Genomic DNA, 576,716 nt, shown 5'->3' with positions numbered 1-576,716 from the left:
GCCTGCACGCTCGCTTATGTGACTAACCAGCCTTGCTGAGACTTGCGTCCCTTCCAGTCTTGGCAGGGACCACAAATGATAGCCTTGCAATGCCCCACGATCACTGGAATACACCAGCCCTCTGGCTGGACTCCTGTCAGTGGTACGGAGTGGGGAAGCAAGCTGCAGCATGGCCGAGGGCTGATGCCACACTGTTTCTCAGGTGCTGCAAAAGAAGCTGTTTCCTGCACAGGGCAGCAGGCTGGTCCAAAAGACAGGAAGGAGACTGGGGAAGGGCTGGGGACAGTGGGATCAGACCCAAGTCCTAGTACTTCTGCCCTGGAAGGGTAGTCTCTCGGGTGGATAAATCCGGTGGTTAGGAAGGAAATGCTGTCTTCAGCTGTTGTAAAGCAAAATGGAATTCTAAAGCAGCGTTCTGCAGCTGGCCGCAGACCCCGGGGGAAGAACGAGAATGCCACACATAAGCACGCCCCAGCCTAGTCTCTACAGCACATTTTACCCACATGCTCAAACCCATAGGCCTTCAAGGGGCCCAGTGCTCAACTTAGTGGGGACCAGTTAAGTGAGTATACGGGGGTGGGAGGAGCACTCCAGGGTAAGCTGAGTAGGAAGTGGATCAATGTCACAGTTCATAGTTTGCAAGTCAGAGTTGGCTCGAGGCACCAACTACTAGAGTCGGCCCTAAAGCAGCTCTTCAGCAAACAGGCTCTCCTGTGCCTACTCCCTCCAGCAACACTGTTTTATTCAAAAACTCACTCAAGGCTGCTTTCTTAATAACCTTGAGGCCTATTTTTGAACTCCCAAGAGCCTGTTTTCCTCACCAGACTATCAGGCTGTCACTTTACAAAACGATAAACACTCAACTGCATGCCAACAAAGCACTGGGCCTCCCTCAGGCACTGAGACCACAGGGATGGCTGCCTGGACCAGGGGTATCACCTTCCCACAGTGTCCTGATGCCACGAAGCCCCTGATGTTGGGAGAGAAGGCAGGCCTGATGTCTTTGGTAGTCTTGGGTCTGCTCCTGCAACTGCAAGCTTTTACCCAGCCCTTGAGAATGAGGCCATGAGGGCAAGAATACTTAAACTGGGGGTTACATAATTATAGTGGCTGATGTCTTTACTAAAGAATGAATTATGTCCCAGTGCCAAACAGTGGTCTCACCTGGAGCTGGCCAAGTATGTAGGCTCTCAGGTCCCACCTTGAGCTAGTGAATGAGAGTCTTCATTCTAACAAGTGATTTCTGTGCATATATTCTTTCTGAGAAGCCTATTCTAGATGCTTATGTCCCTAAGTCCCCAACATAACAAACAGTGTATGGACAGATGGAGGCAGTGTGGCCTAGAAAAAGCCTGACAAGGACTTGGAAGCTGAGTCCTCAACAAATGTTAGGATGTTGCTCTCAGCTGGTGGATGGTCCTGACCTGGCTGCAGCTCTCCCTGGTCAGCTGTGTGAATGGATGGATCCTTTGACCTCTGTGGGCTGCAGCTCTCCACATGCATGTGGCCAAGGAGTGAGCAGATGGATCCTCTGACCCCGTGGGCTGCAGCTGTCCACATGCATGTGGCCGGGGAGTGAATGGATGGATCCTCTGACCCCGTGGGCTGCAGCTGTCCACATGCATGTGGCTGGGGAGTGAATGGATGGATCCTCTGACCTCGTGGGCTGCAGCTGTCCACATGCATGTGGCCGGGGAGTGAATGGATGGATCCTCTGACCCCGTGGGCTGCAGCTGTCCACATGCATGTGGCCGGGGAGTGAATGGATGGATCCTCTGACCTCGTGGGCTGCAGCTGTACACATGCATGTGGCCAAGGAGTGAGCAGATGGATCCTCTGACCCCGTGGGCTGCAGCTGTCCACATGCATGTGGCCGGGGAGTGAAGTTGCACAAACTTCGGGGCTTTTCCACATCTAAAATTCCAAGCCCATGAGTCTGCCTGAAAAGACTGCTTTGTCACCCTCCTTACACTCTAACTGTGATTTTAAGAAATAGTTCCAGTACTTAATACAGTCTGGCCTATGTCTAGCCTGGGAAAGGCTGGCAAATGAAATGATCCAAATACAGTCTATTCTACTTTAGCCACACCTTAAAAGATGAACGGTGACATGAGCTTCTAGGATAACAACCATAGGAGGGTAAAATGGACTTAGGAGGGCAAAGGCATGGAATATCTAAATCAGTCTCTAAGGGTGGGAATCAACATTAGTGGGTTCTAAAATCTTTCCAGGTGATTGTAGCATTCTAGCCTGAGCTATTGTTTAGAATGAAAACTTACTACCAGCCAACCTGGCATTTGATAAGTGCCAGGACCAAGAGTCATAGACTCCTGTGGGGATCTAATGGGACAGTTGTGGTGTATGCAAACCATGCTCTATTAAGAGAGAGGACCAGAGCCAGAGTGGTCATGTACCACTGTCACCCTACATCCTAGCAGTGGACGCCTGCAGCTACAAGGTAGATGTGCGTCTGAGGCCAGCCTAGGTTAGAGAGCAAGACTGTCTCAAAGCACAATTAAAACAATCACCACTCTCCTAGGGAGAGGGAGAGAGAGGAGAGAGGAGAGAGGAGAGAGGAAGAAAGAGAGAAAATGAGAGAGATGCTTACATTCATTTTTCAACAAATGACATTATCAAAGCCTTCTCCTTAATTAAAAAAAAAAGCAAAATTATATTTTTTTATAAAGATGAGTGGTGGATGCCGGATGGCGGCAGCAGCAGCGCGTGCCTTTAATCCCAGCACTGGGAGGAAGGGGGTGGGGGGCGCGGACGCAGAGCTCGGTAGACCTCTGTGAGTTCAAGGCCAGCCTGGTCTACCAAGGGAGTTCCAGGACAGCCAGGACTGTTAAACAGAGACATTCTGTCTTGAAAAACAAAACAGAAGATGGGTGGTGGTAAAGCTAGGAAGACAACAACATAAATTAAAACACCAATGACCTTGAGGACGCTGACAGTACAGAAAGATTTCTGTGTGAAGCATTTGCTATTGCCAATGTTTTAAGTCTAAAGTTACTGCCTTAACCTCAGAATTCCAACTTGTAAAACTAAACTACAGCAACACTCAACCCTCTACTCTGTCACATGCTGCCACGGCCATTCTACTGTCTGTGTCTAGGACCTCAGCTACTCAGCTTACATTCTCAAGGCACCGCCATGTTGTAGCATGTGTCAGACTTCCTGCTGGCTGGAATATAGCTGTGTGGTAAAACTCTGGCCTAGTATGTGCAAAGTCCTGGGTTCAATCCCTAGCACTGGGGTCCGGGAAATTTTCTTTTAAGGTAGAGTGCATGCATATATCATATTTTTCTTACACTGCCAGCAGCAAACATGGCTGCTTCTGTGTTTTAGCTACCAGAAATAATGCTGCTATGAGCATGGTTGTACAACTATCTAAGTCTTTGCTCCGTGTGTGTGTGTGTGTGTGTGTGTGTGTGTGTGTGTGTATACAGACTTAGGAGAACTGTAAGATTTTATACTAATTCTATTTTTAATTTTTAAATTTTAAGTGTGATACTCTTTTCTGCAGCAGACATAAAAAGTTTTAAATAATAATAATAGCAAATACTTCCATAACATCAAGTGAAAGAAGGAAGCTGTAACTTTTATACTTAATAAAGAAAAACTATGAAGTAACTACAAAAAACTGTTAACCAATTACAGTGGTTTCCATTGGACTGTGGTAAAAGTAGATTTCTTTTCTATAGTCCTTTTCTAATTTGTGCTAGTCTATTTGTCCTTGATTTGAGAGCTGAGGAAAAACATGAAAGAAGTTTAGTAGAAAATATATTTCCTTTTGACCATCATATTATCCACCCTACTGAGTCTAATGTACGCACAGCTCACCAAGTTTTCCTCATCTTTTGATTTTAGTTTTTTTTTGTTTCTTGAAAAAGTTTCACGGTGTAGCTCAGACTGGCCTGAAATCTGCAACCATCCTCTTGTCTCAGATCCTACCTAAGTACTAGGATTAACAGATGTGTACCAGCACACATGGCTTATTTCCTCAAGTTTTCTAAAAGGAACATCTAACACACATTTACTCTTTTATGACTGACAGAAGCACAGGTAACAAAGCACTTCTGAAAAATCTGAAGCCCAATATAACTGTAATCCCAAACTATAACCACCATAACTAAGCCTCTTCCTCTTCTTAGCCCTGCTGAAAGAGCTTTTCCAAGTCCTTCCTGTCTGGGCAGGGCTGTGAGTCTGCCAGGGCAGCAGAGCTGGAGCCTGCAGAGAGCAAGGCAGCAGGCAGGGCCGCCCACCCTTGGGGACGAGGCTGCATCCTCGGGGGCACCTCTAGACAACCTTTCCAGGCCAGAGGCTAACTCTAATGCTCACTTGCTCCCTGACCTGGGTTGGGTGAGTCTTCTGCCGGGAGTTGGTAACTGCCTCCTTCCCACCAAGAGAAAGACGGTGAACTGGCTGAGGAGGCAAGCCAAGGAAAAGGGAGAAGGAGGAGGCACGAAGGCTTAATGAGCTGATTTCCATAAAGGCTCTGACATCTTGGAATGAAAAGCAGCCTATAAGAGAAAAAGCCTAGTCCTTTATTCAAGCCACATTGCCAGCTGGCCATTTATTACCTAAAATTCCCCCAACAACCCCATGTGTACTGCTCAACCAGCTCATAGAAATAAATTCTTATTAATCTTGCAAAATCAAAACATGAATATAAACAAAAGTCTTTATGTGCTCTCAATTTTAGACTGCAAATTTAAAAATTCAATTGATTATCCATAGCTCCGATAAACTGTTTTAGAACCTTCTGGAACAAAAGGTTAAGTAACTGGCACACACCCTAGAATTCTTGTGCTTATTGGACGGAATGAACTCAATGATCAAATGAACTTCCGAAGAAGAAGGTGTTGCTGCTAGAACTTAAACCAACATTTTCTTTGCCCAGCAACAGTGATTTTTCACAGGTTACAAGAGAAAGATACAGAGAGGCCTCAGTGAGCCCGAGGCACATTTATCTTTCATGTGCAAATGAGCAGGATACAGGGCCTCTTCAGCAGTCGGATTTGGACTACTCTGCACTGTGACATCTCCATGGCAGAGGCAGGGGAGAAAGGACCTGCTTTGAGGGGACTGCCATGACCCCAAGTGGGCTCACCTGAGCATGCAGTTAACTGGTATAGAGAAATACCTCCCACAGCAAGAGGCCCTCACAGACAAGGTAGGCATGGGGCAGGTGAAGGTTTCATTACCTACATAGAGTTCTATGGTCTCCAACTCAGAGCCTGTGGGCACTCCTCAATGATAATACAGAACAGCTCGTGCAAAGCTCTGGAATGTACTGTGCTTTGGCAGCAGGATTTCCTTCCAAACTCTATTCTAGGCTCTGAACACACCCTGATTAATCTTTGTAAAAAATTATGTTGGGGAATAAGAGGAGGTCTGGTGTTAGGAACCATCCACAGACCACCCACTGAGTGGAAAGTTCACACTTGGATAATAGAGAGTTGACTGTCTTGGAGACAGAAAAGTGGCTGTCCTGCACTCTGGGCAAGGAGGTAGAAACCCAGCAAGGCCATGTGATTCATGGCTTCACTTTGTAGGCTACGGAGATGGGCAGAAAACTCAGGAGGTTGGAAGGGATGCTAACACTGAGCAGGTTGACTGGACAACAGCGACAGGGACCATGGGGATGCTGCCAAGGCAGGTGGGTTGATACCACGTCACCAGCTGTCTTCAGGCACTGAGCAAACTCAAGTCATCAAGGGCTGGCCTGTCCCTCCATCTTCCTTCTCATGCAACAAGAAGGCATGGACTCAGGAAGCAGGCAGGTGACAATTTCCAATGAGCCTAAGCAAAAGGGTAGGACTCCTCCTTTACAGCAGCTCAAGATCCAAGGCTTGCTACTTGGAGAAGTTATGGCTGGAAAAGGGTTTCAGCAGAGTGACTTCTGGGAACCTCCACTTCCTGACCCCCAGAAATAACAGCGAGGAAGACCTGACCTGTTGTTACTTGGTGAAAAGCTAAGGGACAAATGTGACCCCAAGTCTCTGTTCTCCCAGGAAGTGTATCTTAGAGAGGCTAAGGGCACCAGGGCTGCATAGAAGGCAAACGGTATCGGCTTAGAGAAACTACTTAGCAGCCTCCATAACTGTACTGGCACTTCAGACAGAGACGCGCCAGTGCCCCTGCTCACAGTTTTAAGTATTACCTGAGACAGTCATCAGACTCCCAACCACCATACACACCACCATGGACACCCACCACTGACTCCCCTTCACAAAAAGGTTTCCTTCAGGAGCTTTCAGTGTGCCTGCGTAATTTTCTCTGCCTCATGGAGGGTCATCCCATCATCTCACATGGCCACCTTTCTATCTACGCTATTATCTAAGCCTGGGATTCTCCCTGCCTTGCCATTTGGCAAAACTACCATCTCTGAATGGGCCTGCTATCGACCCTCCCCCAGCTCTCCTCTGGGTCATGCCTATACTGCAATGTGATACAATTGTATCACAACACTTGTTGTCACCATATCTAAAACCCTGAATGGAAACACGAGGTCTACTCATCTTTCCAACCTTCTAGGAGCCAGGTCTAGCTCTTTTCTTTGCATCTGTCTGTGGATCCACAGGCTGACTGATGGTGGCCTGTGGCTCACCAGTGCTTTGCTTCGTTAGGGTGACTGGGACCCTCACAATGCCCATTAGTTGACTTCCCATACAGGGTGGGGATTCTAACAGAAGTAAACAGAAGCACAACATTTAGACACCAAAACACCAACTCACAATCGGAGGGAGCATGCTATGGCGTGGGCTGTGGTAAGGGGCACACTGTCCTCTTCCTTACTGCCTTTGCCGGAGCCAGCTCACTCAGAGGCCCTGGCAGGGACAGTCTTACAGGAGCTGGGGACCTAAACCAAGACTTTGAACATGGTGTTAGAAAGACTATTCTCTACATATAACAAATTCTTTTCACGCCTTTATACTCTAAGTTCCAGAATAAATACTGGTAACAGAAAGATAAAAGAAAAGAGAAGAAAAAGCCAAGTGCCTACTCTGCTTTGCTTACATATGCTATCCTTCCCTGCACCTAACCATGGCAACTTTGATTTCCCTTTCCCGGTCAAGTCCCGTTCAGTGCCTGCTCAAGTCACCCAAGGGTCTTTAACCAGTAAGCTGCCATGGCTCCGAAGGGTTTGTACAATGCAGACCAGTCAACTGCTGGCATTTGTAGTTACAATGTCTACACAGGTACCTGGTAAGGGTAAGAAATTTTGGACTGTTGAATCTTATCACACCTCCAACCCCATCACTCAGCAATTATAGAAAAACTGTCAAGAAAGTTGTTCTTAGCCGGGCAGTGGTGGCGCACGCCTTCAATCCCAGCACTTGGGAGGCAGAGGCAGGCGGATCTCTGTGAGTTCCAGGGCAGCCAGGACTGTTACACAGAGAAACCCTGTCTTGAAAACTACCCCCCCCCCCAAAAAAAAAAAAAGGAAAAAGTATTTTCTTTACTACAACACAAGGGTCTAAAATATTCTAGTAAGTCTGAGAAACTTATGTGAATAACTTAAAACTCCTCACAACTAGAAACAGCAATTCTTGAACACACTGCTAACCCGGTGACGCCTCCTCATGTGGGTCTTTTACATACCTCATGGCTAGCCAGAGTTTGGCTTTGGTACAAGCAGTGACATCACTCAGCTCCTGCTGAAAATCTGCAGTGGTTCTGTGTCTGGAGTCTGTAACGTAGGCTTGTAACAAATGAAAAACCTGAACCGGAAAAGAGAAAAGGCAATACTTTGCTGTGAAAATGCTTTTCATAAATGCTCAGGTCCTCTCTTTTAGATTTTCCCAAAATAGTTCCCTCAAAGGAAACAGACACCCGCAGAATGTGGCTCTGGTCTGCACAGGGAAGCATGCTGCAAGCTGTAAGGTGGGGAGGATACAGCAGTGGTAAGAAGTCCAGGGCCCGGCCAAACCTGTGCTCTGGGTCTTTCTCACAATTCCCCAGATCGGGAGCATGGTGACCACACAATCATCTGCTCAAGAGCTTTAGTTAGAAACAACCTAGACACTGAGTTGAGCGAAGAAGAGCAATTATCGTTATGCCAGCAGCCTTGCATGAAACTAAACTCCAAGTCTTCGTGTAGGAAGGAACTGTGAGTCTAAGTGGTTTAGACCTAAGTCTGGGTTCATTACGACAGCGTGGGCTAACGAGGCAGGCACACCACAGCACGCCTGTGTGGACGGGAAGTGGTGTCTGTAACAGATCTCTCAGACTTTCCCTTGGCAGACAGGGGAAGGGACGGCAATCAGATGGGGTGCACGCTCTTGACACGCACATGGCAATTATATACCAGAATTAAAAGCTGACAGGGCAGATCCCGGAGGCTCTCTAGTGTTTCCATTCAGGATGGTGGCTCTGTTTCAGCACACAGGCAAGCCAGACCATGGGCAAATGTGTGTGGACCCTCCTCAGCCATGGCCCACATTGCCTCTGTGAGGAGCATAAATCTCTGGGGAGGAATGAATGAGACCGAGGGTAGATAAGGTTCTCTGACCTGGACTCACCAGGACTCACTCGATCGGCCAGACACATAGATGACGACGGTGGAAACAGAGTACCAAGAAACACATGAAGAACTTTAAAATCTATTTTAGTATTTATTTCTTTTCTGTTTTATCCTCTGCCATGAGTGCTGGGATTACAGACACATGAGCTGCCACCTCTGGCTTTATGTGAGCTCTTGGGATAAGTCCACATGTAAGTAATTTACCCAGAGTGCCATCTCCGGGTCTGGGCCTCAGTCTTCCAAGTGCTGGGATTATAGGCATGAGTCACTAGCCGGGATTATCTACCCCCCTCCGCCTGAGATAAGAACTCAAGTAGCCCAGGCTGTCTCAAACTCTCTAGGTAGCTGAGGGTGGCTGGCGTTGCACAGGATCCGATCCTCCTGCCTCTGCTTCCTGACAGAATTACAGGTGTAGGCCACTGTCCCAGTGCAGCTTCTCTGAAGCAGGAGCCCGCAGGAGTGTGCACTCCTCACCCTGTGTGAACACCGAGACACTTTCTCTCACAAAGGGCCTGTTCTTTCAGACATACCAGGCTAGATGCTGTTCCCTCACCACAGGCTGCAGGGACCAAACCACCCGGCATGGAGCCTGGAGAACTGGGCTGGCTGGGGCTTCTGTTCCTATGCGGTGACTGCCAGAGGGAAAAATACCTCCCTCGGCCTTGATCCCCACTGTCCCGAAAGAGCTGGCAAAGTCTCCGGGCCTTGCTTTCTTTCCTACACAGCTGCACTAAACCAACCACCAGGGCTTTCATGTGTCACAGCGCTGTAATTAATCAGCAGACACCAGCAAAACACACGACTGTGGAATTTACTTGTCAAGAGAGCCGTGAGGTTTCCAATGCTTCTCATTTAGAGGCAATCACTTCAGAAATAACTCCCGGTGGATGTTTAAGCTCTGGCCTATATTTGCTCACCTTGCTTGGCAAAAACAAGACTGTTTTTGCAACGCTTGGTAGCTCTGGCTTATGAATGTCAGCCTACGGGCCCATCAATTCTGTCACCCTGGGCACAAACCAGACAACAACTGCGATCCTAGTCACTCACCAGGGACAGAGAGTGACCTGTCTGCACCCGACAAGTGGATACCGAGGCGCATGTAGGCAAACCTGGCAGAAACAAGCAAGTGGAGAGGCAGAACAATCCAAACTGAGCACATGTCAGGGGAGCGGACGAGACTGGGGCAGGGAAGGAAAAGGAGAAATGAGAAGACAGATGAAGGAGAGGAAAGGCTTGCCAACAAATGTGAAGTAGATCAGTGTTTCTGAGAGACACTAACGAAAACACTGGAATGCACAACCACCCTCACATGTTGTTTGTGACACTGGACTCAAGAAAAACTAGACAATCATTAGGTGTGAAATTCAGAGAGAAGGCCAGGGAGCTCGGGAAGGAGCCACCTGTTCTCAGCTCGTGGGTAAAGTGTTGGTACAGAGTATGGCTGAGCCCAGGCCGGGGGTAACCTGCAAACAGCCGGAAGGAACCAAGCATGCAGAAGCTAGAGCTACCAGCCAGAGAAGGACAGAACTCAGACACCAGAATGCACCAAGTCCAGTGCCAGTGTAGACTGCAAGTCTGCAACAGTACTCAGGGGCCCAAGTCTGCAACAGTACTCAGGGGCCCCAAGTCTGCAACAGTACTCAGGCCCTCACGCCAGGGCCCAAGTCTGCAACAGTACTCAGGGGCCCAAGTCTGCAACAGTACTCAGGGGCCCCAAGTCTGCAACAGTACTCAGGGGCCCAAGTCTGCAACAGTACTCAGGAGCCCTAAGTCTGCAGCAGCATTTAAACACCCAGCCCACAAATACTTATTAAGCCAGTATTAGTACCAGAAAGTGTCCTGGGAACTGCAGCAGAGACGAACAGTCCTCACTCTCCTGCAGCTTATGTTAGTCACAGAGAAATGGAAAGGCAGCAGCCTCCTTGCTGCTGCATGGGCACATCATCATCACCTCCCTGGCTTTTCATGATCTCATGCTTGTGACTCTAGGGCATGGCAGGAACTCAACAAGCACCTCCTGTAGGGCACAGATGCTGGTGCTTGGTGTCTCTTCTAATATTAACTCTCTCAGGGCACACTCCCATGAATGCTGTACACTGGCAGTAGGTACCAAGTGTGTTCAGGGTAGACACACAGCTAAAAGATACTACATTCCTCACACCCCCATGACTCCTGATGTGATAGGACAGCAAGGTCTAATGAATCCTGAGACTCCCATTCATGGCACACACTCTGGAGGCAGACATGGCTGTAAAACAATGACTGGCTATGTCCTTAGGTCCACTAACAACTTTTTCTGTTTCCCAACAGTGAATAGAGCAGATGGCAGTCTCTTCTTTCTTTTCAGTTATTACTGAGAGAGAGAGAGAGAGAGAGAGAGAGAGAGAGAGAGAGAGAGAGAGAGAGAGAGAGAGCACATGCAGAGGTCAGAGGTATTTTCAGATGGCAGCTGATGGTAATTGAAACTTCAGAAAGAGCCACTAATGGGAACAGAGGGACAACAATGTTTAAATAATGAAATAATGTTTCTCTTTTGACTAGAGAGATGTGCTTATTTTGACACATTCAGGAACGCATGCACGCACGCACAAACACCCCTACCTATCTGGCATACATTACATTCCTGTTGTGCATGCATTTGTCTGTCCCCTCCCTATAAACCCCATTCTGAAAATAAAGACGTCATTATAGAAGGACTGATATTCTCACCTGTCATGAAAAGAAACTTGCTGGAGTCAAAGGAAGAGTATGTAACCAGGGAGACTGAATTGGAAAGAAAAGGAAAGGGTCCTATCACCCACATGGAGGCTCATAACTGCATGTAACTCCAGTTCCAGAGGATGTGATGCACCATTCTGGCTTCTACAGGCTCCAGACACATGTGACAGATGCACACACTCACATAGCTATAACAATTAAAAAAAAAATCTTTGAAAAGTGTTTAATATGCAATACTGGACAGCTAACTGTAACAATGTGACACACTAAATGAAAATATTAATAGTAGGAGAAAATTAGGGAGGGAGGAGAGGAGAGTACATGGAAATCTTTTATACTATCAACATAGTATTTTTCATAAGTCTGAATTTGTTTTCAAATCGACTACTAATCTTACAGGGTGTTGGGACGGCTCAGGGGTGAGAAGTGGTTCTGTCTGACAAGAGGATTAGCAGGCTGTGTGTCTCAGGCTGAGAAAGACCTCAGAGACAACGTGATGGATCTTATGCAGCCAGTAGAGTCCTCTTCAAGGGAAACATCAATGATAGGAGCTGTGACTTGGAGAGAGATGTCAAGGGTGGATGGAGGCTGTAGTAGACAAGGCAGGAGGCCTAGGACCATGGCAGAAGTTTAGTGAAGAGGTGATGTGTGGGAACCAGGACTGAAGACTAATAGTCTTGTGGGCTATGAGGCCTCATGGCCTACACAGTGCCTCTATAAAAACACTGAGGAGCTGGGAGACCTACCAGCAGCGTCCCTATTTTCAACTTCTTTTGAAAGCTCACAAGATCCACTTGTAATAGATCCACAAGTCACAAGTCACCTGTCCACAGCGGAATGGTAGGAGTTACTTACTGCCCATTACCTTGATTGCTGGGGGGGGGTTATTAATGCCATCCATCACTGCTCATTTCTTTTTTTAACTTTGGAAAATCAAAATTAAAATAAAATATTTACAGAGTCTAAGACTGTATCAAAGGTCTGAAAGGAAAGGACAGAGAGTCATGAGTTGAAATGATCCCTTTAGGTTTCTGTCCAGGACAGCATTCTGATTTTGTGGTACCCTCCAACAACCACATCTAAACGCTAGCAGCAGTGAATACGGAGGAAAGCACACATGTGATCTTCTTGGGCTGCCAAGCAGGGCAACAGCTGGGGAAAAAGAAGCTGGGCGTCAGGAAAGCCACTCTTGACTTGGCTACCTTTCCCGAGGGTCAGAAGGGCACCCCAGCAGGTCTGAGAAGGAGGGAGGGGACTGGCTGAGCTTGGATGTGACATCTCATTTACTGAGCTGTGGAGTGGGGAGATCCAGGTGATGCTCTCTCTAGTTAGTCATCTGCTGTACAAAACGGCAATTCTGTGGAGATGAAAGGGAGCCCTGCTCACCTCTTCACTTTAGAACAGGGACCTAGTGTATAGCAGGTCCCTACGGCGGATTCAGAGGTGTCATCAATGAAAGAAAAAGTAGAAGAAGCTTTGTTGCTCTAAGATAAGTATGCCCACGGTTCGGCTGGCAGAGGTTCTTGCCACACAAACCTGGAAAGGTGAGGTCAGAACCAAAGTCCAAGTAGAAGAGAGAAATGACTTCACACAGTCGCTCCCTGACCTTCACCAACACTGTGGTACCCCCGCCCCCCAACATCACCTCAGTCAGAAAGAGGCGGAACTAATCCGGCTGGCAGCAGCATGTCCTGTTATCACAAGCATGGGCTGGTCAGCCCTGCCCCAGGAGGGGTGGTCCCTTGAGGGGCTGCACTGAGTGAAGGGAGGGATCCTATATTACTTGCACCAAAAAACCAAGCCTTAATGAGACACCACATTGAGAACCTGGAAGCAGTTAGGGTCCCACTCTACCCAGACTCTAAACACAGAGAGAGTGGGGGGTGGAGTGCAGGCATCTGTGGGAAGCATGGGCCCACTTGGGCAGCCCAGAATCTTAAAAGCAGCTCCATAGCACAAATGTAGTGCAATCTGAATAAATGTTATGGGTCTAAAAAGAGTCATGAGGCGACTCCCTAGAAAATAAAACCTCCCACTACACTAGTAAAGCATGTCTGGTTTATGCTGCGGAACTAAAACAGTGACTTGTGGGGGACAAGATCACGGTGATATATGGCTGCTTGGGAATGCGACGATGCTGAGACAGGTTTTCTTCTTCACTGAGCGTGGCCCGCTTTCAGGCCAGTTTCCCCCTAAATCAACAGCAGCTGAGCTCCAGGCCCAGCACGCCCAGCAGGCCCAGGGCAGGCTTAGGCAGGCCTTGAAAAGGGCCAGCTCTAGTAGGAAGAGAGACACTCCAAAGGCTAGACCTAAAGGGTTAAGTAGATAGAACCATCAATGATCCTAATCGCTGATGACCAAATGCTAATCGATTCACTTTTGCAGCTGGATTCTGCTAAAAACTAAGTCCAGTCTTTCCCTCTTGCAGCATACAGACGGGGCGGGCACTGCGCTCCTACCCCACTCAGCCCAGGCCCCGCCTGCCCCCGCCTTCCTGCTTGTCTTCTGCACCGCTCTAACCCCGCTAAGTCAGTGCCACATTTTTCCAAGCTCAATGTTTACACAGGATTTTATTTCGGCTGGTAAAACATCTGTATTTTTTTAGGGACTTAAATAAATGATCTATGTCAGGAATGTACAGTATAGGGTGATGTCAGCCCCCCACACCCCCCTTAATCGACTCACTGGTCAGAACAGGCAAACTGTTTCAGCCTGTAGCTGGGAATGTGAATATTTATCCTGTCAACTTAATTCATACAAACAGAACTAAAGGCAGGCAGGCAGAAGTCTTTTATGGCTTTAAGTCAGACTCAAAAGGGGGGTTAGGAGGGGGATGGCTGAGGGAAGAATCTAAACTTTCTAATTCACAGAAGCATGCCTCATCACATAACTGCTGGGAGTGGATATAACAACACATCAAAGGCAGATCCCACACATACGTGTGCGCATGCGGGCGCATTATTGGGAAAGCCAGAGAAAAGATCCCAGCAGCACCTGTCAGTTCCAATCACTGCAGCCAGGCTTGCAGAGTTAGCTCTCTGCTTCAGGCACACTGAAGACCCAGGTAGGTAGCCTGCAGCTTCTCAGGAGCACCCTTCTTGTTGCTTGGGCTTGCTGGGCACATGCACTTGTCTACGCCACTTGTACACAGAGGCCAGTGAAGTGGTTCTTACTGCCAGTCACACTGTCACAGACTTTGGAGGAGTATGGCTTTAGGCAGCACCTTAACGACACTTGAGTTCCTGAGCTGGGTCATCCCTTAGGGGAAGGGCTTGTGCCACCCACAATCATCCCACAATGGACTCTCTATTAGAGAGGAGGGTAGGAAGTATTTCCAGTGGCTGCTCCCCCAAACCTCAGCCTGTTTATGAGATGAGAGAACACATCCCCAGGAAGTTCCTGAGAAGCAGTGTCGTTGCTATGTGGAAGAGGACACTTAATCCCAGGTGAAGCTACTTCTTGCCTGAGCAGCGTAAGGGAGTGTGTCACTGGGAATACACCACATACGTGGAGGGACTGAAACATACAAATCCCCTAAAGGAGTGTGTGGAAAGTCACCACATGCCGCCTTTCTAGAACTCTCCCATCATGCTGGTCAGGAGCACAAAGACCTTGCACGCTGATGATGTCTTTCTTCTAATACTTATTTTGACATATGACTGTCAGTTTTCCTAAAGGCAAGCCCTGAGGGCAATGCTCACAAGTTCAAAACCCTCTTCAAGGACTTGCTGGGACTTGCTGGGCCCTGAAAGCTCAACCTACCTTTCCACTTCATAAGCCTCTTCTGAGCCCATAGGAGATGAGCTCCCACTCTTGACAACCTAACAAATGCTACTTGGTCCAACCTGGCCCTTTCCATTTTCCTTCTACTCTCTCCAACTGGGCTATAGGAATTCTATTCAAACCACAGGGCCACCTTCAAACATTTCTGGGCTGGCCTACTGTGCTCGTGCCCCTCGCTAAGACTCTCACTTCTTTCTTAGTGCTCAACAGTCTTGTCCACCGCCCCTCCCCCTCCCCCCTCCAAAGGGAGCTGAGGACTGAACTCAGAGCACCCTCATGCACGCTAGGCAAGCTCTTTGTTACTACGCCACATGCCCTTTGAACCCATTTGTCATCACTTAACAATCTGCAATGTTCTTGCCTAGAGTAGAGGTCCTGAGCTCCCCTGGGCCCCAAGGACATAGGATTCCTGCCTGGAGGAAGAAGACTCATTAAACCGAGGGACTTGCTGATTAGGAACTCTACCATACTCACTCAGGAAGGGAGGACAGCTGAATTTGAGTTTGCATTAGTTCTGAAAGGTCATGACAGTGCTACACATTTTACAATGCCATTAGAACCTGGCTCCCAGAAGCAGTGTCAAGGAAGCTAGTCAATCTTTATCTGTTCAAACTAAAAAACTTTTAGCTTTCACTGCTGAAAAACTATGTGTAAAAATTTAAACATTACAATTTATTTGCAAAACCAGTCTATTTAAGTCACCCCTCCCCCAATCAGATAAAGTCTCACTGTAGCCCAGGCTAGCATAGTACTTGCTATGTAGCTCAGGCTGGCTTCAAACTTGTGGCAATCCTCTCCTTCACCTCCTTAGTGCTGGGATTATTGGCACGAGTCATTATGCCTGGCTGGGAGACCATTTCAGTTTTCTGGATAATAACTGGATCCTTAAAGACTTGAGATCAATAGTAAAGTCTGTGATATAGCAAAACCTATCAAAAACCAACCAAGTAGAGGCTGGAGAGATGACTCAGCAGTTAAGAGCACCGGCTGCTCTTCCAGAGGACCCGGGTTCAAACCCCAGCAGCCATATGGCAGCTCTCTATTTGTAACTCCAGGTCCAAGGGATCCTGTGTCCTCCTCTAGTCTCCTTAGGCAGCAGACATGCATGTGCCGCACATGCAGGCAAAATACTCATAAACATGAAAACAAACAAGCAAGCAAGCAAATAAATACCAACCAACCAAACACAACTAACCAATAAAAATAACAGACAATTTCAGTCAAGAAATTCAGTCAAGTTAATTCAATACAGGAGTAGGTATGTCGGTGGTGGCATAATTTAAAACAAAATTAGTCAAGAATGAATTATTGCTGAAGTCAACTGATGCTCCAAGGATTCTTTTTTGTTTGTTTGTTTGTTTTGTTTTGTTTTTTTCAAGACAGGGTTTCTCTGTGTAGTTTTGGTGCCTGTCCTGGATTTTGCTCTGTAGCCCAGGCTGGCCTCGAACTCACAGAGATCCACTGCCTCTGCCTCCCGAGTGCTGGGATTAAAGGCATGTGCCACCAGCCGCCCAGCACCCCAAAGATTTTTATATTACTTGTTTATAACTGAAAAACTATAATACAGAGCTTAAAATATTTAGAGAGGGGAGAATAAGAGAAAGCATGTAGGAGGCAGAGGCAGGCAGATCCCTGAGGTCAATTAAGGCTTCATAGTGAGACTTTGTCTCAAAAAGGGGCAGGGCTACATCTCCAAGCTTACTTAATTTACACACAGTAATGTTTCCATGGTGCTCTCTAGGCCAAAGGAAGTATCTAATGCTTTAAATTCATTGAGTGAGTAGGTCCAAATGACCCAATTAACAACTCTGGCTGTCTGAAAAATAATACACCTAGGCTAAAAGGACTTCTGTGTATGACTCCTTTCAAACAGCCACAATACTTACTAATGGATGGATGTGCCCTTGACTTCCCACACCTGGACTCCTCTTACTGCTGCTCCATGTTCATTTCCTGTGACACTTACTTTCTATCAGAGCAGCTACCCTGTGTCAATTCTACAAAGTCCTGACAGCATCAACAGGCATGGCACCAGCTAATGTTTCTAACTGCGACTCTGAGCTCATGGTTCACATGTCTGACAGATGTCCAGTATCATGCACTGCTCTCCCAGTTTGAAAACATCCTATGCCTTGGCACATCCCTTTGGGAACTGTAAATATTAGCAAGGAATATAAACAATGTACAGATGAAATATAAATAACCAATAAACATACAAGAAAATGTTTACTTTCACTAAGGTTTAAGGAAATGAATAACAATGTTTTTTCCTCTTAACAGAAAGCAGAGGGTTTCATATGGCATTTTTACACGTCTACATCCTTTACTCTGTTTTTACACACTCACCTGATCGTCTTCCACCTCTCAGGTTCCAAACAATGTATTTTTAAACCAAAGTTATTTGACAAAGCAAGTTTTTGAAAAGGCAAAACCCAATTAGTAACTAGCTAAGAAAATAAGCATATGAGTTCACCAGTGAGCGAGGGAGGAACTGACCAGCAAAGCCATGTTTTAGACATGGAACGCACTATACTTTACATGGGAGCTGGGCAGAGCAACTCCACACCAAGTCTGCCGGTGGCTCTCAAATGGAAAACACGCACTTCGTTCAGTTTACAATGGCCTAGGTGTTCGCAGGTGTTTACTTTGCAGACTTCCAGGTGTGGTTAAAGGTATACATTCATGTTCAAGAATGATCTCCAGCAACACTAATCATAACAGGAAAGCTTGGAAACGAGTGATACAGAACCAGTTGGAAAAACTATGGCATATTCTTTTGAGTATCATAGCCAAACTGTACAGCCATTAAAAAGAACTGTAAATGTACATGTTCTTACTGGGAACGTTTCTAAGTCATACTGTTACACAAAAAAGGAAACTATAAATGCTAAAATCATATTTGTATTGCTGTCCAATTATCAATAGTAGAGGCTGGGTTTTTATATTCAATATTTTAAATTCTGTAATTTATAAAGCTTTTTAGTAAGAATGCATCACTCCTTTTAAGTTTTTTCTTTTGAAATAATTATAGCCCTCATCTATTTGCTAAAAAGTAATCTGTGTACCTTTTACCAAGTTTCGTCTAACAGTAACAACTTACATAATTGTCTTGCATCAAACCCAGAGAATCTGTCTGGGTGCGAGCTCCTGTCTATAATCCTGGCCCTTCGGATGTAGGGCAGGAGGACTGGGCGCTCCAGGGCACTCTCAGCTACAAACAAGTGTAAGGCCAGCCTGGGCTACAGAGACCCCATCTCAAAACGTCAGCCAAACAAAACGAAACCCAGAAAATTCCCGCAAGAGCACCGCTCTTGACCTTAGCCAGCTGGTGGGCATTTCTCCACGCACCGTGCGTGTGTAGAGGCCACTGTGACGGCAGGCACAGCTGTGCTGTTGTCACAGCAAGTGACAGGATGGTCCTAGCACCATAAAGGAAGAGTGCGTCACTCATGGAACCCAAACAACAAAGGTCAAAATATACTTTAAAAGATACAGTGTTCCCCAACTCCACACTCAAATGAAACCCTGCATGCTCATCACTGAGACAGGTAGCCATATGGTATTTTTCACCAAGAGATTAAAAAGAAAAAGAAAGAAAAAGAAAAAAGAACATCTCACAGACTCAGAATGTGAGGCTCTTCAGACATTCTCATTTCAGCAGTGGGACCCTCCTTCTCCTCTTCATCTTCTGTCTTCTTCCAGATGGCTCAAGCTTACTATGTAGCCAGGCTGACTTGAACTTGAGATCCTCCTGCCTTAGGATCCTGAGTACTGGGGTAGCAAGTGTGCACTTTACCTGGCTCCTGGACTTACCCTTCAACTTTTTAGTTTTTTGTTTTTGTTTCTGATTTTTTTTTTTTTTGAGACAGGGTTTCTCTTTGTAGCTTTGGAGCCTATCCTGGAACTCACTCTGTAGTCCAGGCTGGCCTCAAACTCACAGAGATCTGCCTGGCTCTGCCTCCCGAGTGCTGGGATTAAAGGCGTGCGCCACCACCGCCCGGCCTCAACTTTTTAGTTTTACACCTAGTGGTCCCTGAAGAGCAGGCCAGGGAAAGGCACCAGGGGGAGGTGGGCAGCAGCACTCTTAAGCACTACGGTGACATGTCCAGCTCTGGCTAACAGAAACATACAGCCGTGATGTTGATAGACAACTTTCTGGGTTTCAAAGCAGCTATAATATTTCCCTTGTAAAAAGTCTGAATCAGAGAAAACAGTTTGGCATTTAGCATCTGGTCTTCAGGCTGATTAGTGAATATTATTCAAGCCACCCAGTTAGGGACTTGCACAAAGTGCCTTAGGAACTCCCTAAGGCCCTTCAAGCCTGCACCTGGGCCAGAGCCAGAGCTCCGGAGGCTGCTGGAGTCCATGTCCTGTGGTAACAGACAGACTCCTCTTTCTGAAAACTGAAGATGGAATTTCTTTTTTTACACACTGTCAGTTGTAGCTTATTTCAAAGGTCATCGAAGTAAACAAAAGGGAGAGGCTGAATCTTTAAAAGTCAAAAAGTGACAACTGTTTATAAAGTGACTGTTTATATTTTCACATGGAGGAAGGAAAAGTATGATTGCTCTAAGTCCCTAGGAATGGAGATGTGGGCAGCTTCCCCGTCACCCTCCTCCAGTCTGTTTGTTCCTTTGCCACTCAGCCCCTCCAGCAGAGGGAACATCTGTGCCATTCATTTTTGGGAATTCGACAGCTCTAGCCAATGGCTGGAGCCTGTGTAATAAATGGGGCCATGTTTCAGGTGGCCTTGGAGCCTTTTTAGTGATAACTTTGCCTCCACAACCCCACCAAGCCTGTGCACTCTCTTAAAGCCATACAGGCAGGCCACAGTAAGTAAGTAAGTTCTCTCCAAATCCTGAGCCCAGTTTCCTTTGAGAACACTTCAGAGAATGGTCATTCTGTGAGATCTTACTGCAGGAAACAGGCAGTGAAAGGGATCCTTGCAAGCCTCCTTTGGTTCAAGTCATCAAATTTGGCCGAGGTGACAATGAACTCTGGATGATCAGCATGCATGAGCTTGTAAATGGAGGATTCCAACCATTCCTAGGTATATTCTGTGATAATGAGACCCAGATGGTATTGCAATAACCACCTAAGCAGCACTGTGCATGAGTCAATCAAAGTGAGACTTTCTTGTAAGAACTTCCTGTCTTTCTACTTATTCATTAAGGCTCAGTTCACCAACTCCCTCTATGAAGCTCTAACAACGCCAGGTCATGCTCATCTCCTCATCCTTTTGTCCCATATAACTTATTATCTGAACCACTCATTTGACACCTAACAAATGTTGCCTCGATTACTATTTATCCTTTTATGTAAACCATGTCCAACAGGATCTTCCTAGAGTAGGAAGTTTGACCGTTTGAATTTTAAATGTAAGGCAATTTCCAATCAGTACTCACAAGGTTAACTTAATTGTGGTATACATCTGTAATCCCAGGCAAAAGGGCTGCCATGAATTCAGTGCCAACCTGTGCTACACAGCAAGGGACTGTCTAAAAAAACAAAAACCCCAAACGAAACAAAAGTAGACCAAAGCGGCTGCAAACGGGAGAGGAGGTGAGTCCTCAGATGGACTATGCTTTGTGAAGGGCAACCAGCCCATCTCCCTGACTTGTTGAGAAGTCACGCCGTCTACCTCGGATCCACTGGGAGGAAGTTTGCAGTCTTCCCTCTAAACCTGCTTCAACTTCTGAAGCTACTCTCTTGGCCTCATTTGTGGAACAAACAGCTAACAGAGCGAGAACTACTGAGAAGGAATCACCCTCCCCAAGCATCAGCTGTTCTGCCTCCCCATCACCGTACTGCTGGGAGGCTCTAAGCACCAATTTGGAAAGGTTTGAAGTTAGAATGGATGTTTACACAGACGAGCCCTCTCAGCCATTATTGGGACAGACTGCCACAGGACAAGAAGACCTCCTTCTTGGTTCCCATCAGATTCATACTGAGACGCTTTTGGCTTTGGATCAGTGGTCCCAACTATGCCATGATGTCACCCCTGGAACATCTGGCAATACCTAGGGCACTTCTGGTTGTCACACTCTACAAACTACCAGAACCTAGGGGTCCAGACCAGGAATGCTGGTAAAATTCTTTACAAGGCACAGTACACCCTTTCATAGCTAGGAAGTAGCCAGGCCAAAATGGAGGGAGCACTGAGGTGAAAGGCTTTGGTGACCTGTCAAATCACAGGCTCCAGGCAAGGCCAGGCTGGTGACTAAGAAGACTACAACCTCTTTGAGCTTTACTTTCCTTACATGGAAAATGGCGTTAGTAAGACAACGCATGTCATGGGGTAAAATGAGGTCTAAAAAGCACCTGAAGTGAAAAGTGCTTGGTGATTATGCTTTAACAACTGTCGCCCTGATCAATGAATGGCATGCAGTTTTAATTTTTCTGGGCAATTTATGACTCCCCTTGAAATAGGCACAGAGAGAACCTGGTCACTCTGGGCACGGACCCTATTGCTACTTACTTATACCTGTCTGTCCTCCTCAGCAGGTGTTCTGAGTCGGCCCTGGGACTTTCTGCCCTTCCCAGGATTGCTCCTTGGCAGTGCTTTCCATAGTGGACTCCGGTAAGTTTCCAAGACAGTGTGCTTTTCATCAACCATCTTATCATCGCCCCCGTCAAGTGTATGGCAGAGAGAGTTACATAAGAATGGTCATCCCTCAGGTGCTTTAAGAAGTATGGTTGTTAGAAGTTTGGAGTTTTGTTTTTGTTCTTTTGTCTTAGCTAAATTTTCTGTATTTCTGATTTACAACATACATGAATTTATAGCACCATGAACGGTGAAGTCAATCAGTTACACACACACACACACACACACACACACACACACACACACGTACATCTCTAATGCAGCCTGATTTCATTCATATGAAGTATTCAAATGTGGTCAACTCATAGTAACACGAAGTAGAATGGTACATGCCAGGCTGAGAGGGAGGAGAAACAGGGAGCTGTTTAATGGGTACAGAGTGTTAAGTCTGCAAGTTAAAAATGTTCTGAAGACTGGCTGCACAACAGTGTAAATATATTGAATACAACTGATGTGACAACTTACAAGTGTTTAAGACCACAAGTTTTATGTGTACTTTATCACATTGTTTTTAATGATAAAATATTCCTGGTGCGCTCACAATAGAGTGCCTGAGTGACAGCCTCCCCAGGGAACACAGGAAACCAAAAAGGCTACGCAGGATGGACGAGAGAAGGAAGGACAAGAGGTGACTGAGCTCTGCCACAGGGGACACCTCCATGAAGCTCTGCTTCACAGACCCAGGGGGAGGGAGGTATCTGAGGTGACTGAAGCCTCTCAAACTCCTTCCCAATGCTCCACAGTTCCAACACTACACTCCCTCTCCCAGTTGAAAACAAAGAGCCTGACTGTTTCCGCCCAGCCTAGGAATGGGCACCCCAAGTCTGTTGTCCATTCACCAGGCAGCCATGTTCTGAGTGGTCAGGTCATGTGATACCACAAAGAGCCAGGCAGTGGACTGGGACCTTTCAGGACTAGACGTGGTGGGAGAGACAAAGTATGGCTTCTCTACCCACCCAGCAAGAACAGATACCACAGGACAAGGTAGCTCTGCTCTGAGAGGAGCTGTCTGTCTCTGAGGCCTGTGGCCAAGCCCACTGTGTGGAAAAGGAAAAGCAGGGGAGAGGAGTTAGGAGGAGGCGAGGGAGGAAGAACGAAGAAAGGAACTCAATCAATTGTAACATAGAGACAAGAAAGAGGGGAATAATAGTGACGCAGAGGAGGACGCTCTCACCTGAATCACAGGACAACTGTCAATTATTTTATGTCTTGTATAGAAAATTCTGTGACTTACACACACACACACACACACACACACACACACACACACACACACACACACAGAGCAAATAAAAATCACCTACATCAAGTCAGCAATGCTCAATATATTTAGTATTATTTCCTCCAACATGCTCTGAATTCTCTGATTATCGAAATTCTCATCTACCCAAAGTGCACAGGAGAGAGGTTCTTGATGCTCTTTCAAAGAACCTGAATTCTGTCCCCAGAACCCATAAGGCAGCTCAGAACGGCGTGTAACTCCATCTCCAAGGGACCTGACACTCTCCCCTGGTCTCTGTAACCACTCACACGGCATGTACTCACACATACACATAAATGATTTTGGGGGGTGGGGCGTTTCAAGAAGGTCTCTCTGTAGCCCTGGCTGTCTTGGAACTTGCTGTGTAGACCAGGCTGGCCTTGAACTTAGGGTTTCACAGGTCTCTGCCTCAAGTGCTATGGTTAAAGCTGTCCACCATCAAGCCCAGCTTAAATATTTCTTTAAAGTGTATAGGTGAGGCCGGGCAGCAGTGGCCCACGCCTTTAATCCCAGTACAAGGGAGGCAGAGTCAGGCAGATCTCTGTGAGTTCGAGGCCAGCCTGGTCTACAGAGCGAGATCCAGGACAGGCACTAAAACTACACAGAGAAACCCTGTCTCGAAAAAACAAAACAAAACAAAACAAAAAAGGTATACAGGTGAAGTATACTGGTTTCCTTTAGGTGATCAATTAACTGGTGCTGTGAGCTTCGACCCCCATTTCGGCTTCTTCACCTGGTGATGACTGTGAAGAAGGACACCTGTAAGGGATCGAGTGTCATGTGATGCTGAGACAGACACGGACGTCTAAGTGGGTGCTGAAGCACAGTCCAGGGCTCTCCAAACCCCACTGCTCTCCTCATTGTCCTGCTATCACCATGAAAGAGAAAGCCCACCCAAAATCTCAGGGAAACGACGGTTAAAAAAAAAAGGTTCACCATTGCACACACCCCTCCTGCCCCTACAAACTTAAAAATATTGACACTTTCCACAGAAAATGTGTTCGACGTGGCTGTGATCTGCATTACATCTGCACATCCAAAGGCTGTGCTGGGCCATCTCTTTTGCTGGGCATGTCACGTGTGCTTTCTCCGTGTGCAGTTCAAAGCCCTCTCCCTCCATTCCTCCTGGTCCCACAACTTCTTCCTTGGGTGCTGAAATCTACTCTCCTCCTCCGCTCAGCATCCAGGCAGCCCTTTCTTCTTCTCCATCCTCTCAACACCCACAGGTCAGAAACCTGTCCACTCAAGCCCTCTCTCCAGCTCCTCTCTATGACAGATGTACCCCTTCTCCACACTAGGTCTTCAGCCCTGGAGAGAAGCAATACCATCAAGATGAGGGTGCCATGAGGTCAAGAGCTTATGTGCACCACTGACCTCCTGGATCCTAGAAGATGTGCGACACACAGTGATGATTATCCCTGCTCTCTGCTCATTTCCACAATTCTTTCTTCATGCTCCTTGATCTTGACCATGAACAACGTGCTATTGAACTGCTTCCTGTACCCTGCCTTGGGTACTCCTGCCAGCTCCCTTTAGACTTGGACACTTTTCCCTGCATCTGCCAAGTGGACACCAGGAGCGATTTCAAAAGCTTCCTCCTCACTCATGGCTCCCTGCCTGCTTTCCACACGAATGATCAGGAACACCCTCCCTAAGGTGGAACAGGTTTGGACGGGAACGTCAGAAATAAAATGAAATCCGGGAAAACTTTTTGTCCATGCAGTTGTTCTAACATGGAAACTGCAGGCTTTCCTCATGGCTCTGTGTGGCCCTTTCATCTCACAGAGACCTTGCCTACTTCTCTGACTTGGCTGCCTCTCTGGACTTAGCACAGGTCTCTTAAATGAAGTTTTGACAGAGTTCCTCATTTCCTCCTCACCTCACCTGTCTCCACACGTGTATGACAAGACTCACTTAAGTTGTCCCTTTAGAAAGTAGAGCCTAGGGTCTGACTTTAGTCTGACACAATCAAAATCTCTGGAAGAGAAACTCTGGGAAACATGGACAGCCTATCAACTCTGCCAGTGTCCTAACATCACAGAGGTCTGACATGTCTTGCCAAATGGCCTCAATTACTTAGGCCACAAAGATTCTACATATTCTAGCTATGCTAAGTCTGGAAGTACAATTAATTTGGACTTAAATAGCATTGCTATTGCAATAACATAATTAATTAATATTAATCAAGTAATTAAATAATAAAGCAATATTGTAATTAAATTACAATTAATTAGACAATCTAATTTTTCTATTGAGAATCTCCTGGTTAAATCCAGTCATGTTTAAAGCCCCCGGAATGACTTTATGCTGCATTATTACCCTACTTGTACTACAGCTGAGCACTATGCATGTCCTGGAACTCACCCCAACCCGACTGACTTGGGGCTGCAGAGGATGCTTAGCAGTTCAGAGCGGCTCTTCCAGAGGACCCAAGTTTGTTTCCAGCACTCACTTTTTGTGGTTCACAATTGGCTATAACTCCAGCTCCAGGGCAACCAATGTACACTTCTGGTCTCTATGGACACACACACACACACACACACACACACACACACACACACACACTCACACTCACACAGACACATATACATAAATAAAAACAAAACTTAAAAAAATCCATTAATGACTGAATTAAATAAAGCACCATCCAATTAAAAGAAAAAAAAACCTGTAAAAATTCAACATTGTGTGTGTGTTGAAGATCTCATCCAATGGCTCTGGAATGCTAAGTAAGTGCTCTCCTGGTGACCAATATCCTTAGCCCTTGGCTCAGTATCCTAAAGTCCCCCTCACAATGAGTTAATGAAAATGAAAATAAAAACTTGGGGCTTGTATGTTGGCCTGAAAGAATGTGACTATTATTTAGGAATCTGGCTAGATTTCTAGAAACTTCTACTTGGTTCAACTGCCTAAATTTCCCAGAACCAACATCCTTTTATCTTTTGTGGACTGTTGTCTGACCCAGTTCTCTCTCACTACCATGCTGGGAAGGGTTCGGAGTTAACGACTGGCACCAGACAATTCAGTACAAAATCCAAGCAGCAGGTGCTTCTAGGCAAGGACACACAGAATGCCCTTCTTAGAAACGGATAGAAGCTTCACATTAAGCACTACAAATGTTCAAGGATGCTTATCTGAAAGTATACCTATTAAAAATATAAAGTCCTTTCTGAATTAAGCTATAAATGAACTAAATGCAATAGAAGAAATTATAGGCCCTTTTCTAAGACATGAAATGTCATCTTTATATAATATCCAAAAACATAAAATTAAACAAGACAAAACAAAACAAAAGCCAGAAGCAAACTCACTGTGGCACGCTGAAAACAAAATTTCAACAGAGGTGTATCACAGCTATGCTTAATGTTACATGTTTTTTCAAATGGATGAAACAAAAGGCTTCAACTGTAAATAATGAATAGTTCCCGTGATGAGATTCACCTCTGAAACTCAGCAGATTGCAAATCAATGCACAGATGAAGTTATTTATCAACTCTGCTTCCCATCAACCTTAGCACGCTGTCAACCAACAATAACCAGTTAATGGTTTCCAGTAATCTTCACTGTGCCATTTAATTGCCAGCACTCAGGCCAAGGTAAACGGGACAGCAACAAAAAAGCTAACATCACCATCAAAGAACAAGATCAATGAACACTCCATCTCTGCTTTGAAGTAGGCGCTGAGAATCATGCCCACACCATATTCCTTTTTAGCCACTGTGACTTCAATTGTGCCAAACAATCTACACAGTGATTTGAAGGTACATTTAAAAAATATACCCTTTGTTTTAAGTCGCCATGTGCTTCGTTCCTTGAGGAAAGCTTTAAATAGCATCCTTCCTATATTATACAAACTAGGTTGCCCCCGAAATCACAGAACACACTAAACTAAACCCTGACCACTGCTCCTAAATAAAGCTTTTTAACACTGAAATATAACTTACCCTCTGTGCAGTGTACACACAGCCTGATGAGTCCCTCTATATACACCTAATTCACAGCTGTATTAACACTACTGACAAGCCCGAAAGCAAGATGATTCTATGACACTTGTTTGAACCTGGCTGAAGAGCAGGAGCTCCACAAGACCATCTGACTTTAACTGGGTCCTGGCCGCTCAGGGCACAGAAGACAGCGGTACTCATGTCTGTCTGTCAAGGAGTCAGCTCTACATCGAAAAAGGTCTAGGAAGAAAGTGTTCTTATAAAACATGAACAAAGAGTGAAAACCCACACTGTGAGTCTTCTGAGACCACTGACTGCCTTCAAGCTTCTTGATTCTTTCGTGAATTCACTCTTGAATATATCAGCTCTTTGACAAACAAAGTAAATTAGTCCTTGGAGGTTTCTCTAATTCTCAAAACTTTACTGTCTATGGACTGAATTACTTGTCTGTTTGCCAAACTTCCAGACACAATTTGGCCACTTAATTGCCAGGGTGTTTGCTATCATTTCCCTTTTCTGGTGTGCCAAGAAATCACTTGCCATTTCCAGGTTGTTTATGTATTAATTTTTCTAGTTGTTTAAGTATCAACCCTGACCCTCCGAGTCAGGGATGGAGCATAAAACCCAAGCCCGACACCTACATACAACTCATCGTTTCCGGATGGTTGAGACAACTGGACATGAAGTGCTGAGTTTTGTCAGCATCCATCCAAACATATCTCCCATCTTCTAGTTGCTTGTTGGTTACCTTCTCACAACGTGAAATCCCTTAAGAGTGCTCAACTAAAAAGTGTGTGTCATCAGTACAAATATCTAAAAAAAAAAACAAGGTCCTAGATATGAAATAGTAGGGAAATAATTTCTAATGCACAGGAACTCTATTCAAATAAGTTCTGAAGGACTTGCTAACTTACTGCTTCATACAGTCAGTAATGAAAACCCAAATAAACCAGGGGGTTGAGGTAGTTCAGTGTTCAAGCACAGGCTTAATATGTGCGATGCTCGATCCCAGTCCCAACCCGAAGGCTTCCAACAGGTAGGGTTTCTTTCTTGAACCTGAGGGTGATCAGAAGAGTCATTTGTAATGAACACCACTGATGAAGGCCAATGTTCATGGAGTCCCAGCACCAGAATCACATACACATGAATTAAACAAAACACCAAAACAAAACCAAATTCCTACAGCAGTAAAACTCAAGTTAACAAGCTCCTCAATTTAGACAACCTTACACTTTCTACTGGGTGATGTGAGGGCTGAAGGGAGCTTACATGGCAAGTTCTGGATTTTCTACCCACGGAATGCTGGCAGCACAGTGGGAAGGCCTAAGTCCCATCCCACCTGGAGCTAAGGCTCACAGGGTGGGTGAGAGCGGCCACAGCTGGAGATTTTGCTCTGCTGTTCTTTAGGAAAGGAAAGAGGCCATCTAAACTGCATTTTGAGGTGTCAGTGATCACCCCAATGTTGCAAAAGAAGAGCATCTAAGCAGCAGCACTTAGTGCTCCACTGTGTTGGCCTGGAAATATCAATATTCCGTGGCTTTTGATCACTCTAAAGCTCTATGCCAGAACTGAGTATTTAAGGTTAAAGGCTATTGGAGTATGGAAAAGAACCATGAGTCTACATTATTTTAAATGCAGTAGACAACATGCAGTTTATTTATTTATTTTTTTCTTTGTGTCTTTCACATCATGCCTCCCAATCCCCAGCCCTATCTCAAAAAACAAAAGGAAGTTTAAGAGAAAAAAAAAAAAAAGGAAGAAGGGGAAAATCTCATCTTGGAAGCTACAGTGTGACAGAGAGTCACTCAGAAAACCCCTTTATTCACACATTTTTACATGCAGGCGTTTATCACAAAGAATCATTGGTCTGGTTCCCATGCTCACAACTTTGGGGCTGGCTCACCCACACCTCCACCAGGGTCAGCTCTAGTGTGCTGCCCAGTCGAGGTGCAGGGTCTGCTCTCCAAGTGACAACATACAGTTTAAATAAGGACTCAAGAATACGAACAAGGGGTTGGAAAGATAGCTTGGAGATTTAGAGCACTTGCTGCTCCTACAGAGGACCTGGTTTTGACTCCCAGTACCTACATGGTGGCTCACATCCACTTAACATCCTCTTCTGATCTTCATAGATACCTGGCATATATGTGGTCCACAGGCATACATACCAGCAAAACATTCATTCACAAAAAATAAATTAACCTTTTAAAAAGTTAAAAATAATATTAAAAAGAAAAAGAACAAAAGCCAAACAGCTTCAGAATTCTTATGAAAATTATGAATTTAAAAAGACTTGAGGTGGCTGGGTAGTGATGTACACCTTTAGTCAGCACTCAGGAGGCAGAGGCAGGTGGATCTCTGTGAGTTTGAGGCCAGCCTGGTCTATATAGTGAGTTCAAGGATAGCCAGGGCTACACAGACAAACACTATCTCAAAAAACAAAACAACAACAACAACAAATAAGAAAAAGACTTGGGGTCTGGGGATATATCTCTCAGTGGCAGAGCGGTGTGCTGTCCTAAAATCCTAAGCCCTGGGTCTGTTCTCTAGGATTGCAATATTTTTCCTGTTCAAGCATTTTTTTCCTAGACCTAAATTACCTAAAGAAAATATTAGTAAACCTAATTCAGCAATTACTTAGAGAAAATAATACAGTAAAAGACATGGTATAATAATTTTTGACTGGCCTTATATTAAATATATAAAGTAATGGGGCTACTAACCTTTTTAAAGCCTAATTTTCATGAAGGTAAAACGCTTCTTCTTTGTAGATGAATATACAATGAACAAGTATAAGATGTTTTGTTGGACTCACTAATTAAGAAGGGAACCAGTAAGATCAGTACAAGGCTGACCTAACACTGGAATGCGGTTCCCCATTATCACTGCAGCGCCGACATGGAAAGCGTGAGGCTGAGAAGGCAGTGGAGGCGCAGCGCTTGTCCACCACACAAAGCCCCAGGTTTGACTCTCGGAATAAGGAGAGAGGAAGAGAGGGAACGACCTCGGTGACTGGAGACAAAGCTCACCATCACTCTCCTTTCCACTTGGTTAGGAGACAACAATCTTACGTGAAATTCTTTCCAAAAGACTGTTCATGTGAAGCACCAGTGAACTACAACAGAATTTTACACAAAGATAGCTTGTAACCATTTTTATTTCCTACACACAAAAACCCCAAAGTGGGCCACTGAGAATCTGTCTCCCAAAGAACAGAACACCTAATATCTGACTTCCTCCTGCTGGGCAGGAAAGCTCTTGAACTTCTGTTTTAGGAAATGGCGGTATCCCTTTAATCCTGTGTACAGAACTGCTGTCCGGGTAAGACAGCAAAGGAAACAGATGAGAACTTGTCCCAGCAACGGCTCCAGAAAGAGGAAGAAAACAAAGCATAAGCAAGCAAACCATTTTGCAAGAGGATTTTGTGAGATCCGTGTCAGTATTCACAACTCAACTCAAAAAACGCCACTCCTGTGCAAGTCACTTCTTCCCTGTGCAAGCCATTACCTCCCTGTGCAAGCCATTACTTCCCTGTGCAAGCCACTACCTCCCTGTGCAAGCCACTACCTCCCTGTGCAAGCCATTACCTCCCTGTGCAAGCCATTACCTCCCTGTGCAAGCCATTACCTCCCTGTGCAAGCCATTACCTCCCTGTGCAAGCCACTACCTCCCTGTGCAAGCCACTCCTGTGCAAGCCACTTCCCTGTGCAAGCCACTTACTTCCCTGTGCAAGCCACCTCCCTGTGCAAGCCACCTCCCTGTGCAAGCCACTTACTTCCCTGTGCAAGCCACTTACTTCCCTGTGCAAGCCACTTACTTCCCTGTGCAAGCCACTTACTTCCCTGTGCAAGCCACTTACTTCCCTGTGCAAGCCACTTCTTCCCTGTGCAAGCCACTTACTTCCCTGTGCAAGCCACCTCCCTGTGCAAGCCACTTCCCTGTGCAAGCCACCTCCCTGTGCAGGGCACTTCTGAGCACACTGGCCCTGAAGCCAGTCCAGCACTGGTGGAGCCCCGGAGCCAACACTTGCAGTACAGTTTGAGGTGCACCTGTAGAAAACAAAACAGCCCTTCTCTGTGTCTGCTGTCTGTCTCTTCACAACCAGAAAACTTTTGCTATGAGGAGACACCACCGAGAGAGCACCTGTCCTCGCCCGCCTCTGTCTTGTGACATTTAAACTATCAGTGCACACACTCTCGGGTGCATAGTCTTGAACTCAGACCCTCCCCAAGCAGCTGAAACAACCCAAGTTTTAAAAAGTATTATCACTTGCTTTTCAAAAATGGTCTCCTTTACACTGTGTGAAGATGTGTCACTGTAACTGGTTTAATAAAGAGCTAAATGGCCAATAGCTAGGCAAGAGGTATAGGCAGGACTTCCGGCAGAGAGTTCTGGGAAGAAGAAAGGCGGAGTGGCCAGCACATGCAGAGGGACAGACATGCAGGAGGAGAGGGAAAATCCATGAGCCACATGGCAACACTGACGAATAGCAATGGGTTAATTTAAGTTATAGAGCTAGTGGGACAAGCCTAAGCTATAGGCCAAGCTTTCACAATGAATAATGAGTCTCCATGTCTTTTTTTTGTGTGTGAGCTGGTGACCCAAAAAGAAAAGTCTCCAGGGACACAAGAACCAACGTGAGCCTACAATGACTGAAGCCAGACCATGTGGGCGACAAAAGAAATGATATAATACTGCATTAAAACCTAATTAAATAATAAATACTGATGAGTCTATACTTACATAAATAAATGGTTGAAAATATTAATGGAGAAGAGACATTTTCCAATTAGAATTACACATTTGTGACCATATCCACCTCTAAGAAACAAAAATGAACTCCTCTTTCTCTACCCCTAAGTATGGGCGCATTTCCTAACATCCTTCTAGTGAGTGGATGAGTCGGGAGGAGAGGGGCTCAACAGTAGGTAAGCTTGGCAAACATCACCTCCAAGCCATGGGGTTAGGTTAACGGCAGCAGTGACAAGCCATGTAGACATGTGTCAGCCTATAATCCTTGAGATATATATATATCTCCCATAAGGCCATCTTTGTTGCCTCCTTCTCAAACCCTAATCCCTAGCTTAGCCACAAAACAAAACACCCCCAAAACCCAAAAAACAAACTCAAGTGGAGGACTTTCTGACCAGCAGTTTATATTAAGGTCATTAAAAACAAGGAAAGCCCTTGAAAAACTGTGACGGGCTAGAGGAGGCTAAGGGATAGGAAAACTAATGTAGTGTGGCCCCTGCGTGGGATTCTGAGACAGAAAGGACAGGAGATAAAGAAGCAGAGGAGGAGACCACTGATGCCAGCTCAGTTCACAGACATTAAGAACACTGCTTAAATTTTCTTAAACAATGCACATTGCTTAAGTGTACAGAACTAAAGAACTACAAAAATGCATGTTGCTTATAGTTTTCAACTCACATTGCTATCAGGCAGGTGAAAGGTAAGAATGTGTAAGCTACCTGTAGCATAGTCTTCAAAATATACAATTCATAAATAATCATATTATCATACCTCAAAAATGGCCTCAATAATCTCAGAAAAAGGAATGTTATCATCAGAGACGTCCTCTGACCATACAGTTAATATCTTAAGAAAAATTAACAATGACGTGTCTATGTAAATGTTTAAACTTCTAAACAAAAGTAGTAATGCATTAAAGAAAAAAAAAAGTCTGAATAGAAAGTCCCAAATATTTAGATCTAGATAGGAATGGAAGTCCACAAAGCAGCAATGTGAGACAGAGTCAAAATGGTATTAAAGGAATGGCCATAAATGTGTATATCAAAAATAAAGATAAAGTATTAATGAAATATTCACCTAACTTAAGAATTTAGTTGAAGAAACCACAGAATGAACTCAGAAAAAGTCTAGAAAGAGAAATAAAGATAAAAATATATATTACTGAACATAAAATAAAATACCACATAGAAATGGCCAAGTACTAAAACTGGTTCTTGGGGAAATCAAACAGACCTAGTGCTTAGCACTAGGTGTTTGGGAGATAACACACAAGGGAAGTGCAACTCTTCTTGGCAGTGCTAGAAGATTCTATGGACATCAGGGACAGCAAATGAACTGGCATGTAAGGCAAACAACAAAGGCATAATCAAGTACTCAGGCTGGCTCAGGGCCAAGCACCTAACTACAGGGTTGGCTCCAGCACAGTGTATTGAAAGGGTCCATGTGGATTAGTACTTTCTTTTTTTTTTTTTTTTTTTTTTAAGACAAATTGCTGCCCAGGCTAGCAGCGAACTCACTTTGTAGCTGAGAATGATCTTGAACTCCTGATCCTCAGACCTCCATTTCTTGAATGCTGAGACACCAGGTAAGCACCACCATTCAGTTTATATGGTGTGAGGGATCAAACTCAGGGCCTGTGTACGCTCGGCAAGCACTCTACAAACTGAGTGACAGTCCCAGTCCTGGCCCAGAACTTTTGTTACTGCAAACAAGCAAGCATGTTCTGGAAATCTTGTGAAAATACAGGCTCTGATTTAAAAGAATTGGAGTGGCCCAGGGGCCTGGACTTCTAATAGTTTCAGTGATGCCCAGCACTGTGGTCATCCAGCAACCCTTGAGAAGTAAGGTTCTCTAGACTGTCCCAGGTGCACAGAAATGACCACAGCAAACTGCTACCTCTACAACAGTCACCGAGGAAAAAAACTTCAGCAATCAAACAAAATTCTGATACGAATTTTAAAAATGACAAGACTCTCTGTGACTAAGCACCTGATACCTAAAATTTAATTCTGAAGTGGACAGACAGCTCAGAATTGTGCGTGTCTATTCATTTGTGTTCATTTCCTTTGGGAGAAGAGTAAAAATTCAGGAAACAATAAACAGAAAAAGGGAGGACAGGGAAGAGCAACAAAGTAAGTTATATACTGATTCACAATAGGCAACTCCCTCACCTTGGAGAGGCTTCTGCAGAGCAGTACCATCTTCCTGTGAGAAGGTACAGGGTCCTGGGTACAGGGAGCATGAGCCTGGGGTGGAAGGGTGCTGCCGCTGACTTTCCTCAGAAATCTACCACCTGTGCCCTTTGGGTTAACAGCTGTGGGTTGTGTTACATCTCTAATTCACTCCAAGTCTCCTTTAAAAACAAGGGCTTGATGTCCAGTGCTAAAGTGTGCAGGCCCCCATGCGTACTCATGCAATCTGCATATTCAATCATGAATTTTAACATAAATTACCATCACGTATCTTTTTCCTCTAAATATCTCTGATCATCAGACTTGATGATGACTTAAATTTTTCTCAAATAAACTGATCAATGAATGCTACTTTCCATTATAAGATCAGTACTGAAAACAATCAATTATTAAGCAGGAAACTGACACTGTATGTCAGAAAGTGTTGTCCAAGAAGAAAGAAAAGGCTATCTGCCATAAGTAGTATAAACTTATTGTCTGTAACCAATAAAGCTTTTTTAATACTTGAACACTGGGGGCGGGGGGTGTCAAACAGCACACAGATGATGTTAATTACACTGACTTCTTGGAAGATTAACAGGTGGTACGATTTTCTGGCACTTAAAAACTTTTCAGAGTCACACACACACACACACACACACACACACACACACACACACCTTAAACGGCAGGAAAACAATTTTAGAGCACTGTGCAGAAACTCAATTCTTCGGCTGTTTCCCTTTCACTAGAAATTTGAGAGGTTTCAAAATCATCCCAAATAAGAACAAGACCAAGAAAACCAGGCACTACCCCTTCATCATGAATGTCGTCTAGTCATAAACCGTCACACACTGCACACATCTAACAGCTGCCAATGTGAGCACGCAACACATCCCATTTCCAAGCCAAAAAAGAAAAAAAAAAAAAGTGGACAGTGAGGCAGGAAGGCATCCATCATTTGGCAAACAAACAAAACCCCCTAAATATTTGCAAGTACACATTTTGAGCTCAATTAGAACCCTATTTACATGAAGTTTTCCAAAAACACGAATTTATCCAAAATAAAAGCTCCATTGTACTATGTCTAGCGCACTTCCCACCATGGGCAGGGTTAGGAACAGAGTCCCAACATGCTAGGCCGGTGCTCACCCACCAAGTCACATGCCCAGGACTGTCCCACTCTTTACACACACACACACACACACACACACACACACACACACACACACACACACACATACACACACACGGATATGCAAAATAATTATCTGACAAATTCTAAAAGAGGTATTAAGAATGTATTTTAAAAGTTTTTTTAATTTTTTATTTATTATTATTATTATTTTTATTCATTTATTATTTTTGGGGGGTTTTTTGAGACAGGGTTCCTCTGTATAGCTTTGCGCCTTTCTTGGATCTTGCTCTATAGACCAGGCTGGCCTTGAACTCACAAAGATCTGCTTGTCTCTGCCTCCTAAGTGCTGGGATTGAAGGCATGCACCACCACCGCCAGGCGTATTTTAAAGGCTTATTTTCATATATCCTAACATTTTTCAAATTATAAATTTATTGGATTTCTGGATATTTACATATATAAGGTCCATATAACATTTAAGAGACCCTTTTAATAAATAAAATTACTATGATTACTATTTCCATCAAGTATTTTTAGCATCATTATCTAGTCTCCTCTTGAGGGTCAAAATCTGGGACTCTAAAGATGGTTTAGTTCAAATTTTGATGTCCTGGCCATGTTTTGAGTAGAACCCTATTCTTAGTGAAAATTTACCCATACAGTTCCCACCTTCTACCCAGGAGAGGCTCAGTGAGACAGACAGTAATCACACCCAGCAACGCATCCAGGTTTCAAGCAGGAGAGAACTCTAACCACATCATTTTCCCAAAGCTCTCCCTGGTACACAGAACCTAGAAATGGACTGAGCTCCCCGAGTCTGAGGAGGGCAAACTTAAGTCTCAGGAAAACACAGTGCAAGTGGGTCAGAGGCAGGCTGGGGAAGGGCTTGAAGTCAAGTCTTAAGAAGCTGGCTTCTGTGTTCACAGCACTGGGCGTGTGGACGGATGGGGCTGGGGGCGGGGCAAGGAGGGAATTCTGGAGCTTCCACCTGACCTCCAGTCTGAGTTCTGAGGTCCCTACTCACTGTCTTTATGCAGAGTTCACCAGCCTGCAGAGCCACAGCCTGTTCCTAGGACAGGAGGGAGGTTTTTCATGGCCATGAGTATTTACGAGAGCTGTATCCCATCTTGTCCCGCAGGATGATAGAAGGAATCCACAGACACCATGGAGCAAAGGTTTTCAACAAAAAGCAGATAACCAGGTAAAGGGGAGAAAACCATGTGCTTTAGATCAGGAAATAAGCTCTATTTCCTTGAATCTTTCTTTAGGCCCATAGACTCACTTTATTGTAAGCCTCTAGGAAAACTGTTCTCAGCCTGTGGGTCATGACCCCTTTGGGGGTCACATATCATATACCTTGCATATTGGATATTTACATTATAATTCATAGCAGTAGCAAAATTACAGCTATGAAGTAGCAATGAAAACAGTTTTATGGTTGGAGGTCACCACAACGAGAAGAACTGTATTAAAGGATTGCAGCATTAGGAAGGTTGAGAACCACTGGTCTAGGGTGACTTCAAAATTAACTCAGTATCCTCAATTACAGTGCTTTTAAAGGCCAATCAATTCCTTAGTAACTGAAATAAAGTGGCTATCCTAAATGAACCCAAGGTTTATAGAACAAGTACACACACTGTGCAATTCCTCAAAATACTACACCAACAAAAGCAATGAGGGATTACTTTTTGCCTGTTAGCTGACATCCTCTAAAAACAAACAACAAATAATAACACTTTTATAGGCTGGGGGAAGCCCTTCCCAAAATCTCCATCATATGATGGGCCCATATACTACGATCTATCTGATAGGAGTCCTAGGAAACGACAGAGCCCACACTCTATACAGTGTGTTGCTTTCTTCTGACAGGTTTTTAAAGTGTACTCAGAATTATCTCAAAACAGTAACAAGGGAACGAGCCAGGAGGGGCTGGAAAGACGAGGATGAAAACGGACTAGAAAAGTACTAGATTATTCTATCTAGGCGGATCCTGTATCTCCTTCCACTTTATGAACTTCACGTTCCCCTGGGGATGGTCAAAGCGCTCTTTGTCTCAGACAGTGTACCAGTGTTCTTTGGCAGACTCACTGAGCTTCTGATGGAGTCTGGGGGAGAGGATGGAATTCCAAACGACCCAGGTGCGCAGGATAACACACTGATGGGCAGGAGCCATGCTGAGGAACCCGAGGGTGGGAGGGCAGTGGCTGACTACAGATCCTCTGTGAAGCACTGTCAAAACTCACAGCTGACATGCTCTCATGCCCACGCTCGGCACACTAACGGGAATCTTCACACTGTCTACTATGATTTCAATATACAACATTAGTTTTCCTAAAACAGCTTTCTAAGCTCATCATCTCTTCTGTCATGTCTAGTCTTTCACATGCTGACCTCTAACTTCCCTCAAATCATAGTCTCCTCAACGCACCCCTGAAACCACCCATTGGCTAAGCACATGGTCCCATGCAAAGCCTTTCTTCTGCTGGGTTATCTCAAGCCCCACTGTCCACGAAGCCTGTGCGCTCACTCCAGTCCAGCCTGGCCTCACCTCAGGTGTGTGACTAGGGCATTCCTTTGGCACACATCATCTGCTGCCACATCTGGGTAGCTGTCTGCAATGTTGACAGTTCATTTTTCAGAGAGGATCGTGAGGTCCCTTCTTGAGGGTGGAGACCATGTTATAAACAAACTTTTCTTGGTGCTCTCCCTGGTACCTGGCACAACTATTTACACTTAAAGACTATTCAATAAATATTCCCTAAATAAAAGCAGGGACATTCTCCAGTTCACTCTACATCTGTCTCACAGGCCCAGGTACAGAAAGTACATGAAAAGGCTACACTGGAGGACAGAGGAAGTGATGTAACAGTTACTGTTCTCTTTTCTGGAACAGACTCACAGTGCTCCTAGAAGAACAGAGCTTCAGAGAGGCTCCATGAATCCAGAGCATGGGGCTTCACTTGAGGGGCTTCTAAACTGTGGCATCCTTCCTACCCTTGTTCATCCACCACGTCCACTCTGTTGGCCCTTCTCCGTGGAAAAGACAGTCTCAGGCACACATCTGGCAAACCTACTTAGGAATCTCTGTGAGCAGTGCAGTTTGAGGAGAAACAGTGTTTACTTTCTAGCCCCTCCAGTCTCAAACATCATCATGCCAACAACGACTGTTCTGACCCTTTTTTAAAGCTGCCGTCTGTCTGCCTTCTGCTCCTGCTCACTCGGACTCCTCTGGTCTATCTGACCTTTTTGGCCACAACAATTAAAAGCTTCCAAGAAACTACATAATTTACCTACTATATTGACTATAAATTGTAGTGAGTATAATGTTATTATTTATTATTGTCTCTCCCTCCAAGTTCCCTGCTTTAAGAATATTAGCTCCACGAAAGCTGATCTTTTTGTGTTTGTTGGATTTTGAGACAGGGCCTTATGTAGCCCTCCTGTCTCTAGCTTCTGTGTGCTGGGATTAGGGATTTAGTTAGTGCTGGGGATTGAATCCAAGTGCTCTAGGAAATCACTCTGTCAACTTAGCCACATCACCATCCCTGAGAGCTCATGTTCCTGAACAAGGATCCTTCTTTCTCTGACGTATTCCATGTACCTACTTGAGACAAAGCTGGTGTTAATCAATAGCACTGAACCACCCAACAGCCGATGTCAATTTCCCATGGTGGGACCATGAAGGCCCCACAGTGACTCATTTTTCTCTGAAAATATCCTTTTCCTCATCCACAGACGTAGTGCACTATAATACAGTATAATATGACAATGATAATATATATAACATGTACACATATATAAAACAGTATAACAGAGTGTAATGCATATAGCATATTACAGTCTAATACCGTAAGCTAAGAGCACAGCTCAAAAGCTTCATGGGAGCCTAGAACTGAACTCCTGATCTACTTGCTACCATTTATACTTGTATAAGTTTGGGAACATCTCAGTCTTTTACCCTCATTTTTTTTCTCATCAGCAGGACAGGAATTATACACACCTTCGAGAAGGACCTCCGTAGGAACTCAGTAAGTGGTAAACCATCCATCCAATAGACATATCACACAAAGCAAACAGGGAACACATAGGTACACTCTCTCCATTCTAATCCCAAATAGTAACAAATACCTGGGGAAACATGAAGTAACGTCCTGTAAATTCAACATACCCTTGACTTACATCCGGCCTTCCTTCAGAGCATTACAAAGCCACAGGAGGGCACTGCTCGGGGAACAACGACCATGTATGACAGCCAGTGCTCTGGACCTGGGAGCTGCCTGTCATACATGGCAGCTGGGAGATCGTTCCCAACAGGTGGAGAAGGCTCTGGAAGTAACACTCATCAAATAAAACCTTTCCCATGTTTATAAGGAAAGGATTAATTTATCCCTGAAAGTAGTATTTTAATTAAAAATGACTTTTCTGGGTTTATATCCAGAAAGCAATGTATTGCCAAAGGTAAGTTTGGTCCAGGGCTTCCTTTAACTTTTTAAAAAGAGCCCAGTACCATTCAGTGCTTTTCACATCAAAGCAACAGACAATAATTGTTCTTTTGCCCCCAGGTTTAAACAGATGCTGCCATCCTGCTGCAGGTGACCTCTGGAGTTTCCAGCCTTCTGCTACACTCCCGCCCTCTGCGAACTATAGGTTCAGCAGAGCCCGTGACCCCCATGGCACATAGGCAGAGCTCTGCAGAGCCCGTGCTGGACTGGGAAGGTCTCTGCCACCTTAGCTGTGCTCCTTTCACAGGTGCTCAGAGAGAAGAACCAACTGAGCACCAGTCACAAATGTGTTTGCAGTGCAGTCGGACTCAGTCTGGAAACAAAGCGCACAGACAAGCAATCCATCTACAACTTACAACATCAGCATCATTTCATGCTTTTGTTTTTCCATCTGAAATTGTATTTTCTGAGCATAAAATAAACAATGGACACAGGTCACCAAATGGGATCCATCAAGTACTATTCCATTTCTGGACAACTTGAACATTTTAGGTTTCACAATTTTGTGCTGTTGAGAAACATGGAAAAGCTATTAAAATTCTTAAAGTCCAGACTGTCTATTACGGGTATACTTTTAAAAGATGGACATAACTCTTAAATGATACTTAAGTATAAATACTGCTGCAACAGTATTAGTGAAGGCAGTCTCTACTCTGACCTTCTACTCCCTTCTGTTGCTTGGCTCTGGGAAAGCACTGAGGGATGCGCGTGCGACCCCTCCCCCTCCACAGCAGCTGCTAATTCACACACCTAGCTAAACTGGTCCCCAGCACTTCCTCCGAGTTCCCGCCTGTCTTTGAGGGAAGTCATTCCAAGATCACCCCTGCTTCAGTTCTCAGCTGTCTGTCAGTCCTGCTCTGCTGCTCCCATCTGTGTGCAGAGCCTGACTCGAGCAGAAAGGGCCTCATTTACGTCTTCCTCACGTCCACAGCCCTGTCTGTCTGTCTGTCTTCCACCTCAGCTTCACTCACTCCTCTGTCCCTGCCCACAAGGAGCTCACTGAGCTCCCCACATTGGGAGGGAAGTGCCCCAGGGGCAAACTCCTCCTCCTCCTCCTCCCAGCACCTCAGGCAGGTAGGCACTTTTTGCTGGGTTTCTTTATTGACTCACTCTTCAGCACTCTTCACAACTTCCTGGTGGCCCCACCCTTCCCTAGATCCATCACTCCTCCTGCTGCTCAAGTCCAAGGTTTAGGGATGCCAGAGGGTGTGGCTGCTGTGACTTAGTACAGTCTGGGAGAATCCTGTCCTTCCAGTTTCAGGTAGAAAACCAAAGAGAAAAAGGAAGGGAAGGAGGAAAGAGACAATGCATCCTTTCCATTGTATCTTCTCTGGGATTTAATACTTCCCTGACAAGCTCTGAAACACAGGTGGTCTCACTTTGCTTCCAGTGTTGAGGAGTCACAACACCCCGAATTTAAGGAGACCAACCAGCTGGTAAACCAGATAAAACCAGAAAAGAGATGGGGTCGTGGTTTAACGTCCTAGTCATGAGAAGCTGTCACTCTTACCAACTCTCAGGCAGGAAGCCCGTTATAAAGAGAATGTGGGCTTTAGAGTGAGGTACATCTCTACTGCTGACTGACTACCTGTGGCTCTGTACAACAAAGTCACCCACTCTGGGTTATGTCAACTGGGCGGGAGGGAGCGACTGGGGAGGGAGGAAATGAAGGGACACCTGTCTGGCTACTCTGTGGGCTTGCTAAGAGTATGAATAAAATCACCAATGGTCTAAATGTTACTTTCATGGTAAACTAAGCTGTCCACCTAGGCCATCCGAAGCCCATCCCTGGTTAGTATGTTGTACCACACAAGTAGACAGTGAGCTCCACAGACAGAAAAAGAGGACCTTTTCTATCTCAGAATTCTCAAAATGGAGAAATCAAGTCTCCAAATTGGAGAGGAAGATAAAACAGTTGGGTGTTTGACATGTTCTGTTGGTGAATCAGAAAGAAATGTGTGGGCTTCAATTAGTAGGAAATGAAGCTTGTACTCTGACACCAAGGGATGTGTGGCACTTGAGTGATTATGTAGATGGAAGAAAAACCTTGTCTAGGATATTCAGATAATTACACCAATGGTCTTCTCACCCTCCAACAAGCTCCATTACGTAGCCTGTCTACTTACAAAGGAACTCTACAACATCAAGAGCAAGGCTCATCTTTTCTATTACACCATCAGAAGCCTGACCAAAAGACACGGTGGGCGAACAAACCTGAGGCTCTCCCCTCAGAGGCTGTAGACTTCTCTGTGGAACACCAAAATGTTAGCCAAGTACACAAGAATCAGAACAAGCCTTTCCTCAGGGGTGCTGGCCAAACGCAGTCTTAACAAGAGGGCTTTCTGAACGGCACTGCAGCTTCTCAGGGCTGCTGAGTAACCTAGCAACAACACTGAGTTCCTAGCATGAAGAATCCTGGCAATAAAAACAGACAGTTAATTCTCCTTAAAAGACGGGGGCCTGCCGGTGCTGCTCCAAATGAGGTAACGTCCATGGCTCTTATCGGGCTTCCTTTATCGAGATGTAATGTCACTTCCCCTGGGCTCTCTGGGACCTGCTCTCTGCTCTCACCTCTCCTAACAGGCGGGCACCATTTCCTTCCACGTCAGCACCGCCATTATGGACCTCTGGTTTTGAAATGAACCCACATGTTCTTATTCTGCATGCCCTATAATCTGAGTCTTTCCCAGTCTCAAAACCTCAGGCATCAGCACATTTTTGTTTTTAAGGTATACTGAAGAAATACTCTGGGGTTTTGATATGACTATGTAAACATCTTCAAAGAAGTCAAAATGTATAATTCAAGAAAACATTCTGTAAAGACTTTGTTTTCTGATTACAAAATGATTTCCTGCTCTTGAAAAACTAACAGTTTGGTATTTACTTAGCTGGCTCCGAAAGTCCCATGGAGAGTATCACTCCTCTTAGTCCCTAACATCTCTCTTCTAAGTGCAAGTATTTGCTGGTTCCAAAGACAGCTTTTTCTGTGGAGAAGAACCGACAAGCTGAAGCTTCCTCTCCGACTTAACCCTTAGATGTTCTCCCTGCAGACACACTAACAGTCCAGACAGACCAGACTACTGCACACACCTCTGACTTCTTTCCAGCCAGAGTGAACACCCTTGACAAACAAACACAGGAATCTGTTAGACCAGCACAGTAAATGCCCAGCATCCAACTGCGACTCCTCACCTCCACCCCCATTAAGCCTTCATCAACACTTAGGTACAACCCCAGAATTGGGGCTTTTTGTCTTTCCACAGAGTTCCACATGCTAGTCAACAAAGTAAACCTGAGAACACGGAAGGTGGCCCACATGCCGAGGGGGAGGTCATGTCTGGTTGCTGGGCAGACTGGTGTAACAGACAGGGACTGCGATGGAGGAGGAGGAGGAGGAGGAGGAGGAGGAGGAGGAGGAGGAGGAGGAGGAGGAGGCGGCATCTAGTTAAGAGGCCCACCCGTAGGTGGAGAAGAAAGGAGAAGCGGCTCCACCCACTCGGCAGCCTACGCTCAACCTCTGACGCTTCGGCCTTCTGTCTGAATGTGTACACTCTCAAGATTGTTTTGCTACTTTTCTTGTCACTCGTCTGTTTCCTTTGAACAGAAGCAGAGTTGGGGGCCAAGAGATCCAACTTGTCTGACTAAGCCAATGATGATCTCTGGGCCTCTAGGGCCTGTCTGCAAGGTTAAGATAACCTGTGCCTCTCTTTAACACAGGAACGAAGTGAGGACCCAGAAGCTGTCAGCTTTTGTTAGAAGAATCACATGGGACTGGAGAGATGGTTGCATGGGTAAAAGTGCTGCCATACAAACGTGAGGACCTGCTTTGAACACCCAGTCCCAGGGTAGAATCCAGAGGTATAGCCCGTGGGGACAAAGAATAACCCTGCAAGCCTGTGGACCACTACCCCGGTACACAAACAAGAAAACCAAGAGATCCTTCTCAAACAAGGAAGAAGGTGAGGACTGACATCCTGACATCCGAGGCTGTCCTGACTGCCACCTGGGTGCTGTGGCATGCACTCCTGCCCTCAAACACTTCTCCCTTCCTAACAAAGAAACCACAGAAACCTCTAATGTATACAATGTGGAGCAGATGATCGGAGGTGCATTTTGAGACTCTGTGTGTGTGTGTGCGTATCCTCTACTTTTCTTTATTATGTGCTGGTGAGTTTGCCAGGGTCTACAAGGGATGAAAGGATGCCTTCCCTGGTGGCGATAAAGGAGTATGTGCTTTGGGTTCCTATGTCTTGATATTACCTCAGATTATTGTTGAATCCAACACTGAGAGCTAACGCCAGCTTGGGCCCTCTTTGACATCCAGTGTGTTTTGTCCTGAGAACCACGGAAGTGGAGTTCCTGTCTGGTCCAGAGCTGCAGTCCCAGGACTGCTGCCTTCTTGTCTACGTTACTCTACGATGTTCTCTCTGCACAAGAGACTCCTTCACCATGGCTGACTGACTGCTTTCAACCTCCATCTAACTGCCACCTGCTCTGAGATGCTTGCCCTGATTTCTCCAATTCAAGTCCCATGGCCCTGCCACATGTCACCCAACACTTAACATGCTACATTGGGACTGCCTGTTTCTGCTCTTTATGCTGTCCAGGCCAGGAAGGACTTAAGTCACTGTTCTATGATACAACAGTACATAGTAGGCATTCAGTAAAATCTTTGCCAAATATATAAACAACCAAGGAACAAAGACAGAAACGCAGACCTACCTTTCATTTCCTCTACGGGGAATTAGTTTTCACCATAGGGCAAGCTCATTAAAACTGTGGTAATAACTATCTGTGTGTCAACTATGGACCAGGTACATGAGCACTTTATGTGCACTAACTGATTCAGTCTTTGATTTCAAAACTGAAGATGCAGAAGGACAGGTAGTGACGGGTGGCAACCTGATGCAGAACCAGGCAGTTCATCTCTGGAGACCACAATGTGAAGCATTTCACACCCTGCCTCCCACATCAGCAGGGTAGACTACAGGGTTAGAATATGCCCTGGGAGCTCAAGGCCGACTCCCACTCTGCTTATAATCTAGTAACATGACCTGAATTTAAATCCATCCCCATTCATGCCCAGGTGAGCATCCACAACAGCCATGTGAATAGATTTTACCAACACTACCCGTTCCCAGGTTAGGGTTTTAAAAGGAAAATTTCAATGAGTTCTCATCCATTTGTTGCACATAAGTAAAAAGAACAACAAACTTCTATATTTACTTAAAACAAGAGCCAGCAAGATGGCCTGGTTTTCCACTGCTGTGATAGAATAGCTTGGCCAAGGCCGCTTACAGAAGATCTGTTTGGGCTAACAGTTCCAGAGGTAGGAGACCTTGGTGGCAGAGCGAAGGCATGGAGGCAGGAGCAGGGAGCTGAGGACTGACATCTTGAACCACAAGCAGGAAGCAGAGAAGCGAACTAGAAACGGTGCAAGTCTCCACGCGCTCAAAGCCTGCCGTCAGTGACCCACTCCCTCCAACAGGACTACAACCCCTAATACTTCCCAAACAGTGCCACCAGCTGAGGACCAGGCATTCTAATACCCAAGACTCTGGGGGACATTCTCATTCAAACCATCAAAGCCTGAACAAGGAATGGCCCAGCGTGTTCTGTACCTGATGGAAAAGCATGTTGAAGAATTTAATGCACAGGATAATCTGTCAAATCAGTGTATACTGATTCATACTTGAGGTGTATGAAATCCTATTTGGGAGACAGCTGGTAATTAGGAAGTAGAAATAAGCAAGTTCTACAGATAAACTTAAAAGTCTGTGTATCAAGTCTTCACCTGCTAAGAATACATGAGAACTCAAAGTGCATCTTGTGGTGTTCTATGAAAGTCACACAGAACCACGCTACTTACTTGTAGAAGTGTCCCATGAATATGGTTTTGTCGGAAGCACTGGTCAGTGCTGTTGGGGAGCGAGTCTAGCAGAGCACGGAGGGTGCTGGGTATTTGGTCTATCGTAATGAAGGGGACCAGTGCACGAGCTGCCATTTCACGGGAGCGGTAGATAGGTGAGCGACCACACCTGGGGAGAAATAAAAACAACATCATTAATGCTTGTTTCAACATCTGTATCTTTGTATATGTTTATTATTTACAGGATCAGTACCTCGTTTCAAATGACTGTTCTTATTCTTTCCTTATTCAAATGATGTTTTTCTTTGTATCTGTGTTAGTTTCATAGATTACATTACTTTTGTTAAAAAAATAACACTGGCATATATAATCCTATCACGGGAGGAGAAGATACTAAACAGTGATAGCAGAAAAATGGCTAATTCCTCAATGATGAACAAACATGACCTGGATACCTGTGAAGAGCAGAAAGTACTGTGGTAAACGCCATCAACAGCAAGACTATCTCTGAGCAGTCTGTAAGCTGGCTGGAAAGATGAGATGTACATTTGAAATGATGAGCAAAGCTAAGGCAGTACAGGGAAAATGATAAACAAGTGATCTTGATGTTACAAGCAATGAGAAGAGAAAGGCCGAGTCAGGAGGTATGGTTCTAGTTGGCCAAGAAACACAAAGGCTGTCCTGGCCAAGAACAGCAGCATCTAAAGCACGGTAGAAGTGCTCAAGGGACAGGTGGGTGTGTCTGGATGGCTTCGGTGCTGACCAGGACCGGGACATTAAGGCTAAAGAACTGATGGGCTGAGCACGGCGAGGAGCATCACAAATGGCAGGCAAGAGAGATGAAGTTCCTGTGAAGAGGGCAAGACACGAACCCCAAAGCTCCAAATCCTCACCTCCAAAGAATGGGAATAAAAGCAAAGGACAGCCATGGACAAGTGGTATTTTGTGATGCTAACAGAGCACTGGAAAGGGAGGGCATCTAAGGGCCTTTTAACCTTGTAAACACTCAGCTCCTGAGAAGCCACAACCACTTCGGTGAGTGGGACTGTGAAGCTGAAAGCTTTCAAAGACACAATACAGACTGCAAGAGAAGTCCTATATGGTAAAGTTTCAGCTTAGTAAGTACTTTGTCAGAATTCTCTCGACTTCATAATATTTCACCCACTTACAAAAGTAACCCAATTTCAGAGCTGTCTTAGATGCCAAGGCAAAAAGATCAGAAGAGAGTAGGTTCTACTTGGCAAAGAGATGGTCTCTTAATCTTCCCCCAAAGCAAAAAGTGTTATAAGGATCTGCATATGGTCTATTGGGGCCATGACCATGGAGGTGTAGGATGCGGGGGGCAGAGTCATAGGAAGAAATGTCTCTAATATTTCTGAAGTACCACTAAAGTGTAACTTAATATGAGAATAAAAACAGGTAGTATTTCTGGGACCAGAGAGAGAGCTCACTAAGGCACTTGGTACACAGGCCTGGTGACCTGAGTTTGATCCCTGGAACTCATGTAGAGAGAACCAATTCCACCAAGCTGTCCTCTAACTCACAGACACATACACCATTGCCCACACATGTGCGCGCAAGCATGCCTGCACGCGCGCACGCGCGAACACACACACACACACACACACACACACACACACACACACGCGCGCGCGCGCGCGCAATGCCATTCTGTATAAACAAAATGACTTAAAATTTCATCATGGGTGTACTGGGACCCAGGACGATGAAGGAGGAGAGGAAGAGTAGTGAGGAGTGACAGACACAGTGGCCCTCAGTGCCTGAGACAGAATGGAGAGATGCCATCAGGTGGTATAGAACGGAAGATGGCCAAGGCTACAGCATGCAGCCAGTGAATGCCTTCTGGACTTTAACTAGGCTCTGACAACTCACCCATTTTCTCACTTATTTTTCCTTTAAAACGATTAAATGTTTAATCTGTAATTGGCAAATACTGTAAAATGTTTGTTTTGGCCCATGGGGGCAGAAAACTTCATTCAACAAAGAAAAGAAAATATTCTGAAAATGCTTTGCAATCTAATTAGCAAATGATTTCACTGTGCACAGCCAATTTCTGAAGCTTTCCAGTCTGTCCCTACCCAGCCCCAACTCACACTATGTGGTATAGTGTTTTATGTTACCAAAGGGCTCTTGTATATAAATGTTTCCTTTCAAATACAAAAAACTCCAACATGGTTTAGATATTTAGTTTTCAATTAGCAGCAACCTTACACTAAAGAATGGCCTGCCTTCTGCTCCTGACCTTTTGCAAATGGTGATTTCCCAAAGGAATCTGGCATCTATACAGGGCAAAGAATGGAAAGTGGGAAAAGTTCCAGAATGTTCTGCTTTTCATACCCCACTTTAGGTACTTACTAAACCCATAAAAGCAGGTTAACAAGCAAAACTAAAACTATTCTCAGAGAGTAACAAGTGTTTCCTGGGCATGCTAATGCCTGCTTTTAACCCCAACAATCTGGAAGGAAGAGGCAGGTGGATCACTATGTAGAGACAGCCTGGTCTACACAGCAAGTTCCAAGGCTTGATTCCTGAGATTTGCATGGTAGAAGGAGAGAACCAACTCCCACAACTTGTCCTCTGACTTCCACACATGTGCTGAGGCATGCATATGTGTACCCAAACCCCCTACACCACATATAAAATAAATAAATGTAATTTAAAAATTTCTAAGGCAATACAATTCATAAAGATGGCAATCTGTAAAGTAAAATTTAATTAAATGACATTCATCATAAAGCAATAACCAATGTAATTTCACACTCTTTTAGTGGAGAGTGTATAAGCAGCAAGTTAGATTACAGTTAGATTCACACATATGTACCTCTGAGTACACACACACACACACACACACACACACACACACACACACAAATACACACTTGCAGGTTTGTTTTGACAATTGTTGGGGACAAGGAACAAAATATGCTAAGAAAATTTAGAACCTAGGGGGGCTATTAAGATAGAAAATCACACAGGTGGGTTTTCATTCTGCTTTGAACACTAAATTTTGTGACTCAGATACTGCCCCTCACTAAGCCTGCTCATGAATGCCAGGCAACTGTGGTCTGCTTTCCATCCAGCTTGGCTATATGCTCTTGGGAAATGGTACCCACTAGTGACTGAGACAAATTAACTGAGATTGATACACCAAAATCTTATGAAGAAAACACTGACACTAATAAGCCACAATAGAACATTAGAGAACTGTAATGTGACCACTTGGGACCAGGCCAACATAGGCCCCAGCTTGGGCCTTAGAAGATGTGTGACTCTGTGGTCCTCGATTCTAGTGCTCACTTAACCAGTCCTACCCAGCCTCACATGCCCCAGGCTGCTAATCTAAGTTAAAATGGAGCAGCATATCTCTACAGCAGCACCCAGCCACATCATGTAGCAAGGACAAAGGCCCACAGAGGTAATGGTGATGGCTGCTGACATGCATATCATTCCTTTCAGTGCTGGGCAACGAAGTGAACGAGTTTCCCAAAAATAAGACTAGAAGGCAGCCGGGCAGTGGTGTCACACGCCTTTAATCCCAGCACTCGGGAGGCAGAGCCAGGCGGATCTCTGTGAGTTCGAGGCCAGCCTGGGCTACCAAGTGAGCTCCAGGAAAGGCGCAAAACTACACAGAGAAACCCTGTCTCGAAAAAACCAAAAAAAAAAAAAAAAAAAAAAAAACAAAGACTAGAAGGCAAATGGTGTGATAGCTACATCCAAAAAGCTCTTGGAACAGTACACTTTCATTATTTCTTCAATAATGAAGGGATGCATGGCTTTTAAATGTTAATCCTCAATTCCTTGCTTTTATCAAAACACATACGAAATACAATCTTCATATTTCATCTGAAATTTCATTTAAATAGTTCATCGTCTTTTTTTGCCAATAATAAATGCAATTTGAAACAAAATTATTGAGATTCTAACCAAGTGTTTTAGACAGCTAGGAAGGAGATTTTTCTCTGGCATACTGAAAAACAGTCTCCTTTAATAATAACTTTCCCAGCTTAGGAGGAAGGCTCTACAGCGATGTCCACACAAAGACACCGGAAACTCCAGACTAGAGACTTTAGGAAAAGAACTAATTTCAGTTCTTACCAAAAATAAAAATGAAGTGCTATAAATATATAAAGATCTACCAGGAATCATTTCCCCCGTCAGTCCTGGGAGCTTCTCTCCAGACTGGAGCAAGGATCTGCACCTTGGTCTGGAGACTCCACCCACACAACAGCTGGAAGAGCATTTCCAGATCTACATTGGAGGCTCACAGGCTGGAGTGAGCTCTGCAGGACTCTCTGCTCTGTCTCTACAGGGACTAGAAGGGTGCCCCCAGACTCTTTGGTGGTGGTTCTGAATACAGCACCTGGGCTCAGGGTGTCTCCCTTTCTTGCAGGCAGTGGACAGGTGTGGAAGTCAACAGAACAGGCTGCCTCTCCTTTCGCTGTGTTCCTGCCGCAAGTTCAAGTTCTCAAAGTGATTAACATATTTGGCTCACACCATCAATCTTTAAGAGTGGTTCCGTGATTGATTGATTGATCCATTAAAGAAACTATAGAAAGGCACTAAGAGTTCACCCTCTTCTTTTTAATCCTAGCATGTGCCTGGGAGAAGGTTTAGAAAGAACCGTGTTTATTCCTATATATAAAACAAACAAACAATGAGATTTCAAATATTCAAAAACCTAATCGCTCTCTATTGGAAAATTAAGACATTAAAAACAATTCTGATACTCAAAGTACCCTAAAACTAGCCCAAGACCAACTAGAGAAACCATGGGTGCCAAATAAACTTTTTTGGCCAACTTAACTTTTTGAGTGCCTAGTATTAATATCTGAGAAGATATTATTAGGTAAGTGTAAAAGTGATTGTGGAATTTACAGTGTTAAAATTTGCTGGGTAATGTAGGAATACATTCCTAATAACTGTGGTTATATAACATTTTAATGTACATTTCTTGCTTTTTAAAATTAATAACTTATTAATTTTATATTTGTTATATGTTTACTTTACACTATGGAAAAATGTTAGGCAAAAATCAAATCTGAGTGATTTTCTTATTGGAATTCGAAATGAGCAGTAAAGCAGGAAAGACAACTCTCGATGACTATAGCGAGTTTAGCGTAGAAACAGCCGATGAACAGACAGCGAGGGACAGCTGCAGGAATTCTGCAAAGGAATGAGAGCCTTAAAGCTACGGAACATGCTTGCCCCGGAATTGATGGTGACCAGCTGGCTGCCACCATGGAAGCTGATGCACAGCTACATCCGAAGTTGCCAAGAACTCAACATGGACCATCCAATGTTTGTCTGGTATTTGAAGGAAATTGGAAAGGTGAGATCTCAGTAAGTGAATGTTATATGAGCTGATCAAAAATTAAAAAAAAAAAAAAGTAATGCTGTTGTTCTGTGTAATAATAATGAATCTGTGATGGAATCTGTGGTTGGCCCAGGAAGCTGCTCCAAGCACTTAAGCAAAACATGCACAGGAAAGGTCATGATCACTGAAGGCCGGTCTGTGGCCAGTCTGATCCACCACAGCATCCTGCATCCCAGGGAAACCCTTACATCTGATAAGTATGTCAGAAAGTCAAGGAGATGTACTAGAAACTGCAACTACTGCAGCCAGCATGGTCAACAGAAAGGGCCTGATTCTTCTCCAACAACCAGTGCTTCAAAGGTCGAATAAATTGGCTACAAATTTTTGCCATATTCATTCATCTGCCATATTCTCCTGACTTCTTGCCTACCAGCGAGAACCACTTCTTCAGCACCTTGACAACTTTTTGCACTTCCACAGCCAGCAGGATGCAGGAAGTGATTTCCAAGAGCCCATCGGATTCTGAAGCGAAGGGTTTATGCTACAGGCTAAGTAAACTTAGTGTCTAAAATTGTGTTGACCACAATACTTCGATTTTGATTAATAAGCTTAGTTGTAATGACTTAAAACTCAGCCCGAAACTAAAAATCCTTTTGCACCAAACTAATAAAATTAACGAAATAAAGCTGAGTGATCCACACAATGACGGTTTCAATATTTTTGAACATGAACAGCTTGATTAATTTCCCTTGACGAGAATTTGTTTTGTTTCTGAAAGAGTCCAATGCCTATGCAGAAATCCAAGGAAAGCAAAAGTCTGGAGGTGGCTAGTCTAGGTAGTTTCAAATATTCTCTCTCTCTCTCTCTCTCTCTCTCTCTCTCTCTCTCTCTCTCTCTCTCTCTCTCTCTCTGTGTGTGTGTGTGTGTGTGTGTGTGTGTGTGCATGTATGTACAGGGTGTATGCGCATGTGTGGGAGTAGGTCCATGTACATGTGTACATGTGGGTGAATGTCACATAGAAGCCAGAAGTTAACACCAGGTGCTGTCTACTTGGTTTTTTGAGAGTCTCTCATTAGACCTCCAAGGCTCACCAATTCAGCTAGACTGGCTGGCTAGCAGGCCTAGGGACTATCCTGTCTCTGCCTCCCCAGCAATGTGATTACCAGGGGACCCGACAATACCCAGGATCAAACCTAGGTTTTCTCATGCTTACATGGCCATCGGTTTACTGACTAAGTGATCTCTCCTGCTGCTTGTCCTATCATTAATACTCGGATAAGCCCCCACACAACATTCTGTGACTATATGTGTTCCTCACTATCCTCGGATAAGCCCCCACACAACATTCTGTGAGTATAAGTGTTCTTCACTATCCTCGGATAAGCCTCCACACAACATTCTGTGACTATATGTGTTCCTCACTATCCTCGGATAAGCCTCCACACAACATTCTGTGAGTATATGTGTTCTTCACTATAGACGGACCAGTGGGAACATGTACAGAACAATGAGTTACCAAATAAGTTTAACCACAACCAAATAAAATGCCTTGTGCCAGTTTCCTTCTGCTGTGATCATGGGTGTGGAATCCTTAAGAAGCCATTTATCCCACTAATTCCAATGGCTGGAACTCACATTTGCAGATTTCATTCACAATAAACTGGCAGCATAAATGCATTTCCTCCTGTTCAAACTAGTGTTTTTTTTTTTTTTTTTTTTGTTTTGTTTTTTTTAAAAAAAAGCCTAAAGCTTTGTAATGTACTCCCTTAAGGAGAGCAAATTAGTCACAGGACTTTGACCCAAAGTCACTTACCAAACTACAGACTTTGTAGCCCAGGCCAAGCAATGGTTTATGAAGAACATATATCAAAATGGGGCAGGTTACATAAAGGATGTGGCAATGTCCTCTGCCGTCCTCTATCATTATCAGTCACTTCAGATCAAATCATCTAGCTATTCAAAGTACTGTATTTGTTCATGAACATAAACAAATTTTCAAAATGCAAAAGAATAGAAAGTTTTAACCTTTCTAGTGACAAGCACGGATACACACGAGTTTGCACATTAGCAGAACCTTCAGGGCTCAGGGAAAGATAACACACACTGAAGTGACTATTTTAATGAAGAGAAACAACTGCAATGCTTCTTTGGTGACATACATGACAACTGAAACATGCAAATTAAAATATTAATATCTGTACCAGCTATGGGGCCACAGGCAAGTTAGATAATGTCCCTTTACATCTTCATCTGTAAAAGAGAGTATTAGAAATAATTTCTGAAGTTCCCTCCAATAAAAAATCCTATAAATCAATGAGTATTTGAAGATTCCAGCTGGATTACTATCTTTTTTTTTATTTTAACGTATCTTTAGGATCTCTCTTGACTTGTTCCATTGCTAAATCTCCTAACAATACTGATGCTGATAATAAATTTTTATGCCTACCACTAACCACCCTCAACCTTTCTACAGTCGGAGCCAGTTTCCTTGAGCGTGGGCCTCTGAGAGTCAGAAACAAATGGCAGTGTTCTCGACACAGGAGAGCCCTTCTCTAATCCTATGGAATCCTGTCCTTAAAGTGCCCCTCACTCTTCCCAAGAACACAGCAACCCCAAGACCTTTACTCATCTGCATTCTCTAGAATCTGCTCATCATTTTGCCTCTACAGAGAGGCAATGACAGTACCAAGTAAAGGCCTGGGGAAGAGAGAAAGTGGAGCACTTCTTGTAATATGATTATTGCCCTGCAGAGACTGCAGTTGGTTTTTCCAAATGCTAATTAATGCCCCTAAATAACCTTCCTTTTATTTCCTAGCAACAATTCAAACTGAAATCATGAAGAATGAATCTTTAAAAACCAAGTACATAGAAAGGCTTGAAAAGTTCCAAAAAGTTGCACTATTTTGGCCTAGAAAAATAGTACAAAACAGGAAAGAATATTGAGATGTTAGCAACAGACTCATCTCCAAGAAATGTTCTTTCTGAATGAAGTAAACTGAGTCATATTCCAGCAGAGCTATAGTACTACTAACGGACTACGACCAGCCCTTTGTAAACATCTCAGGAAAAGTTCTACATTGCCTTTGTTTGCACCCAAACCCATACTTAGACCTCAGTGGTACACCAGTCAAAAAGTACTCCCTTTGGGATAATTAGCCTTTCTTGCTGCAATTTATTTTTGTTTTTCTGGTTCTACATGCCAGAGAAATCAATGAATTTTATGCCTAAAAAACTAGTGTCCAGAATATATTCAGAAGAGGAACACAAACAACTTAATAAAAAACTGAGTCAAAGCTCTGAATAGACACTTCCCAAAGGCGATGGGAAGTGAACACATGTGAGGATGCTCAACATACTGAGTTACGTGGGAAACTCAAGGTCCATTATATGGTGATGGGAAAATGTGTTACAGGATGAGTAAACACTAGTGAAGATAATATGAATTATTAACAGATTTAATAATAATGATCTACCACTACACACTCAGAAGAAATAATAAATGAAAATGACTGAGCTTACTGAGGCTAAAGAGATGGCTCAGTGGTTAAGAGCACTGTCTGTTCTTGCAGAGGACCCGGGTTGGGTTTCCAGCACCAACATGACAGTTTACCATTATCCATAACTCCAGTTCTAGGGAATCTATCACTTTCTTTTGGCCTCCAAGACCACTAGGCATAATACACACAAGCAGGGAAAACACTTATACATATGGAATAAATAAAGTAAGTCTTAAAAGGAAAACAAAAATCTGAACATGTGAAGTGTGCGCCTGACCACTATTACATTTAGCTGGTGGGAATGTGAAATGGTTCAGGAACTATGGAAAACAAGTTTTCAGTTTCTTAAAAAGCTAAAGCAACGACACACCTCTCCCATTTCACTCCCATGTCGTTAATCTAGAGAAACAAAAGCTACTATCTATACAAAGACATGTACATGAATGGAAGTTCCTAGCAACTTATCTACAATGGCTACATCTTTATACAAAACAAATGCCTATCAACAGTTAAGTAAACATATTGTGGTAGATCAATATAAGAGAATTCCACTTTACTACTTAACAACATGGCTGAATCTCAAAATATGCAGGTGAAATACCAGATAAAATAGAATGTATACAGTATGATTCTCATTTTATGAAATTCTAGAAAATGTAAATTAATCTCCAGTGACAGAGAGCAAAGCAACAACTGCCAGATGTCTCGGGGAGGAGCGCTGGGTGAGGATTATGAAGGATGATAGAAACGTGCACTAGACATTTATCTAATTGCACACTTTGGACGTGCAGTTTACATCGGTCAGATCTTAGGTTGTTTTTAAAGAATATCTTTTTATTAGCCTTTAATTCTAGCACTTGGGAGGCAGAGGCAGGTGGATCTCTATGAGCTAGAGGCTAGCCTGGTCCACAGAGTGAGTTCCAGGACAGCCCGAGTTACATACTGCGACTCTGTCTCAAAACATCAAATGAAGGAACAACAAGAAAAAAAGAGTATCTTCTCATATACAGTAGAAAAGTGACATTATAATCCTGCCTTGCTTTCTCTTAAGTCTTTTCCCCAGATTAAACAAGCCTAGTCAATTTTCCAACTTTTTGACCAGAATTAACTTTTCCTTGTGACCACTTATAAAATAAAATCAGTACTAAAGGCCAACAATCACACAAGAACTAGGTCTCTGTTCTCCATCCTGCACAGAGAAGAAGCTCAGCAAGGTTAACTTGCCCAAGTTCACAAAGGAAGAAGGACCAGCTAAGACTCCAAATTAGACTGTCTAGCTCTCTACAGCCTGTACCAACTGCAAAGCAAGTGTGCCTCAGCTCTGAGGAGTCTGCTTTCTGTGTCTCGCTTGTTTCTGAGACAGGGTCTTGAATCTGAAGAACTTGTCTTAGCCTTGAACTTGTGGACCGCCTGTCTTAGTCTCCCAATACTGGCATTACAGTTACATGTCACCCTACAGTATCTAAGGTATCTTTACAACCTAAGTGCTGAATAATAATTATATAAATGAAATTAATTAAATTGTCACTTTTAAATACAAATATAAACTATTCAATTTAGTGGTGTCAATTTTGTTGGGGCAGCTATAATAAACTCATCTGCATTTAGGATAATTTTCCATGTGATTATTAAGGTAAAACAAATATTTCTCCCCACCTTGAGTTTATTGTCTTCTTTCTAATATCTTGAACAGTCAAAAACTTGACTTGTACCATAGTGAAAAAGTAATTTTCAATTCCTAATAATTCAAATTATCCTAAATTCTGGGAAAATAGAACCCAGACCAACATCCTATTAATACATTCTAAATGAATGCACAATGTAGATTGTTGTGTAAAGTCCACAGATGAAACAAAGCTGATTACACACGTGCCTGGCCTGGCCCCATAAAAAGCACACTAGTGTTACAAGCACACAATCTCAGTGGTGGAATCTTTGTTCAGAAGCACACTACATCCCTTCATCACTGAAGCATTCCAGTACTTAACTGGGACGCTACTAATGATCAGGGGCATCATATTACCTACAAGTCCTTTCCTGACTGTGACCTTGACTTAATACATTAATTTCATGGTGACTGTGTTTTAAGATGGGGACATGTCAATAAAGAATACTGGCCATAACCTCTAAAATATCCAGGTTTCTGAGACCACAGAGCACTAGAAAACAACATCACTGCTAATTGCCATTGCTAGTTTCAATAAGGAGATACTTTTTAGTCTAAGCATAAGTAGCATTAAATAAGTCTTCAAAGAAGACATACAATGAATGTAAACAAAAAATAAGAAAGTTCTTAAATATCAGTCTTTAGTTCTACTCTAGCTCAATTAATAAAGGCAGCTTCAATGCAGTATCTTTATTTGCTAGCTTTCCTCTTTGTCTATCAAAAATAAATAAAGTAAAATTAGTGTAGAATGTCTGAGTCATTCTTCAATTCTGCCAAGGACATAACCTTTAACCCCAGATTAAAAATAAAGTACTAACTGTGAAACCCAATACTACTTAGCTTTGGGTACAAAAGCCTAATAAATATAATATTTCAAAAGAAAACCAAACAACCTGGATTGCTTCCACTCATTTTCACGATCTCGTCAATAGATTTCTATGGCTTTGGCTACATTTGCTGGTGGAATTTGGCCTCACTCATTTACAATCTGCATCACCAGCTCGTACAAGGTACAGAAATGCTCTTTACTCACTCCCTCATCTACTTCAAAGCACTTCGTTTACTATCCCAGTGGTTATCCTGACAAAGCCATTAGTCAAAAGAAAGCAAAGGAATCCACTTTTTAAAAAAATCATTTATACCAGACTGTCTTAAACATCCATGCTATTTCTAGCAAAGTCATTGTTTCATAAGGAATATATATTTTAAGCCTATGATGCAGTGGTACATACCTGTAATCCTAGTACTCAGTAAGTGGAGATAGGAAGCTTGAAAATTTTAGGTCACTTTGACCACCTGAATACATAGCAAGTTTCAGGTCAGCCTGGGCTATACAGTAAGACCCTGCTTCAAAAACAAGACAAAACAAAACATTTTCTTCCCTCCCTATTCTTACCTAGGAGAAGGTCAAAACCTATTTCTACTGGATTTCATTCATAGCGCGCGCGCACACACACACACACACACACACACACACACACACACACACACACATCACCTTAACTTATTCCTAAGGTTCTAATGTCTAACCTCTTCTCCAAAAAACACTCAACATAAATATATGAAAGACACTGCTGACATCCTCATGGTTGCCTTCAAACAGTGACGGGACGGTATAAGAGGTATTGCTTAGTTATAGTTTAAAATACAAGGTTTCCACCTGGCATGGTGGTTCCAGGCCAACTAAGGCTACATAGTGAGACCCTGTCTCTGCTCCCCACCCCCCAAAATGTTTTCAAAGTTAAAAAGAACAAATGTTTCATTATTTAAAAAAAATGAGTCTAGTCTTCTACCCTTTCCTCCCTTCCTAAAACTTGTATTGTAGCTGTATCACCAGATAGCATGCTCATAGGGTTTGAGAATTTTTTTTGGTCTGAAAAATATGGCAGTCTAGTGCTCAGAAGCTGAGAGGGCTGGTTGAGTCTGTTGCAGCTGTCTTATTAACAAAGACAGAACCTAATGAGACAACATAAGGTCAGATTCAAATTTCTTCATTAATAGTAAATAAACGTGTGTTTGGCCATTTAACAGTTGCCAGTTCCCACAGACAGTTAGTTAATTTAACTTATGAGACTTGTCATGAAGCACATCACTGCCACTATTCCATAGTCAGAGCACACAGCTCTTCCAGGTGTGAAGACACAGGACACTTGAGAGAAGTGACTTCTCTCCCTGGTTTATCTGGAGGACAGTAGCTACCATGGTTTAAACAATCCTTTTAAAGACAAAACAGGCTCCTCCAATCCCAAACTTCTCCATACATCTAATGTGATAGCAGCAAAATGCTCTTACCTCTTGGGTTCCTTAAAGTGCTCAATATTCATAGCCCTATAGTCCTTAAAAGGCCAATCAATTCCCTATATGCAACAGCAGTCACACTCACATTAGGGCAGACAATTCAAATCATACTGCGTTTCCTACTATGCCAGAGTACTAGAATGCTCCAGAGCAGGCCTTATTTATTTGTTATGGTGAAATACCCCATATGTAAAATTTCTCAGGTTGCCATCTCACTATGTAGCTCTACCTAGCCTGGAACTCACTCTGTAGATTAGGCTGACAGCAAACTCAGAGATCCACCTGCCTTTAACTCCCAAGTGCTGGGGATAAGGCACGCGTCACTATACCCAGCCCAGTCATTTTTAAATGCATGGATCAATGCTGTCAAGTATATTTACCAGGGAGTTTTCTTTTAGAGTGAACTGGCCTCTGGCCTCCATGTCTGGATATCCAATTTGTTGCTGCATGGCATTCACGCCTCAGATATAAATGCCATTCTATTGTCAGGCAACCTCCTGGCTAAGTATTCAGAACCAAAGTTCATATAGCACATTGGAGTCTGTCTGCTTGAAGTGAGGAGGTACTAACTGTGCAAATAAAGCATTGTCCCTTCAGATAAAAGTTAGCGACTTTGATCTTCTCTTCCTTACCATTAAGCCTTTCTGAAAAGAAGAGACCCACTATTCCCTGACCTTTGGGAGTTTTACAAACTTCAGACTGCAGTTCAGAGCTCAGACAAGAAACTGTCCAAGAAAAACATGCCCCGAATGAACAGGATATAAACAAAGCTGTAAGGAGGTAATTAATGGTAGAGACTTGACTCCCTCACTTGCGGCTCTGATAACAATCTGGCATTTTATCAGCAGGGTCTTTTATCTGCAAGGATTCAATGTGTTCTGCTGCCTGAAACTATTTGGGGAGGGACAAAGACAAGCTTTCATCTTGAAAAGGAAACAGAGCTACATCTCTGAAGGGTAAGGAAGAGTCAAAGCTGTAAAAGGCTCCAGTGATTTCTCTGACAGGAGAGGTAAGTGGAAATAGGACGTCCCTGAAAGCATGGGAACCAGTTCTGGTGGGGTGAAGTTATAGCAGTCCTCTGCCAGGCCACAAGTGTGAGGAGGACAGCATGCTTTCTTGTTCCCCATTCTGCATCTTCTGCCAATGTCTTCTAATTGTCTTCTTGTTAAAAATCAAAGAAACATAAACTAACTCACAGTGTGGCTAATGACTTAAGTGTAGTCTGCCTCTCACTGCTTTAAAAGGGATTGAAACTATATTCTAAATGAGCCCTCAAGGCTCAGCTCAAGATGAAGGTGGCATCTAAGAATATGAAGTGGCCTGAGGGCACTGTTTAAGAACACCACCCTCAGAGCAAGTCGGTGCTTGCTAGGGGCTGCAGCAGCTTAGCAGCACCCCTAAGGAAAAGGGGTGGCCAGGAACAGCAGTCAGTAGCAGAGTGTTCTCTTACTGCCCTCTACTCTGTTCACTCCACGGACTGGTTGTGAGACTCAAAAAAACAGGGCTTTGGACTCCCCATCTTACTTAGAACTCAGGAATATTTATCTAAGGTTGGGTCAGGATAGCCACCCATTCTAGAATCTATAGCCCAGGGCTTCGAAACCAGAGCAAACTGCCCAATAATACTAGTTACCTTAGTCAGGCTGTATGCAATCCCATGGCATTCTCTAGGTTCATATCCAATCCCTCGTGACACCAGTGCTTCAGGAGAGGAGAGCATAGGGAAGCTACTCTGTGCCTGGTTCACAATGGAGAATTCCATTAAGTCATGGCATTCTAAAGCTACTACTTTAGGGACATGCTCAACCAGGCAGCAGAATGCAAATCTCTCTCTAGGAAGTCTTTCTCTATGTAGCTCTGGCTAGCCCGAAACTCACTCTGTAGACCAGTCTGGCCTCAAACTCACAGAGATCTACCTGCCTGTCTCCCAAGCACTGGAATTAAAGTCATGCACCACCATGCTCAGCAAGAATTCCATTTCTTTCTAAGTTTCTCTTAATTAAAGTTATATGGGTTATAATTATTATATTAATTTTGCATTTTTGATTATTTTGTCCAAACCCAATGAAGCTATACCTTAAATTTTGGGTTTTATAGAAAACAATGACTCTTATAGGGAAAAAGTAAATAAACAGTCCAATAAGAAAGAAGCTAATACCACAAGGACAGCTCAAGGGACTCTCTTAGTGTTTTGAAAATATTTCTGCCCACTATTTGTAAATTATTTTCTCGTCTGTGTGACACATCTTTCAGCAACAACTCAGCTTTTTCTTGGCTATCTGGACCTATTTCCATGGTTTGGACCAAAATAGACCACCTTTTCCAGTACGACTGGCTGCAGTGATCAAAACTGAGTAGGCTTCCTTACATGGCAGCACCTTCTAGACACACAATAGCATCACTCTGGATGCTGTGTAGATGAACAGGGGATGACAATACCCCTCCCCTAGGAGCTGGGGGACACACCAAACTCTGGTTTTATGATTATTCACTGAACTAAGTTCAGCCAGTGGAGGACAGACGTGGGACTCAGTACATACAAAACCTAATACGGACAAGAAGAGAAGGTTTGAACCCATTTCACCAGCTGCTACTGTTAGGGCCCCCAAGATTGTTCCTAGATGCACTCTGGAGCAATGAAACCACCCTCCTCATCCACACTGGCCTTTGCCTGAGTAGGTTTAGGATTGTCAGATAAGAAAACAGCTGCAATTAGAAACATTTGACTATGAACTGGTGACCATGTGATTCTGTTCTCTAAGACAGTAAAGATGAAGAAAGAAGCTGGTACATATGAAGAGAGTACTTTGTAAACTTCAAATCCTTAGGTAAATGCAATGCTACTATTGGTTTTCCTTCATTCTCAGCAAGCTTTCCGAAATTACAGAAAGCTGAAACCGTGAAAACTCAAGATGACACACTGGAGTCAGCAAGGAAGCTTTTCTAATAGTTTTGAAAGCATGCATGAACAGCAGCCTACAGACAAGCTAGGACTGTATGCATCTCAGCCCCAAGGCACACTTCAAGTGTGCAGTGACCCCAAGCTCCCAAACAAGGAAGATGTCTTTTGTAAGAAGCTCTCAGGATTTCTCAAGAATCTCACTACTTTAGCTCAGCCAGTTTTATTTAGCAACCTGTCACAGCACATGGGCTCAACTGAAAATTTTTCTTCCTTTGGTGCTGATTTCAGATTGGAAAATGAGACCACTGCCAACGCCATGCCTCAAAGGAGAAACATCCAAGAAAATAAGGCAAGCCCAAACAGCTGTCAGATAAAACTGTAGGTTAGCCTTTGGCACACGGAGAACCGGCTTGTCATGTTTCACAGATAGAACATCAGGAATAGGTAGGTGGGAGAGCCTGTTGTTTGGTGAAGAACTAGGAAACCCAAGGTAAAAGGGCTCTGGAGCCAGGCCACCTGGGCTCAAAGCCATGCCCAGCCCACACTAGCTGTATCACCTAGGGTCTATTTCCATGCCTCCTCTTTACATGACAGTAACAGCAACAGCAAACTCACCTCACTGTCTTGAGGATTGAATGGGCTAAGATGCAGAAGGACCTACCATAGTGCCTACTCTACCATAAACATCTGCTAATTATCATTCATCATTACTGAGGATAGAAAAGTCAGAACAAAGAGAGACAAGAAGCATCACAGCCAGAACACTTCAGATGACAAAAACGCTGCCCGACTCTCCATCGCATTTTAGTGCCTCAGTCTTCTCGGGAATGCCTGTTGAGTGAATGAATAAATGGTCCAAGCCTGACTCCTTAAACAGTTCCTTACGGACTGCAGATACATTAGACTTACTTCTCCTGGGCCCTGTTCGGGTGCTGCAGACTGTTATGAACCAATGTAAGGAAAAAGAGCCCATCATTTCGAACTTACTGCAAGGCTGGCTCTCAGGAAAAAGCCAGGGATTTGTTTTGGAGCAATGCTCCTGCCAGTGAGCAACCGTGACCGGTCAGATCCCTGAGGACACTCAGTTATGTTGCCTGTGGAGAAGGGGAGTATTGACAGCAGATACTGCACTAGATCCTATGGGGGTGGGGTGGGGTGGGGGCTTCTCAGCGTGAGCAGGGGCCACTGAAAGCGCTCACCTCTAGATGTCTGTGGGATAGGCAGAGAGAGATGTCTGTGCAAACAAAGTCCCTGAACATGGAGCCACGGATTAAGACTGACTCCTTAGTGTAGGCACGTGGCAACCCTAGCCAGTGCAAGGGAATGAGAAAAGGCTGAGGGCAGGACAAGGAAGTGGACGGTGTTTGAAGAGCAGCAGGAAGAAGGTGGAGTGGGAAGGAACGGGAAGAGGAGACACAATGGCTGGAGGAAGGCACTGTGGCCAGTGCTGTGGAGGAGGGAGTCTGCCAGAGAGAGCACTGGGTCAGGAGAAAAGCAGAGGGCACTGCAAAGCACTCAGGGGCTTTGGAAAGGAGGCAGTTTCAGGGCAGTGATGGCATGGAGGGACGGGGCAGGGCAAGAATGGGGACTGTGAACACACAACCCTCTCCGAGTCAGATCACAGAACACAAGGCAGCCTGGCGGGGGAGGGGCGTCTCTGTGGAGAGGTGCCATGGTCTCTAATGTCTCTTGTAAACCCGGGGTGAAAGGCGAGGGACTGGGTCACACGGGAGCACAGTGGCCCTCAGTCAATTCAGCAGTGCCTGAACGGAGTGGGAAGGCTGCTGTACCCGCTTTGAAAGGAGGGAGAAGAGATGCCAGAGCGAAGGGAGAGACGGGCATGGGGACGGGCAAGCAAAAGCAAGTCTCCGGAAGTCCTGTGCACTCTGTGCGCACACATGACTAACGCAGCTGGTTTAACCAGACTGCAGATATTGCTGTCCCCTGCTTACTTGAGGTCTGCTTTCCACGGTTTCAGTTACCCGTGGCCTCAAAGGACTACTTGGAAAATGTCAGGAATAAACAATCCATAGGCTTTAGTTTGTACATCATTTGAAGTACAGTGATGAGATCTCATGTCACCCCATACTGTGCGGCTCAACACGTGACCATCCTTTGCTCAGCCCTATCTCCAGCGCACATGCTACCCGCCTGTGAGCCACTCGACCACCTCATTATCCGGCTGACTGCCACAGTCAGACGGTGGTTCGGTTCAAGTCTCAGTTTACTTCATGGCCCGAAGCATAAAAGCAGTGATAAAGCTGGCAATACAGACCGGCCGAGGAGCTGTCACCACACCAACACACTGTCAGCGAAAAGGTGAAAGCAGCTGGCCACTAGGAAAAGAGAGAAGCTGGGTTGCAAACCTAAGATTTATGGTAGAGACGAGTCTCCTATCCATGAGACTGTGCCAGGGGTGGGGGTTCAGGGAGGCTTTGAGATTGTGCAACAGATGCAAAGGTCATACCTTCAGTATGTATGTCTTATGAGAGTAAATACAGTGGGGGTCAATATTAACTGGGGCTTTAGGCATTTACTAGGGGCTAGGACTATATCCCTAAGGATAGCAGGAGACTATTGTAGTAAAGTAAGAGTCAAGGTCCAAAGGGAGAAAGAGAGACAGACAGAGACAGAGACAGAGACAGAGACAGAGAGAACAAACCAGGGATAGATAACCAAAGTCATGTTCCTATACTACTATCTTTAATTTTCACTTACTGCTCTATTCCCTAACTCATATTTTCTGTCTGAAGAGGGAAAAAAAGTACAATTTTGATCTAAAATGTTCATGACTACAAGGGAAATGAGTGTTGCATTAGCCAGCATGGGGCCTGATACTGTGTAGCCCTTCAAGTTAGCATTAAAAACATCCATGAACACCTTGGCAAAATTTTTGAGAAAATATTTAAAATCAGAAAATAAAAGCTTCATATGAAAAAAAAGATTATTAAAGTACTTTTAAATGTGTATTATTACTGAATTTAAAAATGCAACCTCTGGGACAAATGCTATTCTTTACTAAAGTTGTCAGAGATTTGTGATCTGTGGTTTGCCCTGTTAAAACTGCAAAGCACTATCATTGTGTATTTCCTGGGTCACCCTTAGTTCAGGTAGAAGCAGCGCTCTATAATCAGTTCTGGGTTATAAATCTAGAACTATCATAACCCTCCCCTAGCTGGGTCCCACTGTCTGCAGAGTGGTATGGCCTCACTTTGTTCTTATATGACATCCCAGTGGATTATTTCTAGAAGTCTTTAAAATGGCGGACTGAATTTCCCTGAGATTTTTCCTGCCCTGCTCCTTGGGAAAGCCTGCTAGACTTCTGCAACTCACTAGCCTCAGCCCTTAGGCCGTGGATCCCACAAAGTGGTTAATGTACACACCGTGTCAGTCACAGCCTGCACTTTATCTCACTGGCTCTACAGCAAACCCTTCAAAGATGAAGACCCCTTTCTTTCCAGCTTACCCACAACCCAGCACAAGCTAGATACACAACAAATGTTTAGCAAGCACTTGGCCAATCAATCAACTGGTTGGATTCTAGCTTTTCAAGCAAACGACAGCAACAGGCCATGGATCATCATCACTGTCAGAATCTTCACCTAAGAATGAGACTGTTTGCAGATCTAACCACTTGTTCTAACATGACCTCAACTGGCCTGTCAAGGTAACAGATAACACTCAAGAAAAGCTGGTCCCTACAAGTTTTGTTTTTCTAGCTTGCTTTGTCAATGCATTCCATAAGAGGTGAACTCCTCATTCCTGTTGCTCAAAAACATACTTGGAAAAAAGTCTTAAAGAGATCTGACACCCCAGACTGAGTCAGCCAGGCCTTGCTCTAGGAACTAGGAGGAAAAACAAAAATAAATGAGTTTTGTTTGTTTGTTTGTTTTAATGCCAGAACTTGGAGGGGGGGGCATACAACACAGAAAACACGATTTCATTCCACATGCTCAACATCAACTATCCCTGGGTGGAATCTGGAAACTCGGAAGAGCATGAGCACAGTTCTCAACAGAGCTGGATGGGTCACAGGAAGAAGGAAGCAGGTTAGCATAGCACCGGGAAGCCCCTTCCATCTCTGCTCCAGGCCTCCCTGTAAGAGGCCTAAACTGCTGCCACTAGAGACATGTACATGTCTGCATCACAATTAGCTCAGTGGGCTAACCCCAACTGAGAGAGGAGTGGGTGCCAGTCTCGCTTAAAGACAAAAGGAAAATGAGCTGCTGAAAAGTGCCTGAGCAGAAGTGAACTTCTGCACTTGGCCATCTTGTCCAAAGCCTGATCTGGGGTCCACAGTCTCCCCTGTAAAACCAAAAGGACAGAGTTCTAGACTGACAGAACAACAGGCCTCTCTGGAAATCTCCGTCCCTATGAAATTCAGTGGAAACCACAGGAGAGCCAGGGAGAGGGAATTTTTCATTTGCAGTTCCAAGAAGGCCCAATTTTAGGTGTTTCCATGTGCAATGGGCAAGACTTGGGGACTGCAAAACTCTCTCCCCAGGCATCTCTGTTCAAAAAGATCCGTTAAGAACTGCGGACAACAAGCAGTTATTTATTCCAGTCACTTCAGAAGAGCCACCTCTGACTTCTCAAGACTCAGATGGTCCTTATACTTGTCAGAAAACAAATGTAACTTAAGCCAACATCTGGAATGGAAGAAAATACAGCAACCACAAAAAAAGTTAATTAAATCAATAAGGAGTGCTTTTCAGACATAACATCACACAGGCCAAGAGTGTTCTCAGAACCATCCAGAACAAAGTTAGAGAAGTTACTTAGAAGCTAAATTTAAGTGGATTAATTCCTGGAGGGCATCACTTAGGAACAGACCACCACAACTTTGTGGGTCATACCAAAATGGCTCCCCCATTCTTTTCTTTGTAAGACTGGAGAACTCATAAAAGTGTACAAATAGGTGTGAGACATTTAGAACAAGGCTCATCATTTGACTCACCACCCACTTGGGAACTGTGGCTGAGCTCTTCAGTGTCCTGAAATAAGACATCCCAAACAGACAGATGCCTGGACAGCATCCTATCCAACCTCAGATGCATCACAGTGACCCTTTGGGAAGCATGTCCACCATCTGATCGATCGATCGATCGATCAATCGATCGATCAATCGATCGATCAATCGATCGATCAATCGATCGATCAATCATGATCAATCGATCGATCAATCGATCGATCAGTTTTCCTCAAGCACTCTCATTGCTGAGCAGCTCAGTAGGAGGAAATCTAATCATGCGTTTGATGGAGAACACTGCCTTTCACAAAACTCTTCCTGTCTTCAGAGCTGCACTCTCCTACTTCCCCACTGGGAGAAAAGATGACAAATTACAGGCCTTCCCCTACAGCAGCCTCCAGGATGCGAAGGCCATTCCCATGTTGCCTCTATCCAGTCTTCCCCGCTCTAACTGCTTCCAGATGTCTCGCTTCCTCCACATCGTGGACACTGCCCCAGATAAATATTAGCCTATCACTGGCCCTCCTAAAATGGGGACCCCAGAGCAGAAGAATAAACAGACGGACCCAGAGAGCTCAGGAGGACTCCAGCAAGCTCTGCTCTCCCCAGCAGTGGCGCCATCACTGCCCCCGGTTCTCCGATATGAAAGCAGACACCCCTCAATCCTAACGTGGTACATATCTCTAGTCTCAACCCACCAATACAGTTTCCTAAAGCCATTTGGAACATATATTTACAAAAGCCCTTATTGTGTCGAATTCAGAGGACCGCTCGCAGGAGTCCGCTTTCTCCTTTTACCGTGAGGGTCCTGGCTTGGTGGCCTTGACCTGGTGAGTCAACTTGCCAGCCTCTACTTTCAATCAAGTAATATATCAGACATACAGAAAAAGAAAAACAAATAAGTATAAAGACTAATAAGACATCTAACCATTTGCCCAGTACCAAGCATCAAAAAAAAAAAAAAAAATACACATCATAAATAAAATTAAAACTCTGAGTTCATGGCTCCTCAGTTGCCTCCATTCCCTAAGCCACACAGAGGTAAAGGGTGTGAGAAGGTGTGAGTCTGAGTTTGTATTTGCTACTCTCATTTCTGAAGATTTTTGCATTTTTATTCCTCTGCCTGTTATACACACATTTTATAAAAGTGTGTCACACAGTTGCAATCGAGTCTATTTTCACTTAAGTAATTCAGATACTGAATAAAGCTGCACATCCACCAGCATGGTAATGTCACCCAAACACTGAGGTGACTCAGATATGACTTATTCTCGGGGATTCCTTCCTAGTTCTCAGCAACTGAAGCCTAGAATACTCCTAAGTGCTACACTTAAGAACCAGTCGGGAACAACTGCTATCAGTACAACTATGTGGTAATATAAAAATATGCCTTCTCCTTGCTTTTAAAGGCTGCTGGCACAAGATTTCCATGCCCCACGGCCCCCAAATTGCTGGCATGATTCTGAGTTGACTTTTGAACCAGTGTCTGTCAATTATTTGAGTCCTGGGACATGCTCTTACTCACAGAACACTGTGCACACTTCCTAGTACCCAACCTCCATCTGGCTTCAGGGTTTTCCTTCCCATTTACTGGCAGAGACATGTCAAAGCAAGTGCTAAAAAAAGCCTGCTCTTTCGGAGTCTCGGTGTCCTGTCTGAGGTGGTGCACTTGCACTGATGTGCGCTACACACCGTACACGTGCTGCAGAGACACACTGCTACTCTGCAAATCAAATCCGATAGTAATTACACACCAGTTTGTTTTGAAGACAGCGTCTCTCTGTGCAGTCCTGGCTGTCCTAGAGCTCTGTATGTAGACCAGGCTGGCCTCGAACTCAAAAAGATTCTCCTCTGCCTCCCAGGTGCTAGGATTAAAGGTGTGCACCACCACCACATGCAGCCATAAAAGCCTCCTCTCTTCTTCCCCTATTACAGATGATCACCTCTAGAATTCCTTCACACATAAACCACAAGTGCTATAAGCAGGACATTTAGCCCCACCACAGTGAGGCTCTCCTGATCCTCTATTCTTGGTCCTCTATTCTTGCTGTATTAGTCTGGGGGGCTTTCCCTTACATGTCTGGCTTCATTATAACTGTATGAATTTCAACAGAAAAACAGTGCCTTGCCTCTTCTTCTATCCTTATCCATTCAGGCTTCTCTCCTATGACCCTAACCCCTGTAGCAGGGTACTGAAAGTCAAGACTTTCACAGGGCCCTCTAATGGATAGCCAGGGAGGAGTTCATAATCCAGAAAGGTCAAGGCTCATGAGGCCAGAGAGGACCAAGGTAACATTCAGTCCAAGAGCTTAATTTGATTGAAACTTGTTTGAAAAGGAAACAGAAAGTCAGAGAGGTGAATCAAAATATAAGCAAATGTCAAAGCTCCTAATAGAACAGAGGGCTCCTCAAAGGCCAGGTAAAACATGGAACCCGGCTGAGGCTCCTTCTATATAAACCATGACCATGGCTACAGCATGCGGTTCCAATAATGCAGGGCTGGAGTCCTTGAAGACTTCCGAATACACAAATCTGCTCACACACACAGTTTTGACTCTAAGCTAGTTTCATTTCTGCATTACTCAATTTAACTCAGTGCCAAACCTGTACTAGGTAGAAGGGCGGGCCCCCAAACACCAACGCCACTAGCTGTTCTGCCTGTTAGGAGATGACAGTTTATGACGAGGAGCAAGCACTGAGCACTACAGCATAATCTAACGGTGGTAATGACGAGGAAGGAGAGGAGCAATCAGGAGCCAGTGCACAGGAAAGGGAGCAGCACAGACTTCCACCCTGGTGATGCCGAACCATGCTGCTTGCCTCTTTTGTCTCTAGAAAGCAAATGTTGTCCTCTACTTACCTAAAAGGAGTCTGGGAAATCAGAGCAAGTGCAAATAAAATGTACAGATGCATGGCACGTAGTTAATTCCTGAGTTCAATTCCTAGCACTGCATGAACTTGGCACACTGGCACATGCCTGTTATCTGGGTGCTTGGGAAGTGGAGGCAAGAGGATCATCTTAGGCTACATACAAAGTTCAGGAAAGTCTGGGCTGCATGAGAATCCATCTCAAAACAAACACAAATAAACAACAACAACAAAAATCCAAAAAAACAAAAGCAGCAATATAATGCATAGACTTAAAGGAGAGCTCCTGGTACCAGAATCTCAAGTGAAATATTATTATTTCCTGTAAGACCCACAATACTCCAGCACAGAAGACAAACTGCCTTGCTTTATAACCTGGAGAAGGTGCAATGTAATCATCTGCATTATGTAATATTCAAGGGAAACAAGATCAGAGTCAGTATTATCTCCCAAGGTCACAGGCTTAAAAGGACCAACTCTCGGTTTTTCTATTTCTACCTTCCTCTTTGGTAAAACTGGTCTATTCCTAAGGTTCCATGCAATGTGTTTAAATACATGAAACACAAGCTTCCCTATCCCTTGTTGACTAGATCATCTCAATGATTTCACATCTCAATGTGAAATGTCCCCCACGTAGGTTTCTATGCATGATGTCAAAGGGTACATATTGGTTTTGTCATCGGTGCGCAGTATTTGCCTGAGAAAGAAAGACAGCGGGTATCACTTTGAAACTGAGAACAGCGAGCAAATGGATTGGGGAAGATCGGTACTGAAAATAAATGAAGCTGAAAGAAGGGGGGCTGCAGGGTCTGGGGCGGGGAGAAGGACGTTGTACAGGGGCTCTCCAAACAGTGAACTGCAGTGAGGAGATTTCTCCAGGTCAGGGAGGTCCTGAGCTCTCGTTTTTTAACGGGAGGAGGCACTATGCACACAGAGAGAGTACCATGTCAGTCCAGGGCAGGATAAATGCTTGGTGCCAGTGTCACAGCGGGAAGTCACACAGAACCATGTCTCCTTAGTCTGGGCCTTTGCTCTGTTCAGGCCTCTCCAGTCAGGGTTCTAGGATGGTACTATGTGGTTTCCTGTAATTTTCCACTGGAAGCTCGAACTTGCCTGTGAAAGGGAATTCAAAGACTCCTGGCCCCTTTTGGCCTCAGAAAAGACCTCTGGCCCCTAGAAAGCCAGACAAGTAGGCACTGATGAGCTACATTCAGAAAGCCACTTGGGTTCCTTTTAAAACATGAATATTCTGTGCTATTGCAACTGAAGGGTGAATGGTCTTAAATGAAAGGCACCTCATTAATGTGGGAAAGGGCTGTGTATCTGGATGGAGAACAGAAAAATACACAAGACTTTAAAAACTGTAAACAAGATGCTGGGGCTAATATGAGCATTTCTGTTCCAAGACAGTATAACAGTCCTAACAGTACCCACACAGAACATGGAAAATCCCAATTAGTAATTTCTAAGATTCATGCTGACAGAGAAACAAGCTTGGGCAGACTCTTTCTTTAAAAATCTCTTAGATTTATTTATTTTATGTGTATGGGTGCTCTGCTGGCATGTATGTGTGTGCATCATGTGCATGCCTAATGCCTATGGAGAACAAAAAAGGGTGTTAGATTCCCTGGAACTAGAATTACAGGCAGTTGTGAGTCATCAAATGAATTCTGGGACCCAAACCTTGGTCTGCTTTGATAACAAGTGTTTTTTGTTTGTTTGTTTGTTTGTTTTTCGAGACAGGGTTTCTCTGTGTAGCTTTGCGCCTTTCCTGGATCTCGCTCTGTAGACCAGGATGGCCTCAAACTCACAAAGATTCACCTGCCACTGCCTCCCGAGTGCTGGGATTAAAGGCGTGTGCCACCACCGCCTGGCTGATAAGAAGTGTTCTTAATTGCTGGACCATCTTTCCAGATCTTTTGGGTAGATTTTTAAACATACAGGGCTGGAATGCAGCTCAATGGTAGAGTACCTACCAAGCATGAGCAAGGCCCTGGGTTTGATCCCCAACACTGTAAAACCAAGTAACACAAATGAATCAAATAAACTAACCCAAACTGTGTTCTAACCTGGTGCCACATCCTTGCACAGTTTGAGTCCTAGAACCCTAACTAGGTGCAATGAGGGAATGAGGAAAGGACAGACAAGACACACAGACATGAAAATCTAGGATCAGGTAGTAGACTCTGTAATAGCACATTGGAAGCTTAGTGTGTTTATTATATAGTTATACGTATTTACATTTGAACAGCGAGATGAGAGTGTTGCATACAGCTAGCTGGAGAAGGACGCAGGGTTACTACATAAGATAAACAAGAAGGCAGGGTTATTATACACAACTGAAAAAGGAGGCAGGTTAGCTCATCTCGATAGGAGCAGTCTTTGTAAAGGAGCAGTCTTCAGGCCATGAACCTGGCTGGGCTCACAATGTGGGTCGTGGGGAGCAGTTCTGAACTTTTCCTGCAGACACTATCACCATCGCCACAAGGGTGAAAAGGCTTTGTCATACCTCTAGGCTTCACCCAGGGAAAGGTTTTGCCATTCCCATGGGTCTGAGGTACTGGGGTCACTGACATGGCCACATGTACATTAACAACACACTAAGGACTTCACTGCTCCCAACAACCTGGTTTCAGAATAAAGTTTAAATCTTCTATATTAATGTAATCTTTGACTATTTCTCAATACCATGTATATACTCAGATGATATATAAACAGGTTCATTTGGAAGGATATTTTCAATGCAGCAACTTCCTGCTTCTAGGAGCAGCAGACCACAGAAAGTTTATAAAAGCCTCTGCAAAGCAAGTGTTCTCAAGGCAGACGATGAGGGCCCATGGCATATCCTGGTTTCTAATGTACACTGTGATTCTCTGCTTGTACCTTTCCCCTGTGTCGACTTTCTGAAAACACCACTTAGCCCCCACCTTCCTCCTACAAGTGTTCATGAAAGAGAACACTGTTAAGGCTCTTGAAAGTAAAATTTACCACCTAAATTTCTAAAATGAATCACCAAATGCTGAATGAGGCAGTCAGTAACTGTGTATCAGGAAACAGAAACCCGTCTGAGTGAGTCATCTCTGTGATCAAAGATAACACAGCCACAGCCCCCGCTCTGGCAAACAAATGGTCAGAGCAATCACATGTCAGAATCTTGTGTTTAATGGTTTCTCACATGGAAATGCGTAAGTCACCTACGTGAGACCAGGAAGCAGAGCCCAAAGTACCACACAAACAATAAACACACTCTCTCAAGTTTCATGTTTTTGTCCAAGACCATTTCAATCTTTCAGTAGATACATTAAAGACACCAACTAGACAAGAAATTAAGGAGAAACGTGAAAACTGTTAAAACTATGACAGCTAGAAAATACAAATACTTTTTGGAGGCCGGCATGTTAAGGTGCGTCATCTAAAATAGAAGTGATCAGACGGTGACAGACACCTCCACAGAGGTACCAGAGCCTTTGGTCCCTCCAAAGAAGCTGTAGCAAGAACAGCTGTAGTTGGTGTGTATCCACATGCACTCTATGCTTGGAGATCTTTGTAAGCACTCAAGTTTGAAAGAGAAGGTAACTGGGACCATGGGCTATGTGGCACTGGCACAGGCATGCCAGGCCCTGAATGCTCTGACTCCTCCAGAGTCAAGAGCCAGAGAGATGTTCTGATAGTCTTTTAAACCACAGGACAGGAACGGACGCTAGGATCACGCCTGCTCCACACATGTGTTGGCTGGCCTAGTAGAGTACAATGCGAACCCTAGGCAGTGTTTTCAAAAGAGCTATCTCCTGTCAACACCACACACCCATCAGCAGGGCTCCAAGGGAAATGCTACCAACACTGCAGGTTCTCAGGAGCCTGCACCACACCCACAGTCTAAGCACCTTCCTCTGAAGCACTAGAGAGCAGGCAGGAGCATGGTAGAAAGCCTCACTGGCCCCATTTCACACAATGGCTTCCTAAGACAATATGCTGCTTATAATTCCCCAAATAAGAACAAGATAAGGCATTTCCCTCAAGTCCCCTACACCAGGACACTACCTGATAATGAAAGGAACAAAGGGTGCCAAGCTGAGTGCAGACGACGTGCCATCCATCGGAGATGGGTAGAGTCTCTCCAGCACCAAGAGTAAGAGGAACATGCTGGGGTGGCGATCAGGCTCTCCCGTCTCGCTGCAAAGAAGACATTATACATCAAGGATTTCAGACTGAAGAAGTCAGGCACTATCAGACACAGTTTGTCACTGTCCCCTTCACTTTAATGTGCACACGTGAGGTCTCTGGCAAAGCCAATCTTTCTCCAGCAGGCTGTGTGTCCAGAGCAGGCACTGTGAAGCTTGCCATGTCTGAAGGGGTTGAGAAAGCATGAATAGGCCATTACTCACCAGGACCAGAAAATCCTACCCGCACAAACCAGCAATTAGAGAAAATGTATCACAACAAAAGTAAATGTCATCGATAATAATTACATCTTCTCACTACAGACAAGTCATATGCATTCACACCAGGACAAAGATGTGAAAAAAAGCACGTCTAAGATGTCTGTAGTAAAGTCTACTGTCGGCTATAGATTAAGACTGAGAGGAAAGGAGAACATTTCTCTCCAGCCCGAGGAGCCACAAAGTCCTCTTAAATGACTCTGCTCTATGTTTCTAAAATCACTGGTCATTTTTGCTCAGGCAGACCTACATCTGATCATAGGTGACCTGATTAATTAACAAACTGCTGTACTTTCACAGTGGGAGCTGCAACAGGCCAGTAATACAAAATCTATTAAGATCTATTAAGTAAATTTAGTATCTAAACAGAGATCTTAGAAAATAAGAGGAAGAAATAATTCGTGTGTGTGTGTGTGTGTGTGTGTGTGTGTGTGTGTGTGTGTGTGTGTGTGTAGGCAAGGGGTCAACCTTGAATGTCAATCTCCAGGAACTGCCCAACTTAGCCCTTTTAAAACTTAAATTAAAAGGATATTTATTATTATTGTGCATGTGATGGGGAGGTCAGAGGACAACTTGTGAGTTGGTGGTACTCTCCTTCCACCTGTAGCGTGGGTTTGGTGCACACAAGACGGGTCATCAGGCTTGAACCATCTTACCAATCCCACCTTTTCTTTCAAGACAGGATCTCCCACTGGGGCCTGGGGTTTACCCAACAGGTTAGTGTGGCTGACTGGCAAGCCCTAGGGTCCTTTTATGTGCGCATCACCAGGACTGGAATTACAAGTGTACATGCCACTACATCAAACTTTTTATATGGGTGGTGGTGATTGAACATAAGTCTTCAGGTTTGCAGGCTTTCCACTTTATGGAAAAACAAATTTCTTTTAATCTAAAAATTTTATGTGTATCTCCCTCTATGCATATATGTGTATATCTATGTGCATATGTGTATATATATAACCATGAAGACCAGAAGAGAGTATCAGATTCCCAGGGACTGGAGTGAAAAGCGTTTGTGATTTGCCTTGACATGGGTGCTGGGAACGTGGGTTCTAAAAGAGCAGCAAGTGCTCTTAACCACTGAGCCACGTCTCCAGGTGATCTGACGCCCTCTTCTAGCCTCTGTGGGCACCCACGTGCATGTACATACCAACATGCAGACAGACACATAAATGAAAATAAAACTTGAAGGAACGCTATGTATTAGGACACATTAAGTATACGCAGTGATAACTGCATATGAAATTTCTGATCCTCTTTCATGCGATCCTACCTGCGATCCCTCTGGTTTCTGTGAGTTTCATTACAGTTGGTAAGAGAAGCAGGGGTGAAAGGCAAGTCACAGGAGCATGGTTACTTCCTGGTGGCTGCACCACCACTTACAGACCCTCAGGGAGAGGGGAAGCCTCATGGGCTCCTTCACCTTGCTTGGTGTTTGGGTTTTTGTTTTTAATTTTTTAACTTCCACTTGCTGTAAGACTGTGTCTTCTAGACATGTCAGAAGCTATACCCAAGAAGTCTTGCCAACACGGCTGCCTAAACACAACCAAACAAAGACACCAACAGACATGCTAATGTGGAAGAGGGAAGTTCCTAAATACAGGAATGCTGGAGTGGGAGGAGCATCTTCCTGGGGAAGAACACACCAGCTGGTCAGCAACACCAACCGGTCTGCCCTGAAAACATGTGGATACAAGTAACATATGACTGGGCAGGTTATACTTATGAATCCAGGAAAACACACACACATGCACGCACGCACGCACGCACGCGCGCACACGCATGTACAAATAATTTTAAAAAATTGGCCAGGAATTTGAAAGAGAGCAAGGGGAGGTACATGAAAGGATTTAGAGGGAGAAAAGGAAAAGGGAATATAATGTAGTTATTATCGCTAAAATTTTTAAGAAATGTATTTTAAACTCCCCCCCCCCACCGTGTGTGCACGTGTCAAAGCACACTTGGGAAAGTCAGAAGATAATTTCAAGAGCTGGCTCTCTACGTCCACAATGCAGGTCTTAGAAATCAAGTTCAGGGGTCAGGCTTAACCCACGGAGTCATTTCATCTCCTCCAGTGTTTGCTTGTTTTCACTTCATTATTTTATTTTATGCGGACAGGTGTTTGCTGCCTACAGAGGCCAGAAGGCGGCACTGGATCCCCTGACCTGGATTTAGACGGCTGTGAGACCATGTGGGTGTGGGGAAGTGAATCTGGGTCCTGTGGAATATCAGACAGCGTTCTTAACTGCTGAGCCATCTCTCCACAGCTCCTCCTCTCCCAGGATTTGTTTCCTTGAGAAAGATCTGCCTGTGTAGCCCAGGCTAGCTTTAGACTGGTGGCAATCCTCTTATCTCCATTTCCTGAGGGCTGGGACTGCAGGCATGAGCCACCCTGTCCAAGCATTGTGACTACACTTCATCCAGTATGTTCTTGCCTTACCTGTCCACTGTACTGGCTACAGTTTCCAACTGTTTGAGAAGAAATGGATACAGTTCTGGAAAGCGTGAGAAAAACTCTCTTCCCGTCATTCTGTGGAGGAAGAAATAAAAGAGAACTGTTACCTTTGCTATCCTCTGATTTCAAAGGGAGACAGTGAGGTCCTATCCGGCTGTGTAATGAGAACCTAGAGCTCTTACATTTAACAGTCAACACGCACGATGCACAGTGGGAAGGGCTTCTGATGCACGGACTTACCTCCATAGTTGAGATGACACACACTTACAAACACGTGCTATGCACTTCAGTCAGGGGAGAGATACGCAATGGGAACACGCCAAGTCTGCACAACTGATTGGGGAGGGGAACAACTGACAGCGGACAGACTGACTTCAGTGACCCGGGGAACAGCCAACAGCGGACAGACTGACTTCAGTGACTCGGGGAACAGCCAACAGCGGACAGACTGACTTCAGTGACCCGGGGAACAGCCAACAGCGGACAGACTGACTTCAGTGACTCGGGGAACAGCGGAGAGACTGACTTCAGTGACTCGGGGAACAGCGGACAGACTGACTTCAGTGACCCGGGGAACAGCCAACAGCGGACAGACTGACTTCAGTGACCCAGGGAACAGCCAACAGCGGACAGACTGACTTCAGTGACTCAGGGAACAGCGGACAGACTGACTTCAGTGACGCGAGGAACAGCGGACAGCAGACAGACTGACTTCAGTGACACAGGGAACAGTGGACAGACTGACTTCAGTGACACGGGGAACAGCCAACAGCGGACAAACTGACTTCAGTGATGCGGGGAACAGCGGACAGCGGACAGACTGACTTCAGTGACTCAGGGAACAGCCAACAGCGGACAGACTGACTTCAGTGACCCAGGGAACAGCCAACAGCGGACAGACTGACTTCAGTGACACGGGGAACAGCGGACAGACTGACTTCAGTGACGCGAGGAACAGCGGACAGCAGACAGACTGACTTCAGTGACACAGGGAACAGTGGACAGACTGACTTCAGTGACACGGGGAACAGTGGACAGACTGACTTCAGTGACACGGGGAACAGCAGACAGACTGACTTCAGTGACAAGGAGAGGCCTAGAACAAGGTTCCCAGCCTTGGCGCCATGTGATGTGGGACAAAGCAATTCTGCAGGGGTGGGGTGTCCTTTGCGCTACAGGATGGTCTCTACCCACTAGATGCCAGTACACAGCATCCATCTCTCGAATCGTGATGATGACAATGTCTCTAGACACTACCAAATGCATGTGAGATGATCACAGGAGAAACGACTGAGAGCCACTGCTCTGGAGAGCGGCACCACAGGTAAGGACTGGGTGAGTGAGCCGACACCTGTAAGGCCATCTTTCCCATATTTACAGAAACTGCTCTCCAACTCAGAGAAGTGCTAAAGATAGGTCCTCAGGCTGCACACACAGTAGGCCAAAAAGCTCAAACTTAGTAAAGCGTTTAGAAAAAAGGCCCGTCTGTTAAAGCGATTAAAGAAAAGGCCTGACTATAAAGAAATACTCACAAGCTGCTCACTGTTTCAACTCTAGACAGATGCTCCTGTTAGTGAAGACGCAGGTCAGTTTGTTAAACTGAAGCATTATGCAGACAGCAAATTGCTCAGATCTTGTCTTGCCAGTCGGCTCACACATACACGCAAATTGACTACCATCAAGACTCATGATTTCCCATAATGCTCCTTCCCCAGCCAGCTCCTGCCTCCCCAAGCAACCACTGATTTTATTTCTATTACCACAGTTTAGTTTCATCTATTTTAAACTTTCACAAAAATGCAGTGGTACATTTTTTAATTTTTGTCTGGCTTTTCTCACTTGGCAGAAAGTTGCTGAGATTTGTCCACAATACTGGCGGTAGCAGCAGTCTGGCTTTTTCTGCTAAGTAAAATTCCACCATGTGCATACAGAAGTCTGTAATTCATTCTGTTGGCAGGCACCGGCACCTTTCATTTGTGGGGGGTATTCTGAATACAATTGCTATCCTGACAGTCTCAAACAAGGTTTTCTTGATCATATTTTGTCATTTCTCTGGGCTAATATCTGAGAATAAACATGCATCTGCTTACCATTTAGGAAAGTTTCCCAAACAGCTCCATGACTCTATACTCCAACATCAGAAAGTCAAGGTTATGATGGGTCTCCACCATTCCCAGGGCTTGTTGATGGCTTTTACCTTGTTTTTCCATTTTAGACACACTTGTGACATCTGAGATTTTGCTTTGCATATCCTGGATGGCTGATGATGTTGAGCAATCTCTCTATGCTTTAGCCATCGTGTGGCTTCCTATTCAAATATTTTTACCTACCTTAAAAACACATTGTGTTTTTCCTCTGTCACATACACAACATGGACATTTTTCTCCTGAGTCAGCTTACTTCTTAATAGTGTCTTTAGATGAGAAAATTTTAAATATTAAGTCCAGTAATTTATCATTTTCCTTTCTGTTACTCATGTATTATACAACCTAAGAAATCTCTGCCTCCTTCAGAGTAACAATTTTTTTCTGAATGCTTTATGGTTTGGCCTTTCACACGAACGTCTATGATCTAGATTCATCTCAAATACATTTCTGCATTCAGGGCTTGCTCTCCTTTCTTTTTCTTTTTTTCTCCCTCCCTTTCTTCCTTTCTTTCTTTCCTTCCACTAGGTGGGTCCCAGGTTTGTTAGCAGTCAGAGCCTTTACCCACTGAACATCTTACCTATCCTATCCTATTTTTAGTAAGAAGATGCTCCTGAAATAGGAAGATGGCGCCACACTTTGCACAAGGGCTAAAGCATTTACTATTACACAGATTAAACTCCCAATCTGTACATATGCACTATAATTCTAAGAAAAACTCTGTGCCCCGTGTGTGTAAGTGACGAGCAGAGATCCTAAAATGTATATGAGACACCATAGACCACCAGGAAAGCACAGGGCTGGGGATTCATCCAGTCACGGTGCAAGACATACCAGAACAGCTTAGCTACACAGGAAATTCAGGGCCAGCCTGGGCTACACATGACACTTCCACAAACAAAATGAATTCCAAAAAACCAAATAAGTAAATAAACAAATCAGTAATGATAAGGTAATTCATTAAAACTGAATCTTACCTAGGCAGCAGTGGTGCACTCCTTTAATCCCAACACTTGGGAGGCAGAGCCAGGCAGATCTCTGAGTTCAAGGCCAGCCTGGTCTATAATGTGAGAGCCAGGACAGGCACCAAAACTATATAGAGAAACCCTGTCTCGAAAAACCAAACCAAACAAAAGCCCCCCCAAAACGGATATATACAAAATTAAATTCTACTGTACCTAAGGCCTAAAAACAGCCATAAAGAAAAATATGAAATAATGAAAACAAAGTTTTTAACAGTCTTGACTTTTGGGGAGTTTTCCCATGAGGTCTCCATGTTGTTAGCTCTGACAAATTAAGACTAACTCCATGCATTCTGTCTAATACATCATTTAATTCAATTAAATTGCTGTCAATGAAATGGGTGCAAGCTTCAGTACTAATACTAGCTGTAGCCCCTAGCATCTGATATCTAATCAGCACCACAGTCTGGCAAGTCCAAGGCTCTGGGGTTTTCTATATTGCCTTTCCATCTAGTCTTCAACATTAATCCAGAAATAAGGGCTGGGGCTGAGGGTCTGGCTCAGTATGCTTGAAGCCTTGGGTTTGATACCCAGCACCACACAAAACTGCATATAATTGGCACACGCCTGTAATCCCAGCACTCAGGAAGTGGAGGTAGAAAAGTAAGAATTTCAAGGCAATAGTTGGCTACATAGGAAGTTCCAGGCCACTTTGGAATTCATGAAATCCTGTCTTAAAAACACCAGCACCACTAAAAGAAAGCAGTAGATGGAGGTCATCGAGATAGGTGTCTAGAAGTTCTCCCATGACCGCACACTCTGCACAATGAAGCAGCAACTGGCCTTTTCTATGGACTCCATTCCAGGATGCTCACATACACAGAGCCCTGGGAGGCACAGCAACCTCCCTCTGGACAGAGGATAGACATGTTCAATCCCTAGTTCCTCTTCTGTAAAGAACCCACAGCAGGCACAAGTATCAGTCTCTCTTTTTATTACCCTGTGGTCATAGGAGCTCAAGGTATGGGCACAAAATTGCTGATTCCTAGCTCCTGGCACTTTCTAGGACAGTAAATTAATACTTAGACAACTAATTAAAAAAATAGCAACGATGCTGGTACATATCTGCAATCCTAGAAATTGGAAGACTGAGGCAGGAGGATTGCTATGAATTTGAGGCCAACCTGGTCTATAATACATAGGGAGTTCCAGACCAACCAGGGCTACATAGTTAAGAGCTTATCTCACAAAAAAAAAAAAAAAAAAAAAAAAAAAAAAAAAATGATGAAGTTGGATGAGATCGAACGAACACACACACACACACACACACACACACAACACATCACCCATATCATCACCTATAACATACCTAAAGAAAAGTTAATCTAAGCTAGGCAGTGATGACGCACGCCTTTAATCCTAGCACTCAGGGAGTAGAGGAAAGCAGATCTCTGTGAGTTAGAGGCCAGCCTGCATGGTCTACAAAGCAAGTTCCAGGACAGCCAGAGCTACCAAGAAAAGTCCTGTCTCAAACAACAAACAAACAAACAAAAAACCCCAATAAAATAAAAAAGGAAAAGTTAATCTAAATGTAACCAAGTTTGTACTTCTAATGCCATTTTCCTGGAAATATGGAGGACCAACAGAACAAGCTAAACACTATTGCAAGAGCACACAGAATTTTGGATACTGCCTAGGAAAACAGCCAACTTCTACTAAGAAGGCAACAGCAGCAGAAGAATATAAAGTGTTATAAAGCAAGAGGCTTTCAAGACTCACACATTCGAAGAAATGAGTGAAAGTAGACTCACTGCAATGTGTAGAAGCTGCCTGGTTCCCAGCTCCGTAAATCAAACACAGAGAACCTTGTAAACCAGCAAGGGAAGTTTGCATACAGAGGAATTAACTTTGTTAGATGTGGTAATAACACAGTGGTATTTCTTCTTCAGTTCCTTTAGTCATGTACACCAAAGGGATTTATAGGAAAAAATGACATGGTGTTTACAAGCTCCAGGAAAGTAAGAAATGGAGGAACTAAGATGGGCAAAATGCTGACCACAGTTGAAGCTGAGTAATGGAGGTAACAGGAGTTTAATACATTGAAACTGTTTTTTTTTTGTTTGTTTGTTTGTTTTTCGAGACAGGGTTTCTCTGTGTAGCTTTGCGCCTTTCCTGGGACTCACTTGGTAGCCCAGGCTGGCCTCGAACTCACAGAGATCCACCTGGCTCTGCCTCCCGAGTGCTGGGATTAAAGGCGTGCGCCACCACCGCCCGGCATTGAAACTTTTAATAATAAAATGTTTTCAGTTCAAGACAAGAATACAAGTCACAAATGGGATTACACAACTGGGAACCAGAATATATAAAGAACTGCAGGGAACCAATAAGTAAAGGGAGACAAGTCAACACAGAATGGACAGACCTATTAAAACAATCACAGGCGGAAACATCAGTTCATTTGCCCATACACATCTCTCCATTTAACTAACACACACAAAAAGCGCACATCGTCCTACAGAGGAACCAGTTAGTAACTGCCAGGGCAATCAGTCATTCCCTAGTGGTCTGATCTCTCTAAGGTGAGATAGGAAGACAAGCAGTTTCACTTATACAGACCATATGGCTGTGATCTAGAAATTGTCCTGATAGATAACTGGGCTCTGTTGCCCATAATAATATTGCCAGATAAAAGGGCTGCTGAACTACTACTCTATGATTAAAGGCATTATTTTAATTGAATTGAAGCTAACTGTTCCAAACAGCAAATTACTTCATTCAGTTATCTTAGAAAATATTTACTAGCCCGTCTATCCTGGAGGTATATAGTACATTACCTTAAAGCTAAGCATTTTGTGAACTTTTTAACTGTTTTGTTTTCTCAGAGCTGAGTAGTTTGTTTTATTGTATCTTTTTTGAAAATACACAGTTGTCTCTCAGTATGGGAGGAGGGGCTTGCTCCAAGACCCCTGCAGATAGGAGAATTTATCGGTACTCACACAGTGGCCTAGTCCTTTAAGTCATTCTGTAACACTTGCCAGATCCACACAATATGAATGCTTTGCACATATTGTTCTACTGCACTGTCTAGGGAATAACGTTGAGGACATATGCAACGTTTCTTCCAAATATTACCATCCCACGGTTGGCTGAGCTCATGGATGAAGATCCTAAGTACAGAAGGTTCACTGTTTTGTTATCGCTGCGGTCATTCTAGAGGCTACAGGCCCAAACGCATCAGTGTGCTTATCAGGTACTGGCAAACAAGTTGTTTTCTAAGGAGACATCTGACTCTGAGAAAATAGGTGTCGGGGTCTAAAGTTCTTAATAGCCTTACTTTAAGAAAATGCAGTTTCTCATGCAGCTCACCTAAAGGGCCAAGGGCTACCCAAACAGAAGACCTGAGCTCTATATACTTGCTGGTAAGGATTCCTACAACTTGGCATGAACCAAAAGTTCCTAAAGACTGTGCCAAATATTTACATAGTGTACCCAAAGGGTATAAAACATTAACAATTCTTAGGCATCATGAAACAGAACCTCAAGAGAGAGAGGATGAGATGGATAAAGTGATAAGCTGAGATGCCTAATTCACACTTCACTCACTTTTGATTCAAGTATACCAAACCATTTCTAGCACCTTGGGTCCCAGGTGGCTGATGCTATGCTAATCCTAGCCTCTAGCTTGCCATGACTAAATGCGTTTTCAAGGACATACTAAGTGAGGAACCACCACTCAGACTCATGCCTCATGGAGGTAGGTCAAAGGCTTTGGGATGCACGTACAGGTCTGTGTTAGAAGCTTATTTTAAAAGGTCAAAATGATGGTACAATTTTAGACCACACCTGAGTCTTCTCTAAATCCTGGAACATAAGAGGCTTATCTCTCATTTGCCACATAATGAAAACTATCATGTCACTGTGTTTTTCTCATCAAAGTGGCAAGTAAGTATACAAGATTAATTGCTCCCTACTGATTTTTTTTAAAATATTTAAGTTCATTAGCCTGATAGCTGACTTACTTTTCTAGATATTTCTTTCTTTTCCATCTTTATAACCAGTCATATAGAATGTCTTTTAATGCCATCAACATTCTATGTTCTGTCTAGCCTCCATATTCTGACAAATGTTGTATCCTCTCTGGGAATATGTCCCCCATGTTACCACTTCTTTTTTTCAGGCTAACTCCAGATGAATCTTCTGTTTTAGACTGAGGCAAGCCTCTTCGAAGACATCTTTCCTGATATCTCAAGTCCGAGACAGTTTGACATTTTACATTAGCTCTAACAAGATACCTAAGGTTGGGGAGCTACACAAAGAAAACAAGTTTATTTCTGTTCACAATCCAATAGGTTCATGGGTATGGTACCAGCATCAGCTTAGCTCTGGTAAGGACATCAAGGCAGATAGTATCACATCTATAAGTGTGTAGAAGGAAAAACGTAATCAGACAGGAAGCCAGAGAACTAATCATAAATCAGGGTGTACTGGATAGTTTTATGTCAACCTGACACAAGCTAGAGTCATTTTGGAAGAGGGAACCTCAGCTGAGAAAATGCTCTCATGAGACTAGCCTGTGGACAAGTCTGTGGTACATTTTCTTGACTGATGATGATTGATGGAGGGCTCGCTATGGGCAATGTCATCCCTGGCCTGGTGGTCCTGGGTGCTATAAGTCAGGCTGAGCAAGCCATGGGAAACAAGTAAGCAGCACCCCTCCATGGCCTCTGCATCAGCTCCTGCCTCCAGGTTCCTGTCCTGCTTGAGGTCCTGTCCTGACTTCCCTCAGTGATGGACTATGGTGTGGAAGTGTAAATTGAAATAAATCCTCTTCTCCTCAAGTTGTTTTTGGTCATGGTGTCTTATTACAGGAATAGAAACCACAGTAAGCCAAAGGATTATTCTTACAACAATGTGCTCTTATGAGAACTGACTCAGGGTCCATTACTTTATTCCCTTCAAAGGGTAGTACCCCCAACGGCCTCCCAAGGAGGTTTTAACTCTTAGAAGATCCACCTGTCAACAGCTCCATCCATGACCTGTTGTGGGGCTGGCAAGACGGTTCTGCAAGTCAAGGTGCTTGCTGCAAGCCCGGTGACTCGGTTCAATCACAAGGACCCGCACAGCAGGAGAACCAAGCTCCTCTCTGTTGTCATCTGACCACCAAACATGGCATGTCATGGTACAAATGCTACACAGGCTTCAAAACAGACAGACAGACAGACAGACAACACATCCACCCCAAAGACTCTGGGTGAGGTATATTTCCTTGGCTCTACACTACAGCCACGCTGTCCCCATCATATCACTTACAGCAAGGCATCCATGCAACTTCCTGCTCGCCTATCTCTGGAGTAAGAGTATACTATTTTCCCAGGCGGAGACTAAAGCTATCTGCTTCCCCACTGTATCTCAGACACTAAGTATGATGCCCAGCTCTGAAGAGCTGCGGGGCTGGGACTGCAGCTCAGTTCTAAAGCATTGCTTGCTGAGCCCGTGAGGCCCTGGGTTCCATCTCTAGCACCCAAACCCAAGTAAACAAAGAAGAGCTGATCATCTCAAAACAAAAAGAACCGCAAGAAACAGTTGCTGAGTGTGAGAAGCAAAGGAAGAGACAGACAAAGAAAAAGGAATCAGGAGCAAGACAGCAAGGAAATAATCCCACCAAGTCCTCGCTGGCAATCCAGAAATGGCGCTGTTTGGCAAACTGAGACACCCTGTGAGGACTGACATTTCTTAAACACAAACAGATAAAGCTTATCTCATTGGCTTGCAAACAGTTCAATTCTAGTTCACCCCAACAAGCAAACAGGCTGATGTTACCTCTGCAGATATGAGAAGCCCTTGGGGTAAATTCTTCCGAGACAGACAGGGTGTTTCAAACTTGTTTGTCTGTGTACGGAAACTAGCCCAACAGCCTTCTTAGATGATAGAGAGGATGAAAAAAAGAAAAGAGCTGAACTGCCATCAGCTCACCCTCCTAGAGAGAGCAAAGACAGCCCATCGGTGTGAGTGGGATAAAGAGGAGCCATGACAAAACACAGCAAGCCAGGGCTAAGGTGACAGACACACAGCAGCTTTCCCTCAGCCTGTGCAAGACGCGGCAGGTAAGCACATGCCTGCCAACCAAGGAGACACCTGTTGGGGTTTTGGCAAAACGTCCCCAAAATATGACCACAGGACACCAAATATGGCATTCCAAAATATACTTTATAGGCATATTTTGGCCTGGCTATTCTGAGAAAGCCGTCACTGGGTAGCTACCCAAAACTCTCATCCCAACATTTCTATCTATATGAAACCTGCATTGGTGAGAACAGGCGAGACTATGTATATAGGAAACAGGACTGCTCAGAGACAAGCTGATTTGTGAAATGTGGTCGCCTTCATTCACCAAGGAAACAATTTCCCTCAGCCGCCTTTAACTAAAAAACTCCATGACTCTGTTCCTATTTATAGTTATAAAGAAGCTTCAATCATCTGGCTCTTCAAGTCCAATATGTGGTAGGATTCTTGTGTGTATCCACATAATTAATGTGTTTTTAATTTTTATTATTAATCTGTGTGTGTGTGTTTGCGTGTGCTGTGTGTGTATGCATGCCACTACACATGTGTGGAGGTCAGAGGACAACTCAGGTGTTTGTCCTTGCCTTCCACCTTGCTTGAGACAGAATCTTTTGTTGTGTGTACCTAGTATGTTGGGCTAGGTGGTCCATGATCTTCCAGGTAATTCTCCTGCCTCCATTTCCTATCTCACCATAAGAGTGCTGGAATTATACATATACTTTACTGTGACCAGCTTTATGGACAAATGCTGAACCCATGAGCCATCCTCCAACCCTTAAATGTTTGTTTAACTGTTAATCTGTTGTCTATCAGTTTAACTCACAACCCAGGCAAAGGATATACAGGAATAAGGCATTCCTTTCGCCCCGACCTGTAGGCCTTGGGTTAACACAGAAGCTACGTGCAGAACTCTACCTCTCTAGCACCCCTCTATGGTAAAAGGGATCAAGTGGCATTTCTCCACCTGACCTGCACAATGCTGACTCTACAGAGCCTGGCCAACGTCTGGAGCAAAGCAGGTAGGCAGCGGAGGTTTACTAAACTGATGGAAATGTCTGCTTGGTGCTGATTGGTTTTATTTTAAAAGTCTTATTAAAATTATGCTAGCCTAAATTCTTGTTTTAAAAAGATTGAAGAGTATTTATTTATTTACTTATTTATGCGTATCTGTGTTTGCATGCATGAGTTTATGTGTACCATGTACATGAAAGCAGCCCAAGGAGGCCAGAAGAGGGGGTTGGATCCCCGGAACTAGGGTTGCAGGCAGTTGTGAGCCTCCATGTGGGTGCTGGGAATTAAATCCAGGTTCTCTGCAAAGGCAGCAAGGGCCTTTAACTACTATAGACCATCTCTACAGCCCCTATGCTTACTTTTTGTTTGTTTAGAAAGGGCCCACTGTGCAGCCCTGACTAGCCTGGAACTCACTATGTAGACCAAGTTAGCATCAAATTCACAGACACCTGACAGTCTCTAGCTCCCAAGTGCTAGGATTCAAGTCTTCATACCACACGGCTGCCTAGCCCTACTTTCTTTGTGGAAGAAAGCCCAGTTAATAAAACCCCACAGAAAAATCTAAAAAATAAACTCAAGCCTCCGAGTTCAGTCACCAGTTTTAAGTGTTATCTGTCCATCTATAACTCTTCCTTCTCCTTATACTCTATGATCTGCTTTTTTGCACTTACAGATATATCAAGGATAGTTTCAGCCAGGTATGTTGACACACTTGTGTAATTCTATCATTTGGGAGACGCAGGCAGGGTGATCCTGAGTTTAAGGCCAGTCTAGCTACAGAGTGAAACCTTGTCTCAAACAAAACAAAGCACACCCAGTTCCGTGTCCACCTGAAGCCACCTTATGACTGCGGCTTCTCTGCAGCATACTTTGGGTCTCCCCCAGAGTTCAGAAGTTCCTTTGGGGGACTAACCAGGAAACCAACACGAAAGGACTTGTCCCCTCGGCTAACTCATGTGGACAGTGGTTTCTGTTCCAGCCATGTCCTGCAAGTCACTTGGTCTGTCTGCACATTCCATATCTAATCATGATAATGCTGCAGTTCTAGCCCTTGAATTCTGGAAAAGCATCCGAGCCTAGACCACTTGGTATACACTAAATCCAGCCCAATGTTTAACAGCTTTAAAAGCCTTGGCCTAAGGTTAAGAGCTTTTGCTGCTCTCCCAGAGAACCTGAGATCAGTTCCTAGCACCCAACTGACAGCTGCCTGTAACTACAGCTGGCCTGAGAGGGCACCCACATACACATAGCATATACTTACATAGACATATACACATAGATAAAAACTTAAAAATTATAAATTCCAGTAAGAACATGTATTACACTTAGAGAGGACCTGAATTTGGTTCCCAGTACCCACATCAACCATTCACAAGCACCTATAACTCTATCTTCAGGAAACCCTAGATGCCTCTGATTTCTTTGGGTACCTGTGCACCCCAACACACACACACACACACACACACACACACACACACACACACACACACACACACTGAGATACTCAGTGGGTAAAAGCACTTGCTGTGCAAGCCTGAGTTTGATCCCTAGAATCCATATAAAAAGCTGGATGCAGAATTGCTTATCTGTAATTCTAGCACATACTAGGTACAAACAACAAAAGATCCTGTCTCAAGCAAGGTAGAAGGCAAGGACAAACACCTGAGTTGTCCTCTGACCTCCACAGCATGCATACAGTGGGACTGTATGCATGGGATTACATGAGATGGAAGACAGAGACAGGAAAAATACCTGGAAGCTAGTGGGTCAGTTAGCCTGGAGTATATACTGCAGAAATAAGACAGACGCAGACTCAGAAGAATGTGGGGAGTAAGAACTGACTCCCCAAAGTTGTCCTCCACACATGCATGTTTCCCGCAACTATTTCCCTTAAATTGAGCTTCAGTCTCTTAGAAACTCTGTCCTTACGATCTGCCACATAGAGGAAAAGTTAACATGCCAGAAGTCTATGTGCTGGAGCTTTAACAAAGGCATTCCTATGCTAGCAATAATGCAATGAAAAAAGGTGTTTAGTTTAACATGTATGCAAGAAAATCAAGTTATCCCACAAGAGGCCCTATACATGCAGCTCATCACTCTCAATCATCTCAGAAGAGGGATCAATAGAGTAATGCACAAAGGACTAAAAAGAAAAGCAAGCAAGGGCAAGCAAAAGCAGGCAGGCCTGAAAAGTTTCACAGTAAACAGCAGCAAAGGCGGAGGCTGTGCCCAGCTTTGAAAAACAGGACTGATTCACAGGCCATGGAGCAAACACCATAAACTCTGTTGTTATATGGAAATAAACGCTGAAGGCAAAAACCTGGAGGTTTGCAGTTCGTGTTTCAAATGGGAACCCAATAAACTATTAAAACGGGGCTGCTCCCTACATTCTGGCCAATAAAACCAGCCCAGAGGAGAGAAATTCAGCTAAGGGCCTTGCCACAGTGACTGCTGATAAAACAGCAAACTCATCTGAAGAAAAACAAGGTCCCCAAATGGAAACAGGCCTACAGAGAAGACAAAGCACACACATGAATTAAAAGGATACGATCAAATGCAAACTAATAAACCACAGATGACTCATGAAAAAGAAGTCTGGATTTGGAACCCCACCAGACCATCTTTGACTCTATTCTTAGAAGTTTATCCCCAATCCCAACTGGGTTGGCAGCAGCACACACCCTGCAGTGGTAAAGGTCAGCACACGAATGAGTGCGGCAATGAGAACGGATGAAGCCTGCTGTAAGGGCTGCTGCACGCCTACAATCCCAGCGCTCAGGGTGGAGGCAGACGGATCACCAAGTTTGAGACCATCACCATCAGGGCCTACCTACAGCTATCTCGTCTAAACAACAACAACAACAACACAAACTAAGGCTGGCACCAGCAGTTCAGAGTCACAGTCTACAAGTCAAGCCCGTGGACAGGGATGGAACTGACAGAACACCTGGAGCAGAAGTGGAGGGCCTGGCTTTGACCCTCAACACCCCCAAAACAAACCCCTCAAACCTCTGTGACCCCTGCAGTGATTCTACCAGGACAGAGGAAAGCCTTGGGCCTCAGGACCTCTATGAAAGTGCTAAAAGGGGTCACATCTCCTCTCTTCTCTCTGCTCTTTGCCTCCTTTCTTGTGCTCTGGAGACAGCTGCCAGTTTCCTGGACTTGCTGAGGGCTTTTCTAACCCGTTCCTTTCAGAAGCTGCTCTGGAGATGGACAGTTCCCAAGCTGCTAAACTGGCTTTAGATTACTCTCTCCAGAGAGTGGGGAGAAGTCTTGGTTCTGGAGTGTTCTGGCTGCTAGTCATCCCCTGGGAAGCCATTGGTCCAGGAGAGGGCTTGGAAACACATCTCTCATTTCACTGCCAGGAGGTGAGTCAGTGTGCCTTTCTTAAACTCCGCTTATGTGCAAGTTTCCATCCCCACAGCTTATATGGCCTTCTTTTTTTTTTTTTTTTTTTAAGTTTTTCTCATAAGGAATTGTTGAATTGTTTCTTAGAAAATGTTTCTTGGGCTGGAGAGATGGCTCAGCAGGTAAAGGCACTTTTGCCAAACCTGGCAATTGAGGTCAATCCCTGGGACCCACATGGTGGAAGGGCAGAACCACTCCCATGAGCTGGCCTCTGACCTCCACATGTATACAAGAGCACATAAGTACCTCTACATACACACACACACACACACACACACACACACACACACACACACACTCACACGCATGCACACACAATTTTTTTTTTCATTTCAGGACCTTCCTGAGGTCTTGAGTTCAATTCCCAGCAACCACATGATGGCTCACAACCATCTATAATGAGGTCTGGTGCCCTCTTCTGGCCTGCAGGTGTATATGCAGGTGGAACACTGTATACATAATAAATAAATAAATCTTAAAAAGAAAAAAAATTATTTTTAAAGAAAGTGTTTCTTGCTGAAGTCCATCCTCTCAGAAGTCTCAGCCTCAAGTCATCTATCTGTAGTAGCTTGATTCCATGATCATTTTGTAAGGGATCTGTGCTGGACTGTTTGCAGAGATGACCAGCTGGCTCCTTCCCCTGGGTGTATGCGTCTCCTTTCTTTCAAGAGGCAGGTTTTCTTCCCAACTCCTGGCCTCCAGAATGCCTTGTGACTTGCTTTGATCAAAGGAGGCTGTGGAAATGGCACTGTGCTAGTCTGGGTTTAGGCTTTTAAGAGGCAAGGACACTTCTGTATTCACCCTCTTGATGCTCTAACGACTCCGCTGGAGAAGTCCCATTAGCCTCCGGTCATTTGTGCTCCTGGTTCTAGGACTGGAATATGAATGTGAGCTCATCTTGGCCTGTCCAGCCCTAGTTGAGGTCATTTCAGATGATGTTACACAGTACAAAAGAAATATCAGGCTGAATCCAGCAAACCCTAACACTGTGGGAAATTATAAGCTGTTATTTTAGACACACTAAATTTCAGGGTGGTTTGTTGTACAGAAAAGTGTTATAATTAAGGGCATTGAGTTAGGCTGTGGGAAAGACTCAATAGCAAGCAACATACAAGTTACTTTATTATGTCAAATTACTGTGTTCTTGAGGCCAGAAATCTGAAATTAGTACTGAAGGTGTCAGCAAGGTTCCTTTGGAGGCTCCCTGAGAGAATTCCACCTTCATCTCTTGCCTTCTGGTGATGGCCAACGTTTCTTGGCTTGTGGTTACATTATTCCAGTTTCTACCTCTGTGGCCACACCGTTCTGTCCTTTCTGTCTGTCTTCAGGTATCTAAGTGACAGACTACATCTCAGCAGATTACTTGCTGGGTTTGCATAACGGTCTAAAGCGCCTCTGTCCAAAGCATCATGTGTTAAACCTGGCTGCAGCTGCCCCCTCTGAAAGTCAGACTTGGAAAAAAAGGAACCATATTTATAAAGATACTTAGAAAGGAAGTCCGCACCCCCAGTGACGAGGTTCATGCTTCAGAAGACTGGAGAAGAGCTCGTGTTTACCTCGGGCTTATTCCTAGCACTAACACAGCCTTCAACAATCAAAACACCAGCCCAATTCCTCACCCCTGGAGAGAGATAGGGAGAATCTGAGTGCTGGACTTACACTAGACTAAAACATACAGTTTTGAACAAAAAGAAAAATCACCCATTCACGGGGGAAAATATAACCAACTGTCCCAGGAAAGACCAGTGGGTGGACCTGCTAAACAAAAACTGTAAAGATGTTTACTGTCTTAAAGATGTTTGAGGAATTAAAGAAAGACATGGAGATATAAGTCAAGAAATAATGCATTAACAAAACCAGATCACTACAGAGAGAAAACCCTAACCTTATAAATAAGGAAGGAAAGAAATTCTAGAGCTGCAAAGGAGAATAAATGAAGTGGAGATTTCACTGAAGGAGAAAGAGGAGAATGATCAAGGCTGACGAACAACTGAGAGACTGCCTGAGGAACAGAAACAAACATTTCTGAAATGCTGACAAAGCCTAGGGGACCTGTGGGACACCACTAAGGAGCCCACCATAGACACCATCAGTTTCTAAGGAAAAGGAGAAAGGGGCAGATGGGATCTAAGGAAAATGATGCACATTCCTGTCTGAAGGAAGATGAGGATCAGCACACAAGAAGCTCAGCAAACTACGGAGAGACCCAAGAAAGCTCTACCTAAGCACGTGGTCATCAAATGAAGACAGCCGGAAGCAGTGAGAGGAAGCGGCCTCACCACAGGAGCTGAGGAAGCCTGCCATTTCCCATCAGCTACCCGGGAGCTCAGAGTGGTAGCTGAAACAAAACCATCAAGCAGGAATCATGGATTTGGTAAAGCTAGGACTGAAAAGTCAGGGAGAGCAAGGGGTGGTGACGTTTGCCCGGACCTGCACCACGTGTGGAGGAAGGAAGGGAGAAAGGAAGACATCCTGGAAAAAACACAAGCCAAGTGAGCTTCCTCCCCTGACCTGTCCTGCAGGACCCACTGAAGGTGCCCCGCGGGCTGAAATGCAAGGGCACTGAAAGAGCTGAGGTCACATGAAGAAGAAATACCAGTGTCAGGTAGGGAGGTGTGTGGGCAACTAAGAGACATTTGTGAAAGGCATGACTTCACTTTTTTAAAATAACCCCAGGACTTGATTTTTGCATTTGACTTTCCTTCACTTTAGAATGAGATACGTAACACATACACAACTTGGGTGCCTTTTAAAATGTATACTTCTTTTTTTGAGATTCGAACGACATCATCTGCCCCCTAGCCTCCCTTCCTCCACCCGCCCCCATATTGTCTGCCACCCTCCCCCACTGCCAGCTCCCTTTCAAATTCATGCCTCTTTTTCTTTAATAGTTGTTATAAAGACAACTGGTCCAGCCCATGCGTGCATGATTTCAGGGCTGACCTTTTGGTATCAGACACCAAGTCAAGTGCTCTTCCCTGAGGAAAGTGATTTCTTCGTCTCAGCATTCCGGGCGGCGTTGCCTGGAGTTCTTTTGACCACTCCACTCGTGTAAGCCAAATAATTTCGGCAACTCCTACTGTTCTGAGAAAGAGGCGAAGTCACCATGTAACCAAGGGTGATGTGAACTTCCGACCCTCCTCCCTCCACTTCCCAAGTACAGCTGTGAGCACAGCTGTGTGCCACCACCCCAGTGGACGCAGTGCTGAGCTGCACCCAGGACTGGGGCACTCAAGGGAAGCACTTGACTAGCTGAGTCACATCCCAGCACCTGAGACTAGTGCATTAAGGAAGAAAAAGCGGCCAGGTGTAGTGGGGCATGCCTTTAATCCCAGCATGCAACTCTGTGAGTTCGAGGCCAGCCTTATCTACATAGTGAGGTCCAGGACAGCTAGAGCTACATAGTGAGGCCCTGTCTTGAAAAACCAAAAACAAAGAAACTAAAATACTGTTAGTTTAAAGCCAATATAGTAACTTTGGCACATCTTGTTTTCTAGATGATGAGGTTAATATAAAAACAATAATTTAAAAACACTATTTTAAACAATAGTTTTTTAAAAAACTTATGTTTTTAGACACACAGTGTATGTGGCACTACAGTATCATGTGACATCAGTAACTAAAAGCAGATGGGAATGAGCTACACAGAAGTAGTGCTGTATGTTACTGAAGCTACAACGATATGAATCAAATTAAAAGATAACGTTTAGAGTGCTAACATTAGCGTGAGTTAACACGCACACTAACTACAAAGTGTTTAAATATCACATGTAACTACGGCAAATGAGGAAGCAGTTTTAAAATTCACACCATAACGAACCAGCAGGGCTAGAAAGATGGCGCATCAGTTCAGGCACCTGTAGCTTTTCCCAAGGGTGTGGGTTCAGCTCCCAGCACCCTCATGGTAGCTCACATCTCCTGTAACTCTAGTTTCAGGAGATCCTAAGCCTTCTATGGTCCTCATGGGAACCAAGCATGCTAAGTGGTGCACACACACATATTCAGGCAAAACATTCATACACATAAAATAAAAGAAATCTTTAGAAAAAAACCAGGTGTAAGTTTAAGTCCCCAAATGCCAAAACTGACTGAACACAAGAGACAGTAGCATAAGAAATGAGGGAAAATAAAGCTGCATGTTATATAGGAAATAGCCAAATGCTACATATAAGTCTTTTATTAGCAATTACCTTAAAGGTAAATGGATTATATTCTCCAATTATAAGACAAGGCACTAGCAGAACAGACTTTAAACACATGATTCCCCCTCACATGCTGTCTATGAGACTTGCTTTAGAGATAAGTTTCAAGTAAAAGGATGAAAAAAAGGATACAAACAGTAGTCAGAGGAAAAACAGGCGCCTATATAAGACAGTATTGGGACACTAGGACAGCTGGGGGTGGGGGAGGGGGTGTGCTGCCAAGCCTGACGACCAAGTTCAATCACCTCCCACAAGCTCTCCTCTAAATTCCATACATGTTCAATGGCATGTTCAAGCATGCACACGTGCACACACACACACACACACACACACACACACACACTCAAACACACACACAGACACACACACACAAAGACACTCAAACACACACACACACACACACACACAGACACACACACACACAAAGACACTCAAACAGAGAGAGGGAGGGAGGAAGAGAAGTGTTTTTGTACCCACATTCCCCACAATGAAGATTTAAACATGGCCCTTTAGGTCCTGGTCCAGGACTCTACCTCATGGAATGGCACCACCTATATTCAGGATGCATCTCCCCACCTCAGCCAAACCTCTCTAGAACTGTCTGTCTGTCCCACAGTGATGCTCTGGAGCATCTGTAAGGGCGGCTACTCCTATGAAGCTGTGGTGTACATTCTGAAAGAACACGGTACTATCCCAGGCATGGAGCCAAGGCTCTCTTGGAAAAAGCCATCGAGGACTGTGCTTTTGAAGCTGTGGCTCGGTGACTATGTTGCTACAGACATGATGCACTCCACCTGAGACCCTGGAGATGGCACACATCTTCAGTCACCACCACCTATTAAAAGACTCAAGATTCTGTCTTATATTTTAAGAAAATTTTGTGATGAAATAAAAAAATCTTTGTTACATATTTTTAAAGAAAAAATAAATAAAATGGTATTACCAGGAATTAGGGGAATGGGGGATACTGTTTAATAGCACTCTCCTTTTGGAGGATAAAAAAGAATTCTGGGGATAGGTGGTAGGAATAATAATATAAGAATGTTACACTATTTCTGAGCTTAAAAATAGTAGAGATGGTAAAACATCTGCTCTGTGCACATTATCATAACAAAACGTGTTATTGCATTAAAACAAACCACAGATTCTGGTGGAAGCAGGCTGTGCTGGGTGATCCTCAGGCTGGTCTCTTTTTGCAGCATCACCATGAGCTTCAGGGCACAGTCCAGACTTGGAGGTATTTGTAAGGTTAAATGAGACTAGAACCACTACCCTGCTCCTCCTCCTCCTCCTCACTTCCCGCCACCCCTGAATTTCCAGCCTCTGGCTTAAGCAGAACACACCATCTACCAATCCCCACCATTCCTTACTCACAAACTTTAGCTTTTGTATAATGTAAACAGTTAATGGTCTTTTACTGAAACATGCTTAAAAATTATCTCCTCACTAGAATGTTGGCTCCTTCAGCCCCAAAACTTCCTTGCTTCTGCTCTAATCCCAGTATCCAGAATGGTATACAGCACATCCTAGGCACTTAGCAAATACTGTCCTCCCTCGGTAATCCACTCTACAAACCCTGCCCCAAGTAAGAGTGGGCTGTCTTGTCAACCAGAGGTCCCAGTCCCTTCACCCCGACTCTGCATACACAAAAGATCAACTCACGCACAGGCACTGAACATGAACTTCTGTTGCTGGCCGTTTCATCTAGCAGACTTTTAAGCCATCATCTAGCAATTTCTATTTCATTCATTAAGGATTAATAGATTCGCATAAACCCCAGTATTTCTATCTCTAATATTCTGTTTGTTGCCCTTTAAGTTCCTAGCCTAAATTATACAGATATTTTCATTAAGGCTAATATTAATTTGTCAATTCAAATCACGCAAGGGAAGGTGAGGTATCACCATAGTCCCGGAATTTAAGGACAATGTTAGAACTAAGAACTGCCCCTGAAGAATATCTAATTGGATTATTAATTGTTAGGAATTAAGTGAGCCTCCCAAGATGGAGACACAGGTTGGATGTAAGTACAGGACTAGGCATCCCAGCTCTTTATTAGGCTGGTATCTCTACCCATGGCAGACAGCTGCTTAGCAAGTCAAGGACAGACTGTGACCCAGACAGGTCAGTTTTCAAAGGACTTCATGTCCCTGTGGTTTGGTCAGACAGCCCAGTCCAGTGAGATAAAGGTCCCCACCTGTACTTCTTCCTTCCACAGGATCCTGGCTTCTGAGCCAGGATCACTCACTGAATCTAAACAGGGTATACGAGCAGGGAAGCTAGCAGCCAAGGTAACCTGTTAGAACCCACTCATCTGCTCTTACAAAGCGTGTCCAGAGATCACTGGCCATTATCACAGATAATTCCATCTGGTCCAGGGAGTCTCCTGTCTGTCCTGTATCAAAATGAAGAGAGCTAAAATACCAACATGTTAAAATACCTCTGACTTCCTTTGTCTCCCCACAAACTTCCAAATTAAATCAGAAAAGGGGAGGGAGCATGGATTTGTTCTTAATCCAGCTCCATTTTTCATTATTCCCAGTAGATAAATCCCCAAGATTTATTTACAAAGAAAAACCAAACTAAAACCAAACAGACATCAGGTAAATGCTCCTCTACTTCGATGCTGTCCATAACTAGTAGGATGTGATATCCACTGACATATTTTCCCAACCACTAAGTGAAAGAAGATTGAGAACACTCATTATCCAGTATGATTTTCCTTTGCAGCAGAATGAAGTAAGTCCCTGCTTGGTGGTGTCTAGCCCAGACACCTGCTAAGTGTATTCCCACTCAACACCTGCCTGAAAGTACTCAAAACATGGGATAATTTTCCATAAGTTGGTAGATCTCCAGACAGGGGAAAAGCCAGTCTTTGGCAGATTTGGAAAAAGAACATTTATGGACATCTTAGCCATTTGTTTTTTGAGCAGCCAGAAAAAATAATCTGGAGTAAGTATAGCTCACTGTTGTTGTTATTATTTTAAAAACAAAACAACAACAAAACCCCTAACCCCTGGCTCCTGGGGCTGACAGGGGGAAGCAGGCTGGTTTCTGTTTAATTACAAATAGAATGTATTCAACTAGACAGCTGAGATTAGAGTCTGTGTGTGCTCCTCTCATGAAGGCTGAGATTTTAGAGTGCTCTCAAGTCAAGCTGCCACCTCTGTGGATCCTAGAAAAGCAGTACTCGGCTCCAAAGCAGCCTGTCCACTGAGACCACACTGAGCCTGGCTCTGAACATTCTTTATCTGACTGGAGCCATTCCGTGCCCATTCCCTTCCAGGCCTGATTCCTCGACAACCAGACCCCAAGTCCCTCCAAGGCTGAGGTAGTGTTTGCTCTTCAGCCACATACCACCACAAGCAGGGGAGGGGACAGGCAAACCATGCATTTCCTAGTTTTTCTCTCTATTTTTCTCTTAATTGCAATTAATATTTGCCCATATAAAAAAGGCAAGAAATACACAGTAAGACATTCCAATCCTGTCCATTCTAGAGCTCTTCTACACACATCCACAGTGCCAAACTGTACATATACTTATGCTATGTGTTCTAAAGGAGTGACAAACAGGCTAGTTGACAGTACTGTTTGCGAAATTATTTTAATTGATGTTTAGATGCTATACTTGCTTTGGTATACTGGCTTTTATACACTCAGTAGCAGAATAAAAAAGGTATTATCTTCCTTGTCCTTAATTCAAATACACAGTTTTATCTTCAAGTTTGGTTAATAATTTTAGCCAAATATAAAAAATGAGGAATGGAATTATGTATCTTCAGAATTTTAAAGGTATTGCTATTTAATTTCTTTTCAATTACAAACATTTTTTTATGTGTTCTATCCGCTGTATGTCTGTTCACCATGTGCATGCTTGATGCCCACATTGGCCAGAAGAGAGTTATGGATGGTTGTGAGCCACCACGTGAGTGCTGGGAACCAAGCTCTGGTCCTCTGCAAAAGCCAGTGCTCTTAACTGGGAAGCCATCATCTCTCTAGCCCCACGGCTGGGCACTGCTTTCCATTCATGTGCTGGGACTCAGGCTCCTCAGCCCTAGGAAATCTTCTTGTGCTATGTCCGTCATAATACCCTAGCCTTATTTTATTTTCCTTTCTGAACTCTTAAACTGGATGTTGAGTCAACTGAACTAATTATCTCATTTTCTTCTCTCCTATATGCCCCCCCTTTCTAGTTCAACTTCTCAAATTTTCATGGATGATCCTATTTTTTAACTTCCTACAGCACTCTCTTACGCTCACATTGCTGCTTTAAAGCTCTCATTCTGGGCACGGCGTGGTGGCACACCTGTAATCCTGCATTCAGGAGGCCAAGGCACAAGAAACATGAGGTCAGGTCATCTGGCTCCAAAAAGATGGGGGAAATGCAAAGAACAACTCAACCTGTCCTGTTTTCGTCAGGTCCCTGATCTCTGTATCTGCTTCCAATGAATTTCATTCTTAATTTCTACTTCTCTTCTATTACTGACCACAAATTCCAAGTGTCAGTATTTCTTGGTATGATTATAGTACTTTTCTCCTAACATATCTAACATGGAGGTGGCTTCTCCCCTTCCCTCCCTCCCTCTCTCCCTCTCTCCCTGTCCACATCCCAAAGCAAACAATAACTCTGTCAGTTAGAAACAGAAACACTAATTGCTATAATGTATCAAATACAAGCGGAAAGGCAAGCCAACTAGAGAAGGACTCAATGAAGACCACCTGAATAAGCAGGATGGTGCAAGGGGATTGAGGAAAAGCTAGTTCTATTCGAGTTTAGACTTGTCCACCCAAATTATCTACCACATGACTCTAAAGAACACCAATTCTAAGCACAAAATTAAAAGTTTTCTTTCTTTTTCACCCCCAGCCCAATTCAGCCATGATTCCAAAGAAATGGAGGATAAGAGTTGGGAGGGAGGAGGAGGGAGGCAGGTAAGAGGTCCTTGCAGAGCATTTGCACACCTTGTACCTCTGCTGACCACACTGCTGAGTCTTCTGACTTCCTGACCTTGTTTCTGAGACCATCCCTTGCACTCACTGTAATCTGGCAGAAGAGCGGCCTGCATGTCAAGAGCACTGTGCAGGCTACTTAACCTTTTTAACAGATGCAGCACAGACACCAGGCTTTAGTGAGTCATTACCTAACCTTGCAGAGACACACTGTCCACTAAATAGCCTATGTATAGAAATACCCCAATGAGTCTTAAAAACCTATAAAACTCACAAACATTAGCAAAGCATCCATCCTCATTAAATAATGATATTTAAAACAAAATGATGTGAGTTCAGGCAAATCTAATAGCATGCCACAAAACCAAGGCAGTTCAAGTATTATATCTGTTTATATTAAAGTCTATTCTAACTAATGGCAATTTTTATAAGTAATGTGAAATTTTATTTTAGAAAAGGCTGCTCCTACACCAGAGAATAAAATCTGAACCCATGTTCCCTAAATTTGTTTTTGTCTGATGGGGCAGTAAAGAGGAAATGAACTGTGGAAAAGGAACAAGCGTGAGACCCAGCCAGTGTGGAGGAGTAACCGCTGGCTCCCTGACAGCGTGGCCTGGCTGATCCGTCCATCCCTGCTGAGCGCCCGCCCTCCCACCTGTTCTCTGTAAGATGGGCACCATCCCGGCTGCTCAGTGGAGTTGCTGTGAGAGCAGAGATAACACAGCCACAAATCTAACTATGTTCCTTCTCCGCAGATTACAAGCACTGCTCTTTGGCCTTGGATCCTGCCACTCAGTCCTCCTCCCCTCCCTCCCTACTTTGAAGAGAAGATGAAAGGAAGAAAACAGATATTAGTATAATAATTAATTAGATAAATTATCATGAAGGTCAACATACCAGAGTCCAACAGACCAGAGAATACAATGCACTTGTTCCTGTGGTACAGATAGCTTTTCAAAATACATAAAATACAGGCATTGAAAATATGATTAAAATTTAAGTTTGTCATAAAAATTTACTAAGCATTCTGATAAAGTTAACACCTATAATTTTCAGGATCAAACATTAAATTGTTTCATTAAACACTGAACATATTAAAGTGCCAAAGGCCAAAAAAGGGAAGCTAGGAAATGAGATAATATATAGTTAGTATTTATAGAAACACAGACACCCACACATGGACACACACACACACACACACACTCACACACACAGACACCACACACATTGACACACACACACACATTGACACACACAGACACCCACACATTGGCGCGCACACACACACACACACACACTCACATACACTGGGACTAAAGGAGATGAACATGGTGGTCTATGCACTTCTGTCCATGCATTACCAGAAAGCAATGTTTCCTTTTGATATATCCCCATTCTAGTAGTCAAAACAGACATTTCTATAACTGGACATACATATAAAAAGGTGCGAATACTACAAGAAGTATTTAGTTCATCCTTAGAAAACTATTCTTACATTATTTCATAATTACAATCTACTGACCATAGCTGAGTTTACATTGAAATAATTTATCACTCTTAACAGTTTTCCAAAAATATCTCAAATTTGTTAGAAAACAGCAGCAACAAAAGATTGATATATAAGGACCAAAGAAGTTCTATGGCATCTCCTTTATTTTAAAGTTGTTTCACAGACCAGAGGATTCTGTGGTGCACCAGCCGTGATGTTTACAAAGCCATCACAGGGAAGCGCCCACAGATAGTTTCTAACACATTGTTTTCCTTTTGTCTAATTCAAATACTATTGTTTCACCTTTTCCCTCTGTAAGTCTGATTTTGTTCTTTTTATGCACTTCCTTTCTACAAAAAAAAAAATAATAAGACTGCTATAAAATCTATCTCGTTCTTTCTGGAATTTATATGTACCAAATTTAATCTACAAGGATACCTAGGAAAAGATTTTTTTTTTAATTTAAAAATAAGAGAGTGGTGGCAGGATATAACACCCCCCACACACACACACACTCACACAGCCTCACTGTGCAGTAACATTCTCATAACAAAAATCCAGGAGAAGGATGCTCAAAGCTTATTTATAGAAAAGACAGGAACAGCAGAGGATGAAATGAAAATAGAGCTGAAAAAGCTACTTAGCATCCTCCGGCCTACTTAATAAAGTTATCCAAGTGCACTGGATTGCTGCAAGATAAAGAGGAATCAAAAAGTCATCATTAAAAACTGTTTTAGTCCAAAGACTAGTCATGTATGTTTTGACCTAAAAGACATGACTCACAAGGAGGCCAGAGTTCCTTTTCTTTTCTTCCCTGAAACTGTGAGTAAAATGAAAACAATGTCAGGGTGCTCATATCTTGAATGGTGGTTTCAGTTCTGCTACTCATCAGAAGTGTGATGGAGGTAAGTCACCCAACTTCTGAATCAGTTTCCTCATCCATTTTACAGGGATAATTGTGCTACCCATCTTTGGTAGTTAACAGTGAGATTAAGTGAGGTGAGACATCAGAAAGGGCAGAGATACAGACAGACAGACAGAAAAAGAGAAAAAAAACCCACCAAAATAAAATGTTTAAAAATTAAATAACTACCTTTTTTAGATTGGGGATAGATATGTATGATGAAATGTCCTTCACTTTATGGTAGTTTAGCATCCTTATTTAGCAAAATGAAAGGTTCCATTGTGAAAAAATTAATTATGCTGGTTCTCAATTTTAAAAAAAACAAGTAGGTGCTGTTGTATGAAATCCCAAAGCCTGAGTTCCAAAGGTCTCTACTGCTCTAACCAACAAAATCACTCAAGTAAACATACTGCTCTCACAGCCTTCAGCTTTTACATATATTTTCTTCTTAGATTTGTTTGTTTGTTTTCTAGTACCGAGAATTGAACCCAGGGCCCCATGCATGCTGGGTAAGCAAGCACTCAACCACTGAGCTATGTCCCCAGGCCTACCTTCAGCTTTTAGTTCCAACCCAGTTCCAGTGTGTCTCCTTCATATAGCAGCCAAACTGATCATCTAAAACAAACCGAAGCCTCCACCCGTATTTAAAACACTTGCTTGCTCCCATGCCCTCAAGCTGGCTGCCAAGGTCCCCCATTTATCCCAAGCTGCTCTTCTTCATTTTGCATAGTTTTATCCCAAGCTTTGCAGAGGTGTGATTCCAAACTCTCTTTCCCAACCAAATGGCTTCACAGCTCCTTTCCTGGTTCGGAGATGCTCTCCTTGACCCCCTCCCACAAGCTCAGATGACAGCATGTATCCATGTTCTTTCACAGCAACAATGACAGCCTTATGTGCTCCATACAATGAAGGAGACAAAGGCCCACTCCAGAAGCTGATGGCCCACTAAGAGAAACCAGACCAGACACTAAAAGTCAAAATAATAAGGCTAGAGTTGTGCTGCACACTGGTATTGGATAGTTAAGAGACAAGAAGATTAAGGGTTCAAAGCCAGCCTGGACAACAAGAGACACTGCCTCAACAAGCAAACAGAGTCAAAATATCCATGACTGCTTACCACTGTTTCCTATGAGCTTCCACTAAGTCTAGCTCTGAGAAAAAAAAATGAACAAACAAACAAACAAAAGAATGAATCCATACATCAGCGTCAAAAGGTGCTATGGGATATGAAAGAGTGCCCACTGCGTGCACAGGCCTACATTGTCTTATTAAACTCCTCCCCAGTCGGGTAAAGGAGCTTCCGAAGGCTCCAGCACGCTGGTCCGTCACACCAGGCCATTCACTATTTGGACTTGGCTTTGCGCTTGGCACAAGCGGTCCTCTACCAGTCATTTTCAGATCAGATGAGTTAAGCACTGCAGCCTTCAAAGTCCCAACTTGGCAAAATATGCATCTTCCTCAAACTCAAAACACAAAATTAAAAGAAAGCCAGTTCCTTATATGGTTTGAATTCTAGGATGCTGGCTCCATGCTATCTATAAAAGGCTAATACTGGAAAAGTCAATAAGGACCATGAACAAGAACCTTGTCAGATCACTGTCAGGACATAATCCCACCTAAGTTATCACCTGCTGAAGTCAATTAAAGTCAAGAAAGTAAACATTTAATGAATATTCACTTGCCCTTGGTCCAAGAAAAGTCTTAGAAATAAGCTTTCCTTTAATTAAAAATAAAAATAACCCAGAAAGCTGAAATAAGATCTGAGAAACCCTGGCGGCGGCGGCGGCGGCTCAGCCGGTCAGCATAAGAAAGGGCTGGCAGTGCCAGGGGACAGTGCTCCAGTGTGTGACTGTAACACCATTCTGTGCAAGTCAGGATTTGGAAACTAGATGTTCTGGGCAGAGTTAGGTCTAGCTTTTCCACTACTATGCTGACAAGCCAAAAAAGAAACGTGGTACAAAGGTACTCAGTGGTTCTGAAAATAGTTCACTCTTAGAGACTACAAATACATGAAGTCCTGGCCCTGAGACACAGAACCTATCCATCAACAACTGACAAGTATTAACTATTATGCTAAACGCTCCAGAGGGCATCCTCACATAGAAGATAATTACAGGCCCCAAGGACTTTTAAATCACGTTTACAAAACAAGACACAAAGGGACAGAAAAACTAAAGAAAAACCACCTGAGAGCGAGTGGTACACTACTGTTCTGGAGGTCTGAGCAGTAGGCAGCAGCCCGAAGGGGAGTTCTCCAGGGTTTCAAAAGTGGGGTACAGAGGCTGACAAGACCAATTGCTCAGATGGCATTTGGTCTTAAAGGACAGCTGGGGTTTACCTCTCCTAGGACTGTTGGGAGGCGTGGATACTGCTGAGGCAGATGCCTCAGGCTTGTCTGGGACAATGGAGAGTCGGGGAGCTGGATGTGGGAGGTCTGAGATGCGAAGCTAAGGAATCCAAGGTCTTACTTTAAAATTCTGGGAAACTGCCTAACTTTTGGCCTAGGAATAAACATCCAAAATTGGGTTTAGGTCTGTCTGAAAACAGTTCAAGTAAGTACATGGTGCCTACACAAAAGTGGAGGGGAATTTTAAAAATTACATTTTATTTAATGCTGGGAGGAGAGGGGGTGCACACCTTTAATTCCAGCACTCTGGAGGCAGAGAGGAAGCCTGAACTACATAGTGAGATTCTATCTCAAAAAATAATACTAAATTCAACTTTTAAAGAAATAAATTTTATTTTTAGTGTGTATGTGTGTTGTGTGTGCATATTTGTCTTCGTGTGTGCAGGCACATGTCATAGGATGTGTGGGAATCAAAGGAGAACCTGTAGAAGTTGGTTCTCTTTCTACTATCTAGGTCACAGGGATCAAATAAGGCATCAGACTTGGTGGCCAAGTGCTTTTACCCACTGAGCCATCCCACTGGCTTGAAAAGAGTTGGTTTTTTTTTTTTTCAATACGTTATTAATTAGAAATGCACATATTTTCATGGGTATTTAAATAAGGTCTGTCACTGAGACTGTTTAGATCACAGAGTAAATCGCATCCACCTGACCAGGTGCTGAACATTGAAAAGTCCATCTGAAGCAACACTGGACTCTGCTCTAACAGTCTCCTCCTCAGCCCTCACTGGAGTCTGCTCTAACAGCCCCCTCCTCAGCCCCCTGGAGTCTGCTCTAACAGTCTCCTCCTCAGCCTCCTGGAGTCTGTATTCTGCTTTCTGCACTACAGATTTCCTTATGTACCTCCAAGGAAGAGCTGTTGGTCATCAGTCTGGATGGTGTAAGTTAACAGTAATAGGGTCTTTGCTAATTACAGGCTTCAACTCTGGATGAACAAAATAAAAACACCGGCGGGGACTCTGCAGATCTGTCAACTAAGCAGTCTCGAGGGTCTCACCACCAGCCTCCCTGAGCACATCTGCAGCGGCAGTTTCTTCCCTGGTCACTGCAGTGGCCCATCTTCTGTAATTGCTGCTGGCTCCTCTGGCCTGGTCTCTGGCTGTCCTGTAGCTTCACTTCCAACAAAGGCTTAAAGACGCTCCAAGGTGATTTCAGCCTTTTCTGTCCTCCTAGAGGCTTATGCCTCAACACAGGCCACAGCCCTTCAACTGAGCTAGTTTGTACTGGTTCCAGGTAACCTCAGAGCCTTCCTATCTTTGCTCCCCACGAGGCTCTGCAGGAGAACAGAGTTCAAAACCAAGTTGTAGTCTACCTTGACACCAAGCAACTCTACTCTGGCAAGCACCTGAGAAAGGATGCTGAGACAGGGTAACTGGGTGTCACTGACGATCTGCTGACGACCAGAGACAGCAGGGTTTAAAGCTACAAACTAGAAACTAATAAACTGCAATAGCCACAGCTAAAGACACAGATTTAGAAAACTTTCAGGGCAAAAAGCAAGAGAAAAGTGATTAGTGAAAGGCCTGCTTTCTGACCCTGGAGTCACACTCAGGCACACTTCCGCAGAAACCTGGGTTCCAGCTGGTGTCACAGGAGGCAAGGGTGCTAAGCCAGGCAGCCAGAGAGAGAACAGCTCAAGAGCATGGCGAGCGAGCACAAGGAAGCCCGAGTGCCTGAGAACCAACCCTCCTAAGGCAGGGACAAGGGAGGACAGAATCTCCAGCTAAGAACACAGAGAAAACCATGTTAGCTTCAAACAGAAGCAAACGTTACAGACTTCAAACATTCAGGTTCCTAGAGGAATGGACTATGTAAATGTAATTCATGGGACTTGCTGAGGCAACATTTAATTAAGAGGTGAAAGGAAATCACTGGGTCATTTGGGAGGCAAGCCTGCAGTTTCTCTTCCTTTCTTCCCTTCTTTCATTCACTCAACACTATGCTTGCATTTGGGGGCTGCGAAGGGGGACTTTAGTATTCCTCCCCCTCAGTCCTGGGGACAATTCCAAATGGAAGCCACAAGGCACCCCAGCAAGCACTGCTCTGTTTGGAAAGTGGCCTTGCACGTGAAAAGGCACTTCCCTGTTCAAAATGCAAAGGTGACACAGAGAGCTGACTGTGGATGGAGACTGGTGGTAAACATTCCCTCAGGAAGCAGCAAGTGAAAAAGGCCAAAGGCAAGAGCCTGGGAAGGGCTTCAACATCTCATCAAGCTGCGGTCTGAGAGCAGCAAGGTGGGACACACACAGCTCCAGTAAGAGCCCAGGGTTCAAGAAAAGCTCCGGCTTCTCTGCAGTGAATACCATGACGTATCTTCTCTTGTCCTAACAGCAGCTAAGTTGATCTAGGAAAATATTCTCTTTTCTAGAGTTGTTGGTGCATAATTACATGACTTCCCTTGAGCCCTGGTTTCCTTCAGACGTGTTTATTCTGCACATCTGCTCTCCCAATACCTGATCACACAGAGGTATCATAAAGAGCAAAGCAACAGGTTTAAAGGGGCCAGCCCTCAAAACAGATCAAAGCAAACAGCCCGTGGAGCGCTTTGGAAATCTTGGCTGGCAGCTCTTGTAAATAAAAGTGCTTCTAAAGCAGAAAGCATTCAACTACCGTATTTATATAGGGCGTGATTGACAGGTCAGTTATTAACTTCATAAAAACACAGGCAATGTTAACTAGCAAGAATGTTTGTTCTAGCTGTTCTATCTGAAGGAAAATGAAATCCAAGATAGAATGGCTTGCTCTCTGTTTCTTTTAAGTATTTATTTTAGAACCGTGCAGTATAAAAGAATGTTTTTTCAAGTCAGTGAACTTAAGCTATTTTGCTTACTGTTCTGGAATTTAAGTATGTTGTTATAATTCTTTAGAAAACAAATGTTACATTTACTAAAGGCAAATTCCAATGGTGCACCATGATCTTTTGAAGCCCTCAAAAGATTTTTATTCTTTTGAATTACTAAAACTAAAGAAATTTTACATTAATTAAGCTCTCTTCTAGTAACTAAAGTGGATCAAGTCAGAGACTCAAAGGGCAAAAAGGCTTCCTCTTGTGCCCGGACACAGGCCTGTGCTCCGTGAATTCCTTAGGCAGCAGCTAGGGAAGATCTGCCAGGAGGAGGTCAAAATAAACCCATGAGTATTTTATCAATATCCTATTGAGGTTTTCAACTTTATTCTTATTATACTTCATCACATGTGACCATTTACTGAAGTATTACACAGTAGCATGTTTTATTTTTTAAATTCTTAGAAAATATCAGCAACAGCATGTAGATGTTGGGTCAAAAAATACTCAAGAACTAAAATTCAATTTTTCATGCAATCTGTTTTTTTTTTTCTTCTCTGAAGTTTAACACAGTTAACACCCATACCCATGCCAGCAGGTCCAATGAAAATGTCAGCTAACAAACAAACAAACATGTTTCTCCAACTTGAAGTGCAACTTTTTGGTAGTAGCTCTGAGTATCTATATAGAGAGGGTATCTAAAAAATTTGCATTTATTCAATCTATACTCATCTCCATTTATAAAATATTTTTATATAACAAAGAAACAAACAGAAGAAAAAGTTAGAGGGGAAAAAACAAGTTTTGCCTTTTAGAATCAATAATGAATATTTTTAAGGCTGGAGTCATATAAAGTTGGCATTTCCTAGCCAAATAACTGCTTATGAAACAGATTGTGTTTCCGGGAGGATTTGTTTATGTGTACTTAATATCTTCAGGCCTCAAAGTTTTTTCCATGTAAACATAAGTTTTGTTAAATACCTCTTAAATTGAATTTAAAAGGCTAGTTGTTATCGAATGCTTCCCTCTTAGAAAAGGCTGTCATCGTATGAGCAGCACAGCAAACCCAAGAACAACCCCAGCCCCCTGGAACCCCACCCTTGCTCATCAGTCACTTCACGGACTGCAGCCCTGCTTCCCCAGCCCTGCCCAACAGCAGCCTTTCAGAACACAGAATTCTTATGAAATAAATACTCAGCCTCAGAGCATGCCCTGGCTCCTCTGCCACCCCCCCTCCCCTGCACGACTATATTTTCAAACTAGAATATTTGTTTTGACAGACTTCTGCTTGCTTAATTCTCTGGCAAAGGCTTTCTTGTGCACTCCTAGCCAGTAATGCACATTTTGCCAAAAATATGCAACTCTTGGCAGGACAAGAATAGGGGTGAAAAAAACCCCGCTGGCAGAGCCTTCCAGAACTGAAGATAAAAGCAGGTACAGTGGATAAAGAGAATCCTTTCCTTAACATATTATAATTTTCTGTTTCCGTGCTTCTCCTATCATGAGGGAAATTTTCATCTGCCAGTTTTACATACTTTCTCTGCACTATATAAAGCAATAGAAGTGATTCCTCCAACCTTGCTTTCTGATTCAAGAACTACTTTTCCAAATGAAAAACTTAAGTTAGCTAATCCTTCTCTGAGAGCAAATCTCCCAAACAATTTCTTAATAACAGTTTGTCAGAAAAATTAAAATCCATTGAACTTGTTTAATCCAGAGGATACTTTCATTATTTCTCCAATTACATTTAAGGACTTAACACTCAAAACTTAACAAAGCAAAGAGTCCAACCTTCCCACACTAAGTTCCAAGAGTTGGGCAGAGTCAGCAGACTCCTCGGAGAGAGCTGAGAGGTTCGAAGGTTACATGCCTCCTCACAAGTACCCAGAGTCTGGGGACAAGCAGCCAGGAGCACATGTCCTCCATGGGCAGACTCAAGTACTTTGCAGAAAAAAAAATATTCACTGGTTTTGAAACACATAAGCACACATGCCTTGCCTCCAAATGTGATTACTGAAGGAGTCTGACTCTGTTGGGAGATTTTACTGCTCACATCATTTAACTACGGATACCTCTGGACACTATTCTTAGTCCTTCGGTGATCCTAGTCACTGGGGCATAAAATGCCATCCACATATGGAACACTTTGTCTAGAGCAGACCTTATTCCTAGGCTCCAGACCCTGTGTATATAACTGCAAAGTGGATATGCTCCAGTGGATCTTCCTCTAGCATCTCAAGACTTAGGTCAAAAGTCAACTTTGAGGGCAAGGGATGTAGTTCAGTTAGTACACTGCCTGCCTAGCATGCATAAAGTCCTGAATTCACTTCCCAGTACCAAACAAACAGGGTGTGGCAGCTCACACTTCAGTGGTGGAGGAGGGAAAATAGGAAGTTCAATGGGCACAGCCTGAGATACAAAAGGCCGTGGGGAGGGGGGGAGGGGGAAGAAAGGAGGTAAGGAGGAAGGAAGGCAGGTAGGGTGCAAATTCTCCTGCTAATCCATCTCTTCAATACTCACCTCCATAAATGACAGCAGTAGGCTCAGAACTGTTCAAGATAAAACCCTGCTGGACCCACACTTTTTCTTTACTTGTCTAACTTCTGTTCCTTTCTCAAGTTCAGACCCTGACTTTTACAGGAAGCCTTCCCCACAGGTCATCTCCACTATACCCTACTTCCAAAGCCCTCCTAAACAGCCCTGAAACAGAGCACTCAGGCAGGGGCATGCAGTTTGGAGTACACCTACTCTACTGGACTCGGAGAGTCTTTTTTTTTTTTTTCTTTTTCTTTAGTTTTCTTTTTGTATGTGAGAGTGCTTGAATGTATATATGTGTACCACATCCATGCCTCGTGCCTCAGAGGCCTGAAAAGGGTGTTGGATTGCCTGAACTGGAGGAAGCCATCAAAGTGCTTATTTATGGTAACCAAACTCAAGTCTTCTGCAAGAAGAGCAAGCGCTTTTCACCCATCAGCCACCTTCTCCAGCCCCAGATACTAAGATTCTTGAAACTAAAAATGTAAACTTATTTTTCTTTCAGTATTCAGCACATTACTTGGCTGTACAGCACATTACAGCAAGCCAACAATGTCCACCGAACAAATGAACCTAACAAAGGCTAACTGTTCTATACCAGGTACTCTTTCAGTGTTGTGTGCGCAATAGGAACGCAAAAATGTAAAAGCCCTAGGAATTATTTGCCACGTCTGATATATGAGGCTACTGAAGCTGGGGGAATGGATGGGCTCCATTATTCCTCTAATATGACCTGGTGTTCTTATCTCCAGCAGAGTAAACATGAGTGATTTTACCTTACCTCTCAGGAAAGTGGACATGATGAAACCATTGGCAAAGCTCTGTTGCTGTTAGAAATCATGTGTATTAGTCAACCAAAAAGCTCTGCTATAATGGAAAAATAACTAGGTTAGGACTCATTGCTGAGTCTCAACACCAGCTCTGTTTCACACCAGATATGAAACATGTAGCAAATTAATCATGGAAACTCCCAACTATGTCATCTGGAACAGGGCAATACATATCCTAATGGGAATGCCTGGGAACACATGAGATAAGGCAAAGAAACTTCACAGGCTTTTTAAAGCTGGGTATACTAATGTTATTTCAACCAGGAACAATATAATGAGATGATATTTGCCTTTGCATACAGGAAGTACCATGACTGGTCACTGCACACTTGGATTCTGATTTTCCTTTTCAACTAATTGGAAAAGTTTTCACATTTGCATAGCTGTTTCTACTGCCACATCTGGTTTATGGCTTTCAGTATAAAATTAGAAAATTAAAATATATTGAGTATTAATGAAAGTTTGAGAATAGTTTCAAAATTTTCAAAAACAAAACTATGACCAGCCGAAGGAATTCAACTCCCCACAATGCAGCGCCTATACTGGTCTGCACCAGTATACTGGTCTGTCACCAGTGGATCTTCTCTAAGGGCAGCAGTGTGCCCAGCCCTGCAGACTCTGAGCAGCTCAGCAGATAAACCAGTGAGCCTCCACATCAAACAGACTGGAAGAAATCAGAGGCCGCTGAGCTAAGCCAGACGAGGCTGCTGTTTTGCTTTACTGGTTAGCTGTTATGCTTGGAAAGCATAAAGCTTCACCGTGAGGCCTGAGGTCCATGTGAAAGGTGCCGAGTCCTTAGTAGAAATACTGATCATAGCATCTGTCACTAGTTAAAATAAGTGGAGATCTCTATCCAGGATAGTTTTTGTTGTTTACATTTTAAATAAATGAAAATAGCCTGTTACATGGTGACTAAACATGAGTCACCATTTCAGCTTTTTGAGGATGCTTGGAAATCCCAGGTGTGAATAAGGGAGTAACAGTATTGTTAATCCAAATCACATGACAGTTAAAGGAGCAAGAATCTGCTTTGGTTTACAGCTTCTTATGGTATTAATAAGCCTAGGTTTCTGACAAACACTAATGAATACGACCCTGTTTGGAAAAATAAAATCGGGTGGTATACTTTGGATCTTTTAAGGACTTTCTACGATTAACTTGGTCCACTTGGCTGAGCAAACAACGAAACCCGCCATTTTGAAAAGGCCCTGGGAGAAAGTCCTCCTAAACTCCAGCAAAGGTTTCCGGAGACCGAAACTGAGATCCTCAGGCCTGAAGCAGCCAGCGCCTTCCTTTCCCTGTTCTAACGCCAGCCAGGACTACTCAGGCAGAAGCTCCACAGTGTATGGAACACATAAGACACACACTACATTACTTCCTTGGTATTTCTTTGAGATTACAAAATTAATTTACAGGAGACCACATCTAAGGCATAAAAGGAGAAGTCCTACTGTGGATGTGCAGACTGATGCCGAAGCATTCTGGAGGCTATAGGTTCAGTCCTTAGTACCGCATAAACCAGGGTGTTGGCACACAGGTCTGTAATCTACACACTCTAGAGGTGGAAGCAGGGAGATAAGAAGTTTAAGGTCGGCCTTGGCCTCAGACAGTAGTTCCTGGCCAACTCCGGCTACAAGATATCCTCTCTTAAAATGTCAACAACAAAAAAAGAAAAGTACTGAATCAAAAGAGAACAAATACTGAGATAGTGGGTTTATTTGTTCAACTAATTTAAAATATAAGCTTTATCTCTCCCTTTTACCACCCCCACTGCAAAAACAAATCAAACAAACAAAACCCACAAAAATGCTAAAAAACAGACAAACAAAAAGCCCCCCATGAAGTAAATAAAACAAATAAGCAAACAACAACACAAACCCCATGGATTTCATTTTGCATTGGCCAAGTGCTCCTATGCATGGCGCCTGCCCTGGAGTGTGGTTGATACACCCAATAACACTCCATTGGAGAAAATTGATTTTTTTCCTTTTGCCAGTATGTATCAGTTGCAAATAGCTTTTGGGTTAAGGGTGGGACCCCATGTCTACTTTCCAGCACTCAGTGCTGGGACACCAACCGGCTTGAACCAGTGTAGGTCTTAAAGAGAAAACAACTTCAACAAACCCCACACATAAGCACTAAAATGAGTTCCTGACTACCAAGCACCAGCACTTTCCTCCTCACAAACACTACAGAGCTGGACATTATTATTCCATTTCCTGAGAGTGCCGCGATGAAGAAACCAGAGCTTAGTGCACTAAAAACATGCGCATGAAGGTGAATCTAGATTAGCCTGTCTCAACATGCTCCTAATGGGGCACAAGGAGCATGGGACCGGAGGCAGGCATGCCACTGCCATGGCAGCCAAGCCTTCCGAGACTAAAAAGACTGCAGAGAATCTGAAGGACAGAACGCGTTGCTTAAGAAGGAAAGAAGGGACAGGCATTCTAGGAGTTAAGAAAAAGGAAAAACGTAACATACTCAAAGGAACAATGAGAGCTTGGCTTGATTAGAGGTTATGTATTTGTTGGGTGGGAGACAGCAGCCCAGGAGTTTAATAAATATTTGTGGGTTTAAATAATAGGAGATAAGGTGAAAAGGTCAGGTGCAAATTATAGAGGGTCTTGAAAGCAAAGCCGAAGAAAATACAATTAACCAACAAATAATGTGGGCAAATGTCCAACCTCCCTACTAATAAAAGCAATGGAAATTGAAACAACATGGCCATTTCCCCCAAATTCCCTTACACATGCATTACAGAAAAATAATTATACCCACTACTGGGAAGATTATACGTGCTGGTAAATTTGTAAATTGATACAATCTCATTTAAAAAAGGTCTGGCTATCAGTTTCATGAGATGTTTATAGTCTTTAACCCAGTATTCTCACTTCTGATCATTTATTCCAAAGAGATAATCCCCCCAAACATGGCAAAGTTTAAAAATTTGCATGGGAATATCCTTATGCCATGTTTCATACGGTGAGAAAATGAGATGGGTGGTAAGTGCTCAATGAATGACAGGCAGCTGGTTTAAACAAAATGAGAAGAGCCTTTAAAAAAGGCGGAGTGGGCAGCAATGAGAGGGACACAAACCTCAGAGGGTTAGCAAAAGAGCTAAGAATACCACAGTTCTTGGAGGAAGATCACATGGAAAGCTATTCTTCAAGATCCAGTTCTTTAAAATATCTGACAATCACAAACTGAAGCCAAAGACAAGTAATGTGCAGGGTCCTAGAAATGACATGCAGGTGACGTGAGCGAAAGAAAGGCATTATATATATTAAAACACTTTACATATATGTAACTATGATGAATTAATATTTTTAGAACTAGGAAAAAAGAAATATTTAATAGTAAGGTAAGCAAGTAAAGTAAGCAAGGTAAGGTGGTGCAAACCTGTAATCCCTATACTCGGGAGGGGAAGTCAAGAGCATCAAGAGTTCAAGGTCATTCTTGGCTACACAGGAAGATTAAAGCCAGCCTAGGCTACAGGAGCCTGTTTATGAAAAAAAAAAAAAAAAAAAAAAAAAAGGCATGCAAAAATAGTGATAGAATTATCAAGAAAACTATACCTTGTTTATTATAAAGAATTTACTTCAGCACTGAAATGCTTTAAAATGGCCAAGACGGCTAAGGTTAAAGCTCTTTGCCACATATACCTGACATCCTGAGTTCTATCCTCAGAATTCACAATTGTTACCATCATTTACTGTTCCCCAGACAGACACTGACAACTACAGACTGCCTCTGCGGATAGAGAGCACATCCACAGGCAGGGGCGCACTTCAGTTGTAGAGTGCTTGCCTTGCACGCACCATGCCCTGGACTGGATCCACAGCCCCCACACCCCTCACACCTCACCTTAAAAAGGAATATATACCAAAACTCACGCTGTCCCTCAAAAAAGTACCAAAACCTCTTAAGAGTTGACTGAGCACCAAGTACTTCTTACACACCCACAGGTTACAGCATGTGCATCATAGAGAGAATACTGAAGAATTTCAGATGCTTGCCTCTTGGGTTATCCTAAAACAAGAAGATAACTTGATTCCTACTTAGCAAGCATCTCCTCTCTCTTCAAACAAAACTCTCTTCACTTCCCTTTAACACTTTTCTCCTCCTTAGTCCCTTGGCCTAGGGCTTTGCTGGGGTTTGCTTCATTGCAAGCACATCTTCTGTTGCCCAAGACAGGTGGTCCAGCTGTCTTCCTTAGGCCTGGCACTAGGCCTGGCACTAGTTCACCACGCAGTTGATGCGTCTCTCCATACATACTCAGTGATGGTTTCAGACCACGTGCACAGAGTTACGTGTCCAGAGTAAGACAAACTGCTACAGGGACTTGTGAACATTTATAATCAACAACATTACAACACACACACAACTCTGAAAATCGTTAAATTTCAACTGAATGGGAATAGGGACAAAAAGGAGTTTTTAGAGAAAGGACCACCACAGAAAAGGCAATGGAATCCAAAGAATTCAATTTTCTGAGAACGCCAACCAACTTGACAGTATGTAAGGGCAGTTTTGAAGGCAGACAGAGATGAAAACAGGAAGGATAGAGACAAGTATTTAAAAATGGTCAGTCCATCTTTGGAAAGGTGATGGTTTTCTCACATAACAAGTGAGAAACACTTCTCAAGGACATTCATGTTATAAATGGAGGCATTGCAGGCACCCAACAGAAATGAGTTCACTATTGAACCATTGTATTTTTATAACAATCAAAAGTCAAACCCAGCAGTGACGGTTAGTGTTAAATGCCAACTTGACAGGCTCTAGAATCACTGAGGATCCAGGCCAACCCTTGGGGTATGCCTGTTGGGGGAGGTCATGGTTATGATGACTAACAAGGGAAGAGCCATCTTAATTGTGTGCAAGGCTGTTCCCCGGTGACATCCTGAACTGTGTAAATGAAGAATGAAGACTGAGCAACAGCACAGCTTGGTCCTCTCTGTTTCCTGATTGGTGATATACCACCACCAGCCGGATCAGGCTGCCCTGACACTACTGCCATGATGGAGTCTACCTTGAACTGGGAACTAAAATAAACTCTTTGTCCCTTAAGTTGCTTTAGTCAGAGCATTTAATCACAACAACAGGAAAAGACACTAAGACACCAACCTACTGGTAAATAAGCACAATGGGAAAGCACCATTCAAAACCTTTTATTTCTCTGAAGTGTTGACACTTAAGAGAAAGCTTAATTAAAGCATAAGGGAGATAAAGATGATAGCCTACACTGGGTTTCTGTTTCGGAGAAAACAGTGCACTTCCTACCTGTACAGTGACACTGTGTTTCTTTATGTTATCACTTCACCTCCAAATAGAAGTCTAGGAGATAGTAGCAATACTGCTCTGTACATACTCCTTATGCTGGAGGATAAGGGAGTCGATAAAGAATAATAATACACACATGAGGAAGAGATGGAGAAAGGAAAGGTTTTGAAGGACGTAAGCTTAAAGGCTGAGTAAGTGTTCTGCTAGGGGTGCATTTGTACAATGAGGCTAAAGTGAGGAAACATGAGGCACAGGGCATGCAAACTGATCCTATGAAGGAGAGCAAAGTCCAGAGTTTATACCTCCTCACCTGCTGACAGCGTTAGAAAGCATCCAAGTCCTTTTCCTCAGATCCAGATCATATTTTACAAGTGTCTGAAGCCCGTGCTGTGCTGTGCTCAGAGCCTTGAATGAATGATGAAGGGAAAAGCATTGGATCACTGGACACCCCCCACACAGGAGGGTGGAACTCTGATGGGAGTTGGTAAAGGGGGTCAACCGAATAAAGGGGCAGAACTGACAACTCTATGGATCCCAGTCTGTTCAGAACCTCAGTAGTCATAGAACTAAGTCAGCAAAGATGAAGATGTCCTAAAAATAAGATGAAGATGTCACAGAACTGAGCTCATAGGGTGGAAAATTCTAGCCCTCCAAGATTTAGCATCTAGATCAGACCCATCCAATGGAGCTAATCTGATTCCGTCTTCTGTTAAGCCCAGCTGATTTGTCCTGACTCAGACAGCTTCATGCTCCACTTCTATAGAAGCAGCCTGTACAGAACAAAACAGTTCAGCATTTAGAGGACAGAAAAGAAAAACTTGGCTGACAGAGAAAGGGAGATTATTCAGAACAAATGGCCTAATTGGAGCTCAGAGGCCAAAAAAGTCAGATTAAAATACCACATTCAATTTAAACACAATGGGGATTTGGAACCCAGAAATAAAAATAAATCAAGTACCAATTCCAATAAACTTAGATTACTTGACTTTAGACAGTTTTACCTTTCAATAAAAGAACCAACATTCTAACATCTGGGTCAAATTCCAAAGTGATTCAGAGTTTACAATTAGCTTTAACAGCTCAGCTATTAGCTTCCTTACTTTCCTATTGCTATGCTAAGATGCCATAATCAGGGGAACTTACAGAAGAAACACTTTATTGGAGACTTACAGAGAGTGAGTCCATGACCATCATTGTAGGGAGCATGGCAGCAGGCAGATATGGCACTGGAACAGTAGCTGAGAGGTTACAACCTGATCCACAAGAACAAGGCAGAGAAAGACACAGAAAAAAACACACACACACACACACAGAGAGAGAGACAGAGACAGAGACAGAGAGAGAGAGACAGAGAGAGAGAGAGAGAGAGAGAGAGAGAGAGAGAGAGAGAGAGAGCTAGCTAGCTAACTGAGTGATGTAGGCTTTTGAAACATCAAAGCCCACCTCCAATGACACACCTCCTCCAACAAGGATATACCTCCTTATCCTTCCCAAACAGGTGCATCAACTGGGGACCAAGCCTTCAAATATATGAGCCTATGGGGGCCTTTCTCATTCAAACCACTATAGCTATGATGTTAGGAGACATTTCATTTTGCAGAATAGTATGCTCAGTCTTAGAAAGTGATAGCATTATAGTAAGAATCTCCATTTTAATGTTCCCCAAAATGTTGTTCATCTGAAAAGACGCACACTTCGTTTCTGGAAGCTAAATATAGAATCGATGTAGTTTGTCCCTCAAAGGTACATATCCTGGAAATTTGGCCTTCAACGTAACAGTTCGGATATGATGGAACCAGTAAGAAAAGGTAATTAGGTTGCAAGAAGATTCCACAATGACAAAAAGACTCTGCTATCTTGAAGAATGGATCACATCTCAACAGAACAGGCTGTTACACAGCAAGGCCACACATTTCCTTGGCCCTGCTCTATGGAGTTGTTTTCCTTTCTGTTTCTCTGCCATGTTGTAAACATAGCCAGAGGAACATTTGCAGGATGCCAGGACCATATCATTCTGACCACTTCCAGCCACCAGAGTCAAGAACCAAACTTATCTATTACCTAGCATTAGGTAGTCTGATAGAGCAACACAAAATAGAGGAAGACGAGGTGACAGTGTTTTTAAATGAAAGCTGATTACAAAAATGATGTATATAACACCATAGTAACTACAAGAACAGTAGCGCCACTTCATATCTTTTTATAATTATATGTGGAAAAAACATAAAGGGAAAACAAACTTTTCTATTAGGCTAAAATGAAATACTTGCATATATTTTATCTTCTAATATTTAAGTCACTATTCTTTTGTTTTGAGACAGGGTTTCTCTATGTAACAGCTGGGGTTATCCTGGTACTCACTCTGTAGATCAGGCTAGCCTTGTACTCACAGAGATCCACCTGCCTCTGCCTCCCGGGTGCTGGGATTAAAGGCGTGAGCCACCACTGCCTGGCCTAAAGTCACTATTCTTTATAAAATCATTTTCAAAGCTTTTGAGATGGCCTAGAACAGCAATTCTCAACCATGGATCATGACCTCCTTGGGTAAACGGTTTAATGAGCCTTTCACAGGGGTTGCCTAAAAACACGGGAAATATCAGATATTTACATTACAATTCATAATAGTAGCAAAATTACAGTTATGAAGTTGCAATGGAAATAATATTATGGTTGGGAGGTCACCACAACATGAGGACCTTTATTAAAGGGTCACAGCATTAAGAATGTGGTATTAGACATCCTTAACTGCTTAATAAACATTCATTCCCCACCTCATCATTCCTGCTAATGGAACATAACTTTGGTTGGAAAGCATCCTCAGAGCAGTTATATGCTTCAAGGAAGGGCCCAAAGCATCTCTATTACTTTAAACCCGGTCACTACTCTTCCCTGGCCCTGTCTGCTCCCTCTTCTTTCTCAGGTCCACACAACTCACAGCCCAGTGGATTGGGCCCTGAGTTCCTGATTAGTTCACCAACCATGCTATTAGAACTATTTTCCCAAACCAAACATCAAGACTTTGGGAAAATGCAATGGACCTCCTGATAAAATGGCTGAAGATTCTAATACAAAATATGAAGCTTTCCTTCAAAGAGGCATTTTAATTTCTTGGAGAATTTTAAAGTCTATAATCATGAAATGTCCACAGATTCACATTTACTGACCATCGATCATACTTAGGAGTCTATGTTAAATTTAAGCTCACAATTTGAGATAATTTATGGCATGATTAACTACGAAAAACTAAGTTTTTCTGTGGATGCCAAGATAATCTGCACTGAGTCTCTCTCTCTGTCTTACTCCATGTTCTGTTGCTGTGAGAGACACCATGACCACAGCAACTCTGATAAAAGAAAACACTTAACTGGGTCTGGCTTACAGTCCAGAGGTGTAGTCCGCCGCCATCACGGTGGGAAGTATGGCACATGCAGAGAGAAGGAGCCGAGAGTTCTAGGCAGAAGGAAGAGAGTGACACTGGGCCTGGCTTGAGCCTCTGAAACCCCAAAGCCCACCCCCAGTGACACACTTCCTTCAAAAAGGCCATAATGTCAAATAATGGCACTCCCCATAAACCTATGGAGGTCATTTTCTTTCAAACAACCATACTTTCATATCTGGTGATGTGCATAGTATCAGAAATATGCCTTTTACCTGCCTTAATCAGTTTCTTTATAATAGCATTCAAATCAGGTCTGTTGCAACACAGATGGTAGACATTCTTTGAAACACTGAAAGAAACCCAAGGTCAAATAAACAACTTAGGGCAGTACTACAAGCCATATCCCACTCTTGCAGATTCACAAAACAATTACAGCACTTAAATGTCCTAAGATGTCCCATCATATACTTTTATTTAATGCATCATTTTTATTTAGCAAAAAAGATAAAAAAAAAAAAAGAAAGAAAGAAAGAAAGAAAGAAAAAAAAAAAAAAAGAAAGAAAGAAAGAAAAAAAAAGAAACCAAAAATTGTACTATGTACCTTTTAAACTCTTGGGAAACATAACCTTCATGAACATATAATGTATACTCCCGATTAGTACAGATACTGTTGACTTCAGGAGTGGCAAAAAGAATGTATGCTACAAGTATCACACTAAGCTGGCAGGACTTGCAATCATGAGCAAACCATCTAAGGAGCCTTGCATTGTGTTCTCCAGTTCCACTAGCCAGTGACAAAGGATTCACTCATTCCTCAATGATTAAAACAAAAAGATTTTTGTCAAGGAATCCTCAGATATGGGAACTGATGAACAATTCCTAATGCTGTATAAAATTCAAACAAACCTTGATCTGTCTGCTCATAAGCCATCATAAGCCAAACAACCTATCTGGAATAGGTGGCCAACCAATCCTTGTTCTAGATATGGGTGATGAAAAGACACATCATGCCCTTTCTGTCCTAGGGTGCTTTGTCATTAGTCCTCAGACACACATAATATTGTCTCCCACCTCCATCCTCATGTGCTCCATATACTATACCATTACAGACCATATAGTACCACATGCAATCCTCTCTTCTCTACACAGCCAAACTCTACCCCTTCAAGAACAAAACTGAACTGCTACTTGGGATGACCTCATTTCCTCTGGTCCCTACCCCTGACAATCAATACTACAAAGTTTGATAATCATATTTATTGAACAAGTTCAAAGTTGGTCTTATCTCTCACTAAACAACAAAATCCTGGAAATCCAAGACCATGTCATGAACTACTTTTGTATGCACTAAAGTGCCAAGTTACATAGTAAGGATTCAATGAAAATTTTTATTAATTATATTTTAAAAGTTTAGTGTGTAACAGCTGATTCTAACAACAAGTATCCAATGACGATTCCTAGAATTTCAAACCAGTCAGTACTAAAAAGAATGGTTTCAAGACCTAAGCTTTGAATAAGAAATACTATCCGTAATCAAAGGGGAGACTGTTCCCTTAGTTTTTAACCTCTTGGACTTCATCTTCTCATTTGGAAAACAGCTCTACGATAGTTCTCTGCAGGTAGTAAATGGACAACAAGTACTGTCTGTAAAGCCCTGGTAAGTGAAGACTTTATCTCCTAGTACTGGAAGCAATGCTGACGTCTCAAATTATGTAATCTTGGTATTACATTATATTAGTCTGGCTCATATAAATTTAAGCTACAAAAATACCAAAGCTAAGAAAAAATATTTACTCATGCTTTTCTAGGATGCAGACAGAGGATGCATGCATTGCCAAAATTCCATAGAACATGCTTGAACGAAAATAACAATGCCTTGGTTATTAAAGAAGGCAATGGCCTGAAGCAGTACTTAAGAACAAAGATTACCTGGTCCATGCAAGAGTCAATATTTAAGAACACAATGACTAATTCCCATTTAAGTTTATGAACATATTACTTTTCAAGAATTTTTTTTTTTTTAGTTAAAAATTTGGTGGTTTTCTTACCTAAAATTCATGAACCCAGTGAAGAAGAAACTTGAAACACGGAGCTCTTCAATGGGCCAAAGGGCCAGATAAGATTTAACTCTGGCTGTAATAAGTATTTAACAACGGCAACACAAGATGTGAACTTTTTCTTGGTCTCTAAAGAAACTCATTTATCTTCTCTGACTAAAAAATGAAACTGTTAGTCTACAAATGTCTGTGGGAAATGAATGGATGATACCCCCCAAATCAAAACACAGGGCTCTTAATTTTAAATCACTGTTTAAAATCCTAGGACAAGTAAAGTGTCTCCTCAGAAGAATAAAATTCATATTCTACATGAGAATCACTGAATCCAATTTTGTATAATTGTTACTAATAGAAATCTGCAATTTTATTTTTTATTTATTTATTTATTTTTTTTTTTTTTTTTTTTTTTTTTTTTTTTGTCAATATTTTTATTGTTACTAATAGAACAATCTGCAATTTGAAAAATGTTGTAGAAAGGGCTACATGTGAGCTAAAAATAACCACTAAAGTTTATTGCCAGTGCTCCTTGTGATGGATGCTAAGCAAAGCACTTCGCTTTTCTGTACCTCAGTTCTCACAGCTGCAAAGTGCGAATAGAGCTGATCCCTTCTTAGGTTCTCCTTAGGATAAAACCAAGCGATGATGATTATTATAATTAGTCTCACTTTAATTAAAAACATGAATGAAAAACATAAGCATGGACTCTGAAAAACATTTGGTTAAGTCTAAAAGAAATCACATTACAGGAAAGAATTTTTATAACCCCCCAATTCCAATCCCACAGCACCAAACTACATCAAATATAAAAGTTTTACAGAGTTAGCTGTAGAAACAGCAAATGTCTTCATAGAAACTGACCCCTTACTGGGCAATTGAAACTACAAACCAGACTTCTACCTTCCTGGCTCCGAAGCATGCCCCTGGAATCCTTAAGCCTGCTATCCTAGATGGCTATGGGTGTGAGAAGAACAGGGGGCTCGGACCGGGTAAGGAACATTCACTGAGTCAAGAACAAGACAGTCCACATGACTCCACCTTCCACAGGAAGATTCCTATTAGTCACCTCAAGGGCTACTTTTTCTTGGCTTCCTTTTACTTTCCCTAAAAAACGCAGGCTATCACTTCAGAGATGAGAGATTTCCCATTCACAATCAGACACCGGGGAAGAGTCTCCACCGCTTGGCAATGTCAAATGTAGAGCCAGACTACAAAACGTGACTTTCTATCAACGGAGGCCTCATGTTAGTGGAACCAGAGGGAAGGAGCCTGGCGCTCTAGTCCTGCCACACTCTGCGTGTGTAACAGTAGGCAAATGACCAAACTGGAAAAGGTGAAATTACCTACCTACCACCAGGCTCATCCACACTAAACTAGACACATCAAAAGGGCCTCAAGTGCGCAAGCCTGGAAAAGGTAACAGGCACGGAGGAAATGCCACCTCTTCGCAGAATGTCTCCTGCCCTTCCAAAGGGACTAACACCTCTTTAGGTGTGGGATATTCATTTGCCTGTGTAAGCATGATGGGCAGGGGCAGGGGCATGCGTGCAGCTCAAGGGACCACTCTGTAGCCAGGCTTCCCTTCTGCCTGTACTGTGTGTTCAAGAGATCAAATTCAGGTTTTCAGGCTTATGTGACACATGCCTTCACCCGCTGTGACACCTCCATCCCTTCCTCTCCTAGATTTTTTTTAAAGACAAGATGTCCTGTAACCAAGGCGGCTTCTACTTCCTCTTCTGATTTTTTTTTTTTTTTTTTTTTTTGAGCTGAGGACCGAACCCAGGGCCTTGCACTTGCTAGGCAAGCGCTCTACCACTGAGCTAAATCCCCAACCCCTGGCTTCTAATTCTTAAGGATGAACTTGTGTTTCCAACCTTCCTGCCTCTAACTCCCAAGTTGCGCAAGCACCTCCACCTGGGATTTCCGTGGTACTGAAGCCAGGGCTCTGTGCGTGCCACTCAGGCCCTCTCCTGACTGAGCTCCATCTTTAGCTCGGACATGGAATACTTCTGAACCCTGTCTGCATCCCACTACCTGACCCAGAGTAAGAACACAACAAATGATCATTTAGTGCCGAAAAGTGGGAATGCTTTTGCTCTCTAAGATGTTGATATAATCCTGGCCACTGTCAAAGAAAATCCTGGTTTTCAGCTTGGTCAAATAAGTACTTGCTGCAAACTAATACACAGTTTAAATCAAATCAGCCATTCTGAATTCTAATACTTACATTTTTAAAAACACAAAAGCCCACACACCCTACAGTTCTCATTTTTAGTTTTGAGAATCCAATTCTTTCCTCAACAATGGGGTGGGTAACCACAGAAATTTGTGGAATCTATTTTCCTAGAAAACATGAAAACCAGGAGAAAAGCAGCCGTTCTGTCTGGAAACTGCTTCAGTCTTCCTGTGAGCAGGCCGCGGGGCTGGGGAAGACCAGTGACTAAAATGTTGTCATTTACAGCCTAGGAAGTAAAGTCACTGTAACATCTACACACAGTCCCTGGAAATCATTTTACTTGGATCTAATAATGCTTTTACAGACACATTTTCTTCTTAAATTGTACAAAATCTCCCTATACTGTTTGGATACAAGCTTCCCTTCGGTGAGACAGAGCAAAGACTGTACATAGCAACAGAAAAGCAAGTCTTTTCCTTTTTAGACTAACTTTCTCTCATGTAGCCCAAGTCTACTCATCCACCATGTCTTTTAAGAAACGATTTCACTACTGGTATCGTGTTGTGCGGGCAACAGTGTTTTCTATTTCACAGTATTGATCCTTGTCTCCCCAGCTGACTGTGAGCTCCGTGATTCTGAGGTTACAGACTCTCAATGCTCCCCTCCCTGTAGTACCGAGTCACAGGAGGTGCTTGCTGTGAGCTCAGTACTAGAACAGAAGAGTGCAAAAGCTGTCCTGATTCATTGCTACTCTGCACAGAGCACATGAATGTCATACGGCCAAAATCAGGCTTTTCAGACTGCTATATACTGACTGGTCACAGAGCTCGAACCCAGCTACCTGAAGGCTAATTCACACAGGGATTAAACTAGGGAAAGATCAAAAGGCCACATATATTTTGCTCCTGCTGTAAGGAATGAGAAGCCATCAAGGCAAAGCCCTCCATGCAGATGGGGCTGTGTTAGAAAGCACACAGCCCAGCTTGACATCACAGAACCTCTCAGTTAGGCCACATTGTGTTTGTCAGATGACAAGAAACATAAAGGAAAAGAGTTTTAGAAAGTCTTAATATAATAACTATTTAAAAACATGCAAGTAGGGGGCTAGAGAGTTGGCTTGGTGATTAAGGGGATTGGCTGCTCATCCAGAGGACCTGGATTCAATTACCAGTACCCACAAGGCAGCTGACAACCATCTATAAGTTCAATTCAACAGAACCTGACGCCCTCTTCTGGCCTCCATGGGTAATGCACACGCATGTTGCACAGACACACATGCAGGTCTACCTATACACATAATACAAAAATAAATTTAAATTTAAAGACTCCTAGTCACTCATTCCAGGGTAGTGAAACTCTGTGATCATAAAAAATTATATATATATATATATATATATATATATATATACATGAATGTGCCTCACAGCTTATTTGTAACAGTTTAGAACCAAAAACAATATAAGACATCCTTCAGATGCATGGTTTAAAACACACAAATAAAACATTAATTCTTCATAATGTAAAAAACACATCTACAACAAGGTGAATTGGCTCAAAAGAACATTTGTTTTAATATATTTACAAAGGGAGATGGACCCCCGATCACTTGTTTATGCATGAGAGTCATTTTTTTTAACCCTACTATGTGGCAGGCATTAGTCTATGCACAAGGAATACAACACTTAACCAAGGTTGCAATTCTAGGAACTTATGGAAAGCTCGAGCTCAGTATTTTAGGACCTCAGGGCTGCTTCAAGAACCCTCATTTTATAGGAGAGAAACTCAAGATACAGAGAGAACAGCTAACTTGTTTCAGTCAATTATTGCAGCCATCTGGGAGAAAGGCAGGAGAAGCCAGTGTTCTGATTCCTTTGTTTAGCATCAAAAATTGCTTTATTTATTAAGCAAGTATGTCTGTGAGTCTTCTACATGCAAGGCAGTATGTGAGGCAGTGGCTACACAAAGAATGTCAAGATACTGATCCTGCTTTTCTCAAACCCTTATCACATAACAGCAAACCCGTGGACAAGAAGGATGATGGAGCAGTAACAGAAGAGCAGATTCGTCTCTGTGGAGGACTCCAACATTGTCATAAAAAGACAGCCATAGTTAGTTCTGTGCTGACAATAACCCCATGAGGACATGAGCCTAGGTCTTATTCCTGGGACAATGGTGAAGAAACTGAAATGCAGAGTAGCTAAAGGAGTCTATTAGAGTGATCTCCAGGGGCAACAGAATACCTAGAAACCAAGCTGTTTACTCCAAGAGACACGTTTCCACAGCTGATTGAAAAGGCACATGTTCTTTTCCTGTCAACTCATTCATGACCAATAGCACACATCTGCAGGTCTCTGGGCGGGACAGTAACATCCTGAGAAATGTTACCAGGTGAGATTAGTTATTTGATGGCCCCCAAAATAGACACAGTACAAGTCATAACTTTCAGAACTTTTTTTTTTGTTTGTTTGTTTTGTTTTTCGAGACATGGTTTCTCTGTGTAGTTTTGGTGCCTGTCCTGGAGCTTGCTCTGTAGATGAGCTGGCCTTGAACTCACAGAGATCGACCTGGCTCTGCCTGCTGAGTGCTAGGATTAAAGGTGTGCGCCACCACCACCTGGCTACTTCCAGCATTCTTAAAGGGCCCCATTTTATATATATATATAAATGTATATATAGATGGAAAAGGCCCCGCCCTTGAGGACTTAATATTGTAAGAGTGAGCAAATAAGCATTTCAACAAAGGGCGACATAACTAAATACAGGACAAAAGCAGAAGACTTGCTGCCAAGTTGCATCAGTAAAGGTTTTAGAGAGCAAGTTCAAAGGAGAGCTGAGCCACTTTCCAGTCAAGAGAAAGCAGAAGCCTGTATAAGACAAACCCTCAGATTACCAAAATAAAGGCTCTTACCAAAAGTGGTCATCAATTTAAATAATCCATTTCCAACTTCCTCCATGCACTTTTCAATTGCACTCAAACTCATTCTGAAACCACTCACTTGCCTCTTTCCAGGAACATTGTCATTTCCACCTCTCCCGTTCAAAGAGGGTGAAGGGACAGTGGGTGCTTCCATCAGTATAACTTTGGCAAAAGATGAAAACCATGTGTACCACTCACGACCCTATTCTCCCACCTCTTTCAACCTACATGAAATCACTTTCTCCTGCAGAGTGTAAAACTTATATGTAACATCCAAGAATCACTTCACAACAACTATAAGGAGAATCACTGTACTTATTTTTGCTTTCACAAAGTCTCATATAGCCCAGGCTGGCTCCAAACTACCTAGGTAGCCCAGGGTGACTTTCAACTCTGAAAGCTGCTACACCTATATTCCAAGTACTGGGGTTACCAGGCTTGTACCCTCAGGCTCAGTTCATATCACTGCTAATCATGGTTTAATAAGCAGACTGAATTATGTGAAACCTTAGGACACTTTAGAATTATTACCAAAGTACACAAAACTGAAGAGAAATAGCATCAGTCATTTTATATTACCAAATGGGCAGATTACTTTAAGAAAAGCAAAAATTATAATCATTCTTTCAAACAATTAATGTTTTATTTTAAAACTAAAACTCAGTTTTTAAAACAACATAAAAACTAGAGAGATGGCTCAGCAATTAAAAGCACTTGCAGCTCAATTGTGTGAACCAGAGTTTAGATCCCAGAAATCTTATCAGGTGGCTCACAAACACCTGTAACTCCAGCTGCAATGGATCTGATGTCCTCTCTAGTTTCTGTGGGCACTGCACAGACGGATACATACACTCACATAGATGCACACCAATAAATTAAAAAATAAAATATAGTAGTCTAGTATTTTCATCAAATTCTTGGGAAATTCATACTCACACCTAGTTACTTTCCTTTTAGATATTTGGTGAATTTTACGGGGTGATAAGTAGCTATTTAAATTCAGAACTACCACACTGTTTCACTGCCAGCATAGCATATTTCATGACCCTTTTTTTTGAGACATGTTCACTCTGTAGCCCAGGCTAGCCTCAAACTCATCATATGGTCTCAAATTCAAAATGCTCCTATCTCAGCCACTCTAACACTGGTGTTACAGGGGTGTGCCATAGTGTCTAGAATACTTTTTAATTCCTAAGACTTAGTTCCATCACAGGAAAATATATTCTGTAGGCATTAAGCCTAAAACAAATTTCAAGTATAGCAACCTTTTTAGGTGGGAGGGAAAACTGGGCCTGGATTTACATCTAGCTCCTCCAGAGAAAGACCAACAAAATTAGTTAAGGGAGCAACTGAGCACGCAACAACAGTGACATCTAGTGTTAGCAACTGTATGTAATCCAACTAGACTAGCTTTAAATCCTCGTAAGTGCTGAACAACTCTCTACTTAAGAGCTTCTTTTCTTTAGAAACAGATACAACTTGTATATCACATTGAAATCATCCATAATCAAAATGGTTTCCTAGTTTCAACAAAGATATCTTGTTAAGAGAAAATATGTCATAGTGTAAATTCCAAAAAGCCAACCTGTTTCTTCTAAAGTGACTGAGTCTCTAAGTGCTCCACATACAAAGTACACTAAAACGGGAATCAGGGACACGCACTGATGAGCAGAATACAAAGAGGGTTACATTTCTACCTGCACAGCCCAGACAGCATGCTGGACAGTATTTATACATGTCCAGAAAAGGTAATGGGGGCACCTTAGGAATAGCTGGAGAAGGTAACAAGGAAAGACAAAAATCTTTGCTCGCTGTACTGAGGTCAGTCTGCATTTCTGCCCTTCCCACCCTGCCCTGTTTCTGCTGCTGTCCAGCCCTGCCTACTGAGGAGCTGACCTGCCCAAGGACTCGGGGGCATGGAGGAAGTCACTGTAGTGTCTTTCCAGTTTTAGGTCACCATGAGTCTGTGAGTTCGGCCTCCCTCTAGCCGACAGTGCTGTGAAGGTGAGGCTGGAGTTGCTTACCGGTTTGTTTTGGAAAGTTCATCCTTTCCCCTTTTAACTCCAAAGATTCTCGTGATCAAGGAACTAAAGAGAAGTGTGGATGAATTTCTCACCTAATGTAAAAATAAACATAAAATAAGAGTTAAGAGATAGTCATGGCATGAAACCAACATTAATAATGTATAAACTAGACTTTTAAAACTCATTACCTACGTGGCACGGGAGGGCTAAAGAGAATAAGGTTTGTGTTCATAAAATAAGACAAATGAGAGAAAAAGAAAAACTTTCTGAGCATCCACTCTATGACTTCCTCTGAAACTGAACCAGCTGCACAATTCAACCGTATGCATACAACAGCTTTTTCTAATATTACTAATTGTTTCATCATATATTTGTATGCTTCTAAAAAATGAAGCAGACTTCTTTCCCCACATTCCAATGATGAACATTCTGAGAAACTTGAACTTCTCCTTTTCCCTGTGAAAAATACTTGTGATATTTAACTTTATAGAATCCATGTAATTAAAACAGCCAAGACATCAGTTAACACTCAAGATGCTGTTTATTAATCTTACAACGCCAGTAACCGACTCAAGTAATTTTAGCTATGAAATTATTTTGTGACAACTGATTAATAAAAATGAAGCAAGACACCCAGTCATGGCAGCACAAGCCTGTAATCCCAGCACTTGGGAGAACAAAGCAGGAGAATCATGAGTCGAAAGCCAGTCAGGACTATTCAATGAGACAGTCTCAAAAAGAAAGAAGGAAAAAAAATCAGGCTGGAGACATAGCTCAGCAGTTAAAAGGACTGGCTGTTCTTGCAGAGGACCCATGTTTGGTTTCCAGAACCCATGTGATGGCTTACAACCATACACCTTTCTAGTTTTAGGAAATCCAGTGACCTCTTTTGACCTTCTCAGGAACCAGGCATGCATACGGTGCACTTTCATGCACACAAGCAAAACACTCACATGGGAAAAACAAAACAAATAAATCTTTTTAATAAGGGAAAATTATTATGAATAAACTATAATTATTTCTCCATGATACTAACAGAGCCTATCTTTACTAAACAAAGCCTGTCAAGATACTTCAGAATTATGTAGAAATTGTGACCATCCTAACTTTATCATCCTTCCTTACATACCTGGGACCTATATGGTAGAAGGAAAAAACTGACTCACACAAGTTATCTTGTAACTGACTGTCACACATGACCCATACATTTATACATGCATGCGCACATGAATGTAATAAACTTCCAAAAAGAAAATAACAATGACAGATTTAGAAACCGTTGCAGTAATGGTCACGCACTCGAACACCCAGGAACAGTGACAACAAAGACATCCGTGCACTGTGTCTAGAGCACTCACTATCCAGCTTAGGCTGATGGGTGGCCACGAGGGAATCTAAGGCCACTATTGCCAGATCTTCTGTTTTTTTCAAGAGAAGCCAGAAACCTGATTTTTATGTGAAATCTCACTATTTGGAAATGCTGGCAACAAATTAAAGAAAAGGGAGGAATCACCATGGAAGCCAAATAAAACACAACAGCAGACCACATCTGTCCTATGGCCACCCACCACAACCTCTCCTCTAGAAGCCCAGATCGCCAGTTCATCCACAATACCCTTGAAAATGGACTTTATGGACATATCAGCACCATTCACAGCATAACCCCCCAACTGGACAGAGATCTCCTTATATTCAATCAATAGTCAGCAAATAACGAAGCCCTGTCATGGCCCTGCTGAATGTCTCCAACCAGCAAGCCATCCATCTTGTCTGTCACCGGTACTGTCTCTGCCCCAGGTCAGATCTGGATTATCTCAGGAGTTGTTAATGTCCTTTTTTAAAAAATTCTAATGGGTGGTTTTGATTTGTATATCCCTAATGACAAATGATATTAAACATCTTTCTATGTGTCTACTGGTCATTTTAATATCTTCTTTAGAGAAAGGTATTCAGATTCACTATGTACCTTTTAAATGGGGAGTCATTTTCTTACTGCGTTTTAAATATTCTTTATTTAAAACCCAGGGCCTTACCCATGCATGCTAGGCAAGTGTTCTGCTATTGGTCCATAGCCCTAGCTGCCCTTTTTGTTGCTGTTTTACAAGACAGGTTCTTGCTATGTAGGTCAAGGCGGGCTGGAACTTTGCTATGCTCTTGCCTCGGCTTCTTCAGTACTGGGATTAGAGGTGTGTACCTGCTACAGTTTGATCATCTGAACAGAGTATCAAATAGGGGCCACATCACTCACTTTCCTACTGCTGCCACAAAACCTGACAAGAGGCAATCAAGGAAGGAAGCGCTTGTTCTGGTGCACAGTTGCATCATGGTACGGAAGGCAGGTGGCCGAGGGGAAACTGGTGTTTCACACTGTGTACACAGTCAGGAGGCAGAGCGTGAGTAGGAAGTGGGGCGGGGCAATAACGCTTCAGGACCTGCCCAGTGACCACTTCTTCAAGGGCTCTACCCCTGAGAAGTCTTACAACCTTCCCAAACAGCGTCACTAGCTGCAGACCAAGTGTTCAAACACATGGGCCTATGGGGACACTTCATATTCACAGCACGAAGAGGGTGGAGAGAAGCAGGGGAAAGAAGGTGGTGGATGGCTTAACCAAATCCAAAGATGCATGGAGAACCCTTAGGGAAACCCACTCTTTTCGAAGCTAACTTTTAAAATATAGTAATAACTTTTTAAAGGAATGTGAGTAGTTACCCTGCATGGGAACACAGTGCTTCTTCCAGAATACATGAGTTATTAAGATCTCAGTGCCAGGTATGGGATAGCTTCCTATGTGTTGTTGGTCAGGGAAGTCCCAGAAGCCCCCAAGACAACAAAGGCTAGTGCCATTGTTCTTGGTTGTCCACCAGAACTAGATGGTAGGACTCTATTGCTAAAGATACAACACATCTTGGATAAAGGAATCCACAGACTCTGAAAGATACTAAGTATCTTAAGATACTAAGAATCATTCTGCTTCTAGATCAGTATCACTAGTCACTCTGGAAATGCAACTCAAAACCAGAATGGGAGGGTCTGTAGGTAAGAGCCTCTTGCAGAGGAGCTGGGTTTGGTTCCCATCTTCCAACATGGTTGCTCACAACCATGTTAACTCCACTTCTAGGGGATCCAATGCCCTATTCTGACCTCTGCAGACATTAGGCATGTTAGGTGGGACACATAAATATGTGAAGGCAAACACTAATACATATAAAAAATAATAAACAAGTCTGAAGGTTTTTTTCAAAAACCAGACTAGAATCCTATTTCACACTTACTAGGATGAGCTCTCATTAAATAAAAGGAAAATAATAACTGTTGGTGATGATGTAGGGAGACTGGAGCTCATGTGCACGGCTGACGTGAATGTAAAGGACTCTGCCACTGTAAGAAACAGGTTCCTCAAATGTGAAGCAGAATTACTATGTGAAGACAGACCAAAACAAATTGAGAGCAGGGATTCAGAGAACTGGTATACAAGTATTTATTGCTGCATCATTCATAATTAAAAACTTGGAAACAATCTTAGAGTCTATCATCTTATCAACAGAATAAGGAAAAATAGTACACTGGTATAGCGGAATACTATTCAACCTTGGAAAGTACTGAAATTCTGATCCATGCTACAACATCCCTGAAACACACCAAATGCAAAGGGACGTATATTTTATGGTTCTACTCTTTGATGTGTTAGGCCAGACAAATCCACGGAGAGCAAAGCACAGCGGCAGGCACAAGGGCTGAAAGAAGGAAGCTGAGGAGTCAGTGAACTGGCGAAGACCCTTCTGTTGGTGAATGTTCAGAAATATGCAATAGTGATAACACCACATGCCACTGTGTTGTATACACTTCAAAATGGCTCAAGTGGTAAATTAAAAAGAATAATAATGGACCATTTAAAGAGAAGAAGTAACAAGCTCATATATGGTGTTGTCATATATAACAACCTGTATATAGTGGAGAGTAACTACATACAGCAAAGGAAAATGTAAAGCGGTACAGCCCAAAGACTGAGATAAATAGAAGCATACTATTAACAAGTCTTACACTTTATACAGCATAAGATACACAAATACCAAAGCAACCACAAAATAAAATCGTTACTAATGATAAATCAACAAAGGAGATAAAATGGAACCTGCAGTGGTTGAATAAAATGGCCCCATAGGACATAGGGAGTGGCACTATTAGATGTGGTCTTGTTGGAATAGGTGCAGCCTTGTTTGAGGAAGTAGGTCACTGTGGGGTCAGGCTTTGAGGTTTCATATGTTCAAGCTATGCTCAGTGTGGCTCATTGTGTCATTCTGCTGCCTGTGGATGAAGATGTAGAACTCTCAGCTCCTTCTCCAGCACCACGTCTGCCTGTGTGCCACCATGCTTCCTACCATGATAACAATGGACTAAACTTCTGACACTGTAAGCCAGCCCAAATTAAATGTTTTCCTTTATAGTAGTTGCTGTGGCCATAGTCTCTCTTCACAGCAACAGAAACCTTAGCTAACACAGAACCATAAAATAAAGGAACAAAATGTAGTCTGATCAAAAAACTTATCCCCTGAAGAAATTAGTTGATAAAATGCAGCATATATATTTTGTCATCAGGGAAAGGTCAGCTTATCAAAAACCTATTATTCAAAACATAATTAACTCAATGGGCACAAATGGCAAGAACACTCACTGCCCAGACAGGTGATGTGAAGCCCAGAATCGCAGCCTTAGCTCCATCAGCAACAAAAGGAATAATGTTTTCTCCCAGACGTGTATCTCTGAACAGGGCTCTGAGGATATTTAAAGCATGAACCTAGAATGAAAAGTTCAAAATCAGTGGTGAATTTAAAACTATGGCAATTCTAAATCTGTAGCCAGTTCAAATGATATAGTACATTTAAGAGAATACACTTGTAAACTGAAAACCTAGTAAAGAGTTTATCAAATGGAGTAATACAATTAAAAAAGCTTCATCCACTGAACACATGTAGATTCTGTCCCTAATAAATAGGAACAGCGGGTTCTTTCCAAAGATAGATGGAACATTTATTTCATTTTTAAAAATGACCCCAAACCTACCCACAAACAGAATCCCAATAAGTATCAACTATTGCTATTTTGTAGATTGTGCTCTGATTGCAGTGGAATTGGGTAGAAACATCATTTTACTGCTTTTAAAACAAATACATTTTGAAACACTAGTCAAGGGGCTGGTGAGATGGCTCAGAGGTTTAAGAGCACCGGCTGTTCTTGAGGACCACCCAGGTTCTGTGCCCACAAGGTGGCCCACAACCATAGGTAACTTCAGTTCCGCAGGATCTGACAGCCTGTTCTGACCTCCCTAGGAACCAAGTACATACATTGTACACACACACACATGCAGTCAAAACATGCATACACATCATGTAATAATTATTAAAATTTTAAGTAATGATCAAATTTTTTTAATATTTATAGTTGAATATTACCCAGGCTTCTGGACATTGACATTGACACTGTAATTGGAAGTGTACTTTAACTGACTCTTAAGAAAAGAAAGCCGGGCAGTGGTGGTGCACACCTTTAATCCCAGCACTGGGGAGCCAGAGGCAGGCGGATCTCTGTGAGGCCAAAAAAAACAAACAAAAACCTTTAAATGCACATCTTCAATGACCTTAATAAAGGTAAAAAATACTTTAGTAAAAAATACTAAAACAAACACATGTTAGGTGTCCATTTAACCTGTTAGAAAAAGAATACTCAAAACAAAAATAAAATAAAGTTGTTTTAAACAGCAAAAATACAACTAAGATCATCATCACCTTTGTGGTGATGGAAACCAGTCCCAAGTCTTGCACACACTAGTAGAGAGCTGAGTCACAGACCTACATCCCAAGAATAAAATCTGACTTTTAAAATCACATTTTTCAAAACCCTAACAAGGCAGAAAGAAAGAAGTCACAAATAAGCAATATTATTATTATTATTATTATTTTTTTTTTTATTTATTTACTTTTTTTAGAGACAGGGTTTCTCTGTGTAGCTTTGCGCCTTTCCTGGAACTCATTGTGTAGACCAGGCTGGCCTCGAACTCACAGAGATCCACCTGCCTCTGCCTCCCGAGTGCTGGGATCAAAGGCGTGCGCCACCATCACCCGGCATGCAATGTTTTTGATGCCAAAGAACCTCATTATTTGTCAAAATTCCTGACAACTCAGGCCTTTTTCAAAGTGGCCACCTAAAAAAATATAAGTAGTTATAGTTCTCACATTTCAATGAAAAATGTCTTGATATGGTCTTTTTTGAAAAATGATTAATAACATGTTAGTTACTTTCCCCAAAGAATTCTCTCCCAGCAACTGGCCACTATGTGTATGTTAACAAGCAGCATACTTTCTCCCAGCTGGGCCATATTATGGCCCATGGCACCTGATACCACTTATGACTTAAAACCAAGTAAACCTACTTTTCTTTTCTATAGATTTTAGGTCTGTTCCCTAACTGAGCATGGGCTTCCACAGTAACATCTTACTAAGAAGTATTTAGCAGGGAAATCTAGAAGACAAGGCGCACATATTACTTACTACCTAGTAGTAGAATACAGCTATGAGGAGTGTTTGACCCAACTGCATATACACAGTGACTATAAAAAATTAAAACACTGCTTAAAATTTAAATATAAACATACTAAAAATAAAACATCACATTTTAAAGAGAGATCAAACTGCTCGGCTACAAAATGTACATCAACTCAAGAAGCACACATGAAATTCGTGTGACCACATACTCATTTTCCAACTTTTCGACGCAATAGTAACAGTATAAAATATCTTATCAACTGAATGTGTTCAACAGAGTTTAAAAATCGTTCACTTTCATCAATACCTATCAACCAAACCAAGTTTATTTTGTGGAGAGGAAAGACCAGAAAAGCAAAACTAATAGCAAACCTCCTAAGCACTTCACATCCCTCTCTTCAGGAGCTCTGTCTTCAGCAGCCCCTTTTGAAAACTAGACCCCAGCAGTGTGTGGCTGGCTGCTCTGCCCTCCAGCACATGAGTGCACTGTCACCCTTACCTGGGGGACTGCGCCCTTTGAGGTATCTGTAGACAAAGCCAAAGAGATCAGCTCTCTCATTGTTCTTTTCAACAAGTCCAATCTGCCCTTCTTTGGTTCAGATGCCAACAGTGCCTGTGGGGGTAAAATACCAAAATCAATGGGCTTTGGTTTTGCATACACCTATTTGTCGGTTGGAATTAATCCCCAAATTGAAAATACCTTCTATAAAAACAAGACTACAAGGGTAAGTTAATTAAACCAGGCTGCTTGAACCAGGTAGCTTAACTTCTCTTCCTTGTTCATGTATAAAATTAGGCTAAGATGAAATCATGTCAACTCCACAGACTCTTCTGTTTGCTTATTGAGTATATACTTATAAGCGGTTAATGAATAAATGACTTGGATAGGCCACCTTGTAAGGATCAAATCAGATAAAACAGCAGATACAATAAACAAGGCACTTCCAGAAAAAATTGATCAAACAAGAAAATTTTCCTTATTTAAACAGTTACAAAAACATTCTGGATTAGATTTCTTCTAAAGGTTTTCAGGCCCTCTAGATATTGATCAACAATTTCATTCTTCACAGAAGAGTCTCCTGAAAGTCTAATTGTACCACAGTGTTTGAAACTCCATAGGACAACAAGAAGCATTACAAACTCCAAAGGGATCTTGCACTTGGATTTCAAAGGAGCCACTTATTTACTTTGTAACTAGCATCCAATAAACAAAATAATGGGCTATCAGCCCATTTAAGGCAATATAATAAAAAGAAATGAAGTACTGATATATGTGTGTGTATATGTGTGTGCGTGTGTGTTTGTGTGTGTGATAACATGAATGACTCCTGAAAATGTACTGCTAAGTCAAAAAAGCCAGACACAAAAGACTGAATATCGTATGCTTCCATTTACATGAACTGTTCAGCACACGCAAATCCACAGACAGAAAGATTAGTGATTGCCAAGGACTGAGAGCAGCAGAGGTGGGTGGAATGGGAGTAAGGGCTAATGCGTGAGGGATAGGAGATATTCTAAAATTAGATTGTCGAATGGTTATCGAGCTCTGAGACTATACTGAAAATCACTGTATTGTACACATTAAATGCATAAACTGTTGCCACAAGTGAATTTTATCTCCACAAAGTTGTCAAAGAAAAACCACTTCACCTACATTCTTGAACTCTTGTCCTCCACATCTACATCTTGTAAAATGTAGCTTCTGGCTCCCTAGAGCCAAAGTTTGCAACTAGTCTGCATCTTCTATCCATGACAAGCGATGCAGTAGGAATATAGAAGACAAACATATAAACAGACTTAAAATAATTCATCCCAATCTATCTCTGCTCGGAGAACATGCTCTATGGCTATTTTAGAAGGGTCTGTTTATACAAAGGGTAACTGCATACACTAAAACAGTGGTTTTTCATCACAGCTGCCTTTAAACTGCAGCTGTCAGCAGAACAAAGAGTATTACTGCATGGTACATCATCCTAAGAAAAACAGGACCCTCTTGGAGCAGAATTTTCTGATAATTAAAACTTTATTACACTAACATAAATAAGAACGCTACACTCAATTACTGAGAGGTGTTCTTCCCAGAAACATGACTCAACTCACCTTGCCTCAAAGAACTGGGCAAAGGATTGCAACGTTGCCTGTTAAGTCTGGGCTTAGGAAAAGGACTTGGTGGTCACTCTATAACTATGACCACTTGGTAGCACAAGGTGACTATCCCAGCACATAACACAAGCACTGGGCAGGATCCTCAATTACCTGACATTTGTCCTCTGAAAAGAAGGTCACATAACCACAACAGGTCAGAAGGAACCGCAAGTCAGAAACTAAATCAATCACACTTAGCTAGACAGGAGGTATAGGCGGGACTTCTGGACAAAGAGAGCTCTGGGAAGAAGAAAGGTGGAGTCCCCAGCCAGACGCAGAGGAAGCAGGACATGCAGGAGGAGCAGTAAAAGCCGCGAGCCACGTGACAGCACGTAGATCAATAGAAATGGGTTAGTTTAAGTTCTAGGAGCTAGTTACAAATAAGCCTAAGCTAAGGCCGAGCTTTCATAATTAATAAGGAGTCTCCATGTTTTTAGTTGGGAGCAGGTAGGACAGGGAAAGACTCATTACAGAAAAGTGGCTGGGATCACATGAGAAAGCTTACTTCTCAGGGCTGCCCAGTGATCTCAGTCAATCACTTCTGCAACTGGTGCCCCATGGGCCTCAAAAAGTCATGAAGAGACCAGGAATAAGAGAAGAAACTAAGGGCTGGAGAGATGGCTCAGCAGTTAAGAGCACTGGTTGCTCTTCTGGAGGACCCAGGTTCAATTCCCAGCACCCATATGGCAGCTCCCAACTGCCTGTAAGTAATTCCAAGATCTGACACTCTCACACAGACATACATGCAGTCAAAACACCAATGCACATAAAATAAGAATAAACAAATTACTTGAGAGAGAGAGAGAGAGAGAGAGAGAGAGAGAGAGAGAGAGAGAGAGAACTGTAGGGCTGCTTTATTTTCTTCCACTGTGCTTATTACACTACCCAATTCGTGGGTTTTGTCTTACTATAAACAAGGATGGAATCTGATTTAGTACTGCGAGGGTATTGGTGTTTACTCTTTGAGATAATGAAGCGACAGTCTCTTATTCTCTATTCCGTCAGCAGCACTAACAGCATATGGGGATATGAGCAGGTTGTAAGGTACAATTGTTTTAAAAAGCAAGTGTCCAGCATGTTCCCATCTGTGTTCAGGAACTGTACTCACACATAGTCTCTCACGAAAAACGTGGTCAACAGTCAGATGGACTGAGCTTAAGCTGTGGGAAGTTTTATATCCCCATGGTCTTTGGCAGGTCACTTCCTCAGTCCCCAGTCTCTTCACTTAGGACATATTCATATGATAACCGTACCTATCTCATAGGGTTTAGGCAGGGTTCAAATGAAGTAACAGATGTGATATAATCACCACTAACTGTGAACTATTAAGATTATGATTTTTATGATGGATATGTTATAGAAGGACTCAATATGGGTACTTCCTAGAAGTAAGCAATCCTTGTGCCAGTGATTTCTGACTACTGAATACCCAGATGGAAATCTATACCGCCCTCTGTTTATATTACAGGACTGACCTGATCCAAGAACAGATCTGACACAGAACATACTGTCCACACATTAAAACAAAGTCACACAGGAGACAGAGAGATGGCAGGCAGAGTCAGGAAAGGTGCTTGCCACCAAATGTTCACATCCTAAATCCAATCCCTGGGGTCCACATGATGGAAAGAGAGACCAACTCCAGCAAGTTGTCTTCTGATCTCCACATGTGAGCCACAGCATGTGCATGCCTGTGTACATATGCACACATAAATAAATGTAGTAAAAATTAAAAATAACCAAGTTGCAAATGCCGTGGTAGGGAGAAGACAGAAACATCCTAACGCAGTTTGTTTACTCACATACTAAGGAGGTGAAAAGGCAGTTTCAAAGCACAGAGAGAAGGGTGGTGGTCTCAGGTGGGTACCTGGATGTAGAAAGGGATTCCGGCACTGCGCCTTGTGGCGCAGAGTTTGGAGGAGGGACCGCTGCTTTTAATCTCGTCCAGCACACAGCACAACCACCACTCCGGCAGCTTCTGCAGACCCACATTAGAGCACCTAAAGGACGAAGGAGCAAATGTTTGCAAGGATTAGGTTCTAAGAGGTCAAAGTGCAAACTAATGATGTCCATTAACACCGTCACGAATAATCAGCATTGTATGTTGAGAAGGCAAACCTAAAAGTGTCTTACTTGTACTTTTTAACCTACTATTATATGTTACTCTCAACATCAGCCTGGTGAGATCTAGAGTCTCCCGAGAGACAGGCTTCGGGGCGTGCCTGTGGGGGATGATCTTTAGCTGAGGTAAGAGGTGCCATCAACTGTGGGTGGACTTTCTAAGGAGAGGATGAGCTGAGCAGAGGCATTCACCTCTTCTTTCTGGCTATGGGTCCAGCGACTTCCAGCTCCCAATGCCTGGACTTCTCTGTCATGATGACTGCACCATGAACCAGAATAAACCCTCTCCCTCAGGCTGCTTTCTTCAGGAAGTTTCATCACAGCAACAAGAAAGTAGCTAAGACCCCTCTTTACTATGTGCCCTGGGCCTTGAAGCCATTAAAGGTTCTACTTACTACAAGTAGTGTATGTAAAGCCCGATCTTATCTACAAGTCAGCTTGATCACATACAGGCTTGCCTCCATACCCCAATGGTCTCAAGAAGGCTCACAGAGGTCGAACAGATATCCATACTGGGAAACTCGAAGTTTCCAACAAAAACATCATACATAGTATAGTTTTCTGTAGTTGACTTTTATTTATAGATTACACACAAAGTAAATGAATGAATTTAAACTTACATCTTAATAATTACTTTCATTTTACTTAAAATGTGGCTTCTTACAAATAATATTGTTTTCTAATCTGTAGAGTATTAAGAATGAAATTTATCTGGGAAGAGGCAAAACATGTTAAAAGTTTATTTGAACACTATATCAGAGGATGTTCTTAAAATTGTATGTGTGTATGCGTATATGCACGTGTGTATAAGTGTGTATATGTATGATTGCATGTGTGTGTAAGCGTGTGTATATACATGTGTATACGTGTGTGCATGTGTATGTGCACACACAAACAGGCAGGAACGCCATGGCATGGGGTCAGAGGACATCTCTCCGGAGCCCCTTCTCTCTGCTCCCTTGTGGGATCTGAGGACAGGCTGTCAGGTCAGTGTTTAGGAGACCTGCGGACCGTCACACTCTGGCTCTCCTGTACCACCGGCATTAGCTGAAGCAGTGGCATGCTCAAGGGCAGGGAGACAGCCACCTTGAAAAGGGGCAGCTCGACCAAAGGGAAGTGCTGTGCCCGTCAGGCAAAGGTTCTACTGCTAAGATAGATCCCCAGCCCTGTCTGGTTTTTATTTTGAGAAAAAAGTCTCCATAAGATGCCCACGAAGGCCTAGAATTGGGCAATCCCCTGACTCAGCCTTCCCAAGTAGGAATTAAAGACCAGGATCTGCTTAACTGAAATTAACTCATTAAAATAAACAGATATCAAGTTGGAAAAATGCTTCTATTGTAAGTAGAAGAAACCAATCACCAGAAAGATAAGTGGCTGTAATCTGGGGCAGGAGTTGTACCTTAGACACACTTTTGGGATTTGCCTTTTTTCTTTATCCTGTTGCAAAACAGGGAACTTCCATTTCTGACGAAACATTCCAGACAGCAACTGAAGTTTAGGTAAATGTTCCACAATGACTTAAATACGGAACTAACACCACTTAAACTGTGCCACGGTAAGCCTTGACATGAACCGAAGCACATCGTTCCTAAACATTAGACTCAAATCCCATATACTCAGCAGGCTGAGATTTTAAGGATTTCCTCATAGAATGGATTAAAATCCATCCGCCCACCCTTGCTTCTTCCCACCTGTGTCCCTCAGCCACCAAAACTCTCAGAAGTTTAAACCACTGGCTGGGGATGTAGTTCAGTTGACACAGAGTTTGCTTGGCATGTTCAAGGCCCTAGGTTCAATCCCCAGTAGTTAGGTGTTAAAAAAAAATTCCAAATCAAGAGACTAAGAACCAAAGGCTTAGCAACAAACTCTAGTGTGACAACCTGGTTTACACCTCCATTAGGCCGGGCGGTGGTGGCGCACACCTTTAATCCCAGCACTCGGGAGGCAGAGCCAGGCAGAGCTCTATGAGTTCAAGGCCAACCTGGTCTACAGAGCGAGATCCAGGACAGGCTCCAAAACTACATGGAAAAAACTACTGTGTCAAAAAACAAAAACAAAAACAAGTACACCCTGATTGGAACAAATAAAATGTAAGAACTATACTACCAAGTGATATAAAAATCTATGCATGGTCTAGATATAGCCAACATCAAGGATGTAACCATGGCGTTGAGACACGAGGAAAAGTGTCCACACATTTTTAGAGATACATACAGAAAGCCCTGGGAGTAAAATTCACAAACCAAGATTAATATTTTAATACTTCAACAACTACCATGCAGAGGCACAAAGCATCTGTGGCAAATTCTGATAACTGTTGAATCTGAGCAATGAATAAAGGCAACCTGACCTTTTATTCTCCACTTTTAAACATGTTTGTATGCATGCATATACATACCCATATTTATATTTTAAGGACCAAAGTTGCTTCCTAGCCTATCATTTTAAAGATAAAGTCCCCCGCTGGCTGCACTGGGGAAAGACCCAGGGCCTTGCACGTACCAGGTAAATACTTCTCCGGTAAGCGACACTCACAGCCACAGGTAGCAGTTTCTTAGCTTATATTATCATTGCCAACTTGGCGGCTTGAGAGATGGCTCAACAGTCAAGAACAGGTACTGCTCTTGTAAGAGGACCCGAGTTCAGTTCCCAGCACCCATGTTGGGTGGCCCTAAATCCTTCAGCTCCAGAGGACTCAACACCTTCTTCTGACCTCCAAAAGCATCTACACTCACATGTACATGCTGACACACAGGCACAGAAATAAACATTAAAAAAAAAACAAAAAACCCTAACTTGGCATAATCTTTCATTTCCCAATCAAAAACTGAACTCCAGATTGCTCAAAGCAAAAGCAATTATTTAAGTGCTAATGATAGAGTTATAGATTGGACTGCTACACTCTTTGAGTACTCTTTCACTGAAAAACAGGAAGAGTATATAAGGGCTAATTTAGCTCACAATAAGTAGACAAGAAAATTAAAAAACTAAAGCAAAAGACATTGTGTGTGTATGTGTGTGTGTGTGTGTGTGTGTGTGTGTGTGTGTATGTATGTATGTGATTCAAGAATATGTTGGAGTTACACACAGAAGCTGGGAAAGTCACTTAGGGTGAATTTCAGTTCCTTGCATTTTCTGCTCTGCTGCAGGAAAAGGCTGCAGTCTAAGGCAGGTCAAGTCTCCAGTAAGAATTCAGTAGGCAGGAGAGATAGGGAGAAATGAAATGCAGATCAAGACAGGAATGTGTGTTCTCTCAAGTGCACTGAAATACTAGTACACTAGACACTAGCTCAACAAGGCTTCTTCCTGGGCTAGCGAATGAAGGCCACAGAAGGCAGGCAAGTCTGGGTCAGTGGCTACCTCACCAAGAGTCAGCCTTCCATGTATGAACTGACAACTGCTCTAGTCTGAAAGGTCATATACGACCTGGACCTAACCTTCCTACTTTAACTTCACCAACTTCTACACAGATACTGTTTTAATAAGGTTCCTCTCTTTGCTGGCTTCTACACTAGTGTACAACACACATACCAAATATGCACAACCCATACTTCCAACTAAGCATCTTTCAATAGTCTCCACACATACTCCTGCATCAAAATTGATAAGCTTTCTAAGTTATATGGAGCAATTACTAGACACAGGACACAGAGGGCTGGTGGTGTCATGGCAGGAACGGGATGTAAGCTAGACATTGAAGGGTGTTCAGAAGAATGGTGGACAGTCTACAGAGCAGGGTCCAGAAAGTAGGACACTCCAGGGAACAAGCTTTAACCAAGGTCCCAAAGACAATTCCCTCATTTGGACTCTTGGCTATCTGAAATGTAAACACTTAGCCAGACCCATTTATTCCCTTGGGTATTGCATACTAAGGACCAAATGTTCCTTATTAATTTGGGGATTTCCAAAACAGGGCCAGAAGAATGTTCTACAAGATTACAGCTGGCAAAGTATCCTCAAAAGAGCCCTCTGTGCCCACTGAAGACCCAGCAACTTCAGGACGAGCTCCGAGAAATGCTTGGGGCATTCATTCCTGCCATCCAGTCCAGACCTTGTTCTGCTCTGGAATTCCCCAGCACCAAACCAGCTTTTCTGAAGAATTCTTTAATTGGCTGGTTTCCAGTCTGGGCTTTGCTGTTGAATTCCATTTCTTTGATTCCCTGGCTTCCTAGTTCTGCTCCTCTCTCTTGGACTAGACCTCTCACTCCAAAGTGACATACAAAAATTTGCTCCAACAATATAACTCTCACTCTCTATATTCATATGAAACACACTATATTCCGAACAAAATTTTACAGGTTTTATTTAAATTACCATACTGGCAATATATTTGCCTGCTGCATGGAAAGAAAACATTTATTTCATGTCTGTTATGCATCTAGTCAACACCACCCTCTACACATCTAGTCAATATAACCCTCTACACATCTGGTCAACACCACCCTCTACACATCTAGTCAATATAACCCTCTATACATCTAGTCAACACCACCCTCTATACATCTAGTCAACACCACCCTCTACACATCTAGTCAATATAACCCTCTACACATCTAGTCAACACCACCCTCTACACATCTAGTCAACACCACCCTCTACACATCTGGTCAATACCACCCTCTACACATCTGGTCAATACCACCCTCTACACATCTGGTCTTGCATCATCCCTGTAAAAACAAATGCCAGAGAAAATATCATTTCCTCAGACAGATGGAGGCGTAAACACAGTGGTTAAGGACAACAACAAGGAAGTCAGGGTGGACAAGCATCTAAGTTGGTGTTTAGGAACACTAACTATGGAGCCAAGTTACTGGGTTAACTCCCTTCTGTGCATGTAAAAGCTATGTGACCTAGGACAAGTCACAGATGTTCTACTTCCCATTTTTCTCTTCTATAACATGAGCACTGTTACACATGAGTTTACTATTGGACCATGTGTAGTAAGTTCCCCAGAGGCATTTGATAAAATATTATCTGACTATGAGAAATGTAAGTCTGAAAGCATTTCACTGAAGTCTCTGATAGATACACTAGTTGGCTTACACTTTAAAAAGGCACTCTCCCACACTCACCCCACCCATGCATAACACCCAACACACACACACACACACACACACACACACACACACACACACACTCACACACACACACATGCCCGAAAAACAGCTAGTGCAGAACGAGATAACCACAGGGAACGACAAGAAGTAGAAACGCTGACACAGGAAAGGCTTACAGCATGGCAGATTTAGAACTAGCAGCGGGGCGGGCCACCAAGTCAGCTCTGGGGGGTAACCAGTTTTTCTTCCAGAAGGGAACTTCAGTGGCTTCTTCGCTCATGAGAGGAGACTGCATAGGGGTGACTGCCGGAGCTGGGGCTACAACCAAAAGCCATAATCCAGGAAGACTCTGAGCCAGGCTGTCTACAGACTTGGTAGTTAAATCTGTGATATCCCAGGGGGACTAGGAAGAGATGGACCAAAATGACACCATCTGATCTACCTCCTCAGAGGAACAAATCCAAATAAGCACACAAATTAATCAAAAGGCTCCTAATTATAGCCAGCAAACCAAATCTTACAACACAAAGAATTTTCTATTAAGGACAGCTAAAAATAATTAGAACATGAATTGACTATAATGAAACTAATTGTATAGGGCAGACTGACAAAGACTTAAAATAACTTGGCTTTAGTATGTTAAAGAAACAATGAAGGAATAAGAAGTCTAGGAGAACTGAGATGTAGCTCAGTGGTGCTCATCTAGCATATGCCAGACCTGGGTTCAACACAGGAGGAAACACAAAAGGAACATTTACCTGCCAGGTATGGAATGTACCTGTAGTCCCAGCACTTGGGAGGTAAAGACAGGAAGATCATGAATTCAAGCTCAGCTTTGGCTACAGAGTAAGTTGGAAACTACCCTTGGCTACACGAAACTCTGTCAAATTTTTTCAAATGCAAACAGGCATAAATAAAAATATTAGAAACATTCTGTATCAAAATATAATTTTGAAAAAGATTATATCAATGCTAAAGAATTAGACTTGAAATTTTAAAACATCGATTATATCAAAAATAAGTTTCTCAGGCAGGCAGTGGAGGCACATGCCTTTAATCCTAGCACTCAGGAGGCAGAAGCAGACAGATCTCTAAGTTCAAATCCAGCCTGATCTACAGAGTGAGTTCCAGGACAGACAGGGCTATAAAGAGAAACTGTCTCAAAAAACAAACAAACAAACTTCTCATTATCAATAACAAGAGACATAGTAGTATATTGAAAATGCTGAAGGAGAGTTAACTGTTGTTGGAAGTCTACACCTCATTCAACTATATTCAGAAGGGGAAGCAAAAACTTCCTAGATTGTTTGAGATCCATTAGAAACATGTCTGCTGGGTGGACTAGTGTCTCGGTGGGACCTCCATAGTGCAAAGAGAAAGCAGACTCCTTCAAGCTGTCCTCTAACCCTCACATACGCACAAGTGGAACACACACACACACACACACACACACACACACACACACACACACACACACACACAGTTAATTAGCTAAATTTAATAATTAAAAAAAAGTCTCCCTGGGACTCTGAATGAAAGAAATCCTGAAAGATGTACTCCAGCAAAGTTCAATAAATCTAAGTGGTGCCGATGGAGTGTGCACAAAACATACCCACATAAAGCCCTGCTCTGCTCCAGGGCCTACCCTCCCAGACTTCACACTCTAACTTGACATACCCACACCAAAGCCCTGCTCTGCTCCAGGGCCTACCCTCCCAGACTTCATACTCCAACTTGACATACCCACACCAAAGCCCAGGTCTGCTCCAGAAGCCTACCCTCCCAGACTTCACACTCTACCTTGACATACCCACACCAAAGCCCAGGTCTGCTCCAGGGCCTACCCTCCCAGACTTCCACACTCTAATAAAGGAGTAACAAAGAGCTCTTTTCAAGTCAAGAAGTCATCCTTCCTAGAAAAGTCACATCTAAGCTGTTAAAACCACTGCCACCTCTGTCTGAATAGTCCTACTGTGACTTCCCAAACAGTGTCCACTCTTATTGTCATCCTTTATTCTTAACACAGCATTCAGCATCATCCTTTCAAAGGCCAGATCAAACCAGATGTAATATAATCCTAGCACTTGAGAGGTTAAGGCAGAAGGATCCTGAGTTTGAGGCTACCCTAGGCTAGGTAGTAAGACCAAACTTAAAAAAAAAAACAACCCACAAGGCCAGATCAGTTCTTAGTCATCTCTTGAATCTATTTACAAACCCCCACTGTGCATCCCTGGTTCCCCACAAGGAACCCATCCCACCCCGAAAGTCTCCACTGATCTCATCAGCTTGTTTATAGCGCACTAGTTATACATGGTTTACTCACATTCCCTAGTTTAAATTAGCCAACTGCTGTCTCTCAGACTTTTGCATTTTTTGTAAATTGGGTAAAAAAAATAAAAATAAAACACCAAAACTTCAGCTTAATAAAAAAGTATCATTTCAGGCCAGGCGGCGGTGGCACATACCTTTAATCCCAGTACTTGGGAGACGGAGCCAGGCGGATCTCTGTTGAGTTCAAGGCCAGCCTGGTCTACAGAGCAAGATCCAGGATAGGCACCAAAATTACACAGAGAAACCCTGTCTCAAAAAACAAAACAAAACAACAACCAAAAAAGAAGGAGGAGGAGGAGAAAGAGGAGGAGGAAGAGAAGGAGGAGGAGGAGAAGGAGAGGAAGAGGAAGAGGAAGAGGAAGAGGAAGAGGAGAGAAGAAGAAGAAGAAGAAGAAGAAGAAGAAGAAGAAGAAGAAGAAGAAGAAGAAGAAGAAGAAGAAGAAGAAGAAGAAGAAGAAAGCATTACTTCAAGGGAGCTAACCTTATGCTCCATTACATTTTTGGCTTGATTTGGCTGGTAATAAAGATACTACCAGCTGCTATTATTTGTTTCAGTGGATTTCACTCCCAAACAAACCAACAGAGCCCATCAAGGAGAAGTAGCTGGTATGTACTGTGCTGGACCCTGGAACCAACTTCCAAAAGGTGTTCATTCAGAAAGCACTTTGGGGTACACTGTTTTAAGGAAAGTGTCTTCCTAAATGTAAGGAAACAGAAATCATCTTCCTACTCATGTTTCATTCAGGTTATTTTCAGACTGATTTCTGTCACTGAACGTGTGTCATCAGAATTAAAATGTTAAAGTAAAGTAAACAGACTGGAAGCATCCTGGCAATCAGAATATCCTACAGAAAACTCAACTGATGGGAACCCACGGGGCCTGGCATGCAGAGAACTGTGTCTCATCCACTCTGGAGGTACTCCAACTCCCCAAGGGAACTGGGAGAACTCATTCTTGTTACTACACCACTTTCTTATATTAACTCAATCACTCACAATGGCCTAAAGAAACTTTCACCTGCAAACATAAAGCAACCACTTTCACATTGGAAAGTGAAACACATGAAAGCTAAAGTATGAAGCAAATTCCCAGAAATGCACCAAGATACAACCGCCAAGAAATCAATCATGTACAACCTCCCCGGCACAAGGCCAAGGCTTGTTCCTATACCTTTGTTTACCAAATGATTCACCTACCAGGCTACTATCTCTAAGGGCTTTTAGTACAAAAAAGAAGTCCTTCCCCTTGCTCATCAAAACAGGCCAAAGTGAAAACTGCCAGGTTTAAAAACAGCTCTAAATAACAATTTGTTCAGTTAAGTTATGGTGTCAAGAAAAATCAGGCCCGGCGTTGGTGGCGCACGCCTTTAATCCTAGCACTCGGGAGGCAGAGCCAGGCGGATCTCTGGAGTTCGAGGCAGCTGGCTACAAGTGAGCTCAGAAAGCGCAAAGCTACACAGAGAAACCCTGTCTCGAAAAAACAAAAAAACAAAAACAAAAACAAAAACAAAAAAAAATAAGTATCAATAAAATTAAAGCTATATATACAGTCTGACTGCTGATCAATTTTCACATTGCCATATCCTTTACTTCTCTGTCCTTCATTTTCATTTGACAATCATTTAGATAATTTTATATAATGCCAACAGAAACTTCGAGAACAAGCTGGAATTTGATATAAAATACGTGGTATGTGTTAGTTTCAGGTCAGCAGAATCAGCCATTCAAAGCTAGCTATTCAGAATACCAAGCCTTTAGATCTCTAAAACACTGTGGACAGACACAAGAGTTGCAGTCATGTTTTAGGCCAGTACCAGGTACTCTCTCCTGGTTGCTTGTACACCGAATTTACTCTCGAAGTGTTTCACAGGAAACTAAAAACCATGCATCTCCACACGTATTTAATCCATTATCTGGGCTTACAAAGTAATGGACAATCTAAGCCAGGCGGTGGTGGCGCACGCCTTTAATCCCAGCACTCGGGAGGCAGAGCCAGGCGGATCTCTGTGAGTTCGAGGCCAGCCTGGGCTACCAAGTGAGTTCCAGGAAAGGCGCAAAGCTACACAGAGAAACCCTGTCTCGAAAAAACAAAAAAACAAAACAAAAAAACAACAACAAAAAAAACAAAGTAATGGACAATCTCATTAAATTTCATTTTATCCCATCATGCTTTCAAATACCCAATGACTTACTTATTAGCTCTTCCACAGAACTCCGCTGCTTCAAGTCATTCAGGTCCTTTCAAATACTACTTGAGTCTAAGAGGAAAAGGGGGGCTTTCTCTACCACTGAACTATCACACCAAAACGCACATGGCTAAGTGGGACTTGAAGGTGCACATCTGTAATCCCAGTACTTGGAAAGTCCGTGAGAGAAGATCCCAAGTTTAAGGTTATCCTCAACTAACCAGTGAGCTCAAGCCTGGCACCTGCTGGCCATCAGCATAGCCTACCTGGTGAGCTCTAAGTCAAACTTATTCTCAGAGAACAAGGTGGATGGTCCTTGAGGAATTACATCCTGTAGCCTCTACACGAACCTGTTACAGGCGGCCCCACATGAACACAATAAACACACTCAAAACAGCTCCCTAGAGCAAAGCCCACATTTTCCCATTCTCTGTATCCTTACTAGTGTCCCCCGTCACAATTCCCTTCATACAGTAAGTGATCAATAAACGCCTCCTGAACTGCTGTCTCTAAGAAATACTCTCCCCCACCTCATCTGGATTTTAGTGCCAGTTCTCCCAACTAATTGTGCGGCTGTGAACAGTGTTTAAAAAGAAAACTGTTGCAGAGATGCTTTGAAAAGTCAAGACGGGTGTGTTGACAAAAACCTTTAATCTCAGCACTCAGGAGGCAGAGGCATGAGGATCTCTGCTCTCTGCAAGTTCAAAGCCAAGCCTGTTCTACATAGCTTCGGGACAGTCAGAGCTACCAAGAGTGACTGTATCAAAGAGATACTCTTTCACTCCTTTAGTGACTGATACAAATAGAGATGCTATCACCCTACATATATGAAGTATCTAAAGCCCCTGATGAGAACGGCCCTCACCACAACCTCACATAAGCCTGGATTAGGCTCTACCAATGTTCTCTAGGTTCCCAGTAACTTTAGCCTAGAACATCGTATTTTCAGTGGTCCAAAGAGCTTGTCCTGTACAGCATCTGGCACACAGAACATGTTCTAGAAACTTTCTGTTGAATGAATACAAGCAAACCAACCAACTGATGTTGGGGTGAGCTGCTACACATTGACTGTGTCTTCTGGTGGGCCCCAAACTGAAAAGGAGGAAAGAGAGGCTGTAACCTTGAGATTTCTCAACTCGAGGTCACAGTAGCTATAAAATGAAACACCCTCAAGCTCTGGTTCTTCACTGAACCTTCTGTCCATTCCCTAGCAAGGAGAGACTGCTTTAAAAGGGAGTGATTCCAAACCACCAGGGCCACTGGTGTTTGCCATAAGGAAGGAACTGCCAGGTAGAAATGAAGGCCGGGAAGACTCCGAAGAACAATGCAGAAATTCTAGTTGTTTGCTTTGGTTCCTCATCACACAGTCCAGGGGTCAGGAAGGAAAGTATCCCGAATGAAGAACTGGTTCTTGCCAACACTATGCAGTCACCAACCACAGACTAGGGGAATTCCAATATCCTGCTCTGTGAGTCAACACCTCCCCAATAAAGAGGAGACACCACCTTTGTCTCAAGACTCTTGCTTTGACTATCTTGTCAAACTAATACAAAACACACCATATGTCTGCCTTTAGCCTCAAGTATATCCTACAATTTCAAGTTCCTATGTTACTAAGGGTTCAAGTCTCATCAAAAAATAATTCCTTAATACTACATATTATTAATCTATACCATATGCCTATGAAACCAGTTTGCCAGTTCTAAAGGGAATTTGTAAAAAAAAATGTATCCAGTAGCAGGGCTGTGGAGATGGCTAAGCAGGTAAGGTACTTACCACATAAGAAACAAAGGAAGAGCTGTGTAACAAAGGAAGGGAGTAACCAGCTCCCCCAAGTTGCCCTCTGCTCCTCACATGCACACCACGGCATGTGCATAGGCACATACATACTCCTCACTCACAAAAAGGAAAATCATTTTAAAATGTCTCCGATCTCCTATCATCTTTCACACCTAAGATGCCCACTTTCACAGAAATCAGACAGCAGCACTGTACAGAGTGAGTGAGAAGCCCAGAGCTGAGAGGAGCTGAATTCTTCCTTCCGCTACTGAAAAGGGACACAGTGTCTCAGACAGGTGAGATGGTTACTGCTGTTAGCAAGCTGGCAGTGGAGCTCACTTCAATTTTATCTTTATATCTTGTTGTCTGTACTTCAAACCACGGGGGCAAAAAACAAAAAACAAACAAACATAAAAACCACTGTGAGCCGGCGTTGGTGGCGCACGCCTTTAATCCCAGCACTCGGGAAGCAGAGCCAGGCGAATCTCTGTGATTCGAGCAGCCTGGCTACAAGTGAGCTCAGGAAAGCGCAAAGCTACACAGAGAAACCCTGTCTCGAAAAACCAAAAAAAAAAAAAAAAACACTGTGATTTTTCTTCTTCACAGGAAGATTTTCATTGTTATTTTCCTCTTCAAGTGGTATGCCTGAGCCCATACCAAATGTAACAGGGAGCAGGGGCTACCCTTCAATGGAACGCTACCTGCCTAGCATGCCCAAGGCTCTAGATTCAACGTAAAGCCCTGAAAATAATAATAATCATTTTTAACATTTTAAAATGAGAAAAGCAGTAAAAATACACAAGGCAAGTTACAGCTGATATTCAGGACTGTGCTGTCTTAAGCAGATCACTGAAGCAAGTTACTATTCCATAAACAGATTAGTCCAACTTTTATCCAGAGTTATCTTACTCCTAGTGGGGAAGTACTTTAGATAGGCACAAAAAAAAAAAAAGGAGGAGGAGGAGAAGAAAAGAGCCCCCAATACAAGCTCACATGCACCCCACTAATTGGTCATTAGACTATTTTGCACCAATACATCAGATTCCCTGAGTACAAAGGAGCTTTCCAACTGCTTGTTCCATCCACCTATGTAGTACCATGGCTATTTTCTTGTTGAGTTTGAATTAGTTAGAGTACTTGTTAGTTGTTGTTAATTGGTATACTCATCTTCATTCCCCGAAACCCTTTTGGTATGGTATTATTCTTCATTTTGAAATTTTTCTCCTATCTCCAATTATTTCGTAAGTGAAACTCTCTATTCATTCTTTCTTCCAGTATTGTGATTATTATTTAAAGGTTCATGCCTTTTGTCTTCAAGTCAACTACCCAGTGAGAGATGTGTGCAAGAAGACTGTATGCATGGAAGCAAGTCTTAAAAGGGAACACAACTCTGAGGTATGGAGAAACTTTCAATCTGAAGAAGGATTTGCACAAATGTGAGCGTGGGAAAACGACTTTATCAAGAGACACCATCTTACCCGCCCTCACCAACACCACAGACTGCTCAGGTTCACGGTAGGTGAAGACAGTAGGAACCACTCTGAGCCTTAGCTGCGAGGACAGCCAACGACAAGGGGCAAATCAGCAAAGAGGCCACAGGAAGAACAGGAAATGCTACATACATCAAGTGGTAGGAGTCTATCAGGAACAGACTTAAAAACAAAAATTCAGGGGCTGGAGGGACAGCTCGAAGTGGTTATGATCACGTGCTGCTCTTGCCGAGGGGGCGGTTTTGGTTCCTAGCACCCACAAGAAGGCGCTCTAGCAGACCCGATGCCCTCTTCTGGCCTCGGCGGGTACTGCATGCACCAGGTGCACTTACATGCAAAACACTCGACATGAAATAGATAAGAAAAATAAAACTTCAAAGGTCACTAACAACTCAGTAATCACAATGACTCAGGAAATCAACATTAAGACATTATAGTTTTCACAAAATCCTTTTAATCTAGTAGAGAAATGAAAAAAGGGAATCAGCAGGGTGGCACAGGCCTACAGCCTTGCACAAGACCTGGGCCAGCATTGTTGACACTGTAAGTTTTATGGTTGCCAAGGCTATGTAGTGATGTCTATTCGTATGGCTCAGGCTCTCCTAATTTGTACAGCTCCATTGAGTTTATAACTCTCAGAATAAGCTTATAACTTTGGAGGGGGGGGGGTGTTCCTTTGTGTAGCCCTAGCAGTCCTGGAACTGAAACTCCGCTCTGTAGACCAGGCTGGTCTCGAACTCAGATCCACCTGCCTCTGCCTCTTGAGTGCTGGGATTAAATGCCTGCATCACTATCACCCAGCTATAACTTATTCTTAATTTAATTATTCACATTTCAAATAAAATTCACAGGACATTTAGTGAGCAGTAAGTATCTTGTTCAGGAATATTTGTCAAATGAAACATGAATAAAATTTTAGACAATATAATGTTAATCAGAGTAGAATGGAACTCCCCCCCCCAATATATTATACTTGACATATTTTTTGTACAATTACACAAAGATATGTTCTTTTTTTTTTAAGATTTATTTATTTATTATGTAGACAGGAGAGGGTGCCAGATCTCATTATAGATGGTTGTGAGCCACTATGTGGATGCTGGGAATTGAACTCAGGACCTCTGGAAGAGCAGTCAGTGCTCTTAACCTCTGAGCCATCTCTCCAGCCCCAAGATATGTTCTTTTGTTCTCCAGAAAAGGAGAAGAATTTAGTTTTTACTATTATATTCCAATTTGCTCAAAAAGGTTTTCACTTGGATTTGCATCATAGGAACTATAAATAATTGATAAAAGATTAATTATTTAATTACTTCTGCCATAATTATAGACATCAGGAATCCTCACTAGTGTTTTATAACTAAAACTGCTAGTTGTCCGTAGTTCATTCGGGGATCAACAATGTGAATATGGTTCTAATTACAACAGATATTTGTAGGATGCCCACCTTTCAGTAGACAGAGCAATTCTCATACGAAGAGTAAGATACCACGAAGTACGCACAAAAGTACCTTCTACACTTACAATTCTGCTCAACAATTTCCCCTCATACAGTTAAGCGTTCAATGTGGATAAATCAAAGTCCCCAACTGCACACTCTAGTTTAGGAATCTTCAAATTAGAACTAACAACTTCAAATACAAAGGTCATGGAGAGTTCCATTTATGAATTTCACCAGAAGTTTGAATTTATTCATAATTTAAATGTACTTAATCACTCCAATTAAACGTTAAACTATGCGTAAGAAGACCATCATAGCTTCAGCTTATCTTGTTGTTTGGCTTGATAGAGGTCCTGCTATGTAAATCCTCCTGCCTCAGCCTCCAGAATACCGAAATTACAGGCATACACAGTCATACTTGGCAGTAATAGTGTTTTAAAAAAAAAGTCTGAATATTTCATCAAATCCCAAATAGAAACCACTACATGAGAAAATCAGATTATAGAAAATTAACTCCACATTTGTTTGTGTTATACATATAAATATTATTTTTAAAAAATTTCCCAGAAAAAGGGACTAGTATCTCCCCCATTCTTGTTTATCCTCAGATAATTGTTTAATAGTGAAGTCAGTTTATACTTGGGGACATTTTAAATAACCCTATTAAAAACCAACTTAAAGCATGCAGCTCGTGTTTAACTCTTCAGTTCTTTGTCCATGAATCACTTCAAGTGCCTTCTTCCTTGACACAGCTGTAGGCCGAGCTAGCCAGCAGCTGGCCTTGACTCTAGGGGTCTTCATGATGCCCAGATTTCTTTCTTGCAAACTTCTTAAATGCTGTATGCCTAAACAAGTTCTTCAACACTTAAGTCCTTACTAACCCTTCCCCCTAAAAAAGGCCAAAGGAAACAGATTTTCTTTTAAAAATAAAAACCGACCTAACTAACAGAATTGACACACAGACAGAGATATTCTGGGCAAAAAGGTTTGAAATGTCCCCAAGGGGATGAAACCACTGTGCTCAGAGGTACCAGATGAGAACACCTAACATGGGTGTGAGCCAACAGTGACAGCCGTGAGGGGATCTTTAAAACCGACTAGGAGTGGCCGGCACTAGGCCTTCCCTCATCTCCCATTCCAGCTCTTGGGAATGGCTTCTACTGCACTGCTACACAGCAGTTCTGAAATTCACACGAAGATGTGGCACTTCATTTCATGCTCGGCCTCACACAAAGCCTCTGTCCTTGGTTCTGTGCTCTGTCCATCCCTGCTCTTCCCTGAAGATTTCAATCCTATCAACAGTAATGATTAGGGAAACAATTCCCAGATCTATGTCTGTTTCAGCTACCTTACTTACCTTACCTTCGCCATACCTCTACTCCAACCATGATAGTCCATCATTTTCTCACACTCAATACAGGCAAACTAAACTACTCCTTCTTTATCAAACAAACAAAAGTTCCTCTGGCTATGATAACATCAATCCCATTTTTTGGATCACTAGGACCGAAAATCAGGAAGTCATCACAGATTCCCTGGTAACCTCTATCACTTGCACTCAATTGCCACAGTGCCACCACAAAGTAGACTACATCTAGTCTGTCCTGAAGACTCTTTATAACCAGAAGAACGTGACTGAAGCAACACTATGACACTTGCCAGGCTACTAGGCCAGAAAAACCATATAGCCTCTGCCTGGAGCTTGCTGCTACGTAAGAAGTTCAGCTACCTCAAAACTGCCATGCTTCCTAAGAGGCCATTTGTGGTCCCAACTGTCAGGTCCAAAGTAAACTCCAATTCCCCGAACTCCAAAGGGGAATACATTGCTGGCTGGTTAGAGGTCGCAGTCTGCCATAGCCTGGCAGCTTTCTCTAAGCCTGACAATATGGAAACCCCCTCCTCCCCAGCAAGCCTTCCTGCTCTCTACCTGCCCTTATCTGGAGAATGTCCCTGGGCCTATAGGACTGGCCTTACCTAAAAGCTGTCTCTAAACCAGATGCCCGATTCATCTTTAGCTTGACCCTTGGCACAGATCCCTGCTAAGCAGACTCGGGCTAGGGGCTCTGCTATAGGACCCTGCTGCCACATCCTAAGCCTTGTGATAGGAGCATGCCGCTTAATGCAAATTAGGGTTTGTCTCCAGGCTCCCCAATCCTATACGTTCCTTATATTCTGGAATAAAGTTGAACTGATTCACCGAAATCTGTCTCCCAGAGGGATGTCTCCATTCATCCTCAGGGGCTGCCTACAAAGCTTTCTGTCGCCCTTTCTGCCTCTTTCTCCTCTCAAATTGATGGCCGACAGGCTGAGAGGGAAAGTAGACTCCCATAAAAAGGCAGTCCAAACATTCAGAAATGAGCTCAACCTGGACCGTAGGAGGACTTCTGGCTATTAGATAAAAACCAGAATTCCTCAGAAACTTACGAAACTGGCTCTTATCTGCCAAAAAGGAGTCATTTCCCTTAACCCTGGCAAAAGGGACATATGACTCTCCAATTAACATATACCTGTGGTGCCCATCAGCATATCAAGTCCATGCTAGCCTCCAGGTTCACCCAGTCTCTACTCACAAGTTATACAAGTTGTTATACATTTCAAAGTCCATGCTAGCACCCTAGACCTTCTCACCCCGTCTTGGATCCTAAACTCTCTCCAGCTCACCAGCTACTCTCACTACTCACAGCTCCCACTGTCTCACTATACTTGTCTATTCTCTATACCCTGTTCTTCTCCCCTCTCTCACAGACAGCCCTGGCCTTGTCCACTCTGCTGCCCATGATCTACTTTTTCTCTCTGTTCTAGACTCTACCAGAGGCTTCTGGCTGTTCTCTCTCCTATCTACAATAAAGCCTTCCCATACCATAGAGCAGTCATGTCGTTAGTTTATATGCCAACTAGGTTCAGCCTTCTAGCTACCCTATCTCTGTCAACATCAGGGCCATCATCCAGGAGGAAGCACTCATCACCCCAGACTTTAGATTGGCAAATCTGAATCTGGGTTCTTTCTAACAGTCATTAAAATCTATTGAGCCATGTTTCCAGCCAAAGACCACTACACTGCACACTACCTCCAGACAAACATCACTCTCACAATATTTTACATCTGTTGGAAACTACATATTGCAAAAGAATTTTCCAAAATAATACATTTTCTCTATACAACAAAAGTCAGAGAGATCTGCCAGTAGAATAAACACTGTTCTTCAGAGACGAAGAGACCAGAGGCTAAGGAGGTTAACTTCACAGTCTGTCAGTCAGTGGGATGGATGTGCACACAACTAGGAGCTTGAATCCCAGACTGCTGTGTTTGGATAAAAAGCCCACAGCACCTCTCCCCTTCCTCGCACAGCCAATCTAGTTGCACAGAACAGAACAATTTTATCTAACCCCTCCTGCTCAGGAACAGCACCACTAAGGAAGAGTCTGCCTAACGATTAGTCATCTGAACCTAAGCTCTGCCTTTGCTCATCTCTCCTCCTTTATCCCCTATGTCCTTGGACCTCACTCACGCATGCTCACAAGTTCACTCCTCCACGAAGAGCTAACAACACTTCCGTGCTGCTTCTCTCTGGAGTCCCTGTAAGATTTATCAAGTTCATACAGTATGTGGCAGTCTGTCCTGTTTGCAGACACAGATCTTCCCTTCTCAGCTGGTATTGGGCTAACACACGTCCACTGTGATGCTGAGTGCTTATAACCAGTGTAGAGATTATTAACATACTTCCTGTTAATAATCTGAATTTTACCCTTGCTTATTTCCTAAACTAATCCAGCAGCTCTTGTCTGGAGGCTATAACAAAGGACACATATATCCTATACTCTGAAAGAAAGAAGGTCATCCCTTGAAGTGAGGATGCAGCTTCGAGAAGGACATGACAGAACCATTAAGGAGGGCGTAGATACTGTCCAGTCAGACAGAATAGCTGAATTAGTCCTGTCCATCAATGAGGGCACAATGCTGGAGCCAGACTGTCCTCATACCTCCCAAGCGCTTTAGTAACAGAAATCATTGCATGGTGAAGTAGTACATTCTCTAAGCCAAGCACAAGGCAAAGCACACAGCTAACATTAACTGATTTGAAGGAATGATATAGGTTGCACTATGAGGAAAGAATACTCATATCATGTCTACAATAGAAACAAAGAATTAAAAAGATAAAGTATTTATTTTTTTAGGATATATTTATGTGTGTATATGAGTTCTGTCTGCATGTATGCCAGCACGCCAGAAGACAGCATCAGATTCCATTACAGATGGTTGTGAGCCACCACATGGTTGCTGGGAATTGAACTCAGGGCCTCTGGAAGAACAGCCACTGCTCTTAACCACTGAGCCATCTCTTGGGCCCAGAAAAGATAAAAAATATTTTCAAGGTTAGCACTTTACAGATCTCAAAGATGGCTCAGCATCTAAGAGATCTTACTGTTCTTATAGGGACCAGAATTTGGTTCCTAGAACATGTATCAAGTGGTTCCTAACCACCTGTCACTCCAGACTGAGGGAATTCAAAGTCCCTCTCTAGTCTCCACAGGCACCTGCACGCCTGTCCACAGACTCACTCACAGACAGACAGACACACACACACATACAATTAAAAATAAAATAAAATGTTCAACATCAGGAACATTTTTAAAAGTATCACTTAAAGATACTCTGTGCAACCTATAACTAACAAGACACTTTAGAAATGTTTTTACCAGCAGTGGGAGGAAAAGTTTCACAAATAATCAAGATGTAGATCTCTCAGCAGCCCACAATAAAATGTTTGCTGAAGCTACCAGACTGGCAGAATGCTGCTTCACTTCAAAATTTCCAGGCAATAGAAATGTTTTCTTGGAAAACACTACCTTTTATTTAGAGAATGTTTGCCACAAACACTTAGTCATTAAGTACCTGAAGGTTTTCTTAAAAGCCATTTAGAGGAAACCTATTTTATGAATGAATAAATGAAATTTCCAGCACCTATAAAGTTAAAAATACACATTTGGTTAAATACATGAGCTCTATCTATATATTTTTCCAGGTAAGATGAATTATGTCTTTTTATTGTTATTATAAGATTTTTCTATAAAAAAAAAAAAACTATAAAGAAAAAGACAAAATCCTTATGTTTATCCCTGAAACAAAGAAATCCAGGATTATTTGATTCCAAACACCAAGTAATTTTCAAACAGACAAAACATTCATTCATCTATGAAAAGAAGCAGTAATTCCAGCCCAATTTCAGCCACTTCTTTGAGTTCACTTTGAATCAGCTTTTGGTGAAAAAGCAGTGTAAAGTGCACATCTCCTCAGTCATCTGCAGTCCCTCACACAGTGAACCTCGAAAGCCACCTCTGACAACCTCTGTAGCCAGCCAGGCCTCACTCTTTCCAACAGAAAAAAGACACACAATATCTACTCCATGCACATGGTCTAGAGTCTGCTCTTTAAAAAAAACCTACACAAGGACTGGAAAGATGGTTCAGTGGTTAAGAGCACTGCCTGCTCTTCCAGAGGTCCTGAGTTTAATGCCCACCAACCACATGGTGGCTCACAACCATCTACAATGAGATCTAATGCCCTCTTCTGGTGTGCAGGGACACATGCAGGCGGAACACTGTATATATAATAAATAAATAAATAAATCTTTAAAAAAAAAAAAAAACCTACATAAACTGCTATTTGTTTTACCTGTTTAATACATCAGTGAGTTTCACGAAACCAGTGTAAGCCAGTTCAAATGCTCCTCTGTGTCTGGACTGTAAAAGGTGCTGTTTAAAGTAATCTCCCATTTCTTTTACCTTTAAAAAAAAATGAAAAAATGTTCAATTTATGCTTAATGTACAGATGCATTCATATATACCAGCAATATAATTCAGAACCTGTGCCTAGGTATCCATCCAACATTGAGTTATGTGACAAATCATGTGTTAAGCACTTTTATGTTATCTTTTGAGACAGGGTCTCAGGTAGCTCAGGCTGGCCTTGAACTTGCTATGCAGTCAGGGATAATACTTGTTCTTCACATCTCCAATGGGGATTACAAATGTGTGCTAGCCCACTTGCCTTAAACTTCTTATAGCATCTCATTAACTATTCATAATGAAGTCCATGAAACAATAAATACTACTGTTGTCTGTAGTCCACAACAGGGAAACTTGGGCACAGAAGGGCTACATAATCTAAGGTCCCACAGCAAGTAAGCAGGACAGGAAAGCAGGGAGTCCTCCATCTTTAAATGCCACACTAGAACTACCCAATTCATAGCAGGCTCTGTTAACTCATGTCATTCATTCAACACCAACACAAAAGTCACAAAGAGTAACAAACTCACATACATATTTGGAAACAATTATGTTTGCTCTTCAAATATTTTGCATTTATTGTGGTAAAATATACATAAGAAAATTTACCATTCCAACCATTGTTACAGTGTACAATTCAATGGCACTGATGAGCAACTGTTACCATTACCCATGCAAAGACCTTTTCATCTTAAACTGAGAAGCCATGTCCATTCATATTGCATTCTAGAGATACACTAAGACTCCAAGCGAGGCTTAGTAAAAGGCTCCTAGGAGTCAATAGGCAGCACTCTGAGTCAACGATGGAATCTGCCAGAATGCCATGCCACCATCCCCAACATGATGTCCTTCTCTAGGTAAGATTAAACACACAACACACCAATTAACTTTAAAGAAAACATAACTGTCAATTGGTTGCATTTGTTCTAAACAAAGAGAGCTGCCGAACTAGTTAATCCAACTGGGCTTTATGTCACTTGCTGATAGATTTGGTGGCTGCTGACTTTCAAAAATCCAGGCTTTATATAAACTCTGGGCCAAAACTGCAAAACTGGACCATATCTGTTCATTGTGCATCCACAGACCAAAGTGTGGTGAACAGGGGAGCTGCCCCACAGGACCTCAGATCTAATTACCCAGAAACACCTTCACCCCAGCAGTGTTCTGCATCCATCAGACATGACAGAGTGAGCCGTAAACGAGCAACCATGCTCAGTGGTCTCATTTTCCTCTTCTGTACACTAAGGGCACTAACGGTACTTAGCTCATGGGCGGCTGTGTTTCAATGACTTAAATAACAAGTTCAGAAGAGGCCGATTATCTATAACCTAATTCAGTTCGACATGAGCTGTCTGTTCTAAACAGAGGAAAGTATCTGCAGTCAGTGCGTATCTGTTCTAGAGAGTGCACGGAGAGAGAGAGAGAGAGAGCCTGAGACCAACAAAGAACCACAGAAGCAGTGCTGGATGAATCTTAAAAACTCTATTCCAGGGTAATATACTTCTTTTCAAAGCATCACTTCTATCATTACAGATGTAAGAGGTTACAAGAAGGTATTTCAGAACAGATCAAATAAAGACCAATTTAACACACCCTACTTCAGACTTTTTATAGAACTTAGTCAATTCTTTTCCCTAAGCTGGTTCAGATACTGTGGCACACTTCAATACAGACTGACCTATTCACGCAGGGCTTCTCTGAGGACTTGCACAGCTCACTGCCTTCCCTCAAGCAGAGGTCACTTTCCCATTGCTTCCTTCACACTATCACCTTTCAAAGGGCTCCACTACAAGGCCCATACTAAAACTAGAGCCTTCGGGAGCATGCCTGTGGGCACTCTAACGGACCTTCAGCCCTAGGCAATCCTGACCTTAGCAGAATGAAGCTCTAAGGATGAGTGATAAGTACACAATTTTTCTTCATTTTATTTCACACTTAATCTCTAAACAAAATTGTGAATTTTTGCCCTTGCAGACATATACAATCATTGCCACGTGTTTCTGACATCCTGTCCAATGCTGCGGAGCTTACTGAGGCAGACGAAGAAGACGAAAACAGGATGTGTGACCTCAGTAGGCTGTCAGTTTAGACCTGTAGAGAAAACTAACATGCTGGGTTGTAATGAGAGCTACCCAACAGTTCCAAGAAACCAAAGGCCTATCTGCACTACAATAGAACAGAGTTCACGCTCACATCTTGCACAGGGTCTATGTGCTTAAGGAGACCGAAAGAGGAGAGGACATTTAGTATGTGAAGAGGCTGTACATTAAGCAAATAAACAGTTCCTAAGCAGCTGCTATCAAGCAGACACTTGAATGGGTCCAGATCTAACATACACAGGCTAGGCTGGCAGACTCTGATGAAGGACCTAGAGGTTCTGTACTAGACAGCAGGAAAGACATGCATGAGAAGAGGTGAACCCAGTCCCTAAGGGTGGGAGAGTGAACAGGACAATGGGCTCTGTGAGCAGCAGCTGGACAGGAGCATCCTACAGACATGACACCCTCTGAGTGGGTGACCAGACCACAGAGAACAGAGTTGACTCAAACCATCAGAAAATGGCTAACAGTAGTAACAATCAGAAACAGAACTTCAAAAACTTAATGCATTTATATTTATGTGTATGTGTGTGTGTGTGGGGGGGTGCCTGCGGAGGTCAGAGGACAGTCAGGGATTAACCTTGGCAGAAGGCCCTTTAGACACTGAGCCACCTGACTAGCCCAGAGATGTTCCATCTACTCTTTAGAATGGGAAGGTTCTCTGAAACCCCAGTTGTATCACTAGAAACCAGCAAGTTTACAGAGTTCAAAGCGTTTTCTCTGGAGGCTGTGCTGTTGTTTTTGCTTTTTGTCATTTTTTTCTTTTAGTTTGTTTGTTGTTGTTGTTGTTTTGCAAACTTATGGTAAAAACATAGATTCTCCCAAGAGGTTTTATTATTATTTTTAATTGATCCAGAATCTCATTTTAGAGTTCAGGCTGGCTTGGAACTCACTACACAGCTGAGGCTGGCCCTGAATCCCTGACCATCCTCCTGCCTCAGCCTCTCAAGTACTGGGATTACAGGCCCGAGCCAGCATACACACATCTCAGGATATTTAGAAGAAAATGAAGGTAAAAGTGAATTAAAAAATAAGACACTGATTTTTAATCTTAAAATTAAACATGTCACTATCTCTTAAATTTAACATATCCTACTTCAGACTTTTTATAGAACTCTAAAGCAAATTGGCATCTTTTATGGATTTATAGGTCACAAATCCACAGGGTAAACAGCTACTTGCCATGTCTCCAGGCAATTACAGCTTACCATCAGATAATTAGTAATCTTTAAATGTCTACTTCTGGTTTGACTTTGCCCTATAAAATAGGAACCCTTAATTCAAACTGACTTTAAAGCAAGTCTACAGTAAGGAGACTCTAATTCCATTTTGGTTACATAGGATACTTCACATTTAAACCCAAAACAATAATTAATGTTTAAAACCATTCCTTCTCCATTTTAATGATTTCTAACAATCTGAATTTCTTCAAAATCCTCTATATAATTACAATGGTTTTCTGGCTGGTGTGCAGACACTGTCTTACCAGAACGTTTAGTTTTTGCTTTCTAGCAGATTCTCAACATGAGCCCTTCCAGCCTGAGTTTTCAAAGGTAACCCTACTTTGTTTCAGTAGTGTATTACTAAGCACTCTGAGGTCAGAGAACCACGTGTGAGTCTTCTTAGGTTCCCACAATATCCACATAGGAAGGCAGTCAATAAACAGACAACTAAATGATGTGTTCTCATCTCAAGTTCACGGCAAGGCTTAAAAGTTACAACTTTTAGACTGGAGAGATGGTTCAGTGGTTAAGGCACTGGCTGCTCTGCCCCCCTAGAGGTTCAATTCCCAGCCCCCACCCGGTGGCTCACAACCGTCTGTAATGAGATCTGGTGCCCTCTTCTGGCCTGCAGGGACACACGCAGGCAGAACACGGTATACATAATAAATAAATAAATCTTTAAAACAAAGTTATCTTTAACTCATTATAGTTCAATATACTTATTTATAATTTCTAAAATCTAAATATAAACAAATAAAACAAAAAGGCAATTCCTTTATGACTTATGAATACTAATAAATGTAAATTCCACTTGTAATTCAGTACAAAAGAATTAAATAATGAAACAAGAAAGGAAATCAACACGATCAGCACTACCAATCACTCAAGTAACGACACAATCTATGGCAGGAACATTCTACTCGTTGGCAATATGTTTGTTCACGTGATTTCTGTGGTAATAATTACTAGAGGGTATGAGGTGAGGCAGGTATGAAAATTTACCCAGAAGCCTCTTTTTAGTAATATTAGGTGAAATCTCCAATGAAATTGATTTTCAATGTAGAAGTTGTTTTAAAAATCAGTATCAGCCATCACGCTGGAAAGAGGTCCAACAAACTATCAAGCAGAAGTCTATCAGCAAAAGGTAAGGCTAGAAACCTAGACACACACCAGTGGGTCAGGAAACCGAGATAGGGCTGTGTGCACAGCTCATTTTCAAGGGTCTCGACTTCCAGCCCTCCAAGAGGCTTTCTCTCTGCCTCTAGGACAGGGACACTATGAAAGGACCTTTCATTGTGTGATTAGAGAGCAGGAGGAAGCCAGACATGCCACCAGGTGAAGTTTCCTCTTGAAGAGGCTAGCGAGAGCATACTGCTTCACACCAGATGCTCTACAGGAAGGATCAGGTACTAAATACTTCACACCAAATGCCTTACGGGAAGGATCAAATACTAAACACTTAAAAATAAAAAAGTTATCTTCCATTGCTCTTTCAGTAAAGAAAACTGGCTTAGGTAATGGAGAAGGGGGAAATCCAACTTAAAGAACACTTAAATGAGCTGCTCAGAACAAAGAGAGCACTGTGCCAGGGGAAGCCATGATGGGAAGGAGAGAACCAGGTTCCCACCTGAGGGGGGCTAGACACGAGCTTTGTGGTCTTTGGCAAGGCAGGTGATGACAACCAGGGCTTCAGTCTCCTCCTATCTCAGGGGGCTGGAGAGCATCGCGGCAATGATCCTTCCGTGAACCAAGCACTGAGCACTCAGAACAAAGGACAAGTACCAGCTCTCCTCTCAGACAGCAATACAAGTTCCCAAACTGTCGCCCTGCTTCCTGTCCGCCTGCTGTAAATCACTATCGTGTGTGCTATGTAAGAACACCCCTTAACAAAGGCATAAAACCAGGGTGACCTTCAAAGAACTGGGGGGTGAGGAAGGTGAGAGAGGAGACTCCTAAGTACCAGTAACTTAACTCTACAGAGGAGAGGGTGCTGCAGTCACACTCATCTGAGAGTACACTCTCAGACTGATGGTTTGTCACCAGCTACAGCAAAGGTAGCTTTGCCAGAGCAACTATGTCCTTGGATGTATGGATGAATTTCCTTAGGTATGGCCAGGCACCCTGATGTAAACTAAATGCTCTTCTGTCCATTCTATTTTTAATTCTTAAAAGAATCAAGTACATGGGACTATTTCGTATTTATAGAAGCAGAATTTACAACTAGCTGTCATTCCAGCACTCGGAAGGCCAGCCTGGGCTACATAACAAGACCTTGTCTCACAAGCGAAGAAGTGGGAAGGATGAAGAGCTAGCTCAGCAGTTCAGAGCACTACTGTTCCTGCAAAAGGATCCCAGGGTTCAATTCCCAGCATCCACATGGTGGCTCACAAGCACCTGCAATTCCAGTTCTGGGGATCTGATGCCCTCTTCTGGCCTCCACAGGCACCTAGAACACAACTACGCACGTGGATATGATAGCAAACACTGACAAAATAAACAAACCTAAAATATTTAAATTAAAAAACACTTTTTTTAAAAGAAGCAATTCTATGTTTAGAAAAGAAGAAACCCTATAGTAATGTAAATGACATTAATGCCTGGATGACAGGACTTTCATGGACTAAATGTGCCTAAGCTAAGACGACATTTGTTTAAAAGCCAAGAGTAAAGCTGTCCACAGAGAATAGTTTGTTAGCACATGGCAATGACATGACCCCCATTCTTCATCAAGCCAGTGGTGTCTTCTCATATAGCTACATGTGAGGTTATCATGTGAAAAGTGCACTGGAGGACTACGTGTGTCATCAGAACCTCCATTCTGTGATGCTTTTTGATTAATGGGCAGAAGTCTATTTAGACATGCAAACAGCCACTGAAGAATTCTTTAGTTTATGTGACTATTTATTTGTTATTTTTAGTTTCTTTTTTTAAAAAACCAAACATCTCTTTTACGTTAGTTCCCAATTTTAACATGGTTGTTCCACATGAAGTCATTACAATACAAACTTTGGGTATCATGGAAAGGGTGTCAAGGCAAAATAATTTTCATGGAGAGCTTTCAAGTTTTCAAGAGCTTTCTCAGTTACAATAAAAAGCAAAATGTTTTCCTCAATTTGTCCTTGAAAGGAGAAGTTGACAAGTTAAGGACTCAGCACATGCTCACTTCCTAACAAGATGGTGGATTCACACCAGTGAAATGGCTGATCACAACTGGATTCCTCAGCAAGAAATGGGCACTGGCACTCCTGCCAATCAGAGGAATGACTCCAGCAACTGTGGACAGCAAGGCCTATTTAATCTGGACGAGACTGAGGAAGGAACAGGCCGCCCACAACGTGCTAGTCGCCTTTGCCCTGTGCTTTTCCAAGGTCTTGCAACATCACTGGCCCAGCTGTTAGCCAGATGCAAGCACATGCGCCCGAGTGTGAGAATAAAAACATCAGCATTATTTCCATGGCGCTAGTCACATGGTTATTGTAAGAATAATCAGCATTAGCATACTACAGTATTTGTTTTGTTCTTGAATGTTGTAATACCCTACGGGGGGAAATTATCTTTATTTGAAAAAGGTTAAAAATGAAAGTGCATGCTATATATCTTTGCTGGCAAACTGTGGGAAATGGATTTGTTGAAACCATATGGAAAGGAAGAAGGAATCAATTAAAAACAAAAATCTAATAAATCTACAATATTTCCAAATGAAATGCCTGTGGTAAGCTGGTTTCTTGTAAACACAGACCCAGATGCTGAGCTAACTTGTGGTCTGAAGTGAAAGTCAGCCAAAAGCATCCAGGGCTGCAACTTTATTACTGAAGGGGGAACAGGAGAGCATGAGCAAGCAATGCTACTTTTTTATTCCTTGAAAATTTTAAGAGACATGTGGAGTCTTACTAAACAGATCATTTCAGCTGGAATTCAAGTTTATGTATGCTAAAGAGATAAAAATTTAAATAATAATGCTGCAGTCAAAAGTGAGGCAAATCTATAACTATTGATATAAAATATTTCTTAAAATGCCACATTTTAAAAGTATGTTAAGATCGAATATCCTAAAATTACCTGAACCTTTTTCAGCTGGCATCTGTAAATAAAAGGTTCGAAGCCTTTTTTAAAAGTTGATCTGCAAATAACAGCTTAGACCCTGGCCACAGACAACACCCGGAGGGATGGCCATCATCTTACCTGCGGCACTGTTAGTAACACATCAGAAGATTCTGGCACAGGCTGCATGGGGAGAAGCTGGCAGAGTGTGCCTAGAAGCAAAGCGACTTCCTTCATACTCCTCCAGCAGCACACCAGGACCATCTGAGCAGTGACATCACACGTGTTTCCTTCTTTACCTTAAGGAACAAAACAAAACCATTGCAACACCAGCTATGATTCCTCACATCCCAGTTTTCTTAGAACACACTTATTCGTAATTTCCCCAAGAATGATTTGTTTGAACAAACCAATTTGTCATATGTTCTGTTTATTCAGAGAAAACAAAATACACTAACATTTGTAGAGTACATGCTATGAGGGGGAAGCATGCTAATTTTTGAATTTGTTACTTTCAAAAAAACTTAAAATGAAACACACTACCTCCTCAAAACTTAGGACTAGCATTTGAATATTACTGAGGCAAACTTTGTACCTCTCTGGCACCCAAAAAGCACTGTGTGCTTGAGTATTTAAAAGAAAAAAAAAAGTACTTCTTGTTTACTTTGGTGAGAACGGTTACATTATCAGGTAAGGAGTGGATAAAAATTTAGTTGTTGTTTGTTTTAGCTTTGTTTTTTTACACACAGGCTCTCCAAACTCACACCCTCCTGACAGAGAGAGAGAGAGAGAGAGAGAGAGAGAGAGAGAGAGAGAGAGAGAGAGAAAGAGAATATGCCACATGTGTGGAGCTGGAGTTACAGGCCACTGGGAGCCACTTGACACGGGTGCTGGAACTGAACCCAGGTCCTCGGGAAGAGCAAGTGCTCTGAACCACAGAGCTACTTCTCCAGTCCCTAGGACAGGACTTTTTCCTATTTCTGTCTGTTTTTAATGCACATGGGTGCTCGCCTTTGCCTGCTTGTGTACCTGTGCCCTGCGTGCGTGCCTGGTGCCCACAGAGGCCAAAGGAAAGCACGGGATCCTCTGGAACTAGAGTTACAGACAGTTGTGACTAACACGTGGATGCTGGGGTTGCATCCGGATCCTTCAAAGGAACAGACAGTCCTCTTGACTGCTCAGCTCTCTCTCCAACCCAAGACAAAACTTTTACAATCAATAGACTATACCAATTACCTTTCAAAATATGTTTAATCACAAGGCAAACAAGCTAAATGTCCTCCTACTTACTCTCTTATCCTAGTCTCAGGTGTATTTTAGTACTGACGTTAAAAAAAAAATCCTATTAAGGCAAAGAAGGAAGTTAACAAAACCATATATTCTCTCTCGCTTTATAAAGAAAAGCTCCCTAAGCTAAAAGAAAAACGCACTTACACATAAACACACAGCATGGCTAGAATGGCGTATACACAAAATGGTAGCAGGGTAGAACTGGGGAGGAAATGGAACATAGCTTTACTCCATTTTAAATTTATATTTCACTATTACAGTGAAAACCTATTTTTGTAATTTTAAAAATACAATTGCAAAGAGATTGTTTAGTAAGACAATAACCCCACCTAGTGGAGAACACAGCCACAGGGTAAATCACTAAGAAATTACTTCCTGTGATAACTTTTTCAGTAACAACTGATAAAGCAAGCCATGCAGACTGGAATTCTGGTAGCTTGGTGTAACACAGAAGTTCACATTCTGCTTGGGGATAAGGTTTCCTTTAAAAGGATGCTGACTTCAAGAACTCCCACAGAAGACAGCAGTGAACTATGCAGCAGGGAGAAGGTGAGGCCAGATCCATCAGCATCCTGTGTCCCTCTCTTCCCAGCTGGGCTACTCAAGAGTTTCAGGCTCAAAAGCTTTGTGTTGTAGCATCATCTATGTTGAACTAAGGCATATCATTTTCTGATAAAGCTCTTACAAAGTCATTCTAAAACCCAAATTGAAAAGAAAAGTCTTTGTTTTCCAGAAATGTTCTGCAAATCTAAACTCTCTTTCATTATATCCAAAGGGCATTCTGGGGCTAGAAAGATGGCTCAGCAGTTAAGAGTGTGTACTGCTGTTATAGTACCCAAGTTGGGTTGAAGTATCCACATCGAGCAATTCACAACTGCCTGTAACTTCAGCTCCAAGAAGATCTTACACTTCTGACCTCCACAGGCACCTGCACTTAGGTATTCACACACACACACACACACACACACACACACACACACACACACACACACACACTTTAAAACAAAACAATAAAAGGCAGTCTACATATTTTACATTACTAAAATACTTGTGGCATCCTCCCCACCCCGGGACACAAACACCAAACCACTCGACTGATTCCAGTATCCCTTTCATGAATCTTACCTTTGACTTCCGTACAACAATCAATATTTGAGACACTGGCACTCAACTCCTCCAAGTCAAAGCTGTCACATTCTCTCATTAGTTTGGCTTGGTTGAAGTAATCGTTAGTATCCCGTGGTTGGATCTCATTGAGAATCACTTGCAAGCGGTTTGCTGACTCTGAAGAAAAGATACGCACTCATGAACACCAACTTCCATGTCGCGCAGATTTCCCTGAACTAACTCCAAGTCGCTGCAGTTTCCAACAGCGGCAATACCTGTGCTCACAGGATGGCTGACAGGAAGTTACTTACATAGGGTCTTCATGGTACTAGAGTGTGCTCTTAACAAAGTTCAGACTGAAGACATGACACACACAGTCAAACGCCCCCATTCACAGGCTGCCATCGCCTTTCCCATAGAGTGACAATGCTTACTCTTGTGAGGGAAGTACAGTAAGATTGGTTTGCCTAGTCTACAATGTAAGTCAGCAAGATTCAAAGATAAAAATGTGTTCTAATATCTAAAAAAATCAATAGCACACAATCTTTTGCAACATACGCATATAAAAATTCCATATTTGGTTTAGAAAAGTGAAAGACACAGCTATCTCAGCATGCTGCACACTGCCAATGTTTCGTGCAATGTTTTTTAGTAAACTCCAGGAAGACGGCCTTCATTCACTGTGAGTCACCAGTGCCTAGAGATTCGGGGGAATTGGGCTGAACGAATGGGATGATGGATGGGTAGTTAGAAGCCACCCAAGCTCTAATTTTTAAAAAGTACTAAATCAGAGGGAACGAACAGAAAAATCTAAGAGGCGGTAAAGATGAGATACATCTATTCAGGCACTATGGGAAATACACAGGCTCAAACTCTGTTAACAGCCATTCAACCAACACATATACTCATTGGTTGAGTCCTTGAAATTTTGTCAAAAAAGCAGATTTTAACAGCCAGGAAAAAATAACACCGCCTCCCCTTCCCCCCTCCCAACCCTTCCAAAAAGCTATGAGAAGAGTAAAGGAAAACAGAAACAACCAGAAAGGTTTTTGAAATCCAACTATGGCTCTTAGGCAGACCCTCTTCAAGGGGGTTCAGAATATATGGCCTATAAAACAGGGAAGTGGCAGGAAAAATATATAAAGACCAAGGCAAGGGAGGCAGAATTCAGGAAAAGTCTGTGAGGTAAAATAGTATCTAGATCAACCTTTTCAAATTTAAAATATTTTTATTCTTTCCAAATTTTTTTCATGCAGTGAATTTGGATCATATTCTTTCCCCTCCCCCAAAGCTCCTCCCCACCTACTCTTAAATAATAACAAAACTCCTAATCATACTCTACAAGACTGACCCACATTAGGGAATTGAAACATTCAGGATTGCTCATTAAGAATCGACCAGTACTTGCCTGAGCCAAATATTCGAGATGTACCATCTAAGTAGGAAAACTAAAGTATCAAGATCAATACTGAGGTTAACGTGAGCTGGAATAAACTAACTGTCTTGGTATCGTGAATCATCACTACTTTTCATCGCAAGGCAGGAACACAGGCGCCATTCCTGTAAAGTAAGTTCCATGAAGGACAGCTCCTGGGGCGAGGAGCATTAGGAGACAAACCACCCCAAGGCACGGTCGGAGGGCACTGCAGTGTCAAAGTTGGACAGCACAAAGGGCTAAAGACGATGTGTCATTCAAATGGTAACTGACGTGACTAGGAAAAGGTCATCTGAACTTTATTAGAAGGAAATGGAAGAAGGGAAATCCATAGGGAAGCACCTAGGATAACCTAAGAAAACAAAAAATTTACCTGGAGAGGGTGAGAAAGGTGCAGAGAAAAAAAAAAAAAAAGATTTAGGAGTTTTTAAGGGTAACCCTGAAAGAAAATGGAAATGGGCATGAGAAGGGAGACTTCCAAGCAGTCCTAGACCCCTGACTTGCATGCAGATCCACGGGAGGAACATATGCAAAGAGGCGGGGACTGGGAAGGCAAAAGCAGATGAAGCTTCCTAAATTCAATCTGGAGAACTATTTCCTTCCATTCCTTCCTGAGAATTGCTCTTTGTCCATTTCCAATTCCTAGTAAGCAGTCTTCTCTACCCACCTCACACATATGGACTACCTGCTCTGAAAAACAGTACTATAAAACCCAATCTATCTTGTTTATTACCTGGTTCTCTGGAGCTGGGGTCATTTCAGTGTTTACAACTCTAAGAGATGTTAATCTAATAGATATTGGTTACACATATGGGACTAATGATGATAATTTTTTGTTTGTTTGGGTTTTTTGTTTGTTTGTTTTTGAGACAGGGTTTCTCTGTGTAGCATTGGCGCCTTTCCTTCCTGGAACTCACTCTGTAGCCCAGGCTGACCTCGAACTCACTGAGATCAACATACCTCTGCCTCCTGAGTGCTGGGATTAAAAGCATGTGCTACCAACCACCCAACGTAATGAATATAATTCTATAGCATATTGGGATCATATTCACTTTACATGACCCTCTCCTGTCCTCCTCACTCCCACTGATCCCCTTTATCCCAACTCGTCCCTCGTCTACTTTCATGCCCTCCTCTTTTTCTTTATAACTCACTGAATTACATTAAGTCTGCCTGTGGGAAGATGGGTGAGTTTGTTTATAGGAACAGACACACCTTACCAGTGACTACACCACTCTGTAAAATGTCTCTCCTGCCAGGGGCTACTTTTTAATAGTTAAAAATATTACTAAAAAAATTAGACATAGCATGAAAAAGATTTTCCCTGAATTTAGTTTTTGTATCTCTCCAAAGGAATAACGAGATAGAGACGGAGACAGAATCGCACTGGCCCTCGGCGGCTGACCTGAGTCGGTGTCCATAGGGATGAGGCCTTCAGGGGAGGAGCTCTGGATGACAGGAGACACCACAGCAGAAAGCCTGTAGGCCAGCAGCAAAAGCCTCTCCACCACCAGCCTCCACTCGCTCACCAACTGCAGGGCACTGCAGCAAACACAGTAGAGACATTATACTCAAAAGCAAAAAACTCATCTTAGAAATGAATGAACAGAAAAAAGGAGCTGAAAGAATCTGTGGCTTAAAACTGTGGGATATATGAAATATTAGGGACTTAAAAATATGCATATATGGGTAGACAATGAAATCTAATTTTCAATTCTTTTTAAGATGCACTCCAGTAAGAAGCTAAATGCCATGCATATGTGAATTTCTAAACAAGAAAGCTGTGGGTATTCTTACTTCAAAGGCAACCTCTGGAAAGCTCTTGTTATGCAGTGGACTCTCCCATACATTGGAAATGAGGATGCGGCCTGAAGCAGAGAGTTCTCAGCCTGAGATATTTCATCCTCAAGATTTTCCATCAAGCACTTCATAACTAGAAAAGGAAGCAAACAGAAACTGAAATAGCCTCAGTTATAAACACTTATAGGAAAGAAAGCACACCCAGCTCAACTAAATGTTATACTAGGGCAGTGGTTCTCAACCTTTAATACAGTTCCTCACTTGGGCTGACCCCCAACCATAAAATCATTTCACTGCTACTTCATAACCTGTAATTTTGAGACTGTTATGTATCATAATGTGAATATCTGTGTTTTCCAATGGTCCTGGGTGACCCTTGTGAAAGGGTCATAACCCACAGGTTGAGGACCACTGTACTGGAGGTTTTGTGAGTGTACACATATGTACACACGTGCAGATGTGCAGGTGGAAGCCAGACAGCAATGGTGGACACCTTCCCTGATCTCTCTACCTTACTTTCTGAAGAAAGACCTTTCACTGAACCTCTGAGTCGCTGATTCAGGAAGGCTGGCTGGCTGGTTAGCCTCAAGATGCTCCCTGTCTCTGCCTCCCCAGGCTGGAATGACAGATGCACACTGCCACACCTGGCTTTTTACAGGCACTGACAAGTTCACCTTAGGCCCCCAGGTGTGCACAGTCAGGACTCCACTGAGTCATCTGCCCAGGCCCACATCAGGGGTTTAGAACCAAAGGTTTTTCAGGGCTATCAAAGCCTGTTAACAATTTCTAGTTAAGACACCGTTAAAGAATGGAATGCATTCCCTTAACTGCCGGGATTAATGACATTCACTCTGACCAATCCTTTTAGATACCCTCTAGCTGAGTGTCGAACTCCAGGACTGTGTAGCATGGCCTATTTGACCAAAAGTGATACTTAGTAACGGTATAATCACGATACAACTCAGACACCATGCAATTCATACATTTCAAATGCACAAGTTGGGCCAGTAAGATAATTCAGTGGATAAAGGAGCTTTCAATCAAACCTGACAACCTGAGTTGGATCCCCAGGTCCCATGTGGTAGAAGAAGAGAAATCTACACTCTTGGGTGTATGCACACACACACAAATGCAATAAAAACTAAGAGTGTACAGTTGATGGCTGGAGAGATAGCTCTGGGGTTAAGAGCACTGACTGCTCTTCTAGAAGACCCAAATTCAATTCCTAGCACCTACATGGCAGCTCACACCTGTCTGTAACTCCAGTTTTAGGGGACCCCGACATCCATGGCAAAAACACAAATGCACATAAAAATAAAATAAAATTTATATATATATATATATATATATATATATATATATATAGAGAGAGAGAGAGAGAGAGAGAGAGAGAGAGAAAGAGTGAGTGTACAGTCAATTTTTTCCATTGTCAGATATATGCAAACACTATTCCACAACATTTTTACTGCCGACTGACACATATACACACAAAACTAAAACAGAACCCTTCACTCAGAAGCAACAGTCACTCTCCTCACGGTAATTCTACCCTTGCTCTGTGCTAAGTAACTACTGACTTGTTCTGTCCCCACAGATCTGCCTATTCTTAGCCAGGTGTGGTGACAGATACTGTCTATAATGCTGAAACTTGGGAAGCTGAGGTGGGGAGATCAGGAGTTCAGGACCAGCCTGACTACATAGCGAGTTGGAGGCCAGCCTGGGCTATATGAGATCCTGTCTAAAAAAAACAAAAAGAAAAAAAAAAAAGATTTGCCTAGTCTAGACAGATCATAAGTAGAATAAAATAACACATGACTGACCCCGATCACTTATCATCATGTTTTCAAAGTTCATCAAAGCTGTATCAATAATTCATTCTTTCCTATGGCTGAATAGGAGTCCACTGTACAGGCGGACACATTTTTACATATCCACTCAGCAGCTGATATGCACATGGCTTATTTCCACTTTCAGACAAGTCTGAATAGTGCTGCTACAGACACTCTTGTACAGCTCCTGTCTGGGTGTAGACTTTCATTTCCCAGGTGTTTACAGGCTGAAGGTTTGTGTGCACCCTCCATCCTTGCGGGGCATATCTATTTTCTCCACAACCTCCAGGACATTTATAATCTGGGGGGTTCTCCTTGGCTACCCCGTTGGAATGAAGTCTTTGTGCTCTGTGATTTCAGTCTGCATTTCCCTGCAGGCCGATGGTGCTGAGTGTTGCTCCCTGTCCTTGCAGTTTGCTTGTCTAGCAGGCATGGCGTCCTGGGCTCAGTCCCAGTGCTTCACTGCGTAACTGGGAAGGCAGGAGGAGCAGAAGCTCAAGATCACCCTTGGCTACGCAGCAAGTTTCAGGCTGACCCAGGCTACAAGAGCTCTGTTAAAGAAAGTAGGAAGTTGGGGAGGGAGGCTAAGAGTTGACTGTGTTATACAAGCATGAAGCTCTCAGCTGGAATCACCAGCACTGATACAAAGTTGGCATGGTGGCACACATATGTAATCCCAGTGGAAGGATGGGACACAGAAACAGGCAGAGTCTAGCAGAAATGGCAAGTGCCAGTTCAAAGAGCCTCTGTCTCAACAATTAAGGTGGAGCACTGGAGAGACAGCCCAATGCTATCTTGCTCCACAAGCATGTGGAGCTGAGTTCCAATCCGAGAGCTGGGTCCTGGCAGAGCCTACAACCCTAGCACTGTGAAGATGGACAGGAGGGTCTCTGGGGCTTCTGGCCACTGGTGCAGCTCCAGGTTCAGGGAGAGACCTTGTTTTGTGGGAAGAAACCCCAGAGTGATAGGACAGAACATCAAATCTTCTCTGGCCTCCATGTACATGCACACATGTGCACGCACCACACAAATGCACTCACAAACAACATTTCAAGTTTTAATGTTTTAAAATAAGGTGGAGAAGTGATTGAGGAAAATATCCCAACAAAGTAACTCTGCTCTGTTCAGACATAATGAGGATGGTTTATCTGTGGTCACAGCAGAACTATCATACAAAAACCGCACACTCGGAGTGGAGAAAGAAAAGATGCCCCTTTTGAAATGTGTCCATCAGTGTGTCTAATTACTTAGCATAAGTCTTCTGATTAGAAATAGGTGAGCATAGTGGCACACACCTTTAATCCCAGCACTCAGGAGGCAGAGGCAGGCAGATCTCTGTGAGTTCGAGGCCAGCTTGGTCTACACAGCTAGTTTCAATACAGTTAAGGCCATTAAACAGAGAAATCCTATCTCAAAAAACAAAACAAAAAAAAGGGGAAGGAAAAAAGAAAGACAGGAAAAGAAAAGAAACAGGTGTTAAAGAGGAGTAAATTATTAATGTGCATAAATGGTACTGGTGTTCTTATGTGCTGGCAAACTCTTAAAAAACAAGGAAATATGAAACCATTGGTTACTCTAAAGAAAAAGAAATTAAAATACAGGGTTTGCTAAGTGACAGCACAAGATCGCTTTCTCAATACAAACCCACTAACGTGTTCCTTTCCAGCACGGCAGCCTTCCTTCCAGCTCCACGTGTGGGCTGCTGTGCAGAGGCGGCAGTCAGGGAGGCTGGCAGAGCATCTTGCCATATTAGCAAGTTCAGCAGGTAGGAGGCTGTCACACAGTCGTAGGGTTTGGCGCTGGTGCTGAGCTCCAATGCTGCCTGGAACAGGGCTTGCAGCTTCTCAGAATCCTAGAGCAGAGCACAGTCTCGGTCACCACGGCAGAGAGGAACTACAGTGTACTTAAGTCCAAACACACCTCTGGCTGGGACTCATTGAGAACATTAATGACTATGGACTGCTTTTCTCCATGAACACAGGCTACTTCTCCTACAGTACTTGGTGACGGTCATTAATCACTTCCGAGATAAAGACCTTGAGTATAATTTCAATTAGGAAACTCAGTCAGCAAATGGATACTGTTTCCCTGTGAATTTGCTAGGCCTCCAAGCCAGACCACCTCCATGTGTCTACTCAGAGCACACATCTCAGTCAGCTTCATTTCTCTCCATTTCATCTCAACACCACATTCTTGTTCTTTCCCCTTTTCCCTTCCCACAGAACTGGTTGCTTGAATGACAGAGACAAAGAAAGGCTCCTCATGGTAAAACTCCACACATGAGTGGAGAAGAAAGGACCAGATCAACCTCAGAAACTTGGCATCCAAACTCCTACACCTGTGCCTCAGTTAAGTCTCCACCCATGTTGTGCTAAGGAACACAGAACAAGGGTTAGGTCACTGTAACAATCAGGGAAAGGCACTGGGTTGACAATGGGAGACATGGGTCCCAGTCACACAGCTGACAAGCCTCATGGTCATCAAACCACTCTGAATATCAGTGTCTAGTTGCTCAGTAATATTACGATTCTTTTTGTATTGTTCCATAACTATCTAATAAGAGGAGTTAGAAACTCCTTTCTGGATTTGATTATTAGTACACTGACATTCAATGATGTCTAACAATTTCAAAACAGTAGATAGCAAATGTATTGATTTGCATGTCAGTTGATTTTTATCTAAATTCTTTTCTACTTGACATTTAATTTTCTGTAACCTAAAAAAAAAACTTTTAAATAGTGGCCAAATAAGTAAAATCTAAACAATTATCAGAAGGTACTAAATGAACATCTAAGTCATTTTTCTAACTGAGAGTAAAATCTTAAACTATACTGCCTATAAATCAGTAAGAAAATAAACAGCCTTAAGAGGTCAGCCTGGTCTAGAAAGTGAGTTCCAGGATAGCTAGGCCTATTACACAGAGAAACCCTGCCTTAAAAAACAAAACAACAGGTGATCTTTGTGAGTTCGAGGCCAGTCTGGACTACAGAGTGAGTTCCAGGACAGACTCCAAAGCTACACAGAGAAACCCTGTCTCGAAAAACAACAACAACAAAAAATAAATAAATAAATATTAAAAAACTGAGAGCACTTTTATCCCACTTGGATCAAAATATTAATACAGGAACCTAGAGATGGCTCAGTGCCCAACAACTTGAGTCAGATCCCTGGAACGCACATGGTAGAAAAAGAGAAACACCTTCGGCAAGTTGTCCTCTGACCTACACACACACACCAGAGACACACATGCACAAATAAATGAAAATGTAATTCAAAAACGTAAACTATTAATGCACCATAAATACATAGGATTTGTAGCTCCACAGAGAGATAGGCAGTAAACCAGATGAGTAGTAAGGGTATATATCAGAAACACATGCCATTATGAACATGTATTATACACACGGTACTAGAGAGGTTAAGCAAGTACTCAAGGAATACTTAAATGTTAACTTATACTGTCCAAAAAAAAAAAAAAATGACATACTACAGAGTACATAACCAATATTTTAAAATCTTCCTTTAAATAGGAGGCAGTCTACTCTTTTATTTAAATCACATTTATTTATTTGGGAGCAGGCCCTGAAAGGACGTGCACACACTATGGCACTTACATGGAGGTCAGAGGACAACTAAAAGAATTGGTTCTCTCCCTCTACCATGTAGAGGTCAGGGACCAAACCCAGATCACAGGCTTGGTGACAAGCACCTTTACCTACTGAGCCATCCTGCCTGCCCCATTTTAAAATCTTAAATGTTTATGTCAATGGCCGCTTTACTAACACAAACAAGACCAGACACTATAACAAAATCCTAACTTACACCATGTGGGGCAGAAATTTCTTAAATCTCACAGTATCTCTATGGCAAGCACATGTTTATGGAATTAAAGATGCAGAGGTCCTCTCAGGGCCTTTCACAGATTCTGTAAGAACCAGTTCTTTCTACAATTTACCTTCTCACTCCAGATCCTCTCAAAAATTATTCGAAAGGAATGAGGCAGAGCTAATGATAAAAGGCTCACTCCAGATACAGGCAGATCCTGGGTAGCCATTCCTAACCTGTGCCCGGTCAGAACAGTGACACCGAGACCCTGTGATGTCATACCAAAGACTTGGAAACAGCACTACGGTGCTGTCTTGGCTGGCATTGCTCCTCTGAATCCCACATCTCTAAGATGATGTAAGGCTATATGGCACACCCTAAATATAACCTAACAGCTGCAGCCCCCCCTCCTCAGGCCCCTTGGCCTCAGAGGAGTGCTAATGGAAGGCTCTAGCAAAGCTCTACACCCACTATGTTCCTGGTGAGCCCCATCCCCAGAGTAAGTTCAAGAGGAGAGTGCCTGGCTAGGTGTCCCCTGCAGACCTACCCTCCACTGTGCCTGTACTCCTCATCCTATCTTGGTTTCCTACCCCGAGGCAGGAAAAGCAGTGTCCCGGAGAGGGCTGGGGCCAAGCGCCTCTGCAGAGAACTGCTGCTAACCTCAAATATTCTGAGGTGTCAGTCTCGGTTTAGCTATTGCTTATTGGAAGACCAGAAACACATTCTCTACCTCATTTACACTCAGCTTCTCAATCTTCTAATCAGGAAGATTATCTTCAAAACCTCAAAATTACTGTAAGTGATATGTTTTGAGCAAATATTACAAGCCCAAAGGAACTATGGAGACCACATAGCTGAAATCTACCAATAATCTTGTAAACAGCAAAACCTACTGCCTCCTACACCTCCATTTCCATCAAAGCAATTTAAAAAAGTACAGCTCAGTGATGTGGATTTTTACCATTTCCCACCCTTGCTAGACCAGAGACAGATAGAAACTGAAAAAAAAAATACTCAAAAGACCTAAGGATTGGCAAAGAGCTCAAACAAGTGACTGTTTTCCCTAAGCTAAATAAAAACTCTACAAACACACACATTTACATAGGTAAAGTCCATATACCTGGAACTGTCCAACTGTTACCGACGACGACAGCTTCATCAGAAGGCCAAATGCTAAGGTTTTCACTTCTTCAAAAGTACTAGTAAAGCATTCCATTAGTATTTGGAAACGGCCAGCATCAATATCATGGTTCAGCTGATACACTGTCTGGATGTTACCTTAAAATTTTAAGTAAATGAAAATCTCTTAAAAGTGAATAAAAAAAAAATCAACTGCCCAAAGTTATCTGGTCAAATATTTATATAAGATCAGTACAAAAATTCCTACTTCCTGCTTTACCCACAATAACATTTCACTTCATCCTTTACACAGCATACACTATGCAAAATAGCATAAACTGCATCTCTTCAAATGAAAAAGTTAAGAATATGAATCTTCTTATAACGTAACGTAAAAAACATTTTAAAATGTTTTTAAATCTTAAATATGAAACACATTTTTAAGACTTAAAAACATTTTATTCTTTTCCAAAAGGTATGAAAGATCTCTCAGTTACTTTTAAAATAAAAATGAACAAATAAACTTAGGAACACATGTTTTTAAAAAACCTTCATGGCGCTGGAAAGATGGCTCAGTAGTTAAGAGCACTTGTGCTCAGGTTCAGTTCCCAGTAACCACATGGTATCTCACAGCCATCTGTAACTCCAGTCCCAGGAATCCAATGCCATCTTCTGGCCTTAGTGGGCACCAAAAAGACAGAAGACGTACATACATACATGCAGGTGAACATTCATGTACATATAATAAAAATAAATCTTAAAAAAAAAAAAAACAACTTACTGACCCAGGCTGGGTGGTAGTGGCACACGCCTTTAATCCCAGCACTTGAGAGGCAGAGGCAGGTGAATCTTTGTGAGTTTGAGGCCAGCCTGGTCTATAGAGCAAGATCCAGGACAGCCACCAAAACCACACAGAGAAACCCTGTCTCAATTTAAAAAAAAAACAAAAACAACTTACTGACCCAAGATCCAAAGTCTTAGAGTCAGTTGACACAGAATGACAAGCTTGACACATCCTGTGATCTTCTTATTTGGACCCATACCAAATTCCAGGGATAAATTCCACATGGTTGTAATGCACACTTTTTTTTTTTCTTTTTGGGGAGAGACAGGTTTCTCTGTGTAACAACCCAGGCTGTCTTAGAACTCACTCTGTAGACCAGATTCACGAAGATCCACCTGCCTTGCTCCTGAGTGCTGGGATTAAAGGCATGCGCTACTACCGCCCAGTTGAATACATTTTTTAAGTTATTTATTTGTTGATTTTATGTGCATGAGTGTTTTGTCTACATACATGTATGTGTACCACATATGTTCCTACTGCCCACAGAAGTCAAAGGAGGCATGAGATTCCCTGGAGCTAGAGTTATGGATGGCTTTGAGTTTCCATGTGGGTACCAGGAATAAAACCTGGGTCTTCTACAAGAGCAGGAAGTACTCTTAACCATCTTAACCATCTCTCCAGCTCTGTGTTCAATATTTTTAATATGCTGCTGAGCTTTGTTTGCTGTAGTATTTTTTAAGATTTTCTGCAAATGTATTCATAAGAGATAATGGTCTACAGTTTTCTTACACAGGCTTTATTTTTAATTTTTTTATTGCATTTATTTATTTATGGGGACCTTGGCACACACATGCCATGGTGCACATGGAGAAGTCAGAGGGTGATCTGTGGGAGTTAGTTCTCTCTTTCCACATGGGTGTTAGGAACTGACTGAAGGTCGGCAGGCTTGGCAGCAAACCACTGAGCCATCTGGCTGGCTCTTCTACAAAGCCTCATTTGCTTTTCTAATGAGCTTTACAAAATGAGTCAGGAGGTCATCCTCCTCTTCAATTTTGTGAAAGACTATGAGAAGGTATAACCGTAAATATTTGGTGGAATTACCAGCAAAGCCACTTGTCCTGGACTAGAATACTTTTTGATTGTTTATTCATTTTGTGACAAGGTCTTGGCTAGGTAGAGCAGGTTGGCTTCTAATTTGAGGTCCCCCTGCGTCAGCCCTTCAAGTGCTAGAATTAAAAGCACATATCATCATACCCAGATGCTAGGAGGTTTTGATTACTGCTTTAATCTCTTTACTAATTACAGAGTTCTTTTTTTTTCATATTTTTTTTCCTGGAATCAACTTGTACATTTTGTGTAGATAATTTACTTTGTTGGTATGCTATGTTGTTTGCACTACAGATTGTGATTTCTCAAGGTGTGGAAATCGTCAAGCAGATGGCATATATGAGAAACCACACTTTAACCACAAGGGCTCATTCATCTCTTTATTAAATATAAGATAAAGCATTATGGTTTTCATTTTAAACTTAACAGATGAAGCCCTTTCTTATAACAGTATAAACAAATGTGGCACTGAGGTACAGGAAATCTTGGTGAGGTAAGCCGAGACGATCCATGAAACATGGCAATATGTTTGGCAGACAGTGACCAACAAAAAGAGGAGACAGGTTCTTTCCCATCACCCTTTACTAGCAGCTTTAATTAGGTCCAAATGAGAGCTATGTAGTAAAAGAAATCTATAGAAAGACAACAAAATGCTGACCAACTGTATGTTTCCCGCACATTGTTGAAGCTTACCTTCTACGACAGGGAACACTTCAGCTACTGATCCTAAAATGCTTAAAGCTGAAAACCTAGTTGAGTAGGAAGATCCAGGAAACAATGCTTCAAAAAGAATGTTGCAAACCGATGACATGAAATTCTAAAATTAAAAACAAATTACAATTAAGTATAATTAAGTTAACTGGCAGTAAGTACTTCTGTTCCATTTAATCAAAGAGTGAAGACTCTTTGAAGCTGTCCTAGCTGTTTGATTATTCAGCTTGGCACCTACTGGAGTTTGGACAGTTTATCCCCTAGAGGCCCACATGCTTCAAGTTTGACCCCCAGTGGGACAGTATGAAAGTTAAGAGGCAGGCCTGGTGGAAGGAATTAGGTCTAGGGCACTCCACCCCTAGGAACTGATTAGTTCCGTCAGGATGAATCAGGTTACTTTTAAACTGTTGGTTTCCATGGGAACGGCTGTTCCACTGCAGGTTTATTTTCTCAGCTTGCTCTCTTGCCGTCACTCCTAAGCACACGCTGCTCCCACACTGCGTCCACTACTCTGCGTATCATGGCATGGCCAGGGAGCCCTCACCTCTGCTGCTGGATCTTTGCAGCCACTCACATTCTTCCTCACAGCCTCCTCACAACTTTCCAAAGGACCCTCCCCAGGCTTTCGACACAGCAACACAACACGGGCAGTACTCAGGGCACAAACTGCATCAGGACCTTACTGAACCTTGTCTTCACAGATTCAGCGATAAAACAACAAGATCTGTTCAGGCCTGTCTGTGCCAGGGCTTGATGAATCCTCACTTCTCCAGACACAAGTCTTCAGGCATCAGGGGTATGCAGCTTTCCAAAGTTTTATAGTAAACAGAGAAATAGCCAATACAGACTACTAAATGGACTGCGACACAATTTATAAAAACATCTAACTTGCTATGTAGCAGAGGGTGACTTTCAATTTCTGATTCTCCTGCTTCCACTTTATAAATGCTGAGACAATAGGTATGTGCCACCATACCCAGTTTACAGATCCCACATATCCACATGATGGAGCCCACACCCAGGCTGGGATCCCACACGGGCTTTATGCACGCTAAGAAAGCACTCTACCGATGGAACTCCATGCCCAGCCCAGGCCCTGGCTAACTCACGGTTCTGAGTGAGATTTCCAAATACCCTAACCCTACAGGCACTCTCTCCATCCATTCCACAGTCGGTCCCTATAACTCCCTCCTGCCTTCCACTTGCCATGCTTACTCACAAGTGAGTTCAGTTCTCCAAGTCCTCCTATCACACATATACCAGCCCCCTTAGGTGGGGTACTTCCAGTCAGGAGCAAGTCTAGCCTGGGGTACTGACTGGCTCTACACTCGTGGCTGAGGTCACTCAACCTTTTAAGCTTCAGTTTTCTCACTCGTTACAGTGGGATAAGAGTGCTTAACCCACAGCCTTGTTATAAAAGAGGAAACAAAACACAGACAGGTACACAGTGCTTGCTAAGTGTGAAAGTACTCTGGACATTAGGATTGGTTATTAGGTAAGAAATACCTCCAGTACCCTAACAGACAGCTTTATCAACTAACAGCCTCCCCTTCTCCCTCGGCACTTGGTCTGTAATTGGCACTGGGCCTATCTATCACACACTGCTGGCACCCACTGGAATGATGATGGTAACACAGAGCAAAGGTCACAACCTCCAAAAGCCACAGACTGTTAAGTTATAAGAAATGATCATAACCACAAGACTGACTCTGATTAAGTCTCTATTGTTCAAAAAAAATGACTATCTGTTGGGTGTGATACCTATGACTACACTCATAGCTCTGAGGAAACTAAGACAGGAGGACCACAGTTTAAGGCTAGCCTGGGCTACACAGTAAGACTTTGTCTCAAGAGAGAAAAAAGGAGTATCTAAGCCAAAACTAAAACAAAAGCTTTTGTGAAAATCTAGACTCTCAATCCACACAGTAGACTTTTATGTCCCTAAGCGGTTAAGTGACATTTCATAAATGCCATGTCACTCCTTTCATTAAGAGGCAAACGAGATATACACCCTCAAATCCAGCAATGATCTAAGAGAGGCCAATACACATCATACTCACTCTCACACACAGGACAGGGCTCCAAATACACTCTAAACCACTCTCAATGGCTTCTAGTGAGACTTTCTTTTCAAGACAGTTTCTCTGTGTAGTTTTGGTGCCTGTCTTGGATCTCGCTTTGGAGACCAGGCTGGTCTTGAACTCACAAAGATCCACCTGCCTCTGCCTCCTGAGTGCTGAGATTAAAGGCATGTGCCACCACCCCAAAACTTTTTATTTTCATTATTTTATTTATTATGCATGTATTTGCTTGTAAGCACCAAATGCCACTGTGCCCATGTGGAGATCAGATGACAATTTTCAGGAGTAGACTTTCTCCACGTGGATTCCAGGTATGGAACTCAAGATATCCGGCCTAGCAGCAAGCCCCTTTGCCTGATGAGCCATCTCCTCAGCCCCCGTGAGTGTCTACAAAGGGTTGGTTTTCTCATTTAACCCTCAAAACCAAGTTGTTGGGGATTTTAGTTTGTTTGTTTGTTTGTTTTGGTGATTTTGAGGTTTATTTGTAGGGTTTCATTGTTTGATTTTGAGACAGAGCTCACATGGAGCCCTGGATGACCTACAAAACAGGAAGGTGGGAAGACGGACAGGTGGGTACGGTGCTTGTTATACGAACGTGAAGACCAGAGCTGGATCCCTACACCAAAGCCCAGGGTTACAGTGCACACCTGTGATCTCAGTCCTGGCCCTCAGAGACTAAGGAGGCTTAGGGCTTGCTGCCAAGCAGTAGCTGAATCAACAAACTCCAGTCAGGAGAGACCTGGCTCAAAAAGTGAGGTGGAAAGTGATCATGAAAGGTACTTCCTATCCACCTCTGCCATCCACACACACGCACTCATGACCACATACACAAATGTTCTCTCCGTGTGGTCGGTCACACACAGCCACAGCCGCAGCAGAGTCTTCCGCCCTGTGAAGAGGTGGACTTTGGAGGTACCAACTAAGCAAAGGTCAGGAATAAGTAAACTGGCCCCACCAGAAGCGAGCTCCTGAGGTGACCCCAGGTATGCCACTGTGCCACTCAGGTCCTCAAGTACTGCACTGCTTCCACACCCCAGGGACCTCCAGTGGAGTGCCCAGGTCCAGAAGGACTATGTAACACCCAGCATGACCAGGGAAAAGCACCAAGCACGAGTCACCAAGAGATCTGGCTGGTGCCCTCCGGTGCTTATTCACCGTGTTTGGTTTGGGCGGCCCTGTGTCCGGCACATCGCCTACCTTATACTGCTGTAAAGACACGGGAGGCCGCTCTCGGCTGCACTCGTTCTCTGAGTCAGGGGGGGATTGCCTTTGCTCCAGCTTATAAAGTACCTGAGAACTTTCTTGTATCCTACAGAACAACTTTTAAGGAGAAAAAGACATTTTTAAAAAAGTATGTGAACCACACAGTATAACATCAGCCTGCAGGGATAACTTAAGACGAATGGAGTACCTGGGTTCTCAAATCTTAAAATCTGCGGTTTCTTTTTGACATAAAATTAACATTTCATAGTTTTACCAAAAACAACAATCAAAGCAGTTTTCCCATTTCCTTTAAACTGGTGTGACCCTGAAGGTAACACAGTCATCTCTCTCCCTTCCCAATTCCCTACCATAGATGTACTACACAAATGATTCAAGATGAATTACCCATGAAACTGCCATCCCGAGGTGCTTACGAACCAAGTGCTTCCTTCCCCCGTCACCAACACGCTCTTCAAACCGCCCACGCCTGGACATTTTTTTTTTTTCTTTCCAAAAAAGAGCCTGGGCTGGTGAGATGGCTGAGTAAGGGTGTCTGCCACCAAGCCTGATGACCTAAATCTTCTCCCAGGCAGCAGACAGAGAGAACCAACTCCTGCAAACTGCTTTCTGACCTCCAGAACTATACCCCAATATCCACGCCTGTCCCCTAAATAACTGAATAAAATGTTTTAAAATAATAGTTTTAAAGAGGTCAGAGTTTTTATTTTTTTTTTGGGGGGGAGGGTTGAAATAGGGATTCTCTGTGTAGCCCTGGCTATCCTGGAACTCACTCTGTAGCCCAGGCTGGCCTCGTACACACAGAGATCCGCCTGCCTCTGTCTCCCAAGTGTTGGGATTAAAGATGTGCATCAGTACTGCCTGGCCCTGTGTGGCATTTTAATCACACATGTAAGCTTGCTGAACTCAGGGCAAGATGCTGGAGCCATGCAGTCATGTGGCAGCCCAATACCACAACCACTCCACACTCGCCCCAAATCTGGGACCTTCTAAAAAAACCATTTCCAGAGCAATTATTACTTTCTCACTCTGCTGAAAAAGTCTACCTTTTTAAGGAGCGAGCAAATCTGCTGCCGCTCCCCTGGAGACTGGCTGTTGAGATTGTATGTGATAAAGAACTGAACCCACTCCATTTCTTCTGTAGAGACCACTTCTGTGCTCCGATTGCTTTCACAGAGCAAGCCGAGTGTATCGATCCGCACCTAAAACACACCAAACAATAAAGGTTAGTTTTCCCATGAAATAAGAAAAGCCTAGAATACTTCCAACATGGTATCTGTGTAAGCTACCAAGGAAAAAAGTAAACTGCACGTTGACCACATATACCTCAGAAAGGTTTCTTAATCCAAAGCACCTTGAGTTAACTTTTTATAAAACTGTCCCTACATGTATAAACTGAGGCTATGTACATTCACAAGCCAAAGCCTTATTTACATAGCACTCAGCTACATCCTCTCTTGTCTTCTCAGGGCTACCTCACTCCAGGCCTTCACAGCTCACATCTAGCCAACACTGGCCTGTCTCCTGGCTTCCTTTTGCTCCTAGAATTTCATCTCTGACTCCAATGACAATGAACAAGCCCACGCAATTGGTAACTGGGAACCAATGACATCATCAGTCTAGCACCAGAGCTTTCCCAAACATGACCTTGGCTTCCATTCTGTGTGCTATTCTAACACTCCACTTCCTAACCAGCCACCACCTACACTGATCAGGCTCTGCTAAGCCTTCCAGACAAAGCCCCTTACCAAAGGCCCTTACTGACATCTAGGCTGTCCCTCAGAGCTGCAGGTTCTTGATGTAAGCTGTTGGTGCTCCCCAACTGGACACTGCATAGACTAAGAACAAGGATGCCACTGTCTACTACCATAATGGACTCCCCTACCACTTAGCCGCCAACAGGACTCCTAAAGCAATCAGGCTATCAGGGACTAATGTGTGCAACAGAAGGCTCCTTACTTGGCAGTGTTGGTGAATTAAGCCTTGCTTTATCCGTGCACCGCACACAAGGTTCTCCCAGGCATGAGTTGCAGACTGAAGATGTCCATGAGCTCTAGCTGTTCGGAGACATGCCATCAAAGCTCCCAGAGCCCCTCTGCGATTACAAGACCCTAAGAGAGAGAAAACTGTTCTTGTCTTAAAGGCACAATAGCAAAGACCATTCCTGTGCTATGCAATGACTATGACATGCTAACTTTTATGTTCCAATTAATATTAAATTTTAAACTAAATTCTAAGAAAATTAAAGTGCTTATTCTAAAATAAAAATGACTGAATATAATTGTCCATGCCAATAATTTCAAATAAACGTAATTATATTATAAAGAAATCATAACTTATTCTCTAACAATTTTACTTTTGGCCTTAAAACTTAAAGAAATCTACCATTATGTGAATTAGAGGAAAAACATCAAATAGAAAAAAGTTAAAACCATTGTACAAGAGTAGTAGAAACAGTGTGCTAGTTCAAAGATTATTATTTTCTTGAAAATAAACACTGACCCTCCACATGTATTTTGGAGCTGTTCTCATTTATAACGAACATAAAATGTGGTCCACAAAGACCTCCTGATTTCAGCAGAACATCAGCCTCTAGAAAGCTGTTCTCTGAAACAGCACAAGAAGCTGAGGCTCTCAGGACACCTTACCCAGAACAGACACACACTAACATCAGGACAGCTTCACAAAGCCATAGCCTCAGGTGGCCTCTCAAAATGCAAGAACAACTATTCAAGATTATCAAATAATACATTGTTTTGTGTACAGAAATCAAAATTTCCTCTCAGAATCAAGTTAAAAAAATTTTGAGACTTCCATGTTGAGGGTTAACATTTTATATTCATTTTCAATCTAACTATGTATCTATGTATTTAGAAAGTATCATGCAGTCATGACCTACCTGGAACTCACTATGTATATACTAAACTGGCCTTGAACTGGAAGCAATCCTCCTGTCTCTATCTCCCAAGTGCTGGAATTAGAGACATAGACCACCACATATGGCCACACGTTCATTATAAACCATGATTCCTTAAGGACTCCTAGGTTTCAGTGGGATGTTCCTCGTATCACTACATAGTTCTATTTTTTTTTTCTTCTTTGTTTTGGGTTTTTCAAGACAGGTTTTCTCTGTATAGCCCTGGCTGTCCTGGAACTCACTTTGTAGACCAGGCTGGCCTTGAACTCACAGAGATCCACCTGCTTCTGACTCCTGAGGGCTGGGACTAAAGGCATATGCCACCATCACCTAGCTCTAGCTCTTTTTTTTTTTAAGTTGTGGAAAACTCACCTGTTTTTATTAAGCCTGCCTAAAGCAATTTTAATTGCTATCTTAATCACCTGGATAAGAAAATTATATAAAATACATACATCATTACTCTAGTTTGAGAACAAAAAAATTAATTAAAACCTTGTAACTAGGCGCTGGAGCAGATGGCTCTGTAATGAAGAGTCCTGGCTACTCTCCCAGAGTACACAGGTTCAATTCCCAGCACCTACATGGCAGCTCACAACTATCCGTGACTCCATTCCAAGAGATCCAATGCCCTGTTCTAACCTCCAAAGGCATGAGACACACATTTGTTGTTCATGTAGACACTAGACAGGTAAGCACACCACTCATACACATAAAAATCAATCTTTTGCCGAGAGGTAGTGGCGCACGCCTTTAATCTCAGCACTCAGGAGGCAGAAGCAGGCAGATCTCTGTGAGTTCGAGGCCAGCCTGGGCTACAGAGTGAGTTCCAGGAAAGGCGCAAAGCTACACAGAGAAACCCTGTCTCAAAAAAACAAAAACAAACAAACAAACAAAATCAATCTTTTAAAAAACAAAACTTTATAACTGGAATCATTCTTTGCTTGGCGAAACTACTTCAACCAAAACCATCACTCAGCTATTGAAAGTCCAATCTGTTTCAATCTCGAGTGGCTGTCATTGATAGCATTCTGTAGCACTTATAGCAGGGCATGGCAAGCATCTACACAGGGACCTACGGTTAAGTATCCTAAATAAAAATTACTAAGACAAACTACTCACCTGTTTCAGTGTCAATAGATGCCTGAAGAATCTTCACCATGTACTGCAGGCTTTCAGGGCTGTAATTCAGTAACCTTGGCAAATAATAATCGATCACATACGACTTCTGATCCAAGTTCCCTCCACACAGTATAGAAAGGAGAGGAGAAACCCACGTCTCATGCCACTCATCCATCCAAGTGCTGGTGACAGTTTGGGACTTCAAATGGCTCCTATGATTTTTAAACATGGTTTCCAAAAGGTCACTTGCATAAGGTACCAATGACTGGTCTCCCATCACCTCTAGGATTTGAGATGGAATCGTTTTATCTATTGCCAAAATATGTTCAATTCCAGTACTCTCAACCAAACAGCCAAGGCATGCGTACTTCCCTTTAATATGCCATTCTAACTGCAGAAGACTCTTGGTCAATTCCAGAAAGAACGGGTCAGTGACTACATCCTTCCCTTCTGTAGTGAGCCGGTGCATTTGCAGAAGATTTCTGAATATGATTTTGGTTTGGTGTCTCAGAGCATCCAATGGATGTTCCCAGTGTGTATAGACATATTCCAAAAGCCTCCTAGCTATGCTTGAATCCCCATTCAGACAGTCCTTTAGGCTTGGGGAACTTGATTCAAGGACATGTAAGGCTGAATTGGTCCAAGATGCCAAGACTCTAGACAGGAACATTTCTAATGTTGACTCCTTAATCCTGGAGAAAAATAAACCATGACATATATTATTATGAATTGCCTAGGAAAGAAATTAGACAAAATCACAACTTTTAAATACAAAGAATGAACAGAAAATTCAATGAAATTTACAACAACAAAATTACAAGTAAGGTCAAACTTAAATGACAAATTTTCAATCTTTTTACCTTACAAAAAATAAAAATTGAATACATGGAAGCCTTTAGGAATAAGTCAAGTATTCACTATCTTTGCTGTGATGGTTTCATGGATATTTTAAATTTAGTGTGTGTGTATGTGACAGAGAGAGAGACAGACAGACAGAGATATGCATTCCAGTGAGTGTGGGGATGCATGCAGAGACCAGAGGACACCAGGTGTCTTTTTCTATAGCTCTTTACCTCACTTCCTTGAGACAGGGCCTCTTACTGAACTACAAGCCAGCTATTTCAGCTAAGATGGCCGACCAGAGAGCTCCCAGGATTTACGTGACCTTTGCTAATGCTGGGGTTAAAGGCACATGTGGTGTTTGGTATTTGAACTCGGGTCCACAAATTTGCACAGCAAGTACTCCTACCCTGAACTAGCTCCCTCACTTCTCCTGGGCCAGCTGGGAAAGGCTGGAGAATCATGTTTTGGTCTTTGGGTGTCTGCTGTTTTAGGATGATGAAAATTATTTTGAGAAAAGGTCTCACTAGATTACTAGGCTACACTTGCATTAGTTGCCTCTGCCTCCCAAGTGTACCACCACGACCAAGAAGCACTCTGAGGTTGACTGTGGGATGGTTGTGCAAGTCCACAAACATACTAAAAGAAACACATTGTGCACTTTACATCTGTGAATTTATAGTACGTGAATTATATCTCCAACTTGTAAAAATTATTTTAGAGCTTTTTGCTTATTTTAATAGTAATGCTTATAAGGATGTATTCATTGTCTGACTTTTTTTAAAAAAAATGTATTGCAGGGGCTGGAGAGATGGCTCAGAAGTCAAGGCACTGGCTATTCTTGCAGGGGTCCTGAGTTCAATTCCCAGCCCCCACATGGTGGCTCACAACCATCTACAATGAGATCTGGTGCCCTCTGCTGGTGCTCATTAGGTTGGCCTGTACCAGGCCAACTATGACTGTCTCTCATTACTGTCTTTTCTCTCATGTCTGATTTATTCTCATCTATCAATTGTAATTTAGGATTCATCCTAACCACATTTAATTGAATTGACTTGGTTGGCTCAGTTGTGTCCTTCAACTGTCTTAGAAGTGAAAAAAAATTTACAGGATAAAAACCCAAACTCACTGCGAAGTCAAGGTAAACAAAACATGCACAGTGTCCAGCAGCAAAGCCTCCCCGCTGGGGCCCATGCCCCCATCCCGCCACTCCAGCATTGCAAGCGCTCCGTGGCACAGGAACAAGAGCGTGGAGACCGGCACGTCAGCACTGCAAAGGCTCCCACAGCAGTTCACGAACCACTCAGGGGTGCTGCTGCAGTCAACTGACCGGAGAAGCAGGCTGCTGATCTGGAAAACAACAGAGGGAGTAACATACAAATAGCTTAACTACAAACCTACAAATCTCTTTCTTGAAATACTTCCTGAAATAGTCTAGAAAAGGAATGTAAAACACAAACACTAACATCACTACACCAACTTTAGAAGGACAACAGTGAACTCTAAACACATGAATCTTTCTGCTGAGATGAAAGTACTAGAGAAACATGAAGGTCACCACCTGCAGGTGGACAGAGGATGCTTTTAGAGGCGCTCTGAGAAAAAAATCCAGTCTCATACAAGAATAATCATTTTGCATGATCTCAGAATACACAGATGTCTAGACAAAATGAGTTCCTAGATAATATACTGAGAGGAGGGAAGAATGCTAGCAGCCAATGCAAAGACTATGGTCTACATTACCAAATTACACTTTCCTTAGGGACCAAATTCACTAAAAACTGACCCAACCATGCCTCTTATATTACATGATAAAGTATGATTAAGTATATTACAAAGTCTGTTCCTAATAAAAACAACAACAACTATCAGAAAGTTGTTAGCATGGTTTAAACACCAGTCACCGCATAGCTGTAATGTTCTCCCTCTCACCACACTGACACACAGAACGGAAAAGAACTAGGAGGGTAGTCAACCAACGCTAATAATAGTTGCCTGTGCAAAACTGACTGACAGACAGCTGTTCCTGCCCTGTCATCGTGCCTGCTACCATGTCATCTGTGTACTTAGAATTATCATTGTAAGAGAAAAGAGCCACTAGAAAAACCCCAGCTATGCCCAATACACTTTTTAAAATTCAGCTGCTGCAGTTGAAACACTGAGGGGCCAGTGAAATAGCTGAGTGGGTAAAACCACGTCAAGTTTAACAACCTCATTTGATCCCCAGGATCCATGTAGTAGAAGAGAATCCCTACCACAAGTTGTCCTCTGACCTCCACACATACACTGTGACATAAATAATAATAAATAAAATATTTAAATTAAACCAAACTGATGTCCATCTAATTCTCGATGAAGGGAAGTTCTAAAAAGCAGATGCACTCACCAACTCAGGAAGTTTTTCAGATGGACTGAACATGTTCTTCACAAAAAGAATAACAGCTAATCCCGATGTGCTCTGAACAGTCTGCAGTAGGTCACCTATTGGGGGAGGGGGAAGCAGTCATCATGTATTAAAGATGGAGAGTCTGGTGTGCTAGAAAGAGCAAGTGCTTTGGGTCTGAGAGGCCTAGATAGCTCCAGCTTGACCATTTCCCAGGTGACAAGATTCCAGACAAGTTACTTAACCTCCCAGGAACTCAGCTTTCTTAGAGAGAGAGAGAGAGAGAGAGAGAGAGAGAGAGAGAGAGAGAGAGAGAGAGAGAGAGAGAAATAACCAATACCAGACAAGTTGTCATAAAGTTTAAAAGAAAATGAAGAGGGCTGGAGAGATGGCTCAAAGGTTAAGAGCACTGACTGCTCTTCCAGAGGTCCTGAGTTCAATTCCCAGCAACCACATGGTGGCTCACAACCATCTGTAATGAGATCTGGTGCCCTCCCTCTGTATACATAATAAATAAATAAATCTTTAAAAAAAAAAAAGAAAGAAAGAAAAAAAGAAAAGAAAATGAAGAGAAAGGCTAAGCCCAGCACATATTCAGTGAATGAGCTTCCCTCCTCTCTGGTCCAACATCTTACACTCATCTCGACATCTATGCCAATGGCATACCCAGCAACACCGCCACCTCCCTCCTGACACTGATGCCTTTGGATCCCCACTCCATGAACATCTATCTATGCCACTAGTATACCCAGCAACACCGCCACCTCCCTCCTGACACAGATGCCTTTGGATCCCCACTCCATGAACAATTTTCCTTAGAGAGATCTGAAGTGCTATATGAAAAAAATCCACACCAATGCCAATTAGAAACCTTGCTAGCACAGCACTCACAGCACTCACAGCACTCACAGCACTCACAGCACTCAAAGTGACCAGACAATTTTGATTCGCTATCTTCTTTTTGTTTGCATACACATTAGCCTCCAGTAATGTGAATTACTCAACTCAGACTAAGAAGTATGACAGACACCTTAAGTTAACTATTAAATATCTACTTTGCCCTCCATCTCTGGGAAAAAAACTGACTTTGGGTAGCCATATGCTTAGCCAAAAGCAGGATTCTTGATCCTACAATCTTCTTTGAAACTAAAGACAGCCACTGGAGGGGTTCAGGCCAATGAGCTATATGCAGAAGTCCCTTAGTCTATTAGTTTTTCTGATTATGATGCAAGGCCCTTGGGTTGGAGAGATAGATCAGCATTTAAGAGCACTGACTGCTCTTCCAGAGGTTCAATTCCCAGCAACCACATACTGGTTCACAACCATCTATAATAGGATCAGATGTCCCCTTCTGGCATTCAGGTACATGTACAGAGCCTAATACATTAAAAAATAAGAAGAAAGAGAGAGAGGGAGGGAGGGAGGGAGGGAGGGAGGGAGGGAGGGAGGGAGGAGAAAAAGAAGGAAAGAAAAGAAAGAGAGAGAGAAAGAGAGAGAGAGAGAGAGAGAGAGAGAGAGAGAGAGAGAGAAGACGCAAGGCCTTCCTCTTCCTTGAACAAACACATGATGCCTGCAGCTACAGCAGACAGGTGCCAGCAGGAGGCAGGAGGCACATGGGAAGACACCAACATAATAAAAATGCCACAGCAGAAAGGCAATGCTGGGTCCTACATTGGTGGCAGTAGTTCTCGGTCATCTGCCTCTAAACTTTGTGACAATTTTCTGTTACTCACTGCTAAATACTTTACTAACACAAAAAGCTTTAACTACTTAAGAATGGCACTGATGAAGTGCCATCAACTTTTCTGAAAATCACGTCTCATTAAATTTGTGTCTGGACTAGAGATGACTCAGCAGTCTAGAGTACTTGCTCCTCTTACAGAGGATCCAAGTTCATTTCCCAGCATCCACATGGAGGCTCACAACCATTTATACGCCTGGTTCTAGGGGACCTGCTGCCCTGGTCTAGCCACCACAGGCACCTAAATTCACATGGTATAGACAACTCATATAACCATACATATACATAAAAATAAAATAAATTTTTAAATTTTCTTCTCTGTATCTCACCAAAGTCTTTTACTTTTCAGATTTCTAAATTCTCCTTTTAAAAAAGGTAAATATCTTCTGAAAAGTTGTCTATAAATTCTGTCTTGATGAAAGTAACTAATTAGGGTCTGGAGAGATGGCTCAGAGGTTAAGGTGCTTGGTGCTCTTGCAGAGGACCCAAGTTTAGTTCCCAGCACCTACACTGGATGGTTCACAAGCACTTACAAGTCTAACTCCAGGGGATCAGACACCCTCTTCTGGCCTCCTCAGGAACCCATGTGCACATACTCAGAGACAGAAACACATACATTAAAATTTCTTATTTTTTTTTAATTTCTTATTTTTTTAAAGTAACTAATTTAATTTCTTTTAAATTCCTAAAAGTCCAAGATAATTTTTCCTAGTTACCAATGTTAAAACAATTATCCCAGCAAAGGCAGAGTAAATCATCATTTCTTACAAACAAGAGTTCTAAACAGGGCCCCATAATGTTTTTTGTGGTGTGTGTGTGTGTGTGTGTGTGTGTGTGTGTGTGTGTGTGTGTGTGTGTGTAGGTCAAAGGACAACTTATAGTACTCCACCATGTGAGTTCCAGAGATCAGGCATCAAGCTCAGGTCATCTGGCCTGGTACTGTGTGTGTGTGGTTGTTTTGCCTGCATGTATGTCTGTGCACCTTGTGCATACAATATCCAAGAAAGCACAAGAAGATGTCAGATCCCCTGGAACTGGAGTTATAGACGGTTTTGAGCCACCAAGTGGGTGCTAGCAACTGAACTCAGGTCCTCTCAAAGAGTGGCCAGTGCTCTTAACTACAGAGCCATCTCTACAGCCCCTTGGGTTTTTTGTTTTGTTTTTGTTTTTTGTTGTTGTTCATTTATTTTTTAATTGTGTTTTTTATTTAAGTTAAATTCATATATATATATATATATATATAAACTACACAGAATAGCAGATGACGAGAAATGACAATTTAACCTTTTCTGTAATACTTAAAATGCTATGAAACTCCTTTGTTTAACAAAAAGATTTTATATATACATAAACAGTTAAATAAATTATAGAACTTAGCTTCCAGCCCCAAAGACTTACCCATGTACCTCATCCCATATACCTCACCCCAACCAGAATGCCCTTTCAGACTCTGAGTAAACACTATTACAACTTTCCCAGTAATGACTTCCTTATATTCTTCAACAGCATTAACACATGAGTATGCATTTCTAGACTTTTTAAATATCTTCTACAGATCTTACAGTACAAGCACCCCGCCTCTCTCTGCTATAATTCTGATGAGGAACTCTGGCCCATCTGACTTGCAGTTCCTTCAACAAGGATAATGTGTTTGCTTATTCCTGGTAGATCCTCTGTCCTAATCCAATGCAGTCCTGATTCCTGCCAACTGGCAGCTGACCTAGAGACAGCATTACTCTCAAATTCAATCCCTTCAGAAGATGGCAGGTAGTAGCTACAAGAATCTAAGAGGCACATTTTATCTGGTTTTGTTTCTGTGATTATTGGTGCTTAATGCCACCTACATCAATCACTGGGTATTACAAGAAGTCTATCATGTTACTTCATTTTAATTTATTAATTGAAATACTCTCATGAAGAGAAATTTCTTTTCTTCTGCTTAGCTTCCTAGTGGTATAGTTCTCATGGACAGAAGAGATATTGGGAGGAATTAGGCAACCGGGCTCATAATCAACTATTGTCATTATTTGAATATAATACCATTAAGAATTCAACTCATCTTTCTAAGTCTTTCTTAAATTTGGTAGCTGCTTCTAAAGAATTTTCTAAAGTCTGTGGCTTTCTAACAATGAGAGTATTGAATGTGTTTCTCCCTTTATACACAATAAACATGCTGACATACATACACACGCAACCTGGGAAAAGTTGTTCAACCTCCCTTGCTGAACTCATACATTTGAAAAACACAAAACAAGCATTAAAATCATGTAGTTCAGGTCCTTTCTCCATAGGTTAAACAGACTGGCATGCAGTTATGATCATCATTTTGTCACACTTACCATCATTTAAAAAGTCGGTGAAAATGCTTAGCAAGTCACACATAATACGCCAGATGAGATAGTTAGAAGAATCACTCCAAAGATAGCCCTCAGGACTTGGTACTTTCTGTACTAATGTCATTGAAACTCTAATGCCCACCAATAAGTCATTCATTAACTGTGTTTGAACAATGTGATTTCCAGCAAATTTTCTACAAAAAAGAATAGGAGATTTCAAAAGGAAATTCAATACAAATGTGACCACTTCTACCCTCTTTACACCAGCACATGGCTGCATCCAAGGGCCAAACTCAATCTGAGATAAGCATTCCCGTTACACAGACACTAACTATGAACTCCTGAGTACTCTGACTGTAATAGGCCCTCTTTCTCAGCCAGACTAACCTTCCTCCCTATTGTAGAGCAAAAGTAAGCAATCTTTAAAAAGAAGATGAAGAGCTAATGAGACAACTTATAGGCATGAACACTCAACCTGCACATGTTTTTCCACCTGCCTTCAACATGCTGTCCTAGACATTCTTCTAGACATGACTAGATAGTTCTCTTCTCCTAATCTATTTACCCATCTAACTCTCTCTCTCTGCTCCCTCTCATGCCCCGCCCCCTTCCCACTGGTGTGAAGGACCAACCCAAAGCCTCAGATACACTAAGCAGATCCTCTCACAGTGAGACATTCCCAGCCCGACCTACTCTATGTCAAAGCTCCCCAAGATTCAGTCCTACTCAGTTCTCTATTCTCATCTACTTCTCTCCCTTGATGCTTTAAATTATATTCTATAGGCTAACTACTGCCCAACTTTGGGCTCTAACCCAGACCTCTCCCATTACAAACTTGTATTTCTAACTTCCTACTCACAATCTTCATTTGGGTATCTAATTAGTATCTCAAAATATGGGAGTTTATCCTTGACTGCAAACCTGTGCTGCCTCCTGGGATCTCTAGCTCTGCACTACTGCAGTCGTGTTGGCCTCCTGATCTCTCTCCCATCTGTAAGGAGATCTGCACCCATACCATGTCCACAGCTGCCACCCGACCTGAGTCATTCTCACGTCTCTTTAGGGTACAACAGCTTCAACTGCTCTCCAGCCTTTACCCTCATCCTTCTCACTCTATTTTCAATAGGGAGAATAGAAAGATCCTATTAAAACCCAGCCAGGGAAACCGTTTGTAACTTCCTCAAAACAAACAAAATTAGCATAGGTCCCCGCTATTCCACCCTTAGGTATATATCTCCAAGAAATGAAGACGGAGCCAAGTGTGGGAGGCACATGGGGGGAGGGGGGGGCTGAAGCAGACGACGGATGATGATGCTACTATAAATCCCGCCCCCCCCCCCCCCCCCCCCCCCGCCAGGAGCATGACCATGACTTAATGGATTCCCCTAAGAAACAGTCCAAAGCTGCAGTCAACCCCACTCATATGCACAGACTTACATCAATGTTTAATGACCTAGTCCCGAATATTTGTCCAGCCAATAGCACTAGACTTCTGAGGAAAGATGTAGAGGCCCAGATTACTCAAGGTTAGAGAATCTGAGCTTGCTTTACCCAGCAGGGCTGCATAAGGAGATGATTTGGCCACAGGCGTGTTTACCAGGTGTTTGGAAGGGTCTACACTTGGCTGTACGGTGTGTTCTGATCTAGCAAGGGACAATCTTTTGCCTCTCCCTTGGCATGTTATAAAAAGCCTTTTGAATACACCTTCGAGGCCACTGGGTAGTGTTCCAGGCCCTCCTGAAGCTATCCTGTGTTTCTGTCTGTCTTCTCATCAACTAGGTCTCTCTTTATCTAATATTTCTTTTTTATCCCTCTCTCATAAGAACTAAAAAGGTAGGAAAGGCAGGAGCTAGACTCCCATGGCCTCCCACAGAAAGTTTCTTACCAAAAATACAGTGAGCAAACACAGAAAACAGGAGGAAAAAAAAAACTTAGACAAACCAGAGACTATGTAAATCTAAGAAAACTTTTTTTAAAAGTAACTATTATTAATATCTTCAGAAAGATAACAAGAAACTTCAACCATGAAAATATCAAACACTCAAAGCTAAGGGGAATGACTTTTCTCTTTATCAATCATTTTCATAATAATGATCTTTATAAATTATCTTTTGAGCACAGTGGTAGATACCTGTCATGCCAGCACCTGAGAGGCTATGGCAGGAAGATTACAAGTTTGAAATTACTGGATTACACAGTGAGACCCTGTCTCAAAAAAATCAATCAAATATCATACCTGTGTGTGCGTGTGTCCGTGCGTGTGTCCGTGTCCGTGTCCGTGTCGTGTGTGTGTGTGTGTGTGTGTGTGTGTGTGTGTAACTTCTAAATACAAATTTAAATAATCACATCAAATGTTGGAAAGGGCACATTCTGAGCCTTTTAAAAAAGCTTCTGTTGGGCTGGAGAGATGGGCCAGAGGTTAAGAGCACTGGCTGTTCTTCCAGAGGTCCTGAGTTCAATTCCCAGCACCCACATGGTGGCTCACAACCATCTGTAATGAGATCTGGCTCCCCTCTTCTGGCCTGCAGGGACCCATCTTTCTGCTGCATACAAGAAACACACATCAAATTCAAATATAGACACTACCTCAGAGTAAAAGGCTGGGAAAAGTCTGTCCAATCAAATGGTCTTAAGAAGCAAGCTGGTGTAGCCACCCTAATAGCCAACAAAATAGACTTCAAACTAAAATCAATCAAAAGAGATCAAGATCAAGTAGGGCATTACATACTCATCACAGAAAAGATCCACCAAGATGAAGTTTCAATTCTGAACATTTATGGCCCAAACACAAGGGCACCCACATATGTAAAAGAAACATTACTAAAGCTTAAATCACACATAAAATCCCACATATCGCCGTGGTGGCGCACGCCTTTAATCAGCACTCACAACAGCGATCTGTAGTTCGAGGCAGCCTGACAATGATCAAAAGCAAAAACAAAAAACTTCAAAAAAAAAAAAAAAACAAAAAAAAAAAATCCCACACATCAATAGTGGGAGACTTCAACACCTCACCACTGGACAGACCTACAAAATCGAAACTTAACAGAGAAATAAGGGGCTTAAATGATGGTATGGCTCAAATGGACTTAATTGATATCTACAGAACATTCCATTCTAACAAAAAAGAATATACCTTCTTCTCAGCACCCCATGGAACTTTCTCTAAAATCGACCACATACTTGGCCACAAAGTAAATCTCAACAGATACAAAAAAAAATGGAATAACCTCCTGTGTTCTATCAGACCACCATGGTATAAAGTTAGATTTCAACAACAAAAATTACAGAAAGTCTACAATCTCATAGAAACTGAATAATGCTCAACTGAATCACCAATGGGTCAAGGCAGAAATAAAGAAATTAAAGACTTCCTAGAGATCAATGAAAATGAGTATATCACATACCCAAACCTATGGGATGTTATGAAAGAAGTGCTAAGAGAAAAATTCATAGCACTAAATAAATGCCCACATAAAGATGTTGGAGAAATCTCACACTAGTGACTTAACAGCACACCTGAAAGCCCTAGAACAAGAAAAAGCAAAGTCACCCAGGAGGAATAGACACCAGGAAATAATCAAATTGAGAGCTGAAATCAATAAAATAGAAACAAAGAGAACAATACAAAGAATCAATGAAACAAAGAGTTGGTTCTTTGAGAAAAATCAACAAGATAGACAAGCCATTATCCAAACTAACTAAAAGGCAGAGAGAGAGCATTCAAATTAGCAAAATCAGAAATGAAAAGGGAGACATAACAACTGACACTGAGGAAATCCAGAGAACTATCAAGTCATACTTCAAAAACCTGTACTCCACAAAACTGGAAAATCTAAAAGAAATGGATAATTTTCTGGATAGGTACCACATACCTAAGTTAAATCAAGACCAGATAAACTATTTAAATAGACCAATAACCCTAAGGAAATAGAAACAGTCATTAAAAGTCTCTCAACCAAAAAAACTCAGGACTAGATGCTTTCAGCAGAGAATTCTACCAGATCTTCAAAGAAAAGATAATACCAATACTCTTTAAAATTGTTCCACACAGCCGGGCGGTGGTGGCGCACGCCTTTAATCCCAGCACTCGGAGCAGAGCCAGGCGAATCTCTGTGAGTTCGAGGCAGCTGGCTACAAGTGAGTTCCAGGAAAGGCACAAAGCTACAGAGAGAAACCCTGTCTCGAAAAAAAAAAAAAAAAAAAAATTGTTCCACACAATATAAACAGAAGGAACATTACCAAACTCCTTTTATGAGGCTACAATTACCCTGATTCCCAAGCCAAACAAAGATGCAACAAAGAAAGAGAACTACAGACCAATCTCCCTCATGAACATTGATGCAAAAATACTTAATAAAATATTGGCAAACAGACTCCAAGAACAACACATCAAAACAATTATCCACCATGATCAAGTAGGCTTCATCCCAGGGATGAAAGGGTGGTTCAACATACCAAAGTCTGTCAATGTAATACACCATATAAACAAACTGAAAGAAAAAAAAAAAAAAAACACATGATCATCTCACTAGATGCTAAAGAGGCCTTTGACAAAATCCAAAACCCCTTCATGATAAAGGTCTTGGAGAGATCAGGAATACAAGAAACATACCTAAACATAATAAAGGCAATTTACAGCAAGCCAACAGCCAACATCAACGTAAATGGAGGAAAACTCAAAGCAATTCCACTAAAATCAGGAACAAGACAAGGCTGTCCACTCTCCCCACACTTATTCAATATAGTACTTGAAGTTCTAGCCAGAGAATTAGACAACAAAAGGAGATCAAGGGGATACAAATTGGAAAGGAAGAAGTCAAACTTTCACTATTTGCAGATGACATGATAGTATACATAAGTGACCCCAAAAATTCAACAAAGGAACTCATACAACTTATAAACACCTTCAGCAATGTAGCAGGATACAAGATTAACTCAAAAAAATCAGTAGCCCTCCTATATACAAATGACAAACGGGCTGAGAAAGAAATCAGAGATACATAACCCTTTACAATAGCCACAAATGATATAAAATACCTTGGGGTAACTCTAACTAAAGTGAAGGACCTGTATGACAAGAATTTTAAGTCTCTGAAGAAAGAAACTGAAGAAGATAACAGAAAATGGAAAGATCTCCCATGCTCATGGATAGGTAGGATTAACATAGTAAAAATGGCAATCTTACCAAAAGCAATCTACAGATTCAATACAATCCCCATCAAAATACCAACACAATTCTTCACAGACCTGGAATGAACAATACTCAACTTCATAAGGAAAAACAAAAAACCCAGGATAGCCAAAAGAATCCTGTACAATAAAACAACCTCTGGAGGTATCATGATCCCTAACTTCAAGCTCTACTACAGAGCTACAGTAATAAAAACAGCTTGGTACTGGCATAAAAACCAACATGTGGACCAATGGAACTGAACTGAAGACCCTGACATAAATCCGCACACCTATGAACATATGATTTTCGACAAAGAAGACAAAACTATACAATGGAAAAAAGAAAGCATCTTCAACAAATGGTGCTGGCTAACTGGATGTCAACATGTAGAAGATTACAAATAGATCCATGTCTGTCACCGTGCACAAAACTTATGTCCAAGTGGATCAAAGATTTCAAAACATAGATCCAGTTACTCTGAACCTAACAGAAGAGAAAGTAGGAAGTTGTTTTGAACATACTGGCACCGGAGACCACTTCCTAAATATAACACCAGTAGCACAGACACTGGGAGATACAATCAATCAATGGGACCTCTTGAAACTGAGAAGCTTTTGTAGGGCAAAGGACACAGTCAATAAGACAAAATGACCGCTTACAGAATGGGGAAAGATCTTTTACCAATCCCACATCTGACAGAGGGCTGATATCTAGAATATTTAAAGAACTCAAAAAATTAGACATCAAAATACCCAACAGTCCAATTAAAAAATGGGCTATAGAGCTAAACAGAGAATTCTCAGAAGAAGTTCAAATGGCTGAAAGACATTTAAGGAATTGCTCAGTATCCTTAATCATCAGGGAAATGCAAATCAAAACAAAACTCTGAGATACCATCTTACACCCATCAGAATGGCTAAGATCAAAAACACTGAAGAGGGCTTATGTTGGAGATGATATGGAGCAAGGGAAACACTCCTCCACTGTTGGTGGGAATGCAAGCTTGTACAGCCATTATGGAAATCAATTTTGTGTTTTCTTAGAAAATTGGGAATCAACCTCCCTCAAGACCCAGCTATACCACTCTTGGGCATATACCCAAGGAATGCTCAATCATACCACAAGAACACATGCTCAACTATGTTCACAGCAGCATTATTTGTAATAGCCAGAACGTGGAAACAACCTAGATGCCCTTCAACTGAAGAATGGATAAAGAAAATGTGCTATATATATACAATGGAGTACTACTCAGCAGAGAAAAACAATGACATCATGAGGTTTGTGGGCAAATGGATGGAACTAGAAAAAAATCATCCTGAGTGAGGTAACCCAGACTCAGAAAGACAAACATGGTATGTACTCACTCATAAGTGGATACTAGATGTAAAGCAAAGGATAACCAGACTGCAACTCACAACTCCAGAGAGGCTTCCTAGTAAAGAGGACCCTGAGAAAGACACAGGGATCACCTAACAACAGAGAAATGGATGAGATCTACAAGAACAGACTAGGGGTGGGGATAGGGGTAATGGAGGGCAAGTGTCAGGGGAAAGAGCTTGGGGAGCAGGAGGTCCCAGCTGGATCAGGAGCAGAGTGGCAGAACAGGGAGGGAGATACCATGATGAATGAAGAACCCGGGGAATAGGAAGAAGCAGAGTGCTAGAGAGGTCCCCAGAAATCCACAAAGATATCTCCACTGTAGACTACTGGCAATGGTCGAGAGAGTGCCTGAGCTGACCTGCTCTGGTGATTGGATGGCTGAACACCCTGACTGTCATGATAGAACTCTCATCCAGTATCTGATGGAAGCTGATGCAGAGATCCACGGCCGAGCCCCAGGTGGAGCTCTGGGAGCCCAATTGGCGAGAGAGAGGAGGGATTGTATGAGCGAGAGATATTGAGACCATGGTTGGAAAAAGCACTGGGACAAATAGCCAAACTAGTGGAAACGCATGAACAGTGAGCCAATGGCTGAGGAGCCCCATGGAACTGGACCTGGCCCTCTGGATAAGTAGGACAGTTGATTAGCTTGAACTGTTTGGGAGGCCCCCAGGCAGTGGGACTGGGACCTGTCCTTGGTGCATGGGCTGGCTTTTTGGAGCCTGGGGCCTATGCTGGGACACTTTGCTCAGCCTTGGTGTAGGGAGGAGGGGACTGGACCTGCCTCGGCTGAGTCTACCAGGCTGGGCTGACTCCCCAGGGGAGACCTTGCCTTGGAGGAGGTGGGAATGGGGGATGGATTGGGGGGGAGGACTAGGGAGTGGGAGGAGGGAGGACGGGGGAATCTGTGGCTGATATGTGAAATTAAGGTAATTATAAAATAAATATATATTAAAAAAAAAAAGAAAGAAAGCTTCCATTGTACAAGACAATCCCCATGTGCACACAGACATGTGCACAAGCATGCAAACATCCAGCACTCGCCTGTTTTCCTCCAGGATGTCAGTTAAACTCTTGTACAGAAAACGAAGCACTGAAAGAAAAAGAACAGAATGACAAACCAGAGCTCCAAACTAAGTTTCAGCTTCAGTACCAGGAAATCATAAAATATCGACCAAAAATGACGTCATGGCGAAGCAGGAACTGCAAAGGGTCTGGTCTACTTTAGTTATCTGGAAGCCATCTCTAAAACAACTCAGCGCAAAAGAAAATATCAAGACTTACCACTTTTAAGCAGATAAACAACACATGCTGTACCTGCAGGTGGGAAAAGAACAATGTTAAGGAGCTGCTGCCAAAATGACGGTTTTAAAAAGGTGATGTGGTGACAGACATTAGCAGGAAAAGGCACTGAAAAGTGCTGGCTTACCCACATTAAAGTTCTCCAGGCAGGAAGATATGTTGTCCATTATTTTTCTATAAGCATATAAGTCAGAAGTTTCTAAGTCTTCTTGAAGGTAAAAAATAAAACAGTATGTAGCATCAGTTACAAAATATTCAGGTAGGCCATTCAGTGAGCTGCAAAAAAGAAACAAAGGATGAAAAGCTTCTATTACTGGGCTAAGTATGGAGGGCGGAGAATATACAAATGTTAAACACTGAATCACACCTTCAAAACATAGCCCCAAAGTTATAACCCTGCACCACCACCACCGAAATTCACTGATCTACCATTTCTCGTCCCTGGTTCCATTTTGCCGTTTCTGCTCCCCAAGCCTTCTCTCAACAGAGTAGCCAGAGCAATAGCACCATGCAGTCAGCATTTACTATGAGGATGGTTTCAGGACCAACCAGGGAAAAAACTGGGGGATGCTCAACCTCCTGTATAACACACAGAGCATTTGCATTACACCCTGTGCAGATTTTCCCATGCACTCTAAACCATCTCTAAGTTGTTTGTAATGCCTAATGCAATACAGAAGCTATATAGACAGTTATTTTCTCTGTCGTTCAAAGGACACATAAAGAAAACAAGTCTGTACGTGTTCAGTACGTGACCTAAGTTTGCCAAATGCAGAACACAGGGACACAGAGACCTGACCATCTATCTACCTGTGATCCTCTAACAAGCTCCACATACAGCTGCACTAATAAGCATAGTTCACTATAACCCACAAGGCCTTTCAAAACCTGACTTTCTCCCCTCACCATTAGCCCTCATCTCAATCCTTAATCACTTAACTCTGGCTAGATGACTCTTCCTTGTTCTGAGAGCTTATCTATCAAAATCTTCACTTATTTCCTCCATTCAGAACATTTTCCTTCAAACACCTCAAATCTTGTCGTTCAATCTCAAAGTCACCCACCCCAAGAGAAGGAAGGTGAGACGTGGCCAACCACACGTCAGACCGACAGTCCACGCTGGCCCCCTCTTCCTCCACTCTCAGCTCTCCTTTTCTTCAGTCTCTGGCCATGTTCTCCTGCACATGGTGCTGACTTTTCCATTTCCCCTTAGCATCTAAGATTCTAAAAATCTAAGCTGTTCTATTCATTTTAACCTCAATTCCTATAAATGTCCTTGGAACACAGTACTCAACAAAAATTTCCTTAATAGAAAGTTATGCCAATATTAGTCCAGTTAAATCAAAACAAGCTCCACATACAGATGCACTAATAAGCACAAATAAGGTTTTATTTGAAAACCTCACTACTCTTCTGGAAGAAATAATCTAAAAACTGGAATAGTTCAAAAAAGAAAACTCAGTAGAAAGGTAACTAACTCTGTGTAACTGAATCATATTATCAAAATAGTAAAAGAAGAGTAGTATTGGTATAACAAACACACACAAGTCTAAAATAATCAAACCTGAGTTTTTATAAAAATACATAACGACGAGGAGTATTCCAAATATAAGGGAAATGTATGAGCCAAAAGTCTGGGGATAACAGAGATTCTATATGAAACAGAAAACTAAACTAGACCCCACCTCACCCAATCCTCAAAACTTGATTCTAGATGGATTTAAAACTGAGAAAAAAAAGTAAGACAGGAAATAACAATCTTGAATTAGAAAGAGCATAAAATGAGCAAGGCATAAAATTTAGAAATATATATAATGAAAAGTATTATTAGGGTCATGATCTTTTTTAATTTTATAAAGACAATATATCATGCAGAAAGTGGAAAAAATACATTTGGCACATAATTTATATAGAGCACTTATAAATCAAGAAAAGATTATAAGACAATGAAAAGATATAATTTAAAAGGTAATCAAACTGCACACATTACAAAATGTTCAACCATGAGTTGGGGATGTAGTTCAGTGGGAGAGTATCTGCCTAATATGCAAAACCCCATGGGGTCAAACCCCAGCACCAAGTTAACATTAATAATCTGGGAAATATAGGTGATAATAAAAGAGCATTTCTCATCTTCAGATTATAAAAATGTAAAAACTGGTGTCATCAGTGCTGGAGAGACACAGAAATAAGTAGTATCGCTCACAGTTGGAGAAGTGTTAATAAATAGCTTAGGGGAAGTACAGTCAACAACATCTGCGAAATGGTCTACAACCCCCCTCCAGTCATTCATGCACATGATTACACACACTTTATGTACACACAGACTATCACTGCAGCACTTCTGGAATAGTGAAATCTAAAACACCAGATAGTCATCAGTGGCAAGGAGACTAAATAAACCAAATAATATGCATCATGATTCACAGTTGGACATATCATAATATGGAGTATGTACATAGAAATAAATACAGACAAAACACTCACTCACAAAATGAAAATAAGTGAATACATTTTAAAAGGGCTATCCTGATACAGAAATTTCTCTTACTATTCTATGTGCTTGTTTACTGAGGGGGACACATGGGTCGGTACCACAGCACACATATGAACATGGATAACTTGCAGGAGCTGGTTCTCTCTTTCTACCATGTAGGAGGCAGAGATCAAACTTAGGCCACCAGGCTTGATGAGACTTACCCTGACACACAGAGTCATGTCATCTGCCCTCCAAGACATTCTTTAGTAAATAAACCAACTACAGAGTACTGTGTAGAGTATAATCCCACTTAGGTAAAAATATTAAAACTAAAACATAGTATATATGTTAAACCCAAAGAAAAGGTTTCAAAAAACAAAAACCAAAATTAAAGTGAAAACCCTTTCCTAAAGAAAATGAAACATGGCAGAAATGGTGGAATTCAGGCCTACTTTATACAAAGGATATACTCCTGTACTATCTATGTTAGAATAGATGGGGACAGAGAAAAGGTATAAGATGATAGATTTAAACATCCAGGCAAAAGAACTGACCCAGCAATCTGTGAACTGGGACCCCCAGAACAAAGGTACAGCTTGTTTTTTTAAATCCTAAAACCTAAGGCTTTTGCTTTCTAAAGACCTCAGACAGATACATGGATAGATAGTATAAATAAAACTTGTAGTGTTATAGTTTAATTTTACCAAGACAGTGAATGAACTTTGCTTTTTCTTTTTTCTTTTCTTAAGTGCTGGGGATGGAACCCAGGGTTCTCCCTACTAGGGAGGTGAGCACTCCACCACTGAAGTGGACCCCCCAGGCCCCAGCTCTTTTTTGTAGCATTCAACTTATCTTCCTTCCTTTCCTTACCTCGCCAAGACTTTCTTCAAGGGATTCTTCAGAGTCAAGGAAAAATAAATGCTTGCTATAATTCTCAAACAATTTTCAATAGCAGGATCATACACACCATTTTTATCTACTTTCTCCAGGACAGGCACAATCTATAATTTAAAAAAAAAATTCAAAGCAATTCTTTCTAATATCAAATACATCAAACTAAGGTGATTACAAATATTCTTTTAAGTCATTTTTCTTTTCTTTGAAGGGAAGAGGGAAAGTGACCTTGACCTTCTGATATTCTGGCTTGAGAGTGGAGACTACAGACATGTGTCACCATGTCTATTTATGTGGTGCTGAGGACCAGACCAGGGCAATCACTCTACCAACAGAGGACATTCCCAGCCTGATTCCAGTATTTATAAACCTTTAACGCATACCCCTCCCTCTTTACTTCCTGACCCACTCACACTGAGAGTCACATACCTAAGGCATAGCAATACAGAAAATCTATAGCGCTCTTTAAAAGTGAGTAATAAGCCAGGTATGTTGGCGCACGCCTTTAATCCCCACCCTCGGGAGGCAGAGGCAAGCGGATCTCTGTGAGTTCGAGGCTAGCCTGGTCTACAGAGCAAGATACAGGACAGGCACCAAAACTACATGGAGAAACCCTGTCCCCAAAAACCAAAAAAAAAAAAGTGAGCAATATATTTAACTGATTTCAAAGTAAGTATGCATGTGTGGAAAATCTAAATGCTGAAATACAAATAAGAGCGATCTATATTTTAAATTAACTTTCAAATGTGTCTGCCAAAAAGTTTTGAAGATTCAAAATTAATAATAATTTTAAAAAAATATATTGCCGGGTAGTGGTGGCACATACCTTTAATCCCAGCACTTGGGAGGCAAAAAAAAGTGGATCTCTGAGTTCAAGTTCAGCCTGGTCTACAGAGTGAGTAAGTTCCAGGACAGCCAGGGCTACACAGTGAAACTCTGTCTCAAAAAACCAAAAAAATAAAAATTAAAAAAGAAATTGCACACAATTATCTCTTGTCTGCTTATAGTCCCAATGATGGTAGAAGGTTAGATACTGTTTCTATTGCTTCTCTGAATAAAAGGGCATTATATAATGAACAGAAAAAGGGAAAACTATCATTTGGTGATAAACTGGCATTAAATAACCGAAACCAGAAACTGTCAGTGAATTTTTTTTTTTTGGGGGGGGTTTTCGAGACAGGGTTTCTCTGTGTAGCTTTGCGCCTTTCTGGACTCACTTGGTAGTCCAGGCTGGCCTCGAACTCACAGAGATCCGCCTACCTCTGCCTCCCGAGTGCTGGGATTAAAGGCGTGCACCACCACCGCCCGGCCTGTCAGTGAATTTTTAAAATCCATTAACAGCATGGCAATATTCAAGACATAATCATGAACAAAAACTCAGCATTACCTGTTTAATATAATAGATTTGTGACACTCCGTCCGTGAGTTGTACGCAACGTAACAGCAATGAGGCTAGATTTTTCCCTTCTGCGTCAGCAAAAGCTAAGGAACACAAACAAAAACTTACTGCTGTAACTACACACGGATTGATAGCACCTTTCTTCTACATTCTACAAAACTGCTAAGGCTATAAGCCAGGGCAGTGAGATAGGTTAGCAGGTAAGGCGGCTGCCACCAAGCCTGACCCGAGTGTGACCCCAGAAGCCATGCAGTGGAGGAGGAGAAGAGCTGACTCCGAAAAGCCGTCCTCTGACCTCTCCACCTGTCTGAGGGCATGTGTACATCCACACAGACACATACTGGCTTAGTTTGCTTTCTGCTGCTGTGAGAAGACCATGACCAAAAGCAAACTGGGGAGGAAAGGGTTTATCTTACAACTCCCAGGTCACAGTCGAAGTCACAACTCCCATCACTAATGACGTCAGGGCAGGAAGTCAAGGCTGGGACCTGGAGCTGGGACCGAAGCATAGACCATGGAAGCAACACTGCTTACTGGTTGTTCCACATGGATTACTCAGCTTGCTTTTATTATACAACCCAGGACCCCTGTCCAAGAGTGTCACTGCCTACAATGGCCTGGTCCTCTCACATCAATCACTAATCAAGAAAATCCCTCCCCCCAGACCAATCTGACGGAGGTATTGTCTCAATGGAGCTTCTCTCTTCCCAGATGACTCCAGCTTGTGTCAAATTGACTCACATACACGCGCGCGCGCGCACACACACACACACAGACAGAGACAGAGACAGAGAGACAGAGACAGAGAGAAAGAGAAAGAGAAAGAGAGAGAGAAATAACAAAGTAAAAGCAGACATAGAGGCTCTGACATTAGAAGACCCCAGGTTCAGTTCCCAGTATCCACGTGGCAACTCACTACCCTCCATACTACAGTTCCTGGGGATTTGATTACCTCTTATGACCTCTGTGGGCTTCAGGCACACACACACACACATGGTGTATACATACATAAATCTTTCTTTAAAAAAGTATATAGGTCAAAATAGCAAGGAAAAATCAGTCTAAAGGAATATAATATTTAACAAAACTATTTTTACCCAAAACTGAATGCAAAAAGAAAAGAAAAATGAAGCAGGAAGAATTTCAGCATTATACTCTACAGGGTCCCAAAAATTCAAATACTCTGCTTGCAAACTTGCAAATTCATTCATCAAACAAATGAAATTTAAAAACCACATACATCTCAAAGTTTTCAGGTGCTCCTGACAAACAGTCAATGCAGCGACCTGCGTTTCTCTTTTCTTCTTCACACCCATTTTAGACAGGACCAACAGTAGCCTCTGTAAGAAAGAATAGCTTAAGACATTGGTCCAGTGGAGGGTTTCTCCTGCAACATATGAGCCATAAGAGCATTAGTTGAGAGTGTTGTCCTATGCACTATAGGATGCTTAAAGCTTCCCCAGTCTCTACCCCATCAGATGCCAGGAGTATCAACATGTTAAGACAACCAATAGATGTCTCCCAACAGTGCCACTATGAGAGGGTACAACTGCCCTGGGCTGTGAATCACTGAACTGGGGATATCTGGTTTACAAAAGAAAAACTGGGCTTTGTTTGCTTGTTTGTTTGTTTAGCGGTTTTGCTGCTGTTGTGTGCAATGGGGTTTTACTATACAGTCCTTAAAATAGTCCCCTGCTTTGAAGGGGAGATTTCTTTTGTCCCACCGAAGGATTAGAAAGCTGATGAAAGCTTGTCAAAGGAGACCTCTGTGGTCCAATGAGGAGTGGACTACCTTCAGACTCTCCCAGGCAGAAACTGACTCAATATCTTTCACCTATACTCCTGACACAGCTTCCTAACTGCCTGCCCGGCTCCAAGAATCCATTCTTGTCAATCATCAAAGTAATCCTTAAAGACACTAACGAATGCCGGCGGCGGTGGTGGCGCACGCCTTTAATCCCAGCACTCAGGAGGCAGAGCCAGGCGGATCTCTGTGAGTTCGAGGCCAGCCTGGGCTACCAAGTGAGTTCCAGGAAAGGCGCAAAGCTACACAGAGAAACCCTATCTCGAAAAACAAAAAACAAAACAAACAAACAAAAAACTAAATGAAGTCTAACCTCACACTTAACTTAAACTTCTCAAGGGTTTCCAATGGCGCTAAATGCAATTTATTAATTACTAATGTCCAAATTCGGGTGTTGGCACTTACAAGCCTGAAAACCCTGCCCCAGCTTCCTCTGCTAGTCATTTCAAATCAGTCTACCCTGCCACCTTAAGAACTCTCACATTTCCTGATGCTTAACATCACCTATGAAACTTCCAGATCTGCCAATTAATGCTCTGTCCCATGCATATGGCAAGACCTATTTCTTATTCTCCAAGTTTGTGATTAAATACCACCCAAGAGAAGTTTTCTGAAACTTGATCTAAAATGTCATCACTCTGATACACACACCACTTCCATTATTTTTTTACAGCATGTATGACTACCTGAAATTACATTAATTTGCACATCTGTACACCATCTGTTTTTCCTAGTAGTAAACTCCATGAAGGTGGCCATTTTAATGATGTGTTCAGTGTTTTAATTCTCACTCGTTCACCATTCAGGCATGTAGATGCTTTATAAACATTTTTTGAACAAAACCAAGGAATTAACATTTGCTAGAGACATTCTGGAAGGGACAAATACCTTTAAGGGCAGAAAGATGGACCACCTGTTACTTAAAAGTACACGCTACAGCCAAGTGTCAGGGTGCTCCTGCTACTAAAGAATCTATAGTGCATTTGGACAACAAATCACTACATTAAAGGCAAGAGAGCAGCCCACCAAAAAGTTAAGAATGAACAAAGCTAGACATACAACAAGGAAAGAATTTGAAGTTCTTCGTTAAATTTAGGAAATAATTTCCTAAACGAGCAGCCCGCGTATCAAGTGAGAAGGCACTGAAGGACACTGTGGAGACAATTCAGGTAAATGGCCAGTTTGCAGCAGTATTTGATCCCGGATTCCTAGGGGGCTGCTCAAAAAACAGATTCGGTGATTCTGCATGTTCTATGGATAAACGTGTGTCCTGGTGAACTGGGCCTCCCCAATGCGTAAAATCCACCCTGTCCAGCCCGGTGCGTTCCTGCTCTTAGGTACCATTTGCAGCTTCCCTCCCACCTACATCTTTCCGACTCCCACGTGAAGCCCCAAGAATGACAGAATGACAGACGTAAAAGTGGTTAGAGGGCTGTCTCCATGGAGACCTAAGCGACCCACGCCAGAGGCTGGCAATGCCGCAGGGCCACGGCTGGCACCCTCGCGAGGCCCTGCAAGGCGGCCCGGCCGCGCCGTGGAGAGTCGGTCCCACGCGCCCGCGCGCCCGGCAGGCAGCACGCCCGCGAGCCAAACCTCGTGCCCGGGGACGTCGGCAAAGAGTCCCGGAAGCCCGTCTCGTCTACAGCGTCCCGTCTTTAACGTGGTTCGCGCTGCAACACCGGTCCCGCTGCGGGGAGGCAGACCGGGAATCTGGCAAGGAGATGTCGCGAGAGTAGACGGACGCCGCTCCTCCAATCAGAAGCGCGGAAGTGTCGTGACGTCATCAGAGGGGGCGTTTGCGAGTGAATTTGGATTGACCGGGACATCAGAGCTTGGCGTTAGTGTGTGTGTGTGTCACGCTTTACCTTCTTCTGGGTGGCAGGGTTGCAGGGCTCCACACCCCTAGGTGTCAGGCCGACATTTCTGCCTCAACCCAGACTTTCCACACTCACTGTGCCCAGAGGCGGGGCAAAAACTACCCGCGGGGACGGTTGGGCCCTGGAGTGAACTGAAGCGGCTAGCAACGACTTGATGAACTCCACCGTCCGAGCCTGGAAAGTTGCCTCAAAGGGTGTACCTTTTACACAGCTCACAAGCTGTCTCGCAGTCCAGTCCTTGAAAAATGAGTAAGAACTAGAGACCTATCAGGGCACTAGGAGCTAGAGCAGGGAACAAGATTAGAGAACAGACAAGATGCTATCTGGAGGCGCATTAGTGTGTGGGGGGGGGGATATTGAAAAATTGGTTCATCAGGTGGATGTTTTAAGCCTTTGATTTTTTTCCCTCAATTTTATATTACTGTGCTTTGTATTTCTTTGTGGTTTTATCTCGTGTATCACTACACAATAGCTTGTCATTTGTTTGATTTTGTGTGTATTATCCACCGATTAGCATCTTTGGGCAGTTTTTCGGGTCACCCACCTAAAAATGGGTGATGATAATTATTTCACAGTTAACATAATATGCCGTTCTCTAATACATTTATGCAGTCATGCTCGTGCCTCTGGACATTTGTTCTGAAGGAGTCCAGATGAGAGAGAGGGACAGAGAGAAAGACATGGCCATGGATAGAGAAGCAGGGCATGGAAAAAGCATGTGAGTTGTAAGTAGGATGAGTAGCTGCCGGGAAGGGGGGTCTATGAACTGGAGCTGCCGGGCAGTTTAGGGTAGAGGAAGAAGTACAAAGGGCCAGGATGCTAACTTGGATGCTGAGATGTATAACAAGTATATGTGAAAAGGAGCGCAAGAGGGGTCTGGAGCTAGCATTAGCTTTGGTATGCAAAAAGTAGCTTTGGTCTCATCTGCCGGAGGAAGGGGAAATAGGGAAAAGGCTCTTCCTAGCAGACAGAAACGGTTTCACAAATTCCTGAGGAATGCTGGAAATGTCAGCCAGCAATCTTATAGCCCAGCATGTGCTGAACCAAGACTGTTATTTTGGACCAGGTCAGCGGGCCTGCCCTTTTGAGGTGCCTGGGGTTTTCCTAACAACAACAGACTACTGATACTCGCTAGGGGTTCTGAAATGATATGGTCTGTGGGTCTGGGTTGTGTTCATTTTCTCTGCCAGTTAATGAAAAAGCAGGAGAAATCTGGAACACAGGACTCAAACATGGCAGACAGAGTGAGAAACTGAAGAAAATCCCTGCTCCCTGATCAAAAAAAAAAAAGTATGGGAATTCCTGGGGGTGGTTAGATAGTGCTGGCCATGGATAATGAGGTTTGCTGAGACAGCCAATCCCTTCTCTGCCAATACCAGGGATACCCAGCCTTTAGAATGGACTGAGACTGAGCAGAGGGCCTTCAAAGTCTTGAAAAAGGCCCTGGTGTCTGCCCCAGGCCTGGCCCTCCCAGAAATTACTAACCCTTTCCACTTGTGCATGGAGGAGGCCAGAGGCATTGTCTAGAGGGTCCGCATACAAACCCTGGGACCCTGGAAAAGACCGGTGGCATATCTGTCCAAGACACTTGATCTGGTCACAGCTGGATGGGCAACATTTATAAAGGCCACCATTACTGCCACCACCTTGCTGGTAAAAAGAATCTGACAGATTAACTTTAGGACACAAACTATTCCTGACAGCCCCACACTCTGTTGAGGCCCTTTTGAGGGGAACATGGGAGAGATGGATGTCTAATGCCCAAGTGACCCAATAAGAAGTCCTGCTTCTCGATCAACCCCACATTTGGTTCCATAAGACATTAGCCCTCAACCCTGCCAGTCTCCTAGGAACCAGACAACTCCTCGGAAGTTACTGAACTGATCTGATTGACCTCCCATTGACAAAACCAGATGAGGTATTGTTCACCAGTGGGAGCACTTTCATCCAAGATGGGATCAGGTGTGCAGGGGCAGCAGTGTTGATCCAAAAGAAGACTATCTGGGCACAGTCTTTAAGTAGGGGAACCTCAGCTCAACAAGCTGCTGAACTTCACCTTTGACACTTCTCTGGGAAAGATGAGGCTCTTACCATAAACACTGACAGCAGATATACTTTCACCACGGCCCATGCCCATAGGGAAAGAGGGTTGCTAACCCCAGTAGAAAAAGAAATCAAAAATAGAGAAGAAATCTTAGCCCTATCACAAGCTATCTGATTACTTAAGAGGGCAGCCATTGTTCATTGGACACCAAAAAGGAGATTCCCCAGGGGCCAAAAACAAAAGAGTGGCTGGCTTGGCCACCACAAGACATGGCCCTAAAGCCAGTGAGGACACTCCAAATCTTCATAGCCCTGCCTGAGCCCTGCTTACTGGCCACCCAGAATGGGCCAAACAAGAAGTGGCCAGACATCATAAACAAGGTTGGTAGATGCTGCAGGACAGAGTCTGGCAACTCGTGGTAGATCTCCATGAAGCCCTCACCTAGGGACCAGGAAAACTGCTGAACTCCTCATTCCCAAGTATTATGTTTCAAATTTGGAAAGGCTGATTAGAGACACCACTTTTAGATGTGCCACCTGTGCTCAGGTAAACCCCAAATGGGGAAGGAAGATCCTACAAGGAGTCTGGGCTCCAGGAAATGGGCCCAGGGAGCACTGGGAGTTGGACTTTACTGAAATCTGGCCGACTCATTTGGCTATAAATATTTGCTGGCATCTGTAGATACCTTCTTAGGATGGATGGAGGCCTACCCCACCCTAAGAGAGACTACTCCAATAATTATTAAGAAATTTCTTCAGGAAATAATTCCTAGATTTGGACTGCACTGAGCTTTGGGGTCTGAGAGTGGCCTGGCCTTCACAGCCAAAGTGTCTCAAAATCTGACAGACTTTAAGGAACTCGGATTCTAGACAGACTCAGACCTAGATCATTTGGAGAATTCTGTTTCCAGGCTGGAGAGCCAAGTTAACTCCCTCACAAAAGTAGTTCTACAGAATTGAAAGAGGCTGCACCCCCCTTTTTTTTGAAACAGTACTTTGCACAGCCTTAGGAGAAAATTGCTGTTTCCATGACAACCAATTGGGGTGATTGTTACTTGGATTCTAATGGCTCCCTTGGGGGAGGAGGGTGAGTAGGCATGGTGTCAACAACACAGACACCAGGGGTCCATTGAAAGCAAATAACAACTCATTTATTCAATAACAGGGAAAGCCTTATATACCCTCCACCCAGTGCACAGTCTGTGTAGTCATCCCTTATTGGCTGGACACAATCAGGAACTCTGACAGCGACTGTTGTTAGGTCCTCAGGCAGACTTGGCACGATCAGGAACTCTGACAGCTCCTGTTGCTAGGCCCTCAGACAGACTCCAGGTTGCCTCTTGAGGAGTATGTTATGTGCATGCCTTGGCTACTGGTCTGAGCCAATTTTCTCGACCCTATGGGCCTGTCCTACTACAGGTAATTATTGAAAACTTGTCATGCTCAAAGGGAAAAACAAATGGTGTCAGCCTTGGTTTCCCTAGTCCCCATGGCTGACCACCTTACCATAAGTATTAGCTGGACTGTTGCTTTTTATTCTGATCAGGCTAATGATTGAACCCTGCATTCTCAACTACATGACAAACTACATCACAGAGAATAAAGTCAATTAAGCAACTGGTCCTTAGGACCATCTGTGTCTCCCTAGAACATAAGTTAATCATTTGACTCAAGTCCATAGAACCAGTAGGGAATGTAACAAGGCAAGACAGTGCAGAAGTTCCTCCATCTTGTATGCTTGCTGAGGCCATTTCAGGCTTATCTAGAATTTGATCTCCTTGACAGAGAATCCCATGGAAAACTACCCAACTCTATTCTAGGAACCCAGGGTCAAGATGCCACGGCTAGCTTATCTTAGCTTCTGTTAAACTGCCTGCTTGTGCAAAACCCCCTGCAGTGAACTGCTTAGCAAAGCCCCTGCATCTGCTGAGTGAGATGCCAAGACCTGGATTTTACCTTCAAAAATCCCATGCTCGGACACTCAGGCCCACACTTTAGTCTTGAATACCTGAGTGTAGTCCCAGATGGCTAGAAAAAGACTTTCAGTTGTCTATAAACAGTGTCTGAGTGCTCATCTCTGATGGACTTCCTGTAACACAACAAACATTTTGAAATATTAATCAGGAGTTCTTAGACTGTGTTTTCTTGATTCTGATAAACGTAATTTTTATCATTTTGCTTTGCAATGTTGAGGATTGAGCCTAGGGCCTCCCGCATTCTAAGCAAGTACTCTACCACTGAGGTACTCTACCCCAGACCTTTTGCTTTGTGTTTTGAAACAGTGTCTCAAAAGCTATCCAGGTAAGCCTTTAAACTTGTGGTCTTGCTGCCTCATCCTCCCAAACAGTTATAATTGCAGGTCTGTGTCCCGGCTTACATGTATTATTTTAAACATTTTAAGGCTTAATGTAGTGGTTTGTGTGTATCATAACGCTTAGAAGGTAAAGGCAGAAGAACCAGGAGTACAGGGTTAGCCTCAGCTACATAAAGAATTTAAGGCTTTCCTAGACTCCATGAGGCCCTGTTAGAATTAATGCTGATTAATTAGTATGTATAATCAACTAAAAGACAAAGACATGCCTGTAGTAAAGGACTATCTAGATTAGGTTAGTCTTTTGGCAGGGTTGTTAGGGATTGTCTAGATAGATTAATTGAGAGGGACAACCTACCCTCGTATGGGTAGTGTCGTCCCATGGTCAGGGTCCTGGACTGAATTAAATAGGAGAAAGTGAGGGAGCACTAGAGAGCATGGCTCTCTGCTTCCTGACAATGTAGTCAATGTGACTAGCTTCCTCAGACTTCCCCACAGTGCTGGCCTGGGAGCCAAAACAAACCTTTCATGGAATGTTTTATTGTAGCAACAAGACAGGTATCTAATGCAAACCCTGTCTCCAGAAAACTTTGTAAGGGCTGGGCATAGAGGCCCATGCCTTTAATCCAAGCACTGCTGAGGCAGAGGTGCATGAATCTCTGTGAGTTCAAGGCCAGCCTGGTCTACATAGTTATTGAGGACTATTGGGGTCCAGCCCCTCGATAGTCCTCTCCCAGGGTCCGGGAAGAATCTACAACCAGCTGATAATTAATCTTTGATGATATGAAATGAATCTACATATATCTTTAGTCCATACACTTTATTCTTCTGAGTCAGTTCTTTCTCTACACAGCTTCTATTTTGCTCTCTTAGCTCCTTTCTCTCCTGATTTCTCTCTACATTTATCTGTTGTCTTCTAAGTTCTGTCTTTAGTTCTGCCCCATCTAGGTTCTCATCCATCTAGTACTTTCCCATCTTAGCTCCTCTCCCATCTCCTTCTTCCTCATCTTGTTCTTCCCCATCTGGCTCTTCCTCATCTTCCATCTCATTCCTCTAGTACTCTCTTCTAGCCCTTCAATCTAGTTCTTCCCCATCTCAGTTCGTTCCTCTCTAGTTCTTACCCATCTAGTTTTTCCTTTCTCTTTTCTCCTCTCCATCTCATCCCCCCAAGTCTCTGAGGCTTACAGTTATATATCCATGCAATAGCAATACTCTGGTTAAAGTAAGGTCACCAGGCTTGAATTCCCTCAGGGTCAAAAGGAGGGGCAATAAGATCTACACCAAAGAGCAGTAATTGCCAGCCTTCACCTGCAACCCAAAAAGGAAGTGACTAATGGGGAATAAAATCAACTGAGGGCTAAACTCAGTTAATATCTGAGCAAGGTGGATTTTATGTGCTCAACTATATTCTTAGAAGTGGTTAGTTAAAGTGTTAGAAGTCTATCAGTGGTGAGTGAAAGTAAAACTGCCTTGTTTTCCTTGGCCCCTTATCTGCCCAAGCTATCCTGACTACTGCTTTCTGGCAGGGCAGAGGAGTATACTTGGTGGCTGAGCAGCCTGAGTCAGCTGGATGGACCTGTAAGTAAAGACCCTTTAGTTAGGAGTTAATAGTTAAAGGTAGATCTAAAACTAGAGATAAGACTTTGGAAAGGGAGAAAGTTAAGCTTAATTAGCACATCCGCCAGGCCTTCTCAAACAGATAGTCTGGATGCTTAAGTCTGTTCTTAGAGAGTACAGAGATACTCTCGTCCATCCGGGGATGGTCCTGGCTCAATGATGCTAATGACGATAATGACAGAAAGGCCTGAAATTAGGGATCCTGGCTGCGTCATTGCACAGAAGGTTATCCAAATATTCCTTTAGTAGAGGGGAAAAGTGCCCAATAAATGATGGAAAACCTACAATAGCACATGAGAAATTCATACCAGGCTAATAATCAAAAGTTGATGTCACCAAGACTCCTTGAGCCTCAGCTTAACCCCTGGAAGGCCCTTGGTTTCTTCCAGGTACTACCTTGTCATAATCAGCTGAAATCCTACTTTGTATTATTGTGGCTTGCAGCACATAGTGAGTTCCAGAAAAGCCAGGGCTATGTAGAGAGGTCTTGCTTAAGAAAAAAAAAAATTTAAGTATATGTGTGTTTAATATATATTGCTTCCAACCCACTCTAATTAGTATAAACTCTCAATGGATCCTAACCATTTTTTCCTTACTAATGTATTTGAAAATATGAAACAGACATTGTGACCCTTCTTCTACACAATGGGAGATATTGTAGAAAGAGGTAAGTGGAACAGAGCTAAGAATGTAGCAGAGTTTTGTTGTCATTTTGAACAGATAGGCCAAGTAGATTCACTGAGCAGATTTACAAGAGATGTAGACACCCAGGGGAGAGGAAAGCATTCCATACAGAAAGAACACACAGTACCAAAGTCCTATGGCAAGCACTTTCCTGTTGGGAGATCAGCAAGGAAACTTTGCTGCCTGGAGCCAAGAGTACAGTTAAGTTCTAGAAAATTAGATTAAGGAGTTCATATTATGTGAAGCCTACATATCATTGTGAGAACTTGGACTTTTCATGTTAAGTGAAATAGAGAGTCCTTCTGAGCAGCAAAGTAATGAAATTACATTTCCGATGAATCACTGAACTACTTAGTTTGGAAGAGGCCTTAGTAAACACAGGAAAACCAGTGAGGAGGCTAGTCTATGAATTAGGACAACCAAGTACCAGTTGCTCAACCCACTGGAGAGTGGGAAGAATGCACAAAAGCTAGATAAAATTCAAAGTAGTGCTAAGAAGGCTTTTCAAAGGATCGGGTAGAGGTGGGAAGAAAAAGAATGAGTCAAAAATGATTCTAAGATTTCCAGCCTGAGCAAAGGAAAGATGTGGTCGCATCTGTGGAGAGGTTGGGACAGGTTAATTTGGAGCAGGTTTGAATCAATATGAGAGGAAAAGAAGAGGAGCTGTCCAGACAAAGTACAGTGACTTTAGACCATTCACAAGTGGCATCTGCACATTCAAACAACTGTAGATGGTGAACATTTTGGAGGCATTTTGTGGTCTGTAAATGCTGGATTTTCATCATTCAAATGTTCTTATGAATGAAAAAAATTAATTGTATCTGAAAACATGCTACTAATTATTTTAAAAATCCACCTCCTTTCTCTAACTCAAAGGAATTTATTTTCTATAGATGGAATCCAGGGTCTGTAAAGAAATTGTGTGCGTTTTATTGTGCCCTAAACAATACAGTGGACAACGATGTGATTAGCGCTCACGTTGGATTGGGTATTGTATGTAATCTAGAAATGACTCAACTGTGTGGAAGAATGTGCACCAGTTCTATTGAGATATTACCACTCTGGATACTAGATACAGAGCCTTGAACAGCCTCGCATTCTGACATTGTTTTGCAGGGAGAAGTCCAAAAAACAAATGCCTTATAAATGCTGAGGGACACCAGCAGAGGCAACTCCCGGTGTTTATGAGCAAACGAGGAGATAAATAGAAGAGTGATTCCTAGAGGAAGTGAGGACAAGAAAAGGGTTGGTTTGAAAGGTCGAAATCATGACGCATGTGGAGAAAGTAGTCTTGATTTGGATAGGGACCTCGGTGATTTTACAAGTTGTAACTGATTTAAAATCTTTGCTTTTCATTTTTCAAGACCCAGGAGCATGAATCTGAACCATAAGGTTTTTATTATTATTATTTGTTGTTGTTGTTGTTTAAGTAACCGTGAGGCCAGAGAGATGGTCAATGGGCAAAGGTGCTTGCTGCCGGGTCTGGTGATCTAAATTCAGTCCCACATGGTAAAAGGAGAGAAGCGACTCCCAGAATGTGTCCTCTTTTAAACATGCTCATGTGTGTGTGCACGTGCACACAAATGTGATTTAAAAAAACTACTGTATTTCTAAAACTGTATTTAGGAGAAATTTTAAAGGATTTTAGGAGCATTTATAATATTAAATAAAAATATGCACATGTAGATTACTTTTTATGGTTTTTTCTCTATCCTATTTCTACTGCATCATTTAAGTTTGCTTTCATTTATACTTTAATATATAAAATAATCACTTTGCCAGGTGAGGTGGCACACGCTTGAAATCCCAGCACTCAAGAAGCAAAAACAAGAGAAATGTGGCAAGTCTCTGAGGCCAGCCTGGTCCACACAGGAAGTGTTTCTGGGCTATCCAGAGCTACTTAGCAAGACTCTTGTCTCGGAAAGAAAAGGAAGGGAAAGGAAAGGAGAAAGGAGAAAGGAAAGGAGGGGAAAAGGAGAGGAAGGAGGAAGAAAACAAACAAACAAACAAATAAAGACAGAGAGACCTGGGGTTTCAGCTCACTGTACCTGTCTAGCATGATTGAGGACCCTGGATTCCATCTCTAGAAAACAAATTCCCTTGAATTAGAGAAAGGAGGTGGATTTTTTTAAATAATTAGTAGCATGTTTTCAGATACGATTAATTTTTTTGAATTAATAAGGACATTTGAATGATGAAAATCCAGCCTTTACAGAGCACAAGAAAAGGCTTTGATTTCCTGCACAGTTGCTACCTGTTGTAAAGCCAACCTTGAGAACCAGATCAGCTGTCCAGGCAAAGGCAAGGCTCTCTTACAATTTTTTTCCATACAGAAAGCATAATAAAGCCTCCCAGTTTCATAGTCACATTCTAGTCCCCCAGATTATAATATACAGGATTATAATATACAGTAATGTGCCAACAATGCAAGGTAATGTATATCACGATCCCTATGAAAGCCGTAGTCTGTGTGACAGTCTCCTCTGCCTTCCCCATACACCAGTCTCCATCTTGAAGGACCTTCTCAAGATTCCTGAAGGCACTGCTAGAAACTTCCTCACACATGAGGACAAGCCTTGATGTCACTTGTTCTTTTTTTTTTTTTTTCAAGATTTATTTGTATTGTGTATACAATTTATTTTTGTTATGCATACAGTGTTTTACCTGCAGGCCAGAATAGGGCACCAGATCCCATAATAGACAGATCCACCATGTGGTTGCTGGGAATTGAGCTCAGGACCTCTGGAAAAGCACTTACTTCTGCATGTTCATTAGACCTCCTGATAAGTTAGTTCCTGACGGTGGTTCTCAACCTGGGGGTCACATATCAGATATTTACAATACAATTCATAATAGTTGCAAAATTACAGTTATGAAGTAGCAATGAAATAATTAAATAAATTGTTTCACACACCATGACTGGCAAATAGAGTGCAAACATGGAAGGTTGAGAACCACAGCCGTGCATAAGGAGCTTTTCCCTCCCTGAGACCATGTTTAAGTCCCTGGCGACTGAGCAGTGCCAAGCATAACCAGCTCTACAAATGTGTGCTGAGTTAAAACAAGGCCAGTGAGTTCCCGCCAGTTTTTGTGCATGGCAACACATTCTTCACCACTGTGTGGCAGCAAACTACAAAATTACTCCCTCCTTCCAGTTAGGCATTCAGCCAGCATGAATATTCAAGTTGAAGATACTGGTCTGAATTCTCTTCCTGACAAGATGTAAATAACATCTGTTCCCTCTTCATAAGGTCCCAAAGACAAACGAAAGTCCCTTTCACCCAAGTTCTGCTCGGGAACCAATGAGTTTGTTGGGCTTACTTATAAAGCATACAGTGTGCTGGCTGTTTTTTGACGCCTTGACACAGACCTAAACATTTCTGGGAAGAAGGAATCTTGAGAAAATGCCTTCATAAGATTGACCTGGTAGGCCTGTCTGTAAAACATTTTCCTCATTAATGACTGATGTGGGAGGTGCCACCCCGGGGCAGGTGGTCTTGGATAGTATAAGAAAGGCCAAACAAGTCATGAGGAGTAAACTGTACCTTCACACAACAGTCCATCATTGAAGGAAGTGGAGTCAGGAACCGAAGCAGAAGCCGTGGAGGAATGTCGACTTCCTTCAATGATGGACAGTGATGTGAAAATACAATCATACCCTTTCTTTCCCAAGTGGCTTTTTTTTTTTTTTTTATCATGGTGTTTTATCACATCGATAGAAACCCCAATTAAGACAGCACAGGTAAGCGGCTACTTGCTGCCGTTCAGGTGACCGACCTCACAGCTGCCACACTGGAAAGTCTTCACCCATCATGGTTGATGGCTTTCCCATGGCTGCATTGACAGGGCCCCCTGAGGTGTCTTCCCCTAGCCTACAGAGTGTAGCGTCTTCTAAGACCCACACAGGTAGGGCAGAATTGCATACAGATGGCTGGGAGGAGCAGCTGGATTCTGAGATGAGGGTCCAGCGAGCCATCCTACCTCCTCCTCCTATGAGAGCATATCGGGAGTCAAGCAGCCAGATTGCGACAGACCCTTCCAAGCAGACCCAGCTAATCTGATAATGATGGCACCTGCTTTACGCAGAGTCTGCATTCCAGAACGCTGGGTTTCAGGAGAGTGATATTATAGTGTGACCTCACAGTCAATGCTGTGTAGTTCTGTGTTGTTTGAATAAAGTTTTTTTTTTCTTTCTAGAAATAGGTTTTACCGTGTAATCCATTCTGGCCTAAAACTCTTGATCCTTCTTCTGCCACACACATACTGAGATTATAGGCAGCCATTATAATAGCGTTTTAATGTGAAATTCAGCATTGATACCATAAAGTATATAAAACAAATACTTATACAATATTTTAGCTTACTTGCCTCCTACTTGAAAGTATGTAAGAATAAGTTGTCAACTTGGTTTAAATAATATATGTAATACCTGGCCTGGTGGTACACCCCTTTAATCTAACTGGGAGACAGAGGCAGGCAGATATCTAAGTTTGTGGCCAATCTGGTCTATAGAATGACTTTTAGGACAGCCAGGTCTACACAGAGAACCCCTGTCTGGAAAAAAAAAGAAAGAGAGAGAAATAATATATGTATTATGAAAAATCACTATAAAATAGAAATTCTCTTTATGAAAATATTTTTTAAAGTCATGTACATAGCTACTTAGACTTTTTACTTAAGCAAATATTTAAACCTTATAAGAAAAACCTAGTAATAAGGCAAATAATTGGAAATAATATAGCCTGAAATTATTTGAACAGGAAATTACCTAAGCAAGTCACTTATAAGTTCATAAAATATGGATGATGTGAATAAAATTAGGAAAGTAATGTGTTTGGAACAGCAATTTATTCGACTGGTAAAATCTTAAGTTAATTATTTCTCTTAAGCTTTAATTTGTAACATTGGTTTAGAAAATATATCTTTTTTTCTCCTCCTGTACGGGCCTCCCAAATGCTAGGGTTTACAGACACATACCACCATGCCTGCCTTAATGAACTGATCTTTTAAGACCTTTTTCCCAGGCTACAGAGACAGCTCAGCCATTAAGAGTGCTTGCTGCTCTTGTGGGAACCAGAGTTTGGTTCCCAGCACCCACACTAGTCAGTTAACACTGTAACCTACCAGATACACTATGACATCCTCGGCCCTCCTCTGGCACCCACATACACTTAGCAAACCAATACACACATGCATACACATAAACTAAATAGATATGTGTGTATGTACATATATATGTGTAGATGAAATTCTGAACGGTCTTATTAAAGAAGAAACACGGAGCCAAATGCAGAGTCAAATGCCCAGAGATCAGAGCAGTCGCCAAGAGCTAAGACCACTGTATCTTACCATTCACTGCCATCCTTCCCCCTGAGAGAGAGACCTTCTTCCTGTGTCCTATTTTTTTTTTTTTTTTTTTTTGCCAGAGCTGAGGACCAAACCCAGGGCCTTGTGCTTGCTAGGCAAGTGCTCTACCACTGAGCTAAATCCCCAACCCCATGTCCTATCTTTTTATTGCCTTTCTGTTCTGCCTTCTCATTGGTTCTAAACCCAACCACATGATTTCCTCATCACTGCCTGTCTATACAGACCTCCAGGTCTCTATGGTTGGTACTGGGATTAAAAGTTCAGGTCACCTTGCTTTGGATGTGTCCTTGACCACAGAGACTGCCTGCCATGTGATCGGATTAAGGGCATGTGCTACCACCGCCTGACTCCTGCTTATGGCTCTCTGTGACTTCTGATCTCCAGGCAACTTTATTAACATACAAATAAAATCACATTTCGGCACAAATAAAATATCAGCATATATATGTATTAATATATGCATTTGTTTGTTTGTTTAAGGTCTCACCCCATCTGGCCTGAAACTCACTTTGTAGACCGGTCCTCAGACTCACAGAAATCAACCTACTTCTGCCACTTAGGGGACAGGATTAAAAGGGTATGCCACCACTCACCAGCAAGATCTGTTTGTATAAAGTTGCTAATGAAAACACTTCAAATTACAAAAAAAAAAAAAAAAATTATTTTTTTACTTCAATTGTATTATTGTCATCTTAAAGTTAGGAAGAGGTTATGAAAACATATACAGACTTAAAATGCATAGCCCAACCCATGGAAAACACCACCTAGCCATATATGATCACAATTCTCAAGCCTCCCTGTGTGAGAGACTAGTACATACTGCTCCCTTTGTGAGATAGAGTCATGCTTGCAAATCCCGGATGGATTCAAACCCAGATCAGCAGCACAGTGACCAGTTAAGACAGGCAGTAGCCGGGCGGTGGTGGCACACGCCTTTAATCCCAGCACTCGGGAGGCAGAGCCAGGCGGATCTCTGTGAGTTCGAGGCCAGCCTGGGCTACAGAGTGAGTTCCAGGAAAGGTGCAAAGCTGCACAGAGAAACCATGTCTCAAAAAACCAAAAAAAAAAAAAAAAAGATAAAAAGAAAAAGAACAGGCAGTAAATAAAAGGCACAGTGATCTTTACCCTTCAGCAGGGCTAGGTGGACAGCCCAAAAAACAGCTCTCTGGGACATTTTTTAAAAATGTATGTGTGTGTTTTGCTTCTTTGTATGTCTGTACACCACATGTGTGCCTGGTGCCTGTGGAGGAGAGAGAAGGCATCAGATCCACTGGAACTGGAGCTGTGGGCAGTTGTAAGCCACCACGTAGGTGCTGGGAATTGAACCCAGGTCCTCGGGAAGAGCAGCCAGTGCTCCTGACTGCTGAGCCATCTCTCTGGCCCATAATCGGGGCATTTTTAGGAATCAGCTGACATAGTTAACACTTTTGATGATTCAAGGCAAAATCCAATTTGCCTCTTTTTTTCTTTTCTTTTTTTTCTTTTTTCTTTTTGTTGTTGTTGTTGTTGTTGTTGTTTGAGACAGGGTTTCTCTGTGTAGCTTTGCACCTTTCCTGGAACTCACTTGGTAGCCCAGGCTAGCCCAGGCTAGCCCAGGCTGGCCTCGAACTCACAGAGATCCGCCTGGCTCTGCCTCCCAAGTGCTGGGATTAAAGGCGTGCGCCACCACTGCCCGGCCAATTTGCCTCTTAAAGACATTTGTGGGGAGAGGTAGAAGCCCTGAGTGAAGTCCTAAGTGAATGAGTATTGTTGACATGAGCCGGTCACGTCAAGGTCCATAGCCTCAGACCCATGGGAAAATGGCACCCCCCACCTCCAGTGATGAGACTCAGAGGAGAGCAAAGCCTTCCTTTGGCCCATGTACAGGTGTTGATGGTGCATGCAGAATGTCTTCCCCATGGCTTTCTCTCCCTGAATGTCTATGGCTGAAGACTACAGAGACTGCTCCTACCCAGAATAACTAAGCCCGTCTTCCTGTTCAGCTCTGCAGAATAACCCTGCTGAGTGCGGGGGTGGTGAGGCTTCTCCATCTGAGAACCCAGGTTACCTGACCCCGGTTTTTCTCTGTGTCTATCCTTCCCTCACTCCCTCATCACCCTAGTGAAGGCCGTCCCTGGAGCCATCTGAGCATGACAGACACTCCTGGAAGAAAGTCTACAGGGTAGGGCCATTTTACTGTATACTCAGACATTTTACAAAAACCCTGTCTTCTTTGAGCAACTGGGGGCAGTACTCTCAGGTGACTCCTGACACTGTCCCTGTGGCAACATCTGCCCACTTTGGCTGGATTTAGCTTGGACTGAGTGGGACTCTGTCTGCCAAAGTGAGCAGGAATTTGAGGGAAGAGATCCCAGGGAGAGATGGGGCCAGCAGACAATAACAACAGCTGGCATTATTAGAGCACTTACCATGAGCACCACCCTCCACCCTTACAGATGCCATCTCATTCCTCACACAAACCCTTGAGCCACTTACTGTCCCATTTTACAGATCAGAAAGGTGTTTGTCTAGGTATTAAGGATTGAATAGTTTAAAAAAGAAATGCTAGCATGCTTGTAATCCCAGTGCTGGGGAGGTGGAGACAGGTTGACCCCTGGGGCTCATTGGCCAGAACTCCTAGCCAATAAGAGATCTTGTCTCAAAAAAAAAAAAAAAAAAGGATGGTGCCTGAGTTAAAAGGATACCCAAGATTGTCCTCTGGCTTCCCTGGCTTCCCCACACATGTGCCTGTGTACACACATATATGCACACAACCATACACACAAAATACCCTAGCATAAAACTCTAGTACTGAGTAGTAAAATGTTGACCTTACATCTTAAAAAAATCCTGCAAAGCCACACAGAGTGGTTCACATAAATAAATATAATGGGCTGGCAAGATGGCTCGGTAGGTAAGGGGTCTGGCTGCCACACCTGACAACCAGAGTAAAATCTCCAGGACCGAGCCAGGCGCAGTGGCGCACGCCTTTAATCCCAGCACTCGGGAGGCAGAGCCAGGCGGGTCTCTGTGAGTTCCAGGCCAGCCTGGGCTACACGCGAGATCCAGGACAGGCATCAAAACTACACAGAGAAACCCTGTCCCAAAAAAGCAAACAAACAAAATATCCAGGACCCACATCGTGGAAGGAAAGAACAATTGCTGAAAGTTGTTCTCTGACTTCACACACACACACACACACACACACACACACACACACACACCCTTCTTTGATACACTGGTGTGAGAATTAAATGAGATGGTACATGTAAAGGATTCTTAGACCCTAAACCACAAACTCTCAGCAGGCTGAATGGCATGACCTCAAAGGTGGTCATATGGTAATCCCAGGATGTAGGAATATCAATCTAATTCTGTTAAAATAAATAACTACAATGACTGGAGAGGTAGCTTCGTGGTTAAGAGCACTTGTTGTTGTTGCAAAGGACCAGGGTTACGTTCCTAGCACCCACATGGAGGCTCACCATCTCCTCGGTCACCAGGCATGCATATGGTGCACAGACATACATACAGGCAACATGCTCATGCAATAAAATAACAAATATAAATTTTTAAAATTAAAATAAAAGGCCAAGGAAAGGAATCTCCCTGGAGCCTCCAGCCAGCACAGATGCTGCTTTGATAATTAGGATCTATTTCAACTTCGGACCACCAGAACAATGAACATGTGCTGTTAGGCCACTAACTGTGGGCTCTTTGTTACAGCATCAGTGGGAAACTCATACATTCCCTAAGTTTAAAAAACTAGGATGGGAGAATGACAACATACTTCTCACTCCATCGGCCTCCATTTGTAAACAAGACTGGCTTCCCAGCCCATTTCATTGACTCACACACTCCCTGTGGAATGAGACAAAACTCCAGCAATGCTGCACAGAGCAAGTGCACTGCCTTTGCTGAGGCTAGCTGCTGCCCTTGGCTAGCCATGGGTGTGAGAACAGGGACATCCAGACAGTGAAGTATGAAAAGCTCATCCAAGCTCGGTCAACCAGCCACCACCTCACAACATGCACAAACAAAAGGGGATCAAGGGCTGGAGAGATGGCTCAGAGGTTAAGAACACTGACTGTTCATCCAGAGGTCCTGAGTTCAATTCCCAGCAACCACATGATGGCTCACAACCATCTGTCATGAGATCTGGTGCCCTCTTCTGGTGTGCAGGGATACATGCAAACAGAATACTGTATACATAATAAATAAATCGTTAAAAAATAAATAAATAAATTATTTTAAAAAAAAACAACAACAACAAAAGGGGATCAAGATGTGGATTCCTGGGAGAAATAAAGTGCACTGTCTGCCCCAGCACGTAGGGGAACTTGGTGCTCTTCTAAATATTTGGGAGGGCCTCACAGAGGAGGAAGCAATGCTGGACCCTGGAGTCTGGCTTAGGCTGAAGGGTCTATTATCAGAACCTTTTTAGAGATCGCTGGGACACAAGGGGCCCAGGTCAGGTGCCTCTGTTCACCCAGAGCCTTCCTGGGCTGGGAAGGAGTTCAGCGAAGCACCTACCCTTCCTCAGCACAGACCCATGAAGCCCATAGACCTGGAATTCTCATCTAGTTGATAGATGAAGACAAGGGTTAAGCAGAGCAAGTGGCTGGTGTGCAGGGATCCTGACCCTTAGACAGGGCTCTTTCTAGTCTATTCCACGCTCTTCTTTTCCTAAATACAAACAAAGCTATTTGCAGCAGCAACACTTCCCTATGAAGCACAACAATGGCATAATGACAATGGCCTGGGGATTAATGGTACTAAATGGGTAATTTGGGTTTCATGTTAAATCCCGGCATAGAGGACCCAGGGTCAGAAAGATCGGCTTTCCAAGTGTCACCTCTGCCCTCCGTTGGTCAAGCGACAATATAACTACAACAACTAGGCATCGATACTGTCATCATGTAAGCCATGCGTGACCCTGGGGTCGGGTGAATGATTTGAGTGTGAGATCTGACTTGCAAGGCCTGAGATGACAAACTGAAATGTTAGCTATACAAATAAAGGTCAAATGTTTTCCACAATATTTCAGCTCAGGACGAGAACTGTGGGAGAGCCCCTTCATTCATTTCTTCAGCAAATATTTATTAAACACTGTCTTAGTTGGTTTCCCAGGAAACAGACTTCAGGCAGAGACGTGTGTAAGGGAGGGTTGGCTGGGGAATACTCTCGAGGACAATCCTTGTAAGGGCTTGAGAGAAAAAAGAACTGGCTGGAAAGATTTGAACTGGGATGAACTTGCAACAGAGGTCTGCGCCAATCCTGCTATGAGCCATGAAGTTGGCCGGGCAAACAGACTGAGCCTTGACATTTCTGAATCCAGTAGTCAGTAGACTAGCCATGAGCTACCATGGACGACATGACTGCATATAGGGGAATAGGCACCTTGATCCTAAGCGGTAGACCTGCTCCACAGCATACAGAGACATCTAAACTTGTCAGAGCCCTAACCCTAACCATAACCAGGTCTAGAGGTATAGAGTGGGGCAATATAACATCTCTGCCTCCAAAGGCACCCAGAAGCACAGAGGAAAGAAAGAAATACACAGAGCTTTAAAAATCAAAAAGCAACCACCCTCAGAAAATGAATTCTCTAAGACTGTGGCTAAGAAACATCTCTGCGTTTCATTATGACAACAGAGAATGTTGAATGTAAGTGGGGTGAAACATGAGTTCCTCTCTGCTGATATGAAAAGTGAAAGCAAAGATCCTCCCAGAAATAGTTCTAGAGATATTCAACCAAAGCAGTGGGAGTTGTCGTCCATGTTCATCTATAACAGAGCCTGGCTCCTTTTTTGTTTTGTTTTGTTTTCTTTTGCGAGACAAGGTTTCTGTGTGGAGCCTTGGCTGTCCTGGAACTCCATCTGTAGACCAGGCTGGTCTCCAACTCACAGAGATCCTCCTGCCTCTGCCTCCCGAGTGCTGCGATTAAAGGCGTGTGCCAACACCTCCCAGTAAGCCGGGGTCCCTTTATTCCCTTTGACTCTACCTAGGAAGAGATGACGGGCATTGCTTCTATCCTGGTGCTCCAAGAGTTGTGCACATTGGGAAGGAGGGCTGCCTACAGGCAGGTGCCGTTCCTGTGTTTCCAAGGCTGGTGCTGATAGATTGTTCTCCCCATATGGTGCACTTTGGTGCCACCAGGAAAGCCGACTCCTCATCTCTGCTCCAGTGGATCCTGGGAGGTTTTTCCCCTCTGCTCCTGCCCATTTGGAGTTCTCTGACCTGACAGGCAGTCTCGGCCGTTCTTTTATTTGCATCCTTTTGTTCTTCCTCATCTCCCACTGATATAAACTTTAGTTCCTCTCGATGAAAAGCGATATGATTCTCACCCATTGTCCCCAACATGACAGTGAGCTCCATAATTTTAGAAAGAAGTTTAAAGACTTAAAATGCACAAAAATATTTCTGCAAGACAAATTTTCAGGAAAACATTTTGGAATTTAAAAAAGCCCCTCCCCCCAAAAAAATTGCATTTCTTAGGGCTGGGTGTGGTCCGTGCCTTTAATCCTAGTACTCAGGAAGCAGAGGCAGGTAGATCTCTATGAGTTCCAGGCCAGTCTGGTCTAAATAGCAAATTCTAGGCAGTCAAGGCTATGTAGTAAGACTCTGTGTTTAAAAAAAAAAAAAAAAGGCATTTCTTGTCCCCCTAATTTATCTGTGGGCTTCATTCTCTAAGATATGAGAGATGGACTGCCCCGAGGTCTTGGCACGGCAGAGGAACCCCGAGGACATCGTGAAATCCCTGTCTTCAGAGCTTCCAGTCTAGATCTCCTGCCTGAGGACCACTCTCCCTCGCCTCTCCCTACCCAGTGCTTCCTCGCAAATTCTCTGTGCTAACCTGAGCCATGAGCAAGAGAAAATTCTGGAAGGCTTTCTTTCTCTCCTCCCCTGGCTGATGAACCGTCAAGTCTTAGACAACTCCATATTTGCTGTCGCTGCCTACATTGTGACGCTGGAAACCCTCCCCCTCCCTCCCCTGGGAGCTTCTCAGCCTCGGTACGTCAGACATTTGTTTCTTTTCTTTTATTGAAAATAGAGTTTTTTTTCCATATAATATATTCTAATCATGGTTTCCCCTCCCCGACTCCTCCCAGCTCCTCCCTACCTTCCACCCATCCAGATCCACAGCCTTTCTGTCTCTCCTTAGAAAACAAACAGGCATGTAAGGAATAATCATGAAATAAAAATAAGATAAATTTAAAAAAAACACAAACAAATCAGAATATGACAAAACAATCAAACAGGAAAAAAAGAGCCAAAGGAAAAAACACCTCCCAAATGCACATAAATATGGAGAAATACACTCAGGAAACCAGGATTCCTGCTTGTGGGAGCTGTCCTGGGCATTACAGAATTTTTCTGTGGTATCTCTGGCCTCTGTCTATCAGATGCCAATCAATAGCACCCACCGATCATGCCAGTTCAAAAGAAAGAAAGGAAGGAAGGAAGGAAGGAAGGAAGGAAAAAAACAAAGTCTCAAACACCCATATGAATAAATAAATAATTTTTTTTAAATGCCTCCCCCAGGGCGGGCTGAGGAGCGGGCTCAGTTGGTAAAGGGCTTACCACACTAGCATGAGAACCTGTGTTTGGGTCCCTAGAAGCCATGTTTTTGTTTTTTTAAGGCATATTAGCATTGGCCTAGAAGAGGCAGAAATAGGAATATCCTTGGTGCTCACAATCCAGTTGGTATCAGTGAGCTCCATGTTCAATGAGAAACTCTATCTGAGAAATTAAGGTGGAAAGGGATCAAGGAGAATGCTGACATCAGCTTCTGGCCTCACACTCACGAGTGCACATGTGCACACACATACAAACATAGACACGCATATGCTAAAACACTCATACACACACCTCCAGATTTGTGCTGTGCCAAGTCACGTTGGAGCCTAAGGCAAAAGGGGGAAGAAAAGGTGTGCTCAGTATGCATTTCCCGAAATGTCTTCTCATATTTTGAAACAAAAGAGTTCTGGAAAATCCCATGATAACAGTAAAGAAGAAGGAATTCACTCTCTTCAGAGGTAGGTAAAATTTGAAGGGGGAAAAAACCCAAGTGTCGTTAAAGAGAGCTCAGCACAAGATGAAGACGAATGGCCCCCTTTCCAAAAAAATGTATTAAGAATTTCAAAACAATGACGGCATTTATGTAAGCACGGGACCTTCTAAGTGTGGGGTCCTCCTGAATGTGGGGGGCACCTGTGGACTATGTGAGCTACCACGTCTGTTCACTTGCCTTTCTCAGCCTCCTAAGTGTGCCTGCTGGGGAGCGTAAGAGCCTTGTGGGCCTTGGGAACCCAAAGGTTAGCTGGCAAGAGTGGTCCTCATTGCACAATAGCCTGCTTTCTGAAACAAACAGGCAGTCCTTACTGGAAATGTTGTTCATCTCAAGAAAGCTGCATTCAATTTTTATTTTTAAAAATATTGCATTAAACGGTGGCTTATCTTGACTATGGAGGGTTTTGTTACCCTTTTCAATCCTGCACCTGAGCGGAGCTCTTCACTGGCCTTAACCTAACCCGACCGACATTTTCAGTGTCCCCACCGGGTCAGAGCAAGGGTCCTCAAACTTCAACCTCTATCAGAAACTTCTGGAGGACTTGTTAAAACTGACTGCTCCGCTTACTCCCAGGTTCCGTTCAGGAGGTCTGGGAAGATGGAGCCTGGGAGCTGTTTTTGTTGTTGCTGTTATTTACTTTTTGTTGTTATTTTGTTGGTTTGGTTTGGTTGTGGCACTGGAGACCAAACCGTGGTCTTTGTGCATGCGCTGCATCCCCAGTCTAAGAATGTATTTCTGACAAGCCTGTACAGTGATCTAAAGCTGCTGGCTCGGGCACACTGCAAACTCCCCCTGCCGTGCCAGTACAGGTGGTTTTGAAAAATACACGACACTTCTTTGCTTAGAACTCTTTAATGGGGCCGGGCTTGGTAGCGCAAGCTTTTAATCCTAGCGTTCAGAAGGCAGAGGCAAGAGGATTGCTGAGTTCAAGGTCAGCCTGGTCTACTAAGCAAGTTCCAGGACAGTCATGGCTGCACAGAGAAACCCTGTCTCAAAACAAACAAACAAACAAACAAACCTCTTTAATGAATCCCCATGGTGTACCGATGCTACTTGGCGACCTTCCCATCCTCCTCTGTGATGAACACACAATACAATAAAAACTTGGGGTTGACTGATTGATTCTTCCACTGTTTTGAGACTCAGATCATCTGGCACTGCCCTGAGGAATCTTCCTTTTAAAAACTTTTACTTAGCCGGGCGGTGGTGGCGCACGCCTTTAATCCCAGCACTCGGGAGGCAGAGCCAGGCGGATCTCTGTGAGTTCGAGACCAGCCTGGGCTAGGCGCAAAGCTACACAGAGAAACCCTGTCTCGAAAAACCACTATAAGTAATAGTGGGTTTCATTATGGCATTTCCATACCTTTTTTGGGGGGAGGCATTTCAAGACAGAGTTTCTCTGTGTAGTTTTGGTGCCTGTTCTGGATCTCGTTCTGTAGACCAGGCTGGCCTCGAACTCACAGAGATCAGCCTGGCTCTGCCAGGTTACATGTATTTATTTTTATGTGCTTGATTTTTTTTTGCCTTCTTGTACATCTCTATTCTTCCAGAAGACTCAGGTTTGATTCCTCGTACCCACACTGTAGCTCACAAGCATCTGTAACTCCAGTCCAGTTCCAGCAGAACAATGCTTTCTTCCAGACTGCAGGCAATACACACACCATGGGGTACACAGACATAGATGCAGGCAAAAGGCTCATACACTTATAAATAAATACATTTTTTAATTAAAAATATGTAAGTAAAATAAAAGAAGTTGAGACAGAGTCTCACCGTATTGTGGCCCAGGCTCATGTCAAACTTCTGAGCTCAGAAGCTTTGGCGTCCCCAGCAGCCGCACCCTAAGCACGGGCCATCCCTGAGCCGTGCTCCCAGCCCCAGCAAAATCCTTCCATGATTTCTGTTATGTTGAAACCGTTTCAGTAAGTCAGTTAAGTTAGTTACTTTAAGAGTCAACTGAAGAAAGACTGTCTACTGTGAAAGAATAACACCAAACAACTTGACAGCATGGGGCTAGAATATGAAGTTGTTTAAACTCGGTTTGGATAGTTGGCTCCTGATGTCATGGAAACGGGATGGAAAAATGAAAGTCAGAGGACAGAGGGATCTGCAGTCTGTCATGGAAAATATTAGACATCTAACAGGGTGACGCAAACCCAAGTTCTGGAACAAGAATGTTGCCCATCAAATGTAAAGGAAGCGACATGACGGCAGTCTTGGATCCCAAGTTCCCTGAGAGAAACGTGTTCCTAGCATATTTCAGGATAGTAAGTTCTGTCATACATCTTGGATACTTGTCCATAGTTTAAAAATAAACACGTTCTTGGGGCGAGGGAGACAGTTCGGTGGGTGAAAAGACTTGCTAGCAAAGAATGAGGATCCGAGTTCAAATCCCAGCATAAACAAACAAAGCTGGGTGTGGCTACCTGTGCACCAGTACCCTTGGGAGGACCAAGCAGGCAGAGACAGGAGGACAGCTGGGGTATTCAAACTGCCAACCTGGCTCCAACTCTAGTGAAAGACCCTGTCTTAAGGGGATAAGGTAGAGAGACTGAACAGGATAGCAATGTCTTCCTCCAGCCTCCATGAATGCAAGGCATGCTCATCTACTCCTCCCCCTACACAGGCTTCTATACCACATACATGTCACACACATATATACACTCACCAAAACACACCCCACACGCTCACAAATTTTTAAAATAAAATATGCACATTAAAAAGGGTTTACTTATTATTTACTTATTTTATATGTATGAGTGTTTTGCCTGTGTGTATGATGTGTACCATGTACATGCCTGGTGCCCTCAGAGGTCAGAAGAAAGCATAAGATCCCCTGGAAGTGAAGTAATGGATGATTGTGAGCCACCATGTGGATGCTGGGAACCAACCCCAGGTCCTATGCAAGAGCAACAAGTACCCTTGACCACTGAGCCATCTCTCCAGCCCCCACGCTTTCTCGTTAGAGAGATTTGAATGTGACCTATTCATTTAAGATCAAGACATGATCTTATGTTGTTTACGTTTATGGGGAAAAAGGACTCTGGTCAATACAGAGATCATGTCCTCCTTGGATGCTGTTACCAGATATCTCCGGCTGTCACTCTTATTAGGGGCTCTCTAAACTGTTGCCAAAGGTAAACACACACCCTTCACAAGGCTTTCAGAATACAGAGGTGAGTAAGTGATTGTCTTAGTTAGGGTTTTTATTGCTGTGAAGAGACACCATGACCATGATGACTCTTATAAAGAAAGCATTTAATTGGGGCTGGCTTACAGTTTCAGAGGCTCAGTTCGTTATCATCATGGTGGGGGGGCATGGCAGCATGCAGACAGACATGGTGCTGGAGGAGCAGCTGAGAGTCCCACATCTTGCAGGCAACAGGAAGTCGACTGAGACACTGGGCGGTATCCTGAGCCTAGGAAACCTCAAAGCCCGCCCCCACAGTGACACACTTCCTCCAACAAGGCCACCCCTCCTAATAGTGCCACTCCCTTTGGGCTTATGGGGGAGAATTACACTCAAACTACCACAGTGATCAACAGGCTGAGCCCCCTTCCCCACCCCTACCATTCCCAGCAGAGGGAACAACAACTTGTGCAGAGACCAACCTGGAAGCAGATCAGCAGGTCTGGAGAGACATGAGCCTTTAGGTCTGGCCACAACTTCTAGATCGTTCTCAGTTGGAAATACTCTTTTTTTTTGGTTTGTTTTTCTCAGATTAGCCCCCAGTCTTCACGTCTTTATTGAGACATTGCTCCCTTCAGGAAATGTGTATTCTCCCAAGTCTGAGCTTGATGAGTCTGACAGGGTTTGCGGGATGTCCCATGGTCTAGTAGTTTCTCTGCCTATCACAGCACTTATCACATCGTGTTTTAATTGCCATTCACTTGCACATGTTTTCTCCCCTGACTCAACCACAACCTCCTTAATGGCAGGGCTTAGTCACTGCTGGTCACCAGCTGTCAACACAGTGTTTAAAGAAAACAGAGGCCCAAGGCTTTAACTCAAAGGTAGAGTATTTGCCTAGCATGTGTGAGGCCCTGGACTCCGTCCCCAGCCCTGGAAAAAAAGAAACTATTACTGAACATGACAGGCATGGTTGATGGGATGAATAGATGAATGTGTTCAGACACAGTGGGAGTTGAGAGAGCAGACTTCTTGAATCATGTTTATCCAGTATTATTAGGTGCTCTCCATTTTTAGGTATCAAGAATAAAACAAAGTGAAACACAAACTCTCATGAAGGTCGGGTTTGCAGCTCATTTGGTAGAATGTTTGTCCTGCATGCGTGAGGCTCTGGGTTCTGATCCAAAAACCACATAAACCAGGTATGGCTACATACACCTTGGTTTTAACACCCTTGGGAGGTGGAGGCAGGAGGATCAGAAGATCAAGGTCATCCTCTACTATGTAGACAGCTTGGGCTATATGTCTCTCTCTCTCTCTCTCTCTCTCTCTCTCTCTCTCTCTCTCTCTCTCTCTCTCACACACACACACACACACACACACACACACACACACACACACAATTTACATTCTAATAGAGAATGTGATGATAGACAAATTCCTAAAATGCAATAAGCAGGAAGATAGGGGAGAAGACATTTCTTAACCAGAGAGGGAAATCAGGAAAAACTCTACTCAGAATGTTGAATCTGAGTGAAGATCCAAAACAAATGATAGACTCACTTGTAATGACAAGACAAATAAGATATTGGTAACATTATGAACAATGCTTTTTAAAAATTGCCCCACCATGGGCTGGAGAGATGGCTCAGCAGTTAGAGCACTGGTTGCTCTTCCAAAGGACCAGCATTCTGTTCCCAGCACCCTCATGGCAACTCACAACTGCTTGTAACTCCAGTGTCAGGGGATTCTGTTGGATATCCTCTCTCTTCCTTAGGCATGTGCGTAGATACACACACACACACACACACACACACACACACACACACACACTAATTAAATAAACATTCTTTTAAAACAGCTTCACCGAGGTGGGTCAATGTTTTGTTAGTCACTCCAGCGTTGCTGTGGTTAAATGCCTGACATAAACTTCGGAAGGAAGGAGAGACTCATCCGGGCTCAAGGATGCAGAGTTTCTCGTTCATCGTGGCTGCTTCCGTCATGTTCATCATGAGGCACAACATTCCAGCAGCGGGAGTATGTGGGGGAGCTTGTTCACCTCAGGATGAACAGGATGTAAGAGAGAGGAAAGGGAGTAAGGACTCTGTATGCCCTCCAGAGGCACACCTCCAGTGACCGGATTCCTCCAGGGAGACCCTATTTCCTAGTTGGACAGAACCTCCCAAAATATCACCACTAGCCAAGGACCAGTCAACATGTGAACCTCAAGGGACGTTTCTTAGTCTAACCATAGTGCACATCGGGGCTATTCTCTTACTGCGGTTCTGGGAGATGTCATGGAAGGGTTTTGCTAAGTGCTGTTATTTTTGGCTCTCTCTTTAGGTCTAGCAAAATGTCCCAGGATGCACAAATTGACTGTCCATTTTATAAAGCCTTCAATAATGTTGTCAAAGACTGTCTCTGTTTCTAAAGCATTTTGAAATCATGGGCTAACACAAATAAAATTTATCAGTCTAAATATTTTCATCTGTTGTTAACCTGCTGAATAATTAATTCGGGCACTTGACGAGATTAGCTATCAGGCTGGGGATGTGACTCAATGGTAGAGTGCTTGCCTGGCATGGATGAGGCCTGGGTTCGATCCCCAATGCCACAGCAAATTTCAAGGATGGATTCAAGTCTGTGACAGCATGTCCTGTTTGGCAAATTTTAGTTTTTTATTTATTTTTTTTCAAGTATGAATTCTGAAAAAAAATAAGTCAAGAATGTTTAAGGCAGTACTTAGAAGGTCCACAGGGATGGAGAATTCTCTAACAGGGTTTAAGTCATGGCCAGGTTCTCCTTTTCCAAAGCAGGGGAAGGTGAGTGGCTGTGGTAGCGACATTTTACAAAGGTTGAGTGACTTGCTGCGAACTGGTGGATGTCTTCTATTCACAGAAGAGTCTGCGGAGCTCATCTCTTCCACATGAATCCCCTCTCCCAAGCCACGTGGAAGCTGCTGCAATATGTCTGAACCTCTAGAAGTAGGACCTAAATAAACTTTAAAAAAAAACATTATCCAGCCTTGTGTATTTTGTTACAGTAAAGGAAAATGAGCAAATATACCATGTATGTGCGTTACTAGTGTTTATTGAGACTCCCTATAAATAAAAAGGGGTGTGTTTTTAAATTGAGGCGTAATTTATAAAAGGGTATATTGTTTTGATGAGACTTTTTACAACTGTGGCTGGATGTCTTTCTTTAGTCTTCCAAGAAGGGCCATTTTACTTTTTTAGAGTTGCTTTTTAAAGTCATGAGGTCAACAACTTGGACTACTATGCATGTAAGTGCTAATGTAAATTAAAGCCCAAGTTGACCTCCAGCAGCAGTTCATTCTATGTTGACAGTGAGAGAACACTTTGCCTGTTAGGATACTGTTACTCGTGGACTGAAATGCTGAAGAAACCCCTCCCCCTATTTTGTTTTTTGAAAAAAAATCAAGGTATATTCTAGGGTTTCCTGGTTGACCTCAACAGATAAACTGAGATGATAGTCTTAGTTCAGAAATGATCTGAATGTAGATTTACAGTCTACTCGTACAGCTGGCTAAGTGAGATCGCTTTCACAGTTCTGCATGTATCCCATTGGCTCCCCATTAGTCACTGAACTCTTAAAACTGGTATTATAACATTACCACAATGTTTTGCGCCAATTTTATAAACTTTACAGTGCAATATGTGTTCCTTTTCTGAGGCAAACCAAAGGTATATTTCTCAAGGTTCTGCTGCTATCAGCAGCGTTGATGGAGGATTTTTTTTTATACATTTGTAATAGATAGAAATAAACCAGAAAAAGAGAAGAAAAAAAAGTGGTGGAGGAAAAAGTGAACACTGCAAGAATACTCAAAAGGGCTGAGAGTTGCAAATGCCAAGAATGGCTTTGCATAGTAAATGGAATAGAACAGCTCTGAACTATAGCTTACTTTTCCTGGTTTGGTCTGACAGAATGATTGAATGCTTTTGTACAAAAATCAGAGCCTTAAAAACAAGGATTTGGTGAGATTGTAAAATGGTGTGCCACTTTGGCAAAACAGTTTGGTGGTTGGTCAAAATGCAAAACATTGTTACTCTGTTACTCAACAATTCTACCTTTAGGAATATATCCTCAAACTACTGAAAATGTGCACCTATGAAACATGTACATGAAGGTTTACAGCAGTGTGTTGCTAATAGTAAAAAGTTAAAACAACTCAAATAGCTATCAAATACTGGAGAGAAATAAAATGTGGCTTATTCATACAATAGAATATTATTAAGACATAAAAATGAATGAGAAACTGACAGATTAATGACTTTGGTGAACCTTCATAATTTCATTTGTAGATCTTTCCATTTCTAATTTATAAATACATTTGGGTTATAAATATAAATGTACTGCCTCCTGTCAACATTGTATACTTCTATTTGATGATTTCTGTATCAAACATTATATGGAAATGTTTCCAAGTATTTTCTGTATTAACTGTGAATGAATAGAACAAAATAAATTGCCTGTGATGGAAAAAAAAGGGGGGGGGTGAATGTAGAATCCTAAGAAAGGAACCAGAGGCGTAGCTCAGTGATGAGCACTTACCTAGAATGCATGAGGCCCTGTGCTTGATCTTCTGCACTGCAAAAACAGATTCACAGAGAGAGAGAGAGAGAGATCCTGAAAAAGTATCTTGGTAGACAGTTCATACACTTTCATGCTTATAAACATGTAGTAACTTTTTTTTTTTTACTTGAAAAGCATACAATCGCTGGGACCAGGGATGGCTCAACAGTTGAGAGCATTGGCTGCTCATCTACAGGACCCAGGTTTGATTCCCAGCACTTACAAAACAGCTCACAAATGGCTGTAACTCCAGTTCCAAGGAATGTGATGCCCTCTTCTGGCCTCCTTGTGTACCAGGCATGCACAAGTGCATGGGCATACATGTAGGTAAGATATCCACACCCATAAAATAACATAATATTTTAAAAGTATACAATCATAGAACAATATTTGTAGCAACACATTTTACCTAAGTACAAATTACCTAAGAAGAAAAATAGTCGCTATTGTCCATGAATTTATATTCTAAATTTGGGAAACAAAAGAATACTTATACAAGTGAGGCGGTGGTGGTTCACCCCTTTCATCCCAGCACTCAGGAGGTAAAGGCAGGTGGATCTCTGTGAGTTCAAGGCCAGCCTGGTCTACAGAGGGAGATCCAGGACAGGAAAAAAAAATGACACAGAGAAAGCCTGTCTCAACCCCCCCCCCCAAAAAAAAGAATCCTTATACAGTTTTGAATTTGTTAACTTTCGGAGAATTTTAGACAAATCTAATTATTTCCCCCTTTCTCTTTTTTGTGTTCCTCTGTGCTCTGTTTTCCTTTTGTCTCTCGGTTTTGTGGCTGTTATGTGAATGTGGGGCCTGTGCATGCTGAGCAGATACTCCACCTTGAGCTACACTCCTAGCCCGTAGTTGTCATATCTAAAAAAATGGAATCAACTTCTCTTTGCTCCAGACACAAAAGAAAAGTTAGGGAATTTGAAGATCAAAACCTGCTCAGCTACTTTTCTCCACAATGCTTATTTTATGTAATTGTAACAAATTTGAGGAGGCAGAAATATCCTAAGATTACAGATATGAATAGCTAGGTAAATGTTCTAAATGCATTTGCATATTTGGTGAGTCTTGGAGATTTAAGCAACAGAAGTAACTTAAATGTGTGTTTAGCATCAGTGTTCTATATTTCCTTCTTAGAATCTCTTTGAATACGAGAATTATCCAGTTGCCTGATCATTCATCTGAACATTGAACTTCATCAAGACATAAATCCTTATGATCTGTAACGTTGTACAGAGCTGGTGAAGTTGAACCCTTTGCAAGCAGATGTCCCTTATGATTTCATTTAGCCAAAGACGTTTTAGATACATCATCATGGACTTAAAGCAAGTTATAGAAACAGTGAGGATTGATTGAACTTGTAAAACCAATGTAGGAAGTTTGAATCGTAAGATATTTGACCCCAACCCTGAACAAACTAAAGCACTATACTGACATTACTTTTATATAGCAAAGTAATTTTTACAGACAATCAATCAAGACAAAAAGAATCTTCTTTTATCTTAGAATAAAAGCCCCTTCTCTCTTATCTCTACTTGTTAGATGGGTTATTATGCAAATATACTTTTTAGTGTCAACAAGAAGAAACACAGCTTAATAACTACTTTCTTTCTTTCCAATACTTTTGACTGCTTATCTGCCCCATATTCCTTCAGGGAGCCTGCAACTAAATACTTCTTTAAAAGCAATTAATCTTTAAAGTTTCCCGAGAGAAGGAAAACAAGGAGAAAAAGAAAAGAAAAAAAATGTGAGGTATTCAGGTTCAAAAAAATTACAAAATTGCTTTGAAAAAGGCTAATTATGTTCCCTTTGCAAGGAGAGGAAAGAGTTTTAGAAATAGACAAATAAATACTCCACATACACACACAAAAGAAGGCGACATGCGGTTGGTTTCGACATCGTTTGAGTCCTTGACAATTTTATCAAGCCGTACAATTACAATGTCAGTTCTTATTAATCTCCCAGCACAAAAACAGAGCAGGGCTTGTTTCTGAGGTTAAACAAAAGTTTTTGCTCTTTTAGACAAGCAAGACAACAATGCTCTCCTGAGAGTTTCTTCATTCTTTTGTGCCGATCCACGGCCTGAATGAACAATCTTGTTCATGTCAACATTGCCTCCAATTGGCAACAGCATTTCAAATTCTGCCTGGTAAAACTGTGCCATTTGGAAAACTAAGGGCACATGTTATCATCCATAGAAAACATAACCACGAAGGAGGCAGGTGTTAGCCTGGAATGGGCACAGCTGTATGAGACCCAAATGGCCTTTGAGGAAGGTACTTGGCTCGGTGTCTCAGGAGTCTGGCTCAAGACCAACTGTTGCTGATCCGAAGAAGCATAAAATCTTCCAGTTCAGTGCAGCTGGAACGAAACAGAGCTATTTTGGGGAAAACAAAGACAAAGGCTGGAGATGAGTCCTTGTAAGGGCTTTTTTCTTTTTTCTTTCTTTTCTTTTCTTTTGTTTTTGTTTTGTTGTTTTGTTTTGTTTTTCTAGACAAGGCTTCTCTGTGTAGCTTTGGCTGTCCTGGAACTTACTTTGTAGACCAGGCTGGCCTCGAACTCACAGAGATCCACCTGCCTCTGCCTCCCTGAGTGCTGGGATAAAAGCGATGCACCACCACCATCGGGCTTGTAAGGGCTTTTCCTTTTAATTTATTTTTTTTGTTTTTCGAGACAGGGTTTCTCTTTGTAGTTTTTGGTGCCTGTCCTGGATCTCACACAGAGACATTTATTCAAACTCTGCATACAGACTGTGCTAGACTCCAGTCATTCTCTTCCTACGAAACCTTGCTCTTATAAACAAATACTTAAAATGCCGATTGGCCAGAAACAGGTGTGAGAGAGCTAGAAAACAATTTTACCAAATAATACCATCGTATGTTAGCTTTTTGTTTGAGAGAGAGAAATGGTTTAGACGCAGGAAGATTTCTTTTGGCCCGGGTTTCAGGGAGGTCGGCTTCATCTCTGTGGGCCTGAGGTGAGGCGACCTATCATGTCGGAAGGGAAAAGTAGAGGAGGCTGCTCACACCAGGGAGGTAGAGTGGGAAGTGGATCAAGAAAAGAGAGAGAGAAAACGAGACTCTGAGGAAAAAATACATCCAGGAAGGTATACCGGCCCCCAGGACCCACGCTTGCCTAGCAGGCCCCACCTTCTACTAGACCATTCAGCTATGATTTATCAGTGGATTGGCCCATTGGTGAGGCTAACACCTTCAGGTCCAATCAACTCTCAACAGCCTCATTGGCTGGAACCAGGGCATCAACATGTGAGCATGGCTTCACATACAAATGTGAAAAACAGAAGTCTGGTCGTATAGAGCAAGCGAACTCTCTTCCAGTATGGGCAGGAAACGCTGGTACTTAGGAGGCTCCTTGGGAGGCTGAAACCAGGTGAACTCTTAAAGCACAGGGGTTTGAAAACAGCCTAGGCTACGAAACAACATTCTGTCTCAAAAAGAGGAAAAAAAAATCTAAGGAACCATATTCCTGGGAGAACTAAATAAACATAACCCCGAAGGGTTTTAGTGAAATTGACCAGAGTTCAATTCAGCATCTGCATATGGGGATGCAAAGTCTCAGATGTGTACACTGTTAGCAAGTTGAGGGTCCTGATCCAAAGCCATAAAGACTCAAATGAATTTCGTTAAACTTCCATTTATTTTTAAAATTGCATTGATTCTCTCTCCCCCTCCCTCCCTCCCTCCCTCTCTCCCCCCCTCTCTGTATGTGTGCAGCACATCGTGCCTGTGGAGGTCAGAGGACAATCTGCAGGAGTCAGCACGCTTCTTCAACTTTGTGAGTTTCAAGGGATCCAGCTGAGGGAGTTAGGCTCGGCAGCAAGTACCTTTGCGCACTGAGCCATCTGGCTAGCCCTGAACTTCTTTCTCTTCTGTCACTTCCCCGTGGGCAATGACTATGAGGACAAAACTTGTGGCTGAACAAGGTCAGTGCGCTGCCCACTGCAGTGACGATGAATACACTCTGGGGAGCCATGATGTCTCAGTAAGACCCTGTGAAAAGAGCGTTGGTCACTCAGAACAGGAAAGATGTTATCAAGAACTGGATATAGGTCAAGTCGATCCAGGTTATCTACAAACAGTTCTTCACTGTTCAACTTTAAATGTTTAAATACTTCCAAATAAAAATGTGAAAAAACAATGAATCTATTATAGCAACCCCAAATCATGTATTTGGTGGCAGTCTAGGGGGTCTTCAGTGACATGAGGTTCTGCTCTGGATCAGATGCCATTAAGACACGAAGACAGCTGGGCAGTGATGGTGCAAAACTTCAATCCCAGCACTTGCAAGTCAGAAGGAGGTTGCTCTCTGTGAGTTCGAAGAGTTGGTCTATAAATCAAGTTCCAGGGGGAAAAAAGATAAATCTTGTACCGGGATCTAGCCAGATAAATAGATGCAACTAGAAAGATCACATTGAGAGAGGTCACCCAGACCCAGAAAGATAAACATTGCATGTTCTCTCTCATTTGTGGTTGCTAGCTCCAAATCTTCAAATGTGAATACATAACATGGAGTAACTAAAGAAATCAGGAAAGTAAATAGGGACCATGGGGGTTGGGAAAGAGGAACAATAGAGAGGGGTTGTGGTAGTTTGAATGCAATTGGCCCCTGTAAGCTCAGAGGGAGTGGCACTATTAGGAGGTGTGGCTTTGTTGGAGTAGGTGTGGTCTTGTTGGAGGAAGTGCGTCACTGTGGAGGTAGGCTTTGAGGTCTCATATATGCTCAAGCCATGCCCAGTGCCTCAGACCACTTCCTGATGTCTGCTTATCAAGATGTAGCTCCTTCTCCACTCTCAGCTCCTTCTTGTGGGAGCCTACAAAGGCTATCTTGGGAGAATTTATTCAGGGTCAGAGAATCTGAGCTTGCTTTACCCAGCAGGACTGCGTAATGGGATGATTTGACCACAGGCATGGTTACCAGGTGTTTGGAAGGGTCTGTACTTGGCTGTATGGTGTGCTTTGATCTTGCCAGGGGGAGGTCTTTTGCCTCTCCCCTTGGCATATTATAAAAAAAAAAAAAAAGAGTCTTTTTCAATAAAGGACAAAGCTGTTGGATATTGACCCAGTTCTTCCCGACGCTATCCTGTGTCTCTGTCTTTTTTCTCGTCATCTATGTCTCTCTTTCTATCATTTCTTTTTCTTTTTCTCTCTTTCTTTCTTTCTTTCTTTCTTTCTTTCTTTCTTTCTTTCTTTCTTTCTTCTTTCTCTCTTTCTTTTTCTTTTTCTTTTTTTCTTTTTTTTCTTTTTTGGTTTTTCAAGACAGGGTTTCTCTGTGTAGTTCTGGCTCCTTTCCTGGAACTCACTCTGTAGCCCAGGCTGGCCTTGAACTCAGAGAGATCCACCTGCCTCTGCCTCCCTAGTGCTGGGATTAAAGGCGTGGGCAGCCACTGCCACCGCCACCACCTAGCCTATCTATCATTTCTTAATTCCTCTCTCCTCCACCTAAGAACCCTTCAAAAGGTGAGCAACAGACTCCTACACCATCTCCAGCACCATGTCTGCCTGCATGCTGCCATGTCCCACCATGATGATAATAGACTAAACCTCTGAACTGTGAGCCAGTCCCAATTAAATGTTTTCCTTTATGGTGTTTCTTCACAGCAATAGAAACCCTAACCAAGACAGGGAATGGCAGGTACGAGTGATTTGAAGGTAGAAATGGAGGAAATGGGGGGTGGGGGAGTTTAACTAGGGAGAGGAAAGGAAATTAATATAAAGAAAGAATATAAAATAATAGTAAGAATATCTGAATAAGTCATAAGGAATCAAATTATTATCTACCTACCTGAAAAATGCATACAATACACATAAATCAGTGTATGCAAATGCATATACAGTTTAAATAAAAATTTCCCATCCGGGTTGACAGTGCTTCCCCAAGAGTTATTGACTAACAAAACTACAACACGAGGCATCAGAAAACCCTTTTTGAGTTGTTGGTCAGGGTTGTCCAAGAGATTCCCCAAATGTAGGCTATTTCTGTTGCTTTTGGTTGCCTCCCAGAGATGGAAGGTAAGTTCCTGTTCCTGAAGACACCACACACTTTGGATACAGGACCCAGAGGATCTGAGCTAGATCTGATGTGAAAGCCTCCTCCCTGAAGACTAGCTTTCATGGTTCCAGAAGGCATCATCCAAGAGTGGTGTGCTGGTTGCTCTTGTGTGTGAACTTGACACAAGCTGGAGTCATCAGAGAGGAAGGAGCCTCAGCTGAGGAAATGCCTTCATGAGATCCAGTTATAAGGCATTTTCTGATTTAGTGATCAATGGGGAGGGCCCAGCCACTGGTGGGTGGTGCCATCCCTGGGCTGGCGGTCCTCGGTTCTATAACAAAGCAGGCTGAGCCAGCCATGGAAAGCAAGCCAGTGAGCAGCACCCCTCCTTGGCCTCTGCATCAGCTCCTGCCTCCAGGATCCTGCCCAGTTTGAGTTCCTGTCCTGACTTCCTTCAGTGATGAACATCAGTTTGGAAGTGTAAGGCAAATAAACCCTTTCCTCCCCAACTCGCTTTTTGGACATGGTATTTTGTTGCAGCAACAGGAACCCTAACTAAGAAAATGGTAAGCAATCAATAGTCCTACACAGCCATGATACCTGCAAATTTAAAAATGGCAAGCATAGTACAATATTCCTAAGGATGTAATAGTGGCATGCATACCTTGGAGCAACCAACAGCTCTCTAATTGGACTTAAGGCCTCTTCAAAAAGAGGAAAATCATACCTGGTACTTGGAAACAGCCAACTACCAGGAGCTGGTGAGGTCATGGATTTAAAAGAGAACCTGCTACTGCCACTTTATTAAGCCAAAATAATTTCTAACTACGTTCTAAATCATTATCCTTATACATACAAGTAGGTACCCTCATAAAGAAGTATCTCCTTGCAACAGAGATCATTACAGAAAATGACACTGATCAAAATGCAGAGGGCATGTGAGCATGTGGGGCCAGACCCAACTGAGACATCCACAACAGAACCCCTGCTCCTAACACTCGGTATCATAGCAGGGGTCGGGGTGCTGAGACTGTCCAATCCAGAGGAACAGGAAGTTTGCTATGCCACTGTAACTAATAGAAATGCTAGAGAGGTTACAAACAGGAAGTCTAATTAACATGGCTTCCCAAACAACACCCGATCAAGGATAACATCAATAGACTGCTAACAGGAGAGGGAGAAATTTCCTGGGGCCTCAACACAAGACAGAGAACTGTAGCCAACCAAGAGATGCTGGGCGCAGAAGAAAAAGTCTTTCCCAGGAAACCCCCAGATTTTGTTATCCAATACCAAGTGGTCAGCTCTGAAATCTTATGCATACAGGTAACTTCATAATGATTGATCAGGTTGTATTTATATGTGTGTGTGTGTGTGTGTGTGTGTGTGTGTGTGTGTGTGTGTGTGTAACAACAAAGAAATAGAAATAGAATTCATGAATTTGAAAAAGAGCAAGAAGGGTATAAGGGAAGGTTGGAGAAAAGAAAGGGGAACAATGTAATTGTATTTTAGTTTTTAAAAGCTATGTTTTGTTTTTTTTTGTTTTTGTTTTTTTTTTTTTTTTGAGACAAGGTTTCTCTGTGTAGCCTTGGCTGTCCTGGAACTCACTCTGTAGACCAGGCTGGCCTCAAATTCAGAAGTCCATCTGCCTCTGCTTCTCAGGTGCTAGGATTAAAGGCGTGCACCATCACTGCTCAGCTAAATATATGTATTTAAAAATAAAATAAGAATCCCTTCCATCAAAAAGAGAACTGATGATAGGCACCCTAACATGGACCTAGAATCCCAGCCAGTGGGGAGGTTGAGGCAGGATTAAGATTAGCCTGGTCAACATTTCATGATTTCTGTCTCGAACAAAAACACAAGACAAAGCAGCACAGATAATTCTGTGATTAGATCTTGCAGGAATTCTTACTGAGGACAGAGGACTAGAGAGCTGCCCAAGCTGGAACTGAAAAAGAGGCAGTAGTCAATCCTGGCAGCCAGAAAAGAACGGAGGCTTGAGTATTTTTGTTGTTGTTGTTTGTGTTGTGATCTACATTTTGTTTCTGCTTGTTAAAATTGTGAAATATTGTTTTCATTGGTTTTGCTGCATTGGTTTCGGTTTTATTTTATCCAGAGAACATAGTGATCTTGTCTGGGATTGCTGTTCTGTAAGATTGCTACTGTCCAACAGAACACTCAGGGCTGCCTGTGACACCCTGTATTCTCATCTGACCACCCAGACTGGACTGTAGTGTTAGACTCACTCAGCAGTCTTCTCAAGATAGGTTTTCCTTGAACATCTCATACATAGAGACAATGAGCATGCACACCAGCAGTTCTCAGCCTGTGGGTCACGACCCCCCACAGGGGTTGCATATCAGATATTTGCATTATGTTTCATAACAGTAGAAAAATTACAGTTATAATGTGACAACAGAAAGTATTTTATGGTTGATGGTCACCACAACCATTGAAGGGGTCGCAGCATTAGGAAGGTTGAAGACCACTGACAGACACACAGCTCCCCTCCTCCCTTCAATCCTTCCTGGACTGCCTCAACACATTCCTCTCCCAATGTTGTCTGTCTTTCTTCTCCAGCCTCCTCCCCCCTCCTCCCCCTCCTCCTTCTCCTTCCAATAACCCAGGGAGTCCAATTAGTGCTGCCGATATGTAGATGAATGTTTGAAAATTCACTGGAGTGTGGTCAACTTGCCAGGGATCACATCCCCAAGAGAAAATGACTCTCAGGAGCATCTCCCCAGCTAAGGAGCAGAGTTTCCTGAGTTCCTCTCCCATTCATGGAATTTTTTTTTTTTTTTTTTTGGTTTTTCGAGACAGAGTCTCTCTGTGTAGCTTTGTGCCTTTCTTGGAACTCGCTCTGTAGCCCAGGCTGGCCTTGAACTCATAGAAATCCTCTTGCCTCTGCCTGGCTAAAAGTTTTTATACCAGTTTAGTATGTAACAGAGTCTTAGCACTGGAGTTTCAAATACGAGGTGATCTTATGAATGTGGTGAAGAAAAAGACATTAAAAACAAGGATACACATCGTTACTTTTTCATCTCAACTGTTGTTTCAAAATGTTGTTGCCAAGTCATCTGGAGGGAACCCAGCCTCTTGTGTTCACGACACTGACTCTCCTGTGTTCCTCCGTGGTCCTTTCTCCAGTTACATTCCCCTGTCTTCGTCTAGTGTGCTGCCAAGCCAAGCTTTTCCCATTGTGCGTCTGCTACTTTTCAAATGTTTCTCCCTGCAAGCCTCTAACTTCTATCAAGCTCTCTGGAATCAGACTTGACTCGTGGAACCAAATACTTTTCCATTCAACCTACCAAGTTACTGGGAGCCTCCATTGTATAGTCCACAGGCAATAGTGCAGAAGAAAAGTTAGAGAGACATTCCCAAACGTGTTGGGATGGATCTTGGTTGACCCCACCCCCACCCCACCCTAGTGTGATTAGGTTTGAGAGTCTCTGAACCTACGACTGCCAGGATGGTCCAATCTTCTTTACAGACATGACTGTGACGATCACTCGCTCATGCACACGCTTGTGCCCACAGGTGCATGCCAGCCCAGTTGCCTCTGCCTCCAGAGATGCTTGTTTGTTGTTTGTTTTTGAGACAGGGTTTCTCTGTGTAGCCCTGGCTGTCCTGGAACTCACTTGGTAGCCCAGGCTGGCCTCGAACTCACAGAGATCCGCCTGCCTCTGCCTCCCCGAGTGCTGGGATTAAAAGCGTGCACCACCGCCTGGCTTTACCTTATCTTTTGAGACAGTCTTTCACTGAAACTGGAACTCACTGATGTGGCTAGGCTGGCCAGCCAATGAGCTGCAGGGAATGTGCCTCATGCCCCTGGAGCCTGGGTTATAGATGAGCACCACCCTGCCCAGCTTTTCCATGCCTGCCGGGGATCCAAATCCAGGCACCCCTGCTTGTGTGGCAAGCACTTTAAGTCTCTCCAGCCCCTAAAAATACCTTTGAGATGGAATTCATAGAACACACAACTCATCCATTTAAATGATACATGTTCATGGCTTTTAGTGCAGTCAGAGATGATATCATCACACTATCCAAAACACTTCATTGCTCTTCCCTTCATTAGAGCAGTGGTTCTCAATCTCCCTAATGCTGCGACCCTTTAATATAGTTCCTCATGCTGTGGTGACCCCCCCCACCCCCAACCATAACATTATTCCATTGCTACTTCATAACCTTAATTCTGCTACTGTTATGAATTGTAATGTAACTATCTGATATGCGACCCCAAAGGGGTTGTGACCCACAGGTTGAGAACCCCTGCCCTAGACTAACGCCCTATCTTTCTCAGCCTAAGGTAAACCACTAATCCACTTTCCATCTCTGTGGACTCACCCAGTCTGAGCATCCTGTATTAATGAATTCGTACAACATTTCATATTTTCGATTGGATCTTTTCATTCAGTGTAATTTCAAAGGCTTATTCAATGCGTAGATTGATTTCTCTCCCCCAAACCCCGTCTCTTTCTTCTGTCTCACGTAGCCCAGGCTGGCCTCAGATTTATTATGTAGCTGACAACGATCCTTCTACCTCCCGCCCCTAAGTGCTGAGATAACAGGCTTCCACTTCTTTTTTAGTGCTGAATAATATTCCATTATATCATATGGGGCTTGGGTTTTTTTTGTTTGTTTGTTTGTTTTTGTTTTGTTTTTTACACAGCCAGAAACAGAATGCTATTGCACTTTTTCCCCCCTCTACATAGCCAAACAAATTCGGTTTGTCATGTTTCTAGAAAAAGGCGACTGTGAATAAATGTTGGCTGAGTCTCACAAGGATGGCAGTCGTGTTTAGAAAGCTGCTTTTTATGAGTGAGTTTATTCACTCAGCACACTTAGTCTTTTTGGTATTTCTGACTCACAAACGGAAGTGATTCTATTTTGGCATCCTCTATCTTTTTCTTGCCGGGTCTCTACTGACTTGCTGCGTTAAATTATGCAAGTTACTTTAGCTCTGTTTATTTAAGTCCTGCATGCCCTGTAAAATAAGCCCCGTCCGGCCTGCTTGTTTGCCAAGGCTGTTTGGAGACAATTTTTCATATGATATGCACCATCAGCTCCCACAGAAGGCAGAAGGAATTTGATGTGTGGGGGTTGTCTGGGATCCAGTCCAAAATTAGTGCTCATCTGGAAGAAATATGGACGCCTGATGCTTTCTTGCTGGTCTTTTATTTGTTTTCGTTTATTGCTTTCCCTCTAAGGAACTTTGCAAATCTTCATCATTTTAGTGTTTTGGTTTTTTTTTCCTATATAAGGTTGGCTTTTTCTTTTGTAAAAATATTGAAATGGGAAAAGCCATCTGATGCTTCTATTAGTTTACTGTGTATCAAAGAGTAATTTGTCTGACCTAGTTTTGTGACCTGGGGAAGGTCTAATATCCAGAATTTGTCCCTCCGCTACCCCTCCCTTCCTCCCCCCCCCCTTTCCCTCTCCTCCTCTCCCAAGACCGGCCTCTCTAGGCCCCAGCTTGGGATGGGAAATCCAACCAGATGGATGATCATCCATGTGCTCATGCAAGATGCTGCTTTGTGCGATAGGCTGAGAAGGCAGCAAAGAAGAACGCTCGCTGGCTGATGGTCGCAGCAGGGGAAGGTCAGGAAAATGTGTGCATGCCGAGAGCGGCAAAAAACTGGATGTGCTGAAGGCAAAAACAAGGCCAGAGGTCTCTGCTACCTGGGGCGACAGGGACCTTCAGGAGGAGACTTGCGCTGGTCTGAGAGGACAGACAGGACCTTTAAAGGAGGGAGGGGCAGGAAACAGCATGTCATCCTTCCCAGCTGGAGTCTTCAGAACAGGGACGTGGACCACGGTCGCCTGAAGTGTGAAGAGCAGCTGTGTAAACTAAACTTGCACAAGTAGGTGGGGGCTTTGCAGGCTGCACATGGAATTTGTTCTCCACTATTTAAGCATCAGGAAGACAGTAAAGGCCTTTGGCAAATTGCACACCTACTGTAGTCCCTGGTAGAAAGAGGAAGGGTTGGCAAAAAAGAGAGAGAGAGAGTTCAGGCCAGAGACCACACAAGAGCTTGGTACACAGGTACAATCGAGGCAAAGGGAATGGGAAAGAGGTGACTAAACGCTACAACAGGCCTTGAAGTCTAGGTATGGGGAAGGCAGTGGAAACACCTCTTGGGCCAGACCTCCTTACTCTGAGGGGCACCGGGAGGAGCCAAAGTTATAAACACCTCCTCCAGTGACGACAGGTGGTCGGCTCCGGCCTCCGATTAGCTACTCCGGCCGCCAATCCCGGAGGAGGCGGCGCCGTCCCGGCCGCTCGGGGCTCCGAGTGTGGCCGGCGCGGGCTGGGAGCCGGAGAAGCCGGCGGAGCCGGGTAGCAGGCGAGGCCGGGACGTCGGGCGCCGCCGCAGAGGTAGGCAGGTGGGCAGGGCGCGGGATCCGGTGGCCTCGGGGACCGAGCCCCCGGGGTCCCTTACGCGGGGGACCACGCCGTCCCGGATCGCCGGCGAGGAACGGGGCGGCGGGACCGGCGTTGCGGGACGGGGATGCAACGCAGGACGCCGCCGTGAGCCCCGGCTGGGCCTGGGTCCCGAGTCGCCAGCACGAGCCGGCTGGGGGCGGCACTACGTACCCCGGGCTCCTGTGACGTTCGGTTAGAAAAGCCGGGCCCCGGCTTGTGGCACCGCGGGGGGCTTGTGGCACCGCGGGGAGTCGTCGAGCGGGCGCGCTGCGGGGCAGCCCCGCGTCCCCCGCGCATCGTGGGTCCCATCGACGATGCTGTAGGTTCGGCCTGAGCTTCTGGAGAGCGGGGCTGTGAAGGAACATCGGGGACCGAAGTTCTCCAGCTTTCCGTTTTTAACACCTCCACTTGCCTGACCGCACGACGCCAGTGTCCTAAGGTGACATACCCTGAATCGAAGACACACACACACACACACACACACCCGCCCCCACCGAGAAGTTGAGACGTTTTGTTTCGTAAAAACGCTCCTGGTGCCGGGCTACCTGCAGGTCACTGGCTTCTTTGTGAAGGCTCCAGTCTTTGCAAGCCTAGACCTCAGGGCTATGCGTGTGTCCCGGAGGAGTGTGCGAGCAAGGAGCAGGCTGTTCTGGGCAGTGCAGAGGACCGGCAGGCGTGGTCCAAGTGGGGTTAGGTGGTGGTAAGGTTCTTTAAACAAGGCGTCCTTCAGTCTAGTTAAGAAAGACAGCTTTACTGCATTAGGGGGGAAACGACACAGCTCACAGCCCCAACTGTTCCTAGAGACTGTGAGGGGTTTACGGGTTTCTCCAATTTCATCAGCATGAGCCTAGGTAGTAGTGTCCTTCTTCTTCCATCCGTCTCTCTCCCTCTCTCCTTCTTTTAACGTCCTCCTCCTTGTTAGGATTTGGAAAAGAAACAGGAAGTCAGCGATTCAGAGAAAAGAGCACTCACTCCGCAACTGTAAACAGTTTATTTTGTCAGTAAATTATTTCCTAAGTCACTGGAGGTCTTTGGAAAACCTCGGCTTTTTCCTGCCCCCTGCAGAGAAGGTAGATCCCCTCAGAATTCAAAACTTAGGACATTTTTAGAAGTGGATTATAGTCCCCAAAGCTGTCCCGTTCTGTCCCCACGGATGATGAAACTTCAGAATTAGCGTTCTTAACTACTCAGGGTGATACTTTCGTATGACAGCTGCCATCTACCCAGTCACAGGATTTCAGAGGACACGTGTCTAGACCTTGGGCCATCACAAAACCAGTCTTCAGTTTTGAGTTTCTTTTATCATGACAATTACTGGAGACTGAACATGCCAAATGCATGTTTGATAATAAAGCTTTTGTACCTATAACTACTGCAACTAAAGAAAGATGGATGTATTCAACTTTTAATTTTCTTATTTCATTTTCATAGTGAGGTTCTAGGTAAGAGGTATGTACCATACTTTTCCTAGTTGAAGTTAACAGTTCCTTCTCTATTATTTGAGTTGCTGGTGAAATTCCTGGCAGGGATAACTACTCATAATGAATGGTTAAATCGGCAAATGTGGTCTTAGCATATACCCATTCTTTCCTTTGCGTATGAACCTTTTAATTGAGATACAATTCACAAACCGTAAAATTGACCCTTTGAAAGTGTATAGCTCAAGAGATTTGGGTATATTTGCAAAGTTGTGCATCACCACCACCTAATTCTAGAATATTTTCTTCAACCCCACCCCCCTAAAAAACTCTAGACCTTTTAGTAGTCGATCTCCATTGTCATCTCCTTGGCAACCTTTGACCTGTTTTCTGTCCTTTTATCTGTTCTGGACATTTCACAGGACATGTGACCTGGAGTTGTAGACCGTAGGATAACTTTAAACATATGAGGAATTGTTTGACTATTTACAAAGCAGTTACGACATTTTTGTAGTACCAGCGATATGCAGGAGTTCCAATGACTGCACAGTTTCATCAGTTCTTATTAATCCACATTCTCTTCCTTCCTCCCTCCCTCCCTCCCCCCCCCCTCCCTCCCCTTCCCTCCCTCCCCCCCCCCCCCCCTTCCTCTCCCTCCTCTCCTCCCCCTCCTTTCTCTCTCTCTCTCTTTCTTTCTTTCTTTTTTTTTTTTTCTTTCTTTTTTCTCTCTCTCTCTCTCTCTCTCTCTCTCTCTCTCTCTCTCTCTTTCTTTCTTTCTTTCTTTCTTTCTTTCGACAGGGTTTCTCTGTGTAGCTTTGGAGCCTTTCCTGGAACTCACTCTGTAGCCCAGGCTGGACTCGAACTCACAGAGATCTGCCTGTCTCTGCCTCCTGAGTGCTGGGATTAAAGGTGCGCGCCACCACCGCCCGGCCACATTCTTTTTCATTTCATTATATTGAGCTAATTTGGGGAGAAGTGGAATGTCATTACAATTTTAATATTTCACTTTTTGATTTTTTTTTTCTTGTAGTTAATGATGCTGAAAACTTTTTGTGTGCTTATGGACCATTTATATATTTTCTTTGGAGATGTGTCCATTCTTGGTGTGTGTGTGTGTGTGTGTGTGTGTGTGTGTGTGTGTGTGTGTGTATTTGTACTGATTAGCTTTCTATTTTTGTGATAATTACCATGACCAAAACTCACTCGGAGAGGAAAGGGTTTATTTCAGATTACAGTTAATAGTCCATCGTGAAGATAAGTCTGGGCAGGAACTCAAGCAGGGCAGGAACTTGGGGGGCAAGAGCTATAGCAGAGACCATGGAGGGGTGCTGCTTACTGGCTTGCTCATGCTGTGTTCAGCCTGCTTTCTTATACAGTTCAGGAACTGCCCAGAGGTGGCACAGCTCCATATGGCTGGGCACACAGGTTTTTGTCAGGCAGACATGAACCACATCACTGTTACACTACGACCTTTCCTCTCTTGCTCACATCAACAATTAGTAAAGACAGTGCCCTACAGACTTGTCTACGGGCAGTCTGGATGGAGACATTTTTCTCGACTGAGGTTCCAGATAACTCCAGCTTCTGTCAACTTGACCAAAAAACAAAAGAAAAACCAACCAAAACAATTGACGCCCTGTCAACTTGTCATCACTATTAAACCATAACCTTTCTCTTCTGGTTGTCCCCAAGATGCCACGTTAATATTAATATGACAATATAAAACACTCCAACTTTTAAAAGTCCCACAGTCTTTAAAAAACGTCAACACTTAAAGCTCCAAAATCTCCTTAAAATATTCAAAGTCTCTCCAAAAAAAACACAAAGTCTTTTAATGTGGGTACCTGTAAAATAAAAAAATAACATATACTGTCTTACTCCAAAAGGGAAGAATTGGAGCAGAGTCTCATTCAGCTCAAACAAAACCAAAGGCCAACTGTGTAAAGCATCAGGCATGGCACTCATGATCTTCTGGCCTCCCAAGGGCTCCAGTGGTTCCACCTCTGTGGTTCTGCCGTTCGTTCATAGCACATGAAGCAGCACGTCTCATGGGTTGAGGGCAGCTCCACTCCACAGCTGCTGCTGTTCCGTGGTGGTTGCCCCTTATTCCTGGTATCTCAAATATTCTGCTGCAACTTAGGCAGCAGCCTCACCAATAGCCTAGGCTCTCTTCAGGGACTCTGACCCTGCTATGTGGTGCCAAGCCTCAAAAGGTCTCCGTGAACACTTCAGTCTTGGGGCTTCTACCTTCAGCAGTGACCTCTGCTGACCTCTCTCAGGGCCAAGGGTCAGCTGCTCTCCATGACCCCCTCCAAACCTTCAAAAACCAATACCAACTGGGAGACTCTTACACGTTACCAAGTTTGGATGCCAACATGAGTTGTAGCCTTGGCTTTCTCTGGAGCACAGTTTCTGTGTGCAGCCTTGAGGAAATAGTCCCAGAAAATTTTACCTCAGTAGTACTGGTCTCTTAATCACTGATAATTTCTCGGGTCCCGCTAACCACCATTGACTGTCCGAGTAAAGCAAAGGTGTCACTTTAGTGGTTCTGGTATTTTCTTAACCACAGTTGATTCTTCAGCCCCAGCTGCTCAGATTCTTAATGCAAAGTATTGAACGACCCCAACAGAGTCTTTGAGTTACTCTCAAACTTCCTTCTGGAACTTCACAAGCTAGGCCTCCACTGTCTTTACCACTCTTAACATTCTTATCATTCATGCTCCCTACAGCAGCTCCCTGAGCTCTGAGTGCTCAATGACTTTTCCAGCCTAAAGTTCCAAACTCCTTCCGGGATCCTTCAAAAACAGCATGGCCAGGTCGGTCTCAGCCACAGCCCACACTCTAGTACAAATCTCTGTCTCAGGGTTTGTTTCTGTTGCTGTGGTAAAATACCATGGTCAAAAGCAGCTTGGGGAGGAAAGGGTCTGGTTCAGCTTCCAACTCTCAGATCACACGCTCCATCTTTGGGGAAGCCAGGGCAGGAACCCAAGGCAGGAGCCTGGAGGCAGGACTGAAGTAGAGACCCTTGAGGAGTTCTGCTTACCAGCTTGCTCCTCTTGGCTTGCCCAGACTGGTTTCTTATACAGCTCTGGACCCCTTGCCCCAGGGGTGGCCCTGTCCCACCCCCATGGCTTGGGCCCACCCCTGTCAATCAGCAATCCAGAAAATACCCTATAGACTTGCCTGTGGACAATCTGAGGGAAGCATTTTCTCATGTGAGGGTTGAACTGGGATCTCACGTTTACGTGGCCAGCACTTTGCCAAGTAAGCCTTCATTTCAGCCCCTAATTCTAAATTAGACTGTCCTTTTTTGTTTTTTCTTTTTCTTCCTTCCTTCTTCCTTCCTTCCTTCCTTTCTTTTCCTTCCTTCCTTTCTTTTCCTTCCTTCCTTCCTTCCTTCCTTCCTTCCTTCCTTCCTTCCTTCCTTCCTTCCTTCCTTCCTTCTTTCCTTCCTTCCTTCTTTCCTATCTTTTTTGGTTTTTGTTTTTTTGTTTTTTTTGAGACAGGGTTTCTCTGTGTTGTTTTGGAGCCTGTCCTGGAACTCACTCTGTAGACCAGGCTGGCCTCAAATTCACAGTGATCTGCCTGCCCCTGCCTCCCGAGTGCTGGGATTAAAGGCGGGTGCCACCACCGCCTGGCTTTTGTTTTGTTTTCAAGATAGGGTCTCACTATGTAACCCTGGCTGTCTTGGAACTCACTTTATAGAGAAGGCTGGCCTCAAACTCAGAAAGATCCTCCTGCCTCTGCCTCCTGGGTGCTGGGATACATCAAGCCTGGCAGGTTGTCTTTTTTATAGAGTTGTTTGAATCGTTTACATATTCTGGACACACAAGTCTTTCAAATCTTTCCCTACCTTTTTGTGGGCTATTTTTACAAGTTCTTCATAGTGCACCAAGAGCAGTGGTTCTCAATCTGTGGGTTGAGACCCCTGGGGGTGTGTGTCACACATCAGATATCTTGCATATCAGATATTTATATTATGATTCATAGCAGTAGCAAATTTACAGTTATGAAGAAGCAACAAAATAATTATATGGTTGGGGGTCACCACGACATGAGGAACTGTAGTAAAGGGTCACAGCATTAGGAAGGTGGAGAACCACTGCCTTAGAGCTCATAATTCTTAAATTTTGATGAGGTTTCATTGATCTGTTTTCTGATTTTTAGAGCTTTGGGTTACATTCAGGCCTTTGACACAGCTCATGCTAATTTGTGTGTCTGGGCTGAGAGAGGGTACTACATTCATCCTTCTGCATATGGCTATCAACTTGTCACCCATCATTTGTTGAAAGTACTATTACTTCCCTGTTGAATGGTCTTGGTACTCTTGTCAAAAATGAATTGATTGTCAACGCGAGGTTGTATTTCTGGACTCAACCTTATTCTGCTGATGTCTCTCTTCACTCAACTATCTTGGGTACTGGAGCTTGGTAGTGAGCTTTGAAGTTTGAATACGTGACACCTTAAGCTTTTTCAGAATTGTTAGGTTATCCTTGGTCCCTTAGAATTTCTCGGTGAATTTTAGGATCAGTTTACCAATTTCTGGCAAGAAAAAAGAAAATCAGTTGGAATAGTCACAGTGATCGCATTGCTAACCTGTTTGCAAGCCTCGTCACCTGCACAGATTGCTGTCCACAAACAGGCCATTTCTTCATTTATTCAGGCTTGATGGCTTTCCTCGATGATGTGTTGTTTTCAAAATACGAATTCTTGTTTTGTTAAGCTTACTCCTAAGGGTTTTAGTCATTGCCATGCTATCATAAATGGAATAGTTTATCGATTTGGGGGTTTTTCTTCTAGTGTATAGAACTTGATTTTTGCATATTGATGTTGTTTCCTGAAATCTTACTTACTAGTTCTAATAGGTTGTGTGTGTGTGTGTGTGTGTGTGTGTGCATTTTTCTTAGAATTTTCTATGTACATGATCATATCTTCTGCAAATAGTTTTACTTCCTTTCTAAATTTAGAAACTTTTAATTTTATTCTTGCCTAGGCTACATCTCATAATGTCGTGCAGAAGTCAAAAGAGCAGACATCTTTGTCTTTTGTTGGTTTTGAGGGGAAGCGTTCAGACACCGAGTGTGTATGTTGCCAGCTTTTGGAGTTGTCCCTCACCAGGGTGAAGGACTTCCTTTTATTGCTGATGTGTTGAATGCCTTTCTTATGTAGAGATGTTGAATTTTGTCAAACTTTTTTTTGTGTTGTTGAAATGATCTTTTTAAAAATCCTTTATTCTATTCATATGACACATTGCCTTGATTTTTTTTTCATTTGTTGGAAAGCTATTTATGCTATTTTCAAAACTGTAGGCTAGGAGTGTACATTATTGGCAAAGCATTTGTTTACCATGTAACAGAATCCAGATCCCAGCCAATCAAAGTAAAGAAGGCAAATATCTTTTACACTGGGACATAAATGTTATTCTAACCGTAGAGGAAAACCTACACAACATGAAATAGATTATATTGCTTGAGATAGAACAATGTCTATATTTTTCTGCATAGTTGTTTGAATGGTTTAAGAATTAAGAATGCCATCAAGTAGTGGTGGCGCACACCTTTAATCCCAGCACTCAGGGGGCAGAGGCAGGCGGATCTCTGTGAGTTCGAGGTCAGCCTGGTCTACAGAGTGAGTTCCAGGACAGCCAGAGCTCTTACAGAGAAAACTAGTCTCAAAACAACAACAACAAAACAAAACAACAACAAAAAGAATTAAGAATGTCTATTTTATTAGTTTTTAAAAATTTAAGAAATATTTTATCTCTATTTTCTTTCCCTATATTCCCTCTAAAGCTAAACCAAAGGTTAAGTAACAGTAGAACGGCGTTTGTGATACCGAGATGAAACACTAATAGTAAATGTTCATATGGTAAATGAAAATGTTCATAAAACCAATATTAAAAAAACAACCGCAACAGCAAAACCCAGAAATAAGTAGGGTCGGGCTTCTATTAAAAGCAGGAGAATCTTTGCCAGCTCTCCTGTAATGTTTCTGGTGTCTGTGGCCAGGATGTAGGGGTGTCTGAAAGGTGTGCAGTGCTTAGGGGTGATTGTAACAAAATACTGTTGTCTTTGGAGAACAATTCTTTTGTATTCATTTATTTCTAAATTACGGAGTGATGATTCCAGTATTCAAGTGAAAACTGTCTTAAGCCCAAGACACGTATTTTTGTGTTTAAGGAAAAGGGAAGAAATCTTTAGTAGCTTGCTGAGTTTTTGTTTGGTTGCTTATTTCCTTTTGAAACGGTCTAGTCTTGGCTGACCTAGAACCTGGAACTTCTGTGTCGCCCAGGAGGGCCTTGTGTGTACCATAATGTTCCTTCCTCAGCCTGCCAAGCGCTAGGATCGTGGACGAAGCTTGTAGCTTGCAGTTTTTAAAAATTGGTGTATGTTTAAGGAACAGGATACATTACAGTAAATTTTTTGGGGAAATTTGTTGTATTTTCCCTTTTTTCTTTCTTCCTTCCTTTCTTCCTTCCTTCCTTTCCTCCCTCCTCCCTCCCTCCCTCCCTCCCTCCCTCCCTCCTTCCTTCCTTCCTTCTTCCTTTCTTTCTTTTCCTCCCCAGAAAACAAAAGAATACTATTATGCACTTCAACAGCTGAATCTTTGGAGTTCTGAGAATTTATCATCTTTGGATTTCTGAGAATTTATTCTCTTGTGTTCTCCTCCAGGGGCCTGGCTCGGAAATCCATTCCTAACACTGATTTCATCAATTCATGGCAAAGGTCATTCAGAAATACAATAGGCCAACAGAACAGTAAGAAACATTTAAAACTACTTTCAGGAATCCCAGAGCCAGAAGTGGCCATGCTTCTGAAATCAAGTAGCCCGTAGACTTTCAAGACAGCCTGCCCGGCCTGGAGCTGCCTGCTCTCCAGCGAAGTGTCCCCCACCTTTAACCTCCTGCAAAGGAGCAGTTAGTGTCATAGAAAACACTGAGTCCGGATTTACTAAATTGTAGATGACATCAGATTTCATCTTTATCTGTTTTCTCTTCTTACCCCAAATGAAAACGTACTTGTCAGGCTTCTAGTGACTTCCCTGGTTAAATAAGCCAGAGGTTTTTTGGCTTGAGAGACTTAGCCTGGACCCAGACATATCCAAAGTGGTACCAAGTCATCATTTTAGTGCAAATCTTTAGCACAGGTACGGTATTTCCATAGGTTATTTGATCATATTACTGGCACATTGTGGTATGTCTGCAAACCTGAGAGTGTGAATTTTGAGTGGATAGGCTTTTAAAGTCCTACCTGTCGGGAAGAATTAAAAACACAACAGTCTCTCTGGGCTGTGCTATCGTGTGGTTCAACGTTCTATGGGAAGCAGCCTTATTTCATTTATTCCTCATAGCATGTCCATGAAGCTTGTGATTGTTAGTGTCTGGCTTTCTTTTAGCATGGGTAAACTGAGACAGAAAATAAAGCAGCCGGGTATGGCTTCCAGCCCTGGTTTCTTGTCTGTCATTAAGTTCTACACACCGTGGCAAGTGCTGGCCTTACCTTGGAATTTACAACTGTGGATGGCATTCAGTTGTCCAATGAGACATTTCTTACGGTGCCTTCGATGCCAATGTGTGTGTTGTTTGACCGCTTGCTTTCTCTCTTCTAGAAGAAATATGGCAGAGCTCTCGGAGTTAGAAGGACCAGTCGATTGGAAGGAGCGATGCGTAGCTCTGGAGTCCCAGCTCATGAAGTTTCGAGTTCAGGCAAGCAAGATCCGCGAGCTCTTAGCAGAGAAAGTAAGCTCCTCGCCCAAACGTCCACGACTGTCAGTTGCTGGATCCCTGTTTCACATATATTAAGTAACCTCATTACTCCCGGGAGGCAAACATTTCAAAAATAATGAATATAGTTTAACTTTCTTTTTATGAAGTGTTTGAAGCTACATTTGACATGTTCTTTCACCAAATATGGGACAAAAAAAAAAAGCTTTTATTTGTGAACATTAGTGGAGTTTGGGAATATTACATGTTTGATGAATACAGAGTGCATTCATTCCAGAGAGAAAGTTATGATTTATTTGACTTATTAAAGGAATTTAATAGCATTTTCATCTGCTCTCTGTTGAAGGATATAATTTTAAGCCAGGTATGGTGCCACAAGTTTGTAATCCCAGCACTGAGGCCAGAGGACCACAAACTTAAGGCCAGCCTCAATTCCACAGCAAGACCCTGTCTCAATAAAACAAAACAAACACAAAATCGTTTTCAAGTAATTATAGAACTCTCTGCTGATAGTTAAATGTGTTCATAATATATTTGAAAGTATGTACCTGCTTAGAATTTCTACTGATTATATGTTCCAAAATTATCATTTGGGCTAGAATTGAATTCAGTATAGTCCGTCTTCTATTGATAGTTCTAGTAATATAATTAGAATTTTTGTCACAGGAATTGTGTGTGTGTGTTTGTATGTGTGTGTGTATATATATGTATGTATATATATATATATACATATACCTATATTTCTATATCTATAAATCTATATATCTATATATCACAGTTACCTCTGTAAAAAACCAGCTCTTGTCTCTGATTCCTGGGAACTTGGATTCTGGACTTTGCCGTCTGATATGCTATCCTATTAGTTTCCTTTCTAATACTATGAGGAATACCATGACCAAAAGGCACTTGGGGAGGAAAGGGTTTATTTAGCTTGGATCCCAGTCCATGGCTGAGGGAAATCAGGGCAGGAACTCCAGCAGAAGCAGAGGCAGGAACCATAGAAGAATGCCACGTACTGCTTTGCTCTCAGGCTCATGGTCAGTCAGCTGCCTTTCCCAGGACTACCTGTCCAGGGTGGCAGTGCCCACAGTTACCTTCGGCCCCTACACTAATCAAAAAGCATGAAAATACCCCCGCAGACGTGCCCACAGGCCAGTCTGCTGGAGACAATGCCTCACTTGAGATTCCCTCTTCTCAGACATGTCTGGGTTTGTGCCAAGTCGACAGAAACAAACTGGCACGGATACCTACGTGCCACTTGTGACTGTGGCGCATTCGACTAGGCTAGTTCAAACTGAAGTATGTTGCAAATGTAAAACACATCCCGGGGATCAAACATTTCCTATGAAAAGATAAAACAGTTCAGCTTGACACAAGCTAGAGTCAGCAGAGAAGAAGGAGCCTCAGCTGAGGAAATGCCTTCATGAGATCCAGCTATAAGGCATTTTCTCATTTAGTGATCAATGGGGGAGGGCCCAACCCGTGATGGGTGGTGCCATCCCTGGGCAGGTGGTCCTGGGTTGTGTAAGAAAGCAGGCTGAGCCAGCCAGGGGGAAACAAGCCAGTCAGCAGCGCCCCTCCACGGCCTCTGCATCAATATTAAAGCGGCCTATTTGTTCATTTTAGGATAGAGATTAAAACTTGAAAAGATTCCAGTTTGAATAGCCATAGCTAAGAGAAGCTTAACTCAAAGCTAAGTGTCATCCATGGGGTGTTATTTTTTTTCTCCTTTCAATATAAAAATCATTTCTCATATTGAAAGGTGATTTATCTAGTATTTTCTATGACCCCAACCACCAAGACACTGATTTTTATATAGTTATATCAGCATTTCGTTGTGGCTAACCTGTGTGGACACTTCATCGCTGTTACCTCTGCTTTTTATTATTATTATTATTATTATTATTATTATTATTATTATTATTTGTATGCTATTGTATTACTCTTTTTTCAGTGAATGAGTATTAAAAGGAGAATTTTTTTTTGAGACAGGGTTTCTCTGTGTATCTTTGCACCTTTCCTGGAACTAAATCTGTAGCCCAGGCTGGCCTTGAACTCATAGAGATCCGCCTGGCTTTGCTTCCGCGTGCTGGGATTAAGGGCGTGCGCCACCACCGCCTGGCTAAAAGGAGATTTTTTTTAAGTTTAATTTATAACTCTGAATTTAGGCCTTTAGAAGATCTAAGAGGTGGAGTCAGTCAGATGTATTTTACATGCTGGAAACCGACTATGTGTGCCAATTACTCATGGTTTCCTAGTAAATACTCTCAACACTGGAATGAGAGTAAAGACTTTCACAGTGTTTTTTGTTACATTCCGCTATGAAGTATTTTTCTCAGGTCTGAAAAATTTCTTTGGTATCCACCTACCTTTAATGAAAATGCCAAATATTTATTGACTTCTCATGTGTTAAATATTTAAATATTTTATAGGTATAATGTACTAAATTCATCTAACAACTTGTGAAGTTAAAATTTTTGTCTCAATTTTATGAATTAGGAAACTGATGCTTAATATGGCCAGTATGTATCCTAAGTACTTTATATATTTAATCTTCCCAATAATTTTTATGAGGTAAATACTACTATTATCCACGTTGACACAAGGGGATAATTGGGTACCAGAAGTTACTTAGCTTGCGCGAATTCATACCAAAAAGAAAGTGATGGAGACAACATTTAAATCCAGACTTTCTGTCTCTGAAGCCTAAGGTGATTTGTCTGTTGTCCCCACGTTGCTCCTGTGGTCTGTCTGTCCACTCTTCCGTTCTGTCTTCTATTCCGCCATGCCACAGAGAAACGCGTCACCGTGTGCTCGTCGTATATGTGTTTGCAGCAATAACCACTTAGGTAACAGCACATCATATTTTTCAAAGCAAGCCCTGCTGCATTGTTGATAAGCGCCAGACTGAGTCAAATGTTGCATTCCTGAGCCAGTCAGGTCCCACCTACAGCTTTGGCTTTCTTCTGGGACCCGCACACTCAGGGCTTCTCCCCCATAGTTCTCCACACCTTCTCCCCACCTGGGTGCAGCCCCAAGGCTGGAGATTCTTGAGAGAATACTAATTCGTGTCTTTAGTTCTTTGCCAGAAACTGTAGCCAACCTTTTTCCTGGAACAGTTCTGGTTCTTAGCTTTGTTTTATTGGCTGTGGCACGCAAGCAACCAACTCTGAGTGCTAGCTGTGATTCCCAGGCTTTTGACACTGAGGCCTTAAGCTAGTTTAAACCCCACAGGAGCTCTGTGGGGTGATTGTCGCCATCTCTGATCTGTAGACCGCAACGTTGGGGCTGGGAATAAACGATGAGTGTGTTCACTGCTGTCACACAGCTAACACATGGCAGAGCTGCCGTCCAATCATGCACCTTTCAGATTTGTCGTGATGGAACTAATAGAGTATTTGGTGCAAGGAGATAACCCACTATTGCCTTCTCCCGTCTTCCCCTGTCCTTTTCCTTCCCTGTTGCCTTCAGGGCCTTGCACTGTTAGTCAGGATGTCTGCCACTGAACTAGAGCCCTAGTCTCCCTTGTATCTCTATGAAAAGATGATGCTTGTTATCTACAGGAAGACTTGACAGTCATTACAGATTAGTACCAAACATATTACGGAACTTCTGTTTGTTTTGGTTTTTTGAGACAGTGTTTTTCTGTGTAACAGCTCCGGCTGTCCTGGAACTCCTTTGTAAACCGGGATGGCCTTGAACTCACAGAGATCCTCCTGCCTCTGCCTCCCTGAGTGCTGGGATTAAAGGCGTGCACCACCATCGCTCATTGTATTTCTGATTTTTTTTAAAGGAAATACTATGAGATGATGGTAGAGTATTTTTGTAATTAAATTTGGATTTCAGATATGTAAGTGAATAGAAGATGTGAGTTTTTTTTCTTAAAGACTTTTTGTACCTGTTTTTTAAAATCACAATTTTCAGGTAATTTAGAAAATTGAGACTTGTGAAGAAAAAAGGCCGTATTGAAGTCTTGGGCAAGTGCTGCTGCTGTAAATGGGAGAGGTCTTTAAAGGAATTTAAGGAATGGTGTTGGAAATATCCTTAGTATGCCAAATATAAACTCTTCAGGGAAGCTGGGATGTAAGTAGTCCCCTCCTTGACACGTTAGTTTTCTGAGGCAGGGAAGGAAAAGGACAAGTTTCTTTTTAAGTTAAAGTGAAATGTTGTTTTCCATGCAGTAGTTTCTCAGTGAAAAGGGAAGAGAAAATATGAAGCGTTTTTCCTTTGGACCTCACCATGGTATCTTTTGTGTGTGTGTGTGTGGGGGAGGTTTCGAGACAGGGTTTCTCTGTAGCTTTGGAGCCTGTCCTGGACTAGCTCTGTAGACCAAGCTGGCCTCGAACTCACAGAGATCTGCCTGGCTCTGCCTCCTGAGTGCTGGGATTACAGGCGTGCGCCACCACCGCCCGGCTTCTCACCATGGTATCTGACTCCCATCCTGACCTGATGGAGCTTCACCATTCAGGATCTCCTGACTCTTGGTCTTCCCTTCGCATCTGTGATTCCCCTGCGGCAGTTTAGGATCTTCTTCTAGGGCTGAAGAGTCCCTGGACATCAGAGCATGTGTTTTCTTCACACAGTGATCCAGGACGATGTGCCAGAAATCTATTTAAATAAGGCATCCATCCACTTCCTCTTTTAGCATCACCTAATGATGCACAATGGTGACCTGAAATCCCACGTGTGATGGGGGACCTTGTAGGCTATTTTAAATGTCACTTTTGGGGGCTGTTGGCTCAAGATAATACTGTAAGAAAAACCAAGTGTTTAAAGACAGTCTTTTCATGGGCGATCCGTGGGAAAACCCAGAAGAGCCCCTGCCGAGAAGTTGTGTCCACATCATTGAGTGTAGAGGTCCTCAAGTATTCTGCCTGAATTAATCTGTGGGACAATTTTATTTGTTCATAGGTCCTCTAACAGAGAGGATCACTGAGTACTTGTGTGGTGGAAAAATGATCCAAGTTCAATGACAAATTCTTGCCTGCTGCTTGTTGCTAAGTGCAACTACAGAGAACATTTTTGGAGTAAAAAATCAAGCTTAGAATTTGAAGCCAGTTTATAAAATGTTTAACTGTATTTTTTTAATAAAACTTTCTATGGGTCAAATGTTTATTTCACACTGGCTTAGTATATGTTGGGTGGACTTGGACTAAAGATTACTTTATAGTTTACACCGTGAAAGTAAAATGTTATGTGAGTATATCCTGTGAGTTTTAAGTGTTCTGCAAAGTTATTTCCCAGCTAAAGGGTTATGGAAAAAGAAATACTCAAAATGAAAGTATTGCCTGTTGGTTTACTAGTATGTTTGAACTGGCTTGAAAGTGCTCTAAGTTTTATTGAATAGATTTAATGTATGTATTTACATTAACGTAGTGTGAAATGTTAGGTACTTATGGTCAATAATTTAAATTGTGCATAGTAGCAATTTCCTTTTGTAAAAATATACTCTCAGTTTAAATCTTTTTGAACATTAAATCATTCCCTTTGTTCATTACATTTGTTCAGCAAACACCCCTTAGGTTTAGGTAACATTATCATTTTTGCTCAGCCATTATTGTGTAAATATACCCAGTAGAGAGGGGTGATGGGGGAGGGGGAGTAGACGGAGAGAGTGCTAAAACTATTAGATTTTAAATGTGAGTGCTGTTTTGATACAAGAGGGTTGTATCTCTATCCCTCTATTCTTTCTGTGATCAGTTCCCTGAAAATATATCACTTGAAATTCTGCCTATTGGGAAGATGGCTATGAGTAAATTACTTGATGTGCAAGTATGAGGACCAGAATTTGGATCCCCAGTATCCATATAAAAGTTGGGGGTGGGGAGACTAGAGACAGACACATTCCTGGAACTCACTGACCAACCAGGTTAGCCAATCAGTGAGCTCCAAGGTCAGTAACAGACCCTGTTTAAAAAAATAAGATGGGGAACAACTGAGGAACACACACACACACACACACACACACACACACACACACACACACGCATGCACGCACACGCACACGCACACCCCTACACACTCAATTCTCCCTATTACGACTATTGGCATGATCAAAGGCTACTTTATTGGTTACTTTTCTGTTGCTGTGATAAAATCACCATGACCATCGGCAACTTCAGGAAGAGAGTATTTACTCAGCTTATGGTTCCAGTGGTATATAAACGTGCTGGTGGGGTGGAGTCATGGCAACAAGCAGCAAGCTTGGTGGCAGGGACAGGAAGCTGAGGGCTCACCTCTTGGGGTGCAAACACGGAGAAGAGAGCGTGAACTTCAAGTAGAGAATAGCGCTGCCCTTTCAAAGCCTGCTCACAGTGATGGACATTCGTCAGCAAGGCCACACCTCCTAAGCCTCCGCAGCACTAACTGGGGACCACGCATTCAAGTGTCCAAGACAATGAAGGACATCTCTCACTCAGATCAGCACAGTTTACCCACAAAGCGTTCCTAGACTCAAAGAATAACGCAGGATAGAAATAAATGCCAGGGCTTCCCAGTTACAATCTTTGTGGTTTTATGTTTGGACTGGTTTTCCTATGGTTCTGTATTACTCTCCACGGTGTGGGTAGTTTATGTGCAGCTGTGGTTCAGTGCAAAGAACACCAGGGAGTTGAAATATAAAGACCAAAAGCCAACACTATTACTGGCTAGAAGCACAATTCTGCATAAAGCAAACTCATTCTAAACACAATTTCCTGTATTTTAGTAGGAATAATTTCTGCTTCACACGGTGGCTGAGAAGTCATGTATTTGAAACTTCTTGGTTCTTAAACATCATTAACATGTCGAAAACGTTCACTTCATTCCCTTAACCGTCTTTCTTTCCTCTGAGATTATTGCCTCTTCCTACGGTTGTTTCTTTTCTGAGATGCAGGCTTTTCTCACATGTTGGCTGATCTTTGGTGGTCTGTTTACATTTAAGAGTGGGCCATCTGTGAACTCGTCTGGCAGCTGTGTATACACGGCCGTGGCTGGTCCACTGTCGGCTTTGTTTTCTGTGAGCTGGTAAATGTGACAGTTGTTGGATGAATACACTCCGAACAACTGATTCAAGTTGGTAAGGGAAGAAGCTTTTAGTTTTTCACAGGAAATAAATGCTTAGCTGATGGATGTTTGGCATGTGGGAATAAGCGAGATATCTAAACAGCCACACATTTCCCACTAATACCTCCTATCTCTCAGCATGGCACACAGCCCCCCGCCAGGTCTTTGCAGGGTTCTACGGAGTTGTTGGCCTTCAGGTGGAGCGGCTCAGGACTCTCAAAGCCTTGCTCTAGCCTGTGCTCTCCACCATTGTGCTTTCAGGGAGAAACAGACAGGTTACTTACAGAGGCCCAGGGACTGGAAGCCTTTCAGGCTTCTCAGAGGCAAGCAGTGGAAGATAATGGAATGGAATTTTCTCCTAAAGCCCACCATGCGTTTTTAAATTTAAAAAATCGAGGTGTGTGTGTGTGTGTGTGTGTGTGTGTGTGTGTGTGTTTGCACACTTACGCAGCTTGCAACAATCACTTCTCTCTTTCAACTATGTGGGTCCTGGGACAGACTTGACTGCAAACTACATTTATCTACGGAGCCATCTTCCCCCAACTGTGAATTTTGTTTGAGAGTTAATAAGGATATTTTTTAATGCATGCAAGATCCTATGTAACCTTTCTGAGGGATCTCGGGAGATGGTGTTCCATTCAAAAGAAGTAAACGAAGGCCGGGGGAAGATGGGGTTATGGGAAGCGTGTGATCCAGGACAGAAGGATGTTGAAGGGTCTTTGCAAGAAGACAGACGGGCCTGGGCAGGGGGTACCGGTTCACACTGGCATGTCAGAGGCGTTGGGTGTGTCTTCAAGAGAAATGGGTAGAAAACCAAGATATGAGTGAGCAACTTTGAGCGATAGCTGAGACACTGGTGGGAATGTGGAGTGTGACTATTGGAAAGTTCTCTCTAAAAACTAAAGAAACAAGACATTTAGTTCTAGGAGAAGAGTCACGTGGTGAAGGTTTGCCCTTGTGGTTGATGTGTGGCCGAGCTTCCTACCGGTCACATGTGTGATGCGTGTTGTGGCTCTCATACACAGCAGTGGTGATAAGGCTCCCAAAGCATGCTCTAAATAAGGGATGGTACGCAGATCCAGAAGGAATAGGAGATGTGACGTGTGTCTAGATTGATGGCAAGGAGACCAAAGTGCTAATTTTCATTTTTCCATTAAGGAAACAAGTAGGAAATCATTTTTAAAGAGGAAGGCCAACAGAAATAGAAGCATGCTATTTGGAACATGAAGGCAAATATGAAAAGAATTGGCTAAAAGTATCCACTGCATTAATAAATCTTTTCAAATTAGTTGATGCATGTGTGTATTTATAGCTTTGATAAATATAAAAGTAAACAGAGAAGCCAAGTTGTGAAGTAGATGGATTTGTTTAATCATTTGACAGGAAATCTGAGCAGGATATTTCCTTAGAACAGTGATTCTCAACCTGTGGGTCATGACCTCTTTGGGGTCGACTGACCCTTTCATAGGGGCTGCCTAAGATCATTGGAAAACACAGATTTCTTTTCTTTTTTTTTTTTTTTTTTTCTTCGAGACAGGGTTTCCCTGTGTAGCTTTGCGCCTTTCCTGGAACTCACTCTGTAGATCAGGCTGGCCTCGAACTCACAGAGATCCGCCTGCCTCTGCCTCCTGAGTGCTGGGATTAAAGGTGTGCGCCACCACCGCCCGGCACAGATTTCATTTATTAAGAAATTTTTTATTCATTTTACATACCAAACACATACCTCTCATCCCTCCTCCTGCTTCCCCTCCCCCCGCTTCCCCTCAGGCCCCCCAAACTTCCACCTACACCCATCCCCTCCTCCAAAAGGGTAAGGGCTCCCATGGGGGGAGTCAGCAATGCCTAGTACATTCAGTTGAGTCAGGACCAAGCCCCTCCCCACTGCGTCAAGGCTGAGTAAGGCATCCCACCATAGGCAATGGGCTCCAGAAAGCCAGTTCATGCACCAGGGATAGATCCTGATTCCACTGCCAGGGGCCCCTCAAACCAAACAAGCTACACAATTGTCTCCCGTATGCAGAGGGTCTAGTCCAGTGTCATGCAGTTCCACAGCTGTTGGTCTAAATTTGTGAGTTCATACGAGCCTGGGTTCACTTGTCTCTGTATGTTTCCCCATCATGATCTTGACGCCCCTTGCTCATAGAATCCCCCTTCCCTCTCTTCAACTGGACTCCCAGAGCTCGGCCTGGTGCTTGGCTGTGGATCTCTGCATCGGCTTCCATCAGTTACTGGATGAAGGCTCTATGATGACAGTTAGGGTATTCACCAACCTGATTTCTGGGGTAAGTCAGTTCAGGCACCCTCTCCACTATTGCTAGTAGTCTAATCTGGGGTTGTCCTTGTGGATTCCCTAGCACCAGGTTTCTCCCTATTTCCATGATGTCTCCCTCTAACAAGACATCTCTTTCATTGCTCTCCCACTTCATCCCTCCCCCAACTCGACCATCCCATTCCCTCATGTTCTCATCCCCAATCCCCTCCCCTCTTTTGCCCCCCCTTCAGTTTACTCATTGGGATCTCCTCTGTTTCCCCTTCCCAGGGTGATCCATGTGTCCCTCTTAGGGTCCTCATTGTTAGCTAGCTTCTTTGGAGCTGTGGTTGTAGTGTGGTTATCCTTTGCTTTACATCTAGTATCCACTTATGAGTGAGTACATACCATGTTTGTCTTTCTGAGTCTGGGTTACCTTACTCAGGATGATATTTTCTAGTTCCATCCATTTGCCTGCAAATTTCATGATGTCGTTTTTTTTTTTTTTTTTTTTTTACAGCTGAGTAATACTCCATTGTGTATATGTACCACATTGATATTTTCATTATAATTCATAATAGTAGCAAAATTACAGTTATGAAGTAGCAATGAAAATAATCTTATGGTTGGGGTCACCACAGCATGAGGAACTATATTAAGGGTCGCAGCATCAGGAAGGTTGAGAACCACTGCCTTGGAAATTATTATTTAAACACAATCATTTGTTTTGACTTCTTAGAAAATTTGAGCAAAAATAAAATCTTGTGTGACATAGTTTTACACATCACACAATAAGTGCATGCGCATGTGTACGCGTGCGTGCATGTACACACACACACACACACACACACACACACACACACACACGAGTTTTCTCCCAGGCCTAGGGAAGGAACTCAGGAAGGACCTTGCACTTGGTAAACATTTGCTCTGCCACTGAATTTCTCTCCAGCGCTTTCATATTATGTTTTGATGTGGGCACACATGGAGTTATGATTGTTACATTTTCTTGATGAAATTATTCCATTTATTACTCATAAAACTTTGGCACAAAAATCTCTATTATTTAATATTGCTTTTAATATTCTTAGTGTGTTTTCCATCCTTTTATTTTCAACATCTTTGAAGCATTTTGTTTGCTTGAGACAGGCTTTCTCTAAACCCTGGCTGTCCTGGAACTCACTATGTAGACCAGGCTAGCTTCAAACCCCTGCCTCTGCTGAGTGTTGGGATTTAGAGCATGTGCCACTGTGCCTGGCCCATGATACTTAGAGTATCATCTTTAAGTGTCTCTTTGGGTGTATCTGAAATTATTATGTATATGCCTTGTTTTCCTTTATCTCTGCCTACTCTGGTCCCTTCTCCCCGGTGGTGGTTATTGAAGGTAGAGAGAGACTGGATTTCTAGTTAAGCGACTGCTCATGTTGCTGGTGAGCTTCTCACCATGTTAGGGAATACCTGAGAAACTGATTTGTAAATAGAATGTCATTTGGCTCTTTGATATGGAAGTTCTGGTCCATCGATGGTTCTGTTACCGTCTGGCCCGGGCGAGGCATACATCATGGCTGGAGATTGCAGGAACACCAAACGACTCCCCTCATGGCCAGAGAGCAAATGAAAGAAAGAGGAAGTGACCAGGGGCCTCTCCCTCCAAGGTCATTACCCCAGTTATCCAAAGACCTCCGTTGAGGCCCCATGTCCTGAAGTCTTGATCATCAAGTTCCATTAACACCGTCCTGGAGAGCAAGCTTGTTTAACATGGACCTTGAGGGGACACGTAAGACCCGGACAGTAACATCACTTAAAACTCAACTCTTTAATTAAACCCCAACAACTACCAGCATAGATAATAAATTGAGGAACTGGGGTGTGACAGGGAGACTTCTGGTAGTTGGCCGATGATGGAATTGAACCCGGTGTAGTAGAGTAGCTCCCTGGGGAGGTTGGTGAGGCAAGGAGAGGGGATCCAGAGCAGTGGGAAGGATCGGAAGGGCTGCTGAAACCATTAGGATGGTCGGCAGCCACTTGTCTGCCAGAAAGCACTCTCCAGGAACTGAGTGTATTTCCAGAACAAAGTGTAGCTCTTGGAATTTAGGTAACACTTGAAAGTGAGAAGATGCTAAATGTTTAAACCCATTCAAAACCATCGGATGGAGAGCTGCCAGGCCGCGAGAAAGACTTCAGTGGTCCTGTCTTGTCCTGTCCTTGGGAGCACTAGTCGTTTTTCCAGTGTTACCACAAAACCACTGGCTTTGAAAGGTTGTGGTGGGGTGGGGGTGGGGTGGAATAGGGTTTGGTAGAACCACGATTGGGTAAGATGAGTAATACAACTGAAAACCTTTCTTTCGGAGAATAATTCACCCACAGCAACTCACTGGGCTATCATGACTTTGCAAAAGCAGACCTGTGTGTGTGTGTGTGTGTGTGTGTGTGTGTGTGTGTGTGTGTGTGTGTGTGGTGCACTCACTCACTTGCATGTGGATGACAGAGATCACCACTGGGTTTCTTCATCACCTTACTTACATCTTTGTTTTGCTTTGTTTTGAACTGGCCTCTTCTTTCAACCTGGAACCCACCAGTTCTGTTACTGTCTGGCCAACGAAGTCTAGGAAGCCTCCTGTCTCCGCCTCCCCAGGTGCTCAAGTTACAGATGTCCACAGACACACCCAGCTTTTATGTCTGTGCTAGGGATCTGAACTCAGGTCCTCACCCTTGTATGCCAAGCCTTTACTCACCCAGTCATCTCCTCAGCATTTGCATGAAAAGAAGAAGTACAGATTATCTCTCAATCTCTCAAGAAAACTCTTCAGGGCTGAGGAGATGATTCTGTGGTCAAGAAAACTTGCTCATCTGGCAGAGGATTCTGGTTTGGTTCCCAGCACCCATATGAGGCACCTCCTAGCCTCTTGTAACTCCAGTTCCATGGGATCCAACACCCTCTGGCCTCTGTGGACAGCTACATGCATGTGGCGCATATAAACTCACACAGATATACATAATAAATAAATAAATAATAAAATTCTTCTTAATAAAAAAAACTTTTTTGACATTAACCTGCCATTGAATCATCAATAGTTTGTCATATAATTTAGTCTGGAATGTATCCTAATGATTTAAATTGACATTTTTAAACTAAAAAAAAAAAAGCATTTGTTTGAGAGGGGTGTAGACATGGGGGTGTCACCCCTAGCCAAAAAGCTATTTGCAATTGATACCCAAAGGGAAAATAAGGTTTTTCCAGTTACTGGGTCTATCAACAACACTTCAGGGCAGGCCCCATACCCAGCAGCAGTTGGCCAACACAAAATGAATTCTACTCTTTTTTTTTTTTTTTTTTTGTGAACTTTCTGTTTCATTTTGGCCTTTTTTGTCTCCTGGGTCTTTTGCTTGTTCATTTTGATTTTTGTTGTTTCGGTGATGGGTTATTTGAGAACACAAAGTTGGTTGAGTGGGGAGGTTGTTAGAATGTGGGAGGAGCCGGGCGGTGGTGGCGCACGCCTTTAATCCCAGCAATCAGGAGGCAGAGGCAGGCGGATCTCTGTGAGTTCGAGGCCAGCCTGGGCTACCAAGTGAGCTCCAGGAAAGGCGCAAAGCTACGCAGAGAAACCCTGTCTCGGAAAACAAAAACAAACAAAAACAAAAAACAAAACAAAACAAAAGAATGTGGGAGGAGTCGGGGAGGGGAGACGTCATGATGAAAATGAATTGGATGAGAAAATTTTTAAATAAGAATGTTCAAAATGGGGGCAAACAGCAATGCGGCTCTTTTAAATACATTTCTAGGGCCTATGTGTGTACAGTTTATGGAATGGAGAGTTGGGAAAAGCTTGGTGATTTTCATGATTGTACTTGAAGCTGAGGCACCAGTTTCTCTGTACCACATATAAGAACGGAGAGCTGAGAGAAAATAGCATCCCAAGAAGCTGCAAGTCAAGATGAGAGCAGCTTTCACTGGACTGATGACCGGAGGTCATCAAAGTACCACAGGATTACCCATCTCTGCTCTGGACTACTCGGTGGGATAACCCTGGGCTTTAGTTATCCACTGCTGCAGGAAACAGAAGGAAAAAAACCTATTTCAAAACTTAGTGGCTTTATCAATCTGGGCATTCTATAGTGTGTGTGTGTGTGTGTGTGTGTGTGTGTGTGTGTGTGTGTGTCTGTGTGTGTGTGTGTGTCTGTGTGTGTGTCCTGTGTAGGTAGTTCTTATGAGTACAGGTCCCTCTGAGGCCAGAGGATTCATATCGCCTTGGAGCTAAAGTTACAGAACGTTGAGAACCACCTGACAGGGGTGTTAGGAATCACACTCGACTCCTCTGGAAGAACAGTATGCGCTTAACCACTGAGCTATCTTTCTAGTCTTGGAAATATAATTTTTATCAATTAAAAAAGATTGCAGTAGGCCAGTACTCGAGAGTCAGAGGCAGGTGGATCTCTGTAAGTTTGAGGCCAGCCTGGGCTACAGAGTGAGTTCCAGGACAGGCACCAAAACTACACAGAGAAACCCTGTCTCAAAAAACAAACAAAAAATAAATAGATAAATAAAATATTGCAGTGACTTTAAAGGAACAATCATTTATCCATGGTTCTATTGGTCATCCTTAGACTGCGTTTGCCATCTAATGGGGTCACTTGTGTAACAGCGTTCAGTTGGCAGATACACTAGAGCCTGGGATCAGCAAGGATACTGACGTGCCAGCTGAGTCTGGGATGCTCAAGATCGACATACCTGAACCTTTTGTGAGGGTGATGGAATAACTAGACGATGTCCCAGGGATGCCATCTCCCTCTTGTTCTCTGCATCTTTCCCCATGGCGATCCAGGATTCTACAACCAGGTCCAAGCGGCAGATCTCCTCAGGTCCAGCCTCAGCAGATATATGGTGTTCCGATGGAGGCAGTTGTCTGTCGGCCAGTGTTAGAGGAGATGATACACACGAGACAGGAGCACCTGGACCAGCTTCTGAATACAAATCTGTTCTGTCTGCGGAGAAACCCAATTTCTCTTCCTCTTTAAGTTTCCTCGTCTAGTCTACTCTGAAGGTCATTGTCTGAAGGTCATCTCCTGGGAAGTTAGTCCCTAAATGTATTCTATGTCCATGGCATTGAAAGTAGGCAGAGTGGCTTGGGTATGCCAGGTGACAGTTGACATTATCTATGTGTTTTAAAAACCTAAGGCCAGTCACTAAATAGTCTTCCTCCTCCAACACCTACTGCTGTTTCTACTTTTAAAAGTTTCACACACATACACAGTATGAACGATCTTACGTAACTTAAAGTAATTCAGGGTCATTTTCTTCCTGGGGAACAATGAACTTTGTATTCGGCTCCTCATTATTTCTTAAACTTTCTGTGGATTATTGTCTTGATTTTTCATTTCACTTAAAAAAAATAGAACATGCAGTTTTAAAATGATGTGTGGCACAAGGCATGACTGTCCAATGTCAGCATGTCCCTGCTGTTAATGACTCACTTCTTCCTCACTCTGCTTCTTCTGTTGCCCCATACTACTCCGAAGTCCCATCTGCATGTGTAATTTGGTCGTTTCTATTTTTACCCTCTTGTACACTGAACTTTACTTTTTTTTTTTTTAATGTTGCACGCTTTCTCTTCTTCTGGTCTGAGAATAGTTTGCTATGCCTGCTTTTGCTTATTTATTTTGTGTTAACAGATGACCCCAAACTTAGAAACACCATGGGCATTTATTATCTTGCAGTGTCTTAAGTGTTAGCTGTGGGAGTGGATTAGCGCATCCCTCCGGCGTGGCTGAGTCAGCGTGTTGGCCTAGGCTGCAGTGAGCTGACGATTGACGGGAGCCAGAGGGTGTCCAATTCCAAAATAGTTCACTCAGATAGTTGTTAGAAAGTTCGTGTTGGTTCAAAGCCTCAGCTGCTAAGCATGGAGACTTCCTCAGCAGGGCCACCCGAGATCGGAGAAAGTGGTCCAAGGGAGTTCAAGGTGGAAGACACGGAGTCTTTTGTGACATAGCCCCAGAAGTCACACCCCATCATTCCACAGCCACCTGTCGTAGTCACAAAGGTTAGCCCCATGTGGTGAAGGCAGGGACTAGACTACCACAAGGTGAGGACCTTTGAGGGCCATATGAAAGCTGGCTGCTGACTGTCTACTGAATTTGGAATTATTTTCCTACTCATTTATTCTTATTTCAGTTCTCCCTACTTCTTTTAAAAATTCTTGTCCTTCTAATAATAGATTCTATACCTACTTAATCTCCATCTACCCTAAAACATAGTCTGAGATTCCTCACACAATATTCCAGTGTTTACCTTGGGGGCTAAATTGGTCTTATGAACACTGATTTTATTTTATTTTTTACTTATTCTCTCATATATTAGCTAGCATTCTTCATGTTTTCTTTGTATGCATTAGAATTTGATTGAATATTTGGTGTTTAAATGTGGGGGGGGCGCTTAGATTGACATACACATGGTAAAAATATACAACTAAACTAAATAAGGATGAGAAACTTCCTGCATCCCACAGTTCCCTTCCCATGTTCTAAGTTCTACAGGCCATTTCTACACTGCCTGTCCCTCTCATACCAGGACAGTCAAGAACACTAATGTCATTGTTTATATTTGGATTTGATCTATTGGTACTTTTTTCGAGACAGGGTCTCTCTGTGTAGCTTTGGAGCCTTTACTGGAACTTGCTCTCTAGCCCAGGCTGGCCTTGAACTCATAGAGATCTGCCTGCCTCTGCCTCCCGAGTGCTGGGGTTAAAGCTGTGTGCCGCCACCACCCGGCCTATTGGTACTTTTATTGAGGATTTCTGGACATTGTACTCATGAGGATATTAGTCTGATTTTTGCTTGTGACCATAACTGGCCTTGTAAAGTGTACTGGGAAGCATTATCATCTTGGGAGAGTTTTTTTTTCTTTTAAGTGTATAGTCATTCTTATACACATTTTTAGTTGGATTTACTAGCAAAGCTAGGCAGTCTTGGAGTTTTCCTTTTGTAAGGTTTTAAATAGTATGATGCATTTCCTAGATTCAAGACCATTAAGGTAACATTTGTCTTTGAATAATCTTTGCTATTTTACGTCCTTAAAAGAGATATGTTTCGTCCAAGTTGCTCAGCTATCATTGCTCATGATGTTCTGTTATTTCCTCCCCAAGTTTCTGCGAGTGTGTTTTGGGGCCCTCTTTGAGCTCCTGACATTGATCATTTGTGGTTTTTTTTATGTTGTTGCTTTATCAGTCCACCAGGAATTTATCAACTGTATTTTTTTCTTAATGAGCAGTTCTTGGCTTTATTATTTTTCCTTTTCTATCTCTCCTGTAATCATCATCAGCTTTTCCCTTTTATTAGCTCTAGAGTTTGCTTTGCTCTTCATAACTGGTTAGTTTAGTTTGCTCAGGCTCTTGATTGTAAATAGTCATCTCACTGTGTGATCTCACAAAGACCACTGTGACCTTTTAATAATCAGTGGCATCGTTCCACAGGCCCCATCAGCAAGATGCTGCTCCTCCTAGTCCCGGTTCCTATGTGCATTTTTTTTTCCTTGGGTTTTTGAGACAGGGTTTCTCTGTGTAGCTTTGCGCCTTTCCTGGAGCTCACTTGGTAGCCCAGGCTGGCCTCGAACTCACAGAGATCCGCCTGGCTCTGCCTCCCGATTGCTGGGATGAAAGGCGGGCGCCACCACCGCCCGGCAGTGCATTATTCTTTTTTGCTTCAATCCCACAAAGGCTTTTAGCATCTTCTTACTCATCTCCGTTCTCAGAAGAAGCGAAACTACCTTTGACTATGAACCACCATTACCATTGACGGCTCTTTCCAGCGTACGATACTTTTTTCTCTCCCGTTATACTCTTTTAAAATGGAGTTGACTCTCCCCATTGCTTTACACATATGTGACCCCAATTCTACGATTAAATAGAGACAGCTAGACAGCTCCTTGGTTTTGTGTGTATCTCATCCCATAAAAACAAATGTACAAGATTTGCCTATATAAGTAAAATATTCACTACTTTTTTAAAGACAGACTTTCCTGCTAACATATCATTCACATATCGTTCCATGTATAATTTATATTTGCCTCCTTTTTTGTGTGGCTGAGAATCAAACCCAAACCTCTTGCATGCTAGCTGATCACTCATCATTTGCATCAGAGCTCCACCCCAGCCCCTGCTTTGTCTTTAAATATATCGATATCTTTTCACATATATATATATTTAAAGGTTCTTATTAGATTTTTTTTTTTTGGTTTTTCAAGACAGGGTTTCTCTGTGTAGCTTTGCGCCTTTTCCTGGAACTCACTTGGTAGCCCAGGCTGGCCTCGAACTCACAGAGATCCGCCTGGCTCTGCCTCCCGAGTGCTGGGATTAAAGGCGTGCGCCACCACCGCCCGGACTTATTAGATTTTTTTTAAACACATGGAAGTATGCCCTCATGTATGTATCTTCTAGATTTAATGCTTATCAACTCAGGGCCAATCCATCCATCTGTACACTGATCTATAGCTCCCAGAGTTATATTTGAACAAATCCCACATATGATATTTCATCCATCTATGCATTTTTATAATGACTATATGGTGCCTGACTGTGTGAATGTGTTACTATTTATATATTTACAAAAATCCCTTTGTTTTTAGGCAGAGCTCTTTCTTCCTCTCTGTGGCCCTCTTCCCATGGTGTGTGTGTGTGCGCGTGCGTGCGTGCGTGCGTGCGTGCGTGCGTGTGTGTGTGTGTGTGTGTGTGTGTTACTGGAGGTTAAACTTAGGACCTACGCGTACTAGAGAAACGTTCTGTCACTGAGCCATCCCCTCAAGCCTGACACGTTCATTTCTGTCATTCAGATTATGGCACCACAAGTGCTGTCTCCACATTTTGAATTACTGAAATACCTGAACCCTTTCCCCAGCGTGTTTACCTCTTCTCATTTTGAGTCTCACATTCTGTAATAGAGAAGGTTGTATTATCCCCCATCTTATGTATAGTTATTACGGAACCTGGTGGCAAAGTATTGGTAAAGTACTGTAGTAAGAACTAAAACCCAGACCTCTGAGATGTAGTTTGCTCAGTTGAAACTAAACCATCCCAACTTACAGTGTTCATAAAAACAATACACATGCACGGTAGAAATATACTGCTATGAAACGTTCTGTGTAAAAGCTGAATACCTGTTAAGATATTCAATATTCAATACTCAATATCATGCTAGATGTCTTACTACTTAATTTGGATATAAATAGACTAGAGTAAGGATGATCTCTCTCAGAAAAAGGAATGGAGGCCTGCTGTGTTAAAGAAATCCCCTATCCATACACCACTCATAAAGAGTGGAATTTGGGTCCTAATTTAGACCTTGCTTCCAAATTCAGGGCTTCTCCCTTTCCTTTCTACTTTTCCCTGAATGTCTTATGGGCCATTTTTGTGTTTAAATAAAAAGAACAAAAGTGACCTGTGAAACTATGGCTTTAAAAATTCCTTGTATTTAATGATACGTACATATATCTTTTCATGCCTAGCAACAAGTTTTGCCTACTTATATATCAAAGTACTCTAAAACGCTGTGTGTTTGTGTGTAAGGGAGTGTGTGCCTGTGTGTAATGCCATTCTAGAAAGGGAGCGTATGCATGTATGTAATGTTCTTTTACATGGACAAAAATTTTTTTTGCAAGGTTACTGTTAACTACTAAGTCTTTAGATATTTTTTTAACCGATGAACTGGCATGTGCAAGGTGTTATATCATGAACCATGTCACACATGAATTATTCCTTCCAACACTTTAATGTAGTGCCACAGGAGCAGAAAAAGATTTATTTGGCAGTGGTAAAAATAATACTGTCGATTATTATTCTTACCATTGTGACAAAGTTCATGAGAGAACAGGTCAAAGGAGGGTCTAGTTTAGCTCAGTGTCAGAGGTTTCTGTCCCTCATGGGGTGACAATGTTGACCAGCAGAGTCTCCTATACGGTGGTCAGGAAGCGTAGGAAAGGAATGCAGGAAGGAACCCAGGGAAGACATGGTCTTCCGGGACTCACCCCATCCCACAGTAACCTATCTCCTCCAGCCAGGCCGACTTCTTCCATCTACCTTTTACCAGCTCCCAGTAATGCCATGGTAATTATGAAGCCATCAGAGGCTTAATTTGTTTGTTAGGTCAGAGGCTTTATGATCTGACCATCTGTGGAAATAACTTCACAGACACAAGTGTGCTTTACTGTTATCCTAGGCATTTCTTAATCTAGCCAGGTTAACAATCAGAATTACCTATCACGGCCATTCTTGAAATACACATGATACTTACAGATCTTTGTCATTTCATCAATAATTTATAAGACTCAGTATCTACTATGTATGAAGACTTGTACTGGGTATATAATAATAGAGACTGGATTCTGCCCTTCCTGTTATCACTAGAAAGCAAATACTTTTAAATAAATCTTTGTGTGTGTGGATGTGTGATGTGTGGTGTGTGTGTGTGTGTGTGTGTGTGTGTGTGTGTGTGTGTGTGTGTGTGTGAGATGTATGTGTGCTACAGTGGTTGGATGGGGGTGTCAGTCTCTGTCTCCCATCTTGTTTGAGGCAGAGTCTCCTGTTCACTTCAGGGTATACCAGGCTGGCCAGTCCATGAGCTTATGGACATTCTCCTGTCTGCCTCCCACCTCGCCCTAGGAGCACCGTGCCCAGCTTTACATGGATATTGCAGACTTGAACTCAGGTCTTTACACTTACATGGCAATACCCACTGAGCCATCTGCCTAGCACAGAAGCCAAATATCTCTCAAGGAAAAAAAAATCATACACTGTATTTATAAGTCTCTGCAGAAAATTTTCTTCCTTTTTTTTAAACTAGCAATATTTGATTAACAAGGTTTTGTGAACTTGTTGCTCCTTGAAATCTAATCAATACCTTTAAAAAGATGGGTCAAGGCCACAGGGTACAAAAATTCCTCTGAAAATGGATTGCAGGTAGCGTGGAGGTGTCAACTGTCAGCAGAGTTCCAGTGGGACTTGCCATGGCTCTGGTAGTAGAGTGAGTGTTTTGGTAAGGAAACTTCCAGAGATATTCACGAGATACATGCCTGTCCAATTGCTTCTGCAGAGTGTGTGCCTAGGTAAAAAAAAAAAACTCAGTAAAATGCGTTTAAGCTCATTAAATGTTTGAAACATTTTCACAAAAGTTAAAGATGATCTAAGGTCCATAGGATGCAAATATTTAAAATGTCTGATAAATCCCAATCCCTGTAACATACTGCCTTTTAGAAAGTGCTGTCGTTTGGATCCTTACATTACTACATGTGATGACAACAGATATTCCATACCTTTTTTATGCATAGAACTATAATATGAACTACCTATGGCATTTGAATTTTACTAATGGGTACATGAATAAAGTGAGAAAGAGCTGAAATAAATTGTAATGGTATATTTTATTTAATGCAACATTTCTCAAGCATTTCAACATGGAGTTAATATAAAATTTATTTGGAGATACATCACATTTTTTGCAATGTTTTCTAACAATAGATGTTATTGAATGAAGTATGTATTTAATGCTTATGCTACATCTTACATTGGACTTGCCACATTTCAAGTGACCCTTCAAAGGTGCAGTAGTATTATACACCAGCTCTCATTTTTCAAGATAAAAAAATCATTTGGAGGCAAAAAGGCCCAGCAAAGCATTAAAAAAATGCTCAAATGCCACCATTACCTTCTAATTGGGGAGTAAGTCCAATAAACATGATGGGAATATGTGAACAGCAGCCTTCTATTACTTGATGTGAGTTATTAGGCATTGCCTCTTGAATAAGGTACCCAATGGGCTTTGTATTAAACACATTTCTTCCTTCATAATCCTCTGCATTTAACCCAACAACACCCACATATTTCAGGCAGATTCCAGCTACTTATCGAAGGATGAATTCTAAATTACATCTTGATCTTTACACCATTCATGGTTCCTGAGAAGTCCACTGAGCCTCCTCCCTGGCTCTCTACTTAACACAATCCCTCCTTCCACAGCTACCTATTATTGGAGGCCTCCAGATATTGTGGTGTAGCCCACATGAAAGCGCTGAACTGCATCCCTCGCCAGCAAAAAAAATATTTTAAATTTTCAACGACAGAGTAGTGGGGGTGTGCAAGAAGGTAGCAGCTGTAGTTACCATACTTCTGAAAGACAAATCTGTATACTTCCCTCATCTGGACCCCCTTGGATCTCTTTGCGTGTTGAACAGATCTTCACAGAGTTTGGGCAAGTCTCTGTCTCTGTCTCTGATCATCATCATCATCATCATCATCATCATCATCATCATCCGGGATGGCCCTGGGGGGTGTTAGAGAGTTGGAAGTTTACCATGAGTGATAGATAGTACAGATCCAATCACAAGCCGCTCTAAACTTGGTCCCGCTACAGGCTTTAGAGAAAAAGACTCGAATTTCACCCCGTGGCTGTGTATTCAACACCTAGCACATATCTCTTAATTAGGACTGGATCTTTTAACACTGTACTTTCTGTATTTATTTTGGTATTTGTATTTAGTCTGTCTCTTATAGCCATCCATCAATCTGTAAGATGCCTCTGATGTGAATGTGCCATCCAGGGAGTTTCTGAGAATATACATGTCCCTGAGTGCATCGTGGCTTTTGACCAAAATGCCAAATTTCTTACTTTTGATTGTTCTTAATATGCATTGACCAGTAATTTCTAATCCATTGATGAACATCCCTATGGTATGTGAAGTTCCATGTTGAAGAATGAAACCATGAACAGTACCAATGCTATGAACTACCAAACAACCCTTACAAAGTTACCAAGATACGTACTAATGAACGGACCACAATGTATTAAAAGCATCAAGAGTTTTGACATTCCATCAATTTTTAAATATCAAGTGCCTTTTAATGTGTTCATTGTAATTCATATCCAATGGACTACTTCATTCATTTTAAAGAATTGATGATAAAGAACATCGTGAGATTTAAAGTCTTTTCCCCAAAGCAAATATAAATGTTAGTGTATTTTCTACCCTCCCTCACCTACAGATGCAACAGTTGGAGAGACAAGTTATCGATGCCGAACGTCAAGCAGAAAAGGCTTTTCAACAGGTAGGGGATCGTTTCGTCTTTACCTGTCTCTCTGCATATAAAGGTTGTTTGGCTCAAAATAGGATAACGGTTAACCTCCCAAAATAGCCCATCATTTTGACTGTTCAAAGCTCAATCCATAGAGTGGAAAATTTGAACTCATTTTGTTCCTTTACTGATTTTCCAAGAGGGAAAAAAACAACTTTGATTAAGATATTTTATTATTTTTCTTTTAGAAAATCAAATATGACTTTTAACAGAAATCCCAATTGCAACTAAGTTTTATATATAAGTATGTTTATATCAGCTTTATGTCTCGCAATAGAGAGCTGAAAATGATATGAATTCCATGTTGTAGAATAATGAGTAAGTAAACTTAAAGCCATAAACTGTTAAACAACTATTTCAGATCATTTTACTGAAAATTAGTAGAGAAAATGCTTAGAATTATATTAGGAAAATACACACAAAATTGTATATTTCATATATTAATGTTTATGGGTAAGAAAGGTCAAATCCATGAGTTTAAAAGTAGTCTGAGAGGAAACTAGAAGTTTGCTTGAATTGTGGCATTATGAAAGATTATTTAGCTGGGCAGTGTGGCACACGCCTTTAATCCCAGCACCTGGGGGGCAGAGGCAGGCAGATCTCTGTAAGTTCAAGGCCAGCCTGGTCTACAGAATGAGTTCCGGGATAGCCAGGGCTACACAGAGAAACCCTGTCTCAGAAAACAAAACAAAACAAAAAGAGAATTTATTTTCTATATTTTCATTCTTTTTTTTTTTAAATACTACTTCAGTTCTTGAGATGATGATTGGCAAGTCACTTAGCCTTTTTTTTTTGGCCTTGAGAGCAGTAAAGTGGATGGGTACACCCAACCTTAAAGTTCTTCAATAATCTCAAATGCATAACTTATCGCTTTGTGAAAAACTCTTTATCACGGCTGCTCAAACCAACAGTTTCCAAAATCGTCAACACAGAATTCTAAGAAATGCACTGTTCAGCGATCATCCTGCCCTTAGGCCCGTCCTCTTCAGGCTAGAGCCTAGACTTGATTTTACACAGCATATTGCTGGAGTGGCTGTACAACCCAACCTAACCCTTGATTTCTTGTTATATTTGAAAAGAAATCTTAAAAGTTTATTACACGAACTTCAGCCACATCTAAGAGTAGGGAGACTGTAGAGCGGGCTCTTGGGAGTTGGCTAACTTGTGGCTTGTCTTATCACGAGTCCCTTGTTCCCTCCCCTCGACCCTACATGGGTTATTTTGAAGCAAATACCAGATATCATACAATTGTACTCAAGAGAAAAGTTGAGTGAAATCAAAGCAACTAATCTAAAAGACTTAAAAATCCCACTCAGTACCATAGCCATTCCGAAAATATTAGCAAAAATTCCTTGGTATGTCAGAGAACTAGATACTGTTCGAAATTCTCCCAAATATCTCATAATTGCTTCTGGTTTTGTTTTTTTTTAAATATTTATTTTATTTTAAATGTGTGTGTGTGTGTGTGTGAGAGAGAGAGAGAGAGAGAGAGAGAGAGAGAGAGAGAGAGAGAGAGAGGAGAGAGGAGAGAGAGGAGAGAGCATGTGAATGCTGGTGCTCATGGAGAACAGAGGTATTGGTTCCTGTTAGACCTTGAGTCACAGGCAGTTATGGGTGCTGGAAACTGAACTTGAGTCTTCTGGAAAAACAGTATAATTAAGTGCTGAACCATCTCCAGCCGCATGTTATTGTTTTTTAATTGGGTTGAAGTTCATATAATATAAAATTAATTATTCTAAAACAGACCAGTCACAATATTATAGGATCAACATCTCTGTTTAACTCCAAATTTTCCCCATCATTTCACAAGGAAACGTTGCCATGAAGCATTTAAGTGTTGCTCTCCTCTCCCCTCAAGTCCTGGCAGTAACCGACTGCTTTCTATCTCCATGAATTTACCCACTCTGGATAGAAAGGCAAGGTCCTGATATGTGATCCAGGCTGGCCTTAAATTTGTAATACTCCTGCCTCAGCCTTCTCAGTGTAGGGATTACAGGTGTGTGCCACCACACCTAGATTGGATATTTCTTATAGAACTATTCATATAACATGTGATCTTTGTGTCTGGCTTATTTTATTTAGTAGGGTAATTTTGATCAACCATGCTGTGGAGATACATACACACACACACACACACACACACACACACACACACACACACGTATGCATATATGTAAAACTTTTTGTGTTTATTCACCTATTGATGGACATTTCAGTTGTCTCTGCCTTTTGGTTAGTGTGACAAGTGTGTGTTCACACTGTATTTATTTCAGTACCTGTTTTTATATATGCTATTTTCCTCGTTTTAAATAACTGCCTTGCTCACATTGGAATCAGAACTAGATTGACAAATTTTGCTTGAGTCTTTTTTTAAAATTTTTTGTTGTTTGGTTTGGTTTTGCGAGACAGGGTTTCTCTGTGTAGCTTTGTGCCTTTCCTGGAACTCGCTCTGTAGCCCAGTCGGGTCTCGAACTCACAGAGATCTGCTTGCCTGTGCCTCTCAAGTGCTGGGATTAAAGGAGTGCGCCACCACCGCCCGGCTCACTTGAGTTTTAGACCTCAGTTTGTGTAGTCTTTTTCTCTTTCTTTTGCTTTAATATTTGTTGAGGACATTGGTTTAGTTTTTTCCTCTCAAGCTTTCTGCATTTTGAATTTTGCTTATACCTCCTCATGGTGCTCTTCAGTGTCATCATTTACTGTCAAATGTAGCTAAATCTGAACATTTTATTTCTCCACTTTTTTTTTTTTTTTTTTTTTTTTTTTTTTTTTGTTTTTCGAGACAGGGTTTCTCTGTGTAGCTTTGTGCCTTTCCTGGAACTCGCTTGGTAGCCCAGGCTGGCCTCGAACTCACAGAGATCCACCTGCCTCTGCCTCCCGAGTGCTGGGATTAAAGGCATGTGCCACCACCACCTGGCTATTTCTCCACTTTTGTCTCTCTTCTTTCATTCTTCCTCTGTTTTCCAGTACTGCCTCTTGGGTGATATTTCACACTCCTCTCAGGAGACATTCAACATCTAGCTCTCTTTTTCTGTGATTTGGCTGCCACTGATGATTTGCATATGGATATGTGTTCCTATTTTTCTTGGTTATACTTTGGAATTCTAGATTGCCAGTTGACAAGTAGTTTCTTTAGTAAGGATCAGCAAAGAGTTTTCTTCTTTCTTTTTCTTTTCTTTTTTGAGACGGGGTTTCTTTGTGTAATATCCCTGGTTGTCCTGGAACTCACTCTGTAGACCAGGCTGGCCTCAAACCCACAGAGATCCACCTGCCTCTGCTTCCTGAGTGCTGGGATTAAAGATGTGCGCTGTCACCACCCTCCGGGGCACGGAGTTTTCTAAAGTGAATGTGTCAAATTGCGTCCCTACCTGCGGTGGATGAGAATTCTAAATGCCGAGAACGTTGACATGTGGCATTGCTGTTCGTTTTGGTTTTAGCTATTCTTGCCCTGCTAGTTTGAGAAGAATGCTAGTCTAAATTCTCTTCACATTGGTTTAGTAATTAGATATACACAACACATACCAATTCCATAAGTCAAATTGACCTTGTTCAGAACTTAATCCCCTTATGTCCTATAATGATCCTTGCTTAGAAAAACAAGTAAGTTTATGTTATGAAAATGCCCCACTGAGTCCACCAAGACAGGAGAAACTGAAGATGGACTCTAACATGAGAAAGGCCAAGGCGACACAAGTGTAGACGCTCCCATCCAATTGTGGTCAAGGCAGATGTCGAGGTTCATTCTACCTCATTTCTTCTCCAGTGTTCGTAGAGAACAGTTCCCCCAATTTACACACAACTGCATGAAAACTCAGTCTCCTCCTCCTTCCCTCCCTCCCTCTTCCCGGCCACAGAGGGAAAAAGGCAGGGACGTGTGAGACCAAAGACTGGCAAGAAGTCTGTACAGTCAAAAAGAGGTAAAGATGGAATTCATGTTTCTCTGCCGTGGGAACAGATGTAAGGTTTCAGCTGTGTTTAATATCCAACAGCTAGGGCTAGAAAGATGGCCCAGGGGTTAAGAGCACTGACTTCTCTTCCAGAGGATCCGGGTTCAATTCCCAGTAACCGCATGGCAGCTCACAACTGTCTGTAATTCCAGTTGCAAGGGACCCAATACCCATGGCAAAACACCAAAGCACATTAAGTTTAAAAAAAAAAATCCTAAAGATCCAACAGCTGCCATTGGCGGGGGAGGGCTGGAAAACTTGTTTGCATGTCAGGTTTGCTACTTATCACATGGGACTGATCTCGACAACTCTGTAGGACACAGAGGTTTATAGCAGAGGCACTCAAGAACGCAGACCCTGGAGCCAAACTGCCAGGTTCAGTCGGCCTTCATCTCTTACTGCTTGGCTTCAGCTTTCTCCCTGGAAAGTGGGCTACAGTCTCATTCTCAGAGTTTTGTAGAAACTGAGTAGGTGGCTAGGAGTAAAGTACCTGAAATATTTCCTAGGATTTAGGAGTCAAAGTTAGCCATTGTGAAGATGGACGCTGATTATAGGAGAGTGCCTGGCATGCAGCCAGCCCGCAGTGAATGGTGGAGGTGGAAGAACTATCAGCTGTAGTGTGGGTTTGTGCTGCTTCCACATGGAGAGGATAATTTAAAAAAAAAAATAGCACTAGGAGCTGTGGGTGGTTTCCCAAACTACCCTCAGGTTCAATGAATTTTTTTTATTGTTGTTGTTTTGTTTTTTTGTTTTTCGAGTCAGGGTTTCTCTGTGTAGTTTTGGTGCCTGTCCTGGAACTCGCTCTGTAGACCAGGCTGGCCTCGAACTCACAGAGACCTGCCTGGCCCTGCTTCCTGAGTGCTGGGATTAAAGGCGTGTGCCACTGCCGCCCGGCTCAATGAATTTTTTAGAGGACCCTGAAAAAACATCTCACACTCATGGTTATGGCTATATACAGGGAAAGATGCTCTTATCCCCCTGGGACCATTATTCCAAATGAACCCTTCTTTCTATAAGTTGTCTTGGATATGGAGCTGTATCACAATGATAGGAGTAACTAATACATATGTCAAGCACATGTCAGCATTAATGTTCCAATGTCCCCCAAGATGTTAGAAAATCGGGGCAGTCTTATTTATAAGGATGTTCCAAGGGCTCAGAGATTGTCAGCCCCTGTCTCAAACCAGTCAGAGGGCTGGTCCTGAGTGTGGGATCTGAGCAGCTCAAGTCTGCTGGAGCTGGTTCTTTGCTGCAGAGTGGCTTAGGGATTCCAAGAGCAAAGATGTTTAGGGGGAATTACTTCAAGGGTATGCTGAGTGGGAGCAAATAGGAATTCACCCAGAAGGAAAACAATATACCTATGTGTAGATATTGAGAGTTTAAACCAATTTGAATTTGTTGTTCTCTCTCTCTCTCTTTCTCTCTCTCTCTCTCTCTTAAATAATTTATTTATTTTTATTTTGTGTGCATTGGTGTTTTGCCTGTGTGTCTGTCTGTCTCTATGAGGGTGCCAGGTTCCCTGGAACTGGAGTTACAGGCAGTTGTGAGCTGCCCTGTGGGTGCTGGGAATTGAACCCGGGTCCTCTGGAAGAGCAGCCAGTGCTCCTAACCGCTGAGCCACTTTTCCAGCCCCCTGACTGTTGTTTGTTCCTGGCCAGTCTCTGAGTAACTCAAATTCTCGTCTGGTTAAAGTTAAATGAATGGAAAAGAACTGGGCTGTTTTCCGTGTGCTTGCGGTAGGACATTTTAAAAGGGCTGCTTGTTTCTCCTGTAAGCGCTTAGCTTTTCCGTAGACATCTTATTCATGGTGATTACCAAGGAAGGCTGGTCATAACAGGACCAGCTGGCAGGCCAGACACCTGGGACTATTTTGTGATTCCTGCTCTGAGACTTTGCACATTGGCCATTATTTTTCTTACCTCAGAAAGTTGCTTATCCAAAAGTAATGGTCACTTTAGAAAGATTCAGATGACAATGGATCTCTGTGGTACTTATGCAGAACACAAGAATGTGTTCTTTGAAATAAAGACATGGTTCCAGGTCCTAGCTGTGCAGAGCTATAGATTTTCCTATGTAATGAAAGGGCAGCTTCATGTGGCAACCAAATGTGGTTGCTTTGACCTCATAAAAGGAGACTGAAGCTGGGTGGTGGTGGCGCACGCCTTTAATCCCAGCACTTGGGAGGCAGAGCCAGGCGGATCTCTGTGAGTTCGAGGCCAGCCTGGACTACCGAGTGAGTTCCAGGAAAAGGCGCAAAGCTACACAGAGAAACCCTGTCTCGAAAAAACCCCCACCCCCCAAAAAAAAGAGAGAGAGAGAGAGAGACTGAAGTGTTGTTTATCTAATTATTTTTTATCAATAAAAACTCAGGAGTCTGATATAAGAACCTGAATAATCAGAGAAGCAGCAGAGAAGTGACCAGTGACCTCCTCTCTGTCTCTTTCTCTGTCTCTCTGTCTCTCTCTCAGCCCCACCCTACTACCTCCTGTGTCTTTCTATATGTCCTCAGTCCTCCAAAACCTCTATGGTTAATTTTGGTCAGCTAGTAGCTAGCTAGCTCCACCCTCTAATTCAAAGTAAACTTTATTGTCAGTCTAAGGAGTGTCAGAGTGAGATCAAAATATCCCACAACAGGAGACTATAGGTGAATGTCTGTCTTTGCTGTCACATGGTTTGGCGGAGTCAGACCTTGCATCGCTGTGACAGATAACCCGAGAGGAACTGTTTACAGGAGAAAGATCATTTTTGGTTTCAGTCTGTGGTCGGCTGGTTCCCACGGAGAGATAAACCCTCACGGCCCAGAGTGCTGGTGACGGGGTAGAGATGCTCACCTTACAGCGAGAGCGAGAAAGGGGGTGGGATAGGAAGAGGAGAGACAGAGACAGAGACAGAGACAGACACACACCGAAAATGGAAGAATGCCACCAGGGAACAAGAGCTTCAAAGTCATGCTGTCTAATGGTCCCTCCTTCATCAACGATGCCATCAGATTATTATTCCATCCATTACTGAAGTCAGGGCTCTCAGGATTCAGCCACATTCTCAATGACTGGGTCTACAGGTCTAAGACCAAGCCTTTAGCATATGAACATGTTGGGAGATACTTCATATCCAAACTATAAGGTTCATTATGTTTTGCTCACATGTTCTCTCTCTCTCTCTCTCTCTCTCTGGTACGTGCATATGTTGTGTGTGTATGTGTACATGCATACATACTCATGTGCATGTACAAACCAAAGATCAATATCAGGTGTCTCCCTCAATTATCCTCTTCCTTTTAAATGCTTTAAGAATTTATTCTTTGGCAATTTTGTGGATGATTACATGTAGTTAGATCATATCCACCCATGCCAACTTCCCAGCTCCAACTTCTCCCGGGCCTCCCCTCAACAATTCTATCCGCCCCTCCAACTCCATCATGTCGTCATCCTTCCTCCCCTTTCTTTTTCTTCTTTCTCTCTGAGTCCTCTTAGTCCAATTACGCACATGGGTATAGGGCAGCGTCCACCGGGCCATGAGCATCCGACCACGGGCCACAGTACTGAAGAAGACCGACTTTCCCTCTCCACTGGCCATCGACTGCCAGTAGTCACTCAGCTAAGGGAGGGGCCCAGCGTAGCTCTTCATTCTCCACGTGAGAGAGTTGATTGGCTTGATCTTGTGGCAGCAACCATGGCTGCTGTGGTTGGAATTAATGAGCAAGGGCCCGGGTCATGTCCTAGAAGACATATTTTCAAAGCCATCTTCCCGGACCTCTGCTCTTACGCTCATTTTACACACACACACACACACACACACACACACACACACACCCGCTTCTGAGCCTTGGTAGGAGGAAAGGGTGTATATATGTAGATATCCCACTTAGCGCTGCACGCTCTGCGGTTACTTCTCTGCGCTCCGACTGCTTACTTATGTGTCGCTATTAACCGTAGTCCACTATATAAAGAGGCTTCTTTGATGAGGTCCACCTCATGTTTTGAAAGGCTCTCTTATTGAACCCAGAGCTCACAGATCTGCCTAGACAAGTGGACAGTGAGCGCCAGGAACCTACCTCTCTCCTCCTTCCAAGCACTGGGAGCTGCCGTGCCCAGCTTTTCTGTGGGTGCTGGGGATTCGAACTCAAGTCTTCATGTTGCGCAGCAGGTACCTAACTGCCTGGACCTCTCTAAGCCCACTTGTCTGTTTTGAGGTTTACCTTCTCTTACTTTCTTCTCAGAGAGGAACTGACATCCTGGGGTTGACTTCTGCTTTCTTCCTATGTCGATAGCTACAGACTATCCTGTTTATCACTGGAAAAATGTTTGGAGATTATTTACTGTATTTTTCTCCTGCGGGGCTATTTTTCATGGGAAATCTCTTAGGTAAACCTTTGTCTTTGGTATGAATTTTTATGGCTCATCCAAAAAAAAATCATTGCTTTATATGAAAGAATCTAGACCTAAGGCCACTTAAATTACTATTTGAAAAACAGAATATGTTTTTTTCCCGTTTGGGAACTCTGCTTTTGTTTTCAAAGTTTCCAGCTGTGTGTGTATATGTGTTAATTAGAACAGCTTTGGCATCTGAATACACAGTGAACCCACATGAAACCTGGTATTCATGGTTTTAAAAAAAAAAAAACCAAACATACCTTCACAGCTTCCTTCTAAAAATACCCTTTAGTCAAACACGTCTAAATTTTAACTGACTTTAAGGATCATTCTGGTTTTTCTGATGTTATTAAAATAATGGAAAGATTTGCTCTTGCTTGAACAATCACCTTCAATTCTTCAGACGTGTTCATTTTTCTCCTTTATGCCTGTCATCGCCAAGCTTCTGATAAAATTACATTCTTACCTATTAAGAGCATTAGAGTGAGATTGACTTATAGACCACTGTATAGCGTTCTCAATACTTTCTATCACAAACACCTTCCTTGTTTACACCTTCCCGAGAAGTCCCAGGTGAGGCTTACAGTGTGTCGGGTGCTCACTCCACAGTGCAGGGATGGGTTTGTGGTCTGCAGAGGGACATCCAGAAGGTGGTCACCGTGAGTCGACCTCACTGAGTTGGGTGGATTCACACAATCTGTGGGAGTGAGCAGACTTGGCACAGAAGTCCTTCAGAGATTCTGTATACCTCTGTGAGCTTTGCAGAAGATCCAAGCAAGGACTGTCTGTTTTTGACATGAAAAAAATGAAGCATGGCTCACCCGGCAGCCTCACACCCGTTACACTCGCTAACCGTGTATATACACGGTACTGTTGAGTGGCGTTTGTCTATGATTACAATTACTCTCTCCCTGTCCACCGAAGTGGAACTTGGATGCAGGAAGAGACTTGAGGGTCGATTTTACTCACTGATGTCTTCCTGCTGGAACTGGAGAACATTCATGAAGCTGATAAACTCATGAGCCCTCCCTGAATGCTTTCTACTGCCTGTGTCTGGACTCGTGGCTTTTGTTTGTTTTTAATGATTTTGTTATTTGGACTTTAAATTTCTTTGGTTTTCTTTTCTTTTCTACTGTGGCTTTTTTTTTTTTTTTTGTAACTCAAGTTCAGGTTTTTTCCCCCTAAAGTGTGTTATTATCCAGGCCATCTAATTTGCATCTTATCTCACCACTCACGATCTTCCTCTATATTTCTTTCTTGTCTAAATATGGGGAGATGGGGCCAGGAACTTTTGCTTCTCTATAAACACTTTGTGTACATTGCTCTAGTAAACACGTTCCTTAACCCCCCCCCCCCAGGTAACCACAGCAGTCTGGTGATCACTTGTACCACCCCCGAAGGTAACACCACTTGTCAAAATAGTCTTCAGATTTTCAAATCATCATAATCCATTACACCTTGCTGTTTAATATTTTCAGTTTGTGATACCATTTGAAAGCCTAATGTTAAAGTAAAATGCTAAGCTTAAAACTATGATGCATTAAGTATGGCATAATGTTACTGTTTTACCCTCTGAATTTAGGTACAAGTTATGGAAGAGAAACTAAAGGCAGCTAATATTCAAACCAGTGAGTCAGAGACTCGGCTGTATAAGAAGTGTCAAGACCTGGAGTCTGTAATGCAGGAGAAGGATGACATCATTCAGAGCTTGGAGCTGCGGCTTGAAGAGCAGGTTAGGGAAACTGAATCATCGGCCGTATTAATATGTGCTCGTTGAGATGTAATTAAAGACCTAGCTGAGATCTGTTTATCTGGAGGGGAACTCTTACTCGTTCACACCTTGTCACAGGTGTTGGTAACAGGAACAAGTTAAAGGTGCTTCTTCCTGTCTTGAGTGACTCAAGGCCTCAAGGCAAGATCTAGTACTTTTTATTATGCATGCACTCACGTGTATGTGTGTGTGCACGTGTGCATGTGTGTGCGTGCTTTAGTGTGCGTGCGTGTGTGTGTGTGTGTGTGTGTGTGTGTGTGTGTGTGTGTGATGCTATGTGTAGAGGTCAGAAGGAAACTTACAGGAGTTGGTTCTCTCCTTCCACCATGTGACAGAACTCACGTCATCAGGCGTGGTGGCAAGGACCTTTAGGGCCATCTCTCTGGTCCCAGATCTAGTAGTTTTTTTTTTAGATATGACAGTGCTGTTTAACATTCAGACTTTAGAGTTTAAATGGGATCTTTTGCATTTGGGAATATTTAGCTTATAGCAGGCATTTATGTCCATAAAATATTTGCTGCCCAACTGGGTATGATGATGCATGCCTGGAATCCCAGAATGCTGGAGGCTAATGCAGGAGGATCATTAGCGTGAGGCCAGTCTGGACAACATAATGAGACTCTCTAAAGAAAAAATCTTTACAGATTATTGTATATATTTATGTTTGACACTAATCTTCCAACTGCTCAGAAATGTACAGTTTTTAGCCGCCTCACATGAGCACATTAGAGTACTGTAAGTTTTATGACAAAAATTTACTTGAAGCTTGGTGTAATGGCTCGTCCCTGTTATCCCAGCACTTGAGAGGCTGATACAGGAGGATTGCCATGCGTGTGAGGCCAGCCTGGGCTGTGGACTAATACCTTATCTCAAAAATCAACAAAAATTTGCATTAGGATTAAATGACTGACTTAAGTAGCCATTTAATGTCATTTAAATGTGACTGCTGTGTTTGTCAAATGCATTAGCATTTTCACTTTTCTGTGGGGTCAGTGTTTTGGGCTAGTGGTCTTTTTCAATTTCTAGCCGACCCCCAACCATTGTGATTTTTTTTTTTTTTTTTTGTTTTTCGAGACAGGGTTTCTCTGTGTAGCTTTGCGCCTTTCTGACTTCTTTGAGACCAGCTGCCAACTAACAAGATCCGCCTGCTCTGCTCCGAGTGTGGATTAAAGGCGTGCGCCACCACCGCCCAGCTCCATTGTGATTTCTATGGAAGTCACATCCTCAATAGTTTTGTGACCAGAGCTAGAAGGCTGTTAAATGTGAATGAGAATTTCTCGGTGTTTGTTTTTCTGGATGTTTTAAAGCTAGTGTTTGAGGGAGAAAATAGCCCTGCTCCTAAGCGGATGTGTGTGCCTTCCCCCGCCTTAGTTGGTCCAATCTACTGGTCCAGAAATAGTTCATTTTGTGGATATATTTAGGGGATTCACTCCGTTGTGTGAGTACCCGAGAGAAAGAGAGACAAGTGCCACTTAGCAGGCTTGCAGTACTAGGTAGACACTTTCTTGTTGCTTCAACAAAACACCTCACAAAAGAAACTTGAGGAAGGAACAGTTTATCTCCCAGTTTGAGGATACAGTCCATCACGTTCTCCTTTTATTCAGTCCAAGTCCCAAGTCCATGGAATTGCATGGATTGGTGCCATCCGCATTTAAGGTGGGCTTTTCATATTGACTAACCCAATCTAGGAAATCGCTCAGACAGGCGAGCCCAGAGGTCTGTTTCTGTGGAGCTCTTCTTAAATGCCTTGAAGTGGACAGTCAGGTGTATTATCACAGCTGCAGGTACCTTTTGACTTCTTGTTCTATCTGCTGAACAGTTTTGTTTTCCTTTCCTTCCCTTCCTCCCCATCTCTTTCTCTCTGTGCTAACAAGATCTACCAGTTCAGGCTGGCCCTAGACCCCATGATCCTCCTGCCTCGGCCTCTGAGGGCTAGGATTCCAGGCATGGACCACGCTGCCTGGCAATTTGGGGCTTTCAAAAGTCTATTTGGTGACTGGGAAGCAAATGTATTCACCTGGAAACAGGTTCTAAGTGGATTTGCCTCCATGTTTTACGATGTATTGTCTCCAATCCGTGGAGTTTATGTTTGAACTAAACAAGTTGTTGATGTTATTTCAGAAACAAATGAGACTACAAGAAGCTAAAATAATAGAAGAAAAAGCTGCTAAGATCAAAGAATGGGTAACAGTTAAGCTAAATGAGGTATTTATTGATATGTTTCCTTTATTATTTACTTCTTTATTATTATAATCTTCAGAATATACACCCCTGAGTGAGACATAAAATTCTGATCAATTGGTTATGGTCCTATATTTTGGTAAACTTGTGATAGACTGCCTTCATTTTACTATCCATTATATTTTTAAAATTAAAAATTGTAAACAGCCATATTATAATGGGGTAATTTTAAATAATTATGAGTATTGCATGTATATGTCTTAATAGGTTTGATATCTGAGAAACACAGACTAAATGCTGAAATAGTTGTTTTAAAATTAATTTATATTGGTAAATGCATAGGGTTGGAAAACTTTAGCTCTGGACAAATAAATATTGATGACATAATTGTTAAGGTTGATAATCAGTGCTGATAAGTTCACCAGTTTGCAAATAGAGTGATTATATATTGTCATTTTCTAAATTTTATAATTTTAGTGTATTTCAGAAATATTATCCCTAGATTAAGGAATATCATTATGCTCTTTTAGCTGGAGGTGGAGAATCAGAATCTTCGTTTCATCAACCAAAACCAAACTGAAGAGATAAGAGCAATACAATCACAATTGCAAGGTACATAGATTTTCATTACGAGAGTTTAGCTGGATTTGTTTGGCTGTATAGGAGTTTACTATTATTCTGCTCGTGTTTTAAGGATCTAATTATAAACGTCATGTAAGGTGCTATTGTCAGTAAATGAAAAAGAATTTCTCCTACCAACCAGAAGTGTTGTACCCAAGGGATGTTGGACTGAGGAGTCCAAGGCAAAAAAAGGTGAATAATGATATATCAATTTAGCAAAGTGGCTATTATATAGGAAAACATGGCTGCTTAGTAATTTTTCCTCTCTCTCTTCTAAAAGACATCCATTTAAGGTCCAAAGAATCCAGTTCGCTGAAACTACTACATGTTAATGTTAGCCTTGCAGTTCAGGGACCACAGGCAACTGATGCCAGTCTCCAGTAGTATTGTGGTCCTTCCGAGCAGTGTAGCGCTACATCGCTCTTTTATCTTGTTGGAACAGAGACGGTAATAGGAAGCTGAATGGTGGGGGTATTTGTGTTAGAGGTTTGTACTTCTGCATTCCAAGACTTCAACTTTGGTTTTAAACAGAGTAGATCCTTTTAGTGGAGTTAACAAACCAGAAATGCAGTGTAGTTAGTTGTCTATGTGTTGAGGGCTTCATGCATTCTGTGTTCTTTGAAGGCAGCCGAGGTGTGTTCTGTGGACTCTCAGATGCATTTTCTGGTCGTTGCAAATGCCACAAAACTCAGTTCACTCACACATTTTCAGCTGGGATGATAGGTGTCAGCCACTACACCTGTTAAGACCATTTGTTTAGAGCATGGCAGTACTTGCTCTCATTTCTTCCATCTGAAAGATTAAAAATAGGCACTGCCCTAAGTGATCTGAAGGTCTATATTGGAAATTAAGGTTCCTGTTTTTGTGGTGATCTCTAAAATAGATCAGATGTACCAATTCTACTTCCAAAAGGTTAATTTCCCTGATATCACTGGCTTGTAATTCTGGTCTTCATTGACAGTCTCTTGGGTTTTGAATGCTAAGAGGTTCTGACCTTGGAGACTAGGCAAAGAATGGAGCATAGATACCATATATGTGCTAGATTTAATGTATTTACAGAATGTATATATATTATACATATTGTCTATATATGTATATGTCACATGTGTATGATTATATATATATATATATATGTCACGCACACAGGTGTGTGTGTGTGCCGCGAGCGCGCGCATGTGGTTATTTGTCACTATCCACAAAAGACTGATTCTAGGATCCCCAAGGATACCAAACTCTAAGGATGTTCTAGGCCCTTAAATAAAACGGCCCAGGATTTGCATATAATGTGTTACACACATTCTCCTGTAACTTTAAATCATCTTCAGGTTACTGCAATGCCTAATAAAAAGGTAAATGTTGTATAAATATTTGTTAGATTGTATTTTTTAGAGAATCATAGTAAAATATCTGTCCATATACAGTAGAGACAGTTTTTTTTTCTAAATATTTTTGATTCACAGTTGGTTCAACCCACAGATGCAGAATCTATGGAATTGAAGACCAACTGTACATAATCATTGCTGTATGATTGTGAATCTGTTCTGTGGTAGATGATCAACACAAAAAAATTTAAAGATACCTTTGAAGAAACATGCTAGAAATACTTTTCTTTATTACCAGTTGCTATTTGGTACAACACACTTAACCTTCTGTTGCTTTACCCACACTCTGAAATTAACTTCCCCAGTAACCTTTCTTCCTGGGTCCTCCAAGCCTTTGATCTCACATGCAACAATGTAAAGAGTCTTAAAGATGGATTAAACCAGTGGTTCTCAACCTGTGGGTCGCAACTCTTTGGGGTTGTACATCTGATACCCTGCATATCAGATGTTTACATTACAATTCGTAACAGTAGCAAAGTGACATTTGTGAAGTAGCAATGAAAATCATTTTATGGTTGGGGGTCACCACAGTGTGAGGAACTGTATTAAAGAGCTACAGCATTAGGAAGGTTGAGAACCACTAGATTAAACCCATGATTAGTGATCTGAGGACTGAACTCAGGTCACCAGGATCGGCAGCATGTGCTTTTACCCACTGACCCCCATCCTGATGTGCATGCCCGCGCGCACACACACACACACACACACACACACACACAGATCTAGGGTTCTATGCTCTATGTCAGGGTTTCTATTTACTATACATTAGTAAAAGATGCAGTTCAGTCTCTTTTCTGGTGTTCGAGTGATTTATTCAAGTCCTCCTATGCTTTTGTTCCGTGCCTGAGGAACGGCTATAAAAAGTTCAACTCCATTTTGCTTAATGGCCTTGCAGAACTCCAAGGGAAGAAGATCTCCTGTGTCTCCACACCAAAGCTCTCAGAGGGGCAGCGCCTGAGCGGTTTGACATTTGGATGCTTCTTGTCCCGAGGGAAGAGTCCTCCTCACGAAGTCCGAAGCGAGGAAGTGAGCAAGATGGCATCTAAAGAACCCGAGTTCACCGAAGGAAAATGTGGCGAAGGTACTTATGGACTGTAGCAGTCTACCTCAGCATTCTTTTTAAAACGCTCAAACACCATTCACTGAGACTGATCAGAATTAAGCTCGATTCTCCCCGACACCTCAATACTTCAAGGGAATATTCAGTGAGAGCCTTACAGCACTAGTTATGTTGTGTCTTGTGTAGATTTTTTTTACCAGGGCCCCAGAGGAGCGACTGATACCGCCCCCCACCATCTTAATGCTTTTTCCTGCAGCAGGTGGAAAAGACATTTAAACTATAAATGGTTATAATTCTAACTAAAAGGTACACATTTTAACCCAGTTTCAGATGAGAACTCTGCATTTGTATTCATAGCTTCTTGAAAATATTTTTAATTACCTAATATTATTATTATTATTATTATTATTATTATTATTAAATGAAGACTGACATGCCAGACACATAAAGAAATGAACATGTTTGGGGGGAGTACTTTGGTAACTAGTTTCTTTGTTACTTCAGAGAAGGAAATATTGTCTAGATAATCTGACCCTGGTCCCGTGTGGAGATTTTCACTCTTCATTCTCACAGCGTCCCTCTAAATTTTGCCTGGTGGCGCGGCCTGACCATAACGCCTCAGGGGCAATCGTTTTTTGTTGACTTTCTCCAAAAGTTCTAGGGAAGCTTGAGTTTGCAACTTAGCTCCGCCGGGTTCTGGTCTCCTTCCAACGCACGTGAGAAATGCCAGCAGGGAACGTTACCGCTCAGCTCTGTTTTGACATTCTGAAAACTACATAATGCGCTTCCAGCCAGAAGGCTGCCTTGCTACCTATTTCTTGCTGTTACCCACATTTCGTTGACTTTTCCAAAACGCCCTTCTCATCTCCTTCCCACTGTTGGGGCAGTCAACTGAACACCGCGGCGTTTGCCTCTGCCAAAGCTCTAATTCATTTGAAAAATGTAACTAACGCCTGCCACAAAACTGGAGGGCGTGATTGTGCAGCTCCTCATTCCTGGGTTGTGAAATTCATATTTACATTTTCAAAGTTCCTTTTCTATTCAATCTGAGGGTTTTTTTCCCCCTGGTTTTGTTTTTTGAGACAGGGTTTCTCTGTGTAATTTTGATGCCTGTCCTGGAGCTTGCTCTGTAGACCAGGCTGGCCTCGAACTCACAGAGATCCAGCTGGCTCTGCCTCCCAAGTGCTGGGATTAAAGGTGTGCGCCACCGCTGCCTGGCTTAATCTGAGGTTTTAAGTCATTATTTATGAAGCTATGGGTTCATTCCATTTCTCACGGTACTAACAAATGGAATCCATATCTAAAGGCATTTAAAGAGGTTATTCTTATTATTAAAATACATATTGTAGTTGCAGTTAAACAGAGTAGAGGAAAGTTTTTTGAGTGTGTGTGAATTTACACATTTTATGTATTGAATTATGGACACAAAGTTTGTCTTTTTTTTTTTTTTTTTTTTTGGTTTTTAGAGACAGGGTTTCTCTGTGTAGCCCTGGCTATTCTAGAACTCACTCTATAGACCAGGCTGGCCTCAAACTCACAGAGATCCACTCACCTCTGCCTTCTGAGTGCTGGGATTAAAGGCGTGTGCCACCACCACCACCACCCGGCACAAAGTTTGTTTCTTAAACTACAGCTTTATGTTTATGTTTAGATTTACATTATGATGATTTTTGAAGATTAATTGGAGAAGGGTCACCATTTTTCTTCACTCCTAAAATAGAATTAATGGCGTTCGTTTTTTGGCAGCTTCTTTGATGGTCAAACTCACCCCACTTCACACTCTGCTCTGTCTTTAGACTGTTGCCAACTTCCATTCCCCAACATACTTGCTTGTAAAAATCAATTTACTTTTCATACAATTAAATTGAAGTATAAGGATTCCATGTTTTTATAAGTCCCACATCTTCCAAACTTGTTTTAAAAGGCTTAAAACTTAACAAAGAATAGCATACGTTGATAAATTCACATGAAATTGCCAGGCTCTACAGTGTAGTTACGTCAGGCAGGGTAATGCGTACATGCAGGGTAGTTACATGAAGGTTTCATTATTAAAGGCAACCTGCCAATATGATGTATCTTCCTCTAGAGATGGAAGTTGCAGAGAAGCCTGCTGATAACCAAATCCAAGAAAAGAGAAACCAGAGAAAGTTGCACGAGACCTCTTGCAGCTCAGAACAGAACCGCAAAACGAGAGCAAGCTTGGCAGCGGATGGTGGTGCGTCCCAGAATTCCGGGGCTCCGGGGAGCGACTGGAGTTCTGACGAGGAAGACAGAAGCCAGGGCAGACCCAAGTCCAGGTGCAGGTCCACCCTTTCCAGCCACACGTCTGAGGAGGGCGGCCAGCGTGGCAGGATGGGCAGCGAAGCGTATCTCACCGCTTCTGACGACAGCAGCTCTGTATTCGAAGAAGAGACTTTTGGCATCAGCAGGCCGGAGCACAAGAAGCGCTATTCTTGGCAACAGAAGGCGCCGTGGAAAACTCAGAATAGCTTCTCCAGGGGGCACTCTCAGTCAGGTGTAAAAGAACAGGACAGCTCCTCCGATGAACTGAATAAGAAATTTCAGTCCCAGAGCCTGGATTATTCATCCTCATCGAGCGAGACCAACACCCCAAGCCCCATTTTGACCCCATCTTTAACCCCCAAACATCCGAACTCACTCCCTGGAAAAGGAACACAGTTAGTGCCTTCGGCATGCCTGCCACCCCCCAAGCTAAGGATCCCCAATGTCTTCAGTATAAGTATGGCGCTCACCAAGAGGCACCTGAGCCAGCCACAGTTATGTTCCAACCGGATGTTTGGCACCAACAGGAATGCCATAAGCATGATCCGACCGCTGAGACCTCAGGAAACGGATCTTGACGTAGTCGATGGTGACAGCGTGGACGCTGTGGAGAGCATGGACACGGGCTGCGATGATGGGCTGTTTTCCTACGACTCCCTGGATCCGCCTCCGTTTGCAGATGACCAGGAAAGCAACGAGCCCACCAAGAAAGCGCCCTGCAGCAAACCTCCCACGCCGCCTCTGCATCGCTTTCCCTCTTGGGTAATTACATTCCTGGGTGCAGCCCGGCACCCAGGGGGCTCTTCCCGGCACTCCCTCTCAGGTGGCACACCCCCACCCCTATTTCTTGTCACCTAAGGCATTGTTCTGACATTGTGCCGTTTTTTCAGAATGCACCGTCCCCTTATCCTGCCCAGCCACGTTCCGAAAAGATTGAGAAACAGGACCGATGGGAATTCAAAACTCTGACTTTAGTTCCAGAGAGGGGAATTGGAGGGCAAGTGAGCTTTTCAGTATTAGACTTTGGAACTGGATTTGTTCACACAGGCCCAAGGTGAAGCTAGATCCCTCCGACTTCGTTGGGGGAAGCCAGGCCAGGGCCCCTCTAACTCATACAACGTGAAAGATGCTTGTGTCCTGGGGGAGCTACTTCTCAAGGGAGACGGGCACAGTGGTGCTGGGCTCTGCATACCACGGAAGAGAAAGTGACCGGTCTAGAGAGCAGTAAGGTTCACTGAGTGGAGGCCCCTCATAGGAGACGGGATAGGGTGCAGGGAAGGGCTCCTGCTAACTGTGATGCTTTGGAGTGGATTTTGAAGCAGCTTTTAAATCTCATTGGTGGTTCTCAGGTTTGGCATTTACTTATTAAGAGAGGTTTTGCTTTACTCTTCATGAACTTATGAACCCACTCCTTCAGCTATAGCAGCCTCCTACTGATCTAGAGGAGACTGAATTTTCTGTGGAAACATTGACCGTGACCTACAAAACCAACCTGTCAATGAGGAGATGGTTCTCAGGAATATCTACATTGCTTGATTTTTTTTTTTTAAAAAAAATTCTATCTTTAAACTTTAACATTTATTTACTAATGGGAGGGGTGAGCATGCCATAGTGTACATGTGGAGGTCTGGGACAACCTGCAGGAGTTGGCTCTCTTGTCTTCCATGCAGGTTCCTAGGGTCAAACTCAGTTTGTCACACTTGCCTACAAGCACCTTTAGGCACTGAGCCATCTCGCCAGCCCCAATAGTCTGTATTTAAAATGAAGTGAATCGATCTGTTTCATAGACTTCAGTTTTTCCTTCCCATATTGGCACAGTTTAACCTCTGGCTTCAAAAGAACCATCTGGGTTACCAGGTGTTTTGGAACTGGGAGTCATGTTCTTTTACTATGATTATTTTATTTAGTAACTTCTGTAACTGTAAGCAAATTAAGGCAGCCATGGCTTCCCTAATATAAACTTTGAGAAGTGTCTGCTTTTCATTTACTTTGAAGAGAACTTTTTTTTTCATTCAGCATCCACATGAAACTGTCTCTTGTTTATTGCTAAATTCTGCACGGCACAAAAAAGCAGAAGGCATTGGCATGGGAATCTCTGGAATTCTAGTTATGCTATCCTCAGGCGGTAGAGAGCTGAAATTTGGCTTCTTTTGTTACGTTGAGATTTTCAAAGACGGATGTTAAGCTTTCAAGTTCATCTTATTTGGCAATTTTTCCATTGACTTCTCTTCCTCTCTTGAAGCTATTTGGTCCTGGAAAAGTCGTATTGCTTTTCAAATGTTCTAGTGACCACGGGTGAAGGTTCATAGGCATTCTCAGGTTTCCAGGAGGTGCTCTAGCTGCCTCAGTCAGTCAGACACTGATTTAAAGCAAGCCTATCTTGGTGGAATTGGAGTGTCGTGCAGAATGTGGTAGTCACTCAGGTGGGACAAGCTGTGATCCAGCAATACCTCTGTTGGCCTGCTCTTTATAAATAAGTGACCTGGCGTGGCTCAGGTTGCCCTCTCATCCATGGTGACTCTCTTTCTGCTTTCCTTCCTGCTGTCCCACATGCCACTCGGACTCCAACTGCCTCGAAGCTCCTGCTTATACTGCCTTAGCGCTTTCTGATTGATCTCTGCAGTTAATCTCTGTGTGTAAATCCCACATGTTCAAAGAAAGCGCACCTTATCTGCTCTGTCTGGCATTCATTATCTAACATGCCCCGCATCATTATGATCTCATGCCGGTTTCTGCGGCCACTAGCCAGCCTGGAAGAAGAGCATGGCATCAGTTGCCTACTGTGTTCTGGTTCAGGCAACGGTGTTCAAGTGTAGACCTTTCATAAAAGGCATGATGATCTATGCACTGGGAACCACTGGAGTTCTTCTCCTCATTAGGCAGATGCTAATCTTACAGTACCCATTTCAGAGATCTTCCTTGGAGAAGAGGGAACATAATGAGCTAATTTTGGAAGAAGATAATAATGCCAGTGTAATTCTCAAATCCAGTTCTTATTTGGCCAAAAGTCTACTTTACCGAAATGTACATTAAAGTAAGAAGGCAGTACATTCAGTGCTCTGCTGTGATTCTGAATGCAAGATTTTTTTCCTTTTCTTTTTTTTCTAACTGTGGTAGGATATGAAAGAAGAGATCTGTGTAATCAATGACTGTAAGCAGTTTTTGGCTTCGTGTTACAGCTATTCAGTGTTTCCCCCCTTTTAAAAACAGTTTTTAGCCACATGTAGAGAGTTAGAATATTAAAGGATGTGTTTATCTGTGGTCAGTGATTCTAAATAAGCTTCCTTATGATCATTTTTTTATATCTTTTAAAGAAGTCAAGGTTTGGGAACAAAAATATATAATGGAATAACTAATGAATGGGGGGAAATCTCTACAAGTCATTTACAATGTTGGGTTTTATTGGCACTGATGAGTTTTGTGGTAACACTGCCCTTCTTCAGATGGTAACCTGAAGAACAATTGAAAAGTATTATGTTCCCTGTCATCATTTCTTGGCTGTAAGCACCTGGTTCAATCTCTCTTTTACAATAGGAAAGCAGAATATACGCTGTAGCCAAATCAGGCATTCGAATGTCTGAGGCCTTCAATATGGAGAATGCTAATAAAAGTAAGTGCCTTGCATGCTGTGGTGCGAGTGAGCCTTGAGGATGTGTGCATGTCATAGTTCAGAGCAAACGCGGGATGCAGCCACCGAGAGGCAGGTGCCTATGGTTCTGGGCTGATGAGGTCATCAAAGCCACCAGAATTACAGAAACTAAATACAGCCGATGGGAAGTTACGGGAAGGGACATGCTCTTGTAGCTAAAATTTTAGATGAAAAAATTCTAGGGGTCTGTTTTACAATAAGGTGGATCAAACCCACCCTAGCAAATTATACACTTAAAATAGTTAAGCCGGTGAATTTTACTGTTTGTGACATTTAAAAAAAAAAAAAACTGTAATAAAAGGAGTTTTAAAGCTGTATGATTTTGTATTGCTGTTTCACTAGGCAAGACCTTCCTAAATGTCTAATGTTACTGGAATAATGGAATTATGTAAGTGTTCAGGAAATGGTTGCGGATTTGTTTTCAATCTGATTTTCATCTTATTCAGGAGAAAGGCACATGTACATTCAACCCTGATGTAGCATGTGCTCTACTACACAGAGAGACATGGGCATCTTGTCTGTTTAAAGTTACAAACATTATAGGAACTATTGGTCTCTATAACTTTTTCCCTCTTTCCTTCAAAAAATATTATCAAACAATCATTCCCACTAGAAAAATAAATAAGGCCAACCCTTGATGGGCAGAGGCAGGAGAGAATCTAAAGCTAAAGGCTAGCCTCAGCTACACAGTGGGTTCAAGGCTAGCCTAGGTTACATGAGACTTTGTCTCAAAAACATAAAAACAAACAAAATGATTCACACAGAATAAGAAAAGACAAACTTCCGGTGACCCTTTCTGCCTCCCACCTGTCTTCCAACTAGTTCTTCACATTCAGGAAAGTACATATCGCCCATCACCACTGGGGTTTCCTGACAGCGCTTAAGAATGATAGTGCTCTAACCCCAAGTCAGAGACAGGGCTCCAGCTCTCCGAGGGACCGCTTCCTGAATCCGTGAGTGCTCACCGGTGTTTAGTTCTGCACAGCTGAGCATGAGCAGAGAGGCTGGAGAAATAAAAGCATGGTTTTTGCTGTCAGAAAGCTTACAAAGAGTTGATGAGCTGGCACACACGAGGAAATAATGGCCCATGAGAAACAGAGTGTCTGTAGCTGCCTGTGGGACCTATAATCCCAGCAATCAGGAGGCTGAGAGGCAGGAGGATCACTTGCTAGCTTGATGCTCGCCTAGGTTCCATAGTAAGGCTCTAAAAAAAAAAAAAATCAAAAAGTGCAGATGTAAATCTATAAATGTCATAACTCATAAAATAATGTTAATAACCACATGCTAATCTAATTTCTTTTTCATATATATTCATAATAAATGGACCAGTGTACGAGATGGAGAGTTTTTCTCCAACGTTGTTTTCTGTTTCAGATTCTGCAACCATACTTTCCTGCTCTGCATCAGGCCTTTATACATCCCTGATATACAAGAATATGACGATCCCAGTGTACACAACGCTGAAGGGGGTAATGAATGCATCTCTCGCTGTTAAACACATGGGTCTCCTCAGGATGTGCAGGGAAACGTCCTTCAAGCTCCAGATTCCGCTTCTAACATTCTAGCCTCCCCCCCCCTTTATAGAGCTTTACGAGATCACATTAAGATATCATAAAAGAAAAAACAAAAGAAGAAGAAATGAAATGGCCTGGAGAAGATGATTATGATGTGGTTCCTCCTTACCCCTGCTCCAGACTGTTAGCATATTATTAATGATGCAATGGAAACTCTTAATTTAGAAAGGCCTTTGTGTTCCTGCCAGGGCCCCCATTGCCAGAAGAACCTAATTAAAACAAGAACTATCAGATATTGATAGTCTTACGGTTCCAAGACTCTTTTATAATTGACAAATTCCTAGCTAATTAGAATCGAAGGTTTTGAAGACAGACTTTCATGTTGTCAAAATATGCTATTTCCTTTCTTTTAAAAATAAACCTATGAGCGCTTTCTACAAAGCATTGTATATCTAAAGAGGACAGTAACTTTAGAGATGGATACAGGGGGGCTGTCCTGCTTTTCTTTAGAAGGCGACACAAATAAGTAGCAGTCCTTTCCTGGATGATTCCTCTGGCTCAGAGGAAGAGGACAGTTCCAGGTCCAGCTCCCGGACGTCGGAGTCAGACACACGCAGCCGCAGTGGGCCCAACAGTCCCAGAGCCATGAAGCGAGGTGAGGGGAAAAGCGCATGCGCAGGAGGCAATGCCCGCATGTTCTGAATATTGATTCAGGACTTACCTTAATAGAATTTCTAAGAATACACTCTCCAAACCGTAGTGAAATGAGCATCAACCTAGGACTGAGACATTGATATTCTAGTGGTAATTTTATGATTCATTCTCTGTGATTTCACACAGTCTTTCATTATCATCACCATCTTGTTATTAATAGTAGTAGTATATTATATTATTATAAAAAGAAATAACTGGCCAAAGTGAAGTTTCTTTCTTTCTTTTTTCTTTTTTTAGTTACCTGGCTGCCTAATTTGTGGAATAGACTTATTTACTATATTATTAAACGTCAGAACACACACCTACAATTTGTGTTGGTTGATCTGATATTAAAGTGGGAAACACCACAACTTGACTTTGTGCATACATGTAACTTTCAATAAAATTTTGAGAACTTGTATGTGTGCATATATGTTCAATACACATATGTGAAACTCAGAAGGCAACCTCAGTGTCACTTCCCTCCTTGAGACAAGGTATCCTCTTATTCAGGCTTTAGACACCAGGCTAGCCCACAAGGCTTTAGACACCAGGCTTGCTGACCCACGAGCTTCTAGGGAAGCCTCCCGTCTCCGTTTCCCATCTTGTGCTGCAGCAATAGATACTCACTTCTGTGTCTGGTTTGATGTGGACTTAGGGGATCTGAACTCAGGTCCTCCTGCTTATGTGAGCAAGCGCTTGCTCTGTCGAGCCCTCTCCCCAACCCAGCTTTTAGGAAGTTGTGTGCACAGGCAGAGGTTACAGAGAGGTCTGATCCCACTGAGTGGCACCTATACTTTAGGAAAGTCTATGTGGTCTTGGAGATGTGTCGGTTTTCAAACTGTTGTGTGGAACCACCTCAGTCTTCAAGGCCCTGGGCTTAAGCTGGAGCCACTAAGCTGTCTCTGGGTCGGTGTCTGGGCTGCCACCAGTGTCCTCGCTCCGACTTGGTTCTCGGTGGCCAATCGGGTGATGTCACACTGTTTGCTGAGAATGCAGCTGCTAGCATTCTCCGTAACAGCTGTCAGCCTGCTCTTTTATGTCTGATCTTCTCCTTCTTTCTCTTCCTTTACTCAAGGCTGGCCTCACTGGCCCTCTTGTTTACAGATTTAAAACAAAACAAAAAAACCCCAAACCTAATTTGTTTTGAGACAGGGTCTCTTGTGGCCACGACTAATCTTGAACATGCTCTGTAGCCCAGATCGGCCTTACACTGCCTATCTTTGTGTGTCCACCTCCTGAGTGTTGGCTTGTTTGTGTGTGTGCGCCATCATGCTTGACTGTGTGTGTTTGTGTGTGTGTGTGTGTGTGTTACTGAGCCCCACCTCCTTCATCACGCTGCTCAAACATTGCTTCCCCAGTGAGATCCATCCCGACCACACGGTTCCGCCGCCAACTCTTCCCGTGTGCTTTAGTCTGCTCCGTATTTCCTTTTATTACACTTGCTACCTGTTGGGCATCTGTTTCCCTTCACTAGACTCCGTCCCAAGAGGACTCAAACGTGTCTTCCGTTGTCTGTCGGAGCCCGAGCACGTCAGACATGGCCTGGCACATTGGCCCCGGGCTTGGGAGCTGAGCTCTGCCCTCCAGAGTCACCCCAGCCTAGTTATTTGGACAAATCTTGCCATTGCTGGGTCTTTCACTCCTTAAACAATGAGGACATTAGCCAGGTGATCTCTGAGAGTCCTAATGTCTGGTGTCTACGTCGCGTACGACTGTTATTTGTCTGAGCAGGTTAAGTAAAGGCCAGTAATATAGGAGTGACATTATTGCCACTTTAATAAACTTTTTTTAAAGGCACAATGGCCTATGTTCTTGACTTCACCTACTATTTATAACTCTTTATTTGTATTTATCATCCATGTATGGCTTGTAACTCACAAGAGAGACTTTCTAAAAAGTTAACTCAATAATTGTGGAAATGTTCCACTGAATTTTACTTCATAATTGTGTGTCTTTAAGACTTATTGCACCAGGCAGTGGTGGCGCACGCCTTTAGTCCCAGCCCTGGGGGTGGGAGGCAGAGGCAAGCGGATCTCTGTGAATTCGAGGCCAGCCTGGGCTACAGAGTGAGTTCCAGGAAAGGCTCCAAAGCTACACAGCAAAACCCTGTCTCAAAAAAACAAAGATTTGCCGGGCGGTGGTGGCGCACGGCTTTAATCCCAGCACTTGGGAAGCAGAGCCAAGTGGATCTCTGTGAGTTCGAGCCAGCCTGGGCTACAGAGTGAGTTCCAGGAAAGGCCAAAGCTACACAGAGAAACCCTGTCTCAAAAAAAAACAAAAAAAACAAAAAACAACAACAACAAAAAAAAAAAGATTTATTGCTTATCTTTTGTGGAGGATTTTTAAAGCCAGTAAGTTGGTTGGTAGTTTATTGGACTTTCATGAAAAATACTATTGAGGTTCTGCATTTGTCTAAGTGTCAATATATAAATACATGTATTTTAGATCTTTACTAAAAGATGCACTAGGAAGAAGACTTGCATAATGATTTGTGTATGTGAGAACACTCACGGTTCCAGTCTTACCAGAATATGATTTATGTTCTTTCGACTTTCTTGGAAATTCATGTAACAACTTCAACCCCTTAGTTCTATTTCCTACATTAAATAAATCTTGTGAAGGACGGTTTATGATGTAGGAGTTAGTGGCCATCTGCCGGAGAACTCACAGCTGTTGTTGACCCTCGCCAGGCTGAAATACTGACTCCGTTTGTATCTCTGTTTTCCTAGGCGTCTCTGTCTCTTCTGTGGCTTCTGAAAGTGACTATGCCATCCCACCTGATGCCTATTGCGCAGACACAGAGTGCTCTCAGCCTGAGCAGAAACTCCCTAAAACCTGCTCCTCCTCCAGTGAAAGTGGGAAAAATGTAAACATTGAATCAGACTTGGAGAAATTAATGAATCTGCTAGTTTGCCTTCCCAAAGGAAACAAAGCATCATTTTCAAATGTTTTCTTTTCATTAGGAACCATTAGAAAAATCTGGCTATCTACTAAAAATGAGCGGGAAAGTCAAGACTTGGAAGCGGAGGTGGTTTGTCCTGAAAGGCGGTGAATTGCTTTACTACAAGTCTCCAGTGAGTGGGCAGTGGCCGTGAGGCCCGAATTCCTCACACTGTAAAGCAGACTCCCGGTGGTTCCCTTTCCTGTAACACAAAACTAATTATGGGGCCGGGAGAGACGTCTCAGACCTGGCTGCTCTTGCAGAGAGAGGATCCTGGTTCCATTCCCAGCACCTACATGGCGGGCCCATGACTATAACTCCAGTCCCGGGATCTGACAACCTCTTCTGGCTTGTCTAGGCACTGCATACACACAATGCGTAGACACACATGCAAGCAAAATATCCATACACATCAAGTAAAAATAAGGTTGACATTTTAATTATGCATTAATGCTACAAAACTTTTCCTGTAATTGCTGTTAGAGCTGACCTGTGTTTGCTTTTCCTCCTCTTCTACAGAGTGACGTCATTCGGAAACCTCAGGGCCACATTGAACTCAGCGCATCCTGCAGTATTGTAAAGGGAGATAACAAGCAAACAGTCCAGGTACAATCTTGTGAATTTGTTATTCTCTTGGTACCATGGAAAACAGTTCTCGATTGAGATTGGATTGTTTAATGCCCTTTTATTCATTTTGGAATCAGTCTGATGCTCAAAGGTATATAAGATTTGTTAGTTAAAACGGTACTATGAGCTAAGTATGGGGATTTCCCACTACTACCCTGTACCTTTTCTTCCTGTGTTCTTCCATATTTAATCTCTCGGGCATTTTCAGCTCTCAAAAATGTCAAGCTGTTTTAGGGAAGGGCTATCTAGTAAATGAATTTCTGAGATATTTGTAACCTAATCAATCTATCTTTTTTTTTTTTTAGTCAAATTTGAAGCAAGCTTTTAATTAAATACTGGCCAGGAAGATGGACTTGGGCTAGGTCCACCCTTGGCTTCCCAGGGAACAGCCCTAATCTAATATTCTATTAAATTCAAGAATGTTTGTGTTTTAGTATAGAATCGGACAGTGACAATTCTCCCATGAACTTCAGAAAGAGAAATCTGTTGGTGACCAGAGGCCCTGTACTGCCACTCTATTGGAGATGGCTGGTGCCCATCTTACCCACATATACAACTGTTTTAGTTAAAAAGCCTCTTGAGATAGTTCTGCTTATATCAAATTCGGACACTTTGCTTCTGAACTATTTCAATAACCATTATTTTTTTTTCCTGTTCCTGTGGAGGGTAGAAGACATTTGCTAGGCAGTTCGTGGTTGCTTCCCAGTAGACTGGGGGTGCCTGAGGTTAAAATGAATGAATCAGGGAAAGCTCCAACACATGACTGCCAAGAATCGATTGTAAAGTCCCGTAATGTTTGGGAAATTGGCAACATAGTAATTTGAGACTGGAATATTGTGAGTTCTTAGTAACTGGTCCCGTGTAGCACCAGGAATTGGTGTGGAAGTCCTCATTTGTTTCTAGTTCATTTTCTCACTTCTGTCCAGAAAAATCCCCCTTTTCCCTGATAACTTTCTGACTATCATCATCTCCAGTCTTCTTGTTCAACAGCCTAGAGCTTATCACACCATGGGGAGCAGAGGGAAGTGTGACAATTGAAGATACACAACCAGCACCCTAGATTTAATAGTGTGAAACAGTGTCAGGCCCGGGTGTAAATGGTTTTTAGCTCAGTGGTCATCATCCTCACACAGTGGCTAAAGAAGTCTACATCTCTGGGAACCGGGGACTCTGGGTGTGCCGTGTTTGCTTTCCTGTCAGTAATAATGTTTGAGTGGACAAGGACTGAGTCATCGTGAGTGCCTCTCCGGTTGCTCCTTCTCCCATTCTAGCTGACCACCGAGAAGCACACGTACTACCTGACTGCGGATTCTCCCAACATCTTGGAAGAATGGATTAAAGTGCTCCAGAACGTCCTGCGAGTGCAGGCTGCTAACCCTCTCTGCCTGCAGCCTGAGGGCAAGCCCACGGCGAAGGGACTGCTCACCAAGGTAGGACTCGTGCACGCATAGCGGCATCCCAAGCAGCAGCTTGGTAAGCTCCGTGCATCATGAAGAATGGGGTGCAGATAATAATATGCATTTAATATTTTGTTTGGGGGTGGGAAGGGTTTTTTAAGTGTAGTGCCGGGGTGGGGGGGCGGGAATCACAGAGATGAAAAAAGATAAATTTGGCCACATGCAAAAATATAAATGGAAAAATTTGAAAAGGTCATTGAAAGGTGTGCAACCCAGTTAATATCCTTAGTGTGTAATAAGCTTGGGCTGCGGAGGCGGTTCAAGGGTGGAAGTGTTTGCTGCCAAGTCTGAAGGCCTGGGTTTGATGCCTAAAACCACAACCCACATAGTGGGAGAGAACGGGCTTCCACCAGTTCTTCTGACCTTCATACATGTGCGTGCGCGCGCACGCACACACACACACATGCACACATACAGGCGCACACACACACACGCGCGCGTGTACATATGTACATTAAATAAATAATGGAGAAAAAAATATTTAATGAGCCTTTACTAATCAATAACCAAAGAGTGGATGCCAAAATCCTGAAGGACATGATGGAAGAGGTGTAGATATGGTAGAGCTAAGAAGAAAAAGAAAAGATCAGCAATTATAGCAGCAATCAGCTTGCTATCTCTAAGAATTCTTAATGCACAAATTGATGTAATGAATATCATTTTTAAAATCTGCTTGAAGGTAAGACATTTAAAAAAAAAATATTGAAACCAAAATTGAAATACACTTGTTAGCTAGAGTGTTATTCTGGAAGATAATTTACCGGTGCCCTGGTTCAAATGTTAACTCAGTAATTTTGGATGAATAGATGGATGAATATCAGCTTTCTGTGTGTGTGTGTGTCTGTGTGTGTGTGTGTGTGTGTGTGTGTGTGTGTGTGTGTGTAAATATGTGTACCTGTTTGTATATGTGCATGTGTGTGTATATGTGTGTGCACATATGTGGAAGACAGAGGTCAACCTCAGTGTTGTTTCTCAGGAGCCATCCATCTTTTTTTCTTTCACTTTTTAAAAAAATTTTTTGCATTTATTTATATTATGTGAGCCTGCATGTGTATGTCAGGGGGAGCATGCCACTGCAATTGTGTGTGTGTGTGTGTCGCCTGGCAATACATCCTCACGTACTCCTATACCGCTAAGTACTTACTTGTGGGAGAAAGTTCTCTCCTTCCACCATGTGGCCTCTGGGATTAAACACAGATCAGGATACTCGCCGACAAGTGCCTTTACCCACCGAGGCATGTCACCAGCCCTCAACCTGTTCTTTGAGACAGGGTCCTCTCAGAGATCGACTAGGCTGTCTGGCCAGAGCCCCGAGGGATCCTCTTCTGCAGCTGGGATAAGAGCACACACCACCATTCCTGGCTTTTTCTGTGGCTGCTGGAACTTGAACTCAGATCCTCATAATTGCATAGCAAGTGCTTTACTGACTGAGCATGCCTCCCCAACCGCAATATCAAGTATTTTAAAAACACACCATTTTGGGGGCTGGTGAGATGCTGGTTTAGCAGGTAAAGGCGCTTTTCACGTAGCCTAGTGACCTGAGCTCAGTCTCTGGTGTCCACACGGTGGAAAGAAAGAAATGACTCCCATGGATTGTCCTCTGACCTCCACCCAGGCATCCAAATAAAGACATATAATGTATTTATTTATGCACCCAAATAAATAAATGTAACTTTAAAATGAGTGTAAAGCATTAAAAACAAACAAACATTGCATTTGATTCGGTGCTCTTCGTTGAAAGAATTCATCGTTTGCAGGTGGTCTGAATTTGCATAAGTTTAAGTATAGGGAAGTTCACCACAGCATGTTTTGTTTTCTCCTCTAATGGGAAGAATAAAATGAGGAATAGCTGACGTACTCTGAAATGCAGAAGTCAAAAGTAGAGTGGATTTTGAAATACATTTACTGTGACTATTGAGATGTAGAACTTTTTTGTGGGGGAAGGGGAGAGCTTTTCAAGATAGGGTTTCTCTGTGTAGCCAAACTCAGAGATCTGCCTGCCTCTGCCACCCGATCGCTGGGATTAAAGACGTGTACCACCATACCCGGCTAGGATACAAAGCATACTTATTACTCCAGAAAAAAACATCTTTGCATAGCATGGTTTGATAATCAAGAAAAATTGCAGTCAACTTAGATGTGGGACAGGGAGTAGCTTAAATAAAATCTTGTGTGTGATGATCCGTTTAAATGCTACAAAAAGACTCTTGTGTAATGTGTAATGACATGCTGTTAGGTGACAGGCACAGTGTCGCATGACATTATTACTCCTTTTTACTTAGGAACAAATGTCTGAATAGGATACGTACCAAGGTAGATTGGTTATTTCCATGTAGTTTTATTGTTTGGGAAATTTTGTTAACTATTTCAGAATTAGTATTACTTCTCAAACATTTACTGAAAACAGCACCTTTTCCCTCCTTTTATGTAAGATTGTTTCAAATTAGCTGAGTTTTTAGGACCGTCCATTCCCATGAAATAAAAAATAGTTTGTCCTACATACCAGCTCCAATAGCAGCTCCACGCAATATATAGACACTAATAGAATAGGGCAGTCAGTCAGCAGGTCTACTGTGTTCATGAAGGTCAAATGGTTTGGCAGACGTCTTCAGCAGAGCAATATCTCTGGCTTGGTGTGAATCACAGTGCATTACTAGAGTTTCGCCATGTTAGCTTATTACCAGGAAGCCACAGAGTCTGCTTAAAGGATAAAGGAATTTATTAGGGGGAAGACTCACTACAGCATGGGAGATTGATCGTAGGGTCCTGGAAGTCTGAGGTACAGTCCAACACTGTTCTTCTGCCTGGGTCTGTCTCAGCATCCAAGCCTATGAAGGAGAGAAGAGAGAGGCTAGGTGGTCTCAAGTCTTAAGGGTAGCGCTGAGCCACACCCCAGGGGCAGGTACTTCAAGGTCATAGGTAGGTAATGACAGTTACCTGCTAGATCTCTGGGAGTGGTGCTTCAAGGTCATAGATAGAACAGATATCCACTACATTAACTCCTCTACTACAGGGAATTACAAAGGACAGAGCCACTTACTGTTTTAAATGCTGAAAACATCCTGTTGGGCACTTTTGAGATTACACAGTGAAATATTTATATATCCGTGGTGATGTGCTTGTGTTCTGTTTCAGTCGAGAGGTCAAAGTTTTACAGGTGAGATATATACTAGGCTGTCATTTAAATCTAATGATAATGTGGGAATGTGGGCGGGTGGTATTCAGTAATATTGGCAAAATATGATTGACTGGAGTAACACTGAGCAGCAAAAGTAAGAAAGAATTCACCAGTGTATTCAACAGAGACATGTGCTCTCTGTGTGTGTGTGTGTGTGTGTGTGTGTGTGTGTGTGTGTGTGTGTAAGCTAGAACTTCGCGTTAAGGGTCTTCCTCAATCACTCTCCACTTATTTATTTACTTATTTATTTATTTGTTGAGTTCCACTCTCTCAGTGAGCCTGGAGCTGACAGATTTTGTTGGACTGGCTTTGTTGGGCGTCTTCCTGTCTCTGCATTCCCAACATTGAGATTATGGGCAAATATGCCTCTCCTGGCCTTTCTCATGGGTTCTAAGGGATTGAACTCAGGTCTTCACGCTTGCTGTGGCAAACACTTTACTGAATGAGTCATTTCAGTCTTTTTTTTTTTTTCCTTTTTTTGGTAAAATACTCCATTACCATTCAAACATTTACTTATTTATTGGGAACTTTCTGGCATTGCGGAAAATATACTTTAAAAAATGAATACAGTGGTAGGCTAGTCCCCATTTGCTCTATAATTCATAACCATGAGGAATAAGAGTTAGTTTTACCAACTGGCAATGGACAGAGAAGCCACCCCATGGGGGCGGGGTGTGGGGGGGAGACAATGTGGATGAGGCATAATGAAGCAGAGTTCCTTGAATTAGCAACATTTGGAGACAGACACCAGAGAGCTCTTTGTTTTATGGCAGGTTAAGTACTTTGGGCTTCGTCAAGGATTGTCTAGAGCCCTTCAGGGTTTGAAATGGGGACGTGGACATATGGGTGCTGCTAACAGCTTGTTCTGCTGAGGAGATGAATCTGCAGGAGGCATGGTTGATAGTCTAAGCACAGTTAAAGTCATGGCTCTCATGGACGTGGGCTATGGACTGGTCATGGGAAAAGAGAAGGGAGGATGAATTTAAATAGTGGCTGTTGGTAAAACCAGTCTTCTTAGATTGGGTTAAGTAGTAGACAAGGTTTTTCTAAGTGTCCAGATGAAGGATGGGATTAGATAAGAATGCTTTTGGGAGAAAGGAGAGGCTTTCAGATGGACAGTCTGTTTGGGAACATACCAGTGTAAGTGTTACAGCTCTGAAGGGAAAGGTATGGCGGCAGTTGGAAGCCAAGGGATACCTACAGCTCTGATGGGCAAGGTAACCCAACAAAGTGTTACAGTTCTTTTCTAGTGGGGATGGTTTCCCCAGCAAAGTGTTACAGTCCTTACTTTGGGAAAAGTATCCTCAATGCAAGTGTAACGACCCTGCTCCAGCAGGGGAGGGTTTCCCCAGCTAGGCTGTCACAGCTCTGCTTGGAGAAATGTTACAGCTCTTGCTTGCCAGCTTCCCCGAGTGTAACAATTCTGTTCCAGCAAGGGAAAGAAAGTATCCCCAGCCAGAGTGTTGCAGTTCTGTTCGGCTCCTGCTCTGCTCCTGCAAGAGCGTGACAGCTCTGCTCTATTCTGGTGAAAGTTGTTACATCTGTGCTCTGCTCTGCTCTGGCCAAAGAACAGCCTTACAACAAACCTCACTCAAGAGATTTATTGGGAGAGAGGAATCCAGGAGAGTGGCTGTCTCTGCCAAGGTGGAAAAAGGCGGCCCCTAACTGAATAGGCATAGGGCTCCTATAGGGTTTCTTAGGGGTGGAACTTTACAAGGTGGATGATGTTTTCAGGATGGGGATTGGTAGGATTTCAATTCCTAAGCTTGGGACAAGCTCAGAGATCGGTTTGATTTGAGTTTAAGGATTGGTTAGTTTTCGTGCTCAGGGATTGGTTGGATTTCAATTCCCGGGTTGATTAGGGGCAGGGTGTATATTCTTGACTCTGGTCTCAGGGCCAGGGTGGTCTTTCACTGACCCTTTTTTACCCTACAATCAATGTTTTGAGTTTGTAAAGACATCTTACCTAGGAAACATCACAGGCTAGCAAGATGGCTCACTCAAGCAAAGGTGCTTGCTGCAGAAGCCTGCCAACCTGAGTTCAATCCCTGGAATTATCTCACAAAGTTGTCCTCTGACCTCCACATGTACATCATACTTGTATACCCACACCCACCCAGCATACACTCTCACACACACAGTAATAATAACTGGTGTTTTGTTTTTAAGCTTAGGGGGCAATAGAACAGTCTACACTGGAGGACAGAGCTGGCTGGGAAAGGAAGACTTGGGGACTTGGCATCATTTAAGTAACTGTTAGAACAATGAAAATGAAAAAATAATGTAGACATTCAGAGCGAGAGATGGAGAACACCAGCTGTTGGGTTTTTTTGCAGCACCCTTGCCCCAAAGGAAAAGTCACAACACATGACAGAATTCACTAACAAGAGTTTTATCAAAACAAAGAGAAAGAGGTAGATGTGATCAGGCCTGTGGAAAGACACGTTAGAGAAAGAGACCTGGGAAGTAGGGCGGGGGGGGGGGGGGGGGGGGAATGGAGCCACCCTATAAAGGCCAGGTTGCGCCTGCGCACACAGGCCCTCCAGCAGAGATCACGCAGTCACGTCTGGGCGACTATGTGACTGCGTAACTGGGGCATGGGTCACTGGGTGGAGTCATCTAAGTTTCTCGCCTGACACTCACGACCATGGGGCGTGGTTGGAATTCCTATCAGAGTGGAACACTCCAAACTGTAGGGGATGTAGGGAATGGATGAAAAATCCTGAGGGTACTGTCATGGAGCCTGGGAGTGGAACCCATGAGCAGGAGGCGGGGGTCTGTGCGTCATCCTCAGTGAAGAGAGCATGTTGCAGTAGGGTGGAGGGTAAATGGGAGACACATGTAGGGTGTGAGTTGACAGGGCTGTCTGTACTCTCCAGGGCACCAGAAAGAATCAAGCTGGGCCGGGTGGGCACCAATCCAGCATCGGAGGCAGAGCAGCGATCTTTTGAGTCGGGCCCTGGCTACAAGTAGCTCCAGGAAAGCGCAAAGCTACACAGAGAAACTGTCGAAAAAAAAAAAAAAAAAAAAAAAAAAAAAGAATCAAGCTGGGGTGAACAAAGAGGATGGGAAAGACGTGTGCCCTGTATTTATAAGCTGAGGAAGGAAGCTAGGAGACATGGAAGATGAAGAACAAGACCCAGAAGTGAGCGGGTGGGAATCGGGGAAAGACATGATGGAGAGGCTGGCCTGGAAGGAAGTGAAGAGGGGTGTGAATGAACGTCTGTATTCGAGGGACATGGAGTGAGGTCACTCTTAATGTCCTTGGTTTTCTTGGTCTCCCCAAGACAAAGGTATTTACTGAGAGTAGGGGAAGATTGGGTGTAATCACCAAGGATATATGTAGCCAGAGACATTTGGGATTTATTTGTGTTACTAAGGGGCTCACAAAACTGTAATGATTGGAGTTTATATTAGTTATTTTTCTCTGATATCTCCAATGCCTATATTAGGAACAGAGACTTTGCAGTTTGGAGACAGGAGCATAGTGACTTTTTCTAACATCTTATTATGTGAAATTTCAAATTTGAAATAGACTTGGAAGAATCTTTACAGTAAGCATCCGTATTTCCACCACCTGGATTCTACAATTAACTTTTTACTTGTTTTACTTCATGCCTATCAAGGTGATGGTTTGAAGTGTGTAGTTTATTATGAAATTTCAAATATCCAAAGGTAAAGGATATAATGCCCCTTCACAGATTCGCCATCCATTCTCAACAGTTGTTAACCATGCCTAATCCCATCTCAGAACACCTATCTACGAATAGCTTTCTCCTTTCTCACATCCTCCAATGAGCTGTTTAAAGGCAAGTGGAGTGAAGTCTTGTTGAAGGGATTTGTTAGGAGCATAGGAATGCGATTTGGTCATGGGCCCTGGGGCAAGAGTTGTTTTACGATCCAACACTGGGATCCCAGGTTGGCAGAGAAGGAAGAGGCCAGGCAGGAAGGGAGACACTAGGAGATGGTTGGATCTGGGGCCCTGAGGCAGGAAGCAGGTCAATGAATAGCAATGGTGTGAGTGAGAGGGTGGTGGGGGATGACAGAGTGTAAGTTACAGAAGTGAATGATTTCCAGTGTGGGAAAAAGGAGCTAGGGTGTGAGGACAAGGGGTGGGAAATCTGAAAAACAGCCAAGTTTATTGGAAATGGAAAGAGCACAACTGAAGAGATGCTTCAGAGGCAGGAGGGGAAGAGCCGGTGATACCCGCCACCTGTGTGATCTGGAATAAGTAACTTACAGGCTCCGTGCCTCAGTGTCCTCATCTGTGAAATGGGAGGTAATCATAGTGACAACCCTTGAGGGTGTTGAAAATATGAAATATGTTTCATTTCAACATGTCAAGTGTGTTCGGACAATACCTGGTCCATCAGAAGCACTTTAAAAGGCTAGGTGTCGTCACAAGGGTTTCTTGTAGATACTGAAGTCAGCAAGGCTGGTGGCACTACAGGGATGAGGTGGCCGGAGAAGAGTGGAGCTCAGGGTCTGTGTGTTGACAAAGCCTTAGAGTGAAATCTATTGTTTCTTCTCCAACATTTACCACCACTGACGTGGAAGGCTTCTGTTATCAAGGCAAGGTCTTGATAGGTTAGTTTTTAAGTTATTTGGTGTGCCAAGCCTTTGAGGTGGTCTTTACATCTCCGTAAGGATTTGTCTGGTATGATATTCTTTGTTAAAATGTGTTTCAGAACCAGAGTGTGAAGAAATCCTAATATAAGATGCATGTGTAAAGTTGGGCTGTGTTTATACTTTTAAAGCGCAGCTTTTACGGGAGTTGGGAAAGCTTTCCTCTTGCTTTTGGTGTAGATGCAAATATTGTTCCATTTTCAAAATAAATCATTTCCAAACTACGTGAATTTCACTCCCGGTTTTGAGAAAAGTTCTTTCAGAGCTGTTTAAAGAAAAAGGAAAGGGTCCTGCAGAGCACTGAAAGGCCCAGGATATTTTCTGTAAATATACATTTCCAAATTTAATTTAACTGAGGCGTGCCTTGCCAAACAAAACCTACTTGTTTTTGTTGTTGTTGTTGTTGTTGTTGTTGTTGTTTTGTTGTTGTTTCAAAAGGAGCATTCTAAATTCACCAAAAGGCAGAGTGATTCATTTAAACCATAGCTTTGAGAGCCAAGAGGCTAGCTGGTTTTGTGGGTTTGAAAGAGGCCACGTGTTTAACAATTTATATAGGAAGAAGGAAGCATTTATTGCAGCTACTATTATTTTTTATTTATATGTTGTTTCATTTAGTCAAATGATAGCCCAGGGAGGTGTGCAGTAATCCTGTTATGACAGGGTAACTGGATAAGTCACTTGCCTGAGGACACCGGAGTGTGTGTGTGTGTGTGTGTGTGTGTGTGTGTGTGTGTGTGTGTGTGTGTGTGTGTGTGTTACCAATGCTAGATTGACAGGACCACTGCCAGGGGAGTGGAGTTTCAGGGCAGGTTCAGACAAACTGTTCTGGAATGGGGTATTGGAATAGGGCTTTATCTTAGACTTGCCCACTGGTGGGAATGGGTTTCTTCATCTTCTTGTAGAATGGAGGATGTCATGGCGTCTGTCTGGTATAGACCTTCTATGCCTGTACCTGAGCAGGACAAGTGCAGGTTGGAACCCACAGTCCAGAGCTACAGAAGCCACCAAGTTTGACCCCTTCTCGATACTAAACAGATGATGCAGTGTCCCCACAAAGACTGTGAGCTCTTTGCAGAAGTAGGCTGTGGTACGTTCACATCAGTTTCTCTGGTTTAACCTCTGACTCGACACAGTCTCGATTCGGATTCAGATTCTGTCTCTGTCACTTCACATGGGCCTGAGTGGAGCCGATCTCGGCCTCAACATAGTGACAGCCTTTGGTGGCCGGGTGTCATTCTGTGTGGTTCCTTCTGGAGAAAGCAACAAGTTTTTGTTTCTTTTTATTCAGGAAATCCCTAGCATTCTTCAGGTTTTAGTCTCCTTTGTTTGAACATTCAAATGCTAACCCAGAGAGCCACCGGGTTATTGGAAATCTTTGAAGTAAGGAAACTATGAAATAAACTTAATTGTGAGATGGACTCCAGATCCACCCTTTAATACAATTCCTCATTTTGTTGTGACCCAACTATAAAATTACTTTCAATGCTACTTCATAACAAAAATTTTGCTACTGTTATGAATATAAATATCCGTGTTTTCCAATGGTCTTAGGTGACCGCTATAAAAAGGTCGCTTGACTCCCCCCAAAGGGGTCACGCCCCACATGTTGGGAACATCTGTCCTAGTCGGAAGCATCGTGTGTGACACACGGCAGACTCTCGGGAAGTGTTGTGTGGTGTGCTGTAAAGTGAGTGGGCCGTGTGACTGCTCTCCGCCGTCCCAGGCACATCTGGGCAGCGTTTGGGCAGTCCCCTGAGAACAGCACTTCCGCCTTGAGCAAAGCAGACACCTGGAGAGTGTCACCGAGAACGCATAAACTCTACTGCAATTTTCCAGGCTTCTGAACGACATTTTAATCCACTGAAATATAATTTCAGGTAAAACATGGCTACTCTAAGAGAGTCTGGTGTACGCTTGTTGGGAAGACCTTGTATTATTTCCGCAGTCAAGAGGATAAGGTATGTGTGCATCTTAATATCCCAATGAGAGGAAGAACTTCGCTTGTGGTGGCTTAAAAAGCTTTCCCCTTTGACTTTTCTGTTGCTAGGCAAAAATCTAGAATTTTTGGTAAGCTGCTGTTGTATTTATAACCAGGGTAATAACCTGTTTGGGCTGTGATTGTAAATTTTCGCTTAGTGACTTTTACCCACCTCATTTTCTAACAACTAGAAAAGCAGAGCCTTCTTTTATTCCCTTCCTAACCTTCACTTTGCCATGCTTCCCAGTGTTCTGACAGATTAGATAAAGCTAGATGTGAACAGCCAGGAAGGATGGCCAAGGGAGGGAAAGGAGTCCGGACTGCCGTCAGATGCCCAGATACCACTTGTTCATCCATTTGTCCCCATTTATCTGTCTACTCACTTCTAATCTGTTATCTTCCCTTAGTCCCAGGAACCTGAGTAATCTTCACTTTAAAAGTAGAAAGACAGGCATCTGTCAAAGGTGAAATGGCCACAAGCCATTGTGGGCACTCAGTACCACCGTAGTGTCACTGCGACTACATGAATTTAGCCAGTATATGTGGGCCTTGAGCACTTGTATAAGATGATGGTATCAGCTCCACAGAACAGCAGCCTCTGGCTGGTTAGTTGGTTAATGGTACTAGACTTGGTCCAGGGATCGTGTGGGTCAGTTATTTCCCTGGTCCCCTTTCACAGGCTGTACTTCCAGGTCTACCAGATGTATATAACACATGGGCCATTGTTCTCTGTATGGCTGGTGGGATGGGGTTAACAGTGCAGCCACAAAAATACATTCCATGGGAAAGATAATGTGTTTAATTAAGTCTTCTCTATCCAGCCACCAGGTAGATGTGATTTTGTTTTCTATGCAATATCCCAGTAGGATCTTGTTTTTCATTGGATCCTAAAGGAGGTAAAAGTGCAACCAGGTGAATATTTGTGACATTATTCCAGGCAGAGGTAACACCAAACGCAAGGGCCCTGAGGCAGGAGCATGCCTGCGGTGTTTAGAAAGAATGGAGTCAATGTGACTGGACTGGAATCCCTTAGGAAAAGTGGGGGGTGAGGTGTGAGGGCTATGACAGGGCCTGAACCATTACGGGTCCTAGTAGGTCAAAGTCAAATGCTGGCTTTGTAAGGGAGACAAAATTTTACCTCTGTGTCGGTAGGGTTTTGAGCGGCCTTGGGTTACCAGAATTAGACTGACCTGGGACAGATTGTAGAAGAAAAGTATACAGACTTAGTGAATGTTAGTTGCAGAGGACACACGAGGTTTAGTCAGGAAGTGAAGACCCCAGGAAACTGAACAAACAGTAGCTTGGGAAAGCAGGGAAAGGCCCAGGGACAGGCCGTTGTAGCTCACTGGGTGGAGAAGTGCCCAGCAGACGAGGCAGGGCTGGACCACAGTTTCTGCACAAGCTTCCCATCTTGATGCTGAGGATGTTGTTTTCAAGCCTGTTATACCAAGAGCATCTTCCATATGGGAGCTTTGTCTCCGGCCTTGGAAGAGAAAAAGGGGGAGTCAGAGTCCCTCCCTTCACCCTGTGTTTTTGTTTTATTTTGAAAATAGCTATAGTTCAAAATACTCTTCAGGCCAAAGAGGTGTCTTTTGGCCTGCCGGGTCCTGCTACCCCCAGTTTTTACTCTGAGACAAGACACACGCGAAGATTTTGAACAGCTCTGGCACACAGTCTTCCCTGTCTCCCAGGAACACGAGGCTTCTATTTGGGAACAGACTGAAGGGATGGAGGAAGATTCTAATTAGGAGACTGTTAGACTAATCCAGGACAGGGACAGCTGTGGTTAGTAGGGCTCTGGCACTCTCAAAAGAGACCATATATTTTGAAAATCTTGTTGACAGAATTTATGTCAGGGAAAGAAAAGGGTCAGTGACGCTGTCAGAGTTTTTGGCCCCAGCGTTTGGAAAGATGAAGTCATCGAGTGCGGTGGGGAAGGCTGGGAGGAGGAGCAGGTGGTTGAGGTAGACTTGTTGAAGGGAGTTTGAGACGCTGTTAGACATCTGAGTCCAGATCATGAGTCTGGAGTTAGTTAGGCATTTGGGAGTAGCTAACATCTGCTGGGATTAAGGCTAGGAGTTGGGATGAGATCACCCACCGTGTGTGTAGGTGGTCAGGACAAAGAGTCCAAGGACGGAGCCCTGGAATGCATCATAAAAATGGATGATAGCACATGTCTTGCTATCACAGAAGGGCATGCAGCCAGCCATGGGATGCATGCCTATAATCCCATTACTGAGGAAGCTGATGCAGGGGGATGACTGCAGTGCCTAGATATATAGTGATGCATTGCCTCAACACCCTTCCCCACCCCCACCCCCAAAAAAAAGGTACTCTCTGCAATTGTAAACCTGGCCAAATATTTTAGAAGCTATAAACCTGAAGAATGCTCTGTAATGTTTTTAACTAATGTAAGTTTAGAAACAGATACTAAATAACTAACATGGAAGACACATTTATGTTAGTCAGTAAAAGAATAGATAAACTTTAACAAAACTAGCTGCAGGAAGGTTTTTTTTACCCTTAAATTGCAATGGAAAGAACCACTGTCTTTCTCAGGGATGTGTTCCACACTTTGATAAATAGTCTGAGAACATTAGACATTTATGGGGGTCTGAGGTAACCTTCGTATCAACTGCCTGGTTATTTTTTTCTGTGAACAACATGGAGTCTCTGTCTACATTTTACGATTTGATCCACTAGCTTAACCAAACCTCTCATCAATTCTGAATTATTTTGGCTGAAATGTTACTGTATCGTGAGCAAGGAATCGGTCATTTGAGTCCAGCTGAATAATCTGACACATGCATCCTTGTTATCTTTTTTTCCTCAAATGTTAAATGTCCAGTATTCACTTGCTTGTTTTACATCACTGTGGGGGTTTCTGCTTGCCGCTATTATATTTGTAACAAAGTGGAGAATTGAATGTCAATGAGGCATTTTGTGTTAAAGCATGCCTTTTAGAAGTCAAAACGAAAAGGACCATTATAACTTCTAGCAGGAAAAGTCTGAACATGCCTGCCTTACTGTTGCTGACCTTTGCTTCAGTTTCCTCTAGGTCAGATCAAACTCTGGGAGGCTAAGGTGGAGGAGGTGGACAGGTCCTGTGACTCAGATGAAGATTACGAAGCCAGTGGACGCTGTCTTTTATCCACTCATTATACCATCGTTATCCACCCCAAAGACCAAGGGCCAACATACCTGCTGATCGGATCCAAGCATGAAAAGGTAAAGTCTTTGGGGTTGGTCTAAAGTGATTCAGACTTTCTGCTTCAGGTATTGATGATTTCCAGCCAATTTTATAGAAATAACAGATACTTTTGGGGGGTGGGGAAAGCCCTTCAATTTTATGAGCTTCTCTGGAAATAAACTTCATGCAAGTCTTCAATCTGTTGATGAAAGCTGTGTTGAGATTAAAATTAATGGTGACAGTGGGGGACAAAAGGACCTCACGTTTAAAAAGTGTGACCCTTGGCCTGGAGAGATGGCTCAATGGTTAATAGCACTGGCTACTCTTCCAGAGGACCCAGGTTCAATTCCCAACACCCGCATGGCATCTCACAATGGTCTGCACACCCTCACACTGACATACGTGCAAGCAAAACACCAATGCACATAAAATAAAAATAGATAATTAAAGAAAAAAGTATGACCCTCACAGGGTGGACATTTTCAGGGAATCTAAGGACTCTAACATTTTTCTTTTATTTTTTTTTCAGTAAAAACTTTGGTTTACAGACAACAAATAATGAATAATTATATTTTCTGTATTTATATACTTATATATGACAAAGAAGAATCGCAAATTGATGGGAAGGAAGTAAATCCTGTATTTATTATATGTAGTAGTATACTTTTGTTGTATTTTGGTGAAATTAATTGTTAAGGAAAACACTAATTTTTCATTTTACACATTTGGCGAAGAATAATTTCCAGCTGAATTTAAAGAACTTAAAGAATTTAATGAGGGGCTGGAGAGATCACTCAGAGGTTAAGAGCACTGTCTGCTCTTCCAGAGGACCCAGGTTCAATTCCCAGCACCCACATGGCAGCTCACTACTGTCTGTAATTCCAGTTCCAGGAGATCTTACACTCTAATACAGACATACATTAAATAAATAAATCTTTTTTTAAAAAAAGAATTTAATGAAATTTTTTTTCTTAAAAAAGCTCTTATCTCATCTCTGAATAGAAAGTGCTTTCTAAGACACATACCCATGTAAGAAATTACAGTGGCGGTGGTTGATAAACCTGACTTGACAAGTTTAAAATCCAGGGCTCAGCAGTGAAGAGCTTACTGCTCTTACACAGTGCCCAGCTTTGGTTCTCAGCACCCACACAGAGGTTCACAACCCTCAGAGCCCCCCGCAACTCAGCTTCAGGGGCTCCGATGCCCTCTTCTGGCCTCCAAAGGCATGAGGCACACATGTGGTACACATATATACATGCAAGCAAAACACTTACATAGATTAAACAAAATAAATAAATTTTTAATAATTAAAATCCTTTCTATCAAATAAGATCATAAATATGGCTAGGATACATTACAAAAAAAAACCCTCAAAATATTACATGTGTGGCTACTGTGTCTTTAACACATAATAAATTCTTACTGTTGGTGGTTGTGTTTTGAACACACGTTTCAGACAAAGTGCTCTGCAGACCTCTTTATCTTTACTACAGTTACTCACTGCAGGAGATGGTTTTATTCCATTTTACAGAAGGAAAAACAGAATGCTTGCCTGTTGAGGTATAGATCCATTTCTCTGATTCCACAATCCAGGCTCCCAAACATGTGTCTCTACTGCTTCCTGTTTGATTAAAAACAAACACAAACCCCTATATTTCCAATATGAGAGAATGGCCCGCTGAAGAACTTACTAAGGCAGTTAATGATTAGTAAATGTAATTTAGACTCTTCTATAATCGAAGAGATGGAAAATGGGAAAAATGACACATTTTCAAATCGTCAAAGATTTAAGAATTTTTGTGAGTTCCCCTGAGGTGGGGGAAGCACTCCCATGGTACTGGAGGGGGCAAGAAGGCCCAAGAGCACTCTGGGAAGCCCCTGCATTGGCCGCTTGATGGCTTTCTGCCAGTTCCTAGGGTTTTTGTCTTCATCATGACCCTTAATTATTTTAAAGTTTACACACTAAAGAGGCAGAGATACAGCTTGGCGGTGGACTGCTCACCACACATGTGCAAGGCTTTGGGTTTGAGCCCAGAATTTTCTTTCAAAGGAATATCTACTGAGAAAATTATCACAAATGAATTGGCTATATTATTTTTTTAAATAATTTTATTTCAGAAATACTTTTAAAAAATAGAAAATATAACAAGCACTCTTTTTAACTAAGAAGTGTTAGATGGGACAATGTCTATTATCTGAAAAATTAGCACTGAGTATTAGTAAAATGTATAAGACATTATAACACTGTCTTAGTATAATATCAACTATGTCAAAATTCAGTCTACACACCAGGCCGTGGTGGAACACACCTTTAACCCAGGGCTCGGGGAGGCAGAGGCAGGCAGAGCTCTGAGTTCAAAACCAGACTGGTTTACAGAGCGGGTTCTAGGACAGCCAGGGCTACACAAAGAAATTTCATCTTGAAAAAACAAAACCAAAAATAAATAAATAAATGATAGTCCATTGTGCACATGTATTTCTACAGATGAAAAAGGGAAGTTGAAAAGTTGGGTATTCCTTTCTTCTTTAAATTTTTTATATTTCTTCTGTATTCTGCATGTATTACTTTGGTAGTAAAATTTTACATTGGATAAACTTCATTGTATTTCTTAGAACACAAGAATTATACATCTTAAAAGAATTTTAGCTAGCTGGCTGTATTTATTCTAGACTCTCAACACGTACTCTGCTCCTTAATCGTATCTTGCTTTTCTAGGAAGCATGTATAGAATATAGTAAAGGTAAAGAATAGCATGAGCGTGGCTCAGGAGAGTGAGCCCTCCTCGGAGGCTTGCCAGCAAGCTTGAGGACCTGAGTTCCATCCCTGGAACCCACATAGTAGAAAGAGAGACCCAAACTCCCTCAAGTTATCCTCTGACCTCCACATATGTAGACCCTCCCCACATGCTTACAGACTCTAAAAAGCACAAATTCAGAATTAAAGAAAGTGGTTTCTTTTTTGTCTCAAGTTTTTGTTGTTATTGTTACTTTGTTTTGTTTACTGTTTTTGCAAGTTATTCCTTGCGATAAAGTCAAAAGGGCGTCTTGGCTAACACTTGCATTAACATGTTTTCTTTTGAAGGACACTTGGCTTTATCATCTCACTGTGGCAGCTGGAAGTAACAATGTAAATGTTGGATCCGAATTTGAACAACTGGTTTGCAAACTGCTAAATATAGAGGGGGAGCCTTGTAAGTTCCTAAGCCATAGGCTTTGGAGTTCATGAAGTGGGTCGCCAACCTCTCAGCCTCACTTGGTTTTCGCTTTGTGGCTTCCTCTTTCTCTGTAGCATGCCCGTCTTCCCCCTGGCTTTGCTCGTCGTGGGCCAGAATTCCTAAGCTCTGGAATCATCAGCATTCTTCACGTTCTGCCCTGTGATACCCTCTGCCTCTGCTTATATGGCTTCCTTTGCCCCGGGTGCCCCCTTGGCACCTCTCGATGACATGATGAAATCCTGGTTAGCTTTAGAAGATCCCTCAGCCAGCCCATTCCAGTGCAGAGTGGAATCTCAAAAGATGCTTGCTTCATCAGAGTTGAAATTAAGTCCCAATTCGCTTCCCCGTTTAACTCTTTTATAGCATTTGTAGCTTCACACTGACATTAATCTTCTTAGAACTATGATGTATTACCTTTTGCATTGCTGTGATCCAATGCTTGACAAGCAGTTAACTACGTTAATAGAAAGGCAAAGCAGGGAGAGTTAGCTCATTTGGGCCTGCAGTGTGCGGGGGTACAGTCCAGTGGGGGGGGAAGGCACTTTGGCCAGGGTATGAGGTGGCTGATCGTATCACTTACCTCTCCTTTTTATTCACTCTAGGACCCCAGCCTGTGGAATAGTGAGGCCCAGTATTCAGGGTGGGTCTTCTGTTCTCTGTTAAGCCATCTGGGAAGGCCCCACAGACATGCCCAGAGCCACATTTCTAGATCGTGTCCTGTTGGGGTTCAAGATCAGCTGTCATAGAAGGTTTTCCCTCGAGACTAGATTCTGTTCTGTGTTTTCCTAACAGAGACCACATTACGTTTATATTTAAGCAGTGATAAGATAGTACACGCTCAGCCAGGACTCTGCCACTGATCTACATGCGCAGCCATAGTGTAGGAATTTAATAAATACTGATTTCAGGAATGACTCCATGTTCCTCTCTATCTTCATATCTCCTCTTATTTGGCTTCTCTCTAGATCTCTCTAGATCTTTCTCCCAAGATTCTTGTTGTTAAAATGACCTTGCTCCCCAGGTCACTACATGTTGGCATGTGTAAGCAATGTGATGCTGTGTAGAATGCCTAGTCAGTTAGGACTCAACTCGTTTGCACACACATCCTCTAGAACAGAAACATGAAAATCTGCAGGGGCCTGGGGATGAGATAAAACAGTGTCACTGGGAGTTTTGTTTTGTTTTCTGTCCCTTGGGAGAAAGCAAGCCAGACCTGAGTGAGCTGGTTTCTAAAGGATCAGGCTAATGGGGAACCGAGTCAATGAATCCTCTCTCTCTCTCTCTCTCTCTCTCTCTCTCTCTCTCTCCCCTCACCTGCTCTTCTATGTTCAGCCTCCCAGATATGGAGACATCCCACGCTGTGTCACAGCAAAGAAGGGATCCTGTCCCCTCTGACCACACTGCCTTCGGAAGCTCTGCAGACAGAGGCCATTAAGTTATTTAAGGTAAAATCGTTACATGTTGGCAAATCACTTAATTGAATGTCATCCTTTGTGTTATCAAGTTTGATGTTAAGAAAATCCAAGCTGTGATGATGATGATGATGGTGATGATGATGATGGTGGTGATGTTGAGGATGATGATGAAAATAAGCTCTCTGCCATTGTGCCGTATCCCCCCAGCCTCATTGTCTTTTGAAGACCATAGAGGATGATGCATCATCAGGAGGCTACTGTATTTTGTTTTGTCAAGGAAAACATGGGCATGGGAAGTTTTAAGGAGGGCAATGGGAAGTATTTAACAGACCCAAGTTGAACTTCAGAGATGAAAATGAGGTGGCTAAAATGACTGACTGGATGAGGCAAGCATCCCTTTTAAAGCTCTGTAATTAGAGAACATAGTGTAATAATCATGTCTTCCAGATGAAGTGACCCCTTTACCATTATAAAATGACCCTCTTTATCTTCGGCAAAATCCTCCTGCCCTGAGACCTGCCTGGTCTGCTATTACAGTAGTCACTCCGGATTTCTTTTTTTTCTCACTGTTTTAAACAAGAACTATTGTTAAAAGATAGGATGGCTATGATTTGTGCAAAATCAATCTGATCATTTCTCACCTCGAGTATATTCTTCTCCATTCAGACCTGCCAACTTTTTATAAACGCTGCGGTCGACTCCCCGGCCATCGACTACCATATCTCTCTAGCTCAGAGCGCTTTGCAGGTCTGCCTGACACACCCTGAGCTACAGAATGAGATTTGCTGTCAGCTTATTAAACAGACAAGACGAAGGCAGCCACAGAATCAGCCAGGACCATTGCAGGTATATATTGATGCATACGCACACATGCAACTTAAAATGACGCCTTCTGTTTGTAAGAATGATACACATTCAGACATTTGAAAATACAAATAGTATGAAAGGGAAAATGACTATTGATATTTCAGTGTATATCCTGTTGGCTTGCTTGTCTATCATATGCTTGTATATAAGTGTGTAAGTATATATAGATTTATACACTCTCATTTTTTTTTTCACACCAGAATTGCAGTGTGCATATTACCTTCTAACACCTCACTTCTCCCATGTCACTAACCAAGCTTCAAAAACTTAACAGTCACCTTACTGGCCGGAGAGATGGCTCAGTGGTTAAGGGTATACACTGCTCTTCCCAAGGACCCTAGTTCAGTTCCCAGCCGCATCAGGCAGCTGACAATCACCGGAAATGGGTTTGGAAGCTGAAGGGCAGAGTCTGACTCCAGGAGCTTCTCAGCAGTGAATAAAAGAACTCTCACTGTTCAAGGGTGAATGAGCAAGCCCCACCCCCGACTACTTTTACAAACACATGGTGCCTTACAACACTCTCCACCATGAACCTGACACTGTCCCTCCTGAATTCCTTTCCAGTGTTATACTTTACAATCCGGCCCAAACTGTACCTTCCCAGCAAATCTTCCCTTGGTTCCCCTAGCCATTGCCTCCATGTTATAAAAAAAAAAAATCAACTCATGATATTACGTTTTATTATAATTTGCTATGTGTTTATATAAAGTTTTCCTACTAGATTAGGTTTCTCAAGGACAAGACCTATCCTTCCTGCCTTTTTTATGTAAGATTTTTTAAAATTATTGATGCTTACCTGCTTAATGAGGAAAAATACATAGAAAAGAGAACAAAGGGGGAAAAACCCCACATATCCTGTTTCCTAAGTAAATCTCTGTTGATATTTTATACTTTGCCCTTGTGTGGGTATGTATAATGAGTAGGTGAGGTTTTGAGTATATGGTTTTTATTTTTACTGCTTTGTAATCTGCTTTTCTCAAAGTTATATTTCAATGGGTAAGTCAAACCAGAAAGTAAAAGAGAGTGACGTCCCCAATCTTTGCATGTGATGTCAAAAAGAGCTACTGAGTCTTTCAGGAAGCTTTGGTACTGTAGTTGTCCACAGCAGGTACCACCAGGTGCGTCGTGGATCTGAGCCGGGGTTGAACTGTCATGGTTTTAATGGAAATGCTCTGAAGAGAGCCTGTGTGTGGAAGAGGCCAGCTGTGCATGGCTCGCCTACCCTCCACCAGGCACACTGCTCTGATGTGTCTGTGTGGCTGGCACGGTTTCTAATGAACGGTATGTCTCCTTACTCAGGGCTGGCAGCTCCTGGCCCTCTGCGTTGGGCTCTTCCTTCCCCACCACCCTTTCCTGTGGCTCCTCCAGCTCCATCTGAAGAGGAATGCAGATTCCAGGTGGGCAGAACGCTAGCCAGCTGAACCACTTATGTGGCCTCGCAAGTCTCCAGTAAATCCTAAGTACTTAATAACCCTGCCATATATTTATAAAAGAATGTGCAAACCAAATATGGGGACAGGAAGCCTTTCATTATCATGTACGTAGAGCCTGGAAGACATTCCATTTGTTGTGATAAATATCTTATGCAAGATTGCTCCGAAAGCTTGATGATCTGGTAAAGAACATTTTTATGTGAGAAGACTGTGTACATTTCAAGTATGAATGACTTGGCATTCATGGGTAAAAGCAACACAATTCTCTTGCTTTCTTAGTTTGCCCCCTTCGCTGCTTTTATCCACATTGGATTCTTTTTGTGGAAGTCTTCCCCCATGGTCTTCCTTTGTTTTAAAATTGTGTAAGAATTGCTTCTGATTTTTTTTTATTCTCTTAAAAAAAGATAGTTCAAATCAAATTATGAGAATGATCTTTTTAGACTGGGGTCTAAGGCAGTTGGCCAAGGCGTTTCCAGGTTTGCTTTGTCAGCTGAGGGAGGTTTATGTTAGCTGTTTTTGTTTGCTTTATTGGTGGTGCTGAGGATCAGATCCAGGATCAAATTACAGAGCCTTGTGAAGACTGGGTAAGCGCTCTACCTATTGAAGCACACCCCAGCCCAAGAGGTTCATGTAGGGTGCTAACTAGACCTTGTGAATAGCACAAACACATATACAAGGAAACAAAAAGCATCTTGGGACACTAGGAAAATACCCCGCCATCCATAATACAGCCTAGAGATGATAGTAACTGAGGAACCTCTGACCAAGGGTCTCGAAATCACTTGAATTTAAATGTATTTAGGAATGTTACTTTCTAAAATCAAACTAAAATTTGTGTTTAATTGTATGCTAAATATAAGTGAGGGGAGCTAAAAATCTCGATCCCACTTGTAATTTATGTACTTGAGTGATTTTGCTTAGTGTATTGTTTATAGGCTATGCTTTTTGTTTGAAGGCATTTTCTTTACCTTGTTTAACACTGGAATAATCTGCATAATCTTCGAATGAGAATACTGGGAAATTTGGGGGTGTGACTTAGAAGTAGAGTGCTAGCCTACTATGCCTGAGGCCTTGGGGTCAATGTGGAGAACTCTACCCTATAGTTTTGTTATAACATATTATTCTTTATGTATTGTCTTCTTTCAATTTGTTAACATAGTGATTATATATTGACTGTATAATTACTGGCAATTTAAAATCCAGCTTGTGGTTATAGCAATGCGGGAAAATTAAAGAAACTGGAGTCCAATAAACATTCCAACAGTTTGATGTTACTGTGAAAGTTATATATGTTAGATTGTCTTAATTTAATTTATTCTTAGATTTTTATCTTAAGTACTGCATTACAGGACAGAATTCGGGAAATATGCCATTTACTGCCAGCGATGCGTGGAAAGGACACAGCAAAATGGAGACCGTGAGGCCAGACCCTCAAGGATGGAAATCCTTTCTACTCTTCTTCGGAACCCTTACCATCACTCCTTGCCCTTCAGCATACCTGTGCACTTCATGAACGGGATCTACCAGGTGGGTTCTCTGAGACAGCCAAGCTTGGACACAGAGGGACACTAAAAACAAACCCACATTGAACTCTTTCTCCCCATAAGCCTTCCATCTTGAGTTCAGTTGCTAGAACCCACACTCAAGAGTTGCCCTCCGACCTCCACATGGGACACATACACATGCATCAAATAAAACAAATGCTTCTTTGGAAAGTTTTTTATTAAAATGAGTGTATTTTCTTTCATATGCATCTTGATTGCATATTGGACTGTATTTCTTAGCTTACTTCTAATGGGTTAGCCTAATTATTATCTCCACTCGATACCTAAGGCTGTCAAGTGACCTTTCGGTTTTGAATTCCTGTCTGTCTGTTGGCTGAAGCTGAAATTTCTGAATTCTTATAGTGAGCTGACTACCAAAGTCGCCTTCGTTGGTTTCTCCAGCTTAGCGCTGGACAAAAAGTTAAAGCGCCCAGAGAAACAAGCTACCATTAGGCACGCATCATATGCACCCTGCTTCCCCTGAGAACTGTTCAGTGTGTGTGTTTTTCACTAAGAGAACTATCTTGCTGTCTTCGTCTAGGTAGTTGGGTTCGACGCATCCACCACAGTGGAAGAATTCTTGAACACCTTAAACCAGGACACGGGAATGAGGAAGCCGGCGCAGTCCGGATTCGCGCTGTTCACCGACGATCCTTCTGGCAAGGAGCTTGAGCACTGTCTTCAAGGAAATATCAAGGTGAAGTCTTATTCTTCAAAAGAGCCACACTGAACAACAACAAAAACACGCCCCCCTCCCAAAAAAGCAAAAGACTCATTAGTCCGTGCAAGTTTAGGTCAGGAACTTTCCAAAAATGTAAGAAACCTGATCAGTACCATTTTTTAAAAAGGCCAAATTTTGGCAAAGCTGTAGAATTCTTTTTTTCTTTTTCTTCTTCCTTTTTTGGGAGGGACATAGAATTCTTTTTTTTTCTCAAGATGCAACCTGTGTACACAAACTCTGTGTTAACAGAGAAAAAGGAGTGATAATTGCGATGATACTCTAAATATTAGGGTACTAAGAATGCTGGGCTGGGGTTGGGGATTTAGCTCAGTGGTAGAGCGTTTGCCTAGCAAGCACAAGGCCCTGGGTTCAATCCTCAGCCAGCAAGACGGCTCAGTGGGAGGTGCTTGGCCAAACCTGGAACCCATATGGCGGAAGGAGAGAACTGACTTCCAAGAGATGCCCTTTAACCTCCATGCACACACACACACACACACACACACACACACACACACACACACACACACAAATAAATAAATGCAAAACAAACAAACAAAAAAGAATGAAGAGTGGAAGAAGCCACGCCCCACCGCCTGCTTTCACTGGTGTTTCCAGCTGTTCCCAGTATCTCGAGGGCTGAGCGGGATCCCGAGCGGAAGTTTAGTTTGCTTAGAAAAGAACAGATTTATATACCGAGAATCTTAAAGGAGTTGAATGGTTTCAGAGGGCTGTGACCCTCTGCCTAGAGGGAAATTTCAGCTGGGTCTTGGGGGAGAGCTGAAGTGCGGCCCGGTAGGAAATAAACCAGTGCAAATAAAGAAAAAGATATTTTAAAGCATCTTTTCTAGCTCATGGTAAAACAAAAACCAAAAACCAAAGTTTTCATGGAATGACACCAACAATTAGAAATATAGAGTTACAGAACTGTGCGGCCCTCAGAGACACAGTCCACTTATTTTGCGAGTGAGGAAATAAAGGGAGAAAAGGTCTTGGCGACACCAAGCAGCCAGCGCCGAGAGGAGAGCACCCTTTTGTCTCAGACTTCTTTGGGGGACCTTGTTGTTCCAATCTTGATAAATTTACAAGGTGGAAAAAATTGCTTCTTCAGTGACCAAGTCATGAAAAAAAAAAAAAATTCCTGGAATCCCCCTGTTTCCAGCCCCACGCAATCCTGCATTAAGATTCCTTTCTGAGTAAAAATGCATGGCCACAGTCCAAAGTTAATGTGTGTCCAATTTGACAAGTGGACCGAAAAAACAATGTATCATTAAATCCTAAACCTGGAGCTAAAACCAAAAGGCTATTGGGTTGGGTTTCTTTGAACTCACAGAAGCTCTCATCTTTTTTAAAAGGTTGGTTTTAAAATCCTGTGGATCTCAGCTTTCTCTTTCCTTTCTAGATCTGTGACATTATTTCTAAATGGGAACAGGCGTCCAAAGAACAGCAATCCGGGAAATGTGAAGGCACAAGAACTGTCCGTCTGACTTACAAAAACAGGTGTGGAACCCTGGATCCGAACGCCAGCTCTGAGCGTGCAGCTGGGTCCAAACCGTGGGCCTGTGGTCTAGTTTTCTAGTCACTGGCCTTGGAAGTCGTAATGTTTATTACACATGTGCTTATTTTCCATACATGACTACTCTGCTCTGTGAGATACTACCACCTGAGACTTTGTTTCTAATTCTCATCCTTTCATAGACCAGTCTCTCTCTCTCCTCTCTCTGTTCCATCTGTCTCCCACCCTCTTCCACGCCCCTTCAGCTGTAGGCTGTTGGCTTGGGTAGATGCTCAGGGTAATATGGTGATAGTAACAATGAGCCGGTCTCCGGTCTTTTGGGATTTCCGAGTTAGTGAGGATGACAGTGGTTAGCCATGTACCCACTCTAAGAACATGCCGTTATCCATTAAGTTAGCATAGCTCTATGAAAGCATAGACCACGAACCTGACCTAGGCTGGAGCCATCTGGAGGCTTTTGTGAGACTGTGTTGATACTAAGTCTAAGTTCAGAAAGGGGCTGAGATGGGGAACTTTAAAAACCATCTCTGAAAGAGTGGATAGAGCCCATGGAGGCAGGCTCACAGTCCGTGTCAGGAAATGGCCAGTGGTTCTGTAGTCTGAGCCTTCTCAATAGATAAAATTATAACACACTTTGGTACGTAGTCAGAAACTGATTTTTTTTTCTTTTTCAAATATTTTTCTCAACTTTTTTTTAGCAGAAGATGGCATTGAACTGACCATTTCACATTAAATGTTCCTCCAAAAAAGATGTTTTTCTAGGGTTTTTTTTTTTTTTTTTTTTTGAGTCTCATAGCTCATAAATTAATCTATAAAATATCAGGCCAAGAACCTGGTGGAATTACTGGCATAATGTTGAATTCTTTCAGAATTGCTTTTGGAAGAGCTTTAGAGACTTAACATTGAAGTGAAGGCAGGGTATAATATAAAAAGAACAGCCTTTCATCTAATTCAGTATTTCTTTTTCTAATAATTTACCCTACAGAAATAAGTGGACAGAATATCCGGGGTGGCTCAGTATCTTTCCATATTTTTGGATGGTGAAAAATAACGGGAGGGCTTACATCTTCATCAATAAGAAAATGGTTGAATTAAGGTGATGAATCATATTTTAGGCTGTGCTTTACACACTCAGCCACCAAGGGCTGTCCACCTTCTGCTTGATGTACCTTACACACTCAGCCGCCAAGGGCTGGCCACCTTCTGTTTGAAGAGACCCCTTTTATATGAACCAATGCTAGTTGTCTGTCTATTGGAGCCTCTTTATTCAGGAGCTTGGGAACATGAGGATTTGCTCCTCTTGTGAACAGCAAGGTGACCATGAAGTATTGGTGTTCTAGTTCGCTTTTTTTGTTGTTGTTTTGTATTTTGTTTGTTTGTTTGTTTGTTTTTCAAGACAGGGTTTCTCTGTGTAGCTTTGTGCCTTTCCTGTATCTCACAGAGATCCGCCTGCCTCTGCCTCCCGAGTGCTGGGGTTATAGGCTTGCACCACCACCACCTGACTCTAGTTTGCTTTCTGTTGCTCTGATAAATACCACGATTGAAAGCAAACTGGGGAAAAGGGAGGTTTTTTTTTTATCCTATATGTTATAGTCCATCATCAAGGGGAGCCATGGCAGGAACTCAGCGCAAGAGCTTGAAGCAGTATACTGGCCCCATCCCAGACTTTTTGGTCAGTCATCTTTACAGGGCCCAGGCCCAGCTGTCCAGAGTCAGCACCATTCCCAGTGGGCTGAGCCCTCCCACATCAATCCAGAACAACGCCTCCCAGCCATGCTCACAGACCCATCTGGTGGAAGCAATCCCGCGCACTGAGGTTTTCTCTTCCGAGTGTGTTGACAACCAAGATTAGCCATCACAATATTGTGTAAGACAGTGGTTTCCCAGGCTGCCCCTTGTCCTGGGAAACTTCATTTTGCAAGTAGCTATTGACTCTACTTTGAGGGTGTAAGATGATTCCACCCTTGAGTGGATTCTCAGACACCATCTGTCCAGACACCCCCCACGCAGCGCAGGCTGATAAATTCCTGAAAGTAGGAAGGGTACCCCAGTGAATTTACTGTGGTGAGTTGAGACGTTAGGGGATATTTAAGTCACATCACAGTAGTTCTACTGATGTTTCTGTTGACGATAACCTTCATCTCTGGCTGTTTGGAGACTGGCTAGTCACCCCAGGCTAGATGACTGCTAGAGCCTCTGGAAGTCTGTTTTAGCAGCATTCTGCATAATTCACAGGCCCCTAAAGTCCCAGAAGTATCGATCTGAAGGTTCTCATTTTGCCATCCCTCTCTGTTGGTCACTTTGTGGTTATGTCAAAATTCAGTTTGATTTCATCGGAACAAAATAGAAAGACCACTATGTCTAAGACAGTTCTTAATAATTAGTAACTTGTGGTTGATTATCAACAGGACCAGTTCTGGTTACAATGGCTATGGTTGGAACCAAAATTAAATTTGAGTGAAATGGACAAAGGTGGTTTGAAAGACCTACAGATAAGAATAATGCCTTTAAGGCCTTAAAGACTAGAAAAGACTGGGGTGGGGGTGGGGTAGCATGATGAAACTACCTTGTTTAAACAACAACAACAACAACAACAAGCTGCTCAAACAAGAGGGTTCATGTTTACAGAGTCCAAAAAGCCTGGAGAGCCACGCTACGAGAAAGGACATTGCTTCTAAATATGGCCGCACTTTGCATACGTTTATAAATAGCTTGGACAATGAGCCCCAGCGCCCCGTGACACAATAGGAAGGAGCTAGCTGTGACCTGTCATGCCACCAGGGATCTGATTCTTCCTCTGCCAGCTTGCTTTGTAAGGCCTAAAATACCAATTTTCCTTCATCATGGAATCTGAAGTTTATATTTAGCAAGTTATGGAATTTTAATTATTTTGACTCAGGGATCAAAGGTCTAATTAGCCGGCTTTGAACATGCTCTCAGACACAATCCCTTGGAAACTGGTATTTGAATTCCAACTTGGTACGGAAAGGTTCTCGTTTCATTTGATTTCTTGCTGCATGTTTGAGATTGCAGAAGTCAAGGTGTGGTTTCTAACAAAGCAAACTGGCAAGGTCCTTCCTGCAGGGAACACTCCGCCTCCCTCTCCTTGAAATCCAAGATTATTTTCAGTAACACTTTGTGGTTGCCGTTTTCTGGAACGTACTTTAACATTCCCCTCTCCACAGTTAGCCGGCTATGAGAGCACCTGCATCCATGGACTCCTAAGTTGAAAAGGGTCTTGAGAGGTCATCTAGCTTCTCCTATTTCTTCTAGAGATCCTCACATTTTAAAGAGTCCACAGTCAAGACTTCTTTTTCTTCAAGATAGGCTCTCCATGTGTAGCCTAGGCTGGGCCTTGAACTCACATGTCTGCTGAGTACGAGGATCACAGGCGTGAACCGCCATGCCTACCTGGGCTTCCTGCTTGGCTTGGAGCTTCTTTCCTTGGTCATCTTCGCCATGCTTTCCTTGTTCTCCAGAGCGTTGTCCAGCTCCTAAGAGTCTGCCTCAGCCTGCCCTCTCCTACATACTGCATTCCGGGGCTGTGCATGCATGGGACTGGAGTCCCTGCTTTGTTAAAGGATTTCACCTTTCTTTCCTGAACCTTGTAGGCATGCTGGAAAGTGCATTGGCCCCTTGCTCCCTGTAGGGGTATCACCATTCCCATCGTATTAAGAACTCCCAACGATAACACTTGCCCATCTCCTGGTGGGTCTCGGAATGAACCATGTAGTTCCTTACTTCAAGTGAGGAAATGGGCCCTTTGTAAAAATTCCATCTTCAGCCTCTTTCTCTTCATGTCATAACCACTTTCCTGGTTACATTTTGCATGCACTGTCTATGTCTGTTGTCCGACTACATCTTCTGGTCTGCTTAGCAATCCTGCATTTTTGTCTTTGTATAATCAATGATAGTAATAGAGCTGTGGTTGACTTCTAGAAACATCTCTGGTTGTCAACCAGGCTTGGCAGGAAGATGACCAGAACTGTTCTCTTCATGGAGAATACCCGCCATGTTTTTCCAGATCGCAGCCCTCTGGCCTCTCCTTCCCCAGTGTTCAGAGAGGGAGAGAGAGAGATGCTGTAACTAAAGGATATGTCCACACATGTCATCTCGCTCACCACTGTGTTGTCATGGCAACATTCAGACTTGTTAGGATGTCGCTTACCCACCCCATTGTCTTAGCGCTTTGCACACGCATAACACCTGTGCCCCACTGCACGGTGAGCACCAGCTCCGGCAAAAGAAAGCCATGTCACAAGCCAGGTGTGGTGGAGCATACTTGTTCTAGGAGGGTGAGGTGTGGATATCACTGGAGGCCACCCAAAGTCCAGCTTTGGCCACACAGAGACTCCCATCTCAAAACTAACAGAAAGCCTGTGTCCTGTTTCCATAAAGAATAAGAGAGTGTGTTTTTTTCTGATCTTCCTGAAGATGCTTATCTGCATGTGACCGAGAAAAATCAAAACAGACCTGAATGTATGACTCTTTTCTTTTTGACATCTAGTGAAAAGCCTCCCCTGACATTTGTTGTTAATTGGAGTTGAATTTTTAAATTGAAACCCTCATTTCCCATTTAGCATGCCCAAGATGTTGAAAAAAGACTGTGTGTTGAAAATTGGGTTTATTCAGGATGAAGAGTTTGCTGTGTCCTGCATTCCTTACGGGGGTAAATTTAATGTCACTCAGAGTCTTAACCCCTACCAGTTCATTTACGGACTGTCTTAGTCACTGTTCCAAAGCTGTGAAGAGACACCATGACCAAAGCAACTCTTTCATTTCATTAGGGACTTGCTTGTGGTTTCAGAGATTTAATCCATTATCATTTTGGGGGGAGCATGGCTGTAGGCAGGTGTTGTGCTGGAGAAGTAGCTGAGAGCTACATCTTGATCTGAAAACAGTGAAGAAAGAAAGAGCGTGTACATTTATGCCTGCTGGCATGGGCTTTTGAAATCTGAGCCCACCCCCAGTGACACACTTCCTCCAACAAGGCCCTAGCTCCTAATCCTTCTAATCCTTTCAAATAGTGCCACTCTCTGGTGACTAAGCATTCAGATACATGAGCCTAGGGGGCTAATCTTTTTAAAACCACCACCATGACTTAGTATTTCTGTATATTTTTTAAATTTAATTTAAATAGAAGGGTTCTTGCACTTCAAATCAGTTTGCCCCGTGCTTTCTGGATGACAGTGGTCTGTTTGTATCATGCAGCGGGCTGTTAAAAGCAGTCCTGTGGTTCATCTTCACTGTCTTCCTCTGTGAGAGCATTGGTGAAAGGTAGGATGCTCAGTGGCTGAGCACTTGCCTAGCTTGTGCTTGGTTCTGTCTCTATCATGGAAGAAAGGGGGGGGGGAGAACAGTGAGATGTCTTAGTGGGTAAGGGCACTTACCACAAAGCCGGATAACCTGAGTTTGATCCCCAGAACTAGTATGATAGAAAGAGAGAACTCCCACACATTGTCCCCTGACCTCCTCCATGCATGTATGGTGGCACGCGTGCAGAAACACACACACACACACACACACACACACACACACACACACAAGTGTAGGATTTATAATTTAAAAAAAATAAGAGTATCAGGAGACATTTCTCTCTCTCTCTCTCTCTTTTTTTTTCCAGACTGTATTTCTCAATGCAAGCTCGTGGAGAGACTGATAGAGAGAAGCTGCTTTTGCTGTACCAGACAAATGATCAGATAATAAATGGCCTTTTTCCTCTGAACAAGGACCTGGCGTTAGAAATGGCGGCGCTCTTAGCTCAGGTAAATTCCGTGTTCTATAAAATAGCATAACAAGAAGGGAGGATGCTAATTTCTTCAGTTAAGTGCAGCAAGACAGGATGCCCTCAGCAGGTCTTTAAATTCATTTTATTATGAGTAAGAAGACACTTAAAACTGCAGGCTAAATTACTATTACATTATTATTTTCTGACCCCTGCCAATTGCGGTAGCGTAGGATGAGACACTACATTCTGTAAAGGGAAATGCATTTCTTAGTTCTTTCGAAAGTGTTGCTCTCGAGGCGTGACATTTAATGAGGGAATCTGAGTGTAGAGTGGTGATCCTGAAGACGTTATGTGCAACCAGCAATTTAATAGGACCGTGCCTTGGCCAAAGCTAGAGCACCTTCTTTGATTTACGTATTGTGTCAATTAGAAGTAAGTTTGGACTTCTTTAACACATACACACACAAATTAATAGTGACTTAACCAAACAGAAGTATGTTTTATTCTGAGTGCGGTGAATATGTAGCTAGCTGTATCTGAGCACTTGAGAGACTGAGGCAGGAAGGTCCATGTGTTGAAGGCCAGCCTGGGCTACATTAGCAAAAGCCTATCCCAAAGGAAAAAAAAAAAAAGTTTGATTCTTACAAGGTAAATATTACATCCTGATACCTCTACCGAACCATCAGGACCTGGTCTTTCTACCCATTCTGCCACCCATGAGCGTCATCCTCATGGTTCTGGAGGTCTATTAGAGTCCCAGCATGTTCAGGAGTTGGGGAGGGGGTGGGATGGGGGACTGAGAAGGGCATGCCTTCCTGGCTTTGGGAAAACTTCTCCTAACTTACATAGTATGGGAGTCTGTGGGAGACAGATCCGACCTGCTCCCACCTTATAAAGGGTTCTTAGGTGGAGGAGAGAGGAATGAGGAAATATTAGATAGAAAGATAGAAATAGATGATGAGAAAGACAGAGACACAGGATAGCTTTGGGAGGGCCTGGGTCAATACCCAGCAGCCCAGAGCTTTATTCAAAAGGATTTTTTATAATATACCAAGGGGAGAGGCAAAAATTGTCCCCCTTGCAAGATCAAAGCACACCATACAGCCAAGTGTAGACCCTTCCTAAGACCTGGTAAACATGCCCCTGGCCAATCCATCCCATTATGCAGCCCTGCTGGGTAAAGTAAGCTCAGATTCTCTGACTTTGAGTAATGTCTCACTAGATATCCTCTGTGGGTCTCCACAACATGGACCTTTTCATTTAAGCCCCTGGTTAGACCTTAAACACACCATCTTGCCTACCTGTGAAGGAGGCTGGGAATTAGTCCCACCCAGGCAGCAGCATGCCTGGGTCATTTAAGGTCGTCATACTCAAGAGGAGGAGGGCAGTTGTAAGAGGAGGGTGGTTTGTAAGATGCACAATTGAGTCTGCATCTCATTCACGAAGGGGATAAAAGCTTCCTGGGAAGTGCCATGTGCACAGATACTTGGGTCCCTGGGTCCCTAGTCCGTGGATTCTCACCCACACATCATCCTGGAACATCTCATCTTTATCTCATTCAGCACCCACGCTGATGATTCCCAAGTGTTTTACTCCAGTTCATGCCTGTTTAAAGGGCTCCTTAAATCCAGCCCACTAGTTATCTTCCCCTTTCTCCACACTGTGCATCTTCATCAAGACACTTGTCCCTCTTAGTCCTCCGCCCGAGCTCCCACTCCGGCAATCCCCGAGGCCTTTTCCCATTCTCTCCCCCTTTCCCACTGGCTGCCTCATCTTACCACTTGAAACTCACACTTGGTCCTCTGCTCACCACTCTCTGTGTTGACTTCCATTCTTGTGATTCAGACCTGCCTCACATCCTTTGCTCCCCAACCACCTTCTGACCGTAGGCCTCTCTCTGGTGTGGTCCCCCCACAAAGTTATCCTTCACACAGCTGCCGGAGGGATTTTCCCAGGTATCCATTGCTGCCTAGCAAATGATTTTAGGTTGAATGTGCTGATGAACGCCTGTAATTTATAACCCTAGCACTTGAGAGGCAAAGGCAGAAAGATCACAGGCTCAAGGCCAGCCTGGGCTACATAGCAAGTTCCAGGACAACCTGTGAGACCTACTGAGACCCTGTTGTGAAAACAAACAAAATGGAAAAGCATACAGTAATGACAATTAAAAACTCCAAAAATAATTTGAGCAGGTATGCAAAAGGCATTTAGTCTCTGTTTCCCGTGGCTTCAGTTAGCTTAGCCTGAGGGAGAGTCGTGATGCCATGGGTGAGGGCTGGAATCATTGGGAGGCTCCTTACATGTCTGCCTGTGATGCTGGCTCACAGTTGAGACTTCTACAAGGACCGTCCACGGTATAGCTACATGTATTCTGTTCGTGGAACTATTTGAGCCTCCAACCAGGATGGTGGGTGAGTGGCAAAACTCATACTCCAAAAGAGACATGGAGGAGAATTTGCCATTTTCCTTAGATCTGAGACTGGAAGCTGGCACAGTGCCACTTGCCCATGGACAGTTGTTGACACAGCATTAGTACCTGTGAGGGAGAGAGCAAAACACAGGTGTCATCTCTTCATTCACATCCAGGGTCATTCATGATCTGCCTCTGGCTGCTGCCTGGGTAGCTTCGACATCCTCAACTCTCCCTACCTGGAGCATGGGTCTCGCTGTGCAAAGTCCCTCACTTGGGTGTGGCACCAGCTTCCTTTCTAGAATTTACTAATCTTAGTGATTTGTCCCAGGTGTCTGGAATGGCTCCGCCTCCGTCTCTCACTTGCTAATTTCCTCTTGTCCTTTAGCTTCCCTTAGCTTAGTGTTGTGTCTACCAGGGAACCTTTCTGGATCCTTCCTGGTTGGCTCAAATGGCCCTCTGGGGAGTTTCTGCCATGTTTCATATGTGCACATTGCAGACTTTGGCGGCTCATGATTACTTGTGGCTCTGCTTTGCATCCTTGACTGGCCTCCCCAAGGGCCACCACTGTCCCTGTCCCTCTGGCTTAGCATTCATTCCCATGAGTAGTTTTCCCTGATGTTCTTGAGAGAATGGACACTTAGTCATTGAGTTTACTTTTAGGGTATTTTAAGATCATCTGAGCATGAGAGCATGTGTGCTGTAGAAAAAGCAGGTGTTCTTTTTCTACAAATAGTAAAGACTGCAAGAAAGGATGAGACCCTTACTTTCTAGACAATCAAGGAGATCCCATGCTGCTGGCCATGCTAGGGGTCACCTTTCCGGGGACATAAATTCCTCATGAAAATCACTCTTGTCTTTACTAACATTTACCTTCTTTAGCTTTTAATTTTGTTTAAAAAGAAAAAAAAAACTTTTCTAAGAAAAATTAAATCTGCATTTTTTGAGATTTTACTTATTTTTATTTTATGTGTATGAGGCCTTGCCTGGAGGTTATATCTGTGTGTACCACATTCTTGCTGTGTCCTAGGAGGCCAGAAAAGAGTAACTGATCATCTAGGGCTAGAGTTACAGATGGTTGTGATCGTACTAAGAGTCGAACCTGGGTTCTCTGGAAGAGCAGCCAATGTTCTTCAATACTGAGTTGTCTCTCCAGCTCCTAAATCCACCTCTTAGGGATGTGTATTTCTAACATGTGTGGGCACATTGGGGGTTACCTGAGTTGACTGTCTCCAATCGCTGTGTTCATTCTATGCTATCTGGTATGTTAGGGACCAGATAGAGAGATACTGACCTTGAACAAGCCACAAAAGGCTCCCAAGGGGGCAGGCTGCCTTGAATGGTCTACTATGGTTGGTAGCTATTGTCTAGCACTTTAGAGGCTACGGGCTGGTCTAGGTTTTGTAGGTAACTGTGTGAGCGCTCCCTGGTGATGGGAGAGACAATGCACAGGCCCGTGGGAAGGGTTTTGGTGTGGTTGGGTGGGCAGCTTTTAGATTCTGTGAGGACATTAGGGAGGATGCCTGACTGTGAAGGTGGGAGTTGTTAGAAACCAGGAGCGATGAGGAATGAGACCTGAAGAGCAAAGTCATGCTCAACCAACAAGCAGAAACGGAGTCAAAGAACCTAGAAAATTCCACGTACAGGCTGGAAGGGCAAGGCTCGCCTAAGGTTCAGACAGCAGCCTGTGAGCTTATGAATTAGAAAAGAGGAAGCCTGGAGTGAGCTCAGAGCCTCAGAACCTATAGGCTGGTTGACCCACCCTAAACTGAATCCGGGAACCTAAACAATGGAGCCTGAGCACTTTGTATAAGACCACTGGGGCTTGGTGAACCGCCACCTGCTCGCTGCGAGGTACTGTGGGTAATGCTATGTTTAGTAGGGTATCATCCAAATGTTCCCCATACCATCTCCCTCCTTGAACACCTTTTGTACCCTATGCAAGGCATTAGAGTTTGTCACAGTATTTGTTTATGCCCCAGTCTCCCCTACCAGGTGGTAAACTCCTTGAAGGTGGGGGCGATGCTCGACTCCGCCTCTCCCACAGCGTGTACTGTAGCGCCTGACTTACACTGGAGTCTGAAGAGAGGTTTGGGTGCAGAGATTGGTAGGCGAGTCGGGAGAGTGGTGGGCAGATAAGTAGGCTGAAGATGGCTTTAGTAAAAAACTGAAGATTCTTTCATCGGGGAGAGCAGGGAAGGAAGGGTTGTGTATTCCCGAAAGTAATCAGCTCATAGGAAGAGTTGGTGAGAATAGAAACATTTGTTGCAAAAATTCAGGGGAACAGTAATGAGACTGTGTGGCCCTCACTACCATTTTATACAATAGAGACCCTTAAAAAGTCCAACTAATATTGCCAAATTTCTTAGTCTTTTTCTCACCTTTTATTTTGAACTGTCGTTTCAGCTTATTTCCTGGTGATTAAAATAGAACTTTACAATGAAAAACTATCCTGTGTTATACTTGGTATTAAGGATTTTTTTTTTTCTTTTAGCAAATACCACTAAGGGGGTGTTTAGTTTCTCCTCTGTTGCTGCGATAGAATACTCTGAAGTATTTCAGAGCAGCTTAAGTTCAGCTCACAGTTCACGTTACTGGTCACATCCCATCCACGGTCAGAAGAATGCAAGCGTGCATCCCTTGTTCTCTGTCCCTGATTACGGATTTCCTGTGCCTGCTGTGGCTTTCCTACTATGATGGACTGTGAAATGGAACCTACTGTGAGCCAAAATAAATCCTGCTGTCAGAATTTTCTATCATGGTAACAGGAAGAGAAGCTTACGACAGGATTTCCGAGTAGAAATGGGACCAAAGCGTTTGTCCCAGAATTTCTCCCTAAGTTTGATTTCAAGTGAAATTTATGTTTAAAACAACAATTCAGACATATGATTATAAATTCTATAGCTGCACAATCGTGACAGACAGACTTGGGTCTGCTGTGCACAGAGAACGTTTCGGGAGAGCAAATGTGATTTTCTTTCTGAAAGCTGTTCTCACTGGCCTGTGTCTTCTCTTTTGGGGCTCTCCCACCAGGTGGAGATTGGGGATTTTGAGAGACCTTTCTCCACTCCAGCCGGGCATAACCAGTGCAAAGCAAGCCAAAACCTCAAACAAGTCATAGAGAAATTTTACCCTAAAAGGTACAGGGAAGGCTGCTCTGAGGAACAGTTACGGTAAGATGTTGTTGGTTGTTATTACTCTTTTGGGGGCCCACCACCCAGCTCCCAGGTAAACCACACATGGAGGCTTATTCTTCATTATAAATGACCTGCTCTAGCTTGGCTTGTTTCTAGCCAGCTTTTTTAAAAAAACTTAAATTTATCCCATCTATCTTTGGCCTCAGGGTTTTTCCTTTTCTACTCCTGTACATCTTTCTTTGCTTCTTACTCCAAGCCTGGCTGTGCAGCTGGGTGGCTGACGCCTGGAGTCTTCCTCCTTCCTCTCTCATTCCTTCTATCTTCTTCAGCCAGATTTCTCCCTCTATATATTCTCTCTGCCCTCCAGCCCTGCCTATCCTTTCTCCTGCCTCACTATTGGTCATTCAGGTCTTTATCAGACCATCAGGTGTTTTAGACAGGCAAAGCATTATAGCTTCACAGAGTTATAAACGAAATGTAACATAAACAAAAGTAACACACCTCAAAATAATATTCCCCAACAGTAAGATGGCATTTTCAGCTCTTTGGAGGGGAGAGTTATACTAGGATTTTAATAAAATTTTCTGTCTGAATCTTCTTTTAGAATGTATAATTCCAAGGTGCCCCCAAGAGGTTTTACATATTTTAGGGTGCTCTTTTTTCTGTTTTGTTTTTCAAGACAGGACTTCTCTGTGTAGCTTTGGAGCCTGTCCTGGATCTCGCTCTGTAGCCCAGGCTGGCCTCAAACTCACAGAGATCTGCCTGCTCTGCCTCCGAGTGCTGGGATTGAAGGCATGCGCCACCACCGCCTGGCTTAGGATGTCTTTAAAAACTTTAGAATCTACTTGTCACCTACATGATGCTTGAAGTATATATTCATTGTATGATGACATAAATAAGCTTCCGTGTTTTTTTGGAGGCAGTCTCTTATAGCTCAGGCTAGCCTCAGACTTGGTATGTAGCTGAAGATGATCTTAAACTCCCGATCCTCCTGCCTCTCCCTCAAAAATACTGAAATTACAGGTGTGTTCCATCACGTCCAGTTTTGAAACAACTTTTTAAAATAATTTAAATCACCATTTCATCTGCTCTTAATCCTGGGTTAATCCTGATCACAAAGAAGCTTTTGACCATTTAGTGGAAGTGGCTAGCCCTGGGTTCAGTCTGAGAAGAAATGAACTCAGTGTTCCTCCAGACTGTACCATTTGGGCACCACTGAACGGTGAAAAGTGAAAATACTCTGAGGAGAAATTACCTGCCAAACTGACTTACACTCAGGTTTAATGTTAGTCGTGTAGATGATAAAGATTTACTTGGAGGTGCATTGTATACTTGAATGCCAGGGGAGAATTTGGTGAAAATTTTCCAGGACGGTAAAGGGGGGATCAAAGGGGTTTGGGATGCGCTGAAGGGGACTTTGTCTAGGAGGATGACACGATACTTACGGGTTTGCTTTTGTGTCTTGTTCTTGTGTCCCCCCACTTTTTTTAGGCAGCTTTACCAGCGACTCTCCACCAGATGGATGGCCCTCCGGGGACACAGTGCGGCTGACTGCGTGCGCATCTATTTAACAGTAGCCAGGAAGTGGCCATTCTTTGGTGCCAAGTTGTTTTTTGCAAAAGTAAGAAAGAATGGGAAGAAGGACACGCAATAGAAACCTCTGTGCACTTGGCTGGTCAGAGTTACCCCTGATACAGCATATTTTGGGTTTATTTTTAAAAAATGAAGAAATTCCCAGCAACTTAAAGAAACCAATGAGGAATTCTGGGGAAAGGGGGAAAGGTCCCTTCCTCTTCTTTGCCCTCTACTCATCTCCCACCCACTCCCGTTCCTCCCGAGTACACACACCTGAGCGCGTGCATGCGCGCATGCACACACACACACACACACACACACACACACACACACACACACATGCTAATTTTGAGAGTCATTAGGCTAATCAGTCAGGAGACGAAAGAGCTACCTGAACAACCTGAACTCCGCTTAACTCCTCCTGTCCATCCCTCATTCACTCATTAACTCTGTCACTCTTGGCTTACTTATTTAATGAGCACTTACGGAGCCCTGTTTGGCAAGCCTTGAGCCAAGCTCCGGGGTCACATAACGCAGTCTCCAGTGAGTTGTACAAGCCTTCAGGGCCATTCTCAGCAGGGCCAGTGTTGCAACAGGCCTGTAAACAAGGTGCTGTGTGCTAAGTACCCTTTGGAGAGATCAGAACAGGCAGCTGCAGAAAACCACTGCAGGGAGTGTGGTCTGGGCCACAGACACCTAAGCTCCGCGTCGCAACTCCTCTCTAACGTAGTTTCTTTGGCGTAACTGTTCTGCTCTCTCCTGTCTTTCGTTTATTGGTCGCTTCGACTGCATTCGAAAATCCAGGACAAGAGACAGAGTCATTAGCAATCCGAGAACTTCTCTAACTCTCTCTCCACTATAGCGCTGCAAACCACCAGCCCCACACTGTTATACCCACACCTAACGCGCTCCGTTGATTTTGATCGTTCGTCGCACGTATAATACCCATCGTGTCTTAAATGAGCGCTGTGCAGCTCTTAATGTCTCACTCTCTCAGCCTACTCATCCTTTTTACTCGCCTAAATCGTGCCCGCCTGGGTATGACTCAGCCCCTGGTTAGGCTCACTAATTTAATGAGGTACTCCTCCATGTCTTCGTTTGTTTCCTCTTCAAGAGTTACTCTCTTCACACGTCCGCCTCATCGCGCCCTCTCCTCGCACCGTGAGCTCTCAGCAGTCCATACGCGTGTCGGCCCTCAGCTCGTAAATAGCGTGAGAGGTGTTCACTACAGCACTCGATTATCCACTATCCAATCGCCACACTCTCTCCTTGATAGATCCGCCGATCCATCGCGTCAGCTCTCTGGATTCCCTCCTCCCATCCGCCGAACGTGCAACGACAGTCTCCCTGGATGACGCAACATAGCACTCTGTCCTCGCACACTCTGGTCTAGGATACTACAGTTGCTGTCATCTCGGTCTCTTCTTTATCAACACTCAACCGTAATGGCCGACTGATCTAACAAGATAAATCTAATCACACTGCCCCTCCCTTCTGCTAATATCCACTCTCTCTCGTACAAATTAGAATCTTCTACGACCCCAGATTATCATTCACCTCTGCACTGCATACTCCTGCAGCATCCTAATTTAGGCTTTAATGTTCTCTCTCATTGCTGATTGAATAGAACTATATTATCCTCAACGCCGTCAGCATACATTGAGACTAACAATAGATAGTAACATAAGCGATAATACATCATGCTCCTCACCATCCCTCGCGCCAACTAAGCGAATGCCCTCGTCGGTCGACCGCGTCACCGATACTCATGCCTATCTTCGTAACCCCGCGGTGATCGCCCACCTTACAACACTGTTCTTAGTCACTATCCCTAACTCCTATATTCTCACCTCACTACTTTTATGGCAAGAGTCAGTCTCAAGCTCTTGTTACTCTCTGATTACTCCTTACTGTCTTCCGCTCTTCACAGCGCTAAGCTCTGAGCCGTCTCATTGCGGCGTAAGCCTTGTATCAGTTAACTGTCCCTCAGTCTAGACTGCGTAGAGCAAGTGTCCTGGATATCGGCACCAGCGCATTTCCTGTGCTAGTACTGTCCACTAGCTGAGCCCTTAGAGCAGCGATCACCTAATAGTCCTGCGTCTCACAAACGCGCATAGTGTATGGCACATAGTTCCACACTCCACTAGCGCGACTTTATGAAATCTCGCGCTGCACTACATGATCTATCAAAGTATCGAAACATCAATTTATGAATCTCTCCAGAGCGTGCCTTTCTAGGCCAATCTAACCATATGGAACCAAAGTGCGTGATGTTCATAACACAAGGGCCCCTCCATACCTGCTTGGTACCTCATCCGTCACCTCTCCCATCCCTCTACAATCATCTATCACACGGGCTCGCACTCCTCGCATTACTAGCTCCTTAGTCTTCTCTCTCTATAGGACCACACGAGGCGAGTTGACAACCTTCACCTTAGTCTGCTCACGTGCTCCCTCTCCGCGGTCCTTCATCTCCTTAAATACTCCCTATTACGGTTCTTTACCTTCTGACAGTTCTGGAGCAACGCCCGTTTACTGGGCACTCACTGTCATCTGGCTCCTTTCTCTCTAGGTTCACGTCCAATGCGGTGGTGGCCGCTCTCAAGCCTCTATCACTCAGAGACATCGACCCAGTGCATCGACTATGGCTCAGACTCCTATGGCCAACCTCACTTCTTCTCTCCATCGTGTTCACCATGCGTGCACCACTCTTACACTCCGACTGCGCGGGGTACTCACCCTATCGATTTCTGATCTGCATCACATTGTGTCGGATACCCTTCTAGCCATACCTATTCTCATACACGCGGCACGACAGAGAGGTATACAGTCTACCTTTTCTCCCTGCGCTCCTCTACCTCCTCCTCTCCTCTCACTGTGCGATCTGCTTCGCTGTGGAAGTCGACATAATGTGTATCTAGACTCGCAGACCCTATCCAGTCTCTCCGCTCTACATCACTCATATTCTCCCAAAATCCCTGTCGGAGCAGTCAGAGGTGACAGCAACATCCATCCAGCACCTCGAGCAATAATTCACTCTCACACACCTAACAGCACCTCTCCTCACGCTTCTGCACCGAACCCACACTAGAATCGTTCTGTCTCCTCCCTCGACAGTCTCACGCCCTCGCGCTCCAGCCTCGAGAGACATCCCTCTCTGCATCAGAATTCCGTGCTTATACAGAGCATGGCAAGGCTGGCTTATGTCAACCACTAAGCAAATGTGACTTGCTGTACCGCTACTCCTTCACCATAACGGATCAAGCACTACTTATGCTCCCTACAATTCCCTATATCTGCTATACTTCCTCTACATGGCGTCATACCACTAACACTTCCGACCGCCGGCGCGTGCGGTCGCTGCGTCCTCGTTTGCAATCCTAGCACACTGAGGACCCAGCAGAGCTTCAGTGCCTCGCTCCTCTGCTGCCAATCCTCCTCAAGTCCAGTCCTGGCAGCTCTACCAGACGAGTCGCTAACTATCTCCAGAGCTCAACCGTCTCATGATCCGCATCTCTCGATAACCATGGCGAAACTCATCCGACAACGACTTACACCTCTTGTCTCTCGAAACCTGCAAAGATAAGCTGAGACGAAACGACAGTAACCAAACCACCCTATTCAGTAGAACAGATATGGTACGGTGTAAAAAACCCTCCTATAAGTGTCATGATTTTTCGTAAACCTCTATCAGACGCACTGAACTTTGGCTACTTTATTATCCTCCACATCTAGATATCAGCCTCGCACTCCTTTCATCCCTATATGTGTACCTCTGCACGCACGCTAGACATTAAGATGCGCAGTCATGTGTTATCGATCATAAGTAACTCCTCGTGCTTGTTTAACATCAAAGAAACAATCATGCGTAATATAAATATCCCTCCACACAACTCTCCGTCGGTCTCTTAACCCGAATTTTTCTGCGTGTGCTGATACGAGTTCTTAGGTTATCAGTTGCGATTATATTGTAGTGTGCTTCATCTACCCTGTGTTTCATTTCCACAACATCCCGCATGACGCGAGATACTTCTCAACTCTAAAACGGCACGATCAACGATTCTCACTCGCTTTGCCCATTGACGTCTCTCCAAGTATTGCCGATTAAAGAGATGATGTGACCTTCACTCGCACTCACCAGCCAGCTGAGATTCGTTAATTATAAATTAATTGTAATAACTCATTTCTTTGGTTCCTTTACACTCTACAATTTATTTTTTTTTTCTTTTTAAATCCGCCTTTTATGACGAATTCATATATCTGACTCTGTCGCCAAGTATCTCACTACTCCTTCCTCATGCTCTCTCTCTCCCAGTTTTTTCCGTATCTCGCCATTACACCACCTCATCGATAACTCACCCCTCTTCCACTGGCCCATCTGCGACTCCTCTCTCGTCTTTCCTGCTAGAAATTGACTATCAGTATTACTACGGAGTATCGCAATTCCACACTTGAGCATCTCTCCACCTCATCAATCTGACTCTTCTATCGTCTCTCCACTCTTGTCACCTACCAGACACAGTACAGCCGCCTGCCTGCTGTGTCTTCCTGGGGAGTTACCCGGTCCACCACCACCGCACCCACCTCAGACAACTCTCCTCACATACTATAATATGTGAACGAAACCCAAGATTGTAACAACACTACGTTCACTGTCCTGACACGCACACGAACACTCCGCGAGCTCCTGGCGATGTTTGTCAAAACCGCCGCACCCGCTGACATCGCCACCCACTCTACTACACATCAAAGCACGCTGAGCCTGCAATGAGGGTTCTTAAGCCACAAACCACCTGCGTTCCTCCAGTCCGTGCCACACTGCCTCCTCGGTACAGGGTTCAGTGTGTTCTTCTGCTGCCCGCCTTCTGCGTGTCACGCTCGCGCGGCCCAGACGCTCACCATATCTTAGACCCAGAAAGCTATGCTTGTCTTATTCATGATTCTGCCGCATACTATATACGTAGACTATTTTTCTCTCTCTCTCTTAGCCGCCACTACGCACCTCAGCATCTCCCGGCAATCCTCTCTCTGTCGCCTGCCTGCGCCGGTATCCACGAAACATGCGATCTAACGCGTCCCCTACGGCCATATTACCCCAGTCGGTAAGGTTAAACCCCCTTCTACTGTAATTCAAGCTTCTTCTCATTCCATGGCTCAGGGCCCACCTCATCGGATAAGCGGGAAGCTCTCACGCTCTCTCGCTTCGTCTCTACTCTCCTGTGCATTTCCACTGTGATGCTATAGCAAACACTTTCTTTCTGACTCTCTCAGTAGTCACCTACAACAGTCACAATCCCTCACTGATACCCCATACGTAGTGTTTTATATAAACTCTGACGATTGAGATGAGCTGCGCTACTCCGCTGTGTCACTCATCTCACACAAAAATATTAAACATATCGCCCCGTGCATTCAACGCTGCCACTCCACTCACTCTCTGCTCTCACATTTACACGTTTAATGACATATAAGCCTCATGAGTTCATTTTTTATTTATAGGCAGTAAGATCTGTGTGTGTGCTGCCCCCCCCCCCCCCTAACTTATCGGCATCCTGAACCCAATGCAACATAATAATGGTTAACTAAGACTTATCGCTGAGTCAGCGTAGCTCGCTCGCCCCCCCTTCTCCCCCGACTAGCAGTTCCCCTCCTCGCCTCGCTACAGCAGATCTGTCCCAATCCTTAACGTACCGGCGTGCCTGCTGCGTGTTCGCGCGCGCTTCTCAACCACACCCTCAAAATGTGCGCTCCTGAAGGTCGAATCGCTCACGGATCCCGTCGACGACCTTGCGCTATGCGCGATGTCACAGCAAGTGCCTATCACTCAGGTTGCTCTCCATTCCTCTCTGTTCTCTGCATGCTCTCTCCGTACTCACACGCACTCACACGACTCTCGACACAACGTGCTCGCGACCAGCTTCAGACACACGCTCCACCACTCGCACTTTCCGAGCCGCCCTCCTCACTGGCCTCCTCAACAGAGTAGGTTATCATTTATTCATCGTCTCTGAGAGAGCGAGAGAACTATCTAAGCCATATCACACACGCTCACCAACCAACGCATGAGTTATCAAGAGCTCTCTCAAAATTCAAGTCTCACTCGACCGGTTCCTATAGCATAATCTATTCTATGTGACGTATAAGTGGTTTCTATTATAATGTTCACTCGCTCCTTGTAACTCTACATCTCAAGTTCCTCACACTGAGCTCTACACTCTCTTAAAACATCAGCAGTATATATTAGAATGACCTGAGCGGCACACCTGCCACGCTGATGGTCAGCAGTTCACCCAGCCACCTGCCACCCACCACACCTCGTGAGAGCTAACAGGAACCACTGGTTACTTTAGCAGCTCCGTGCGGACAAGATTTTCGTATCCCTCTCTGATACCACGCAACCGCGTCCTTCGCCGCTACCTCTACACTCAACTCATCGCACAAACTTCCTGAGTCTTCACGTCTTCACAGCTAAGCTAGGGATAAATACATAACTTAATTCGCACACATCAATCCAATTCGTCCTCTTCCTGGCTCTCTCACTCTTATTCATTTTATGTGCTGTCACGTTACTTATTTCCATTCTAACCGCTCACTCTCTCACTCACCGCGTAACAATGTATATGATAACACAGACTGTTCACGTTCTTCGTTATTGTCATCCCACCTCACACCCACCTCGTCTCGGTTCAGTCCTACCTCGCAGCTACCACACATCCGCAAACCTAACATCTCTCTATGCTCCTGCGCTCGCATCTAAGGCGTCCTAAGGTATTAATGCTGCTTTAACAGATCTATGAGTGGCGAGTGCCGGGCGGTGGTGGCACACGCCTTTAATCCCAGCACTCGGGAGGCAGAGGCAGGCGGATCTCTGTGAGTTCGAGGCCAGCCTGGTCTACAGAGTGAGATCCAGGAAAGGCGCAAAGCTACACAGAGAAACCCTGTCTCGAAAAACCAAAAAAAAAAAAAAAAAAAAAAGATATAGTGGGAGAAGCCCAGCCGTGATGGCGTACACCTTTAATCCCAGCACTCGGGAGGCAAGGCAGGAGCATCTCTGTGAGCTTGGCCTACAGAGTGAGTTCCAGGAAAGGCACAAAGGTACACAGAGAAACCCTGTCTCGGAAAGCCAAAAAATAAAAAATAAAAAAATAAAGATAGTGGGAGATCCTCACGTGTGGCATGGTGGGAGAGCACCAAAAAATTCTTGGTTTTGTTTTTTGAAATGAAATTTTATTTCCTTCTTTTCCTCTCCTCCCTCAAACCCTTCCCATGCACACACACCCCTGGTCTCTTTCAAATTCAAGGCCTCTGGTCTCTTTTTCTTTTATTGTTTTATTTACACACACACACACATCACATCACATAAGTGTGGGGATGTGTTGTATACCCTAATAAACTTATCTGAGGATCAGTGGACAGAGCCAGCCATTAGATTAGACACAGAGGTCAGGCAGTGGTGGCACACACCTTTAATCTCAGCACTTGAGATCTCATGCCTTTGCTTGGGAAGTACACGCACGCACGCACGCACGCACGCACGCACGCACGCACGCACGCACACACGCCTTTAATCCCATGAAGTGACATGGTGGGTGGAGAACGGTCTATAAGGCTGAGGAGACAGGAACTAAGCAGCAGTTCAACTGAGACCCTCAGTGGTGAGGACTCAGAGGCTTTCAGTCTGAGGATTCATGGAAACAGGATCAGCTGAGGAGTTGGCGAGGTGAGGTTGGCTGTGGCTTGTTCTGTTTCTCTGATCTTTCAGCTTTCACCCCAATATCTGGCCTTGGGTTTTTTATTAAAAGACCTTTTAAAATTCTTGTTACACATAAGATAATAGCAAATGGTTAGGTACTCAGTAGCCAGGAGACTGTTCAGCACAGTTAGTTGTCTATATGGTCATTTCACATACCCTTCTGTTGGCACAGGAGGTTGATCTGTGGGAATTTTAAAGCAAGATGCTGCTCAATATGCTTGATTCTGTCTCTGTGCCAGAGTCTACCTAGCAAAGGAACCATATGGATCTGCCAGTACAGTGTTTGACCATTTGGACCTTAAAAATGATCAGTTTCATATGGATCAACCTTATAGAGAGATCTGAGCAGACATATAGAAATTACCAAGAATTTTCTAGTGGGTGCTGTGAATATAGGTGTTTGTAGTTTTTAATTTGAGTTTTCAGGGTCAAATGTATACTTGACTGTATAGGTTGGTGATTCCCAAATAAACTTAGTATGACTATTATTTACATTAATCATAATAGATTTGATCTTAGAAACCTTATTTTTGCATTTGCCATAATTAATATCAGCATTTTCTATCTTCCTTGAGTGTGAACAACCCGTAACAGTTCCTTTTCCTTTTCTTTGAAGAGGTTAGTGGTCAGCTACGTGTACAAGAGCCTGATGACATTTGGAGGGTGTCAAGACAATTTCATGGTAGTCATCAACACTCATTCAAAAGACAGACCGACAGAGAAGTTACTTTTTGCTATGGCAAAACCCAAGGTGAGTGGAACCCTTTCTGCCAGCTTTTCAACTGCCTGCCCCTTCATGGGGAGATACTTCTTGCACAGAGTGGTCCAGATGGAAACGGGCATGACTTAACCAACTCTGAGCTCAAATCCCAGCTTACTTGGTCTGAGTTCGATTTTCTTTTGCTAACATGGCATGAGACTACTTACTTCTTTTAGCTTAAGAACTAAGTGAAAGCCAGGCATGGTGGGGCACCTCTTTAATCCCAGCACTCAAGAGGAGGAGGCAGGGGGATGCCTGTGAGTTGGAAGCCAGTCTGGTCTACAGAGTGAGTTCCAGAACAGCCAGTGCTACAGAGAGATCCTGTCTCAAAAGAAAGAACTAAGTGAGATTTTCCAATATGGGCCAATTTCTGGTGAGGAGAAGTTTCAAAAGTAGTGGTCATCTGCCAGCATTCAGGATGGAGTAGGATCGGGAGGGGTGGAGTTCGGGGTAGCCTGGGCTACTTAAGATCCCTGTCTCAAAAGAATGCAGAGAGTCATGGAGTTATTGTGAGGTGCATCACATGGTCTTATCTACTTGGGGTTATTTGTCTTATGGGCTTTAAAAAGCAGAGTTTTATAGTTAAGAGGTACTTGTTCCTTTGTTATAATTAACAAACTATATAGTTTCAACATCTCTAAGTAAAGCAACTTTTCAAAAGATTGCATTCTAAACACGTAATTCAGGTTCCAGGCTGTAGCTCAGTGGTGGAATCCTTGTTTAACATGAATGAGACCCTGGGGTTCACGGCCCAGTACTGAAAAAAAAAAAAATCTAATTTTAATAAAAAGGATGAGAAATTGCGTTTCCTAAAACTTACAAATTAAAAAAAAAATGTTTTATTACATTTATTTGTTACATGTGTATCTCTGAGTGCATGCCACAGCACATGTATGGAAGTCAGAGGACAACTTGGGGGAGTCAGTTCCCAACTTCTACCACCATGTGAGTCCTAGGGATCTGAATCTAGGCCCCGGCTCAGCAGCAAGAACCTTTACCCACCCCGCCATTTCTGACTAGTTCTGTGCTTCTAGTGAGAGCAGTTAACCACAGAGTCCAAGAGATCGTGGTAGCTTCAGCGTTTTAGTTTTAATAGGATTGAAACGACACACGGAAGTTATTAATGCTGACCGTTACAGTTCCCGGCATCGTCAATAAGCTTGTCTGAGCTTTGAGATTCATTCCTGCTGCTAACTGAAGTAACAGAAAAATTTGATGGTGCCAGGCACGCTAAAACTTTAGTGTGATCTACACCAGTGGTTCTCAACCTTCCTGATGCTGTGACCCTTTCATACAGTTCACGTTGTGGTGACCCCTCACTCCAAACACATTATTTCCATGCTACTTCATAACTGTAATTTTGCTATAGTTATGAACTGTAATGAGTGGCTGATATGCGACCCCGAAAGGAGTCGCGACCCACAGGTTGAGAACCTTTCATCTAAAGAGAAGGGCATGGTGGCAGGCTGGGCAGATGCAACTGAAATCGCCCATGGACTGCGGAGAGAACGTCTCAAGAGCCTGACAGGATGGGTTTTTCTCCTTTTCAGATTCTTGAAATCACCCTTCTGATTGCCAGTTACATCAACAACTTCTATCAGCAGAAGGCAGCCCTCCACCACCTCTCTGCTCCGGCACTGCTCTCAGCCAAGACCCAGGAGCCCCACGCCAGGGCCATGGGAAGCCAGCCCCTCCTGCTGAACAGCAGGCCCACCAAAGGGCCCACCTTGCTCTGAAAGCTCCGAGTCTGGACCTTCACTCCTCGGTCATGAAGTAACCACATCCACTACTAACAAGTGTCTTACGCACTGCCAGACAGCCCGGCGCGCACCCCAGCCCCCCAGACGTTAGCAGTCACGGGTTACTCTCTTAACTGACCCCTAAATATGCAGATAACAATAAAGCCTAACGTGCCAGCATACTCATCGTGTCCTAGACACAGATGCCCACCCCATCTCCTCCCTCCTTGGCCATCAGACTTTGGGGCAGTAAGGCTTCTCATCTTTTGCTTTTACATACCCTGGCGATCTTTTGGGAGAGAGAGTCCAAACTCTCGTTTGGTAAACCAGCTGACTGTCTGGAAAAACTCACTGCCAAAAAATTGTAAGTACTGGAATGAAATGTGCCTTTAGCTTACGAAGTGATTTGGAAAAGAGTGAGGTTCAGTGTAAGAATCAGCTGTGGGAACATATGCCGGGGGTAGATTCTTAAGAGTAAGTCAGTGCAATAAATCTCCTGAGTCCATGAGGCCTTACATGAGGAGACAGGTGGGCGCTAACTAGAGCCTCCCCTGCGGTATTACAAAGTGTGGACTCTGCGGCCTCTGCAGATCACTGGAGTGTGGTATTTAAAATGAGGTAGTAAGTCCTGGCACTCCTGCCCATCAGCACAGCATAAGATCACTGAAATAGCGCCCCATGTTTCACTGTGTTTAATGCTAGGTCACTTTGACCTTGCTTTATTAGAAAGAGTATCTTTGGAAACAAAGATGCTCCTTAAAGCTATATGCACCATCTTTTCTGATTAGAGTTTAAAAGTAAATTCCAGCCAGGCGGTGATGGTGCACGCCTTTAATTCCAGCACCCAGGAAGCAGAGGCTGGGGGAATCTCTGTGAGTTCCAGGCCAGCCTGGTGTGCAGAGTGAGTTCCAGGACAGCCACTGGACTATCACAGAGACCACACAGAGAACCCCTGTCTCAAAACAAAACAAAACAAAACAGAAGGGTAAATTCCAGAGTAAATTTTAATAGAAAATACTTAGGCCAAAGGAAGTAAATTTTTAGTTGAAATTGTCTCGGGATGCCTGTGTTTGTTAGTTATCCCATTGCTGTGGCAAATCCTTCACGGAAACAACCTAAGGGACACAGGATTATTTTTGCTGTTGAGAGGGTTCTAAGCAGTTGGGAAGAGCCCCATGGTGTCAGGAGCATATGACCTACAAGGTTTCTTCAGCCCATGGTGGATAGGAAGCCAGGAGTAAGGGAGGGGAGCAAGCAGGGACAGGTACAACTTCCAAAGCATGTCCCCAGGGGCTCACTTCCTCTGAGCGCCAGCTCTCAATCTTTCTACCACCTTTCAAGCCAGCGCCGCCCTCTTGGGGGCCGAGCGTCCAACACATCTGGGAACATTTCATAGTTAAGTCATAACAGCGACATAAGCGGCCGATGCAGTCCAAGCTTTGTCAAAGAAATGGAATGAGTATTCATGGGAAAAACGAAACTGTGATAAGATAGGAAATTCTATTATAAAGATGTCTAACTGTAATAGTCATAAACACAAGTCTACCTAATTTTATTTATGTGTAGAATATTTGTATTTATTTTTAGACATATATTTATCACCGTGTGTGCCATTATTTTTTAAACCAATTTGAGAAAAATGCTAGCTGCCCGGTTAATCTGTTGGCAGAGTCCTGGTATTTTCCTCTTTGCTGCTTCTTCCTGTGGCAATGTCCTGTCCTCACACTAAACCTTTTAAATGTGTTTTGCCCTTAGGAGCAAAGTCAAGAAGCAAACGCATTGCTCGAGTCATATTGGACTCACTTGGTAATGACAAGGATATTTTTACCCCATAGAAATGGGTTTCCAGTGGCTGGTTACCCTTCCATCTTTAGAGCCACAACCACTCACCCAATGAACAGGTTCCTTTTTTAGAATAAATGATTAACCATTTGGGGGTGACTCTCAGAGTGTTTTTGACCAGGATAAAGTAGCGTTTTTGAGTGCCCATAAAAGAACTTAATAATGATTAGTGGGCGAGCTTTATTCATTCACCATCTGGTGAGCAGTCCCATACGCCCCCATCCCGAGATTTCAAAGTAGTGAGTGCTTAGCATAAACCATGGTGCCTTAGACATTATGCTTGTTTTTGACAGAGCAGAAATGAAATATTTTGATGGAAAGAAGTCAATTTTCTGTAACCAATGATGTGAAAATTTTATTTCCTGGGAAATTACTTATCTAGCCATTTTTTAAAATGCAAGTATATTATTATGATTGGTTACAGGAGAATAATGTTTCGTGTTTAATTGTAATATTTCTCACCTATCCTTTTCTTCCCTTTCAATCATAATAAATGATTTGCGAGACCCGCCTTCAACATCACCTTTTGAATAATCTTCCAGAAATACCTGATGTTTTCGTTGTCAAAGCCAAGGTGTGCGGTGGGGGAAGTGGTCGCTGTCGCCGCCTCATACATTCAATCTGTCTTCGGTGTGGCTTTGTTTCATTCACACGAAAGAAAGCTGTTTAGACAAGTTGTAATTTTTACACGTGCGCATATGGATACATATAGACTATGTAAAGAGACAAATAGAAATGTGTGATTTTCCAATAAACCCCTTTATTTCATTTAAGCGAGTTCAAAAGATTATGTTCTAAAAACCAATTTAAGATAATCTGTAACACGCGCCTTAAAAGTCAAATACTGCCATTCCTTACAAATGAGTTTAACTCAATTTACAGGAGACATTAGCCATAACTTACAAAGAGACTCTGTCCCAATTTTGACTAAGTGCTTTCCATAGAGAAAAATACGACCAGGTTCCTAGAACAATTCACTTTTAACTGTTAATTGAGCTGCAATAGAATCCTGAAGAACTAACCATCATGGTTACCTGTATTTCTTCAGTAAAGGCTTTCGGTGTCTCCGGAATGTCAGTTTTCCCATGTGCTGCCTCTCGGCTGCCACAAAATCTGCACTCACCCCGGCCCTCAGCTGATTTCTGTGGGGCTGAGGCTTGGGCAGTAGGGACATGAGGAGACACAGAAGCCCAGAGCACCCCAGTTCCCTTTTCTCTAAAAGAAGAAAGCGATTTACAGCCAGAAGAGAAACCTTTTATCCCCTTGAAACTCCAAATTAAGCCTGGAGGAGGCGGCGGCGGCGGCGGCGGCGGCGGCGGCGGCGGCACACGCCTTTAATCCCTGCACTCGGGAGGCTGAGACAGGCCAATCACTGAGTTCGAGGCCAGCGTGGTCTATGGAGGTGTTCCAGGACAGCCAGGGATATACAGAGAAACCCTGTATTGAAAAACAAAACAAACAAAAGAACCCCCAAATGAAGCTAAATTCACACCTAGATAGCAGGGTGACCGGAAATGGTTCCCAGTTTTCAGGTGGTATCAAGGTGTTGTGGGTCATTTAACTTAGAAGGTGGGCGCTACAGCAAAACTGATAGGCCAGTGCAGGAAGCTGGCGCGGGATGAGATGCCACTTGCTCCAAACTGTGCCGTATTTGCCAAATGTGACTTCACCTATATCGAAAATAGTGACGCTGCTCCTGGGAGCTGGGGGCTGTCATCCACACTGATGCCACGTCGCCTATTCCACGTAAGGTAACTCTTGTGGCCCTTATCCAATGGTCTGTCTTAGCATAGTGGCCTGTCTAGATGCTCATTCAAATCCACGATGCCCTCTAAACCTGCCTTTCTTCCTCTGTGCCATCAACACCTCGTTAACAGGATTTTCCATTCATCTGCTACTCCCGCTGTCTACTAGAGCATAGGCTTGGGTCTTGGGAAAGCAGAGAAGTTTGGGGTATTCTAACTTCTAAAATTCAACGTGAACTAACTCAGGAAACAATGAGAAAATTCACCCCTCTCATCTTCATTACAAAGATCCTAGGATGCCTCAAATAACTAAATGAAGTCATAAGAAAAGGACACAGAGGGATCTTGGGAAAACCCTGGGGACCTGTACCAGGACTGTCTGTTCAGACCACTGTGTCTGCTTCGTGTTCTTGAACTCCATTTAGCAGAACATATGGTAATTTTTCCAAAGGGAATGACCTGCTTTTTCCAATCATAATTTGAAAGATCCCAGGGAAGGACTCTGATTAACCCAATTCATATTTCATGTTTATGCCAAACCAACTCAGCATTGGATGAATGCCAAAAGAAACCATGAAAACAAATCTGCATGGTGCAATAATGTGCAGCCAGCAAGGCTCGGTCCGACGCATTTCTAACTGATACATGGAAATACATGCTTAAAATCCAGATTTTAGCCACAGCACAGCATTAACTCCAAGAAGAAGAATTAGATGAGAGACGACAAAATGCTGAATGTTTATTTCTTCTGGGATAAACATTTCCCCCATTGTCTTCTCTCCCACTTTTCTTTTTGTCTTTTTTTTTTTTTTTTTTTTTTTTTTTGGTGGGGGGTGGTTTGAGACAGGGTTTCTCTGTGTAGTTTTGGTGCCTGTCCTGGATTTTGCTCTGTAGACCAGGCTGTCCTCGAACTCACAGAGATCTGCCTGGCTCTGCCTCCTGAGTGCTGGGATTAAAGGTATGTGCCACCACCGCCCAGCTCTTTCTCTTTTTCTTAAGTGCTAGGGACTCAATACAAGGCTTTTCATATGCTAGGCATGAATTCTATAACCGAGCCACATCTCCTGTTTCTCTCTCTCTCTCTCTCTCTCTCTCTCTCTCTCTCTCTCTCTCTCTCTCTCTCTCTCTCTCCTCTCTCCCCTCTCTCTCCTGTATACTATTTTTTCCCCTGCCAGAAACATTGAAAACAAAGGGAAGGTAAAAACGCTGTCACTTTCCTGGCTGTTGTTAACAGTCTCCATATGGTCTTCTAAGTTCCCAAAAAATCCTCCACACAGCTGCAAAAAATTATCGCACTGAAACACAAGACCAGTCAGAGCATGCCCACTCTAGAATCTTCCGTGCTTCTTACAGGCAGTGCAAGTGAACCCAGACTGCAAGACCTTTTCCAGCAGTCTAACCTACCTGCCTTGTGCTTCCACCTCAGCTCCGGGGACTCTTTCTTTCTTTCTTTCTTTCTTTCTTTCTTTTTCTTTCTTTTTCTTTCTTTCTCTTTCTTTCTTTCTTTTCTGTCTTTCAAGACAGGGTTTCTCCTCTGTGTGTAGTTTTGGTACCTCTCCTGGATCTCGCTCTGTAGCCCAGGCTGGCCTCGAACTCACAGAGATCCGCCTGGCTCTGCCTCCCGAGTGCTGGGATCAAAGGCGTGCGCCACCACGGCACGGCCTCCATGGGCGCTTTCTATGCTTCCAGACAGTTCACAACTCTCCAGTTTCCGCATGTGCCTGTAGCCTGCTGAGCGGCAGCCCATACCATGCAGGAGGCGGTGTAAACCTGTTCCTCTGTCCAACCTTGAAATCCTTGAGCCTTCTTGAAGTGATGCTGAAGGGGGCTCAGATCTTCTTGTCTTGTTTTTCTTTCTATTATTGTGATAAAGACCATGACCAAAAGCCAACTGGGGAGGAAAGGGTTTATTTGAATAAATATCCGAATCACTGTCCATTACTGATGGAAGTCAGGGCAGGAACTCAAGTATGGCAGGACCTGAGGCAGGAAATAAAGCAGAGACCACCAAGGAATGTTGCTTACTGCCTTGCTCTCCATGGCTTGCTCAATTTACTTTTTTGTTGTTGTTGCTATTGTTGTTTGTTTTTCGAGACAGGGTTTCTCTGTGTAGTTTTGGTGCCTGTCCTGGAACTCACTCTGTAGACCAGGCTGGCCTAGAACTCACAGAAATCCGCCTGCCTCTGCCTCCCGAGTGCTGGGATTAAAGGTGTGCACCACCACCACCCGGCTGTTTACTTTCTCATACCACTGAGTACCACCTGCCCATGGATGGCACTATCCATGGTGGGCTCGGTCCTCTCACATCACAATCATAAATCAAGAAAATGCTCCCCAGAGACCCCTCTAATGTGTTAATCTGATGAAGACAATCTTTCAACTAAGGTTCCCTCCTTACGGATGGTTCCAGCTTCTGTCAAGTTGCTAAGAATCTAACCAGTACACTGTGTGACTGTGGTGGTTTAAGAAAGAGATGTCCTCCACCGTCTTGGGCATTTAAACGGTTGGTGTCCAGTAGGCAAGGAGCGCTGTTTGGAAAGGTTTGGGAGGTGCAGCCTTGGTGGAGGAAGAAATGACTCTGAGAGCTGGCTTGGAGAGTTTAAAGACTCCCACCGCGCCTAGTTCGCACTCTGCTTTGTGCTTTTGGTGTCAGGCATGAGCTCTTAGCTTTCTGTTCCCACTGCTGCCCCGGCTGCTTGTTGCCATGCTTTTTCCTGCCGTTATGGAATCTAACCCTCTGGGACTCTAAGCCAATGCAAACCCATTCTTCTGTAAGTTGCCTTGGTCATGGTGTTTTATCCTCCAAGAAAAGTAACGCACTTGGGAACAAGAAGGTCAAGTATGAATCCTCTGAAGAAATAAAGGAGGAAAAGAGAACTCAGTCACCCATCAGGTCAACTGAATCCACCTTGAGTTAATGCTGGTGATTGGGGTCTGGACAGACCACCCCAGATCTTCCTGGTTACCGAACTCCTTCCTCCAACCACCAATCCTGGTTATCTAAAACAGTCATAGTCTTGGAGTGCTAGCGGTGATGTGCCCGGTACGCACTAGCACTTACTAAAAGCTGTCACTGTTGTTATCAATACTCACCTGGCTTCCTAAAGCACACACAGGGACTCTAAGCCCCAGAACCCAAGTCATTACAGCAACAATGGTAGTTTACAAGCCACAGGCTGGCTAGCACCAGAATGTACAAGCCAATTCAGCGAGGGATATACCATCATCTTTGGAACCATCCTTCCTCCACTGGACGATTTTCGGTTTACCCCCTTCCCATGGTGCAACTGTGGCCTTTCCTAGTTCCACGATGCACCGCACTGTTGAGCAGATTTAGCTCCCAAAGACTTTATCTGAAATGAAGGCTCTTTTCTTTTGCCAACATCTTGCTTCATTTCCAGGAATATGCTCCTTGCGTCTCTTTACTCAAATCCATCAACGGGGCTGAGGGTGTGTAACTCAGGTAAAGCGCTCGCCGCCTGGCGTGCAGGAGGCCTGGAGTTTAATCTTCTGCATACTAGGAACTGAATCTAGGTCCATCTTGCTTCAAATCCCATCTTCTTAAACACCACGCCTTAGAAACTGAGCCCAAAGGCAGAGGTCTGGAGAGAATTTCCTTCAAATATTCAGGGATCTTAGGCCTGGATCTATTCAACATTCAGAAGAGGCCCAATATCAAACCTGCCACAAATGTTTCGACTAGTTCTTCAGGCATGGGTATTTCTGTACCTCTTCTCCAATAGCTTGCTTACCTTGAATTATGATTACAATTATTTGTGTACATCTGTTTTAAAGGCTGAGTTCTTATCTCATTTCTTACTCTATAGTACAGGGCTTTGTATATGGAAATAGTCTATATACTTTTTGTGGGGATTCCTGTAAACAGGGGTTCCTATAAAGAGCTCCCAAAGTTCAAACAAATATAGTCCACCTTCATAAAGTAAATTAATTATGTAGGAGAGGCACACATTTCATTGACTTTAAATAAATAGTGTACTGTTTCCTAAAACATTGTACAGCCAAACGTTCAGAAAGCTGGGGGAAAGTTGCACGCCTTGTTTTGATTTTAATTACTGAATTTGTTTTATTCTATTATTAGATTATTATTATTATATAATTATTAATTACTGAATAACAATTTAACATTGTTTCAGCTTCTATTCCCAAATCATGGCAATGTGACAGAGGAGGGGAGTTAAAGATGAGAGGGCAGAGGCCCTTGACATACAGTTGGCACTCAATAGAAATAAAAACAAGGGCTGGAGAGATGGCTCAGAGGTTAAGAGCACTGTTTGCTCTTGCAAAGGTCCTGAGTTCAATTCCCAGCAACCACATGCCACATGAAGGCTCACAACCATCTGTAATGAGATCTGGCGCCCTCTTCTGGCCTGCAGGGATATATGCAGGCAGAACATAATAAATCTTTTTTAAAAAAAGAAGAAGAAGAAAGAAATAAAAACAAAACAAAATACCCAAAAACCTTCAAGTCCTAACCTTTTGATTCCAGACGCACAAGGACGCTCACCATACCTTCCCTCTGGCATCCTAGGGGTTGATGCTGAAAAGTGAAACGCAAACAGAATGTCGAGAACTACATTTCCCATGAGGCATCTCCTCGGCACGCAATCCCCCCCCCGCCACGACGTCGCTGCCATGACAACTGAGGAGCCTGCATTCTCTGGCCCAACTAGGAGCTTACTGGCCTCCGGGGTCAGGGCTGTTTCCCACGCGGAGCCCAGGACATCTGGGCTGCACAGCCACCATGCCCAGGTATTGCTGCCCGGCCCGCGGGCCGCTCACGACCTTCCTTCTTTCCCACCTGGACATAGAAGGGGCACGGAAGGGTGGCGCGGAGGTACCCAGCCCTGGCGCTGTGGGTGGGAGACTGTGGGTTTAGACCGCAGCAGAACAGCGCCTCCGCTCCCAGCTCCCCCGACAGGCCTAGAGCTTGAGGATTCTGTCACAAACAAGTGCAAAAGTCAGCGATTGGGAAAACTCATCAACTCCATCCATTCGCTGATTGCATAGATGTTTCTTGAGATGCCACTTGCCCTGGCAGGCTGGAGGGTAGGCGGCGGTGATCCGGACCACAAAGCCTCCTCCCCAGGGCCCCCTGCCTCTCAGTGCGGGACTTCTCTACTTGAGATATGCAAAGTGCTGCGCCTCCTTGAAGGTGGAGGGTTGGAGGTATTGATGGCTTGTGAAATACATTTGAACTCTTCATCTCTACAAGGTCCCTTTAAAGTGTCTGAACCTCCAAATGGCCTACAAGGAAGTCAGGGAGAGGGCCAGGGATCTTTCGCCCCCTTCTGGATCAGAGGCGGTTGAGTTTATGAAGTTCAGGACTGGACGCTTTGCATCACGTTCTCATTGGTTAACGAAGTGAAGCTATGGATACAGTGTTTTTTTTTTTTTTTTTTTTTTTTTTTTTTTTTTTTTTTTTGTGTTTTGTGTGTGTGTGTGTGTGTGTAGGCAAGGCCGATGGAAGAACCCTTTCCTTTTACTGGGTACTTGAGAAACACAATCACACTTTGAAGGGATGGTGTGTAAACAGAGCAAGCCGATGGAGACAGAATTCCTGGGGGCTGGCCTATGAAATAAAATAGCTCAGTGCAACATTTTCGGGGTTTCTATTTTGACTTTGTTTTCCTGTTTTGACATCATTAAAACATTCCTGTTTTGTTTGGAGGTTCTGGGAGTTGAACCCACAGACTCGTGCATGTTAGGCAGGCACGTTACCACTTAACTATATCGTCAGCCCTGTTTCGGGTTCTTGTCTAGTAATAATTATAGACTATAAATGGCTTTTGTAGTTTAAAAGGCCAGTGCCTAAAACAAAATGAGCAGGGACTTGGTAACAATTACTGTGGCCCCAAAAGCAGATCCTCCTCCTCCTCCTCCTCCTCCTCTCTTCTTTTTTAATTGGCACTCCAGAGATGAAGAAACAGATTTGAGCTCGAGGATTAGCCCAGAGGTTTGCATATTTTAGTTCCTCAACAAATATTTGCTTAGGACTGCAAAGGTGGCTCAGTGGATCAAGTAAGTGCTTGATGTTCAAGCCTGAGGATCAGAGGTTGATAAAAAGCCAGGGGCAGGATAGGTGCCTGGAAACTCGGGACTCTGGGGAGGGGTTGAAGGCGGGAGGACTGCTGGAGCTTCCTGGCCAGCTAGTCTACCCAAGAAGGGCAATCGGATGCATGCATGCATTCTCTCTGCTCTGGACTGTGGGCGTGACTAGCTGTGGCACACTCCTGCTGCCCTGAGTTACCTGCTGGCCACCATGACTCGTGGAACTGTGAGGCAGATAAAGCCTTGCTTTGTCGGCGTGTTTGATCACAGCGGTGGAAGGGAAGCGAGGCTAGTCTGCTTATCCGTTTCAGTTTGCTTCACGAACCATTTCCAGGTGAAGGGTGCTAGAAAGATACTTCAGGGTTTTACCTGGTTATTGACTCCAGGAAATCGTATTTTATAAACCTGACGGAAATAAAATTTCTCTGCTGGAAATGACCATTGCTAAGAAGCCCTTCTGTTTCTCTGGCTTTTGTTTGTCTCTGTCTCGTGCAGTGACACTCTCTGGGAAATCGCAAAGGCTGAAGTAGAGAAGAAGACAAGCCAGGGCAGTGAAGGGAATGGGGCCGAGATCGGAGAAAAATCCGTCTTCTTCCTTGGCAGTAAAAATGGGGTAAGACTTTAATATTCTCCCATTATTGAAATAACTTAGCAATCATTGACAAATTTTACTTTAATACTTTGGTAAAATTTACAGATTTTCAACTCTTTGATCAGATGTTCACTCTGAATTAGCATAAATTAGAAAGGGCTTACCACTGACCTAGGAAAAGTTATAACCGTGAACAAAATGTTAGAAAGACCCTTAACTATTTTTATTTCATAATTTGAAGTATGTGGGACTGGAGAGATGGCTCAGTGGTTTAAGAGCACTGGCTGCTCTTCCAGAGGACCCAGGTTCAATTCCCAGCACCCACATGGCAACTCATAACTGCCTGTAGCTCCAGTTCCAGGGGATCTGACACCTTCACACACACATACATGCAGGCAAAACATGAACGCACGTGAAATAAAAATAAATAAATTTTTAAAAAAGAAAGATAATTTGAAGTATTCAGGTCTTCTTTTTGATTGCATGTAAAGGCCAGGATCCACTTAACATGTCTGAGTCAACACCTAAGTCAGTGAGTCAGCATCCTAACAACAGTCACGCCGTGGACTCAGTGACTTCACTTGTAGGAGTCTCTATGAAGGGATAATTGAATTGTGTTAATGATGCTTATCAAAGACTTAGTTTGTTTTGGGAAATGTGGGGGAGATGAGGTGGTAGTGCCCATTCTCTGTAAGGTCACTTGACGAAGTGTACTGAAACTGTGGGTTGTGGCCACACAGCAAGAACAGATGCTTCGTGTCCACCACAGAATCCTGTGTGCAAGGCAGGCCTGCTAGCGCCACTGTCCACGAAAGGTCAAGGCTTGTGAGCTGCCGGATGCTGGAATCCATGTAGCATCATACTCTGTGCTATTTGGAGTTCGCGTTACTATTCATTCTCCGTGTTTCATGCTTCCACATAAAGGCACTGAAAAATAGGAAGCTTCCAGAAATGAAGTTCTGAACCAGTGAGGCTATGTGTTCAGTGGGCAGCCTGGGTATACCTCATGTCTCAGCATCTCCTCAGAAATACCTCCAGAACACTGGATAGCCTCATATGGGGTTTTTATCTTTACTATTATTAAAAATCATATTTATTGGCATAAATAATTACATAACAAGAAAAAAGTGGGGGCTGGAGAGGTGGCTCAACAGTGTAGAGCACTGGCTGCTCTTCCAGAGGACCTGGGTCTGAGTCCCAGCACCCAATGACGGCTCACAACTGGCTGTTCCTCCAGTCCCAAGGGATCGGACACCCTCTTCTGGCCTCCTCAGTTACCAGGGCATGCACATTGTGCACAGACCTACACACAGGCAAAACACCCATACACATACAAATGAATAAATGAAAGTAAAATCAAGTTTAAAAGAAAAAAGCTAGGAGTTTTGGAAGAAAATAATGTGAATTGAAATAAGCTGGATATAAATTTATAAATAATTTGATCTTTTATATTAATGTGCAAAGATAAATAATTTATGGACACTACATGTTTAATCATTGTATTTCATTTTATTTTTAACTTCTGTACTTTCCAATGTTTTCTTATCAGCTCCCTCCCTGCACATTTTAATTTAGACCTGAATTTAATTCTTTAGCATAGAAATTTCATGGGCTAAGGCGATGTCTCAGTTGGTAGGGTACTTGGTCTGAATTCAGGTACCCAGCATCCATGTAGAAGCTAGGGTGTGTCTATGGGCTGGGTAGAGCAGAGATAGGTGGGGTCCCTGAAGCTTGGCCAGCCCAGTCCTGTTCATGAGCTCCAGGTCCAGTGAGAGACTCAAAAAACAAGGTGCAGCCGGGTGGTGGTGGCGCAGGCCTTTAATCCCAGCACTCAGGAGGCAGAGCCAGGCAGATCTCTGTGAGTTCGAGGCCAGCCTGGTCTACAGAGCAAGATCCAGGACAGGCACCAAAACTACACAGAGAAACCTTGTCTCGAAAAACAAAAACAGAAACAAAAACAAAAGAAACAAACAAGGTACAGAGTGATTGAGCAAAACACCTGATGTCAGCCTCTGACCTTCACACACACATGCACACACAAACACATGCATGACACATGAATAAAATTGTCATAGGTATTATTTATGTTTACAGTTTTTAACCCAGTATACTATATGAACATGGGTTTGCCATTGGGAATAGGGTAATTTTCTTTCTTTTTAGTATTTTTTTTTTCATCTAAAAACATGTTTTTTGGAGACTGTCTCACTACATGTAGCCTAGGCTAGCCTTGAACATGCTTTAACTTCCCAAGGGCTGGAATTGCTATACCAGAAAGGAGAGTGGTTTTCATATTGGGTCTAACATGTCAACAGTTTCCTGTTAGACACATATACACACATATATAATGACTGGTGCTAGTCTTGTGGACCAGATGAATTGTTGTTACATAATATATTCTGAATAAAGAGTATCCCCGAAGGGCTTTGCTAATGCTGCTGACTCTAGCCAGGCATGCTCAGTCCCACACTGAACACCCAGTCCCCTGTCTCTACTCATCCCTCCAGGTAACTATTGTTCTTGACTTCTTTATACTGTGACAGCCTGTTTTGGTTCAGGGTTTGATGTTTGTGAAATCACTCTTTCACGTGGTAGCAGTAAGTGGCCTGTATAACCCAGTGTTTGTTCATTTCTACTACCATAAATATCAACCAGATTTTCTCTTGAAGACTTAGGAGCACCTCAAGAAGCCAGAATGTTTACAGGTAGTGTTCTGTGAATAAATGCCTGGTTCTGGAATTGATTCAGAGCATTAATTGACGTTGAAGGATAAAGAGAAGAAATCAGTGCTTCTCTTGTGCAACTAATAGTGCTCAGACTTTCTCGTTGGGTGCCTCCTTGTTCTCCTTCCTGCCTCCTGTTCCTGCACACAGTGGCTGGCTGTTGACATCTCCCATTCACCAGCTGTCCTGGGCACGGTAGCAGCAGGAGTCAAGGGCACCGTCTCTCCTGTGAAGGGACATGGCGGTAATGCTCATACAACATCACGCCAATGCCGTGAGACAGACACCGGGGTGAAAACCAAGAGGGACCCAGCCCAGCCAGAGACGGAGAGAACCTGAGAGCCTCTGTGTTGACTTCTGTCTTCTACTGTGATCAAATCCCTAACAGGAACAGCTTAAGGGAGGGAAGATTTCCTCCTTTTGGCTCTTGTGTCAGGGTTCAGTCATCATGGTGGGAGGGCACAGTAGAGCAAAGCTGCTCAAGTCATGGCAGCTAGGAAGTAGAGCAAAGCAAAACAGGAAGGACCGAAGGAGCACTTGAACACTCCCAGGGTCTACTTCGCCAGCTAGGCCCTGACTCCTGTTTGTCACGACCTCTTAATGATGCCATTGTGTTAGGCGTCCATCAAGGCCCTCAAGATGCAGTCATTTCCCCAGGACTCTTCAGTTGGTAACCAAGCATCCAATACTCGAGGCTAGGAGGGATATATCGTATTCAAGCCATATCAACATCTATGAGATGAGGGCTATTGCTTGAAGAGCAAGGAATAGTGAAAACACATCAGTTCGGATCCTGGGGGTCGTGTGTGTGTCCTTAGGATCCAGAGCAATGGGTGGAAGTAGGAAAGAATGAAGTAGGTCACTGTTGCCATGATGGAGAGTAAGGTGATGCTGTCCTGAGGAGCACTGGATGTCTAATTTTCCCATCCCTCCTGTGTAGGGGTGCAGACACCAGGGGCTTGGGGGTTGCGGGGAGAGGTGGTTGCGTTTCTCTAGAACAGGTTTTTGCAGATGAGGAAGCCTAGGGTGGCATTGATTTGCAAGGATGACTGTGGAGATAAACTACTGGCTTTTCGATGGAAAAAGAGGGTGTTGAAGGTCGGAAGGGCCTGGCAGAGGACAAACGTCAGGGTCAGCAGGTTTTCAAGACCTTTGCTGAGGTGAGGGAGACTGTTGGGATTCCTAGAGAAGTGGCTGGAGAATGTGCTTCTGCATCTGTGATTTGGAAGTCGTGCCATTCCTCGGTGTGAAAGGATTCAAGATAAAACCGTGGAAGTGACATGTAGCAGAGACACAAGAAAACTGCAGACCTGTCCATTAGAAACACTCTTGACATAGTTATGCCCATCAATGTGTGCATGTGTACATGTGTAGATAGATACATACGTGCATAAAGGAAACAGGGAAAGGCATTTCAAAGCTGACCTCTTATCATGTAAATGTATTCCTACATTGCCATACCTAATAGCTGTATATTCCTTGTGTGGATTGCCTTATCAATTTGTTTGGTCCATCCGGGTGTCTGTGTTAAGTGTTGTATGGCTCCAGGCATCCTTCAGCAGTGCGTGTTGTCTTATAGCATTCCAGTTACCTAGTTACAGAGAGTCCATTCAGTCTGACTGCACATAGAACCCGGAGTGATTTATTACCATCCTTTTGGTTAAAAAATAAAATAAAATAAAATAAAAATGTAGCCTTTTTAGAAATAGATAGATAATAGATAGATAATAGATGGATGGATGGATGGATGGATGGATGGATGGATGGATGGATGGATGGATGGACGGACGGGCAGGCAGGCAGGCAGACAGAAATATAGTAAAATATTCTGTCTTTTTGGCAACATAGGGTTTTCCAAGCTCTTCCTTGCGGCCCAGAGACTTCCTGCAGGAGGCTGCTCCGCCATGCCTTCCACATCCTTCTTAGCAAGGAGTCATTCAGTCATTTTCATTGAACTGTCTCTGGGTAGGATGTGGGTTAAGTTTCGTGTAGTGGCTAGAGCCTTTATTTCTTGACTTCTAAGAAGGAAGTTGGGAAGAATACATCCTCTAGAATTAAAAGAAAGTACTTCAGCAGAGTGTGAGCTGTCGGCTTTGAACCTCTCTACAGCACATCTTTTATTTGTGTGTTATCTTTCCCTTTGTTTCCACTTGAACAGTTGGGAGGGAAACATTTTAGAATACACCAATCAGCCTAGCCAGTAATTAGCCTTGCTGAGTAAAGAGAAAGTTGAAGACAGCTGTCAGGTGACCGCTAAGGTGAGCGGTGATTAGCTAAGATGTGTCGTCTGTGGGACTTCATAATCACAGTAATAGCAGTGTAGTTACATGTGATGGAAAGTTGACAGTTCACTTTTCCCACTTATCAAACTTTCAAGTAATTCTGAAAGTTCCTAGTTTTTAGTTTCCAGGTAATTTATCACTCAAATGATTTAAAAAGCTATTTTGGGCTACAGTCACGAACACTAATAAAATTTTACATGTGGGTGACATTAACACAGTATTCTTTCTTTTTAATTTCTAGGGAAAGACTACTATTATTCTAAGGTGTCTTGACAGGTAAGTGTTATGTCAACCTTTATTAGACAGCATTCATGCCTATTCCAGCTACAACAGAGCAAGTTAGCCCCAAAAGGTATGGAAGGAGAATAATTTTGAGATTCAAAATATTTAATTCTCAATCTTGATTACAACCTTTAAAGATATTCTCAATCTTGAATACAACCTTTAAGAGCACCTTTAAAGATAAGACTAAGAAAACCCAAAAAAAAATGTGGGGTTGATACTAGATTTCCTGTTTGAAGGAGAAATGTTGCCATAATTACCCAGCCTCTAACAGTGCTGATGTTGTTCTAGGTTTTTCTGCTTTGGTATTTGAATTCTTTTTATTGTGCCTAATCTATGCCTGTATGAACAATGATTGTAATAGGTGGTTTTTATAATAAATCATCCAATGTAACATTAGTTTAAGATAAACTGATATAAACTGCAACAGTGAATTAAAATTGTTCATTTCAGCTCTCTGGAAGTAGACCCAGATAGAGGATGATGATATTTCAAAATGTGGGTTAACTGTGTTAGACATTTTATCTTAGGGGAAGCATCTTGCTTCTTAAAAGAGTTATATCTTTAAGGAAATATATCCAAATAGTATTTGTTATGTATCTTGGGAATTGATATCTGCCAAAATGAAGTTCAAAATATTCAACACATAGAAATATACAAATCACAAGTTTTAAACTTGTGGTTTTTGTTCTTCAAGTTAAAACTAAATACAATATTATTCAGCCTCAAAAAGGAAAGAAATCCAGCACTGAACAGCACTCGCTGCTCTTGCAGAGAACCCAGGGTTGGTTCCTGGCACCCACATGGTGGCTCACAGCTATCTGTGACTCCAAGGAATCCAGCTCCTCTGGCTTCCACAGGCACCTGACATGTTCATGGTGCATATACATTCAGGCAGGCCCACACTCATCCACATAAAATAAGTAAATCTTTAATTTATAAAAAAGGAAATAAATTCTGTCATAGTCTACAACGTAGGTGAACTTGGAGATACGATGCTAAGTGCAATGAGCTAGTCACGAAATAGACAAACTGTCCCCTTCCTTTTGTATGAGGTACTCAGAGCAGTTAGTCCCACAGAAGCTGAGCAGAGAGGGGCAGTGGCCAGGGGGTGGGCAGAAGGGACATGGGAAGTCGCTTAACGCATATGGAGTTGCGGTTTTACACGTTGAGAAGTCGTGAGGATTGATTGCCCAGCAATGTGAATGAATATACTTCATACTATGAACTGCACACTTAAAATGGTTATACCAGTAAAATGTACTTCGTGTATTTCTTACCACATTAAAAATGAATGTATAACGTATTGTTGCTTACTAAACAATTTAAACTTGCATGGACAATTCATAATCATTTGAATATTTTCCAAGTTGTTTGTTGATTTTATGCCCTTGTTCATATAATTTTTTTCAACTTTCATATTTGGGCTGAGATGTGAAACAAAAAACTACATAAAAGTCTTCCCTTGATGTCCTTACTAGTTGACAGGAATTAGGTTTTCAGCTCCCACATCGAGGCTGAGCAAACAAGTCAGCATTTCCCCACGGCCTGGATTCAGAGAGTTGGTGACCCAGCATGGCCCTTGATGCTGCCAGCCTGCTACTTTCCACCCTGCAGGGGTACCCGTCTATTTAGGCATTGTTACTCACTGCTGCACCTGCCACTAAAACCTCTCAGATGGTGTTGAAGGGCTTATTTGGGTCTTGTGGAATAACATCTTCTTAACTTTACCTCAGTGCTGGTATTCAAGGTAGCTCCTTACTAATAAAGTGTTTAAGAAGAAGTAAAAATGGCAGGACTATAGCATAAGAAACCAGTTCCGCCATCATGATAATAAACAATTCTGCCTTTGTTGTATAGGGATGAGCCAGCAAAGCCAACCTTAGCTTTGGAATATACATACGGAAGAAGAACGAAGGGGCATAACACAGTGAGTCTTTTTAAAGCCATGTCTCATGCCTTCGGTGGGAAGCCTTAATGCTGAGATGGCTCTGTGTTATCTACACACAATAAACATACCAATGATGCATGTCATAGACATGTGCTGTTAAGTGTCACATGAGGATCCACTGATGTGAAGCTCGCCTAATCTGTGAAAACATTTCGCTTTCTCTGTTGTATCCTAAAATGTTGAAAAAGGTTTATTTGCAACTTTTGTACTTATGCCTTTTTTGTTTTGGTTTGGTTTGTTTTTCTCTGTGTAGCCCTGGCTGTCCTGGAACTCACTCTGTAGCCCAGGCTGGCCTTGAACTCACTGAGATCTGTCTGGCTCTGCCTCCCAAAGTGCTGGGATTAAAGGCATGCACCACATGGTTTTTTTTTTTTTTGTTGTTGTTGTTTGTTTGTTTGTTTGTTTTAAGACTAGATCTTATGTATCTCCTGAAACTCATTCTGTATTCCAGATTTGCAATCCTCCTGTCTTAGCCTTCTGGGTATTATTGAAGTGAAAAGTATATGATACCAGGCCCAGCATGAAATAAGATTTCTTTGTAACTTAATGGCATAGGGTTTTTTGCCTACTTATAATTCTATAGATGAGACTTTTTCTATCTTTCAAATGAAAGTAACATTATTACTGTCTCTCCATTCTTGTAATTTTAAATTCTTTTTTAGATTTGTCGTACAATGTATTTTGAACATTCCCACTCCTCCAAATCCTCCCTATCCTTTCCACTGGATACTCACCGCCTTTATATTCTTCTCTCTCAAAGTGGGTGGGGAACCCAAGCAAACCAAGCAAAGCAGAGGAAAGAAGAAAACACACCAAACAATAACGAGAAAAGGCACACAGAAAGGAAAAGCATGGGATCATTTTGTATCTGTCAACGGGTTACTCTGAACATGAGGTCTGCCTTGGAGTGTGGTTGTTAATACCCGGGTTTCCCCACTGGGGAAAACTGATTTCCCCTCTCCCATCAGCTATCAATTCCAAATAGTTTCTTGGTCAGGAACTTGGTGCCTGCTTCCCCTTCTCCATGCCGGGATTTTATCTAAACTAGTCCTTGTGCATCTATCAAGGTCTCTGTGAGTTTATATGTGTGTATCAGCCCTGTTGTGTATGGAAGACGTTATTTCCATGGGGTCATTCACCACTTCTGACTCTTAGCCATCTTTCTCCCGCCCCCGCCCTTCCACAAAGATCCCTGAGCCTTGATGGGAGGGATTTAATCCATTTAGAGCTGCATGCCCCAAGGTCTCTCACTGTCTGCACATTGTCCAGCTGTGGGTCTCTGTGTTAATCACCATCTCCTTCCAGAAGAAGCTTCTCTGATGAGATCTGAGCAATGCACTGATACTCGGGTATAGCAATATGTCATTAGGAGTCATTTTATTGCTGTGTTCATTTAGAAGAAGAAGAATAGTAGGTTTTCCTCTAAACCCATGACCTGTCTAGTCTCAGGTCCTTGGCCTCATTAACAGAGTCAGATGGGGCCGGGCGGTGGTGGCGCACACCTTTGATCCCAGCACTCGGGAGGCAGAGCCAGGCGGATCTCTGTGAGTTCGAGGCCAGCCTGGGCTACCAAGTGAGCTCCAGGAAAGGCGCAAAGCTACTCAGAGAAACCCTGTCTTGAAAAACCAAAAAAAAAAAAAAAACAGTGTCAGATGGGGTTCCATCGCATGGAATGGGCCCTAAATCCAATCAAAAAGTGCTTGGTTGCTCCCATAACCTCGGTACCAGTTTTGCACCAGTCTATCTTGCAGGCAGGTCACCGTTGCAGAGTTTGTAGCTGGGCGATGTTAATGATTTCTCTTCTCCTCTGGTGGGGTGCAGAGTACCTCCCAGCACTGTGAATGCTCATCAGTAGACATGAAGTTTGTAGATGTGCGGGAGGGAGCTCAGCTTCGCCATGTCTGATGACATAATTAAGTGGTGTCTTGGGCAATAGGACCTTTCCATCCATCCAGTAAACAATAGCATCGGCAATAGCCTTTGATGCTTGAGAGGTGTTGGGGGCGTCATGGGACCTCTTTGGCCAACACCTCAACAAAAACTAACTCATTCCAGGTATTGGAGGTTTTACTCGGTCACATATGATCTCTAGTAGAATTTGTCTCCTACACACACACACACACACACACACACACACACACACACACACACTATATGGTAACTCCAAGGTGTTTCTTTTTAATTATGTGTTTGCATGTGTATCTTCGAGTGGGTTTATTTGCACATGCGTCAGGTGCCCACAGAAACCAGAAGAGGGCATTGGGTGCCTAGAGCCGGAGCCATAGGCAGTTGAGGACTGCCTGCTGCTGTGGGAACAAGTAGGGTTCTCTGCAGAGCAACAAGCGCTTTTAATCACCAGGCCCTCTCTCTCTCCAGCACCCTGGTGGTTCTGTTTCATTTCGAAGACAGGTTCTTCTTATATCTGGTGCTCTCTGTTCACTCCTAAGTGGCCTTGAACTCACGATCCTCCTGCCTTAAACCTCCTGGGGGCTGGTATTAGAGGTGTGAATGAATCACCATATCCATTTTAGGAGTTACTTTTGATTTCTCTAAAAATCTTCTAAAAATAGGGGGCTTGAACTGTGGAATATTTGGGAAATATACTGTTCAAAATCTAAATTGCTAGTGTTTTTTTTAAAAAATATAGCACTGGAAATGTAGCCCAGTGTTAGAGGATTTGACTAACATTCTTTAGTCCCTGAGTTCAATCCATAGCATTTTAGGAGGAAAAAAAAATTTAAACGTTGATAGTACTGTTGGAGACCACAGGCCTAGAGGCTAATCCTGTTCTCACCTGTTCTGTACAGTGTCTGTTCAGAAACTGTTTCAGCATAGAGTAGTAAACTGGTGGGGATAGAAATTCCTAAGTGGAATTGCTTTTGGAAATCTCATAGCAAAAGGGGGTCATTTCTTAAACTTAGGTCTGTGGAAGAACGGTCTAGAACAGAAGGTCCTACTCTTCCCACACAGAAGCACATTTGTGTTGAAATGATCTAGTTCAAATGTTTGCTCATTAGATCGTGTATTAAAGAATTGTATGGCCAAGCATGGTAGCACATACCCATGATCTCGGTACTCAGGAAGTGGAAGCATGTGGATCTTTGTGAGTTCAAAGTCAGCCGCGTCTGTGTAGCAAGTTCCAATCCAGCCAGGACTGCATAGTGAGACCCTGTCTCAAAAAAGGAAGAGAGAGAGAGAGAGACAGACAGACAGACAGACAGACAGACAGACAGACAGAGAATTATATGACAGATACAAATGTGTCAGGAATTGAAACTGCCTATTATTGCTTCCTGGATCCACCATTGAAAGTCAGTTATTAAAACTGAGAAATTAAAAAGCAAAGAAAGCATACTGAGATGCAGAAGAGTTTCGTTTTTATGATTCATGTGGTGTATGGTGTGAGTTACCCTTTTTATGGGAAACTTGAAGGAGCTCTCACAAGCTTGGCTTTCGAGAAGGCCTGTAAAAGCTCCTTTGCCACATTGTGAAGCCAGGAAGATTTTCCAGTGAAAAATGATTCATTCCACAAACGTTAGTGATTCAAGTATCAACAGCAGTAAAGTGATTTTAGAGGTTCTAAGAATGTGTCCCCTAAAAGGAAAATAGTGTATGTTCATCTGAAACTTGCTTGACTACCTTCTGTGCGTTCTAGTTCATGACAGCAGGTACGTGAGAACCACGTGACTGGTTTTCACCTGCTTTTCCTCTAACTGGGCCATGGCATGGGGATTTTCTATATTTATTCCCAAGGTTTCACACTTTGTCGGGTTAAAGGCTTCGTTATGCGTTCTAGATGGAAGCCTTTGTCAGCTCCCTGTCCAGACAAAGACTCTTGAGCATCAGCCCAGAAGTTGAGAGCAGGAGAAGCGCCCCATCGAGGACTCCTGGACACTGCTCTCAGATCAGACTGTTCCAAACCACACGGCTGCCTGGCCCTGCCGGGCCCCTCTTAGCTACAGGGTTCTCCAAACTGAAAAGCATGGCTAGCCTTATCCCAGTCTCCTGCCCACGCTTGTCATTACCAATGGCAGCCTGTCACGTTCCTTGGGCCTAGACTGTATCTGCTGTGTCCCCGTTTCTCAGGGTTTTTTTTTTTTTTTTTTTTTGGTTTTTCGAGACAGGGTTTCTCTGTGTAGCTTTGCGCCTTTCCTGGAACTCGCTTTGGAGACCAGGCTGGCCTCAAACTCACAGAGATTGGCCTGCCTCTGCCTCCCAAGTGCTGGGATTAAAGGCGTGCGCCACCACCGCCCGGCTATTTCTCAGGTCTTAACCTGTACAACTTGTTCATTTGCGAGCATCTGTATTTCTAAATCATAATGCTCTATTCCACTGCTTTATGTTTATCTAGAATCCCAAATGTGTTAAACTGATTAATTATGCTTCAATTTTACTTAAGTATCTATTTCAAGTGCTATTAATATTTATAAAGTTGGGAGGAGAAAACATTTATTCCTGATGGTTTACCTTTGTTCATAGAATGCATTGGATGCATTTCAAGGTATGGAATAAAGGAAGGCAAAAGTTTCAAGTAAAAAGAAAGGATCAGTCAAGGGGTGTATATTTTGTATCTATAATTATTATTGATAGGCGCTAATATAAAAACCACTCAAAAGTTGGAAATTGAATATTTTTTAAACCCTCTATTTTCTTTCAGCCAAAAGACATTGCTCACTTTTGGGAGCTGGGTGGAGGAACCTCCTTATTGGACCTAATAAGCATACCAATCACATGCGATTCGTTGAGGTGAGTGGAAGTTCACAGGCCTTCCAAGGATGCAGGCACACAGGCTTTCCCGAGTCAACAATTTGGAGACTGTTTTTGGTCGTCTGGAGGTTTGCAGCCCCTCCTTTTTATGAGCTTAGAGCTTTGCGTCCAGAGAAGTCTTGAGAGACCCAGGGTTCCGGCTAAGGCCGAGTGAGATACATTCCTGCCAGTGACGTACTTTACAAGCCTGCTAGCAGGGAAAACACATCAAATAGTATTTGGGTGATGAATTCATTTTCAAAACTAATATGAAAAGCATAATTCTTTCCGCTCTTAGTGGAAGTTAACTCAGCTCTGGGATTTTTCTTCATCTGGCTGTGTCAGTCTCCCATGGAATTTAATGCACAGTAATATCATTGAGCTTCATCCAAAGGAAGACTGTTGGAGAGGAGAGATCTCTCGACTGGCTTTTTCATTTGTGTGTTTGTTTGTCTTATTGTTTTGTTTTGATTTTGGAGACAAGGTTTCTTTGTGTATCCTGGCTGTCCTGGAACTCACTCTGTAGACCAGGCTGACCTCGAACTCAGAGATCTGCCTGCCTGTGCTGGGACCAAAGGTGTGTGCCACCACTGCCTGGCTTTTGTTGTTCTCTCTACTGGCTTTTAAGAACCCAAACCAAGGGGTTCACCCAAAATCCACAGACACTCCCACACATTGGCCATATCAGATGTGGAAACTTGTGACCTTTCTAAGTTACTGGGAACTGATCTTAGCGAAGAAAAACAATTAAATGTGAAGTATCTTTGTTTTCCGTGATTAACCCAGACCATCACTGTTGCTGAGCCAAATTCAAGGACCAGGTATCATTTGTTACATTTCAAGCATGCAGAGCCTTAGGGATGGGTGTCTTCTTTCCAAGACAATTGCTTTTCCAGAGCTGGCTGGATACAGGTCAGGCTGGCTTAATTTATCTAGTGATTTCTTCTTTTTAGTAAAATGTAACTTATTCTCTTTTATTTTGAGACAGGGTCTGGCAATGTAGCCCCAGGTAGCTTCAAACTCACAGAGGTCCACCCAACTTTGCCTTCCGAGCCCTGGGATTAAAGCAAGCATGAACTATTATTTCTCTCTCTCTCTCTCTCTCTCTCTCTCTCTCTCTCTCTCTCTCTCTCTCTCTCTCTCTGTGTGTGTGTGTGTGTGTGTGTGTGTGTGTGTGTGTGTGTGTACATACACGTGTTCATATGTATGTGTCTGTGGGTACAAGGAAGCCAAAGGTCACTATGGGGTGTCTTCTAATTATCCTTCACCTTATTTAATACTTTTGAGATAGGGTCTCTTGCTGAACCCGGAGCTCCTCAATAGTAGCTGGGTAGCCAGGGAGCCTCGGAGCCTCAGAGATTCTCCTGTCTGCCTTCCGAGCACTAGGACTGACTGCAGGTGCATGCCCTGGACACAGCATTTGAACGGGTGCTGGGGATCTGAACTTCCGGTCCTCAGGCTTTCTTGGCATGCACCACACCAGCCGAGCCATCTGCCCAGACACAAAAGTGACTGTGCTTACACAGGACACTCGATAGTGAGGAGAACCTAGAGTCACGGGTGGAGACCTGGGTCTTCCAGCCTTCTGTAGACAACCTACAGCACCATTAGGTTTTGTTTTATTTTTTCTTTGTATTGAAAATAGACTTTTTTCTCCTACAGTATAGTCCAATTAGCGTTCCCTTTGTCTACCCCCTCACTTCCTCTCTACCTTCCCCTCCATCTAGATTCACCCTTTTCTGTTCCTTAGTAGAAAATAAACAGGCTTCTAAGGAATAATAATTTAAAAAAATAATAATAATACAAAACAAAAACTAACACATCAGAATAGGACATCACAAACAAACAGAAGGAAAAGAGTTCAAGAAAAGACATAAAACAGATAGAGACACAGAGAGCCACTCAGGAATCCCATAAAAGCACAAAACTGGAAGCCATAATATGTACACCAATTAGGGTATAAAAAGGGATGCACTCACACACATACACACCGCATGAAATAAATTAAAAATATCTTAAGAGATAAAATTAATTAATTAATTAATTAAAAGCTCTGACACACCATCATGAGACTGAGAACTCCAAAGATGCCGTTCTCTTTGTGTTCTCTTGGCTGTCTACTGCTGTGTGTAGTCTACCCTTAAAAGTAGTTTGTTTCTCCAGTGAGACTCTGTGTTTGTCAGCATTCTCTAGAGGGACAGGACGGATAGAATGAATCTATATGTAGAGAGAAAGGTGATTTATTCAAATGGCGTACAGGCTGTGGTCCAGCTATTCCAACAATGGCGGTCTACCAATGAAAGGTCCAAGAATCCCAGTAGCCGTTCAGTGCAGGCAAGCTTGACGTCTCGGCTGGTCTTCAGGATACGCTGGAACCCGGAAGAAGTAGGCTGTAATGTCAGTGAAGGACTGGACTTGCCAGCAAGAACTAGAGCAAGCAGGCAAAGAGAGCTGCTTCCTTCTTCAGTGTCCTTTATCCAGGCTGCCAGCAGAAGGTACCGCCAGATTAAAGATGGATCCTCCGACCTCAAAAGATCTGAACCAAAAGTGGGTCTTCCCACTTCAAATGATTCAATTAATTAAGACAAAAATCTCTCACAAGTATATCCAGCCACTTCATTTTAGATAATTCCAGTTATAGTCAAAATGACAACCAAGAACAGCAATTGTAGACTCCCTTAGAGAAGACTCAACTTTCATTTACAAGTGGTTATCAATTGGAGATAGATCTGGGTTAGGGATGGAGGGAATGTGTCCACCAATTCTTTTAGCTCTAGGATCCCATCTGGTGCAGACCAGGGCAGGCTCTGTGCATGCTGCCTCAGTCTCTGAGTTCCTGTGTGTGTGTGGATCTTGTTAGTGTCCTTCATCCCCTCTGGCTCTTAATCTTTTTCTATCTGCGGGTTCCCTGCTTGGCTCTTACTAGTCTTCTTCCGAGCTGCTGAGGGTGCATAATGTCAGTTGGCTTGTTAGTCTCTACTCTTGCATAATTCGGCTGTCTTGTTTGTCCATCTGCTGCGGGAGGAAGCTTCTCTGATGATGGCTGAGCAAGGCACTGATTATGATATGAGTGTAGCTGAATGTCATTAGAAGTCATTTTTATTGCTGCTTTCTTCTAGTACAACAGTAGTATTTGTTTTTATCGTGGTCCTTGGGCTAGGAGAGTCTGATGTCCTTGGTCACGCAAGCAGTGTCAGGTGTGAGTTTCATCCCCTGAAGTGGCCTTCAGTCACGTCAGATGTGGTTGGTGACTCCCACAAGCTTCGTGCCACCATTGCCCTCGCACGTTTTACGGACAGGGCAGCATTGTAGATAGAAGGATCTGTAACTGAGTTGATGTTTACCTTTCTCCTTTGGTAGTGTGCACAGTACCTTCCTGTACCAAAGATGCTAGCCCTTAGGGGTGAAGGCTCTGTGTAGGCACCAGCTTAGTTTCTCCCTGTTCAGTGAGTTGTGTAGATGTTGTCTTCAACAACGGGGCCTTGCTGTCAGTTTGTGAAGAGCAAGCTATTGTCTTGGCAACAGCCTAGGTTGTTTGGGGATTCCTATGGGACTCCTTTGGCCAACAACTCAATTAGATGTAGCCTGTTCCCAGGACTGGAAGCTTCATTTGGTGACAAGATGTCCAGTTTTATATATACATGCAGGGCCTATGTTTCTGCTTATAATCACCTTTTCACTGTGACCTTAGCTTTTTTTTTTTTTTTTAAGGAACTTCACAGCTATATACTTTTACATTTGACTTTCTTTTTTTTTTTCTTAATTGGTTTTTCAAGACAGGGTTTCTTTGTGTAGCCTTGGTTGTCCTGGAACTCTCTCTGTAGACCAGGCTGGCCTTGAACTCACAGAGATTTGCCTGCATCTGCCTCCCAAGTGCTGGGATTAAAGGTGTGTGCCACCACCGCCCAGATAGACTTTCTTTAGTGGAGATAAGCAAAGCTTGCTGGGAATTAGCATGGTTTCTGGTTGACAGTTGAGAAGAGGTGGGAGTGGGGAGGAGCTAAGGAACCCTTTGCCACCTGTGTGGCCAGAGGCAGCTCCTGTCCTGGCCCTGACCCCTGACCCCTGACTCCTATGTGACCTCACTCCTCTTTATTTAATCTGAGACTGTTCCGGCCAGACAGGCTGGTGGATTCGGGGTTCTAAAGGAAGTGAAATCTTACCATGCTTCTCACTGTGTGAGGTCTCAGTCTTCCTGTCCCTGGGCTCTAGGGCAGCTGGAGCCAGCTTGGGAGCTGGGAAGGATCCCAGTTGTAATGAATAGGAAAGAGCATCATAGGCCCAAGTCTGCGTGCAAAGTCGGCTGCTGAGTCGTCAAAGAATTGGGGTTGGAGAGGATTTCACTTCATGTAGCTGCTAATCGTGGAGAATTTTTAAACTGGAATTAGTTTACACATAATTTCCTTGTATTGGGCAAACCCCAGCAAATTGAGAAACAGATATATTGCCACATGCAATGCGATACTGTTTTCCTTTAAATGTCCATAGAACTGAGTGTTTCCACAGGCTTTAGATAATTTGCAATCCAACATTTCCTGTGGTCTGATCCCACTTGAAGAATTTTTTAAGCTGTTTTCTTAGCTAACATTTGCCATAAAGAAAGTACAGAGCAACATAAGAACTAGAAGCAAAACATTTATTAGTAGGAAAAAGTTGGGTAATCCATTTCTCTTTTGCCTGTTTTTAATGACAAAGGTTGCACAGGTCTTTAAAAAATATAACTATAAAACAAAGTGTAATCTATTAAAGTATAAAGTAAAATTGGTTTCTTTACTGCTACATGTTTATTATATGAGTCTATAGTGAAGCCAAATGTTTGTAAGCTTAGTAAGGTGACGTGGAAATGATTGGCTGGACAATCATTTTACAGCTTTGTCTCATAATTAATGTCTAAATGATTCCCTTCTGATTGAGAGCACAGGCATAGACTTCGAATACTGTTTGGTCTGATTACACCAACAGCTGGTGGACTGACTCACACAAAGTAACTAAATAGCGTCATCTTGTTTCCTAGCAGAGCATTTGTCTGTTGAATAAAGAATGTTGTCCGTGCCCGGGATGTGGTGGCGCACGCCTTTAATCCCAGCACTCGGGAGGCAGAGTCAGGAGGATCTCTGTGAATTCAAGGCCAGCCTGGGCTACAGAGTGAGTTCCAGGAAAGGCGCAAAGCAATGCAGAGAAATCCTGTCTCGAAAAACCAAACCAAACCAAAGCAAAACAAAAAATGTCTGTGAGCTTGGTGTGATGAAGCAGGACTCTAGAGGCAGAGGCAAGCAGAGCTAGTCCAGGACTGTTAGGTCTCCACAGAGAAACCCTGTCTCAAACAAACAAACAAACAAACAAACAAACAAACAAACAAACAAACAATATGTTGGCCATGATTAAATGTCTGTGTACAGATTATTACCATATTCTAAAGCATTCCTAGGTTTATATATATTTGTTTTTCAGTTGGTAAAATATACAGAACCTAAAATTCACCACTGACATTATTTATAAATAAGTTATTCTGTGGCATTAAGTGTATTTCCGCTGTTGTACAACTGACGCCACCACATTTAGTCCTAGGGACTTTCTGTCTCTCTGCAGTGAAGTTCCTGCAGGCTCTCAGCGGTTTGACTCGATGGTACCTTCTATCATGAGGTCATCTAGTATTTGTCTGTAGTTTAACTTAGCATAATGTCCCAAGGTTCGCACTGTAGCATGTCTCAAGCTTTCTTCCTTTGTGAAAGTGAGCAATACCTTATCTGTGTATGTGTATACACACTACAGTTTGTTCTTCTGTTGACCCGTCCATGGGCATTTGGGGCTTGCTATGAACACTGGTACCCACACACTTACTCAGTCACAGCTTTCTCCTGGACATAGTGCCTCATGCCTGTAATCCCAGCAGCCTGGGGCCAAGGCAAGCAGATCACAGTGTGTTCAAGGCCATCCTTGGCTATAAAATAAATTCAAGGACAGCCAGGGCTACAAGATGAGTCCCTGTCTCAAAAAACAAACAACAACAGACAATTTTAGCTTTTTCAGAACTTGGAGCATAGACCCAGAAATAGAATTGCTGAATCGTGTGGTGATTCTTTCCGATTGTTTTAGGAACTGCCATCGCTGTTTTCCACAGCAGCTACACCATTTTATTTTCTTACCAGTGTTACAGAGTTCGAATACTTCTGTGTTCTCAGAAGCACTTTCTGTCTCCTTTTCTTTGGTAACAGCTACCCTAATGGCTGTGATTATCCTATCACTGGGGGTTTGTTTCGCACTTTCCCCATAATTAGTGGAAATTTTTTAATTTTTAAAAATTTTTTATGTTAGGGTATTTTGCCTGCATGTATGTGGATCTGTGCACCACAGGCATGCAGTGCCCACAGAGGCCAGCAGGGGATGTCACACACACACATACACATACATGTACGTTATTTGTGCACCACAGGCATGCAGTGCCTACAGAGGCCAGCAGGGGGTGCCACACCACCACCACCACCACTATCCACCCCCCACCCGGAACTAGAGTCACAGATGGGTCTGAGCCACCCTTTGGGTGTGGGGATTGAACTTTCATTTTCTGGGAGAACAGCCATGCTTTAACTGCTGAACTGATCATCTCTCCAGCACTTAAGCATCTTTTTGTGTGCTTCTTGGCCAAGAGCACATTTCTTTGGAGTTATTTGAATCCATGTTTAAGTAGATTATTTTGCTGTTGTTTAGATTCGTGTTTAATGTGTAGGGATGGAGTCCTCTGCCTGTGGTGAAAGAACGTCCTCTGCTAGTCAGGGCTGTGCTTTCAGAGACGCAGGGCCGGAAGACGTACAGCTTCACTTACAGGCAGTTCTTCAGACTGCTAGTTGTATAAATACGAACTTCTAAACTCAGATCCATAGTATGGGCATCACCACATCTTCTAGGGAGGGCCCTCAGAAAGGGTTCCCATCAAGGCTCGTCAGTGCGTCTGTCTCCTCCATGTTGTGTTGCTGCTGTCCTTGGCAGTGAGATTCTGGCCCCTCTTCTGGAGCACGAGGTGAGATTAGGTCTGAACTTGGCATTGCTGGACCCATGTGCTTTCAGCCCCTCGGTCTGAACTGGTTTGTGTCTGTGTGATCCTGAGCTCCAGTCAGGAAGAACACCCAGGTACATACAGCCGCGACTCTGAGTTCTCGCTCTCACTCCTGTCATAGAATAAGGATATGCTGGGGTTTTCCTAAACTACGTTAGATAAATGTCAGTACACTCAAGCCTCAGAACAGCCACTGCTGGGAACCTTGTTTAAAGCTGTTGTCATCTCTGTAGGACATTCTCCATTGTTCTTGTTCTGGATCTATCCAAACCTAATGATCTCTGGCCCACCATGGAAAATCTGTTGCAAGCCACAAAAAGCCACGTAGACAAAGTGATAATGAAGCTGGGGAAGATAAATTCCAAAGCAGCCTCGGAGATGAGGCAGAAGATGTGGAGCGTCATGCAGAAGGACCATCCGGTGAGTTGCTGTTGGTTTCTCCTGGCGTCCGCCCCGCACTGAGTAGAGACAGCAGCACAGTGCAGCATCTTCAGCTTTCTGCATGACTTAAAATTTGTTTGATGTAGATGAACCTGCTCACCGGAAAATTATAGCAATTTCATCAAAGCTCAGTAAGAGCAAAACACGGCAAAGATGCTATGTCTTCTCGTTCGACATCCCCTGTGATTACTGTGGTGTATCATACCACTCAAAAGAAATGGAGTTTTAAGGTAGAGTTCTGATATTGATTTTATAATCTCGGCAAGATGAAGGTGAGAATGCAGATTGGACCGGCTGAAGCTGCAGATTGACGCGGGAGCAGAGCTTCCCCTGCCTTGCCCAGCACTGTGTGTCTTGCATTCATTTAATGTCTGTCACATGTCATGCTGCTCTTCCCAGCATCTGAAAGCTGTTTAAATTATAAACGTGCTGTGATGCAACACAAGTTATTGAAGTGCAGTCTGGAAGGTTGTCGTCTAGAAAACTAAGAGAAGCATTTCATGGTGTCCATTGTGTGCATGTGTCTTACATAATATCAGATCAGAACAAAGCCAAACAGCGAACAATTAACATACACTAGAAACTCCATGCAGATGATGTACAGTGAAAGAAAACAGAACTATAGCCAGGCGGTGGTGGCGCACACCTTTGATCCCAGCACTCAGGAGGCAGAGGCAGGCGGATCTCTGTGAGTTCGAGGCCAGCCTGGCCTACAGAGTGAGTTCTAGAACAACCAGAGCTACACAGAGAAACACTGTCTTGAAAAAAAAGAGAGAGAGAGAGAGAGAGAGAAGGAAAGGAGGGAGGGAGGGAGGGAGGGAGGGAGGGAGGAAGGAAGGAAGGAAGGAAGGAAGGAAGGAAGGAAGGAAGGAAGGAAGGAAGGAAGGAAAGAAAGAAAAAAGGAAGAAAACAGAACAACAGAACAGGGAAATGTATGAACCATGGTGTTGAGGGTCTTGCTGTTTCTGGCTTCACACTTAAAATACAGCAGGAAGTGAAAGTTAATATAGTAACAAACTCCATGACAGAAAATATGAAGACCAAAAATGATGTTTTTTTTAAGTAAATATAAACTCCTGAGGGCATAGCAATAAACAACTGTAATCAACGAAGTATATTTATTAACAGGACCGTGAGCTAATTGACCCGTTTCCGATACCCCTGGTCATAATTGGAAGTAAATATGATATTTTTCAGGTAAGTGCTCCCTTTTCAGCTCTTCGTTGGACTGCGTGGCTGTGCTTTGTGGGGAGGAATAAAAATGATGAAATAAGAACTGGAACTCTGGAAGGGACAGGCTCAGAGACAGCCATCTTAGGGGTTTTAGAAAGGGAGATAAATCGAGGAAGGACATCCCAAAGAAGCGAAGAAAGAGAGTACAATGGTTAGAACAGGGACGAGGCAGAAGACTTAGGAAATAAATCTTCAGCCACTGAGGGATAAGATTTACTTCCCAACTTTAAATTGAAGAAAGTAGGAAATTAGTTTCTTCTTATCTTGGCTTGTCAGAGAATCCTTCGGGTATTCCTCGGGATAAAATGTGTGCTTATATCTGGATTCCCTTAAGCCAAGCGTTTAAACAGATCTGATAGCTCTGTCAGTGGGAGGCTGCAGCCTTGGTCGGTCTCTGTAGGCAGGAACATGGAGGTGACCGAGCCCAGCTCCTCAGGGTGGGGGGTTTAAAAATAAATAACGTGTGTCTGCCCGAGGGAGCTGTTGAGATCTCTCGGCTTATTTTTTCCTTTTAATATTTTTTTTCTCCAGGACTTTGATCCTGAGAAGAGAAAGGTGATATGCAAGACGCTTCGGTTTGTCGCACATTATTACGGAGCCTCGCTGATGGTCAGTCCTTTTCCTGAGGGAATGTGTGGGAGGAGGAGCTGGGCTCGCAGATGTGACTAACAGATGTGACTAACAGATGCGCCTAAGGTCACCTTTTCCCTCCTTCCTCCCCACTGCCGAAGCCCTGTTCCTGCAGGCCGTGAGGTGTGCACAGAACCACTCTGCTGTGGCTTCTCCTCCCTACGTGGCCTGTGTCTGTAAGCCCAGGCAAGCTGACAGAGATAGATTGGTGTTTTCACTCATTTTCATTTCTCTCTTTAAGAATTAGAATCTATATTCCCTCAAAAGGAAACGGGGAAGCTTTAACAAGATGCTTTTATATAAAAGAAATGTTGTAGCGGTTAAAATCATGACTTTGGAAGCCATGCTGCCTTGGCTCAATGTCAGTGTGACCAATTATCAGACACGTGACTTAGGAAGTCTCGTAAGCGTCCCCCTCCCCTCGGGCAGAAGCGGCAGAAACGGTGCCTCCTTCACAGGATTCTGATGAGGAGCAGCGGAAGGGTGGGCAGGGGTCAGTGTGCGGCCTGAATCATGGAGCTAGTTGGTAAATGGTGGCGATGTCCGAACACACCAGGAGGCGCTCATGCAGGCCAGCCTGAGCTACATGGTGAGACGGACCCAACCAAAAAGTTGACAGTTCCCATCTCAAAAACCAAAATCAAAGCTAGCTTAGTATTTGAGTAAATATGTAATGGTCTCCTTTCCTCTAAACTAAAGCACTCAGAGAATGTAGAGGCACCAGGGCCAAGCCCTTCCCTTCAGGGCTGAAAGTACCATGTATTCTGTATATTTTCAATTTCTATGTGTTTAGAGCATCTCAAATACATTTCATTATGTGTTGTCGCCACCTTTTAAGACTGAGCCTGTATGTCAGGTTGACACGATGCTTTGGAAAATGTTTCTACAGTTTTTAAAAGAATCAATAGAGAGGAATGTTCTAACACTAATAACACTCTACTATACTATCAATAGAGAGGAGCGTTCTGACACTAATACCCTAGTACTAAACAACAGGGAGGAGCGTTCTGACACTAATACCCTAGTACTATCAATAGGGAGAAATGTTTTAACTAATACCCTAGTACTAATCAACAGGGAGCCTAATGTATCTCAACAGGGAGACTACACTAATACCCTAGTATATAAAAAAATAAAAAAAAAAAAAAAAAAAAAAAAAAAAAAAATAATACCCTAGTACTATCAATAGGGAAGAACGTTCCAACATGATCATTATCTGAAAATGGGGTGTGTTGCTCTAGGTGAGGATGAGTTAGCCCACAGCACTGAGCTGATTCAAGGAGGTCCACAGCTGTGTGTGGAGGTGTTTGAGGGAGAGTTGGAGTAATTAGTGAGAAAACTTCCAATGTTCTCCCACACCTACATCCTATTAAACATATTTGTGAGTAGGTTTTCCCCTCACCCATATAACACAAACAAAAAAAATTTTGTTTTTGTTTTTTTGTTTGTTTTTTTTTTTTTTTCGAGACAGGGTTTTCCTGTGTAGCCCTGGCTGTCCTGGATCTCGCTCTGTAGCCCAGGCTGGCCTCGAACTCACAGAGATCCACCTGCCTCTGCCTCCCAAGTGCTGGGTTAAAGGCGTGCACCATTACCGCCCAGCAATACAAACAAAATATTACAAAATTATATAGTTTAAATCAATAAAAATAATTATATTGTAATAAATATAAAACTATATGGTAAAAATTAAGCAAAACAAAACAATCTTTTTTAATTAAAATTTTCCCTACTTTTAAATACCATATGATACACATTAACATACTCTAATTCTTTATATTAAATGACTGTGTCTCATCTTTGTACTCCAGTGCCCCCCTGGACCTTGTGGATCTGCCACAGGAACCGGGGAGTTGCTATCTTTGCCTCATAAGTGTATTTCACTCCAGTTTAAGGCCCCACCTGCCACTTCGGACATCCCAGCTGTTCCCTTTGATGGCGCCGGTATTTAGGAGGCGAACCCTGGCTTAACAGTTGGTAGAGTAACCATGCCTCCTGGTTCCACACAGTGTCGGAGCCTAGTTATCAGTAGAAGCCACGTCCCTTTGCTCTCCTGAGATGCTCCGGTTCGATCCTCTTATTTTCCACCATGAGAGTATTCGGTAATTCTTTCTTCAGGCTCTGCAGGCAATTCAAGTAAGAAGCTGAACAGTCACTTCAGCGAGTCCCAGTGTGACTGTCCCCGCCCACAGCTGCCACACCGCTGCCCTGATGGCGGCAGTGCACCTGCAGATGTTGCAGTCACTTTTTATATATGCTCTAGTTGTCTAGCCAGGAGTGTTGGTGTCTACACACAGCACAGACGTGCAAATTCTGACCATCTGAGTAGGTGAAGTGATTGCTGTGTTCACAGGGGTCCTTTCCACATAATGCACAACTAGCGAGGCAAGTTTATCACGATTTCTTTATTCAGCTTCTGTTTTGTCTCCCCAAATGTAAGTGTTTTGAGGCAAAGAAATTGTAATTCTCTCGCCATCTGTGCTTGTTCAGAATCATATTTTTACCTGTTACAGAGATTATAGAACAGAGTTTAATTGAATCTCCTGTTTGTTGCAGTTTACCAGCAAATCGGAAGCTCTGTTACTGAAAATGCGTGGTGTTATCAACCAGTTGGCATTCGGTATTGATAAAAGGTACTGTTAAATATTTTCCAATTATCCTTGTTCCCTGATTTCTAATATATCTTCCCTTCCATCTCTTTAGCTTTCCTTTTGTTATTATTTTCTTTTGCTTAATTTTAAATGGAATTGAAAGTTTTACTGTCTATCTTTTTTGCCTTGCTCATCTCTTAGTTTGGATTTAGAAGTTGGGAGTCTGTCAGAGTCAGTGTTCACTGGTCCATTTGGGTCAATGCTCTCTCGTCAGTGACTTATATAAAATTGGCCCTCGTGTTTACAGTAGAGTGTGGCAGCATATTCGATTGGTGACCTAAATTAGAATCTTTTTCTTTGCCATACAGCAAATCAATATGTGTGGATCAGAATAAACCACTGTTTATCACAGCAGGATTGGACTCTTTATGTCAAATAGGTTGGTGAACTTATTAATATTGCTTAATCTTTTTAAATTGCTTATGGATTTTATCTTCCTGCTTCCTTGGTCTCCAGCACACCACCATTTCTGGCTTCATTTTATGGCAGTTATTTCATTTATAATGTATGTATTTCATCCAGAATTGATGTAGCTTGCAACACACTGACATATTTGTGGTAGAATGTATGGTACTACATGGGGGACAGATTTCTGATCTCTATTCTATTTTTAAAGAAATGAACTTTTTTATTAAGAAATTTTTTTCATTCATTTTACATACCAATCAAAGATCCCCCTCTTCCCTCCTTCCATCCACCCAGCCTCTCCCCCACATCCCCCCCACAAGAAGGCAAGGCCTCCCATGGGGAGGCACATTCAGTAGAGGCAGGTCCAAGCCCTTCCCCCTGCCTCAAGGCTGCACAAGGTGTCCCATCATAGGTAGTGGGCTCCACAAAGCCTGCTCATGCACCAGAGCTGGATTCTGAGCCTACCACCAGGGGGAAATGCACTTTTAAATTCTAGTTCCCCAAGTTTAGAAGAAAGCAGGAGTATAGGGTAGTCGGGGACAGAAGAGCTCGCTGTGAATAATGATCGACTATGTGGGGTTGCAGTGATAGAGTATACCAAGAACCTTTAAATATGCCTTAATTTTCCATTATAAGACAGTTTTCCAGTCGGGTGTGGTGGTATATCCCACCTGTAATCCTAGCACTCTGGAGGCTGAGGCAGGAGATTGCTTTAAACCCAAGGCCAGTCAGATTGGGCTGTATAGCATGACTCTCTTTCAAACTGTAAGAAAGAGCAAGACGGAATAGTCTGCCTTAGCTACTGAGATGTATTTTCTAAACTCACAGAACCCATAGTATAGTTATCAAGTCCCCTATCTTTCCAAGAAGCTCTTTGGGCCTAGCAATTCTTTAGAACCTTGGGTATGGTGATTTTTCACACAGCAACAGGCTGGTGTTTCCATCCTCTAATACTCCTAAGACCTTAGCAAAGAATGAGGTGGTATTGCTTAATGGATGGTGGAGACAGATTGGCATCTTTTTAGTAGTGCCAGCTTAAATTTCAAGAGCACTGAGAATCACTGTGCATCCTGGCAGAATTCTGTCTGTGAGAACAGTGCACTGATAGATAACACTGATGGATTTCTTCCATTTGTGGGAATAGTTAGCCAGAAAAGGCTTGCTAATTACTGAATTTAAAAATCATGGATCTAGGGCTGAGATATGGCTCAGCAATTAAGAGCACTTGCCACTCTTCCAAAGGACCCAAGTTCAGTTCCCAGCATCAGTGTTACACACACACACACACACACACACACACACACACACACACACACACAGTAGTGAATCAGTACTTTCCCACCAGGATGGTAAGGAAGCCCTTGAAGATTAACAGTTGAACAGTTTGGGGACGATAAAGATGTTAGAAAGAATAGAAAAATCTCAGCTTATAGATTAAAAATTGCCAGAAAGTAACTGAATTTTTTAATTTTTCAAAGCAATTTAAATATTCAAGATATAAATACATTTTCCTCATTAAAATGGTGGGCTAGTACTGTGACTGTAGGTCAGTGATGAGTGCCTAGCCTGGATGAGGTCCTTGGCACAATCCCAGCACCGCAAGGGGAAGAGGAAGCTGAGTCATGTGTGTGTGTGTGTGTGTGTGTGTGTGTGTATGTGTGTTGTGTGTGTGTGTGTGTGTGTGTGTGTGTAGGAAGTTTATTTCACGTCTCCCCAGTACTCTGCATTTACACACATGTAGAAAGGTTTGCCAGTCTGTATTATCTTGGACTCCGTGTACTTTGGTGGGTTTTCAGTGTATGTGCTGCCCACGGTTCTAGCTGATATTTGGACTGTTTCCTGGGGTTTATAAAACATAGCTGTGCATCATGACAGTTCATTATCTGCTAGTAATGAACGTCTATGTTGTGACCAGTTTTCCATAAGACCAATGGTGCTGCTGCATGAACTCTTTATCACGTGTTTCTAGTGTAAACATCAAGCTCTGGAACTACTGTTGATGGGGCACAGATACGGGTGCAGGGTGTGGAAAAAGTTTTAGCTCACCTATTACTTCTTCCTGCCTCTGGCAGTACAGCAGCCTAGGTAGGCATCGTTTTAATGGTGTCTGTAACACGGAGAGGGAAAATGAGTGACCTGAGATTTGTACTTTAATAAATGGCGTCTGCTTTATTAATAGTTTGCACTAATTGAATCTCTGTAGTCATGTGAGGTAAAACTTTGTATTTTAGGGTCCCCTCCTGTTCCCGATAGTGACATTGGAAAGCTTCAGGCCCATTCACCAATGGAGCTGTGGAAAAAGGTGTATGAAAAGCTCTTCCCCCCAAAGGTGTGTATTCCCCTCGGCTAGAGAGCTACAGTCATCTGTGACAGGAAGTGCCATGAAGGTTCTACCATGATGACTGTTTCTATTTCTCACGTTCCTAAATGATGAAATGTTTGTTGAGACCATTGTAAACAAAGCACCATGGAGGTTAAAAGCTGAGTAAGACATGGCCCCTGTTCCCCTTCCAAACAAAGCTCTCTGGCTGTTGGAAGAGAGACAAATGATGGGGGGTGGGGGGGGCGAGGGGGCGAGGGGACGTGGGGAGGGGTGGCACGTGTATTTGAGGTGGATTTCCAAGAGTGATGGAGGCTGAAGAGCCCTCAGTACCAGCCTGATGGCACTTGGTCCCTCAAACAGATGGTGACCATTGAAATGTGGGTTGTGGGCCTGAAATGACTTAGAGAATCGTGATTTCAGAGTACCAGCACCCTGAAGGCGATCCAGGACCCTGCCCGAGACCCACAGTATGCAGAAAGTGAAGTGGATGAGATGAGAATTCAGAAGGATCAGGTATTTCCCAAAACTCAATTTCACCGTAATATGGTATACATTGAGAAATTCATACATTTTCCTAATTTTTTACTTGTAAAATTATTACATCTCTGTAGAAAAAAGCTCTGATATGCACATAGAAGAAACCTGCCTTTCCCCTACCCAGAGACAATGTAAAAGCTTACAAACCCTTTTCCAACTGACTTGATGTTAAAGATGGGTATGCTCCCACCCTCACTGTGGAGAGATGCTTTCCTGATACTCTTTGGAAGTGTCTGGTTCCTATTCTGTTGTCAGACAGAGCGCAATTTCCTAGCACTGGGAGAATTACCTTGTCCAAGGACTTTATCCATTCAGGCCACGATACATAAGCATCCCTGATGGACCCTAGGATCTCTGAAGAAGATGCTTAGAAGTGGACGAGCCAGGATAGCCCCATTTCAGTATGCAAATCTTAAGCAAGAATAGAATCGTCGGTAAATTCACCATGACCCAAGTACTGGACATAGACTTTTTTTTTTTTTTGGTTTTTCGAGACAGGGTTTCTCTGTGTAGCTTTGCGCCTCTCCTGGAACTCACTTGGTAGCCCAGGCTGGCCTCGAACTCATAGAGATCCACCTGGCTCTGCCTCCCAAGTGCTGGGATTAAAGGCGTGCGCCACCACCGCCCGGCTGGACATAGACTTTTGTCAGCTCTCCTTTTACAGTGATAAAATGAGATGTCACACTATCTGTCCTTGGATGAGGACACGTTTGTATGGCACACTCTGCAAACTGAAAGCCTGACCGTATCTGGGCGGGTTTGTAGAACTTTGTAACTCGGGCCGTCACTGTTGGAAGGGTTATTTGAAGACACTTGTCTACTGGGACTGTTGACCCAGGCATTTTTCCTAGCACTCACTCTTTACCTTAAGAGGTCCTCAAATTAAGTAAGCAAATGTTTTATTTAAACATATTCCAGACAGCTTGAAAACCTGCTATGAAGATGGAAATGGTTTTGTAGCCATAGCAAAGCTTGAAAAATGAGGTGGGGACACTCAGATGAACTGATGTTACCCTCATTGTGCATGAACCTTGGCTGGAAAGGTTACTGGAGGTCATCTCCCAATTAGTATTTGAGTCAATTATTAACTGTCATTATCGGTTTCTATTGCATCGTGACTACTTTAATAAGGTCATATGCACAGACGTTAGTAATGCGCTGACGTATTTGAACTCTGAATTTACACTTTGGAATTATGTCTTCCCTGACTTCACTTTGAGTGAAAGTGGAGGGCAAGCCCTGCGCCTGGAGCGTCTCCTTCAGCTGTGGCGTTCAGTTAACACATCCGAGTGGCTAGGATGCTTGGATGACAGATTTTTTTTTATTACCTAAAAAAATATATAATATCTCCATTTTGCCTAAAAGCCTATTTAATTTGTGTTGTTCTAGTGGATAAGTTGCACTGATTTCAGACTGCACACATAGAATCTGCATGTAATTTGTACTTTTTGCTGTACAGGTACCACAGTGATTACCATTTGATGCTTGATTATTTCATTGATAGCTGATTCTAAAGTTTGATGTCCTGATATCCTTTTATTTTTTTTTCTATTAAAGCCAGGCAACAGAGGCAGGTGGATTTGTGTGAGGTGAAAGTCAGTCTGCTCTACATAGTGAATTCCAGGACAGCCATAGTGAGACCCTGTCTTGAAAACAAAACAAACAAAAATTTAATTTGAATATTTTTTCATGCTTTCCATGAAGGAATTGCAGAAGCTTAAGCTGTTTCCAGCTGTATGCTGATATACAAAGTGGTAATCCTCTCAAAATTAATTTAGGAGATTCTTAACATTCTCCCTAGGCATTTACATATATACGTGTATTTTTAATTTGGGCAAGATAGTTGCTGCCAGTTTTACTGGGGCAGCTTAAAACAAAAGTTCATCCAGCACTCTAGAAGCTTCAGCAGGACATTTGCAAGTCTGAGATCAGCCTGAGCTATAGAGTGAGACCCTGTCTCAAAGATAGATAGATGATAGATGATAGATAGATGGATGGATAGACAGACAGACAGACAGACAGACAGACAGATAGATAGACAGACAGATAGATAGATAGATTGACAGACAGGTTGACTGACAGACAGACAGAAAAATGATAGAGGAAATAAAAAATGTATGAGCTTTAGGTGAAAATCTAACCAGTTGTCTATATCTCTGTCTTCATATTGCTACTTTTATCTTTTAATGATTATTGATTTCTGGGTAGCACTTTCCCTTGAAAATACCATTGTGATTTTTAGATGTGAGTTGGCACTGAATAATGGTGTATTCATTTAAAAGAAGAGCTTAGCTGCTTCTGACTTAAATCTGTGCTTAGGATTTTCCACAATTCCATCCAGGTATTCCCCTAGAAGCAACCTGCAGGCTCCTAAGGCAGAACTGGCCATGTCTGCCCTACCTCTGACCCAGCCCTGGCTCAGCCTTGCTCTTCTGAGGAAGAGAGACGACATCCTGTATCATTAAATTATAGTGCCATTGCCTGTGAGTAGAGGGCTAGCTCAGAGCCTACGCCTGACAGGACTTGATCTTCCCTTGGCTCTTTCCCTGCCCCCAACACCCATTGTTAGCGCCTGAGATTGTTGATCTGGAACAGAGAGTGGCATTCCGAGCCTTGAAACATTCACAATGAAATTGGAGCATGGCAGGTTTAGGATGGAGCAGCAAGCTTGTGGCTTCCATTCAGTCCCACCTGAAAAGCTCAATTGCCCTGAGGAATTACCTCTCTATACATCTGTCCCTCCTGGGCAGCACACCACCACCACATCCCACAATGCTTCATTCTTTTAAGATCGCTATTCAGAATTTTTTTTTTTTTTTTTTTGACAGTCTCATTTGGTAGCTCAGACTGGCCTTGAACAGACAATCCTACAACTCACTACCCCCAGAGGAACTGCAAGACTATGCCACTGTGCTGGCTGGTTTTATGACAATTTCACACAAGTTAGAGTCATCTGAGAGAGAGAACAGCAATAGAAAAAATGCCTTCGTAAGATCCGTCTGTAGGCAGGTCTGTAGGGCATTTTCTTAATTAGTGATTGGTTTGGGAGGGTCCAGCCCATTATGGGTGGTGCCATTTCTGTGCTGGTGGTCCTGGATGCAGCAAAAAAAAAAAAAAAAGCACACTGAACAAGCCATGAGGAGCAAGCAAGCCAGCTAAGACAACCTTTGGATCTGTCTTGATCCTAGTCCTTTCCCACGCAGGGAGGTCCTGTAACCTGTGAGGCCAGCCCACACGGCCCAGAGCATGGCAGAAGACCATCCCTGTGGATGGGGTCTTTCCTGGCTAGCACTCTTTTCTCTTACTGTTCAAGTCTCTTCTGTCAGCTTTCATATAAAGTCCTTGAGCTTGAAGCCATTCCTGATTTTAGGGAATCTGAAAGGAAAGTGTTTGCTCTACCCTTCTATTTCTTTTCAATATTTTTGTTAAAAGAGGATAACAAGGAAAAGTGGTCAAGGTGACACGTGACTTTAATCCTAGCCCTGCAAAGGCTGGGTCTATGTAGACATAGGAGTTGCGGGCTAGCCTCGGCTATGCGGCAAGACCCTTCTTTATAAAAAGGAGTCCAGGGCGGGGAGGGGAGGTTTAGGTAAATGCTTTCCCTTGTAAGGTCTTCTTGCTTAGCCATAGTTACCTTGTTTGACTCCGCAGTTTAAAACAATCCTCTTGCTCCTCGGGCTATAATTTAATTAAGCACACTGACACACTGATCTCATGGTTAGAAAACAACAATGTTCCTGTTCTCTGTGGCGGATGCTCTATCAGCCATTATAATATATTATTATATCATGTTATATAAATGCAGTGTATCGCAAGACCATAGACTGTGTGTCGTCAGAGCCTTCGGGGTTCTTAAGAGGGTAGGGGTGGGCAGGGGTGGGTAGGGTGGGTAGGGGTTGGCGGGGAGGAGCTTCTTTGTCTTGCTTTTTAATGGCTCTGTAAGGCGCCGTGGAATCCGTGTCAAGAAAACCTTGCAGTACCTTTCAAACAGCGATAGTTCTGAGTTCGCCTGATTGTGATCTTGAAAATCTAGAGGCCTTTTGAGGTCGTGAATCAGCTAATTACTCCTTTTCCTTCTTTTGGCATGGCCAGGTGGCCAGCCCCATTTTTTTCTCAGTCTTTTGTATGCAGATTTTATACCACAGCCAGCAAAGACCCACGAAGCAATGTCCTCACCTGGATCTTGGTAAAAACGATTAACCATTTCCAGTTAAAGACAAAGCTTGCAATATCACTTTACTTTTGTGAGTCTTTTTTGTTGTTTTGAGACAAGGTCTAGCTGTGTAGTCTTGGCTGGCCTGGAACTCACTATGTAGACCAGGCTGGCCTCAAACTTGTAGAGATCCCCCTTTGCCTCCTGGGGTCTGGGATTAAAGGTGGGTGCCACCACACCTGGTTACCTACTTTTTATTAGTTAGCAATCTTTAATAGGATAGATGGAAAATGACTGGTAAACTGGATTGGTGTCACTCAGACATAAACCAAACTGAAGAGTTCTTCCAAGTTATTATCATAAAAGCATTCTGAAGTACACACAGGGCTTTGAACCTCTGGAGCGGTTCAGCTTTAATAACTTCAAGGATAGCTGTGAGAGATAACCTGCACTATTCATGAAGACAGCAATGGCTTTTCTTCGTAGCAACCTGTGACCGTTAGTAACCCCGGCCACTGGGCAGTGCTCGGCTTATCTTGCAGAACCACCACTTTTGTTTATCCAGAATAACGATGCACTTTGTACAGTTGCTTCGACGGTGGCTGGCTGGCACAGAGTCTGCCCGGAGGTGATCCCTTGGTGAGCCCCTCTTGAAGGCTCCTGTCTGTGGTTTCCACCTCTGCTGTGAGACTCCCTTATGTCAGAGATGTAGAGGTGTAGGAAGGATAGAAGGAAGTCTCCCGTCTCCCCCCCCCCAGTGTTGCTGTTCTTATGGGGCACATATGGCTACCATCGGTTTCCCCCAGCTTCCCCCAGGGCTGAGTGCAAATGAACACTCATCTCCCTAATCAGTCCCTTCTGCAGACAGCTGTTTCCAGCTGTGCAGATGTCGTAGGAGCAGGAGCATCTGTCTGTGCACACCCTGAATGCTTCACTATTTTCTATGTTTTCTTCTTCTTCCTTTTTTGACATGGGTGCTGGGGATTTGAACTCAGGTCTTAAGCTCGCAGTGCAAGCTCTCTCGTACTCACTGAGTTATCTCCAAACCCGTCTGTTAGTTTCTGTTTTAAGAAAGGGTGGCGCGCCGGGCGGTGGTGGCGCTTGCCTTTAATCACAGCACTCGGGAGGCAGAGCCAGGCGGATCTCAGTGAGTTCAAGGCCAGCCTGGTCTACAAAGTGAGATCCAGGACAGGTACCAAAACTACACAGAGAAACCCTGTCTTGAGAAAAAAAAAGAAAGAAAAGAAAGAAAGAAAGGAGGAAAGGAAAAAAAGAAAGAAAGGAGAAGGTGGTGTATGCCTTTAATCACAGCACTCGAGAGGCAGAGGCAGGAGGATCTCTGTGAATTTGAGGCCAGCCTGGTCTACAGGGTAAGAGTTCCAGAACAGCCAGGACTACACAGAGAAACCCTGTCTCGAGAAAAAACTAAAAAACAAAAACAAAACTTTTTACTTCATGAAGAGTTTTTGTTTTTTTAGTCAGGGTCTCCTGTATGGCCCTGGAAATCACTGTGTAGACCAGGCTGAACTCCGCTGCCTTTGCCTCCCAGGACTAGAAATAAAAGCATTTGCCGACACACCTCACACTGTGATTTTGTCTTTTCAGTGATGGGGTGAAATCCATTGCTCAGCAAACACTCTACCACTTAGCTACATCCCAGTCCTTGGGTCTTACTGTGTAGCCCAGGCTTACCTCAAACTTAAGATCCTCCTGTCTCCGCCTCCCCAGTGATGGCCTCTTACAGACATGCGCCACCACACCTAGCTCTGTATGACAAATTTCTTTTTTTAAGATTTTTACTATTATTTTTTGTGGGTGGTTGTTGACCTGCATGTATGTCTGCACACTTTATGTATGCACAGATCAGGAGAGGGCAGTGGACCCCCTGGAACTGGAGTTATAAGTGGTTGTGAGACACCATGTGATGCTTGGAATCCAACCCAGGTCCTCTAGAAGAGCAGCCTGTGCTCTTAGCCACTGAGGCACCTCTCCAGCCCTAGTATGGTTCTAAAAGCAGAGCCACTGTGTGGAAGGACATCTAAATCGCAAATATTGATAATCTGCTAACTTCAAAGAAACTTTTGGAAAGAGCTGAACATTGCTTTCAAATATAGATACTTTCAAATCCTTGAAGTATAAATACCGTGTGTTGCTAGTTAAAAGGGACCTGTATATTCTGTATAGTAGATAATCGTGTCTGAAGCCTTACTTAGTTCATCTCTGAGTGCTGCTTAGTCTGCCCAGGAGCTTTGGAGGCTCTCTTGTAGAAAACAAGTATTCAATGCAGTCATTATCAAAGTCATTATCAAGAAGCTAGCAAGTACCTTCTTGAAATTATGTTTGTTTGTTTGTTTCCTTAAAGTAATGCAGGTCTTTGTTTCAGGAACTGGAACAGTACAAGAGAAGTTCTTCCAAGACCTGGAAACAAATTGAGCTGGACTCTTGACCCTGGTCCACTAGTGTGGGTTTATGTCTTCCTTCCCAAGTTCAAGTAAGATTCTTCTCTTCCCTTCTGTGGCAATGTGTGAGGAAAACTGAGATGTGTAGTCTAGTAGAGGAAATGTTCTGGTACAACATTGTGAATGTTCTGAAGTCTTCTAGAGAGAAACTATGCACTGTATGTAATTCTTTTTAAATAAAAAAATTTTCTATCTCCTACCTGTGACGTCTACACAGTATGAATCTTGTCTGGCACATGTAAGCGTCTGCTCTGGTTTATATGAATCAAGGGGGTTTGGTACCAGTTATTCTACATTTATTTACTTATTTATCTTTTGTTAAGTGTGTGTGTGTGTGTGTGTGTGTGTGTGTGTGTGTGTGCGCGCGCGCGCGCGCACATGTACATGCCATGGTATGTGTGTGAGGTCAGAGGAAAACTTTGAAGACTCTGGGTATTGAACTTGGGGCAGCAGGCTTGGAGGCAGGCGCCTTGAACCGCTGGCCCATTCTGTCGGTCTTGGGAACAGTTCCCATATAAAGCTGCGTGCCCATGTTGGACATATTCTTTCCAGAGTGTGTTCTCGGCTGCAGGTGGTAGGAAGCCAGGAAGGAGCTGACAGGTGTTGTGATCTCACCTTCAACAGAGAGGCACAAGAAGCTGCTGCAGGTGCAATGCATTCCTGGTCCTCACACCCAGAAATTCCCAGCTGCTGAGAACGGGCCATTTTATTTTATTTTATTTTATTTTATTTATTTATTTATTTATTTATTTATTTATTTATTTGGTTTTTTTCAAGACAGGGTTTCTCTGCGTAGCTTTGTGCCTTTCCTGGAGCTCACTTGGTAGCCCAGGCTGGCCTTGAACTCACAGAGATCCGCCTGGCTCTGCCTCCTGAGTGCTGGGATTAAAGGCGTGCGCCACCACTGCCCAGCGAGAACGGGCCATGTTAAAGCAGCAACCTCCATCCTCCCCTCGCCCCGCTTCACCCAGTGAGACGGTCACATTTGTTTTAATATCACCTTAAAAAACAGGCTAGTCTTAGGGGAGAGCCTATCACTAAGTTGGCCAAAGCATGAGCTGATGAACATCCAGGATGACTTCCAGGCAGGTATGACATGTAAGAAGCCAGTTCTGGATAGGATAGCCATTGTCATTAGTCAGGAATGGTATGTATTCTTGTGACCTGCATGACTCTTCATGTGTCGTGGGCACAGCTTCGTATAAGCACATTTACTAAGAACATGAAGACAGGTGAGGGCATGCGGGTGGTAGCCGTCATTCAGGTCATTTTGATGACACAGGAGTCTGTCTGTTTGTCTTGCACGTGGTCTGACATTTGAGAACAATGTTTAGCAAGTTCCTGATGCATCTCCGTGCTGTGGAGAAAGCCCTCCTGTGCCCTCCTGATGGCACAGACAGCCCAGGCCATAGCAGTAACAGAAACAGTCATTACGTGGATTTTCTTAGATCTCTGTCCGTTTGGTGACTCGAGACACAAGCTCAGGGGTCAAAAGTCATCATGATCCCAGGGTGCTCTGGCTAACATGTCATGACTTGAAGGCACTCTCGATGTCAATTTTCCAATGTTTCTGAACGAGAATGAAATTCATCTGCATATGAATAATAGGAGCTGTGTCCATTTACCTCCTATCTTCAGAAGGTTGAAATCAGTGATTTCAAAAGAGGCTCCTCCCTGTGGAACTCTCTTTGAACTGTTTGAGTAGGTTATCGTCTCTAGGACTGTCTATAACTGATGTGACATATATAACCTGTAAGGATTATGTAACTATTATACCATAATCATCAGTGTCTCAGACCTTTGGTAAAAATTGACAGCACTATGCTGGTAATGTACCAATGCCTCGGATCCTTAAATGCAGTTCTAAGCAACAGACTTCCACTGTGCTTCCTTCCCACTCTAATGGGAGACATTTCAAGTGCTATAATTTATCATTCTTTACAGGCTAGGTCACAGTAACGGAACAAGTTCATGTGCTCTCTCTGAGAGCCTCGCTCATGGTTACCATGGTGACATTGAGAGAATTAAATTTCAGACTTGTTCGTGAATTCCTTGCAGATCAATGAGAAAGATAATCAGTCACTTAGCAGAGAATCCATTTTTAATAGCCCACACCCATCATTTCACCCCTGGAAGTGTGTACTGTGGGTGTGTGTTTGCACTTATCATCGCCCTTCCTCTCTGCAACCCAAGAGCTCTCCTTAGGGGAGCTGTTGTGTCATTTATGGACGCTGCATAGCAGCGATTCTCCAGACTGACGTAGCTCATTTCTCAGTCACATCCTGTCCGATAACACTGAATTTTAAAAGGTAAACGATGCTAGAAATGAAAAACAGCAAACATATCCCTCAGAAGTCTCTCTGATACGTGGCATCTTCCTGAGCTGTCTTTGCTGGGTATCAGGGGTGTTCACCAACATCTGTCCAGCAGCTGCCTGATGTGATCAGGTGACCAGCCCATCATGTGGACAAGCACATGTACGTGTGACTTTCAGACGGCAGCGGGAGTTCCTTAGCCCCTCTGTAGAAGACTTTCTCTGGCAAACCCAGAACATTTTCCTGTATTGCTCTCGGTCAGTAATCACACACACTTTGGTTTTATCAAATTCTTTATCAAATGTAAACATGATTTTTAAAACAGGCTTATTTTTCTGTGTCTAGAAAAAAAACAGTCAAACTAATCTCCCATAGGTTTATGAATTATTCTTATTATTACTATTATTATTATTATTTACATCCTTGGACAAGTTCAGTCACACTTTCCAAGTACCACATCTTCCCACAAGCTGGACCAGCAAAGGACTGTGCACAGTTTCCATTGCACTTGGAGGCCTGGATGGGTGCAAGGGTCACAAGTGGAATCATAATGGTTAGAAGACAACACTCGCCGGGCGGTGGTGGCGCACGCCTTTAATCCCAGCACTCAGGAGGCAGAGGCAGGTGCATCTCTGTGAGTTCCAGGCCAGCCTGGTCTACAGAGTGAGATCCAGAAAAGTCGCAAAGCTACACAGAGAAACCCTGTCTCAAAAAAACAAAACAAAACAAAACAAAAAAGACGACACTCCTCTGTTGTCCATGGCAGGTACACCTGCCCATTGAACTCTTTCCTGGCTGGTATTGTAACTATCTGCTAATAAGGTAGTCCCGGACTTTAAAAACCAGTATCCCTAGGGTGACAAGCACTGGGATGAATGCGTATAAGATCAGAAAGTTTGCCGTGAATCTGGATGTGGCCCCTGGGCAGGTTCTCTCGATGAACTGGACTCCTTTGGTCATGGAACACATTGGGTTATATGGCATAGAGGTATTGGAGCTACCTGCCAAGGGAAAGATTGACAGTGTCAGCTCTGATGCATTTCAGGTTATTTAATCACAAATATTTCCCTGATGTTCAGAAAGCGGTCAGCACGCTAAGTAGCCTTCTTAAATGAAAGCCACGCGACATTCTGGAGAACCCGGAATCAACAGTGAGATGGAGCAAGAGTGAGTCTGGGGGTCCTGGCTTGGTTTGAAGATGGAAAAGTATTAGATTGTATTTTGAGAATAGATACATTCCGCTATTCCTGGTTGTCGCCTGCCATCAATACCCTAAAAGTTACTGGCATTGTCATCTGAAAACATTTAACCACTACTCTCCGCCATACACTGGGATTTCCAGTGGCTGGGGGCCCTTGTGTTCCCACTGCCCTGGCTTGGAGGTTGACCTGCGTCTTAAAAATAAATGGGTTTACCCATCTGTATTCTATACACATTTGGGGAACAAGAGGCCACGTTTGCTTGCTTTGGTTTGTTCAGTGATCTAGGAACTATCTAGAATATACTAGCAATTACATAGACCTGTCGCTTGTAAGAATATCAAGTGGCCTCAAGCTGTTGACTATTGACAGGAGACTGACTTGACCAGTGACTATTTTCCATTAAAAAATCAGAGAAAATGGTGGGCTTTATTCAAATCAAGGTTTGAAATTTTTATTATGAAAATACAACATTTCTAAGAGTTTGGCGAGATGGCCTATTCAGTAAAGTGACTGCCACAGAAGCAAGAAGACCTGAGTTTGAGTCGCCCACATAAAAGACGGGGCATGGTGACACACACTTATAACCCCAGCACTGGAGAGGCCTGCGTCGCTGATGCTTCCTGAAGCCAGCCCAGCCTAATCAGAGAGCCCAAATCCCAGTGAGAGACACAGTTTCAAACAACAAAGTGGGCAGCTTCAAAGGGCAAAACCCAAGAAAATCCAAGGTCATCTTCTGGCTCTCTCTCTCTCTCTCTCTCTCTCTCTCTCTCTCTCTCTCTCTCTCTCTCTCTTTCTCTCCCTCTCCCCCTCTCTCCCTCTCCCCCTCTCTCATAGCATTTCATCCAAAAATACATTTCCCTAAGAAATTGCTTACTTAGAACAACATGTAAAAATAATATTGTAAAATGGAATACTTACCACAAGTGAAATTCAGCCCATAGAACTCATTGACTACAAGAATCTCACAACAGTATTTTTGGAATGTAAAATAACTCAAGATTTTAAAAGGAATAGGCATTTCTTCTATGTTTCTTAAGAAAAAGAAAAAAAGAGAAAGAAAAGTTAATAGGTTCTAGTAAATAGTCTTATTACATGAAAAAAACAGTCTATGTTTTCTAATCTAAATATAATCTTCCATCTCTGTTATAAAATGATGCTTACTATGAAGTCTTCAGTTAACAATGAAAACAGTAAATATATAGCACTGCCCAGAAACGACTGTTGACATTTTGGTGATATGGTAGAAAATGTGTGTGTGTTTATGAAACCCCCACTGTGTGGAACCAGGCTCCTCACACTCTTTTTTTTTTTTTTTTGGTTTTTTCGAGACAGGGTTTCTCTGTGTAGCTTTGTGCCTTTCCTGGAGCTCACTTGGTAGCCCAGGCTGGCCTTGAACTCACAGAGATCCACCTGGCTCTGCCTCCCGAGTGCTGGGATTAAAGGCGTGTGCCACCAACGCCCGGCTCTCACACTCTTGATCTTTATTCTCCCAAATAGGTCTCAGTCATCCCTGCATGTCAGTAAGTGTGGCGCTTCATCATTTCTAACCTGGCAGACCATTTCAGTAGAAACTTAAGAGACTCTCATGACCATTGACTGGTTCATTCTCTCTCTCTCTCTCTCTCTCTCTCTCTCTCTCTCTCTCTCTCTCTCTCTCTCTCTCTCTCAACATTACTTATATAAACACGCAAGAAACCATACACGTAGTACACACTATATTAGGTGACGACTGTGACGTCTGACTAAGCAGAGATCAGGAGGTCCTCAGGGTGACGTGAGGACCAGGCTAGCATACGAGGAGGAAAGTTGGAGGCTGCAAGCAGAAGTTCTTCCTTGGGTTTTGGTTTTGGGGTTTTTGTTGTTTGGGGTTTGGGTTTAATGGGGTTGTTTGTTTGTTTTTGTTTGGTGTTTGGGGGATTTTGTTCTTGTTTTTCCCTTTTGTCCCTTTCTTTATTCTTGAGAAAAACATGCTCCTCTCTGGTCTGTCTTGGGAGAAACTCCCTGCCAATATTGATTGCCTCTCGGAGCACGATATGGTTTCTATCAGTAAAAACATCTTTTGGGACGAGAGAGAGATGGCTCAATCGTTTAGAGCACGTGTTGCTCTTGCAGAGGACCTGGGTTCGATTCCACACCTGCATGGTGGCTCACAGCCATCTGTAACGCCAGTTCCAGAGGATCTGACACCCTCTTCTGGCCCCCGCAGGTACACAGACATACATACACGCAAAACATTCGTATACATAAAGTAAATATAATTTCTCTTTATAAGATTCTAATTCTAGCTTCTTTGGGGATTTTTTTTAAAGTATGCTATCCCTAAAGAACTCATACCATAGTTAGGGACATAGAATATGTATCCTCGATTCCACAAAAATACATGGAAGTGAACTGTTGGTGTCAAGAGTGTGTACACAACCAATACCACACGCCCATGATACCCTCACAATTAATATTTATTGTCTCACCTATTCCCAGGTGGCCCCTGAGCCCCATGACTTTAGTTACTGAAAGTTTTCCAAGATCAGAGACTGTGGACTGGAGAGGGTAGGTAGGGACATGGGAAAAACTCATGGAGGAGAAAGGCCACTTACGGAGGCAGAAATGGCCTAAGCACAGGCCAGCTGGCCCCGCTGCTGGGGCTGGATAAGTATTCAGAATAAGTATTCAAGCTAGAACGGAGAATGGCAAGTGGGAGCAGAGGGAGATGAGCTTAGAACAACAGAGCCAACAGTAGTTTCAGGGTCTTGAGATGAGTTGACCTTGAGTAACCATGGAAACGATCAAGTTGAAATAGCGTTTTAAGGAAATTAATATAGCACCGACAAACAGAATGGACCAGAATAAGGGGAGACCAGTAAAACAGGGAGAGCAGGCCGCGATAAAAGTTCAAGTATGAGGTGACAAAGACCTGAACAAGGTAGTGGCCACAGGGGAATGGCTGCCCTGCTGCATGCTGGTGCTTTGAGGTCAGAAGAGTGTGCCCTCATCTCTTACATTTATCAGGAAGGAGACCACACAGCCAGTGCCTGAGCCCTGTGTGGCAGCCCAAGAAAGGTCATCCATTTATCCAACAAATCCAACAAATGATTTTTGCAAACTTGCTTGGCTCTAGGTCATGGGCTGGCCACTGAGAAAGACTAGTGATAAATGGGGCATGCTGCCGCTCTCTACTGGCAGTCTCAAATATAGAGAGAGGACGCAATGCAAGATGGCCCTTAATGGGCCTTGTGTGTGTGTCGGGGGGGGGGGGTGTGCTTCAGAGACAGCATCTTCAGCCCCGGGGCCAGAAGGCAGGCTCTGGACAGGTGACGGGGGACAGGGTGGAAGGCACAAAGGAAGAACAAGATCCTGCCACAGAAATCCTGGACTGCTTTCAAGAGAGAGGAACTGTTTATTCGCATGTGTTGCTCTGTGGCCAAGAACACGAGAGTGTTTGCCAATGATGGCCATGGCATCCCTTTTAAGAATGATCATCCCCTTTCCCCCAAAACCCAAGTGTGTGAAATCGTGACAGACTGGCTGGCGTTCTAAAGATCTGAATACATGAAAGAGGAGACGTTGCCCACCCTGGGTCTACCTCGTTGGCTTGATTCTGAACCTCTGGGCTGACTTGCACAGTTTTCAGAGATGTTACCAACCACTTCATCAGCAGAGACACATGGAGTGTAATAGAAAGGTTGTCCTTTATGGATGGAAATGCGGTAGCTCGCCTTTATGTAGTCTAGGATGCTCAGCTCATAGCATGCTCTCAGGCTGGTTGTCTCATCTAGCCTGAAGAGGTAGCTTCTTATCTCAAGATTTCATACATGAGGAAACCAGTTTTGATAGAAAAAAAAAGTGACTTGTTCACAGTCAGACTGCAGCTACGCAACAGAAGAAGCTTCTGGTCCTGGGTCAGCCGTCTCCAGGAAGCATGTGCACTGTGAGCATCCTCCTAGGGGGTGGTCCTCGAACAGCCAAATCCAAGCCTAACTTTCTTACTTGAAAACAAATTACTCCAACTCTCACATAAATGGAATTACATTTAAATAGATGCTCACTTTTTCATTGTTTCTTCCTTGATTTTGTCGTATGTGGGGGCTGTGTGCATGTGCGCACATGTATGTGCATGCTCATGTGTGTGCCCCTGAGCACACATGGGGAGGCCATAGGAGGATGCCATGTGTTCATCTCTGCCTCTCCCCATTCTGTTCCTGTAAGACAGGGTCTCCCACTGAACCTGAAGGCTGTGGTTTGGGGGGTAGGCTGGTTCCAGCAATCCTCCTGTCTCTGCATACCCTACCCTAGGTGCTGGGGCTCCGGGCCATGCCTGGCTTTTATGTGGGTGTGGAGAACCCAAACTCAGGTCTTCATGCTTGCAGAGTATGTCTTTTCCCATGGAGCCATCTCACACAGCCATCACATTCCCTTAGGGTTGTAATTTACGTACTGGGTCCCACATGTAATGTTGCCTGGAGAGATTTCGCTCTTTACATTTTTAACCCCTTTTGCTACTAATTTTAAAAAGTGTGTTACATGAGTGTATGTTCTTGGTTACAAAATGATATATAAAAGAAAAATTATAAAATAAAATGTGATGAGGAATTGAATATCACCCAGAGAGACTGTTAGCATTTGGCACACGTCCACTAATTTTTTTTTTTGAATAGTACTTTATACTATTGGCTTTTTTCTTATCTAACTGATTTTAATTCCGAAATACCGTACTTATCCCCTGTGACTAAATCTTTGCAAGCTAGTGGGAAGGTGGGATGAACAGGGCGAGCCCCATCCCCCTTTACCAGAGTAGGGGGTTCTAAAGAGATGACTTAGCAGTTAGGAACACCGGCTGCTCTTGCAGAGGACCTGGACTCAGTTCCCACCGCCCACATGGTGGCTCACAACCATCTGTAACTCCCGTTTCAGGGGATCCGATGCCTCCTCCAGCCTCTGTAGGTCCCAACACATACACGGTGCACATACATACATTCAGGCCCTCACACGTATGTATAATATAAAAATAAAGATGTTTTAAAATGAGACTTGAGAGCTGTAATGAAGCCTCACTTGTACCAGCTAGAGAGGCGCTCACATGCACACTGGCTATAAATTGGGCTGCGAGTGTTCTTGGAGAATCTAGGTTGGTTCCTTCTCTTGTTTTCCTAGCTTGCTACCTATGAGTCACATCAACAATGTGCTTACCTTGTTGTGTCCTGATGTCCAATAAAGAGACATCATACTAACAGACAGTGAACAGTTCAAGGTCTAAGGCAATCATGGTTGGCGAGCAATAGAAACAGCCCAGACCACAAGGTGATCACTTCAACCAGCGCCACTCAGCTCTCTGGGTGTTTATGGCCGTCATTATTTGGTGATCCTTGACCACGAATCATGCCAGACTACATCTTTTTAATCATTTCCTCTTACCTGATAAATCCAGATCCAACGAGCAGTCCAGAAATGCTCAGCAGAGCGACAATACTGTTGACAATGTTGGGGTTTTGGACCATCCCGAGCAACACCAGAGTGAGAAATTCTCCAATTAAGTGGGGGGCCAAGAGAGCAGCGGAGAAGTACCCGAATCTGGCAGCCTCGGGATACAAGCCCAGAGTCCTAGAAAAACACAAGTCTTCAGGTTTCTCTCCAAGCACTGTCATTTCAGAAAAAGACGACACTTGCCTCCTGTGAATAACTCCTTGCTGGCTAATGGGAGGGGGAATTAGCAGGGTGAGCCACGGGCCCCTTTGTTAACCCTCCTCGGGACAAAGCTGACGTTTGAGCCCACTTACTGCCATCGACTTCAGCTCAGTGGGCATTGCCTGTTATAACTTCTTCAGCTCTCGTGGCAAAATATTAAATTGCTTCGACAACAGTCACACGGGCTGGCAGATGTAGGGCTGTTAAACTCTCTGGGTCTCTTCATAAATAGCTGTGTTCTTCACCCCCATTCCGAACCTAATGCTGAGGGCTCCCCCACCGCGCTGCCCAGAACCTCATCCCTATCCTTAGGATTATTGCCAGCATGAAATGGCTCGCTAATTTGTCCCTATGCATTGCCTTTCCACTCCCTCCCCCAGTGTCTTTTAGTCTAAGAGCCTTGATTTCACCTTCATGGCCTTGTAACAAGCTCACCTGTGTCTGTGCATTTTCCTTGTATATGTCTGTCAGCAAATTGTTCTCGCCAGTGATCACGTGCCTTAAACTCTCATTAGACTCGGGGGTCCATCGGTCCATTTGTTGAGCGAGGAAAAGAAACCCCCATGTTTCAGCTACGCCCTCCCAGCCAGTCCTGAAGGCTGTCCTTTCCTCTTGCCCAAATCACCATGTGTCTTAATTATGTTAATTTTCTTCTCAACCCATAGCCTTGGGGCTTTGAAAACAGTCACCTTTGGCAGTTTTATAGTGTGAGGGTAAGGATCATCTTTTCTACTCTAATCTTTTCCTTCAGTCTTTTAACTATCCTGATAAGCCATTCACAGAAATGTCTCCTCGTCAGCTGCTCTCCCTCCTAAATCAGTCACTTGCTGTGTCTTACATCGGGAGTTCTCAGAATCTTCCAGTTCCAAAAATTCAGACTGTAGTTTGGAAGTACGGCCTGCTGCCCCATGTCCCCAGCCCTCTCTGACTCAGATCCTGGCCCGTTTTTCTGCACCGTCTCCTTCCAGGAGCCCTGCTCACTCCAGGGACCGGAAGTAAACACAGCATATTGCTGTACCAATTGGACCCACTTGGCTACTTTGCCGCTGTGATGTAGCTGGCTTTGGGATCTGGAACTGTAATTCCTGTTTGATAGCTGTTCTATTATATGTAATTTTTACTATGTTAAAATCAAACCCTTCCTTTTTGATTAGATAGAAAAGGGGAAGTGCTGAGGGATGAATTTCTGTATGAAGAGAATATGTGTTGCTCCCATTGGCTATAAATAACGCTGTTTTGGCCTATGGCAAGGCAGCTTAGAGGCAGGCAGGAAATCCAGGCAGAGAGAGGAGAAGAAAGGCAGAGACAGGGGAGACGCCCAAGGAACAACATGCCAGCAGACCGGCAAGCCACGGAACACGTGGCAAAACATAGATTAATAGAAATGGGTTAATTTAAGCTATAAGAGCTAGCTAGCAAGAGGCCTGCCATATGCCATATACATACAGTTTGTAAATAATATAAGCCTCTGTATGTTTACTTGGCTCCCAGCGGCTGCAGGACTGAGGGCCAGGCAGGACCGGAGAAAACTTCTGCCTACAGGGATCCCGTAAGGTCTTCTCATTACATCTTGGGGTCCAGTCTCCTCTCATCATGGTCTCATCATGGCTGTCATCAACCTCGACTTGAAGTTACTTCCTCTCCCACTTCCCCAATTTTATTCTTGTCTCCATTCTCAGGAAGAGAACTCGCCTCCCGTAAAGCCTTCTATCACAGAGCTACATCCAAGTCCTCGAATCGTTTTTGATGGTTTTCCTTACCACATACTAAGACAACCACTGTTTAAGCCCAACAGTCATGGGATGAGACATGCTGATTTCTTTTCCTTGCTCTCCAAATGGACTATCGGGCCCCCAAGCCTACTGAGAGTTTAAGACACACAATCGCCAGTGAGAACAGTTTGATGTAAGACATCCACGAGGAAAGACATCCACAGATCAAGCCAATGTCCCTTTTCATACTATCCTCCACCAGCTCAGATCCTCACTGCTCCCTCCAGCTCATGCCCTGTTCCCCTGTAAAGTAGAGTACACCCCCACTACACTCCTGAAGCTCTTTTCTGGAAGGTGGCAATGACCTCCTCATGTCATGTCTTACCTCCTTCAATCTGCACTGGTACTGAACAGGCTTATCTCACACACACACACACACACACACACACACACACACACACACACACACACACACAAAGAGAGAGACAGACAGACAGACAGACAGACAGACAGACAGACAGACACAGAGTTTTGTGGTCCTGGGGATTGACCCCAGGGCTCTGAGCATGCCAGGCAAGTGCTCTGCCACACCCCAGCCTGACAGCACCCCCTTCTGTTGCCCGTGCTCTTGGTTCCTGGACCTTTGCAGACATGGAGCCTCCCTGGGCCATCTGCCCTCTCCATCTGAAGTCCAGTCTGTTAGTAAAGAGATTCTCCAGACCCAACCCAAGGGAGCCCCTGTCTCCTGCAATGTCCTCTCTTATATCCTGTTACCAGAGACACTCAACTGAGTGGTCGGCGCCTCCCTGACCGGACCCCAAGGTTTTCATTCTCAACTTGTGCTCTGCTCCCTAACCCTTCATCACGTGACCACAGCACACCAAATGCTTCCATTGCAAAGACCCCTATGAGTTTGCTTCTGGACCTGTGCCCTTGTCTGCTGGTGGCCCTGCTCCTTCCTCTCATTAAACCATGGCTTATTCAGTCTTTCTACAGACACCTCCAAACTTCCTCTCCCCCAGACTCTCTGCCCACCCTTGAACACAGAAGATTTAGAGTACTATTGAGTGTAAGACAGAGAGTGAGCGAGGTTCAGGAACTAATCATATACTTCCTTGAATTAAAGTTGCCCCAGATTCGTTCCTATGCACAATCCCTCATCCGAAATGCGTTAGGCAGATGTATTTTTTGAATGTGGAAACTTAAGAGTTTTGGAAAGGCAGGCCATATTGCAGTGGGGTCTGGAGCCCTCAAGCATGTTAATATTTCTGCTAAGCAGATTCTTTGTGCGGGATTAGCATAGCGACCTGGTGTTGGTTCCAATCATACTCCGCCATTGAATGAGTTCAAGTGGGGCATGCTGGGAAAGAGCTGTCACAGCCCTCTAGAATGTCTGAGGTATCTAGATTTCAGAATCTCTAGCTCCAGGGCAGGACCCTTGAGTTTACTGTTCAGTGACTCTCCTGTAGCACCCAGTACTGTGCCTGACACAGTGGCCATCCACTGCTCTTTCTGTAACTCGATGGAGACATTTTCTACGTGGCCAACAGCTTCACGCTGCTAGAAATGATTCTCCACTTCTATGTCTGAAAAATAGTCATGATGTGCATGCCTGGCTCCATCTGGTTTAAAACCACACCCAGTCTTCTCAAGTCTGGTTGAACCAGCTCTTTCTCACAGTTGGTGTCTAAAATAAAATCAAAGTCTTTGCTTCATAGGTCTTAAAGAGCTATGTGACTTAACGTGAGGATCTTGTTAAATTAAGGACCTAATTCAGTAGGGCTGAGACTGGGATTCTGCATGTGAAATAAACTGGCCATCGTCAGTCCATGGCCATGTTGAGTAGAAAGAGTCCAAATAAACAAAGCCTTCAATTTGCACTCAACCTTGTTTTACTCAAAAATAATCCCATTTTAAAAATTTGCTCCCAGGACATGAAGGGAACATTTTACTCTGAATCCATTGTCCTGAGTGAGCTAGGCCTGTGCTTGTAGCACCAGTCAGATTACCCCACATTGTTTCCAAGCTCAGAGAAGAGGGGGTGCCATCAGGGCTGGCAAGAAAGGCTATGTGGTTCCTGTCGTGGTCCTCTGTTGGAAGTCCACCCTCATGCTGATGGAAGACAAGCAGCCTTAACTCTGTGAGTAAAAATGTCTCCCAAGAGACCTGCAACCCTTCATTCTGGAGCTTGTACCAACATGCCCTTGGTTATTTTGCATGTAGTTTGTAAAAACAATTCATATTGTATGTCATGGCATTGTGGCGGTGGCAATTAGGGATCTGCAGAGGGATCCAATCAGTGAAGAGGAACAGTGTCTCAAGAACCGCAGGCTCCCTCTTGGCACAGCTGAGTGCCTTGACACTAACGGAGTCAGGACAGGCCGACTCATGTCCTCCATGTCTTCCTGGGGCAGAGCCACATGGAGAAGAGACATGGCAGAGACAGGTGGGGACCATCTGCCTACTCGTGACAACACAACAGGTGTCTTAACCCTGCACGTTTTGAGTTCTTGCTAAAGTTCTAAGAAATGAAACTCACAGAAGTGATGTTCCCCATCCTTCCTCCTGTGGCCACCGCTCTGCTTCCTAAGCGCTGTCAACCCACCAAACTGCGATGTCCTGGTCCATTGGCAGAACTTCAGGTTGGCGGGGCTGCTGCAGCCTCGAAAGGCCACCTGGGTCCTGCCCCTAGGTCCCAGCTCCTCGTGAACTCTCTTCTCTAGCCCAGACCCTCAGAGCACGAGGCCTGCTGTTCCCTGGCATCGTCTTGCTGGCCTGCTCTTGGGTCCCATGCAGCCCTCAGTGGGGTCATTGGTAATAAAATACCTGCCCTGAAAGGCAGGGTCATTGCACCAGACATGGAATGGAGTGGTTCGCCCCCTTGCTGTCTTTCCATGTGTCCCATCAGCCCTCCACAGGGAGCCTGGCCCAGGTGCCCCTGAACCCCACCTTACCAGTAACACACACTGCTGAAAAGCACCGTGGCGATGATGCTGAAGGGGAGCGCATGCAGTACGTAGGCCAGCAGCATCTGCCACTTCTGGTACAGGCCATCCTGACTTTCCCGGTCACTGACAGCTCTCAGCATGGGAACTGGCATGGAAGGCATGTTCCGGAAAAGTCAGTCCCCACACCACGGAGGGAGGAAAGGCTACCCAAGCTGAACTTGGGGTCTATCGGGGCTGAATCAAGAAGGCAGCCAGGCAGACTCCACAATCATGGAACAATACATCCTCCCGCCTCAAAATTCTACACACTGCCTGGGGACAGTGTGGTAGCAAAGATGCCACACTTTACTTTCTTCTCTGTAAAAATAATAAAACGGAGAGCTTTTGGAAGGTAGCAGCTGGAGCAGATAGATTCGGTGGGGGCAGAAATGTACCGCCCACATATAGGCACTTACACAGATTCACAGCATTGAGCATGCCGGTGTACGGGGTGGCACCCACGAGCTGATACAGCAGACCCACTCGGTCCTGGATAGCACCCTTTAGTACGTTGTTCTGGACCCGGAGAAGGTAGAAAATGAGGAACAGACCCATGATCAGATTCTGAACGAGACGCATAATCACCGCCTGCTTGTTCCTCATTAGGTTTCTCGTCACTCTCCTGAAAACCAAACGAGCCGGCTTTAATCCCTTTTATTTCATTATTGGTAAATGTCTGTAAAGACCTAAAGTGGGTCTTGGCTGTGTTTCCAAAGCTCTTACCTCAAGAGGACACCCAGTTTACAGAACATTCCGGGAGGATCTTTCGTTTTGAAAGGAATCATGGGTAAGGTTTTCAGGTGTTTTGTTCTTTCAATATTCTCCAGGATTTTGTGACAGATTGCCGATTCTTTGAAGGCAGATTCGAGCATCTGGACTCGCTTGTAGGTTTCTATTTCTCGCTCTCTGCTCTGGGTATCCACTGACGTCAAGTCCACTGAAAGTTTTCCCCAAAAGATATGACTCATGTGTTCCTAAATACGCGCGCACACACACACACACACACACACACACACACACACGCACACACAGGCGCGCACACGCACTCATGGGATGCACCTGGAAATACCTGACTCACCAGTTGCTCTGACCCTATCCCAGCAGAGAACGACCATCCACTGCATTAGAATGTCTACAGCTACCCAGAGAGGCCCCGAGAATCCCATAACAACTGCACGGGAGAATTCAGAAACTCAGCTCTGACAGAGTCTGAGAGAGAAGCCCCATTTTATTCTCTAGTAAGTCACTGGGGCAAGTTAATTGACCGGCCAAATTTACTCCTTGAAAAATAAAAGAACATCAAAATGAACAAAAAGAAAAAAACAAAAACCTAGACGAGCGGCTATCACGGAAATCAAAGATAAAAAAGATTTAGGGCTGGCGAGAGGGTTCAACAGGTGAAGGCGATTGCCGCCAAGCCTAATGACCTGACTTTGATCCCTAGAACCCACATGGTGGAAGGAGAGAACTGACTTCTTCGGGCTGTCCTCTGACTTCCACATGTAGACCATAGCACATGCGCGCACACAGAAATACATAAATAATAAAATCCTAAAAGAGATTTTTAAACAGCCGTGATGGTGCAACTGAAAAACAAACCCCCCCCAAAAAAAAACAACCACAGAAACACTTACTGTAGAAGTCGAAGGGGTTGGAATGTTCGGGACAAGGGTAACCACACTTATTGAAGAAATCAAGCATTTCCTCTGGCGAGCCGCAGAACACCAGCTCTCCGTAAGTCAGGATGGCAATTTTGTCGAAATGCTGCTTGGACAACAGACGGTGTCAGTGAGTGCTCAGGTGGCCATGTTCTTATGGGAAATGCATTTCCAAGCAGCCAGTTAGTCCTCTGTTACCTCGACCATGCATCAGTGTTTGTGTGTGTGGGGTGGGGGGGGGGGTTGGGGGGTCCACTGGAGATAAAGGAGGATACCCCTCTGCTTCCCTGCCTGGGTTACCTCTGTGCATGATGGGTATTGCTGTATGGCATTGGGCCCCAGCATCACATTTGGGCAGAGAAAACCACTGAGAAATGATGTTGAGCAACCCGAGATGTGTGTGTTGGTTGTGTTTGAAGTACTAGATCCTCATATAGTAATTAATAATAATAATAATAATAATAATAATAATAATAATGGATAACTAAAAGGATACTGGGGGATCAAATGAAGTTTCTTTTGTGGATAAAACCTGTGATTTTGTGACAAAATGGAGCTCCGGTGGCTAAGTGGGCCATGATGCCACATTGCAGGGTCTGTGTGTGTGTGCGTGTGCGTGTGCGTGTGCGTGTGCGTGTGTGTGTGTGTGTGTGTGTGTGTGTGTGTGTCTCCCTCAATTGCTCTCCACCTTACGTTTGAGACAGCGACTCTCACTGAACCTGGCACTCATGGATTACGCTGGACTGGCCAGCCAGCCAGCCCCAGCGATTTTCCTGTCTCTGCCTCCCTAACACTGGAATCACAGGCATGTGCCTCTGTGCCCAGCATTCATGGGCATGAGAAATCCAAACTCATACAGCAAGCACTGTATTACCAACTGAGCCATCTCCTCCAAGCTGCCATCGACAGCGTTTTACCAACTGTGTGATATTGGCTCCATTTTGAGTCCTTTCTAAGTTAGGCTCTTTTTCTTCTTCTGTCGAGTGTATATGTGGATGCCCGGCCCCAGGACTGCCTTGTGGACTAAACGATTGTGGACCGAACGATCTAGTGTGCAGAAGAGACTTGGCATGTATTAGGTACTGAGTAAATCGGGGCCCCCGGCCCTTTCAATCACTGGTGTGTGCTCCTTACCCTGCCCTGCCTTTCCTGGTTCAAGACACCACACCCTTCTCTTGAGTTGAGTAGTACAAGAAACGGCATCCCCTTACGTGGAAGAGCTCAGAGCGAGGCTGGTGGATGGTGACGATCACGATGCGGTCCCTGCGAGCCAGCTCTGCCAGGAGGATGACGATCTGATTGGCAGTCATGCAGTCCAGTCCTGTGGTTGGCTCATCGAACATCATGACCTCTGCCGGCAAAGAAGGGTCAGACGTCTGAACCACTGCCCAGCATGCTCTGTGCTTTAACACTCAGCATTCTGACCAGTCCTTCCTCGGGCCTGTCGCACCCCATCCAAACTGCGTGGCGAGAAGCAGCCGCATGGAAACTGGCTTTCAGGAGATAGAACCTGACCTGGGAGGGCCCAGCTCTCAGCTCTGGCGCACACCTGGAGACAGGAGAGTGACCAGATCAGGCCTCTTTGTACTCTGGACTACTTGGGCTCCATGCGGGGGGCACCCGCAGAGAACAGGGCTAGCAGGCAGCCTTTGGGGAGGCTAAGCAGAGGAGCTGACAGTTGCCTAGCCCAACCTTGTTTTCTATCGGGGCACGTTCCAGTACTAATAGGGTGTTGGCACAGTGAAAGAATGAAACCAAGTCTGAGATGGGGCGGGGGGCGGGGGCGAATGGATGGGCAGGCACTGGTTGTGTTCTCTAGAAGTTTAACTGTAGCTTATATCTCCCCCAAAGTGACAAGGACTTCTTAGCATCCCGTGACCAAGTGCCGTTAGAAGAGGCAGGCTTGTTCTACCATGGGGTGCAGAAAGAGTCGAGATACAAAATGCTCTCTCTCATCATGTGTGATGAGGTGATAAGGTTTGTCAAGTTGGGAGAATGACCAAACCAGGTAGAAGGAGGCAGGGTGTGGTGATAGTGTTCCCCAAAATATTGTGCACCCTAATAAACTTATCTGGGATCAGAGAGCAGAACAGCCACTAGATACAGAGGCCAGAAAATGGTGGCACTCACACCTTTAATCCTAGCATTCCAGAGGCAGAGATCCCTCTGGATCTCTGTGAGTTCAAAGCCATACTGGAAACAGTCAGGTGTGGTAACAAGAGCCTTTAATCCCAGGAAGTGATGGCAGGAAGTAGAAAGGTATTTAAGGCGTGAGGACAAGGAACTAGAGCCTGGTTAAGCTTTTAGGCTTTTGAGCAGCAGTTCAGCTGAGATCTATTTGGATGAGGACTCAGAAGCTTCCAGTCTGAGGAAACAGGATCAGCTGAGGAATTGGCAAGGTGAGGTAGCTGTGGCTTGTTCTGCTTCTCTGATCTTCCAGCATTCACCCCAATAACTGGCCTTGGGTTTGCTTTTATTAATAAGACCTTTTAAGATTCGTGCTACAGCAGGGGACTGGCTACCCACTTTGTAGTGCCTTCTCCATGGCATATACACTGTGCCAACTCATAAACACTTCTAATCATAGAAGTTACTAGCCTTCCCTACAGGGCATAATGGAGTGGCCCTCATAAGTTAGGGTGGACAGGACAGACCTCATAGTCATGGAGGGTTCTGGCACACAGATACACAAACGAGATACTTTAGGAGATGGTCAGTGCAAATGGTCCTTGTCATAGTAACCCAGTAACCCCATGGGTAAGTGAAAACATGGTCTAAGTCGAAGATGCGTGTAATACACCTAACCTACTGAGCACCACAGCTTGGTAACAACACACTGTAGGGCCAGTTGTTACGCCGCAAAGCCAACCAGGAGTATGGCTCACTGCTGCAGCCCGAGCATCATGAGAGAAGGTGCTACCCTTTCTCATTAGTCTGAGAAAAGAGCAGAATTCAAAGTCTCGTTGAGTGTGTGTCTCCTTCACTTCACCATAAGGCTGAACTGTGATACGTTGAGGACTGTCTCCCCAAGTGAGAGGCGCTCATCAGGAAATGAACTACATGGCATTTCCCAAAACTGGGGTCTCTGGTTTGGGAAACCTCAGAGATTTCAATCCTACGTGAACCATTTCTCATTGGGGACTGTGAAGAAAGGGCCCCAAACACCTAAAAGATATGGAGGCCCTTCAAGCACATGGAAGACACCCTGAGAGCATCTGGGAGTGGGTCTGGGTCCCACTTACTAGGGTCCTGAAGGAGTTGGGCTGCGATGGAGACTCGGCGCCGCTCGCCACTGGAAATTCCCCCAAAATTATGGTTGCCAATCATTCGGTCTGCCACGTGGCTCAGACTCAGCTCTTCCATGACTGCCTCTACCTATAAGAGACATAAACTCCAGGGCTGCCACCTGTAACTATGGTTGATACTTCAGTTTATGGGCAGGTGATGGCCCAGGAAAGATAACACTTCCCTAGAGTGCAAGGGCCACTCTCCGACTTATACCTTTGGGGAGAAAAGTCCATTGCAGTAAAATCCACTTGGTTTGATGTATAATACATAGGTCAGATTTAAATAAATGTTTAAAGTTCCAGGAGCGACAATATGTTTATTCTTGCAGCAGAAAAACATCCCAAAGGCATAATTATGATATAGATTATGTTAAGTGTTTGGGTTTTGAATTTTATTATCATAAATATTTTCTGTGCTTTTAAAAAAATCCAATTTGGTTTGAAGTGGCCCTGTCTCTCCTTGGTAACCCTAGTAAGTCCTGGAGGTTCAAGTGACCAATCGTGGTGTGGCTTTACATCAAAGGAGTATAATCCAGCTTCCAAAAGTAATTAAAAGCCATTCCGATCTTTATTCAAATCTCTTCGAGAAACTTCAAAGGGTACGTACCATGTAATCCACAGCTCCACTTCCATGCTTCTAAGTCCCTAACCGACTCTCTTCACTCCGCTTACACCCCGCGGCTCCTTGTAGCCCCCTTCTCCTTAATCTCAACTTTCCACACCAATAACATTTAAAAACAATCCTTATTGACTTTCTAAGAAGACTGGCCTTTCTTCCTCTCCCCTTCCTCAGCTTATTGCAGCCCCCAGAGACCTTTGGAAAAATCTCTACTTCCTCGTTTCCCCTTCCTTGATCCCTGAGTCTGCAGGAAGCCTGGGGGAAGCAGAGAGGATACAATAGAGCAGAGAATTTGTTCCCAGTCGCCTCTAATGAGATCGCACCCCTTTCAAAATGAAAAAAGAAAGAAAAAACAGAAACCAGCACATTGCTTTGAAAAAATAACCACAGTAGTGCAGGAGAAGAGGGGATGACATTGGAGAGGAGGTCCAGAGGACAAGAGGTAGCCACCATCGTAAATGGAGGCCTACAGAAGATGCAAATGGGGGAATAGAAGCAGAGATGTATCAGGAAGTTAGTATGATCCAGTCTGGAAAAAAAAAAATCTCCTCTTGGAATCAGATTGAAGGGTTCTAGAATTAAGCTTTGCTTGACATGTGGGTGCTATGAACGGAACCCCGGTCCTCTGGAAGAGCAGCCAGTGCTCTTAACCACTGAGCCGCAGAGCCGTCTCTCCAGCTCCCTTCTTAAAAACACGGTATGTGGGATTTAGATTTTAAAAAATACTAAAGCAAAAGGGGATCTGCCCTTTCCTGAATAGAGACAGAAGAGGAGGGGATTTGGGAGAGGGAGGTGGGGGTGGGGGAGAGGGCCTGGGAGGATGGGGGGAGGCTGTGCCCCCGGATGTAAAATAAATAGATAAATAAAAAAAAAAATACTAATGCAAACAGAGAGGGTAAGCTGCAGGGGGTCTGTGAGCTGCAGGTGTGGGGGCGGGGCTTGTTTCCTCCTCTGTCGCTGGTTAGGACCACCAAGCCCTGTGAACATATTTTTGCACACCTATCTCTCAGAAGAATACAGGTGTCTTTTTCAGACTGCAGAGTCCTTCAGAAAGTATGAGATGGGATTAGAAGGTGTGGATGTATCAATATCAAGATGAAGATAAAGCCCCCACCCCCCCACCCCCACCCCACCCCCACCCCCGCCGCCAATATCGGACAGAAGTGAGATATTGTATTTGAACAAGGCTGCTGAACGCCAGCCAGAGGCCAGACCAAGGAATTACCTAGAGAAACAGAACCCATGTAATAGCCTCACAGGAAAAGACAAATGAGGGGTCACTCTGGGAGGGCTGGGTTCCTCTTGAGTTAAAAATTGCCTCCCAGAGTTGTCCAGGATTCTCAAATGAAAGCAGCCTGCTCTCTCTCCAGGGCATTGGTAACAAGCCCACCTCCCAGGAAGCTGGGCCTTTTGCAGGTGACAGCCCTACCCGTCTTTATTCCCAAGAGAGTTGGGGCTGGGAGAGGGGGGGGCGGGGGGGGGCGTCCCAGTCCAGACAGAACCAAGCAATATTGCCAACTAAGGCTAAGGTGGGTTTGTTTACAGCTACTTCCAAACTGGGTACATTTAACACACATCCTGGAACCTAGCAAGGGTGATGACTCCATCATGTTTCTTCATGGAGGAAACTTAAGTCTACGTTTCATGAGGCTTCTTCAAGATTAGATGGCTCCGTGGGTAAGGGCATTGCTACCACGCCTGTCCACCTGAGTGCGATCCCCTGAAGCCACAGGACCAGGAGCATCATACCAAACCAGATTTAGGTTGGACTGGTCACATTTCAGGTGTTCCAACAGCTCCTGTAGCTGCCACTAAGGAGGTGGAGCAGAATAAGCCAAGATGAAAAGGGACGGGCCAGGAGGTGGCAGGGGGAGGGACTTCTGAGGCCCAGGGCCTTGACCCCTGGGAAGTGGCCTTCACTTGAGTTTTATGTACCTTCTTGTTGTAGAAGTCCGGAGAGCTACGGCGGAGGGCGAGCATCGCCGTGTAGTGCAGCGTCTCGCGCACCGTGAGACTGCTCAGAAAGACGTCGCTCTGCAGGAAAGGGGACATCAGGGTCGTCGGAGCCCCGGGGCGGGGCGGGGGCCGGGGTGGGTCAGGCCGGGGACGCACCCACCTGCAGGACGTAGGAGAAGCAGTCTTGGAACTGGTCCCTGCGCAGCCGGCGGCCGTTCACAAACACCTCCCCTCCCAGGGTCCCTGTGCGCCGCAGCCTCCCGGAGATGGCGTCCAGCAGCGTGGTTTTCCCCGAGCCTGGGGGCGGAACAAGAGAAGGCTCTGGAGGAGTCTCCGCATGAGAATGGGGACACTTCTCCAGACCCTTTATGCTTCAATGGAACCCTGACTGCACCTCTTTATGGCAACCCTGGGTGAAAATCCCCAGGTCTGAACAAATCCCGTTTGTCCCCTGAGTGAAGAGGGACAAGCCACAGAGGCCAAATACCACGCAGAAATGTCTTCTGGATTTGGTGACAAGCAAGTCTTGCCCTTGGTAGGGCTGGAATCCAGGTCTGTAGATGTTCGGTATTTGCTCTTTATACAAGATGGCTCAGCCAGTAAAGGGACTTGCAGCCAAGCCCGAGGACCTGAGTTCAGTCCCAGAGGTACACCGTGGAAGGAAAGAACGAATCACCAAAAGTTGTCCTCTGACTTCCACATACATGCCATGGCATGCATTTGCCCATACATATACACACATGCATAATAAGTAAATGTAGTGAAAAAATCGGGGTAAGAAAAATACAGGTTCAAAAAAAAAAAAAAAATTAAGTCTAGTGGTGGTGACGCACGCCTTTAATCCCAGCATTTGGGAGGCAGAGGCAGGTGGATCTCTGTGAGTTCAAGGCCAGCCTGGTCTACAGAGTGAATTCCAGGACAGCCAGGGCTACACGGAGAAAATGTGTGTCAAAAAACCAAAGAAGAACAAGAAGAGGAGGAGGAGGAGGAGGAAGAAGAAGAAAAAGAAAAGTACAGGCACAGAATAGGAAAGCCAGGGAACACTGTTGGAAGCATTTGGCCCCTGGTACCTAAATTTCTTTTTGTGATCCCTTAGGACTGTCCAGTGCTACCTGAATCCAGATGACATTGCTGGAGGCTTCTGACCTGTGGTGGTCTGAGACCCGGAATGTAGACTCTCAGACCTAATGAATGTGACTCTGCTTTTCAACAAGTTCCCATGAGTGTTTGGGGGCACTGGCTTAGAGGCCTTTGGGGGAAGCAAATTGACCTCAGCCTGCACCATGAGCCTTGGCCATAGCTAGCCAGCTGCTACCAAGAACATCCCTGCAGGGTTCTGGCCTGGTACTTGAGGTAACAGAGGAACAGGTTTCTCCTGTCTCCTCTGTTTTCTTTTCCCAAGGTCACATCACACACAAATTAGCCTGGGTCCCAGATTCCCTGGAGACAGGACAGCCTTTTCCTAGCCTTTCCTACCCAAGGCTACTGAACAGACTAACAAGAACACAGGCGGACGTTCTCAACTACCTGAGAGAGCCAGGGCATTCTGTCAGGCTGGAGGAGCCCACACAGGACCAGATACAAGGTTTTCTATTCAAGAGCCTTGTGGAAGCTGCTTTTACCACAAGGGATCCTAAGACAAGTTCCTATGGCAGTCATCATCTGTCCTAAACCATGTCTAGCCAAACTTGGCATTAGCACACATGTTCAGGTAGAGTGAACGAGAAAGAAGAATGGTCATATCCTTTAAAAGGAACATGCTTTCTGACGTCATCATTTTAAGGTAAATCCTGTCAATGTTGATAACATGCTGTTTATCACACTTCAGTGTTCATGAGACACACTCTGTTGCCGTTCTGCCCACACGTATTGTGTAGTCTGTTTGCAGTTGTTTTTTCTGTGACATTCAAATAATAGTTCGCGAGGGGAAACATCGGTTGTCGGATCCCCCACCTGTATTTATGGGTGTTAACTCAACTGCTTCGCTAGTGGCAAAGCCTAATTATCACAGTCAGGTATTTGTAAACTGTCTGAAACTAAAGGGTAGGAGCAAAACCATCTTCTTGTATTAAAAGAAAAAAAATGAACCGTGGGCTAGGGAAATGGCTCAGTGGTAGAGCACTTGGTTCAACCTCCTGCACTACACACTCACGGGAGGAGAAGGGGAGGAGGAGGAAAAGAGGAGGAAGGAGAGAAGAAGGGGGAAAGAAGGAGAAGGAAGAGGAGAAGGAGGAGGAGGAGGAAGGAGAGGGGGAAGGAGAGAAGGAGGGGGAAAGGAGGAGAAGGAGGAGGAGGAGGAGGAGTGACCCACATGAGCCAGTGGGATTATGTCCTGACTTCCCAGACACAATCCCTGTGCTTCCCGAGTGGTGTCTCCAGCCAGAGCCTTGAAGACCTCTTGGATGGTACCTGGCCCTCAGTGGCGTTTGCTACCTCAGCCTGTCCTTTCTCTCTGTCACTGCAGGTGTTCACACTATCAAGGGTGAGGCTTCTCAGCCTCACACGGAGACCCTCGGGGTTCTCCTGCATCCCTCTCTTCTCTCCAGCTGTCTCTAAACGTCAGACTGACTACGCAGCAGAGAAGAATGCCACTCCGGGGATAGAGCCTTAGTCGAGTGCGCACACACAAGCCTCCAGGTGACTGAAGTGGTGTTAGGAAGTGTATTGGAAGCTGACTGGGGTCAGTGTGCTTAGAAAAGAGGTTGAGGGTCAGGGAGATGGGTCAGCTGGAAAACCGCACACACTTCAAGCAGGAAGACTTGAGTGTAAACAGAGCCAGCATGGTGAGGCATGCTCATCCTGCCGCGTGAGGATCCCTGGGTTTTGCCAGTCAGCCTCGATGCACCAGTAAGTTCCAGGTAAAGGCGAAAGACCTTGTCTCAGAAGACAACATGGGAAGCCAGGCATGGTAGCACATAACTTCAATCCCAGCCCTCCCAGGGCAGAGGCAGGCAGATCTATGTGAATTTGAGAGCAGCCTGGTTGACGGAGCAAGTCCCAGGCTAGCCAGGACCACATAGTGAGACCCTGTCTCAACAACACAAAAAACAAAAATAAGAATCTACCCATAAATTAAACACATACACAAGATAGAAGACACACAAGGTTGGGTCTTTACAAACACATGCACGTGCACAGACACACGCAAAATATTTAACTAATTAGCTAATTAAAATATAAAAGACTCAGGAGAGATTCCACAACCCTTCCATTATGTGAATAGAGGCAGAAAATAACTACTTATGAAGAAACCAGACGTTGTGGCTTGAATACAAAATGCCTCTTATATACCCAGTTGGCGGTGCCTTTTAGGAAGGTTCTGGAAACTTTAGAAGGTGGCGACTAGCTGGGAGAAGTAGGCTACCGGAGGTAGATCTTGTCCTGGTCCTTTCCTGTCTCTTCTCTCTGCTTCCTGTCCACCATGAGATAAGCTGTTCTACTATAACTCTCACCGTGATGGACCAAACCCTCAGAAACATCAACCAAATAAATCTCTCCTCCTTTAAATCATTTCTTCCAGATGTTCCACCCACAGTGACAAACACCTAATACCACAGCCCTCACCATGTGTCAGATCTGTCAGGCCCTTGGATGTCAGCCTCTTGCTCATAAGTCACCCAGTGTATGATATTTTCTTACAGTAACCCAATTAGACTAAGACAGCCAGGGAATTCCTTTTCACTTAATCTTCTCCGTATTATTTCATTTAATCTTAATCCATTACCATACAGCTGTGCTCATGGATTCAGTCTGAGGCTAGACATCATAATCCTTTCTGTATTGCTATAGAAAAATGCCTGAGACTGGACACCTGAGGCTGGGTGAATTGTAAAAATGTGTGTGTGTGTGTGTGTGTGTGTGTGTGTGTGTGTGTGTGTGTGTCCCATTTCCACAATGGGGGACAAGCTTGTGTCGCAGAGCTTTGGGAGACACACTCAGCTATATCCAAACAGTGTCATACCTGACTCTCACCAAAGACTCTCACCATGGCCTATTTCTAGAAAAGAGCAAGGTGAATGGACAGTGGATTAAATGCCAACAATTTGCAAGCAGCCGCTCAATCAAGAGGGTTTTATGAATCTAATAAGTCAGAATCTTTAAATTTACATATGCAGTTGAAACGCTTGTCGTGAACACTGCATATGCCTTGCAGGAATGCCATGCAGAGCCCCTCTTCTGGGCCAGTGTACCCCCTTCTCAGCGGCTGGAAATCTGAGGAGTTACAGCTATAAGCTTTGCAGGGACAGGAGAGGAAACCCCTCCAAGGATAATTACTTGTTAATGCCAGAACACAAAAACAATCATAGAAGTCACGTTCAAATATTCAACTCTTCCCTTGGAAAGAAGGGAAGAGCATGGGGAGGACACACAGGGGACCCCAGTCTGGAAAGCTCGACTCCTTAGGGGCAAGGCTCAAAACAAACAAACAAAAAAACCATGGTGTACTGATAAGACTTGATGCTAACATGAACTCTTTCTTAGTATTCTCTGGTCTCAATTGTGTGTCTGATGACTATCATAATGAAAAAGGCCAGGGGGATCAAGACTATGAGTTAAATTCCACCTGCCGAACACCTTCACAAGAACTTTCCAGAAGTGGAAATACCAATTGAAAATAGAACGGGAGGTGGGGGGGGGCGAGTGAGGGGGAGCGCTGGAGAGATGGCTCAGAGGTTAAGAGCACTGGCTGTTCTTCCAGAGGTCCCGAGTTCAATTCCCAGCAGCCACATGGTGGCTCACAACCATCTGTAATGCGATCTGGCGCCCTCTTCTGGCTGGCAGTCATACATGCAGACAGAACACTATACACATAATAAATAAATCTTAAGAAAAAGAAAAAGAAAATAGAGCTGAGGTTGGGGCTGGGTGGTAGAGGACTGACTTACTTAGCATGCCCAAGGCTCTGGATTTTATCCCCTGCACCACCAACAATCAATCAAACAAGCAAACAAACCACTTACTTGTTGGGCCAGACTTCCCACTCTTCCCAGGGACTTTTCTCAACGCTCCACTTTGGTACCAGGTCCCATTCACAGACATGTCATTAGATTTCATTTCAGGGCCGAATGCATGGCCTTCTAGTGAAGCCGAAGCCTCACCAGAGTCCTCCTTGGAAGTGCAGAAGCCCTCCAGTTGCTTACCTGAGCTGCCTAAGATGCACATTATCTGTCCACTCTCCATGTACAAGGAGACATCTTTGAGAATTTGCCTCTCCCATCGCTGCTGGAAGGATCTGACGTTCCACCAGGGCCCGACACGGTTGCTTTAAAGTAAATCCCACAAGGGCAAGAGCAGTGTAGGGTCCTGGAAGGGGCCAGGCCCTTGCTTCCCAACCCCAACCCCAACTCTAGCCCATCCCGACATCCCAGTTGCTCCCGGACAGTTTGGCGGCTTTATTTCAGCCTCTATGCCCCGCTCTCCAGTCCTCGGAGGTGTAGTGACTACCGATTGGCCACCACCCAAGGAACGTGCCTCTCAATAGCTGCTCTGAATACTGGGTCTCTCGGCTGGCTGGCTGGCTGCAGGATAGTAACCTGCATGTTGTTTATTCTTGAGGTGAACCCTACATTCCTTCAGCAGGCTTCGTTCCACCTTGTGCCCCCCCCAGCACCCCCACTTTCCAAACCCTCTCCATCTATGCAGGGTATCGGGTGGACAAGCCAAAGAGTGGGGTGTGAATGACAGAACTTGGGGCAAAGCAAATGGGCAGTGGGGAGCTACTCACTGGCACTCACTGCCCACGGGCAGCTTTGCCTCCTTCCACCCTGATCTGTGCAACAGGAAGCCCAAAGCCCCCCGGCCCACAGAGGGTGGGAAAGCCCAGTTTTCTGCTGTGGGGCACCCTTACCTGACGCTGAAGGAGACATGGAGGACGCTCAGGCTGTGCCGAGCCTCCGAGCCAGTAACAGATCCCTCCTCCAGGGAGCTCTGAGAACTTCTGTTGACGTGAGGCCCTCCGGCTCCTTCTGGACTCAGAAAGGGCAACTCACTCATGGTCAGCAGGAAACCAGTGCAAGTGAGTTTTCTAGTGGCCTGTCCCTCTCCAGAGTTGCTTCAACTGAGGAGCCAGTGGGAGTGTCCTGCCTGGTCTTCCCTCATGAGACAACAGGACACCGATTTGGCCACCGATGACATTATCTGATGTACCTTTAGCCAGAGCGTCCTTATCTCAACAGTACGCGGAACACACAGTGTGTTTCTAGGAGGGCTTGCCAGAGAGAGGAATGCTGGGAGAAAGTCTGCCACAGAGAAGGAGGGCTCAGGTGGCCCGGCTCTAAGGAACAGAGACAGGGAGCGCACTGGCCCGGCCAGTAGCAGGGAAGACCCACAGGAGCCACATAGAGGGGCACAGACATCAGGGGTCATGGCTGAGAAGACCACAGAGGAGACCCGGCTGTGGAATGGGGCCATACGTCAGGATGCTTCGGTGAGTCAGCTTAGCCACCCTGGTCCTGGGGTGGGGTGGGGTGGAACTGACCTTTCTTTCCTACCTTGGGAGTTTTAGCCCTAATTCACCACCTAGATAGACCTCAAGGAGAGTGGAAATGGGCAGCAGGGCTCCTCAATGTTGAAGGGCTGACGGGAGCAGGTTCAGGAGCCAGGAGACCTCTGAGGTCACTTCCCCGAGGTTCTTGTGGGTGACTGGAATGATGTCGCTTTCCAAGTGACATTCCATCACAGAAACTCCCACAGGCAGAAAAACTAGGGCTTTTCTGAGGGAGCGTTGGCCCATGTGGGTGTCAGGCCAAGAATCTCGGTGGTAGTGGAGACAGAAGCGAGAGAACTTTTATGGGAGCCCCAGAATTTTATGCTTGCAATCTATGAACTGGGAGAGAACGGGAATGAACAGATAGCAGCCAGGTGGCTAGGAAGCAGAGGTCTGAGGCGTCCTTCCTCATTGGCTTGATAAACAGCCTCTGACTGGGGCTCTGAGAGGGCTTTGAAGCAGGAAGCAAATTAGGAAGATACCAAGAGGATCCCCACCCCCAGCTTCCACATCCCGCCCACTTTTCTAGAGAGAAAAGAATGAAATGTCCACATCCGACAGGGAGGCCACAGTTTCCTGATCCGACCGAGGTAGAGTTGGCTGGGATTGACCAATCCAAGCACTACTACCTACCCAATTCTACGGCCACAGCAACAGCCACCTCTGCTGTCTGAAATCCCCACGAGGCAGACACCCACGAGGAAATGACTACCTCTGTCTCTTGGGCTGTCCACGGTCACTTCCCGAGTAGGACAGAAAGTCAGTGGTGGCTTTGGCGTCTTTAGCCCTTCAGGTTACCACCCCAGCTAAAGAGGCAAAGAATTGTCAGAATCCTGAAGTGTACCCGGGTCTGCCACTTACAAGTCCCTCCTCCTCTTGGTTCTGTTATTGTAGATGTCCTGTGGTGGTCTGCCGCCGATAACCACAGAGCCTTGGATAAAAACAGTGAGACTGACGTGTCCTGTGCATCCATACTTAAAAGCTGTTCGGTCGAGCTAAATACTGCCCGGTGGTTTCCACCCTCTCACTTCCGCACGTAAATTTAGAAAACGGAAGGCTTCTGGAGAAGCTGGTTTCTGGTCCACGCCACACCCATCCCCTTTTCTGCCCACCCAGGGTCTCACGCTCTATACAGAATTCATACAGGGGCCACACATTCTTCTCCCCCACATTCAAGCCAGGCATTGCCGATCAGGGCGGCAGGGCCGGTGGTCCACGGGAACAGGGATAGGAAAGCCTCGGTAGAGACAGGTGAGATAATGTTTAGAGGTGTCAACAGAGGGCCAGGAGTGTGCCTTGGGCCAGAGACTTACCCTTTTTGTCCCAGCCAGCCACAGTCCTCCGCACATTTCTCCCTTTTTGTGCCCCCTGAATTTCCGTACTTCTCTGCGCTTCTGACTCAGGAATTGAACCAGAAGTTTCTAGGAGGAGTCGTTACCCTACAGCCCTGAAGGTGCCGCACTGGTTACCTACAAATAAGCCCGCTTTCGCTTTTTAGGGTGTCACCTGTCACAAATTCAAATGATGTTCTGACAGTCACACTGATTAAAGTGTCAGCTGAGTAGATATTTAAGTATTTGAAAAATATAGAGAATTTGTCAAAACCTCAGGAAGAGTCTAACAAATCCTTCCTGGGTGCCAAGGAAAATATTTTAAAATGGAACAGAAGTCATCCACAAGTCAGACAGGAATTGTTTTTTTCTTTTTCTGGAAGCTGAGTTGTCTGTGTGGCGGGGGTCCATGGGCTCGGGTGACTCAGAGTAGCGAGCTGGGCACTGCTCAACTCCATCCCTCCGTCCTCAGTCCCTCCAAACCCAGGGATCTTCCTGTCTCCCAAGTCCCAACAGCACAGTAACTTGAGAACTCACCACCAACACACCAGACATGCCTGGCGCTCCTCCCTCAGCAGCCGCCCCGCCCCTGAATCCAGCAGAAACTTCGCGTCTGCAGGAGCATCTTTAGGACTAATTCCTGTCTGATATAAATCCACTAAGACCTCTCCCGAAGATAATTGACTTAAAAACAAGAAAACCTAGGGACTGGGGATGTGACTCTGTCCCTCCAGTGCTTGGTCTAGCATGCTTCACGCCGTGGATTTGGTTACCCCACACAGAAAAACCAAAAGGCAATCCCACTCCAGCTCTACTGCAGAGAGCAGCATCATATTACCAGTGCAGAAAGCGGTAGGCGAGGGGATGGAGGGTGGTCAGATATTGGGCATTAAAATAAGATGGGAGACTATGCTCTGAAGCGCATTGGGGTGATCATAGTTTACACTATTATTATTGTTTTTATATATAAACATCAGAGAACGAGGCTGGAGAGGTGGCCGAGACGTTAAGAGCACTTGCTGCTCTTGCAGAGGACACGGGTTCAAGTCCCATCACACACAGAATGGTTTATAACTGTCCGTAACTCCAGGTCCAGAGGACCCAATGACCTCTTCTGACCTCTGAGGGTACATATGCGGCGCACATATATACACACAGGCAAACACTCACACACAAAATAAAATTTAAAAAAAAATTAAATTTCAATATAGATGACCAGAAGAGAAGAATGTGATGGTTTCCAACGTGAAGAAATGATAAATGGAGAAGGAGAGGGAGGTGCTGAGCACCCCATTTGGCCATTACATGTTGAATACATGTATTAAACGATCACACGGAGAATTCATATATATGCCACCTCAACAATTACAGAGGCGTAGCCATTGTGGGGATGAGGGCTTCCTCTGAAATGTCACCCAAAGGATATTCAAGGGCGTTGTGTCCCCAAACCCCTTATCAACATAAGGTGGGTGACATCTTCACAGATTCTCTGGGTCAGCTCACCGATGGATGTCTCTCTCTCTCATGGTGCATCTGTTTGGCCGTAGGTGAGATTAGGCCAGGTACGGGAAGTGAACGTCTAAGATGGCTTTAATGGCTCCCAGCCCGCTCACTGGAGTCTGGAGAGAGAGGCATTCTTCTTAAACTGTGGATTCAGGTGCATCAGCCCGAGGCTGAGGGTCTCTGAGGCTGCGGCTGCCCTCCTGGAAGGAGATGTACCCCCATCAGTGTTCCCGTTTTTCTCAGAGCTTGCACGACCCCACCTCCTGTCAGTGTGGGATCTCGACCCCACTGCCAGCGGCTGCCTGTGCCGCTCAGGCCCCCTCCTCTGTCTTCCGTGTCCTCAGCTGCCTCTGAAGGGGCCCCTCACCTGTCAGGTCTCCCAGCAGGGCCTCCAGGACAGCTTGTTCTCCTCCGAAAGTGACAACAGCCTGTACTTCACCTACAGTGGCCAGTCCAACACTCTGGAGGTCAGAGACCTCACCTACCAGGTAGGGGGCACACGCCTGAGTGGGGGGGAAAAGAGTGGGCGGGATATTCGGGGGAAGGAGGGGGGAGCCCACTCTGTAAGTCTGACCCCAGGGACAAAACTCTGTCTACCCTGGTGCAAGCTCACCTGCAGGGAGAGTGGGGGAGAGGTGGAGCCCTCTGGGAAGACGTTAAGGTTCACCATGAAGGCCTGTGGGGAATGTCTCTGGAACTTGTAACTTTAAAATTTGAAATCACTCTAAACAAATATGTGTGTGTGTTTATCATATGTACATAATATATGTGTGTTTATTATTATATTGTATGTGTGCTATTATATGTGATATATGTAAATATATTATAGATAGATAGATGATAAACAGATAGATGATAGATAGATAGATAGATAGATAGATAGATAGATAGATAGATAGGTGATAGATAAACAGATAGATGATAGATAGATAGATAGACAGATAGATAGATAGATAGATAGATAGATAGATAGATAGATGATAGATAGACAGACAGGCAGGCAGGCAGATAGATATCAAAGGGGCTGGGGTGGTGGCCCTCTCAGTAAAGTGCCTGAGGCAGGAGTGTGAGGGCTGAGCTCAGATCTCCAGAACCCATAGAAGAAAATCTAGCCTGGGTGGCCCATGTCTGCAGCCCCAGAGCCAAGTGGACCCATAGATCTCATTCAATTGTTCCAGGTTCGGCAAGAGACCAGGTCTCAAAAGTAAGGTAGAAACAATTGTGGAAGACAGTACCATTCATCTCTGGCCTCCATACACATATGTGCAAGGTGCATTTTGCACCCACATGTGCATGTACATACCTGTAGAAAACACGCATAGCAAAACACAGTGCTTCCACATACCCTGTCTGTCTGGCTTCCTTCGAAGTCAACATCTTGTGAACGACATTGTAATTACCAAAACTAAGAAACTAACAACAGGCTCTTAACTAAACGACAGGGTTTATTGAAATTCCATCCTTTTACATGTGTCTGTCTGTCTATCTATCTATCTATCTATCTATCATCATCTATATATCTACCTACCTATCTATCTATCTATCTATCTATCTATCATCTATCTATGTATCATCTATCTATCTATCTATCTATCTATCTATCTATCTACCTATCATCTATCTACCTACCTATATATGGTCTATTTTTATAAACTGTGTTTATGCAAATAAAACATCCTGAGTGAAAAGGCCCCCATGGGGAGGGTCTCAGAAATGCCCTTGTCAGAATTCAATGACCCCCACTTCCCCAGGGGTAGACTGCTTACTGCCCAAGGGGGATGGTGAACTGCAGAGCACCAAGCCGGTCTTTTTGTGGGTATGGGCTTACAGTAAAGGAATGAGCCACTTTGGAACATCTGCTCTGCCACGCACTGTAAACTGTGTGAGCTCCAGTCAATTCTTTAAGTGCTTTGAACTTGGTCTGTAAAACAGACACTGATAGTACCCACGCCATATGCTTGCAATGAACGGTAGGTGAGATAAATGATGGACAGTGATCACTGTCATGTCTTGCAGGAGATAAACACTTACTGTTTTGCTGCTGGCTCATATGCTTTCTGGTCCCCTTAACTCTAGACTTGAACCAGGTGGTGGGGCCTCACTGCCATGTTTGGTAAGATCTGGGTGCCTCAAGACCTATCATGTCGCGGAAGCAGGGTGTCCCCTGAGAGAGGAGTTATGCAAGATGCAGGAGAGTGGAACAGAAGCTGTTGAAGCCCTCTGAACCATTCAGCTTCCCAAGGACTCTGCTAACATTTCCCCACAGGTGGACATCGCCTCTCAGGTGCCTTGGTTTGAGCAGCTGGCTCAGTTCAAGATCCCTTGGAGGTCTCACGGCAACCAAGACTCCTGTGACCTGGGCATCCAGAATCTGAGCTTCAAAGTGAGGAGTGGGCAGATGCTGGCTATCATAGGCAGCTCAGGTACCAACAGAGGCAGTCGTGGGCAATGGCTTTTCTCCCCTCAGACACAGAACAGTCTTCGGTCATGGGTCCTGCTTGCAGAACTCTGGGACAGAGTAATACGGCCGAGTGGCTGAGAACACAGACAGATGTAGGCTCAAATGTCGCCTCCTGCACCCACTGACTCCTGGGTGTTGCTGCTATTGTGAACCTGAGTGTGACTGTGACCCACCTGAAGCTGCGGCCGTGGTGTCCACCTCCTGCTAACACTGGACTAAGACAATACACAGGCAGCTTCAGAACACGCTGTTCTCCACAGGCAGACTCAGGTCATGGACAGACAATGACTCGGCAGGGCCCCAACACCATTGACCCTTCCACAGTCCCAGCATAACCTTCAACCACCTGCAAAGAGCCAGATCCTTGGGGGTGTCTCAGGCAACCACTTTCACAAGTCAAATCTGAGGTTATAGAAACTCACAAGTGTGAGAGGCTTGCTTGGAGAACAGTACATTTTCCTTATTACATTCTGCCTTACTCCCTTCCTGTTTGGAAGCAATTTAGGGAGATTTTCAAATCTCCTGGTCCTCCATACTTCTAGAGTGTTCTTTGTGTGCATGCATGTACACACACACACACACACACACACACACACACACACACACAAAAGCACGTACACGCACACACATGCACGCACGCACCCACATTCATTTGACAGGTGAGAACGCTAAACTAAAAAAGCCTAGTGAGTCTCCTAAAGACCCAATTTAACTAGACTTGGGTCTTGCATTTGTGATTGGTTCTTCCTGGGACTCCTTTACACAGTATTAGAGAGAGTACTTTATACTTTTTCATTAATCATTTCCAGGAGGAAAGATTACTCAACACTTTGAACATCTGTTCCAAACTTTTACACTCTTCTGATAGAGTTGTTTACTGTCTAACCAAAGATCAAATAAGCTACGGCATGCAAGCGCACTTTGTAACTGAAACAACATGCACACTCATTCACTCCTCTCATCCTGGCCCTGACCCTGCTCTGTGGTGCTGCTCTAAACAAGAGAGAGAAAGGTGTTTTGACTTATCATGTCTGGTAGCTTTTCTTGTATCTGTCTTGTTTGGGCCTCCAGGAGACACATGGGTCATTACTCCGAATATTGGTGAATACTTGGTCTGTGACGCTCTAGCCAGCAGCAGCCTGATCTTTCATAAGGAAGGTGAAGTTCAGAGAGCCTGAGCAGGAATCACACTGAATAATGTTCAGCTTCAGGCTGCGCATTGCTTGGCCTCTAGATCACTTGACTGAAATTGTTAAATCTTTCTTAGAAGGATTTATGCACTATGTTTCCAGTGACTTTAAGCACTTTCATTAGTATCACACACAGAGAATATGAATCTGCATACTAGCCATAATAATAATTTTTAAAAGATTCTAAAAAAAAAAAAATGAGCTCCAAGCATTTACCTTGTTCTGTAGAATCAACCATACAGAAAGATTTTCCAATGAACGAAGTCCCTGGTGAGGCGACGGCAGTCACATTATAAAGCTCTTGAGTGCCATGACTCTTCAGAGAACATTTGCCCTAATGCACCAAGCACCCTCTGCTGGAAAGGCTGCCTCTGTCTTTTGCCACAGTTTTGCTTAGGAAATATGATCTTCCTGCCCTCTGACTGGGGATCCCCTGGTACCTGGAAATGCTGGCACAGGCCCCTGCCCTCCCCGCAGAGCCTAGAGTCAATGTCTGAGGCTGAACAGGGAGCAGGGCTGAGGCCTCTCTCTCTGGTTCCTTGTGGGATGTTTCATTCAAATTGAACTTTTCGGGAAGCCTAAATGGGGCACACCCAGCAGGCAGCTGACAAGCTGCTCCCACTCCAAGCCCCTGGACAGTGAGCAAGAGGATCATATGCAAAGGTCTCTGGGCTCTTGGATTTTGCAGGCAGCATGTGACATGTGCCAAGGAAGACTTGTTATATACTGTCTATAGGCATTTGCCTTGTTTATAAAAGAAAAAGAAAAGTTATTAATTCCATAAAAGACCCCACTGTGAGGAAACCCGAACCTTTCCTGGGAGACCCAGGCGGAATGTCTGCAGCTCAGTGACAGGAGGGTGTTTGCCAAGCTTGAGGCAGGTTCACGTCATAGTTTAAAAATAGTCATAGGAGTGCCAGGTGGTGGTGTGACATGCCTTTAATTCCAGCACTTAGGAGACAGAGTCAGGCAGATCTCTGTATTTGAGCTAGCCTGGTCTACAGAGTGAGTTTCGGGACAGCTAGGGCTACACAGTGAGACCCTGTCACAAAACGACAACCATGAGATTAGTTCTGGGAATGAAAACCTCATCAAATGCTTTTGGACACTAAATCCAATATGATGCTCTCTTCTCCAAATTAATACACATTAATATGTTGTTCGGAAGTGAATGAAGGAATAATTTTCCTTTTTTTTAAGGCAGAGGAAAAAAGACATTGATTTTAAAAATGAGAAAGGGCTATAGATACACTTGGAGACTATGCATTAGGCTATGCTCGAAAATGACAACCTATTACTCACCTATTATTTTCCCCTTATACTTCTCAAAGTAGATCATAGTCTTGGGGGTTTGTGTTTGTTTGTTTGTTTGTTTCTTGAGGCAGGGTTTCTCTGCATAGCCCTGATTGTCCTGGAGTTTGCTCTGCAGACCAGGCTGGCCTCCAACTCAAAGATCCACGGGCCTCTGCCTCCCAAGTGCTGGAATGAAAGGCATGTGCCACCATCGCCATGATACGATGTAGTTTTGAATTCTTCAAAGACAGGCTATGAACGTCCCAAATTAGTCATTTCCACAAAGCCACTTTGGAGCCAAAATGATGATGAATGATGAGATGCTGCCAAGGGTTTTTTTCAGCCAAAAAAAAAAAAAAAAAAAAAAAAAAAAAAAAAAAAAAAAAAAAAAAAAAAAGAAAAGAAAAGAAAAAAAGAAAAAAGAAAAAAGAAAAAGAAAAAAAATGCTATGCTTTGCAGGTGTAATTAACCCCAGCCTTGCTTGGGAGAAAGCCATTGGTTTGCAGTGTGGGAGCGGGAGTCGGGGGGTTGGGGGAGATGCAGCAGGCTTGTAGCAGTTGGGACTCCAGCCTTCTTCTCTCTGACACCTCATTGTCAGCGTGTCCCCGATCACTCAAGTTAACCGTAGAAGAGAAAACTAAGGTACACCTGCTGGACGTCCTGTGCAAATAGTAACAGTGTCCATTTGCCCGGAGCTTGGTTGCTTCTGCAGAGCAGTCCTGGTGCTTGGAGAGTGTGCGGGGGGGGGGGGGGGGGGGGGGGGGTGGGGGGGGGGGGGGGGGGGGGGGGGGGGGATGGTAGCTGGCAGGCAGGCTGGCCCCTCAGAACCTCTGCCCTCAGGGATGTCTCTGGCTTTGCAGGCTGTGGGCGAGACTCACTCCTAGACGTGATCACAGGCAGAGACCACGGTGGCAAGATGAAATCAGGACAAATCTGGATCAACGGGCAACCCAGCACGCCGCAGCTGATAAGGAAGAGTGTGGCCCACGTGCGCCAGCACGACCAGCTGCTCCCCAACCTGACGGTCAGAGAGACCCTGGCTTTCGTGGCCCAGATGCGCCTGCCCAGGAGCTTCTCTCAGGCCCAGCGTGACAAAAGGGTAAACCACTTGGCCGGGCGGTGATCCCTGGTGTCTGAGACGGCCCTGCTTTGCCAGAAGACCCGGCCAAGCTGGAATTTAACCAACCCACCTCACACGCCAATGTACTTAGCCCCATGGGTTCCCTTCCGGGACCTGGTCAAGTGGGTGATAAGTGTGCGTTTATCTGTGTAGGAGTTTTCGGGGTGCTTTCATGTGAGTGGAGGATCAATTATCTGGCCTCTGGTACCCAGTCTGGTTACCAATCGACCACCTGCGCTCTGCAGGGTGAACCTAGGGACATAACGGGGGGGGGGGGGGCAAATACTCCCGAGGAAGCCTGGATGCTAAGCCTGTCGCCCTCAGGTAGAGGACGTGATTGCGGAGCTGAGGCTGAGGCAGTGTGCCAACACCCGCGTGGGTAACACATATGTGCGTGGGGTGTCCGGGGGCGAGCGCCGGAGAGTGAGCATCGGGGTGCAGCTTCTGTGGAACCCAGGTGAGGGCTGGAAGCCTGAGGGGAAGGGGCCCTGGACGGCATCCGGCATCCTGCCTGTCACGGGGCTCACCGTGCGATGTTCCCAGGAATCCTCATTCTGGACGAGCCCACTTCCGGCCTTGACAGCTTCACGGCCCACAACCTGGTGAGAACGCTGTCCCGCCTGGCCAAGGGCAACAGGCTGGTGCTCATCTCCCTCCACCAGCCCCGCTCTGACATCTTCAGGCTGTTTGACCTGGTCCTTCTGATGACATCTGGCACCCCGATCTACCTGGGGGCCGCGCATCACATGGTGCAGTACTTCACGGAGATCGGCTACCCTTGTCCTCGCTACAGCAACCCCGCCGACTTCTACGGTGAGTGAGCCAGGCCAGGGGCCTGCAACCTGGTGTACGGCCATTTGCCGGCACCCCTCCCCAAAGCCAAACAGAGGAAAACGAAAACAAGCGAACAAAAGTAAAAAGATGGGGAGTACTTACTGGAAAGATGTAGGGGAGACACTGTTACACGTGCCTCGGGGGAGGAGGAGCCGGGACAGAGTGGCAGCATGCAAAGGGGAAACTGATCAGCTTTCCGGGATCAAATGCAACGTGTGAATAAATACAGCAGTCTTCTGACAAATTGTCCCTCTGTGCAGGACAGGTTAGGAATGGGTAGAAGTTTGCAGATGGGTGGGTGGGGGCATAATCCAGGAAGTCTTGGATCAGGTTGTACAGTTGCGGTCTTCATGCAGTCTGCAGGAAACTATACATACGTACACATACAGACACAGACACACAGACACACAGACACACACACACACACACACACACAGACACACACACACAGACACACACACACACACCCTTGTGGTCCACAGAGGCAGATAACATAGGAAGAGGGGCCCAGGGCAGGGCCAGGGACAGACTGCCTGACTGGTCACTGCCTTACCTTTCTCGGGGGTCCCAGGCACTCAATAGTCCATGAAGAACACCGTGACCCTCTTCGTTCACGGGGAGCAATGGCCTTTTCAGGACACTGGCCTATAACCTCCCCCACCTTGAGAGTACTGAGGAATAGCCTGGGTGCTGAGCAAGTGACCAACTGTCCCCGAGCCTGGGGAGGCAGCGGCTCTAGCCAGTCCCCTAGGTGACCAAGAACCCCAGGTTCTTCCTAGGATGGCAAAGTGCCCACCCTCACGGGATCTCCACAGTCAGCTCTGTCTTTGTGTATGACCTGAGGAACCTCACCCCCGGCCTCCTATGCTCCAGCGTGGCCGTGCGGGCAGAACCAGGGCTCCCACAGGTGTGCCTGGCCCTCAGCCGTGCCACCAACACGGCCATCCCATCTCGGCATCCCACACGGCCATCCCAGCATCCTCGGCGACCCAGGAGGAAAGGCCACGCTCCTGGCTCCCTGCCCTGCCCTGCGAACTCATGCGCTCTGTGAACTGCCACAGAGGTCGCCTCTCCTCCCCATGCTCTGTTTGCCATCCTGACTTCCTGCCCATGTGTCATGCTCTGTCCAATGTCCTCAGATAAGGGGGCAGAGGACAGCTGCCAACCGGGATACCAGGGGAAGTTTGAAGTGAGTCTGGGAGGGCTGCCCCAGACCTCCCATGGTGCCCAACGGGAGACTTGAAGACTTCTTCTTCTTCTTCTTCTGTATTGTTTGGGAGAATAGGGATAGGGTCCTTGTCTACTAGGCTGGAGGCAGGCGGCTGTCCTTAATCTAGGATGCGGGAGCTGCTCACATGGACCCCAGGGTGCCCAGCAAACGTGGTATTTGAGCTATAGCCTGCACCGAGGGAACCTGTGTGGCTCCTATGTCCCTCAGTGTCATCTTGTGATGGACAATGAGTGCAGAAGCGGGAAAATGGTGAAGAGGAGATCCCAGCCATGCAGAGTCCTGGAGTCTCCCAGGGATAGGACGGTCCTGGCTGTGACTGGTGGACCTGGCTCTTTCTGGCACTTCAGGGACATTGGAGGGAGGGGGAGGGCTACAGGGTGGGACTGCCACATGCAGGGTGGCATCTTCTCAGATTCAGAAGGTCGCTCTCCCAGTGACCTGGCTCCCCAACTGGGTAGGTTGCCCTAGACCCTCCTGGGGCAAAGCTTAGCGTGGGCAGTGTGAGCAGAGTACTTGGCTGGTCCACAGCACCCTGGCCACTTGGGAGGTCAAATTATAAATCCACAGTGACAGGCAAATAGATTTATACAGCTGGAGTGAGAACTATCATCTACCCTGAGGGCAGCTGGCCACTCTAGGAATACCCCTGGGATGAGTCTGGGGTGGGGCTGGGGGGCTGGAGCCAGGGCCTCTGCTATTGGCCACTTCCTGATCTATGGCATCAGCCTATATGGTCAGATGAGGCAGAGCAAAGGAACCAGGTCTCTCTGCGTCTCTGCTCTGACCATTGCCTCATAGCGCCTTCTCCGAGGGTGGGAAGAGCTGCCAGGGACCACGTTGCCTATGGCCCTGCATCTTCTGCTTACAGTGGACTTGACTAGCATTGACAGACGCAGCAAAGAACAGGAAGAGGCCACCATGGCAAAGGCTCGGTCACTTGCAGCCCTGTTTCTAGAAAAAGTGCAAGGCTTCGATGACTTCCTGTGGAAAGCCGAGACAAAGGAACTCCCCGCGGGTACCTATGCAGTCAGGTACAGTGGGTCCACTGCCAGAATGGGAGCCCCCTGTGGTGGGCCCCCCTAAACTGACCACACGCTGTTTCCCAGAAACCAGACCCTCTCACAGGACGTGGATTGTGGGGCTGCTGCAAAGCTGCCCGGGATGATACAACAGTTTACCACTCTGATCCGGTAAATCAATCTCTCTCTCTCTCTCTCTCTCTCTCTCTCTCTCTCTCTCTCTCTCTCTCTCTCTCCCTCTCCTCTCCTCTCTCCCTGCTCCCCCATGCCTCTGAGTATCAAAGTAAAACATTCCTACCCAAGGGGAATTCAAGGGAGGGAGCAAGCAGTGAAATTGTTTGAAAGCCAGCATCCCTAGGACCAGCCTAACTCTCCCGTGACACGGAGCGCTCCCGATAATCTTAATCTCGAAACAAAAAAAAAAAAAAAAAAAAAAAGAAAGAAAATCATGTTAGTGGCAATCGTTATGGAAACTGCCACGTAAGAAACTCAGACCCAGGAAGGGCAGCGTTCCTACTGTGTACCACGCTCAATGAAAGCTAGGTACACCCGCCACACTTGTCTTTCTGGGGGGTCTGCGCCGACAGAGATATGGGAGCAGGCTCGTGTATTCAAACCAAGAGCTGTGTTCTGCTCCTCTCCGATTAGAGTCCTGTGGCTTAGCCATTTAGTCCAGTCTAGTTGGATGGCCTCTTCATTTAGGAGCATTCACCATTACAAGACACACCGTGGCCAACATCTTTACGATATATCTGATTTTTTTCCTGTAAGCAAACTCATCACTGATGATAAAAAGTAATCATTCGCTGTGTGTGGTGGTACATGTCTGAAATGCCAGAAATGGGGAGGAGATGAGGCAAGGGGATCTCAAGTTCGAGGCCACCCTGGGCTTTCTAAACACAGACCCTGACTGAATACTCAAACAAGAAAGACACCCCCAAACAATAATCATATATCCAGTACCCACCCTGTCAGTTTTCTTACTTGTCATAGACATTCAATGGTGGGTATTACAGCCCACATTTTACATTTGAGGACATAAGGTTTCTGGAAATGATATGACGTCACAGAGCTTTGTATGTTGCTCCTTTGACAGACTTTTTTTTTCCTTTCTCTTCTTAAAGTCGTCAGATTTCCAATGACTTCCGAGACCTGCCCACCCTGCTCATCCACGGGGCGGAAGCCTGCCTGATGTCCCTCATCATTGGGTTCCTTTACTACGGCCATGATGTCAAGCCGCTCTCCTTCATGGACACATCAGCCCTCCTGTTCATGATAGGAGCACTTATACCTTTCAATGTCATTCTGGATGTCGTCTCCAAATGTGAGTGTCACCTGCTCTCCCCAACCAGGCTGTGGGGCAGCTGGACACAGGAACATCGGCAGCTACACAGGGGACTTCAGCCTCCCCCAGTGCTGGTCTGAGGCTGACCCCTGTGTCTCTCCCAGCACCTTGGGACAGTGGCTTTATGGAAATACTTCATCATGCTTGTGTAACAAGTGAGGCAATTGTTTTAAAAGTTTGCACATTAATAGGAGCATGCAATGAAGGCAAATCATGGAGTCTTAGCTGTTCCCATCCAAACAGGATGTATGCTTGGCAGCCACGTGCTGCAATACCTGGAGAGCCGTGGAACACCTGGAAAGGCTTCACCATGCCTACAATTAACAAAGCATATGAACAAATGTAGAAAGTATAACCACTCCCCCTCCCCCAGTGCCGGGGATCGAACCTATAACTTTGTGCATGCTAGACAAGGGTTTTGCCATTGAATAACACACCAGCTTCGTATCACCGCTTTCAATGGTACTGTGAGAGATGAACGACATCCTGAGGTGCAGCGTCAGTAATGCTCTATCTAGATGATTCTCACTCTTTCGTTTCCTTCTCCTCCCCCATCTTTAGGTCATTCGGAGAGATCGATGCTGTATCACGAGCTCGAAGATGGGCTGTATACTGCTGGTCCATATTTCTTTGCCAAGGTCAGGGCTGAGGGCTGGGGCAGGGCGGGGTGCAGACGCTGCACGGAAGGGTTCTGTGGAAAACACTCGGCCATGCATTCTCTGTGGCTGCAGATATCAAATTCTCTAGAAGAGTCTCAGAGACTTGCTAGTCATTAAATGACCCACAGGAAGGCCGGGACTGAGAAGCAGAAATGATACTTTTCTGGGCAGCCAGAACCAAGAGAGAAAGAAATGGGCGACACCGAGAGGTTCTTTACGTCTCCAGAGCCGCTGAGCAAGCCAGGCAGGCATTTCCAAAAAAGTGGCTCAGAGAGGTTCTCTGACCCTCGTAAAGCTGCCAGGTCTGGACAGGAAGGGTGGAGAATCGAGCCAGGTCTTAGCACAGCATAGACCAGCTCCCTCCACGGAGCACAGCTCTGAAGTGGTCTGCAGTGGAAGCCCAGGGTCAGGTTCATCGGTCTTACCTGCCACCTCCTCCTCCACCCAGGAGGAACACGGGCATCCTGGGAGCTGCCACTCCTTAAAACACCTTCCGACGATAGCAAACCCGGGTGTGGGCCCCATCCCCCGGCAAAGGCTGTGCTTCGCAGGTCCTGGGCGAATTGCCGGAGCACTGCGCCTACGTCATCATCTACGGGATGCCCATCTACTGGCTGACCAACCTGCGGCCGGTGGCTGAGCTCTTCTTCCTGCACTTCCTGCTCCTGTGGCTGGTCGTCTTCTGCTGCAGGACCATGGCCCTGGCTGCCTCCGCCATGCTGCCCACCTTCCACATGTCCTCCTTTTTCTGCAACGCCTTCTACAACTCCTTCTACCTCACCTCGGGCTTCATGATAAACCTGGACAACCTGTGGATAGGTGAGGTCTCTCCCCTCTGCCTGGCCAAGCGTCTGTGGGCCTCTCCGGCTGGGTCAGTCCTCAGCTAGCGGTGGAAGGTTCATCGTTAGGTGTCTCTCCGTGCCTCTACCGGCCGCACTGCAGGTGGTGGGACAGACGACCCCTCCTCGCAGCCTTCGCACATACCCAGAAGTCACCCCGACTCCCTCCCTCACCACACCCACCAGTGATCACAGCCCTGGCCCTCATCACTGAACCCCGGGCCACCATAATAGTCTAGTCTCTCGGTCGCCTTCTCAGAGTGAGCTTTCTGAAGGACAAGTTCCTGTCCCTCCTTCGTTCAAAGCCTCTCAGAGCTACTGGCTCCCTGATGTTCCTTGTCCCCCGGGACCCCCAACTCCTGTGAAGCCTCCAGCATCTCTCTGCCTTCTCTCTGTGGAGCCTATGGGGCCTCTTTCCTGCATTCACCATTGCCCATCACTGTCTCCTCAGCCAGCCTTTCCTGACATCTGGGCAGGGCTTGTAGCTTTCTCCTCTCCCAGCATAGTGCTCCCCAGGGTCAGGATCCTCCTCCTCTCCCAACAGAGTGCTCCCCAGGGTCAGAGTCCTCCTCTCCCAGCAGAGTGCTCCCAGGGTCAGAGTCCTCCTCTCCCAGCAGAGTGCTCCCAGGGTCAGAGTCCTCCTCTCCCAGCAGGTGCTCCCTCAGTCCCTCCTCCCACAGGTGTCAGGCAGCCTTCTCTCCCAGCAGAGTGCTCCCCAGGCTCAGGGTCTCTGGTGTGGGGCTGGCTGAGCATATGCAGCATAATGAAATGACTGTAGGGTTATGAAATTGGTAGGGATCAAGCATGGGAGTCAGCCCTCCTTGGCCTCCCCAGCACAGTCCCCAGCCACAGACGTTATCCTTTGCCCCGTATCTGTTTTGTCCCTTGGTCCTCCGAGGACTCTTCTCCTGGCCCCAGCCAGCATGACTCCTCTCTCCGGGAGCGGTTGGAAACTTAGGCAGGGCAGCCAGATGTGGCAGGGTTGGAAACTTAGGCAGGGCAGCCAGACATGGCAGCGGAGACCATGTGTGCGGATAACCAAGCTCTTGCTGTCTTCAGTACCTTCGTGGATTTCCAAGCTGTCCTTCCTCCGCTGGTGTTTCTCGGGGCTGATGCAGATCCAGTTTAACGGATACCCTTACACGGTGCAGATCGGCAACATCACCTTCACAGTCCCCGGAGAAGAGGTGAGCAGTGAAGGCTGGGAATTCTCACTTCAAGGGCTGCTGAGGGCGCAGCATCCTTGGGAGCTAGCTCACCAAGCGTCCGTGTCCGCAGTTGGTGGCAGTCATGGACCTGAACTCGCACCCACTCTACGCCATCTACCTCATTGTCATTGGCATCAGCTGTGGCTTCCTGTTCCTCTACTATCTGTCCTTGAAGTTCATCAAACAGAAGTCAATTCAAGACTGGTGATGCTCATCCAGGCTTGCTCCTGCTGGTGGGACCCTTCTCCCAGGGCTGGCTGCCTCCCGTGGAGCCCTCTTGATGCCACTGAGGACAAAGATCACAGAGCTCAGCAGCCGCCGCCTCTTGGTGCTGCAGTGGCACAGGTCAGCCACAGGATGGCAGTAGAATAAAGACAGTTGAAAGGGATTTCTGCTCACTGGCCTGGGCTTGTGACAGGAAAAAACAAAACAAAAACCGGGACTTGGTGCACCCGCAAAGTTGCTCATTTATTTCGTTGGTTATATCTTTATACAAGCAACCCACTTTAGATATAAATTGAGTAGCCAGGCCATGCAAAATTTCTGGAACCCAGAGAGAATGGTGTTTTAATAGCAAAATGTTGGGTTTTATCTCCCCCAGTCCTCATATCCTGTGTTGATCCGCTCCCACTACAGAAGGTGACCTAAAACAGACTAGCGAGAAGTTAGAGAAGTTATTTCTTATCTCTGTGTGGATCCACAGACTCCAAACCCCAAAGCTGAACAACTAAGAGTTTATTGAGCATCTCCACGGTAGGTACGGTATAAAGCGTGGCACATGGCTATTGTCACTTGTTCTCAGAACAACCTACGGATATAAGCAGCATCCTGTTTTATAGGTGAGGTCCCTGAGGCAAAGACATATTCAGTTGTCTCGGCTTACATGGTTGCTTTGTGGTGGAATCAAAAAGATCTTGAGGTCTTTGGGAGTTAGAGAGCAAAAGACCAGGCCTGAGATACCGGCATTGGAGTTCAAGAAGCTTCTAGAAACAGTTTGGAGAGGTTGTGCCAGTCCAGGCAAGCCTCAGAGTTGCATCCCACTTTCTGGGTCTCAGAATTAGTCTTGAACCTCTCTTAATGGCCAGAGGATGGATTGCTTGCTCACCCGGGTTATATGCTTCCGGCCTGTGCTGAGGACCATTTGGCTCAAAGCACAGAGATGGGAGGCGGTTGTTCCCAGACAAAAACCAGAGTCTGGCACTGAAAGGAACAGTGAGGAGGGTGTTTGGGGCCAAGAGGATGTTTTCCACCAACTCCCCAGATCCCATGTCCAGCGTGGTCCCTGGCCAGCAGTAGGGTATCACTGGGTGCACACGAGGTAGGCGAAATCCCAGGGCTGCCCAGACCCACGAACTCAGCATCCGTGTGTTCAGACTAACCTGTGACGTAAGCGCAGACCCCAGTGTGAGCAGCAACTGTCCTTCCCAGCACCCACTAGATTCATGGAGCTCACACAGCCCCATTCCACCATTCAGGGAACAGATGCCACTTAAGATCCAGAAAGCGATCCACAGTGCCCTCCTCGCCCAGTCCAGGGCATCGTCTCTTTAGTTCCTTTCAGTCTGGAATGCTCCTCAATGCTCCTGACTCTGGGGTAGCTTTGAATTTGGGTTTATCTGGTGTATTTCATGATTAAATCTAGGCCAGGCACCTTTGGTCAGAATATCCAGAAATGACACCCCCCCCTCCGGCCACCAAATGTGTCCCATCAAGTGGCACATGGTTTCCACTTGTCCTATGCCGATGTTCACTTGGATTGGTTGATGGAAGTCATGTCTGTCTGTCTGTCTGTCAGACTCCTACACATTCACTATGTTCTCCCTTCCATAACGAATAAACCTTTTGCATGCCAGTGCCTAGGAACTATTTATTGCTCACTCCTCATCAAATTTTCTATTTACTTACCGAGTTATTGGTATAAACTATATACTTGTGGAATCCCATTTTAGTCTAGCAAGCTATAATCCATTGCTATCACTAATTTGATGATGCTCCGGCTGTCCCTGATTCGGCCAGTGGAAAGCTCAGGCTGGCTTCTGCATCCTCTTCATCATGTCCCTGTCATTCATTGAGGACCCTGACAAAACAAAGTATTGGGGGATCATCTTGAATTTCCCCAGCCCAGCCCTGGAATTGTCTCTGAAGATGCGTGACTCTTTTTAGTGGGAAATGATGGTTAGAAGCCTACACCTGAGTGAGGACTCTGTTCTGCTGCTGCTGCACATTACTGCTTCAGGGCTGTCAGTGGGCAGAAGAAACAAACACATGTGTGTGTTACGTTCATGTGTGTCGTCACAGTCATAACTGCATGTAAGTTCATGCACATGCTCCGTAATTGCCACCCAGTGCTAGCTCTTACAGTTCTGTCTTCCTCAGTCTCTGTTTGGGAGACACCCGGCTTCGGTGCCCATATCCCTCATCTGCTGAATCCCGCTTGTACTGTATCTCCCGTCACCGTCCTCCTGTACGTATGGACATTCTGCTCACTCTGCATCCACAGAGCTCTCCTGCAGCCTGTTCTGGGCTCCCTCCCCAGACCCCAGCTCTGTTTTGATTAGGTAGCCTGCTGTCTTTAGGCCTGGATGGAGAGGCTGGGAAGAGGAAGGTTGGCAGCCACTGAGAGAGGTCATCTGACTTGGGGAGCCTGCCACTCCGTGTGCTGTGGTACCCAGAACTCGGAGCATAAGAGATGCCGAAAGTCAGGCGGTTGCTGGTTCTTTGGAGCCTGTCTTCAGCAGGAGTCCTCCCCCCTGTCTGCTCACACAGAGGCCGGTATCAATCTACCCCAATACTCTGACTTCGTGGGTTTGTTTTGTTCTAAGTGTTCTCCAGGGCACTCAGGGCCTGGAAGAGAAGGGCCTGGGCCCGAGGGACACCCAATATCCTCCAGTGACCCTTCTCTTGCATTGCAGAATTTTCTTGTGAGTCGCATATTTTCGCTGCTAAGGATACATATTTTAGGCTTTGATAGCCATCTAGCCTGTCCCGATCCGTCACTCTGCTGTCCCGGTGTGAAATCGGCCTCAACCGCAGTAGAGTGTGGAGGGTGTGGATGGGTTCCAATAAAACAGCTTACAGAACTGCACAGCTGCTGGATTTGGCCTGAGGCTGCAGCTTGCAGACTCTTGATCCGAAGATGAAGGTTTTGAAATTTACATTTTAAGCTCTCCAAATTCAAGTTATGCTATTGATGGGGGATATAACAATTAAACTGAAAATAATCACCTGTGTTGACTCAAATAGTTCTTGTGATTTTTTTTTTTTTAAACCGCTCTTGTTCTTATAAAGATTACTTGAGACATAATCTTTCCCTGGGTTGAGCCGTCCACAGAGGTAGTTCTCCTGCTTACTTTTTTTTTTTTTTTAACTCATTCTTAAAAATCTCTTGATCTCAGATTAAACCGCTCACACACAACACAGATATTGAAAATTATGTCAAACCCAAGAGGTGGCAGGCCCTGTGGCAAAGAGTTCTTCCAACACTCACATTAGTCACTTAGCAGCAACACTTAGCCCAGTACAGGGGACCAGCTTCTCTAGCACAGACCCACCATGAGGCACAGGGCGGGGGCCAGCTGCAGAGGAAACAAGCTCTTGGGTATTTTGCTGGACAACATCGTCAGTGCGCATGCCTGAAATGTTATTTGCAAATAGTCTGCACCAATCTCAACTCAGATGTCACTTGCATTTGATAAACTGGTTCTTCGTCCAGGACAGTCCAGGTAAATAGCTAGGGTCGATAGCTTGGTGGCAGAGAAAGAAAAAGCAGCTTTAGACTCAAGTCCCAACACTAACACAAAAGAAAATTCACGGTCATGGTCCAGATCGACATCCTGTGTCCAGGTTAAGGGTGGCGGGTAGGTGGTGTGCAGAGAACAGCAGTGTGTGGGGGCCTAACAGCTTGTAATTAAAACAGTAACGTCTAAGAAGTGGTTGAGCTTCCCCAGCACATGCCGGCTGCCCACTGGCTAGGTAACATGCTTGTTTACTGTTTATATGGCAGCCTTGTCTGTCTGTAGTGTTTTCTCCAAATTGAAGACAGCTCTGCTGTGCCTTCTGAAAAAGCAAGCCTTTGCTTCTGTGAATTCCACTACTGCAGCACAGACTCCCTAGAATCCCAGAATCTCACTTGAGAACAGCTTTGAGGCTGCCTCCTCCCGCACAAATATCTGAAGTCATCAACTTATTGGAGATTTTAAATCATGACCTGTTGGCCTCACTGACAATGCGTTTTGTGGGCACTTTCATTTTGGAGGACTCCTTGGGAGTCAGGTCCACTCTCCCAGCTGAGCCATATGTGGGAACCCAAGAATAGCACATGGGGAGGAACCGTCCAATGTGCACTCATCAGGCATCTCACAAACAACTTGCAAGAGGGAAACATGGCCCTGAGTCCATGTGACTCATTCCGAGAGACCTACTGTGAACTCATCAGGTACATCTTCAGAACACTAGGACACCGGGCCTTGGAAAGAACACAGAATGCTTCCCAGTGGCTGCCCAGGGCGGGGGCAGTGACTAGGCTACGGATGGATCTCAGCCCCAGCCATTCTCCAAGGCACCTTGCTGGAGCGGCAAGTGTAGAGTCTAGTCTCTTACCTGGCTCTGATGTTCCTATTCTTTATGCAAAAAAAAAAAAAAAAAAAAAAAAAAAGAAGCATCTGCTCTGCATTTGCTAATGCAGCCATTTTCTTTATTTGTACTAAGGCTGCATAATGTGGGCTTTGTAAGTCTGCTGGCCTGAAAGCAGGATACATTTCTAATGGAAACACTCCCACGCAAGATTGTACAACAGCAAAGCGATAAATTACCGTGATTGTGGACCTCCTGTGGCTATCAGTCCCACCACACTTGAGGAAATGTTGCTTTTGCTTAGAAATTCTACAAATATGTATTTTTTTCAGAAAGGCAAATATTAAGTGAAAATTGTGCTGAAAGCCATGAGGAAAAGCACGCAGAATGTACACACTGCAGACTGGAGACATGAATTATACCAGGAAGAGTGATTTGCAACATAAAGCTTGCTTATAATTCGCTGGGACTCATAAACTTGATTATACCAGGCACTGGGTATTGGATTAAATGGATTTTTTTTTTTTACAGTAAGGTTTCCAGAAAGTGGGAACACTGTGCTCTGTTTTGTTATTTAGAGTCCAATCTGAAAAGTCAGGTTGCCTGATTTTTGTATTCTCATAGGTACTTTTTAGTTTTTGAGACAGGGTCTGTGTAGCCATGGTTGGCCTTGAACGCAACACCTACCTGCCCCTACCTCCCGAATGCCAGGATTAAAGGCATGCATAACCATGCCCAGGGGAACGACTTTAAAAAACATTATTTTACATTCCTTTTGCCTGCATTTAAATGCACCACATGCATGCAGTGCCCAAGGAGGCCAGAGGGAATTCTGGAGGAAGTTACACACGGATGGATGATTGTGAGCAATCATACGGGGTGCTGGGAACTGAACCCAGGTCTGTTGCAAGAGCCACCTCTCTAGCCCCAAGGACAAGCCTTTATAGAACGTCCTGGCCATCTGACTTCTTAGGGCTGTGACTCTTTGCAAATGGACTTGTTTTCTTACCCCGATAATCAGGCAAGATGTGACAACCATGGCTTAGTGCTAACCACACAGAAGCCATGGAACTCACAACAGATAACCCAATTCAATGTGATCCTGCAGGTCTGAGGATAGACTATGGAACCAAGAGCCAGAGTTCACAACCTGTCCAGAAGGTAACATGAGATGCATGCAGCCACAGGAGCCTTGGGCAGGCTGATGGCAGAGTGAGCATTCCTGGAAAGAATATGGTACCGAAGATCCTGCGGAACGTGAGTTCTGCAACCATCTCTCCAGAGCTTAGACATCCGCTCTTCACCGAGTGTCAACACATATCAGAACTACTATTTCCCAATTCTCATTTGTTTGAGACAGTTTCTCCATGTAACCCTGGGTGTCCTATGTAGACCAGGCTAGCCTTGAACTCAGAGTGCTGGAGTTAAATGTGTTCGCCATCATACCTGTAAGTGGTAAACTCACTGGCTCTCCACAACAAACCAGAAGACCCCTGACAAGGAAGCTCCCTACAACGGAGGTCACCACACAACTTCAAGACTACAGTCCTCTGAGATAGCTTCAAGTCATCAAATATTTGATAGGATAAAAAAATAAATAAAAATAAAAAAGGCAGTTCACAAATAGTATATACTTTATTCAGAGAAATTCCCATTTAGATTATATTGGCTTTTGGTACATGAACATACATTATGTATAAAATATTATACTTTCCAAAAGTTTACAATGATGGTTTCTTTTTAGAATTTGTGACTTTGCTTACTCCGTAGTTCTATTTATTTCAAAGTAGATATGACACATTAAGGAAGCATTTATGGCACGCCTTTAATCAGCAGAGCCAGCGATCTTGAGTTAGCAGCCTCTACCAATGTCCAGAAAGTGCAAAGCTACACAGAGAAACCCTGTCTCGAAAAAAAAAAAAAAAAAAAAAAAAAAAAGCATTTATAAGCCCACCTAGAATATACAATTATACACTATAAATATTAATATTCAAAATGGGAACAAAAATAGTGGCAGAGATATTTGAGCAAGCAGTCTTCTAAAACATATATTCAGAATGCTAGCTGGGGACCGCTTCAAGACCCATCTATCACTCCATGCAGATGTGACTGCACCTCTGGTTCCCAAAGATGACTGGGAAGTCCCCATTGGGCCCCAAGGCTGTATTTCAACCAGAGGTGTATCAGTGACTATCAGGGAAACTTGAGCTCGATTACTTTGGGCTGGCATGATTGCCGAACTCTGCCGGCTCTGGAGTCACCGGAGACAGGTGTGTAAACAGAGGCTCCTGGCATGCCAGCCAGCGGCCCAAGCACACATGCAGGCTGTGTGCTGGCTCATGGTGTCTTCCAGGCTGGCTGAGCTTCTGAGTCTTGCACCTCACTTCACAAAGCCAAACGAACATGAAGCAAAGCTCATGCCAGGGTCCCAGGGACACCCCTGTGGCTTCTCTCCATCAACCTCCTCAGGCAGACCCTGGACGGAGGGGGGTCCGTCCCACAGACAGCACCAAGAGGCCCAAGTCCTACCCCGTGGCAAGGGGGCCTCTTAAACAATGGCAACAGCAGACACCAAGTTCAAAGAAACGAGGACTACCAATTGGGGGTAATTCTCAAAGAAAACATTCCCAACATTGTTGACAGTCATTTCATTCCCAAATATGGGAATGTTGCATATTACCTTAGAAATGGCAAATTCTCAACTTTAAATTTGCTTACTAAATTAAATTAATCTACTTACATGTAGATTCTAACAAGTGTAAGGGACAATACAGGGACTATTGTCTATTTTACTTATTCCTATATGAATCACAGATGTACAGCTTGTAAGTTTACAGGAATGGGCCTGGTGTAAGACGTAGCATGTACTAACAAAATCCTGAAATCAAAGAAGTCAAGACCATGATTCCAGGTTAGAAGCTTCTAGAAACAGATGTGGGAAGCGCTGTGGTGGAAGGAAGCAGGGAGAGACTATGGAGCTGCAGGCTTGACAACAGGCTTGCCTCTGCTCTCAGCAGCTCCCCGGAGAGCAGGGTTGGCCTTGAAGAGGCATCTTAGAGAAAGCGCAAGAAGGCCGTGACTAATCTATGAACTTACTGGTAACAAGTGGACAGTGTATTTACATACAAGAAGACACAAACAAATTCAGCTTCATTTGTTTATTTTTCCTCAAGTACATTTTAGAAATAACACTTAGATACAGACACCACACACTGCACGCACACACACACACACACACACACACACACGCACACACGCACACACGCACACACGCACGCTTCCTCTCAGTGCTGCTTATTTCACGAAGGGCTCTCCCTGGCTTCCTTTAGCTGCCTCACATAAAACTCAAAGCTTTCCTGTGAGGAGAAAGAGAAAGGACAGACAGTTAGCAGCAAGCTCTGCAGACTCGGACACCACAGACCCGTGTACACTGGTGCTCCACGGCTGATCCCTGCTCTGGAAGCCCTTGCGTTTTGTGAAATGCCAAGTTCAAATGCCTCAAGTTCTGAGCTGAAGCCAGCACCAGGGCCAAGTCCTAGCTCACAGAGACACAGAGAGCTGCCCGAGAGTTTGGGAAATTCACACCCGGCTGAAGGTCCAGAACACACCTTGCCTTTACCCCAAGCCTATTCCGCTCCAGCCCCCAGCCCTCCCAAGGTTCTCCACAGAGACCTAGTTCTCAGTCATTAAGGAGTCACCCTGTTTTCTCCTCAGATCCTTAGTGTTCTCAGGCATTTTCTCTCTTAATTATGACTCACCGGGGGCTCTGCAAAGGGGACCGGCTCGCCAACTTCCTTGAGCAAAGTCGCATAGCGCTTCAGAAACAGCTCATCCAGCTTCTCATTCTTTGCCGTCAAGTGCTCGTACAGCGCTCGGGCGGAGGCCACATCTTTGTCTAAGACTGAAGGAGGTGCAGGAGAGAGGTAAACTGCAGGGAAGGGAGCCACCCTGCTTCCTTCCTGTCAGCAGCGCCCTTCGCTGCCCAGGCTCCAGGATCCAGGGGGACGGATGGCTCCAGGAGGAGGCCACTCAGAATCTACAGACTGCCCACTCCCCGACAGGGAAAGGGGCAGGGCGGGCGCCCAGGCTGAAGAACATTAATGACTCTAGATGGATCTCAAGTTCTCAACTATGATGTAGGAGGCTGTGAGGAGAGCGGGGATTAAGCAGGAGCTGCTGAAGCTCGGCCACTTTCTCTGTGTACGTCTTTGCTCCCCCACCCACCAGGGCCTCATTCTTTGCCCTCTCCTGTCTCGGGCTCCTGGCATGCTCTGAAGGCGAGTGGACTTCTTCCTCCACATCTGGCCCACCACAGCAAGGCCTGTTTTACGCATTGGATACTCTATGTTACGTATCTAAGGCAGTCTAGGATTTCAGCACTTTTGAAAGACTGCAAGACTTCCGCGGGAACCAAGACTATTCCCTCGTTCTGACTGCTCCGTCCACTGCTCTGCCAGACTCTTTCCTGACTGCGCTGAGCAAGGCCGTGAGCGGCACGGGGACGGGGCACCATGGCGTGGAGACGACAGCATTTTATCTTCCTAGTGAGAGAGACCCTGTGAGACTGCCTGACGGGGAGGAAACAAGAAGAAAAGACTGAACTCCATCCAGAGAGGACGGGAGGCGACCCCCATGACCGTGGAGGAAGTGGGAGGGACCCAAGGAGCACAGTAAACAGGAGGCCAGCACCTAGGGCTGGTGGAGAAGGTGCTGGTCCCTAACTCCACCTATCCGGACCTCTCTGAAGGTGCTTAGGGTTATTTTCATCCTTAAAGCTCTAGGAATAAATAACTTCATACTTTTCTCCTAGTTTAAAAACAAGGGGCCGGAGAGATGGCTCAGAGGTTAAGAGCACTGACTGCTCTTCCAAGGTCCGAGTCAATCAGCAACAATGGTGGCTCACACATCGTAATGAGATCTGTGCCTCTTCTGGTGCAAACATGAAGAAACATATACAAAAAATAAAAAATAAAAAAAAAAAAAAAAAAGAGCACTGACTGCTTTCCAGAGGTCCCGAGTCCAGGGACTCGTGTCACATGGTGGTGGCTCACAGGCGTCCCTAATGGGATCGATGCCCTCTTCTGGAGTGCAAAGACTGAAGACTCACATACAAAAACACCAAAACATTCTAGAGCTAAATAAATAATTATCTAAAATTTAGGATTACTCCTTTGAGCTGGACTCATAGTTGACTATATTTAGAATATTTACGTCACTGACTAATGTAGTATGGTTAAGTTTATTACCAAAGCTCTTCATGCTGCAAGAATATGCTTCTCTCTTTTCACGTAATTCAGGAATCAATTCCAACAAAGTCTTCAGAACTGGGGCCTGGGAAGGTAAACGAAGACAACAAACTCCTCAGAGCTTTAAAAACCACTAATATAACAGCACTAAGGTAATTACAACACAGTCAATCAATCACTCAGGCACCTGTGTGCATGTCTGTGTATCTCAGCATTTGATGTTAATCCAATAAAGCACAGCCAGATAAAAATCATCATTTTCAATAATTAGTGGCATTTCATTTACCTTTGTGGGTGTTTTAAAAAGTACATGTAAATAATAAAATCAAAGCATTAAGTGCCGTCTCTTTCTCAACTGTTAACTTATCACAAAGTTGTAAGGTCTCAAGGGTAAAGAAATAATGGTTGTATTTTTGGTTTTGTTTTTTCTGTGTAGCCCTGGCTGTCCTGGAACTCGCTTTATGGACCAGGCTGGCCCCAAACTCAGAGATCCCCTTGCCTCTGCCTCCCAGTGCTGGGATAAAAGGCGTGCACTACCACCGCCTGGCAACAGTTGTATTTCAACATTAAAAGAAAAAGAAATTCAGGATAAAATGTGAAGATTCAAAAATTCTGCAGGAATTCTGCAGTGTCCCCTATTTGGTCCATGAAGAATGTATTGCTAGGATTTCACTGACCACTGGAAGGGCTACTGCAAAAGCACATCCTACTGACTGCAGAGAAGCCGGCACCTCCCCCGCTGAGTGAAAGGAGATCCACGATGGATTCCATGTATTTACAACCTGTCTCACCTAACCAGAGCGCAATCCAGCTTAATTAACTGCGGACTGTTAATGGCACCGTGGCCAGCACTTAAAAATCCTAACTCCTCCTTCAGCATATTCATGTGGTCAAACCAAATCTAGATCCACATCTTTCCCGAACTCCTTCTTGTCCCATCTCTGGAGGCAAGAGGAGGATCCAGCCAGCCCTGGGCACACACTAAGCAGGCTCCACCAGTGAATTATACTCCAGTACCAGGAAAAAAAAAAAAAAGATTCTTAAGACACACATATAGGGCCTAACTTTAAAAAGAAGCCAAATAAACAGACACATCTTGCACGCATTTCTGGTGTTTTCAGGTAAGGTGCTGAGCTGCGACGCTGCTCACAGAGCCTCCAGGAAGGAAGCGTACAGTACAGTACCTTTCCCGGTTTCTGAGCACTCCTGAGACAGAACACCGACAAAATTGGGCTTTGCTCGGCAATGGCACCACATCTCTGAAAAGGAAAACATGGTTCAGTCAATGAAGGCTCTAAATAAGCAGATCCAAGTGAATATTCCCAATCAAGGAAGTTCACAACAGCAGCAGCAGCAGCAGCAGCAGCAGCAGCAGCAGCAGCAGCGCTCTATCATTCCCACAGGGGAGGTGCCGGGCAGCCAGGCTTGTGTAGGCACGAGGGGACAGCTGAGGGCTGTGCCCCGCACTGGAGAGAGTGCTTCTTTGCATCCAAGGATGAAGTTTGTTTAAAAAGAAAAGGGAAAAATTAAACTAATGCTTCAACAACCACAGAACAAGGTTTAGGACTGCAAAGGAAGAGGAAAAAGGAACACGATTCCTCTCCAATTATTCTGCCAAGCATTCACAAGTGAGCTAGGGATCATAAGGTTAATTCTACATTTAATAAGGTGTCAGGGAGATAACTGCTCATTTCTTTATAAAAATTAAAATGTACAAAGCACGTTCTCTTTAAAGTATAATTACCTACACTTATGCATACAAAAGGACCGATTTCAATCTCTCCATTTTATAAAAGGCTTTCATTGCAACAGACAGCCAGTGCTTGAGAAAGAGACAAAAGTTAAGCTAAAAAAAAGTTTATATGACAGACCAGATAAATCAAGTGTCTATCCAATCTTGGATGCTTTAGTCAAATCAAATATGGCAAGACAATATTTTAGTTTATACTCATCGCGGATGTCATCCTCTAAGTTTCTAAAGCACATTGTTCATTCAAAGCTTTAAAACACTGTCAGTGCTAAGATGAATAGTGTAAAAAGAACTTCTGTGGACTCGCAGAACATTTACATTATAAACTGATGTTTTCGACATCTGGGCATCAAACGTTCCTCACTAAAGCGGGCAAGAACAACACTTTACTGTTTGGCAAGCAGGTAAAGGGTGGGGCTGCTGTCGGATCAGCATTCAGCCATCAAGAGCTCCTAGGCCAGGCCCACGGCTAGAGACTGCTCTGGCTGCTGGCAATTCTGCTTCAATGGAAGATGGGAGAGGAAGCAAGTGTCTCTTCTGGGGAACAGTCAAAAGAGTGCGATCAAGGTGAAAAACCATCCCACGTGTAACTAGGTCACGGTGCTCACAGCCCTTGGCGGCTAGCTGCACAAGCAGGAAGATAAATCGTAAGGACATTCAAGAGAGAACAATGGAGATTCCAAAATTCCCACCATCAATCTCCCACAGAGAGAAGCAAACGAGGAAACACTTCAGAAAGCAGAAGCAGTCTGCATCTTCATGTCACTGTTAACTCAGAGGAAAAGGTTCAGACACGCCTTGTACTGCCAAGCTAGACGAACTTGGAGCTCAAGCCAAGGGGTACTGCTTGATCACCTTCCCCATCTCAAGACACCTCACAGCTGGCAGGACGTAGTGAATACACCACACCACTGTTTACTATCAGAATCGGTCCCAGGCCTCACTTTGACACAGGGCGTCTACACAAACGCAGTCCCTGGCGGATCACGGGACTGTTTGACTGCCACCTGCTGGGAAGGGGCCCCCCAGCGGAGCCTGTTTGTGTACACTGCCACAGCAGCTCGATCCCCCACCGCTCTGCTGCCATGCACTCGGCGCAGCTTTCTATTTAGAGCTGTTAAAACGGCATGAATACGGTTGTCTCTTTTTCCTCAAGATTGCTAATTTAACTGAGAGTGCGGGCCACAGAGACCTGCATTTGTCATTTCATGTGTCTGTGACACCTAAGTGAATAGAAAGCAAATTCAACTCTTAATAAACCTTCAATAAGGCACTGAGAATGTTTGAGTATTCAAGTGAGAAGCTGTACATGGAAAGCAAACATTTCCTACTTCTTGTTTGCAAACTGTGTTGCCATGGTGATGCACAGTATTTAGAGCATTACAGAAATTAGGAAATCAAAGGAATTTTGCTTTGCATTACCCGTCTTCACAGAAACATTCGTCCCGTTTTTCCGCCCGATGCCTCTCTTCATTACAAGGATACTTTCCCAGCTCTACCTGACATCTTTAGAACTGACAACCTACTGCCCAGTCCTGAATTCCTGGGTTCCAGCGGGAGTGCCCTCCAGCTCCAGGCTGCCCCTCACACCCCTGTCTAGTCTCCTGTTTACTTCCCAGAAGCTACAGCCCCATGAGTCTTTACCTCTAAGAGAGCTTTGGCCTCATCCACCTTGCCTGAATCCACAAGCTGCAGGAAGAGATCAGTGACGGGCTTGTAAAGTGCAAACTGATTGGCCAATCTCTCAGACATGATGCTTACTGCAAGGAAAATAGGTAAGGAAAAGTTTTCATTGAAACAGGGCTGACTCACTGGCAAAGAAACCTGCCCAATCTCCCCAAAGAAAAGGTGGCTTCTGTGCTCTGTAACAAGCCGACAACTTACGCTGCTCTAACGCTGGCTCCATCTGTTCTTCTATTACTTTTCTGAATAAATAGGACAAGCCAAAGTACTGGGGTTCTAGGGTTTGACTCTCCGAAGAAAGCAGGTGTTCAATATTTTCTACGGCGACAGCTATGTTATTACTGTAAAAGAAAACAATTATAATGAAATATTTGCTTCTACAAAAATTGCAGCTAGTTTTAGTCAGAAGTTAATTCATATGGGCACTCATGCAAATATTTCAGAAAAAGGGAACTGTATTTACAAGCAACCCGATTCATAACAATAAGTTTTCAGAGCATATCACGTCCCACGACCCAGTGAGGTCAGGTGACAACCGCCACGGAGTGGCTCACACGATGGGGCACTTGTTTTAAAACAGTGTTTGAGAGGCAAGACCAAACTGGATTTATCTTGAATATTTAATTTGATTTTGCAGTTCACTGGATATAAAATGCTATTGTTTTGGCTTTATAAACCATAATGAGCACTAGTGTGTGAAGCAGAGACAATACATAACATTTAGAGATTAAAAACTAAAAAGATCGCATAGTCAAAAAGTTATCTTCATGGCTAACAGTCATGGGGATTTCTTTGCGTCAGGTACCATACTTTTAGAAAAAAATCACTACTAGAATCCTCAGAAAAGGGTACCTTTACACTTTACTTTGGGAGGAAAAAAGAAATTCTGTGTCCTTCCTGAACAAGGCAGGAAAAAAATATGCTTATGACTGTCATTTTGATAAGCCGACCACGGCTGTGGTGTTGTGTGGTTATAGTGTGGTGCTGGAAATGAATTTCATGTTGAAATTATTACATTAAAAATAAGAACTCTAATTAAAAATGAGTATCTGTTAGCTCTTTCTTATGAGTTTAGGTAAAAAAATTATTTTCAAGTGATTTAAAAACATGTTTTCCATATCATAAAAAATAATATATTGTAACTTTAAAATAAATGCTCACCTAGCTCTCACATAGATCTAATTTTAAAACATGACATTTTTCTTATTAAAAAGGGGAATAGTTTTGGGAAATACTTTATTTTATCTAAATATGGCTGTTTGCCTGCATATTTGTGTGGACAGAGAAGGTGTGAGATCCACATGGCTCTGAGCACCAAGTGCTGCTGGGAACTGAACTCAGGGCCTCTGTAAGAGCTGTAAGAGCTCTTAACCACTGAGCCATCTCTCCAGGCCATGGGAAATAGTTTTAAAGGTTAAAACCAAAACATTTTTTTGCTAAAAGAAATAGGAATAAACAAACAAAAAACCCTTGCAAAACAGCATTTTAATATATCCACACATCCAACGCTGACTATAAAGATTTCCCTCAAAGTGTTATGAATATCAATTCTAGAGTTATTCTTAGGACTTTTTTTTCTGAGAAAGGTTTCATTACATAGCCCAGATTGTCATCAAGCATGGGATCCTCCTGCCTCAGCCTCCTGAGTTCTGGGATCACAGGCCTGAATCATTATGTTCAATCTTCTAGCAACATCACATGTAGAAAGCACTAGGATCAAAGGTGTGCGAGACCACCACCTGGCAGAAATGAGCATTTTAAAGAAGTTTTGCAGGTCCTGTTTCACTATGCCAGCAGTGTGCTGAGACTCTAAAGAATTGCTGACTAGGGAATGAAATCGCTTTAATTTCTGTAAATGAAGTGTTTTGATAACAAAACACACACACACACACACACACACACAGGCAGGCATGCACGCGCGCACACACGTGTATATTTTATACACATGTACATATTTCATATACATATACATAAGTATACATGAGCACACACATATATACACTTGTACATAATATACATTCTATATATACGTGAGTTAGCAACTGTGGAGTATATTTTATGAATGATAAATGTTTAGTCTAAGATTTAATTAAAGATAAAATACACTTGAACATATCATTAGTTTTAATAGTAAATAATCGCCATAATTAGGATAGAAAATCTCCTGTGTTGACATGGCTTCCAAAGGTGCCGGAACAACAAAGACATTTTAGAGGTGTTATTGGAGATGAAAACACTCACTTCTTCATCTGGGCCAAAGCAATGTTATTGATGAAAACCATACTGGAGAGTCCAACCATGTTGAGTCCGTTTACCATCTTCTGAATGGCCTCTATGCTTTCCAGGTCTCCCTTTAAGGCAAAGGCCTGGATGAGGCGGGTGATGGCTACGTGAGAAGGAATCTGCTCCAGGTCCAAGGCTGCTTTCAATGTCGCTAGAGCCGCTAAAACAGAGAGCAGAGGACGGAGTTCTTCCTTAAATGACCCACACTGACTTTAACACATCCTGAAAACTAGCTTTTAGACATCAAATGGCTAAATACAAAAAGAATGAATAATTTATTCTAGATTACAGAAAACATTAATCCTTCATGAAAATCTTTATTAACTGACACATCTGGCTGTAAAGTACAAGAGAGGGGCAAACTTCCTGTCAGGAAGAAGGAAGTGTTATTGACAACGGGAGTCCCATTCAGGGATACTATTTCATGAGTAATCAAGGAAGGTGACAAGTTCTGAAAAGTATAAATAAGGAAGGACTTTTTTAAACTAAAGAACCGACCAACAAAAAAAAAAAAGAAAAAGAAAAACAAAAAAACAAGAAAAAACAAAAAATAAATAACTTCTACTCACGTTAATAATTGCCTAGATTTTACTAAATCAAAGCACACATAATTATCAAAAACTTTTAACATCTCATGTTTTCTTAACAATGGTCCAGACAGGATGGAATCACACACACCAGCTGAGTTCAAATTCCACATTAACAGATTTATTTCACACAATTAGGCTACTTGCAGATACTTGCTGCATTTAGTTTTCAAAGAAAATAAAGCTCATTCAACTCCTAAGGCCACAGGCAAGGGGTTTTTGTTTGGGAAATCGCTCACAATTATGGATAAATATGGAATGCCTTTCTAATTTACAGACTCACATGCAAGTGTGGTGAAATCTTGTATTAAATAAGGTGGTCGATGAGAGGGGCTGCATTAATACTTAGCATAACAATCACCTTTACCACCACTGAAGAAACTCCCCTGCTTTGCAGCAGTTCAAGCACTGTAACCTAGACAAAGCTAAGGCTCTCCAGGCAGCCTCCAGAATGAGAGCAGCTTATCTTCACATGGGAAGGGAAAGGGTAGTAATTAAACAGTCTATTAAAAACAATACAGTAAAAGACACGATCCATTTAGTCTTCTTTACTGAATAAACTATTATAATTTCAAATTTACACATGATCCAGACCATTGACTGTCAAGTACAGAAAAAGGAAAATAGTTTAAAAAGTGGTAAGATGTTAAAAATATGTACGCACATACAGGAAAAAAATTGCCTATATTCTATCTTAAAAATATGATCCACGGAAAACCAGCTTGTTCCTATCTTGTTAAAGGGTGGTCATATCCAGACAATTACGCTCAAATATCCTTGGTACCCAAGCACATTGTAGGGAAGAGCCTCCCACTAGGGAGCGAAGTTAACGGAAAGGAGAGGAGGACGGTGGCTCAGACTGATTAAGTATTTACCACGATGCAGGGTGGATCAGATCAGAAGCCATGCTCAAAGACCCTCCTGAACCAATCTTACAGGCGGCCCGCTGAGGCCCCCGGTTAAACAAAGTCACAGTGCTAGATGCCAACCTAAGCCCTACCCTGTTCCAGGGGCTGCACCTAGGGTACAGGAGGGGAGAGAAAGGGCAAGCAGTTTGTGTCTATCCAAGGGGAATAAGAGAGCTTATGATCTAAACCATGCCACAAAATCTGCCGTCTGTGCCAGGGATGACCTACGGAACACCAAGAATGAACACCAATGAATCACATCCCTCTTCCCCAAGTCTTCTCTGACTATCTCTCAATTCCAACATTTCTCTTACTTATTCTCTAGTAATACTGAGTACCCTGCTACACAGCAGTTATTAATAGTCTAGAAAAGTCTTAGTTTATATGTCACTGTAAGATTTAATTGGCTGCTTTACTGCCACGGGTAAGTTTGGTTAAATAAGGTTGAAAGGGGGGGCAGATCCAAAAGTCTGAAGCACATCCGGGGCTCTCTTCAGCTACAGAGCAGATGCAGACGGGACAGCCTAAACCATCCCCACCCCGGTGAGCACCGCCCCGGTGAGCACTGCCCTGTCTTCAGCACACATCAGTCTGGTGAGGCTCGGGCAGCGAGGGCTGCTGGGTGGAAGTGGAAGGAGGGGTCAGGGGCTCATGTGTGCAAACATCTGAGAACAGACAAGACACCACACCAAATATGTCCTTGAGATTTTCATGGGCACCCAGTAAAGGCTGGGAATCAGTAAAAAGCCTTACGTCTAAACTGAAATCTTGCAGTTAAAATGAAAAAGTCTTGTTCTTCGTGGCTACAGAAACATTAGCTATTTAAAATTTTCACAAGGAGCAGATTTTAATTCCCTCTTTGTTTCTCTGAGACAGTCTAACTGCAGCCTAGTGTCTTGGCAGTCCAGGCTGGTCTTAAACCTGAACAATCTTCTGCCTTGGCCTCTCTTATACTAGGGTTACATACAGTGTGCACCACCATGCCCAGTTAAATTTTTCATGTCTTAAAATCTAAATGAAAAATAAACCTCACAAAATCATTTCTATCGCAAATAAAAACCTTCAAGATCTTAAAAACAAGCCTTATCACACCTCCCGATTACAACTCAAGCCTGTCCGAGACTGTCAGCGAGTACGGAGTGCCTGTGGAAACTCACTTAGGAATTCAGCCGCCGTCGTTAGGAAGACAGCTGAGGACAGCGGGCTTAGGTACTGTAAGCAACACTGAGGCTGAGTCATTAGTTCCCTCTGCGGAGATGGAAGATGACCGCATGAGAGCCGCAGAGCAAGGAGAGGCATCCTTACAGCGGCCTGGGGAAGGACCGAGAGTCACTTCTAACCCCAGTGTCCCCTTGATGTGGCAGCTAGTGTTGCCATACTGACCAAAATGCAAACGTGGAAGTTAACTGCAAAGCTACCTGCCTAACTTCAAGAGTCAAAACTGCCCCCTTGAGAGCTAACCTACCCACTGTAAACCTAGAACAGCCTCCACGGAACCACCAGCTCCCACATCCCAATCCTCCTCAAAGTCGCCTCCACACCTTTCCAGTGTTACCCTCTCCGCACTCATCTAAAAACTCGATCCCAAACAAACACTGCACTGTACTGCTGTTGGTATTATGAACTATTAAAAAAGTATTGGATTAGGTTTAAAAAAAATCAATATTACAATCATTTGGTGCACAATCCCACACACTTAACACTCAATTTAACTCATTTGCTATCTCATATACAACCAACACAACACGCGAGAAATAACTGCTGGGAATTGTTTCAGACCTCCAAAGTATGTTAATTTCCACAGCAAAATGACTTGTGCTGTGAATCTGAACGCACTTGAAAGCCTGTACTTTCTCGTGCTGGAACACAAATTTTGCATGTCTGAAGAGCGGTGATTCATCTTAAGAAAACCCATCTTGTGTTAAATGGAATGGAAACTGGACTAAGTGGTCAGATGACAAGCACATTCATATTCACGCTGTATTATAAATGCATGTACAGTAATTTACGTCTCTCAGCTACCACAAAAGGCTCTTGATAAGCAGGTAATTTGCTAAATGGACTCCTTTATCCAAGTATTCGAAGGGCGTTACAAGAAAAATCTGCAGAGGCATTAATGTGACGGAAAGGTCAAGCATTGTGACATACCTTTCAAATAATCCCGCCTAACTTGCGTTATGATGAGGAGGCTGTTGGCAGCATCGTTCAGTGTGAAGCCCTTGATGTGGGTCTCGGCGCTAAAAGAAGCAGACATTTAGAAAGGAATTACTGACATGCTTCTGATACGATAATAAATGGTTGAGCACCAAGGTGAAATTATAAAAACTACTGTTCGTATGTTAAAAATATTGCTGCAAAATATCGACCTGGAGACAGCTTTTGTGTTATCCTGTCAATGGTTATAGAAGGATAATTTTTTTTTGCATTCTGACAGATGACAAAGTTGGAAATGAGCAACAAAAGAAACAAAGTACAAGATTTTTTTAAACAATCGGTTCAGATTCTTGAGTGCTGACATATTAGGTGACTAGAATAACCGCGTGCCCTGCATTGTTCGCTGTACCCAGGCTGGATTCATATTCTCTCTCTCTCTCTCTCTTCTCTCTCTCTCTCTCTCTCTCTCTCTCTCTCTCTCTCTCTCTCTCCATTATAAAATGTAAAACTATTCTTCCAGCAACAAAAATGAACATTTTATTTTCAGTGCTGTATACTTAACATTCAAACTAAAGCATATTGCTGACCAACACCATATCATTTGGTTGATTAATTCTCAAATTTCTGTCATCTAGATACAGTTTTTAAAGCTTTTAAACAGAGCATAGAACCAAAACCACTGTTACACTAAAATTTAAAATTCTACATAACCAGACTAAAAAACAAACTTCCTAACTTTTTAAAAACTCAAGAGCAAAACCAGCTTTACTTAGCACCAAATCCTAGAGGATTAACCAAAACCAAATAAAAACAAACAAACCAAACCCTAACCGGAAGTGGTTTGTTTGCTGCACTGTTTGGACATCTCTTGTGATGAAATTTTAGCATCCTTAATGCCTCCGAGCTGAACTTGATTAGGAAATAGTCACAGGTCACAAGGAGCAAGAGCGATCGGGGCCACTTGCCAGCAGTGACCTTGCTGGCAATGCTCCATGGTTTGCTGACACAGCCTAAAAACCTCTGAGCACAGGACATGAGAAGCGGGACCACTATTCCCATGAATCCAAGACACCGCGCCGAGCCCAGCTTCTCAGTCACTCCGGCATCAAAGACTCGCCCTGCAGTCTCTGGACACCCCCGCACCCCCCAACCCCACAGCCATTCATTTTGATTTTCCCCCCTTTGTCCCATCTGTCAAAGCTCCTAAGTCAACAACTCCTATGTGACACTACCTGCTTAAAGGACTTGCTTTCCCAACAGGCAGCATGATTAAATAAAAATCTCACCTCTCATACCAATATTATTATACCATATTCACTTCAGAGTATCATTTACAGCCGAGTGGTGGCACACGCCTTTCTTTAGTCCTGGCACTTGGGAGGTAGAGGCAGGTGGATCGCTGAGTTCCAGGCCAGCCTACTCTACAGAGCGAGTTCCAGGACAACCAGAGCTACACAGGGAAGCCTCATCTTGAAACAACAAAAACAAAAACAAAACCCAAACAAACAAACAAACAAAAAAGAGTATTACTTACAGTTTAAAACCAGCCTGGCATGTTAACTCAAGACTTTAATCCTAGCACTCAGGAAGCAGAGGTAGGTAGAGCTCTGTAAGGTCAAGACTAGCCTGGTCTATAAAGAGAACACCAGGCCACCAAGGGCAACACAGTGAAAAAAAAAATTGTAAAAAAACCAAACCAAACCACCAACAAAGCCCCAAAATAACAACAACAAAAAAGCCATCTAAAACAAGATGATAAATCTTGTCTCTTAACTGACAACAATAAGCAACGAGCCTTTTGAAAACAGGTAACAGCATTTACTACTCTTCAAGAAGTTCCCTGTGTTTGATTCAAATCCGAACGAAAGTAGCGGTTAGTTTCAGGAAGAAAGTTCCCCATCTATTGCATACAAGAGGACCAAGCACACGGAAAATGTCCTCTAATCTGGCCAAGGCAGAAAAAGCACAGTCACTCACAGAACCTTTGACTGGGATCTTTCAGACAACACAAAGAAATTGAATTTTGGATCCTAATCTTCAGTCTTATTTTTCAGTTGCCAAACAACACTTTCAGTTAAACGACCATCCCCTTCTCTTCTCTGTGCTATTCAATGGGGCTAGCCACTAGCCACAGACAATATGCAATTAATTATATCTCATTTTACACATTTCAACAGCCACATTAAGGCTGGTGCCTCCTGAAGTGGGCTGCACAGCATTTCAGACTTTTTTTTTGGAACTATCAAAATAAAGAAAAGAAAGCATATGCATCATACAGCTTACCACTAACAGCAAATATTAATCTTTCTCAACTAAAGAAGACCGTAGTTCAAGGAAAATTCCCTATTTTCAGAGCAATGAATGGACTAATGCTGCTCCTTATGCCACTCAGAGAGACAAAAACTGACCAGCCCACTGAAAAAAAGACAGACTTAGCAGTGTTTCTAGACAGACAGACAGACACTGGAGCCAGGGAGAACAAGAGAAAGTGAGCACCGTTCTTACGGGTAAAGCAGGGCTGGTGGGAAGTGAGTCTCAGCTTCCTAAGAAAGCCACTTAGTACTTGTTCCCAGAGACTCAGAATCGCTTAGGATAGTACCCTGGACAGAGTAAGAATGTTACAGGCTATGGCAGCCTGTACGGTGGTTACCATAATAAAATCAAATGACCGGCACAAGACAACCATTATGAACAACAACAACAAAAGATAAAAAATCACTTTTATACTTATTTGTGTGTGTGTGAATGTGCATGTATGTGGGCACACACAATCTATGGAGGTCATAGGTCAACTTTCCTTCCACCAAGTGAGTCTGAGGCTGTCAGCCTTTACATTTTCATTCTGACAGCCGATACAGAGGTGGGAGGGGAAAAGACAGCCAGGAAAGGAATCCAAAGAAGTTAACATGACATGCTTCCAGTAACACAACTAACTGGAAATGATTCCCAATCCAAGGGCTGTCCTGGAACTCTCTCTGTAGACCAGGCCGGCCTTGAACTCACAGAAATTCACCTGCTTCTGCCTCCTGAGCACTGGAATTAAAGGTGTGCACCACCCCCTGGCTCTTTTCAGGAAAGGTACCCAAGGCAGGTTTCACCCAGGTCATTTTATTGGTTCAAGATTAAGGCCCTGTAACCAATCCTATGAAAGGACCTGGCTCTTGGATTCTCTTGGGTCCACATAGCTACATAGAATGATCCTTGTAGGCTAACACAGCTGAAGTATAAGCACTCTGAAGTGTACAAAGTCTTACCTATATGAGGAATGTAAAAAGACCCAACTCAGAAACAGAGAGCAGAATGGAGGTTGCCCGGGGTGGGTGGATGGGAAATATGAAGCCGATGACTAACGTCTACCAGCAAGGCAAGGTGAGTTCTAGAGTCCTACCCGGCAGTGTCTGCCGTTACTAATGCTAAGAGGGTAGCTCATCAGTAATCACACAGACTCAGAAACCCGACAATGACAATGACGATGAGGATAAAGAAGGTGGGAGGAGCTCTGGATGGTGATGGATATGTTTACGGCCCTGATGCCGGTGGTAGTTTCATTGGTATATACTTATCCCCAAAGTTAATGAGATGTATACATTAAATATGTATATCTCTTAATACGTCAATCATATTGTAGAAAGGCTTCATAAAAACCTAGAGGAAGAAAGCATATCAGCCTGCATTTTACAGGTTGTGGGCGAAAGGAGAGCACAAGAGCTATTCTTCCACCCATCCAGGCCGACTCCCTCTAAGAGCAAGAGCTGCGCAGAAGTGCAGGAATGCCTCCCAGTAGCCACACCTGAGCAAACACATACAAAAGTGCACACCAAAGGAAATCAATATGCCATAAAATGATCTTCACTACTTGAAGCGCTTTGGTATTTTCCAGTCTATTTCATTGAGAAAATGCTCATGCTGCCCCACTAAATAGTGGTGACTGCAGTTTGGAACTATGTCAGGTCAGTGTGGCTTTCCCTGAGAGGAACACACAGCATTGAACACTCTAGGAGACAGGGAGCCGTGAAATACACATGATACATAAGACAATTCACCATTAAGGGTATGCTCTTACAATGTTTTAGACACATGACTCATTGATTGATTATCCTCGGTCATTCAAAATCAGAACCTTAGGCTCTGGGAAGAAGTCTCAATTGAGGCTACCAAGACAGGGTCACTTTGCACAAGCCCAATTAAGAAGTTCTTGTAGGGTTGGATGGATGGCTCAGAGGTTAATTGTTTTAGTCTGTAGTTATTTTAGCCTGTAATTCAGAGTTTGATTTTGTATATCTCAAGATTCAAACACCTGGCAAATATAAGTGCTTTGAAAATTCAGTGCTAGAGCTGGAGAGATGGCTCAGTGGTTAAGAGCACTGGCTGCTCCTCCAGAGGACCTGGGTTCAATTCCCAGCAACCACATGGTGGCTCACAACCATCTGTAAAGAGATCTGGTGCGCTCTTCTGGCCTGCAGGCATACATGCGGGAAGAACACTGTATACATAATAAAAAATTCATCTTAAAGTTTGTGTGTGTGTGTGTCATGTGGTCCACATGAGTGTATACACACACATGCATGCAGGTGGAGAACCAGGCGACATCAGGGGTCTTCCTCAATTGCTCTCCACTTTATTTCCTGACACAGGGTCTCTGGTTGAACCTGAAGCAGCTCATCAATTACAGCTAATCTTTCTAGCCAGCCTGCCCAGCTTCTACGTGGGTTCTGGGGATTTGAACCCTTGTCTCCATGCTTGCACAGCAAGGACTTTAACCACTGAGTCATCTCCACAGCCCCAAGAGAAAGATAACTAAGTTTTACTTTTGGGAAGTCTTTAGAGGATTTGGGACCAACTCTCACAATTAAATAGTTTTTGACTTTTTAGGTTTTCTTTCTTAAACGTTTAAGTTTTCTACTTGTACTTATTAACACAAAATTCTCTTCTGCTTTCTGCCTCCTTGTCTTTCCAAAATGACTTGTTTCAGAACACCTTCGGTTATTGTAAGATGGAGTTCACAATGATTTTCTAAAAAAGTAAGTAAGATAATTCACGCCCTAGACCCTGTGGTGACAGCTGACAGGATACCATTCAAATAATGTGTTAAGCCATTAATTGAGGTGTAGATAAGGTCTAGAGGTAGGTTTTTCAATTCACAACTGAATAAATGCACAAGTCGGATGGAGTACATAAACAGAGGCGGGGTCTGAATGGGACTGTTGTAATCAACACACACACACACACACACACACACACACACACACACACACACACACACACACACGCGGCCTGGAGGTGGTGGCAAACAGGCCTATTACCCCAACACTCAAGAAGCAGAAGGATTTGCTGCAATTGGGGCCAGCCTGGAAAACACAGCGAAACCCTACTTCAAACAAAAGTCTCGTCAACGTGAGTGGCCTCTGATGCTCTTTCTCTGTGTGCAGCCGAGACATCTCAGCAGTATCTGTGTATGGGGAAGGGCGTTACCAATGAACTCGTACTCACAAATCTTTCACTTGCATGGCCTGTGTGAAACTGTTCTTGCGCAGCAGCAAGCCTATCAGAGTGCTGTACGCTTCACTGCTAAATACAATGTTCTGCTTTTGAGCTCTGAGGAAGACATTATATGCATCTGTAAGAGAGAGAAAGGAAGAGAGAGAGAGAGAGAGAGAGAGAGAGAGAGAGAGAGAGAGAGAGAGAGAGAGAGAGAGAATATTATTCTAAACTAGCAAAAACACAAGAAACAAAACAAAACCCCCAAACTCTATATCCACCAGTTCTCAGAGAGGGCACTGACCATGCCATCATCCTTCATGCTATGAAGACAAAGGACAGCTATAGGAAATACTGCTCCATTTAAAATGACGGTGTCTGAAAGGGTTTCTTTTCCAAATTATTTTTTATACTTGCCTTAGGTCAATAAATTATGTTCTTGCTAATAAAAATGAAAATCAGCTCTTCTGACTTCAAAAGATGATAGCAGTTTCAAAATAAATCACAAAACATGTGTTAAAGTCCAAATAAACCAGAGGTATAATTTAGATTGAGGGGCGCAAAAGATTCACTTTCAAGCTATCTTTAATCTATAAGTGGGTGGTTACAATGGTTCATATTTCAACACAATAGCATTAAAGTGAATATAGCCTATAATTCTAAAATTAGAAGATCAAATTATTTGGCTACGACAGGACTTATACAAAAACATACAATTTTCAAATATACAGATCTCTAACAAGTAAACTAGGCAACATTTGTTTGACTGATTAACAGTTTTATTTCACTTGTTCACAATAACTGTCAGCGAATGAAAAGATGTTACCAAAAGAAGTATCTACACTTTTCAGTCACTTACTTTTCTGAAATAAAACTGCTTGGCTCTAAAGAGCCAATTGAAACTACAATCCACTCTTCTGTGTATAAACACATCACAACAGAGATCGAGAAAAATGATCCACCACAGACAGCCCTCTAGGAACATAAAACTCAGCCGGAGAAAAACGCAATGTATGTAGATAGGTACAGACATGATGTTAATGATCACAAAAAACAGGCAAAAATAGTTGTGATTGTATGTACAAGTTAGGGAAGTTTGTATTATCCCCTCAATAAAACTCAAGTGGTAATGCCCAAATCTTATTTAAAACTAGAAATTAAATTGGGAGGGGAAAAAAAGACAAGGTCTGAGAATATTTATATTAGCGGTGTCTTAGTGAAGGAGATTAGGTTTGTGTGAATAGTCATAGTCATGCAAGTTAATCAGATTTTAAATAAGCTTTCCAAAGCACAATCCCTTTTAGTGATCACATTACTAAGGGCCTTGTATCAAATTTTTAATGCCTACATAAACCAGGCACTAGCAGAAGGTAGAAAAACATACTCAGGAAGGAATTATATTAGTTAATGGCTATGCCAACAGATACCTAGACTACTCTGTGTATTTTACCATCTGAAATGGGAGGAAATGAAATCTTTTCCCCCTTATTCTTTCACACAAATAAATACGTACTTTGATCATGTTCAGCCTCCCATTTCTCCTGTTTCATCCCTCTGATATTCTCACCTAACCACTTCTTCCCCACAAGCCCCAACCCTACTTTCACGCCGTCACCACTGTTGGGAGTGTGACCCACTGCATTTAACTGGGGACGCTGGCACCTGCATGGCATGTTGTTACTTAAGCAAGAGCTCCTTCCCAGGGCAGCACAACTGAGGAATAACTCATCTCCCCAGCAACCACTGCCTAGGTGCTCTGGGAGGCATGGGGCCTCGGAGTCTCTTCTCCTGAATGCCAGTATCAATAGCAATCACAAACTTTAAAACAAAGCTTGATAAAATACAACAAAATTTACTAAAAATAAATCATTTAAAATCATGGTACACAAGAGTGAAGCCACAAAAGAATACTACTATGCGCATGTTTTCTCTTACAGGGGACTACAAATTTAGGTTATAATGTTAGTTCACACTGTTTGTTGCGAAAATGCAGGCCAAGCACTATCTGAATATTCAAAATTAATAAACAAAACTAGAAAATCTAATATTGCATTCTGATACCATAGGAGCTGAGTTCACTACTATCTATCAACTGTTTATGTGAGCACTTCAAGGTACCAAAACCATGAACCACAACTATCCCAACAGATGCTACTATCAGCACTGAATTGTCTTTTCTAAATATAGAGTTTACTGGTGTTTTGCCTGCATGTACATCTGTGCGATGGTATAAGAAGCCCTAGAAGTTGAGTTACAGACAGGTGTGGGTGCTGGGAATTGAACCCAGGTCCTTTGGAAGAGCAGCCAGGGCTCTTAACTGCTGAGTCATTTCTCCAGTCCTAGCACTGAATTTTCAAAGCATTTATATTTGCTAAGTGTTTGAATCTTGAGACATATAAAAATCAGTATATAACTCTGAATTATAGGCTAAAACAATTAGCGGAGTGATTGTGTAATATTTAATCACTTAGTTAAATGTTTTTGTTTAAATAAAAACCATCTTTAAAAAGGTAATATGTGAGTGAGGCATAATGGTGCATATCTGTAATCCTAGCACTTGCCCTAAGCTGAGGGGGGAGGGTCATGAGTCTGAGGCCAGCCTGGGCTACACAGTGAGACCCTGTCTCAAAAAGAATCCCAGTATTATCATTAACTCAGCCTCTCATGTGCTCATAACCGAAACCTGACAACTTCCCTTGTTCTTGTTTCCATCTTTAAATGTTTTATAAAGATCTCAAATTGACACTGGCTTATAAATTATAGTATTATCATAACTAATGAATTACTTAGTATCACCTGTATTATGCTGATAATTAAAAATCTCCCAAATGTGCCAATACCTTTGCTGGTCTAAATGCACTCGCCTGGAGCATATCTCCATCCAACAGCTGTCTCTGGTGTGCCAGACTCAGCCCACGTGTTGCATGCTATAGCAACAGGACCGTGTGTGTGTGCACTTACCTTTGTTCTTTTTCAGTCTGCAGGCTTTCAACAACATCTTCTCAGTATTGGTTTCTACTGCTGAGGGTGATGAAGAACTCAGGGAAGGTCTGTCATCTTCAAACCACAACTTGAAAACAAAACAAAAATTGTTAAATCCAGCCACCTTTGCACCATAAAACTGGGCTAAACTAGGGCCCAGAAATGCACAGTAACAAAAATCTGCTGGGCTTGTGCTAAAGACAAATTACCTCGGGGACATCGAAGGGAACTTCCTGGTTGCTGTTTTTCAGGATCTCTGCTAATAGTTGCAATGTCCTTTCACGAGGGATAATGTTTTCTTCTTGCATTTTATTCCAGACAGCATCAGCTCGCTGCCAGTCACCATTTATTTCTGGGGAATTTGATTAATCAAAAATCAATGACTACGCTAAGCAGAACTGGTAAAGGTTTAGGAATTCTTTCTTTAGCTTCAAGAAGGCATTGTTCCAAATGCTGTTGTCAAAGAAAGGAAACATTAGTGATTGTAGCCCAGAGGTGAGGAGATTTTTTGTGTATCTTTCTAATTATGAGCCACACTTTGTCTGCCAAAACAAGCAAACAGAAACAGAACTACACAGAAACAAAAATAGTAACAGACCACCCCAGGCTTTTATCCAAAGCTTGAAAATCATGTTGATAAAAGTTTGTTTTGAAAGTAACTGAAAAATCCTCAATGTGAAAATCAAAATCAGAAACAAGTTTGCAAAGATGATAAAAACATGTACACTGCCTCTGCACACCTCTGGCTCTTGAGTGGTTAGGAAGGCTCTAATGTAAGGAACATCCGAATATCCTTGGCTTCGGTGAGGAGAGGGCTGTCCGTATCTCCCCTGCTGGTGAAGGATCTCTGCCCAGGTGTTGTACAATTCTGCTGACTAAGTTTTAGGGCAGCGAGAAGTCTCTTGTAGAGGAAATAGGTAGATGTCTTTGCTGTGGGATGTTCTGTATGCCAAATGTGTTGCTCTGATTGGTCAATAAATAAAACACTGATTGGCCCATGACTAGGCAGGAAGTATAGGCAGGACTGACAGAGAGGAGAAAAGAAAGAACAGGAAGGCAGAAGGAGACACAGCCAGCCACTGCCAGTACAAGCCACATGTGAAGATGCTGGTAAGCCACGAACCACGTGGCAAGGTATAGATTTACAGAAATGGATTAATTTAAGCTATAAGAACAGTTAGCAAGAAGCCTGCCACGGCCATACAGTTTGTATGCAATATAAGTCTCTGTGTTTACTTGGTTGGGTCTGAGCGGCTGGGGGACTGGTGGGTGACAAAGATTTGTCCTGACTGTGGGCAAGGCAGGAAAACTCTAGCTACATGTCTTTGTACCAATAAGCTACTTACTTCAATGTTGTGATACCTAGTTTTCACAAATAACAATAGTCCTGCTTTAGACGTCCGTTTGTTTGAATTTGCAAACGCATCTATAAGAAACATTAGGGAGGCAAGCTTGAACACAAGCATCCTGGAAAACACGACCGTTTCTACTTCTTACACTAAGAGGGAAAGCATCACCACTCAAGTGGGTGGCACCCCTAGATTCTGTCTCTCCAAATTCTGCCCTCCAAAAAAAAAGTTTTTTTAAACAACTAATGACTGCTAGAAGTACAAACTTTAACACACTTAATTAGAAATCAGCAACAAAGACAAAGATAAAAGGTGAGCAGGACTATCTTCATAGGCCACACAGAGCTGCAACTCCTGGTTTTAAGTAGTGGAAATTAACCTCAAGTTCAGAGTGATTTTTATACACATTTGATTATAAAGTCAATCTAACTGACATAAACCTCACTTACAATTAGCTTTTAAAGCAACAGTCTTATAATTATATCTTCCTTTTATCAAAATCTCTTCCTGTAATGTAAAAACCTAAGTGTTATAAATATTTTAAAGTTAAAAAAAAAAAAACAACACTTCCAAGCCCTAGAACCCTTACTGCGTGGGAAGCAAGCCAGGCCTAGCTCGGCAGTGCAAGGCTCTGATCCCAGGACTCAGGAGACAGAGGTGCTCAAGGCCAGCCTGGTCTATACCTGAGTTCCAGGAAAGCCAGGGGACAAAGTAAGGCTCGTCTCAATACAACAGCAACAGAAAGAAAGAAAACCAAAACACCACTACAAACTGAAGTAGTTTCAAACTAAGAAAATGTTGATAGGGTGACGATGGCATTAAGGAAGCTTCCACTAAAAACATGTTTAAAAAGACAGGACCATTAGCTCATCCACTGTCTGTAGAAACAGAGACAGCTGGATAAAATGACCTCCATCAATAAAATGGCTACCCTCCACTTCAGTAGCCAAACGTGGGTGCTGGTATAAACAGAATAGAGCATTACTTGGTTATAAAAATGAAATCTCAATCACTCTTCAGCCTTCAGAAAAATATCTGGAATTCAGTGACATGGAAATTAAGGGTACAAACCCAAGATTTAGGTACACAGAAAACTAAAATCTATTCAAAGAAACAGGGGACTAGTAAAATGAATTCTAGGATATCCAACCAGTACTTATTAGATGATTAAAATGGAGAAAAACATTGTACCCGAGTAAAAAAAAAAAGTAATATGCTCACATTAAATAATAGTTTTAACACAGGTCGTGATGGTGCAGGCCTTTAATCTCAGAACTCAGGAGGCAGAGCCAGGCGGATCTCCGTAAGTTCGAGGCCAGCCTGGTCTACAGCGTGAGTTCCAGAACAGCCAGGGCTACACAGAGAAACCCTGTCTGGAAAAACAAAAACAAAACAAATCAACAATGTACATAGTTTTTACACAGATGTGCATGTTCTTCAAGACCTATGCCTGTATATTCACAGCTATTACAGGAGTGACTGGGAAAGCTACTTCTGGATTACATAAAACAGGAGGGAAAAGACGGTCATCCTCCAAACATTTATTAATATTAAATTCTGTGGCTTTGAGTTCTTTTTCTGCTCTGAGTTGGTTTAAAAGATTTGGAAAACATTTATTTCACTGTGTAAAACATGAGTGCTAGATGAGCTGAGCAAGGGGAGGGGGGCTTTAGAGACAGGAAGGAACCACCCCAACCACACAAAACCAAACCAACCAGCCGGGCGGTGGTGGCGCACGCCTTTAATCCCAGCACTCGGGAGGCAGAGCCAGGCGGATCTCTGTGAGTTCGAGGCCAGCCTGGGCTACCAAGTGAGCTCCAGGAAAGGCGCAAAGCTACACAGAGAAACCCTGTCTCGAAAAACCAAAAAAAAAAAAAACAAAAACAAAAAAAACCCAAATCAACCAAAAGAACAAAAGGCAGACAGGACAGCCATCTGAAGCGCTGAAGCAGGGGACTACCTTACCCTGTCACACTAACTGGCCTGTTTCAAGATCTGGCAATTCCCATTCTCACTTATCTCCTTCTCTGTGTGTGTCTGTCTTTCTCCCGATTTCTCACAAGGTTAAAAAGTTCAGTTTGGGTTTGCTAGCATGGATCACCAGGCTGAGTAACTTCATTTTGATTTGGTCTCTCAGGCCTAGTGCAGAACACTAGCGTGAACCAATGGCCTCCTATACAACTCACAAAACAGCAAGAGCACTAAAGAGATCATTTTATGAACCCATTGGACTCACTCACACTCAAGGTACCACTGAACACTACTTACCTTTCCACAGAACCAGACAGCATCACAGCATGTCCTATGTTCCTGGTACCATTTTGATTGTTAGGATGCCCTCAGTTTTACTCAATTACTGAACAAACCTCAATGAAACATCTCACTACTAAGATAAGACTACATAATCTATCAAGCTGATAATAGAAAAATAAATTAATTTTAAACAGTAAGAAATAAATAAAAATAAAAGAAAAATTTGAAATATTAAACAAACATACATTTTACTAAAGTAAAAAAAGGGAGAACTAGGGACTCATCATTCCTCTCCACATTCTATTCTTTCCCTTGTTTTATATATTTTAAATTTTTATATCGGTGGATTCTGCTGGAGGATCCGATGCAGATAAGCACTGGAGGGCTCCTGTTGCAAATCACCCTCTGGAGCAATGGAAGGATCTTTTCTACTAGCATGTGGAGGAGACCCGATCTAGTGTTGGTGTGGCCCCGGAGTTTGGTTTATGTCTTTCCTCAGGACAATGAGCAGAGGACTTGGCCTTCTCATTACTGCAGCGAGGACCAACAGATTTATAAATACTTCTCAACAACATCTAGTGATACAGTGTCATGTTCTGCAGGAGGCCAGCTAGCCTTCACTTTGGCCTGTGCTGAAGATGCCTGTTTGACAATCCCTCAGACTTCTTCAAAGCCCAATATTCCTTCCCTGCTGTGGCCTCTGCAGACTGGAGGGCCACCAGGAGGAGGACTGTCACTTACTGTGTAGTTTTAGTAAGCTGTAGTACATCTGGTCTCTATCACATTCAAACAGCTTCTGGGTCAGCTCCACCAACTTTTCAAGAGTTTCAACCTTAAAAAGATTAACAGATAGATTTGCACAACGTACGAAGTGTATTTTACAGTTAACACAAGCAGTGGATGAGTGTTATCTACAGGTTAACTCTACCAAGAGACTAAGTGTCAAGCACGATGTGCCTAACTCCACAGAGCTGTGCACCAGAAAGTAGCTAAAAAACCAAATCAGCCATGTTGTGAATATTTTACTACAGTAACAAGGTGCTTTAAAGTTTAAAAGGCCCTTGAAATCAAACAACACAACACGAGTAACTAAGTTACAGACTCCAGAGAGCATCTTGATGACATAGAACCCGAGGCAGGTAACAGTGGGGAGCACACAGGTGGGACAACCCTGACAGCGTGCTGCCTTGTGCCAGGGCTTTGCCTCTGTGATAAGAGCAGATGCAGTGAGCTTGGAGAGAGGCACCTCCTCCTGCCACAACACACTCTCCACTGCTAGCTTGCTCAAACCAAGCAGAAGGCGGCAAGTGCAAACCTCCAGGGCCTAGACCAGCACTCAACACTCTTGGACGTCTACTGTACCCCCAGGGACACAAACTAGGCTGTCACTTCTTTGGAGGAGCACTGAGCAAACACTGTGTCCACAAGGACATCTAGGGAATCCCCAAACGCTAGCACTTGCTTACTCCTGAGTTTTAAGTGCTTCAGACATCAGAAATCAAATACTGACCTGATTATTGGAAATGCATCTCTCACAAAACCACTGAAGTCTTGTAGGCCGAGCTCTAATGCCTGGAGTCTGAAAAACAGAACCACCACACAACACGTAAGATTCGGCATAATTCTTCCATAAAGTCAGTTTTTTCCTCTAATGAACTCGCTGCCACATATGTGCTAAAGGGAACTTACAGCAGGATCCCACTGTTACCACAGATCTTTAAGCATATAATGGAACCTGTGTTTAATGGATATCTACAAGACTTAGGTATTTCAAGATGCGCCTTCCCAGCTTAATATTCATTCTATAGTCTTCTCGTTTTATGTGTTTGTTTGTTTGTTACTAGGATTAAACCCAGAGCCCTGCATGTCATTCCAAAAATCTTTAAATACTAAAATGATTCATTTTATTTAGTTCAGGGAGAAGTAATTAACTAAGTCAACCCAAGAATATGTCAAGATAAACACACACATGCACATGCGTACTCACCCCACAACAAAACTCCACTCCCTCACTTCAACATCCCAACAGACTCAGTAGACAAAACTTACTAATTTGCTATGTAGAACCATAAACAATTCTTAATTTTAATAAAACCCAGCAGCTTTCAATTTTAGAAGAAACATACTTTGATGAAAGTACTCTGCCCATCACTGGATGTCCTGCCTAGCACTTAAAACCAGCTAAGGACTTAACATTAGTGTAGTCTTGGCTTATTTCAATAACTGAGATGTATGTTAGTTATACACTCAATTAGACATTCTGAAGGTTTAGTCAGTAACTCTGGCTTCAAGCACATATTTCACAATGTTGGATATTGGAATAAAAGACAAACCATTTCAACATAATTCCAAGGATTTGTACCTGTAATGATAGCATTTGCATCATCTGTAAGAGGGTTTCACCACGGAACACTGCATTTCAATCACAGCGTCAAGATAAGACAACTACATACTCATCTGCCCTGGCTGCGTGCCAACCTAGAGAAAATACTGCGTCTGCTCTCTCCACTGTGTAAAGCCAGGTGTCCCCAGAATGCCAGGGCTTATTTATAAACCCCAGGGCTGTTGGTACTTTCAGACTGAGGTACTTCTGTTGCCCTGGTTGACCTCCAGACTCAAGCGGTCCTCCCTCAGCCTCTCTAGGAGCCGACTACAGGAGCACACCACCACTCTGCAGCCCAGTATTTCCAGTTAAAAAGACACTACACAACTGGAAATGAAGAGCTGATGGAGAAAGCACCACACTGCAGCCTGAGTTGCAGGACAGAGCCTGGCAGGGGTTAAGCTATGTGCTCTCATTTTAACCATGCAACTATCTGTACTCCGGGGTATAAAATCCCATGCTGAGGAAACTGACCACTGGAATGCACTTTCAAATATTAACCTCTACATCCAGACATGGACGGTATTCAAGGCTTCTCTCACATCTACGTTTCAACATACATCTTAACAAGTATGAAATTAACATCAATGTACACAGAAAGCCCTTGAAAAAGAACAAATAATCCTCTTTAGAACATGGAAAATGCAAGGGCTACATTCACTTACAACCTTCAGTGTTATTGCTGATCCAAATCCCTAAGATCTAAACAGCACAACATGGAGCTAACTCTTCCTGTTCAGGGCTGATTAATCCCTGCTGCTGGCAGGACAGCTGACTTAGATACCACCTCTCCCCTGTGTTTCATTTTGAAATTGAGAACTATTTTCATATACAAACCTCAATCATCAAAAGAACATCTAGGTCAGATTAACTAAATCTCCTAGGCTGCTGGAGCAGCCGCGCTTCTGGCTTATCTCTGAGCATCTTACTGAAGTTAAACACTGCAGTTGAAAGCGGCAATCGAAAACGCAATGAAACACAGGAAAGGACTGAATTCTAATTAGGATGTTAAATATAACATCAAAGGCCAGCTAGTGCACATTAAAATAATCTTTCTGATTTTCCTTACATATAATTTACTTAATGGACGGTGAGGCTAAATGGTTACTCTAGGAGAAAGATGGCCATGTTTATTTCTAGCCACATTCCTGTGCCCTAAAGCACAGCTTTCTGCAGTTCTAACAATACAACACTCAGCTCAGCTGCATAGGCAAAGTTAAAACACAATGTTTTCATCACTTGATAACTTTGGGACATTACTCTATGGGTACAATGCCTATCTATGCATGTTAATAGAGATAAATATAAAACAAGTTTCAAGTGAAGGGACATCAACATTTTTCTATTGCATCTCAACCTTTATTTCATATGAACTTAAATTTGACTAATAGAGTACATTTTTACTTGCTTTGTTTTTTCTTGCTAATACTAATGGAATGACGAAAATGGACTTCAATGAAACACACTCCACGGCCACTCCCTCTAGCCAGTGCAGTAGAAAGCAAAATGACATGCACAGGGATCCCGAGGCCAGCTCAACTCTGTAGCCCCACAGCCAGGCTAGACCTGGGAGGACAATGGGCACCACAGCACTCAGTGAGCCTTCTAGCCTCTGTCTACAAAGGTCAGGTGTATTAAAGAGCAAAACGCCACTACGCAAATCAAATGAACAGCCTATCACTAGCCATGGCCCTCTTCACCAGGTGTTATGTCAGAACTGACATTAGATTCTGGAAGCTAGAGAGAACACTAGCTTTGAAATCAGCACAGTGTACAAGGACTGAACTCGGACCCTATTAAGGAAAGCAAGTTGAGATAAAAATTGTAATTTCCTCAAGTAAAGAACAAAGGGAAATGAAGACTACACTAGAATCTAACTTCTAGTGTTAGACCTAAAGCCTAAAGTGAGAGCCCCGAAGAGGATAGCGAGTTCACTCGGTTTCGATAAGTGGAAGGAAGGGGGTGAGCAGAGGGGAAACGACAACTCCAGAGAAAGCAGTTCTGATAGATTCAAAAGTTGGGGCGGCGCATCTGGAGAGCATGGAGATAGGAAGAGTGCTGGAGAAGCCACAGGAAATGGGAACTGTCCTGACCTCCAAGTCCATGGCTACCACCGCCTGACTTTCTGTGCTCTAGCTCTTTCTCAGAGCAGCTCTCTGAGGCTCAGGAGGACAAAGTCCCAGCGGTTGTTACACTGCCTAGCTGCAGATGCAGGTTTGAGTCCCAGGGAGGAGGTTAGAGTTATGGGAAAAGCTCATCCATGACCAACGATACGTAGTGCCTGGTCCACGGCCAGCAGTGAGTGACTACTGAGCCACACAGACTGCTAAGGATGGAGTTGGATGGCAGACTTCTTCATGGAAACCTTTAGGAGCTCTGTAAAATTTCATACCATTATTTAATCTTTCCTGATCGAATATGTCATCTCTCACAAAGTGGATCGGACAAAAGCCATTTTATCTTAGGCTCTGAAACATGCCAGTGCTAGGAGCTTAGTAAAGTCCCTCAACTGTAGCTAAAGGAATGAGGTGACATTTTGTTTTTCTCCTTACAGAGAAATACCATCTTATCTGAACATCATTTCTAAAAAGGAATGCTATATTGAAATTGGGAAGACCTGGTTTCTACTCAAATCTCTAGCAGGACGAACCAGAAAGAGGGTCTTCACCTTCATTTCTGACTTGATTAACTCACGCCCAGAAACCACCTTGAGAAAATGGTCTGAAAACTGAGGATGCCAGCCAGATGTGAAGAGGTGGACGATGATGACTCGTCAAGGAGAGAAAATTTCTCGAGGGAGAAACAAATCAATTGTATTTCATTTACCCAGCAGAACAATGTGATCATTAAAATGCTTAGAGAAGCCTTTAATGAATTTCATGCAGGGAAATGAAGGAGTAGTTGATTACAGTGAAATACTAAGTAAGATACACGAACCCATTAATTCTAATTATATATAAATGAAATCAGTCATCGAAAGAAAAGGACAGAAAGGCCACAAACATGACTAGATGACTAACTATTCAAATGGAGTCTTTACACTTGACATATTTTAAAATAAGACCTATAATTTATACCTGGTTCTACATATAGGGCAGTTTGGGGCGGGGAATATGACTGATCATTATTAGCAAGGTACAGAATATTCTTCACGAACTTTATCTTCCTCATAGAACCATTAAGTTGTAACACGTTCTCAATGGTCTAGTTCGTTCCAGAATGTGGGGTTTACAGAGGATGAGTTGGTAAATGGACGAGAGCTCAGCCCAGGGAAGAACATCATACAGAGAACACACGACACTGGGTGAGTACTGAACCACGCACGGACACTCCTGTCTTAGACAGGACGAAGAAGGGTCCTTCCTCAGGGCCTCCGCACGGTCAGCTTCCTTGGCCCAGAATACTTCTGTGTTGTCAGCTCCCAATCCACTTAGACATCTATTCCTTAGAAATACCTCTTCAGAAATAGCTCCTTTCCACAGAACTCCTGATAGCAACTACTCCATTCAATAAAAACTTTAAAGGTCTACCTCACTGACAAGACTGTAAGACATGATCTATTTGTTAAGGAAAGGAGAGAAATTGGTCAAAATGGGAAGCTGCTTAGATGCCACCAGTCACCTTAGCAGGAGGTTCAGATGACATGTCCACCACTCGTGGCAGGGGTGCTGGCAGCGACCAGCTGCTAACTAATGCCATTACACTCAGTATAATCACAAAAGAGTCCCACGACTGCAACCCTGGGGTCCTTATTAACCTCACCTGCATTCATCTCCCAGGATCCTCCTGGGTGTACCCGGAATCTGTTACTCTTTGACTTACTCCATCTCCTTATTCTGGTCCCGAGGGTTTCTAACACCCTTCCGAAGAGTTCTCAGTCCTCCCCAGAACAAACTGGAGCGGCCATTCTTTTGTTGCCTATCTGCTTCCTAATGCTACTAAGTGCATGGATGCTTACTTAAATGCCGCCATTTGCTCCACACGCAATTCCTCCTGAGAGGCCCTGAATCTCCACACAGGGAGAAAAGACTGACTCTCCTAAATGCTCAGACCCCACACATTCCTCAGGCCAGTCAACATTTCCCAGCTGTAGATAGACTTCTTTCACATCAACCTCCTGCTCAAGGAGTCACTACAGCTCCCAAAGACTCAACTTACCAACTCCGTTTTATTATTGTTTTCTCATTCTATTTCCCTTTGAAGAAAACAATTCTTTTTCCAAGTACAAGCTACTCACTGGAAGAATTCAGAAATTACCTAAGATATTTTAAAAATCAGCTATAACTCACTCTCCTTTAATGACCCATGTATAGAAATAAACTACTACATAGCACATAGTATATGTATACACACTAGTTCATTTTAAAAACAAAACAGGTCATGTTATTTATAAACCCAATCTTAGCCAGGCGGTGGTGGCGCACGCCTTTAATCACAGCACTCGGGAGGCAGAGGCAGGCGGATCTCTGTGAGTTCGAGGCCAACCTGGTCTCCAAAGCGAGTTCCAGGAAAGGCGCAAAGTTACACAGAGAAACCCTGTCTCGAAAAACAAAACAAAACAAAACAAAACAAAAACAAAAAAACAAAAAACAAAAAAAACCACCTCAACCTTGCTTGTATCTTTTGTCACATGAAAGATTTAGGCCTTTAACTTTAATAACAAAGTGTTACGAATTTTCCCCATAGCTAACCCTCTCTTGGCTATGAAACCATTAACCAAAACAAACCTGCCCTTCAGCCTTGTCAACGAGATAAACCTTGAACACATTCTCACACACCACACTCCCCACTGTCCCTTCTTGTCCCTGGCCACTGCCGTGGTTGTACCCTTCTTTTTTATTGTTCTGCGCGTTCCATGCAAGTGTCCGTGCCTATGCTTGTGTATGTGGAGGCAGAGGGTTACTCCAGATCTCTCTCTGAATTGTTCTCATTTCCTGAGACTGTCCCTCACTCAACCTGGAACTCACTGATTAGCTACACTGGCTGGCCAGTGACCCTCAAGAACTCTCCTGCCTCAGCCTTCTACAGCTGGGGAGCAGGCAAATGTTGCTAGACCGGGCTTTTTCCATGGGTGCTGGAGATGTGAACTCAGATGTTCGTGCTTGCAAGGGAAGCTCTCTACCGAGTCATCTCCTTCACCCCTACACAGAGTTCTTTATCCACTCAACAGTTTTATACACACCCACTGTTTAACAGTCATTCCTAACTGACCCATATGGGCAAAGTCGTCAAGTATTAAAAGCCAGTTTTCTCTTGTCTACCTACATGACCTTACATTAAGTATCACACGGAAATCATGTAGAACAAAGGAGACAAAACAATCCCTACCTTTGAGGGGCAAAGAGAATTAATACTATTGATCACTTACCATAATCCAGGAAATGTGCAAGCTGCTTTACATACATTATGTGATTGAGCCTTAAAGACAGGTATTACACTCCGTCTTGTAGATAAGGCAGCTAGGAAAGTTTAAAAGATGGCAAAAGGGAACTCACACTTAAGGCTCTGTTTTGTTTTGTTTTTTTAAAACTAGGTCCTGCGTGTACTCCAGAGCGAGGGGCACAGTGGTCTGCCTCAGTCAGTGGCCCCCGGACGGTGCCACAGAGCAGCAGACCCAGAAGGCAGACAGTACATCCACCTTCAGATCTACCGAAACCATTCTCTAGACAATACAAATTAACTATTGGAGTTTTAGAAGCCCTGTCTACGACATTGACAGGTATGTAGACAGACAAGACAGAGAAAAACTGAAGAAAGTGCTGCATTAATTTCACAATCTCCGACACTTCATTTTTTTCTTCTTTAAAAACATTTGAAGATACAAGCCAGGCATGGAGGTCTTAAATCTCAGCATTTGGAAGGCAGAGACAGGTGGATCTTTAGTTCAAGGTCAGCCTGCTCTATAGTGAGTTCTAGGAGCCAGAGCTACATAGTGAGAGCCTGTCTTGAAGACACGGCGATGACGTTCTGGGTCATGTGCCTACATCTTCAGTCCCATGACCAGGGATAATTTATACAAAAATAAGGAGACTGAGAGCCAACCTAGGACTGTACACTTTTAGACAGGGTACCGGCCAAGCCTGACTTGGAGCAATGTGATTTCTTCGGCGTTCACACAGCAGTGGTTTCAGTAACAAGGCGGCACTCTTAATGCACCATGTCTACTTTCTGTGGAATATTTTCTTACTAGATAGAGAACTGTGTGATAAGGAAATTAATCACCATTTGGACAGACTTTCCCTGAGCTGTTGCCTTATCAATTCCAGTACGAAAACTTCAGTAAAGCCTAGATAAAATACACTAATCCCAAAGGGGCCAGCTTTGTCACCTAGCTCCTATAAGCTGCTTACCATAGTGGGGACAAAAAGAAAGAAAATTTAAATCAAATGCCAAACCAGGGCAGACAGTACTTGTCTGGCTGATTAACTTGTAGACAAGCATCACAAATAAACGTGAGCCTGGTCTGCAGTAAATTGAATTTTACTGCTTTTAAGAACAAAGAATTCTTTGGCAAAGAGGATTAGCAACTTTACACCCAGGAATACCATTTTAATTTAATTGTTTCACAATTCAAGATGTAATATGCAAATATCATTTTGATATATAACAGTGAATTTAACAAAGTGAGGAAACAAATTCAATATACAACCAGACTGCTTTTCTGTACTGTAATTATATACAATAAAGCTGGCCGAGCCACCTCCTCCCATTATTTTTGGGATTGAATTCTATTAACATGAATCAGAACAAGGATAATTAAAGGTTAAAATTTTTAAATGTATTCTAATTAAGAGTCTAAACAGCTGTACATTAGAACAGCAAAGTTAGAGAGCATACCTCGATGATCTTCTTGGCCTCTTTGTAATTTCCTGTCTGTAGGAAGGCAAAGAAGAGGTCATAGAGCATCGTCATCTCGCCTTGCTCTTGGCTCACGAAGTCCATTGCTAGACAGCAGGGAAGGGAGAACACACAGAGCATGAGAAAACCACAGACTGTCTCATGACCGTCTAGAGAAATCAAAACTAGAAAGATTACAGCCTTATCTAATTTACTATCCTGGTCCTTATCTGACGGCACATATTGATGGCATTGAATACTGAAGACCATCACTAAAGACATCCAGGGAGGGTAAGATTAACAATGGTGTATCACCAACATGTAGCGTGCACATGAAATAACAGAGGGGCAATATTCCCCCAGGAACAGATAGCGAAAAGCAGGGGTTTTTCAAATATTTAGAAGCACTTCCTTTCAGAAGACTGACAGTTTCTCAGGAGGCGTTTGTCTGCTCCTACATTTTCCTTTCACGGCTCCACATTCAGACTAACGACGCAAGAAGAAAAAGGTGGACAGTTACTAACCTTTCTGGATTAAATCGGTCTCTCCTTTCTCTATCAGCTTACACAAGACATCATGAATCCTGGGTAATATTTTATATTTCCCATGGCATTCAATGCTGGCTTCAAGCGCGGCAGGTAAATCACCCCTTGGAAAAATAAATTGACAACAAAGAAAAAGATGTATCTAAATTCAGTTTAGGCTCCAGAAACAATGTAGACAGATATATAATGAGCAAGGAAACCGTCAATAGCGAACTCTCCTTAAGACAAAACCATTAAACTCACATGGAGAAGACAGGATAACCTTTCCTCTAAACAAGAGTTCAGACATGTCTACTGTTTTCCTCACTTGTCTTTATTACTCTGCTTCTTAAAGAGTGTTTCGGGGAAGGCTGAAAAAGATCTGAGTATGCACAATAAACTGGTATCAGGCTGTTACTTCTAAAAACAAGGCCTATTGACTGTCACACTGTCTTCCCCACTAGTTCAGGTCCCTTCGGAAACAGCCACAATTTCAGACTGGAAGCTTTAGGCAGCTCGCAGGCGTGTGCAAGCACTGAGCCACACTGCTGCAGTGCCTTCCATCCCACAGCCTTACTAGGTGAGTAGGAAACAGCCCCAGTTTCAGAAGTACAACAGGTCCTCCAAACACTAGGAGATTATTCTTAGTGATCAGCGAACTATTTAATTCTAAACTTTATGTCTTCTTGAAAAAAAAAAAAAAAGCTTCATCAAAAGTCACGGTGGCGCACACCTTTAATCCCAGCACTCAGGAGGCAGAGCCAGGCGGATCTCTGTGTGTTCGAGGCCAGCCTGGTCTACAGAGCAAGATCCAGGACAGGCACCAAAACTACACTGAGAAACCCTGTCTCCAAAAACCAAAAAAAAAAAAAAAAAAAAGGTCACGGCACCTTTTTAAATGTGGTATTTAAAAGAAAAAGATAATTTCACTAAGTCAGAGTTTCTTAAGCATATACTTTTTCCCTCTGAAAGGACAAGTGAGTGTGAAGAACTCACAAGGCCCCAAAGAGCTCCAGAGATATCAGAGGCAGTTCTCCTGGCCAATCCCCCCCTTCTTCTTCTTTTTTTTTAGCGAGGCCTCTGGAATCGTGGCTTTGCCTGAAGTATAGAATAAGCAGATGGCGGCCCTGGAGCAGGTCCCTGACTCTCAGCCCAAGCACTTGGTTTGCTACATACTACACTGTGAAAACACCACTGCTTCCAGGGCAATTATGTGTTACGAGACAACACATTAAAAAAAAAAAGACACCATGAGACCTATTTCTAAAGCACAGTTCAAGATACAGACAAACAGCGCACTTCGTGACACCCAGAGGCTCCTTCTGGAGAACCTACTCATTCTCTTACACACGCCGACAGTTCTCACAGAAGAAAGCCTTTCACAACGTAGTGAGAAGCCTTACAACCTTCTTCCCCTTATACACGTCATGTTGCCCCAGGTTACATTACTACTCTATCTGGATTAGGATTTTTAAACTGCACTAGGAGAGTAAAATACAGAGGCGCTCGCTCACTGCGCATGATGAGCTGCCGTGGCGGGAAAGGAGCACACCAGAGCCGAGTCGGCTGCACCCCACACCGAGTCCTGTTTACAGTGCATCTTCTGGCACCCCACTGAGTCATTTGAAGTTTTGTCATTGGGGTGAAGACTAAATTACAGGTTAATTTCAAAACCGAAAGTAGATGTTGCAGGCTAGATTACTGTCATATGAAGGAAATGCTATAGACGCTACCACATATGCTATAAAGCTTCCTATAATCAGTATTTTCCCTTGCTTCAGACACAGGCTCAGTATTGCCTTTCCACAATTCCCCTTCACGGAAAACTAGGAACACACCCGCAAGAGGAAGACTAACACAGACCATCTTATGAAACGGCAAGATCTGCTTTTTCAGATCGACTCCCAAACCAGAACAGCACTGTCTCAACTGTACTTCCCCTACATTAGGTCAAAACTATCAATAAATGAATGAATAATTGCTGTCAATCAAAGCGACATGTTAATAGTCCTCAGTCTCCAAATATATGCTTCTGAAGATTATCCATGCCCAGAACAACAACAGAACAGACAAGAACAGAAAAATGGAAATAATTCATATATGTTAGCACTCCCTACAGACTGGCCGGAAGGAAGGCAGAGGTAGAGGAAATGGTGCATCGGCTGCTTGCTCTCTTACTCTCCACATGCACCTTGTAGGTGACGGTGTCACTTCAAGCGGAAAGTCCTTCCTATCATCCTGACCTTTTCGGGGAGAACATGGGAACAGGGGATGGAAAGGAAAAACCCGCACATTTGTAGGACTCCAGATTTTGACCTTCAACTAAGAGAGCTGTACCAACCGCATGTGGGTCCTTCAGGTCCCCAGCTGGTTCTAATCTTTGCTGATTAGGGTCACGTGTCATGTACGTGGGTCACTCCAACAACCACTGATGTTAGGTAGAATGAAAATACTAAGTAGCAAAGAAAAGACTAAAAGAAAAAAGGGAAGAAGATACTTCCTAGACAAAATGTGGACCAGCACATTGCCAGCCAGCATACCCCAGCCTCTGTGTCCTAAAGCATTCTATGATTGATTTCTTCATACACTTGGCAGACCAGAAATGACTGAAAATGTAGTTAAAAACCTGGAGCTTATGCAGGGATGCTTGGCTCAGTCTGGGAGGAAGGGACTGGACTGCCTGGACTGAGTCTACCAGGTTGATCACAGTCCTCGGGGGAGGATTTGCCCTGGAAGAGGTGGGAATAGGGGAACCTGTGGCTGATATGTAGAACTGAATGGTATTGTAAAATAAAATAAAATAAAATAAAAAAAAAAAAACAAAAACAATAGTCCTTTGGAAAAAATCTTTTAATGTTAAATCTATATTCAAAAGTTTTTGTTTTTTTATTTTTTTTGAATCTGTTATTTCAAGTCTATTCTGTGCCTAAGGTTTGGTATACAATTGTAAAGTCTATGCAAAAAAAACACCCCCCCACAAATCCACTGCATGACACACTATTATTTCTAAGACAAAAATATATTTGCACTATCTTTAAATACCAAAACCCTGTATATATATATATGTATATATATATATATAGATATATATAGAGAGAGGGATCACATAAAATAATTCTCACAACTAAAACTACATGTTAATAAAAAGCCATCAATTTTGAAAAATGGTATTTTGACTAATGCAAACTTACAGGGTTACCAAATCATGTGAAATAAAGACAAAACCAGAGAAAAGATGGTTCTGTCATTCTAAATTTGAAGGACACTTACACATTCCTAACAGAGTACACGTCTGGTAAGAAACTTGACAACTTAAAGAAGAACTGCGTTTATTAATCGGTGGCCCATTCACTATTCCTTTTAGAGTCTGTTTCAATTTTATGGGAATACGACTCTGCGTATAAACCACATCTGTGCACGAGTGCACAGAACTGAACAGCACGTGTGAGGCTTGCTCGCACGGCAAAGCTAACACTGCCCAGTACTGCCGTCTTTTAGGGAATCAAAGTGTGCTACATCAACGACAGAAGAACACACGCCAGCTCGGCCGCAAGCCTGCTGACACACGTTCACAGAAGCACTTGCCTAGCCCAGCCAGGAGACAGTCTCCTCACTGACAGTCCTTCATACATGTGGTCCACACAACGCTGAACTTGTACAGCGAGAAGACCTGTGACAACTGTCTATTCACATCTGTAGCTTTGGACTTAGTCTCTTCATATATCTGTAGGAAATGACTTTCGAATTCAAGGTGGATACGTAATTTAAGCAACAAAAAATATGACAACTATTAGCTTCTAATTGGAATAAAGTACTTCAACATTATGCATAAAGTATTAGTGAAGTAGCAATTTACTGAAGGACTTAATTGAACAGCCCTCAGATCTGAAATGGCCAGAGAGAAGTAGATGGAGGTGGAGGTGGGCAGCATTTAAAAAAGAAACAAATGAAGACTATGTTTAGAATGGGGTGAAATGGTCCAGGAGGAACCGCTGCCTTCACAAATGCTGCTCTGTCCAGAGGACCAGTGCCTTCAAAGAGCCAAAGGGTTCTCCTTTTTGTTTTTCCCCCCGTTCATCATCTATAAATGAGAAATCTTCAAGGAGACTGGTGTTGCAATTACAACTAATCCTCCCCAAAAATTAACTGTGTTGAAGGCTTTGTAATTTCCCTAGGTACAATTTAGCTGTCACCGACTTGAAAATTTACTCAAACACGCGCTCGCTCGGAGCAGCCCTAACTTCACATGTCAAGTGCTTTCCAGCCAATTGAGTCTAAACTGGAAGTCGGTGTTAAACAACTGAATGATTAGACAAGATAGCTCATTTCCCTGCTCTTTTGTTCAGAGTAAAATGCCACATTTACATTATCAGGCTCAACAGGATTTTCTGACAGAGGGAGAAAAAACCCTTCCTGCACACTGTCCGTAAGAAGCACATGAAGCCTGTCATTTACCAATCATCCTTCAAAAAGCAATAGCCATGAATGTAACTTAATTACGACCCAATGATCCTTGACGAAAAATCATCTTATCACTGTCCTGTCCCCCTAGGGCAAATGAAACACTTTTTGTCCTTTGGCACTGATGATGCTAAATTCTTAATTGCAATAATGGAGTAAAAGAGCCAAACCTCCTTAATTTCCTTTCAACATATAAAGAGTTTTACTCTGGAAGGCAAGCATTCCCACATCTAATAAAAGTATCCAGTACAAATGAAGACGCTCAAATTGAAGGGGAGTGTTTACCCCAGAATAACCAGCATTTTAGAAGTGTGCCTCCCATTTATGTGACATATATGTAGCTAGGCTACACTGTTTCAAATTTAAATTTCTACAAGTTCACCTTAAGGAAATTAGGACATTTATAAGAACTCAACATTAATTTAGCAACAGTTCTGGGAAGAGAAATGAACAATATCCGTGCATAGATTAAAACACAAACCAGCACACACAAAAACTCCTTAATGGAAAGCAGAAATTGGAGCGCTTTGATCATCTGTACTTATTATAATCCAGTTAAGCGGCCTCGGATACTTTCCACGCAACAAACCAAATGGATCTAAGGAGACCTGAGTCTGAAACAGCATCACACTTTGAGTTTGTTTCCTTTAGTGTGGTCTGAGGACTACTCAAAGCTCTCTTACCTCATTTTGAACAAGTCCTTTCTGCTTTAGTAACAGAGGACCTCTGTCATCTCCCCAATCAATAAGGAGTTGAATCAAATACACACAATTTACAGCAAAAGAAAATACTTAACGGAACATTCAAATGGACCGCATGTAAAGAAAGGGCTTAAAGACGGTAACAATAGGAAGCACACAAACTTTCAGCTGCTCTCTTTCCTGTTCAATGTTAATGTTATCACATGGACAGTATAGAAGCAGGTTATTTACCAAACTCTTTATAATTTTGTAAGCCTATGACGATCTTGTTCTCCCTTGTCAAATGCATATAAACAAAATGCATTATTTCCAAACCCACAAAACAATTTTACGGTATACATGTAACATAAGCTATTATTTCCTGTGTTTTATCCAAATGTTGAAAAGTCAGTTCAAAATGAAAGCCGACAGAATCTTAAAGACTTGCTTTACAACTGTAATGTGAAAATGCTATCTCCTTTAGCGTCTTTTGCAGTGACAAGCGGAAAATAAATGAAATCATGGTGTTCTGAAACTGTTTTCATAATTTTATCCCAAGTTTAAATAAATAAGTAAGTAAGGCTCATTTTGCAGATGAGCTCATAACCTGCTAGAGTCAATTATGTGCTATTACTGAAAAGTCAATGTTATTAAATCAAATCAAATACTTGTGGCCATTTGGGTGGCTTTGTGTAGTTAATCATGGTGCTTGTCATGATTCTGAATTAATTAGCTATCTTCTATAAGATAAAATGTAATTGAATAAAAGTTTAAAAGTTAATATTTTATCTCAGTTTTTACTAATGAAATGCTACTAGAGGAGTGGTTTTGTTTTATTTTATTTTCATAAATATGAAGTTTCCTTTGTTTCAGTTTTACTCTTCCCATGAATCTAGGGCAGTCAACATGCTTTTAGTATGACAGATCAAACATAAAGACCTCGTCATGGAGGCTGTCTCTGGGAAGACAACACAGACAAAGAAGCAGATACTACAAAACAGAGAAGAGAAGGGACTGCCTTCTCTAAGTGTCTGCGTCCAGTGCACCCACTTCCTCAGCCCAGACAGCGAGGACAAGCAAATGTGACGAGAGACCAGCAGCTGCTGTTCTAACACCAGAAAGACAGAGCCTGCTCCAGGAGAGCACAGCTCACGCTCTGTCCACGTCCCCTGGTTCACCAGCCCCATCTGCAGACCTCTTTTGGAAACTTTTCACGTCTCTGTCTTCAAAGTACTCCTGTTTGTAAGACACTCCTCTGCCGTGACCTCGTTTTCTTTGTTAGTTATTTGGTTTTGCCCAGTAGTGTAGGAGGGCCTCATTCTTCTGGGCGCTGGGCCCATTTCTTTCAAATCCCCGTGGAGAGTTCCACATGCAATTTGCAGAGATGGGCCTTTTAAACAATCAAAAAATTCCACTAGGAAGCATATTAATTATAGGATTTCTATTTACAGTTGGCTGTGATTGTGAGAACTCAGTATACAGCAATTGTTTGAATCACTCCTTCTTGAAAAGAATGGAATGCTGAGATCGTGAAGGTGAAGATTTGTACATTCATCTAACTTGGTAGCTGTTTATGATTGAATGGCCAAGCAATTATTTTGGGTATGCGTACATCCAAATGCACAAATACACATTTCTTAATAGAAAGCTAGTTAGAAGAGATATTTTCAATTTTATATTTTAAATCCAACACTATCATTCATACATACAGTCACTATACTACCAAATAAAACTAAAACTACCAGAAATAATGAGAAACAATGAGAACAATGTTTTAAACTATAAAGTCGGCCCACAGGAAAATCAGGAATTCCTAGTCATAAGAGACACACACAAACTACCTTGATCCAGGGACTAGATGACAAACAGCTAAAATCTAAAATAAAAAGGAGTGCTTAATCCATCTCATGAGAATTCTCCCTCCTTAAAAAGCACCGATTTATGACTTACTCTACAAATAATGCCTTAAACTGGGCACCAACAAGGGCATTGCAAGGGAAAAGGTCAGCCTCAGAAAATCTTGCCTTACCAACCAAACTGATTTTCCCATAAAGAGAAACACTTCTCCAATAAAATAACTGCATTGGTACATGCGGTTGAATATCAAACAGGAACACTAGGGGAGGTCTGTTTATGACCTGGATAATAGTCATGGGGCATAAGAAGAAAAATCCAGAGGATCCTTGTTTCTTATATTCATTAATAACCAGCACTTATTAAACACAAACTTTGAGGAAACATATTTATGTATTTATTTCTTTAGACACTGGGTTCTCAATGTGTAGGCCAGGCTGGCCCAGAACTCACAGAAATATGCCATCCTCTGCCTCATATGTGCTGTGACTAAAGGCGTGCGCCACTGTGCCTGATTTGTTTTTAGGTTCTGGAGTTTGGGTGTTGCTCTGTAGCTAAGGATGGCCTAAGAACTGACTATGTAACCCGGACTGGTCTCAACTTGCTATAAGCCTCCAGCCTCAACCTCCAGAGTGTTGGGATTATAGGTGTCTGCCACCACACCCAACCACAGATACAATTTAATGTAATACCATTACACTCTCCTTAAAAAAATAGTCACCAGAGACCTCCACTAACAAGTAACACACAGCCACAGGCTGCTGGTGTCTGAAGGGTTACCCTGGTGCACTTATTCACCAGCAAATGACTCTCAAGGACTCCAAGTCACCAGAGTACTTGCAGAGCATAATCCCAAAACGATCAGGCTCATTCCTGCAATTCCAACATCCAACACCCCAATTCAATGAACTTACTTTTCCAGGTGCACAGTGACCAATGGGGTGCTTATGCTGGTGGACGGCTGTGCTAACCCAAGAGTCACGATGGCTTCATGCAACTGTTTGACTGTTTCAATTTCCCCTCTTAAAGCCGCGCCATTTAGGATGTGGAAAAAGGACACTGTTGCATCTTTGATAAAGACACCCTTCTCTTTCATCTCCTTTAGAATGTTAATCGCATCTACAATGAAGTAACACAAAAGACCCTTAGGTAATTTCATGTAGGGAAAACAAACTGCTATTAAAACAGCATTTCAAGCCCGGCAGGAATGTAAATTCTAGTGTATAATGCCGATTTCAAGTTAATTACTACTTGCATTTCTAAACGAGACTACAATTATAAATCCACAATAGCATGGTTTTATCATTTCCCTGCAACTTTGACTACAAATTACAGATAGGGACCGTGTGCCCACTCTGCACCACAGAGCCCTGCACGGTCTGCCCTGTAGCTGTAAGATCCTCCTAAATGGATGCTTTTATCGTTCAGAGCTAACATCTGCTAAATCACACCATTGTCTCTTCAGCAGATGGCTTGTCAGGAGGCCAGATAATAAAGATGTGTTTACACTGTATATACAGCCAGACTAATGGTCTGATACCGATAGGGCCTGTTTGCTATGTCGATACTAATTAGCCAAGCAGAGCCAATGAAAGCTTTCCAAAAGACTGCATGTTAATACATTAGATTCATTAAGCTTCATTAGGAAGGCAGAAACAAACATTTTAGGATATGGAATAAGTGCATTTTTATAATGTTTGTTCTTAATTATTACAGACAAAATGTTTTGACCACTTTACAAAAAGTGATTTTTTAAAAAAGCAGGCTAATTTGTGTTAGAAAGGCTTCCTAGGAAAAATGTCAATATTCAAATCAAGTAATTTCCCCTTCCGTCTCTTCCAAAAATGGAAGAGAGGAAATGTAAGGAGGAAGTTCCAATACAAAGCTGATAGGTACACCAAGAACTTGCAATAGGAAGACTGGATTATCAAGTGCAACTCATCATCATTATTAGGCTTAGCAATTTTTCAACGAGGAAATTAGAGCATGCAAATCATCCATGTAATCAAATTTGCTTTTTCAACTAAAATATATATTTTGTTAATGTTACTAAGGGTTAAGACAAAACTGCACAGTTCAGATTCTTATCTACCAGGTTATGTTTACAGGTTTTATGTTCAGCCTTCAGATCTCTTTAAGCGAAAACAAAGCCATTAGTGCAGGCATATAAGCAAATTGTGCCATAAGTCATGATCTTCAAACTCCATCCAAACAGCAACGCTAATAAAAACTAGCTGCAGAAATGCAAAAGGCACTGAGCTGTGCAAATGTAAATGACAAGCTTGCCAATCCATTAAAACTAATGGCCTACACTGTCCACACAGCTCTGGTCGGATTCACATGCAAATCTGTATGCAAAGTGTTCAAGCTCTTTGTAGGACATGATATACCATTAATATCAATTCACGTGTTACTCCAGGGGCAAGGACTGGCATCGCATCTTCCCTCTACGTCCAGGGGCTTACCTGGGAGCTTGCCATGCTTTGCCAACACTTTGACAAGGCCTAGATACTTGGCAGTATCAAGAACAGCAGAAGGATCTAAGCGGTCACTATAAAATAAACCACGGTCATATTAAGTCAATTAACTAAAGAAAGGATAGTCATATTCATTTTACTACTTTCCAAAAGCTAATCAAACAGTCTGAATTGTTACCATACTGGCCTTGACACATAACGTGATTGAAACCATGTTTCCATCCACAGTTAATTGCAGAAGTGAAAACGCAGAAGCACACAAACACACTGCCTCACCGCACAGGAAAACACAGATGAAGACACACTTTGCCTTCACGGCCCTCTACACGACACTGGCTTTCACTGCAAACACACATGGACCTAAAAAGACTTGTTTCCATATTATAAAGCTTTCAGTAAGGAGAGCGAAAGATTCGTGAGACCCGACAAAATTTTGTGTACGTGATATAGAAAGGGAACCATTACGGCTGGTAAGAAGTCACCATCGCCACTCCTCGGCGTGGAGACCTAGAAGGCTTTACTGAACAGAAGCGACACCCCAAAGAAAGAAGGACATAATTAACTAAAGAGACTTTCTGACACAAAATTAAAAAAACAAAAACAAGCAAACAAACAAACAAACAAAAAAAACACTGACAGCAAAAGAATTGTAAAAAATGATGTAAGTCACTAACAGTCAACCCATCGGGGCACTTCAGACGCTGGCTGACCTGTTCAGTGCCAGGGTACTTACAATTCCTGTTTCAAGTTCAATGCATCTTCTGCATTATCATTTCGACAGCACACATTTATTAAAGCTGCATAGCCACCAATAACCATGTCGGACTCATACTTTGCTTTCACTTCAAGGGCTTTTTGCATATTCTAAAATAAAAGGATTTAGTGAAAAAGAAAATAATATAAAGGTAAAAAATATCATGGTTTTTGTTGTGGTATTCAGAGTTTAGGAAAAGCTAACAGAACTTTAAAAATAAATAGTTTCACACACTTAACCCTACCCAAAGTGTGTGTGTGTGTGTGTGTGTGTGTGTGTGTACGTACGTATGTATGTAAGCCAGCTATAAATATGCAGGGCTTAAAATATTTCTAGTTTGTAATTAAATATTAGAATATTATAATATTTCCCAAGTCTTCTCTAACAGTCTAATTTCCAGATTTGGAAATACACATAATTGAAAAGTTCCTCAGAATAGTTCAGTATACAAGGAATGTGACAAAATCTGTTTTAGAATGTAACAGAGCCACGATGTCATCTCAAAGTTAGTCACAGTATTTTCCCCCTAAAATCACAGCCATAAGAATAGTAGTAGTGAAGCAGAGCCTACCCTACCAACTGCAGATCTCCTACCATGAACACAAAGTACAGCTGCAGGCCTGCTGCAGAAGGCAAGGGACCCTTTATCTCAGAAAGCTTTTTCCTAGCAGGAAAATGGAATTTCAATCCCTGCATTAACAACCTCATGCTATTTGACTTGCAAATGACTACTGCATGTATCAGTTGCTTGACAATCTGGATATGAGAGACCGGAGCCATGGCTTGAAAAGGACATTTGGCATGTATGATAAACCTATCACTGCTGTTACTATCATTCACTTTGTAGATTATCATAAACAAACTACAGCAACCCGAAAACATGCCATTCAAGGTGTCGCCGAAATTAGTTAACCTTCCATTTAATTGCACTGTTCTCAAGTATGACATATACCAATAAAGTGTAAAAATCATAAACATGATATTGCGTTTTACTCCTGTGGTAGAATTCTCTGTAGAATCTTCCCCCCTAAGGGCACATGTGAAAAAAAGCACTGGTAATGGTACCTCTTCCGAGCAGAGCAGCAGGAGGAGCTGCTTCAGGACGTCTCCTAGAGGCTGATTTTGAGCTTTTAGGTTTTCAAGTGTTGACTCCAAATCAGATGAGGTCAGCTGGGAAGTCTACATGGGAAAAACAAAAGTTTACTATGAAAAGAAAATACAACCCTAGTCATTCTCCCCTCTAAGCTGGCTTTCTTAACTGTCATAAATGCTGCAAGGGATATTAATTTTGGGGTCTGTGGATGGAGTAGACTCCAGGGGTTACGATTCCCAAGATTTTATGCTAATATCCTAGACCTGTTGGTTTTTCTGAGATGAGGAATAGTTTTACCAACTCAGAGGTATAAAAGATGATTTTACAGGGATATTATTTGAAATTCTTATTAGATGTAGTTTAAAAAACAAAATAAAACACTACTTACTTTTCGAGAATCTACCTTCTCTTTGTCAACCAGCACCTTAACATCCTAAAATTGGGATTTAAATTAGTACAGAATTAGAAAACACAGGAAAAAAAAAATGTTAGTGAATGTCAAAGGCAAATTTTGCAAGCCTCGCCTCATTTTAATGCTATCTTTCTAAAATTCTGCAGAAATTCTATTCATACTGCATTAACCATTATAATTAATGTTTTAGATGTTCCCTTTAATATGTAAACAGTTTCTACTAACAATCAATAAAAGCTTTATTTTTATTGTTATTACTGGGACAAAAAAAATTTGTATCCCTCCAAATTAAATTTAAATGAGATTTTAACAAGTCTCTACATATAGATGAAGCATTTAATAAAGTTGGTTGCTTACACTCACACACCTTAATCAATTCAGGAACGTGGTAGTTATCCAGCAAATTACGAATGCCTCTGTAGATGTTTTCAGGAACTTTAACATTCTGTGAGAAGGAAAGGGAAAGGTAAAGAAAATACTGAGTTTAGAAACCACACTTAAATTTGTCTAAGAGAAATTATCTCAGACATAATTTAAGTCTCTAACTCTTGCATGTCATTGAGAAGTGGTCTGGTTGTACTTAAAAGCAGCAATTTCAAATCTAATAGATACATGTCAGGCAGGACAGGCATTATATAGCAAAAATGAAATGGTACCATCTCCTTCAGCTGATGGAAGTATTGTCTCAAATGCTCCTCCTTGGCCTGTACCTCTGAGTCACCCATGCTGTCAATCAAGTTATACAGAAAATAGCCAACAGCTTCTGTGGAAAAAAACAAGAGAAAGCATTCTTCTAAAATTACTGCGACTGTCATGTTATCAAGATTAATTTATAAGAAATCATTTTGGTGTGAGATGTCACCCTGATGAGAGGCTCTGAAATGGCAACAATGATCACTGAGGCATAGAGATTATGTGGTTTGGGAGCACATATCTAACTGGTGAGTGAAAGGAATATTAATTATTTTCAGCCCGAGTGACAGCTTTGCAGTACAGAGTCTTACTTCAATCTATTTTCTCCACCACTCTGTGACAGAAGCGGCCCTGCCCAAGGCTTCACCCCCCCTCCTGTCCAAAGCACAGGTAGTGAATGTAAAGAAATGTCTTCACATATTTCTGTACTAATTTTTTGTGGACAATATTTTGAAAATTAGAAATGATTGATAAATACTGAGCATAGAAAGTTAAAATACTGTTAATGAGCAGATACAGTAATCCCACGGAGACCTGCCTATTAGCCAATGAAAAACCAAGATTAACAAAGATGTTTTGTAACAACAGTAATTTTCTTATGCATTCAAGCATAAAATTCATAGGGCCATGTGTTAATGCCTTGAAGAGGAGGTCTGAACTTTCAAGAAGGGTACTTTCTTATAGAAAACTATACAGTCCTGACTTCATTAAATGCCTGAATTATATCTATTAGATAGTAAGCTATATCTAAGTGAAAAATCCAAGACCTTTTCCTACTTTATGTATAAAGTTAACCACACCTGCAAAAAGCTGAAATCATATAGACACTGAGACTCACTGGCTTCTAGCCCTATCTCCACAGATGCTATAAGGAACACTGCTGTATACCTCAAAGGCTCCGCATTTTGTCTTTTAAAAAAATAATAAAATCATACACTGTAGAGATCTCAAAATGTAGGCATTGATACAGATCATTAGAATGAAGTGTTTTCAGATTTCACTTTCAAAATCAGGAGTGTTTACTGCTGTAATCCTTCTAGCCCATCAGTACACAGAAGAATGGGTGTGTGGGTAAGTTATAGTCATCGAAAGAGAAACGCTACCTGGAGGCTCTCGGCAGTAACGTCCACTCTTGTACAACAATTCTGTTATCTGGGAAGACAGAAAATCCATGCATCGAAACAAGAGGAGCAAATAAAAACAAATACAACATGAGACTGAATTCTTGAAATAATAAAGTCTGTCCCCAATGAGGCATTATTCTGTGTCACAGTAATCCCACCCACTCCATCACAGAGATCATTTTGCTTTTAAATAATAGGTTTGTCTTCTAAAAACAACCAAAAAAAAAAAAAAAAACCACACGAAGGAAAACTGCAATATTTTATGAAACATCACAAAGAAAAGCGCTAAAGTGATGTTTAAATTTGAATTTAAATACTCAAAAGTTATTCTGCTAACCAGAAAATCTCCTAGGACTGTAAAGTATTATTTCTCATTAGTGTTTATAGTCCATTCAAACTAGATCAAATGTCCCCCTTTTGAATGAAATACCAGGGAAATAGTAAAATGTGCTGGACCAGAAAATAATATGTACTTTTTATTTCTCAGTGACATTTTTTTCATTCACTTAATGAGTTTAAAATATGAGTCAAAGACTCAAATGTGTTTGAATTCAGATTCTTATCAATTCAATCACAAACACTAAAACCATACACAAATTAATTTTTAAGCATTAATGCTATGACCAATTTTTAACTTAAAAATCCAAGAATACACTTTATAATCAAAGTTAATATAGACCTATGGTACTGACTTGTAACCCTACTTGAACCTACAAATCTTCAGGCTGAAGACAGCAGAAGCATACAGTAGTTGTCCAAAAACGATAAGGGTCAGGACTAGCATGTAAAGTCTACAGCTGAGCTTATCCTGGCATACATAATTAGTGTTAATAAAAGCCAAACTTCAGTTACTTGTATCATCTGTTGGCTGAGATGGAAAATTGAACAAAACTGATCCTATGCCACCCTGACACGCTTCACTTAATAGAAATCCAAAGGGTAGGTAAGACTCAAAAGAAAAGCAGCCTTCTACAGACTGTCCTTAAGCAACACACACAAAGACTACTAGTAAAATCTACAGAAACTGGGCTGCACAAAGGTGTGAGACAGGCGTAGTATATAGTAACAAATTTGAACACCCATTTAATAAATAAACCAATGAAGTCTCTTTGGTCAATGAACTGTTTCTACATATAGCCTAACTATATATTAAATTAAGTATAAAGTCTGAATGGTAGCTGTAGTAAAACTAGATAGAGAACTGATTCAAAATACATTAAAAAAAAAAAAAATACTTGGGCCTGATTTGCCTAGTATATGTAAGGCCTTGTGTTCAATCCTGGAACCAAACATATAAAACACAACAAATTTAAACTGTGAATTTGAGTTTGTATTCTGATCTTCTTGGACTGAAATTTTTCATGAAATCATGAACTGTTCTGGCATACAAACCAGTTGACCTCTTTCAAAGGCATTGGGTTGGTCTATGTACCATTACATATAGGAATACATATAAACCAATACACATGGATGTATCCAGAAAACGGGGCTAGAGATAAGCTCAGTGAATGAACACTCACTCAGGAAATGTGAAGCACCACCCAAAAAATTATTAAGCCTGTACATTCAAATGCCACCATAATAATTTTATAAGTTTTGTTTTGAAAGATGAAAATCTTAGTAAGAATTTAAGATTAAGTCAAAGACTACTTGAATAACATTTTTCCTGCTGTTTTAGAACTACCAATATCAAGACTTTTAACTTTAACCCATTAGTTTGTAATAATATATCAGAAATGTGTGAAGCTATTAAAACTTGCTCTTGATGGCTTTTCATACATCACATTACGGCTTGCAGTATTAGGAATACTTACCTTGCTCCAAAGATCTACATCCATAGACCTGCAGAGGGCAGCAAAGGATTAAAAATAAGCTCAGAGATTCAAAAAGTAATTTAAATCAAAATATATCAGTAATTATATTATGTAATATGTAAAAATCACTGCTTTAACAAGTAAATAAATATCAAATTGAATTATTCAAGGAAATAAATTTTAAAATTTTCAAAATAAACTTTGGTTTGGATAGGAAGGAACCATTAAAAAGCCACCTCTACATGTTGGGGTCCAAGTCTAAAAGGAAGGTTTATTTGCATGCACCCCAAGTATCTGACTTACTTGCAAAGGGGAAAACAGCAACTATCTTGACTGAGTGATCAAGACTAACATCACTCCTGGGGTGCTAATGGACATCTATATCTATGCCTTTGGACGTAACTCCCTGAAAAGGCAATCTAGCAGGGCAACACACCCAGAAGCTTAACGGGGGAACCACTAACTGCTATGAAGTACATTCTGTAAAAACAGCTAGTGTCGTAAAAGACAAAGTTATTCCAGAACAGAGAAAATTGAAAATAGAGGGCAACTAACAGCTATCCCTGAACTGGACTTTGTACAAAAGGGGATGAAATATGAAATATGGAAAAGGACATAAACTATGTTAGCTAAAAATAGCCCAGCAATGTTTAACTTCCTAAATGTTAACTGTGCTGAGGTTACATAAGATTGTCCTTTTTGATTACATGCTGAAATATGGAATGGTAGAGGGTCATAGTGCTAATTAAGCTCAAATAACTCTGAAAACGTCCATCTCATATAGATCTATTTCTCATATACACAAACACATGCAGAGGCAGTAAAAACGACAAGACAAAATACTAAATGCTGGAGTATAATATATATGGATTCTTTGTATTATAAAATCTGAAAACAATCCAATGAAAGAAAGAAAAAAACAAGAGTCAAATATGGCCTATTTAAATGAAACACCATTTTCCAAACAGGTCAACCAATGAGTGCTGGCTCACCATGACTGCTGAGTTTTACACTCAAGTGTCCAGAGCAGTGCATATCCAGTTCAAAGTGAAGAAGACAGTGCTTCTGTGGTCATTTTACAGTGTTAAGAATGAGGTACTAAAGGATAGCCTCTATTAAACACGAATAAAGAAAAAAACATCGGGTGTGGCTGTAGTGATCCAACATGGACAAACAGAGAGAACCTCCAGGATAAAGGTCTTGGGGGGGGGGGGACGGACCACTGTGTAGGACACATAACGGTCTACACCACAGGCCACCAGCACCAGGCACCTATACATCTTTTTAGCGTAAGGTACTGATGCGTCTAATTATTTGTCGAAAGTGAACTGGTACAACACTTCCTTACCTCTCCATGCCCTGCACTTGAAGTTGATGACAACATCCACGGAAGCATTTTCTTAAATGTATGAGGGAGGCCATAGTGAGCCTATATTTAGTCACAGGTTCCCCACATATACTGATCCCTATGCGTCTCAGGACTAACCTCTGACCTTTCCTACTGACTTCCCTAAAAGAGGCATTTACAGGCTTTTAGAAAAGCAAAAGCCTGACCTGTCCAGAGACTGTTCACATGAGTCTCCAGGGAGACTATTGCTTTCTCCGTATGACAAGGCTTCTGTTTAGTCGTTCAAAATTAAGTACATGTTGTTGAGAATATGTAAAATGGCACAATGATAGAGAAACTCAGGGGAAGGGCTTGCATCAATGTCAGGACAGCAGTGAGCTTCAGGAAGACATGGTAATGAGGAATGATATATAGAGGAACTTACAGAACCATGGACATTCTGTAGGGGACAGGTGTGTGTTTTATATGGTGATTCAATTTTGAGATACTCCTCTGAACGTATAACAATGTATATAACTCACATTAACAAGTGCAACAGAAATTTCCCAAGTCCTCACAACTAATAAAACACTGGTCTCATTCTGAACCCAGATAAGATGGCTATATATGAACCTTGGCACGCTCGCTGTATAATAAATTAACGAATAATCCTTGCTTCTTTTCTGTCTACAGAGAAAATATGTTTCTGAGAAGGTAGAATATGGGTTTGAAAAACACACTGGCACCATTTCTGTTGAGGACTGACTGCAGGTTTTAAGCAAGCTTTTTCTAGAAGGAAAATGGACTTTGGGAGGATAATTTGTAACAAAACATTAACATTTTGCTTCTGTTACTGGAGTTAAGGAGTCAGAAATGGCTGGGTGACAATGACATGCTGCTCTGGGTTCCAGCCAGCGCTGCTCACAGCTGTCTACCAGTGCCTCCTTTGGAGTTTGTATGGTAAAAACAGAAAGGGAGCTAGAACAGACACAGACTTTCTCATGGCCAAGAGGATTAGCAGTGAGGCACATTATTTCATTTTCTATACCAATTAGGAAGTAGTTAGGAGCAAACATCTCATTCCACCTCTCAGTTCTGGTGAGGTCAAGATATCACCGACACCAACTTTTTGCAAAAAGGACTTGAAGATCTGGCATTAACTTGAAGACTCCAGTGGGACTAATGTTGGTCTTAAATGCTTTAGGTTCCAAAACCTGATCTTTCCTTTCAACATATGGCAGGCAACTATCCCTAACAGCACAGACTTTTAACTGCCAAGTTCAGAGTGTTGCCAACAAGTCAGAAAACCCCTCTTCACCACAGAGCTCTGCTGTAAGAAACGCTGGCCTGCCACCTAGCCAGTTCTCCAACACCTCTGAAACGTGCTATTGTCCCTGGCCACGTCTGTGCTGGCTTCAGTGCCGTATCTGTATCCTGGCAATGGCTCAACACTTTGGAGTACTTTCAATTATACAGTCAAGGGACACTTTCTGCTTGTTCACGAAAACTTTCTTCTATTGTTGATAAAAGTAAAGCAATGTCTTACACATTCTACACACAACTTCATCCTAGATTTGATAGAAAACTCAACTTCCAAATGTGGTTTATTTCCTTATTTGAAGACAGGATCCCATAGCTCAAGTTCATTATGGCGCTGAGGCTGTGTTGAACTCCTGGTTTTCCCGCCTCCACCTGCAGAGTGCTGAGGTCACAGGCACACACACATCAATTCTGGTGTTCTTGTTTTTAAAAAGACAGCATGTTTAAAGTATTTACTGTTCCCTAACTAGTCTAACAAGGTCCAGATAGAATGTTGCCGGGTAAATAAGTGTGTCCTAGAAGCAGGCGTGGTCAGTATAGGCACCTTTGAACAACCATTTCGGGAGCGTCTGACTGAACACTACTCTCCAAAGATATGAGAAAGTGATGGTTTTCAAAGTGGTCATGTGAAAGGGCTGGCCAAGTATCTCAGCTGGCAGCCCATGTCACCTGGGAGGGTTGTGCACCTGAGGAGGAGAAGGATCACAGTTCTAGGCCATCCTCAACTGCACAGCAAGCTACGGCCAGCACGGGCTTCAGAAGACTGACCCGAGGGGCAGGAGATAGACAGGAACAACCAAAAGGGTTCAGCAGGCAAAGGGCTTACAAGCCTGCAACCCACATTTGGTCCTCAGAACTCAGTGAAAGGAGAAAAGCCAACTCCTCCCAACTCTACACACGCACTGCCCCCTACCCAATAATAATGATATAGTTTAAAAAAGAAAGTATGTTGGTTAGATTTTTGACAACTTGACACAAGACAGGGTCCTCTAAGAAGGAAGAAACCCAATTGTGAAACAACTGAGAAAATGTCATCAGACTGGCCCAGAGGCAAACTGTGGATTTTTTTTTTTTTATTTGACTGATGACTGATATGGAAGAGCCCAGGTCACTGTGTACCACCCCTGAGCAAATCATGGGAAGCAAGTCAGTAAATGGCATTCTCCATGATCTCTGCTTCACTTCCTGTTCCAAGATGCTGCTTGAGATCTCTTCATGACGGACTGAAATAAATTCTCAAAGGCAGAGTTGCTTTTGATCACGGTATTTTACAACAACAGTAGGAACTTAAGAAAATCTGAGCCAAATACCTTACTGCCCGAACATGCTAGGAACAACTGCCCAGTTAGGCCCTGGGCCTACTATAACTACTAAGAAGGTTTATTAAAGTTGCATAATAATAAGATGTGTATCCAAATTTCCTGTGGGCTTATCTAAAGTGACTTAGATCTGTAATTTCCTGGGTTTCTGATTAACTTTCTTTGGGGACTAAGTTACTTCTGATGAGCCTTTATGTTTAGTAAGTGTAAGCTACTTCCTATGATAACAAGGACCCTATTGGCAAGAGCATGGCTGATCCATTTATAAGCCAATGTCAAGTCATGTTGTTACTAAAAACAACCCTAATTTTGCTCACATACAACATGACACTCAAAAGCACACACAACAGGTGGCTTGACTCCTATATGGAATGTTCTGAGAGATTGTAAAATATGCTACTATTCACTTTGACCACAAATAGAAGACTTGGCTATATTAATGCTAACGTAAAGGACTGTAATTACTCTCGTATAGTTTTGAGTTTTTGTTAGTTTTGGGGTGAAGTGGAAGGTGAAAAAATGACCCCAAGTTACAAATGCCTCTAACAACACCCATACTCTTATAGATAATGCAACTCCAACCTAAAATTTTACTGTATCTCCCATAAGCCGCTGATAGCAAAGCCTTTAACAGTGATACATTAAACAGCTGCAGCAGGAGCGCCGAGACTTCAGTCCACTGCCCTAGAACCCTTTAGGGGTCTGTCCCCATCAGATGGCCTTAGCTTTATGGTCCAAGTACTTCCACAAGTCTGGAGTTTGGAAATATATACTGACAAAAATACTGAAATCAAAAGAAATATCCGTAACTTTGAAGTTTCATCAAGGACAATGTTAATGTCAATACAATTAATTGATTAGCACAGTATGAGTTACTTCTTAAAAACCTGGTTCTATTGCAGTTCTATCTGTTCAACTATAGCCTATGCTCTGAAACACCTGACACCCTAACATCACTGTGCAGATGTGCAGATGTGTAGGAGGTGGGCACTATGGGGAGGTCAAAGGACAACTCCTATGGACTTGTTGGCTGAACAACAACATATGAACTCAGGCCACCAGGATTCCCAATGCTTTTACCCACTGAGCCATCTCGCTTTTTCAGATTTATCTTTTGTTTTTAAAGTGTGTGTGTGGTAGGCATGCACTTATTTGTGCAAGTGCAAACAGGTGCACACGCAGATGTGTGTAGTGGCCAGAGGCCACTTCAGGAATCTTCTTCAGTCGCCTTCCCAGCGTATTTTGTGAGATAAGGTTTCTCACTGAACCTGGAGCTCACTGACTGGGCTAGGCTGGCCAGCCCATGAGCTTTGGGGATTTGTCTGTCACCTCGGAAGCATAGGGGGTACAGTGGCAGCCACCACACCCAGCTTTGACAAAACATGAATGCGAGGGGGTGGGGGGGAGTCAGGGGGCAGCTTGGGTTCTCTCCTTCTCCCGTGTGGGACCTGGAGACTAAACTCAGATAACCAGGCCTGGCAGCAAGTGCCTCTGCGCACTGAGTAATGGCACTGGATCAATTTCAAACGGGAACATTCGAGCACAGACTTATGTCAACCAGATGACAATATACTTCACCTTAGGGTAAAAAAATACATGCTGCAAGGTCCAGTGCTGTGATGTCTACAACTTAGAGTAGTTAGCAAAAAAGAAGCACATGTGTATCTATGTGCACAGCAAGAATAGAAGAAAGCAAGTCAACCGCACTTGTAACTTGTGAAATATGGAATAGGCAGGCAGGCAAAGAACCACTATTCTTTTGAATTTTTTTTTTTGAGGCGTGTATGTGACTATCTAAAAAATAACAAAATTTGAGGGTACTAAGGTATGGTTTAAGTTTCTTCCCCAAGGGTCCACATGATGGACACTTGGCTCTTTCTCACTGTGGCCTGAGGGGAGACCTCACAGCCCTTGCAGCTGTCCTGGGAAGGGGATACAGCAGTTCTCCTGGAACAACGGGGCCTTTTCCCAGAATAGGTTGTTAACGTGAATAAGGGCAAACCCTCAGTTGCTCTGTGGCTTTCTGTTGTAGGACATGATCACTCCCTCTCACGTGTTCTCATCATGATGTGATGTGCTTCAGCCAAGAAAGCCCACGCCAGGTCCAAACCAACAAAAACTCTTCTTTCTGTTATGTTCGCCTGCGTCGGTATCTCAGTGTAGCGACAGAAAACGTTAACACTCAGGAAAACTCACTAAGTTTCCTTGAATATGCAAGAGAGTACTAGCACACACGGAATAGTCATTACAATTGAATGCTCAAACAGTAATCTGAATATGCATGCACATCACTGTTCCTTCTGTGAACAGAGCTGTACTTGTCAGAAAAAGTAATAGAGAGGCTGTCCAAACCTAATTCAACTCAGAGTAAGCGCTTGTCTCAAAAGGAGTTCCCATCATCAAGAGATCACAAGGACAAGGGCAATCAGTCCAATGACAGAACATTTAGGCTGGTAATCTTACCTCCGAAAGCCTAGAATTAGGCTGCGTCTCAAAGAACTAAACGATAAAGGCACTGCATTCGATTCCACTGCAAAAGAAAGCGACTGTCAAAACATCCCAGGCCAAGCAAACAAAACGACCCACACCGAGCTACACATCATCTGGCGACCTGGTTCACCTACTTTATCCCTTCCAACTGGAAAACATTACTTAAAAAGTAAAGTGGCTCATGTAAAGTACTTAATGAGGCAACACATGTATTTGTAACAAAACTCTTTAAAGCCTTTTGCTTTGTTTTCATCAAGTAGCGAATTCATAATTATTCCTTAATAGAAACAGTAATTACTTGAATCACCTTGCTACATAACTGAAACTGTATGTTACTGGGCACTGTGGCACAGTAAGGAAATTAGGAAGATGACTTCTAAAGGAAGTCAGTTTCTAGGATCTGTGATGGGTCCTAGTGGAGCAGCCCCTTTTCCACCGTGACCAGTGTCTGCATGTACACAGGAGCAGCAGCTAACCACAACCAAACAGACAAGCCCTTCTTCCTGCTCCATCACCAGCCCCCACTGCTCTTTCACTTCTCAGGGTAGCTGCTTGCTCTGCTACACACTTGGCATCTAACAGTGCACAACTTGGAATGTTTCAATGCGGATCCTAAGCCTGATTTTTCAGGTAAACCTTGTCATAAAACTTTTTGGCTGGGTAGTGGTGGCACACGCCTTTAATCCCAGCACTTAAGAGGCAGAGGCAGGTGGATATCTATGAGTTCAAGGCCAGCCTGGTCTACAGATCGAGTTCTAGGACAGCCAGTGCAACACAGAGAAACTGTCTCAGAAAACAAACAAAAAGTGCTTTTTTTAAAAAAAAAAAATAGAGGTATAATTTAGTTGCTGTTGGCACTTTCGGAATCTCTATTATAACGGTAAGGTCAAGTTAACTGAATCTTTACACTCCACATAAAGTGGCTTTTGAATGAAAGAATGAGTGGGATGAAAGACTAATAGAGGCAAGTCCCGAATGAGAAACACAACTTAGAAAGAATAAGATACTGGCTTAATTCTTATTAAAAGGCCATAGAAAGAAAATCATTACTAGTTTTAATTCACTCAAATGTACATAAAAATTTTACTTCCACACAGAAACTGAATTATAAAACCCTTGGACAAGGAGCTTAAGTTTTTCCATTAATTTCACAGCATTTAGATATTTCTTCAAAATATCTAAAAATCATTTACAATATGACCTCGATGAAATTACTCAAGAAACTTGAAAATGGACACTCCACATGCCTCTAAGCAACCTGGAGTTTTGCCATGCCTACAAATAAGACTGCATCCTACACAACCTCGATCAAGAGAGTGCATCTCTTCCTCCCCACAAGGCGATATTCTCTGTGCACACCTGAGCGCTGCCAAGGACCAACACCAGCAAGTGTGGCTCTTCAAAGACCCCTGACTCCAGCGGGGGAGACTGTCAAGAAGAGGCTCAAGGACCCTCTGGTCTCAACTTTAACTCCTTTCAAAATTCAATAGACAACTTCTTACAAAAACATTTTGGGGCCGGGGAGATGGCTCAGTGGTTAAGAGCACTGGCTGCCCTCTCAGAGGACCCAGGTTCAATTCCCAGCACCCACATGGCAGCTCCCAATTGCCTCTAACTCCAATCCCAGGGGATCTGGCACCTTCACAGACATACACACAGGCAAAACACCACCATACATAGAATAAAAATAAGTAAATAAATAAATAAATAAATCCTAAAAAAAAAAAAAAATGATGGTATTTAAAATAGTATTTCAAAGAATACTGTCAAGTTTTTCCTTAACAATGTGGCCAGAAACATCCAGGCAAGCTGGATGGCTGCTGACAAGAAGTATCTTGTTCCCTTAGCAACAAGCAAGTCTGAAGAAGCTAGAGACTGACGAACAAGCTCCCAGGTGTACACCTCACAGCCACACTCCTCTGCTAATGCTCCCGTTCTCATCTTCTCAGGATGGAAACTCCCTCCATACGTTATGTATACAGTAGAAGGCACACTCAGTATACTCGGAGCAGCCAGCTTTAGCGAACCTCTGACTATCACCTAACATTGGGGGCTGGGCCTCACCCTACCAACATTAGCTAGTTTTAGTTGATGGACTATTACAAACGTCAGAAAAGGCAGCAGTGCTAATAATCTGCTTTTACAAAGCTTTGTTTGACCTATACGATCTAAATAGAGATCAATCAAACTTTAACTTTTAACACTTTAAGAAGATCAAAACTGCTGTGTGCCAGGCATGGTGGTACACCTCTAATCCTAGAACTTGGGAGGCAAGAGACGGGGGCAAATCTGTGAGTTCAAGACCAACTGGTCTACACAGCAAGTTCTAAGTGAGCCAGGGCTACACAGTGAGACTCTGTCTCACAAAACTCCCGAAATAAACTAACAAAAGCCTGCTACATTTTAGTTTTAAATGTTTTTCCACAATCTGAATGTCTGACAAATAATATCATGGACATGTTAAAAAAACAAAAACTTTAAGAAACATTAATCCATTAAAAAAAAGCCAAGTGATGGTGCTTGGTTTTAACCCAGCATTTGGGAGACAGAGGCAGGTGGATCTCTGGGTTCAAGGCCATCCTGGTTTACATAGTGAGTTCCAGGGTAGCCAGGGCTACAGAGAGAAACCCTGTCTTAGAGAGAGAGAGAGAGAGAGAGAAATTTATTAGGTGCTGGAGAGATGGCTCAGCAGTTAAGAGCACAGGCTGCCCTTCCAGAGGACCTGGGTTCAATTCCCAGCACCCACCTGGAAGCTCACAACTATAACTTCAGTTCCAAAGGATCTAACACCCTCAAACAGACACATATGCATGCAGGCAAAGCACCAATGCACATAAAATAAAAATAAATTAAATTAAAATATGTTGAAAACGACCAAGTTAAAAGCAGACTTTACTTCAGCTCAAGAACACCTTGATCAAATCCTTCACCCTCACTGTGCTTTCTGTCAATGGATCTGACTCGGTGTGAGGTGCATTACAAACAACTCAGGAAGCCCGGCTGTGCTTTTTGTTAGCCAAAGCCGGACAGCGGACCAGATGCCTCACTAGATTTCCATAATCTCCACACAACAGGCTGTGTCACCTTAATTTCAGAAAACTGACCCGAGCAGATGCTGACTGACTTCTGCCCTGTCACGGACAAGCTCATATGACAAACAGGACCCAGTCTTCGGGTTAGCACGTGCTCAACGGCCACTCTAACACCATGGCATCTTCAAGCCCCTCCAACTTTAAAATGACTTCCCAAGTACCACAAGTCCAAGCCACACACTGGGTTCTCAGTAGGACCTTAACACAAGTTGGAACCATTCTTGCTCGCTCTGTACGAAGTATCACGTACATGTTCTCAACAGCAACTGAAATCAATCAGTACTCAGTGGACTTATGTGGAATACTTACAAAAGGACAAAATGTTCCGTAGGTTCCCATTTATTGCTTCATTTCTCACTTCAGCTTGAGCAAATTTATTACTTGTAGGTAGACATTCATTTTCCTGGGGACAAAGCACACATCAATGGTAATGTCCTTAAGCTAACAATATTTTGATATGCCATTCTAATTTCCTAGCTTTCAAATATGTTTATCACCATGTACCAAGACAATCTATTATCTTTTTCAAAGATAATCTTCTAAAACTATATGTAGCTGAGCAACCAAATCTTGGCAAAAAGAAATTTGATGCTAGAGGGCCATCACCCCAGTAAGTACAATCAAGACAGATGATCTATTCTCATGTGTACTACTCAGGACAGGACAATCCTCTCATTAACAGAACTTCAAGAAAAAACTAAAATGGTAGTTTATAAGAAACACATATTTTTACTTTATGTTTATGGACTTTTTTGCTTGCATGAATGTCTATATAAGAGGCATGCCTGGTGCATGTAGAGACCCAGAAGAGGGTGTCAGATCTGCTGGAACTGGAGTTACAGATGATTGCGGGTACTGAGACTCAAACTGGCTCCTTACTCTTTTAACCCCCGAGCCATGTCTCCAGTCCCACTAAAATGGTATTTTGACACATACGGTAAAAATCAGATTTATTTAACTCTAAATGGTTTATCACATCTCAACATTAAATAATGTATAGGAACTAAAATTCAGCTCAAATGTTTTTATATAGTACAATATTACAACCACCCAGACAATAAAAGGCAAAGAATAAAAATAAATGGCATCTATAAAATAAAATATCACACAAGCATTAAAATGATTTGTAGAATTACATATTGCTATAGGATACCTACTCTTTCAAAGAGATTTCTTAAGCATATTCACATATGAAAGGAAAATGTTAAGAAAAAATAATCATCTATCTTGTAATAATACAAGACTATCTCAAGGAAATACCTATGGATAAGTTATAGACTTACCAACTGACTAGTAGTCTCCATGTATTAATGAATGAAATATAATATTGTCATAATCTTAGACTAATAAAAATGATTTCTAATGTGTAGCTAAGTATTAACAACCACAGTAATACCGTAAGGTCTATTAAGCATTTAACAGTATGGTTGATTCTGAGCCAATAATGCTTAATTAATGGAAATAAGAATGAGTGTAATCAAAATTCACGCAAGTTCACAACTTAGGTCTAATTTTCTCCTAAGAGTTCAACAGTTCTGAAAGAACAAGTCACAAGACAACAGTGGAACCTGGGGCTGTATTTCTACAAAGAATGAAGTGTGCAGGAAGTCACTGTGTACCAGTCATTTCTAATGTAAGCACACACAGCACAGGGTCAATAGATTCTCTAGGGAACGAGGGCAGAGAGCTGGGGAATGGAGCTCATCTGGCAGTTATCTCCAGACAGACACCAGTCCTGGACTCGGACCCTAGCCCAGATAAAACACCCAACACGCTAACTAACGTATGCCTACTGTCCCAGCACTCGGGAGCTGGGACTAAAGGTCGGGCTGAAGAAGGAAGTAAGGAAGGTACGTAAAAGACACTCAAGATATAACTCCCAACATTAAGATGATTATAACTATGAAGTTATTTCAAAGAAGGGAACATTCTTACAAAAATCTGGACAGCATGCAAGTACCTTCTGCTCTATTGCTCTTCCTGGCAAAACGTGTATTACACTTTGCTTTGAAATTAGAAAATGTAAATTTGTTTTGTTTTATTTTTTTGAGACAGAGTTTCTCTGTGTGTGTAGCCCTGGTTGTCTTGGAACTTGCTCTGTAGACCAGGCTGGCCTCGAACTCATGGACATCTGCCTGCCTCTGTCTCCCGAATGCTAGGTGTGTGCCACCACTGACTGGCTTAAAAAATGCAATTCTCACATGGTTCAAGTCAATTTCTTTTTGATTTTTGATTTCACTATTGTATGTGTATGACTGTTTTCCAGCATTCATGTCTATATACCACGTGTGCCTAGTGCCCGTGGAGGCCAGAACAAAGTGTCAGAGCTCCTGGAACTGGAGTTATAGCAGATGAGCTACCACTTGGATTCTGAGAATCAAATCTGTATCCTCTGCAAGAATGGTCAGTGCTCTTCACAGCTTAGCCATCTCTCCAGCCCCCAATGTCAACTCTGCAAATGTCACTCACAACACCTTGCTGCTTCTGGTAGGGTCAAAAGCATGACAGGAAAGTAATGTTTCCAAGCCCAACAAAAATTATTTTTTCAAATACAGGTTAATAAATATATTAGTAATAATGTATTTAGGAAAATTTATAAGAAAAAATTCTTTAAAAAAATTCTTTAAAAAATTGCAGTTTCTACATTGAGACCAAGGAGTGAATCTTTTTTTAAAAAATAATTTAATTTTATTTTATGTGCATTGGTGTAAGGGTGTTAGATCCCCTGCAACTGGAGTTACAGACAGTTGTGGGCTGCTGTGTGGAACTGAACCTGAGTCCTCTGGAAGAGCTGCCAGTGCTCTTAACCACTGAGCCATCTTTCCAGCCCCTGGAGTGAATCTTTTTAATGCTTCAGCTATCAAGACAGTCATATCAACACATAAGAAAGATGCTGTTTAGTCTTTTTATGATTAGTTAAACCTATTACATATACTAACCAGTGTTTTTATAAGGCCTTAAAAACTGTATACACAAGACCATTTTAGTTCTCTGTTCAACAGGTTTTTTTTTTAATGACAATGAAACGTTAGGGAGAAAGTATTTTCTTCAATTATGCCATTAAAAGCACACTTGTACCCACCTGCAAAGCAGCTCGAACTGACTCTGCATTATCAAAGCATGGAAACACATACTGTATATATGTGTCCTGATCAGGATTTACACCCAACTCATGCATTATTTTGAGGATCTCCATTATTCCTATGAGATAAAACACAGCAGGGCAGAGATAAATAAAGGGAAGTCATAAGGTTCAGCCTGGTTATTCACTGAATCTGTGAGGAAATGAAATCCTCGGCACGTTGTCTAAAAAAACAAAACACTGTAGCAATTAAAACCATCCAAACTCTAGGGAGAGACAGGATTTACCTGGGCCACTGTCACTTGCTAAGACAGTCTGTCACATACTGCTACAGTCAACCAGATGTATTCACTTTATTTGGAGGCCCTCCACTCTACCCCTTGGCTCACCCAGCACTTTTTTTTTTTTTTTTTTTTTTTTGGTTTTTTTCGAGACAGGGTTTCTCTGTGTAGCTTTGTGCCTTTCCTGGAACTCACTTGGTAGCCCAGGCTGGCCTCGAACTCACAGAGATCCTCCTGGCTCTGCCTCCCGAGTGCTGGGATTAAAGGCGTGCGCCACCACCGCCCGGCCTCACCCAGCACTTTTACTTTCAGGCCGGCCTCCTTACAAACGACCCCCTTCATGGTCTTTTCTCTGTTGTTGAGACAGGGTCTCACTATGTAGCCCTCAGACTCGGAGACCCAGCTGCATTAGAGGCACGCTCAGCTCAACCCTCCATGTTATTTTTGATGCCTCCTAACTATGTCAAAGAGAGTGCGGTCCCAATCCCGGGCTCCTCCTCCGCTCATGCTGCTTGCTGAGGACGGTCTACATGGTGCCTTTTCTCTTCCTGCCACAGAGAAGGACGGTAGTAAGAGGACTCAAAAGAGTCTTGTTGGAGTTCAACAGAAACGCTATCATCCTGTTACTGAAAACTCAGCTCAATTTCATGTGACCTCTGGTTCCGAGGCTCTGCTCACCCCTTACTAAGCACTCCTGAGCAGCTGCAGGCCCAGGAGTCCTTTTCCTCCCATCACTTCATACTGGACAGACTGGACCAAGAGCAGGTGCATCTCCTGAGTGAGAATGGGGCTTTCTAGCCTTGTTGCAGGACAGAAACTACACAGAAGCATACAGCCCTTGACACTTACATGCAAGACTACACAGAACACGTTCCTGCCTTCAGGACCTCCAGGAGAGGTCTAAAGAGCACAGATGGTGTTTAAAAGCTGAAGGACAAATGACACTCTCCTGGACTATCAAGTCAGTTCCTCCAATAAAGCACAGGCTGCTTCTGTATTTTTTCAAGTAAAATGTGGACTGGTTTAAAAATCTTGTTCCTGATTTTATGATGTCCTTAATGTAAAACCTCGTGTCTAATTTCCAAAGGACTATAACTTGAATTCTAAAAGGTCTTTCAATAAAAAACCCTGAGTCAGATATTGAGGCAAATGCTGAAAGATCAGAGACAAAGAAACAAGCCACGGCTACCGCTCACCTCACCAACTCCTCAGCCTGAAAAAGCCTCAGCCGATAGGTCTCTAGCCAAATCAGCTTCCTCAGCCAAAAAAGCCTCTAGCTGAAAGGGAGGCTTCTGCTGAAAAGCCTTTAGTTCCTTTCTGCTCACACTGTATACACCTTTCTCTGCCCTGCCATCGCTTCCTGGGGCTAAAGGCGTGTGCGCTTCCCAAGCAAAGGCATGAAATCTCAAGTGCTGGGATTAAAGGTGTGTGCCACCACTGCCTGACTCTGTTTCTCTCCTAGACTGAGTCAATCTCATGTAGTCCAGGGTGGCTTTGAACTCACAGAGATCCAGACGGATCTCTGCCTCCCCAGTGCTAGGGTTAAAAGTGTATGCCACCACTGCCTGGCATCTATGTTTAATCTAGTTAGTGGCTTGTTCTGTCCTCTGATCTTCAGGCCAAATTTATTAGGGTTACACAATCAATCACCACAAAGGACAAGTAAGAATGTTCCTAAAACAATGTAAGGGTTACTGAGTGGCCGCGACAGGAAAAAGTATAACAAAGGACAGAAATCATTTTTGATCCTGACATACTGCCAGCATCTGTGGTCAGTCCCTGAACCCTTTGGCTCTCAGTTCCCTCAATAATATAATGTGAGCTTTCAACAAGCATCCTCCAAGTCTCCATTCTGAGATGGGAGGGAAAGGCAGCTGCAGACAAGCCCAACTTCTACAAGATCAGCTCACTCTAGCTACAAGAGCCCTGGACTTCTAGGTTCACTAACTATTAATGTAGCAGCCACTTCAAAGGGTTGACATTACAAAATGGTGCAACCAGGAAACTTACCTGATACATGGACATTTCAAAAGGCACCAAAAGTATTTTCCTACCAGGGTCAAGATAAACATGCCCAAGAGTTTGATGGGATGCTGTGAATGTTCTGTACTGCAGAAATACTAGGCTAAAGGGGACTTCATGCTTTCAGAACTGGAGGATACACAAAGAGTTAATCAACTCATATTGTTTTCACAAAGACTTTTCTAAAAAGGATTTAGAGACTTTTATAACCAGAAACAATTAGGGAATACTTGTTTCCCTATTTCCTTTAAGCCAGAAGACAACCGTATATTTAAAATAAAATTGCAACGGGAAAGTCTGCTAAAAGCACTTTTTGTTGTTTGTGCGTTCTGTTTGTCACCCAGTGTCACACTAACAACCCTGCATCTCATTCCGAAGCACATTATACTGTGAGATAAAATGAAAAAAGACCATTTTTGTTTCCCCAAGGGGGAGGTACTTCTGTTAAAAGCATCTTTTTACGAGACTACTCTTTCTGATTACCAGTAATGCAAACCACAGAATTAGATACTGTGCTCTAAAATTTAATATTTGTTCCATTTTATTCATATCCTATAGACATCCCATGTGTACCGGGAAAAGTATGCTAAATGCTTCAATGTACTTAAGAAGCCGAAAGACTGAGCACTTGTGTCTTCAATCAGCAGGCTGTCAGGTCACAAGTACTACTTTACAATCAACTCCTAGAGCTGAGCTCGGGAAGAACAGGCTGGCCCACAGAGGAAACGCCACACTCTCTGTTTTATGAACTCCATTATACATAACTTCACTACGGCTAGACAAACTGTTTTCACTACACTCACAAGTTTGAATATTTGTTTAAGAGGTGAACTAAGAAATGAAATTATGGTGAAAAGTATCCACTTTAGTATTCTTAGCACAATTCTAGTTTCTCATGAGATCTAATTCTCAAAAATAAGTGTGCTTTTAAAGAATTCAAACAGATGTGTGTTTACTTGCAATCACTCTGACCAATTATGAGTCCACAAAAGGCAAAGCTCACCTTGAACATTTTTCGTCTTCTGATGTCCAGCTAGCAAGGGCCAGAAATAGTGCGTTCGGATGGGAAGCCCTTCTTCCCTCAAAGCCTGCATCACCGCTTTTGCCAAAGCTGAAAAACAACCCATAATAGGTCAGTGCGCCAGGCAGAGAAACTGCGATGCTGGTCTGAACTGCAAGGATACAGTACCGGTGTTTTTGGCCAGGAGAGCACAATGGAGAGTGAACTGCAAAGAAGATTCGTGCAGCTTGGCCTCCTTCAGCTTCTTACAGTAGTCGATGAGCTTCTCCACAGGCTGAGGGCAAAGACAGCGAGTCAGCTGGACAGCCTGCAAATGCAGTCTTAGCTCTTTGGCAATGAAAGTCTTAATTTCTCCCTTTCTACCCAGAAATCTTCAACAGGAAAAGTTTCCGGTTGCTCACAACCTATCTCATCTCACGAGTGTTGCCATTTTAAAGCACCTCATTTCACTACCGACTACACACTCTACAAAGTGAAAACAGGCAGAATACCGTATTCACAGTCACGCAGTGCCGCAAAAAGAAACTGCCAAATACATTTCCGCTCTCTTCCTTTGACACGGGTAATGCCAATAAAATCTGGAGTGCAGTATCTTCCAACTTTTCAGTGACTAAAAGCAAAATGAGGTTCATTGCATCTGGGAAGAAAATAAAGACATCTGTTGTTACTAAACAGAGCGATCTGTTTAAACTGTAATCAATACTAATGAAAACACAGGGCCAGCAACATGGTGCAGCAGATAAAGGCGCTTGCCGTCAAGCTGTATGATCGATCTGAGTCCCACCCCTAGGAAAGATCTGACTCCTGTGAGTTGCCCTCTCTGACCTACACACACACACACACACACACACACACACACACAGCCTGTGGTATATGCACAACCAAACACTTAGAACTGCAAACGCCAAAAGGATAGATCTACATATGTAAGAGTACCAGACTTCCTAATTCCACATCCTGGAGCACTCAGTTAACTAACATATATTTAGCTTCCTGTACTGACCATGAGTCCTATGTTTATTTCCCACTGTTAAGAAGTACCCTTTGGCCAGGCAGTGGTGGCGCACGCCTTTAATCCCAGAACTCGGGAGGCAGAGCCAGGCAGATCTCTGTGAGTTCAAGGCCAGCCTGGGCTACCAAGTGAGTTCCAGGAAAGGCGCAAAGCTACACAGAGAAACCCTGTCTTGAAAAACAAAAAACAAAAAACAAAACAAAACCAAAAAAAAAAAAAAAAAAGAAGTACCCTTTGTACCAGAAGTATCTTTGTACCCAGAAATAGTAATCCAGGTAGTCACAAAAGTCATGTAGATAAAAAGTTTTAAGTACCTGGAATATATCTTCTTTCATAGGAAATCTTTTCCAGAATTTCTGAGACGTACTGAGGATATCCAGCCTTACTAAAGGTAGCAATAATTTGCAATAAATCACGGTCCATAAGATAATGATCTGACTTCTCCACTTTCTCCAGAATCTAAAGATGGTTGTAGTAATGGAAATGAAAAGTATTAAAGCTAAGTAAAATAACAACACTCAATATCCTAATCCAACAGTAACTGTCACATATCAACATCAAAGTATCCAACTAATAATTTTCTTTGAACATTACTCTTTATAAGAAGACATTTTAAAACAGACACAGCTATGATTTTTGTTTCACATAAAATGTAGCACAAGTTCACACTATGACTTCAATACTGACTTACACAGCATGAACCATACCTGCTTAACATGGTCAATGTCACCCTTCTCAGCATATGCGTTCAACAAGGCCACATACGTGTCTGGCCCAGGTTCAATGCCAGCCTCTTTCATCACTGTGAGAATATTTTCTGCGTTCTCCATATCTCTATAAATTATTTCAAAGAAAACCTAAGATTGCTGAATATAAGTACTCAGTCTAAAAAGTATTGCATAAGCTTATTAAAATCATTAATTTTAAACACTACTGGGAATTATACCCAAAAAGGACAACTACTCATTAAATTGATTATATATTTCTGAAATAACAGAAACCATAAGCATCTGAAACGTTTACAGATGACTTCACCGCCCCATGTAATAACTGCATAAAAATTAAGTAAGGCACATTCTTACACTAGGTGTGCAGGGACACAGGTTTACAACAGAGTAGATTACTCACTTGTGAAAAATAAAAATACTTCCTAGATCAGCAAACTTTAAAATTTAATCACCTCCAATCAAGCCCAATTTAACACTGAGTAACTGTAAATTTTGTGTAACAAATTTCAGTGTGCTCCACCTCACACCAGATTGTTTGTTGGAGGAATAGATAAATATGTCCTGTGAGTCCTCTACAGTTATTTTCTAGGACTGAAACCTTGCTGACAAACCAAAGCCTAGGAAAATTACCCAGCTCTTGCATGGCCTGTAATAAGAGCACTGAACACCGCCTCTGTGATTGGAAGATCCTTTGTTTTCATAAATCCAAGAATCTTGCTGCAACAAAAGAGAAGTGAAATTTATCAGTGACACTTGCTAATTCGTCTATGAACTGGGCCCTAAGTTCTTTTTGTTTAGCATAACATGTCCTTGTTTTAAAACAAAACAAAAACAGGAAAAATAGTCCCCTTCTCATGGAATTGTATTCCTTGAGGTGTGAACAGTTTTGAATCCTCTTGGTAGAACTACTAGGTATGTGGCTCAGTGGTACAGGACTTGCCTAACCTGTGTGGGAGGCCCTAGGTTCAATCCCAGCATGAGGGCAGGAGGAAATGAGGACTCATTTGGGAGGGGAAAAAAAAAATCAATATATTGAGTTAAAAATGGATTTCATAGTTCAACCTACTCCTTATTTCCCAGGTTAAAATGGCGATAATATTTTTATAGGCAGAGAAACATTGCAGTTGAATTTTACCTGAATCAGTGGGCAAAGAAAATATTCCTACTTTTACAAATGAGCAGTTTAAATAGCTAAGGAAAGCTCCCTTAGAAAATAGTTGTTTTAAAAAAAGTAAATACAGTTTTGCATCTAAACAATCTATACTTCGGTTCTAATTAAGAAAGCAACTTTTATTTCTTTCCCTTTTATACAACAATTTTTTTTGGCGGGGGGGGGGAGAGTGGTGGTGGTGGTGGTGGTGGTGGTGGTGGGTGTTCCGAGACAGGGTTTCTTTCTCTGTAGCTTTGGAGCCTGTCCTGGATCTCGCTCTGCAGACTAGGCTGGCCTCGAACTCACAGAGATCCACCTGCCTCTGCCTCCCGAGTGCTGGGATTACAGGTATGCACCACCACCATCCAGCCAATTTTTTAAAATCATATTCTAAATTTACTATATCAAAACACTTCTAAAATAATTCCCTTTATAAAGGATAAATTTTCAAAAAAGTAGATATATTTTAGGATTATACAATTTGCAAATTTATTTGTATAAACCTACACTTGATGATGATGAGATAGTTTGTTGGGTAAAGGAGCTTATGGCCAAGCCTAACAACTGGACTTTAACCTCTAGAACTGAACCCCAGAATCCATGACAGACAGAGCCAACTCCTGCAAGTTGTCCTCTTGATTCCCAAACTCATGCCCCCACACATATACACAGAAACACAAAATAAATCAAAGGAAAGGAAACTAAAAACAACCACATTTGTAAGAAATCCACACCTGGCACCTTCAATGTCTCCAGCATCACAGTAGGCAGCAATCAACCTCTGGTATGTCACCTGCCAATGAAATGGGCAGCTTAACATTTCGGACACCAACACTTCCGGGGAACAGCAGAGGTGGGTGTGGCCGCTCAGCACCCACACAGCCGCTACCTACCCGATTTGGCTGGACGTTTGCCCCCTCCATCTTTGCCAGGAAATCAGTAGGCGAGAATTTATGTTCATTTTGAAGATACACTTTAAGTAACGCATTATAATGACTGACATCATACACGGTACCTACAAATGAAATTGAAATCGGATGTTTAGAAAAGCCTCTACCATCACATCCTTAGTACAACCAAACTGCAGATATTAATGACTGCTCACTTGTGAAACAGTATTGTCTTCCTGTGAGAACAGGCTGAGAATACCTCTGTATTTAAAGGTGACAGAGGCATTCCTGTATGAAGCAGTCCTTACCATGCTGCAGATGAACCGAGACTACAAGTCCTTCATAAAGTAGGACTGTTGGCAATTTTTCTTAATCTTTACCAGGTCACCCAAAGCCTCTGCCTGAAGGAGCTGTTCCTCCTTTAGTCTGAACACCATTTCCAGTCTACTAGCATTATTTACCCATAGTCTAATGTCCTTGTCTTCTTCCTATGGATACTACCTAAGGTCACATCTGTTAGGACTCTACCCACAAATGACATTATTGTTGGCAGTACAGTAGGATTCTCTCACCTATAAATGCCTTGGGCTGCACTCAAAGCTAGCCTTGGTGCATGTGACCTTCAGGTCGCAGATTGGGCACGCTTGAATGAGTAACATGTTGCACTTAATTTCCATTAAATCTTTTATCCTTAGTCAATTAATTGTATGTTGCACAGTAGTGGTCATTATCTGGGATCAGTTTATAAGATTCTAAGCAGTTATATTAAATAAATTCTTCCTTGTTTTCATCTTTACATACATATAAAATACTAATTTTCAGGAGCTATGCTAAGGGGTCCACAAATAAATACTTGGTTATTATTCTTCACAGATTTCAGGCAAATACTTTTATTTTTCCCACTTTACAGACGAGGAAGATTTTTCCTTCCAATTCTCTAAAGTCACATAAATGACAAGAGATTTCAATTTCAGTAGCATGAACTGAAGGTAATCTCTTTTTCTGTTGTTTTGGGTCTTGTTCATATCCTCTGATCGTTTTAGGATCTGCTATCTAGATCAAGGCAAGCACAACCCTGTGGTGATCCTTCTGCCCTGTAGTCCAAATGCTGATGAGAGGCATCACCACTCAAGGGGTCTCGAGTCTTCAGTATTGTAACATTTGAAATAGGGCCTCACTGGGAACTGTCAGTCACACCTGTAACATGACTATGTAACAAGGTTACCACAGAATATCTTCAACTGTATTTTTTAGAAGCAGCAACACATTAAAAAAAAAAAAAAAAATCAATCAACTTAAGAGGTGGAAAAGATGGTTCACCCAGTCAAATTTTTGCTAAACAAACAAGACCTGGGTCTGCTCTCCAGCACCCCTGGAAAAAGCCAGGCATGATGGTAAATCTCAATAGTCAACTTGGTAAGTCCTCCACTCACTGGGAGACAAGCTTTTGGACGGACATCTGTGAGAGAGTCCTTTGATTAGGTTAACTGAGGTGGAAAGACCTTCTTCACCTGAGGACAAATCTTTAGGCATACATGTGAGGAAATTACTTTAGTTGGATTAACTGAGGTAGAGGATCCACCCACTGCAGGTGGCACCATTCCCTAGGCTGGGAACTGGGCTGTATAAAGAAAGAAGTACAACAGGCTGACTATGGAAACAATGTGACCAGATCTCTCTGGATCCTGCTGTCTTAACTACCCAGAAATGATGGACTTTACTCTGAAACTGTGAGCCAAAATAAATCAAAGTTGCTTTTGTCAACGCATTTTATCACAGCAAAAGGAACATTAACTAATACACCAGGCATGGTGGTATAACTGTCATCCTACTCTTTGAGGGGCACAAACAGGCAAATCCTAGGGCTTCCTGGGAAAATGCCAACCAAGAGCAATATACTTCAAGTATTTTCATTCCCACGGGATAAGACTGTTTTCTATTTCAGACTTCAGTCGTTTTTGCAAATACTTCTCTCATTTTAGCAAGTTTTTTAATTATACAGCTCACACAGAATTCTGTTCTGTGTTGGAAAATGAGACCTTTGCCCATGCTAGCCCTAGAAATTATCCTCTCTCCCTGTTCTCCTTTTTTTGTTTGTTGTTTGTTTGTTTAGACCCGCCTCTGCCTCTCCAGTGCTGTGATTAAAGGCATCCAGTCCTAAAAGCATGTATGTATGAGCACCATTAAATGGACTCAGCAGATTGTACTTACATAATCCTATATATGTGTGACAATAGGTAAAGAAAAAACGGCTATGAATTTGAGGGGGATGATAATACAAAGGAGGAGCTGGAGGAAGAAAAGGGTGGGAGAATAATGCAAAGACAGTACTCATGTGAAATTCTCAAAAAAAATTTTTTTAAAAGCTTCTCATTTTTATACTTCATTCATTACTACCTTTCTGCTGCTTTTATACTTAAAAATCATTTCCCATTGTGAAATCCAATATATACATAAGTATATTCTAATTTTTTAAATAAATTCAAAGCTGTGAGGTTAAGATCATTCTTTATTCTATACCTTTTCTGTACAGCTATATAATGAAGGCCAGTCCAGACATCTTATGTGTCTGTCACTGTCCTAACTGGATCCTAAGGATTTTGTAATTAGGAAAGTTATAGGTTTCTCCTTTAGTATGTGCAGCTGATTACATTAAACTGACTTTCCAGGGCTCTACAGACCAACTACCACCGAAAAGCCAACAGTGCTGCTACACATTGCTGGCTTTAGATATTAACATGATGAAGAAACTTCCTTCTACTATTCAAGAACTTTAAAAATCAGGAATGAATATGAATTATCAAGTGGTCTTTAAAATTATTTATTTAATATTAAATGTTATATGGTTCAAAAATTTTAATTTTGGATTTTTTTTCATTTTAATTTTTTACTTTTAGACAGAGTCTCACTCTGTAGACCGGACTGGTCTCAAACTCATAGAATGCTGCCCACCTCTGTCTCCTGAGTGCTGGGGGTAAGGACATGTGCCACCATGCCCCAGCTGGTTCAATTTTTTTTTAATTTTTTTTTTTTTTTAGATTTATTTGTATATTATGTATACAGTGTTCTGCCTATATGTGTCCCTGCAGTCCCGAAGAGGGCATCGGGTCGCATTACAGGTGATTGAGAGCCACCATGTGGTTGTGCTGGGAATGGAACTCAGGACCTCTGGAAGAGCAGCCAGTGCTCTTAACCACCGAGCCATCTCTTCAGCCCCCTCAAATTTTTGAAGTATTAAAAAAAGGCACTTAGCCAAGCATGGTGGCCCACACCTTTTATCCCAGCACTAGGGAGGCATTCTCTGTGAGCAAATTCCACAGTAGCCAGGGCAACGTGGTAGAACCCTGTCAGTATCAACAAATGTATGAGTAAAAATTATATCAGTGTTTATCATCCTTCCAGACCAGAAATATTTCAATATAGTGGATACACATACATAGGAAAACTCACTGCTTATGGATGATGGTATACTGTGTATACTGTTCAACCTCGTAATTTTTATGTCTATTTCACCAATATGTGAAGATTCATGATACTCTATCATAGACTCGCCATAATTTATTGACCTGATCCCCAGTGAAAGGCACTAGGATTGAGTCCAGTCCCTGCTATTATAAGAGACAGTAGAGTACCCTTTTATGTATGAGTACATCTCTACCTAAATTCTAACAATACTATAATACTGTAGGTTGAGTTATAATTGACAGCCCAAATGTCTATTTTTTCACTTACCAAGATTCTAATTCATGAAAGGAAAACCATTTTACTCTTAATGCCCCTAGATGTCACTATAACTCACCAAACAGACATATTGCCAAAAACAGTATTGAGTCAAGAAGTCCTATGATAAAATAAGATTATAATACTGATGTGAAGAACACTTTCAGTGGAACAAAAAACTACCTACACCTTTACACATGTCATGCACTAAAACAATCATACCTAATTTCTGAAGTTTGTCCCATATCTTATGAGCAAACTCTGTCCTTTCTGCAAGAGTCAGCTCTGGCAAGAGTGAACCACAGCTGCGCAGCAGGAGCAAGGCTTGATTACCACCTGGGCTACCTAGAGAAAAACAGTTAAGAGATTACAGGTAAACAGAGGCAAATATCAAAGCTTCATCTGAATGAAGTTCATAAATTATTTGAAAATCTTCAGGCTTTTCAAAGGTATCAAGAAAAATATCCATTAATGATCCACAACCACCCCCACCCTCCGCAGCTCACCAAAGATGAGAGGGCAAACACCTCAATCCACACCACTATTAAATAACACAACTGAAATGTGTAGCCGTAGGCTGCTTTATGAAATCCAAGGCTATGAAAGAAACCTCCATACTACTCTGTAAGATTGATGGATCCAAGGAGAACTCTAATCCCTAACCAGTGCCTGCTGCAATTCACAGGCTACGCCTCTCAGTACCGTAATGAACTCACATTGTCACAGTGAAGCTTCATCTCCATGTCCCTTAAAGCAGACTTGAAGACAACACAAAAATAAACATGCACTGTGTAACTCCATCTGTAAGTACATTCAGAGCACGTAACTAAAGGACAGAAAACACACTTGTGTGTGCCTAGGACTGGAGAGGATGGAAAGGGCTGGAGCACAAAGAAAGTTCCAAAACTGCTGACGGGTGAGCAACGCTGGGTAGACGCCCATGACTAACTGTCACGGGACCTCTTTGTTACACCTTATCCCTGGAAACTGCTCTCTAGGAAACGGATGCCCACAAACAGGCTCTGGAAGAACCTTCTTAAAATGCACACAAAATTGTACAGGCTAGTACGTTTGCATTTGTATTTGCAGGAGAAGGAAGAGCCTGGGAGTGAAGGACCTGCAGCTCCCGTCAGACTATCCCAGATCTAAGCGGTCTGCCTGCTCAGAGGCTGATGGAACAGAAGGGAAATGGCTATCAGTCTTCACTGTGCTCACCCCAGGAGAACCTGGTGCCTTCTTCCAGTTTGCCACTGAAAGCAACTCTAAGGACCAGGGGAAGCAAATGGCTCTTTTTATTTGCTGATTCTGAAATGAACTCCAAACTCTGCCTGGGTGAACTGGAAGGACAGCAGGATGGTAGTCACAGGACACTTCATATCAAATGATGCTCCACAGTGAGCTTCCACACACTCAGGAGAAACTCGCAAGTACCTGAGCGACACGTGCTCTCAAAGACTCTCTGCAGAAGTCCCTTTGTAATGCGGCCCGTTCTTCGGACAGAGTTATCCAGTCTCATCAGAGCCCAATCGAACTGACTCCTCCTCACAGGAGCAGGCTCCTCTTGAAGATCCCTCTTTTCGGCAACAATGGCATATAACCTGGCTTGGCTCAGCTGCTCTCTGTAAAATAAAGTACAATCAGCAATAAACTAATTGCTATCTAGTCAGGGCATCATTGGTGTGAAGTTTATACCAAGTTCTGACAGTCACTAAATACCTAATATTGCAATGCAATAGCAGAAGTACTCAGAGAAATAAACTGGCAACAAATCAAAGTTTTCGTTTTTCCGCACGCACGCACGCACGCACGCATGCACGCACAATCGGTAAAACTCCAGTGGATTCTAAGTGTATTGATAACCTAACATGAAATCATTTCAAACTAAGCAGCTACAATTATATTTCCTTATTGAAGGAAAATTAAGTAGCCCATGCAACAAGCTCTTCTCGTTTGTGTAAATGAAAGGTCAAGGTGTACTCCAAACTCTACAACTACCTTCAAGGATGTGTTCTGGCATGAGCTCATTACAAACTGACATTTTTAAATCAGTTACAAACTCTACAACTACCTTCAAGGATTTGTTCTGGCATGAGCTTATTACGAACTGACATTTTAAACCAGTTACTTAACCTAGAGAGAGAGAAGTTAAGACTACGCATTTCCTTTACAGGATCACTCAAGCCCAAGTCATTTCCCATCTGTCTAAGTAAAGCAAGCATCTCAATCTCATAGCTTTGCATTTGTCCACACACTATCTGTATACCTAACTCTTCAAAGTGGGGACCATCCAAAATAAAACTGCATTCTGGGCTTAAGCAGTATTAATTTTAAAGATGTCAGATAAGAAATGAGTTAAGATCAGAATAATACGTGTTTCTACAGAATCATTTTTGAGACAGCGTCTCATTTAGTCCAGGCTGGCCTGAACTTCCTATGGAACCGACAATGACTCTGAACTGCTGATGCTCTTGCTTTCCACTCTGCTGGCATGCCAGGCCTGTGCCAAGGGTTATGCAGTGCAGGGATGGGACCCATGCTAATGAGCACCGTACGAACTAAGCTACTGACACCCCCAGAACAAGCAACTCTTTAGTATATTAATAACTAATATTTTATTTATTTTATATATTTATACAACTTTAATATATTAATACAACTAAACTTCTCAACTGTGCAGAGGTATTTCATACTACATGAATAAATGCTGTACTTGATTTACAACTATCAGACCTAAAAGATAAACTTTACATGTAAAGAATACTGTCTTAAATCCTTAATTTTGAAAGGCTCTCTCTGAATTCAAATATCTCACTTTCAACATATTCAGTTCTTGGGGATCTATTCTGAACACTTTAATTTTAGTTGCACTAAATTATACTAAGCGTCACGTCTAAAACTATTAGTTCAGAAAATGCCTTCAGGATGATGGCCACTTTCTGGCATCGAGGCCTTCTGTACCCTGTGTCAGCGGTGAGTGTAAGAAGAGAACTACAGGAGCTAAGTGCAGAACTGGGGACGGAGCATGGACCTGGCATACAAAAGCCCCGGGTTTGGGCCCAGCCCCCCAAAAGCCATTGTTTTCCTGTTATTAGCCAGTCACAAATTGACTGTGTATGTGAACCGTCATCAAAGGCTCTGTCACACAGTGATGTAAACGAGAGTCTGTAATTGGTCCTGGAGTAGAAATTATACTACGGTGATCAGAGACCAATCACAACCACCTAGACATCATATATAAAGAAATAAATCAGAAACTATGGTAGGGGAGTAGGGATACTACTAAATGTGTTGACATCCTCTGTGTGAGTGTGAGTGTGTGTGTGTGTGTGTGTGTGTGTGTGTGTGTGTGTGTGTATGCGCACATGTATGTGCACTGTGTAGACAGCTGCTGGTTAGGTGAGCAGAATCACTTAAATGATAGGTTATCATCCACAAACTAAATGCATGTTTCTCCTTATTTATCAAAGGTCTTATTTATATTTTACTGTAATAATCATCAAAAACTATGCCCTTGCTAGTGTGAGGTAAGGATAGCAGCAGTGTTTAAATAACCCAGAATAACATGTGTAATAATTCATATTAATTAACCTTTTGAGCAGTGGAAGTGAACTTGCTAACTTCTACACAACTCAAATCTGTGACTACTAAAAGAGACGCGCGCGCGTGCATGCACACACACGTTTAATGGAGCTTTAAATGCTAGCATACATTAATAATACAGCCCAGAATTTGTTGGTTTTTTTTTTTTCATTCATTTCCTTTTACAAGGCTGGTGACTAAACCAGGGTCTCCCACATGCAAAACAAATGCTCTACCCTGACCTAACTCCAACCAGAACTGACTTTGATGTCAACTCTGACATGCCTAGAAGGAACAGGAGCACAAGCAAGGTCACAAGCAAGGGGCATGCTGTGACAGAAAGGAGGGGACATGTCCATGGTTGGTCAAGCTGGGTCAACACGAGTTAGGAGTCCACCAAACAGGCTTGCACAAGCTGGAGCATCCTGCCTCCAAATTCTAATGCCTCAAGCGATGTGACCTTATCATCTCATGCAGCTATCACTGATAACAGCTTCTTCGTGTTTTAAGTCAAACACCTCACTTTACCCTGAGCCTCTGGTAAACCCCATTAACGTTTATTTTGTTGCTGTCTTTTTATTTTTAAACAATAATAGTGTGGCAGAGTGTTTATCATCCAGGGGACTGGATGAAAACCTTGAAGCCAGTGCCATTTTTTTAAAACAACTTTTTTTAAGCATACAGAAAAGTACAGCTCACACACATACAGCTCCCTCTCCAGTTTCCCCAACAACAAGCCACATCAGTGTCCTGCATTTGCAAGAATGACAAACTAACCACTGTGAACTGGTACCTCTCTGTCCTAGCCAGTTTTATGTCAACTTGGCACAGTGAGAGTCTTAAGAGAGGAGGGAGCTTCAATCGAGAAAATGCCTCCATGAGATCCAGCTGTAGGCAAGCCTGTGGGGCATTTTCTTAATTAGTTAATTAGTGACTGAAGTTAGTGGACTCAGCCCATGGTGGGTGGTATCATCCCTGGGCTGGTGGTCCTGGGTTCTATAAGAAAGCAGGCTGAGCAAGCCAGTAAGTAGCACCCCTCCATGGCCTTCTGCATCAGCTCCCACTTTCAGGATCCTGCCCTGTTTGAGTTCCTGTCCTGACTTCCTTCAGTGATGGACTATGGTGTGGAAATGTAAGCCAAACAACCCCTTTCTTCCCCAACTTGCTTTTTGGTCACAGTGTTCCACCGGGGCACTAGGGGCCCTACCTAAGACACTCCAGCTGACATTGGCAGTTATACTCACTCTGTGTATAGATGCCCACACAGACAAATACAGTATGTGCCACTGTTCCAGGACCTTAGAGAATGACGTCACTGGGCTCTGTGTCCCACCTCATCACTGCTCTGGACTTGCTCTAATCTCAGCAAGTGCAGGTCATTCTACACTCCTCCAGTGTCTTTACCAGGTGTCAGGCAACTGCACAGTAACATGTGGCCATTTCAGAATGGCTTCTCTCACCTTGCCAGAAACATCTCAAGTTCTTCCAAGTCTTTCCACAGTACAATGGTCCATTTCATCTTATGGATGTATAATATTTCACAGTCTGGGTAAATTTACTTTAACTCAGCTATTGAAGGCTATCTTGGACTTTGCCAATTTTGAATAAAACTACTACACATATGTGTATAATTTTTGTGAGGACATAAGAGCTGAGCTCACTTGGGTAAATACTTAGTGTGAAGTCTACTTTTAATTTTGTAAGTGGCTATGAAACTAGCTTTCCAAAGAGCTATGCAATGTGCATTCCTCCAGCAGCCAATGGGAGCTGTTTCTTTGTATCACTGTGAGCATTTAGTTTTCAGTGTTTGGGCTTAAGTAGACACTCTTCCAGGTGAGGTAGCCCATCAGTGTCTTCATTTACAATTTGTTAATGACTAGGAACTCTTAGGTAGTTTTCATACTTATGTGAAGTCTCTGTTTTCTCTAGTGAGCTATCCGTTCAGAATTTCTGCCCAATCATAGCCTGGGTCACATACTTTCTAAGCATAGGATTTTAAAATACTTGTGGTGGTTTTGTTTCAACTCTTTTGATACTCAAGTGTTACTCTTTCCTTTTCACTGAATATGCACTAAGCTAGCTGATCACACACATTCTTCAAACTCTTCTCCCCTGGTTAATGACTTGGTTTAAAGTCACTTTGGAGCTATCAGGGTTAAAGATGAGGATAGGCATATAGGACAAAAAGTATATTGTTAATAGCTACTTTTTAATGCATGCTAGGTAACAGTAAATGATTATGATAGCCTCCACCTTACATGTGAGAAAACTGACCAATGTTCCCCAAATCACAGAGAAGGCTAGTTAAAGATGCGATGAGAGAACTCAGATCTGCATTTGGGTGGTCCATCTCAAAGACATCACCCGGCTGCAATGCAGGAGCCGCACTTCCAAGTGGTCAAAAGTAAACCCAGATAAGAACAACTAGATGATGTGGAGCCTCCCAAACCACGAATTGTAAACTACTCAGTCTCAGACACTCTTAGAGCAGCCCAAGAAGTCTCTCCGCCTAAACCTTAAAAGGACGGGACAAGAGAGATGCTCAGTGATTAAAGAGTACAGGCTGCTCTTCCAGGACCCAGGTTCTGTTCCCAGCACCCACATGGCAGCTCACAACCAGTTACAACAACAGTTCCAGGGGATCCGACACCCTTTCTGGCCTCCATGGGCAGCAGGCACACATGTGGTATACAGATATACATGTGGGAAAATACTCACATAAAACTAAACATTTTTTAACTGATAGAATAATAGTGTTTCCCTTACAAGAGCATTAACTGAGACCAGGAAGTCAGTCTACAACACACTTCTAGGCAAGATGGTTTTGAGACTGCATTTAGGCAAGGATTTTCTATTTCAGTAAGTTTTACTTTCTGATGATTAAAAAAAAAAATAGTAACTATCAAATTTAGCTCTTTTCTTATTAACATTTTTGCTTAAGACAAAATAAAGTTATAAAAATGTTAGTTTAAGGGCTAGAGAGATAGTATAGTGGTTAAGTGAACCAGCTGCTATTCTAGACCAGAGTTCAATCCCCAGCACCCACCTGGTACTAACAACCATCTATAAATCCAGTTCCAGGGGATCTGATGCCCTCTTCTGGCTTCCATGGGCACTATATGCACATGGTCAACAAATACACATGTAAGCAAAACACCATACATACACAGAAGGTAAAATTTTTTTAAATGTCAGTTTAATGTCAGCTTTTTAAATGTTAGTTTAAACCCAAGACCAATAAAAAGAAAAATATTAAATATTTAAATAGCAAATACTCAGAATGGGTCCAACAACAAGTAAAAATCTGCAGACAGAACACAATGCTCCACATTTAGGCAAAGTTCACGGACCTGGCAAGTAAGCTTAGCATAGGTAATCAACCACAGCATCTCCTAAAGCATGGCCCCTCTTCAGTCCACAGATGAAATCTGAACACCACTCACCACCTTCAAAGACCTGTTCAAACCTAAGCTGCACTGTGACAGCTGCATGATTCAGGGAGACTCACTACTGGAATAAAAACATCTGCCTAGAGCTGGAGATGCAGCTCAGTGATAGAGCCCTGGTCCAACCCCAAGAAGACCCTGGGCTGACCCCCTGCACCACACATAAGTCTACCTTGTGAAGGGGGGCGGGGGAGGCAAGCAGCTTCTAACCCTAACAAAACCATACTCAACAAGTAACAGCTCCCCTACCCTTGGTTTTTCAAGACAGGGTTCTCTGTGTAGCTAGCCCTGGCTGTCCTGGAGCTCCCTTTGTAGACCAGACTGGCCTGGAACTCAAGAGATCCGCCTGCCTCTGCCTCCCAAGTGTTGGGATTAAAAGTGTGCGCCACCACCACCACCACCTGCCAAGCAATAGCTCTCTTATGGAAAGCATTCAGTAAATTTGGGATTTTTCTAAACCTTTTGTAAAATTAAGTTGTAATGATTTTTCTCTTTGAAGCATTACTCCAAAAGCCTTGCCAAATTCAGCTCTCTCCCAACATGGTTTCATGCTTTATGACAATCTAGGAATCTTAGGGCAGAAGGGCCACCTGCTCCAGCTGCTGTCCTGAAACAGCAATTCTTTTCAGTCTAGCTCTCCCCTCTGTACCAGGTTCTCCAGTCCAAAGAGCTGTCTGCCTGATCTTAGTTATGGCAGAAAGTGCTGGAGAATGCCTGAGCCAGACTTGGCCCTAGAGTGTGAATTGAAGCAAGGTATTTTTCCGAGTCTATACAATTAGAATGCATGGACTAGACTCTAAAGATATCATCCAGGTCTTCTATGTATTATGTACACTGTATGTCATCCATTGCTTTTTAAGAAACATTTTTATGGAGCCTAAAAGACAGCCCAGCCACATACCGACCTTGCAGAACCCCCATGTTTGGATCCCAGCACCCATGTCAGAAGGTTCACAACCACTTGTGACTCCAACCCCAGGTCACCTGACACCATCTTCTGGCCTGTGCAGGCACCTGTCCTCACGTGCGTACACAGATACGCATTAATAAAAACCCAATCTTTTAAATGAATTTTCTATCTATAAGTCATCCCCTTCAGCATCTAAAACACATTCCAGACTATCTCAGAACCAAGAAGCACAGCCTGAGAAGCTTCCATCTCCCTACTTGTATTATCAGCCCAGAGAATGAGCTGTGGTACTCTGCATGCGAAGAGTCAGTCGGGAACAGGGTTTGTACTAATGACCCTTGATTGTCCTGGTCTCCAAATCGACTCTTCCAAGTTCTAACACTCACCAACCTCCTGTTCTCTCTCCAGGAAAGAAAGATTTTCAGTTCTGCCCCGCTAGTTTAGGGCCCAGTCTGCAGTACCAACACTGTTCCTAACTGGCAATGCTGGCTTCCTTCTCACAGTCTAAACAAATTTTGTCAAGATCCATCACATTCAAAATCCTCCTCTGGGTCGAGACCCTACCACAATCAATCATGGAGCTAGTATGGCATCAACTTGTAGTACCAAATTTCACCAGCCTGCATAAGATCAAAGTGTGGCTTCCAAGTCCATGGATGTCTTTAGCCTTCGAACACTGAATCCGCAGTTCATGTCCTCTTGGGCTGGGAGGTGTTCAGGGGCTAAAGGCACTTGACTCTAAGTCTGACTTGAGTTCTGTCCCTGGATCCACATGATGGAAGGAGAACTGGCTCCGGAAAGCTGTCCTCTGACCTCAAAAGCCCACAGTGGCACATCACCTACACACATTGATTGAGAAAGAAACCTACAGGCACGCAAGAGCATGTACACTTGATCTGTTGGTCTCCTTCCCGGAAACAAACCTGGCTGCCCTTCTCTGTGAAACACGTATCATCTTATGAGCACGTAACATCAATAAATGGGACTGCCATGGCTTTCACAAACTTATAAACAGAGCAGGGCTGAGTCTTAGGTTTCAGAGGCCCGAAGGATTTAGGCTCTTTAGCTTTCCAAAATGCCAGGTGAAAAGGAAAAGTTTTCTTCTGTCTCTATGCCGACTCTCATAGAGACTGGCAATCTCCACCTTTAGGCCACAATTATCAATTTAGGTCCACTTTCACAAAGACTTAGCTTCCAATTTATCATTCCTCTAAAACACACAAGGATTACTTTAAAATCTCAGGAGAAATACGAGCAGCTTCAGAAAGAACAGGAGAAAAGAAAGTCTCCTCATCCTCCTCATGGAGAAGGTAAGGGCCAGAAGAATTTGCTTCAAAAAAGAGACAAATACTAAAAAGTACACTGAAGGGCAAGACCCAAGAATACACAGGGGTGCACACTTCTGGGTGCTTCGATTTTGAAAACAGATCAAGCAATGCTAATAATTCTGCTCAATAACGCCCAGTCCTTAGTCAGCCAGCACAGCTGGAAGGCACGATGCAGAGCGGCCCTACAGCACAGCGGCCCTACAGCACAGGACAGACTAAGGACTCCTAAGCTTCATCTCATACTATCCCTCTCTCAGTGCACGATGGTCCTTGATTTACTTAGTCAACAAATGTCTGATACCCACTCCATGAGCAAAGTAGACATCGAGGGAGGCAAACAGTAAGATCAAGTCCTTGCCTCTAAGAACTAACAACAGGTCTACAGTGGCGCAGGGAACAGCATCCAGTGCTCACACTTGCTAACTGGACGAGCAACATCTCACCCTTACAGGAGCTCAGAAGAGGACATCAAAGGAACTCACATGGAAGCAGCAGCTGAAAAGCCTTCAGAGGACGTGGACTTCTCAGTGCGAGAATGAGCATCAGACTCAAAAGCAGAAGGCAATGACCTCGGCCCAGAGGGCCCTCCTGACTCAGCCCCACAGCACCTCTATTATCTGGAGGCTTGTTAGGACATTTCCTCTCAGTCCTGACCAGATCTCCATAATCAGACTATGCACTTTCACAAGATTCCTAGGGAAACAGCCCTCACTGTAGTTTTGACAGCCTGCCATGGAAAGACAGAAAAGGTGAGGCATCTCGTTTCCAAAGTATCCATGAAAGCACCAGGTAGGACCTTACCCTGAAAACAGCAGGGGCCACCAGAGTGCTTAACTGTGAGCCTGAAGGGGCGCAGTCAAGGTTATCAGGAACTCTAGAGAAAGGATGACGGGGGCAGGAGAGATGGGGTATCCATTCCAAATGAAGCAGAACTCCAGCATTTTATCAGTTGTTGATGAAAGGAGAGAATGAAATGTTGGGTGGGGGGGGAGAAGCAAGAATAAACACGTGTGGGTTCTTTCTAAGTAACAGAAACAACAACACTCACAGCACAGACTTGGGAGAAAAGCTGAGTTCCACTCAAGATGTGTTGGGTTTGAAGGACCTGTGGCTGAGCATGAGGGAGCGATCCATGACAGCCCATGTCCAGGAGACAATGCAACCACCTGACTAAAGCCACTAAAAACTAAGGGTCATCTACAAGGAGAACGCGCAGAGTGAGGAGATATGAGCTGCCAGCAGCAAAACTTCCCAGTACACGAGCGTCTGACACACGACACCAACCCCCCCCAGTACACGAGCGTCTGACACACGACAGCAAACCCCGAGTACACGAGCGTCTGACACACGACAGCAAACCCCGAGTACACGAGCGTCTGACACACAACAGCAAACCCGAGTACACGAGCGTCTGACACACGACAGCAAACCCCCAGTACACGAGCGTCTGACACACGACAGCAAACCTGAGTACACGAGCGTCTGACACATGACAGCAACCCCCCGAGTACACGAGTGTCTGACACACGACAGCAAACCCCCGAGTACACGAGCGTCTGACACACGACAGCAAACCCCCAGTACACGAGCGTCTGACACACACGACAGCAAACCCCCAGTACACGAGCGTCTGACACACAACAGCAACCCCCCAGTACACGAGCGTCTGACACATGAACAGGGGGGAACACGGCAAGGAGGTAGGTGTAAAAAAATCCTGAGACGCAAGAAACTGACATGGTCATCCTGGCACCGGGAAAGGCCATCACGGGAGGAAAGGAAAGCTGGAGATGCCAGAGATTCAGGCCCAGAACACAGATCTGGTAATCACGATGTCTTCTGCCAAAGTGACGTAAAGCCAACACAGAGCCACATACTCATAAATGACTGGGAAGATGTATTAGCGGTATACCAACGGCTCTCTCGGTGACCGTTAGGAAGGCTCTGGTGTTCTCTCTCTGTGTAATTTAGTTATTCCTCCAGGAACATGACTTTACGATTTAAAAAAATAAATAAATGGGGCTGGAAATGTGGCTCAGCAGTTCAGAACGCTTCCTGCTTTTCCAGAGGACCCAAGTTCCCAATACCCATGCCAGACAGCTCAACTGCATCTAACTACAACTCCAGGGGATCTGACATGCTCTTCTGGCCTCCGAAGGCACCACACCCACAAACACACAAAACAAAAAGTTGGTGTTTTTTTTTAAGTACACACCTTTCATTTCAGCACTCAGGAGGCAGAGGCAGGAGGTTCTCTGTGAGTTTGAGGCCAAGCTGGTACAAGTCCCAAGACAGCCAGGGCTACATACATTCTGTCTCAAAAAAAAAAAAAAAAGTAGTAAGACATTGATAGCCCGAGGCAGAGGTATGAGAACAGAATATTAGAGTAAATGAAAAATGAGCAAAGGAGACAAGGGACCCTGAGCAGGAAAGAGACTAAGAAGCTTCTAATAAATAGAGTCCTAAGAAAAGGTTGTGTTTTTCAATGGAAAACATCTAGGCAGGTTTAGAAGTTGTGGGATAGCCAGGCGGTGGCGGCACACGCCTTTATTGGGAGCCAGAGGCAGGTGGGTCTCTGAGTTCAAGGCCAAACTGGTGTAGAAATGAGTTCCAGGACAGCCAGAAAAACCCTGTCTTGGGGGGGGGGGGAGGTCAAAAGACAAAACAAAAAGACGTTGTGGGACGGGCAGGAGACTGCAGGGGAAAGTGTGTAAAGTCCAGGGAAAGTAAACAAATGCTACTTTACTGCCTACTGAGACCTGCGCGCACACACACACACACACACACACACACACACACACACACAGCTTTGTGAACAAACCGAGCGCTGTGCTCCGGCAGCTTCCTTCCCACCGCGGACACTGAACAAGTCACGCCACAGGTGGGTCACGCCACAGACACGGCTCAGTCAGTGACGTCACCTCTCCCATTCTCTTTTCTGTGTGCATACATGTGGAGGTCAGAGGACAAGCTGCAGGAGCCTTTCTCGCCTTTGACCCGGATCCTGGGGATCAAACTGAGGTCATCAGGCTTGCAGGGAAAGTGCCTTTTTTCAACAGGCCACCTTGCTGGTCTGCAAGGTCACTTTCTGAATCATGTTAAGACAAAGCTTCTTCTACAGACACCTGGGTCCTGAATGACAAAAGATCAGCTCTGCAGAGACATCTGGCACCTCTCCCTTACAGACACGACTAACTACCCAATTCAGAGAAGCAAGTAAGAGGTCTAACATTATGCAGAAAAGAAATGGGACCCAGATCTGCTGAACATCCAGACCAAAAGCCTACCGCTAAAATGTGTTCACTGTTTCCCAAACATGACAGAGATCAACAGCACTTCAACACTGGCCTCTGGCCTCAGTTAAGGACTAGAGCAGTGGTTCTCAACCTTCCTGATGCTGTGACCCTTTAACACAGTTCCTCATGTTGTGGTGACCCCCAACCATGAAGTTATTTAGTTGCTACTTCATAACTTTAATTTTGCTGTTATGAACCATAATGTAAATATCTGATGTGCAGGATATCTGATATATGCGCACACACACACACCCCAAAGAGGGCTTAGCCCACAGGCTAAAAGGGACTGGGGATGAAGGATGAAGAGATGTGGTAAAAGCAAAGGCACTGACTGCTGAAGGTTCACTGTTCAGGCCTAACACACAAACGCAGGCAAGCCCCAAATCACTTCTCTTACAGCAGGAAAAGCAGTTCCTACATGCCAAGCCCTGCATCTCATGAACTGCTCGACACCTCTAAGCCGTGCCCACCTGTGTACCTAAAGAAGCTAAGGCCTGGAATGTTGAGTGATTTGTCCAACGGCACAGTGCAAATGAATTGAAGCACCCTCAGTCCATGGGTCTCCCACTCCAGATAAGTTCCTAAATCTTCTTGCTAGACCTCAACGTTCTTCTGTGGGTCATTCAATTGTCAGTTTCTCTCTGGTGCTAAAACCGAAGTACTCATCTTCCTTTTTCTGGTGATTAGAATACTAATCAAATGAACACTCTTACCTCCCTTATAATCTCATTCCACAAGGATGTATTCATACAAATACTTGACACTAACTGGGCATTTAACTTGTTTTTGCAAACCCAGCTAGATCCCAACACAGTGCCTTGCATGTGTTCTTTAACCTACTCTTTTGAGACAATGTCCAACCCATAACACTGAAGGAAAACTCCATTCAACGAAACGCAGGCAGAAACCCGAACTGGCCGTAATCCAAAGGTCTAAACGATCCCTGGGTCACTCAAAACTTCAAACCCCACCCCCGGGGTGGGGGGAGAAAAGAAAACCCCACGCTTCCTAAGACCACATCCTAGCAGGTTACTGATCAACAGTGTGGGACAGCACCCAAGAAGGGTACGCCTAAGGAACGGCACAACACCTGGCCCCACCGCAGCACACACCCCCAAACCCCTCAGCTTCCCGGGCCATCTGCAGCCGGAGGGCAGGTGGCGACCTCAAGCACCAAGCCGGAAGCCAGCCATGCCCTCGACCATGACCTTCTCAAGACGCTCAACCTGGTCACCCCCAAAATCACCGGCAAAGCATTGACCGAAGCATGGGAGGGAGGCTCAGGCCTGAGCTGCCAGCAGCAGCGCGGAGCCGGAGCGTGCGAGCCTGACACCGGCCCGGCCGCCGGCAGGGGGGAAGGGTCCGGGACTCACCCCGCGGGCCGCCTGCCCCCAGCGGCCGCCACCTGGGGGACGGGACACAGCCGGCCCGGGCCGCCAGCCAAGAGGCGCAGGGACAGCGGGAGGCGCGGGGCCGCCGAGGCCCCGAGCAGCCACCGCGCGGGTCTCAGCAGGGCTGCCATGGTTCAGCGTGCCCCAGGCAGGCTGCACGCTCCTGCAGAGGACCTGGAGGAGCACGTGATGACGGGGTCGCCCCCCGTGGGACGGACCAAGTGGAGGGGGGAATGGAGCCGGGCCAGGGCGCACACGAGGGGAAAGCCGAGCTCCCTGGGGCGCGGGAATCCCTTCTTTGCTTTATAACAAATCATTTGTTATGCTCTATCCTCAAAGTCCCTATTTCCACATCTCTTGTCCCCTCCATTCTCAGTGAGCTCGGCCAGATCCCCCCTCTACTCTGCAGTTGGTAGCGTCCCTAGAGGTCGACTCCGCCCATGCTCGCGCAAGGGCTTGTGGGGAGCCGACTAGGAGCGACCCCGAGGGGTGCCGGGAAGGGCCGACTGTGCAGATCCCGGAGCGGCTACGCCGTTCCTTCCCTGCGCCTAGGTTGCTGCGGAGCTGCTGCCCTCGGAGCTCGGTGACGTAGTTCCTGCCGTAGCTCTCGGAAAGGCGGGCCAGAGGAAACCTTGACGAAGGAGGCGGTGGGGCTGCGCTGTGGGTCCCCAAGTTAAATATGTGCGACTGGTGGGGCTGGGGCTGGGGATAGGGTAGGCGAGTATACAGACCTCATCCTGAGCGCGTAGGCAGCGCCTCGCTTTATGAAATCAGTGGGCTTAAACAAAGGTCGTAGAGTTGGAAATGTGGAGATTGGACTTTCTCTTGCTCACTGATCCGCTCCTCCTTTCGGTTAATACACCCATATAGCTGTGAAGGTAATGGGGTGATTGCCTGCGGGCAAGTCTGGGGCTAGTAAAACAAGGTCTTGCCCGCACAGGGCTTGCGGACTGAAACGGTTCCCTGTGCACTCGCATGAGCCGGGAACAGGCTTCCACCCTCTACTTAGCTGGTTCCTCGACTGCCACCAGGTGAACACTCAGATTCTTTCTCCCTCGGGAAGTTTCCGATTCGGCTGTTTCTCCTGCTGGACAGCAAACTCAAGAGAGCACGGACTGCGACCTCTTGGGTAGGGGAAGCTCCTGCTCGGGTTGAGGCACCCTCCGTGCGTTAAGCATTTATCGAACGGATATACGTTTACGTTTCTTTTGGAGAAAAGGAAGCTTGATAAGCCCAGAAAAAGATTATTTTACTCTGAGTTACACTCTTGAGCACTATGACAGAATATAATTCATTAGTTAGCAGTACTATTTATTGAGCACGTATTATGTGCAAGGCACTATTGGGGATCCTGGGGATACAACAGGCAACAACACAGAACAAGTCTCAACTCAGATGAAACTCCGTACATTTAAACAGTCGCCTAGGAACTGTGATGTAAAATAAATCAAAGGATTGATGGTAGGTTGCCATCTGTGGCGATTAATCTTGGTAGGATTTAGAGTCACCACGGAAACCAGCCTTTGGACATGTCTGTGAGGGAGTTTCTAGGTTGGACTAATTGAAGTGGGAAAAACCACACTGAATGTGAGTGGCACCATTGGATGAGCGGGCCGGGCTGAATCTCACGGAGAAAGCGCTGGCAGCCTGCACCATCTCTGTTTCCCGACAGTGTATGCTGCCCCTTCACCATGATGGCCTAGGCCCACAAGGAGCCAGAGTCAAAGTTTCTCCCTTGAGTCGCTTCTTGTATTGTGTTGCAGCAACAAAACAAAATCTGAACAAAAACCAAAAGGGAGGAAGGGAGGGTTGTCGGAGGAAAACGAGAGCCAGCTCTTGCTCCAGTTTCAGACAACAGCAAATCCAGACCCCCTACGGTGGAGAAAACTGAAAAGGACTAGATGAAAAAGAATGAGCAGGGAATGGGGTCGGACAGGGAGGTCGTGGAGGTGTTTGGGAGTCAGCTCATGCAGGGTTACCTTTTTTTAAAAATGCAAGTGAATTAGTATCCCAGCAACATACCCAATTTTCCAATGGTTTTTCCATCTCATCTCTATAAAAATCTAAGTCTTGACAGTCAGCTCCCTGTGTGTGTGTGTGTGTGTGTGTGTGTGTGTGTGTGTCGTCTGTGTCGCGCGTGTCCGCGTGCATTCCGAGGGCTGGGGTCCCCAGAGTGGATAAAAAAGACAAAGTGAATACAGCCCCAGTATTCCATCTCTCTCCTGACTACTGATGCAGTGTGACCACCAACCTTTACACAGCCATGCCTTCCCCTCCGTGATTGCATGCCTTCATGAACCAGGGAGCCAGAAATAAATCTTTCCATCAGATATGAGGCCACAACCACCAGCAGAGCAATGTGCCAGCCAGTCCCCCATCTGTAATGATTTAACGGGTACCTTGGCGAGTTGGAGCAAGAGGCGCCACAGTCACACCATGCAACAGAGCTCTGGTGAGAGGTTTATTGGGGAAGGGAGTGCAGAGGAGGCCTCTGAACAAGAGCAAGAGGAAAGAGCAGGGAGAGAAAGCGCTTACTGGTTACAAGCAGCTGTAGCACATGCGCACAGGGAGAGTGGGTCGGCAGTAGCCTCAGTACAGTGTCCTGCTGTGGCTCAGTTTCCGAGGGCAGGCCTGTGTAAATGCCTGAATGCTAACACCATCACTGCACTGGACTGTGTTAGCTACTTTTAACCGTGTCGCACATGAACAGCTTCCAAGGAGAACCCTACTTTGGTTCACCGTCTCAAAGCTCTCAGTCGACGTTTTCCTTGCCTGCCTCTCTTGAGCAGAACACCATCGTGACAGGAATGTGGAGAAGAGGAGGTTTTCATGTTGGACAGGAAGTAGAGCAAAGGGGAAGAGACCGGAGACCTGGTATAACTTTCAAAGGCGTGACTTAGTGACCTACTTCCTTCCTCCAAGCCAGTGGTTCTCAACCTTCTCAGTGCTGCGACCCTTTAATTGCTCATGTTGTGATGACCCTCAACTCTAAAATTACTTTCGTTGCTACTTCATAACTGTGATTTCACTATTGTGATGAATCGTAGTGTAAATATCTAATATGCAAGGTATCTGATATTCGACCCCTGTGAAAGAGTTATTCAACCCAAGGGGTCACAACCCACAGATTGAAAACCCATGCTCTAAGCCTTGTCTCCCAAAGTTCCCACTATCTCCCAAAACAGCAGCACCAACCAGGGACAAAGTGTTCAATGAAAGAGTTTGTGAAGGACATTCCATATATAAACCACAGCATTCTACCCTCGGACCGGAAGAGCCATGGCCATCTCATAATGCAAGATGCCTATAATCCATCCGGCCCAAGGGTTCTCAGAGTCATAACAGTTAAAATATTGTGTCAGAAGTCAAATTCAAAGTCCCTGCTGAAACTCAATGTACAATCATAGATGTAAGCCCCTGTTTAAAAAAAAAAAAAAAAAAAAAAAAAAAACTAAAAATAAGCTGGGTGGTGGTGGTGCACACCTTTGATTCCAGCACCAGCACTCTGGAGGCAGAGGCAGGCTGTCTGTGAGTTCGAGGCCAGCCTGAGCTTCAGAGAGAGTTCCAGGACAGCCAGGACTGTTACACAGAAAAATTCTTTCTAAAAAGAAAAATTAAAAATAACAATAAGTTACATACTTCAAATGTACAATGACACAGAGTAAACATCTCCATTCCCAAATGAAGCAATGGGAGCACAGGAAAGAGAGATGGGACCCCAAAAAGACCAAAACCCAGCAGGAAAAACATTCCACCAAGAGAATCATCAATATTATGAGAGAGAAGAAATTGCAGGCTTTGTGGTCTTAGCAGTATTCTGCGCTGTCCTGAGGTCCACCGGTCCTTGCCAAGGGAGAGACTGTCTTCATGGGTCTTGCCTTGTGGAGACCCACTGGACAAGCGTTCTTACGCTGATCCAAAACTAGGCCGCATGACTCCCAACAGAGTCTCAACTGAAGGATTGACAAGATTGGATTGACGTATGGCAATGTCTATTGGGAGTTGTCCTGACAGTTGATTGATGTGGAAGGGCCCAGGCCATGAGGTGGTGTCACCCCCTGGGCAGGGGGTCATAGATCATGTAAGAAAATTAGTAGAACACAATCAAGAGTGAGCATGACAGTACGAAACATCCTTCACGGTGTCCACTTCAGTTCCTGCCCTGACTTCCGTCAATGATAGACTGTGACCTGAAAGAAGAAGCCAAATAAACCCTTTCCTCCCTGGGTTGATTTTAAAGGGTGTGGTGTTTATCACAGCAACAGAAAGCACACTAGGGACTCTACACCTTCTTTCCAGGATTTGGAGAAATAGTAGGTAGATAAGGGAGCTGCTTACAGTGTCATACAGTTAGAAGTCTCTGAAAATATTGTAGCTGTTAGGGGTCAAGCATCCCTAACCCCCAAATTTGAAGTGTGAAATATTCTGAAGCCCAGAACTTTTTGAGCAGTGACATGATGCTCAAAAAGCTTTAAATTTTGGAACAGCTTAGATTTTGGGGTTAAGGATGCTCAAACTGGTAAGATGCAGCCAAAATATTCCAAAATCCCCATGGTACCAAAATCTGAGACATTTCTTCTGGCCCCAAGCATATTGAATGATCATTTTCCAACCTGTGTTATTGTTATTGTTGCTTTTCATGGTCAAGCACAAACCTCATCAAGTTGAGTTCTTTGCCAGGCTCCCTTGGCGATCTGCACTTTGACATTAATGTCTTCATTGCCAAAAAGCCTCTTGACAGTATCTTAGAACTCATGTATTCAGTTAGATAATTGGTTTATGCAAAGCTTTGCCCAATCACATTTCAGAACAAAAAAAGTTAGTGCATTTCTCTTAGTACTGATGACTACACTTTATTTATGGAAAAAAGATAAAATGCTGTACACTGATCATATTATATAAGACAATGTAATGAGCGTAACACAAAAGAGGTTGGGCAAGGAACAGCTGGTTGGGACGATAAGTGGTCTCCTGAGGGGAAGGGCATCCATCAGCTTTTGGAGGTTAGAAAACAGTGTAACATTATATGTGGTGGTAACATTATACGTGGTGGTCAGCGGAGAATCCGGCAGAGGGAGCAGAAACTCAAGACCCACAGCTCTCCTGCCTGCCCTGTACATGCCTCTTTAGTTGTAGAAAGGGAACACAGACCCCACTTCCGGAGGTATTCACTCAGAGCTTATCAGTGCAAGGAGAGAGTCCCTAACCCAGCAGTTTCCAAGCCACTGTGACTGTGCCCAAGAATAGAAACAGTGTTTCACAGAGGGTACGAATACATACACACAAAAGGAAGATTAAGACTAGGGGAGTAGTTTAGTTGGTAGAGAGCTTGTCCAATGTACATGAAGCCCTGAGTTTGAACTCCAGCACGGAATCGAGCATGGTGGTGCAAACTTGAAATCCCAGCGTTTGAAGCAGAAGACAAATAGATAAGAAGGTCAAGGTCATCTTCCTCTACGCCAGCCTGCGCTACATTTAGACCCTGTCTCAAAGAAAGAAGATATCACAAAAGAATAGTTATCTTTATTGGGTTATACTTGTCTCTTTTTTAAAAATGCTAATTGACTTAGTATGAACAAACTAATTGTAGTGAGACATTTTGTTTGAGACAGAGTCTCACTATGTAGCCTTGGCTGGCCTGGAACTCCTTATGTATGATAGAACTGACTGCTTCCCAAACTCTGGAATGCCACCATGCCTGACTAGAAGACATTCTTGAGACATTCAAGGCAATCTGAGTGTGATGGATAGTTTTATGTCAACTTGACACAAACTAGAGTTATCTGAAAAGATGGAACCTCAATAGAGAAATTGCCTCTATAAGATCCTGCTGTGATGGGAGAGGGTCCAGTTCATTGTAGGTGATGCCATCCCTGGGCTGGTGGTCCTGGGTTCTATAAGAAAGCAGGCTGAGGAAGCCATGAAAAGCAAGCCAGTAAGCAGCACTTCTCCATGGACTTGGCATCAGCTCCTGCCTCCAGGTTCTTGCCCTGTTTGAGTTCCTATCCTGACTTCCTTTATTAATGAACTATGATGTGTAAGTGTGAGCCAAATAAACCCTTTTTTCCCCAACTTGCTTTTTGGTCATGGTGTTTTAGGAATTCCAACTAAGACATTGGCTTTGGAGTTTATACTGTGTAATACCAAGAATTATTGTTAATTTTACATATATGATAATGGCTTTGTAATTACAGAAGAAAACACATTTTCTCTTCTTTTTTTCCTTTTAAGGGAAACCTATTGTCACTGACCTATTTATTTGTGAATTATATTAACATGACATCCGGAGTTGTCTGCACCCGGGGGCTGCAGAGATGGCTCAGTGGTTAAAAGCACTGATTGCTCTTCCAGAGGACCCAGGTTCCATCCCCAGCACCCACATGGCAGCTCCCAACTGTCTGTAACTCCAAGATCTGACACCCTCACACAGGCAAAATATCAATATACATAAAATAAGAATAAATAAGTATTTAAAAAAAGATCCTTCCCCAAAGTGGGATGGTGATGTAGCTTAGTTGGTAGAGTGCTGGCCTAGGTTACAAAAAGTCTGGACTCAATCCCTAGCACCACATAAAACCAGGTGTGGTGGCACACACCTGTAATCCCAGCACTCTGGGAGGCTGGGGCAGGAGGATCAGAAGTTCAAAGACATCCTTGGCAATATAGTGAGTCTGAGGCTAGCCTAGGCTACACGAGATCCTGTCTCAAAAGAAAACAAAACAAGAGAAACAAGTATAACAATGCTATGGGAATGGGGGTGGTATTTTACTCTTTGTAATTTATTTATTTATTTATTTATTTATTTATTTATTTATTTATTTATTTATTTTTGGTTTTTCGAGACAGGGTTTCTCTGTGTAGCTTTGCACCTTTCCTGGAACTCACTTGGTAGCCCAGGCTGGCCTCGAACTCACAGAGATCCGCTGGCTCTGCCTCCCAAGTGCTGGGATTGAAGGCGTGCGCCATCACCGCCCGGCTACTCTTTGTAATTTAATGTGTTGAAAAAATGTTTACATGGCCTGGGATGTAGCTCAGAGGTAGAGCACAGGCCTAGTATACAAAAGCCCTGGGTTCAGCCACTAGGACTGAGAGAAAAATAGTTCATTGAGAACTTAAATGTTGACCATGCTTTTATTTCTCTGCCCGTGGTTGGAGCGTGAGTCGTAGCTTTAGAAACATATATTCAGGCAAGCAGTGTAAATGAAAGTAGACAGAGGCACCAGGCAGACAAACGTACCTACCTGTACCCAGGAGCCATGGGGCTGTGTCAACTCTTCCCAAACTTCAAAACGTGCTTTCGTGGCTGTTAAATCATTCTATGCAAAATATTCAAGAACTGAGATTTTAGCCTTCATCATCTAAGATGGTGATTTTCATTGAAGACTGGTGTTTCAAAAGGGAAAAAAAAAACCCCTTCAAGATTCTGAGCTGAGAAGGGGCCGTTTGGCACCCTAAATGGGAAACCCGCAGAACGGAAGATGTTAATCTTATTTGGCTTTGATCAATGAACTTGTCTCTTGCCTGATAATAGATTGGGAGACTCCCAAAGAATCAGAAAGCAGCACTGATCGTTCATAATTTCATGTTGGCCTCTTTGGAGTCTCCTTCAATCTTCACACAAACATGTGCAAAAGAGTGTGAGCACAGAAGCAAATGATTGCCCGGAGTTTAAACGCCTATTTTGCTTGGAAAGTCTTAGCATATTTTAAGTGGCAGATCTCATGTTTAGCCAGGACTGGGTTTTCTCTTCAGGCAACTTAGCTGATGAGTCAAGGGCTTCTCCCATCTGTGACAACATTTTTCATATCCAAGTTTATTCATGTATGTAATTCTCAATTATTCCAAAAATATTCTGCTCAGCCCCTTGTTTGCATACAGCCCCAGGATTCTCCTCAAGAGCAGAGGTCCAAGCCATCATAGTTACAGCCTTCAGCCAGTCTTCTGTCAAACAAATTCTTCTATAAATGCACAAACCAGGAAGACAGACGCAGGGTCATTTACTATACGAAAATAACCCATGCTGGCAAGAAGGAGTTGTTGCTGATATTTTCCCGATGTCTCCAAGTGTGAAGGCTGGCAAGTCTATGTGTTTCCCATAGGGCAGATAGTGTCTGGGTAAATCAATATAGAATGCTGCTCAAACATAATGGGCATGCCAGTGCACTGACTATAGACACCACTGACTCCCTTCAAGACAGGAACTGGTGGTACCACACTGGAAACAAACTTTAGAAAGTCCTTATTGAGAAAAATTGTTAATTACTAAAATGTGATGTGTCTCTTAATGTCCTGGGTGTTTGAGGTTTTTTTTTTTTTTTTTTTTTTTTTCTATTTTGTCTTTAAAAGAGCTAGAAAATACATTTAATTTTCTCTGAGCATATGTAACGTGGAATTTCTGTTATTCTCTCTATGGATTAAAAAGATAATTTCCCTTGAACACTTTTATGCAAATTTCCTTCTGATAATTCAATTAAGTTAAGGGAAGGAAGACCAAAAGATTTTGTTTGGCTTTAGTAAGTATAAAAGGAAGAGGATGTTGTTCAATGGTAGAGCACTCACCCAACATGTGCAAGGCCCTGGATTCAGTCCTCATAACTAGAAGGGAAATTGTTTTTCATTGCAATATGTTTCAAGACCCTGATATATAGACTTATCTAGGTCTAACTAATATGTCACCTTGGTCAAAGTAGTGATACTATAAATAAAATCTGGCCTAATCAAAGCTCTATAGGAGCTAGTAAGGAAGGTGTTTTAATTAGTGTTCTGTTGTCTCTCTCTCTTTCTCTTCTCTCTCTCTCTCTCTCTCTCTCTCTCTCTCTCTCTCTCTCTCTCTCTCTCTCTCTCTCTCCCTCCCTCCCTCTGGGCTGCTGCTTGTGGATCAGGATATAAAGCCTTCAGCTACTGCCCCAATCCCATGCCTACCTGCTTTCTACCAACTCCTGAAACTATAAGCAAGTTCCAAGTTAAATGTTTTCTTCTATAAGAGTTGCCTTGGTCGTATCTCTGAGTTCCAGGCCAGCCTGGTCTACATGGGGAATCCAGGACAAGCCAGGGCTACACAGAGAAACGAGAGAGAGAGAGAGAGAGAGAGAGAGAGAGAGAGAGAGAGAGAGAGAGAGAGAGAGAGAGACTCTAGGCTTGATGTGGGGTTTTATAAACCTCAAGGCCCTCACCCAGTGAGTGATAACCTCCTCCAACAAGGCCACACCTCCTAATCCTTCCCAAACAATTCCACTAACTGAGGTCCAAGCATTCAAACATTTGTGCCTATGGGGGCCATTCTCATTCAAACCACAACAGAGGGTAATGTGGTTTATAGAGGTAAGTGCTTTACAACTGAACTACATTCCCTGGGGAGGGTGTTTTAATGCTTAAGGTCATGGTACTTGAAGAATATAAAGACCTGCCGATTGACAGACAGCCTCTTCTCTGCTGTGTGAAAAGAGTCCATTTTCAAGGGCAGATACTAAGATCAATATATAGAAAAATGCAGGGAAAGAGTAAGAACGAGGCAGGAGAGAGGGGGAGAGAGAGAGATTGATTCTAATGACCGACTTTGATTCTCTGGCTCTAGATCTCGCAGTATCTGAATTCCATTCTTGGGCTCTCCAGTAAAATAAGGCAGTATATTCCTGGTGGTTCTGCCACTCAACCTGATATTTTCATCTGAAAGAGTCCTGACTAATGTGGACTCGATATGGAGAAACAGACTTCTATAAGGTGATTATTAAGACTAGAGTCTTAGAGAATTTCTTAGAAAAAAAAAACTGCATATCAAGTATGTATTTACACATATGTACTATCTTTTACTTATTTATTTTACTATTTGCTTATACATACTAAATGCACACTCCACCACTGGGCTACATCTCCAGCCCTATATGTTTGCTTATTCATTTTTGATTTCCAGCACTGTCCCAGCAGGGAGGCACAGGCTTCTTCCCATGTTATTATCTGAGAGCAGAAGATCGTCCCCTGTGACACTTCACACTGTGTGAACATTGCCCTCCGTTCCCATCCTCATCAGAGGCAGCTGTGACTGCTTGAGCCAGAGTCTCTTGAGATGGAGCCTGTGGACATTCCTTCACAGAATGGAAAGGGAGGGAGAGTAGATGCTCGCTTGAGATGTTGGCCGCTCTCTTATGCACCCCCTGCCAGCAATGTGTAATTGTGACCTGATTGCATGTGGCCCTGAGGTCTCCGGAAGCGCTAGAGTACACACATAAGGCAGGAAGTTAACTGAAGGTGAGAGCACCACCTGTGCAATTATGAGGAAGTTGTCATTTGTGTGGGGTGAGACTTTTCTGGGACACTACTGTTTTGAGGTCACCTACGCTCCTGATAGGAGCCCCTCACCCAAGCTCTATAAGTCACCCTAATAAACTCATTGGCCTGCCACGTCCACTTTGGTAGACTGAGACTTGGTCTGTGGCTGGTGCCCTATCCAGTGTGAATAAGCACTTGTTTGTGTCTCCCCAGAGAAAGTTCACAGAACACACCTTTGCCAAGCAGTGGTCTCTCCAGTTGTCCCCCAGCTATCTCAGATCACTGACGGTCTGATAACACAGAACTCGAAGAGATGTCCCACATGAATTTTTAGCCTTTACTCTAAATTTGTGTTTAGTTAAAAATCACAAGATTTAGAGCTGGCATCCAAGAGAAATCAAAGACTAGAGAGACGTCTTTGGATTGTTTCTTCCCAAGTCATTTTTCCATACTGCTTCTCTGATCAAAGTAACAAATCCCCACTCTGTCAAGGGCCATGCTCTAGGACAACAACCTGGGATCCCATGACAGGTCCACACTGCCATTTCTCACTAATTCCTATGTTGCATTCCCTGGGGAAATACTGAGTTTCAACTTGGAGGGCAGGAGATCTGTCAGAGTGGGTGCCAAGAACACTGTCTGTGGAACGTCACCAAGCGTGACTGGGCAGAGGGAGAAGTCAAATGAGAATTCATTTACAACTGAGGCCTCAGAGTCCAGAGAGCTTCAGATGTGAGAGGTGTTGCTACATTGACCATACATGTGCTGTCCAGTAGCCAAGCGAGAGGCTTAGTCATCCTGGGGCCTTATGTCCTATGTAATCTGTAATCCGTGCACTGTGTGGTCACATAATTTGCATGCAATGTGATCACGTAAACTATGTGCATGCTTGGTGTAGCTACGTAAACCCATATGCGCATGGGGGGGGGGAATCCATAAAAAGCGGGTCACAGTCTCCTCCCCGCTCCTCTTCTTCCTCTCTCTCCATGTACAATCTTCCATAGGCCTAAGCACATGTCCCTCTGTTCCTTCTCTTAATAAACTCTTATGGTGGGTTTTCTTGTGCCTCCTGGCTTTTCTCTCATGGTAAACAGCACTGTTTAATGAAAAACACAGCGCCACATAATAATAACTAACAAGAGGACCCTTCTGAACTAACCTGCCTTCAGCTAAGCTGGTCAGGCTTTTGTATCTGTCACTAGTCTCTTACCGTCTCAGTGATCTCTCAGGGACAAACCATGACCATAGGCCAGGTGAGACTTAAGGTGGCTCCCAGTTAATGTCAGCTGAGATCCACCAGCTTCCAGCCCTCAGAGCTGCTATGAAAATGAGGATTTCAGTCCTAACCGGGATGTACGTGTGGTAAACCACCTCCGCCACACCTACCTGTGTGATGCTTCCTTCAAAGGGAGACACCGTTTGAAAGCTGTTGAGACTAATTAGGAGGATGTAGCTTGACAAGATCTTGGCTTTGGCCACCACCTCCTGTGAACCCTACAAATCAGCTGCTTGACTAGAGTCCCAAGGAGAAAATGAAAAATGTACTACCAGAGAAGTTCTGACCCTTTCAAACAGGGACTTGAGAGTCTACAAAGCTCGCAATCCTGGAGCCCTCTGAAGACAAGGGACCAGGAAATCATTTCGTCAGGTAAAACCATTATAGCCAGATCACAATCAACAGATTCACTTCTGCCAAGCGGTGGTGGCTCATGCCTTTGATCCCAGCACACGGGAGGCAGAGACGGGCAGATCTCTGAGTTCGAGGCCAGGCTGGTCTACATGGTGAATTCCAGGACTCACTCTCTGTGCAGCTAGGGCTACACAGAGAAACCAGAGAGACAGAGAGTGGGAGAGAGAGAGAGAGAGAGAGAGAGAGAGAGAGAGAGAGAGAGAGAGAGAGTGGGAGGGAGGGAGAGAGAGAGACAGAGAGACAGAGAGAGATAGAGAGTGAGAGAGAGAGACTCCTGGGTGGCTTGGAAAGGATGCTGTAATCCCTCCAACAGGAAGTGCTCAGGACTGTTGGCTATTTTCTACCTTTGCCATTCCTAATGTGATTTAAATTGTGATTACCTGAGTTTCTTCCCACTTCTGTGCCTTAAGCACGTTTGGTAGGAACAATCTATAATTTAGATGCAGGCTGTTAGGTCTCATCCAGGCTTAAATGGGAAGACTGTAAACCACCTGCAATTATGGAACACACTAGGATGTAAAAGAGGTGTTCCTGTCTTTGGGTTGTCTCCCACTCACTGGAGGGTAAGTGGTATTTTTCTAATTGAATGTGATTCAGTAGAATTATGCTTAAAAAACACTTTTGGAATTAATTTATGGAAGAAAGACATACAGTTATTGTTGCATATTTGGAAGTCTTTAGTAACTGATGCTGTACAATGATTTTCCTGTAGGCATACTGTGTGTGGTAGATGTATGTATTTGTACGTGTCCACCTGTACATACGTGTTTGATGCACACGAGAGGTTGACAGTGAGTGTCTTCCTGGTCACTCTCTGGTGTTTTTTTTTGTTTTTGTTTTTTTTTGTTTTGTTTTGTTTTGAGACAGGGTCTCCCACTGAACCTAAAGCTCACTGGTTCTGCTCGACTAACTGGCGACTAGACACATGGCCCCAGACACGCCTGTCTCTGCCTCTGTAGCACTGGGATTATGGAGGTGTGCTGCCCTGACTGGCTTTTTATGTGGCTGTTGGGCCCCATGTTTTCGATACAAGCACTTGACTGAATGAGCCGTTTCCCCAGCTTGTAAATACACTGCCCTCTGCCCCAGAGACAGGGCTTCTCTAGGTAACCCTGGCTGTTCCAGAACTTGCTCTGTAGACCAGACTGTCCTCCAACTCAGAGATCCGCCTGCCTCTGCCTCCCAGGGACTGGAATTAAAGGTGAGCATCACCATGCCTGGCTTAGACGTACTTTTGATTTCCGGTGTCACAGAGATGACTGTGGCACAGGCCTAGCCTTTGAGAATTTTTAACTTTTGGCTAGAAGCAGTTCCGAAAACCCAAACCAGGCCGACTATGATAATCCATCTGATGTTTCTGCCTGCAGCTAGCGGGGAAGGAGAGCTGCCTAATCTTAGGGGTTGAGACATAAAAATGGAAACAGCAACTGCTGGTGATGCGCTCTCCCTGTTCCTACTCCATGCCCCCCCAAACCCTACTGTACGGAGAGAATGAGGACACCACCTCAATCAGAGTCAAGCACAGAGAAGGGGCTGATGACGTCACCCCAGTCACTGGCGCTCATAAATTACTTTGGTTTAAGAGATTGTTTTGCAGTTCATCGTAGAAAAGGGTCTGACATGTTGAGTTTGGCCCAGAACCATTACTCTCTACTTTAGATCTATTCCTTTTTTGTTTGTTTGTTTTTTGTTTTGTTTTGTTTTTTGTCTTTTGAGACAGGATTTCTCTGTGTAGTTTTGGTGCCTGTCCTGGATCTCACTCTGTAGACCAGGCTGCCCTTGAACTCACAGAGATCCGCCTGGCTCTGCCTCCTAAGTGCCGGGATTAAAGGCGTGCGCCGCCGCCACTGCCGGGCTAGATTTATTCCTTTAACGTCATGCTTCCAAGCATGAGTTATAAGCATTCATTTTGCATGGTTATGTGAATGTCTCCGTTAATCCTCTGCATTCTTATGTGTTATTTTAAAATCATTTTCTTGGTTAGAACTTCATCCTGTTTTAAAAAATGGAACGCCGAGGGCTGGTGAGATGGTTCCGCTGGTAAAAGCATTTAAAGTGAAAGCTGGGGGTGTGGGCTCCATCCCAAGAACCCACGTCCACATAAAGGTGGAAAGGGAGAACTAACGCCACTAAATTGTCCTCTGACCTCCACATGTGCACTGTGGCCTGTACACACACACACACACACACACACACACACACACAATAGTAAATAAAAAATATTATATACTGAAAATGGTGAGCTGAGCAGTGGTGGCGCACACCTTTAATCCCAGCACTTGAGAGGCAGAGGCAGAAAGATCTCTATGAGTTCAAGGCCAGCCTGGTCTACAGAGTGAGTTCCAGGACAGCCAGGGCTCCACAGAGACACCCTGTCTCAGAAAAAAAATATCTTAGAAAATAGTGAAAGATTAAAAGATAGCCAAGCTCTCCTCTAGTGTGAGACAGCCATTGTTGGACTACCCAGACCATATCATTTAAACCAAACTAATATATTCCATGCGTGTGTGTGTGTGTGTGTGTGTGTGTGTATGTGTGTGTGTGTGTGCTTAGAGAACCCTGGCTAGTACAGCCAGCTCTGGGGAGGCAGAGATAGGTAGCTATCCCTGGTATTCATTGGCCATCTAGCCTAAGCTGCTTCGTGAGCTCCAGGCCACTGAGAGAAACTTGTCTCAAAAAACAAGGTGGGCAGCTTCTGAGGGACAATACTCAGGACTGTCTTCTAGCCTCTACATGCACACACACACACACACACACACACACACACACACACACACACATCCATCTACACTTTCACACACATGTGCACCCACATGAACATGTGTATATACACACACACACACACACACACACACACACACACACACACTAATTAAGTTGAATTTAATGTTCCAAAAATATTCCACATTGAAATAGTGCAAAAAGTTAAGATGCAGCGTAGCCAAAGTAACATAGCCTGCCAACTAAAGGGTTTAGATCTGAGACTTTCAAAGACAAAGCTTTCAATGAACTTCTGTGCTCTATACTACCACGGTCTCCCCAGATAGAGACATGCTCTAGAGGACTGGCTGTCCTCAATGTCTGTAGATCCCGTGACATATACTTCAGATAATGTAAGATGAATTGCTAAACGGTCTTATTAATTAAAAAAAAAACCCAGAGCCAAATATTGGAGTCAAGGCTGAAAGATCAGAGAAACAGAACAAACCACAGCCAACTTCACTTCACCAACTTCTCAGCTGATCTTGTTTCCTTAGACTGAATGCCTCTGAGTCCTCACCCAAATGGATTTCAGCTGAACTGCTGCTAAAAAGCTTCTAGTTCCTGGTCCTCACACCTTATATACCTTTCTGCTTCCTTCCATCACTTCCTGAGATTAAAGGCATGTGTCCTTCCCAAGCAAAGACATGAGATCTCAAGTGCTGGGATTAAAGGTGTGTACCACCATGCCTGGCTCTGTTCCCAATGTGGCCTTGAACTCACAGAGATCCAGACAGATCTCTGCCTCCCAAGTGATAGGATTAAGGGCATGTGTGCTACCACTGTCTGGCCTCTGTGTCCAATATAGTGACTGGCTCTGTCCTCTGACCCTCAGATAAGTTTTATTTGTTAGAGCACAAACAAAATATCACCACAAGATAACTTCCCTAGGAGAGACACTACACTGAAATTTCACTGAGTACATTATATATGCTCTTTAGTTTTCCTAAGAGCACTACAGGCCTGCCGGAGCACTGGGACACCCATGTAACCTGCTGTGGTGCCTAAGGTGCTAGAACCCGTAAGTGGAGTTTTTTGTTGGGGCTGCCAACTCCCTAAATAACCACACAGAGACTAATTATTAATTATAAGTGCTTGGCTGATAACTTAGGCTTGTTATTAACTAGCTCTGACAACTTAAATTAACCCATATTTCTTATCTACGCTCTACCACATGGCAGTACCTTTTTTCATCACACCATGTTCATCTCCTGCTTCCTCTCCATCTGGCTGGTGACTCCGCCCTCCTTCTTCCCAGCATTCTCTCAGTCTGGCTCTCCCACCTAACCTCTTCCTGCCTAGCTATTGGCCAGTCAGCTCTTTATTAACAATGAGAGTGGCATATCTTCACGGTACAAAGGATTATTCCACAGCAAGGACCTGGCTGAGAATCTGCTCTGGTCCTGGTCCAGGGCTTGTGAGCTGCTACCTGGGAAGCCTGGCCCTCAGGTCAGCTTGGTGGGGTGTCAGGTGGGGCTGTAGATGTGGTTATGTTAGTGGTTGGTTTGACTAACACAAAAGAAGAGATTGATAGACATATAGGGTCTATTATAGCCCTGATCCTGAAGATGAAGATGAGGACTACAGAGTGGATTATACAATAATAATGGATTTGATTGGACCAAATGGAGAGTTCCTAGGATATTTTGGCCAAAACACGGAGAGTGCCGGTTCAATAACTACACCCCTGGGGTCTCACAGGAAAAAGATGTATCCAGAGTGGCAGGGTGGCATCACCAGGTGCAGAATACCCTTGCTACAGGGGAAGGATCTCCCACAGGAGCCAGTACATAAGGCAACCTATGGGAATGGCTTCCACACCCTGAGAACATGCTTTTAGATGGGATGTTATCCTTGAGTTCAGCCAAGATTCTCTGGGGAGTATAACCCAGCCTGGCATGGAGTTCTAAAGGGCCAGAGTAAGCATGGCCAGTGGAGAGTAGGCCTCACAGAAGCAATAGAGAGAGGCATTCTGGTACACCCCCTTGGGAACAGGCCCTCAGAGCAGCATTGCAGCCTCACCATGTCTTGGATGTTGCTCATGTGCATTATGAGCTCCTCCCCATGTCTTGGACCTTGCTTATACGCATTATGAGCTAAATTCCACAGGAAAGGAAGTATTATTTCCATAGTGTTCTTGCTTTCTTCAACTTGAATGTTTGGTGGCTAATAGTCAAGACAGATTTTGCACCATTCAAAGTTAATTTTGGCAGCCACCTGAAGCCATTTTGATATCTGTGGTCCATGCTACCGCTGAAGGCCATGTTGTTGTCTGTGGCCTGTGTTACCACCGAAGACCACGTGGGTGTCTGTGGTCTGTGATGCCACTTGAGGCCATGTTGATGTCTTTGGCCTGTGCTGCTGCTGGGGGCTATGCTGGTGTCCATGCCCTGGACTTTGAAGAGGGCCATGTTGATGTCTGTGGTCTGTACTGCCCACCAGAGACACTGTGGTGCTTGCTGATGTCAGAGACCACGTAGTTGTCCCTGGTCCATGCTGTCACCAGAAACCATGTGGACTCTCGGAGGCCCATGCTGCCACCGACTGTAAAGGGCAAGGAAGCTATTTTTGCGGTGGTATTGATGACTGCAGATTCACAGTTGAGAAATAGGGACATAGAAGGCTTCTGTGACAACTTCTACCCCCAAAAGGAACAGCCTAGACAGGAAGCCACTGAAGAGAACTCTTAAAAATCATGACAAAATGCTGAAGTGCAGCTCTCCACAAGAGAGGGCTTCTGGCAGGGGTACAGATGGGGAAGGACTCAGTTTTCTTTAAGGGCTGGCCACGGGGAGTTTGACCATGCTCCAGTGAGTGTGTGGGCAACACAACTTGAACTTTTTTCCCCTCTTTTTTCTTTTTTTTGGGGGGGAGGTCACAAGGATGGGGGGACCTATGAGAACTGGGAAGTGGATGTGATCAGGGTGCATGATATGAAATTCCCAAATAATCAATAAAATAATAGGTTGGGAAAAGTTAGTTTTGATACTTGGAAGCAGAAATTAGTCTTGTAAATGAATGCCACGGGGGGGGGGGCCAGGGGGGTTGCATTTAGTTTCCCATCAGCAGAGGCTGACGTGAGTACTGAAGAAGACAAGGAAGGCCCACTCTTATTTAGAATTAACTGTTGAATTCTTGCGTGTGTGTGTGTGTGTGTGTGTGTGTGTGTGTGTGTGTGTGTGTGTGTGTGTTTAAATAGCTAAATGGTTTGTTAGGTTTTCAATGACATAAAAAATAGAAATGGAGACTGACCCTGACTATGATAAAGTGTATTTCTTCATGTACTTGATTGCACTGCATATAAAATAAAGATGTCCTCAGGTTTATGAAGGAAATAGTGTTATAAAGTAGATTCCGTCATTAACCCCATTTTTATAAGAAATGAAGACACAGAATGGACGAATCACTAAAGATCATCCTTCCAGCAAATGGTCAAGCTGCGTTTGAAATCCAGGTAGGCTGCTTCCAAGCCGCGGTGTTGAACTACTTCTGCATGTTGTTTTAAAGAACGGCCTTCGCACAAAGGCCCAGCAAGAATGACGGAAATTGCACGCAGGTCAGCAGAAGATGCAATTTGAGCTCATTTGATCTGTTGTTACACTTCGCCCAGGAATTCTTCCAGCCAACACTGGTTCCTCTCATTTCCGAACTCCTGAAGCTCAGCGTACAACCACATGGTACATTTCACTGTGCCCCTTCATGCTGCTCATCACACCTTCTCAACCGCACCAGTCAGGACTTCCGGAGAACCAGGGTCCAGTTTTACATCCCCTTGGTTATGAGACCTGGAACACCGCCACGTTCATTGTTGGTCAGATTTGAATGGGCGAACGAAACTCTAGAACCTTTCTGGGTTTTAGGTTCACTATTTGGTCAGTTCCTATTCTTCTACAGTTTTGCATCTGTCACCATTTCCTTCCTTTAGTCGGGCCGGATATCTTTTTGTTGATCTCCACGACTTGGAAGTCCACATTGATTGCTACTCATCAAACTGGTGAGGGGAAGGTGCAGGCCCTTCCTGAGGAGGAGAGCAGTCCTTCAGAGATTTTTCCTTTTGCCAAAGCATTTGTTTGCTTCCTAGAAACAACCACGCTGGGACAAAAATGACTTAATCCAGATGCCAGTGATTGAAATGACATTCTAATTATCTTTCAAGGGTAAATCATAAAACGTGTCTCAAAACCCATTTGTTGAGCTTCTGAGCATTCAGGGGGAAAAAAGAGTGGTTCACCTGGTACTATTAAAACAAGCCAGGTCCTGGGAGAGGCTGAAGGCCTGATTGCACTGAATTACAGATCAAGTCATTACTGACTTAACCTCCGGGAGGTGTCCCGTGATTTTTGTGTTCAACCTGCCTGGCTATGCTGCCCATAGCAGATCCGGCACCATTTCCCTTCTCAGCACAGGGGGACTGCCCAACCTTGCTGCAGAATCCACAGGACTGCATTTGCCCTCAGAGTCTGGAAATATCTAAGGTCTTAGGAGACAGGAAATGTGTTTTTTCCTTGTCTTCACTGGCAGACTGAGCCTCCGGCGTTTCCAAGTCCTCGTCATTAGTGTCCGCCCCGGTGATGCTAATCTGTCTGTGTTTCAGTCTCAGGACATTTTCCAGTTGCTTCTGCCACAACGATCTGTGCCATGTCAGTGCCTCCGACGTCCCCCATGAATTCACGGAGCTCCGCGGTGCCGGCAGGATGTCACAAAACTGATTGCTGACTCGTCTTCTTCATCTTTCAATGTCAGCCAGAGCCCTGAAGCTTCGTTCAAAGGGGGGCTTTTGTTTGGTGTGTTCACATCTGAGCTAAGACAAACTGTTATTGTTTTCTTTAAAAAAAAAACAAAACACTAGAAAAGAGACTCCTATTCTGAATGTAGGGCTTTTGTAATACAATCTGAGGGACTTAAATTGATAGGTATCATATTAAAGAGAAATAAATACTAAAAGAACGAGATATGAGGTTACTAGAAGGCAAACAAAACCAAGTCGAGTGGATGGTTGCGAAGGGTCCAGGACGGTTCCACTAACACTTGAAATGAGTGTGAGAAGGCAAACGATCCATGGTATGGGACTTGATGGGCATAAGGCTCTGGGTTCAATCCCTAACTCTACAAAAAAAAAAAAAAAAAAAAGTAAAAATAAAAAAGATGTGAGCCGTAAAGGACTCCGTGGAGATACCTCAGTCAGTGACATACTTGCTGCACAGGTATAAGGACCTAAGTTTGATCCCTAGAACGCACATTTAAAAAACCAGGTGTGAGCAGAAGAGTCAGGTGTCATAGTATGCATGTAATCCTGGCACTGCGGAGACAGAGATGAGAGGATGCCTGGGTTTGCGGGCAGGCTGCCCAGTTTAGTTCTGGGGCAGTGAGAGAGCCAGCCTAAAAAAAAAAAAGGGTAGACCACACCCGAGGACCAACAACCAAGGTTGTCCTCTGGCCAAGGCATGTGCACTGTAGCATAGACAGACAGACAGACACACATACACACACCACATACACACACACTGTACATACACACACGGTGGTAGTGATGTGGGAATTGTCATGACATCTTACCCTTGTACACACACACACACACACACACACACACACACACACACTCACACACACACAGTGGATGTGATGTGGAAATTGTCATGACATCTTACCCTTGACCATTTTCCTCCGAGCTGAGCCTCAGGAGTCTTCCTATCTGAGCTGTGGTTTGGAGTCATGGCAGGGGAAGGTTCACCAGTCCTTCCTCAGCTCCCTTATCCTTCCATTTGTTAACATGACATGAAGCCAAACTGAACAGTGGAGCTGGTGGATGACTGTTAAGAGCCTTGGCCTTTTATTTAATTGTCAGCCATTCCGAAGCTCGTGGCTGCTGGTGAAGTGCCAGATGGATTATTCAGAATCGAGTGCCTGAGCCTGGACCGAGCTCTGTCTCATTAGCATGCAATGTCCATGCTGGCTCCTGGTGAGAGAAACCATAGAGACTACAGGAAGAGTCGGTGGGAAGGGAGTCGGAAGGAAAACATCCAACGTTCCCTAGAGCGTGCTGGGAAATCTTACACTGACCCGCTAGCCCTCTCCCAGGTACAGGGCCACTCTCCAATAACGTCCTGAAGATATGTGAGCCCGTGATTCCACCCTCCCCTGCATCTGTGCCCAGCTGTTCTTCCTCTCACAAGCCATTGTGTCCGAGGCTGACCCTTGCATTTACATTCAGATCCTAACCTCCTTCTCTGCTCGCCTGCTCTGCGGCTGAACCCCCCTCTCCTTCCTCCTGCATATTAAGTCACCCCTCTCTGCCAAAAGAACCCCATCCGCATGCATTCTCATGTGCTTTCTGTCTTGAGAAATGAAATCAGGGAGGGGTTCTTGGACTCTGCTTCTCTTTCCAGCAAACTCCACAACCAGTTTTACAATGGAACACCTGAGAACAAGTTCTTTATGCTGCCATTCGCTCTGGAGTTTATAATGATCAGGTATTCCTTTCCACCATTCTGTTTACCAAAAGACTTCATGTAGCCGAACCCAGGAGTGAATACCCCTTCCGAGTTCCTTTTATTGGGGTCCCTGCTTTTTCCAACCTCTGAACACTTCTTTTCTCTCTACCCATCTTCCTTGCTCATCCACTGTGCTCTTGTGACTTCGTACAACATTTCATGGGGGGTGACAATGACGATTCTACCTTACTTCTCCCCCGAGGGCTAACCTCCAGTCCCTGCCTGGATGGCCTCTGTTGTGGACATTGATCGCTCCGTATGCTGTGAATGTGTTGCTCTGATCTGACTGATAAATAAAATGCTGATTGGCCAGTAGCCAGGCAGGAAGTATAGTATAGGCGGGACAAGCAGAGAGGAGAATGCTGGGAAGTGGAAGGCTGAGTCAGGAGACGCTGCCAGTTGCCACCCCCAGGAGAAGCAAGATGTAAAGTACTGGTAAGCCACAAGCCACGTGGCAACTTATAGATTAATAGAAATGGGTTAATTTAAGATATAAGAACTAGATAGTAAGAAGCCTGTCACGGCCCAATACAGTTTATAAGTAATATAAGTCTCTGTGTGTTTACTTGGGTCTGAGCGGCTGCAGGAGCCCGGTGGACACAGGAAAACTTCAACCACAGGCCTCTTCCTGGCTCTTTCACTCTCACAATTGCCCCAAGCCAAAGCCTAAATATCACCTGTTGTGCTCCTCTCTGGAACACACAATGTCTCCAATACAGCACTCTGTCAACTCCACCATGAAGACACAGTACACAGCAAAACACACCTTACCACCATGCCATCACCTTCCCACCCCATCAGCTCTCACCTGGAGAAGAGGGGAGCCTCCTCATTGCTCAACTGTACTCTGTTTGGCACCCAGCAGCCAAAGGCCCATTTTCTTTCCTTTTTAGAGGGTGAGGTGGAAGTGGGAGAAGCATCGAGTCCAGTTATCACGTAGCCAGACTAGTTTTGATCTTATTTTGTAGCAGAAGATGATCTTGAACCTCCTGCTGCTACCTTCCAAGTGCTAGGATTACAGGCATATACTACTGTGTCCAGCTTCAGTAGTATTTTAAAATATAAGCCTAGTTAATGTATTCCCCTGGTCAAAGTGTGTTATAGCTTTGCCATCACACTTAAAAGAAAAATTCTTGGTTACCATGTGTCTTAGTCAGTGTTCTATTGCTGTGAAGAGACACCATGACCATGGCAACTCTTACAAAGGAAAACATTTAATCGGGGCTGGCTTACAGTTTAGAGGTTTCGTTCATTATCATCATGGTGGGAAGCATGGCGGCATGCAGGCAGATGTGGTGCTGGAGAAGCAGCTGAGAGTTCTACATCTGTATCTGCCTGCAGCAGAGAGAGAGAGACACTAGGCCTGGCTTGGGCTTCTGAAACCTCAATGCCCACCCCCCAGTGACGTATTTCCTCCAACAAGACCACATCTACCCTGGTAAAGTCACACCTTCTAATCCTTTCAAACGGTGCCACTCCCAAGTGACCAAGCATTCAAATATGATCCGTGAGCCTATGGAGGCCATTATTATTCAAACCACCACACCATGGTTGTGTGGGATACAGCCTGATGTGGTCCCTGCTCATTGCTCCTTCTCAACAACCCGCAAGCTCTGGGTGCTTCCTTCGACTCAAGATAGCCTTTCCTGAGTGTCTCAGGTTGGCCTTTCAGATGGCATAATCCCATTTGTCATTCATTGTAACTTCATATCATTTATGGAACTTGCTCTGTGTGAGCTAATACATTAGGTACTTAGCACAGATAACTTGTGTGCATGCACATGTGTGTGTATGTGTTCCTGCACACATAGCCTGAGATTGGTGTCCTGTGTTTTCCTCAGTTCTTCTCTCCCTTCTTTTTTTTTTTGAGACAGAGTCTCCCACTGGACTTGAAGTGTACTGATTGACAAGACTCATTGTCCAGCAAGCCCCCGGAATCCTCAGCTCTGAGGTGTATACACCTGACTTGTTCCACAGATGCTGGGGGGCTGAGTTCAGGTCCCATGCTCGTGCAGCAGGCATTTCACCAACTAAGCGTCTCTCCGGCCCCAACACAGGTCCATCACAACAGTCACAGCCTCCATGCAGATGTCTGCCTTCTCTTTAGAAAGAAGGAAACTGAGTTTCAGGTATTTTTTAAATTTTATGTGTGTTTGGTGTTTATCGGGGACTATGGGGATCCAGCCCCTCGATAGCCCCCTTCCAGGGCCCGGGAAGAATCTACAACCAGCTGATAATTAATCTTTGATGAAAAGAAATGAATCTATGTACACGAAACTCCTTAGTTCATGCACTTTATTATTCTGTGATAGTTCTCTCTCTACACAGCTTCTATTCTGCTCTCATGTCTAGCTCCTTTCTTGCCTGATTTCTCTCTATATTTATCTACTGTCCCCTCTAGGATCTATCTTAATTCCTTCATCTAGTTCTGTCCCTTCTAGGTTCTCATCTATCTAGTTCTTTCCCCTATCAGCTCCTCTCCCATCTCCTTCTCTCTCATCTGTTTCTTCCTCATCTTGTTCTTCCCCATCTGACTCTTACTCATCTTCCATCTCGTTCCTCTAGTCCTCTCTTCCAGCCCTTCAATCTAGTTCTTCCCCATCTCAGTTCGTTCCTCTCAAGTTCTTACCCATCTAGTTCTTCCATTCTCTTTTCTCTTCTCTGACCTGTGCCTTGGAAGTCCCGGTATATAAAGGGAGGGTCTGAGCTAAATTGTGTAAAGCTATTACTTAACGTCCACCTCTCCTAGGCGGTGTCTCCTTGTGGAATTTACTGTAAGTCAGGAGACTTGCATGTGGGCTGTTATCATTGTTAGTCCTCGGAAGTTGGGTGCCCACCTGGGTGGTGTTTCCTGTAGTCCTTGAAAGTGGCTAAGGGAGATAATCTGATTCCAGAGAAAGCCTTTCCTGAGGCTGTTCTCCAAATACCTGGAATGTGTATGTCCAGAGAGTGATCAATCTACACTGTTAGTCCTTCTTAGGGAAAGTCAATTGGAAAAACTATAAAGGCACATATGATTTTCATAACAGAATACAGCTGATATATAACAAGCCAAGTAACACCAAAAACTCCTTGGAATTTGGCTTCCTCTGGAGGAATTCCCTGATCCCTCCAGGTAGTGACTTTGCCATAACCAGCTGAGTTCTTATGATATATTCCTGCGGCCTGCAGCAGGTGTTTGGCCTGTATGTGTGTCTGTATGAGGGCATCGGATCCCCTGGAACTATAGTTACGGACAATTGAAAGCTGCCATGTGGGTGCTGGGAATTGAACCAGGGTCCTCTGGAAGAGCAGCCAGTGCTCTTAACCACTGAGCCATCTCTCCAGCCCCAAGTTTCAGGTATTTTGTTCAAAGTAGCCAAGCTAGGCAGTGATATTGTTGGAATTGACATCCAGATGGTTATGGTTTTCAAACTAAATTCCTTTCTTTATATTATGTCGCCTCTTTTATTTACTTTTATTATTTTATTACTTCTTTTTTTTCAACCAATTCTTATGTTTCTTTGTGGCCCCTGGTTGCTCAGAACTCGCTATGCAGAAAAACTGTCCTCCAGTCCCAGTGCTGGGATTAAAGGCGTGCACCACCAGGCATGGCTAGGCCATATTGCCTCTTTTAAATGTAATGGTTTCTGTGAGGTTTTAACTTTTTGGAGGGTAGGGGAGTCTGGGCCAATGTCTGATGCTGAGGGACTTTACCCCATGTGAAACTTCCTGGTCCCGAAGAGCAGTGAGAAGTGTATATAGCATCCTGTTTCCTGAGTGACAGGGCCCGCGGGTCTGAGAAAGCCAGCTCCCGGCAAACAGCTGCGGTGAAGTCTCTTTTGTCTCCAAATGCTAATAGTTCTGGATTCAAAATCCTTTCTCTCTTTGACTGGACTCAGATATAATAAAACAAGAAACTTACAGCATATAATTTGGCATTTTACTAGTATGGTAAGCTCACAAAAATTTTGTTCTTCCTGACAAGGCTCAGCTAATTCTATCAAAATAAATCTCTGGAGGGGAAAAAAGCTCTCTTTGAAAGACGACGAGAAGCCCTTTCAAGAACAAAAATAACACTTAAAACCGATATTCTGTGCATCTTCTTTTTCTTCTTTTTCAGAAGAAATCCTGCCCTTTCTGATAATAGGAAATAAAGAATGTCGTGGAAAATGTGTCGACATTCAGTGTGCTGAGAAGAGTAGAAATTTCCTCACACTGCACTTTGAATTTTAAAGGGTTTGGGGACACAGACTGTGTAGCAATCATGTTTCCACAGCCATGTGTCACTTGCCAGTGCCTAGGGCTGTGATGTTGTACACCATTAGCCAGACCTTGGCTGGAGAGCATATTAAAATGTATTCTCATTATGATGGTATCTGAAGTAGGGCTGTAAGTGAGGTGACCATGTCCTGAAGGTAGAGCCCAAACACATGAGATGGTGTCCAGAGAGTGGCCTTGCCTTCTTCTCTACCCTAGGAGAATATCGTAGGAAGACAGTGGTCTGCAACTCGGATGAGGGCTTCACTGGACCCTGGCTTAGCTAGCTCTCTGATCTCTGGCTTTTAGCCTCCATATTTGGGACAGAGTGTTTTTTTTTTTTTTTTTTTTTTTTTTTTTTTTTTTTTTTTTTTTTTTTTTTCATGAGGCATAATGGCACAATGGCACATTTTTTAAATCATGACACTCAGGAGGTTGAGATAGGAGGTTTATGAATTTGAGGCCATCCTAGGGTACTTAAGTAATGCCCTATACCGAAAAGAAAAGAAAGGGAAACAGAAAGAGAAGGAGAAGGGAACAGAAAAAAAAGAAAAGGAAAACTAAATGCTGCTGTTTATAAGCTACCTAGTCTCTGGCATTTTGTTATAGCGGTTCCAAACTGACCAAGGTAGATAAGACAGTGTCTTTCCAGGCGACAATTCTGTTATTAACTGAGATTTTTAGTGTTTATAAATCCTCTCTGTATAGGGATGCTCAAATCACAATTTGTTCTGCTCTGAGATCAAAGTAATAAGTTAGTCTTGAGGAACAAGATAAAATATTCGCAACTTTGACCATTTTAACGTAAGGACTGGGCTGGATGGACCTCTAGTTCTCCATCATGGTCCCAGAGTTAAAAGAAACAGCGAAGTGTGCGGAGCTGTGTTGCATCAGCACCACGGACAGCACCGCCGGTCCCCCTGTGGGCCAGGCACCAGGGCCGTGGAATTCACTCTCTCTGCCGGCCCCTTCTCATTTAGATTTCCTCACCTTTGCTCTCTCCCTGGAGACTTAGTGTACACATGCACACGCGCCACTCAAAGCTTTGTGAAAATCTAAACTAATTCTGCTTACAGAAATTGAGGATGCTGGAGGGGAGGATGTGATGGTTTAAAAGTGTCCTTGGCCCTTCTGAACTCAGTCTCTCATGAGAAGGTACCAAGACGTGGAGCCAAGTCTACTGTGATGTTGGACATCTTAAGACCAGCTAGTTCTCACTGATGTGAAGCCTGAAGCTTGTTTCCTGCTGTGGCCAAGGGTGTTAAAGAAAAAAAAAAAAAAACAAATCCACAGAGGTTTGGTTGCCTAATCCTAACAGTGTGTTTTTAAAGTTTGGTTGGTGTTGGGTTTGGGGTTTGTCTGTTTATTTACTTGTTATTTCTCATCTGTAAACGTCTTTTAAAAGCTTAGCTTAGGGCTGGTAAGATGGCTTAGCAGGCATAAATGCCTGCTGCTGAGCCTGAAAACTGAGTTCAATCCGGGGACCCACATGGTGGGAGGAGAGAAGAAACTCTCACTGAGTTGTCCTCTGACTTCCACATGCATGCGGTGGCATATACACACAGTCTCACACACACACACACACACACACACACACACACACACACTCACTCACACACTCACACACATACACACACACTCACACACATGCACACATAACACACATCACACCATACACACACACTCACACACTCACACACTCACATACACACACACTTACACACTCACATACACACTCAATAAACAACACACACTCAAAACAAAAAACATCATACACACACTCAACATAATACACACACACATACACACACTCACACACACTCACACACACACACACACATGCATACACACTCTATACACACTCACACACACTGCATCACACACACACACACTCACATACACACATCACATCACACACTCACACATCACACACACATCACACATACATGCATACACAGTCACAGATACACACTAACACTCCAGCATGCTCTCTCTCGCTCGTCGCGCACAAACACACACGCACACACAAAATAAATAAATATTTTAACTCTAAAAAAAAGATTTCTTATGCCGGGCGGTGGTGGCGCACGCTTTAATAGCACTCGAGCAGAGCAGCGGATCTCTGTGAGTCGAGCCAGCTGTCTCAAAGCGAGTCCAGAAAGGTGCAAAGTACACAGAGAAACCCTGTCTCGAAAAACCAAAAAAAAAAAAAAAAAAAAAAAAAAAAAAAAAAAAAAAAAAAAAAAAGATTTCTTATATGTTATATGTATGAGTGCTTTGCCTGCATGTATGTCTGTGGAACACTTGCATGCCTGCCTCCTGGAGGAGACCAAAAGACGGGGTCAGATGCCCTGGAACAGTGTGAGCTGCTATGTGGGTGTTGGGAATTGAACCTCGGTCCTCTGCAAGAGCAACCAGTGCTCCTAACCACTAAGATATCTCTCCAGCCCCCCCCCCCCCTTTTATAACATTTTAAAACAAAATAGAATAAAAGCCGAAACTTAAATTTCAGCCTAAGTGACATTTCAGGGCCAGAGCCAGGGCAGAGTATTCGTGGAAGGGGTCACAGGAAAGAATGCAAGGAAGCCTGTAAATGGACTTAAGGTTGTAGCACATCTCCTTAAAGTGGTAGTGAGGTGTTCTGCTAGGGGCCATCATCAGCCTTGCTGCCACTGGGGACATTAACAGCTCTGGGAGGACCGGTTTCTGATTGGGCTCCGAGTCCTCAGGCTTTGGGCTTTCTGCATCTCTGATGAGGCAGTCTTCAGATACTTCCATGGTCCTGCTGTCAGACTGGCCCCTTGCTCATTGGAAGTCCCACTTCTTTCATCTAGTGGTTTGTCTCCATCAGGCATCAAGGATTTTCATGCTGCGCTCCCCACACCCTTCTACGTAGCAAGCTCTAAACACACCACACATTTGTTTCTTCCTGAAGATGTTATCCATCTTTTAAGGCCTTTGTTTTCCTAACTTGCCAATGGAAGGAGAGACTTGGTGGTACCTCCCATGCATAGCCTTGCTTTGAATTTGGATTATCTTGTTTACGATAATGGCAAACTCCTCCGGAGAAGCTCTGTGACTTGCTTTGTTTGTAAAGAAAACATTTCAGGTATCGCTCTCCACCTGCACACCAGCCCTTCAATGAGACCTTCAGCACAGATCTTGAAGGCTGAGAAATTTCCTGAAGTGAAGGAGAAACAGATAGGGATGGCGTAGATGTCCATCAGTAACCCTCTTCTCTCCTCCATGTGTGAATTCTTTTGTAGCAAAGAGAATGCTCTGCTGACTCCCTCATCTAATCATCGCTGTGGTTTTTGAGGCTCTTAAAAATTAACTTTGCCCCATGCCTTCCTACCGCGCCTTGACAACAGTGTACGGGTACTTTACATAACGGCTGTAGACCGGAGGTGTCTTCAATAGAAGGTAGTGATCAAAATCCGGATCCTAATTATATCCCGTCAGTGTCTCCATTATAAGCTCCCTCCAGAAGGATTTGTTTCTCATTTGTTTAATTTGTATCAGGCTTCAGCCTGACATGCAAGTTCTCAGTCCTGCGGCAATGCAGGGAATCTTTGTCTGCCTTAGCACAGACCTTTTCATCAGTACCGCGATTCTGTGTGTGGAAGGCTGTGCTTCTCTGCTGGGAAAGACAACCCAGCCTGTGCCGGACATTCCTAGGACATTTGTACCATGTCATAGTCTGTCCCACAGGAGATTCTGACAGTCTGAGCTGTGGCATTGGTCAGGGTCCCCTGTGAGTCATCCTATGTACGAGACATTTTCCTTGAACACACTTGGCTCAAGGGCTTCCAGGAACGTGAGCACCTGCGATGTTGTTGGAATCCTTCTGGGGAAATGCTAAGGACAAAGTCCTTGGACATCTCTCCGGTGGGATGCCTAGCCTAGGCTATTCTGTTACCTGCTCACCTTGGAAGCCACGAGTCCTCAGAACTGAAGGCTGTTTTCCTTGTTGAGAGCAAATATGTTATTTCCTCTCCTCTGGGTTTTCTTTAACTGTTGAGTCTCGAGTTTGATGTCCAGCTATCCTAAGAGCGTCTCATCTGGCAGAGCTGTGAGTGTGGTAGGCACTGCTCGCCCCATGTGGGCGTTTTTCAGGATGGAGGCCATTTCCCACAGCAGTCCTCTTTTGCTCCAAGCCTTCTTCTCTTCTGGTACTCAGTTTATTTTCAGGCATCTCCAATGGACTTTCCTTCCTTCAACTTTGCACCCACTTCCTTTGGGACCTCTCTGATACCCCAGAGTAGAGAAAATGGAGACTGCAGGAATCAAGAGAATGGAAAATTAAAACTGATTTTCAGTTCTTACACGTCTCTTGTAGGAATTTGTCATAGAAAAAATTCTATTTAGAAACTTCTTGCTAACCAGGCATGGTGGCGCATGCCTTTAATCCCAATGCTTAGGAGGCAGAGGCAGACAGATCTCTGTGAGTCTGAGGCCAGCCTGATCTACAAAGCAAATTCCAAGACAGGACAGCCAGGGTTGTTACACAGAGAAATCCTGTCTTGAAAAACCAAAAAAAAAAAAAAAAAAAAAAAAAAAAAAAAAAAAAAAAAAAAAAAAAAAAAACCCGAAAGAAAGAAAGAAAAAATGAAAGAAAGAGAGAAAGGAGAAAAAGAAAAGAAGAAGGAGGAGGAAGAGGAGGAGGAGGAGGACATACATAAATCCATAAATGTATTTTAGAAGCTTACGTTTGTTTGTTTGTTTACTTGTGTGTGTAGGGAGGCTGTACAACCCCTGGTGCACATGTGGAGGTCGGAGGACAACCACATGGAATCAAACTCCGGTTGTCAGGCTTGGGGGCAAGTGCCCTGCCCACTGAGCCATCCCACCAGCCCCAATACATGTATTTTTTTTAAAGGAGGAAAAGATGTCTCCTATTTGATCTGTGGCTGGATGCATAGTGACATCACAGCCACTATTGAGATGTAATTCCTATATACTTGTCACGGACAGGACAAATGCTAGTTATCTTTGCAAACTTCCACCCAACAATCAGTATAGCCAGGTTTCCAGATGCACCGTCACTCATAGCTAATAAAAGTGAACTTTTATTCATTTTGATTTTGAAAAGCTCTTTTCTTAAGAAGCAATGAGGAGTGGGAGGAAGGAGGAGGGGGGATCTGTGGATGGTATGTGGAGTGAGTAGAAAATTTTTTAATAAAGAAAAATGAAAGAAAATAAAAAAAAGAAGCAATGAATATTCAAAGAGAAGAAGTCTTTAAATCAAAGATCAGGGGCTGGAGAGTGGGTTCAGCAGTTAAGGGCATTTCTTGCTTCTCCAGAACACCGGAATTTGGATCTCAGCACCATGTTAAGCAGCTCCCAACTGTCTCTAACTCCTGCTTCAGATCCAATGCCCTCTTCTGGCCTCCATGGGCATTGCACTCATATGATAAACACACACACACACACACACACACACACACACACACACACAAAGAAAGAAAGAAAGAAAGAAAGAAAGAAAGAAAGAAAGAAAGAAAGAAAGAAAGAAAGAAAGAAAGAAATATAAAAATTTGAAACAAGGATGAATTCAACAGAAATTCATAAAAATTCCACATGATCATCAATTCCAGAAATTTTCACGTGCTCCTCCCTGCCATGGACACTGCTAGAAACTCCCAAACATTTCTTTCTTTTCTTTATTTTTTGAGATAAGATCTGTCTGTGTGGTCTTGATTGCCCTGGAATTGGCTATGTAAACCAAGCCGGCCTAGAACTAAGAGATTCTTCTACCTTTGCCTCTCAAGTGCTGGGATTAAAAGTACGTGCCACTGCATCCAGTTCAAACCTTTCTTGTTTGGGACTTTTGTGTCTAGAATTACATTTTTTAGGCTAGCAAGACAGCTCAGCAGGTGAATTCAGTTGCCACTAAGCCTGACGACATGTGCTCAGTCCCTGAGATGCACATGGTAGAAGTCGAGAACCGACTCCTAACAATTGTCCTCTGGCCTCCACATACGTGGTGTGGCACATTTGCATGTCTCCTCTCTTGATCTGTGCACCCTTCACACACACACACACACACACACACACACACACACACAGGCGCGCGCACACATTCACACACTTGCACACACACACACATAAATAAATGCAATGATAAATTTGTATCCTTTAGACTTTATAGCCACATGCTTTTCTTATTATTTTAAGTCTACTAGCAAACCATGTAGGTACTTTGTACTTCCGGATGATCACTCCTTCCATTAGAATATGCAGGAGAAAACATACAGAGCCACAAAGTATCATATGGAAGGAGATGAAGGTTATGGAGATGGGTTCCAAACTGTTACACACTTTCTTCTGAGATAAATGCATACAGTTGAATCCACATGCATACTACGTAAATGAATACACATACATATAATATAACTGAATCCATATACACACTATAAAAGTGAATGCATATACATACTATATAACTGAGTCCTCATACATACTATGTAAGTGAATACATGCTATATAATTGAACGTCCCAAATTAGTTTTCACAAGGCATCTATTTATTAAGAGATTAGTGATAAGATCGGGCTAATGTGAAATTTGTGATACTCAACTATATATCACACTTCCCAATATCCTCTGTTGTTATGTTTTCTATCTTAGAGAGCACTTTCATTGTAGAAAATTATCATTTTTAAGTTCACCTGCAATTTCTTCTCTGGCTTTTTATGAATTTGTGTTTTATATTTAAATTTTTGGCTCATTCAAAATTAATGTTGACACATAGGGTCATGATTGATGTATAGCATTGGTCTATCCCCTAATACAAGTCACATGTTCTTAAGCTAATTAGTAAATTACCAGTCTTCTCCGAGACAGGGTTTCTCTGTGTAGTTTTGGAGCCCATCTTGGATCTTGCTCTGTAGACCAGGCTGGCCTCAAACTCGCAGAGATCTGCCTGCCTTTGCCTCCCGAGTGCTGGAATTAAAGGTGTATGCCATTGCCACCCAGCCAAATTACCAGTCTTAAAACAAGGCATTGGTGGCACATAGCTGTAATCCTAGCACTTAGGAATATTCAGGTGGATCAGAAGTTCAAGGTCATCCTTGATTACATAGTTACTTAGAAGCCTTCCTGGGATAGATGAGACACTGTCTCAAAAATCAATACATACATACATAAATACATAATTCATCTACTGTAGAGTTGCCCTTTTAGGGCAAAGGAAAGGACTGGCATTCCTGAACCTCCCTGTTGACAAGAATCCTATAAGGCACCCACTGACATGTGATGCCTAAGATGCTCCCCAGAGGCTAACTGCACAGAGTGGGAAGCCCAGGAAGAGACAGATGTTTAGCAAGCACCATGCAATTCTTACGATCTGGAAGAGGGGCACTCACTGGAGTAGACAGATGAATGTAGATAGTCTGAACCATATTGTTAGAGGATAGATCCTGATATCGCTTAAAGGGCCTGTGAAGCAAAATTTATCCATAATTCTTGCAGCCATGGCACTTGTCTTAGTTAAGCTTCTATTGTTGTGAAGAGATGCCATGACAACAGCAACTTGTATAACATTTAATTGTGGCTCACTTACAGTTTCAGAGGTTCAGTCCATTATCATCATGGTGGGGAGCATGGTGGTCTGCAGGCAGACTTGGTGCTGGAGGAGTAGCTGAGAATCCTATACCTTGCAGTCAACAGGAAGTCAACTGACTCACTGGATGATATCCTGAGCATAGGAATCCTCAAAGCCTGCCCTCATAGTGATGCACTTCCTCCAACAAGGCCACACCCACTACAACAAAGCCACACCTCCTAACAGTGCCACTCCCTGTGAGATTATGGGGGTCAATTACATTCAAACCACCACAGCACTCAATGTAAATTTAAGTCCCAGATCTTTTTTTTTTTTTTTTTTTTTCCCCTCGAGACAGGGTTTCTCTGTGTAGCTTTGGTGCCTGTCCTGGATCTCACTCTGTAGACCAGGTTGGCCTTGAACTCACAGAGATCTGCCTGGCTCTGCCTCCCAAGTGCTGGGATTAAAGGCGTGTGCCACCACTGCCCGGCTAAGTCCCAGATCTTAATGTCTCTCATTAACTCTCCCTATCTTCTCTGTTGCATTTTTCTATCACTATCTCATGTAACATTTTTTTGTTTGTCAATGGAGTTAAGAACTCTGTTTTTTTTTTTAATTCACTGTTGAATCACCAGTAAGAAAATGGGTGATTTATAATACAGTAGGTGCAAAAGCAATCATTGTTGAGCCAATGAATGTTTCTCTGGTCGAAAGATCCACTCTAAGATCTAGGCTGGCCTGGTAGATATTTCTGCTTGAATGCCTCATGGCGGAACCAAGATTGAGCTCATTATTTCTTCCACCTCAGCCCAAACCCAACCTCCTTCCAGTCCCTCAACTTCTTCCTTAAGAGCACTAGTCCTCTTCTTACAGCTTTTCTTCAACCTATCTAATTATTTCTCTCTGCCCTACCTCCTAATTCCATCATAAAGATCCTAGGTTTCAATATAGGACTTTCAGGTAAACACATTTAGTAATTAGTAAATGTCAGTTATAAAAATGATCGTGAAAGGAATGTTCGAGGTGGGGTGGCATTAACTTCTCTTAGCCAAGACTCAGCGTCACTGCAAACCGATGACCACTTCCAGGTAGCTTCTTCCCCTCTCTTCAGTGACTTTCTGTGGTTGGGTATGGTAGCGCACACCTTTGATTCCAGCACTCGGGAGGCAGAGGTAGCCAGATCTCTGAGTCTGGGACCAGCCTGGTCTACATAGAGAGTTCCAGGATAGCCAGGGCTTGGAGGTAAAACCCTGTCTGTCTTAGTTGGGGTTTCTATTGCTGCAAGAGACACCATGACCGTGGCAACTCTTATAAAGGAAAGCACTTAATTGGGGCTGCCTTACAGTTTCAGTATGGTGCTGGAACAGTAGCTGAGAGTTCGACATCTGGATCCACAGGCAGCAGGAAGAGACAGTGACACACTGGCCAGGCCTGAGCTTCTGAGACCTCAAAGCCCACCCCCTAGTGATGCACCTCCTCCAACAAAGCCACAGCTCCTGCAAGTGCCGCTCCCTGTGGACCCAGTATTCAAGCACATGAGTCTATGGGGCCATTCCCTACTCACATCACCACACCATCTCAAAAAAACAAAACAAAACAAAACAACAACAAAATGACTGTGTATGTCTCTCATGGCCTCTGAGAGCAGGAACACACTTGCTATTAGAACAGTGTAGGGCTAGGAGCAGCAACAGCGGAGATTGGAATCTTTTCCCACCTGCTGATATGGGAGCCCTAGCCATCAGAGACTTCTTCAGAAGTGACACTTCTCCTGTCACAGGTTGGGGCCACCAGAAGTAGGTTCTAAGCTCAGGCACAGCGGTCAGTGGGTCTATTTGGGCATTGTGTCCATGAGCACTATCTATGGAAAAGAGAAGAAGAAATTCAGGTTAGGCAGATGGGGGAAGTGGAGTTGTAATGTCCTCCCAATAAAGGCTTCTCTGACACCACAGAGGAGTCTGGTCACCGGAGTGACCCTGCAGAATCGTCCCAACAAAGTTGCCTATTAGGCTCTCACATCACTCTTAACTACTCCTAGAGGACATGTAATCTTAAATGGGAGAGTTTTCTTCATTCAGGGCAATTCCACTAGTGACTAGCAGCCACCTCCAGCAGCTGGGGGCATAAACTCTTTATCACGGAAAGAGGATCTAGACACTCCCTCACAACACCCATTCTGGCTCCCCAAAGTCATAGAGGTCCAGACAAAGGAGGGCCGGAGGAATGGCTCAGTGGTTAAGAGCACATGATGCTCTGCAGATGAGCTCCGGGATGGCTCAGTGGTTAAGAGCACATGATGCTCTGCAGATGAGCTCCAGGATGGCTCAGTGGTTAAGAGCACATGATGCTCTGCAGATGAGCTCCGGGATGGCTCAGTGGTTAAGAGCACATGATGCTCTGCAGATGAGCTCCGGGATGGCTCAGTGGTTAAGAGCACATGATGCTCTGCAGATGAGCTCCGGGATGGCTCAGTGGTTAAGAGCACATGATGCTCTGCAGATGAGCTCCGGGATGGCTCAGTGGTTAAGAGCACATGATGCTCTTGCAGATGAGCTCCCAGCATCCGCACCAGACAGCTCACAATTGCCTGGAACACCCGCTTCAGAGCCTCCAGCTCCTCTTTTGGCCTCCACTGGTAGCTGTCCTTGTGCGTACGCCCAACCCCACAAGCACACAACAGGTAAAAATAAAATAAACCTTAAAACAACAGCAGCCTTCAGCCCAAATGACTGTCCTCCCTTTCCATCTACTTCTGTGGTCGGTCAGTTTCCGCCTCTCATTTTATTGAAAACATGGGGGGAAAATCTCTTTCTCAACAGTTGACATGTAAAAAGAGGGGTGAGGTCTGGAAAAGTAAACCACCCAACTGGAGAGAAGGATAAAAATAAGAGGAAATGAACTCAAGATGGACCTGAGAGTGGTGTCTGATTGGGAAAGGCATCAGAGCCCCATGGTGGATCCGTCTAGTTATTGCTAATGGCTGGTGAGAGGGTGCCACATTAGTTCCGGGACAGACATAGAGGTCATTCCTAATTCCTCTTCCAGACACCGTATGCGTCTCTTAGACATGTTGTTGGGAAATCTCAGTGGGAAAAGGCTGGAGTCTGCCTTCACCCCTTGGCCAGCCATGTCCCCCCAGCTGGCTCGCAGAGCCCCACTGCTCCAACCACAGGCCCTCCAGGGCACCCGAGATGAAAAAGAAAGAAACATCGTTGTAAAATGAGGATAATATCCCCAGTCTCTGCTCACCCTAGAGGCTTATTTTGAAAAATCACAGTGATTTAACTTGTTAGCAGTTTAATTCACTTTAAAAAGATTAACCAGACTAATTATTCATCAGATTTCACCATCTTTGTCAGCCTCAATAAGGATCTTTTGTTACAGTGATTAATGTGTTTTAATTGTAGCTTCTCTCAGGGCAATAATTCGATCGCAC

The 576,716-nt window shown here is 43.5% G+C and overlaps 7 protein-coding genes, 1 long non-coding RNA gene and 1 other non-coding gene across 12 annotated transcripts in view; 4 read left to right on the top strand and 5 right to left on the bottom strand.

Moving 5' to 3' along the window:
* Positions 1 to 211,260, bottom strand: part of Thada (THADA armadillo repeat containing) — a 294,070-nt gene extending 82,810 nt beyond the window's left edge. Inside the window, exons 1-30 of one of the 2 annotated variants that reach the window (XM_028892580.2) lie at positions 211,138 to 211,260; positions 208,981 to 209,080; positions 207,729 to 207,823; positions 206,318 to 206,448; positions 203,096 to 203,244; positions 202,951 to 202,983; positions 202,711 to 202,759; positions 195,111 to 195,301; positions 191,034 to 191,128; positions 189,777 to 189,997; positions 187,808 to 188,499; positions 185,731 to 185,882; positions 184,818 to 184,973; positions 183,748 to 183,870; positions 180,452 to 180,575; positions 177,869 to 178,026; positions 174,568 to 174,775; positions 171,092 to 171,227; positions 170,700 to 170,836; positions 167,878 to 168,036; positions 165,604 to 165,761; positions 157,987 to 158,096; positions 137,775 to 137,907; positions 134,262 to 134,375; positions 131,896 to 132,018; positions 127,223 to 127,314; positions 75,687 to 75,776; positions 72,849 to 72,980; positions 45,273 to 45,441; positions 7,609 to 7,727 (exon numbers count right to left, since the gene is read on the bottom strand). In XM_028892580.2, the coding sequence (XP_028748413.1) occupies positions 7,609 to 7,727; positions 45,273 to 45,441; positions 72,849 to 72,980; positions 75,687 to 75,776; positions 127,223 to 127,314; positions 131,896 to 132,018; positions 134,262 to 134,375; positions 137,775 to 137,907; positions 157,987 to 158,096; positions 165,604 to 165,761; positions 167,878 to 168,036; positions 170,700 to 170,836; positions 171,092 to 171,227; positions 174,568 to 174,775; positions 177,869 to 178,026; positions 180,452 to 180,575; positions 183,748 to 183,870; positions 184,818 to 184,973; positions 185,731 to 185,882; positions 187,808 to 188,499; positions 189,777 to 189,997; positions 191,034 to 191,128; positions 195,111 to 195,301; positions 202,711 to 202,759; positions 202,951 to 202,983; positions 203,096 to 203,244; positions 206,318 to 206,448; positions 207,729 to 207,823; positions 208,981 to 209,056 (4,325 nt within the window). In that variant the 5' untranslated portion in view covers positions 209,057 to 209,080; positions 211,138 to 211,260. Of the gene's footprint in view, positions 1 to 7,608; positions 7,728 to 45,272; positions 45,442 to 72,848; positions 72,981 to 75,686; positions 75,777 to 127,222; positions 127,315 to 131,895; positions 132,019 to 134,261; positions 134,376 to 137,774; positions 137,908 to 157,986; positions 158,097 to 165,603; positions 165,762 to 167,877; positions 168,037 to 170,699; positions 170,837 to 171,091; positions 171,228 to 174,567; positions 174,776 to 177,868; positions 178,027 to 180,451; positions 180,576 to 183,747; positions 183,871 to 184,817; positions 184,974 to 185,730; positions 185,883 to 187,807; positions 188,500 to 189,776; positions 189,998 to 191,033; positions 191,129 to 195,110; positions 195,302 to 202,710; positions 202,760 to 202,950; positions 202,984 to 203,095; positions 203,245 to 206,317; positions 206,449 to 207,728; positions 207,824 to 208,980; positions 209,081 to 210,910; positions 211,117 to 211,137 lie in introns of those variants that run through there. The other variant, XM_028892588.2, reaches the window with a different exon arrangement.
* Positions 211,261 to 237,294: 26,034 nt separating this feature from the next.
* Positions 237,295 to 248,644, bottom strand: LOC119086495. The gene is made up of 3 exons (XR_005089793.1): positions 248,537 to 248,644; positions 239,199 to 239,234; positions 237,295 to 237,626 (listed from the first exon to the last, which is right to left on the bottom strand). It is a non-coding gene; the product is annotated as an uncharacterized LOC119086495 (long non-coding RNA).
* Positions 248,645 to 251,865: 3,221 nt separating this feature from the next.
* Positions 251,866 to 358,663, top strand: Plekhh2 (pleckstrin homology, MyTH4 and FERM domain containing H2). The gene is made up of 35 exons (XM_037198004.1): positions 251,866 to 252,094; positions 260,682 to 260,811; positions 283,111 to 283,173; positions 293,100 to 293,249; positions 295,410 to 295,493; positions 296,000 to 296,081; positions 298,368 to 298,553; positions 300,619 to 301,577; positions 304,350 to 304,425; positions 305,839 to 305,933; positions 306,489 to 306,633; positions 309,404 to 309,540; positions 309,638 to 309,748; positions 310,135 to 310,221; positions 311,514 to 311,672; positions 321,381 to 321,461; positions 324,530 to 324,709; positions 327,754 to 327,862; positions 329,219 to 329,331; positions 329,968 to 330,147; positions 331,468 to 331,565; positions 332,951 to 333,128; positions 333,687 to 333,842; positions 335,266 to 335,363; positions 341,003 to 341,144; positions 346,551 to 346,690; positions 348,146 to 348,301; positions 349,227 to 349,267; positions 349,344 to 349,431; positions 350,802 to 350,998; positions 352,204 to 352,323; positions 352,545 to 352,663; positions 353,218 to 353,331; positions 356,563 to 356,733; positions 358,293 to 358,663. The coding sequence occupies exons 2-35, from the start codon at positions 260,689 to 260,691 to the stop codon at positions 358,476 to 358,478; spliced, it is 5,124 nt and encodes a 1,707-aa protein (XP_037053899.1). The 5' UTR covers positions 251,866 to 252,094; positions 260,682 to 260,688; the 3' UTR covers positions 358,479 to 358,663.
* C1galt1c1l (C1GALT1 specific chaperone 1 like) lies at positions 281,725 to 282,759 on the bottom strand. The gene is given in 4 exon segments (XM_028893666.2): positions 281,725 to 281,965; positions 281,968 to 282,166; positions 282,169 to 282,304; positions 282,737 to 282,759. Coding segments are annotated over 4 exon segments (564 nt in total). The 3' UTR covers positions 281,725 to 281,759.
* Trnaa-agc lies at positions 334,168 to 334,253 on the top strand. Its single transcript has one exon. It is a non-coding gene; the product is annotated as a tRNA-Ala (tRNA).
* Positions 358,664 to 366,711: 8,048 nt separating the features above from the next.
* Dync2li1 (dynein cytoplasmic 2 light intermediate chain 1) lies at positions 366,712 to 402,798 on the top strand. Its single transcript, XM_028892599.2, has 13 exons — positions 366,712 to 366,838; positions 368,633 to 368,750; positions 373,976 to 374,010; positions 375,877 to 375,946; positions 380,625 to 380,713; positions 388,001 to 388,187; positions 389,337 to 389,405; positions 389,973 to 390,050; positions 392,625 to 392,701; positions 393,028 to 393,098; positions 395,359 to 395,456; positions 395,871 to 395,963; positions 402,524 to 402,798. The coding sequence occupies exons 1-13, from the start codon at positions 366,831 to 366,833 to the stop codon at positions 402,584 to 402,586; spliced, it is 1,056 nt and encodes a 351-aa protein (XP_028748432.1). The 5' UTR covers positions 366,712 to 366,830; the 3' UTR covers positions 402,587 to 402,798.
* A 2,846-nt stretch (positions 402,799 to 405,644) lies between these two features.
* Abcg5 (ATP binding cassette subfamily G member 5) lies at positions 405,645 to 430,170 on the bottom strand. The gene is made up of 13 exons (XM_028892611.2): positions 429,863 to 430,170; positions 429,156 to 429,277; positions 424,175 to 424,311; positions 423,994 to 424,092; positions 421,395 to 421,527; positions 419,364 to 419,503; positions 418,129 to 418,258; positions 417,218 to 417,431; positions 416,911 to 417,116; positions 416,462 to 416,600; positions 411,526 to 411,711; positions 407,035 to 407,147; positions 405,645 to 405,915 (listed from the first exon to the last, which is right to left on the bottom strand). Exons 1-13 carry the CDS (start codon positions 430,006 to 430,008, stop codon positions 405,722 to 405,724), a joined length of 1,959 nt encoding a protein of 652 aa, XP_028748444.1. The 5' UTR covers positions 430,009 to 430,170; the 3' UTR covers positions 405,645 to 405,721.
* Positions 430,171 to 430,359: 189 nt separating this feature from the next.
* On the top strand, positions 430,360 to 448,386 carry Abcg8 (ATP binding cassette subfamily G member 8). 3 transcript variants are annotated; one of them, XM_028893547.2, is made up of 13 exons: positions 430,360 to 430,441; positions 433,722 to 433,823; positions 435,602 to 435,758; positions 439,140 to 439,378; positions 439,724 to 439,856; positions 439,943 to 440,212; positions 442,333 to 442,495; positions 442,571 to 442,654; positions 443,608 to 443,807; positions 444,390 to 444,466; positions 445,039 to 445,306; positions 446,386 to 446,513; positions 446,605 to 448,386. In XM_028893547.2, the coding sequence occupies exons 1-13, from the start codon at positions 430,379 to 430,381 to the stop codon at positions 446,740 to 446,742; spliced, it is 2,022 nt and encodes a 673-aa protein (XP_028749380.1). In that variant the 5' UTR covers positions 430,360 to 430,378; the 3' UTR covers positions 446,743 to 448,386. The 3 variants fall into 3 exon arrangements, with proteins under 3 accessions (XP_028749380.1, XP_028749373.1, XP_037053871.1); XM_028893540.2 differs by having other exon boundaries at positions 430,361 to 430,441; positions 433,719 to 433,823; XM_037197976.1 differs by having other exon boundaries at positions 430,361 to 430,441; positions 433,710 to 433,823.
* A 5,863-nt stretch (positions 448,387 to 454,249) lies between these two features.
* Lrpprc (leucine rich pentatricopeptide repeat containing) lies at positions 454,250 to 540,457 on the bottom strand. The gene is made up of 38 exons (XM_028892616.2): positions 540,272 to 540,457; positions 527,771 to 527,958; positions 526,562 to 526,684; positions 522,623 to 522,744; positions 522,464 to 522,522; positions 521,210 to 521,296; positions 520,559 to 520,685; positions 520,166 to 520,310; positions 519,331 to 519,476; positions 519,008 to 519,113; positions 518,822 to 518,929; positions 515,516 to 515,634; positions 512,743 to 512,836; positions 509,315 to 509,381; positions 502,886 to 502,913; positions 501,051 to 501,099; positions 499,911 to 500,017; positions 499,622 to 499,699; positions 499,231 to 499,275; positions 498,815 to 498,928; positions 497,729 to 497,859; positions 496,984 to 497,069; positions 495,433 to 495,637; positions 487,524 to 487,648; positions 487,000 to 487,106; positions 479,290 to 479,358; positions 478,521 to 478,611; positions 474,387 to 474,529; positions 474,157 to 474,265; positions 471,208 to 471,334; positions 465,712 to 465,800; positions 462,027 to 462,228; positions 459,987 to 460,126; positions 459,747 to 459,862; positions 457,537 to 457,611; positions 456,353 to 456,437; positions 454,865 to 455,007; positions 454,250 to 454,462 (listed from the first exon to the last, which is right to left on the bottom strand). Exons 1-38 carry the CDS (start codon positions 540,418 to 540,420, stop codon positions 454,406 to 454,408), a joined length of 4,161 nt encoding a protein of 1,386 aa, XP_028748449.1. The 5' UTR covers positions 540,421 to 540,457; the 3' UTR covers positions 454,250 to 454,405.
* Positions 540,458 to 576,716: the final 36,259 nt, after the last annotated feature.

This window comes from Peromyscus leucopus, chromosome 22 (assembly GCF_004664715.2).
Source record: "Peromyscus leucopus breed LL Stock chromosome 22, UCI_PerLeu_2.1, whole genome shotgun sequence".
Classification (NCBI taxonomy): Eukaryota; Metazoa; Chordata; class Mammalia; order Rodentia; family Cricetidae; genus Peromyscus; species Peromyscus leucopus.
The sequence above is the reverse complement of the archived record's forward strand: the minus strand, read 5'-3'. Positions and strand labels throughout refer to the sequence as shown.

Excerpts from the sequence above, each read along its gene's own strand:
- Abcg5 (XM_028892611.2), bottom strand. The coding sequence starts at position 430,008 with ATGAGTGAGTTGCCCTTTCTGAGTCCAGAAGGAGCCGGAGGGCCTCAC. Across the intron at positions 419,504-421,394 it reads CCAACTCCTTCAGGACCCTA|AGGTCATGATGTTCGATGAG; the intron begins GTAAGTGGGACC and ends CTTTGCCGGCAG. Across the intron at positions 416,601-416,910 it reads GCTCAATGCTGTGAATCTGT|TTCCCATGCTGAGAGCTGTC; the intron begins GTAAGTGCCTAT and ends CTTCCATGCCAG.
- Plekhh2 (XM_037198004.1), top strand. The coding sequence starts at position 260,689 with ATGGCAGAGCTCTCGGAGTTAGAAGGACCAGTCGATTGGAAGGAGCGA. Across the intron at positions 324,710-327,753 it reads TCGGATCCAAGCATGAAAAG|GACACTTGGCTTTATCATCT; the intron begins GTAAAGTCTTTG and ends TTTCTTTTGAAG. Across the intron at positions 353,332-356,562 it reads CGGCCATATTACCCCAGTCG|ACAACCCGTAACAGTTCCTT; the intron begins GTAAGGTTAAAC and ends CCTTGAGTGTGA.
- Abcg8 (XM_037197976.1), top strand. The coding sequence starts at position 430,379 with ATGGCTGAGAAGACCACAGAGGAGACCCGGCTGTGGAATGGGGCCATA. Across the intron at positions 433,824-435,601 it reads TCAGAGACCTCACCTACCAG|GTGGACATCGCCTCTCAGGT; the intron begins GTAGGGGGCACA and ends ATTTCCCCACAG. Across the intron at positions 442,496-442,570 it reads GCGGGTACCTATGCAGTCAG|AAACCAGACCCTCTCACAGG; the intron begins GTACAGTGGGTC and ends GCTGTTTCCCAG.
- Lrpprc (XM_028892616.2), bottom strand. The coding sequence starts at position 540,420 with ATGGCAGCCCTGCTGAGACCCGCGCGGTGGCTGCTCGGGGCCTCGGCG. Across the intron at positions 487,649-495,432 it reads GTCACTGTGCACCTGGAAAA|GGGTGATTTACCTGCCGCGC; the intron begins GTAAGTTCATTG and ends TATTTTTCCAAG. Across the intron at positions 455,008-456,352 it reads TTGCAGCATGAAGAGCTTTG|TCTTAGACAAAGATGTGGCC; the intron begins GTAATAAACTTA and ends CACCTCCTTCAG.
- Dync2li1 (XM_028892599.2), top strand. Across the intron at positions 374,011-375,876 it reads ATTCTAAGGTGTCTTGACAG|GGATGAGCCAGCAAAGCCAA; the intron begins GTAAGTGTTATG and ends TTTGTTGTATAG. Across the intron at positions 392,702-393,027 it reads GCATTCGGTATTGATAAAAG|CAAATCAATATGTGTGGATC; the intron begins GTACTGTTAAAT and ends TTTGCCATACAG.